Source organism: Cavia porcellus, unplaced genomic scaffold, assembly GCF_034190915.1.
Source record: "Cavia porcellus strain 051 isolate PalLab524CR breed Dunkin Hartley unplaced genomic scaffold, mCavPor4.1 scaffold_6, whole genome shotgun sequence".
NCBI lineage: Eukaryota > Metazoa > Chordata > Mammalia > Rodentia > Caviidae > Cavia > Cavia porcellus.
The window spans coordinates 84,426,393-85,003,108 of record NW_026947489.1 but is presented as its reverse complement, the minus strand read 5'-3'; the positions used below and the strand labels follow the sequence as shown (position 1 = coordinate 85,003,108).

General features: G+C 39.6%; 2 protein-coding genes and 1 long non-coding RNA gene across 3 annotated transcripts; 2 read left to right on the top strand and 1 right to left on the bottom strand.

Moving 5' to 3' along the window:
* The first annotated feature begins 104,696 nt into the window (after positions 1 to 104,696).
* Positions 104,697 to 494,931, top strand: Ankfn1 (ankyrin repeat and fibronectin type III domain containing 1). Its single transcript, XM_013149456.3, has 20 exons — positions 104,697 to 104,916; positions 252,273 to 252,313; positions 339,123 to 339,257; positions 352,387 to 352,588; positions 355,383 to 355,593; positions 368,782 to 368,976; positions 370,984 to 371,097; positions 419,581 to 419,678; positions 422,092 to 422,182; positions 427,594 to 427,701; positions 434,240 to 434,339; positions 434,635 to 434,767; positions 435,252 to 435,368; positions 441,520 to 441,735; positions 449,924 to 450,090; positions 452,628 to 452,778; positions 454,294 to 454,462; positions 464,426 to 464,592; positions 472,057 to 472,270; positions 488,337 to 494,931. The coding sequence occupies exons 4-20, from the start codon at positions 352,397 to 352,399 to the stop codon at positions 489,134 to 489,136; spliced, it is 3,243 nt and encodes a 1,080-aa protein (XP_013004910.3). The 5' UTR covers positions 104,697 to 104,916; positions 252,273 to 252,313; positions 339,123 to 339,257; positions 352,387 to 352,396; the 3' UTR covers positions 489,137 to 494,931.
* LOC134476527 (uncharacterized) lies at positions 463,520 to 488,608 on the bottom strand. Its single transcript, XR_010048262.1, has 3 exons — positions 488,447 to 488,608; positions 465,521 to 465,579; positions 463,520 to 463,619 (listed from the first exon to the last, which is right to left on the bottom strand). It is a non-coding gene; the product is annotated as an uncharacterized LOC134476527 (long non-coding RNA).
* Positions 494,932 to 566,952: 72,021 nt separating the features above from the next.
* Nog (noggin) lies at positions 566,953 to 568,950 on the top strand. The gene has a single exon (XM_063251285.1). The coding sequence runs from the start codon at positions 567,560 to 567,562 to the stop codon at positions 568,256 to 568,258; it is 699 nt and encodes a 232-aa protein (XP_063107355.1). The 5' UTR covers positions 566,953 to 567,559; the 3' UTR covers positions 568,259 to 568,950.
* The last annotated feature ends 7,766 nt before the right edge of the window (positions 568,951 to 576,716 follow it).

Here is a 576,716-nt window from a genome sequence, read left to right as displayed (position 1 = left end):
AAATCAAAGTTTCTGATTTGTTGATTCAGAGACTTCCCTTGAGACTCTTTATGTTCTCCTGGGGTAAAAAGTTACCTAGACTATGGGACAAAGAATAGTGTTTTGAAGAATGCAAAGCTTGAGCTAAAAGCAAAATTTTAGGTTACTAGAGGCTAGCTGGGACCCCTGTCAGCCCAAACCATCCCAGTGAACTCTCAGTGAGATTAAGATACTTTGCCATATTTGACTTTATTCTCTCCCTCCCCAAAAAAGTAATAAGAGCTAAGGAGTAATAAAACCCAAAATGTGTGGATTTTGGTGTAAAAAAGAGAGGGGGAAAAAGAGCTCTAAAGGATACAATAGCAAGTGTGTTTAGGAGTGTTAAATAACTGACCATATTAATGTTTTTGGTTGGATCATTGAACACAACTGTTTGCAGTCTCACTGTTTGAATGTTCACTTTGTATGCTTTGATACTGTGATTTGAGCAACTACCTCTAAGATGATAATATGTAATCTATTAACTGGTGATTTCTTACTGTTTTTTTGTTTTGTTTTGTTTTTTTTGTAGTTCTGTATTACTTGTACCCTTACACCGCTTTGTTTTGTTTTGTGTTTTTCTCTTTTTCCTTTTAAATAAAATTAAAAAAAAAAAAGATACTTTTCCTACCCTCAGAAGTGCAGGACAGTCAGAGCGCTGCCTGTCTGCTTGCGCCGTATCCCGTCAAGCATCATTCTTTTTCTGCACCTTCAAGGAAATGTTTGAAAGTCAAGTAAACCCCTTTCTTTTTCTTGTCATTTGTGACTGATATGCAAGCTATTGAACTTTTCCACAATGCTCTTTGTAAAACTGATTTTGTGGTTTAAATTGACCTCATATCCTCAGCCTCTTCAAGGACTGTTACCATTAACAGATGTCTGATCTCCGTAGGGACACAATTTCTCTTGGTAGCCCACCATACTTGATTATCATGAATATGATAATAATGATGACAGGTCAAGGTTATAAATATTCCAAGTCAGGTGGAAACATGCCATTAGCTCTGTTTTCTTCTTATAACTTGTCTAGATCCTTTTGATATACTTCCCACCTATCTACTGGGAATCCACTGGTCTAAATCTATCTGTGCAGACAGTGATCTTGGAAACTATTCATGTTTGGTCCTATAGCACATCTCTGTTGACCTCTTTAGGATTCTTCTGGATTTCTCTGATTCTCTGGCAAGTCCTTCATCCAGAGCCCCCACTGTGTGAAACTCTCTCAGTTTGAGACTCCCCAACTCCCAGCTTGGCCTCATCTTCCATCAGTCATTTCAATGCTGAGTACTAGGTCTGTGTAAAATAGATTTGGAGTAGCGTTGCTGTAGGCTTTTGAAAGTTTTCCTGTTCCCCTTGGAAATCTGGTGTTCCTGTAATAGGTTTTTTTTTTTTTTTTTTTTTTTTTTTTGGTACCAGGGACCGAACTCATGACCTTGTACTTGCCAGGCAGGAACTTGTGCCGCTGAGCTAAACCTCTGGCCCTGTTCCTGGTAATAGTGCATAGATTCAGCACACAATTTTCTTCGTTCCAGCAGTTCTGTTACCTCTGATCTTCTATGGTCTTTAGCTTCATCTTTCAGCTCAGACCATCTTGCTCTGATTTATAATTTCTTTCAATCTCTATCTGGATCCAGATCTTTGGTACTCACTTTGACTCTTACTCCAGATCTACTTGGTTTGAGGCAATTAGTTCCTCCAGTTTTCTGCTTAACAAGAATTTAACAGTCTTTTATGAAAAGAAAGACGAAAAGAATGAGAGCACCCATTAAATACTATCTGTGAGTTTGTGATACTAAATTCTCTATGCTTTTTATTTCCTTTAGTCCTTATAACAACCCTGTGAAGTTGACATTATCATCACTGTTTTAGAGATGAGGAAACTGAGGCTCAAATAGCTTAGATTAAGTAGCTTGTCCAAAGTTACATGACCAGTAAGAGGGAAAAGTAAGGTCCAATCCTATCAGGCATATTTCTCTCAAGACTACATCATGCCACTTATAATACACTTAGCTTGCATTCATTTATTTTTTCTACCAACCTCCTAATTCCCCACCAAGGCTGGAGAATTCCATGTGATTTCCATGGGGATACTTCCATCTCTCATGGAGTCTTCTGCTCAGTCCTGGAGTGATTGTTCCCTAAGCTTGATGAGCAGCTATCTTGCACTTTCCTTCATTACTCTCTTGGTTTGGTCTCACTATTCTGTGGGATTTACATCTCTTTCTGTCTTCTTTTAACCCTTTCAGGAATTCTCTTTGGGGAAAAAAGCATTGGCAATGGTGTTCTGAGCTTTGCCATGATCTGATCCTCATATTTAATTGGTAGTTTGTCTGGACTGGGAGTTTCCTGAGCACATTCAACAAAGGACAGGTGCCTTCTAGTATCCCATGTTGGAGAGGGAAACTCTGAGCCTAGTATGTCTCTTTCTTTATGAATGAATCCTTGTTCATTTCTTTCTCTAGACACTTGGAATCATCCTTTTATTCTAAGTGTTTTGATAGTTCACAGTGATGAACAGTTATTTCTTTTCTTTTTCTTTTAATTCACTGTGTTAGGTACTCAGATGATCTTAATTTGAAAGTGTTTTAACGCTTCTCTTGTTTGTTTGGTAATTTCTTCCTTTTGTTGCTTCCATATTTTCTCTCTCAAAATCCTATCAGGCATGTGTCAGGCTTCCAGTATTTCAGTTTGTCATCACAGCTCTTTGTTCTACATCCTACAGGATTTCCTTAATATTTTTTCTGTGTACATTTAATCATTTTAATTTATTAACTTAGACATCTCAACTCAGCCTGTTGTTGTCTCTTTCTATTTTAATGTAATAGATAAAATTGTTAAGTGTCTTTAAGAATTATCATTAGATTTTTCTTTTTCTCTTTAGGTTCCTGAATTATCTGGTTCTTTCAGAATGAGTTTCAGTAATAGATTTCTTTTTGCTATTTTTGTTTCTATTCAAAGCTTTTTGCCAAAATCAATTAATCTTGGACTTTTCAGATTAAGCACTAAATGAGAGGAAAGCTGTTGATGTGTGGGCATAAAGTTGCTTCCCTGGTAATTCACTATGTTTCCTTTGTAGGCAGGGGTGCTGATGATATGTGAAAAGACCCATACTTGCCAGAGTGCAAAGCCCAAATCTTTACTAGGAAACCAATATCTTATTCAAAACATTTTAAGTGAAAAACAATGCAATTTTTTTCACCCAGTAAATAAAAACCTGTTGTCCTTATCACATAGGAGGAGAAAAGGCAGAGGAAAGTTAACTTCCTCACTCAGATTTTCCCACTAAGGCATCCCAGGCCATTAAAGGGCATCTCTAAGTCAAACACCTGTTAGAGCCCCGCAGAAATTCAATTTGCTCCTCAAATTTGTTACACTCACCAATATTCCTTTGCCTGCATTGTGTCTCCTCTCCAGATGTGTACTGGATCACTCTAATGCTGATTTTATCCCTATTCTTTTTGTTTTTATGGCTGCAAATTAATTTTTACCTTTTTTTTTTTTTTCATTTCAAGGGAGCCTAGAAATGAAGAGTATAAACCTGTATCTTTAGTTCTCTCTCGTGGACCAGAAGCTCTAATTTGCATTTTTAAAAGGTCCCCTTTTAAAATCCAAAAAGATCAAACCTAGAAATGAAGTAGAATGGTACTTACCAGGAGCTGATAGGGATGGGAAGGCACGAGTGTGGGCTATTAGACAAATGATACAAACAGTATGAAATGAATAAATTCTATAGAACTAGTGTAGACAATATTTATATACCTATTAACACTAATATATTCCATACTTGAAATCTGCTTTAAAAAGTAGTCCTCAAATAGTAGAAATATTTTTCTGGTACCATGTAAATTATGCTAGTCTTGGTTATGGTAATAGTTTCACAATGTATATAAAGTATATCAAAATATCATCTTGTTTACCTTGAAAGTATATAATTTTTATCTGTTGATCATTCATATATAAACCTGCGAAGGTGAGAAGATATGCTTGGATGTTCTGAGGTCAGAAAATTAATGAAGGCTAAGAATGCACACAGGAAGACCAAGTAGAATACTACTGCGTAATTCTTGAGAATTATGTCTTGAAACAAGATGGATAAAAATGGGCAGATTTGAAATAACTATTTCATTTGGAGTCACATGACACACTGGTTGGGTTTGGGGACATGCAGAAGACAGAGGAGTTGAGGACAACTGCAAATTTCTAGATTGAGCACCTACGTGGTGGCAATAAATATTTGAGAGAAAGGGATAGGACTACTTTTGAAGGGAAATCAAAAGTTTTATTTTGAACAAACAAAGAGGGGTGATATTACAATTAGACATTAAGAGATGATTATCAAATAAAAAGTCAGGTGTTCATGTTTATAACCCAAAGAAAGAGGTCTGGGGCTAAGAAGAATTAGTGATTTCTTTAGTAGATAGATGGCATTTAGAGTTCTAATTTGGATAATTTCTAGGGACAATGCTCCAAAATATTGGTACTGAATAAAAAGTATTCATTATTCTAGCAAAAATAACACAGTTCACACAAACATTGATACACTTCAGTCATTTGAAATGCAAGGTCACTGAGGAAAGAAATGCACAATTATTGAGAATTGTAGCATACTTCCTCTGCCACTAAGAAAATCATGATAGTTCAAATCTAGATTCAAGTTCCTTTAGATCTGCAATGTTTCTTGTTTTCCTCCTAAATGATCTGAAATATAATGGTTAAATAAGTAGTCTCCAACCTTAACGACTACTAACTACACATCAAGTATGCTTCTGTCTTCTGATCATTAAAGTGAAAAAATATAATAGCTAACGCATTAGTCACTTTCTCCCTTGATAAGACACAACCCACAGATTCAAATTTTTGCTCACATTTTTGCTCACATTTCAGGCCATGGTCTGCTGGCCACAGGGTGGGAATAGCACAGCAGAGGGACCTGGCAGAAAAAAAGCTGCTAACCCAATGCAACCAGGCATCAGAAAGTGAAAGTGCAGTAGAGATGGGACATATACCTTCCAGGTCACCCTCCCAGGAACCTACCTATTCTGAGCAGACCCCAAAACAATAAGTCAGCTATAACAGCCTAAGGACATAAGTCTTGGGGTGTGGGGCATGACATATAAACCATGGAACTCTTAAAGGTATCATGCGAATTGGATAATATTTACATCGTGTTTAGTGTCTGACTGGGTAAATCCTTAATAAATATTAGTCATTATGATTTTCAAACAAGTATTAAAATAAATAAACAGCCTTGGAAAGAATAGGCACATTTTAATATATTTGTCAGCCTTGTTATCGAGATAACAACTTAATATTGTAATGTAGGTAGCCATCAAATCAACCCATAATACTAACAGGACTTTTACCCCAGATATATCAAAAATATTTGAAAACTCACTATACAGATTCAACATTAAAATGATTTTTAAACTCTAAGGAAAAGAGGCTTTCCAGAAAACTAGTAGTTTTATATCTCATGTCTTAAAGTCTTTATTTTCAGTTGATTAAAGTTTATGATATGACAGTTCAATTTCATTTTTTTCTTTTTCTTTTCTTTCTTTTTATTTTGCATGTGGATACCCAGCTTTTCCACTGCCATTTTTTAAAAGACTTTGCTTTACCCACTATGGATTCTTGGTGCTCTTATTGAAAGTTAATTGCTAGCATGTGCATTTGGGCTATTATGTCCCATTGGTCCCAAACTTTTGGTCACTATAACTTTGTGACTTAATTTTATATTAGGAAACCTGATACTTTCAACTTTGTTCCTCTTGTCTGAGATTGCTTTGGCTATTTAGGGGATTTCATGGTTCCATTAGAATTTTAGGATTATTTCTCCCTTTCTGTGAAAAATACTATTGGAACTTTGACAGGGAGTTCAATGACTCTGTAAGCTAATGTTAGTAGTATTAATACTTTAAATTGCTAATTCTAAATAATAAATATGGGAGATATTTCCATTTATTTCATCAATATTCAATTTTTTTGGTATATGTATCTAACATTCACATCCAATTGCTAACTTCAGTGCAAGATACACTATTTCCCCTGACCTTCAGTAAAATATTTTAGGCTTGTTACTGTCTTGTGTGTTAGTAAAGTATGAAATAAAGAATCAAGAAATAAGAAAAGTGGTAATATACTCCACATAGACTATTCCAAAGTATACCTTCTTCCCACCGGGGCACTAAGAATTACGAGTGTCACATAAGGCAGGTGCTGCTGTTTGTATTTCCTGTGGTGACCCAGGAGCAGACCAGCTAAAACTCAGGTGGAGAGTGGTAGAGAAAAGCAAACACGGTGTGGAACACAAGGCACTTTCCCTCTCCCTGGGGCCTTCACAGCAGGGCAACTGGATCTGGGTTATGTCAATGATGCTTAGAAGTCACTCAGTAGACAATTATCCATTCATGCTCTCAAGAATAGAGATAAAAAATTCCACATAGAGTTGATCTGAAGATGAAGTGAGGTAAAGACCATGAAATTCCTTTTTAAACTTACAAGTATGAGTTATTCGTAGTTTAAGTATTACATGTTCTTGGGGCTCTTTCACTCTGCCATATTAGTTTCCCTAACACACAAATGATAATCTCTCCTTCTGCCCTTCTCTAGCACAGCCCTCAGTGGGCTACAGCACGATACAAATATTTCCTGCACATGGCTTGAATCTACTTCTTTCCTTCTTTGGTTTTCTTTGAATATGACTTTGTTCTGTTTGAATGCCACCATAATTTCCTTCTTTCCTGTTTATTTTAGAGAACTTTAGTAATTCCTTTTAGAGTTAACTATTTTGACTCGGATTCTTAGGATGTGTGTATTGTTAGTGTTTAAGGCTTGGGAAGAGTCCATACAAGTCTAAAAAATATTTGGCAGCTGAGATAGTAGATGAGTTGTCCTGAGAACATTTCCACAGATATCATAGAAGGGGTTGAGTATTATGAGTTACCAAGGATCCCAAAGAAGAAAATCAGATTATTGAATAATACCTTGATCGGAAGGAAACATACATACAGAATGCTTACTTTCTGTGCTACAGGTAATATTCTCACTGGCTACTTAGGGAAGTGTATTTTCAAAGATGGGAGAAGGTGCACATGAGGAAATGACTGAGAAAAATGCTGTTTGACATGGATCTGAAGTCATTTAAGCCTGTGTCGAACTGACTCCTATAAAATAATTTCTAGACCTCACACTGAACTGTGTGACATGAGATGGAATCACAAAGCCAGTGAAATACTTAGTGATTCTACTGGCTTCAGGATACCCTGAGACCTGGTAATCAGACCCACCACAAAGAGAGAAAGATCTGATCCACTCAGCTTTAATCATTTTACTTCCTGTAATCACATATAAGTTACGAGGGTGGAAAGGAAGCTGTGGGTTGATGCCATCTCTCTAAAGGAAGTGACACACATTGATGTCAGACTAGAAGTTGTACATTAAACCTTCCTATTAACAGCCTCCTAAGATGAAGGAAATGGTGAACCAGTCAGACAAACAGCTATTTAAACTTTTAAAAATTACAGTGAAAGACACATTACCATTAGTTCCTTTCAAAATTCTCTTCCAACTTTTAACACGCTCACCCCATCATTCCTGCCACTTATCCCATCACTTCTGCTATTTTCAGAAGCAATTGTGGAAGCTCTCTTCAATGTCTTGAGCTGTGCTGTCTTGGCTGTCTTATGTCCTGACTCAATTAACAAAACTGAATTTTCTCAGCCATTTTGACTTTGGGGAAGAGCAGTAGTCACACTGTGTCAGATCTGTGAGTAAGGTGGTGAGGGTTTCCATAAGATATTTACGTGACAAAAGTCCCCATAGACCTTTGAGTCAACTGAGGATATCAAAGCAAAAATGGCAGCTTGACTGAAGATGTCAGGAAGCTGGACTTCTAGAACTGTTTCAGAAAGTGGCAAGAGCAATGGGATAAGTGTGTTGAAAGCAAGTATTCTGATGGAGACTAATGGCATTGAATTTTGTAATAAATTTTAAAATTTTAAATATTTATGATACCTTTTGCTTATCACATCTTACATACCAATCATTCTCCATCTAAGGGATATAGGGTGGCAATTTAGAGATATTCCCATAGTATAAACCAGATTCCAAATATATTTTAAATTTCTGCTTAGGTAATAAATGATCAATAACTATTTATCTTTCTTATCTCTCCTGCTTCTCTACCCTCAAGCACTTGGCTTGTGTCATGCATATACTGAAGTTGGAACTTAAATAATTCTGATAAATAAATGTTAAGCATTCTTCATAAGCCCATGTCTTGCCAATACTGGGAATGTAGACCACTGTCAGTATATGTTAAACCACTTCTTCTTTTGTCTTTAGTGCTCTGGCCACCAACACATGTCCTGTGGGTATGAACCCACTCATGGTGATGCTTTGTGGAGGTGTTACTTTAAAGCCAGTAACATCTTATTATTGAGGGCAAGGAGAGTTGGCTTTAATCTTGATTCAAGAACTTCTTAGGTATGTCACTTTGGTTAGTTGTTTATGTGGCCGTTAACTGCTGAGCCTCAGTGTTTATATCCACAAAATAAGATGGTAAAAATATGTATTCTGCAGAACTGTCACATGTTAGTTACAAAGTAGGATTTTTTTCTTTCTTTCTTTTTTTTTTTTTTTCTTGCACGTGGGACAAACTTGTGCTTGCCAGGCAAGCACTTGTGCCACTAAGCTATATCTCCAGCCCACAAAAAGAATATCTTAAATTTTACTATTTACATAGTGTTTTAAATATTATTCCTGCCAATTATCTAGACTCCAAATTTCAGAACCCACAGGTTCTGAAACAGCATCTCAGTTTTATAGAGGCAGGAAAAGTGAATTTATTTGCACATAGTGACATGTGCACACAGTATTAGGAGAAAGAGATGGCGTCGAAACTCAGGTTTCTCTAACAATAATATCAATGCTTTTTACAAACACACAAGTGTTTTCTTCTATTTGTTGCTCAGGTGTATATGACTCAGTAGGCTTTAAACTACACCAGTCATTTAAAGTTGCTCTGTGTACAAACCACAAGTTTACCTAGTGGGTGATTGCAGTACTTATTGGATATCCTGTCATTGCTCTGGAGACAGCAATGAGATAGAGAATGATGCCATAGGTGGGCATCTATAGCCACCAGTCTCCATCTCCCTTGCCCAAGTGTCCCTGAAAACAGGTCAAGAGATCTCTGTGTGTTGATTTCATCACTGAAATCCTGGCTCTCCAAAGGGCTGACCGGCCTGCCTTCCATGCCTGCAGCTAGTTGGACGAGCCGCTGACCTAAATGGAAAGCATTGCGTTTCATGAGAATGAAATAAGTACATTGGACTAGAGCTTCACATTTCCTGCCACTAGATTTACATCATTTTCGGGAATGGCCCTGCTAACCTATGATTTCAAAGGATTCCAAAGAAATTTGGAGTCTAGCAATTAGTTTTACTGGTAAAGCTCTTAATTTTTTCTCTTTTATGTGTCCCTGAGTGAAATGTTCCCTTTCCCGTGTGTGCGCACAGACATAGAATCGTGAAAGCAGGATTGCTTTCCGTTCAGTAGACAACTCTCCTCTCAGTAGACACCAGTGTGCCCTGTGATAGTGTAGAACAGCTGTAGGGTAACGAAAGGAGGATGATACATGGAATCAGGACTCCTAGATTCAATTCTAAGTCTTCTTATCTGCCAGGTGATGTGGGACTTCTCTGGGTCCTAACTTTCCTTGACAGAAAAAAAAAAAAAACAGTAACCCCTGATTGCCAGAGCTGTTGAAGGAGTTTAATGACATTAGAGATGGATGACAGTGTGCCAAAGTAGGAAATGACCAGAATTCAAATCCAGAATCTGTTTCTGAAAAACCTTATGGATCCTGGAAATTTACTAAACTCCTTGATTCTTCATTTTCAGGATCTTTAAAGTGGAAACCCATGTGGTCTCTCTGTCCAGCGTTGTGTGGCCCAAATGAGATGATATCTCTGTGAATTGCCTGGTGTGGTCCTTCATAGGTAGCAGTGACACAGTGAAGCTCTAATTGCCCTTTCTAGCCTTTCTGGAGTCACCACATGATACCTCCTCATCAACTTCCAAGCGGTGCTCCAAGATAATGCCATAGTAGTAGTAGTTTCCAAAGTAAATGAGCAGACTCCTTTTAAGGGGAGGGATGCTTTGAGACAGAGCAGTGGGAACCATGGCTCAGAAGTACTTCTTTGAGGGTGTCCATTGCTCCAGCTGGCCCGGAAGCTTCTGCACAGCTGAGCTAATGGGCTGGTTAATGGAAGCCATTGATTATGACTCAGTGGAGAGCCCACTTGTCTTCCTCTTGTGACACAAAAGGCATCTTTGCTGCCTTTATTCCTTGTTAGCATTTACTTCTGTCGCTTAATTAGGTTATAACAGGATTGTTCTTCTCAAGGGCCATCTCCCAAATTACCAGCTCCAGATGACAGTCATCATCTTTGTAAAGATCTATCTTGCCATGGACCCTCTCAGTGGCCTTATTTCAACGCTGGTTCCTTTGCTACTTGGGAACAACTAGCTGTGTCTCAAGCAAGATCATGCCTGGTACCCAGGAAAGTGAACATGTAGGGATGGATATTCAGGCCAACTCTAGGGTCACACTTGGCATAAGATTTCACCTTCCTGAAAATACTAGTGGTATAGAGTTGTTCTCCCTGCTACTTGCTCTTGAGGAGACCTTACATTTTACTTTCCTGCCCTGCCTGAGCAAGTGCTCAGCTTCCTCATCACCTTTGACAACCATACCTTCACTTTCTGTCCCCCGGTAAAGCACTCTTATTTGATGCCTACCTCCGGACCAGCAGCACACTCATTCCTCACCTTTGCCTACTGCCTCCAGAGCCCACAGGAGAAAAGGCGTGGCACGCAGGACTGATTTATGACTTTTGTTAAAGAATGACAATACATTATTACTTCAGTTTGGTTCACATCTCCTTGGCAGTCATAAAGCTGTAATGGCCTAAGGACTGTGTAGGCACTGTACACAGGAGGTTTACAGATGTGGTGGCTTGATAACTGATGGTCCACTTGTAATATCAGCTGAACTGAATCCATGTAGAGCTGGATGTGGATGGTCCACCTGAGGATTGTTACCAACATAAAAAGACAGAACTGAAGAGGAAGAGGACGAGTTGTTGGTTGTTTTGGGGCTGTAAGTTCTCCTGGAGGAGCATGTTATGCTGGCTTCCTTAATGTGAACTTGGCTGTTGTCACTGAAGGGGCACTGGACCTAGTCATGGAGAATGGCTGCAGTTCACTTTGCGGGGAGCTCTGGTCCATACTTTGTGCATCACTTCCTGGCTTCAGAGAGGAAGATGTGTGCTGTTCAATCTCCAGGAGAAGCTTATCACGCTGGCTTCCTGATACGAGTTCAGCTATTATTGTGAGAGGAGCTTGGGACCTCGTTGTTGCTGAAGATGGCTATGGTACTTTTTATAGGGGAGGCCTGGTCTTTACTTTGAGCATCACTTACTGGCTCCAGTGCAGATCCCTCAGCCTGCTGGCACAGACCTTTCATCCCGCTGGCAGACTTTGTAGCTTTCACCACCGACCTTTCGGTCTTCCCAGTGTAGATCTGTGAAACAGGCTTGTGTGACATATTATTGTGGGCTCTAAGCCTCTAGTTAGATCTGTAGGAGGTACTGTCATGGGCTCTAGGTCTTCAACTGAACTCATGCAGGGTATTACCCTGGGATCCAGGCCCTCAGCTGGATTTCCTTGGCTCTTAGTGTATGGACAGATTTCCTGTACTACTTGTATTATAAAATAATTCTATAAATTATGTGCCCTTTGTTGCCTTGTACTCCTTGAAAACCCTGACTACAACAACAGGTGTTATTCCATTCAATACACAAGCACTATTCCTGATCTCTAGGAGCAAACTCAGACAGAGAGATTCACAAATTTTCTCAGGGTTATGACAGACTGTACTTTGCACAAGTGCAGGGGTCTATTCCTGTGGAAGTCCATGTAAATAGGATTCCCTGGCTGCATGCTCCAGCATACAGTGTGAAGGGAATGGTACTCTTTGGCCTTGCAAAGCGTTGGTTCTGATGGTCACCCTGTAGGTAGCTGCAAAGACAATGATGGAACTTCTCATCTCAAGTTACATGCTTCTTCTAGTCCACATAGAAAGGATTCACCCCAGCACAATGCCAAACCTCTGTTTCTAATGAATTAAGTAAGAAAAGAGGTGACTGCAAGTTGCCATTAAATTATTTGAACACTCAGGTGGTGAAAGCAAATTGAAGCAAAGCTTGGCATCACATTTGAGTGAAACACCTCATATGCACTATCGGCACAGCACTGCCCAGATGAGTCTTTGAAGGCCACCTGGGTAGAGCTCTGCTTCAGTATCCAAAGGGAATTTGTTCCCAGATCCCTGCAGATACCCAGATCTTTGGATATTCAAACACCTAGGAAAAATGGTACACTATTTGCATAGAGTTTTCCTGTGTCTTCCTTGACTTTCAATTGTCTCTGCATGCCTTAAACTATTTAATATAATGCAAATGCTATGTAAGTAGCTGTTTACTGTCTTATTTAGGAAATAAAGATAAGAAAGTCTACCTGTTCCCCATAGATGTATTTTTTAAAATTGTTTGCAGTCTGCAGTTGGTTGAATCCAGGAATGCAGAAGCTGAGAATCAGAAGGGTCAAGTGTAACAAGCTCCCTGTGTGAGTAGAGGTCTGGCAATGAGGACAGATCATAGGTCAGAGAGAACTAGGTTCAAACGCTCAACTACTTCCACATCTTACTTTGATCATGGACAAAAAATATCTTCTTCTGATCTTTGGGTTTTTTTGCAAAAAGTGGCCATTTTGTTCAGGAAAAAAAAACTTTTAAATTCACCAGATAAGTGAACTACCTAAGAGCTTATGATGCTATAATTGAATGCTTTGAAAAATGAATAACACTTTGATGCTAACAGGATAGTTTGAAATGAAATGAAATAAATTTTAACAACCACCTTCCTCAGTTGTAGACACTGTTTATAGTTGAGTGATGGATCGTGCAATCTGTTTTACTGATTTTAAAGTTAATATTCCTCTTTATATGCTCCTTTATTCCTAGCTATTTTTAACTCATGTGTTTTTGTAAAGCTAAGGACAATGTGTACTTCATATACACTTTGGTGATTTACATAATGAGATTTACCTCTAACTCTGGTCATATCTTATCTTCCACTTTGTGGTGGCACATGTATTTGCAAATGTCCGATTCTCCATGAAGACCAAGGTCCACACACCCACTCCTGTCTCTTCCATTCATCTGCTCAAAGATTTCTCCTGCTGCCCTTGTGAATTTTCATGCTTTAAGAATCAATCAGAGACTTTAGAGATGTGTTGACAGCCACACAAACTGATTCCCTGGACCTTTTAGCTCTCTGGCCCAGAAAAGATGCACAGCTCCCAACAGATCCTGGTTCATAATTAAATGACAAGGGTATCGTGAGGGAAGGGCTATCTCTTCCTTACTGGGGCCACTTGCTGGCCTCTCTATTCCTTCTTATGTGAGTTTTAATTCCCTGTTGGTGACTGTTGGTGAAATGCCACTTGTGAGAATTATCTTCGAACATTTCAAAAGTAAACACAGAGGAATTGAAAGACAGAGTTCACCTCTGAAGTCCTATTTGGTGCACATTTGGAGCCCAACAACCAACCACGCAGGAGGCCTGGGGTGTTTTCACTCAGTCACAGCCATGAAAGTGTTGTGTATTTTTTCCCCTTTGGTGGAAAAATGATGGCTTTGCTTTCTTGAAGCATTCCTGCTGGCTTATTCATGGAACCCAAAGAGGGCGACCTCCAAGGAGGGCAGCATGCAGCGTTCTATTTCCCAGCCAGAGTCAGGGTTTGGCAACAAGTGAAGGCTGAAGGGAAGGAGTGGGGGGTGGGACTGCTCAGTGCAGTAGGTGAGAGAAGAGTTGGCCAAAAGGTAGGAAAGACTTGAAACCAAAATCCACACTCTGATGTGCGGGGCCTCCCAGTGAGAAAAAACACTCAGCAAACACCCACAGACTTATTTGGGTTGGAATAGGGTGTGCAGTGTCCAGGAGGCTATTGAAATAGAGAACCGATCCCCTTCAATGGGCTGGGAGAGCTGTGGAAAACGGGGGGCAGTGGTTTGGAAGAGGAATGAGAGGGAGGATGCCCTAGGCAGGGATGGAGATGCCTGGCCCAAAGAATCCATTTTGCAGCTTACTTGGGATGGAACTATAGGCTGTACCCCATGTGCATGGTAGATGGAGAGACGTATGAAAAGTAGGGATCCATTTTTCTTTTTCTTTTTTTCTAGGAGCCAGACAGACTTAGGTTGAACCCTAACTCTACTACTTATAAGCATTGGAATCATGAGGGGAAGTCACAAAACGTGTGAACCTGTTTCCCAACTAATTACATGAGAATAAAATTGGTTTTAATGAGGACTCAATGTGGTATTGCATACAATACAAACTCTGGCCTTTGGCAGTCTGGCCCCCATCAATTTTCAATAGATAGCTCTCAATTTTCCATCTGTTAAGAACTGACATGTTGTAGTTAGAGAACACAGCTTTAAGCAGTGGTTTTTAAGTATCTCAGCATCGGTATAAATCCTGACTCTATCTTGTATTAACTAAATTGATGACTTACAATAAATTTCCTCTGCTATTTCTTCTATCATAAAATGATAATAACAATAATAGTCATCTCACTGTGTTATCAAGGGAACTAGTGGTGATAATGCGTGAAAAACATTTAACATAGTGCCTAAGTCAGTGTCATGAGGAACACAGATGTAGCCATGATGATAGTGCTAGTGATGCTTTCATCATGACAAGTCTTCTAAGGACAAGCTTTGCATATTTAGATCAGTGATGGTGCACCCTTTAGAACTTTCAGTGATAACAAACAGACATCTGTGGCGTGTGTACCATAGGTTCACCACCACTGGTCTAGATCATGGTTCTCAACTGGGTTCTCAGCAGGAGATATTTCAGAATATCTGGAGAACTGATGGCTTGTTATAACCGTAATAGTGAGAATTACTATTGGCACAGAGTGGGGAGAAACTGGGTATGCTGCTAAATCTCCTACAGTGCACAGGACAACAAAATTATCTATCTCAAAGCATCAATAATGTCAAGGTTGGAAACACTGGTCTATACCAGGCATACTGGCAAGACCTCAGCATATACGGTAGAAGTAGGTCTACCTGAATTAGAACCTTGATAGCTAAGTTTCTTAGTTAATTAAATACAAAGCCTGTGTTACTTCCTAGATAATACCTCCCAGAGAATAGAAGCATTGCCTCAGTCACCTTTGTCCTCTGAGCTTGTCATAAGTTATATATTCTCTAAACATCTTTCAAACCAGTGCACGTTGTTAACTGATGAGAATCTCCACAGCAAACTTAAGCATATTACTAGTAGCTGATAATCTGAGCAAGATTTTCACCTTGAAGTAAAATGGGTTCATTTTTGGAAAGAACATTAACTAGGGTGATCAGAATTGGAACTGAGAAGCCAAAGTAGCAGAAAACACAGGAAAGTTACTGCTTGGCATGAACTACCAATCTAGGACTGAGAAGGCTGGGAGTGGATTTGCCTTTCTAATTAGGTTTGACTTGGGCTAATATTGAAGTGAGCTTTTGTTCCCTGAGCAGACACCAGCTGGGAGGTGGTCCAGGAACGTGCTGGGTGGCAGGGTGAAGTCAGCCTGATATGACACATTTTCTCTGGGTGATCCACAAATAGATGGTTCACACATAGACACATGAGACCAGTCTATAAACTTAGGTCTGACGCACAATGTCCTGAGAAGTCAGACTCTTGAGTCACTCTGCGTGACAGTTCAAACCCAGGCTCTGTTACTGGCTCACTGTGTGGCCTTCTACAATACATTCAGCTTTTCAGATTTATTTTTCCTTAATATGGAAAATGCAGATGAATAATATCTATCTAAAGAAGTTATTGTAAAAGTTAAAAACCCAAAGAGGTAATTGTAAAGTTATTTTTTTTACTTTTATTATGAAAATTAGTTGTAAAGCTATTTTGATTTTTATCATAAAAAATTTAGAATGAGCTAAAATTCAGTATAATACACACTCGTTTAGGGAAGAACTCCCATAATGAAATAACTCATTGCTTACCTAATCTCTGTGTTATTTCCACTCTCTAGAACACCTACTGTTCTCAAATATCTTGCTGCTAATTTCTTCCACTCCCTCAGGACTATCCCGACATTCCTCCTACAGCATCCTGCTTATCAAGCCACTCCCACTTTAAGCCACTCCCACTTTAAGAACTGCTTCCTGACCAAAAAAAAAAAAAAAAAAAAAGGGGCTGGGGATTTAGCTCAGCGGCATAAGCGCCTGCCTTGCAAGCAGGCAGTCGTGAGTTCGATCCCTGGTACCGATAAAAACCGAAAAAGACAAAAAAAAAAAAAAAAAAAAAAAAAGAACTGCTTCCTGTGACCTAGAGAATAAAAGCTACAGGGTTTCCTTTCTTGCACTACCTGGTATGTACAACATCTTCATCGTTAACATTTGGTAATGCCTGCATTCCACACACAAATGAATTCTGAGCCATATCCTCCAGGAGGTTTGTTAGTCTCCCAATGTCCTTGTCATTTCTATTCATTCAAGGTTTTGCTCCTTACCTTCCCTTAGCTTGAACTAACCCTTTTGAATGAAATCACACCCAGTGTTCAAGATCCAGATCACATCCCATCTTCTTGCAACAAATCCCACTTGATTTCTGCTCTCTTAGTTGTAAGTATAACTTTTACTCCTCAGATATTCAGAGCACTTGCTGGTTTCCAGTTTCTGTTACCCCAGTAGTTTCTGCACATATTTTTATTCCTTTTGCAATAAGGAGCTTGATATATAGGAATCTTTGTGATCCTTCCTGCTATCGTTTCCCTAACACATAGAATAATATCTTGCTCAAGGGAAGCACTAAAAACAGTTCAAACAAACCTCAAAATCACTAGAGATTTTATTTCTTAAGGCAAGTTCTATGATCAAATATATATCCTTCTATCCTACCAAAATTTCTTCCAAAGGAAGAAGTACTCTAATACATACCACTTTTCTACAAACAGAAAATAGTTCATGTATGCTAGTTGTAGAATCTGGGTGGAACTAGAGGATATGTCTTGAAGAGCTGGCATGCCACCTGGTATATCCATTAAATAATCATTCTTGCTGTACAAGAAGACTAGGGGACTGCATGCCTGTATGATTTATTTCAACTAAGTAATGTAACTCAAAGTCTGTGTAATTTCTTTATATTTCCTATGTGTCAGTGACCTAGTTAGTGCTCTAGAAAGAGTACCATATGGAAGATGGGGAGTCAAGTAACTTACAATGAAAAAACCTGACAAATACTACCTTGGTCAAGAGATTATATTCAAATCAATTATGCTTACACCTTTGATATGACACAGGAGGAGTGGAGCTTTTCTTTTATTGTCTTATTCCTTTAAAGCTATAACTCTTGCACAATCATGAGAGAAAAAGAAAAATCAGCATTGGAGGACTTTCTATAAAATACTTGGTCTGAGCACTACAAAACCCTCAAGATAATAAAAGGGAAGCAAAAAATTTGATCTAGAGGAGCAGATGAGTCACAGAGTCAAAATGTTTCCTTGATCAGAAAACAAAACGTTAGATTAAAACTAAGAGCCCAGTGTGGTAGGTAACGCACACCTATAATTCTAGCACTCTGCAAGACTGAGGCAGGAGGATCATAAAGTTGAGTCTAGTATGGGCAATTTAACAAATTAGCAAGACACCACCTAAAATAAAATAAAATGGCTGGGGATACAGCTCATTGCAAAGCCCTGGCTTTATTCTCCAGTACCAAAAAACATAAAATAAAAATAAAGCACAAATACTAAGAAAATTTGAAAAAAGTGGGAATTTCATTAATAACCATGTATTCATATTAATTCTTCAGTTAGGACAGTTACACATACTAATATAAGAGGTTAGCAAAAGGAAAGAATGAATACAGGATGAACAGGAACCCAGTATACTACTTTCTAACTTTGTTGAATACTTCATGAGTAAATGAGACAGAGTATTTGGATTTTACAATCATAATGTTGTTGTTGTCATTTTTCTTTTGTTGTTTTTTAATTATTTGTTTGCTTCTTGATTTTTCTGTCTTTAAAATGAAAAAAAGAGCATTAAAAGAAAACTGAGTGGTTATGTATCTAAGTGATGGTGATTAACCCTGAACAAGTGGTTTAAACTCTCTTTATACTCATTCATTTAACAATAATAATATTTTAAAGTGCACAACTCCTGGGATAGAAAAAATTAATGTGATCTGTACAAAATGCCTTGCACACAGTAGGCACTCAGTGATTGTTCTGATTCCTTATCTGTATGAGGTTTGTGGGCAAATTACTTAACCTGTCTACAGACCTCAAGGTACCTGTTATTTGTTATGTAAAATATATAGCTACTACTGCCAACTGGACAACATAAATTTTGCCAGTGGAGAAATAAATCTATGCTTTCTCCTTACATCACACATATCAGAGAAGAAAAGAGGACGAATCTTTCCCTTTCCTCTCTGTTTATGCAGGGTGAGTCCAAAGATAAATAAACTTTTGGTTTAGCAGATGCTTTAGTGAGATGGTACTTTTAAAAATAGGCCTTGAATCCATTATAGGGTGGGGAATTCAAATAGCTGAATATTCTGCATAATTGAGATAGTACATAAAAGTGGTGTGTGTGTGTGTGTGTGTGTGTGTGCGCGCCAGTCTGTCTGACTGCGGAAATTTCTCAGCCAGTCTGTCTGTCTGTCTGGGGGAATTTCTGAGCTAAAGGCCAGGAGGCTGAATCCTTTGGAGAAATTTTCTGTGGAAGCACAATCCAAAACCTTTTTGAAGCAAAAATGTCTAAAACTCTCCTTTATTCTTCTAAAGGCTATAAAACTTCCCTTTTTTGCCCCAATTTTCCAAAACTCTGCTAAATATACATGTGGCTGGGATGAAAAACTCCAGGGGCAATCAAAACCTTTATCACCTTCATCAGTACCAATCCAAAGAAAGGGAACAAGTGAGGGTTGCAATGATACTGAGATTTCAGGCTCCATAGATGTGGAGATTTGGATATAGGAAAGATGACTGAATAGTCACATCCTCAAGGAGGAGGTACAGAAAGCTGGAGCAGGGCATTACAGTTGTACCTATTTTAATAAGTGTGTGCATGTGTGTATGTATGTGTGTGCATGTGTGTGCGTGTTCTATCTTTCCACAATGGGAGCCAGGGGCAATGGGAAGGCTCATGGTGCTCTCACAGTTGCTTTCCATCTTCCCATGATGGAAGAGCCTCAATGCACAACAGACTGTGTCTCAGCCTCCGCAGCCCTCAGCCTCATTTCCAGAAATGCCGTCAAATGTTGTGACTGCCACTCCCAGCTCATACACATCCTGCAACACAGTGTCTTCCTGTTTTTAGCTTTACTGAGGCAAAATTAATAAACAGTAACTGTGCATATGCAACATAAATGTGATATTTTGATATAAATGTTATGATGCGATTAGTAAAATCAAACTAACATCCTTCAGTTCTCATAGATGCCGTGTGGGTGTAAGACTACTGGCTATCTGCTCTCAGTAAATTTCAACTATACGATACGTTATTATTATTTTTACCCACAGATAACACACTGTACACTTATGACCACAAAGTTGAATCCCTTGAGTAACATCTCAACAGAGATAGAGAATAGAAAGGGTCACAGTGATTTGCAGCTACTCTTCCTACATTCTACTTCCCTACACCCCGAGAATATGGGGGCTGGCAAAGGGGAGACTCCATGAGTTTCATCTTTATAAACCCGAACCCTGGAGACCGTGTTTCACTTTTAAAAGGTGTTTGCCATAGTTCAGGTCTGGAATGTCCTCTTAACGGCTCAGTCCCCAGCTTGGCACTATTGGGAGGGATGGAAGCTTTGCAGAGATGAGACCCGATGGAAGATGTTATGACTACTCCTGGGAGTATGACCTTGAAGAAGAAAAGGAGATTCCAGCTTTCCCCTTCCTCTCTCACTTTCCTGACATGGACAGCTTTTGTCCCGCCACATGCTCTACATGACCAGAATTCCTCCTGAATTGTTGACTGCAGCCTGGGACTGCAGCCTGGGACAATTCCAAAAGTTGCTTTGGAATCTACCTCAGCTGGTGCACAGGGGTAAGCAGGCAGAGATGCTATGTTTTGGGTCCAGCATCTTGCCTGCCTGGGCTGGTTTTCTCTCTGTTGCTCTCACCGCTGACCTTTGCTGGTTCCTCCTTTTCTCAGGGGCAATCTTACAGAACTGTCTACTGATAAAATACAACCACAGAAATAAAGTGCTTTGAGGAACTGAAAGTGTGTTGGAACTATTAGGTTAATATAGAGACATCTGAATTGGATTTGGCTTTTCTAGCCTTACTTGAGGTCATTTAACTTTTTTCTACAGCAGATATTAGCAAATAATAAATAAAGAGCAATGTTAAAGTTTTATGGTTTCCTGGGAATAATGGGGTTTGTTCCTTCTTCCAATAGCTCTTGTGGCAGTTGGGGGGTGTGCTTACTTGGTGAACCAATGCCTGATCCCTCTCCACTCATAGGGTGAGGCAGAAGAAGCTAAAGCAGCTATGACATGAAGGACAAGGGACCAGAGAGCTGAGCCTTCTTCACAAGCCCATCTCAAATCCCATCACTAGTCCACCTTAGTTGGCCCCCAGAAACTGTTACTACTCAACGTAGGTAGAAAGATCAGAGTACAGAAGGGTTCAGATTCATTGAGGCTCACAATTCACTATCAACATTACCATTTTCTGTATATTCCTTGGATCCAGTTGGGAAGATGGTACTTCCCTGGAAGTACCAGGGGCCATTCTTTTCTGGTCACTTTCTCATCCCTAATCCTATGCTTAGCCTTTTTACTTATATCTTCTTTGTTACTATTCTTAGGTGGATGTAACCTTACACATACACAGACACATATACACACACACACAGACACAAATACATGTACACACAGACTCTAATACATACATGAGCAGAGGTTTACACACACATCTTTATAATTTATCATCCTTATGTCCAACAATTGATGCCCCAAGTGGTATTTCTATAGCATTCAGGAACCCACTTATGACCAGGTGTGAGACTGCTGGAAGTGCAAAATCTTCTAAAATTACCACTGTCATGGTTCTGACTAGGATGGCTGAAAGATCGTGCAATGTTCTTTCTTTGTATATCTGGGTAACTTAAAACATCGTGCTGTCTTTCTGACTCTCAATCTACTTACCTGCCAGATAGGCTTAATGAAGACTGCATTATCTGACGCACAGAGTTGCAGTGGGAGTCACAGAGTAATCAATGAGAAAATGTCTTAATTACCAAGAATACACAATGGGGAGAGGAAAGTCTTCAATAAATGGCATTTGGAAATGGAATGCAAAAGAATCAAATTAGATTCCTATCTTATACAAATTAATCCAGCATGTCAGGAGGCGGAGGCAGGAAGACTGCAAGTTTGAGCCCCGCCTGAGCAGTTTAGGAACTTTGTGCAACCCTGTCTCAAAATTTAAAACAGTCTGGGGATGTAGCTAAGTGTGAAGCCTGAGTTCAATCCCCAGTACTGCCAAAAGCCAATTTAAAATAGATTGCTGACTTAAATCTCTAGAATAAAACAGAGAAAAGCTTCATGACATTGTTCTTGGAAACAATTTCATAGATATGACATCAAAGCATGGGCAACAGAAACAAAAATAGGCGAATGAAATGCATCAAACTGAAAAGCTTCTACATAGCAAAGAAAACAATTAACAGAATGAAAATGTGGCCAGTGTAATGGGAAAATATTTAAAAACAACATAGAAGTGGTAAATTCCCAGAAGACATAAGGAATTCCTGTAACTCAAGAGCAAAAATACAACTAATCTGTTGGAAAACTGGCAAAAGATCAGAATAAACATTTCTCAAAAGAAGACATGCAAATGTCCAGCAGGTACAGGGAAAGATGTACAGTGTCATTAATAGTAGGAAAGTACAAATGAGAACCACAATGAGACACCGTCTCACACCTGTTGGTGGGCTGGCTATTATTAAAAAGAAAGAAAGAAAGAAGCAAACAAGTAAGCAAGAAGGAAAGTAAAAGAGACACATATTGGGGAGACTGCAGAAAAATTGGAACCCTTGTACACTGTTGATGGGAAACAGTCCAGCCTCCTCAGAAAATTAAAAATGAGACAACTATGGATGTCTAAGAAAATTAAAATCAGGATCTCAAAGGAATAGTGGCTTTACATTCACACAGTATTATTCACAACAGCCAGAATATAGGAAGTGAAATATCCATCTCATACAAAAAATGTGGTCCTGTATTTGTGACAACATAGATAGACCTAGCAGGCATAAGCCAAATGAAATAAATTCGTCACAGAAAGATAGATATATGATTCGACAAAGATAGAAAACAGTCAAACTTACAGAAGCAGAAAAAGGAATGGTGGCTGCCAGGGAGTTGGGGAGAGGTTATTCAGTGAGTAGAGAGTTATAGCTCCACTTGATGAACTAACTCGAGAGATTGCGATAGCACATAATGCCCACAAATAAAGCGCAGTATTGTCACCTAAAGGTTAAAGATCCAATGTTGAGTGTGATTACCACCAAAACAAGTAAAAGAAAGAAAACAGACAAGAAAAGGAAAGGAAAGGAAAAAAAGCAGCAGGAAGAGATGCAAGGAAGTGCTCTTTTGGAGGTAATGGTATACTTATAACTATAATTGTGGAGGTGACATCCAGGGTGTTCACATATGTGTAAACTCCTAAAATTGTACACAGTGAACATGTGTAGGTTTTGGTATATTAAGAAAACTTTAATAAATTTGTTCAAAGAAACAGTGCCACCCTGAGAGTATAGTGAGCACGGATGAAATTGTGAACGCACGCGGGTCCCCAGGTGCTTGTGTTTGTGCGTGCTGGCGTGTACATCTCTGCCTTTGGAAAACCGCTCTTGGACTCCTGCAGCTGCTTTGCCTGATGGTTTCATGAATCAGAAGGTCTTCAAATGTGTGTATCAGCAGGGACCTTACTTGGTGACTGAGGATGACAGCAAATGAAAGGCCAGCCCCTTTACAGAGAGCTGGAGCAGCCTCTGAGGTGGACTTTACATTCCAGGGTCCCCTAGAAGCCCAGGCTGAGGCTTCAGGTTAAATCCCCTGCTGGTTTGGTGCTTGCCCTTCTCCATTCTGCCTCAGCTTCCCTCCCAGGCTCCTCCTGGGAGCACTTTCTCTCTAATTTACTTGCACACCAAAGTTATCTCAGAGCCTGCTCCTGGACCCTTATTCAGCAGGGGCTGTAACTTGATATGACTATGTAATTCCTCCTGGCAACTTGGTGATTACAAAAATACATGCTTATTTAACATCTTCTTAGGCACCTTTCAGTGCTTTTTATTGAAAACACGCATCATCTCATTTAATCCTTATTCCAACCCTTTGTAGATGAAGAAGCAGGGGGTTTAGGGAGATTAAGTAACTGTCCCACGATTACACGGTAGCTTAGCAGTAATTAAAGGTAAAGCCTAATTGGACCTAAAATTCCTGCTTTGGTTTGCTCCATCAAACTGAAGGTTTGGGAAATGTATTCCCCCACCTCATTTTTTGGTAATTTTTCCTATTTTTCCTTTTCCTCCAACTTGCTTAAAATCATTTTTGTTCAAAGGCAGGTCTGAGGAGAGAATCATGTTCTTCTGTCGGGAAGATCAGAAACAAAACTCAACTCACAGCTTGGCAAGAACCAAGGTAGTGAATGATCTTCAGTTGCTGCTTCAAATGGCAACCACATTAAAAACCAATCTTGCCTCTGTCCTGGATTAAGAAAGCATCATTCACCACGTTTCCTATCCTTCCTGAGCAACTGCGTGCTTGGTGCCTACAGCTCAGGTGTGACGAGTGAAGTGAGCTGTCAAAACAGGAAGTCATGTCTAGGTGAGGATGAGAGAGGAGAGGTTCAGGTTATATTTCTGCAGGAAGCCAGAAGGCCAGTGATTTGACGATAACTTTGAATGCCTTTTGGTCATTTTATCACAGTCATGGCTCACTGATGGTGATACACTGAGACATGTGTTGAGAGGCAATTTTGTGGTTTGGCAATCATAATAGAAGATGGTGAACATAAATCTAGAGCTGACTACATATTTGGCTATAAGATAAAGCCTTTTACCTCTATGCTAGAAACCCCAGAATCTGGAAACTCTGATTTGGTAACTAGTGTGTTACTGTACCAAATGTGATAGATAACTGTAACTTAGCGGTATTTTTGTATCTTCATATATCTAAATGGGTGTGTTTACATCAGTATTACCACAAACACATGAGTAATGTGTGGTGCTTCAGCATTTTGATGGCTATGAGGTTACTAGGGGGTGGGGAATTTTTTGGTTTCATTATAGTCTAACAGGGTTACCACCGTATATACTGATAAAACACCTATGTTGGCAAAGCATGGCATGTGCCTGTATTTAAGTCCACAGAGTGTTTTAAGCATCTGCTAGATGGTAGACGCCAAATCGAAAGATAGGCAAGGCTTGTTTTCTGTTCTGTGAGAAACTGCAATATACATAGATGAATAGCAAAACATGGCCCAAGAGGATTTGGAGCACAAATTGAGGACATCAAATCTGCCTTGGTGAAGCATAGAAGACTTCAGACGTGGAGCAACACTTACATTGTAGTGTAAGATGGTTGTAATTTGTTCACACAAAAGTATATGTAGTAACTGGGAAGGTGAGTTAGAAGATTGGAGATATTTCAGGTGATGGGAAACATTCAGGAAATGTGCACAAGACTTGGATGCAAAGCATATTCTAGGAATGGTCAGAGTAGCTGGAGCTGCTTTGATGGTTAGTGGTAAGAGAAGCAGTTACAGTTTATTCAAACTTTATTATGTGTCTTCTGTGTACTGCAGAGAGGCAAATACTGTAAAAGATAGCAGAGAGGAGCAGATGTAGCCTCTTATCCCTTTGTTACTCCAAAGTGAAGGAGATTGTCACACAAAGAGACAGCTAAAGGTATGTGAAATCTGTTATGAGAGACACAGGGACATGGATCTGATACAGCCAAGGAAGACCTCATGAAAGAGAAGGCTCCTGAATTAAGTCTTATAGGTAACAAAAGGAATAATGGGGTTGGAAGGGGTTGGATCACTGTGTTCTACGGAAAACTAAGGGGTTTGTACTTAAGTTTGGAGACATGATTGGAATAAATGCATTTTGGGGTATAATAAGGGGAAAGGGAGCCACAACTGACTTGAGCTTCAGAAAAACCTTTGACTAGCAGGTTAACCATGTGCTGGTTCTCAAGTCTCTTGCTCCTTCTACAAGTTGACTGATGTGGTTGTACTGTTTTCAGAGAGCAGTCCTGCCGCTCTGGCTAATTCACGGATTTATTTTTATCACTGTGAATTGGCACCTTTAAAATGTTAATCTCACAGTGAGCTGGAACAAGGTTGAGAAGGAGGCAAAGGAAGGCTTTCAATACACTCCCCGTACTGCAGCCTCTTGTTCAATGTTCTGTAACAGAGGAGGAAATGGAAGGGAGCTCTGACTGCTGATGCGGTAACTATGGCAATGTGCAGGCTCCTGTTGTTTATGAAGTGCCTGAATGGATTAGAGGCACCTTTGAAAGTGCTTTCTTGAGAAGAGGTGGCGAAACATGTCTCGATTGTCTGCCTCTGACAAGCCTGTTTCCAAATGGGCACAAGCAGGGTTTTAGGAGGCTGAGTTTCAAAGGCACACCGGCCTTTCCACACAGAGAAAGGAGACAGGAGGAACACTCAAACCCTGCCTGGATATCTCCTGCTAATGCCAGGCAGCTGTCCCTAAGCCCTCCCTCAAGCAACCCACAAAGCAAAGGCTTTGCTTTGAAACTCAGACCGCCCCAAATATACATCTATTTATAGTGGCAACAAAATAACGCCATCCCCTTGTTTTACATCCTTCTGCTAGTCCCACCTTTAAAGACTCAATAAATTGTATTTGGCTTCCCTCCGAATCTCCCAGAGAATAAAGTTAGATTTACATTTCAATTAATCTCTGCTACTTACTTATCACTGTGTGACCTTAGAAAAGTCATGGAGCCTCTCTGAGCTTGAGTTTTCTGATCTGTAGAACAGAGATGTCAGTGCCTATTTAAAAAGTTGCTTGCAAAGCCTCTAGTCTTACATAATGCACAGGATGAATAATCAAATCAATGGTGTTTCCTCTAACTTCTCATCTTCATTGTATCCCCCCAAATCTCTGAGGTCTTTGGAGAGAGCATGAATCCGGTACTTCTCTGCTTCTGGTTTAGTGAGTGCATAAAAGACAAAAGCTAGAGAAAGAGGCTGCATCAAGAGATTTTTGTTCAAGCAGTTTATGTGGTCTGATTAGCTTACATATTAGCTAATCAGTTAGACTACTGAGCTTGTTGAAGCCAGCATTACAGATGAGGCAAGTAATAGCTCTGTTGCTGGAATTCTGACTTCCCCAGCTTCTACATCGCCAGCTTGATTAATGGATGAAAGCACACGCTGGCCTCATACCCAAGAGAGAAAGCCCGAGCATATGATTTACTGGGGAGAACAGTGGTGGCTTTGCAGAAACTGTGGAACATTTAAAAACAGAGGCAAGAAGTGTACCCTCTGAACACTCCCAGGGGTCACCCTATTTAATACCTTGAGATTCTTAGGCAGGCTCAGAATCTCTCCAACACATCCAAACCCTTTGCTCTTACCCTGCCCATCGCTCCCCTTTTTCTCTGACAGTTGCTTCTGCCTGCTGAGTCAATCTGCCCCATTCTTCCTTCTGGTCTCTACCCTACTTGCATCCTTCCTGGGATGTTTTCTTCAACTCTATCCCTTCATTTCCAACCTGGGAAAAAGCTTGGTAGTTTTTAGGAATTAACTTCATTTTTAAAAAAACTTTTTGTTGTGTTTTACTTTTAAATTATAAAACAAATGTTTCACAAAGCTACACTTAGAAATGTTAAAAGTAGAGAAATCAGTCATTCCTAATCTATAGATTTTAGCATAGACTTATAATACCTACTTTCTGTATTTTAGTTTAATAAGCATTTAATTTATGTATAAGAAACTATTACACAAGAGTTTATCTATCATAGTCATATATCAAAATGGTAGTATTTTCTGATAGTGCAACATAGTATTTGCCATCATCAATTTTTCTGGATGGGATTATGTGATGAATAGGTTTAATCTCTTGGTTAAAACTGTCTTTAATGGTTTTTCTTTACAAAATGTTTTTTTTTCTTGTGATAAATAACATTGAAGAGAATTTACCTGCTCTTTTGTCTATACACTTGTATGAGTGAGAATAGAATAATGTTTCCTTAATTTAAAAAAGTTTTTATTTTCTATTTCTTATATGACAGCCTAGTATCTTACTCTGCCCTACTTAGGTCCACACTGTTGGTTAGAGACTCAAGTTCTGCCTGTAGTTCTACCATCTTCTAGGACCACAAGGCCCTAGAAGAGCCTCATCATCCAGGGGGCCGGTAAAGGAAGAGACAGTGCACGAGGGATTTCAAAGGAGTTTTGAGAGTCTGGTTAGAAGTATCCAAGATTTACACAAACACATCACAGGCAGAGCTAAGTCACAGGACTTCAGCTAAATGCAAAGAATGCTGAGAGACACAGTCCTCAGCACAGTCCACAGGGAGACGTGCATATGGCTTTGGCGAGCATCTTGCCAATCTCTGCCACAACTACTTTCTTTATCTTACATTATTATTTAGGTTTGATTTCTAGAAGAGTAATTTCAAAATTCAAAAAAACATTTGTGGGTATTAATATATATTAGGGCACTATCCCATTATCTATGCATTCATTTGACAAATACTTGAATGTGTGCTATGTTACAGGTACTACGCTGGATACATACTAGGGACACCACACAGAACAAGATATATACTTTGAATCTCAGCAAGAAGGACAGGCAAATAGCCACATTGTCTTATATGTGTTCTCTTGTTTTACTCTTGAATGTTTCCATGTATATAAAACTCCATAAAACGTTTGGATGCTCTAAGGGCTGCATATTTCTGTTGAAGTGCCTCGCTTAGTGCAGATGACATGGAATCCAAAATGCTATAGGGTAAGTAAATGATTCGATCAGTTATCAAATACATGTCATGAACTAAGCTCTGTGAGGTGAGATTAGCCAAAATTCTAGAGAAATCTTGAGACACAATAACTAAAGATAAGTGTCCAAGTAAATTAGACAAGACATCAGATAATGGTTCTTTAAGCAAAGGAAATACACTTTCTGAGCACGAGAAGGGCTCTCCTTGCCATCACCATTCCTGAAATAAGCAAACACAAACATTGCATTAACTCATACGAAGAGGGTTTACAGCTAATGCCGAGTCTCCTGCCATGAGAGTAAATTTTCTATTCAAGCTAATGCTAAGAACAAAGTGAATTTATTAGTGTAAATGTGTCTTGGCAGATATTAGCTCACAAAAGGGACAAATATGTGTTTTCCCTCCATTTACAAAATGTAATTCATTTTTGTGTACAATGCTGCTTGTTTTGTGTTACTGAGCTTCTTTTTTTCTCAATAAATCTTGTAAAGAGAGCCTGTTCTCTACTGGGGATTTGCACCCCCCCACCCCTATTCTCGAATTTCTCAACACCTGTTGGGCAGCTGCTATGTTCTCCCCAAGCAGTGGCTACATTTGCAAGGACTGAATTCTAACAATATGGAAAGTTAGTGAGATACTTAAGGGATTTTCAATATGAATTTAACTGTAATAAATTGCTGGAACCACACTCTCATATTTCCTATGTACTTCTGTGGTCTCCATTAAAGAGCAATAAAAATATCAGAGCTACCAAGTTCACTGGTAATATAGCTACGAATCTTTCCTTACATCTGTGTGTAACCATGTAAACACAATACTTCTACATAGCTTTCTGGGTGTGAATATCCATGCCTATGTAATGGCATATCTATGGCTACTAGGTATAATAATGGTTTCTTGGTTGCAATACACAAACAGCTAACACTGAACATTTAGGCATCAGGCATTGTTCTAAGTATTTGTATTTAGTGATGCAGTCAAACCTCAAACAACTTTAACAGGTAGTTACTATTATAATCCCTATGTTAGAGAAGAGGATAATAAGCTTCAGAGGGGTGAAGCAACTTCCTTCAGAACACAAAGCTCATAAGTGGCAAAACCAAGATTTCAGACTGCCTGTGTGGATCCATATTCCCTAATCTTAACTGGTGTCTAATATCGACATTTAATTTATTATAATAGATTTATTAAACTAGTGCAAATGATTTTACTATACTTTTAATTTGCAGCAAGCCATTGTGAGAAGTAGGCAAACATTATCAGAGTCATGGTTAATATTAATATTATTTTTGCTAGTGAAAGAGACACTCAAAAAATTAAGTGATATTTTAAAGTTCATATAGTTAGCAAATGTGGCCATAAGAAAGAACATTCTGCACCATGGATATGATATATATATATATATATAAAATCTTATATCATACATATATGTAATCATGTATAATATACTATATAGTATAATATATGGTATATATGATAATATATAGGGTGTTGTAAAAGGCCTAAAGTGCACAGTACTTGGGTGTTTATAAAACATATATTCAACTATAAATTTACATATAAATAGTTTTAGAATTACTTGAAATGTCATGTAAAGACAAATGCATTTAAAGACACAAAGGCGCTATCCAGTTCTCAATATATTTAGAACTTTTTACAATTGAAATGCCCTGTCCTAGGAGGAAAAGCAAAAACATCTTTCAGTCTAAAAGAATTAAGTTCCATATTTCTTGTGAAAACAAAATTCATTGCTTAGTGACAAAAAGGTTACAGGTTTCTTATAATACTCCAATAAGCCAGGTTATTAAAATTTCCAAGCCACTCCACATTCCACAAATACTTTATGTATCTGTGGAGGTTTGAGAGGAATGAGATGAAAGATTGCTTGAGCCTGGGCTCTGTTCTTAATTCTGCTAGAGACTGGTCTTTGATAACCAGGAACTAGTCCTGTAGTCTCTCTGGGCTTCAAGTTACTCATTTAAAAAAAAAAGTCTAAGGATATCACTAGTAAACATTCAAGGGACCTTGGAATTCTGATTAACATTTACTCAATGTTGCTTAAAGCAATAAAGGTGACTGAAAAGTGGGCACTACCAGTTGTGACACTGAACATCTAGGAAACCAATACCCAGTAAGACTCTGAAAGAATCAGGCAAAAGATTGTATTTGGCATGACCACTTCTTTCTGCATTTGGAGATTCATTCATCCCAACTTGAAATAATTACTGAACACAAACTATATCCCAGGCACTTCTGTGAATGAGAGAAAGAGGATAAAAGAAAACTGAGAATCAATGCTAAAGCCTTTGTTCTCAAGAAACTTACACAGGGGTCCAGCAGGCTGCATCTTAAGCAAATGAATACGACTATATGATGTCCACGAGTTATTCAGTACTTTGGTGAAGAAAGCAGATTATGAGTGGAGAAAAAGGAGTGGAGGAATATTCTATTTTTTATTTCACATCAGATTCTATTTGAACTAGTATATGTCTCTATTTAGGTGACCATCTAATTTAGTGAGAATGGTAAACTGTTGTAGAAGTATACATATATTTTAGTATTGGTACTACCCCAAGTCTAACTGGTATAGTTCTGTAGTACAAAGTTATAAAATACAAAGAAAATGCATTCCGAACCACATTTCCACCAAAAGTTTTCAGATAACAAATTATGGAGTATTACCCTGCTGGTCTGAAGAACGGGGGGAAGGGCTAAAAATACGAATATAAAAGTCATCATCTGGTGGAGGAGGCTTTGGTCAAGCTAGCTGGCTGGGTGATATCCCTGGGGACTGGATAGAGGTGGCAAGGATTCACCCACGGTCCTCGCCACTGTCACTGTGGTTCAAGGAGTGCTGGGGTGGACATAGGAAGGATTTATTAGAGAATGGGAAAACAACAAAGAGAGATTGTTGCGCAGAAAGCAAATAACTCATTGCCAGAGCATGGCAGGAAGGAGTGCTTACCTGGGTGGGAAGCTGCTGATGGATCTAAGATGAGGGTTGAGCGTCAGAAAGAAAAGAGGCAGTGATATCAGGAATGCTCTCTCTCTTTTATCATTACGGCCCAGATTCCTTATAATGACAGCCATTCTCGATACACATTTGATCCCATATCAAAATAATTGGATAGAATGATTCTTTGAGGTATTTAAATTACCTATCTTGCCAGAATGTGAAGTGTATTCTATAGAAGCGGGTAAAAACATGAACCCTCAAAGCCAGAAAGATCTATATCCAAAATCCACACCCAGTTAGATAATTCACAGGTCAAACTCTGCTAAGTTACATAACATTGCTGAATCTCAGTTTCCTCATCTGAGAGAAGTAGGCTGTCAATAACAATTTCAAATACATGTTAGACCTTAAAAACACTAACTTGCATAAAGGATTTGGGCACAGAAAGAGTTCTCCAAGTACTTTCCGTTTTAGGGGGGAAATTAGACAACCTCAAAGCAAATCATCATGATAAGGCGAAGGAAAAGCTGACTGGGTCCTCAGGAGATTTGACAGGGGCTTCCGGGGCCCCGGCAGCTTGTTTTGTAACATCCTAAACAGCACCTGTTGCATCCCACAGCTTTACAAGCAGTGGTCAAGAGCCAGCAGGCCCAAACTCCCATGTGTTTTTATTAAAGCAGCATTTTTAGTGGTTAGACTGTTTTGTTTGGTACATACTACTTTATAGTTTGTTGTAGTTCATCTTTTCCTCATGACATCACTCATTTACATGATCTACCTGTCCCTGGAACTGATTTGAGTTTGCAGCTCATGGAGCAAATAATTTGTCTCATTCATTTAAAATACGTTACAGTTTTTACAACTAGCACTTCAAGATGTCCCCATTCAGGGCACTTTCATTTACTGAACACTACAGACACAATGTTTAGGATCTGCACCCCCACACAAAATGCCTTAGATTCAGTGATAAAATGATTGTCTCAAATAAGAAAGACGAATTGGAAATTTAAGTAATAAATGTGTTTGTCCACAAAACATTTACAGCAGATCAACCATTCAACTATAATTCATTTTGGGAGCTTTATATTTCAAAAGCAAAGTTTAAATCACAAGAATAAAATTAATAATTGTTTCTTTAGGCAAGCTGAAATTATACAAAAGTATCAAAATATTTTCATGCTGTTAGGGGAATATTGCATTTTGTGTTAATGTGGGGGTATAAAATATTGTTCTTTAGAAACTATGGTTATTCTTTTTCTTTTTTTCCCCACTTGTCATTCTTTTGGGGAAATGTATCTCATACTTTTGACTATTTTTTTCATTCATTTCCTCCAACCCTTTCTCTAAATTATCAAAGAAATAAGGAATAAAACAGTCACAGAGGCTTCCATATTCTTACTTTTATCCTACTGTACAACCTTACATCTTTAGAACTTGGCACATTGTATGTGCTCAGTAATACTTCGTGGCCTAATCACCTGCCGTAGGGAAAGCAGAGGCAGCAGGGCTGAGGTACGTGAGGGTCTATATTACATCGTTCTGGTTGGTGCATCATAAGGTGAACCATAAAATTGTTACTTTCGGGGAAGCACTGTCCCCAGCACCCCTTCCTTCCAGGAGGAACGTGGAACATAGCTGCTACCAAAGAGGCATACATATGAAGCTATTCAGGTTTCTGGAATGCTTTATTTTCTTAAGTAGAGATGGGTGCAGCTAGGGAATGACATTATCTCTTCCTGTTAGAACACATGTGTGATCCCTGGAGGTACAGGCAACATTTTGACATTGTAAGTTGATGAGCTAACACGATTAGAATGGGGAGTAGAAAGCACGAAGGACACTGTGTCTGTCATGTTATTGACCAAATCTGCTGCACTGACCCACATATTTCCATATTGTTTATAATGAAATTGATTTAAACCCTATTTATATAAACCATAGGAAGTCAAGGCTTTGTTTTTATTTGTCTTTGCTCTTACTGATGGTTTTGTACTTGTGGCCAAAGTGTTGTCTGATTACTACACCATGGAAGAAGGCAGTTAAAAACTGAGGGAAGATGTAAGGTATTAGCATTAGAGACATGCAAGAAATCTGTGCATCACAAGCTGAAGGGATGGATATTCTGGAAGGAAAGTGGCTGTGGGTAAATAAAGCATTTAAGAATTCCACTATGGTCAGGTGAGCAGAGAACTTACAAAGGTATTCTACCAAAGAATCCAAATATAGGTAATAAACATAATAACTCTGGCCAACCACAGCTTCCTGGTATTAAAGAAGACACAGAAATTGAATTTTCAATATGTAAAGAAATTGATGCCTAGCATATTTGTTCTATTATTCACTTACTGACCTCAATGTTCTCATCAGCAATTTTTGTAGGAGTAGGGATGACAAGAGACTCAAACTAAGCTTACAGGAATTGCATTTCTCTGATTGATTCAAAACATCCCCTTCTGTACTGTGAGATTGTTCAGGGCAGGGAGCAGAGGAGAGGCAAGAATTTGCATATTGGGTTTGAGTGACTGTAAGATGTGATAGCAAGATGACTTCCAGGAAAGTGTGTGTAAGGCAGGGAAGCAGTTTTTTAAAAGGACTGACTTTGGATAAGGAATCAAGGAAGGAAGTTTTGTCCTGTGGCTGTTTAAATCTGTCTTTAAGATAATTAATTTAGATTTTTCCAGGTTCATTTAGTTTTGCGGTTTTTTTTTTTTTTTTTTTTTTTGCCAGTAAAGAGATTTTATATTAATCATGGTGTAGATGTGGCACTAATAAGTCCAATGGCATGGCTTTGAGCTCCAATCCTGCTATCGAATTCTGTTCCTTGAGCAGAGGTGTAATGGAGGGTAGGACAAGTGAGTCTCAGATTCTGCATTTCAACATGGAGCTGTGGAGCCAGATGTTCACACAGGTGCCGTCCAGTTCTCACGCTCTATGGTTCTAGAATACTGCAGCATGGATTCTGTTACATCTCAGTCCTGAGACAGAATGCACCAAGAGGGAGATGATGTAACCAGACCCAGAATTGCAAAGTTCATTTCCAGAATTGCAACATTCATTACTCTCGGGTTAGTTCTTTTATCGGGGTGGGGGTGGGGGGTCTAATATAGTTAGTCCTTTATGTATTCTAAATATTAGTCCTCTGTTCGAGGACTGACAAAAAAAAATATTTCTCATTCTGTAGGTTGTCTCTTCATTCCATTGATTGTTTCCTTTGCAATGCAGGAGCCTTTTAATTTAATATATCATCATTTGTTGAGTCCTGATATTACTGCTTGTGCAGTTGGGTTCTATTCAGAAAGTCCTTCCTTGTGCCTGTGCCTTCAAGAGTTTTACTTATTTTACCTTCCATCAGAGTGTTTCTGACTTAATATTTAGGTCTTTGACCCAGTTTAATTTTAGTTTAATACATAGTGACGTGCATGGATCCAGAGTCAATTAGGCATCTATGTATCCAATTTTCCTACTCTATTCTGGTTACATATAAATTTTAGAATTGTTTTCTCTAATACAGTGAGGGAGGTTGCTGGCATTTTGATTGAGATTGCATTAATATTCTCTGAGAGTAAGTGGTTTTCATCACTCTCTTAGGCAAATAATAACTCATCAACAGTAATTAGGTAAACCTGGTATTTGAGTTTGGCTTCTGGAGAATTTTAAAGCACTAATAAAGATCTTTTGCTTTTTTCCAAAGTCTGCAAAAAAGTAGCTTTACTAAGAAAAATAGACAGGAAAAAAAAACACAGACTTGCCCTAAAAGCCTAGTGTCTGGATCTTGAACCAATCAAACGAACTCAAATTATCTCTTTTGTTAAAAAAAAAAAAAAAAAAAAAAACCTTCAAAATGATCTCATTCAGAATTCTGTTGCTCTAATCCAGTATCTAATTCATGCCATCATGTTCTATGGGCCATTTCTTAGTTTTATTTACTAGAGATCGAACCCCCGAGTGTGTTTGATGTTATGCATTCTTTTATTTCAGAGCCTGACACAGTGTCCGGAACATAGAAGTTAATCATAGATATATAATGTACTTACAGAAAAATTTCTTCTTGTAAAAACTGGAATAATATAAGGTAGGTAACTATTAGCACAAATCCATTCAATATGTAAGTAAATGAAGGCTCAGAGAAGTTAAATGTGGGTCTGATATCACAGAACAGTCATAGTAGATCTATGGCTTGAATTTCAGTATTTTTATTCCAGAAAAATCATTCTACCAGACTGTATCTTTCAAAAATTATTTAAAATTGTTTAATCGACCATGAGTAATTATATATATTTATGGGACACCATATATTGAAAAGATACCAGCACTGCCACATTGACAATAGCATTGTTCACAAAACTCAGGACATAGAATCAACTTAAGAGCCCATGGATGGATGAATGGAAAAAGAGAATGGATATATAGACAAAGTGGAATACTATTATTGTGATGACATAGTTAAGCCTGGAGAACGTCATGGTAAATGCTGTATATCAGATAAAAAAATATATTATATTTGCCTTAGCTTGCTTACATATGGAGTGTAAGAAGACAAACTCTTCTTAGAGGTAGAAAGTAGACAGTAATTACTAGAGAGAAGCAAGGGGAATGAAGAGACGTGAGTCCAAGGGCACAAGTTTCAGGCAAATAGGAGGAACTGATCATGCTCTCGGCTCCTGACTCCCACTTACCTGCCTGTTCCTCAGCACTGCAGTCCTGTAACGGAAAGATTTTCAAGTACAGGTCATGAGTCTCAGTCATCTGAGCCATCAGTCTCTACGGGGAAAGACTTTTGTTTTTAATTAAAAATACTCTACAACAAAAGATAGCTTTCCCTGAGGCTGGAAGAGGGTAATAAATATGCCCAATGCCAGTCTACAAAAAGAGGAAAGAAAAGACTGATCGAGAAAGAAAACATGGAGAAGTAGGATTTTACAAGACAGGAGTTAAGAACGGTCACAGAGTGGGCCATGAGGAAGTTTGTTTTTGCTGAGAGGGCTTTAAATCACTGCCTCACCATCTTTGTCTTTTCTCATTACAATATGCTGCTTGTCCAAGGCTTCAACTGTTAATAGCAAACCCAGAACATTCCTTGGGGTCCCTGGTGAGACTGAGTAAAGAGTATGCAAAACTCTCAGACCTCCTGGAGTTCTACGCCTAAGATTTCATTTTTCTCCTGGTTTCTCAAAGTAGTTTAACCATTTACAAATCTTTCTAAAACATGTTTTACAGAACAGGTAGGAAGACAAAAAAATTCATCTCTTGCCAACTATTTCAATTAGCCAAGGAGATTAGGGGAATGCTACTGCATCAATTAAATAAAAAGGTTCACACATTTCTTTACTGGTCCACTATTTATTTCTGTTTCTTTGGTATGAATTGTGTGACAAGTACACGGACACATCTCAGTGAACATGACATTTCTCTAGGAGAGCGTATTAGTTTTTCCTCTGGGACATCATCATAGATAGATGACCTTTGATAAGCAGAACTGCTTCCAAATAGCTGTAATCATTTTTAATGCTCAAGTTGGCACCACTTGGTCACTGGCAGTCCTCTCTGTAAACTGACCTATTTATCTTTTGAACTCTGTGCTCAAGTACATTAGATTGTATTTTTTTAAATAAAAAGATACTCAAGATCATCTTTGGTTCTGCTTTCTTTGAAAAGAAAATCATCCACTACAGAAATTATCTAAAGAACTATCTTTATCATCTTTGTGGTACAGTATTGGACACCAAAAATGGAGATTTTTTCTTTTAAATAATCACTTAAAGTAAAAAAGCATTTCCTACAAGCAAAAACTACTTTTGTATGACTTAATTTATAGTCATTACTTTTACTGAATTTTTTATCTTACTCTGTATAAGAGCTTCTAATTCCAGTGTTCACATTTTTCCATAAAATATTAATAATTGTCATAATCAATAAAAAATTAAAATTACAATTGTTTCTACTCACCAAAAGATATTATTAAGAAAATAAGTCAACAAGTGGAAGTCTGGGAGAAGATATTTGCAAAGTATTTATCTCACAGAATGATGGAATCTAAAATAGACAAAGAACCTCTGCCAACTCATTGATATAAAGACAAACTACTCAAAGAAAGGAAGTGAAATAGTAAACAAACTCTTCACAAGTGAATGTGAACAAATGAATATTAGGCTCAGGAGACTGTGCTCTGTATCATTAGTCATCAGGGAAATACCAATTAAAAGTACAATGAGATACCACTACACATTCACTAGAGTGACAGCGACTTTTAAAAGTGGGTAACTGGATACATTTGGGGTTGGTGAAATATGTAAATTGGTGCTTTGCAAAAATACCTGACTGTTTCATGTGAAACTACACTTGGACTTGATCTATAACCCAGCAATCCCAGTCCTCGGGTATACCTAAAATAAAGCATACAGTCACAAAAACTCTTTTGATATACATTTGCATATACACATATTAAATGTACATTTGTTGAGTTTCAACCAATGCATGCACCCATATAACCCAAACTCTTAAGGTTCCTTTACATCCATTCTAGTCAGTCTCTATTTCCACCTTTATAAGAGATCATCATTCACACTTTTTCCCTACAAAAGATAAATTTTGCTTCTTGGGACACTACTTATAAGTATAATCATAGAGTATGTATTTTGAGAATGATCTTTTTTACTTAATGTTACTTTAAAAATTAATTCATGTTGCTTTTTCCTCTGTACATACGAACAGTATTCCATTGCATGAATACATCATAATTTATTTACCCATATACCTAGGATACTTCTAGTTTTTAATCAACATTCTTGCACAAATATTCAAAAGAAAAATAATATAAACAAACATTAAACTAATCATTGATATCCGCGCTATTTGGTGTTACGTGTGAAAATATTTGCAAATTACTTTGAATTGCAGCAGAAAATAAGCTGAACTTATGAATGAAGAGAAGGATGTCTCATAATAAAAACAGGTGGTGAACAAGGGGTGGGGTCCAGATTTTTTCAACTTTACTGTAGCTTGAATTATTTCTGTAATTTTGAGGAGAATCATTATTGCTCCAAATTCAAGTTCAATCTCCTCATTCTTTATTTAGTTTTATAAGCACTATATGTTATCTATAATGGAGGAGACAACTCTCAGAAATAGAAGCAATATTTCAAGCAAAGTCCAAATAAACTAAAAAATTCACAGATATAAATAACATCTAGCATCTGTCAATTAGAAGGTAATGGGTAGTACCATCACCACAGCCATCAAGACTATTGTGGAGGCCCTAGTTTTTGCTTACTAGGTAGAGGTATTGGTGCAAAATGAGACAACCTGAAACACTAACAATGCTAACAATGCCAAGCAAGGTCTTCCAATGTGTGCTAAACTTAGCGTAAATTAAAGGAGACACAGCACATTTGCATAGTCTCAAGTATCTGTCCCAAGCTTTTTATCAGTTATAATGTGAGGTATAGTAATTTTATAGTGCAGAAATCCAGCAAGTACCAAGTGTTAAGACATGTCAACATCATTTGCCTCTTAATAAGATGCACTGAGGTGTATCACTTCTGTTGTTGTCTTGCCAAACTTCAAGAAACAATTGTTTAACTTCCATCTAATCATTAGACAATATCAGGAAAGTGCAAACTGGGGGTTACTTTACATAACAAGTGAATGTTACGGAAGATAATGAGACTGTCAGACTGGAAGAGACTTAGGTAACATGACAACCAAATACAACATGGAACTTTAGTGGGACCCTAAACAAAAAGACATCAGTAAACAATTTATGTAACCTGGATACAGATGCTAGTTCAGTTAATAGCATTATATCAATGCCAGTTTATAAGTTTTCATAATTGTGCTGTGGTTACATAAGATGTTAGAAAAAGGTAAGCAAAAAACATTTGGGAGCACTTTCTATTATTTTGTAACTGTTCTGTAACTCTATAATTATTGAAAGCTAAAAAAAAACTCAGAAAGGCCACAATAAACAAATTTATTCAGGGTAGAAAGGTGAAGGAGGAGAATGAAGAAGAGGAGAAGGAAGATAAGCAAAAAAGGAAGTTGGAAGTGGGGGAAAAGGAAAAGGAAGCGGCCATTCTTATTCCTCAACTGTCACAGAGTTCCTGGGTAATCAGAAATGATACACCTCAGCGGCCAACCTGAAGTCTGCATCTGTAGACCGTTACAGTGAAAACTCTAAATTCTTACTGAAAATAGGAAAGAAAATCCACAGAGAAAGGAATGGAGCTTTTACAGCTAACTTGAAATTAACATAGTCTGCCTTAGTAGGGAGGAGTGGAATGAAATGTTCAAACTCATGGCCCCTGGAGGTTTATCCAGATTCAACCCCATTTCCATGATGGAAATTAGTGTATCTTTAGAAAATAATTAAGCTTTCCAAGCATCTGTATCCTCATCAGTAGAATGGCAATAGTAATCACAATAACATCTATTTCATGTGTTATTGGGAGGATTAAGTTGCTTTAATACATAAAAGTATTTGTCATTAGTGCTAACTTAATGTTAGTATCATTTATAAGGAGATATCTATATGTAAGAATTATCATGCTTTGAAAAGAATTGAAAATATTATCTGTCAAATGGTTCAGATATTTAGTATGAAGCTACAGTAATTACAAATAGGGAACAGTAGTTGATCATTAAGTCAATGGAAACAAATAAGAGCCTAAAAATAATTGTATTATACATAAATGCATGTATGTATTCACATATCTAAAAACGTTAAGAATGCATAGGTCAAATAAACATTCAGTAAATATTTGGAAAATTTTGTAATTAAAAGAAACACCTCTACAAAAAAATCAAACCCTTATTTTCTTCTACCCCCATTTCAACAAAATTGGAAATCCTTATAGCTCTATTCCAAATCCTAGCACCCACTGACACTTCTTTGTGTGTTTGACTTTTCGGCTTGCTCCAAGCTACCATCACCCCATTCACAGCTTTCAAGCCTCCAGACCACCCTTTGAGGCTGCTTGCATTCTGCCCTGCCCTTGCCCAAATGCATATCCTGTATCCTGCATCAAACTATAGAGCACTGTCATCACGCTAGAAAGTCACCTTGTGTCCCTGTCTAGACTCCCTTCTGCTCATGGAAGAGGCAATTTCTATTTTGAGGCAAGCATTTGTTTAGCTTTAGTAGATGCTGTCAAATATTTTCCAAAGGGCTTGTACAAATTTATGCCACCAACACCATCTTGTGTCTCTGAGTTAATCTTTCATCTCAGCAACTCTCGATAGTGTGTCAGAGTTCAGCTATAGCTATTGTAGTGTATACAGAATAATGTATTATTGGAGTCTTGGCTCCATTCCCCTGAAAAGCTGTGAAGTGTTAGAGAGGCTCACTGGCCACAAGGAAGTCTACAGTGAAAGATGAAGTACTTTACTTACTTACTCTGTATTATTACAGTGTCAAAAATGATTTTTTTTTAAAAGTCACATTGTTTCCTACTACAATGGAATCACTGGCCTGATGTGATTTACTTTATTCTATTTGGAAGTGGGAGTCACTGATACATATTTTAAAGTGATTAACTTTGTACCAGTGCCCCACTTGTTACTACCCAATGCAATTACAATAAAATCCAAATGAAAGTGGCTGATGGCCAGAGTCTACTATTCTATCGTTGACCTGGCCTTCATCCTTTACCCTCCTGACCCCAGGTCTTCGAGGCCCCTTGAAAATGCAATTGCTGTTACCCTATCTGGACTCCAGTCCCTTGGTATCGCTAGAAATCTGACTCTTCTCGTGATTCAGGTCTCTTCAAACATTCGCTCCCCTGAAAGGCATTTCTCCATCCACACAAGTAAGGTACCTTACAGAAGCTCATCCTTCCCATCGCCCTACTTTATTTCACACAAAGAATCTATCATTTTCTGAGATGCCTGTATCTAGTAAAGCGTTACTGTCTGTCTTCCAGTATAATGAGGGTTCAGGGAGTCAGGGCCATTGGTGGTGTTCTTTACTGTTATGTGGTGCCTGGCACTTATTAAGCACTCGATAAATACTTGTAGCCTTAAATAAAATATCAGGCCATAAAAAAGAACTGGAGAAGACAAAAGATAAGAAAACATTATTAAAACCTTGTGATGAAAGAGGGTTTTTAAGGAAAGCTGCCAAGCCAAAAAACATAATGACAAACAGATTTGCTTATGCATAAAAGTGTGAAACTTCTGTATAGTAAAATTCTCCATCAGTGAAGTAAAAGGAGAAAATATTTATGGCATTTATAATTAACACTGGTAAAGACTCAGTTCAGATGAATCCAAAACCACATTTTAAACTTATTTAGAAAAGAGTCATTCTCTTAATTCAGTGGTGCCCAGATATCCTTTAAAATAAGTAGAACAGTAATGATCCTAGGAAATGAAGGAATACTAAACACAAACAGCCCAATAGGGAAGAGGGTAAATGTGACAAAAAGGCAATTCACATATGCAAATTGCTGGTAAAAGATATGAAAACATGCTCAATCTTATTAGCAATTTTAAAGTGTCTATTTGCATAATGAAATACAATTCTGTTGCTTATAAAGTTAATACAATTTACAGTTAAAATTTTTAGTTATTTGCTATGCAGCCATTTGTGTAGGGGAAAATAAAGTCTCTGTAAAAAATGTGTAGAAATCTAAATTGCAACATTACTTAAGTCCAAGCAGCAGTGTCCATTCAAATTTAAATGTGTAGTGTCAGGGGTTTAGCAGCATAAGCGCCTGCATGGCAAAAGTGAGGTCATGAGTTTGATCTCCAGTACCGGGAAAAAAAAAAAAAAAGGAATTGCCTAGTTGAAGGATCTATCTATGTATCTATGTATCTATGTATCTATCTATCTATCTATATATATATATATATATCAATATATATATATATCCTTCAACTAGGCAATTTCTCTTTTTTTTTTTTGGTACTGGGGATTGAACTCATGACCTCATGCTTGCCAGGTAAGTGCTTATGCTGCTAAATTAAATCCCCAGCAGCAATTACATTTCTAAGAATGGATATTTCCTGTCAATAGGCTTAAATACTTATGCAAAGATGTCCACTCAATTACCGTAGCATTATTATACCAATGTGGCAATAATCTAAATGTAAAAAATAGGAAGCAAGTTTAAAAACTAATAGTAATGGAGTTCTATGTGACTATTAAAAGGTAAATCAGATTTTTCTAATGTACAATGATGTCTATCAGACATTATGAGAAAAAAATCAGTTGAAAATCAGTATGTGTGCTTTAAATTCCTCTTTAGGAAGAAATTTTAATCTGTTAACATTTTAACTAATTGTAGCTGAAATAGCAAACATCTTATGGACCTATACAGTAATACCTCGGTTCACAATGCTTCTGTTTGCAAACAATTTGTTTCACAGACAAAAGAGCTTAGCAAATTTTGCTTTCATTTGCAGACTTCACATCAGGTGATAAATACAACCATAACTATCTTCCCCATGCAAGCACAAATACAACCATCTCCTCTGAAGTTGTAAACTAGTTGAGTTCGTAAACTGAGGTACCACTGTAATAACAGAGTCAAATAATAGGATTTCACATCAGTTCTCCTAACTGAAGAAAGAAGAGAATGATGTTTTTCTCATGAATTTCTACCTTTTTGCCTGGCAAGAAAATATTTTATAGAAATTTCATACAACATTTTTCCTCATTTCAGAATCCACAGCTATAGCATTGGTCACCCCTCACTACACAGAGGCACCAAAAGTGCTGTGCGAAGGAAAATGAAAATCTGTGGCCACCTCAGAAGAGTTAAGATCTCTAATCAGAGTTGAAGGGGGAGACTTCTACCCTAAATTCAAGAAATTACTGCCCACAAAAACATTAGCTATAAAAGAAAAAGTTGATAAAAAAAGATCTCTCAAAAATTAAATACTTTTACTTACTTATCAAAAGATGCCATAAAAAGATTGAAAGGAAATATTTATAATACTTACATCTGATAAAGGACTTGGATCCAGAAGATAAAAAGAATTCTCTCACAAAAAAAGAAAAAGACAAATAATTAAGGATAAACAAATGATTTTGACACCTCCAAAATGAGACACTGAAATGGTCAATAAGCATACAAGACAAGCTTATCAACATTAAAATCCATGCCAAAAATACAAAACCAAAACCCCAGTGAAGTCCACCATATGTCTACTAGAATGGGTGAAGTTAAGAAGATTGGCAGTCCCATGCTCTAGGGAGAATGCAGAACAACTAGAACTCTCAAACATTGCTGATGGGTACACAAACAGGATTTGCCCCTTTGAAAATTCTCCTGTGATTGTTATGTAGCTAAATTTAAAACTATCCTATGACCTAGCAATTCCATTCTTGGGCAGACAACAATAAAAACGAGTGTGTATATCCTCTAGATAGATAGATAGGTAGGTAGGTAGGTAGATAGAACATCCTGTGAAGCTTTATCCATTATGTCACAAAACTAGAAGCAGCCCACATATCTCATTTATCTATAAAAGAAAGAATGGTGGTATATACATGCAAATTAAAACTACATCACAATGAAAACAAATACACTACTGAATCATGTAATAAAACACGGATTAATCTCATAGAAATGCTAACAGAAGCCACACACAAAAGATTATATGCAATACTATTTATGTATATGGGGCTTAGGAGTTGGTGAAAGGAAGCTGTTTGGCTAGAGTAAGGGTCATGACTGACTTTGGGAAACTGACTAGGGGCAGGGCAAACCTCCTGGGTGAGTAGACAGGCTGGGCTGTCTCCTTGACCAATAGGATGAAGGTAGACACATATCACTATGCACTGTACTTAAGAACTGTGAACTTTAGAGCATGAACATTATGTCTCAGTGAAAAGATTACAGCAAAGGTAAACTTCAAAACAACAGAGAGACATCTCTACTGTATCTTCAGCAAAAGAGATTCCTTTAGCTAGGAAGTGAACATTTTTTGGTTTGGTAGTTTAGCTATTTTTACACAGGATCTTGCTCATTTTGCCTCAGCCTCCTAGAGCAATGGGATTACAAGTCCACTCCATCAAGGTAAGTTAGAATATATGTTAGAATATATAGAATTCTCATGTTTTATATATATATATATATATATATATATGTATATATATAATGAGAATGAGTTTATAAAAGCACACAAAAGCTTTCAAATACTCCAGGTGTTAGGAATTTATCTTCAATGGTAAAAAAAAAAATTGAGACAAGCAGATGAATGACACTCAATATTCCAGAACTTTCTGAGGCACTAGGAGGAAAAGTTACTAAGGCCTGCAAAGCCTTCTCTAAGTTCATTTAATTAAAATGGAAAAATCTACTAGGAAAATTAATATTCTTGTAATAATTGAGAGCTGCTTACAGTATATGCTCCTGAAATGACATTTTCTCTCCTATGAGTGATGAAAAGAGTAGGAAAGCACCCTTCAAGGTCATCTAATTTATGTCCTCAGCCAATGTGTCAATCTTTTCCATAATTCTTACTTTACAGTGTCTCAACAGTTGTGTACCACCTGGAAAATATGCCTTTACTCCCAAGTAGGGGAGGCATGCTTGATGGTCAGCTGGCTAGAAAACAGCCTAGAAAACCTGCCCGATGTGTTTTCTTTGGCATCTGGAGAGGTGTGTGTGTGTGTGTGTGTGTGTGTGTGTGTGTGTGTGTGTGTGTGTGTTTTAAGAGTGTTAGAGAGGCTGAAAGAGAAAAAGACAGAAACAAGAAACCAATGATGGGAATGATGGGAGGGATGCTGATTTGGGGAACCAATTTAGCAGTACTTGAGTGGTTCAAGTATTGACATGTCTAACATTAATAGATAATGTAATCTAGATTGTACCCTTATTCCTTTCATTTCAGTTTTTCTCAGAATCAACAGTGCCAAGAAAAAAATCTGTAAATTTTAGAACTAGAGGACAATCTTTTGTCTACAAGTCTTCCTAGAGGACCGTTTCTGAGTTCCTACGCGCATCTGGCTTTGACTCTAGTGCGGAGGCATCATCCTGTCATTCCCCAGTGAGCATTCCCCAGGCAATAGTCAGTGCCTGTTCTTGGGTCTTCTGCCTCTGGTTACCCTCTGCTGCTCTACACATCCACTCCCCACTCATTTTCCTTTGGCTTTTGGTTTCTAAAACCTCGATATGAAGCAAAGTAGAAAGGGCTCATGTATTTGAGGGGCAGATTTTTAAAGTACATCTGAAGAGAATCCATCCATCTCAGAATGGTATGAGAGGGTGTGTCAAGTACCTGAACACTATCCAGTCCTAGGGAAGACAACCTTTGTGCTGAACTTATTGAACCAAACCCAGCATGGGCAGCAGGGAACAACCTTAGGTAACTTTGCTGCATTGATGAGTAGAGTCCTTGAGGTTAACCACACACATTGCTGCAGGGGAAGGAAGCACTCAGAGAAAATGTGGCATGTCTAGCTTATAGGAATGTACAGTATGCTTTAGATGCAACAGAAAAATCTCCCTAATGTCATAGAGAGAATGAGTATAGAAGAGGCTGAGTGGACAAGAGAAGACAGACAGACAGCAGGAAGAGCCATGGAGACAGACAAGGAGACAAGGAAAGCAGTTGTCATCTCAGCAACACTGTGGCCCTGTGTCAGTCCCAGGAACATAGACCACCTCGTAAAAGGTAGATGATGTGGACTGAATTCCTGAGTTGATTAAAACTTGGAAGAATTTGGGTTTAAAATAGAAAATGAAAAAAATTAGTAGTTACAGTATTCCTTACAAACTGTCATTCCATCTCCTAACCATGGAGAAAACGGGAGTTTATCTGCTGCTATTTTTACCCAGAGGATTTGAGTTCCACAATTCTCTGAAATTCGTATTTTGTCCCGCAGACTCTCTGTGTGTTAAGTGGACTGATTTGAAATCTTAGAACCTTCCACTGATTATCCCATGAAGGTCCTTGTGTGTGACCAGCCCAGGAGGCTGACAAAAGGAAGTACTTGAAGAAATTGCCACTGGGTTGGACTCTGTCAGTGTTCAGAAAAGGAAAATATACATGGATAAGGAATATACCAAGGCAAGTAAACTTTTCTGTACACATCATTTTTAAACTTTAGGGCAGTTTGCTTTCTGAAAGTATGAAAGAAGCCAGTAAGGCTGTGGCCAGCAGAGTCCATCTGTCAACATCAGATGAGCTGGGGCAAGTTGCCAGACTGGAGTTAGGCAGAAGTCCAGAGAGATGGTCCTAGAAGCAAAATTCTGACTGCCATCACTCCTACCATGAGCCTAGGCCATATGACCAACCAATGGGGTGCCTGAGAGGAAAGAACTGGATGGCGCCCCTAAGCTGGGACTCTTCCCTTGCCATTTGCTCCTCCTTTATCCATCCCCCTCCCTTTCCTCCTCTCGTCCTTTACTTGCTCCCATCTTCAAGGTCCAATGTTCAAGGCTTCAGTGTTACTGACAGCAGTATATTTTCTTCCATTCCTCTTCCTTTCTAGCTTCCTATACCCCTTCTCGATGGGCACTGTGACACTGAGGGACCCAAATTCTACTAGCTCACTCTTAGTGTTTGTTTTCTTTGGCATTACAAATGCTTCCTCACAATCATTTAACTTCTGGAATCCGAAAGACTTCCTCTCCTTCCATATTCTACACTTGATTTTCATTGAGGTGGATTTCCACTGCACAGAGTATGCTAAAAATGAACACAGGATTTCCTTAAATGAAGAATGATATGACATACTTTGTCTATACCCACAGATCCTTAGAAATGAGAGACAGGACCTGCCATGCAGGACTACAAGAGGAGGTACCTAGGAGACAGAGCAGGATAGGGCAGAGCCTTTCCCAGAGCCCTTGTTGGATTATCATGGGAAGGAATGAGAAAGGCAGGTTAGATACACTGGATAGTCATAGCTATTAATTGTTTACATTGTCTCTTTGGGTTCTGAGCTATGGGGGGATCTTTAACTATCAATTTCCTAGTCTTGGGTGATTTAGAATGGGGAACTCATTAGCTTGGTATGTAGAGTGGTCTATAGAGAGAGTGACTGAGGCAATAAGCACCATGCTAGTCAGGTAGGGTATGAAATGTGTGCACCTAGTACATCTCTGTTTGCTCTGTCTAGGAATTACCTAGCTGCAAAGGGGAATCCTGTCCATGACCATGATCCCAACTGCCAGAATATCAAGCCAATAGGGAAATATAGTTATTACAAACTAGATTAGTAATGGACATGTGTTTCATGGCACAAGGTCACCACTGGTCCACGCATGTCTTCTTTATATATTTATTTATAAAATATAGAAAAACCCAGGAATTAACCACAGACCCTACAACCTATATATTACAACTCCTCCCTTCCATCTTGTAGAACTGTCCGCAGTGTATAGGGGGCCTCACAGCTCACCAGCAGACGGGCTTCCACTTTGAATGATTGCCAGCAGCCACTGTCACTCCCTGGCCTCTCATCTGTCTCATCAGGTTGAATTTCGAGCTCTTTGAACATCTTCCAACCCGTAATTTAAACACCGGCAAGCAGAAAGAACACTTCCCTTGGCTTTGGATGAAATGTCAATGTGTGGAAATAGTGAAATTAAAAGTAAAAATGACTTTGTGTCTATATTAGCCAACATCTCTGGTGATGGCAAAATAAATATTCTTCACAGCTCTTCAACAAACAATTGAAGCCTGAGAATTTAGGGATAGGGAGAAAAAGGCTTTGGCACAGGCTTCAGGCGGTGGTAAGGCCTGCAAAAAGGTCTTCTTACGCTCTCAGCTTTCAGCAGCTCCAGTATCCATTTTGAATGAGGGCCACCTGACATTGTCCAGCAGCAGCCAGCAGACAGGAGGGCATAGGCCTTCGCCTAGCTTTGGAGAATATCGATTATAATGTCTATTGCATGAAAAAAGTTGAGAGATGTTATGTTTAGAAAAACTGGTGGGACTGTTATTGAAAAATCAGCGGAAATCAGATGCCTACAAGAAAGGACTCTGGAAAAGCCAGCGGTACACAGTCACAGGCACCAGGTATTCTGGGGAGGGCACGTATTGGGACAACGTTAAGGGGTTTCAGACTGGCTTCTGGGTCCTCATTACCATCACAAGAGGTCCTAGACATTTCTCCTTCCTGGCATTTAGAAATGCCATTGGTTGGATCTGATCTGCCTCACTTATTTTGTGCCTTTTCTGTAATTCTGTAAAGAAACCTTCACATAGATTGCTAGGTTATTGTTATGAAGGACACGTGTAAAACCAAGATTTCTTCACACTATCTTTTATTATTCTTCTTTCTGCTTTGTGTCCTCTGGGTACTTTGGAAGGTGAGTTTTTTTTATAATGTATCCAATGCCTCATAGCCAAAAGGCTTTTAGAACTCTTTTTGGGTCTCAAGTTCAAACAAAATAGTGGCTCTGGTTGTATTTTGTACAGATAAAGCATAAACCATTTTCTGTCCAATTTTAGATTTCCTGAATGAACTGTCATGTGAAAAGAATACTTGGGTATTCAGAACTCCACAATTTGGGGGCTTTGGTTGGATCCCAACATATATAGGAGACCCCCATTTGAAAATATTTACCCATCCAAATGAAATGAAAGGGTGCTTGTCCTACAAATGGCCCCTGAAATAACTTTGGACATCCAGCCTCTGCCACTGAACAGTGGCTATTACCCTTGGACACTGGTAAGCAGGACTTATAATTCTGGAATAATTTTCCTTTGAATTTATGACTCCTTAACTTCAGCTCACACATCAGCCTTCTCGTCTCCTCTCCCATGTTAAATTGGTCCATAAAACTCCACACACCATAAAATGAGATCTGGGTGGAGATGTAGCCCAGCATCCCCCAAGGTAAACATTATGATAGACTCCCACTCCGTCCCCTTGCCCCACCCCAGAAGAAAACTGAAGCAAAACAATGCTGGTCTGGAGATGCAACCAATAGGTAGCTACCAAACAGCTTCCTTTATGCATGGGCACCCTCAAGCCTTTCTCTCCCCACATCCCTTATCTGACTAGTGGTCTAACACAGAACCAAGAAAATGCTGGCGCCCAGGGAGGCACTGGCGAGCCAACACCATGGACTTCCTGTGGCCTGGCTCCAACCACATGCGGAACAGCCTGGCCCAAAGCAGGCAGCCCTGATGGTGTCTGAAATATTTGGCTCCTGGTTCTGGCTGTGGGCTGGCTGTCTGGTTTGTTTGAACACAAACTAGCCTGGGAGTCTTCGTGTAGAGTGCTCCTTGAAGATTTTCCGTGACATCTGCCAGTTAAATGTATGAATTACTCTGTTTACTCCTACGCGGCAAAGCAGATATTTTATTCAGAAGCATGGGGTTTCACCTTGCTCTTGGTTTTGCTTCTAACACTGGATTAGTTTCTATGCTGAGCCAGTCACTGGGCATATATTTGGCAGCTCCAGAAAAGTGGGCTCAGGGTTCTCATTTTCCAGATGAGAACTCCGAAATGCAAGGATGCTTTGTTTTTCATCTTCTCTGCCCAAAAGTCCTTATGGTTAATGTTTGACTATTTTAAACTGGGATTTGGGTCATTCATTCATTCACTCATTCATTCACCTATTTAACAACTATGCTTTGTGCACCTACTAAGTACTAGATCCAAAGATTAGGTACTAGGTCTAAAACATTTTTCTGTAAAAAGCCAGATAACATATGTTTCAGGATTGGAGATCCATATAGTCTCTGTTGTAATTATTTTGCTCAACTCTACTATTCTAATGTGAAAGCAGCTGTGGACAGTAGATTGAATACTGGACATGACTATATTCCAGTAAAATCTTATTTACAAAGACAGGCAGGAGGGCAGATTCAGCCTTCAGGTCCTAGTTCTCTATAGAAACAGTGTATCACCTGCACACCCATCCATAGCATCTCTGGTGAGGTGAGGCACCCAATGATTATGTGTTGACTTGGAACCCTGAGCCCAGGATGGGAATGAGGATCTGTTTGTTTGGATTGATCTCCTGCAGCCCACCTGAGCCATCACTGCCTTCTATGGTGAGATGCTGTCTTAGAAGCATACTTCTTTTGTGTTGCTCATGGACACACACCTAGCACTAAAACCCATGGGTCTTTGCACAGGCAAAGTGTTAAATGGGAAAAAGACACAAGAAAGTGGGTTTCAGAGGAGTCTGAAGAGGAGTCTGTGCTTGGGCGTGGCTCTCCACATACCTGATTGTAATGCAAAACTAGTAATTATAAACACAATAGTAATGAGGGTTGCCACTGACTGTGCGTTTAGACGCTGAGCATTACCTCACTTTCTTCCCATCACAGTCTATGTGATATGAACTGCTATTTCCAAGTGAGGAACTCTAGGCTCAGAGAAGTTGGGGCACAAGGTTGCACATCAGGAAGTGGGAGACTCCAAAGTGGAGTCAAAGTCCCCAGGCCCAAACCTCTAACCATCACCTCCACCATGGAAGAAGAAAATAAAGGAATAATCAGATTTCACTGGTATCTCTCTTGTTGCCTTCATGGAACCATGGCCCCAAAAGGACAGGAAAGCTTCTTTTGCCCAGACAGTAACCACACAGGTTTTAATAGACTATAACCATGCCCCTTATTCTATTGTCCACAGCTGCTTTCACACTAGAACGGCAGAGTTGAGCAAGTAATTGCAACATAGGGAATATGGCCCTAGAATCTTGGTCTTGTCATGGAGGGTAGATTCCCCAGGACAGGAAGGCCTTCGGCCAGTATGGGCCCACAGTGCCCTCTACTGCCCAGGGGAAATACTGCAGTGACCCGGCTCCTAGTTCCCCTCAAGGAGATGGAAGAGCTAGCTTTAAATGCCAGGTGCTGAAGACTGAGATTGAGTCATGATGTGAGGTTTTACTGGAACTCCTTTTTGACTACTTCTGATAACTTTACATTGGATCGCTAGGTATTTACTTAGGCTGGTGCAAGGACAGAGAATGAAGAAGGTAAAATGAAAACACTGGTGTGGCGAGGGGGCAAACTACAATCCATATGGGGTTCACAAGAAAACACTGGAGCAAGAAAAAAGAGGCTCCTTTGGATGTGTGGTTGTCTCTACCTGAACCAGCAATGATGCATCTTTCCTTACCCAGGGTGGCCTACGGCCGACTGAATGCAGATGACATGTGGGCCAGGAAGAAGTCAAGGAGGCTCCCGCTGGTCCCTGGAGGCATTTATAGCTCCAAGTCAGGTAAGGTTTAGTGTATTACTTAAAAAAAAAAAAAAGGATTTCCTGGAAGTAAGCAAACAAAACTCTGACTTACTGGGTACAAGCAAAGAGGACAATGTCAAGACATAAGAATACAAACCAACTACTTGCTAAAGGAACTCAACTGGGAGAATTTTTTTTTTTCAAGAAGGAGAAATTAAATAAATAAAATATCACCCTTAATGGTACAGTGGTGCTGTGGCCTGGGGACAGAACTGGAAACTTCGTGTGGTAACTTTTAGTGGGATGTAGGTTGATCCAAAACATATTTGTCTCCAAGAAATACATTTTTCAAAAGGCTAAGCCTTAATTTTTTTTTAAAGTAAACAGTCAAGAAAATGCCAGGCTTGATATTTGAATGAGGTCCTGGACAGTCTATGGAAGTCCTTGTGAGGGGGAAACCCTTGTTTGCCTGACCCAAACTTTGCTGCTGTGACGCCATCCAGCACCTGCCTGGTATTGTGGCCCCGGCCAACCCTTCCCTCTTCACCCCCTCACCTCCAGCCCAAGATGTGCTTCCTTATCTCAAAGGAGCAACCATGTTGTAAGAAGTTCAGGGTCCCAAAAACAGTTCTGCTGGTCCAGGAGTCAAATCTCTGAATCCACAGTGAAAGATTCTCTCTTGCCACATTTTCCTTGGCTTTCTGGGCTCCATCCCTCTAAGCAAACATTCCCTCCATATTTAGATTCCTTCTAACACCAAGAAGTAATGTAATGGAAAGAAACATTGAGAGCCTGGGTTGGAGTGGTTTTGCTATTAACTTCCTCAATGTTTGACATCTCAGAATTCCAGAATTCTCATCTTTATTTAATAATACCCATTTTACAGTGTCAATGGAGAATCAAATGGGATCATGAAAGTATGTTAATAAGCAAATATCAGATTAATAATGTGCACTCAGCATTGAGAAATATGATGCCAAGATATAGCCTTATAATTTAATCAAAAAGGCAAACAGAGGCGCAGTTCCATACAATTGCTACATATAAAGATTGGTTTCTGTTTGTTTTACTTTTTTTCTGGTTATCCATATCAAAATACCCAATAACCTTCTCCAACTGTGATACCCAGCATCACTCATTTCTCTTTCTTCTTTGGGGCTCAGATTTCCAGTTTGCCAAATGTATAGGTGGCTTGATAAGTTGTTGTCCAAACTGGGACACTTCCAAAAGTTGGGAGATCAAGTTCGTCTTGCCAGAAGAAATGTGCTGACTGATAGTCCAAGCAAGCAGGGACTGAGACCACACCACAAATGAAATGTGAGGAGCACCCAGCACTATCTAAAAGCTACTTAAATTCTGCCATTCTGTGACTTTATGTTTATTATCACAAGTCTTTCACCTAGGGAGCAGGTTTCCCCTCTGGCTGCCTTTTTTGGGTACAGTTCATGAGTTTGTAGTCTATAATGAGCTGAACTCTAGAAATCTTTGAAAATCCTAGTTGCAGCTCTCACTGGTCAAGTCCTTTGTGAGCCACTCACACAATTATTCCTCATGGTTATACCACCTGTTGGAGCGTAGCTGCCTTGCAGCCTGGGAAACTAAACAAAGATAAACACAGGCAGCACAGTAGATGCCACCAGGAAAACAATGGAGAGCTTCTGGGTTATAGCATGACTCATTTCAGTTACTAGCCCTTTTCCCAAAGCAGTCAGCAGATTTACAGACAGTATTATATACATACTAATGTTTACTTGCCCTGAGCTTTGGCAAGTTTGAAGTCAATAAGAAGAAAGGATAGATAAGATGATTTCACGTATCTTGCCCTCTCTTTATTCTCCTTCCTCCTTATAATTTGGTCCCCTTTCCATTTTCACTCTCAACATTTTTATAGACTTGAGATGAGACCTTTACAGTTTCTCTTTTTCCTTTTTCCTCATGTCATACAATAAAAAGAGTTTCAACCACAATGAGAGGGAAGCTGAGGCAAACATGAATCACAGAGGAGTTCTTGATAACAGTGTAGACACGAGGAGCTCACACAGTCATACCAGATAACTTGAGATTGGTACTGTGATCTCTCATAGATCCATGTTCTAATAGTATATCTTCCTATAGCTGCACAGTTTAAGATTTTAAAGGCCTGTGGCTGGACTAAATCTGCCTCTCCCCAGACATATACACATGATTCATATAAGTGTCTTTAATTATAAGGATTTCTAAGCACTTGGAATTTGTGGGTCCTTGGAACTTTCTTTGCCAGCATTTTTTCCAACTTATTCATCCCCATCTTATTCTTGAGCCATTCCAGGGTCTCATTCTAGTGTTCTTTGTATCTTTTAAGGAGTAGTCCATGTTGGTAGCTTGGTTTGGGATAAATATTTGTTATGGAAGGAACCAGGCTCAGTGATCAGAGTGGTGACTTTGAGATAAAATATTTTGAGAGAATACATCAACATTTGTCTAACTCTGGAAGAAGTTACAGAGATCCCACTTAGGAGATGATTACATGACCAACTCTATATCCATTGAGTTCTATGGAATACAGACTTATTTTATTCTCTTTTTTTAGTCTGCACTAATAACCAATCCTTTGACTTCTACACTACAACCTGCAACAACCTCACTGATCTTCCATCTTAGCTGGCTACCAGAGTGGGCACAACTAAATGGAAATTAAAAATCTTATATCCCATGGGTATACTATGTAATCACATCTTCACCTACCTGGTTCTTGAGGGTACTGGGATGATGAACAGTAAGCGATACTCCAGGAAGTGAAATGGAAGCAAATGTTAGTATGATTTGGCTTCCTGAGGACACAAGGCTAGGACTCCTGCATAATGCCTTGCTTTCTTCTGGACCAAGTTTTGCTCCAGTGTATATTCCACAATCCGTGTTCTTTCCCATCAGCTCTCCAGGAACCTAAGCCAAGAGCATGTACCTTATCTCAAATTCTTTTTGTACTATATTTATGAATATTGTCTTGAAAATCCAAAATTAAAATTAAAAATGAAATCTGTTGTCTTTTGTCAAGCCCAACTGTCCTGTAGGGTAAAAGATGCCCTTGCTCAGTCATTTTGGGGTGTAGAGACAGTGACTTTCTCCTCCTTGTCCTTGCCCTACTTTATGCTCCAACTACAGACCTGAAACAATGATTTGAGGCCTCCAGCATAAATTTGCATAACTTGTAAGTGAGCATTCATCATGGTCAAACCTCTCTTTTTAAACCCAATGTAGGTGTAAGTGCCAGGAGAGGGTACTTAGACTAACAGCAAAAGGAATATATAGTTCAAGAGTACAGAGTCCATCAAAAACTGTACACATCAGGACAAGAAAAGCTTGTATAAATCTCCTAATATTAAATGTATTGATGATGAGATTAAACCAATTACCTTTGGCTCTACAATCACAAAAGTTGCTCAAAGTGGTGGTCATTAGCTTCTAGACATTTATTAGTAGAGCAAAGTGTAGTGCTAAAGTGTATATATAGATATATATTTTTGGAGACTCTATCTTAATATTTTATCAGGAATACAGAGTGACATGTAAATAATTGAAAAATGGCATGTAAATGATATGTAATTATGTAATCTGAAACAATCGAATTGTTCCTTTCTCTTACTGCTCTCAGGAGACTAACCAAAAGGATGAGACACAAGGCAACGCCTATAGACCTGGCTCCAACTCTTTGTTCCTCCTATTCTTCTTCTCTCTGGAACTCACATCTTTACCTATCAGGGTCTTGTAGGAAATACAGCTGCTTAATGGCATATTTTTTCCATCTCTGTCTTGTTCTGGTATAATCTGAATCAAATATTTGACCAAAGCTATGAACTCACTGAATGATGTCCCTGATCAAGGGACAGCCACAGTGAGGATAGGTGAAAACACTTGAGAAAATGTGTTACAAATTATCTCCACACTATTTAAAACTCGGGATCAACTTTAGTTCTCTGGAAGTTGACTTTCTATCCAAAGAGAAATTTAGTCTCAGTAGCCAGGGATTTTTCAAGATGGCAAATTCCACTTTCTTATTTTCTTTGATTCCCCAGCAAGGGTCTCATGTATGATCAAAGCCTTTTTTTTTTTTTTAAACATCCAGTGGCACATCCTTGAAGGTATAATTAGCTACCATAGTAACTATAAATTATAATCTTTCTTTGACTTTCCAGACAACCTAAATAAGATGCCATCACTTTCCCCCTACAATTAATACTCCATGAAGAAATATCTAAGTGTCATGATCTACTGCTAAATTTGGAGCATGCAGGCAGGAACTTGGTCAGTCCCAACAGCACTCACAGAGATCACAGATTCACTGAGTTTAGCAAAACACATGATCACACAACCTGGTTTAACAGATGGGATTGACTAGCTTGGGAAACTGCAAGTTAAAGACTCTTGGTAAGTCTTAGTCATCTTTCCTAAAGAGGTGGACAGAAGAGACTTTTTAAAAATTTGTATTGTTATGATTACTCAAGAATTTTGGGCCTATATTTATCTCACTTTCAGAAAAGTTATTGCCAATTTTCAGTGGAGTATTATAAATATTAATATAATTTCAAGAGGCCCAAGGAATAAGCTTCTTATCTCCTGAATATCTGGAAGCGTTGTCTTAGCACTGATCCAAGCACTTTGTCCCATGTTCTTTCCACTAAGACATATTAATAACCTCCAAAAATAGATCCCTTCAGTTACATTTTACACAGTACACAAAAATAAAATAAAGGCAAGCAGAAATGATCTCAGAATGAAGTTGCATGAGCTGATACCCAAATAGTGAGAAGAAGCCAGCCCTAGGAAATATTCCAGAGCAAGTCTGAATGCTGGTGGGAGTGAACCAATAAAAAGTGAAGATGGAGAATGTGAGAAATAGAGAAGTGGGAAGAGTCTTATAGGTGAGATGCAAGATAGAGACTGACAAATGGAAGAGAAAGGATGCATCTTAAGAGATGAGATCAGTGACTTGGATGACTTGAAGAGATGGAAGAATGGCAGTGCAGAACTTGAGGCTAAAACCGTAGGAATGACAGACAAACAAGACAGCCATGGTTGGCAGGCATCCCTGTCTTGGTGATGGTGACCTCTGGGCCTGCTGTTGGACAGCAAGTTGAGGAAGAGTACTGTAAGTATGGTGCCTTTCAGGGCTGAGTGTGAGAAACACGAAGGCGGGAGCACCTACTCCTTCCTATCACTTTATATAATTATCTTTTACTTCATTGTTTGCTGTTTATTTTCCTCCTCACCTAACTGACTAAAAATTCTGATCATAGATGTATTGCTTGTTTAATTTAAATTGCCATCTTCATGATTTTTTTTTTTGTCTTTTTCTTTTTTATCGGTAACGGGGATCAAACTCATGACCACACACTTGCAAGGCAGGTGCTTATGCCACTGAGCTAAATCCCCAGCCCCCGCCATCTTCATGATTTAGAATATCGATAAATTTCAATAAATACATATCTAATACAAAGGAATGGGTAATGTCTGGGCTAGAAAACAAAGTCCCTTTCTTTCCCATCACACTCTGATTTATTTATTTTTGCTTTTGTAGTGTTGGTACTTGGTCAGGATGGTGTTTTTTGTTTTCTTTCATTTATTAATTTAACAATATTTAATTGACAAATAAGGATTAAATATATTCGTGGACTACAACACTTGGATCTTTTGATATACATTCTGGAAAGATTACCAAATTCAAAATAATTATCACACCTATGTAATTTTGTATGTTTTTAGATCCTATAAACATGTCCATCTTATAATTAAATGTTTGTGTCATTTTACCAGCATCTTGTTCTTTACCTATTAATAACTACTCACACCCTGGTAACCCCTGTTCTACTGTATGCTTAACTTTTTAGATTCTGTGTGTAAAGGATCTCATATAGTATTTGTCTATCAGTGTGTGGCTTATTTAACTGAACACAATGACCCGTAGGTTATCTATGTTGCAGATGGCAGGTGTCCTTTTGTTTCTGGATGAATACTATTTCACTTTATATGCACGCTATAAATTTTTATCCATTTACCCAGGTTATCTACCTAGGTTATTGATGAACCATGGCTATTACATTAGATTGGTCACATATTTTGGTTATTGTGAAGAATGCTTCAGTAAACATGAAGGTACAGAAAACTCTTTGAGATACAAATTTTATTTTCTTTGATATATACCCCAGCTAAGGTTCCTGGGCAATATGGTATGTCTGTTTTTAATTGTTTAGGAAACAGCATATTATTTTCCATGATGTAGGTACCTACCCACAGTACATAAGGGCTCCCTTTCTTTTCTCCGCAGCCCATCAGCACTTGTCCTTTTCATAATAGCCATCCTATCAGGTGTAAAGCGCTATCTTACTGTAGTTTTGATTTGCATTTCTCTGATGTTTAGTAATGCCAACCACCTTTTCATATACCATTTATATACCTTGCTTTCAAAATGCTTATTTAAAACATTTGTCCATTTTTAGCTGCTTTTGTGCTATGTACCTTTATGAGTTTTTGTATATTTTGCACATAACCCCCTTCTCAGATACATGGTTTGCAGTATTTTCACCCACTCTGCAGTTTACCTTTTTATCTTGTCAGCTGGTCCTGCTAATCTCATAGAGGAGATTGACAAGCAGCTTCAGTGCTGTCATCCTAAATACTCATTGGTTAAATTCTTTTAGAGAAGAGTTCCTTCAGGAGTCTCCTGGTAATGAGGTCTTAATAGTTGAAGGCTGCTTCCCAGGCCATCATTGGGTAGGATGGGTAAATGTCTAAAACAGAAGCATGGCAAATTGAAATTTCAGTTTCTAATTCCGGTTGTACCAATCTCTCTCTCCTGATTGGGAACCAGAGATCCATTATTGACCTCAGTTCTTCTAGAAACACCCACCCTCTCTTCCCTGATTTCCACTTTTAAAAAACCCACTCTTCAGCCCTTACTTCTCTTGGTACAAGCAGTGTCTTATTCTTCACCACAAAGTCCCTTTCTACTCAGTAATTTAACACAGTTTATGTCAGAATGATGCTAAGTATATCAAGATCTACTGAAATCCCTCATGAAAGATACTTTTTTTCTTTTGAAAATGAAATGCAAGGAAAGTTCTCTTTGCATAGTGAACACAGGAGAGCACACTGGAATGAGGAATTCAGTAAACAGAGGCAGTTAAGGGGGGATTAAGGACAAGTCAAAATTTCAAAAGGATAAAGTATATAGTTTCCAAAACACCCATTTCTGGGTATAGGCTGAACACCAATATCTTTTGCTTGTAACTTGTTTTAGCAAAATTCCAACATTTAATTATTAGTTTGGTGAATGACCACACCAGGCCATTTAGTGTAACATGACAGGCCCTGAAGGGAGTAGCCAGTAATTTGAAACACTAACCATGTGTTTTGTCTGAAAAATTAATACCTGTAGCATGACTGGAGTGGCATGGTTCCACCAATCAAACTGTAGAAAAAACTCCACAGTTCTAATAAAGACAGCTACTGTTCTGGCTTATAGCAAACATCATAGCTGCTGTTTATTAACTACTGACTATGTGCATCGCCATGTAATCATTATCTCATTTCATCTTCTTGACCACTATACAATCTAGATAATAAAAAAGGAGCAAATATTTATTGAACCCATACCATGTTCCACAAATGTCCACACATATTATATCTTACTCAATCTTCAATGTGACATTGCCCTACCTGGGGTAAAGATGAAAAATAAGGATTAGGAAGTGTTAATAACATTGACAATAAGTGACTGAAGAGAGAATTTAACTGAGACTCATATGCTTAACAGGTACATGACATTAAATGCTTAAGCTTAGCTAGTTCTGGCTAAATTTGATAAAATAAAAGATTATGGAATGGGTGTGGTCAAAGTCCTACTTTCACATACTTAAAAAAAAAAGATTGGTTCCATTGCGCTCTGTTTAATTACAGATAATGCCATTAATTGAGTTAAGCAATATCATTCCTTGAGGATTTTGTTGAATGATTAGCAAAATGGATTTGTAATTGTAGAGGTAGACTTAAAGGACTTACGAAAACGTTATCACATATATTCACTGCAACCGGAATGACAGACACTGCGTACTCAACAAGTCAGCACCCCAACTCTACTTGCTTCACTTCAGAATGTTCTGATACATCAGATAACATATCCTCAGTTCTTCTAGAAACAACTACCCTTTCTTCCCTTAATTCCACTTTTAAAAACCAGATATATCAGGTTTTCTTTCACCTACAGCTCAAAGCTTCCTGCTAGATTTAACATTCCTATTACATTATACCGTGGAGGAAAACGGAGCTCAAGAAAGTGAAGTTCAAGTGTATGCCTGTTTATATCTAATGAATGATGAAGCAAGATTTAACTGTAACTCAGTCTGATCCCAGAGTCTATTCGATAGTGGATCACAACAACGCACTTCCTCCCTTCCTGTTGTGTTGCAAATCCTTTTCTCACTCGCAGAGGTGAAGGCAGTTAGAATGAAGGCAGTTTTCCTGCAAGCTGAATTTCTCCATCTGCATGTCCCAATGGTCATGTAGCAATAAGCGAGGAGTTTCCCTGGGTCTGCCATGACACTTTGACTGCACACATATATAAACAGCTTTCAGGTCCCCTTTCCAGAGCCATAGATCTAAATGTCTTGATAGTTTTTCCTTTGTTCACAGTATAAACTCAATACTCCTTTTCAGGAACTCAGGTTAAACCACAAGAAGATGAACAAAGAATATAAAAATACATTTCATGTTTTTTTTAAAGAACATAAAAGTGTTCAACAAATATACATTAAAAAACACTGATCATCGGTTAAATCTAAGTTAAAATCACAATGAGATGTTGTCTATTTCCTATGTCTATTTCTTCACTTAACCCTATTTCTCGGGTTTCCCACCTAAAACGTTGAACTTAGGGTAGACTTAATAAATATCTGTTGGATATGTGAACAGTTGATTTAAATTTCTATTATCTCAGAAAGTCTTCCACTGTATGTTTGTATATAGAAATGGAAATTATCATGGGTTTACTTGGTTGGGAAGGCGGAGAAGTGCATATTATGTGCATTTCATTCACATTCTACATCTGATATATTTTTATAGTATATCCTGTTGTGATCTTATTCAAGCCACTGTCAACTTTCACTTGAAATTCCACAGTTTCCCAACTTTACTAACTACCTTGCTTTCATTTGCTATATATGTTCATAATTCTCAACACATTTTGGTTCATTCTGGACCCCACAGCCACACGGATTATTTTAAAGGGAAGTCACAGCATGACACTTGCTCATTTTTCAGTTTCCTTTTGCAAGTAGACAAGATTCACTGTCTTTGAGACCCTACAGAATCTGTGTCTCTGTCTCCACTCCCTCATCCTACATGGCCCCTCCTTGGTTCTCCACATTTGAGCCACACCAGCCGTTTTTCTGCTCTCCAAGCTCACCTGCCTCAGATACTTCAATCCTTCACTCTGGGCTTGTTCTATTCCTTTCATTTTTGCGTGGCTCTCTAATCAGCAAGAGAAGCTGTCACCCAAATTCCCTGATAATGTGTCTCACTTGTTACAATCTCTGTCTCACTGTTCTATTTTCTTTCTTCTCATACCCATCATTATCTAAAATATATCTTTATAAATTCACTTATGTGTTGCCTGTCTTCCACCAATAAAATAGTATCCTCTTGAGAGCACATAGTTCATCAGTCTCACTATGTGTGTGCATCACTTAGAAGCACACACCAAACATCTAAGAGGAGCACGGTCAGTATCTGCCAAATGAACAGATGAATGAATACAGTTATTGCACAACTGAGTTCAGCTTTTACAGATATTTAGTGTGCTATTTAAGTAAAACAACATGTGCTGGATAGAAATTAAAAATGTGATTATGATCAATTTGCCTCTAAAGAATCTAAATAGTGAACAAAGGACAAGCCTATGAATAGAACATTGAATATTATATAAGTGCTAGAGTGAATGTGTACAGAAAATACAGATGGGGCCCAAAGATGGCAATGAACATGACTCCTTGCAGGAGTCAGGAGAGGCTTCCTGAGAGCAGGGCTGAGGCATGAGTTTTCAAAATGTCTTTTATAGAAAGACAAAAGAGTAGCCAGAGAAATGTGGTCACCAGCTACAGAAACATGCAATTTCTCAGGCAGGATTTAGAGTATGTGTATGAGAACTACATGGCTAAACTGAAAGCAAACAAAAAGCATCCTTTCTCTTCCACAGATAGCATCTCTTTCCACTGGGGTAACTCTCCATGCCATGTGGTCCTTGAGCAGACTTTGCCAGTGGTAGTACTAGCCAGATTGTGTGCTCTCATAGAAAGTTGATGATTCAACTCTGACTGTCTTATTTACCTAAATCTCAGTGAATTACCTAAGGGTGATTACAGTTCTTCCTTTTAAATATTTTATGTAGATACCAAGAGAAAGTAGTTTTCTTCTCTACTGAGCTCTTTAAGACTAGAATCTAGAAAATTATGTGGCCATGCTTTTTGCCTCACTCTACACAGGGAGGGGGAAATTACTGTGTATGCATGAGAGCTGGAGGGCAGGAAGTGGAGGCAAAAAAGAATCTAGACATGGGCTGAAAATACAGATACAGGGAGAGCATTTGAATTCCTGGATTCCTGGGAACAAATTCCATGTCCTAGACAGTCAAGTTATAAGATGAATTAGTGCCTTTCTTTTGGTTTGTTTGGTTTTCTGGAAATTGCACAATTGAGTTCAGCTTTGATAGATAGTATTAGAAAGTACACTCTTACCTTTAGATTAACGCAGACCCAGGAATAAAAGAGAGATGGAGAAAATGTAATAGCTTCTAACCTTAGTTGTTTACAGGAACAGCAAGGTTCAGATGTCTGAGGAACAGTTAAACATATGGTCCTGGAATCCAGATTTGGAGTTTTTAGGATAAATTTGCTTAATGTAGCAACAGGCCTAGATAAAATAGCTCATAGAAGTAATGAAGAATAATATAAGGTACAGAAAGAACCCTGGAGAAAATATTCTGACAGAATATGAGCAGCAGAAGAAAAGATCTTCAGGATTACTGAGACAATATCTAAGGAGGAGGAGAATAAGAACATAGTGAAGGGGTTGGGAATTTAGCGCAAGGTCATGAGTTCAATCTCTGGTACCACAAAAAAAAAATAGTGGAATTTCAGAATCCAGAGATATAAATTTCTAAGAGCCTAGTATAGCTAAGAATTCTGAATGACTCAGAAGTAAAGCATGGTAAGGTTGCATCCATTAAGCAGGCTGGGTAATATACCAATAACACTTGTCCCCAAGACTTCATTGGATTAAGACAACAAAGTTTTGTTTCCCATGTATGTTTCATGATGACCTTTGCTGACTGATGCTCCACTAAGTTACTCAAAGACCTAGCTGTGAGGCTCTTCTACCTGAATGAACATGCTAAATAAACAGCAGTATTTTGGTACTGGGATAGAAGAAAAGAGAAATTGGATCCACTCTTGAGCTCTTCACTGGCTCAGTCTGAAAGAGATATGCAGTGGCTTACCATATATTTTATTCATCAGAACCAGTCATATGACTATCTACCTATAAGGAAATAAGCAATATAGGGGATACAATGGAATTTTGAACATGACAAACATTACTGTCTTTGCCTCAAGAATAATTGATTTCTAGATTTGTCTTCAGCAAGCCATTGGTGATTGTAACAAGTGAGCCTTGTTATGATTTTAGTTGCATATCTTCTAAAAGTGTCACACACTCATAGGTGAGGTTTGTGGGAAGTGATTGGATTATAGGGTTTATAGCTGGCTTGCTATTGGTGGATGGAGTCTGGTGGAAAGAGGTAGGTTACTGGGGGTGTGTCACAGAGTACTGTGTCTCCTTCTCCTGATCCTCTTGATCCCACCTCTCTGCCATCATGCCCTGAGCCACTCTCTTTAACTCACCTCCAACATGGGCCTCTGCCATGTCACCCTGCCTTGGACCTAGCCAACTCTGTACTGTAACCTCTATAAATTGTGAGGTAAAACAAACCTTTTCTCTTTTAATTTGTTGGTGTCAGGGATTATGTCACAGCAATGAGGAAAGGAAGGAAGTTGGCAGACTTTTACTAGAGCAGTAAAACTGGAAGCCAGCTTGGAATTAACAAATGAATGGAAAGTGACAATGTTAGGCACTTTTAGTGGAATCAACTTACTTTATCATATTTCATCTTGGCACAAGAGGAAGTTATTACTGTTGCAATTTTGTAAAATAGGAAACCATGGCTCAATAACTGTTACTTTATGATTCAACCAAATGCTATTGAGTAACTGCTAAAATTAAAAAAAGTTTAAATGAGAATCAAGCAAAACAAAAACAATCCCGGATCTCATGGAATTTATGATCATATAATTACACAACTATGTGTGACATTATAGCTCTGTAGAATGCTGCAAAGGAAGTCCAAGGAGCTGTACATGAGAGCTTGTAACAAGCCTGGTACATGGATAGATCCCTTTCTTAAGTAGGTGGTAAGAGAGAGTTCACCAGGTAGAGTTGGGTGATGGAAGTTGGGGGCATCTTTCAGTCAAATTGAGGAAAGAATACATGCTGGATTGCATGTCATCCAATCAGAGTTTGAGGTAATGATAGGCCAAAGCGGCTGAGTCATAAAGATCTAGGTAAGAACCATTACACAGTGCAGTTTAAGGAGTTTATTAGTCCAATTTCCTGTTTCTGGAACAAAACAACAAATATCCACCACATAAAGAAGGAGAGGTTTATTTTGGTTTGCAGTTTTAATGGATTCAGTCCTTAGGTTGAAGGATGGTGTGGATCCTTCAAGGATCCTCCAAGGTTGGTTGACTCCAATGCAGAAAGTGCACGAGGTAAGAGCATGGAGGAGGGCTGCCCAACACATGGCAGCCAGGAAAGAAAAAGAAGGTGGTAGCCAGGACAAGAACTCTCCCTTCTAGGTCAGCCTCTGTAACCTCCACCCTCTGACCAGACCCCATCTTCCAACAGTGCATTTAGCTATAAACCTACCAACGAATCAGTCCACTGATGAGTATAATTCTACCATAACCCAACCACTTCCCAGAAGCCCCACCTTGGAACACTTGAGACATTTGGGGGACATTTTAGACCTAAACTATAATAAGGAGTGATATAGGATAGGGATCCTCCTGTTCCTGTGACCAGGTTGAACATGGTAAAATCATCTGACCCTTCAGCAGGACTGTTGGCTCACTTGACTCTCCAGGAGAAGTTCATTGCTCCAGATAATCAGCACAAAGCCTCAAAGATATTCTAAATTGGCAACACAAGTCCAGCTATTTCAAACCAGCCCAGTGTTCCCTAAATCCACACCATCTTCACACATAGAGCAAGGCTACATTGCCCTCTTCAGCTGAAGATGCAGCAAGATGTTGGTAGGTAAGCTCTCAATTGGAATACACAGAGCAGATGTTCGTATCACCTAGAACCCCTGCCACAGAATAATCTCTCACCACACTCAGTAATAGATGCCCCATTTGCTGAGCAGTGTGGAACATTTTATCCCACTCTCTGCTTCTCTAAAGAGAAGAGCTCACATGGCTTCTTATAAGAAATTTTAGCATGTTTCAAGGCTCTCTCATCTTTGGTCTCCAACTGTCCCAGATCATCAAGAGCATTGCCAAGCTGATTTATCCAGGCCTGCATTTGAGGAGGCATTTGTGTCAATCTCCTGCAGCTTTGAAGAAGGTCATGTTAATGGACTGAAAATCTTGCCATTGGATTATGTTTGATCTTTGATTAAGTTAAAATCAATTTAAAAAATCTAGTTGTGTCATGGATTTGAGTGGGGGAAAAAGTAGCTTCAGTGATGGAGATATTTGTATTTACATGAATTTTTAAAGTGATCATCATCTTAGTCCTTTTCTCTGCTTTTTACTTACATGATGAAAATAGAGAAAATGTTACCTTGCCTTTTGAGAGCAGTGTGGACAGAAAAGTTAACCCCAAGACTGGCGAGTGGAGGGCTCTATTTATAAAACTCCAATAAAGCAAGAACGTGGCTCCAACCTTTTTCTTTAAATTGCAAGTTTTTGAGCAACTGCGTTCAAAGCCCTGGTGAAACTTCAATACCCACCTACCTTTTGCCACCTCCCAACCTGTTGGTGACTTTCTTCTCCATCACATCCATGAATTCAAACATCATTCTGGTGAGGGTTATACAGAATACATTTTTCTTTGACATGCAAACTTGTGAGAAACAGCTTCAACTTCCATAAAAACACAACCCAAGAAAAAGTAAATTTTAAAATGGGACAACATTTGAACTTTATTTATTCAAGAATAAAGCTACGTAGGTCTGGAACATGATGGAATCCCTGTAGCACCTCCAAGCAGGGACTCTGATGTTGAGTTACTTCCTTCTGATCCTCGTTCTGTCAGATATTAAATGCTCAGCAACAGATTCGGGGAAGTTACATAGACTCAGCATGCTTCCTTACTGTTTAGTCTTGGTAGCAAACGATACATTTCCAGAATAGAAATTAACAACAGAACCTGTACCTGACTCTTAGGATCTGGGTTATTGGGAGAGTTTGTGCTTCACAACGCATTTCTACCCCTGCCATTCATTTTTATGGACTTTAGCTTTCTGCCAACATTAATCGATCCCCAGTGCTAAGAATGAGGATTTTGATATTTGAATGAATAAGACTTGAGTCTTATTGCTCAGAGCTGACTTGAGCACACAGATGACCCAGGTCTAAGAGGCATGCATTTCCTCACCCAGGCTGGCCCTGCCCTTCTCAAAGCTATCAGAAGCATCTGGATGCTTTATAAATGCTGTGTCCTCTGAGGATGCCTCCACATCCTGTTCCACAGGCGATGAGCCCACTCTAGGCAGGGACAAAGAGCTGCCACTGCGAAACCAGAGAGAACAGTTGGTACCAGGACAGTGGTACCAAGTCACAGAGTGTCCCTGATGCTCTGCTGATTTTCCTCAAGCAGGACAGCCAGACCAAGAAGGCACTGTGAAGGCCTCAGGCTCTTCAGCTGTCTTTTGAAGTAACTAGAGAAGGGGAAAGATACAGACAGTGCAAGCTTTCTGTCACCACATTATTTATAACCCACTTCCCTCTGAAGGATTTCACTTTCGCTGCCATGGCCTAGGCAAAGGCTTGCCCAGTAGAGGCTGACAAGAGGACAAAGGCAGAGAGAGCAGTAGCACTTTGGGGAACAGACCTCATTGACATGTTCCATGGGTAACAGTGTGATGAGCTCCATCTGAAACAACCCACTCAGCACAGCACAGAGCCTCTCTGAAGTCCACCAAGAGAATTAACGCTCTAGCTTTGTGTTCTTGCATTTTTCAGGGAGTAGAGCAGAACTACATCCTAGGAGGTCCCCAGCCTGTATCTTTGATGGTATCTGTTTTCCTTGCCATTCAGCTTTCTTTCCTAAAGCAATGAAGTGTATTGAGCACCTTGAAGGCCTTGTGTGTGCAGAGTGCTGGCAGCTGTCCAAGGAGTCAGAATGCTAGGGAGCTGCTGTGGCTGGCCCATGTCGTGTGGCGGCACTGGCCCATTACTCCTGTGTTACAGAGTCTCCTCACTTTATTGTATTTGCCACCCACCTTGAGCCCCAGCACTCCAGCCTCCTGAGCATTTCGCCCTCATTCAGTGCTAGCAGATCTGCCCCTGCCCTACCTCTGCCTCTTTCTCCGCTACTTCCTCTGGCTCTGCCCTCTATCCTGGGCTTTCATCCTGAGCCAGACTCGTGTTCATCCCTGTGATAGCTGTTGTTTTTGTGTAGCCTCGGGACTCCCAGGTCCTGTGACCTAATAAGACTCACCCAGGAGGGTTTGCTGGATCTCACCAGAGGGAAGGCACAGGGAGATGGAGCGCCTGCCTGACTGAGAGTTAGCTGAGTCTGATAGGTAAACAGCAGCTGATTGACTTGAGTGCCACACCAAAAGGACTGCATGCTTCCCAAAGTGGGGTCTTTGTTCCACTTGGGTCTGGATCACTGGGTACTAATTAGAGAACCCACATTCCTAGGCCCTTCCTCCAAACTAAGGCATGAGTATGCACATTTTTAAAAAAATGCATACTTCAATAATATTTAGATTTCATGAAATTAAAAAGTGAATACCATATGTTATGAAGATATTAGCTACCAACCGCATCATTACTGATGGTTTAAGCATGCCTCCCTAGGAAGAAACAGCTGCATGGAAGCATGATCAGCTAAAAAGGAGCCCTGAGGCTTTTGGAGAGTAACTCCTCCTCCGAGCCTCAGTGTTCTCACCTCTGTTAGAAGAGTGTGGGTTTATAGGGTCTCATGGGTCCATTCCTACTGGATTTCCCGTGAGCTTGGATTCTGTTGGAATAGAGCGATGTAAGCCTGCTACGATGGGACACTCATTGCAGCTCTGAAGTCAGGGAGACAGGAAGATGGTAAGGGTGGGGGCCTGCAGGGAAATGTGTGAAAACCGCCAGAATCAAGCTGTGTATTTTAGACAGCTGTGTAATAATACTGCTCAAGGGTCCATTTCTGAACCTCCCTTGAAAAGAGGAACAAATGGAGGCTGTTCATGACGATATTATACAGCATATCAAACAGCACCCAGACCATCTCGGGTGCTCTGCAAACAGTGCATGTCATTATTCTTACACTGAAAGGATCAGTGATTAATGAAACCATGTTGCAAGATCCCTAGTGCAAGATACTGCATAAAGCATATGCTCAGAAAATGTGAGTTCCTTTTTCTGTATAGTGGAAACATGCTATGTCAAATGATTTCATTCATTCAGAAAGGATTTATTGAAGTGCTATCCTGTGGAAGTGTTGAGAGTACAAAGATTACTGAAATGACTACAGTCACAACCAGTATTATGGTGTTGAAAGAGCTTTAGACCAGCATAGGCATTATTAACGCATTATGTAATCAGTTCTGAGACCTAAGAGACACACAGTGCTGTAGACAGAAGGGGGAACCAGAGTGAATCAAGCTTGCAAAAATAGGTGCAAAGCCTCAGAGGAAAGAGTAAGCAAGGCACAGTCAGGGAAATATAAAAGATCAGAAACACAGAAAGGGTCAGTCCATGAAAGACTATGCTTTATTTGTCCAAAGTCTTGTGGTGAGTTGCTAGGGTGTTTCAGGACAGCTGCTTTGATAGTGAGAAGGAGAAAGAACTGAGTGCAAAAACAGAAACAGAGACTCTGTACAGGAAGCTGATGTAGTAATGCTGGTAACAATGATGGAGCTTTGAGTGGAGATAAAAACAAATTCCAAATATATGCAGAAGCAGAACCTCTGAATGGATTTTGGGCAGGAGGTGGGTAGGGAAGTAAGTTTATTTCCCTAATGAGCCATCAGAGTGAAGCGTCTACATTCTCTACTTAACTGTTGGTTAAGGCTGACCTATACTAGAAAATAGAGTGTTTATTTAACAGCTTTATTTTAACAAATTAATAATTTTACAAATTCATGATTTTTTTAATAAGACCACATTGTATCGATTTTTGGAGAAATGATAATGAGAATTTTTAACACTGCCTTGGATTTTCCATGAATTCTAGATCAAACCTAGAACAAACTTTGTACCTTCAGGCGCAATAATGGATTTTAACCACTTGATGGCCATATTTCAAAGTCTTTGATCTTATTTTCTCATTTCTAGCAATTTTCTGTCCCTCCCACTCAATTGTCTGTGGGTCTAAATAAACCTTTTCTTTAATTAGTTGGTGGTCCATTCTTTCATCATGAGACAGGTAGTTTATATAAAGTTAATCTTTGCTAAAATTTATTTAATAAACAAATGACCCATTAATGGATATCAATGAAAACTCAGTTTCCAAATACTTTGGGCAACTATTTATAGCTTCATTCTGTTTCATGCATTTTAAATACAGCAAGCCACTATCTTACAACAAAGAAGGGATCTGACAATGAAATATTACGATGTTCAAAAGATGTCACTACTGATGGTTTATCGTCTTACAGATGACAATGTCTATTATTGTGAAGAGCAAGCCATGGAGATCTAGGGAAAAGGAAAGTCCCATCTAAGCATAGTTGGTGGGAGAGATGTCCCCTTGTGAAGAGGCTTTGGGTAATTCCAGTTCCACTAATAGAGCCATACCTAAAAGAGAGATGGATACAGTTTCATGGCCCAATGACTTTAACTATGCAAGTTGCCCTGATAAAAACATTCAGAACAGAATTTTAACCCGGCATCATTAAATATGCAATTTATGTAACTCTGTGTTTTGCTTCCTCACTTATAAAGTAGATTTCTGATTAGATTTTGGTTTTTCAAGCATGTCCGCCTGCAGGGAAAGAACATGCCCTTCCTACAGTTTCAATTACTTCTAGACCTTCTGTTAGCCATCTCTCATTACAAATGTATTGGCTGCCTGTGAAGTTTTCTACAGGAAAAAGAAATGTATTAAGCAGATGTATTTCAAATATCTCTGATCCATTTAACAGTAATTTCACTTCTGTAAATAAATAAATTGCCATCATAATTTTATACCTCATTCACATGAACTTTACTACCATGAATCTTCCTCTGAGAGATGAATCTGTTCATCACATGCAGCACTAACAAGATCAAGGCCGAGCCATCAGGTTTCGAGTCAGGTGCTAAACTATAGTAAATGTACCAAGGTGTGCTACTCCTGAGCTATGACTTGCAAGTCTCTGATTTTGGTGAACAAGAATGAATACCCCCAATGCTATCATTATAAACATATACCTGTTTATTTTATAAAAAAAAAAACAAAATTTCATGAACAGAAAATAATAATAGTTATTGCACTGTAGATCATAATCTTCAAAGTAGTTACCCAGAAATATTTTAAGAGGAATTACTCTGTCAAGGGTGAGTTCAGACACTGAAGAACCCGAAGTTTATACCAATTAAGGGAGGAAGAGAGAATGCCTTTATGAACACTGGTACAAAATTATAAATGCAAGTTGCACGTGATGATGCATGCCTGTAATCTTGGAACTCAAGAAGCTGAGGCAGGATGATTGCCTCGAATTCAGGGTCAGCCTAGGCTACATACTGAGTTCAAAGTCAACTCGACCTACATAGTGAGACCCTGTCTCAAAAAAAGTGGAAAAAAGAAAATTATGAATGCAAAAGTAACTAGACAATTCAATATTTACTCAGAAATTACAGCCAATCACAAACTTTAAGAAAGTGCAAATGCAACATAAATTATGATAATATTGAAATTAACTGACTATCCTACATATCTCTACAGTAATCTCTTCTACAAGTTCGCAGTGTATTCTTTGATTTTCCATTTACCTGACAATGACTTTGCAATACTATTTTCTACAGAGAAAACTGAAAATACAATTCAGGTTTCTTCTAGAATTATTGCATGACCAATAGTTTAGAAACATCCTTGTACCTCACTATTCATTACTGGAAATGTCTTTTTAATGTATACATTCTATGCTATAAATTTTCCTCTAAGCAATGCCTTTCCTACGTCCCATAGATTTTGATAAATTGCATTGGCATTAAAGTTTTATGGTGGTTTTTCAGAGATTCCCTTTTTATTCTTTCCATTTTCCATTTCATTTTGTGAAAGTTATCCTACTTGAGACCAGTCGTGCTTCCTGGATCCAAAGTTTGATGTCTTTAACAATTCTGGAATATTCTGACTCACCATATTTGCTTGGAATATTGCATTTAGCCCATTTTGTTTGACTTTTTTCTGGAGTTCTGACTTGTTTCTTAAGTTTGTTGCTCTGTCTTCTGTGTTTCTTAAAATTAGGCTTACATTTCGCAAGTGTTTGTTCCTCACTGTTACATTTTGATTCAGCTATTATTGTGTCTGATGACATTAATATGTTGTTTTGTTTCTTTGAACCTTCTGCGCTATTTAACTGGAAGTCACTCATTCTCCTTGGAATTTTCTGAAGTATTTAACTTAAAAACTACATAGCAGTCATGGTCCTCCAGAAAGAATCTGCATGTATTTTTAGCTACTTACTAGAGGCATTATCAACCTGTAGCCACTCTAAATACAATTATTTTTTCACAAAGATAGCTTTGGACCATGAACATGTACGCAGTCTTGTAGTTTCAAATTCTAAGACAATTTCTTTTTCCATTTCACTCAGTTCTAAGATAGAGACCCAGCAAATACTTTGCAGCTCTTTTGTGTTTAGCAGGCCTGCCTAATTCATCTTAATCAAACAAACATGGTGCTAATAGGTACTAACTTTTTATAGAAATACACAATATTGTATTAGATAATTCATCTGTGGTAGACCCTGACTTTTCTCTCCTGTCCTCTGAACTTTGCATATTGTCTGAGTAGAAGCTCAAATTCTCCTGGATTCAGTAAAAACCTTTAGGGAAGGAAAACTGGCTTTGTGTCTTCTTTACCTCTCAGGTTCTTTCTCTTACTTGGCTTTTCCTCTCTACCAGTACTATCTTACAGTGTCAGATCATGACACATGCAAAGAAGCTTTTTATATCTCATACAACATTTCAGTCATTTTAGTCATCAACCATTATTTAGAAAAGCATTCACATGACTAACCTGAGACTGTTTCTTACCAAGAGCCCTGTTTGTACAGTTACCCCTGTGCTGCTATCTGGAGGTTTCTCATCATTTCCAGAACTGAAATGAGTGTGGCTCACTCACCTAGAACAATTTGTACAAGGAAGGTGATTTCTGTTGAATGCGTGCTTTCCTTTTGGGAGGCTGGAGTTTTGGTAAACGCTAAAAAGAGAGACCTATGATCAGCTGCTGATATAACCCTAGTCACTGGATCTCTAATGAGATCCTTAATGGACTGCGCTTCCCACATTTGCTGCTGAGGAAATAAGCTTTAGCTGTGAGTGGGCCATATGTCAAGTCCGCTGAATCCCCCACACCAATCACCAAACTTGGGGTATTCTTAGGAACCTCCAACTTGACCATACCAGCAAGGAAACCAGTGCTCTTTCTTCAAAGAGGTCAGCCTGCTTAATGATGGGAAACCTCTGTAAGCAGAAGTTGTCAAGTTAGAGATACTTATCCTTGAGGCAATTAGAGAACCACACCTTGTGTGTCTTTTTAAAAATTACACTGCCATAGAATGCTGCAGGATGTCAGCAAATGACCAGCCTCTTCCTATTCCTGTTCAGAGGTGTAAACACAAGGCAAGTTTACACTTTCTATTTGTCGAACGCAGTGTTCAACACACCCATTTCATATTCTGGTAACAGAAATTCTATGACAAAATATCAGGTTGCTGGTAAATCACTTGGGAAATATCAGTATATAAAGTTGAGTATATGCCTTTCCATCAGAAGTGATCATAACTTTTAATACATTAATTTTTACCAATGAAATGTGGTACTTAGTGCTTCCAATACTTACTTGACTTCAAAGTGCTCCTTTCCCACAGAATTTTATCTGTTAACATATTTTGTTAATGCTCCTGAGACATGCTTTAGAAAATACTGGAACAAAAATCAGACACTGGTGTTTTGAAAAGCCTTGTTTCTTAAATTTTTGTTACTTGCTTTGTTTGTTGGCTTGAATCATTTAGAGACTACACTTCCAGCTACTATAAAAAAAAAATCACGAGAGAGTTAAACCATTCTTAACTGTCCGGTTTTACTTTCCAGAGTACAAGTTCACAGTGAACTGAAGTTCAAAAGGTTTTGTATCTTGAATTTGATTCAGCCCTGTTTGTTGATTTTGTTCTTATTTTCTCAGCTAGTAAAGTCCTGTTCAACTAGTCAGTGCCCATCCATGTGTTCAAGTAGCTTCCCTTTCTTTTCATTGAGCAGTTTCAAAGTTTTTTCAGGTCATGTATATGTTTTTCTTCCATTTTTAGTTGGAGTTTTGTAGAGACTGACAAATAGGGTTTGGTTTCAATGTTCTGTATATAGAAACCCAGTTCTCTCAGCACTGTTTGTTAGACAGGCTGTTCACATAGCTAGTATGTGGAATCACTCTAAGTACCTGTCAGTGGGTAAATAGGTAAAAACATATGGTATATACCCAGCTGAATATTATTCAAGCCTAAAGAAGAACAAAATCACATTATTTGCAAAAAAATGGATGAAACTAGAGACAATTTTATTTATTAAAAGCAAAATAAACCCAACTCAGAAAGTATAGATGTTTTTCTCTCTCATATGTGCTATCTATAAATGGGGTGAGATGGTATGAATATAGAAGGGAGACTACTAGGCAAGAGGAAAGAAATAAAAGTAGGTTGAGGAGAAGGTAAGGAGGTAATAGGGCATGAATATGATCAAGGTACATTAATGCATGTATAAAAAGTCAAAGAAATAATATATTCTGTATAATTAATATGCACTAAAATGATTAAAATGTGATTCCTGCTTAGTAGGAAATAATTATGTGACTACTAAAGTACCCCAGAAATTTGTTGCTTGAAATAGCAACACTGTTATCTCCAGAATGGACCTGAATTGAAAAAAAATTACCTTGCTTGAAGTGACTTCAATTAAAAGCATTTACATGAGCAGATTTTACAACTAGTAATCACCATTAGGGAAGATAATATACTTATCTTCTCTTTCTTAAAACCTGTGGAATAATGATAGATAGATTAGCAATGCATTTGCTGATTATTTAACCCAGATGTTTTGGGGTGTTTGTTTTGTTTTCTGTTGTGTTGTTTTAGTGCGTTCTTGGGATGAAACAAGAATTTAATTTAATGGATTTCTTACATGGATACTCAAATATTGATGATAAAATTTACAAGATGCCCACTCTTCCCCTATGATCACTGAAGCCCAGATTCTCTAGAGACTTTTTTGGCTATGGGTTACATAAAGCACCGAAGAATTCTATCAGTGCTTGTAAGAGACCTGATCATCTCCATCAGACTTTACCTTTGTGACAGCAGATAACTGCCTCTCATTACCAAAGGTTTCCCTCTGCCACCCCATCACAACCATCATGGCCTCATAATTGAAAATATATTTTGAAGGATCGTGGTTCTTAGATACATCATATATTTGTCCATTTTATTTATTACCTCGAAAACTTCTCATCAGTGATAAATGTCCCCCCAATCAATAGCAAATAAATTTTGAGTTCCAGTTTCCCTGAGTAGACCTATCTTGGAGAAATATTTAATTCCTGTTAAGATTTTTGAGATTCTGAACATTCCTATTCTAGTTTCTTTGAAGAAGATAAGACAGGGGGAAATCATCCACAGTCACTGAGTTGGTGTAATATAATTGTGGGGTTTCATGTGGATAGAGATTTAGATTGCTAGCAAATGAATGAATTGATCCCTCTCTATTGTGATTCCTGCTTAGTCTATAAGCATCCATTCTATGGTATGAGTGATTAATTCTGATATTAGATTGAATAGCCACACAGTATAATACTGAAACCCCTTGAAGGGAGAGGGAGGCTCCTAGTTACAACAGCAAAGCAAGATAATGCTATACTTAGGTCCCAGATGTCAAAGCTGGAAAGGATATATGGCTGAAAAAAAGAGTAGCAAGGACCAAAATAACCTACGAAGCCAACCTGCCATCAAGTTCCAAGAGTGTGCATAGGAATAAGACATGTAACAAAGCTAAAATGTCAAGCTAGGCACAAGTGGGATAGGATGGGGAAAGATGAGTTGCAAAAGCTATGAAGAAATGATAAAAATTCAGAACATTTTCAGTAAATATCAAAAAGTCCCTTGTCTGCAATAGGAGGAGAGTGTGCTGGATGGAAAAACTGGAGCCAGGGACAAACAGTAGGCATCATATGTCCATGTGTGTATCTGTTTTCTTAGCACTAGCTCGATTGGCTGTGATACTGAAGTTATTTAAAACATAGAAGCTTCCTATAAATCCGAATCATTACTCAGGACTCATTATTTTACTCCATGGGAATGATCACACATAATGTTAAACCAAAGCCCAGGAGGTTGTATTGTTTCTCCTACACCAACTTGAAAGATTAAATATGAGCTCCTTTCTATGCCTAAACCCAAAATACTATTATTAACTTGTTCTCACCTTTCAAAAGAGCAAATGATGTGAGATGGATCTGAATTAAAAGCAAGCTGAATGCAAGGCTATAGGAGGCCTCACCGGAGAAACTGATGTGAATTCGAGCTGCAAAGCCACAGTGCCATGATTTTTTATTCTAGTATTTATTTCAGCCAAATGATTAAAGCTGGCTTAGAGTATCCACACAGTCATCCCCAGGGTCTCAGACCTTACCACCGTGTGTAGGCTAATGAGCGGTCTCACCTCTCTCACCACCACATTGCGATTCATCTGGTAACTCTGTGTAACAGATGGGAAAGGAATTAGTACCGACATTGTATGACAAACACAGCAGGATGGAGAAGCTGGTTTCTCCTGGGTCTCTAAAGAAGGAATGTGAGCCCACATTTCTCAGCGATAGAGCTCAAATGCCTAGTCTGAAGTGTCAGGGAAGGGTTGACATCAAGTGATGACCGCTGCTTCCCTTGGCCAACTTCAGTTCCATATTAGCCCTGACATGCTTGTTACTATGTTCCTCTCTCAGACCTAGAATTTGCTCAGCCCTTTCCAGGAATGATAGGACTCAGCATGGTTGGTAGTATCTGGCTACACGCCTAGTCATCACCGAGGGACTTTATTTGAATATCCTATAAGACCCTCAAGCTGCAGCCTATATCCCTTCTTCTGAGGTCAACAGTCACCATGCCAATGCCCAAAGGAGTCCCACTGAATAGCGTCCACTAGTCCACCCGGATTTACTCTGCACTTGACTAGTGACAAGTTATATGTCTCTGAGTTCCAGGGTTTGTTTCTGATTTCTAGTTCCTAAAACTGCAGATAAGAAAGGGAAGAGGATTGTAAAAAAAAGAGAAAGAGAACTAAGATGTTGTATGTACATCCACCCACTCACCACAATGAATGTAATCATTGTTTATTATAGACATGAACTAACAAAAAAGCCTGCAGACATAGGGAGGCATTCAGTTTAATGCCTGTCGCTGGCTTTAAATCTGTATATCCCTGCTGGGACAGCACCCTAGAACAGAATCTCCTCTCTGCCATTCACATTTGGCTCAGAATTACTAGATTAGAGGAACTGGAGGGGTAAGACTTGTTCCTGGTTCCATCATCCCTTCAGCTTTGGAATGGTTGTAAATTTTGCCTTTTGTTTATTCTTTTTTTAGTTTTTCAACATGGGTCATATTTAGATCCATTTAAAAGGATTTTCCCAGACTCCCAATATTCTCTCAAACTATCTTTATCATTAAAAGATTAAGAATTTTAAAATACTAATTTGTATTGTTTATCAGCAAACTAATCTCACTCCCTTTGAGTATCACTCATCACTACTGCTCTGTTTAAAGGCTGAGAAGAGAAAGAAATGGATATGAGACAGAAGAAAAATGAAGGAAATCCCAAAGTCAGTCTCTTCTGGCTTTAGTAATGTTGTACTTGAAGAAGCTATAGATGGAGAAGAAAAGTAAATAATAAAAACAAACTAAACCATCATTACTAACAAAAATGCAGAATATCTGGTCCCAAGAAACTGTGGAAAGAAGGAAAATGTCAGGGAGAAGTTGGATATTGAAAATACATGATCTCATTTACTATTAGTGCTATTATTTGTGGATGACATGATACTCAACACGGAAGAAAGGCCTCAAGAACGCCATTAAAAAAAACTCCTAGATTTAACAATCAAATTCAGTAACATAGTTGAGTACTAAGTCAACATCAAAGATGAATAGCATTCCCATACACAAATAATAAACTTGCTGAGTGAGAAACCAGGGAAATCACACATTTCATGATAGCAACAAGAAAGATGAAATCCTTAGGAATCAATCCAACAAAACAAGTAGAAGACCTTTACATAAAACAACAGTGTTCCAAAGAGGAGATTGAAGAGGATACCATAAAATGGAAAGATATTTGGGCCTTGGAAGGAAATCATCTTGCAGGCCTGCCCTAATCCAACCTGGTGAATAAATCAAAGGTAACTGGGTGGTTTAACGTGAGGAGGGCTTCTCAAAATGTGGTCACCAGACCAGAACACCACCTAAGCACTTGCGAAAGTACATTCTTGATCCCCACCACAGAACTGCTGAATTGGAAACTTGAAGTGGGACCAAGAGTCTGTGTTTTAACAAGTGTTCCAGGTAATTGTGTTGCACACTCTAGTTAGAGATCACAGAGACAGAGAAAAGGCTAGCGTCTTGCATTCCCAGACTTGTATCCATTTCTACATTGCTTCAGAGGGGAGGATATATGATATGGCTGAAGCGAGTTGTTGCAACTACCATAAATTCTGTCGTGCCAAGAAGTGAGGAGGAAAGCTTAAGCCAGGGGCCAAATGTAAGGTATAGAGAAGTAGGATTTCAGAAAGCTCAACAGGACCAGAGATAAAACTGGATTATGTAAGGAATACCCACCAGGCTATGTCCAGAACAAGAGAGGCCTAGTCATAAGGCACCAGAGATGGATTTCCCAGCAAACTAAGGCAGGATGTCTAGGCTGACCAGTGGCAGCTGAGGAAAGGAAACTGGTAAAGGCACTGTCCAGTGGATCCCAGCATCTGCTCAGAACCACAGGACCACTGTGATCTGTCACATTTAGCCACATCTCCCTCTGGACACCCAGATGTCATCAGGGAGACGAGGTAGTAAGCGGAAACAGAAATGTAAAAGACCTCACATGTTATCTTAATATCAAGAATTTAGCTAAAGAAACTTCATTTGCACAGGATTAACTTGGAGGGATTGGCTTAAACTTGTATTTTTTTTTTCTTCCACAGTTAAGTAGATGAGGCTCATGAAGACTGTAACAGCTACAGAGAATAAAATATATGTACCTTTGTATAACTGAGAAAAGTACAAATACATCTGAGATTTGTCTTTTTATAATGTCACTTAAATCTGTACAACCATTAAGTCATGAAATTATCGTGCTTACAATTTATATATGTGTGTAAGAACAAAATAAATGTCAACATTTCAAGTGGAAAACATTCATAGAATATGATAGATATTGTTTTGTTTTGTTCACACATTTTTCTCTGTTGTCATAACTCAAATCATCAAGCAACAATTCTAGAAGTTAGGTGGGTGGAATAACTCTGAATGATAAGACTTTAAAATGTTCTCAAGTATAATATGCATATAGAAAAGTTCACAAAAATAATATTTACTTCAATGATTTTTTTCACAAATCAAACACATAATACAACAAGCATCCTTGTCAAAAATAGAACATTTTATGAGATTTCTAAGAGTCCTTGTTACATGCCCCATTCAATCACCGGATTCTTTCCAAAAGAGGAGTTATCCTGGTATCTAACACTGAATGTTAGAGTTCATAGAAGCATATAGCATATACATTTTCAGATCAAAATTATCTCGAGTAAAATTGCTTCTGAAAATTTTTGAGTTGTTTTGCATGCTCATTCTCCTAACTATACAACATTATAGTTTGTTCATTTGTCTAGTTTAGTATTTTTTTTAAAGAATGTGTCACACTGATGAACATTTGGGGTTGTCCCCAAGTTTTGTTATGAAAAATGCTCCTTTGACCTTTCCTTTCCCTTTGGTACACATTTTCTGAAGAAGTTTTGACACTTCTACCAGAATATGACAATTCCCTTCATTTCATATCCTTACCAACATTTGGTACTGTGCCTGAATTGTATTTTGATCATGTTTGTAGTGTCTTAATTTCCATACCTCCAAATAATGCAAAGTAGCATCTCATTGTGATTTTAATTTTCAGTTCTCTGGTTACTTATAAAGGTAAGTATTTTTGGTATTGTTTTCCTTTTTGGCTAGCCTACACAAGTCTCTGGCCCATTTTTATACGGCCCTTCCTTACTAACTTACACTTTTATGTATGCTGGATACAAATACGTATTTTGTCAGATATTTTTGCTTCATGAATACTTTCCTAATCCATGACTTGTCTTTTCACCTTCTTAGTTAAATATGTTTAGAAGTTCTTAAATTTAACAAAATTTAGTATCAATTTCTAGAAATCCATCCAAAGTCATGAAATCCAAAGTCATGAAAATATTCTATTTTACTTTCTAGAAACTGCATTCTTTATGTTATACAATTAGGTCTTCAATTCATCTGGTGTTCATTTTTATGGATAGCAGCAAAAGGAACTGATTTTTTTTTCTTTTTTTCTTTCAGTGGGTATCCGGTGACACAGCACCATTTATTGTAACACATATCTTTGTCCTTAATTGTTCTTTGCCAAAACAGTTTCCTCACAAATCCAGTAGCAGTACATGTGTGGCTTTATTTGTGGAGTCTCTATACTGTGCTGGCTTATTGGTTGACTCTTGCTGTCGTATGTACTTTTCTTAATAGCTGCGGTTTTTGAATAAATATTGATATCAGGTATAATAAATCTTTCTATTCATTCATCCTTTCCAGGATGGCCTTATTATTCTTGGTCCTTTGGATTTGCATATGAAAATTAAAGTCACCTGATCAATTAAAGTCACCTCAAAAGATTGTCTCCACTGTTGTTGGACCTTTTCATTTCCATAAGAATCTTTACTATCAGCCTGCAAATAAAAAACAACAAAATCTCTTGAAATTTCAATCAAGATAAACTGTTTCTACAGATCAATTTTTCATAACTTAATGTCATGAATATTAAATATCCAATATGTTAAAATGGTGTATTTCTCCTTTACTTATGTCTCTGTCATTTTCTCTCAACAAAACATTCGTACTCATCATTTGCTAAGTGCATTCCTGCTATTTGACCTTGTTAAAATTATCATTAATAATGGTTTAGATTTCCTTTTCTGACTGTACATTCCTGTTAGAGAGAAACAGAAAACATTTATGTATGCTGGCAATGTATTACTAAACCTTACTAAATTCATTAACTTATTCTAATAGCAATTTTTCTGTATTTTCTACATATATAATCAGGTCATCAGCAAATAATGATTATTTTATTTGTTAATTTGATTCTAATACATTTATTGTCTTGCTTTTTTTTTTCTTTTGTTGTCTAGGACTTCCAGGATGGTATAGTATAGAATAAAACAGTAGACATCTTTGTTTTGTTCACCATATCAGGGAGAAAGTTTTTATCAAATCTCGATTAAGTATGTAGCAAGTTATTGTATGTATTATTTATCAGACTAAAGAGGTCCCTATTATTCTGAGTCTGTTAAAAGTATTTATCATGAATGGATGTTGAATTTTATTGAGTGCTCCTCTGCTACTGAAATTAGCATATTTTAAAAATTCTTTTATGTCTGCTTTCTTAAAGTTAGCATAACAGTTTGGAGATTCATTCATTTGTGTTTTATGTATCAGTGGTTTGTTCTTTTTTGTTGAAGGATAATATTCCATTATGTATGCAAAGTTGTTTATCTGTTTCATTATTAAGAGACATCTGAGCTGCTTCTAGTTTAAGGCCCTATTATTAAAGTATCAGAGAACATTCTTGCACAAGGCTTTTTCTGAAAATTTTCATTTTTCTTAGATAATACCTAGATATGAAATTTTCTCTTTAAATTTCAATCTTTTTGTCCTTTTTAAAAAGTCTTACAATCAGCATTAAAATGGTCCATTTTTCCACTCAGTGTAATATTTTCCTTTTAATTGGAAAACTTAATTCAAAATTAATCAGATTTATCATTTTTCTTTGTTCTACCTATTCTATTTTATTTTCTCTCTTTTTCTTTTTTTCCTTCCTTTCTTCCTTCTTTCTTTCTCATTTGCCTTCTAGTTTAGCTTGGAAGTTATACATTCTTTTAGTGTTTACCTTAGAGATTTCATCATTTACCCTTGATTTGTTATTATATAATTTAAATGAAGACTACTTTCCAAACAACATAGTAACTTTATTTTTTTTTTTTATTTAAGAGGAAAAAGAGAAAAACACAAAACAAACCAAAGCGGCGTAAGGGTACACGCAATACAGAACTACAAAACAAAACAAAACAAAAAACCATAACAGTAAGAAATTACCTGCTAGTAGATTACACACTATTTTCTTGAAAATAGTTCCTCAAATCACAGTATCAAAGAACACAAGGTGGACATTCAAACAGGGAGACTGCAAACAGCTGTGTTCAATGTTCCAAAAACATTGATAAAGTCAGCTATTTAACACCCCCAAACACACTTGCTGTTATAGTAACTTTAAATATACTAATCTCATCCACTCTAGCCCCATTACAACTTATCTGATTTTATTTCCCATTGTCTTGATTTTATGTAGGTATGAAATTCTGTGCTATCATTGTTTTATATGGCAAATTTTCATACTCATGTTTTCTTTTTATACTTTCTTCTCACTTTTTGACTTTCTGTGCTCCTTTCTGAGGATCTTTGTGATTTCTTTCAGTGAAGTATGCTGGTGGCCATTTTTAGCAATTAATTCATGGCACATATTACTCTATAGCTATAGGCTTTTAATAAATGGCACATGTTATCCTATGGTCTTCAGGCTTTTGTGTTTTGGCTTTCAAATGAGTTCTCTACTAGGTTTTTATATTCTTTTGAAAGGAGTATTTCTTCGCCTGGCTGGTTTTTATGTTTCCTTCTTGTTTTTAATTTTCATTGGTTTTACTATGTGAGTCTAGACTTACTTTCTTTATACAATATTTAGGGTTAGAAATCCATAGCTCTTTAGTCTATGGTTTTTATCAGTTTCAGGTATCTCTTCCAGTATAATTTCTTCTCTGTTCTCTTTTCCTTGTTTTATGGTTCTATTTGTTATACATTTACTCATGCCATGAATCTCTTATACATTTTTTATAGTTGTTACATTTTCCTATGGCCATGGTTCAATGTGTACCTTTCCTTCTGACCTAGCTTATATCTCATGAATCTAGATATCTATCATTACAAAAATACTTCTCCAATTTACACATTATAGTCTCAGTCAAATCAGGTTACTTTAATCCCTACACTATTTCTTCTGTGCCTTTCGATACACCACCGTCCCCATTTGGTATCATCTTTTTTCTCTCATTCATCTGGAAAATGGTCAAGTCTTTCATTACTGATACATAGCATCACCTACCCCTCCAGGATTCTTTTTTGGACCTTTGGCACACAAGACCCATTAACACATCCCCACTTGCTTCATTCACACAGTACTCCTCTCACCATCTGTCTCTCAGCAGTAGACCTGGAATCCGTATACCTCGCTCATCTTCAGAATGCTGAAATCCAACCCAGCACCCAGGACACAAATAGCCAGTAATGAAATTACTCCTGAATGAATTAGCATAATATAGTCAACACAGGTTCACATTCAAATCACATAGGAAGGATGGATTTTGGCAAGTGCTTTACCACTGAGCTATGATCTCAGATGACAGGGATGTATTTTGAAAAACACTGACATTTAAGAATAACAGCAAATCTAATCTAGATTCATAATGTGGGCACCAAGACAGCCTCTGTCCCTCATTTACTTTCTCTAATTCTTAGAACTTAACAAATCAAACAGTGCAAATGATTTTAACGTACAAACTGGTTTGAGGTTGCTTCATGAATCTGCTCCAGAAGGGTGATTTCATGACAAAATCAGACAAGGCCTTGAGCAGGTTCCCCTGTAAGGAACTGAGAGTGCCCTGTGATCAGATATACATGTTGGAGAGATATGTGTGGGCACAAATGTCTGAAATGCTCATTACCAGGAACCCCGGAGATCTACTTTGTGTGTGTCTGTGTATAGATCTGTGTATTTGGGAGCTGACATGCGGCACCTCCAGGGCCACAGAAGCAACAGCCTGCGACTCTAATCCAGATACTTGCATTGGTAAATCATCTGACAAAAACCAGTATTGTCTATCCCTTTCTGCAGTGGTAAAAGTCAAGTGATATTGGCAAGCACCATTCTCATCTTCTGGCAGACAATATCATGGCCTCTGTCTGTTCCAAGACTTTAGGGAGACAGAAGATGACTGATAAGGGCACACACAGAGCAAAGAAAAACGTGATGACAGACCTTAGGTGAAGCTGTCAGCACTACTGCCCTGGTTCAGAACTCTTATGGTGCTGACGTTATGCTCCTCTGGTTGTCATAGAAACCAGATCTTGCCTTGTGACTCTCATCCCTTTGGTTTTCCACTTTTAATGAAAGTAAGAAGTATGCGGTGAGGTGCACACACTCCCTCCCACATAGCCCTGCTCCTCCCAAATCAAAACAGTTTGAGCATTTCCATGAGCTTTGAGAAGACAGACAGGTACTGTGGGGAGCCTGGTTTACTCCCGCCACTGTCGGTTTGATACCAGCAGTTCAAGTACACAAACTATTTTTAGATTCTCAGATCAGCCACAGGAGAGGAAAATGGATTAATAAAATATCAGAAAGTCGGAAGAACATTCTCTTGACTCCAAGCACCAAGGGGTTATTTATGATGTGCTATAATAATTAGGAAGATGACCCTAATTGGAGAACAGTAAAGCAATCCTCTATTGATAGAAAACAGTTTAACAGTGTTAGCGGGGCCACCATGTTTGCGAGATGTCCCAATTGTCCTCTTGCCAAGCACCCGACTCTCTCTCCAGCTACCCTTACTGGTTGTGTGCTGAATCCTATTCCTCTAGGTTTCCTGAAATGTTTGTTAATGACTTTTTTAAAAAAGAAGAATTTTTTAAGGATGCATTCAGGCTACCTCAATCCACTGTTGCTTTCACTTGTTAAGACTAAATGTTCTCTGATGAAGTAAGTAGTGCTTTACAAAAGATTAGGCAATGAGCTGTTTTCTCCTTTCTTTTTCTGGAGTGGTAGTAAGTCAATTGTGGTTTCCCTCTGTAGGAACCAGAGGTAGTAGTCAAGGGGCTGGCTTTGGAGGCTCAGAACTCTGCTGTCCAAGGTTCTTGTTTCCTCCATCGCCATTGGTCAATAATAAGTCCTCTTCAGGCTTCAGTCTGACCCAATTTTGTTCTTCCGGCACTCTCTACCTCACCTTATCCAATGAATTATTCATATCCTTTCCCTCTTAACTATTCTGAACTTGTCCATAACAGAAACTTCTGTGACCCAACTCAGAAGACTTCAGTGGCAGGGGCGTTAAAGAAGGTAGATGTTAACCATGTCTTGAATGCTTCAGGACAGCCATTGTGAGTTTTGATCAGCCCACAGTGTTTGTATCACTCACCAATTATTAATCCACCCCTTCAGATCCATACTACACTTTCTTTATTGTCCCCAAATGCAGCAAAAGTCATAAATTGGCCAGCCCTCATTGAAGATCTTAAATGTAAGTTGCTTTACCCTGGCACTTTTTGTCTCAGTATGTGATATGCAATTGAACAAAACATATTATTATCAAAATCATCCCAGGTGTTGTGGGTCAATTAATTTCACAAGCTGTGTAGATATCTATTTCTAATATCCTAACCAAAAATATCCCTTTCAGTTAGGGATTGCTTGCAGTTGGAAGTCAAAGAAATGCATATTTCTTTGTTTAGTGAGCCATTTTATTTACTTGTAAAAATTATGAAACCACTGAAATAATCTTAGTTTGTTCAGTGTAGTGGCACACACCTGTAATACCAGCACTTAGGAAGCTGAGATAGGATTGCCACAAGTTTGAGGCCAGCCCAGGCTACATAGTTTTTCAAGGCCAGAGTGAATTACTGTGAGACCCTGGCTGAAATCGCATGTAGATATCAGCTCACCCTTGGTCTGAGGATCTGTCCTCCAATGAACACATATAACTTCAATAATGCTTAGGTCAACCACTCAGTGTTAGATGTCAGCTACTATAAAGAGATTTAATGGTCCATCAAAACAGGGGACTTTTCTGTGGGATGTTACCTTATAACAGTAGCTCCAAAACCAGAACTAACTTTTCCCCAAGTACCATGAACACTCAGATTCTTTATATAGAAACTTGACTTATAGAACTTGTTAGGCAAACAACTACTTCTAACAAGTGATTTACCTAGAAATCGATTTGACCTTAAGCCTGGGGATCAGAGTGATGAACAGTGCAAACTTATCCACAATCTCTGGCTCAGAACATTGAATTTTAAAATAATGGGATGTGCCAACTCCCCAAGCAGCATTATCCATCCACTCCTGCATGTGCAATTCCATTTCCCAGTTTCTAACTTTTTAAATGCATCTGAACCTCAACAATCTCTAACCAGTACAGTTTTCTTCATTTTTAGCATTTACTAATTCAACTTGTGCATCAATTTAGAGGGGCTACATTAACTTATGTTAGCAAATATTAAGCATTTTAGTTGCCCTAGTCCAACACAGACTTGTGTTTTACTCATATACCTACAGACCAACTGTTCTCCATGCAGTGCTAAGGAGTCTAGTGTGAAGGACCTTTACCACCTAATTAATGCTTACATCATAGGGACCTAGAAACCTTTTAACTGAATGGACAGAGAAGAACTGTCTAGCACAGAAGCCAATACTGTTTTCTTATATAGTCATATAGTAAGTACTTTTTATTTTGCAGGTCATGAGCTCTCTGTCTAACTATTCAACACTGCCAGTGTAGAGTGAAAACACACAGAGACAATGTATAAATGAACATACATAGCCTTGTTCCACTAGAATTTAACTTGTAAAAACAGATGAGATTAGGTTTGGCCACAAGTCAGTTTGGCCAGCAGGTCACTACTAATCTAGAGTCTCACTGGCAATTAATTCTTTTTTTCTGCACATGACCTGCTCACATTTTATTTGCTAAAGCAAACCATGTGTTCATGTGTTCATCAGCCAAGGAAGTATGATTTCCCTGTATTTTCAGGGGAGAAATGGGACAATATTCTTCAATAGTACTGTCTGCACCGCTCCCATGCTGTAATATAAATCTGGTTACAAATAGGGGTATCAAGGAATTAAAGTGAGCTTTCTGATATGGTCTGAATTAAGTTTATGCTGAAACTGTAACCTCCATGGTGATAATATTAGGAGGTTGGGTTATTTGAGATTATTAAACCATGAATGAAGTTAGTGCCTTATAGCACAGGCCCAGTGGAGCTTGTTTGCCCCTTTTGCAGTATAAAACTTCACCTATTAATTAAGAAACTGACTCTAACCAGACACCAAATCTACCGGTGATGTCAGACTACCCAGTGTCCAGAACTATAAGAAGTAAATTCCCATTTGTAAGCCAGTTTATGGATTTTGCTTATAATAGCCTAGGATAGTTCATTTCAATATGCCATCTTTCCTGGGTTAAGTGATGCCCAGATAACTGATGGAATGGAATTTCTGGGTGTGTCCATTTTAATCAGTAGATTGACTGAATTCTGACCTCAGAAATGTGGGACAGCCTCATCCAATCTCTTAAACAAAAGAGAAAACAAAAGAGAAAACAAAAGAGAAGTCTTTATAGTTCTTCCCTAGTTCTTTGGTTTACTAGCTGGGTTTGAAGGTTATAGCTCTTTCTGGGTCTCCATAAACATGTAGCTGGCTAGTATAGAGCCTGAACAGGCTAAGACACTATCTTGAACATTTTCCTGGAATTTGTTAAAGGAAAGTGTGGGTTCTTTTTAAAATTGGTTTTTGAGACAGGAGTAACAATAATTCACAGGTTCCAAGAATCAAAAACTATAGTTTATGAATCATTCATTATCTCATTGCTAGTTCATTGCTAGTTCAGGGTTGGCAACAACCTAGGTGTGCATAGATGAGGAACGGGGAAGGCAGAGTAATAGAAGTCATCCATCTGGATGCTATTTTGCAGGAAGAAGCAACCAGTGTGGCGGTTTACCATCAACAGCTGGAGACTATAAAACAGAATGAGGCTATTGCATTCTGTCATTTCAGTAAACATAAAATATGCACATAACAATAAAAATGCTACATATTCTACAAGGATACATAAAAGTCTGGGTTTCATTTTCAACCTCTAATAGTGGGAGAGGAACGTGCAATAGGAGTGACATAGGTAAATGGATAGGTGAGTGGATAGACAAATTTTAAAAAATCAAACAAAAGTGAGAGGCTTTTTGGGAGGCAATGATTATGAAACTGGGAGAAATGATTGACTCAACTCTTACCATACCCCCCTCACACTTCCAAGCTCCCCTGCAACTACCCAGAAATAGGTGAGAACAATAAAATCAACACTTACCACTTGCCTTGTTCAGAAAGCTTGCAAACTTAATACAATTCATTAAAATTGACTAATGCTAGTCAACTTGAGAATTACTTTTACTGGTGTTCTTTAAAAGTTAATATATACTTGAAAGTCAATCTAATAGCTAAAATCTTAGTAACTGCCAGGACCTTGGGGACAATGGAGGAAAGGGAAGGAGAAATAAATAGATGACTTGCAGAGGATGTTTTGGGACACGGAAACTATTTTGTGTGATCCTGTAATGAAAGATGCACATCATTATACAGTTGTCAAAAGCTATAAAACACAATGTACAACACAAAGTAATACACTTGTGAATAAACTACAGATTTTATTTAATAATAATGAATAATTACTGGCTTATCAATTTTAACAAATGCATCAAACAGCCTCAAAATACTCTTTGAGTCCAAGATGTAACACTTGAGGATACAGGGAAGGAGGGGCATGCTGGGAGAGGTGGCCATCATGTGTCTCAACACAGACCAGGACCAGTCCAACTCTGAGCAAAACACGTTTTCTTTACAGGAAAATCAAACAAATATGCACGGCACATATAAGCTAAAGCTGCTTCTGAAAGTACACATATGTCTCCTTATCTTTGCATCCAGAAAAATAATTTTAATAAATCCAGAATCTGGCAGAGGAGGGGATGAGGCATCCACTTTATTGATTTATTTATTGATTAAAATTTTCTGTGGCTTTTCAAAGGCAGAGGAATCACATCTAAAAGAACAAGACAGAAGTACAGAAGCAATTCAGCCTTTGCATTATAAACTATATTGCCTTACTTTCCATGTATGGCTTTATTTCCTCCTTTACAAGGAGAAGTATAAGGGCTAACTGATAAGGAGCCATTTGAAAGCATTGTGCAAATGTGTGCATGCTCATGAGTGTGTGTGTGTGTGTATGTGTGTGTGTGTGTGTGTTAGCAGGGGCAAAGTGGAGGTGGAAATGGATCTTCCCATTAAGAAGAACATGATATGAGCTACCTTGACAGCTGGCAAAGGAAGTGGGTATAGAACAAAGTCCTAAAGAACTGTCCTGAAACCTTATCCAAAGCCATTAATTTCACAGGGATATCATAAAACACACTCATGTTACAATCCTTTCCTCAAGCTCTTTGACAGAACAGAGCATTGAGGAGGGGACACATGATAACTGGTAAAAAAAAAAAAAGAGAGAAGAAGAACCATGTTTCAGTCTTTCTACATTCAGCACTAGGCAGATGACCCTTCCGACTGACCAGTATAGAAAGAAGCCAAATTTAGGAAAGGTCAAGGAATTAGAGAGTTTGGGATGCTGTAGGAGAAAGACTAGTATTAGGGTCAAAACTGGCCTGGGCTCTAAAACAAACTCAGTTACTTACTAGTTACATGGCCTCAGGCCAGTCAGTAAACCTGCTAATGTTTACATTTCATCATGACTAATATGGAAGTGATAACATTTACATTACAGTGATGTTATAAGTACTCAGATCAATAAACAAGGCTTGCAGTGCTTGGCACAGAGTCCAGTATTCAATGAAAGTGGTCATTAGAGTTGTAATCAGTAGTGTTTAAGAAAAATGCTATTTTCCATTGGTAGCACTGTCAAAGAGTATAGAAAGAATATTATCCCAAAGACCTCAAAATTTATCTGTTTGTTATCTGAAAATTCACAGGATAGTAAATAACCTTTATATTTATGGAGCAAAGTGAACTTCATGGTTGTTATAACCGGTATCACCAACATCATCACCATCCCTATAGCAATATTAGAATTAATTTTCATCTGTTCAATGCTTTCTGGAAAATTATCTCAGGTTCTCTTGTTGAAATTGTCCTGTCTCTCCAAAGTATGGCTCTGAGTGGCTGATAATTACTGCAGTCAACTTTTCCTTAGGTCTTCATGTTTTTTTCTAGCTATGTGTTTTTTTCTTGCAATGCATTTCCTCAGTAAAACAAAGGCTGAAACTTTACTATCCATTCCTAGTGATGCTTGGCCTACTCTAGGGTTGCCATTCATCTGATTAGTCAAGGTTTGGGGAGAGCTGGCATGGAAGACAAACTATACCCTTGTTTCTCTAAGAGTAGAGTGCATTCTAAATTCCAATGAAATGACTTGAAGAAAACTTTGGGACACATTCTGCAGTTCACAGGCTACAGGTCTACCTTTATTTAGGCTACAGGTCAGTAACTTTACTTCCAACAAAGGCTGGAAAAATCTACAGAAATTCCCAACCTATTCAATCATATTTGGCTCAGCTGCAAGGGTCTTACCTTGCCCTCTTCCTTTTTTTCTAGCATTGGTAAGTCAAGTTTGGAGTTTCTCCACTCTTTCTCCAACTTGCTACAACAGCTATATATTCTGTATACTTTTGAAAATGAATGCAAGTGGATCGTTCAATAGTATACAGGTAAACTGTTACCATACAGTCTGCAAAAGTATTCACAGGATCACAGCTGTGAATGCATCTGATAGAAGAAAAAAGGAATCGTCCAAACAAGATGATGGGATCTGATCATTAGCAAATATCTTTTTCTCTGATGTTAATTTTTCTGTTGGAGTTGTTGTCCCAAAGTTCTTAATTTCTTCTTTTAATACCCCTAAATTCTTCAGTTTCCCTAAGCTATGTTAAAATTAATAAAGAATGTCATAGTTTTTGTATCTAAGAGGTAGATTTTAAAATTGTCCCTTTTTATACTCAAAACACTACTTAGAGTAGGTTTTGAGTATTGATTAGATTAGAAAAAACACAGATTAGAAAAAATACAATGAAAGAGACTCAGGCTGGGGATTTAGCTCAGCAGCATAAGTGCCTTCCTTGCAAGCACGCAGTCATGAGTTCGATCCCTGGTACCAATAAAAAAATAAAAAATTAAAAAAATTAAATTAAAAAAAAGCAACTCAGAAATTTGTTCAATATTACCCATCCAGCCAGCATCAGATTCATAACGTGAATTCTGAATACAGATTTATCACACTCAAGAGCTCATTTCTCTAATGAGTAGGCTACAGTTATTCGATATATCACCATTTTTAAAATGCATCCTTTACACATGTAGAACTATTATCCCAGTCCTGAGAGGCTGCCTGTCACTTCAAGTTGTTAGCAGAGGATCTATAGATCAAGGTGATAGATAACAGCCTGGCCACCAGGTAGCAATGAGCAGTGAAGAGAATAGGAATTTGGGGCTCAGATGGTCCTTAATCTGGGTTTATTTGTAACTTATTGTATGGCTATAGGAAATTCTTGTTGTCACCTGTAAACAGAGCTAATGATAACTTTACATAGACTTCTTCTGACATAGACAATTGTGAGACAACTCAAGATCATGATTAAAGGAGCACCATGAAGTCAAAGTGTCCATTTTAAATGGCTCTATGATTTTAAGAGTTATTAAACTGTGGCCTCTGCAGAAAGCAGAGTGATAGCATTGCATTAGGTCACTGGAAGGTTTACATGAAGTTATCTCACACAAAATGATAAAAAAAAAGTGTTCAGTAAATATCAGCTTATATTTTTGTAAAGTAGGTCACAACATGCCTAGTAGGTGACAGGCAATCGAGCAATGCCGATCTTCCCCAGCCCTCCTTATCCTGCTATTCTAGAATGCAGAAGTTGGGAACATCCACCCACCAGCAGCTCAGTGGAGGCCCCTGCCCCTGAGACTTCCAGCTGCTTGAGCACAGGTCTTAGGAATCAGAGAAATGAAGGCTAAAGATGCTAGTTTCAAATTTAATAAACACACAGACATTCACAGGGGTATCTCTCATTCCCCCTGGCAGTTACAGACAGTCTTCTCTCAATTACCTGTAGCTAATTTTAATACAGGGCCAGCTTTTCTCACTTCACTCTCCACATTCACCCGTAGCCTCCTCCTGAGCCTCCAGTGGGATTTTCTCAGAAAGTATAAACTTGTATTAGTATCATCCAGAGCAAAGCATAATTAGAAAACTAAATCAGCAACCATGGGATAGTGCAGTGCTTTCCAAAGTCATCTATTGAGCTTGCAAAATACTGGTATTTAAATGTTTTCTTTTACTTTGGATTATTCACAATCACTATTTGCCTTTATCAGTATAGAAAAATCAAGAAGATTGGACAATACTCTTAAGTCTAGGGTAGGGGTGGGTAAAGTGAGGTTGAAAGCCCAATCCAGCTGACTGTTTATTATTGTAAGTGAAGTTTTATTTACATCTATATGCACCTTTTATATATCATTGATGGCTGCTGCTGAGGTATAATGCAGAATAGAAGTTTCAGCTGATACCAGATGGCCCACAGAGCTGGAAATATTTACCATCTGGTCCTTTCCAGAGTCAGCCTCTGGAATAGCCCCAGGTCTCACTCAACATCACTTTCCCCTAAGACCAGCAGTGGCTGGGGCTGCATAGGAGAGGATTCCCAGTTCATGGAATAATCTAGAAGAGGATAGTCATGCCTAAGAGACTAGGGCTCCACATGACCTCCTTGGGTCCCCCATGCTCATGACTGTTGCTGTAGTCAGGGACTGTGAGAAGAACAATTAAAATCAGGACACAGAATTCATAGTATTTTATGATAGCATTTTATGGTTTCCAGAAAGAAATTTCAGGAAATCTGTCCACAACACTAAAGACATAGAATATTCAGCCAAGGGCCTTGATCCCACAGCAATGTCCTGCATGAGTCCAAAGGAAACCTAGAGCCCATGACAATGCCTCCCATGAGTCCAGCTGGAGGTCTAGAACCCACGAAAAGGACTCACACCTGTCTGTTTTACGGATATGTGCTGGGAAGGCTCAAAATAAGCAGTGAAAGCTAGAAAGCGTTTGTCAGCAGGGTAATAGAACTGTGCTGGTAGATTGAGGATTCTACACTAGAACCAAGAAGTCACACTCAAGACAAGGACCTGGTATTCCCTGAAAAGCACTACAGCCATCCTCGACATGGAGGCCCTGAGCTCCTCCAACGATAAGAACAGTCGAGTACATGCCAGAAAGCCAGCTTGATGAGTTTTTCCTAGAGATTAAACAGTGCACATCTTCCCCGTCAGAGCCAAGAAGTGATGCTTGATGTAAGAACCAGAGCTCCTCCAAAGTGAACCACAGTCACTCTCACCAAAAAGGTCCTGACCTTCTCTGATGACAATGGTCAAACTCACACTGGGGAAGCTAGTCATGACCAGTTCCTCCAGGAGAACCAATGGCTCAAAACAGCAACATTAGAGAAACCTGTAACACCTAGATCTTCTCCTCGTCTCTATGCTGGCAACTTTCCTCAGGTGGACCATCTACACTCAGCACCATGCTGATTTAGTTCAGCTGGTGTTAAATTGACCACCAGTTTTTAGTCCATAATAGCTGTTGAGTGGCAGAAGCCTCAGGGAAGGCCTGTTGCTGAGTCCTGAGTGGTCCAGAAGTGGTCTTGAAGCTAATGTGATTTTTGTGGTGTTAAAACTTCTGTGTGGTTAAGATAGTCTCCTTAATGAGTGTGCTCCTGAGTCTCATAATTCACGGCCCCTAGGGCCTAAGTTTTGGATATTTAATGTGGAGATTTAACTATACATCAGGTGTAGATGACAAACATGGAGGTTAGTCAACCAACATTAGTGTGCCTGAAAATTCCCTGGGTCCTTGCTAGTAACACGGATTCCTAGATATACCCATATAATTGCAATCAAATAATTTGGGATAAGACCCAGGCAGTTCTGTTTCATTTGGTGATATATTTATCTTATTTATTTATGTGTTTGGTTGTTTGTTTTGGACAAATATTGTCCAAATTACTGGTATTGCTGCTGTTTTTTGGGAATAGTCCAGGCAGTTGCCAGACACTGCTTACCCTTCCTGAAGACTTGCTTGAAGAATAGATTCTTCTCCGTGATGAAGGAATGTGATCCATGCGTAGGTGAACCCACGTGGCAGTGATGATCACAGGGGCCATATGTGTGAAAGTTACTGACAGTAGCCTGTCAGTAATGGGGGGTATGTTTTACATTGACAGCATCCTTGATGCTGTGATCACAGTTGCTGCCCATGCCTTTCACATCCACTCTTGACCAGACTACCTGTCTAGTTTTCTTTCAGGATGCAGTGAATCAAAGAGCTCCTGCAGAAGATAGTTGGTAGAATAAGTGATCACTGGGTAATTCTCACTGTGGACCCCTCCAGCCGCCACACTCAGTGTGTTCCAAACCCATCATGAATTGGGCTTTTCTCCTATCTCTTTGCCTGGTTCCTGTTGTGATTGAATATTATTTCATGGACCTCTTACAACTCATCTTCCTTCTGCTGCAGTTTGGATACGGAATGTCCCCCAAAGGTCCATATACTTCGTGCTATTGGGAGATGACAGTACCTTTAGGAGACTGTGCCTACTGAGAGGTCCTAGGTTATTTTGGGGTACTCTTTTAAAGAAGATTGTGGGGCCCTCGACCTGCTGGTCCTTTCTTCTTTTTGTTTGCTTCCTGGCTAGGAGGCAAGCACTTTTTCTCTACTACATACCCCAGTCATAATGTGTGCCTCACTACAGACTTAAGTAAACTTTTATCTTTATAAACTGGTTCTCCCTGGCTTCTTAAAAATAGTCATAGAAAGAAAACAAATGCAAATTCTGGCTTTTCTCTTTTTCTTCCCTTCCTCTCATTCAGATTTGATTCAGCATCACATTTTAAAAGGCCCCTTGTCTTTCAGAGACAAAAGCAGAAGCAGACAGTCCTGCCAGGAAGCTTGTGCAGAGCCCCAGCAACAGATAACGAAGGGGCTTGGACAAGAAAGCGTCTACATGGGATAGTGAGTAGGCAATCATCCAATTAGTCTGGAGTTCAGTGGCAAAGTCTGTGCTAAAGCCAAGAGCATATTACCCAGGGTTCCAATCATACTCAATAACTCAGAGTGGACTGATGTGCTGTGGCACGGTATGAGTGGAGAGAATGGGAGAACTCCTGTGTAACAGGTTAGAGAGACACAAGTAATGACAAGAGAAAGTGGAAGAATAACAGGAGAGTCAAAATACTGAAGCTCTAAAAGTAAAGAAATGGTTCAAGAAGGAAAAGTCAATTTAGTAATGTAAAATGCTGTTGATAAATCAGTCGTGAAGACTGAGAGATGACAAGGGATGCCACATTTGACCTTAACAGGAATAGTTTCAGTGGAGTTATGTGAACTAGAGTAGAAGGGCTCTAGAGAAGACAGAAGGTGGGAATTTGGAGGCAGTGGTGTAAACAGCTCTCAAGAGAATTTTGCTTAAAAGGGAAACAGAAGAATATAGCAGTAGCTGAAGAGAAATAGGGGATCAAAAAGACATTGTAGGGAAGAAACATTTGAAATTGTATCCAAGATCCAAGGGTAGCTTTTCCTTCCAATACACACACACACACATAACCCTTCTCTCTCTCTCTCTCTCTCTCTCTCTCTCTCTCTCTCTCATCATTTTCTTTCTCTGCTATAACACATTTACTACAAACTTAGGGATTAAGCAACACAAATATATTAGTTTTTGCTTTTGTAGGTCATTGCTTCTACACAGCTAAAAAGAACTAAAATTTAGGTAGTGTGTCCTTCTAGAGGTTCTAGGAAAAGATTTAGTTCCTTGCTCAAATGACTGTTGGCAGGACCCAGTTCATTGCTGTTCTAGGAGAAAAGTTCCCATTTTTTGCTACCTGTAAACTAAGCACCATACCCAATTTATAGAGGCTGCCAAAGTTTTTTGTTTGTTTGTTTTTTCTAGCTTGTGGTCTTTGGACTCCATCTTTAGAACCAAAAAAATCTTAAGCTGAAAGCTGGTCCTGTTTCACCTCCCTAAGCCATCTTCTATTTCATCTTCCATGCATGTGATTAGATTGGCCTCGCCTGAAACAACCCAGGATAATCTCCTCAATTTAAAGTCTGCTGATTATTAGTCTTAGTTGCATCTGCATAGTTAGTACTCCTTTTCCATGTAATATAATATATCCTTGATTAGGATGAGGCCATCCTATAGGAGTCTTTACTCCAAGATGTAACCCCATATGACATAATAGAGAACCACTAAAATATTTTAACAGGGACATAGTGACTCAGTCATATCTTACATTTAAAATGGTAACTATGCTAGCAAAGTAGATCATGGCATGGAAGGGAGACTTCACACTTGGATGCCTGCAGTTGTAACCAGATGAGATTTAAAGAAGGGTTGTATTAACTCAGTGAAGACAAAGCCTAGCTTGAAGGACATAGGATACTAGTCCATTTATCAAGCAAAGGATTTGAAAACAAAATGAAAAAAAGAGGAAGACCAAACATAGGAAAGAGGTAACTTTAATAGAAGCACAAATGAAGAACCACAGTGGGAGCAAGGTGATCTTGATGCTGAAAGAACTGGTGAGGAAATCAGGCTTCCCTAAGTAGGCTGTAGCCACAGGAGCTTCTTCACCCAGGAGCTTGGCATGGGGCTGCGTCTTCGTCAGTGTCAAGTGGCTCCTGTCATGGATTTGCAGCATCTTGGGAGTGAGTGCCTGCCTGGTAAACCTCTTGCTTTTAATAAGAGTCCAACAGACAGGCTATTTGACCGCTACTGAGACTCCTTGTGCCTGGCTTCCGTCTGTGTGAGTGCTCCTGAAATCGGGCCAACACTGTTTCCAGTTGTGAAGGTTGTCTGTCCATAGTGGGTTACGGGATGCTTCATGTGGGATGGTAGGTGACTTGGTATTTGATGCTTTAATGTTCAGAGTGTTGCTCAGTTGTGCTTGTTGAATGAATCCTGTCATCAGGTTGTCCAGTCTTTCACGACCTGTCAATATGCCGGTAAAGCATAATTTATTTCTTCACTCACCTAACATACATTTCTTTTGTACCTCTGCTAGGTACAAAATCTCCAAGTTTCAATTAGTTTTATTGCCAACTAAGTTAATTTAAATTTAGCCATTGGTAAACTTAGAATGGAAAACAAAAATCTTTCAATCAACTATTGTAAGGCTCAAATGTGTTATCATTACTGCTATTATTATTAAATTAACATGGCACACAGAATTGATTTGAAGAACAATGCTAGATGGATAGCCCAAGGCACTTTGCATTGATTCTATGTTCTCCTCTTTTGTTTTAATCTGTCTACTGACTGAATGTCATCAGTGGCCCTGTCAAATGTCCATATGCAATGGTAAATTCCCCCCCCCCAAAAAAAATATGGATGGGAGAAGAGAGGTCCAGGATTTTTATCCTAAATCAATGGATATTAGGGTAGAAAGGAACTAGCTAACAAGTCCAGAAGCCAGCGACCTGGTCCTGGACTTACTCTAGGAAATTGCACTTCAGTTTCCTAACCTGTGGTGGGAAACGATTCCCACATTCAGGGGTTTCCATGAGAAGTAAGTAAAGTGATGTATGTGAAAATAATGGCATTGCCTATTTAGTAGCTGGTGGACAAGGAAGCTGGTACTGTACTCCCATCCTACTGCTTACTTTTAGTTCTTAACTGCTTGCTGTTCTCAGCATATAGACCCAACAGAATTGTGTACATTGCACTCAGCACCCTGAAGGTACCTCTATTGCTCCCGGGAGAAAGGCAGAGTCTTCTTAAAGAAACTTCCCATTACAACAGCTGTGGGAGAATATATCCGCTTGATTCGTTCTTTACTTCTCTCAAACTGGAGAGCCTGCTGATAAATCACTGTGACATTCCAAAGAGGAAATATAAAGAGGAAAGCTGTACTTGGGTGGAGGGGTTATGTTAAACTTTGTGAATCCTGTACTAATTATTTACCCGAGGGAGTCGAAGGGGCCTTTTCAGTTTGAGACTAAGTGAAGCTCACTTGATGGATTCTCGTCTGCTGAGCAGGGTGCCTGCCCTTTCCTCACCTCTGGAGAAGTGATTTTTCATCAGACCAGAAACCTGTCACACACCTTTGAGCTGCCGTATCATAAATCTCCACTCCACCAACTTGCTAATAGTTTTTCTTGCCACCTTTCTTGATAATCCAGAGTAATTGTTATGAAATATGGCCTTGTACTTTCTCTCCCAGCTGCGACCCCTCTATCCTGTGCAGGTCCCCGGGAGAGTCAGAGGCTCTGCATTTGTCACTGAATGTTTGTCAGAACAGCGGATGCTGTTACCAAGAACATGACATCCTGATGAAACTGGAGGAGCCACAGAGGAGCCCTGAAATCTGAGAGACAACAGCCCCCTCCTGCCCAAAACCTATCAGCAAGGGGCCTCGGGTTTATTCAGAGCTTTCTTGGGGAAACAGAAAGAAAATGAGCCCTATTTAATTATGGGGATGAAAACACTCTTCCACGCATGTGTTTGCTAATGCATAGCAATGTGCCAGGCATCTGAAGCTGTTCAGCAGGGTACTGGGCTAAATTTGATAAAAATAAGCTGATAAACACATTTTGCAGAAGTCATAATTAATTGAAATTTAGTGAAATGACCTTTTTTTTTTGGTGGTGGTGGTGGTGGTGGACAGGGAGACTTTCAGGAGACATCAGCCTGGGAAAAATTCAATAAGAGCAGCTTTATGTCTTCCCATCCCTTATAAAGAATGCATTCAAAGCAGGGACTCTGGGACTTTCCTGTCCAACAAACTACAGATCTCAGAAAGTCTTGAGTAAGACTAGCTGAACCTGTCAAGCTCGCATCACAGATTCTGGAAGTTCAACATGGTGATCTTGGTTGCAAACGATGGCTTTGTAAGCCTCAGCTCCCTGATATACATCTGTGCTCAGGGTCCAATTTCTTAATATGCCTCCAAACATCATTCTGATATATTGTTCACAAACTTTATAGTGATGATTTGGCAAATACAAGGCCTCCAAAGGCACACACAGTTGTTACACACTGCATAGCACCAAGGATGTAAAGTTGAAGACAAATCCATGTGTCAGTTCAAATGAAAGGAGTTTTATAAAGTTCAATTGGCATTGAAAAAAAGGAGGAGCAAGAGGAGGAGAAGAAAAAGAAGAGGGGGAGGGGAGGAAAAGGGGAGGGGAGTAAGAAGGGGAAAAAGAGAGGGAGAAGGAGGAGGAAGAGGAGAATGAGAAGGAGGAGAAGGGGGAGGAGAAGAGGAGAAAGAAAAGGAGGAGAAGAAGAAAGAGGAGGAGGAGGAGGAAGAGAAGGGGAAGGAGGAGGGAGAGGAGGGGAGAGGAAAAAGAAAGAGAAAACACCCTTGCAGATGTAGCTGGAGCTTTAGCTTGTGATACCCTGGCTAACCACACATCTCCCTCTTGGCTGCTAGTCACAAGTAACTGAAAGTTGGCAAGTTGCATCTAATAGGCTTACTTTAACAATTGCTTGAAGGATGAGTTTTGCATTACAGTTAAAATCTAGTAATTTAATTCCAAATCTCATAGATCAATGTGGGAATTACATTGTGTCTAGAGACCTAATGCTACATTAGTTTAGCATTTCAGGTGCCCATTTCCAAGAACATACCAGTCCTTGGATTAGTCAACAAAAACGTACCAAGCTCTTTCCTTCTAGAAGGTATTGGTTTAAGAGATTTGTTAGGATTACCTTGCTGAAGCCACAAGACTCAGGTAAATTCTATTATTGGCTCCCATTTCATAACAAAGAAAGTGAGTTTAAAGGTAGGACTCAAGTGCAGGACATGTGCCCTGAGTCTTGTAGCCTGATCAGCATGATAAAATCTTTTCTCATGCAAGACTGATTTGGACACGTCCCCTCTGTGTTTGATAAATGCTAACATATTCTTGGAAGATTGAGCATATCTATGCGACTTATTCAGCAGCACACTGAGGGTTAGGGTAAGAGCTGAGAGAGCAGGACATCAGCACAGCACTGGCAAGGAAACATTAGCATCATTCCAGATCTCACTTTGGTAATTCATTGTCTTTTGCATGCAATGCCCCTGCACAGAGCATGCAACACGAATTCTCTGTCCTATGCTCATGAGGAATAAAGTAAAGACTTTCAAATTTGCAGATAATAGTAGGACAAATAAGATAAACAGTCATATTTTTATCTCCCAATCTTAACTTGCTAAGCACAACCCCATTCTGGCAGCTTTTTCACTTTCCCAGGTGATGTTTTCTCTACCCAGACCACCAGCTCATCCCTGTCTGCTCTTTTTCTCCTTGGCAACTCTTTGCTGTTCTACAAAATTTAAATTCAAGGGCACATCCTCCAAAAAGTCTACCTACTTCTCCAACTATGCTCTACACATTTAGAAGTCCTTGTTTGTATCCATCATAAGAATAAGACCAATTCTTTTTTTACAGCTTGTATCAAACAAATGGTGAAAAGAACTAACCAAAGGGAGATCTGGAATGATCCTCATATTTCTTTGCTCATGCTGTCATCAACTAAATGGTCACAGCCTTCAAAAGTCATCTGTAAGCTCCAGAGTTAATTGAGTGGCCTCTCACCCTCTCTATGATAACAGCATGATTTTTTAAAAATGTATTTTGCTGTATTTTACACTAGAACGTGCACTGCTTTATTACAAAGATGTTGTACTCTTGTTTGAACATAAATATGTTTTGGTTTTTTGAGACAAGTTCTCACAGTGTAATTCAGGTTGGCCTCAAACTTGCTGCAATCCTCCTCCCTCAGTCTGATGAGTCCTGTTTGTTTATTTAAGTGTACCAGAATGGCAGATAGATACTGAATGAATAAAAGAGTGAGTGAGTGAGTGAGTGAGTGAGTGGAAGACTGCATTCCGAAACTGACCAGGTTGCTTAGGCCTGCTTATAACTAGAATCAAACTGCTTAAACTCAGTAATTGTCTTTTGGTTACTATCTGGAATACACTGACCCTCACAATGAAGAATAAGACTTGGTCTAACAACCTTAAAACTACGTAGATAACAAAGGAAAGCTAGTTCAACATCTCCTTTATATACAGAGAAAAAGAGGCCAAGTGAACTGAAGAACTTCCACTAAGGGCTTCAGGATGTTTAGGAACAGAGCCGAAGTAGAACCTACAAAGTTGGAGTCCAAGCCAGAGGTTTCTGCCATGTCACCAGCGGTCTCTTTGCATGGAGAGTCCTTCGTGTACTGCCTTGAGAGGACAGCGTGTCCTTCCCAATGGACCCTTTACAGATATTCAAAGCAATAAATGAAAAGTTACGGATGAAAATTGAATTTGTTTTCCCAGGTATTGTTGAAACAACTCACAAAGTCTCTGGTTACTCGTAGTGCTCAGCCATCACTTATGAAACATGTTTCGAAAAATCAATTATTCTAGGATATTGCTTACTTTTTCTCAAATAATTTTGCGCACAAAAGACATTTAAGAAGCAATAGAGACAGCTTCTTATCTGCGAATGGGCAGTCAAGGACAACTGCTATAAGCAAAAGTCTCATTTCAACCAGAATGTCGATTTCCAATAAATCTATTCAAAAGAATAAAGCAGCTTTTTCTTCCTCTTTGGTAAAATACACTTGCAGTTCACAAATTATTTTGTTGATAGAAATGTTAGCAAGCAATGACAGCCATGCAACCCAGAGTCACTGAAATGTAGCATGAGATGTACCAATCACAAAGCAAGTAAACCTTCACTTTGGTGGACAGATTTAGATCCACATGGTCTGCACAACACTCTGATAGAGACACTGCTGGTGGCTTGGAAAGAATAAGGGCTGGGAAAGCAGAAAGATCTATTTTAATCTATCTTTATCATGCATGAACCTGTGACCCTAGGCAAGAGATTTAATTCCTCTAGTCCTGTTCACCCATGCAAGAAATATTGGATGAGCGTCTGTTTGGTGCAGGCTATCTTCTAGATATTAGGTGAATAATTATGAGAAAAGTACAATCAAGATCACATTTTCATAAAAGAAGACAACACACACATGATAGCAAATGTCTGTTAGTATTATGGAGAAAAATACTGCTGAGAAGAAAGAGTTCTGAGTAGAGAAAAATTTGTTAAAAGATATCAGGGAATGTATTACTGAGAAAATGACATTGAAAAGAAGACTGAAATGATTCCAGAACGTACATGGAGCTGGAGTGCCCCAGGAACAGAAAAATGAAAGTTCAAAGGTCCTGAGGTGTTTTTCATGGTGTGCTCAAAGAGCTCTGTGTCTCAAGCACTAGGGTATGGGGCATGTAATAGTAAATGAACTTAAAGAGGTAGAAAACTAGGGAAAACATAGAGGGGAGGCCTTGTAGAGTCTTGTAAGCTATTATAAGGATATCAGTCTTTTTATTTTTTTAACTTAAACTTTTAAATGACTATTTTGTTGTAAATTGGCAATTTACAATTGCATGTATTTTATACAGTAAACCGTAAATTTGTCAACCAGCTGAATGTCAAGTTGAGGGAAAAATAGCTTGAAAATAACATCAAAGTTTTGACTTCAGTGGTTATAACAGTGGATTTCTCATGTCTGAAGGTGGAGAAAAGTGTGGAATCAACAAATTAGTTGAGAGTATCAGAAAATCATCTTTGAATACCTCACATTTGAGAAGTCTATTAAATAGACAGGTGAAGACATAAATTAATCTATTTGATCTATTTTGTAGAGAAAGATCTAGTTTGTATATTTTACCCTACCTGTGAATGCTTGTTACATGTATGAAAGAGAAGGCGTCACAGGCAACAGCAGTTGCCTGAGGACCAAGATCTTGGGTTCTCAATGTCCAGAGGTGGATAATACAAAAATCTGAAGCTCATGGAGTGAGTGCTTAGATATGCAAGCTCCTATTCTAAGTTTTAACTTTTTCAACAACCTCATAAGCTTGCCTTATGTTAGAGATGAGAAAATTAGGAAAAAGAGATGAAGTGATTGTTGCCAAGGTTATATATACCTCCTGAGTTGCACAGTCAGGTATCTTCATTACTTTCCTTACTGCTGAGACAGAATTCCTAACACCTGCAACTTAAAGGATGAAAGATTTGTTTTGGCTCATGGTTTCAGTCCATGGCCTGCTGGCCCCCAGGCAGAAACAGCATAGCAGAGGAAAAGTGCTCAATTGATACAGCCAGGAAACAGAGAGAGAAGGGAGAGGATGGGGACTAGAAAACACTCTTTCAGGTCAAATCCCCAGTCACATACCTCCAACCAGGCCCCACATTCTCACAGCATATTCAGTTACTGAACTCATGAATGCATGAATCCGTGGGTGAGTATAGCACCCCCTTGACCCAATCACTCCCACACACAGCATCAGCATTTGGGCAGCATTTTAGATCTGAACTATAACATCAGGGCACCATCTTGGGCTTCTGATTTCCAAGATTGGGCTTTGAACCTCTTTTATCACTGCTGTTCAGTGACTAGAAGAGAGATGATACCCACAAGAAAGACTGAATAGGACATCCATGTAGGCAGAAGGAAAAAAGGGCATTGTGGGGACCTGGGACCAAACTAAAGAAAGCATCTCAAGGAGAAAGGAAGCGAGCAATTGTGACAAGTGCTGGTAGTCAAGAAAGATGAAAATTGAAAATAGCAATATGAAGAACATCAGTGACTTTGACAAGAGCAGCTAGGCTGAGAGTTGGGATCAAAAACTGGATTGGAATGAGTCTGAGAGAGAGGAATAATTTAGACAATACATTCTGACAACTTCATAGAGGATTTTTGATACATAGGGTAACATAAATGGGCAGTAGCTGGGGGTAGAGATGGAATTAGGACATTTCTTTTAAATATCGTAGAACAAAGAACACAAAGCTAGTGAGAATGACCCAACAGAGAAGGAAAAATGGACAGTGAAGGAAGCATAAAGAAATAGTGCAGTTTTATCCCTGGGAATATGCAATGCACCCATAGGAAGAGGAGGGAAGCAGCACAGGAGGCACAGATGCTAGTAGCTGTGTGAATGTGGTTGAGGAATTTTGTGAATATTCTCTTCTGATTGTTGAAGTTCCAATGCCTCTGCTTCCTCATTTGTAAAATGTAAATCACCATATCTCTTCCTAAAGTTGATGTGAGCTTTGAATGCAACAAACTATACAAATTGCTAGCGTGATGTCTGGTACAATCTATAAGGGCAAATGATAACAATTCCCACATCCTCTCCTTATTGGTTATCACTATTATCATTCATTACTAACGTTCATTGAACCCTTACAATACAGCAGACCTTGTGTTCAGTACTTGGCATACATTCCTTAGGAAAGAGTATTCCTAGTGCCTGAGATCTTAGTGAGGATTTTTAAACTGTTAGCAGGAAACAGGGTGGAATTGGATTAGCTAATCCCATGTTTCACCATCCCATCTTAAATTCCTGTCATACATATAATATCCCATTGTATCAGTCCATGGGAGGAGATTTTGTCAGCACCTTCTCTGGCCCAGGTTTTTTTAACACTTATTCATTTACTCTGAGTCTGGACACAGCAGTTCAACTGCCATCCAACATGAAACATGCTCTATGGAGTAAGATGAGACCTAGCAGACTGAGCTAAGCCATTTCGCAGTGTTTGGTCTCCTGCATGCTGGTTCTATTGGAAATTCCCTCAGCAAGGTGGAGGCTCTCTAAACAGGAACTATATTTGTCCAGTGACTGAGATATAGCATAAACTTGCTTCTTCTACTTTGGGGGCAAGGCTAAGCAAGAGGGGAATCAGCAAAACTCAGCACCTACCCATCAGTGTTTTTAATTGGAAATGGGTCGTTTAGAGTGAGATTGTACCACAAGAGTCTAGTCAAGCATTCACATTCTGGATTTTTTTATCACTCGGGCACATTCTCTTTTACTTTTTGAAGTGGATACAGGCTTCTATACTGAGATCCCCTTGTCAAAATCTGTCACTCCTGAGAAACCTCAGCCTGTGTAAACAAAGAGCTTCAGGCAAGGTAGATTTTCCCCATTCTCATACAGCTGCATACAACCAAGTAGCAGGTGTCAGTATCTTCTTTTTGTAAAGAGGTTTTGATCCTTTTGGGACTCTATTTCCCATACTTGAAAATAGGCATCCCAGAATACTAATATGTCTGAGATCTAGCAATTCTGGCTTCTCTAAATATACAAAGTACTATAATGTTTCCTTCAAGGAAGCAATTGATTACAGAAGCCAGTGAAATGACCCCGAGATCTGATAATCAATTCCAGGTCTCCAAAAGAGGCTATCATTGTCCCTGATGTACAGGTAAAGAAAGAGTCTAAGAGAAGATAAAGACTTTACCAAAACCACACAGCCCATAAAGTGGTGGAGTTCACACTTGAATCCTAGTCTACTTAAATCTATGTAAGTCCATTTTGCCCTAAAAGCCTTTAACTTTAATCACCAAATGATAGTACTTCTTTATTGATTCCCATAATGTAGAACATGTCTGAGGGTGGTGATGCCCATCTGGCTATACCTAGAGTCATTCTGGAAGCTACAAGTTCATAAATAATGTCTGACACACTTGGTTAGGGTCCCGGGGCCAATGGGAGACAGATGATCTATGGCTTTGCGTGGTATCACTGTAAGCTAACATGTTACTTCATAGTCTTGGGTTGCCGTCCCCTGGAGTGTTCTGATGTGATCAGTTGTCAGTTTCAGGTCTGTTGTTTCTCTCACCAGAAACCCAGCCAGTGGAAGATGACAGCCCCAAAGCCCTGCCTGTGTTAGGGGAGCAATCGAACTCGGATAATGACATAAACGAGTCGCTGTTCATCTGGGGAATCTCAGACAAAGCAGCCCAGAGGAAAACCATCTCTGCCGATGAAAGCTTGTTTCACTTGCAACAGGAGAAGCAGCAGCCGCGACCAGAGCCCGTGCACAAGCTGGGGAGAGGTAGAGGGAGGCTGAGGCTGCCGCCTGTGAGTAGCATTTGATGATTTCTCTGCAGCGTGGGGATGAGATGCTGGGGAGGGGGCTTGGCTGTGAGGTGGCATGCATGTGTAGGTTGGGGATTTTCCTGTGGCTGGGGTTGGCGGCGGTAGTTTACACAATTAACAAATGCATTAGGGATCTGCCCCTCTCTTCCAAAGGAGGGCAGGGAATGTGTCCAGACGCACTTGCATTTTCTCTGCTTGCCTATCATGAAACATGCAAACAGCAGGTGGGGAATAACAGTTCGTGTTTGTTTTTGTTTTTCTCCTTCGTCCTTGAGAGTGGGCTGCAGGGCAGTAAGACATCTCAGCCCCAAAAAGGTTTTGCAAGACAGTTGAAGGACTCCCATGAGGGATTCTTTCCCAAGTTTCTTTTGCAGATGTGTGGATCTTTATTGCTTTGCTACCCTGCTGCTTCTTCCTGAGGGGCACTTGCATCCCAGTGGCTGCAAAAGGGTCCGGGTGACACTTGTGTCTCTGGCTGTCAGCTCCAGCTCTCTGTAGTAAACAGCGTCAAATCCAACAGGATTTAACCTCTTGCTTGTCACAGTTGAAAGAGTTCAGTGAGCCCAGGCAATGGAAAATGTGGGCTGCATTTATCCATCCTCTTAGCCCAGGGCAAACACACAGGTTTTGAACTTGCAGGAAAGTTTTGTTTTGTGTTGTGTTGTTTTAGATCAAGCTGGGGCAGGGCTGGGGGCGGGGGGTGCTTGCTATCTCCAAACAGTGAGTATATTGAACTTTTGAAAGGACAGAAAGAGAAACGTTTTGTTTGAAAGCACTTGTGTCACCAGCTATGGTTTTTCTTAGCTTAGTGAGCTGCTTTGTATCTGTGGATGTTGGTGGTTATTGGTACTAAATAATGTGCTGGACAGAAACGTGCCTGGTCATAAACTATAAACTTGTTTGTATGCTGGTTGTAAGAAGACACCACACACACACACACACACACACACACACACTTCTTTCATTGTAGATTGTGATATCGCTGAGTATATGTCTTGCCCAGGCATCTGCAGTAAAAGTAAACAGGATCATCTTCTCCAGGAGGAAGAACCATGGGGAGAAAGGTGGGACTAAGGGACAGGCACGCTGTGTGTCCTCAAATTGGCTCTGAGCAGCAGTGCATGCCGAAGGGTGGAAGAGGCTGAGGCACTCTGCCTTAGGATGTGGCTCAGAGAGCAGGCAGCTGGATGGTTGGGTAGGCACTACATGGTGTTATCCCGGCAGGTCAGGGCCCTGGCTCCCAAGCTGCTGAGGGACATGTAAATTAAATATGAAGGAACCAGGGCAGAGCAGGTGGGGAAGAGGAATGAGTCCTCTGACTTCTAGGAGGAGTTCTTTCAAGGAGGCAGTTCTTTCCTGTCTCCATCACAGCATCTTGACCCATCTGTGGCATAGATGTGTGCCTTTGCAGACAAGTGAGATCTAACCTAAGCACCCTCAGGAAAGCGAAAGAACAGGGCTGAGAGGAATAATATGATGTCTGTGCTTTGTTCGGACTTATTTGTGCCACTACCAGTGCCAATGCATTGCAGAAACATTACAAAGTATCTATTTACAGATCTTACAATCCAACCCTCTTAGCACCTCTGAGTTTTCTCTGTGCTCTTTCCCAGCTTTGCCCATGGATGCTTTTGTGGGGTAACCGTAATCATGACGTACTCACTTGCTCTGTCTTTCCCTCAGTGTCATTCCACACTACCCTCTCATATTCCAGTACCACTTTCATATAGATCATTTAATCATGACTGAATTAAACAGGCCAATCCCCTCAGTGGCTCCACCATAATCAATTTAGCAATCGTTGGATATTTAAGTTGCTTCCAGTTTGTTCATAATCACAATGCTGCTATGAATATTTCTTGGTATTGTGAGTTTTTACGCCCCTTTTAAAAATTGGGAGAAATCAAATCACATTGTTGATATTCTTGAGCTGAAAGACTTTTATGTTTTGGCTTTTTATACCTTTATATATGTACCAATCTATTCTTTGAAATATATTTGTGCCATCTAAATGATCTGCAATACGGTCTAGAAAGCACCAATTTCTCTAGAGCCTTATATACATTACATTCTTTTTTAAAAAATTTTTGTTGTGGTTTTTTTCTTCCCAAATTAGGAGTTATACAAAGGTGCTGGTCACTTTTGTAAAGTTGGTGTTTGGGTCCTAAAGAGTCAGGTTGCATCATCCTTCGTAAGATAAAGAAGCAGCCTCTCAGGTTCTCTCACCAAGAGGGCAAGGAAGCCCCACTCTGTTAGGAGTAAAAGGGTGAAGGACAGATGGAGCGCCTCCATTCTGTGTCCTAACTCCTGAGACAGAAGCAGGGTCACAGGTAAGGAGACCAGCCTGAAATTACTTTTGAGCTCTAAAGCCTGTTTGGGCTTTCCTGTCTTCCTCCCCAAACCTGAAGAGCCAGGATAGGAGCTAACTCACTTCTTGGGCAGGTTGTGAGACTGATGTCTAGCACAATAGAACTGTAGTCTTTAGGAAAGTGAGGACTAGCTAAGCATAGGAAGCAAATACAGAGAAACAAACAGAAAACAGGGTTATGTCTCATAGTCTGTACTTTTCTACGTAGTTTTTCCAAGGGCAAGACAGGGTAGGATGGTCTGAATACTCGCACTGAGCAAAGGAGAGCCATACAGTATTTCTTTTTTGGTGCCTAACTTCCGTAAAGACAACGTTGCCAAATAATTATTTTTTTCTTTTCTTTCTTCCTCCCTTGTATCTCATCAATTTGGAGATGAATCTGAGCTTTCCTGACCTCCCATGCAGCTCACTGTAAACTGCTTCAGTTCTAATCTCTTTTGTTCATTCAATAATTATTTGTGCAAAGGCCAAGAATGCCCAGCAGGGAGTCAGGCTCCAGCTCAGCCAGCATTCACCCACCGTGACCTATGCTAGTGGGATATAGCCGTGTCCTGGGAACAAGATTTCCTTACCACAGATAAGCAGATCAATTTTTTTAAAGGATCTTTATTGACTTTTTCAGTCTGTGAGAGCTTATTAGAAGCAGAACTCTTTCACCAACGGTGGGGTTGGGGTTCTAGAAGCAGACACAGATCTAGTGTGAGGTCTACCTGCTCTTTCACAAGACTGACACACCAGGAAAAAGTGGCCGCCACTTGCCAGACTGAAGAAAGACTTTTAACTTGTGGCCCAAGTATCTACACAAGGCACTAGGAAAAACTTCCCATATGCCAGCTCTCCTCAATCCTTATTTTCTTACTGGCAGAAGCTCTCCTGAAATAGCATGCCCAGTGTGGTTTCTGCTTTCTTTACTGTTGCATTCCTATCTTTTACCCCGTAATATCTGCTCCCACTTAGCTAGGGCCTGCTGTGTGCTGGGCCATGTTTTATCTTCTTTATTTCATTTAATCATCACAACAACCCCATGTGGTTTTGAACTATCACTGTTCTCCTTTTATGGATTTTTGAATTGAACAATGAAGAGGTTATGCTGGAGAGGAGACAAGGGTCTTGTTTTGGAATCAGGAAGTAAGAAGGAGGTGGCACTGAGAAAAACAGAAGCACAGTTTAAATTCAAGCAGTCTAGCATGCTCTAGAATCTGCGTTTGGCCACAGACACATTTAATATGAGCTGGAAGTCTAATAATATGGAAGTCTGAAAGGATGTGGAGGCACTGGCATGTAGCTGAAGCGTATTCCTCATAGAAGTGGTAGCAGTCCTGGCCGTATCTGTTACAACAGCAACTCACAACAGTCCCCACCATGAACCTGACACCTTGTTCAGAAGCTTCAAGTGAGCACATTGCTCTCATCCTCAGCAGCTTTCTGAGGCAGCCACTGTCCTGATCTCGGTTTTACTAATGCAGTATCTCAGGCTTTGCTATGCTATGCAGCTCGTCCCGAGTGACAGAGCTAGTGAGTCTCTTGAAGTCTGTTGCACCTGACTGCACCTCACTGATGTACCAGTAGGTTAGCACTGCAACAAGACCTGCAGCAGTCACGACAATGGATATGCCTGCGACCACCGAGCTCAGCTCAGTGGTCTCTTCTGATCGCTTTTGCCTTGAGATTCTTGAGTTTTGAGATCATTTTGCCATAAAGTGGTACACAAAAATCTTAGGTCTCAGCCCATTCCTGTTACTCCCCCAAAAGCAAGTTCCTAAAGGAAAAAGATACCATAAGGCAAATCACTGGTGTACATCTAAGGAAAAGAATGCTCGCAGCTGGGCACTTGCCTCTCCCCAGTGCTCTGGACTGTGCTTTCCAATATGGAGACCAGTGAACTCATTTGATTCACGAGCACTTAAATTGTGGCAGCTGAAATGGTGGTGTTTCCAAAATGTGCCGTGCACACTAAACTTCAAAGGTCAGTAAGAAAACATGAATATCTTAGTAGGTCTGCATTGATTACGTATTGAAACAATAATATGTTGTATATGACAAGCTAAGTAAGATATATTATTAAAATAAATCTCAGTTGTATATTTTTAATCTTTAAAATAACTGGTAAAACATAACATGCAATGTAACATCTTAAGTATTTTTAGGCATAGAGTTCAGCAGTGCTAAGCACATCTACACCTCCATGCCAACAATTTCCAAAGCTTTAACTTGCAAAAATGAAGCTTTTCATTAAACAACAAGTTCTTTTCTCCCTCACCTCTACATCCCCTGGAAAGTACCATTCACAGCTCTTTCACTATAAATTTAAATTTCCTAGTTATATATGAGTGAACTCATAGGTTTTTTTTTAACAGTCTTATTTCATTTAGCATCATAACATCAAGGTTTATCCATATTGTAACATGTATCTGGATTTCCTTCCTTTTATCAGTGGAATATTTCCTTCATACATACAGATACATTTTGTTTACTTTATTCCTCTATCCATGAACACCTGAGATGATTCCACTTCCTTTGTCTTTTTGTATAATGTGGTTCCTGCAATATTTAAAGCTGTATATGTCATGACTTGAATTTCTGGTTCACATTATATCTTCATGGACACTGTTGTCCTGAACTTCTCTTCCTTCTTCCCAGTTCTACACATCACAGCTCACCTATCTTCACCAGATGTCACTTCACCTTCTCTTTTCTCCTTTCGCTAACACCTGATCCATGAATCTCAGCTCTGATCAAACCCTCCCATTATAAGGACCTATGAAAGACTGTCATAGTTAGCAAAGTTTTCTGTAATTGAATGAGGCTGGGACATTTCTCAAGAGGAGCAGTCTCTTTTTCTATAATACATGAGAAGGCCAATAAATTGGGACTGAGAAGGAAAAGCTTTTGAAGTGATTTAATGTTTAATTTTTATTTAAAGTCAGTAGCTTTACTCAGTTCACAGGCTACAAGTGAATTTGACTAGCCCCCAAGCAGGGAATAGTGCAAAACCAATAAAACATAGACGTAAAACAGAGATCTACATTAGTTTCTCACTTCTGAAACAACAGTTTTCCTAGAAAGACCTTAGGATTTAATGATTTTAAGTATGGCATCTTTGAAATTTCTCACTTGTGGATAAAATCCCAAAGTGTTAGTGGCATCAAAGGGTTTTCCTCCCCACCAGCCCCTGCACATCTCCGTGTATGAAGGTTGGAGTTCTTTATTAGTCTCCAAACGTACAGTGTGCTTCTTTGACCTTTGGCATGGATCACACTCTTACTGCATCCTTGACAACCTCATCCCACCTGTTTGCACCTGGTGAAACCTTACTTGTCCCTCAGGACATAATGAAACCTACCCTCACATATGTGAAGCAACCTGGATCCCAATAACCACTGGAGTCCCTCAGGAAACAGACACCACACTCCATTGAGCTGGTAAATGAAGGTAAATGATGAGCCAAAGGCAAGATTAGGATTAAAGGAAACCAAGCTGGGCTGGCAAAGCAGCCCAGGATGCAACCAGAGGTAGAAGGAGGAAACCATGGCTCAGACATGGCCAGCCCAGTACAACAGACTTCAGAAGCAGTGGTCCATTCTCAAGCAGTGCAGTCTCTGGTGGCCTTTGGGGTGATGGAGAGGGATGTTTTCTTCTCTATGCACTCATACTCTGCCTTTGCTACTCTCCCATTTTACAGAAGCCATCTAGAAGCTAAAAGTCATTGGTGCACAGAGACACCACTCACAACTGCTCCCATCTTGAGCACAGAGCACAAAGCAGGTGGAAAAGCAGGAGAGGGAATTCAGAATAGCAAACAGAGACTATCTAGCCACACTTCTACCCCATCTCTAGAAGCCTCCCTTCCCAAGGTTCCACATCACTACCCTTTACCCTTTTTTTCTGCAAGATAATCCTCATCGTGTGGTATTTGCACTGTTTAAGAAAATGTTTCTTTCCCATCTACACATGAGACAGTGAGATCTCTGAAGATCAGGTTCCTTCTTCTCATTCATACATATATTACTAACACTTAGCAAAATGTCTGGTAGAAAGTAGGTTTTAAAAATATGAAGTAAAAAAAATGTCTTTCTTTAACACACATTTCTTTCCACAACTCCCTTTGGAATCTAGGTTATCTATGGCAATTTCTCAATAAATTGAATATAGAAAGATAATCACCCCAGCAAGGGATTTAAATTATTCTTAGCCCCTTGTTACACTATAATTGGTGACATATAAAGTCATAAGGAATTGAGGAACTTGAACTTAGTGGCAGGAACCAGCAATAAGTTAGACCAACCATGAAAATAAGGTGCCCAGGAGAAATCAAGCAGCTGTTTGAATGATGTTAGACAGAGACCACATTGTGGATCCTTTCTTCACAGTCGTCTTAATTAAAGTTTTATATAAACTACGTGGTTGGGAGAGATAGACTAGAGGACTTAATGCTTTGCATCTAAAGTGACTGGGATGGAGATGCATGAGCAACGCTAGTGGCAAAAGCTGAAAGTGGACCAGGAGGCGTGGCTTCACAGAGCACAACAGCTCCAGGGCCACACTGTCCTGTGTCAAGTCTCCTAACCGAGTCAGCATCTCAGAAGCTCAGTGGTTTCTCTTCTGTCTGTTCACTCTACAGACTCCATTTGTGAGATGAAGTTTAAACTTAATGTTGATTTCCTAGGGCTGCCATAAAAAAATAGCCACAAATTAGGATGATTAAAATACAGAAATATATTTTCTCATAATTTTGGAGGCTGAAATCTCAAAACAAATGTATCTGAGGGTCCAAGGAGAAGACCCCAGAGAATGCTTCCTGATCCTTCCAGCGAGGCTGGATCCCAGTGTGTCCTAGCCTGAAGTTGTCTCTCTCTTTGTATGGTCTCTCCACTGTGTCTCTTCTGTGTCTGAGTGTCTCAAATGCCCCCTCTGTTTTCTCTTATGAAGATATCAGCCAGTGGACCTAGGTTAATTAATCCTAAATCTTGAATGATCTCACCCTGAGGTCCCAAATGACGAATACAAAGACCCTGTTTCCAAAGAAGGCCACATTCACAGGTATGAGAGGTTGGGAAATGGACATAACTATTTGGAACCCTATACAGCCCACTATAGAGATTATACTAATTTTGTTACCCTGTCTCCTCTTCTAAGCCAAGCTTCTCCCTTAAGGCCACAACCTCGTACCTCCTTACCTAATAAGTCACCCCATCAATTACAGCAATTCTGGGGTTTTTTTTGTTTAACATTTTCAATTCAAACTTTCCCTTTGTCTTACCAAGATACTCTAAGCTTAAATAGGCAACTTTATATTCAAAGTAAAATCTTTTCTAATACCATTACTAAAGCTCTACCTCTTCCACTCTAAAAAAGGATCTTCCTCTCCAATTCTTACTTAGGGCTGACTTGTGCTATCACTGCAAACATTGCCTTTTTGGACGTAACTAAGAAAGGTCAAGTTGCTCAGCTTACTAAACTTTGGTCCTCTTCGATTCTTCTGACTCTGTCTTCAAAGTCTATTTCTCCTAGCCTTGTTTTCCTGCTCAAAGTGCTTACCTGGGTATTAAGTTAGGGGCAACAGAGAGCCATTAGCTAAAAGAAAAGCTCCTTCACTAACATTCTGCTCAGCAGCTCTGGGAGCATTTTCCAAACTTAACATTTGTTATAATGTACTGCTTCCCTCTCATATCACATAAACCAAATTTTCTTTAGAAACCAGCTGAAACAATTCCAGCCACCTGTAAGGTCATTTAAAAATTGGCTTCCGATTTTAAATGGAAGGATATTTATGACAACAAAATGCTAATTTCACTCCTCAGTGGAAGTGTGTCCTTGTTCAGTAGACTCCAGCCATCCTCGACTTCGTTTGTCTTCACGTAGCCTTGGGAAAGAAACCAAGGCAAGACCTTATCCACACAGTGTGCTTTCATGAGAAATGAATCTGCACTGATGGTGATTCTCACACCTCTATCTATGGCAGGGTATCACAGTTTCATCAGAACGAGGGGCTACCCTGTCCCGCACCTGGTCCCTTTCCTGTCTGGTCAATGTGAGCCCTGCAGCAGCACCCTCCCACTGCTGGTGAGAGGAGGGAGACCATGGACTCAGCTATGGCTCAGATTCCAGACAGCAGCGGCATCTGTGATTGGATACTGCTCCCTTAACCATTTTTGTCTCAGTCGTTTTCTTAGAAAAGTATCCAATTCAACAAGATTTTCAAGGCCATTTTCAAATATAAAGATGTCTACATTATTCTGCCATCCAATTTCAACTTTCCCTGTGTAGGTAGTTAGATTTCCTCTGATTCCTAATCCTTCTCATTTCTTTCTTCTCCATCTTTCTTTTTATTTTTTAACACTAGCCATTTTAATAATCTTGCTTTTGATTTTATTGATTAACTTCATCAAACTGTTTCATTTGTGTAGTGTTTATTTAAAAAATTTATTGACATAATGTACTACAAAAAGGTAGTCACAGTGCTGCTCAATGGATTTTCACAAAGTTACTACTTTTGTGGAAGTAAAGTGGTCCTGCCCCTCTCAGAAGAGCACACCATAAGCTCATCTGATTAGCTCAATGTGGCATTATCCTTCCTTTTACAAAGCTTAGATTTATTTATTTTTATTTTATGTACAATATACTTGGATGAAGCATATGTAATACTTTGTGTCTGATGAAGTTTACATCCAGGTGTTTGTCTGCAACCTGCTCTGAGTGTTGTCACAACTGGAGAGAACGTATTTAAGTCATGGGGTGCACAGATGTATACAAGTGGCAGTGTTGCAATAAAAAGACAGCATTTTCTGAAGCTGGGTGGGGTTAGGTCCAGAAAATGGCAAGGTGTTGAGGAAGCATGCAGTGGACAAACACCAGCAATTTATCTCGACAAGTTCCCAAATGTCATTGTGACCCTGAGAAGGACCAGAAGATGCATGCTGGAGAGCAGGATTTGGGGGTTTACTTTCCAACTGCCTACTGAGAGTTTAACTGCAATCCTAACATCTTAACGTTTTATGAAGACAATTCTAAAATAAACAGAAACATTGACTTTAACGTGGGGTAGTATTCAAGGACCGCCGCCTGAGTTCTGCAATGAACATTTTACTCTGTGTTTTATCACATTAGTATGCATTCATTCATCAATCCATCTTTATTTTTATGCATCTTAGAGGAGGATGCAAATTTTATTAGCTTTTAAAACATTGATATGAATTTTTAACATAACATAAAATTAAACATTTTCAAGTTGATAATTCAGTGACATTCAGCACTCCCATGTTGTCTATCACTACCTATATTAAGTTTTAAAACATTTTAATCATTTCAAAATAAAGTCCCTCACCAGATAAACTACTACTACTGTATTACTCCTCATTTTTCCAATCTCTAATCATCACCGGTTTTCTTTGTTTTCCTGACTTGTCTATTCTGAATATTTCATGTAGATCACAATATTGACTTTTTGTGTCTGGTTCCTTTCATTTACTGTAATGTTTGCAAGATTCGTCCAGTTTGTAGCATACACAATACTTTGTTCCTTTTTTGGCTGAGTGGTATTTCATTGTATAGGTATACCACAATTTGTATTTCCATTCATCTGTTGATGGGCATTTGAATGCTTTCTGTCTTTTGACTATTATGTGTTTGAGCATTTGTGTTTGGGAACTTAAGAACCTGTTTTGAATTCAATTTAGCATATACCTAGAGGTACAATTGCTGGGGTCACATAGTAACTCTGTGTTTAACTTTTTGAAGAGCTCCTAAATTATTTTTTGGGTAGTAGGTTTTGAAATCTAGAGAAATTTCTTACCCAGTTATTAGCATTCCTGTCACAAGATTTGATAATGTAATTCTATAGCCTGCTGCTAGCAATGATCTAGCACCTCCTGATGCCCTGATTTGCCTTGCCTTTTTATAAGGGAAATATGCAGGGGTTGTAGTAATAGGTGAGAAAAGAAGTGGTTTCTCTTGCATCCCATAGGTGGTCAACTCACCTGGCATTGAAAGGGCTGGGCAACTGATCTGCTGAGACTCAGGCTTAGTATAAGGTTTCTACTGCATGATCAGTGAGTCTCCATTCCAGGAAAGTGCCGCCTGCAGCAAGACCCCTGTGACCCACATGGCGGAGGCAGCACCAGGCAGGTTACAGATGAGCACCCTCATGTAAGCATGAGCCAAATCGGACACAAAACCCAGCACCATGGTTCTTTGGGTTCTGCTAGGAGCTAAAGATGACAGTTTTACATTGGGAAGAGGAATTTGTTGAAGAGGTGCTGGGAACTGCAGCTTCTGGGACAGGCACTGACAGCTGGCGTGGGATGTCACAAGGCTGCTCCTGCTCAACTAGCCTGAGAAAATAGGAGAAATTCCAACTATTGCATGATATCATCTGTGCCCTCCTAGCATTTGTTTTTAAACTGTGGGTTTAATTGCTGTTCTATTGGTTCCTATTCCCTCCTCCCCACAAAATGGAATCTTTGCAATTCTCATGAAAGCATATTCAATTGCTATTTCTGGTCCAACTTCAAGACAGAATCACCCCTACTACTAAAAACAAATCTGTTATTGGTGAAGCCAACTCAACTGTTGCTTTCAGAGTCAGGATAGTGAAGAAACAATGCATCAGCATGGAGCAGAGGCAGCTAGGCAGGCTCTTTATGGTCATGCTGATAACTCATCATATTGTGTACAGCAGCTTGTCATGTGCAAATCCAGCTCATGACAACCTTGTCATGTAAGCAGAGAAGGTACTAATAGAACTTAACTTCTGATTTAAAAGTATGTGGAGGAATTGAAGTGGAGCAGAGTGGTAGAGTGAATGATTAGTATGGGTAAAGCCCTGAATTCCATCCCTAATACTGTGGGAAAAAAAGCAAAAGAATATTGAAGTTATTCAAGAGCACAGAGCTAGTAGGCAAGAGACCTAGAACTCAATTCCAGTAAAATTCTTAGCATTTATAGAAGAAATAACCACTTTCAAAGGTAATTGAGATGTGAGAGTTTGGAACGGAGCTTTCTGAACTGTGACTCAACTACAGAAAAGTCACATAACCATGAGCAGGTCATTTGGTTCTGCATTTTCTCTGTCGTAATATGAAGCTAGCAACACTTTATTCATAAGATTAATATGCAAATAAAATAAAATCATGTACATGAAGTGTCTTACATGGGAATAGTGGCAGATGTCCAAAACTTGTGGTTTTCTTAGTCACTTTAGACCTCCTGGTAGATTCTAGAAAATCTACTTCTACAACTTCTACAAATCTTGCTCTCTCTTTTCTTGAGTGTTCCCAACTACAAAGCCTGCAGCCTCCCAAAAGATTTTTTTCTAAATGGGATAGTATCTATAGCATCAAAAGAAGGGGGGTATATTGATGAGCAGACACTTTGCAGTCAGAGGATATGAAGAATTGGTGTTCGTTCCTTAATTGGAATAAACATTCATTTATATATACAGCTGTCAGGAAGCAAAACCTGATCAAAGACCCATTAGGCACTAGGCTGGCTTTGCAAAGGGCCACTTATTTAAGGCAGTAAATATAACATGAAAGAAAAGGGGCTGGAACACTGCAGCCTGGTACATTGTGCATTAGTGATTATTCTGGTCATAGTTCATCAAGCTTTCTCCAACAGAGGTTGACAGTATCAAGCTTCCATGGCAAGCAGGGGTAAATGGTGGCTTTTAACCTATCACATGTCTGAATCAAACATATTTGATAATGAGACTGAGGGAAATAAAATATCTTGACAAGTTTTGGAGAAACTGCTGGATCTTCAGACAGAATAAACCTCTTTTATAGGACAGAACCGAACTGACATGCCCTAGCATGCTGAAGAATTCAAGAGACTTTGGGAAGGTCAGGTTCATTCTGCACACTGCTGTTCTGCACACCTATTCTGTAACATGGGATTCTCATCTGTGACAATTATAGCACTAGTGATAATATTTGTGTCATTATGCTCTATGACCAGTGTGAGCCACAGATTAATAAGCATTTACTTGCACAACACCCACACAGCACCAGGTGCTGCTGTTACTTTGAGGAGAGGTATAGCTGAAGTTCATGTAGAGATAAGTGATTTCATTTCTATTTTTCACACCTTGTATGCGCATTTTCATTATACAAGCTCTTGGCAGGTTTGTGTAATCTGCTAGTTGAATGAATAAATAGACAATACATTATAAAATGTCTTCAATAAGTAATGAAGATATAATTGCCATTACTGTTATAATTGCCCTCATTTACTACACATCTACTAAGCGGGTCACATGTAGAAACAGCAGAGCATGTGTGGTGATGTTACCTTTGGGTGTGTATCTGGTCATTCTGCCTTGGAACCAGCCTATCATGAGATGAAGCCCTTTAAAATATGAACTAAATTAAACCTCTCTTCCATTAAGTTGTGGATGTTGGGTACAATACCAGACAGAGGAAAGCTGACTAATACATCCCTTTTCCAGACTGTTTTCAGTTTGCCTCATATACGCAGGGATCAGCTAGAAACTTGGACAGAGCTGACACATACAACCTAGGGTTTCTCTACTCTGTCATTATTTCTGGGCTTCCTCCCTTTCTTTTTTGAGCTGTGGCCACCTTCATTTCTGTCTTTGATATTTTTATGTCAGAATATGTCTGGTCTTTGCTAAGTCTTTCAGCCAGCCTGTGTCTTATGACTATGTCCCACTTTCAGAGCAAAGTTGAAGCAAAACAGGAATTCCATCTCTTCTTCCAAATTTTAGCTCCCACCTGAAATCCATCTTCTTGGTTAGTACGCCAAAAATTCTGAGTATATTCTGTGTTTTTACTACTTTGTTCAGAATCTATAGTTTTTTATTTTGAAGGTTAATTTTCTGGGTCTCTTCTCCATCATACTTAATGGAGACTTCCATAAATTCTCAATAAATTATCTTTATCATTATTCTCATAATTATAGAATCACAGAATCTCAGATGCCCTGGGTAGGTATTGTGGAACTGATAGACAAAAGCAGACCTCATCCTCCTTGAAGACCCATGTATAAGGGGGAAAAAGAGAGTCATCTTTTGAGTAATATACAATTGGTAAAGGGTTTATATTCTCCATCCACCTGTAGATAGCATGTAGCAAACAATTCTCATTTTAGAAAGAAGATGTTTGTCAAAGTATACCACACTACTAGGATGAGATGGGACTGAATTTTGGAGTGCTCAAGGGAGCACAAGCTCCCTGTCCAAGATCCTTGTGGCTGTTGAACCACAGAAGAGGACCAGCTCATTCTTACAGCCACTATTGACAGAGCTTGGAGTCTTTAGATCAAGAAACTAAAAGATATGATTCCCAGAAGTGTAAAGAGGTGACAGGAGAGGTGACTGGTTCTGAGGAGGTCTTCCATGCCAGAATTTGGCAGAAACAGATGCTTTTTCAAAAATAGAACCACCACGGATGCCTCCACAGCAGCAGAAAAAATTCGCAATTCATTGAATCTGCGTGAAAATATGGACATGTCCTTTCTGCCTGCCCACTATGCTGACTATGGTAACATACATAGCAAATTGTCGGGGCTGGAACCAAAATTATTAACATGAGGATGAAGCACGGAGATCACATCAGTAGGAGATAATAAAAAGTAACCACAAGCCAGCTGGTGGCATGAGATCCCAGAGGCTGACCGTGTCCCATGTCCCAAGCCAGACACAGTCAAATGAAACAAGAAGTAGAGTCAGAGGAAAGATAAATGGAAGAGCCTTGCAAAAGATCTTAAGAGAGTGAGATTATAGGCTAGACATCATCTAAGATTTTCTCAGTAGGAACTGGACTACAGAAAAAATACAGGAATGACACAAAAACAAACTGCCTGTTTCAGACAGATGGAGGGTTCGGTGCCAATAAAGGAACTGACAGTTATGAGAAGAAAGTAGGCTGTGCATCAAAACATTAAAGAGTGGTGACTCCTGGTCACACCTCTTACATTCACAGAACTCAGGATTCAGGTGTGGAGAACACACAATTGAACACACAGAACTCCCCACTTCTGTAAATAGAGATACACTCTCTATGATTGGTACTATTTTTATCACTCTCTATTTGGATCAATGAGACTGCAGAGGCACCAAGTGACTAAGTAAATTTCCAAAGCTGTCTTCAGAGTGTATGTCCTTAACTAGCATACTTGACTGCCCCTCATGTGTGTTTTATATGTTCATAGGAAGAGTTTGTGCTTTAGAGAACACACAATAGTAGATTTTTATAGGATTCTACTCAATTTAACCTTGAAGAATATGGCACATATTCACCCACACACATGTAGTGTTATTTACTGAGGGCTCATAGCTGAGCCCTGCCCCAGCAACTGCTCTCTGCCAAAGGGAGCTGCCTCCTCTCAGTGTACACCACTTTCTTCAGGAGTCAACTCACATCCACTGAATGATGCAAGGGAGTGTAGCCTCCTTTAGGATGATTCCGAGGGGTTTTCCCAGATCTGATGCTCCCCTCACCACTGAATCAGCTAAAGCTTATGTAGAAACTTCATCCCCACTCAGATTCTCCCGGTATCAAAATCTACTTCCTACCATCCTCCCTGGGCCTTATGACACACAGCACTTCTCAGTTACTCTTGTGCATGCCAATCTCCACTTCAGACACTTTTCTCAAGAGCTTAAAGGTGGAAAATGGAGAGGAGAGGCAAGAGCGAGACTGTCATTTAAAATATATTCCTATTTTGTGTGTGTATTGTTCAGCAGACATGTCTTACATGTATGTGTTCATGTCCAGAAGACCAATCTAAAACACAAGTACACAAAACTGAGATATGTTGTTCTTCCTCTGTAACTAAAATAGGGTAAAATCAAGACTGGTATTAGCCTGAACATTTGTACTCTGGAAATGGAACAGCATGAATCTCAATTATTTTCTCCTCAAAAATCCAATGCCTTTTCAATGTTTCCAGGTTTTTTTTCTTTCCTAATACAACAAAAAATTGTTTCCCTCTTGTTTCTCCAAGTTTTTCCTGAAAGATGTAATTTTTTTTCTTGAGTCTCTCCAGGCCTTGTCAGAAACTGATTAAAGCCTGCTGTATTCTTCTCAAATCCTGCCACAAGAACAAGAGGTGCTAAGCCTTGTCAGATTTCTGAATTTACTGTACAAAAGCAAACGAAACAGCTTTGCATTTAGGTCATTGACAGAGAAAGATTTACTAAAGGAAAGGAGATGAATTTATTTAATGTTTAGAACAGGAGCCCACTAAGTTTCATATCTATATTTTACTTAAAAAATCATTTCCTACCTCATCTATTCATTCGCTGTGTATTCATTCATTCATTCATTCATTGACTTACTTATTCTTTACAAATGGATTAAGTGCATATTCCCTGCAAGCATTATGTCCTGGGAGATATATTGTCTTGATCATAACCTTACGCAGCAGAAGACTGATTTACTGGTTGGCTAATTCCTCTCTGGGTGTTAAGAGATAAGTGAACTTGTCCAGCAGAGGAGAGCCTACTTTTGTACCTGTAGAGCTCTCTAGGGTTTGAGTAAACCTGAGAGGATGTGAGTCACTCTAGCCCACAGAAAAAGCTACTGGAGACTTTTCTGAACCACTAGAGAGAGTTCATATCATACCATATGGAACTGTCGAAGTTCAATATCAAAATCATTGTGATGACTGTTCAGGATAAGAGAAAGACTGGTCCTGAAGTATATTTAGGTAAGTAATGAGATTCTGAGCAGACAGACAGCTGAAGTCACGCATGTAAATGGAAATAGCAGGGACAGCCAAGTAGGCACTCAGGGAAAGGATAAACGAGTAAGTTACAGTGAAACTGCTCTTAGGAGAAGATGTACCTGACAGATGCTCTAAATATCACTAAAATGAAGTGCAGGCTGAAGGCTGTACACTGAGTAACTTATTCCTCTCCATGTTCTTTCCCTCCAATCTACTTTGAGCACCCATTATGAGCTGACATTATGCCTAGTACTGATATCTTCACAGGTTAAGTCAAATCATGCTTTAAATTCTAAACTGACTTATTGTTCAAATTTCTTCCTCCCTTCATCCATGACTGTATCTATTTTAAAAGACACAAAGGAAGTGACAAAAAAAAGACAAAGCTCAAAGTCATTTCCTATTTTGCTATTGAATTTAAACCTTGTTAATTCCCAAAACTAATCTTTAAACAGAGACTCTTCCCTTAGACGAAGAGAAATCTTCTACACATGAAGTGTAGACCTGGGTGTTCTTAGATGCTATTATTCTGACCGTGAATGAAGTATGAGAATGGAGCAGTCTAGGACTAAGAAGAAACAGGCAGCCAGGCAGTGGCATTAGGGAAACTTAGATCAGTGTATGCTAAAGCAAATCCAGTGGAACATTTCAAACTTGAACTCTTTTTAGAGGTTGGAATAAAACTTTATTTGGGGGAAATCCCTTTTGAAGTTTTAAGGTAATTAGGTGTGAGCACTACATGCCTATTTTTGAATAGTCTTCCTATAGCAATGTGAACAGCGTACTTAATGGAATGATAGCAGTTGGCAAGAAGACACAGATGCAAGTGTCGGCAGCAGGTGCTATCAAGGAGAGAAGCAGGCAGGTGGAAATAAGGGGAACTCTGTGCAGAAGGGATCATCAAATACTAAACTCAAGCCCCTTACATAGGCTTGTGGAAATTCAGACTGGCAATACAGCTTATGTAATCTCAAGAGAATCAGGCAATCTTAAGTTTTACTGAAATCTCCTGATGTATTTGTGAAGACAGGCACCATCTAAAGACATCCTTTGGTGAGGTGCCACCAATGGGAGGCACCAGAAACTAAAAGGTCACCACAGTCAACGCTGAAACATGGAAACCAAGAGGATTTGTATAATGTGCAACAGTTGGGTATTGTCACAGCAACTGAAGATAGTTTATAAGGAGACACATTAAATGAATATAACTTCTTCTTTCCTTTTGTCTCTCTTAGGTTTGCAGTTTAGAGCAAAACTAAGCGAGCTGTTGTGTAACTAAAGACCCGATCTTATCTGTAGGGCATATTTGAGTTTTCTCACACTGCTCTCCTGGCTTTGCAGTGACTCTGAAGACAGTGTCTCAGGGAGACACTCATACCCGAAGGCAACTTTGATTCTCTTCTCATGAACTAGCTGTGTTTCTGAGAATATCGAGATGTGCTACCAATTTTTTTTTCACTTGAAAGGAATTGGCCATTCCTTACCTGTTAACAGTGTGCGCTCAGAAAAAAAAACAAACAAACAAACAAAAAAAACACTTTTAAAGTGAACAAATACAGTGTGACCTGTTTTACAGAATATATCACATGCTATATTCAACTTTTGTATTCTGGATCTTTGTTTGACTTTTTAAGACTTCTTTTCCACATCTGATGACAGTGACTCTTCAAGATTACAGGATGAAGTGGAACTTGCTCAATACTGACATCTCAGTCCTGGGCCGGTTCTGATTCACATTGACTCAGTGATTTTGAAAGAATGTCTCTGAACTTCAGTGGTAGTGGTAGATGTTACCCATGGGTTCAGGGTCCTTAGCCCCAGGGCAGAAGATCTAGACTTGACTCAAGCTTTGATATAATCTAGATAACTGATGTGGGCTAGATCACTGTTCTTGGTCTCAGTTTCCCCATTGATAAAATAAATGTGCTGATTTGTTCATTCATCCTACAAATTGGGTTGAGCTCCTAAAATGTGCTGGAATGTTTAGAGATTAGATTAATGTTAAATATTTCATGGTTATATCTTGACCTTCATTGGTGCATTGGGTTTAATGTTGACATCTTAATCCTGTGAACCTGTGACTATGACCTCATTTGAAAAAGATCTTTCCAGATGAAAACAAGTTAAAGGTTTTGAGATGAGATCATCCTGGATTATCTGAGTGGCTCCTAAATCCTGACAAGTGCCTTTATAATAGACATTCAGAGGAAATGGCCATAGAAGGGAAGGCCATGGAATGATGGAAGCAGAGACAGCCACAAGCCAAAAAACATCTGAATCCACCAGAAGCCAGTAAAGGTAAGGATAAATTCTCCTCTGGAGCTTTTGGAAGCAGTGTGGCTTTGTAATACCTTGATTTCAGACTTCTAGCTTCTAGAACTGTAAGAAAATATATTTCTGTTCTTTTAAGCCACCAAATTTGCTATGGTAGCTTTAGTAAAGTAATACAGTTGGGTTCAGGCCAACCAGCTGGCAACTTACTTCTTTCCTTTTGTTTGACAACCATGTGTGGATGCTCACAAGGCTTTTACGAAGCAGCAATAGCATTTGGTTCCACTCAAAGCTCCCTGCTGAGGGTGCAATCCAAGATGGTGCCTCCTCCTCAGATTACTATGGTCTCCACCACATGACAGCATTGTTCTTGGGACAGCTGGCTTATCAGGAGAAGATATTTGACTCAAGTTTGAAAGCAGGCTATAAGTGAGTGAACTGGAGCAGTCTGACTCCTTTCCTTGAAAAGTCTGAATCTGAGACACAGATGATTCAAAGGAAGGCAAAGTAAAGAAGCACAAAGGAGTCTGAAGCATGAACAGAATTATGAGCCACAAGGGCTACATACTTAAGCTATGTGTTAGAGAAAATACACTCACTTTTAAATATCAATTTATGGTGACTGAACATAGATACGCTTCCCCTGGAAAAAGCGTTAGTTTCCAAGATACTATTTTCAGTGTCTCCTTGATGCTCATCACATTTTTCAGTATCTTTGCATGTTGTCCCACAGAAGTTTTTATCAGTCTAACCAGGGACTTAATATGGATCTTCTTCTTGGGTCTTTACCTAGGTACAGGTGGTGTTACTGTTCTGGATGGCAGGCTTGGCTCCGACACAGGAGCAGACATGGGTCCTTCTCACAGTGTCTTTTCTCTTTTCCCATCTAGTGCTTGTATACACTGTCTGAGACATGCTTCAGAATAATGAGGCATAGGGTGTGTAGGACATGACTATTTGTTCTAACTGTCCACATAATACCTAGTTCACACTGTTCCTGAAGGTTGAATTTTTAAAAATGGTAATAACATAATAACTATCTGTTCTTAAACTTGAGCAACATGTCAAGTGCTAAACTGAGAAATTAGCATGAATTATCTCTAATCTTCACAATAATTACAGCAGGGTTTATTATTATCTCCCTTTTAAGTGTTATTCACAATAGCTGGCACGAAGTTTGTGATGATCACAGATAATGTGTCTAAAATGGCACACAGGAAACACTTCTATTGGCTGTTGCTGCTGCTACTGCCACCCTGGGGAAGAGAGATGCTCAGAAGGGTGAGTGATATCTCTGGGAGTCACAGAGATGGCACTGACAGAGCCAGGATTTGATTCATGATTTGACAGATCGTGTGTCTATAATACTTTAGACTACTTCCTAGGCTTGTGATGGGGAGAACTGCAATAGCCTTAGCCATGACCAAATCTACTAATGTGACCTGGGTTTCCCTGGAAGGGCACACAGTTGGCCATGAAGGTGGTCCTTACCTTCAGCCTCTAAGTGACTGCCTGCCTCACTATGGGAAACATTGACCTAGATAACTTGACTGACCTTGGCAATTGCATGGAGAGCATAGAAAGGCTTCACTGGCTTCCACTGTAGCTGTGGTTTTTTCATCTCGGTAGCATCTGTCTGCTCGGCCCCCTCTTCCTGTTCCATCTACAGTATACCCGGTGGTTTTCAATGCAGTTCAACACCCACAGGACACAAGCTGCTCCTCCTGCACAACATAGTGATGTCTGTTTGTGTGCTTGGTTCCAAAAGTCTTCCAGAGAGATCTCACTGGCCCATATGTTCATGGCAGCTTTGGCTGGTGTACCTGCCCTATCTTCCATGGTTAACAATTTACTAAACATCCTACTAGTTCTTCCAAACCAGAGGCTGGTAAACCATTGCCACAGAGAAAAACAAGCCTACTGGCTTCATACATAATGAAAGCTTTATCACAACACAGCCACAATCATTGATGTGCCTATTATCTGGGATATTTTGGCATTCAGTGACAGAGCCAAGTAGAAACAGCAGAGCATTTATGGCCCACAAAACCCTATATAGTTTATGGACTGCTGTCCTGAATTGTACACTTTTATCTGTGTACATATCTGTGTGTGTGTGTGCACACATACATATAATCAATGTACTAAGGATTCTTAATCCATTGGTTATAAGCATAAAAGATCTTACTAACACTAGTAACCATATCTACCTATCATAGATGATGTTAATCTTACTTCACCTGTGGGCAGATGCCCTCTGATGATATCTAAGTTTGCCTTCATAATTTTCAGCCACTTGAGGTTATTAAAAGTCTCAATGTGGTAAATTAGTAAATGCATCCTAGTTTTTGTTTATTTTTAATTTTTAACTTGACTTTCAAACTCAATCTAAAGCTCATCTCCTTTCTCCCAAATACCAGCTGGGCTTTACCCTCTATACTTGAGAAAAACATGTAACAGGTTTCAAGATACTTCCTCTATCTTTCTTTTTTGCCAACACAACTTCCATAACATTGTAGGGAAGAGGAAGAAGGAAGAAAACTGAAAATTTCCAGACTCTGCTGGGTGACTTGGTATTTCTCTCCTTTTTGGGACAAATTCCTATTTCTGGATCTATTTCCATCCTTCCCATGAAGTGAATGGTGGTTCCAGCATGTAGTGTGGCCGTGGCCAATAGATGGCTTAGATGTCAGGTATGAGTAATCCATGGAGGCATCTAATCACTTCTTTGAACTAATTCCCAGTTGGTGATAAATCCTGCACATCTCTCTGATGTGCCCCTCTATGCCTTCAGTACTTGGGTCTTGTCTTTGGACTCTGCTCTTATCTACTCTCCCCAGCCATCTCCAGGCAATGACTTTCTCCTTGCATCTTCTTCCTTTTCTCCCTTTACCTGCCATCCAACCAGGAAAAATCACTGTGATCTTCTCTTTTAGCAGATACTGTCTTAAGATGGCTCTTTCTTGAAGTGCCCCCTTCCCTTGTGCCCCTACCCTCCTGGATAATCTCTCGTTTCAACCTTAGTGTGCTTCCCAAGGCTAACCATGCCTAATCTTCTGGGAAGAAGGGAGATAGAGGAGTGCGGCTCGTGGTTATAAAGTCACTTCTGGCTGTGGCATGGCTTATAGGAGGATGGTCACAGCCAGTTGCCAGTGGCTCCCTTTAGAATGCAGAGTGCTTAGTGTAAACCGTCTTTGTCTTTGGATTATAACCACTACTCTAAGAAAGAATAATCCAAATCAACAATCTAAAAAGTCTGTGTAAATATGCAAGGGGAAGAGGTCAAAAAAGAATTTGTTTCTTTTTAGAAAAAAATAGGTCAAGACTCTAATCATTTTGCTGAAACTTGCTTTTATCTCTCCAGCGATGTGTTGTGAACAGATTTTTTCTACCTTTGAAACACACATCTGCATTAACCTTTTTCTTAATGGTATTAGAGGTTGTACTGAGTATATCCCAAGCATTTTGTTTTGAACAAGGTCTTGCCAATTTGCTTAGGCTGTCTTTGAATGTGTAATCTTCTTTCAGACTCTCATGTAGGTAGGAAAACAGAAGTGCAACCCTGGTCCGTTACATTAGCCTGCTTTCAGTATACATTATACTCCATCACACAAGTCCCCTGATGAACTTGTTCATTTTCCTCTTAGAGCTCTTAGGTTGCATACAGTTTTAGTAGCATAAATGGTGCTATGATAAATACATTCATATGCATATCCTTGTACTTGATTTTAGTTATCTCCCAGAAAGGGAGTTCCAAATGTGGAGTTGTGTGTTAGAGTATTCTGGTAGATACTTCTAAAGCGCTACTTTAATGAATAGTCCCATTAACAAAGAATCAAAGAGATTTTGTTTTTGCCACCTACTCACCAGTACTGAATTGTATCAAACATTTTAAACTTTGCCTGTAAAAGCCAGAGAAAATAGTATCATCCCCCCCAATATAAATTCAATTCAGTAGATGAATTTTGAACAGGTGCAAAGTGCAAGGCACAAACCTAGAAAGGACCCAAATCTTTGCCTACTTCTGCGTGAAGATGAAGATAATGGAAGGAGGTTTGAGGATGTCATAGAAGTAGCATAGTCTTTAAAAGCAGAGAGCCTGAGGTTCCAACTGTAACTTTCACACCAATCAGAAGTCTCCATTTCCTCTTTTGAAAATGTACAGGGTAACATATTTGCACTTGGTACCTATTGGCTACCTCCAGCCACTCCCCCAAGAAAGACTTTGCTACATATGAATGACACAAAATAGAAATGTAGGGATGCAGGACTCCCTCTGACCATTAGAAGCAGAAGGAAATGAGGGATGTGTCCTGGGTTTGAACAGGACTGACAAGATGGGGATGCCAGGGAAGAGGGGTTGTGGGGGTGGCTGGAAGAAAGACAATGCTGGGTGTGTGAAGGTGGTAATGGTGGAAGGTGCACATCAGAGCAGCTGAGTACAAAGAGCGGTGTACAAAATGGGATGTAGCATGCTGTGTAGCATGGAGGAGAGTTCGAGTTGCCAATCTGTATGCAGGACAGGGAATGAGAGTCTCGGAGGAGAAAAGCACCCAAAGATAGCAAGTGTCATTTCACCTGAAAGGTGAACTTCGAAAGAATTTCTTACATGCCATGTTGAATTAGTTTATGTTCTCTTAACAGGGTAGTGGCCCCAAACCACCGTGAACCAAAGTAACAATGGGTCTTCTCCAATCCACACAAAATAAATGGGCATAGAATAGTTCCGATGCTTAGACATTTCTGCTATTCTTTTTAAAAACCTTTGGTTCTCACAGTCCCACTAGGTTCTAATGTAAAGTCTGGTTCATTGTAAAATCATACAGTGTTTGTCTTAATTTGAATATACTATCCCAATATTTCATGGTATTTGCCAAGAGGATGAGGAATTTTGGATTTCAATCCCTGGGATATTTTTGCAAATCCTAGTTATAAGCTAAGAGTATCTTCAGAACAGAAACTGCACATTATTCACCCTTGTCTTCCTCCCAGTAGCTGGTCCAGAGCACAGAATGTAGCCGCTCCTTTAAAAATGTTTGATGAAATAAATAAAATGCTCTGAATTCTGTAGATAACAGTAGCATCCCAAAGAGACATATAATTAAAGTCTCACAGCAAAGAAGTTAGCAAATTGTTCAACAGAAACGGTGCACACAATAAAAATGTGTTAATCAAAATCATAAAACAAAATGAAACTGTAGGCATGATACAGCAAAGTCATCAAGTAAAATCATGCAATTGGTATTCAGCGTATATGTTAAATAAACAGGTTTCAGTTATCTCCTAAAATCTCCTCTTCAAATATCATTTTTCATCTGTACAAATGAAACACACACACACACACACACACACACACACACACACACACACACACACCGTTCATTTCACTTCTCACTAACTCAATACAAATTACCCATAACACTCAACATTCTTTTTTCCCCCCAGCATTTGACACTGGAATGGAAACAGATTGTCAAACCAGTTTTTAACAAATCTGGAGCAGCAGGTTCTTTGTTGAAAAAATATTTCCACTTATCAAGAGATGTTTTTCCACGAAAGGGGAAATGAACATTGTGTTCGAAGCCTTGACTTCCTTATAAAGCAAATGGGAACAGGCTCATTTTTCCATGTTGATAACATCCAGATTTGAATGATTTAAACCAAACAGAGATGCTCAGAGTGGGCTTATCTCACAGTACTCGGAGTATGTGGTTAGCTTGCTAAAAAAAGCATTTTACTTGAGAGGATTGTGAGCTCAGTCAGGGCTCCAAAGGTAAACGTATTAATTGCTTGATAGGTAAATGGACCCATGTGACGTGCATGTAATCTTCAGATGGGAGTGCAGAAGAGGGGCACACAGTATCACTTTTTCTTTCTTCAGTTAATTTCTGGAACTTAAATTATATATTTCAGTTTTGGAAAAACTCATTTGATGACACTTTCAAATAGAATTTACCTTGAAATCTCGCAACAAGATATATAAAAGGAGAAACGAAGACAAAACAGAACATTACCCTAAAGGACTTGTTTACAAAAGAAGAAATAATGCAATTGTTCTGTAGAAGTAGCCCCCACACCTGGCTGAGAGAAAGGGTGGATGTGAAGTATAAGTGCTCTGCGCTGTGCAAAGACTCACCTGCCCACAAGAGCCAGCAACAAATTAGTTCCTTTTATCTTCTACTTCTTTCCTCCACCTTCTCTTTTTCTTCCTCTCCTCCTCCTTTCTTTGTTTGCATCACAGTACAGCCTCCAATTGTGTGTGTGTGTGTGTGTGTGTGTGTGTGTGTGTGTGTGTGTGTGTCTTATGTTGCATGGAAAAGTTCTGTGCTATGAATTCAGTATCTCTAAGACCTGTAGGTTAGAGTCTGGGTTGGCTCAGCTGGGCTCTTTACATAGGGTCAAAGTCAAGGTTTTGGTTGGCTGGTGTCCTGGCCTAAGTGTCTGCTTCTAAGGCCTTTCAGACTGTGGTAGGATTTAATCCCACAGGCCTGTAGGAATAAAATTCTGTGTGCTTCTTGGCTGCTTGTTGGTAAAGGCAGGAGGGTCAGGAATTGCTCATCTTAGAGGCTGCTCTTCTCCGGTCTCCATCTTCAAAGCCTACAAAGAGCTTGGAATCCTCTCCTGCTTTGATTCTCTTGCCTATAGCCAGAGAAAATGCTGTGTTCTTCAAAGGCTTGTGTGATTCAGTTAGATAAACCTGGATAACATCACTTTTGATTAACTCAAATCTACCAATTAGTAGCATTAATCACTTCTGCAAAATCCCTTTTGTTGGGTAATATAACATAGTATCAGGCATGATAGCTCTTTCTGCATTCTTGTCAAACAGAAGGATTACATCCTAGAGCTCTACCTACCACAGGTAGCATAATCACATCAACCTCTGTGACAGCAGCATAACATTGCATTAACTATTTTTTTTCTTAATTTGCTTCCAGCACAAACAGTTCAATGGTTTCATACTACAAAATTTGGGTCTTGGTGTCAGTCTACTTGGGTTTGACACTCAGCTCTTCTACAGTGGCCATATGACCTTAGGCAAGTCAAAGTCTCTCTCCCAGGGTCATAGCAATTGTCCCAAAGATGTCAATATATAGGGAACAAACTGAGCATAACACAGGTTTTATATTTGCTTATGAAATACTAGTGAAATGCAAGAAAGAAAAAACTGACCCCCAATACAAAAAGCCTCACAGGAGTACACAAAACACATTTATAACAACTTTGTCCTTCATTGAGTGTGTGCAATGAGCCACACCCACCCACACCTGTCCTCTGACTTCAGGATATCCACCTTCCACTGCTTCCCAAGATGCTCACCCCACGCCAACAAAGATTAGGTTTCTTTCAGTGGAAAATGCCATATTTTCCAGGGAGTTTATGTATTTCTTAGCCACTTACCATGTGTGAAACTGTACTACTGCTTTTACTAGTCTCCTATCTTTGTGTTAATGTTATGAATGAAGTTTTTTGTTTTTGCTTTTTGCAATAGAGACTGGAGATTAAAGTCAGAACTTTGCGCATGCTAAAGCATACTGCCCTCATAAGCTCCATCTCCAGCCCTTTTTAAAATTTTATTTTGAAAGAGGATCTCACAAGGTTGCCTGGATTTTCCTTGAAATTGCAATCCTCTCATCAGAGCCTATGGGTGAAGATTTTTTTAGTTGAATTTAACCCATAATAATCTGAACTGTGTCCTCCCAAGAGGGTATGTTGAAGTTTTAACCCTTAATACCTTACACTGTGACCTTATTTGGAAATCAGAACTTTTCAGAGATCAGAGTTCAAATGAGGGCATTAGAGTGGGCCCTAATGTAATTTGCCTACTCTCTTTATAAAAACAGGAAATTTAGACTCAGATAAATATGTAGAGCGGAAAAAATGTAAAGACATGCAGGGAGAAGACCTTGTAAACCTCAAGATAGAGCTCAAGAGAGGCATCTGAAAGCCAAGACTACAAAAGTTGCCAAGAAAATCACCAGAAGCTATAGAGAAGCATGGGCAGATTCTACTCTAAGCCTTCCAAAGGAACCAACCTTGCTGGCATACAGATTTCAAATTTCTGTTCTCCAGAAATCTAACTTGGGGTGCTCTGAGCCATCAGCTCTGAGAAATTCATGCAATCTCTACCTACATTTGGTCATTAACATTGATTTTTTTATTTAGCATCATAGTGTAATAAGTTCTAGGAATGCATATGCTGCTTTGTAGCAGAGATGACTGTACTTACGTTTTCTCAGTTTTCTCTCTTGGTAAGTGTCTCTTCATGCATTATTGTAAGGGTTTGCAATGAAATTAGCACCAATAAGTTTAAAGTGTTTAGAATGAAACTAGCGCCAGTGAATGCTGACTATTATTATCATAATCATTAGACTGTCTAGTTCAAAACTGAAGTGGGGGCAACTTGAAATAGTGGTGTGGGTTAAATGGTGCTCCAAGCTCCAGACCTATGGTCTAAAAGCTTTAATTGGTGACTCTCCACCTTATAGACTTGTGGAAACTGCAGCATTAGAGAGATCCTGGGCAATGTAAGTGAGAGAACACCGATGCTAAAGGTAGGGCCTTCTCAACACTCACCTGAACCGGATGTTGATAAGGAACACTATTCGGAGGAACAGATCAATGGAGCACAGAAACACTATTATTAAACCTTAGATTGACTAACAGGACAAGTTAAGATGAAAACTGTCCAACTGGTTGTTGGACACCTGATTTTTTACAGGATAATCTACAGAACTAGCAAGGCCAGAGCAAAGAAGCCAGGCTTTGTATCTTGGAAAGAAACCTATGCCCAGAAGTTCAAGCATGAGTCCATTATGAGAGCACAGGGAGGACATCTCGAAATGGTATTTGAGCCACAGGAATGTTCTTGTCAGAGGTGAGAATCCAAATGTGTCTCTATGCAATGTTGGGTAAAGGTAAGCCACCAGATGCCCAGAAAAGTAAGAAATCCTTACATTGGAGTTTCCTGTCAGGCTCCAGCATATCCACCTGATATAAATGAAGAAACACAGTCTTCTAGGAATCAGAAAGACCTTGTGCAAATCCCAACACTGTTTGTTTATTAGCTGTACCACCTTGGGCAACTCCATCTAATGCCCTCAGATCTTAGTTTCCTATAAAATGGCCATAATAATGGTTTAAAAGCTTGTAATTAGAATTAAACTATGCCACATGTGGTGGAGCGTGCCTATAATCCCATCACTCGGGATGCTGAGGCAGAAAGATCACTGAGAGTTCTAGGCCACCCTGGGCTCTGTAATGAGTTTGAAGCTAATCTGAACTGCATATGGAGACCTTGTACAAATAAGTAAGTATATAAATAAATAAACAAGCCAAAAAAGGGTTAAATTACAGACAATCTATGTAAAGGATCTGACACCTTGTAACTGCCTAATCAGATAAGTCTGCATCTGTTCCTTCTTACTGGAAGCAGAGCAATTTGGCATGGGGCATAGCTCTTCCCTGACCAGCTGGAGAGCAGGCTGTGGTCAGTGAGACAGGGATGTGAACATCTGACCAATGGCTGAGACTTTTTTTTTCCTGTGCTCTATCATGGTTAATATTACTAACTTCTGCCCAATTTGCACATGGCATAAATTTGAGCTACAATTTGAATTAAAATCTATGTTTGACATTGGTTTAGACTCCAAACAATGGTTTCAAAGTGCTTTGAACAGCCTGGATTGCTTCCATCTAAAGGAATACTAGCCCCACGAGGTGTGTCAGATGGCAGCTCTGTACTGAAAGTTTGGGGTAACAGATGGGGATTATAAGAACACTAGAAGCAAAAGCTTAAAATGAAGATGAGATAAACCTTCCATGAACACCATGGGCCTTTGCCTACCAAGAAATTCATGTCACCCACGCTGATGTCCACCCTAGCTTAGATGGCAAGTTGCTTTCTTCTTAGTGAAACTCTCTCACTAGTTTCCCTCTCCTCCTTGTCCTTTCTCAGTCACCAGCTGATAATCTCCAAATCCTGTTTCTACATTCCTGGAAAATTTTAGTCTTTCACACCCCAAAACCACAAAAAAGTCGATCTGTGCACCTTTAAAATGCACCAATGTCATGTTAGGTGGATCTGACGACTCCCACCACCAGCCCTTTACTCCAGGCTGTGCAGAAGTCTCCTACAAAACATGTGTCAGCTTCCCCCACTCTTCTACTCAGAATCTTCAGATTTAGAGATTAAAATCCTCTCGAGTCTCCATGATCTTCACTGCCGCACAGAACCTCGATCTCACCTTTACCTTTCCTACCTCGTCTCTGCAACCCAGCTGCAAGGACTTCCTTGTCCTCCTTGTAACAGACATGGCAGACTCTGGGCTCAGAGTGTTAGCACCTGTTCTTCTCACTGTTCCTGTCTCCTTTATGTTATCTGGGTCAAGTTGTTCTCCTGTTCGGAGTGGTAACTCCTCCCCTCAAAAGATACACCTGTGCTCTAATCCCTGAACTCTGTAAATATTACTGAATGAGGCTTGATAGAAATATACAGTGAATGTTTATTTCTTAATTTTTTTTTAAAAAAAATTCTTTACAACAAAAGATATGGTGCCATTACACCCCTTGCCTTGAACACCCATATCCCATCATTCTTGCCACTTTCTGAAGCATTTGTTGTATTTTTTTCATCACAACTTATAAAGATACTTATGAAAGAAATCTTCCAGAACTATTTCAGAAAGCAGCAAGAATGATAAATGTGTTCAAGGTGAGGAAGATTAACAGCAATGTCTCTGAGTATGAATTTCTTTTTAGTTTAAAAACACATATCATAGAATTTCTGATAGCTTCCAGGAGGTGGAAAAGAATACTTTCCCATGGAGCCTTGGGAGGGAGGATAGCCCTATTGAAACCCTGATTTTGGCCTTCTGACTTCCAGAGCCATGAAATTAAGGTCACGAGTGTCTGTGCGTGTGTGTGTGTGTGTGTGTGTGTGTGTGTGCATGTGTGCACATGTATGGAACTGGGGACAGGCACTTGGACCTTGCACGTGCTAAGCAAGGGCTCTCTACTAACTCCAGCTCTGCCCAAACTTTTGCTATAAGTCACCTAGTTCACAGAAATTTGTTACAGCAGTCACAGGTTAAGAATACATTCTGCTCAGATTTCATCTCAGAGAGATAACTTCCTTCCAACCACTCCACATAAAATGGCTCCCACTGCACACACACATTCACACACGTATGTGCATGCAAATATACAAACTTTTGCCCAATCACATGGGCTTTATTGTTCTTCCCAGCACTTCTTATTCCTGACAGGCTGTAGGCTCATGGTTTATTTACTCATGCCTGTCTCCCACTGGACAGTGTGAGTCCCACAAAGACTCCACCTCGTGTTGCTAACTGAGGCGTCTCCAGAGCCTAGGGAAGGACCCGGCTCCCAGTAAAAACTCTACAAATATTTATTGAATAAATGAGTGAAAGCCTTCACATTTAACTGCAGAAAGAATCCCAGTTGCTTTGAAGTTATAAATTGTATTTTAACGCCTCATTGCAAGCTCCCAGGCTCCCCGACATCTCTATTAGCAGACAAGTAGTCATTTATTCTGGTTCCCGCAGCAAATCCTGAGAGCGCAGAAGTGGTGCATATGTGTGTGGCTATGTGTGCATGCGTGTGTGTGTGCATGCGTGGGATGTGTGTGTGAGAGCATGCATGTTGGGCGCTAGATACAGAGAGAAGAGGAAAAACATTTTTCTGGTTCTGTCTCTACTGAAGAACACACAGCTCACGTGCCCCTGAGGTTAAGTGGAAGGAAAGCTGCTCTCTCCAGCCTGTCTACACCTGCCAAGCTCGTCTTAACATTTTGCAATTTGCCCAGCAGGTTTGGAACAGGAACAGTAATGGATGGATAGTCTTACCTTGTCACAACTCAAAAGTGACATATTATTTTTCTGTGTACCAATTTTCTACCCCAGAAGCCTTTCTGAGCAATGGATTAGTGGGAAGAAAGTGTTTCTGATTTAAATGCTGAGGCTTCTTACTCAAACAAGACACAACTGAGCCTTTCACTTAAGAAACATCACTCCCTGGGAAGGGAGTGATGGATCAGACCATGAGTTACTTAAGGGCTTAATTTTCTGGCTTTTTTCCTTCACCAATGTTTCATTTCACACATTTTGAAATCCTCAGGAGAATAAAATAGCACTTTTCACACTGGAGAGTCAGTAGTATTTGGAATTCCAAGCCTCCCATGGTTCCCTTCTTCTCCACTTCCCTGACTCAGAGCTCCCCGTGATGCTTCCTTGCTGTACCATTTGGTAGTGGACTTTGATAATGCAAAGGTTGATGAAACCAAGACCCCACTTGCCAGAAGTTTCTTTGCATCTTGGGTAAGCCAGAAATGTAGGCAATGGAACTCCATCTTCGAGGATGAAAATTCTCCAGTCACAATATAAGGAGGTTTCTTGGATACTAACACGACTGAGGAGCATATGCTCTCCACTTGAGAGCCTGGAGATAGCTCCGCATGGTCGGAGTGTCTGTGATGAAAAGTAACCAGAACAAGCCAAGTGATGTGAGATCCCACCAAGCTAAGATTTTTGAACTATAATCTGTGGATGATTTCTTTGAAGAGCATTAAATGGAGAGTAAGTTGGTCATTTCAATCTTCTAGGGGAATATGGATGAGAGATGATAGAATCAAGAGCACAAGAGAGAGACTGGTTTGGTGACTATAACAATATGTCAGAAAGAAGTGAAAGGGAAGTGGTGAGATTAAGTCATGAGAATAGAGAAGGAGACACACTTTCTCTTCTGTCTGCTATATACAGATACAATAAGAATATATCTCTCTCTGGGGCCTGCCAGCACCTTGGAATAAGAATTCCAAATCTCTAGAACTTGGAGAAAGAAATGTCTGTTGTTTAAATCATCAGTATATAGCACTGTGTTCTGTTCCAGCATCCTGAAGTAACTAAACAATTGCCTTTTAATCGTAATGTCTTTCTTGTCACTCCCCTTTTACGTAAAAGAATGACTCAGTGTCACAAATGATTCATTGCTTCTCCCAGAGATGGACTGTGTGCCCCAAAACTTGCTTTCTTGATAACCTACACTTCTACCAATTAGATATCCATGTCTGTCAAAAAGCCATTCTTATTGGTATTCCTAGGAATCCTAAGGGTACAGCCCTCTCAGTGACTCAGTGACATGCTAAGAAATATTTCTTACCATGCGGCACACGACAGTGCTGATCAAAGCTGCTCCATGGATAAGTGCCAGTGGTTAGAAACTTTATTAGCAGATTGTCATCACCATAACCTCCTAGGCATGTTCAGTAGATACATCTCAGGCTATAGGACACAGACCCATTTGAATGTGGTCAAATTCAGGTAGTGAGGTGTGTGAAAGAGCTGACGGATGAGGTGTGGACCAGCAGAAGACTGGGATGCAAAAATGAAACTGGTCCTTAAGCAGAAATAGTTTGAGAAGCACAAGTTATCTGGTCCTTTGCATGGAATGCCTAGAGCATTTAGTAACATGTGCCTTCTGGAGCTTACTATGAAATCTAATGAGTCAGAATCTCTGGAGGTAAGGCTGTGAGATCTTTATTTTAAACAAGCAATCTGATTTCTCTTTCATACTAAAGTTTGAGAAGCAGTTGTGCTAATTCAAATATTGCTTTGAAGGGTTCTATTCCCACATTAGCCTTTTAAAATCGTTGCCTATATAGATAGCATTTATCACCAAGAAGTAATCCTGAAGTCTACCTCTAGTGCTGAAAATGCCTTGAATTTCACAGTCTACTGAAAATGCATACTAGTTAATCCAAAAAGTAATAATTCATATCTGAGAATATATTATTCATAGTATACACTACTTCTATCCCTTGCCCCATAGCACCAACATCTGGAGCCACTATTTCCTTTAACATCAATTATCTGGAATATAAACTGAGAAGCTAGATACCTGTGGCTATTTAATAAAGGGTCAAACAATGAATTACATAGACAATTACACATGTACATGTCACTAGGCTACGAACAGTACTTTATACTCAAGATAACAGTTTCATCAATATCAAAGTTAATTACACTTGTTATATCTGGATTATATTTAATAAGTTATATTTTACAACAATGCAACGTAAGTGTTTAAATTGTTTAGGTTCTTGATTTGGTAAATTTTATTTATACCAGCATTCTTGAGTATGGAATATATCATTTCCCAATGTGTCATATAAAGTAGTAGTTCTCACATGTAGACAAGCATTAGAATCCACTGGGCAAAGGCTGAAATATATAGAAGTCTGAGCCTCATCCCTGTCTTCTGGTAACTCAGGAAGAGTGATCACAGGACTGTATCTTCAAGTTCTCCACATGATAGGAGAGTGCAGGAAGAATCTGGATAGCAATGATTTAATGGCACTATCATCATAATATAACCTGAGCATAGAAATCATAAAGAGAGAATCGTATGTAAGCCCTAGGAAACATATCTGTTTGAAAATTAAGTATTACATAAATGGTGAATGAAAATATGCAAATGAACAGCTACTACTTGGTAGTCAACTTGAGTCCTTTCACTGGGACTCTTACTTTTAAAATCCCAAGACTATGTACATCTGAGTGCCTATCAACAAAATTGCTGATTGCAGTAATCTGTAAAAAGTCAACTGGCACCGAAGGTGAGAGAGGCAATTCAGGTAATGAGCAAGGTAAGAAAAAATATCTAATTCTGCCTGCTGCACATTCCCTCTGACTGTCCATCACCCACCTGAAGTTCTGCAGGATGCATGCCCTGAAAAGTGGGGAACCGCTGAGCAGAAGCAAAGGCACAGGTCCCTGTGAGTGGTGGCCTCCTGCGATGGGATCTGAGAAGGAAGAAAGTCAAAAGTATTGCAGCAAAGCAGCACACTGCCACCCCTCCTGTGTGACACTGGCTGCATAAGACTGTGTGAATTAGGGGGAGATTTGGAGCACTACACCTTGCAGTGACAGCCCAGGGACTTGCTGAGGAACAGGCCCAGGGTGCTGCCCAGGCCCACTGGAGGTGCTGATCCTACCAAGAGTTGAGAGTGATTTCATTTGTTGATTTGCCTAATAAAGAAAAATATGAACATTCAGTGTATTTCAGCCAGCACAAGCAAGGGTCTGTTATGTTCCAAACCCAGTGTCCCAGTCTGACCATATGGAATTAAATGAGTACTTCTACCCTCTATGTGTTCACAGTCCAGATAGAGAAGGATATCAACAGCTGCCTAAAATAAACCAAGAAGTACTAGTGGAGGCAAATTTAAAGCTGTTAGACACCTAGGGAGCCACAGTTTATTCTACCTGGGCCCACAGGGAAATTTGAAGAGAACAGTGATATTTGATCAGGGCCTTCAAGGATACATGGGAATTCACCAAGTGCACAAAGGAGGCAGAGAGAGATAGAAGTAGAAAGGAGGGATATTCTCGGCAGAAGAAATAAATCAGCTGTTTATGTTATGCTCGGTAATTGCAAATATTCTTTGATGTGGCTCCAAGACACAACAGAGGCCAATGTACAAAATCCTTTTCAGGTGTAAGCAACTCATTCCATAGATGAGAACACTGCGATTCAGAGGGGACTGAGTTTGAGCAAAGTCCCAGCAATTTAATTGTGGAACCAAGATTCCACTGGAAGGTGCTCTGACAACTAGCCTCATGCTGCCCTCTTGGTCAACGTTCAGAATAAAGAACTATGGTTTGTTAGAGTGGGACAAGATGCTGTCTAGAGGTGCCTGAACCAGCAGTTCCCCTGCTCCGAGTGGCCACCATAATCCTGGACATTTAAGTGATCTGTATAAAGACATGTGAGACAAATAGTAGACAATGTTCACTCTCTGTGGCCATTTGCAGGGCCCTTTAAGTCCGCCTGCTTCCTGGTAACAAGTATTGCTGTTTCACTAAGTGTCAATTAATGTTTGTAGAAGGCATGGGAAGATGACAGAAAGGCCACTGTGGGTATTGTGAATCTTTCACAATGGTGTCTGAGGAGTTAGCTCAGTTCCCCCAAAGAGCAGAGTCAGAGTCAGAGGAAAGCTACCTTCAAAAACTCAAGCATTTGAGAAGCACTTAGAAAACATCTATTTAACTGAGAACATTGATGGGTAGGATTTAAGGATCTAAGATGAGTAAGAGATGGTTCTTGCTCCCAAAGATAGTGTGGTGTTTGGGTAGATGGGGAAAATGCCATTAATGCAATGTGACAGGGGACTGAGGAATGAGTATGAGAGAGATAAAACAAAACAAAACAAAAAAAGCAGTAATGGTGCATTGACTAGTAAATGGTGAGAAAGCATCTCAAAGCCAGATGTATGAAGGGAACTTCTGTAGCATGCAATAGGACTTTGCCAGAGCATTGAATCTAGAAACCCTTTCCAGACGTGGAAAGAATAGTCAAGGAGTATGAGATGTCGGAGATGATAAGAGTGTATGGAGAGCACAGTCTGCGCAGGATCAGAGGACTGGTGGAGCACAAGGTGAAGGGGCGAGTCTGATGCATAAAGATGCACACTTAATCGGGAGTTTGTCGGTCACCCACCCACGTCCGTAAGGCACATGGTAAAGCTACAGGGATCAGTTCAATGCCTTCATATGTAACTGTCTCTCCTCTTTTCTCTTCCTTTCTTCCATTCATTCATTCTTCTGTCTTTTATTCTGTCTTTCTAGCCTTCCATCTTGGGTTTTGTTTTTTCACTCTTCAGTTACTTTACATGGTTGTAAAGTATATGTATGCATGTGAGTATGACTGTGTGTGACAGAGAGAAAGAGAGACAGAGATAGAGCATTAATAACATCGTAGAGAAGTAAATCAAAGCCTGAAACCAGTGGATACCAACTAGACACACTTTGACTACCCAATACAAGGGCCATTCGGAATTCTGAAGATTTTTCTTGTTAATTGAAAAACACTAGGCTCTCCAAATTCAAAGACCCAATACAAAAATAGGCATCTGAGATGAATACACACTTCTCAGATGAAGAAATACAAATGGCAAATAAATAGATGAATAAATGTTCAACATCACTGGTCATTTGAGAAATACAAACTAAAACAACATTCCTCTCACTCCACAAGGAATGTTTGCCATCAAGAAATCAACCAATAAAAAAAAAAAATCAACCGATAACAGCTGTTGGCAGGGCTGTGAGGAAAAAGGAACACTGCTCCATTGTTGGTGGGAGTGTAGATCGGTACAACCACTGTGGGAATCAGTGTGGAGATTCCTCAAAAAACTAGAATTAGAAGTCTCATTCAATCCAGCTATTTCCCTCCTGGGTATTACCCCAGAAAAACTAAAAATATCATGCCACAGCAATATATGTACACCTATGTTTATAGCAGCACAATTTGTAATAGCTAAATCTTGGAAACAACCCAAATGTCCATCACCACAGAGTGGATGAAAAAGATGTGGTATTTTTACACAAGGGAATATTACTCATCTATAAAAAGGATGATCTTGAGGCCTTTATAGGTAAATGGAGGCAACTTGAGACTATTCTCATAAGTAAAATAAATAAGACTCACATTTATAAATATCACATTGTTTCTCTAGAGGAAAAAAATAAAAACTGAAAGAGTAATAAGATCCAAAATATGGATCCAATATCTATAAGTAATATATATTGCAAAAATGAAATGGAAGAAAGGTGCTCTAAAAGATATAACTGTATGTATAAGATAGATGATCATATTACTAAGTTTTCATCAGATTATAGATGAAAAAGATGTGGTATTTTTATACAATAGAATACTACTTGACTATAAAAAAGAATAATCTTGAGGCTTTTATAAGTAAATTGAGGCAACTTGAGGCCATACTCATAAGTGAAATAAATCAAACTCACATTTATAAATATCATAGTTTCTCTAGTATAAAAATAAAAAACTGAAAGAGTAGTAAGATCCAGAATGTACAACAGATATTGCAATATAATGAAGGGAAAGAAAGTGCTCAAAAGGAAAGAACAACTGGGATGGAGGAAAGAAGAACAATGGAAAAGATTATATATATGTAGGTATACTTATGTAAATGTATGTATGTGTGTGTATGCAAGATAGATAACTATACTGTTAATCTGTTAGTTCACTAAAAGAACAGTTTGTGCTGCCATTGTTTGATTGGTCACTTTTTATGCCTAAATCTTATAACCTGAACAACTACTTCTAAGATAATAATGTACAAAATAGTAACTAGTGTTCATTTTTTCTTTTTTTGAAATTTTGTATCATTTTTATCCTTTTTTTCTGCTTTGCTTTTTAAAATAAAAAAGAACCATAAAGTGACAGGAAAAAAAGATATTTCTTGTCACAGTCAGAGGATGAGGGATAGTAATAGCACAACTACATCTAAGGGTAAAAGCAAAAAACACTGACAAATGTTGTACATGCACACAGAGTACCTACAACAAATAAGGGCCTGGCTCACATGGTCAGAGTGCTGAAGTTGGAGGAATCTGATGAAGGTAATATCAGTGATACCTCTCATCCACGGAGAATTTTACTTGTGATTGACGCTGAGCTAAGAGCTTTCTAAGTATCATATTTAATCGTCAAAGCAACTCTGCAAAGATGTTATTAGTTTCCCATTTTACAGATCTCTGTCATCTTGCTCAGGGTCACACAACCAAGATTCTAACCAGGTGTGACTTCCAAACCCGTGCTCTAAGAAGTTCTGGTTCACCCATCCCTTTTGAACCTTTGTAAATGTGGGCCAGTAATAGCAGCTCTGCCCTTTCTCAGAGCAGGTCTGAGGATAACATTGAGATTAGTTTTGGAATGCAATGTCTGACTGAGAATATAGCTTATATGGTATGTGTGCAGAAGTAAGCACTGAATCTCAATTCCCCTGACCTAGAAAATGAAAACCTTAGAAGCAAATAGATTTATAAGAGTCTACCTGGCTCTAAACACTGGAGTGGTATAGATTGATTTAACTGCCAGATGATAATCCTAAATTAATTGGTAGATTCATTTTCCTATAGCAGTTTGGATCATTGGTTTCACCTCACATCCCATTTCCAGTCACAGAACTGTCATAGTTTGATCATGAGATTTTGGCAGATACTTCCATTTTCTGCATTTTGATATCCTCGTCTTCTCATTTCAGAATAATACTCTTCCTCAAAAACTTCATTCTGAAGTCTGTCCAGTCCTACAACTTTTCTCTCTATACTTGAAAGAAGAATGAAAAGAAATTCATGGGAGAACACATGATAATGTATACAGTAAGAAATAAATATTCTTTGTGGTTTAGTATAAACAAGGACTCTTACCGGGATCCTACTTGGATGACTGGATGAGACATTTTCCCAGGAATTTGCAGGAGAGAAACAAGCTGAGCGATTTGTAGCACTGAAAACCTATTTCCTTCTCTGGCTTGTCCCCCAAGAGCATTATGTGAAACTTTAATTTTGTATATGCCTCAGGCCCTTCTCCACAAACATAGCTAAAATAAAATTCAGAGGCAATGTTCTCATCTCTTTAATGTCAGGAATCAAGTACCTGGATTGCTGGATGCAGTTTGGGAGCTGCTGGTTTTCTGTCACCTCAGAAGCCTTGGCAGACGGTGGCTCAGCTGTGTACAGGAAGCTGGAGCCACTGTGCTGGTGAGCAGGGGCTGTGCAATCCAGAGGGGATTGCTGTGACCAGGCCTGAGTCGCTGAGTCCCACAGAGGACTCAGAATGCCTGACAATTCAGGACATTGATAGAATCTGAGAATTTCACCCTTTCTTGGTGTTTTCAGAACCGGTCTACTGATGATATTCAGTAGCCCTTGAAAATGACTAAACCCTTACATTGTAGTAAGGGGTCATCACAGCAGTGAAGTGTGCAGGTCAGGTCTTGCCAGCTGATATTTGAATGAAGTGAGGGCAATTATGCCTTGCCTGTTCCCACTTCTCATCTTTCATGCCTGACTCTTTTTTCTATTTTGAAGGTCTGCATTGTGAAGTTTTCCAGACTGCAGTCAAAATTCATCATTATGCAAACCCCAAAGAATTGCTTCTTATACGTCTGAGCTCATCACTCCAATTTGGGTAGCTGTTCCACATCACTCAAACACACCTCTGCACTATGCCCACATTAGCTTTCTTCTGCAAGGCTCACACCTAGTCACGCTCTCATGCCCATGTGGTAACTTCTACACTTTCCCAAAGACCTGCTCCAAGGAGCAGTTCCTTTCAATAGCTTTCTGTGGCCTTGCCACCCATCTACTCTCAAGAACACTGACTCACTGCATTTCCATAGCACTGTGATGGCCAATGGAGCACTGACTTGCCTAAGATGACATTGAGGATTCATTTTCTTCTCTTTCCTCACTCTACCATTTCACCAATACTTTATTTTTTAGTAACATCATACAACATTCTTAGTCTGGACAACCGCTGCAACGATTAAATTGCTAAATTTCCCTTGATAGCCCCATGAGAATAGCACTACTGCTATTCTACCTAATTTTGCAACTGAGAAAACTAAGTCATGACAGAATTAAGTGACTTAGCCAATATAGCACAGCAAGCATCAGGCAGAACTGATACTTAAACTCAAATTCTGAGGTTCTAGAAAGTGAATCATATCTAACATCCTGATTTACCTGCGGGTAAAGACATGTCTCCAAGACATTAGAATTCAGAACAGGGAAAATTTTATGTAGGTACAAGGAACTATGGGAAACACAAGAAAATATTAGTATTGAGATTTTATCTCACTTCATAAGCTAAACCTGTTTCTCAACATCTTTCTGAATTCTCTAAACAAAGAACTCTCAGAAAAATGGGAGTGGTATTGTATGCCACTTTCTCCCATTTGGGGGGTTCAGTGGCTCCTGGCTAGGGCCATTATCTCTTGAGGACTGAGAACAAGACTGTGAATGACTAACATGCGATTAACCATCAATAGGGTGGTTAATACATGGACTTCAGAGTCTAGGTGACCTACGGAAAAGTCAATGCTGCCTAGAGTGTTACCTTGGGTTACTTATTGGCATCTCTTATATTCTTGATTATAGAATAGGAATGATCATTGGATCTGCCATGTATTAGGATAGATGAGGTTATGCTGGAGTAACAAGCATCTCACATTTATCAGCAATTCACTATAACAAAGATTGCCTTTTCAATTATGCTCAATTCAGGTAAGCAGAAGGGACTTGCACTTTGGAGTTACTCAGGGACATGGGCTGATGGATGTTCCATCTAGATGGACAAGGGTTTTTCTATTGCAGCACTACTGACTTCTTGAGCCAGATAATCTTTGTTATGCAAGCTTTCCTGTACATTGTGAGGTATTTATCAGCACCTCTGCCCACTGACTACTTGCCAAATTCATGCTTTCGCCAAGTATAAAAACCAAAACTTTCTGCAGACCAAAACCACCTCTGGTTGAGAATTGCTGAGCTACACCCTTCCATAATCAGAACAGCTGAAAACAAGTAGGAAAGGCTGAACTCAAACACCAGCAGTTAATTATTTCTATGCAACATGACATACTCATTTTCCCTCCCTGTAGATGGACTAAAGCCAGCCACATGGTCATACCTGACTGCAAGGAGGTGGAGGTACAGTATGATCCTATCATAAACTAGGAAGAGAGAGACCTGGGACTGTTTGTCAACAGTCCAAATGAGGGGTTATCTGGGGTCATTGAGATGATTAAAAGAAACAATCCAAGTGAAGTGTTTAACCCTGTGTCTGGCTAATAAGAGGTGCCCCACTACTTGGGGATAATTGATATTATAATGGAGTAGAGGACTGCCACCCTGGGGAGAATGAAGGAAGAGTTGCAGGTTTCACTTGCTATACCAACAGTTACTTTGCAAGAATTCAGAATTCCTACCTCACTTGTTCCAGATTTTCTTTATCTAAAGGCTAGTAGGAGTTGATTAGTTTGAAGTACTTGATTGCAAAAACTGATCTTATTAACAATACGTTTGGCCAGTTGAAATTTCCTGTTATTTAACAAAAAGGAAAAAAAAAGAGCCTGAGTGCTGCAATCTCAGTTTAAAAGACTCTTCCTCTTGCTCGCATGTTTTAACCACTTGTGGCCTTGTTCCTTGAATATTCCATACATACCATCTTTCTACCTTATGGCTTTTGCACATGCTAATATTCCTTTTGTCTAGAATTCACCTTCCAGGAGAGCCTTCCTGCTTTCTGTGCAAACATGACACACTCATTTTCCCTCCCTATAGATGGACTAAAGCCAGCCACATGGTCATACCTAACTACGAGGAGGTAGAGAGGTATAGTACTATCCTATCATAAACTAGGAAAAGAGAACTGCGATTATTTGTCAGCAGTCTAAATAAGTGATTATCTGGGGTTGTTGAGAGGGTTGAAGGAATTAATTCTACACATCCCTCCACATTCCTTTCTAAACCCTCATACTAGTCAATGCTGAAATTGCTGAGACCTTTCTTATCACGTGTTATAATTCTTCATTGCACATTATTGGAAGAATGTTTGTCTCCTCCACTTAATGACCAATTCAGTCATGACTTTCTATCTTTGAATAGCCTATTATAATCCCAGGGCTTTCTGCCTGGTAAATATAGATACTTAGTAAGCACATGTTGAATGAATGAATGAAGGCCAACTTGAATGAGTGAAGGCCAAGAGTAAAGTCAGAGTATACAGTTATCTGGTTTGAATGTTTTCCTTTATGGCACCTTGCATGCATCAAAGTACTAGCTCTATCACAGTCCCTAGGAAGGGGTGTGGAAAACTCCCCATCCTAAATATCAGGCTCCTCACCTCCTGAGAAGAAACTCCCAGCAGAAGGCATGCCACCTGCATACACAGGGGCCGTTTGCCTCACCCCAGCCTGCCAGCACAGCAGCCGTGTTTGCACAGAAAGCACAGATCTCCCAGTTCCTGGTTGGGAACCATGGTGAGGGGACTCCAAACAGAGCTGGCTGGGCAGCCTCCAGCTGGAGCTTCAGGAAGAGTCTGGAGGCCTCGGGGCCCTGACTGGCCATCCCAAGTTGCTACGGTGAGTTTGCTTCTTTTTTTTCCTCAAAGTTTTGGTTCAGCTCTTGGTCTAATTCATCTGGCCCACTCCCCTTATTCCTCAGCAACCTGGTCTCTCAAACTTGCATGGGAATTCATTTTTTTCTTTCCTTTCACTGGAAAGGATCTAAATCTTTGGTCCTTGGTGCACTGCCCATTCCTACCCACGCCCAACCCCGGCCTCCTCCACTTCCAAGCAAGGTGTAATAGCTTTCTCCCTGGTTAAGGGACCTGTTTTCCCCCAGATGTGCATCCAACAGACCTACTCTGAGTAGGTGCTCACAGTCCCTCTGCCTCTGCTGGTGAGCCTGTGAGTCTTTTTCTCTCCTTGAAATATGATCATATTTATTGCTTTTCACCAAGGCCATGCACAACATACCTAAAAGCAATACAAGCAAACATTTCAGACAAAACTAATAATTGGCAGAAAACATTTGTTATAGAAAAGCTGGATTACTAGGAACAAAGCCCTTGATACAAGCACATGCCAGAGTAAAAATAAAACAGACAAGCAAACAAAACAAAGATGTCATTTTTACTGACACATTTTATAATTCTAATTTAATTGACTCTTCCTGTAGCTGTTTTTTTTTTTTTAATAGGTGTAAATGAAAATCCACGGTGTTGGACAAAAGCAAAAGAGTCTGATAATTAGTGCTGAAGTTATTAAGTATAGCTAACATCATTATGAAGTACATCTTTAAAAAAAGATAGAAAATCTCTAGTGGCGTAACACACTGAATTCATTCTATTAAATCAAAAGAGCACTTGAAATCATTATGGACAGAACGGCTGCTACTTGAGTAGCAAAGCGCCTGAGCCAATGATAAATACTGTATTCGGAGGGAGAAATCTATGGTGTGAATCAAGGAAATGTGACTGGGCTATCTATTTTTTATTTAAATTTATGACAAAACTCAAGTAGCTAATTACAGATGAAACTGTCTTTGGCCCAGAGAGTAAATTCATTCATACAAAGTTTTATCCACACACACAAAAATGGCTGCAGTGATGTATAAATTATTCAGAATTTAGGATAATTACTACAGCAATGCAGGATAGTGTCTTTTATTAAATCAAGAGGTCATTTTTACCCAGTCAAGGGGAGTTACACATTGTAAAATGCTAGAGCTTGTTCCCACGCTCAAACACATGGTAAGATCATTCCTGAGGGAATTGCTTACTAAAAGATGGCCTCCCTCCAGCATGGGGAAGACAGAAGTTTAGCTGTGGTTGCTACTTTAATCTGATCTACTGCTTCTGAATCACTAAATGTGAAGATCTAGTCTGGTTGCCACTAAAATCAATTCCCTGTAGCCACTGGTCTTTTTTTTTTTTTTGTCTCTTGTTTTTATTTGTTAATTATTATTATTATTATTATTATTATTATTATTATTTTGGTCTTTTTCCTTTTTATCGGTCCCGGGGATTGAACCAATGACTGCCTGCTTGCAAGGCAGGCGCTTATGCTGCTGAGCTAAATCCCCAGCCCCTATTTGTTAATAATTACAGTATTAGTTGATTATGAAATATCCAGATAGAACAAATATATATAAAAAGTGAAATTCTCTTTTTAGCCTATCCAACTCAAATCTATTGCCTTCCCTTTCCAGAAATGACCAGGAATGATAGATGTCTATTCATGACCTAGTATGTTTTAAAAACTGCAGGAATGCACAGAAAGAATAAGATGTTTTTCCACATAAGAAACTATCCTGGAGATTTTTCTATGCCAACAGATACAGATTCATTCAATTCCTTTAATTTGTTTCATAGTCTTCCATTGTATAGATTACCATAGTTTGCTTCACTTTTTTCCTATTGCTAGGGTTTGGATGGTGTCTGTTTCTTCACTGTCACAAATGTTTCAGATATATACACAAGCATGGACATGTGTACGCAGATTTGTATATATAACGTGTGTGTTTCTGTAGTATTTCCATAGTATGTGGTGCTTCTATAGGACAAGCAAATTATGTAACTTCTGCATCTTAACACTATTATCTGTAAATATAAATGCTGCTTCCTCAAAGAGGAATCACCTGAGCTAAACCACATGTGCAACTTAAACTTTGACAGTGTCAAAACATGATTGCATTGTCCTTAGGAAGAGCCTGCTGGTTTATGCTGTTGTGCTAATGTATGTGGTGGTGCCTTCACCCTCAGTGAGTATGAACCACTGTTTCATTTTTATCAACTTAGTAGATAGAAAATTGCCTGGTATCAGTTGCATTTCCCTTTTCAGAAGGAAGTGGACCCAACCTGATCTTTAGGCATTTTACATAATGAATCTTCAGTTTTTCATTATAGAAATTTAGAACCATACTGAACCTGTACAATGAAATAAAATGAGATAATTTAAACTCAGTTATGCAGGCACTATGTAAATAAAGAAGCCCTTGATCACTTCCTTTTCTGAGGCATTGCTTTTTGTGTTAAAAGACAGCAAGATAAAAACATAGAAAGAGCTCTGTTAAGCTTGTCACACTGTAGAAAAGAGGCCATGGAGCCAGATGTGGTGGCACACATTTTCAATCCCAGAATCTAGGAAGCTGAAACAGATGGATCATGAATTTGAGGCCAGCTTGTCCATGGATTACATTGTGAGACCCTGTCAAGAAAGAAAAGGACAAAGAAAGAGAGGGAGTAGGAGAAGAAGGAGAGGGAGAGACAATATGGAAGGAGAAAAGGAAGGAAGGAAGGAAGGAAGGTAGGAAGGAAGGAAGGAAGGAAGGAAAAAAGTTCATGAATTCAGGCTCTACAACTTCTGACTACATGTCCAGACATATACTGTGGAATGGTGCAAAAGTCATATGACCACTGTGCCTCTCAGTGTTTCACCTGTAAAATGAGACTGTTCACACTGCTCTCCTGATAGGACTGTTGTAAAGAGACAGTGCACTTCTAATCTTCACCAAACATAATGCCTGGCATACCAGTGTTGGCTTCTATAAATGTCAGGAATAATAATGGCAATGATAGTAGTATTACACTTTTATTATCATAAATCAAAGTGATAGCCACATATCCATAGGGAGAAAGAGAAAGGCTCTGCACAGGGAATAGTTGGACTCATAGTGAACCTGTAGAATAAAAGCAGGTCAAATGGAACGAGTTATAAGTGGGAAGCTTGTGGATCCTCTGTAGGGTCCAGTTAGTCAGAGAAAAATGATTATTTCCTAATTGCAAACTAATATCTGTAGATAAAAAACATCTTAGAGGCCATGCAATAGAAAAACTTCACTGCGGAGAAGAGAAACCAAGACCCAGTGAGAAGTGACTTTATCTGAGATCACACAGCTGTCCAAGCCACAGAGCCAAACTCGGGATCTACTTTGGTGTTACTATGACAATCTGCTACTATGCATTCTGCTACCGAGATGACTATCTACAAGTTTTTATAGCTGTCTATTTTCATTTCTCCTGAATATATACCTGGAAGAGGAAATGTTGGATTCAATGGTAAATCTAATTTAATCCTTTGAGGAACTGTTTTCCAAATTGCTTTCAAAGGCAGCCACACTATTTTACATTCCCACCAGCAATATATAAGAGTTGCAACTGTTCCACATAGTCATTCAATTTTTGAATATGTTTTGTAATATCTAGTTTGCATAGAATAATCTCTATCCCGAACTTAGATATATTTATGTTTTAGAGTCTGTGACATTCATTTGATTATGTTTCTTACCAGTATTTGTAAGACAACTACTGCTGCTTGTAGTGATGATTGCTAGAAATCATTTTAAGACTCTAGGCTCTGCTCAAGTATTTTACCTATGTGAACATACATCTAATCTTCCCAGCAACCCTTTGAGGCAGGTAGACAAGCAAGAAATAATAGTAGCTTTTACTGGAAGAGCAATAGTAGAAATGATAAGAAAATGATCAATTATATCATTTATTCATTTGTTTATTTACTTCACAAATATTGACTGACCAGTTAATCTCTGCCTGTGGCATACCAAGTTCACTCCTATAAGCAAGAGATTTGCTCTATGTTCTCAATAAACTTGTAACTTGAGATGAAAAGTCATAACAAAAGTTTTCAAGCTTTTCTGACTACAGAATAATTAGCCTATTTTTCTGATATAGAGAAAATGGAAGTTCAGGGAAGTAGAAAGAATAGTTATGAGGTGATTTCAATTTTGCATGTATTGATCCTCAGGGATCTATAACCCAGGTGAACAAACAGTTGGATATATAGATCAGGAGCTTCAAACAGAGACGTGATTCACTATGTACATTTGAGACTCAGATAGTAATTGAAATCATGGGCACAATTTCCTAGGAGAAAAGCAAAGGAAAAACAAAAAAACAAAATAGTGAGAAAAGACTTTCTAGGACTAGATCCTGAGAAACTCTGGCATTTACTGAAATGTTGAAGTAAAATGAGGCAAGAAAAAGCAGCCAAGCAGGCAAACCAAGAGTTTGCAATGTTTCTGAAGCCAACAGAAAAGCATATTTCCTGGAAGGGAGCTGTCAACAGGTCTAAATGCCACTCAGAGGTCAGAAAGGGTGAAGTGCTTTGGACTGTAGGTTCTGACAGTGGACAGCGGGGGTACAGTAGATGGGAGAGAACACCAGGCTAGGAGAAAAGGATGGCATGGTGACAGAAAAGGCCACATCGCGTTTAGTATGCCTGATAGACAATGATAAGCCTGAGCACTAATTAGCAGGGATAGGACGTGGTTTGCTCTATCTTTGATGGGAAAAGCTAAACTAAACAAGTTCTATTGGGAAGAATTCAGCAAAGTATGAGCGTAATAATAACATGCTCAGAATTCAACTGTACCTTTATAGCTTTGTCTGTATTCTTAGTGTACAGAATGAGCAGATGTTGGAAGTTTTACTAAATGTAGAATCATGGGAAAGCATTAGTGATGCCCTGTAACTTTCATGTGAAGGTCAAATTATTAAAATGCTATACACTTTGGTTGCCTCATCCTGTCTTTCAGGATTCCTGCAGCAATGAGTGATGACATTTGAGAACCATTCTCATCACACCTGGTACACTACATAGCCAGCTCCCAATACGTGGCAGAATTTATTATTTCACACCACATGGCTGTGTGATTTGTGTTAGTCAACTCTTTCTTTCTTACGTTTTCACTGCTGGCAGGATGTGGTATCCATTAATTTAATTTTCAAATAGCTACCTCGGGTTTCCGGTCCCTAAGAGTAATTCTCAGGTGATATTTCATTTGTCTGTCATCAACAGGTCTTCATTCCTTCAACATAAATTTGCCTTTTTAAAATCGCATTGCTTTGCCATATTTTTAATCACCTACTATTATCATTCCATAAGGGAGAGTTCCCATCAACCTTCCAGTCACAGCCTTGGACTGTTTAGATCAATCTGTTTCGACCCTCCATTCTCCACTTTCTAAATCCAAACTTTCAACTCTTCTCCCATGCGCATTTTCTTGTCACTCACCAGGCAGGACAAGCATAATTTTATTCATGCTGTTAACCTTAATTTCTTTTAGGATTCTAGTGGTCCTGTGGCAATCTTGGGACATATCTTTACTAGTCGAATCCAAGCAATAGGACTCTCCGAACTCTTTTAGCACTTGGTTACTACGGGCCTGTCAGACAAATTTGGATCAGAATGAAAATCTGAAAAAAAAAAAAAAAAAAAAAAAAAAAAAAAAGAAATCCAGCTAATACAATGAGCAATTTACCCTGACAGAGAACATTCTAGAGTATACTACATACTTCACAACTTTGTCTGTCTTCTTGATATCTCAAATGATAGTTTCAGGTTACCTTGAATTTAGAAAGTTAGTGAATTGACTTGTCATTGCAAACTGAATTTACTGAATAATCTGCCATTTTGCCATTTTCTTTCTTTCCTGTACACTCAGAAGGACACCAGCATCTTGATTCCTACGTCTCTGCCCCCGACACACTCTCTTAGCATCCATTTAGTCAACCCTATTCCAACTTTTTTAATGCCTTCTGAATTCATCTATTTTTTCCTGACATTTTAATTCATATCCAAGCCCCCTATTTTTGTCTTACAGCACTTAGTTATTATTCCTCTCAGAACTGCATATCATATCACTATCCAGCTAATACAAAAGTCTTGACTCCACACCATTAGGAAAATAGTATCCATATGCCCCAGCCTTGCTCCTTTGCCTTTTTACCTCCCTCACGCTTTCTTTCTTATTCAAAATGGTATATTCTACTCATTACTCACCAGAGTCACTCTGAAATTGCTTCTTTTTCCTCTTCTTGCTCATATAGTTCTGCTCACTTATACTTCTTCCTTTGCCCTCCGTCAAAGTTCTCTGTAGCTGAACATCCTCCAGAGAACCAGTGCCCAAGCTCTGAATGATCTCCTCTCCCATGAGCTGAGCATGCTCAGCTAGCAACTCAAGTAACACTGGTTTGCCTGTCTTTCATTTCTCAGAATTGTATATCTAGTGAGCCTCTTAGAGACAGTTGAAGTCATTATTTTTGGCTGTATTGCTAGAAGTAAAAGTATCATCATAAGACATGTTTTTCTATTCTATCATGCAATTCAGACTTCATCAAATGGAACACATTCAGAGAAGTGGAGGGAGGGAGAGGGAAAAGGAAGACAGAGAAAGGGTAAGCTATAGAGTTGGGAGAAGTGATCAGTAAATCAGTAATTCAGAGAGTGAGAATATTAAGTGCTGGACAGTTGTCTCCAAATACTTGTAGGGATATACTCTGACTCATTGTACATGACTCAGAAAGTCAAAGGTCATTTGGACGTTATATGAAAATATATAAGCAGTCAGCACAGCAGTAAGCAAAGATCATTGTCTCTCAGAAGGCACAAGGGCAGCAGACCCTCTGCTGTACAAAAGCACTGGCTCCTGCATGATGATCCCCTTTGAGAGCTTTCTTGGAAGGTGTTGGAATTTTGGGCAGTACCGAGGACTGAGAGAGGTAGACTGAACAGAGGTTGTTTGCCACTTTTTAATGCCTTCTGAATTCATCTATTTTTTTCTTGGGGCAAAGGGACTTACCAGCTAACACAGCCTTACCAATATTTGGTAACTGAAGACCAGGTATGGCCACCTAATAGATTACCTTTCTGAAAATTGGGAAGAAGAATCTGCTGCCAGAAATTGGCCATTCTTAGTGTTGAGAGATTTACAAAGTTTTCAGCAATACTGTCAAGATAGCAAAGCCACAGGGATACAGATTTCTAGGAAAATATAATTTAAACGATAGTTTTAAGGCATTGGAGATAATAGAAAATAATGTTAGTATGGAAGAACATTGCAATCCCTTTCAGCCTTGGAAGTCTGTAACTCTATCACATCTAATTTCATTTTATAGATGAGGAACCCAGAAGCCAGGGACAAACTGTGACTGTGATATAACTTGTTGTGGCTGCTTTACTTCTGGATCATGAATTTGCTATTCTGTGTATATCTGTCATTGCCTATACAAGTAATTTGGTTCTTCTATGCCTCACTTGACAGGAACATAGTTGCATACAACAGTATTTTAATAAACGTGTGGTCATGATAGATCACTTATAGGTCATGCCTGTCCACATCTCAAGTTCAGGACTCCAGCAATAAATAAGTAAATAAGTAAATAAATAAATAGAAATTTAATTTACCTCCTACTCTTTTCTCCTGTTTGAGACTACTGAAATTTTCCCCTACTTCTTCCTTTCCTAACCAGATGCAAATGGAGATGCTAAGAAGGTCCTCTGGTCATCAGAAAGAAAGAGAAAGCAAATCAAATAGTCTAATAATCCATAAATCATAGCTGCTGAAAAAAAGTGGTCCATTTCCTATAGAAAACCAGACAGGGACTAATGGGCACTAGAGCATTGGTCTTGGCTTCTTGGGGTGTGTAGTTTGGAGGTTACCTGTTGTTTTTTCAGGGATTATGAGGCACCACTTGGCTTCCATTTGGGTGGAGCTCACCAGAACTCTCTTCCAAGTCTGAGCTGTCTGTTTGCTTATTAAATGGGAAAAGAGGGCAGAGAGTAACCTCTTTGTATAAGGTGACCCTAATATTAATAGCAAACATTTATTGAATACTTATTATGTGCCAGGAATTATACTAAGCATATTACTTGGAAAATACCATAAAGTCCTGTACCATAATTTGCCCCATTTTATACATAGGGAAATAGACTTGGGTGGGATAGTTAATATGCTCAAGATGATACCACACATGATTAAATTTGCAGCTCAAGGCCTTTTGCAGCACCAAATCCACTAATTGCATTATGCAGTTCATGCCTTTAACTCTTTGCTTCCCTCACTGTGAGCTCAAGTGGCCATTTACACCTTCCATCAGTAAACTCTGGGAACACAGCACAGCTTCTGCCCTGAGCATTTCAGACAGATTGGGCTGATATGATACAATACAAAACAGAGTTTTAATCGATGAGAATGATTGGCAGGATGGAGCTTCTGTCATGCTGGAACCACCTGGTGGCTAGAGCAGAAATAAGGGGGGTACTCATGGTCTCTGTTTTGCTCATTTTACACAGAGCCTCATCAAAACCTCTCAAAAGCACCCAGAGGATTTTCACCCTAGCAGACAACAGGGGCCTCTGTCCAGTGAGAATCAAGACAACTGTGTTCAATAGCTACCAATCCACAGAGTGAAACACAAATTTAAAAGTGAAATCATAAGATATGGTAGGTTGGAAATTGAAGGAATGAGTCTAAAAGATGGGAGGAAGAGGAAAGACCTAGCTGCTTACTAACTACCAAATCAAATTTGGCTTTTACTGAAAGCTGAATGTAGATTATATGTGTGAGTGAGCACATGTGTACAAGTGCACACACATATGTGTACAATACTGTGCAAGTCACTGCCAGTCTAAAAACTGACAGGAGGGATTCCATGGCAGAGTGCGTCCCACTGAAACTGCATCAGGAAGACCCCTGAAAACATCTTTTCTGCTGAGCCTAGACTGATCATTGGCAATGTCTGCTGATTAGGAGACCAGGTCTACCATATGGAAGCAGTAATGCATGCTCTAAGTCTGTGCACAAACTATGATTATATGCTCCTCTAATTCTGTGTTTAATGAACCTGAAGATGTATATGAATGATTTGGAGAGCATCTAGTTAAAAGGCAGATTCTGATTCAATAAATCTGGGGTGAGCCCTGCAACTCTGCATCCTTAACAGGTTCATCGATGTATTAGTGGTCTGAGAACTATGCTTCAGACCCTTTATATAATTGTCTCTTTTGATACTAACACAGGGTGTATTAATTTTCCCTTTGGCAGAAGAAAGCTCTGAGCCTGAGGGTGCTGAGTGATTTTCTTAGTCGCAGTGTTAATGAGCTCGGTCAAGGTCTGATGCCTGCAAAATCCATGCCACCGCTATGATAAGGCCTTGAGCAGCATGAGTGCACATTCTAGCTGAAGTTTCTGTGAGACTCAGCATGTCAGCCTACAACTATGGCTGCTTGCATTGGATACCAGTCACCCAAGTAACCTGACCCACAAGGAACTGGTTTACTCAGCCTGCTATATGCCAGGTCTCTGGGACCAGTACTTGCTGGAATTGAAGTCAGGCTTCAAATCTAACCTACACCTTCTTGTCTAGGACCCCAAACTCTGGAGTTCTAACCCAGGGCTGAGCTCATTCTCTATTGTCCCAACCAGAGGCTCAGAAAAACTCCCCTTACTTTTGGTGGAGTAGTTGTTATGCAAATGAACTCCATTTGATCCTTGGATTGGATTGGTAGATTAGAATAGCAGCTGGGTTGTTCTAGAGTATTTGGCCTTCCTTTGGGATGAGTGGTTTGCCCTTAACAGTCTATTCTCTCCATCTTTTCAGTCTCCCCAGTTTTTGCCCACTAATGCTCTTGGTTGACCTTTCCTGGCCTCAGTGGGACATCCTAAGACACATAATGGCAAGGAGACATGGTTTCTGAAATGACTTCTGGTTTCCTGGGATTAACTTTCTAGGTGAGCAGACAGAGGCAAATGACCAATCACTTGTCTGGTAGAGCCATTCTCTTCTTTACCCTTCCCTTCCTTTTTCTTCATCCTGAAATTCTCATAGCCTGAAGGACTCAGTGCACATACAATGTTTACCTGGAAGCCTTTCCTGATCCATTTGACTCATTTTGACCTCTCCTTCCTTTTTCACTCTCCACTCAATGCATATATACAAAGATATATATATCTCAAAATGCATACTTGCAACCTGGGCAGTACAGTTTCCCTTAGTCTTCTGTATTCTCTGGCATCTTTGACTTCTCAGAGAGAGGTCATCTATCCGGTTCCTCTTGATGTCTCTAGCTGTATACTTTGCTATGAACTGAATACATCATTACTAACTGAATTGAATTATTTTAAGCCTGACTAATACATGGCACGGTAAGGAAACAGAAACCAAGGAGATGGCAGGACAACTGAATGAAAAGAAGACTTTGGTGGGAAAAGTAGACTCTCCAGAAGTGTCTTGGAGGAAATGAAGTAGATCTGTCTCTAGGAGAAGAAGCAGAATTTCCATGACAGATTACAGATAATTATAGCGATAACTAAAAGTTAATGACTGCTTACTATATACCAAATGTTGCATAAGCCATGGGCTCACTTCATCCTCACTATAGTCTCTCAGAGTAAGTGGTCCTGCAAAAGTTTCCAGTTGACAGACAAGGAGGCACAAAAAGACACAGAGGGCCAGCTTGCTTTCTCTGGAACATGCAGGTGATCAGTAATGAAGGCAGGATTTGAAGCAATATCATGTGCTTCTAAGCTTAGTGCTACAGGTAGAGATAGGGCTGTGCAGGTCATGGGATGAGCCAGGAAGAACAAGAGGGCAAACACCAATTGACCACACTTGTCAGGCAGAGCAGGCTGGTGGTGGGGCCTTGGTGGTGTCAGGCAAGGCTGGGAAGGTGGTCTGGGGACAGACCGGGGTCATGTTTTCCCTCCATGAGAATGAAGAGTTTGAGCCACAGAGAAGAAATACAGAGTCACATTTGCACTGAGGAGCATTATTTATGTGCTGTCTCTGGCCTGGCTCAGGGCTGCTGTTGCATGGGCAGTGAGGATGCCAGCCAGGGCCCCTGGACAGCTCTGAGAGCCCATGAGCTCTCTGCAAAGTCACACTTTGGAGAATAAAGCTGCTGGTGATGCCCAGAGTGGCCCAAATAAAAGTCAAATACCACATTCAGTCCTCCAGGGGTGTTTTTGCTATTAAATTAAGTCTGGAAAATAAATAATTGTCTTTGGATTTGATTTGAAAGATTTTTGGTAGTTGAACAGTTGGGGGCAGGGAGGCTACGTCTTGAAAGATTCTTTGACTGGCTCTCCCTGCTAGATGACAGCAGATCACAACGAAGCCATGCTGTCTGCAAAGAGATACTCCAGCTCCCACCCTGACTCAATTATCCCAGAAAAAGAAAGGGGGAGGGGAGGCTCTGTCATATGTTCCAATTTTTATTGCCGCATTCCTTGGATGGCTCCATATGTTTACCTTTAGCTGACTTTAGACTTGGTGTTCTCTGTGGCTGCTGGCATCAGCCACAGAATTCTTTCATGTCTATTACTTTATTAAGGAATGTAAAAGCCACATACAGACCGAGCAGGGGACGCAACAGTGTGAGACACAAATAACCCTGAATTTGCTCCTAAGGATCCTAAAGGAGGCTTTACACCTCGTTCTCCCCGATGAGCTGTAAAGCCACCAAAGACCGAAAGGGGGCACTCTTAGCACTTGCTCCAGAACCCAATTACCAAGACCATTTTGATGAATAGATCAGGTAGAAGGCAGCACTGGCTTTAACACTGGTTCTGACTGAAGTAGAAAGGGGTGAAAGAAACCACTCTTGTTACCAGGGATTAAACAAAAGTTTTTTTTTTAATTTAAAATTGCAATCTCCGAATTATAGAGAGGTTCTTGAAATTAAGTGGGATAAATGCAAAAATAATTGCTTTTCACAATACTTTGGCATCACTATCATAAAAACTCAAAAAGTTATATTGGAGCATGTATGATGAAGATTTTCTACCTCTTAAAAGGGGCGCAGAAGCAAGGTGCACATTGTGTCACATCACAAGGGTTTAAGTGTGGAAGGACTGTACTGGATAGCATGAGGCAACGGTGAGAGGAAATCCGACTCTCACTGAGCTCTAAGCACTTTATATGTTTTCTTATTATTATAACTTTGTACATAAAGAAACGGAGGCTCCGGGTGGGTATATGCATTGCCGTAGTATGTGACAGAGGTAGGATCTGAACTCAGTTCTATTGGATTGATTTCAAACCTGAGCCCTTTCTAGCAGACAAGAGAATACAAATCAGAACCAATTCATTGTGTGTGTGTGTGTGTGTGTGTGTGTGTGTGTGTGTGTTTCCACTTAGTCTCAGACCCCTGTGATCGCTTTACAATGATTTGAAGTCACTACTGAAAACTTCCAGTCACCCACTGATACAATTTCAATCACACTCAAGAATGCAAACAAAAATTCTGAGTTTTCCAGAAAAGTGTGGAAATGGAGAGATGGAGAGCGGAGGACCAGGGCCTAAAAAATGGAGGTAATGCTTATAACACCACCACTGAGGATGCTTGCTGGGGACTGAAGCACCCTATGTGTTTCCTTTCAGTGAGGATCTCATGGTTACTACACGAAAACCACTGTCATGCAATACATGAAAGCACAGATCCAAAACTGGGTTTCCGTTCAGCAAGAGCAGTCTCTCCTATCCCCGCTCCAGGACCTTTATTCAACTTGAATATTTCTGTTTTCACAGATTATAGTTAACATTCAAACCATTCAATACATTGAGAGGCTTTTAAAAAATGGGGAAAATTTTACTTAAAAAGAAATGGAAAGGCCTTGTGGAATGAGAGTGTGTTTTTACCTCCCTCCTGTTAGCTAATGGCCACCTGTCCCCTCCAGGTGCCCAGGGTAGGTGCTCAGAGATGAAAACTACTGTGCCATGATGTGGCATGGAATGGGAAAAGGATTCTTCAGGAAAATGACAAAATATGTTAGCCTTGTGACTGTCCTGCAGACCCTGTCCTGCAGGGGGTAAATGGCTTGAAACTGAAGGATGATTTGATAATCAAAAAGGGTCACCTATAAGGACCAGATCTTCCATTGACCATAGGCAGTTACTCTTCCTTCATCTTCAAGGAGATCTCTGCATCACTGGTGAAACTTACAAAAACCTAGATACTCCTTCCAATTAAAACTGGCAGTGTTTACACTGGGACAACATCTCCCAAGGAGATAGTAAAGACTCTGAAAAGTCCTGTAGTAAAGAAGCCTATATCAATTTACTTAATCGAGGGATTCTCATATGTGTCTGACCACAGCACCTTTTTAGCTAACAGCTATGAATATCCCATGGAATGCATTTAGACATAAACATATAACCTCTTGAAACTGCTTAGAAGAAATAACCTCAAACTTATTGATGGATTTGGATGGGCTATTTAAAGCAGAACTATTGGTCACCTATTTGGGATAAAAACTGAAGCTGCCTTCGTGGTCTGTTTGGGTTATTTTTAAGTCTGTGTGAGTACGTGTGCATGTGTTTATATATGCTACATATAAATATGCATGTTAGCTGTGAGGTTAGGAGGCGAGAGGGAAAAGAAGAAATCAGTGCCCTGCAGGACAAGGGGATGGTGTGTAAACTGAAGGCATTATTGCCACCTACTTCTGGTAGCAGGCTGCTCACAAAACCTGTGCCATGTAGCCCCATATGCCTTTGGAAACACCTGAGCTGCCTTCTCCATAAAGGCTCTGACAGTTAGAGGTGACGTCCTTCTCCTCCACCTCCCAGGATTCTGTCTCCTCAGCACGGTGCCCAGCCCCTCTCCTTAGTCTGACTTCAGCACCCAGCACACTTCTTACGGGGTTGCTGATCTCTGTATGTGATACTTGCTTCACACTCTTTCAGCTTATGAGTTAAATAATTCGGAAAATAGTGTTGTCTTTTCAAGGCTGTTGATTTAGTTTTCATTTTCAAATCATGTTTAAAACCTCTTAAAGAAAATTCTTAGAAAACCAGTCTTTTTAAAAAATTATATGTATTTTTTTAATTATTGAAAAGTGGTGGGAGCTGTTTTTAAATTATTTAAATGAAATATAAGGTTGCTTTCTGAAATAGAAATTTACCCGTGGTTTTTTTTTTTTTTTAATTGTCATATATAGGGTGATTTTAAAGTAAATAAGAGCACAAGGTTCATATTATTTTAAATGTATATTGTATTTGTCTTCTCACCGCTGTGGTTTTTAGGTCTGTGAATAGCATCATAGTATGCAGGCAGCCTATTAAGCAGCCTGTTTGGGTAAGGAAACCCTTAGACCAGCACAATGTTGTATTGCTCACTGTGTGCTTCCAATACGGTTAGAATTCCACAACCTAAATGATCATTTGTTGAACAAATTCATGCTTTTATTAGTCAAAATACAGAGAAAACAGAGCCTCCCTGTTTCCAGATATTTGCTAATGCATGGTTAATTATCACATATAGCTTACTATAATTCATTTTACAGGGGAGACCTCCTGCAGGTAACATACTAGCAGTTTATGAACCAAAATAACCTCACTATAGATTAGAACTGTTTCAGGGCCTCTCAGACAGTTGGTGCTTCTAGACCTTCTCACTTCACATTGCTAATTCGAACAAGGCTTTATTTTTATATTTGTCAGCAGCAAGACTGTAGGATGGTTGTTAAACTTCTCCCAGGCCTAATTAGAGAAGCAATGCTTGCATTCATAATGAAGCTCGTGTCTTGCTTGGGGAGGCAGTGAGCAGGCTGTTACAGTAGCTTCCTGGCAGGCCGTGGCTGGCAGTTTTAAGGTAGCTAGTGGCTGTGATATTAAGTGACTGTTGAAATTCATTGACTCCACCACGGCTAATGTGTCTAGATGACAACAAGTTTACACGGTTCTTTTATAGTTACAGCAAATGGGTCCATTTAAATATTTATTAGGTGATTATAGTGATGTGAAATGGAAAAAAAATGCGAAGTGCAATATCTCAAGTATGACTGTTTTTAACTGTTTATGTGGGGTCCAGATCATGGTATCACTCAAAGATCGCTACATCTTTCCCTTATAAATATTTATACTAGGTCAGCAGTGATGAATGCTAATTTATTTGCATCTGGTTTTTTATTGACCTCTCCCTGGGCAGAGGTTAGCTGGGAAAAGTTGTGCAGACTTACTGGGTCAGAGGATATTTCGATCGGCCAACTGAGAGGCATTTGGATTAGCTGGGGCACAGTTCTCTTTGCTGAAACTGAAGAGTCCTTTCTATTCCTGGAGACACAGCCCAAGAGGGTATTCAGGCAGCTGGTGCCTTGCCCTCGATGGGACTTGATGTGCAGAGCTTGCAAGCAGTTTTGCCTCCAAAAGACTGCTTTTCTGTATAGCAACTTGTCAAAATTCCTTGAACTGAATAGGGTGAGGCTGGCTGATCTAGGTGTTTGGCAGACTTTTAAAATGGTTTTGTATTCAATGAGCCACTCAAAAGACTACCTTTTCACAAAAGCCAAAAGTCAGCCGTCTCCAACTGAAAAAAATGTCCGAAACAAAGGAAGTGAACATGCACCCAGCTCTGTCCTATAAAGGTTAAACCTATAAGGCAGCAAAGAGTCATGAAGTCTGTAGTGGGAACTGTCAAGCAATTTCAGGCAAATAAAGGGCAAGCGAAGCTGTCATTTTGCAATTGCATGTTTCAACTATCTTGGTAGCTGGAGCAGAAGAGTGATTCCTAGCTCACTGTCTGTGTTGCTATTGATTGGTTTATTTCATGTGTCATGAGACAGGCTGTATCTGGATAGCTTTGTTACTACATCTAGAATGAGTTAGAGGTCCAAGGATGTCCACATGGAAATGTGCATTGAACCCATAAATTAGCAGTCTGAAGCTTGTGTCAAGTTTTGTCAGGTGGAAAAAATGCCTTAATCTCCAACCTCAGCTATATATCGCTCATTACAAAATATAGTAATTGCTTGTTAGAACTTGACCTGTGACAATGGACTTCAATCCTGGATCTGTTCTAAGGTCCAAAAGGACCAGGACTACCTCATTATGTGGTCAATAGTATGTAACTCCATGAAGGACTGTGGTAAGAATTCTCCATATCAGCAATGCTATAAAGTCAGATGATTTAAAGAGATTTAAATTATGTGAGGATCTCACTTTTAAGGAAATCCTGAACTCAAGGCTCCTCTAGTGAATAGAAATACTCTGAAATGTACAAATATGTGTTCTAAGTCTAAGAATTTAGTCATTTGGGCCTTAGGTATAACTGTGATTCCCTTTTTATAGAATTCATGGAATCATTTACTGTCCACAGGCATACCTATTTGTGAGTGGACTAATGATGAGTAGTTTGTTATTTCTTTTTTTTATTTTAAAGAGGATGAAACCAAACAAAATAAAACAGAATAAAGTGAGTCAAAACAAAACATTGAAAGTGGTACAAGACTTCAAAAAACGATAATAGGAAATCAACAATAGCCGCTATATCTTATTATCTTCAAAATGGCTGCCCATACCATCAGATATAATAAAATCAAACAAAACAAAACAGAACAAAACCAAACCAAATAAAGCAATGAATACAGAACTTTAAAACAAGATAATAGGGAATTAACAATGGCTACCACCCAGACTGTTTTCTTCTAAATAGATGCTCAGGCTACTGGCTTTCGGCCTGCAAATTCTATTTTAAAATGTGGACATTAAGTTGTTTTTTTACTTCAGTACTTTGAATCGGCTTACTGGGGGCAGGGTCAGCACTTCTTGTCTCCCAACGCCCATGTCAACTGGCTCACAGGGAAGGGTTGGCTCAGCCATGACTGCCATGACTGCTCACAGGAAGGGGTTAGCTTCTTCATGGTCCTCTTCCCCTCCTGCATGGCTGCCACTGGCTCCTGTTTTTTATTTTCAGTTTATACCTTCTAAAGCTTGAAGACAGTGACCCTATTTCTCTGTTCTCATTTAATGGACATACGCTTTCATCCTCTCAACACAAGTGAGGATATGTTTAGCCTTTCCATTTGGTAAATAAATGGACAGAAAATGAGAGTACCTTTGGGGTTTTCTGGGAACTTGGGTGGGGGACTGCCAAACCCCACTTCTGTAGGGGTACATGAGGTTTGAGTTAGGTGCTAGTAAGGGATGTCCTGCAACATGGTCACTTGCTCCCAGGTACCTCTTGCAGCTGTGAAGATACCAGTACAGGGAGTTGTTAGTGGGGTTCATAAAGAATACAGAGGGCAACTTTCCAATATTTTCTTTACTTGTAATTTTTTAGTTGTTTAAAGCAATTCTGTAAAAGCAAGACCTTTCTCTAGTAAATTTCCCTTAAAAAGGGAATATGTCAGCCAGCATAACTTAAGAGTAGGTCAGGGAGAAAGGATTTATCTTAGACCATTCCATTTGGGATGCTACAACAAAATACATTAAATGAAATGTGTTACAAACAACAGGAATTTCTTTTTGGCAGTTCTGGAAGCTGGGAAGTCCAACATCAAGCTGCCCATGGAATCAGAATCTGATGAGGACCCTCTTCCAGGGTAGCGACTGCTGTGTTTCCTTACTGTGAAAGTGACAAGCAAACTCTCTGTCTATAAAAGAATTTGTAAAAAATCTTACAGATCTGTAAGGAAACTAATACGATTCCTGAGGACTACATAACCACCATGCTATCACCTCTCAAAGAATCTACCTTATAATCCCATTATCTTAAAAATTAGGTTATAGGGGCTGGGGATATGGCTCAGTGGCCCAGAACCTGCCTGGCAAGTTAAAGGTCATGAGTTTGATTCCTGGTACCAAAAAAAAAAAAAAAAAAGAAAGAAAAGAAAAAAAGGAATTAGGTTTCAGACATAAATTTTCTAGGGGATGAAACAAATTCATATCGTAACAGTTCACGATGATGCTAGTCCAAAAATTAATTTTTTTAAGTAACTATTTTTGTGCAAGGACAAAGTCCAAAGCAGAGAAGTAAATTCTACTTACAGGGGAGACAGTACTAGAAAATAACAATTTAAGCTAGGTAATGTGTTGCATACCTATAATCCCAGCACCTTGAGAGGCTGAAATAGTAAGTTTCAAGCCCATCCTAGGCAACTTAGCAATTTAGTGAGACCCTGTCTCAAAATAAAAACCTAAACAAAAGTTAGAGGCTTAAGAAACAAAAAAAGAAATTTAGGCTGACCTTTCTAGATTTCAGCACCAAAAAGTCAATTTTCTATTACATCTATTAGGAGAAATAGACAAAGAAAATAGCAGTTCATTTTTGTTCTTGTCATTAAGTCTGTGTAGCCTTGAATTGGCTGATTAATTTATTTCAGGTTACAATTAACAAACAGGCCTTCTTCAAGGGCACAAGCTCATAGATTTTTATATAAGGAAAGATAATCACCAAGTGTCCTAGCTTACATGTGCGCCATGGCCCCCAAAGTAAACCCCACATTTAAATTAAAATCAACTTCAGCATGGATGACTTCAAACAAAAGTAATAAAACTCTCAGTGCACTTTCTGCTCCTCACGTGTTTTCCTTTGTTCTGGTCTACTGAAAATATGACAGCCTTCAAAATGAAATAGTAAAGTATATTTGTTCTCAGTCCTGATGCCATTTGAGGTGTATATAAGTCTCTCTCTCTCTCTCTCTCTCTCTCTCTCTCTCTCTCTCTGTCTCTCTCTGTCTCTCTCTATGTGTGTGTGTCTGTGTGTGTGCATGCATGTGCAGTTGTACAACTCTATATTCCTTACTGTGGGATCATAGAATTCAAGCTTTCTGGGCTACATAGCATTGCTGTACCTTTCCATGTCACATACTCTTGCCTGAATCTGTGCACATCAATGTTCTCCTTCCCCTCATTACTCTCAAGCCTCAAAGGTGTGGAACTATCATTAAATCTATTTGTGACTGAACTATCTCAGCAGATATGAGACAAACAAAAATAAAAATAAAACAAGCAAACAAAAACACAGTTTTTCCAACTCTTGCAAACCACTCAATCCAGCTTTTCCCGTACCAGATTACTCCCACATCCCAGGAAGTTCTCCAGTGATGGATTTCCTAAGATTCAGTAGGATTATGACATTATATACTTGGAAATTGCATCAGATCTCATAGGTAAAATCTCAGTCCTACACAACTGCACCATTTCAGACACCAGTCATAAATAAGAAATTATTGCCTAGAATTCTGACTAATGTACAGTAACACAGTTGTTCTCAAAGCCCCCTTTGGGGTTTAATTTGTTAGACTAGCCCACAGGACTCAGGGAAACACTAATAGAAGACACTGTAAATTAAAGAATACAAAAGAACACCCAGATTAAAAAAATACGTAAGGTGAAATCTGGAAAGATTCTACACACACGAGTTCCTGTGCACATGGAGTGGAATATGCCACATTCCTTTGCAAACTGGAATCTCCCCCAAGCCCATAATTCAGGGATTGTTAAGGACTTTTGAATCACCATGGTCCATTATTAACTCCATTTCTAGCTCCTCTCCTTTTTCCAGAGAGTGGGGTATAGGACTGAAAGTTCTAAGCTTATAATCATGGCTTGGTCGGCTGTTACCAGCCCCCAACCAGGATCCCACCAAGGGTCACATCATTGGAACAAAAGGTAGTCCTATCACCCAGGAAATTCCAAAGGATTTAGGAGATCTCTGTTGGGAAGTTAGGTCAAAGACCAAACATAACAAAAGATCATCCTAAAACTCTTATCACTTAGGAAACTAGATTTTTTAGAGCTCTAGGCCAGATAGCAGAGGCAATATGTTTTTTTTATTATTATTATTTTAAAATACAACAAAGTAATGGTAGGTAGCAAAGCATTTAATTAATTAAAGATGGTATGGCTGGCTGGGGCTATGAGCTAAGAGGATATTGAGTTCTACTTCAAGCTATTTTACACCCTAATGTAAAATACCCTAGTGTAAGCAAATGGCAATTCTTTTTATTCCCATTTCAAGTAGCTATTATAAAAGGTACATCTGGTGTAGACACTGGCTCTAGTATTTTGTCTTCTAATGTTTTGTCCTGATGAGCTTAGGTACAGTTGTGAGTAGACATGTGAGTGACCATACACTTCCTTCTGAAGGGTTATTCAGGAGAAAAGGCAGGGTTGGGCCAGAAAACAAAACTTTGGAACCCAGAGATTGCCTCAAACAGAATGCCTGTTCCCTTGTACTACATAGCCAGTGCATTTATAACAATCATAGACTCTAGGATCTTGGTTTTACTTTGTTCCTTTCATGAGGGCTCTAGGATGCCAAAATAGCATAAAAATGAAATACTTTAGTATTTTTACAGGATGATTCAGTTTATATTATATACATGTGTGTGTGTGAGTGTGTGTGTGTGTGTATTCCTCAAAATCCTCTTGTAAGAAATAGGGATTATTTCCTGCCCTAATTTGATGGATCAGAAAATAGGATTTAGATTTCAAATATCCTCAAAGTACACAATGGTAGAATTCAGACTAGAATTCATAGCTCCAGATTCAGTGCTAGTGCTACAAAGTCAGAATGTTTGTTAGGAGTTTTCTAATATCTCAACCACTGAGATATTAGTAATTGAGAAATTACTTGGAAATTCTCAAATATTTGAGAATAGATAGGTAGACAGACACAGATGCAGATATAGATGAGAGAGAAAGAGACACACACACACACACAGAGAGAGAGAGAGAGAGAGAGAGAGAGAGAGAGAGAGAGAGAGAGAGATTCAACTTGCCTCAGTCAACAGGCTTAGAAATAATTTTCCCCAACCCTGGGATGCATTTTTGTTCTTGATACTGGACACACTGACTAGAGCTTAAAACTTTCTAACCTTCAGAATGAACTCTCTCTTTCTCCTGAGAATATTGATCCAAAGTTCTATTTGCTCTATGTTAAGCTTCAGTGACTATTAAAAAAAAACCTTGCAGATCACCTTGTTCTATTTTACTGGAGAGTGAACACAATAGGGAGTAGAAAAATAAGTCAGGAAGAAACAACTGGAATGAAATATAAGCAGAAAGTATCAATAGAAATAAACCTCATAAGTTATGTGAGTGAGAAGAGGAAACACCACAGAGATTCTTGCAATGAAGAATGTGTAAAAGCACAATCCTACAATCTAAGAACAATAAAAGAGATTTGCAGGTAGTGCCACACAAGAGAACCCTGTTATCAGTATTAGAGGGAAGGATCTGTTGGGCAGAGTTTGGACTATGCATTAAGAGGCATCATGGTATGAACAGTCAAGAGGCCATAGTAAAGGACACACGTGGCCAAATGACAGATGAGACCCCAGCCCCCTATTCACTGGCTCTCATTGAAATGCTGATGGGATGTCCCCAGAAACATCAACATTCAGGGTGGAAAACTGCAAAGGGACACTCAGGATACAGGGATGTTTTCTTCATGTCTTTTAGGTTAAATCCATGAATTTGGAAGAAAAAATAGGAAGAATATGGAAGCAAACAGCTGGAATAGTGTAGATATTACTTTCCTGGTCTGTAGACTATGATACCAGAACAAAAGGTTCTGGCTAAGATCTGGATACACTTTTCAAACACCAAGAACAATGCATTTGCTAGACAATTCTGATCAATGGAATAAAGTCAGGGCTTTTGTTGGGAGGGGGTCCAAATATGGTGGAATAGAGAGTAATGCAGTTTGACAAGACAAGAAGCCGCAGACTTCCAGCATTGCTTAGATGGTGATAAATGTCATTCATGCACCAAACTATGGAATAAAGGAGACAAATACTTGAACTTGCAATGTTTAGAAAGGCATATATAATCTCTTAGATATTTTTCTACTTGCACAATGAATTCTATAGCTACAACTGCATAATCAGTGAACTTTGGGAGAAAAAGCAAAAGAAGAATATTAGCTCCATCCAGAGAAATATATCTAAATGGCAAAGATACATGCGACCCAAATTCTTGCCTCAGCTAAGTTGTCAAAGATAAGGATTCAGTTGCTCTGAGGAGAAAGTCACTTTGATAAGTCCAGACACCCTAGTCTGGGACCCAGTACAACTGTGCCCACAAAGGAAATCAGACTATTTACTCAAAAAATGTCAACTATGCAGTTCTATAATGAAAATTTGTAGATGAAGCAGACACAGTCTCTATTCTCCAAGAGATTACAGTCTGGTAGGAAAAGGAGCTGTGAGAAAGAAATGTTTAACCCCTAGCCCAGGCTGGAAGTGTTTGGAGATATTAATGGAGTTTAAGTAAAAAATGGCAGAGCAGTGGAGAGTGAATTTTCCAGCAGAAAGTGATGGTCTTTCTTTGAATACCAACTCTGAAGGTTTGTGGCTGAATAAATTTAATATATTTCTTTAGGTAACTGCCTCTATATGACACAAACCCTTAGAAACATCAGAGAGGTTGTAGCTTGGGCTACTTCTAGGTTAGTACTGCTGAAGAAGTTTTTCATGAGGCAAACACCTTTCCTGAGATTCTTTATTTATGGCCAGCCCTGACGATCCCTTGGAGACCCTTTCATTATAACCACGCCAAGTCTTTCTTTCTTGACACTGCCTCATGACTCATCTTGTTTATTTGTTGCAAATCTTTTTCTACCCCAACTGAAGAAACTGGGCGGCATGTTGCTTGTGAAGGAAAGAAAACGAATTTAAGCCTGTATACAATGGACTCATGCAAAACCTTATAGGTGCCAGAGGGCCGAGACAGCAAAAAGCACTGCATTTTAGCAAAGGGAAATAGAACCAAAAGTTCTGTTTGGAAGCACTGTGCCACAGGCTATCTATCCAGATAGTGTTCAAGGATATCTTCCTACTAGAGATTATTTTAAAAATTATTTACTAACACCAAATTATATTTACAAAAATAGAGGTTGTTGCTTTTTGTACTATATAGATTACTACAAATCTGATTCAATTAAAATCAGAATATCTTGGGGCTGGGGATTTAGCTCAGCGGCACAAGTGTCTGCCTGGCAAGTGCAAGGTAATGAGTTCACTTACAAGTAGCAAAAAAAAAAAAAAAAAAAGAAAAAGAATATCTTCGATAATCTTTATTATTAGACTTTAGAATATCTTCATCATTTAGAAAGTAGAGGAAAGAAGTGAGAATTTTCTTTCTTTCTGATCCTCAATACAATATTGAATTAACAGAAACTTTAAGAGAGCTAACTCAGAGAGTTTTAAGATACAGTGAGGATTGCTGGTCATGTTCCCAAGGTTTTAACAAATTCAGAGAATATTTACATTCATTATGGAGAGTTGGCATAAAACATATTAATCTCTTTTTTCATTCCTTTCCCCTCCCCTCCCTCTAGTTCTTGACTTCTTTCCCAACTGAGAAAGATCTCGATATCTCCTATCGTCTTTTGTTTTGCTCTTTATTTATACTTTACTCTCATATATGAGAAACCATGCAATATTTAACCTTGTGTGTCTTTTATTTCATTGAACATGCACTCTAAACATGCACAATTAATTAATTAAAATTAGTTTTAAAAAATTCAGAGATTAGATAGAAGCAAGTTCACATCTAAAAGATTTTAAAGTGAATGACAAATTCTAAATTTAATGAATGACAATAAGGAACACTGTGATTGAGCACTTAAAAATTATACCACTGAGAATATAAGGGAAGGCCTACCCATGAGACCTAGGTGGACATACAGGGACCCTTCTGCATTTAGATTTTAAAAGAATCCGATCCAGAAATGGATTTGAACCAGAAGATGCAGTGTTAGTGCAATTATATTTTCTCACTATTGTGAACACTGAAAAACAGAATGAAGTAAGCCTTGGGTACAATAACCGAGTCACCAAAGCTTTTTATAATACCTACAAGGGTGGGCACTTAAGAATTTGCATTGTTCTCCATGAGAGAAGGAAGAGTTCACAGTTCCTATTCCATTTTCAAATTTCATAACAAGCATCATCTTCACATTTAATAGAATAAGATAAACAACATAAACAAGGGAAGTCAGTCCAGGCTGACAGAGAACAATTAGGTATTCATAAGTTCATTGTTTTAGACCTTGAAAAGTTTCGTCTAAGACTACCTAAAGTATAATAAACCTGTAACCTCTTAGCAATTGCATTCTTTTATCTTTCAGATGATACAATTAAGGAGAGAGCTTTTAGAGAGCTAGTAGTCAAAAGATATCCAAATTTATTAAAATCTAATTTCTTATATTTTATTAAAACCTTATTTCTATTTTATTTTACTAACATTTTTATTAAAACTATTGAAAAAATTCCAGAAAAAAGATTAAATTGCAGGTTCAAAAATTTAAAGTCAGCCAGGTGTGGTACACCTGTAATCCCAGCACACAGGAGGCTGAGGTAAGAAGATAGTTGCAAGTTCATAACCCAGCCTCAGCTAAAAAGTGAACCCAAGGCCAGCCTGAACCACACAGCAAGACCCTGTCTCAAAAAGCAAAAAACAAAACAAAACAAAAAACCACAAAACTTTAAGTCATTGCAAGAACTATCATTATATCTTAACTTTGCCTTTGAGCTAAAATTTGTTTTGTTGATAAATTAAAAGATCATCCCCAAACACAGTTGATTCTAATTTCAACCAGACCCCCAGCGAAGTTGCCAAATCAATGCATACCAGTAAAATAAATGCACTCAGAAATGATGACAGCTGCAGGAAATTTTGAACCGTCTGAACCCGGCGTGATTTCATCTTTGACTGTGTTCTCCACTGATTGCCAGATTTGTTTTTATCAGCAAAGTCACCAACTCTCAGTCCACAGAGCTTTCCTCTCCTTAGTACGTTCAGGTTGCAAGAAGAGAAATGTTTCACCTGTACCCACCACTTGAAACACTGGTGGTCCTATTGTGTCATTTTTTATTAATTTTATTAGTAAAAACACAGACAAAAATGATTATACCCATTTGTACCACCATTGGTCCAAGTTGCCTGATGGGAGAGTCATACATAGATCAATGGTGGCTCAAGCTGCCTGGCAGTAAAACATGAATTACAGCACTGTCATGAATGCATTAAACCTATCCTTTATCCAGAAATGTTAATAGAGGAAGCAACTCTCATGGAGAGGTGAGGAAAGGTCAGTCCCTCTTATTCTGGCTGCTCAGATATTACCATATTCTTTCTCTGCCCTTAAATGCTCTCTAAGATATTTTCTTCCCATGCCCCAAAACTTTGTTGCAGTAAGACACATCGTTGATCATGTTACTGACTCTTTGTAACATCACCCTCCCTTGGTTTCTACAGAGTTTCACTTTCTTATTTTTATAGATTTCTTCTTTATATTCCTCTTTTCTCTGTTTCATTATTAGTTAATTCACTTCCTCTAGCAACTGGATGGCTCTTCTTTCTCTCCTTGAAACAGAGGCAACTGTTCATCTCTCGGCCTATGGCTCCTAAATCTTCAAACGCAAATGTGACTGGTTTCTTAAGCTCAAATTGCACTGAAGGAATTACTTGATGACACCTAGATTTAGAAGTCCCAAGGTCATCTTAAAATGTATAACACATCACTGATCTTTCTACATCCCATACCTCAGTTTGGCCTCCATAATTCTATCAATAGTATGATGATTTTTGAAGTTAAACTTGAGAGAGAAGTCTTTGACTTCCATATTCTTTTGTCTCACATTCAACTAGTTATCAAGTTGTCTCAGTTCTTTATTGGTAAGTTTTCTTTCACCCACCGATTCATTTTCATTTCCACAGGTGAGACAAACCAGATGTTGAGTACATCACTGCATAGTCTTTCATTGTCCCTTGCACAGAAATCTAACCACTCAAAAGTGAGAGACACATGCCATTGGTGAGCTTCTCCCTCCCTCACCAGCAGCCTGCCACTCCTGCCACTCCCGTCATTTCCAGTACCTGCCGGCCTTCAAAGTCCAACCCAAGCTCATTTCCTTGAGTTGAGAATTCCAAGTCTGCCACTTACTAGTTAGGTAACCTTGGACAAACTACTTAACCATTCTGTTTTAATTTCCTAATTCCTTTATCTAAAAGAAAAAGAAAAGGTGTGCTAGCTGTACATACATCATAGGACTGTGATGAGATTGAGATGAATTGTTATCTAGTTAGAGCACTCAGAACTAGTAAATGCTATGTAACATTTCATGAACATTAAACTAAAGTTTGTATATTTTCTGACTTCCAACTTGAAATTTATCTCCTTCTTATGTTAACATAACACAAACATAATCTCAATCTGACTCTTAATCTTTATTGAAATGTTCTCATTTACACTACCTGGTAGGATGCTTGTCAGCTACCCATATACCCCGAATGTTTGCTGAGAGCAGGGGTCACACCAGGTATTTTTTTGTATCCCTACAGCCTCTACTGTCAACTTTGCCTATTGGAGACATACAAATAATGAGCATGCACTGACATGTTCCTGATTTCTAAAGTGTTTCTGGATTCTCCAAATCACCCTGTTTGCTTTATTCCTAGATCAAGGCCTTACTGATCTTTCCCAGAGGGTTGATTTATATGGTACAACCCACCTCCCTTGTTAGCCATCATTGAATGTTACATTTATCAGGGACAGTGGGACTTGGCAGGCATACAAGAAACCCAGTCTGTAGACAGAGCCACCACAAGCCAATCATGCCAGGACAATTCCTGCAGCCTGCTGACAGTCGTGTGTTTGCTTTCCAAGCCTCTAATATGGAATGCCATAGGGCCTTTAAGGAGAAGGAGTTGGAGCTTAGGAGCAGCTGGCTACTTTCTCTGCACTTTTTATCTTTGGAGGTCATATGTCTAACATTTGACTCTAAAATGATCCAGGATGCCATGGTTGTCATAAAGAATGGTCCAGCAGAAGAGTGAAGTTTTGGATTACATTGGTGTGAATGCTTCAGCAAAATCTTCTGAAGACCTTCCAAAGCCACACATAAATGATGAGTTTGGAAGAACAACAAGAATGCATGGGCTGTGGCCTTCTGAATCAGCCATACAGAGTTCTCAGATTGGTGGGCTGTTTAGTTACAAGGACCATTTAACAACATCCATCACAGCATGGTTGGAGAAAACGCTTCCCTTGAGCAAAGCTCCAGTGCAGTTCGTTTGAACACAAAACCCCAACCCTGAGCTGTGACTTTAGCTTGGGCAGAGCACTCAGTGTGGACCTTACTTTCCACAAAATCATGAACTGTTTCACATCAAAGCATGCTCTGATAACCTTATCCAACAGCATTGGCAATCAAATATTATCTATATAGTAAGATCCCCTACTCTTCACCCCAGCAGATGTTGCTAAGGCTTGATTTATAGTCCAGATTTAGGGAGTTTCATGACAATCAAAGACCAAACCACACTGATACTCTTGTGATCATTCTAGTACCTGGAAGCCAGTGACAAATTGCATCACTCTTAGCCATGGCCAAGTTACTCCATGAAGATCAATCATTCTCCTGGCCCGCAAGGTTGTGTGTGGAAACACATAATGTCCGTAAACTAGAAGGGCTTCACAGTACAGTCCACAGAGCTGACTCCTCTGTACCTGGTATTTCAAGGTCAGCTCACCTCAAATAAGCTTCCAGAATAAACTTAAGAAACTGGAAAATTCTGACTCTAATGACAGTCAGCCATGCTCCTTCAGACTTCTTTCAAGCTTCTCACTGTCCCTCCATGCTGGGTTTGTATAGGTGAAAAGGCCATTTGGTTTCCACACATCCTTTCTCTGACTTCTGCTGCAGGACTTGTATAGTATAACTGTGCCATAACCTGTCGGTAGCCTGCCTCTCCAGTGTGGATCCATTTCTCTACCCCATCTCACTCCACACACTCCAGTCTCATCAATTCTTTGCTGATCTCTCTTTGGATGCTGAAGCAGGCAATACTCATCAATGAACATGAATGAATGTTTATTTAGTACTCAGAACAAGCTGGGGTTTCCAGCAAGGATGACACCACACAGTACCCTAATCACAAGGAAAAGATGGAAGGAGGCAAGGCGGAGTATTTTGGAGCCTTTTTGTGTTTATTTTGTGAAGCCAAGGTGGGGGGCTGCTGTGCGCCCTGTTAGGATAGAGGCTGTGCTATCTGAAATTACAGCCAGCATACAGAAGCCTTTCTGGTTGGGCCACATAAATGGTGGAAAGAAGGCATTAGCTCGAAGGAGATCCAGAGATCACACCACCATTCAAATGCCAAAAATGTGGTGCTCCCCTTTCAGATACTTTCAAAACTATAAGCTCTCACACGAGCAGCTCTCCCAGGAGCAAGTCATACTCCCAAACTCCCTCCAGACCCATTCTTTTCTGGTGCCGTTTCCTGATTCACATCCCAGACTGGAGTGGCTGTCCTCTTGGTTTCAGTAATGTCCTGTGCTTGCCTCTGTCTTTATAGCACTTGTCACATTTAGTCTTTTTAGTGAGTTAAGTTGTGTTCCTCCCAAAAGATATGTCTAAACACTGATCTAAAGGACCAAAGAACATGATCTTATTTGGGAACAGGACCTTTGCAGGTGCAGTCAAGCCAATTATCTCTAGATGAGGTTATCCCACATTTAGTGGGGGCCCTAAATCCAACTTTGAATGCCGTTACCAGAAAAAAGGGGGTAGTCTGATACAGAGGCACAAGGATAAGTCATGGTGGAGCTAGGAATCATGCAGCTAATGCCAAAGAACGCTGAGGATGGTGGGGAGCCATCAGTAGCTAGAGAGAGGCATGGGACAGATGCTCCTTTAAAGTCACCATAGCAACCCTATCTTGCCAGCACCTGGACTTCAGACTTTGGCTTCCAGAACTATGAAAGAATGAATTCCCATTTTGTTTCAAGTTGGCAAGTTTATGGTAGCTCACCACAATAACCTTAGGAAAGTAATAGTTTTATAATTACGTATCTGACTTTTCACCTTCATCACAAGAACTGTGACCTCCAAAGGGCGAGGACTTGTATTTTATCTGTGGAACCCTAAAGTCCCATACGGTAACTAGGACAAATGGAGGAACACCTGTTACATCACCAAACCAATTGCAAAGTGTCCCTGAAATTCTCTCTCCAGCAGGACGATTTCTATTAAGCTATACACTCTGGAAAAATCATAAGGCACTCATTCTCTGTATGAAAAATCAAGGGTAGACCGTAGTTGATTCTTTAGGTTAGACTGTTTCTTTCTTTCTTTCTTTTTTTTTTTTTTTTTTTTTTTTTTTTTTTTTTTTTTTTTTGCCTGCAGATGGATTTCTAGAACTACTGGGTAGTGGGGAGGGTCCCTATGCCAGTCTGCACAGGCACTGAAGTGCTTTGGAAGGCATCCAAACTTTTTCTCCAAGTCTGTTTCAACCCAATCTGTCTAGAAGATGGACAAGCCTCTTAGACACTCTGATTTAAACCACATGCCCTCCCAACGGTCCCTGGAGTGAGGGTTCCATTGGTGCAAATAACCTGTTGTTTGGTTTGGGTGCTTTCTTCTCTAGCTGAGCAAAGAGATGAATTTGTTTTTCCTCAGGAGGAGGTGAGTGAGCGAGGATAAAAATATTTACTTAGGGACCACCTAGGCCAGGTCTAAAACTCCTGAGCCAGGTGGGAAACTTCAGCCCAGTGAGGGTTCTCTGTTTTGGTTAAAGAAAAAGCAAGTGCAGATGGACAGCCCAGGAGCGCTGGAGTGGATGTCTGAGTCACGAATCCTTGAAGCAAACCCAGGGACCGTGGCCCTTGCGTGCTTTTCCATCACCTCATTTTACAGATGATAAACAGCCGGGTCACTTAAAGCTCAAGATTTTCTTTTTTCTCCTTCTCCTCTCTTACTTTTTTTTTTTTCTCTAAAACCCACAAGAGTGGTAGGTGATTTTTCCCTCCCTGCTTAGAGAACATTTCTTACAGATACTTAATCTTTCCTCCCTCCTGGGGCACCTCAGGCCCTTGCTGAACCTGCAATGGTAGAAATACTGCCCATATATAAGAGGTGGGTGTTTTTATTTTATCTCATTCTGGAAGGAGGGTATAAATGAGAGGCAACCTATGAATGTGTAATGCCCAGCCGACAGAAATTAGGAACCACAGAATGAGTGAAGGAGAAATTGAAGGATCTTTACCTGTCTTCCAGGAGCTTCCAGACAGACATACCCAGAAAGAATAGAAAAACAGCAAAAAGACTTTTTCTTTTCTTTTCTTTCTTTTTTTTTTTTTTTTTTGCTACCAAATGTGTAAAGCTGGTGCATTAAATTTTCAAGGAAACTTCCTATTCATGAATTTTTTTTCATTTTTTCAGATATGGAAATAGGCTATATAAATACACCAAGGTCGTTCCACTTATCTGTGGGTCAAGGTAGGATCAGACTCCAACCTGCTAGGTACCATTTCTGCTATTTCCCACCTTTGCAACAGAAGCTAACATCTGTTGAGCCTTTCTTTTACCTAGGTCCTGTGCTCAGCACTCTGTCTGCATCCTCTCCTTGAATCCTCACAAGGACCCTGAGTAGAAGGAGATACTATTTCTCCTATCACACAGAGAAACAGACTCATCCAGATATCACAGTTAATACTGAAATCAAAATTCAAAACCAAGCTTGCCTAAATCAAAACCGTTCTTCAAAAATCTAAGTTGGATTTTGAGAATCTGTTTGCTGAGAGCACCCAGAGTAATAAGACAGTTTTCAAGGACCTGATCAAGAAATGTCTTGAGGGTGTGAACTTTGGAGATCACTTAAGACTTGTGAGAGGAATGGGAAGCAAAACTGACTTCACAGTTAAAGGAGGTAATTCCCTTTAAAAGACTCTAACCTTTACAGACAGTGACTCTCCTAGTTTACAGGTGAGAGACTGAGGTGTGAAGAGCTTGTACACTCTGCTCATGGTCCCACAGCAGGGACTTTGGTGGGATCAGGATTCACATTCTGGCTTGTCTGACCTCAAATAACTCAATAATCTCCTTTCCACCATGTTTAATGGCACAGTAAAGGTGGGAGGTGACCACACTCCTTATCATCCCATGTGAAATCCTCAAGGCTGGACATGATCCAGTTGTTGATGGGGGACTTTCAAGGACTCACTTTAATCAGAACCACGTATCTGTGCTAGAGAGCATAGGGGGAAAATGTAGAAAGTGTGTAGGAAAGGAAGCAATGTCAGCAGCTGGTGCAGAGACAGCAGCCAGACAAGCAGCTAAGGCCGTCAGGAGCGATGGTTAAAAATAAATAAATAACCCAACAAATACATAAATTAAATAAATAACATATTCAGGAGAGAAGAATGTAGGAACTTAGTCACATTAGGTTTTCATCTTTTCTATTGATTTTAAAAATTTTTTTCTGCACTACAAGTGTACAAATTTCCATTAATTATTTAGCTTGCTTAATACTCTTTTGACATTTCCATCATGCTGCTGACAGATGGAAACATTCTCTAATTTTCTCCCTGTAACACAAGAGCAGTGGGGAGTAATGTTAGCGACTACTACTATTCTTTGAGTACTCACACTGAGATAGCCTATTGACTTATGTAGTTCTTTCTCCTGGCAACCATGTAGGGTAGGTATTATTTATTCCAATTAAGTTGCCGTAACTGAAGCCTACAGAGGTCACATAATTTATTTAGGTCACACAGGGAGCAAATGGAAGAACTGGGCCTATGTGATTCCAAAATTCATTCTCTGTTGCCTGAAGGTAACTGGATAGGCTCTTCATGGAGGCAGCTTGTAAAGAAAGACTTTCAAGGTCATGTCTATATATTTTACCTTGTGATAATAAATGATCGGGAAGGAGATGACATGATACAAGTGATGCTTGGGGCAAGTGGAAAGAGACTGGAGACAAAAAGACCTTTTTTGGAGGCTATGCATAGCAACAGCATTTGGAAAGATGAGGATCTAGAGAAGGATGAGGTTGGAGAAACAGGATCTGGTAGTGTCTTAGGAACAGTGGACTTGGTGGAAAAATAATTGGCAAGACCGGGATCAAAATGAAAATGAGCAAAAGAACTGAAGTGGACTCAAGGGTAAGTTGTCTGGAGGGATATTTATACCATAATAACCATGAGAAAGTAGGGACTTGGTGATAATGAAGAGGGCTCTGAAAGCCAGGGTTGGTTTTCTCCTTAGGGATGAGCAGAGAGAACCAGAGGCAGAGCAGCCATTGAGAATAGTTAATCACATATAACTTAGCAAGTGCTTTTATAGGTGATCATGAGAAAACAAAGATTCTCGCTGCCAGGGTCACTGCCACCAGCTCATCTCCGCATGGGAAACTTGTAATATTTGCTGGACAAAGCCTGGGGAAAACATGCATATAGCCAATAAGAAAAGCAACTAGAGTCAAGACATACATGTACCTGCCAATCTGGCATGACAGTCTATGGAGAAATCTGTGTCTCCTCCCCATTCCAGCCCTCCACAAGGCCAGCCTCTTTCCCAAACTATAGTAGAATTAAGAAAGTAGGCCTTGGGAACAATCCAGCTCCCAGAAATATAAAATCCCAGTGACACTTTGAACAAAGTCACACCTTCAGAAAAGAAATTAGGTCTCATTTTATTTTCCATTATTTGATATCCACTCATGATAGCACCTTTTCATTTGCTGGCATAACATACTGAGATCATTATGGCTCTACTCTGTATCCCAGTGGATGCTTTAACGTATGTGTTGTGATCTCAATTGTTGACAAGAGCTACATGTATCTGCCTGCTGATAGCTATGCAAAAATTCTAGTATGTTGTATATAAGTTAAAGGTCACACAGTAGTAGCCCATAAACCGAATATAGCCTGCTGCTATATTGTATTTGGCTGACACAGTGTTTGTTAACATTTTGAATGAACATTTTAAAACTGGGAAATTTCACACATTTCTAAGTGGTTTTTTTTTAAGAGTAAAATGCTCTGGAAATCCTTGGCAGCAACTCCACATGTAAATAACCAGATAGAGCTGGGTTACTGCCTGTCCCCTTTACATATAATATTCCAGTCGTACTTTACCATAGTGTCCATCACTGTGGACCTGACACGGAGCCTTCTGCTCTTCTACTCACTTAGCTGGCCCCTGTAGGCATTTAACTAAGAGATACCAGTACATGGGAATGATATTTGTCTATATGGAGTTTATCCAGTGCCCAAAAGGTAATGCATGTGCTTAACAGGTAGGGATGACTGGAATCCAGTTCTTTTCCTCTTCTTTTATGTGTTCTTTGAATCTCAGTCTCTTCATAAAATATTCAAAACATTGTGATGAATGCCAAGTACTAAATAGCATCCTTTTCTACCAATACAGCATGACATAACCCCAGGTCAACCTCCTTCTACAAACCTTAAACCTCTCTGATGCAAACAGAGAGATCTCACCAGCTGATGCAGGGAGATATTGGTGACAGTGTGGTCATTTGAGTCACGTTTTTGCCACAGGAAAGTGCAAGAAAAAGAAGATGGTGAAATGAAATAACTCATCTGTTTTGGAAAGGATGTGATGTACCAGAGAAGTGAATAGAGTTGAAGTAGAATCAGACTTGTTCTCAGGGCAATGGAGAGCCAAGGAACAATTTTGATCTGAGAAGTGACATGGCCCAGTGGAATGATTAGTCTGGATCAGTCCTGGGGGAGGGAGGACATAAAGTCAGGAAAGCGCTAGAAAGGTGTGTTTTGATGTTTCTTGACTTAAAGTCTAGTCTTACCCCTGTTTACTCAGCATGCAGCCATTGTTCCTAGGCTCACTCTTCAGCTGTGAACATCAAATGACCTTGAAGCATCAGTTCTCTGACTGTCTTTGGAATCTAGAGTTCTCCATCTGCTGTACCCATGGTAAAGTTACAATGAGCACAGGTCTCTATTCTTTTGGGCTGAAATCATCCCTAAAGTGATGAATTTTGGTTCCTATTTTCCCCTGATTAACACTGTCAACCTTAATATATAAAGTATACTTGTGTCACATTCACTATGGAGTAAACAAGAAAGTATTAAGACTCAGATACTTTCAAATGACAACAAAGCCAAGAATACTGTGATTTTTTGTGCTTATGTGCCAGTGCTGGGATGGAGCTATTTCTAGACCTTCTGTGACTAGGTAAAGCGTTCTTAACCTTTAGAAGAGAAAGGCTAAAAAAGCCAAGGGTATTGACAGGAAGAAATAAGCATACACTCAGCGAGCCAAACTGAGTGTGTGTGCAGTTCCAAGCTTCTAGGACTTCACAGCCACATTCTGACAGGCAATGCCGCTGGGAGGGCTGGTTTCCATCCATTAAATAAACACATTACTTCTATTCCTCACAGCTGTACTTATTGCAATAAGCATAAATAATGTGAAAGACCAACCCCTTCATCATATCTAGATCTTACCTAGGTCTTAAACTTTTTGGAGGAGGCACATGCTATATGTTCCACTTCTCTTGAATCCTCACTTGAGCTTAATGTAATCGACACTCAACTAAATGCTCACAAACTGACTTACTGCCAATCAGTTCTTGAGTTTATGTGTTACCCACCTGCCATGTAGCCAGCATTTAGGTTTCAGAGTGATCATAAAGGAATGAAGCATTGTACTTTTCATCCAAGAGAATAGATTCTCGTAAAAAGCTGCTCTGCTTTGGATGTGGTTTGACTGTGTACTAGAACCTTGGTCCTCAGCATGGCCCCGCTGAGAGGCAGTGGGGCCTTTAGAGGCAGAACTTAGCACTGTACAGGGTAATTAAGTCATAGAGGGTGCTTCCCTCAGCGGGAACTGAAGCACTTCCCCCTGAGTTCGCTGCTCTCCTGACAGCGAATTGTCATGAGCAATTCTGACCCCTAACCTGACCCTCAAGTTATCTGGCTTCATTGTGATGTGATCTCTCCCCCATACCTTGCAAGACACTGTGCACAAGATCTCTTTCCATAGCAGTTAGTCGGAAAACATTTTATTGTGCACCTACACTGTGGCACCTACACTGTGGCAGACACTTGGCTAGGAAATGGAATAATCCATCAGATTCTGGGATCTGCTGCTTAACTTCACCAGCTCTTGACAAACAGGTTTCAAAATAAACTTTTCCATGACATGTCTCCTATGACATGTTCCCCAGAAGATTTTCTTCTGGAAAAGAAATCCGGCTCTAACCCTTCAAATGTAGGCCAAATGAAACTGTGATGACTATCAAGATGATTCTAGTATTTTGTAGAAAACAGCCCTTCCAACCAATCCAGTACCTAAACTAACCCAACCCAAATCTCCAACTAAGCATCTTAAATAAGTGATTGTTTAGCTGGATAATATTCAGAATCCAGAGTTGGAGCCAGAAACATACCTCTTTCTGCCTTCCCCTCTCTCCTCTTCCTGTGTCTCTGTTCTTCCCACCCTATCTTCTCCTCAATTCAGATCTATGTTTCATCCCTTTCAAGGTGCAAAGGCCAACTCCAGTCTAATCACAGCATCCGCTTCCTCAGTAAATGCATTCCTTTGCTACTGTTGCTTCTTAAGACATGATTTTCATCACTTCATTTCATCCTTGGAAGTGAGGTCTTTGTCAGCAAGCATGTGTGGCTCTTCCCCTCTGCCTCCCTTCTTGACCCTGCCTGGCTATTTGGGCTCTCCCAGAGCCAGGCCCTGGGAGAGGCAGCCATTCTCAGCCTCCTTGGACAAAGCCAGGGTTCCCTTGGCAACCGAACCTTGTGGACATTCGCAAAGGGTTTCCCTCCAGCCCCAGGGCCTCTTTCAAGTCAAGAGCTCACCCTGTGTGTTCTCATGGAGGCGTCTTCATCCAGGGTGGAAAACAACAGTTCTGAATATCTTATAATTGGTATTTGGAGACAATTGTTTTGCATTCAACAGGCAGGAAAATGCAAGTTGAGTGGGTGAGTGAATTCGAGCACAAGCTGGTGAGCATCCCTGCACAGGCGGAGGGAAAGCTGGTTTGTTTCGCTTCTGTACAGGCAAGTGTGGATAGAAATAGTTTGGGGCTGTAAAGTGTTCCTTTGTCTCTTGGGAGGTGGGAGGATGAGGAAAGACAGAAGACAAGACGAGAGGCTTCTAGAGGCAAGTGTTTTCTGCTTTCTCTCTTAAGTTTTGGCTCTTTATTTGTATAAGGAAACCAGAGATTGCTTATTTCCAGGTTAGTTCCCAAACTTGCACATTACTTCTGCCATTGTGAATTTCTTTCTCCCCTTCTCTCTCTCTCTCTCTCTCTCTCTCTCTCTCTCTCTCTCTCTCTCCTCCTCCTCCTCTCTCTCTCGTGTATCTCTGTCTCTTTCTTCCTCTCTCTTTACCTCTCTACCTCTGTCTGTCTGTCTCTCTCTCCTTTTTTTGATCATGTTGATGAAGAAGAAAGAGTTGTTCTAGCATTAGAACTGAGTTTTTCATACAGAAGTTTATCTCATCTCTGAAGTGGCTGAGCCAGAGCTACACTGGATGGGACATGCTGACATATATCCCCCTCCTAATTCTGTGGGTTGTGTAGGTATGTGAATCCCTGTCACCGACCCAGGCTGGTCCAGGAGATCTGAAAGGTGCCTTTGGTTACTGGAGGAAATGTTTGTGATTGACTTGGTGCACAGTAATCCAAATTTTCTGTAATAATTCCAAAGTGTACGATTGAGGTCCAGCTGGGGCCTGGAAGGGGCTACTGAAGGAGTGAAAGAACTCAGCTCTGTTGTTTCACCCAGACTCCAGGGTAGCAGAAAACCATGCTAAGTGGTTTCTAAAGAATGACTCGCCAGCTTAGCCTTTGAAAGAAGCAGAGAAAAATGCAACTGTTGAAACCAAAAGGCTAGAAGGTCAGTTTTCCTTTTGTTTTTTCCCTTTCTCTCCCCCTTTTTCTTTCTTTCTGTTCCTTCCTTCTTTCTACTTTTTCTCCTTCCTTCCTTCCTTCCTTCCCTCCCTTTCTGTCTCCTACCTTCCTTCCTTCTTTCATTCTGTTTTAAAACTCACAGAGTGAGGTCTAAGCATAACTATTTGCGGTAGCTCTGAACCAGGTGTCTTTGTTGTACTCTGAGTGTAAATTGATTACTCTATTATTCTGTTATCCAAATTTATAAAGTAAAAATTCCTATTTGTTTCATTTGCTCTCAAACTTTCAATTAACTCTTTGGGGCCAGGCACTGTGGTATTTTCACTGTTGCATTCCAGATCTAACCAGTCAAAGGGCCTAACCTCGGGCATTTCCAGTGTAGCCCAGCAGGTGTAGAATTGAATTGGTTCCTGTGTGAGCAGCCTGGAGCTTAATTTGTTGTGTAGAATGTGGAGCCAGGACCAGACTTATGATCAAGTGACACTAATCAACAGTGGGACTTCAGGTGAGTTAGTTTAGTTCTGATTCTTGGTTTTTCCACACATCAAGTGACAAGGTTTGGATGAAAGTGGTGCATCCCCATCAAAAGCATTTATGTGACATCCTCAGGTTGCAGGAGAGAAGGAGGAGGAAGGGGAGCCCACCATGCTCAGAAACAGGCTACTGCAAGGACTCCATCCAAATGGAGGAGGGACAGAGAAAACAAGGCTCCAAGACTACAGACTGGACAATGCTGGTCCCTAGATGACAGCTGTTGTCCCTTATATGACTCTGATATGCAGAATCATGAAGCTGATCTTCTGAGTTTTGCATCACCTCTCCTATACGGAGTTCTTAAGAGTGAGACAAGTAATACCCTGATTTGCTCAAATTGAGGCAAGCATGCTATCTGGGTGATGAGGAGATAAAGCTTCTTCCTGTATTCCAATATATTCTTTCATTTACTCAGCAATCGAATAGTGATTATCAGATACTAAAAATTTTCCTGTTTTCTGAATAGAGTGAGTAGTAGGAAGAGCTCCCTTTGAGGGTGTGGTACTTAAAGCTGCAACATCTGTTAGGTGAGGAATGAGCCAAGGTGACCCAGGAACTCCAGGCCAGGGAGCCACACACAGTTCTAGGACTCTTCATGTGGGAGCTAGCTTGACATGTTCAAGGCAAAATTTGGTGCCTGCAGCTGAGACAGAGCAAGGCAGAGAAGAGAGGTCAAGATGTTTGCAGCAACATAGCACAGGTCCCAGTGGCCTCAAAAAGTTCCTTGTGGCTGCGAGGGAAGCCTTTGGACAGATTTGCATACCCAAGTGATAGTATCTGATCACTCCCTGTGGAGAGCCGTGTGTTCCAGAGGCCATATCTCCAAACTGGACGGTTAGAATGAAAGGCATCAAACTAAGGTGTCTACTTGGTAAATCACATGGTGTCTAGGAAATTCAGATGCATGTGATCAAATGAAACTGGATTTGAATCCTGACCTTAAAACTACTTACCCACTGTACTATGTGCATGTTATGTAATTTGTATGCTTGCTGTTTCTTATCAAAGAGTAGCCATGTAATCTGCTTAAATGTGTTATGAAGATGAAAGCAGAGGGACAGTATATGCCATCTCACAGCATGTGCTTGAAGCAATGGTCATTACTGTCAGAACAAATCCCCGGACCTTTGCACAGCTGGCCACAGATAAGCAAAACAGTAGAGCCGTCAGGCACATGATACATCTCACATATGGCCCTCTTCATACCTTATTCCCTTTAGGGGAGTAAAACCAGGGAAAGGGAGAAGTGGGGTGACTTGTGCAAAAGGCTGGGTGTGGTTGAGGTTATGCCTGGGGATGCAGGTTTTTTACTCCTGACAAATACTGTTTTTTCCATACCAGGAATAGGCATACTATAGCCTCCCAGGCCAAATCCAGCTTCTGGATTTATAAATTATGTTTCATTGGAACGCAGCCACACTCATTCATTTACATACTTTCTGTGGCTGCTTTAGCAATTAGACAGCACAGTTGAATAGTTGCCACAAAGACTGTCTGGCCTGCAGAAGCTAAAATATTTACTTGCTGGCCCTTTTCTGACAATGCTTGCCAGCCCCTGGGCTACAGTGTTCTGCTCTCTTCATTGGCATGGCTTTATTGTACTTAGTTCAGGTGTTGCCAGTTAGGACAGACCCTGGTCTCCAAGGCAAAGAAATCAAGAGATTCTCTTAGGAAGGGAAAGGTCCTGGTGGGATATCAGAGTGAGAGACTGGGCTGTTGGAAGCCAGGCGAGCACTGGGTCACCAGGGTGAGCAGGAAGGAAGACGATGGGGACACTGGATGTTAGAGCCTGGGTGGGAGGGAAAGAACACCACATCCTCACGCTTAGCTACTTCAGACCCCTGAGAGCTCTCCAAACAGATGAGGACTCTGGAGTGTCTAGGGACCATTTCCCTGGCTGGCACTCAGGAAGCCCATAGGTTGATGTCTCTTTGACTCCCAAGTTCCTATGAATATATTTTAATAGACCTTCCTATAAGGATACTACAGCCTGTAAGCCTGTATTCACTCTCTAAAAGTAACAGTTGGCCTCCTGCAAGGTTTCAATCTACTGTCTGCAAGTGTATATGCATGGATCAAAAAGCTGCACAGGCTTCCTGGGATTGGATGTGTAGGGTCTAAACCTTCCTTTCACCCATAGGTGTTTTTGTCAATTCCCAGTTTCAGCTTTCAGCTTGTTGCCTTAAGCAATGGAAACTGAGTTACACAGTTCTTTAACTCCAGGTAATATAAATACAGTGCCCTGTATTTCCTGGCACTCTTAACTTTCCAGCCAGCCTACATGGAGAACACCCCAGTTTTCTGGAATGCTAAATAATCCACCAGACCCATCAGCCATGCTGTTTCAGAGCTCTGTAAGCCCCTTCCAACAAACAGATCCAACAAACAGATGTACTCATTTTCACTTGCTCTGAATGCTCCAATCACAGCACAACCATGGACTGAGCACCCTAACACTCCAGCATACAGCTTGAGCAACTTTGCTCACAACCCCCCCCCCCAGATTATCTTGCCCAATTCCTGAAAGTAATTCACTAACTGTGGGATTAAGTGGCACGGTAGCTCAGTTCCAGCATAGGCTTGTTCTCACCAAGACCTTTAAAAAAGAAAAGGAAACATTTTCAGGTTCAATCAACTATATCCTTCCCTGCTGGTGCTTAGGAGAGATGACGACCATCACAGAAATGGTTGATGGCAATATATAAGTCTAAAAGACTGCTGACTGGTATAAAATCTGGGAGTCTTCATTAAGATACTGGGTGCTATGGGGTCTAGACAAAGGGAGAAGACCTAGGATATCCCAGCCTTCAAGGAGGTTACCATCAAAATAAGAAACTGCTGAAATGAACTGGGCGAGCAGATTCAAAGTTGTACAGACAGACACTAACCAGCATGTGGAGAGGGAGGGAATGTTGTAGAAGCCTATGCTAAAAATAAATGATTTTTTACAAGTATGGTTAACTTCACCGAGACTTAAAATTACAAAACATGGCATGCATTTTCCTCCCTAAAATAAAATAAAAGCCTTGAGAAAGTTTGATCTGCCTTACATGGAAAGCTTCAGATTGAAGGTATCTGTGAATGCTTTGAAAATGATGACCACATTTCAAGTGTGATATTTATCAGGAATATTTAATGTTATCAGAAGTAAACTGATGTGGAGTTCCTTATTTAAATTAACTTAATCACTCTAGCACTCTTATTTATGGAAAATATCTATCTACCATCATCTAGGAGCCCTGTAAGGAAGAAGAAAAAGAAGAAAAGAAATAAGCTAGTTTTCTTGAAATCTATCTACTGTGACAATTTTCCCTTTCTCCCAAGTGAAAGTAAACATTTGTTTTATACTCAGTCTATAGCCATAAAATAATACTGTGCTAAGTGTGACATTTTGTTTTGTGTTTAGTTGGGATTAAAACCAGCTGATTGAGTGAACCCACTAAAATGGTGTCTTTATGAATCAGCCTTTGAGTCTTCAATGGCCTAATATTCATAATTTAGAATCAGATGTCTACCACAATCTTAGTCTCTAGTTTGCTTTTTATTTCAGTGTATAACACTGAGCCTAAGCAGATGTTACTTCTGTGAGTTCCTAACACTTCTTCAGCAGTTCTTAAATAAATATGAAATTGATAGCATTATCTTCATCATTTGCATATATTTCCCCAGATACAAAATTGTTCCCATCTCATATGAAGTTGACAAGCAGTAACTACTGGTTTTGTGCAATGCTACTGAAGCTAGAGACATATTCTAACCTCTAACCTCCACCTTTCCAAGGCACACACATTAAAAATACTTCAGCACCAAATAGGTTAGTTGCTGTGTTTTCTTGAATGTGTCAGTCTCACAGTATGATAAAATGCTTTTGCATTTAAAGTTTGGATTGTATTTTTGTTTGTTGGACAAAAAGATGAAGCCACAGAAAGAAATGGGGGGATTGTCAAATTTTCAGAGCAGAGATGGTAGTGGAAAGAGAATGTGCAAATTCTAGAACATAAAGTGAAGGTTGTCGGGGAGGAAGGGTAATTAGAGGATTTGGCCAGAAGAGGTGGGGGTTGGTGGGAGTGCAGAGCAAGGAGATGGGTGGAGTGGGCCATCTGGTGTTAATCTCCCGTCCTGGGTTTGCAGGGCAAGAGAGTGAGGGTACTTTGTCAAGGTATAGTCTGCTTTCACAGACATAGATGGAGCAAAAGGGAGATTAATACATGTGGTTCTAACCACCTTTCATATCTTTATAGCTAAACATTATTTATAGAAATCAATTAGTCTTCTGTCTCTGCAATTTTATTATGAGGTTCTGTCCAAGTTTCTGGCAAGCTCTTTAAGAGGATGATTGATGGTAAACTTTCAGAATGAATAAAAAATGAACCCTCCCCTAGGAATTGGTATAGCGGAGAGAAAGGTAAATGATAAAAATTACAAACTCTGCAAGTCACTAGGAAACTAATGTCTGATCAGTGTGGTCCTTGTTATACTGTTTTCATTGTAGATAGTCTCTCTCTCTCTCTCTCTCTCTCTCTCTCTCTCTCTCTCTCGCTCTTTCTCTCTTTCTCTCATGCAACACACAGCTGTCTGTTTACTATGGAAACTTTAGGAGAGCATGATACCTATAACTGAACTTGTGGGAAAGTAAAGGTTTATTCATTTGCCAAGCTAGTAAATGCCACTTTGATTACTGATGCTCATAAGAGATAAAGAATCCCAGAGGGGAAAAAAAAAGAAACAGAGCTCTTGTGTTTTGTCTTATGGAAACTTTTATAAGAGATGGGAGCTGCCGATTGGCCTCTGTTAAATGAGTCTAGGAGCCAAATATAAAATCCCATTGCAGTGAATTCCATGGAAGATGCCTATTGATTTATCCTGAAATTTTAGTCCTGCTAGCCTGTTACCAAAGCTCATACCCACCCTCTAGACTTAGAAATGAAATAACAGTGATACTTGAGGGTGATAGAAAAATGGAAATCAATAAAACAAATAAAACAGAAGTCTAAATCGGGGAGAGTATAGGGAACAGGGTACATGGCATGCAGGTTCTAACTCTGAATCTTGAAGATGAGGTTCTATTTTGTTAGCTATTCTGGGAGATGAGAGGATTCCTTTGGTGGTGGAAAGGTGCAAACAGAATTAAAGGAAGTTGTGTAAATTTTAAGAGGTACAAATGAGCTGGCATGGTGGCACATGCCTGTAATCCCAGTACTTCGTAAGGCTGAGGCAGGAAGATTGCAAGCTCTAGCCCATCCTATACAACTCAGTGACTCAGCAAGGTCATCTCAAAATAAAAACTTAAAAGGGATGGGGAAATAGCTCAGCATAAAGGCCCTGGATTCGAAAACCAGTACGAAAAATAAAATACTACCAAGAATGATGGAAAGTTTCCCCCCTCATTAAAGCTTATTTCTCTCCTCTGTATAATGAAGATTATAATAACACTCACTCTCAAGGTTTGCTGTAGGGTAAATGAGATCAGACATTAAATGGCTCAGCCCAGTGTAAACACAATGGATGCTCCTTCAATAGCATCATCAGGGATGAGAAGATTCAGAGTGATTTTTCTCATCTTCTTAAGGTTTGATGTTTGCTAACTGTTCAGCATCTGAGAAAGCCCTCATAAGTGCTTTAAGGAGGAAGGCAACCTCTGTCTTCTATAGCCCACTATGTAATACTTTGATATGATCATTTTGTACACAGTAAGTGCTCAATGAACACTTTCCAGCTAAAAATCCTCTAAGTTTAAATGGAATTTTTCAATGGCTTATTTGAGCCCATCCTATACAACTCAGTGACTCAGCAAGGTAGGCTGTGCCTACCTAATGTAATTTAATGTGTGAAGTAACTGATTGCTAAGTACTCAGTAATTCTCCTTTTTACACATAGCATCTTTCAACATCCAGTGAAATGAATAGACCTAACACAATATCTGACTTAGCAATGTGCTTAGCAAACATTTATTGAATGATGAGTGGATATGTAAAATCTATATAGGAGAACAAAAGAGAACTAAGCAAAGAACATGTTTTCTTTTTTGAGTTTGACAAAATGTATTGGTTATTTTAGTAAAGACATTCATCTCAGTCATTTCTCTCTCCTCATCTTGATTTTGGATTAGTATTTCATTTGGGTCAAGAAAAGAGTACATAGGAGAGGCATGTTATTTTAACAAACAGTAAAATGGACAAAAATGAATGTTTGCCTAGATAAAAGTAAGTTAAATTCGTGTATCTTGATATAATTAAATCATGTAAGAACTAACAGTTCTATATACATTTCCATTGTTTTACTTGGGGCTTAGTCTAAACTTTAATGTAAAAGAACAACTTATTAGGCATACGCACAGGTTTCTTCTCTGGAGTTACTACCTATTAAAAAAGATTAGCAAGTAACGACCACCAAAAAAATAGTCTGCCTCGAAATTTAACATTGGTGGAATTCTGAGGGAAATAATTATATCATTTTTCTTTTGTTTGTGACTATGCTTTGAAAGAAGTGTTTACCTGTGACAGTTAAAAGAATATGTTTTAAATAAAAATATAGCATTTTTGGATTTCAGTAGAAAAAGATTTGCATGAATAGAATTAGAAAAATAATCATTTGAAAGCTATAGCAAGTGTGTCTTCCTAACTTTAAAAAAAACAATTTATAAAAGATTTATGATGCATCAAAATCCAAGGGAATGCTAGACAAACATGGTTTTTAAAATGTGAGATACAAGCTGATAGTCGTGGCGAATGTCTGTAATCTTAGCACTCTGGGAGGCTGAGAAAGAAGGAACACAAGTTTGAGTGAAGGCTGGGAAACATGGTGATGCAGTGAAACCCTGTCTAAAAATAAAAAGTGGGCTGGGAATTCAGTTCAGTGCAATGTCTCTGGATTTAATCAGATCGGGGAGCAGAACACAGGAAGCAGCACAGATCTGTGGAGGTAGAACCAGCTAGCCTCACTGTTCGGTAGCATGAGTCAGCTTCACTCATTATTTACCCTGCTTCTACTTAAATCTCCAGATAAACTGCATAGTTGGTGCTCTGTATCTACAAGTTCTATCTCTATGGCATCAATCAACCACAGATGTAAAATATTTAGAAAAATCATTTACTGAACAAATACAACATTTTCTCTTGTCATTATTTCCTAAAAAGAACAGTATAACAACGACACACATAGTATCTGCATTGTATCAGGTATTATATTCAGGTGGTCTAGTTATATAAGAACTTGAGAGTGTCCACACATTTTGGTACTACAGGAATTCTGGAACCCATCTCCTGTAGATTCCGAGGTGCAACTATATTCCAAAGTACTGGGAGTTTCAACTTCAACATGTGAATTTGGGTGAAAGGGATACGATTCAGTCCATACCTGCATGCATCAAACACAAATCCATGGGTCTATCAATCAGCAAACACACATTGCTATAGTATTTTTATTCAAAATGGGATAATTATTCAGAGAGTTCACAGATATATTTAATGCGCCGTATTTTCTGGTTGAGCTAATCAGAACATAACATTTTTCTCCCTTCTATTGTTAAAAACACATTTAAATCTTGACAGAAGAGAACTGGTTACCACGTTATATCTGGGATATCAATTTTGCCTATAAAAGTTTACAAAGATATTTCTCTAAGAGCAGAGCCAAGTAGAAATGACTCATTACCTCTACTACACATACAGATTGTCTCTTGGACTCCAGCCACTGTTTAGACTTGATGCTGTCCAGCCTTGAGCAATACACAAAGCAAGGAATAGTCATGTAGTGATGCAGAAAGCCCTGGCAGCTCTTCGGTGTTTAACTTTCTTCTTAAAACTTCCAGCTTTGGTAGTTTATGACTGTGTGATTCACATTTTCTCAACGTGTAAATTTGTGTTCTTTGTCTATGATCCACGTCCACTTTTACTAATCCTCATCCTCCTACCTATGTTTCTGTGGAAGGATGTACCCACAGGAAGCACTGAGCAAAGACCAGAGAGGTAGCTTGTCCCTGGAGTTTAACGTGTCTATCCAGTGGATATCTTTGTTGGGGAGAAAGGCACAGTATTGCCATGAGGCCTAATCATCAATAGGAACATGTCCATAAAGCTCTGCCTAGGAGCTGTTTCTTTTTCCTTCCCTCCCAATCCACCATTCCCAGAAAGCAATCTAAACTCATACACACTCATACACCCTCTCTGTCTCTGTCTTTATCTCTGTCTCTGTCTCCGTCTCTGTCTGTCTGTCTGTCTGTCTCTTTTTCTCTCTCTTCAGGAATGAAAGCATCCCTGCTCCTCTCTGAAAGAGAAAACTTCTAGACATGTAAAACAGTTTTTGTTTATTTATTCATCCTTCAGGGCATATGCATAACATGATGTATGTTTTGTGGTGTGCATGTGTACATAAGTGAATATATGCATTGGTATTTGTGCACAAAATAGTTTAATCTACATCAGTTGTAGACAGGACTTTGGTGTAAAAAATAATTCTCCTATGTGCATAAAAAGTAAAAATGTGGACTCTGAAGTATCTCATGATCTGCCACCTCCCTGAATCTCTAGCTCTGCTCTTGTATTTTCCTCTGCTCTGGGCACACTCTCTGCTCACCATGTTATCTGTCCCTCCTGCACCTTTGTAAGACCTTCATTGTAAACGACCCTCTTATACCCCACACAGCTTCTGACCACACTGCACCTCAGCATGAGCAGTGGATTCTCTGCCCCTTTCCGGGCTCTTTGTCCTTAGTCAGATGCCAAACCTGAACATCCCATAATTCCCCAACCATCTCCATGGTATCTGCTCTCATGTTTTTTCATAGTTCATTATTAATTTATCTGTTTCTGCCCAAACTCTGTAAGTTCCTTCAGGGACAAGATTACATATATCGCTTCATCTTCAGCTCTTGTCCTAGAACCTGGCACACGATAATGTTTATAGATGGATGCATGAGTGAATGAACAAATGAATGAATTAAATTTTAAAAATTAGAGTGGGGGATTTAACTCAGTGGCATAAGCGCCTGCCTGGCAAGCTTGAGGTTGCAAGTTCAATCCCTGGAACAGAAAAAAAAGATAAAAATTAGAAACAGATTTTTTTAAAGACACGGTCTTGCTATGTAATTCAGATTGGTTTTGAACTCACTATGTGGTCCAGGTTGGCCTTGAACTCAGGGCCTCAGACTTCTGAGTTCTGGGATTAGAGGTGTGTGCCACCACACCCAGCAGAAACACAGCTTTCTTAACATCAGCAATCTGGGAGTTCGGAAAGCCCTTCATTTGAAAATAGAAAAGTCTCTTTAATGTGTAGTAATATCCCTCAGATTACAGACTGGAAATAGTCTACCATCCCAGATTATTCTTGGGGTCTCATGTTAGACAGATCCATTTCTCAGTCATACATCAGTGTGCTCAGTAAAAATCAAGTCAGCCAAAAACAATTGGCAGTATTAACTACTGCACAAGCCCTAGTGGGACACAAATTCTAGTATGGACTGCCAACATTATGGAAAGATATAGATAGCTAACTAGATAGATGATAGACAGGTAGATAGATAGATAGATAGATAGATAGATAGATAGATAGATAGATAATAGATGACAGATAATAGATGATTGATTGCCTGATTGATGATTGATAAATAGATATCCTAGATATCTAGATAACTGAGAAAGTTAATGTTTCAGAGCCTACCTAAGTTGATTTTTGTTAAATGAAATGGGGCTCACTCAAGTTACTTCAGGAAGTTTAAGCTCTGAGTCATGATTATGGAGTGAAAATCGATACTGAGTACCTACCTGCAAGGTACCTGTCATTCTACCAAACATATTAAAAATGAGTAAACCCAAATACAGATTCCCTCAGAATGACATAGGACCTGTTTCTATTCTATCACATCATCATTTCTAGTTCATATTTCAACAATTACAAATATTTATCAAAAATATTTTAAAATTACCAAGAGAGTCAGTGTCCCATGTTTGTATGACTGCTATCATACAGGATCTGTTCTGTATTACATAAGACAGCTACTATATAGGCTACTTACTATTCTCGGGACAAGCTATTTGAGTGAGGTAGAGCTTATTTTATGTCTCATCTCCTTGTCTACTGTAGTAGCTGTGCCAAAAAGGTTCAGGTAAGTGTTGTCTCAGTAACATGCTCTATACACTCAAACTTTTCAGAGTGCTGGTGGAATTTAGGCAGTGCCCACACATGTGGTCAGCACTCCCCACCCAACTGCCTCTGAATCAGCTGTGTGGGATACTTGGCATCATATGCACCAAACATTCAGATGTCAGACTAATTTCTTTTTTATTTAGTTTTTCGTCTTTTTTTTTTTTTTTTTTTTTTTTTTTTTTTTTTTTTTTTTAGTTTTCATATGGATATTGAATACTTAGAGATGTAGGAAATGTTAGTCTGGAATACAGCATCTAAGGGTTGTTTAAATGTGGAATTAGTCTGGTCTTTCTTGGAAAAATGTTCTTTTCAACATCATTTCCAGACAGTGATTTGATCCTGCTTATGAACCACATTGTTAGAGTCATTACTAATAAGAATTCTTTCTCCTCCATTACAGTCACACACATGCACGCATGTTACCTTTCTGTCCTTAATTAGGTTCTATTCCTGACTCCTAACTCTACTTTGGAATTTTTTCTCACTTTTCTGTCAGTATATTGTCTGCCCAGCACATTGTCTCTATTATTCCAGTGTCCTATCTTCGATGAAAAACTTACGGAGCTTTCCTCTCCCCTATGTGATCCATCATCCACAATAGATTTCCCATAAGCCTAGTACTCAGGAAAAAGTGAACCATGGAAAGATGTGGCTTTTATTCTTGTTCCTGTTGTGCCACAATTGCTCTGTGTGGCCCGGGAAGGATTGCTTTCCTCTTTAGACTGTAGCTATCTTGGAAGAATCGCTTTCCTAGGTCTTTGCTCTCTTGAATATAAAATGAGTAGACAGGGCCAGAGAGGTCAGATGACTAGATTGCAATACCACTGCTTTCCTACAGTGCTCATGGAATTTACTATGAATTGATCTTAGGATTTTTCCCTTTAAGCACTAATGAACTTCAAATTCATCCATCAGTCCCATCCTATAGACCAGACTAACTCTGGCATTCAAAGTCCTTTGACTTTCCTAGGGCTATGATCTCTGTGGTTGATTACTGCTGTTCAGAGTTTCACATCTTTTTTCCACCCTGACAGCCTACTGCCCCCAGTGAAAAGCCACACTATAGTCAACAGGATTTTAAACATTGCCTCCAAATGCGTTCAGGGCATTTTAGGCCTCTAGATGCCTTCCTATTGAAGTCTTGAGTCAAAAAACTACCCACTTATAAAATTCAGGTGAGCTCCACCCACCTGAAACCTTTGCTGGTAACCCCAGCTGGAAGTGATTATGCCTTCCATGCCTGCATCCTCATGGCACTTTTTTTATACAACTGCAAACACATTGTGAGGACAAACTCTATGCCATCCTCCCTGACCCTTTATGGCTGTTGTATTCAACAATATTTCTGTAGCACTCTTAACCCTCTACTAAGTATAAGCTCCTGTAATTTAAAGTCAGATAACCTGAGCTCAAACTCCAGTTCTTCCTATGAGCTGCTGCTGTAAGTTCCTAGACAAGTCACTGAGTCTAATCTTGGGTCACTTCTATTGTATACTCAGCAATTAGTGCAGTGCCTGGCAGATCCTAGAAAATCAGTAAGTGCTTGTTTAGCAGAAGAAAGAAAGGAAGAGCAAGACAAACAGAGAAATTTACTAAAACCTACCTCATGAGTTTAGTGTGAAAGTTAAATGAATGTATGTCATGCATATATTACATGATATATGTACTATATTATATTATATTATATTGGTATCCTATGTACACCTGTGTATGTATCGTTGAGTTTTTCACTTCTACTCAATACTCACTGTAGTTACACAGCAACTCTTCTCCATACAGTCACTCAAGGACCCAGGCTGCTGGGGGCTTCACTGTCTTGTAGCTATGGAATCTGGAATAGAAAACCCCCAGTGCTAACACAAGAGGGGAAAGAAAGAGGAGGTTCTTGCACCAACAATGGATACCCAATGCAGAAGTGACCTATGTCAGTCAATGGATCAAACTCAAGTTCTGAGGGCCTGGGAAGTGTAAACTCCCAATACCCAGGGGTAAAAGTGAACCAGATATTGCAGAACAATAGAAATGATAGCCATTGTACCTGGGCAGAACTGCTAGGAGAATTATATGTAACAACCTCAGCAGGAATGTAAGACTGGCCTTTGCTAACTGTTGGTGCTTTTCTTCTTTTCCTCCTGATAAACAGGCACAAATTGTGCATCTACTTGTTAATGCTTCTTCATTTCAAACTTAAAGATTTTGCCCAGAAAATATTCACTGAATAATTTTAAGAAGAACTCTGTGATTATCTTACATTAGCTACCTTAAATTAATAGGAAATGTAATTTTCTGCTTGAGGTAGAATAATCACTTGGAAGACTAACTCGACATTTCAGAAAACAGTTCCCCTAGAATATTCATTGATATCAAAAGCACTTGTGTTTTCCTTGTTTTAGTTTAATTTTGTTGTTTTTTCTTGCTTTTCACATACACTTTAAGAATTCACGTAACTTGCAGATAAATTCGTATTTCATTATAATTAAGAGGCATTTTGTCATCTCAGTGACTTTGGTTCCATACAGGTGGTTTTCTTTTCCAACAGAATCATTCAGGTATTCTCCCCACATCTCCGCAGTGAGGAACCAGAGGCAAGAAGACCCCATCAGCCCCTAGGAGAGCCTGAGCATATCAATACATTTCTTTTCCCCCGACTGGCTCAGGAAAGAGTTTCTCTTTCCATTGTTTGACCCCTGGAACAGGAAAGGGAAGAGTGCTAGGAGGTTTGTGGGGAAAGTTTTCTCACTTTTTAAGAATTTTTAATCTATTTAAAGAAAAAAAGTAAGACGACACAGAAAAAAAGGGTAGAATACAGAACTTCAAATAAAAATATTAACATTAAGAAATTATTAGTTGATAAGTTGTTGTCCTCTTAGAAATAGTTGTTCAAGTTACAAAATCACAGCATAAAATGTGGACACTGGCAGTGCAAACCATTCTGTTCAATAACCTAATGGAAACTTAGTAATATGGTCATCTATCCTACACTCTTGAATGTCCATATAGTTATATCCTTTGGAGCACTGTCCTTCATTTCATTTTCACTATGTCTGTTATATATTTTGGATCCTGTTACTCATTCAGTTTTTATAACTTTTTACACTAGAGAGACAATGTGATATTACAAATATGAGACTTACTTATCTCACTTATGAGGATAGTCTCAATTTGCCTCCATTTATCTATAATGGCCTCAAGATCATCCTTTTTTATACCTGAGTAATACTCCATTGTATAAAGGTACCACATCTTTGTCACCCACACTGTAGTTGATGGGCATTTTGGTTGTTTCCAGGGTTTACCTATTACAAATTGTGCTGCTATAAAACATGAGTGCACATGTATCACTGTAGCATGATCTTTTCAGATTTTAGGGGAAAATATCCAGGAGGGGAATAGCTGGGTTGAATAGAACCTCTAGTCCTAGTTTGTTGATAATCTCCATATTGATTTCCATAGTGGATGCACCAGTCTACACTCCCATTAGCAGTGGAGAAGTGTTCCTTTTTCCCCACAGCCTTGCCAACATTTGTTCTCAGTTGTTTGCTTGATGGCAGCCATTCTTTCCAGAGTGAGATAAAATCTCAATGCTGTTTTAATTTGCATTTCTTAAATGGCCAGTGATGGTGAGCATTTCTTCATATATTTATTTGCCTTTTGTATTTCTTCATCTGTGAAATACATGTTCATCTCAGGTATTCATTTTTAAAAAGGGCATTTGAATTTGGGGGGCTTGATGTTTTTCAACTCTTTACATACTCTGGATATAGGTCCTATGTCTGAGGGATTGTCAGCTAAAATTCTTTCCCATTCTGTGGATTTTCTTTTCACTTTGTTGGTGATTTCTTTTGAAGTGCAAAGATGTTTTAATAAGATGTGATCCCAGTTGTTGATTCTTTGAAGTATTTCCAGTGGAGTTTGCATTTTACTCATGAATTTGCTGCCTATGCCTATGTCTCCAAGTTTTCTACCTATCATGTCTTCCAACACATTTAGTGTTTCTGTTTTAATATGTAGATCTTTGATTTGTTTTGACTTTAGTTTAGTGCATGGTGATAGTCATGGGTCTAGTTTCAGTCTCTGGCATGTGGAGAGCCAGTTTTTCTAACACCCTTTATTAAAGAAGCTATCCTTTTTCCAGTGAACATATTTGGCCCCTTTGTCAAATATCAGGTGGTTGAGTGTCTTTGTAGTTGTATTTGTATCTTTTAATCTGTCCCACTGATCCTCAGGTCTATTTCTTTCCCAGTACCATGCTGATTTTATCACTGTGGCTTTGTAGTATAATTTCAAGTCAGGAATTGAGATGCTTCCTGCCTTGTCTTCATTGCCCAGAATTGCCTTGGCTATTCTAGGTCTCTTCTGTTTCCAAAAGAATTTTAGGAGTGCTTTTATCTATAACGTATGTTTAATGGTATTTTGATTGAGATTACATTAAATCTGTATAAAAGTTTTGGGAGTATGGCCATTTTCACAATATTGGCTCTGCCTAACCAAGAGTAAGGAATATCCTTCCATTTTCTAAAATTCTCTTCAATATCCTTTTTTAAGAGTAGTATAATTTTTAGCATATAGGTCTTTTACATTCTTGGTTAGGTTGATTCCTAAGTATTTCATTTTTTTAGATGCTATTGTGAAAGGCGATATTTCCATAATTTCTCTCTCACTGAGTTTTCCATTTGTGTACAGGAATGCTATTGATTTTTGAGTGTTGACTTTATATCCAGCTACGCTGCTATATTTATTTATTACCTTTAGTAGTCTTTTTATGGAGTTTTTTGGGTCTTCTATATAAAGTATCATGGCATCTGCAAATAATGATAAATTTACTTCTTCCTTTCCTATCTTTATTCTTTTTATTTCTCTCTCTTGTCTGATAGCAGAGGTGATAGTGGACATCCTTGTCTTGTTCCTGATTTTAGTGTGAAGGCTTTCACTTTTGTCCATTTAGTGTAATACTGGCTGTTGGTTTGTCAGATGGCCTTTATGAAACTGAGGTAAACACCATGTATTCTGACTTTCTGTAGGGTTTTTAATCATGAGCAAGTGTTGGACTTTATCAAAAGCTTTTCTGCATCTATTGAGATGATCATGTGATTTTTGTTTTTGGCTCTGTTGATGTGGTATATTACATTCATTGATTTGCATATGTTAAACCATCCCAGCATTCCTGGAGTAACACATACAAATACCAAAACAGAATACTAAAAGCTGTTAGAGAAAAGACACAACTCACCTATCAAGGAAAGCCCATTAGAATCACAGCAGACTTTTCAGCCAAACCCTCAAGTTAAGAGCTTAGAATGCAGTATTCCAAGCTCTGAAAGAAAAATACTTTCAACTCAGACTGATATACCCAGAAAAACTATCTCTCAAATTTAATGGAGAAACAAGATACTTCTATGACAAAGAACAACTAAAGAAATTCATGTCCACCAAACCAACCCCAGAAAGAGTATTGAAAGACATGCTAGATAGAGACAAAAAATGACCACAATCCCCCGGACAACAACAGAAAGAAACCACCAAGCAGGCCAAGAAAATAAGCAAGGGAGAAAAGGAGGAAACCAATAATAGGAACACAACATGGCAAAGTCAAGCCAGTACATATCAGTGATATCCATAAATGAAAATGGCCTCAGTTTACCTATCAAGAGAAATAGGTTGACAGATGGATCAAGAACCAGGAACCCCCAATATGCTATATACAAGAAACACATCTGACTCAAAAGGAAGCTGATAGATTAAAAAGACAGATTAAAAGTCAAAGGATGAAAAACAATATTCCATGCAACAGAACCCAGAAAAAATCAGGGGTAGCTCTTCTGTTTGCAGACAATGTGAACTTCAAACCGAAAATGATTAAAAGAGATAAAGAAGGTCACTGCACCTTGTTAGGAGAAAACTTCAAGAAGAACTAACAATTATAAATATATATGCACCAAAAGCAGGAGACCCAACTATAAAACAAATACTAATGGACATGAAAAACCAAATACATAAGAATACAATTGTAATACACAAAATTCAGCAAAGAAATAATAGAAATGAATCATGCTTGTGAACAAATGGACTTAGTAGACGTTTACAGTGTTCCACCCAACCACACCAGAATACACATTCTTCTCAGCTGCACATGGAACATTCTCCAAAATAGACCATATATTAACTCATAAAACATTCTTAAGTAAATTCAAAGGGACTGAAATTATCCCACGCATAATATCTGATCATAGGGCACTGAAATTGGAAATTAATGCCAAAAGAAATCACAAAACCTGCATAAATACATGGAAAATAAACAACAACTTCTGAACCACCAGTGAAGTATAAGTGAAATTAAAGAAGAAATAAAGCAATACTTGCAACTCAATAAAAATGAGTGTTATGGATTAAGAACTGGTGGTCAACCGCCAGCTGGATTACATCAGCATGGCATTGAGTGAAGATGCTCCACCTGAGGGAAGTTGCCAGGATAAACAGGTGGAGAAGACGGGAGGTATTGAGTGTTGAGGCGTTAAGGAGGCATTGTGAGTTCTCTTAGAGTTGCTTTCTGAGCTGTTGGTTCTCCTGGAGAAGGTTTGGTCCTCACATCAAGCATTGCTTCCTGGCTCTGAAGTGGAAGATATGTGCTGCTTGGTCTCCAGGATGAACTCATCATGCTGATTCCTGGCATGTATCCGACTGTGCTTGTCATCAGAGGAGCTCAGGGCCCCCATGTCGCTGAGGATGGCTGTGGTGCCTTTCAGGATAGCCCTGGTCTTTGTTGTGAATGTGACTTCTCAGCTCCAGTGTAGAACTCTCATCCCACTAGCACAGTTCCTTCATCCTGCTGGCATAGACTTTCTAGATTCCACCGCTGACCTTTGGGTCTTCCCGGCATGGATCCATAAAAGAGACTGGTGTGAGTCTTTCTTGTGGGCTCTGGACCTCCAGTTGGACTCATGGGAAGCATTGTCCTGAGCTCAGGGCTTTTATCTGGACTCATGTGGGACATTGCTGTGGGGTTTAGGTTCTTGACTAAATAATCTATGTCTTTAGTGTTGCAGATAGATTTCCTGCATTTTCCTGTGGTAACTCCTGGTGACCATTATAAAAATAATATTATAAACTCAATGGCTTGATCCAATTGTTCTCTGTGTACAACCCCTGACTACAACAATGAGGATACAATGTACTGTAACCTATGGGACACAATGAAAGTGGTCGTAAGAGGGAAATAACAGCAATAAATAGTTGCATCAAGAAGACACAATGAGCACAAATAAACAACCTGATGCTACATCTCAAGCTTCTAGAAAAGGAAGAGAAAGTCAAACCCAAAGCTCATAGAAGAGAGGAAATTGTGAAGATTAGAGTAGAAATTAATGTAATTGAAACTAAAAAAACAATAAAACAAAAGAGCTGGGTTTTTTGAGAGAATAAACAAAATTGAAAAACCTCTTGCCAACCTTATAAAGTAAAAGAAAAGAAAGAAAAAACTCAAATTCATGCAAGTATTAAAAAGAGAGAAATCACTATAGATCCCATGGATTTTCAAAAGATCACGAATATCTATTTTGAAAATCTCTACTCACATAGCGTGGAAAACAGAGGAGATGGACAAATTTCTAGAAACATGAACTACCAAAGCTCAATCAAAAAGATTTAACAATTTTGAATAACCCAATATCAGAAATTGAAAATGTGATTAAAAACTTACCAACAAAGAAAAGCCCAGGGCCTGATGTATTCACAGCTGAATTCTACAAGAAATTGAAAGAGACTCAATCCTCCCTAATTCATTACTGGAGGCAAGTATTACTCTGATACCAAAACCAGAGAAAGACCCAACCAAAAGGGAGAACTATAGACTAATCTCACTATTGAACATTGATGCAAAGATTCTCAATAAAATACCAGCAAATAGAATGCAGCAAATCATCAAGAAGATTATACACCATGACCAAGTGGGATTTATTCCAAGTTTTCTCCCTTTTGAGGAGGGAGAAGGAATCAAAGCAGAGGAAAAGTAAGAAAGAGAGCAAGATGCTGCCCCGTCCCTGTCTCTGGGTGTGTGGTGAGCCCGGAACTGCTGCAAGATGGTGAAGTGGAAGCTAAGGCTGAGGTCCACAGAGACCCAGGGCTGGAGCTCATCCTCCCTGTTCTGTGTGGAAAAACTACTTGAAATTTTCTATTATTTCCACCTGAAAATACCCTAACTTAAACAAATACCATTATAAATTATCTATTTGCTTACTCATTAAGCAAATCATTACCAATTGCCTGGGGAAAACAGAGTTTGGGAAACAGTGGCAGAAGCTACAGCCACCCTCAGGAGAAGGGTGAAGAGACAGGGGACACATCACTCCAAAGCCTGTCATCTTAGAGTGACCTTGTTTCAGAAATGGGTCAGGGCTGCCTTCCCAGTTGAGTTCCTAAAATCCTCAGGGTTGTCTCAATCTGTTTCATTTTTTACCCAATCTTACAAAATGTATGTGGCAGCAACTTCAAATTTTCTTTAAAATCAACTGACTGCCACATCCAGGTCCAAACTACCATCATGTCACTGTGGTCAACTGTAATCCACCTCCCTTTTTGTGCATGTGCATAAATGACATTCACCCATCGCCAAAGCACAGAGATAATCTGGAGAGTTAAGGTGTGGAATTGAGGGCAGCAGTCTTGGACTGTTGCTTCCAGATTTGTGACCTTGAAGAAAAATGATGAGATCACCGCCCTTGTAGAGATGTGGCCTCAAGGGAATCTTGTAAGGGTTTTAAATATGGTGATGACAGAGCCTGTGTGAATATTGCAGGAACGATCCTAGAGAAGGGGGAATAACTGATAGTCCCTGAAGTGAGGCAGAGGACCAGCATTTGGGGTCTCCCTGGAGGGCTGGCCCAGACCAAAGAGGCGGCAGATTCTCCTTCACAGCAAGAGGAATGGAGCAGAGAAAGAATACAGAGCTAGAGATGGGTGACAAGGGATTGTGGCCATAGACAGACAAATAAAACTAGTTTCCCTTCAGGAGCATCTCATTTCCTTATGAAGTATGAAGTAGAACATCCACCAAGAATGAGAGGAATGGGAAAGAAGGTCCCAGGGCAAGTGGAGGATGTGAGGAGGGAAGAAAAGTGAAAGATGTATTGACCAGAGTTGCTAAGCCATCCTCCTAGAGCTTCCTGAGGACATGCCTGGCTGTCCTGAGCATACAACTTGAGGGGCAGGGGGACAAACAGATGGTGAGAGGTGCTGCCCTGTGGCACCACCTGGCAGAGAGGATGTGCAATGCTGGCAGCCTCAGTGGAGACTTTAAGTGTGTTTTTGCAAACGAGGCAGTGGGCACCAATGGGTCTATTACATGGCACCCTCTGCAATGCCAAGAGTCAGCTCCTTGACTTCAGCAACCTAAGGACCAATAGGATGCTTAAGGTGCAGGGACTGTGTTAAAAGGAGAAGCCTTAATAGAGACCATCTGATAAATCCACATGGCTCCATGGCAGCCACACTGAAGACAAGAAACTTCACAGGTCCTAATCTGGAGCCTGAGAATTCACTCCTCTTTTGAGACTCAGGAGCATGCTGCCTTGCCTCCATTACTAGAAAAAATATCTATACATCTTCAAAAAATCACCTTGAGATCTAGAAGAAAGGACTAGTGAAGGCACAAATCCATTCACTTGACCAGAATTTATTAACCTCCTGATGCATTCCAGGTGACTCCAAGGATTCTACAAGGAAAAGGCAGGCTCTTTGGTCTATGAGGTTAGCTTCCCAGGGTATGATGGGATACTTAAGCCAATAATTACCAGCGTACATACAGAAGTTGTTGCAGGAGCCTTAAGAACAGACAGAAGCAAGTGACAGTCTGCTAGAGGTGGACAGCAATTTGGAGTGAGGGAGTTCTGAGGATTTGTAGGCAGGTATTCAAGGGCAACCTATGAAAATTTCTTTAAAAATTATAATGCTCCCTGCATTATGATACCTCTAGTTACCTGGCACTATTGCCACCAACCTTACCACACAATCCCCATTTCCTCAAGTTAAATCCTTAGAAATAGAAACAGCTGTCAAACATGTCTTGTGGGGATGAACAGAATGGAAAGAAAGAGACTTCCTCAAAGTCAAATGTGGTGGGACTGGACCCCAAGAGGTTTGTGGGAACGAGAAACTTAGCAGGAGTCTTAGAAGAAGCAGAAACAGTACCAGGAAATACACTATGCCCCATTAGCCTCCCTTGAAAACTGAAATTACGGGGTGGGGGGTGCTTGTCTGCTGCCCATTTCCCCACATCCTTGTTCCAGGTCTCTGCTTCGAAAGAGTTGAGCTACTAGAACTGGAGAAATTAGAGAGAGTTGTTTTGACTCCAGGCAGAGAAGGAACAGTGTGCAGATGGGAATCCTGTTTCCAGCATTAATTAACCCAGTGCATGAGCTGCCCCGGGGTCTGTGTTTCCCTTCTGACTCAGCAGTACCTTGTACCATTGGGATCTATCAACCAGGCTCTGCACAGTGATGGTTATCTCAGGAGTATGAGGAGCCACCAGGGACATTCTAGGAAGTTGTGTTGTTTATCCTCAAACTACCTTTCCATTTGTGTGTGAGTTGTGTGATTCATTTTTCCCTAAACAGTGAACAGAAAGAGGAAAATCCAAAAGGCTGGGGCCTGGCATTTCACTTTGTGGAAACTGCCAAGGAAAAGTTCTTTTCTTCCTTTGGCATCCCTCTAAGAGGAGGCCAAGTCTCTAAAACAAGAGGTTGTCCACAGCTGGGTCACATCACCCCAAGCCTGGGTCTTCACACGGACCCATTAATACTGGCCAAGCACAGATGTCCACACAGAGGAGAAGACCAAAAAACAGCAGGGGAACATGTGATGGAAACATACACTCTATCCAGACATACATGGAGGCCCTGAGCAGGAAGCTCCCAGCTGACAGGCTAGTAAAAGAACCAGGGGAGATTTGCCATTTACCACTCTGACATTTAACCTTCTTCATCAAGACCTTCCAGAATTTGACCTCTAGCTTCTGTACTTGTTATTACGAGGAAAAATAATCGCAAAACACAAAACCAATTCTGCTGAATTGCACGCGTACCATGTTCTTGTCACACATATGGTGTTTTATATGTACTATTTTATGCTCTCTGCTGTTCTGAAAAGTATTAGTTTACAAGTGAGGTAAAAAATGAATTTTAATGGGGTTAAGGAGCTTAGTCTCTGATCAAACAGCTAAATATAACAGAACTTGCTTTCAAATCCATGCCTGTTGGATTTGAAAGAATGTGTCTAGTGGTACAGGCTGCAATACACTATTCCTTTCATTTGCTTTTGAACTTCAGGGAGAATGAAATACTTTTCCCTCCCTGTAGCTTCTTGCCTCTGTTGCCTTGATAGTGAACACTGTCCCTTTCCACTCTTTTATTTTGCTGATTCTTAATGATGCCAGATGAAACGTCTAGACTGTGCCAGAAGGAACAGAGCCAGCAGATTCAGGACCAGGAAGCTGTAAACAAGAGACAAGCTCAGGGCAACACAAAAGGCAGGGCCGTGGAAGCCGCCAAGGTCAGTGACAGGAGGTGGCAGTGAGAAGCCAACAGCAGACCTGGCGGGTGCCAAGATGGTGTCCAGAGATCAAGCCCAGGATTAGGCACCTTGGGAGCTGCCAAGAATTGGAAATGGGAGCATGGGGGCGCCTTTGCTGGAACAAGCTGTCTGGCCTGGAGGGTACGCGCGAGGGTGACTTTCTCAGCTGGCCACCGTCCCACCAGTCTTAAAGGCACTACTTTTTATGACACCTTATACTACCCGTCAGGCAAGGCCCATTTCAGGGGGGTGTAACCAGCCAACACAGAAGGACAGATCCCTGGGGAGAGGACAGCGTGTGTTGTCTGCATCACATATTTAGCCCTTGGCAGGTGCTGTACTGGATGGAGGGCTTTAGTCTCCACCTCTAAGATAACGAGTCCCGCACAGGAGGCTGAAACAAGAATGTCAGTCGCCCATGTGATCCGCCTCGATCTGAGCCTGAACAAGATTATTTAAACTGTCTTCATAATACAGGACATCTGTCACTATTTTATGACAGCTTCAGAATAGCGTCCTCACTATGTGAATCTGTCCTCTGCTGGCCCTTGGTTCTCACTTTTGACTTCTCCTGTGCTCCCGGGGCTCTGCTGTGTCCTGGCTAGTGGTTGCTCATGCTCAGGCCTTGCCCTGCCTGTTCCTCTGCACTAGTTGCAGCCCCAACAGTTGGCATGGCTTTCTACTTAATGGTCCTTCAGGGTTTGCTTATCCTCCCTCCTCCCTCCTCCCTTGTCACTGAGGCTTTCCTTGTCTGTCTTTCACCCCATGTGATATGCAGGGACACCTGTGCTTCTGAACCTTTATACTTCCCCTGAGAACTCACCACTTTTCCATTTGGTGGACACTTGACTTGTTTCCCCCACCAGGAAACTTAAATTCCAGAAGTGTGAAGGTTTCTGTCCATTTTCCTTCTTCCTGCCCTTCCAGATCCCAGAACAGTTCTCAGAGAAATGAATCAATAAACCTTTGGTGAATGAGTGACTATGAAAGGATCACCCAAGAAATGTAGAAATACAGATTTCTGGGACCCACTACAGAGCTTCTGATCCTTCTATTAATTATCTGACTGACATCTCTGGGACCTGCCCTAAGCACTCATTTCTGGGGGTACAATGGTGCCTTCTTCCGTTGATACACCTGAGCTCTCTGGCCAGACAGATGAGCTGCTGCCTCTCAGTGGCACCTGTCAGGTTCTGCTGTGCTGGCTGTGCCACTGCTACCTTCCATGAATCCTCAGGTCACCTTGACACTCTGCGGTATGGCTAGGAGGGGAAAAAGGCATTCCACTCCCGCAGTGCTGTGGTCTCTCTCTTTGTCCTGCATTTTGAGTTCTATCTGTTGCCCCACAAAGTTCAGGGAGCCCCTTTCAACTCTCCAAAGACACTGTTCTCTGAAGAGGCTCTGGCTTCCTAGCCAGAGAGCACAGAAACTCATGCTACTTGGAATCACTAGCAAATGTACATAGCAGTCACATACTGGGACACCTGGACTGGAGAAAGGAGGAGAGTTGTAGGTTGGCTTCTAAAGTCCTGAAGAGGATCTTCCTAGTGGATCCCTCGAGGGATCTTCCAGCTAGACCTACTGCACTTGTTTGCATTGTTCCTCCTTGTGAGTCTCTCTGCCCTTGGGACAGTCATATTGGTGATTCATGGCCACTTCCTGCCATGTGGATCAGCTGTTCACTCCTATTAAGGGTTCTAAAATTAGACAGAGCCAAAGAGCTGCAGCTCTGGGTTTGCATTTCCTTAAAGAGGCCTCCAGGGACACTCAGACCCCTGCCTAATCCCCCCTCAAGTTGATTTATTTACTCCCAAATCAGAGAATATGGATTAATAAAGCTTCATCTCCCCAGGGGACGTCTCTCCTGCCTTCATCCTCCCCTCCTCTCTGCACACCCCCAAACTGCATGTCAGTGTTTGAAAGCCAGACTTAACCCTAGGGAACTGGCAGGAGCTAGGAGGCAGTGGCTTGGACTCAGGGCAAAATGAGTCTGTAAGGTACATACACTTCCATGAATCTTGTTTCTTCCTTCATTTTGTTAAGCAGGACAGCGTTAATGCTCTCTCTCTGCGCTGTAATTTCTTTTCCTGTATCTAGGCAGTCCCAGGTACCTTTTGAGACAAAACATAACAAAAGAATAAAACCTGTATGTACACATATATGAAACAGATATTTTCCAATATTCAGATGTAGACTATTTTCCACCACTATTCTTTAAAGGAAACTAGGGTTTTATGATGTTTGCAGGACTTCGGCTATACATAGTAAGAAACCAAACTGTGTGTTACCAAACACACAGGGTCTACTTTTTGTTGCCATTTGTTAGTCTATAAAAGGTTGCTAAAGAAATGATGAAGTAGGGGGCTGGGGATTTAGCACAGCAGCATAAGCACCTGCCTTGTAAGCAGGCGGTCATGAGTTCGATCCCCGGTACCGATAAAAAATGAAAAAGACAAAAAAAAAAGATATGATGAAGTAGAAATTTCGAGGGTCACCCAATTAAGGTATTTCTAATAAGGAGTTTGTTAGCTTTGCATCTCTATGACAAAAGTCCTGAAAGGTACAATTTAAAAAGAAAAAAGTTTATTTTGGCTCATGGTTTGTGAAGTTTCAGTTCATATTTGCCTATGCCTGTGGTTTTGTGGTTGCAGAGAGGTGATACTTCCTGGTGGGAACACATGGTGGAAGAAATCTGCTCACCTCATGGTAACTGGGGAGGAGAAAGAGGAAAGGGCCAGGGTCCTGATACCCCTCCGAGGACATGTCACAGTGGCCTTGTTTCCTTCTACCAGGACCCTCTACTAAAAGTTGCATCAATTCCCAATAACACCACATGCTTGTGGCCAGGTCTACAACACTGTGCTCCAGATATGAACTATAATAAGGAAGCAGGCAAAAAAAAAAAAAAAAAACAAAAACAAAAACAAAAACAAAAACAAAAACAAACAAACAAACAAAAAAAAACAATTTCTAGGATATGTAACTGGTTAGAAGTGAAGACTTACACTGACAGCCATTTGCACCTTTAAGTGCTCTGCCAAAATGTTGTAGCATCACAGATAGTGACTCCATAACATGTACTGTGCAGCAGCGGATTGAGTCATCAGGGAATCTGCTACACACCTTACGCAGGACATGGGAATTTCCCTTGGGATCCAGTGGCTCAGCTCATGAAGTCAGAGCCAATATGGCTAGCAAACAGGAAATGGTTAGGCCCAGGTCTCTACCTCCTTCAACTGGCCAAGTGCCCCGTCACCACCCATCCTACCTCTTCCAACCTCTTCCACCAGCCCCACCCCCACCCCACCCCGCCACCCCCTGCTCCAGTCTCTGCACACTTAGCTAAGCTGCTCCTGTGTTCCTAGCTGCAGACATTTCCAGCCCTACCCTCTCAGTTATCAATCAGTGGAGACCTCCGCTGCAGTAAGGCTGGAGTCGACAAGCCAGGCTTTCTTTATGCCCACAGGAATTACTGGAAACAACTAGACACACAAGTCTGATTGATGCAGCTACGGTTTACACACACTTTAGCCAGTCTGAGATGACTAGAATTTATAGTCTATTCTTAGATAGTAGGGGGAAGGAATAGGGAGAGACAAGAAAATACCTTTCTCTGCTCTTGTAATTTAAATCTGTTTATTTGACTTTTGCAGGATGTGACATGCAAGGGGTTGGGAGTGATTGTTCACACTTCCCTGCATGTCTCCTGGGGGCCTCTGCCAGCATGGCACCAACCCACTGCATTTGTTTTGGTAAACCATGCAAATCTGTGTGGTTGTGCAAGGAGGAGTTAAAGAGAGTAGGGATGAGGGGCTCTGGAAACAGGGAGGATGGGAGTCAATCCCTAGGCTTGCTGGCTTTCATGACAGGTTCTGCTAGCCAGCTGGAGGGGTAGGGGGAAACAGAATTTAAAACTGGTGAGGAATTTTTTTCTTGGTCTCAACATTGTTTGAATTCCTGAAGTGGGTGATCTCTGTAATAAATACCTTGGACTTTGTAGGCAGATATATTTACTCAAGTTTAAAGTTTGGATTTGATGGAAATGCACTCGAGAATGCATGGATTGGAGTGTTATATGTTGGATGTCACTCAGTGAGCATAAGGAGTTAAGAGAACTCCATTTAGAGCAAAGCAGATTGTCTTCACCATTCCTTGTGGTCACTGCATCAAAGTCCATGCCTCACTCTGTATTTTGAACATCACTGCCTTTCAACAGGTATTAAACGAGAAGGATAATTTGGCCCGAGGTCCTCAAAGCTCTTTCTCATTTGTGCATGAAACCCTGAACCAGGTCCGCTGTTGTATATGTAAAATATATTTCTATGAGCACCAAATGCATCACATAACACAAAGTACAGAACAAGGAAGAAGAGCTGAAAAGATCTGAGCACTCGGCATGAGTTCTGTTTTCCTATGATGTTGCTGGCTCATATATCAGTACTCATTCTATCATCTGAAATACAGATTCTCACAGGACCCAACGTAGACTCTTCCCTAGGTGAGAACACTTTATAGTCCCCAAAATAATACTACTCCAACTTCATGCTTGAGCAAACTAGGCAATTCCAAGAAAACTGTTTCCAAGAACCAGAGCCATTGTTAACCTATTAATGGTTAAAAATATATTTTCCTATACTTCTTAGTTTGGATGACACCTCAATTCTTCTCTCCAGAGTAAGTGAAACATCATTCCAGTCTGAACAGCAAGCCAATAGCTAACTGTCCACCACATACTCAGCTCAATAGTTAGACTGGTTTCGCCAAAAGGGTCCCCATCTAGGCACAGACCCTTACTAGGGCTACATGACCTCAACAAGCATGATAGGAGCCATGGTTAAGGGGCCACTACAGACTACTATTCTGTAGCTGCCCAACTTTACAGATGGTATAGATGGACATTTGATTTCCCTCATAGAATGGCTGTTTATCATGATGACTGACTGCAAGGGGGAAAATCATCTCACCTTGGGCTTGAATAGATGACTCAAAAGCAAGAGCCAAGAATAAGATACAGTTCTGGCCTATTTGCCCTATAAAAGGAACATTCAAGGTGGGGTGAGGGGAGTTTGAATAATCTGCATACAATTTATGTCCCACTTTTGGCCAAAAAGCAAGTACACTCATAGATGACTCCTCCTCTCCAGTTAGACTTGTTTGTTGGAATCAAAAAGGGCTCACAAGATAAATGACCAATATAACATTTATTTGAGAAAACATATTCCCATTATAGGCTAAAGTATTTTATGCTTGAAATATCAGGAATAAAGATTTGAAACTATTACTTTTATGAGTTTAGTATTTTAACCACCTAAGGTCTTCATTTTATTACAGCTTCTAGCAAACATTTTTGTTTGTTTGCTTGCTTGCCTATTTGTTTTGTTTGGGGGACACTGGGAATTTTTCAGTACCTTATTTAGATTATGTCTTAGGTATTATTATTTATTACAGTTCATTGTTCCTCTTGAGATTTCACTTTCCCTTAAGAAAGTTACACTGTTTGGCAAGATCCAGGTCATGAGTTCAAATCTCAGTAACTCAAAAAAGAAAAAAGAAAATTACAATGGAATTGATGATAAATGCAAAATAACTGCTATAGAACTTCCTGTTCATCAATTATTTCTGTATGTTAAAATATCCAAACTTTAAAAATTGGTTAATGAAAGGACTGTTGGGGGATAATACAATGTTTACACTCACTTTGTTGTAACCAAGTAAAAAAGTCCTCAAAGGTGTGAGGGGTTGGTGGGGTTGGGGGCTGTTACATACCCATATACCCAGAATTCTAGGAGGCTGAGGCAGCAAGATACCAACTTTGAACCTACCCTAGATAATTTGGTGACTTTGTAAGACTCCTCAAAATAAAAATAACAAAAGCTGGGGCCATAACTCAGTGCAGAGGTCCTGAGTTCAGTCTTTAGTACTGTAAAACAAAGTTCAAAGCATATTCAAAGAGAAAGCTAGATTTTGGTAAACTAGATTTGGATTACATTCTGATGATCCCGGAACCATCTGCCCAAGTGAGTTTCCTATTTAGGCTGGTCATGTATTGTGTGAGTATCCAGAACACCAAGAGAATCCACCTGGCTTCTTCAAAAACTTATAGTTACTTTTTGAAGCACACTCACTTAAACGTTCCCCATTAAGAAGAACAACAGAAGGAAACCACCAGTCAAGGCAAGCAATTAAACAAAGAGGAAAACCAGGGAACCAACAGCAGGAAAATAACATGACAGAGATAAGCTACTACCTATCAGTTATAACCATCAATGTAAATGATGTTGATTCACCAATAAAAAGAAACAAATTGACAGAATGGATCAAGAAATGAGATCCAACAGTATGCTCTATACAACAGCACATTTAACTCAAAAAGAAATTCATAGACTAAAAGTCAAAGGATGCAAAACAATATGCAACAAGAACCCAGACCAAGGGTAGCTATTCTGTTTGCAGACAATCTGAACTTCAAACCAAGAATGATCAAAAGAGATAAAGAAGGCCACTACATAGTTGTTAGGGGAAAAATTCAAGAGGAAGAAATAACAATCATAAACATATATGTACCAATATGAGAGCATCGAACTATATAAGACAAAATATTAATAGACATGAAAAACCAAACACACAGTAACACAATTGTAATAAGGGACCTTAATATCCCATTGTTCTAAAGAGATAAATCAACTAGACAAAAAATCAGCAAAGAAATATCAGAATTAAACCTAACCCGTGAACAAATGTATTTAGTAGACATTTACAGTGTTCCACCCAACAACATCAGAATACAGCCTTTTCAGATGCACACAGGATGTTCCCTAAAGTAGACTATATTCCATATAACATGCTTAAGTAAATGCAAAGGAATTGAAATTATCTCACGCATATTATCTGACCATAGTGAAATGAAATTGGAAATTAATGGCAAAAGGAACCACAAAAACTCCATGAACACATGAAAATTAAATAACACCTTCTTGAACAACAAATGGGTCACAAATGAAATTAAAGAGGAAATTAAACAATATTTACAATTAAACAAAAAAGCAGATGCAGTATATCGAACCTGTATAATGCAATGAAAGCAGTCCTAAGAAGGAAATTTACAGCAGTGAATCCTCACATCGAGAAAACAGAATGAGCACAAATAAACAAACTAATATTGTACCATTTAATACCATCTTGTCTTAAAGTCGCACCAAACTATGGTTCTTCTGTCTCCATTGATTTTATCATGTACTAACTTGCTGGATTTTATTGTATGTGGTAGTATAAACAAAAATTATTATAGGCAAAGAGATAATATAGAAACCATTGATCATTTTTTCTGTTAGCTGGTTCTAAATACTCTACAATGCTTTCATCCACTTGAATGGTGTTACACAGTCTTGATATGTTTGATGCTATAGCATATGAAGTTATATTCAAATATTTCAAAGAAAAAGACACTATGGTAACTACTTTTAAGTCGGGTTATTTGGTGGTGAAGCACTAGGTTGCTGAAAGTGTCATGCTTTAACCTGTATTGTTATGTTGTTATGCCCCCTTTTATCTCATCCTCTCCTTATTCATTAAAAAATTATTTAATTTAAAAAAATCAACCAATAAAAAATGCTGCTGGGTCTGTAGGGAAAAAGAAACCCTTTACACCTGTTGGTTAGAGAGTAGACTAGTACAAACATTATGGAAATCAGTGTGGAGATTCCTCAAAAAATTAGGATTAGAGGTCCCATTCAACCCAGGTATTCCTCTTTTGTGTATCTTCCCAGAAGGATTGAAAAACATCACACCACAGTGACATATGTGCAACCATAAGGTTCAAAATATACAATAGTCACTGTGAAATGGGAGGAAACTGTTCAATAAAAAGAAGAAACTAAGATAGGGGAAAAGAGAAAGGACAGAAGGGAAAAGAAAAAAATGCAAGTTAGTTATACCATTAGTGTCACTTAGTTCACTGAATAGGAAAGGTTGTGCTAATATTGACTGAAGAAATTTTTATGCCTATATTTTGTACTTGAGTGACTAAAGATAATGATGTGTAATTTATCAACAATTGTTACTTTTTTATTATTTTGTTGTGAAAATTTGTTTTACCTTTTCTTCTTAATATTAATAAAGTAAAAAAATAAAATAAAACAAAAATTAAAAAAAAAAGATTCTAGAAAAAGAAGAGCAAGTCAATCCTAAAGCCTATACAAGGGAGGAAATTCAAAAGATTAGAGCAGAAATTAAGACAGTTGAGACCAAGAAAGCAATACAAAGAATTAATGAATCAAAGAGTTGGTTCTTTGAAAGAATAAATAAAATTGATAAATCCCTTATCAACCTCATCAAAAAAAGGAAAGCAGGCTCTTCTTCAAAATGGCGGCTTGCTAGGGGATCGAGTGAAGAGTCTCTCCGGAGAAGTCATACTAGAAGCTAAAAAATGACAACATGGAGAGGGCCAGACAAATCGATAGCGATTCTTATTAACCAAGACAGTACAGCTGGAGGATTTAAAGTCGTGCTGAGACCGTGAACGCTGATAACGGGAGGCTGCAAATCCCGCGCCTTTAAATCAACAAACTGACCCGTGGACCCAGCAGGAAAAGCTGAGTTGCTTTTGGGGCCTGCGGGAAACTGAGACCCGGGCCGGGACTCCAAGTAGCAGCCAGGACTGCACCGCTGCACCAGAGCAGATGTACAAAGCTCTGGCGTTTCAAATCTAAACGTTGCACAGATATCTGACCGTTCAGCGCTGTGCCGGGAGCGCACGCTGTGCACCGTTCCGCGCTGTGCCGGGAGTGCGGGAAAGGTGGGCAGCTTGGTGTGCGGTGGTCCCGGAATGAGGACCTGCACCGGACTCTGGTGAGTACTGGGAACCCCGCGGCTGCTGGGGTTGGCCAGAGAACAGCTGGCCCGCCACCACGGGGAAATCAATAACACAGAGTCTGATGCAGACATTTTAGCCTGGCGGCAGAAACTGCAGCGTGGTGACATCACCAGGTCCCCCTGTAGGGAGGGCTGGTGGAGGACATCTTGAATCCTGGCAGAGCCTGATTACTTGCTGGCTTCAGCTCCACACAGAGAACTTAGTGGGAGACATCTTCGTTTTGGGCGAATCTGCTATTCTGGTGCTCCTGTCACAGAGAGGTTTGGAAGAGAATGGCTGGGATTTGGGCAGAACCATGTGCCATAGTGACATTACTCAGCTGCTTCTGGTACAAAGAGAACTGGCAGGAGCTACTGGGGCTCAACCAAGCCTCTGCTTGGGGCCCAATAAGCGGACACAAAATAGTCACAACTCAGTGACAACCAGAAAGTACAGCCTAATTTATGAACTAACTGGCACAGAGGCTAGAGACTAGCCTGTACCACCCCTGCATCCCAGCCTACCCCAGATAACAGTAAATTGGGGAGGACAGCAAAAACTCAAGCCAGCACGCTTCTGAAAGGCCCTAAGCAATTCGGAGAGGGCCAGAGAACTCCAGGACAGTCTGAAAGAAACCAGAAAGAAACCAGAAACATGACAAGAGATAAAAATAAAAAAAAATTCTCCAGCTGCCCAACAGGAGAAAATAAGCCCAGGAGAACTAAACACTGAAGAGAACAAGCACAGTAACCATCCACTACTCGACACAGCATCAGTCGAAATTAAAAAGTACCTACATGATCTCATAGAGGAATTTAAAGCTGTACTCCTGATCCAAGTGAGGCAAGATATAAAGAGATTAATTAAAGAAGTGACAAGCCCTGCCCAAGAGAACACAGATGGAAGAACTGAGGATCAGAAAAGAAAGAGAAGCATCTGAAGAAGAATTTAAGCATAACTTAGAATACATGAAACAGATCCAAAGAGAATATCAGGAAACTAAAAACTCCATTGAACATTGGCAAAATGCCTTGACAGAAACTAAAGACAGCCTTCTGAAACTTGAAGAGAGATTTAGGGCATATGAACATGAAAGAAAAAGCCTCTTAAAAATAACAAGGAACCAGAAAGAAGCGATTCTAAAACTGGAAGATGACAAAAAGATACATAACCTAAGAATAAAGAATGTGAGTGAGGAAGCAGGAACATCCAAAAATGAAATACAAAAAATATTCACAGATATATTAAAGCAAAATTTCCCATGTATAGCAAAAAGAAATGATATCCAGATAAAAGAAGCATACAGAACACCAGCTACCTACAACCAAAACAGATCTACGCCTAGACATATAATAATCGAGATCCCAGAAATCCACCAAAAAAACAGAATATTAAAAGCAGCCAGAGAAAAGATGCAGGTGACCTATAACAGGAAATCTATCAAAATAATAGCAGACTTATCAACACAAACTCTTAAGTCAAGAAGGGAGTGGGGAGAAATATTCCAAGTCCTGAAAGAAAAAAATATGCAACCAAAGTTCATATATCCATCAAAACTCTCTCTAAAAATTAATGAAGAAATAAGATACTTTCAAGACAAGGAGGAACTGTGGGAGTTCATGGCCACCAATCCAACCCTACAGAGAGCGCTGAAGGACATTACAGAGAAAGATAGGAAGAGATATCAGGATTCCAGCAACAGTGGCAGAGAGGCCTCAGTGAACGGGGCAGACAATGGAATGAGGGAATAAGGTGGACAAATTATAGCAGAAAAGTGGAGTAGCAGACATGAGGCAGAGACGGTAAGCTAGTCTTTAGTATAGACAGCTCTGAAACTATATTTTAAAAAAAGCACAGGTCATTGCTAATGGTGTATAACGATTTAAAAGACACAGTAGTCCTAGTGCCATATTTAGATTGAATTTAATTTGTTCTGGTCTGTCCACTCATGTCAGATTTGAGGACACAGACCTCTAGAACCAAAAATAGCAGGTTATACCATGGTAACTATCCTTACTATCCTATTGACTTAGGCTGAAATCCTGTATTACTTACATTGTCTTACTATGACTGATCTTAATTGTATCTGAATCATAAGACTATTGGTTGGCCTTGACTGATTCTGTTTGAAATTGGTATGCTTGTTAGAATCAACCCTAAAAGTAGAGGAAACTACTCTGAGCATGACAAGATGTAAAGGATATCCATACTGGTATGAATCAGTAACAGCTCTCAAATCCTACAATGCAGTCAAAGTTAAGTTTTTATAAAAATAGGTGATAATATGTTTAACTATAATAAGCCAGTGTTGTGGACAAATCTATTGAAAATAACAAGAGAAAACATAGTAGCTACGGAAGATCATTTATATTGTAGTTTTATATGTCTTATCCATTGCATGTTTTTCTAGGAAATTGTTTTGCTGTCTTGCTATGACTTGGTTTTCCCTATAATACAGAGAGGATAGATATATAGGTAGAAATTCACACATGGTTTTTTTTTTTCTTAAATTATTTACGGGAACAGATTATATAATGCAAGATGTAAGGAACAAATACTCTGAGGAAGAGACGCTGAGAAACCCGAGGCTTATTTTGTAGCATTATAGTATAAATTCTAGCAATCTATTGTTTGCTGATTAGAATGACATTGGACTGGTTTCTTCAGTTCAACTTCAGCATATGCAGAGATGGGGACGGCTATCACAAAGAGAATGAGAGATGTGATGGTAGTTGCTATTGTCTTCCCTAATTTGGAACTTGAGGACCTAAAAAGACTTCATCATCCTGTAATGATTTGATTAGTTCTATAATATGCAATAAGTATATAAAGTGGGTGAAGATAGGGACAACTATTTGTAAGAAGCTAGAGACAGTTAGATAATGAAGATCTCCAGTGGACTTGCTTTGAAACCTGTATTTCTTTAAATTGTTTTTTATTTTTTTTTAAATGTTCTGTTCTGTTTTGATATGGTTAATCTTACCCTCTTTGAGATGTAAAACAAATGTGTAGGACTGATAATCATATTACTGAGCTTTTGTTCGATCATAGAGCAGAGTGGTTTGTAGGGTCACTTTTTTGAATGTCATTCTAAATACTTTAATTCTATAACCTGATCAGCTATTTCGAAGATGACAATGTGTAACTTATCAACTGGCAATTTCTTACCTTTTGTTTGTCTGTAATTTTGTATTATTTCTACCCTTTTTTTTATCTCCATGTATTTTTTTTTCATTTCCTTTTCTTTAAATAAAAAAAAAAAGGAAAGCAAAAAGTCAAATTCACACAATGAGGAATCAAAAGGTGAAATCACTACAAATACCACAGAAATTCAGATCATCAGTATCTACTTTGAAAATCTCTACTCACATAGGATGCAAAATGCACACAAAAAAGAATTATTCCTAGATATGTATGAATTACCAAAGCTGAATAAAGAAGATATAAAAATTTTGAATTACCCAATATCAGTTAATGAAATTGAAAATGTAATTAAAAACTTACCAACAAAGAAAAGCCCAGGTCCTGAGGGTGCTACAAGAAATGTAAAGATTTAATACTCTTCAAACTCTGTAATGAAATTGAAAGGGAAGCAATACTCTCTAACTCATTCCTAGAGGCAACTATTACCCTGATACCAAACCAGAGAAAGAATCAGTCAAAAAAGAGAACTACAGGTCCATCTGCCTCATAAACATAGGTGCAAAAATCCTCCATGAGGTACTGGCAGACATAGTGTAGCAAATCATCAAGAAGACTGTACAAGATGACCAAGTGGGATTCATTCCAGGGATGTAGGGATGACATAACATATACAAATCAATAATTGTAATACACCATATCAACAGAGCCAGACAAAAATCAGATGATCATCTCAATAGATGCAGAAAAATCTTCTGATAAAGTCCAACACTCATTCATGAAAAAAACTCTACAGAATGTTGAAATAGATGGTCTTTACCTCAATCCCATAAAGGCCATCAATGAAAAACCAACAGCCAACATCATACTAAATGGGCAAAAACTGAAAGCTTTCAAAAATCAGGAACAAGACAAGGATGTCCACTATTATTATTCCTATTCAAAATAATTCTGGAAACATTAGCCAGAGCAATTAGACAGGAAAGCAAAAAAAGGAATAAAGGTAGGAAAGAAGTCAAATTATCAACAGATGACATGATACTTTACATAGACAACCCAAAACCTCCACCCAAAGACTTCTAGATTTAATAACCATAACTGGATACAAAGTGAATAGTCAAAAATTGATAGCATTCATGTACACAGACAACAAACTCACTGAGAGAGAAAGTAGAGAAACCACATCCTTCACAATAGCATCCAAAAAAAAAAAAATGAAATGCTTAGGAATCAATCCAACAAAGGAGAAGAGTCTATATTTTTAAAATTATAGTATTCTGAAAGAGGAGATCCAGATATCAGAAATGGAAAGATAACCCTTGCTCATAGATAGGAATAACAAGCATAGTGAAAATGGCCATATTCCCAAAACTGTTACACAAATTTATTACAATCCTGATCAAAATACAACTAGAATACCTTACAGATAGATAAAACATCCCTAAAAGATCTAGAATAGCAAAGGCACTCTCTGGGAACAAAGGAAAGGCATGAGGCATCACAATCCCTGACTTGAAATTATACTACAAAGCTACTTTGATAAAATCAGTATGGTACTGGCAATTAAAAAAAACAGACCTGAGGATCTGTGTAATAGATTAGAAATAGATTAGACACAACTATAAACACACCTTATGATGTCACCTTATTTTTGACAAAGGAGTCAAACATGTTCACTGGAAGAAAGACAGCTTCTTTAATAAATGATAGTGAAAGAACTGGCTCTCTACACACCAAAAACTAAAACTAGACCCACGTCTATCACCATGCACTAAACTAAAGTCAAAATGGATCAAATAGCTACATATTGAAGCAAAAACACTAAATCCACTGGTAGAAAAATTAGGTGGAAATCTTGACAACAGAGGTGTAACCAGAGAGTTCATGAACAAAACACAAATCGTATGGGAAATACTTCAAAGAATCAAGAACTGAGACCTCATTTTCTTAAAAAGCTTTTTTACATCAAAAGAAATCACCAATACAGTGAAAAGTCAACCCCTAATAGAGTGGGAAAAACTTTTAGCCAATTTTCCCTCAGACAAAGGACTTCTATCTAGAGCATGTAAAGAATTGAAAATACACACCACTCATCCCAAATTCAAAGACCCAATTCAAAAATGGGCATCTGTGATGAAATTCACTTCTCAGATGAAGAAATCCAAGTGGCAAATAAGTATATGAAAAGTGTTCAAAGATCATTGGTCATTCAAGAGATGCAAATTAAAACAACCCTGAGATTCCATTTCACTCCACAAAAAATGGCTATCAACAAGAAATAAACCGATAGTGAATGCTGGCAAGGCTTTAGAGAAACAGAAACGCTTCTCCACTATTTGTGGAAGTACAGACTGTTCCACCCACTGTGAAAGCCAGTATGGAGATGCCTCAAAAAACTAGGATTAAAGGTCCCATTTGATCCAGCTATTCTCCTTCTGGGTATCTTCCCAGAAGAATTAAAAACATACTACTACAGCAATATATGTACACTCAAGTTTATAGCAGCACAATTTGTAATAGCAAAATCTTGGAGACAACCCAAATGACCATCATCCAAGAAATAGATAAAAAGACATATTCTTATACAATGGAGTACTACTCAGCCATAAAGGAGGATAAACTTGAGACTTTTATAGGGAAATGGATGCAACTTGCGACCATACTCATAAGTAAAATAAATCAGACTCGCACGTGTAAATATTGTATTGTCTCTGTCATGAGAAATTGAAGCAGTAAATAATGTCTAAAATATACAATAGATATTTTGAAATGGGAAGAAATTGTTTAAAAGGAAAAAGGAACTAAGATGAGAGAAAGTGGAAAAGAAAGAAGGGAAAATGGGGGGAAATGCACATTAGCCATACTGTTAGTGCTTCTTAGTTCACTGGAAAGGAAGGTTTGTGCTAGTATCAACTGAAGAATTTTTTATGATCATATCTTGCACTCTGAGTAACTATTCTGAAGATGACAATATGCAATGCATTAACTCGTTATTCTCCTATTACTGTGTCATGAAGTTTCGTTTTACATTTTTTCCATAAAATTAGAAAAGTCCCCTCTATAAACTATGGCATCAGATACATAATTATCAATATAAATAATCAGCAAGCTAAGCTAATTTTTCTGGCATGAGTGCATTCTCGCCCTGGGATTCCTGGATCAAGAGACCACTAGCCTATATTCAAATTTGAAAAATCTCAAAAGGATATACCAATTCAGCAATTGGTTTTTAGAGTAACCTTGAAGTTACTTGAAATATGTAGCTAAAAGTGCTGAAAATTATCAGGGCTCTTCCCAGACAAGACTCTGAGGTGGGCCTGGAACTTGATCTGTATATCTTGAAAATGTGATCTTCAAGAGTGAATAGGATTTCTAGCCTCAAAGTAGGTGGGAATGGCAATCCAGGGGCCACAGAGGCTAAGATGAAAAGTCTGAACCAGAGGAAGGTAATACATCCTATTCATTTGGCTTATGCCACAGGACTGCTCAGATCCTTTTATGTGCCGATGGGCACCATAAATCACTGAGTACAATGCGCAGATGTGCCGCATTTTCTAAACCCATCTCCACATAGAGTTGTGTTTTTTCCTTGCAGTACTAGATATTAAAGGCTTCAGGTATTAAGCCTTTGTACTGACTTACATCCTTGGCCATTTTTTATTTTTATCTTTTTAATTTGGAGACAAGATCTCACTAAAGTTACTAGGTTGCCCAAGCTGGGCTCAAACTTGTGATCCTCCTGCCTCAGCCTTCCAGAAAGCTCAGGTTATATGTGTGCACTTTTTGAATACAGATTTTGGGGTTCTAGCAGAAGTAGTCCTTAAAACAAACTTGGGAAATTCTAGGCTTAGAGAATAAGAAGGCAGAATAGAAAGACTCCCTGTTAACAATAGATGAGCCCTTAGAATTATACAACAGAGTAGAAAGCAAAATTTCTTGTATTTGCTGAACCATAAACAAATCTTGTGAGATTTCTGCCAGTTGCTTTGACTCTGGGGGCTGACTGAGGAGTTCTTGACCTCATTTGAAATACTGTATTCAGTGCTCTGACAACCTGAAGAGAACAGATTTTCCCAAAAAGTGTTAGAAAAAAAGAAAAGAAAGAAAACAGGAAAAAACTGTGACAAGAGCAATTTGTAGGGACAGATAAATAAGTCGTGGCTTTTCTGCCGCTAAGACAGTCTGAAGAATCACAAAGACCTGAAAGGAAATGGATGGTAAGGAGGAACACTGTGGAAGTATGGATTTAATTCCTGCTTGTCTCTTGGCAAGCAGTGGACCTTGGGCTCATCATTTAACCAGTCTAAATCTCACTTGTTTCATTCGCACACTGAATTACCTACCTACATGGAGGCTCTCTGAGGAGACAACAAAACCTTGTTGGTAAGGTAACCAAAAAAAAGCTCTGGTGTTTAGTAGAAACTTAATAAGCCTGATAAACCATTCCTACCCCAAACCGTTCCTTAATCTAACTTCAATTATAGAAGTATTTTTTTGAGACTCCATCATGTGAAAACTAGACTGAACTCATTCCATAGCTTAATGACCTAGTAAGAAAACAAAGAGAACCAAAGATTCCCAGAGGATGAAGTGATGCAAGGGGAACTGATACAGGCTTTTCTTCTTCTCATGCATGGAATACTAGTAGAAACTCCTTGGGCCTCTCTACCCTTACCTTGACCCTCCTCAGTAGAAGAAGGTGGCTATTCTCATAGTTACTGTACTACATTTTTCTGGGGTGCAGAGTCATTTCCTGTCAAATAGAAGTGAATTTAGCAGGTTTGCCATACTTTGTGCTGCCAGCTTGTAAGAGTGTGAACTTGTCTATGGCCCTCACTCATGCTCACAGTTGAGTAGGGGATTCAGATCCCCCCTAGGAGCCCACATCTCTTTGTGTAACCCAATATGCAAACCAGAAGTTCAGAATGGAGGGTTAATTCATAAGGAGCCATCGGCCTGCACAGGCAACCAAGAACTTAGAGGGAACATTGTTATTATAGAGATAACACTATTGAAAGTTGCTGGGAAAAAGTATTTAGCATCTAAATTATGAAATGAAATCATAGGTTCTCAGAGTATATAGTGTTTTAGTTAGTAAAACAATTATACTGTTTTCAATCCTTATTAACTTTCCTGCAGGCAACATTTGTTGGCATTCTCCATGACATGGTAATTAGTATTCTAAGGATATTTTTCACCAGCTGCTTATGTCTTCAGGTTAAAAATCAATAGTTAAATATATTGCATGGCAAGAGCATAAACAGTAAAATTGATTTTACTACTCAAAATGACTTGATTATCTGTATTTATAGCTGCAATTAGAGAAAGGTGTAATGCCTTTTATAGTCAGTTCTTTAGTGAAAGTTTCAGGAGAGAAGACTTGATGCTAATTTACTTTGTAGCATCAAGGAAGGAATAGTGCTGTCTATGTTACATGGCCAGCTTTGGCTTCTAGGTTCACTAACTACACAACATGCTACTCTGCATTATGTGCATTATATTAAAGACTCTTTATTGGGTATCTTTCAGAGAGAGTTTCTATTCCAAGTTGCTAACATAATATATGCCTTTCCTGCAGAATCTGGCTCACTGTTGAGTCTAGGGACTGAGTGATGCTCTTTGTTATTAGAAAAATGATGTTAATTCAATATAATATCAACATATCCATAGCAGAACATAAATAAGAAGCTTCATCTTCTCTATGTAAAGGCCTTGTTTAATTTGGGAGGTTCTGAAGGCAGCCCTAAGTATTTTTTTTCTTTGTATTTTGGTCTTTCAACTTGGAGGAATTTATCCAAAGGTTTTTAAACAAGGGTAGAAATGATTACTAGTTATTGAACACTTACTGTATGCCTCATTCTTTAATAATTTACACAAAACATCATTTCATCTTTTCAATAAACCTGTTGTTCAGTCTCTACTTCACAGACAATGAAACTGAGATTTAGAAACGTGACATTGTGACTTCTCTAGGTAACACAGCAATGAGTGGAAACTGCACATTCAGCTCAGAGATAATGGCTTCAAGGATGGATCCCTAACCATACAGAAGAGCCTCAAAAGGGCCATGGCCTATTGCTTTCCTATTGTTTACTCTCTGTTAGGCACACATAATATCATACATATATACACATATGTATTTATCTGCATATATATACTACCTAAAAGAAGTATCTGTTCACTTTCATTTTAGCATTCAAAAACCACTCCATTATATTTTCAGTCTTTTTCAGAAGCTATGTATATATCGTTTTGTATTTCCATGGCATTTTAGAAAATTTTCAAACGTTTTCATACAAAGCACAGTGCTCGTGATCTCATTTGATCCTCAGATCAGCCGTGAGTGGTTGGCAGATTCTATGTTATTTTGCCTCCTTTTAGAAATGAGAAAATCAGTCCACCATTGTGACAGAATTCAACCCAGAATATTACAAACTATGCTGCCTCCATGTGTCACCAAGCAAATAATGGTACTCTGGGCTGTGCACAAGATAACAGGTGGAAATAAGACAGCAACTTTCAAATAAATATGAGTATAAGGAAAGGTACTTGAGCAGGAGAGTTTCATGGTTCACTGTGTCCTTTTGTAGGCAATTGGTCATCTTTGTCTCTCATCAGTTTCTACCCACGCGGTTAGTCATTTCTCCCTTACACCACCTCACATGACTGACCCTACATGTCAACCCAGCATGTCATGTGGTACCTTCATATTGACGTAATTTTTCTCCAACAGATTGTGAGTTCATTCCTATGGTCTAGTTTTTAGCCTGGAAGTGGAAGGAACTCTAATATTTATCCATTTGCTTATTTGCTTTCCATAAATGTTTGCTGAATTTGTGTTTTACACATGTCAGAAAAAAAGATTCAGCTACATAAATCACAATTTTAATTATTTTGCCATATGACATGTAGTTTTTATATAGCTTTTACAATCCCCCTGCCCAAAATATCAAACTTTAGAGAAAACCTCCCTAGGAGTTCTACCTTCCAAGAATGGGCAAATGCAGGGTTGGTTGTCCCAGAAACGGCCCACAAAGACGTTCTTTGGGGACTTAATGTGCCCTCCAGGACAGTGGAACCTATAAAACTTAGAGGGAATTTGAGGGAAGAGAGGACCATGGCAAAGCAAACCACTCCCTCCCACCACGGAGCTAAACAACAATGTCCAGCCTTTAAGTTGTAGGAAAGAGAATGGTGAGATCATTCTCTGTCTGGCACAAGTTGCAGACTATTAAGTTGTTCGGGAAATGTGGACTTGTACCAATCTACGAGATTGGCCATGGCCATTTTAATATGTTTTTGAAAATCAGCAAGTGCTTAAAAACTTGTAGTAAAAGCCCTAATAAACTAAATTAGACCAGGACTTTGCCAGAATTTTATTTACCTCCTAAAGTAGAGGGTCAGAAAATCACGTTAAAAATTAAGGTGAAAAAACAGAGAAGAGCGATAGACCCCTGTGTTAGGGAGTTGCTTGGTCCATTAGGTGTCCACTGTTAGGGGCAGCTGGTTTCTAAAATGACAGGTGAGTCCTTTGATGATACACAGTTATGAATAATGGCACCCACTATATCCTTCTTCTTTTTTGCTTTTGTTTTGTTTTATGAGTCTTATTTGTTTTTATAAGAGTAAGTTTGGAAAGAGGGGAACAGTTACTGGAGCCAAAGAAGAATAAATGCTTTGTGCATTGTGCATACTCATGTAGTATACTGAACAAGCACTAATAAGAATAAAATTATTGGAGCAAATAAAATCACATATTCTTTTTAGTCACTTGGGAGAGGGGCCGTGCCAGCCTTCTTGAGCATATAAAAATAATAATCCTTCACATCTGAATAGCATTATGGAACTTATAAAGCCCTTTCATATCATGTTTGATCCTCAGCATCATTGAAGTCGGGAACAGTCTGTGTTACTATCCCATTTTACAGCTCAGGAGGGGTTAAGTGGCTTGTCCACAAATAGGGAGCTACCTGGAGTCAGTCAGCACCTCCACCCATGTTCTGGCTTCAGAAAATTCCCCTTGTCCACTATTATGCACAAGAACTGTGGTATGAATTAGAACAAAATCTCTACAGTCATATTTTGTAGAACAAAAAGCTACTCGTCACAGCAAACAACTTATTGCCTGGTTCCCTAGGCATCAGAGAAATGAACTCTACTAGGAAAGAGCACAGGGCTAAGTGCTGTATTAGACACAATCATGGACTACAAAGAACTCCTCCAATCAACAGTAAAAACAAGACAAAACAAAACAACTCAGTAAAAATGAACAAAAGACACTTCACCAAAGAAAAAATACAGACATCAAAGTAGGCTCTGTAGAAGTACTCCACATCACATGTCACTACAGAAAAGCAAATTAAAATGTCAACGAGACACCACCAGATACCTGTCAGAATGGCCAAAGTCCAAATTGCTGACAACATTGAATGCTGGTGAGGATGTGGTGTAACAGGAACTTGGATTCGTTGCTGATGGAATGCACAATGGAGATTGTTTGGCAGTTTCTTACAAAACTAAATATACTCTTACCATACTAGGTAGAAGCCATACTCTTTGGTGTTTATCCAAAGGAGTTGAAAACTTAGGTTCACACACACAAAAAATGCATGCCAATTTTTTATTCCAGTTCGATTCATAAATGCCCAAATTTGAACAAAACTAAGATCTTCTTCAGTTGAGGAATAGACAAACAAATGGTGCTATATCCAGACAATGCAATATTATTCAGTGCTAAAAGAATGATATATCAAGTCATGAAAAGACAGGGAGGAAATTTAAATGCATATTAGTAAATGAAAGAAAAGACTGAATTATATGATTCTGAAAAGGCTATATACTACACAATCTCAATTATATGACATTCTGGAAAAGGCAAAATTATTGAGACAGTAAAAAGATCAATAACTTCAAGGGGTTAGCTGGAAGAAGAATGAATAGGCAGGGCAGAGAGGATTTTAGGGCAGTAAAACTACTCAGTATGATATAATGGTGATTGCATGCCATTATACCTTTGGTCAAAGGCATAGAATACGCACCTCCAAAAGTGAACCCTAGTATAAATTTTAGAATTTGAATGATTATCATATGTCAGTGTAGCTGTAACAAAGGGACAAGGCTGGAAGGGATGCTTATAGTGGGGGCCAGGGTGCATATGCAGCGTTAGGATATATGGGAGCTCTTCGTACCCTCCTCTCATTTTTACTATGAACCTAATACTGCTGAAAAATCTGTTTATAAGAATAAAACAAGAAGGTGAGCAAATTCACCTTTACCACTTTCCCATCTGTATTCTCTATTAGTAAGCATCACATAGACACATGAAAACACTGAGAGAGACTAGAAAAAAAAAAAAGAAGACACCAAGGAACCAGGTACCTGACTTGCATCCCTTCTTGTTCTTTTGGTATAAGGAAAAATATTTGATGACCACGTTTTCACCGCTCATCCTGAGAGCACTAACATCCTTAGGCTTTCAAACTCTTCTATCAAGGCTGGTATCTTCCTTGGCTCCCTAGAAGCCAGATGCTTCCTTAGATGTCTTATGCCCTTGGCACACAATACAGGAAGACGACTTAGAGCCTTGTTCAGAATCGATGTGTAACCTGAAAATCATGTTTGTCTCCCTTGCTGGACTCTGTGATCCTTGAAGGTTGTGCCTCATTCTTCTCTGCATAGACAGAGTCCACCAATCTCCTACTGGTGTGCCCTTAATAAATGCTTGTGGGATGGGTGTTATAAAGGATTTCATTTCACATATTCATGGGCCCAGAAAAATCTTAATTCCTCCGGTCCTGCTTCCTGTGCCCCATCTCCTCTTTCTTCATTGCAACTGTGCAATTATCTATAACCCTTTGTCTTCTGTCAAACATCCACTCCCCACTTAAATAGCTCACTCAGCAATTGCCAGAAAGATGCTAATGCTCCTATGTCCAAAGAAAAAGAATAATTCTGAGCCTATTTCCCTTTTTTTTCCTTTAAGTAAACTACAGATTTGTGACAGCAGCCAGGCTCAGAGCTAATGACTTACTGTATCACTCAGTGTATGATTCTATTTGCTCTGTGAATAAGCTTTTTGTCTCCCATTCAACAGAGCATGTATTTCTATTGATGGCTGTTTTCATGCATAGTTTACTAAGAAGAAAAAAAATGTTCAGAGTTAGCCTACACATGGTATGCATATACAAACACAGATACAAATTTGTTTCTCCTTCAAATATTTTAACACTAGTTCTTATTAATGTAAAAGAAGAAATTTCACTTAAAAAATGATATGGTGTAGGGTATCCAAAATTTTAATTATGACTCCATTTGGAGGTAAATGTAAAACATTATTGTTTCCTCCCACTTAAAGAATTCTATTAGGGAGTAAAGCATAAGACGGTGATTTGATCAGAATTGCACCCAGTTGGACTAGGTCAAGTATTTTCAAATTCCAACTTTGAGATCCCTGATAACCACTTTAATTTGATTCATCAAAGCTACTGAAAAGAATAATAAATCAGAAAAAATTTGTGACCAGAGAGGTCATGTACATTGTGTCACGCAAATATCTACTTCTAAGCTTGGACATAGAAATTCTAAGGCAAGGGAGTTGAAATATGGCTTGATTGTAATTGTTTTGGTACTTACTTCGCCAACACAACTTTATGGCTGTGTATTTCCATCACTTCATAAAAAATACTTCTGTGTGTTTGTTCAAATGAAAGAAGACTTGTCTCCCAGGAAAACCATTTAAACATGGAGAGACTGCAATCTCATTTTTAATATTAGGTTTCATTTTATGACATATCATGCTGTTTAGTACAGCATATCTATATTAAAAAGCATGAACAAAGCCTTGTTCTGTTCATGTCTCTCTCTAATGTGCATTTGTAAAAGCACAGGCATATCTGATTCCACACACACTGTACAATATTTTATCGATTACAGTGGAACTTAAGTTATATCGTGTTTCCAGTGACTGAGAAAAGAAAACATAGAAAGTGGGAAACACTGAATTTGATTATGTTAAGCATAGAGTTTTAAAGTCCTGAATTGTGGGGAGGTCTTGTGTATGGGAATAATAAAAATAGGTTTTACCAAAAAATTGCCCTTTTACAAACTATTGGAAAGAAATATCCCTAGCATATATCCCTTTGTGTTTGGGCACACAGTATACACAGCAAATTCCTAGGAAAGCTGCTTTTCGTTTCCAAAGACTTCTGTTCTTTCTCTGCCACCAAGCAAGTGCTTGCCATTCTAGCCTGCATCATCCTAGTCATCTTCTGGACAGGCAGATGCGCCTCCCTCTTTAGTTAGTCACCTCTCCACAGAGGACAGATCTATTAAAAATGCTTCATGCCTTTTGATTATCTGGACAGGCATCACTCCCAGTCCTTAAACCAGTCAGCACATCACTGAAGCCCAAAGAGCAAATAAACACTCACCCTTCTTCTCTTCTTTAGGTTTAATTTTCATATTGAACTCTTTATCTGGAAATTAGTATTTTGTATGAGGTAAAAATCATTGATTTTTCTAATTGGGTATCTAGATATTTCTAGCATCTTATCTTGGGTGATGGTCCCTCTCCCTGTGATCTATGCTTGCTCCAGTGTCATAGAGGGTGGCATTTCACACACCAAAGTCTGTTTCTGGTCTCTCAGTTCCATCTTGTTATGTGCTCTGCTTGTTTCTTCCAAACACAACACTGATATGAGGAAAGCAGCCTTGGGAATGTTTCAATGGCAGGAAACAATAGCTACACATTTCTTGGATACTTTTCCTCAGATTTCTTGTTACTGTTAAATACTTTGTCGTCCAAATATATATTCTACTGAGATCATAATTGTGATTTCATTAACCCAAAGAAATTTTGAGTAAATCTAAATCTTTACCATAATTGTTTTTATCACATGGGGATACAGCACGACCTGCCTACCTTTTCAACTCCTTTCATGACTCTGAAATCTTCTTTCTTATATAATCCTGCACATTTCATGGATTTGCAACTTACTTGTAGTTGTTTTGTAGCACTGTTGGTAATCCAAATATGATCTTTTCACATAGTATTTTCTAAGTGGTTAATGCTGTTATTAAAGGAAGATACTGACTTTTTATTGTCTATTTCTCATTTAATGACCCTGCTAAACTTTCATCTATTCCAACTATTTTTTCTCTGAGTCTCATGGGATTTCTTAGAAGATAGTTTCTAAACATAATGATTTTTTCCCTTTAAATAAGCACAGGTCATACTCCTCATTCGGGTTCTAATTCTTGTTACCCTAACTTTGAATTCCAGAACTGGTGAAAGTGAAAGCTCAGTTTTGATTTCCCCATTTCTCTCTTTGACCTGCCTCACTTTCCCTCACATCTGGCCTTGATCACCTTTAGTGAATCATAAGACCTCTCTGTTTCTTGGAAAAGGAATCCCTGTTCAAAACCAACCCCATGGAATTTCATTTTCTGCCTGCCAGTTGTATCTTCTGTGTTGGCCAGAGAGCATTCAGGACATCCAATTAAATCTCGATTTCAGATAAACAACAAGTACATTCCTGGTTTAAATTTATTTGATGAAATACATGAAATTTGGAATATATTTATACAAAATTATTATTTGCCTGAGTTTTCAATTTAACTGGGTGATTCGTGCTTTTATTTAGTAAAAATACTATACCTAGTACCATCATTCCAATCTTAAGTCAAGTTTATCTATGATTACATATCTTTTTGCAAATATGCCTTTTACTATTTTGTTATTATTCTGCTGTGGAGATACATTCACCCGGTATTTCTCATCTCCAGAGCCTAATAGTGGTTACACTTTGTAGGCACTTAGTGTATGTTTGTCCACTGAATTTTTAAAGTGCAGGAATGACAGCAAGAAGATCATCACATATTTATTGAATGTTCTGGAAACAGACAGAATGTGAAAAGTTTTGAAGCTGAACTAGAGGAGCAAACAGGTGTGGCTTGGTCTACTGAATATCCTTGGAGGAACATTCAGGGAAAAGAGAAAAGCACAACTAATATGTTGAATTTCAAAACTGGATTTTTTTAAAATTCAGAAGATAACTTTATCTTTGTTATTAGAAAAAGCCATGAGAAAAGAAAAAATCAGGACATCATAAGTCTAATTAGGACTCTGTCATGAATTGACTATCTCATCACAATTAAATCAACTTCACTTTCCTAATCTCAGGTTCTTAATCTCTAAAAAAGAGGCGATTGTTGAAAAATGCTTTTGGTGGAGACTTTTAAAAGTGAAATATTATATACAATAGAACCAACTAAAAATAAAGTAGAAATATTCTGTTGAAAAAGTTGTAAGGTGGGAGCTTAGTGTTGTTTTAATTTGCATTTCTCTAATGACCAGAGATGTTGAACATTTTTTCATATATTTGTTGACCTTTTGTACTTCCCCTCTGTGAAGTTTATGTTTATTTCTAAGGAGGAAGGGGGTGAGAAATGGAAGGAGATTATAAAAAGGAAACCAGCTGTACTGTGTGCATGTACCAATTCCCTAAGATGACTGTAAAATAAATGTACTGCAAATATGCATTAACAGAAAAAGATGTAGCAGTTTCAGGGTCCCTCAGTTGTACCTCCCTTCAGACATCTGAGTGTCTCCTCATGGAATTTTGTTGAATACTGAACACTTTTGGGCTAGAGTTGTTACGGTTTGTATCTAGATATCAACTTGAAGTCTCACACGCTCATAGGTAGGGCCTAGGGTTGAATGGATCATGGGTATGTGATGCTGCATTAGTCCACTGACTGGCTAAGCACAGCTCTGTGTGTGGGTGATACATTTCCTGAAAAGGGAAGACCCAAACTGTGTGTGGGTAGCACCAATGAATAGGTTTGTAGCCTGGATGTAATAAAAGGAAAAGAAAAGAAAAGCTGTCGCTTTCTGACGGCCATGAAATGGACGGTTTCTCCTCCGTCATACCCCTCTGCATTCTACTCCACCTTGGAGTCAGCTGATTATGGACTGAAACTTTCACCAACTGTAACCTAAAATAAACCTTTACTTCTTTAACTTCCTGGTTAGTTGTCTCAGCAACAAGAAAGTAACTAAGACAACAATCTCTGAAGCCAATGTGCTGTCCTGACATAATATATATTATTATAAAACAGTATCTAGGTACAGGTTGCCTGGGAGGAAATGAGTATCTACTTGCCAAGACACTTAACATTTGAAGTAACCACCAATCAATTTTCGTTCTTGATTCCTCTTAGAAGAAAAAGAGAAAAAAAGACTAGCTAAAGTCATCCCTGTCTGCGATAGCCGTAGCTTCATCTAATGGGAATGAGCTGTCAAGTCAGTGATCTGAGCTCATGGAAAGATTCTAAAGCATTATATAAAAAGATTAAATTCTCCTTACTTCTCTCTATAGTAGCCCCAGGCAGTGGGATGACCACTAGTTGCCTTCTAAGAGATCTAACTCAGCATTCACTATGAGGCCCTCTGCCAATATCTCCTCATCTTGGACCCTTACTAAATGTGCATGCTTTTTTTTTTTTTTTTAAATCGGTACCAGGGATCAAACTCACAACTTGCAAGGCAGGCACTTATGCCACAGAGCTAAATCCCCAGTCTCTAAATGTGCGTGCTTATGTCACAGTACAGTCTTCCACGAACACTGTTGCCCAAATGCCTTCGCACACTTCCTGCTGCTTTTAGTATAAAGTGAATTGTGTTCGAGGCAGCCTATAAGATCCTGAACACCTACCTCTCCAGCATCTTTCTGCTATATTCACAAGGCTCCTAATATCTACCACTTCTTTTCCCACCATCAGGCCTTCACACATGTTCTTCTGTTTAGAAAATAACCGCTTTCTGTTCTAATTAACCCTACTTATCCTTTACGTATGTTTGAACACTGTTTCTCAGATCTCAGTAGACTACCCTATCATGAGCTGTAGCAGAGGTCCATAGTTTAACCTTCTTCTCTTCTCATCATCAGAAACACTCCATGATTATCAGATTAATATCTACCTTTCCTACCAATCCATAAACTCCAAGAAAGGTCCAGCATAGTGTTTGACATGTAATACACCCTTCATAAGTGTTTATGGATTAAATTATCAAATAAGATAGAAAAATTTATTCATATCCTTTGCAAAGATTTGCTGCAAGATGTAAGGATTAATGGAATTTTTAGTTGATACAGAGTTATTTGCAGAAAACAAACTATTAGGTAGCCAGGTATCTAATTTTCTGTTGATCTGTGGTGATTATGACTTAATGTTGCATTCACATTAGCACCACTGGTAAAAAAAAAAAAACTGGTAAAGAATTTTTAACAGAGAATTTAATAGGCAGGATAGCTTTCATAGGTATAGAGCTACGTATACCTTGAGGGACTGTAAATTAACACGTGGGTTACTAATAGCAGAAAACAACTACTATCCCCTGAACTGGAGGTAGAAATAAACTATTCAGTTGGCACTGAGACCAGGAAGGGAGGGCATGTTCTGGGGAAGAGAGAGCACACAGAAGCTGCCACCACCAGATATTCCTCGGGAGCCCTGTCTTTGCCCATTTTCCCTCTTCAGCTCTTTGTCTTTTCACAACCCCTTCCATACCCAGGAGTTAGAAGGTAAAGGATCCAGGAAAAAGATGGTTCCCTTGATACAAAGCAGAGTACGGGAAGAGCTAGGAGTGAATCTGAGCACATGGAAACAGTCAACCCTCACAACACACCAAAGGAATGCAGACAGGAGGAGCACCACACTGAAGAGCTACACAGTTAACCCCTTCTCCTCTTGCTTTGCCCCATCCAGAGCAGCGCTCTCCTAACTGCTTTCCCTGCTCTACTTTGAATGGCACTCATATGGTCATCAGCGTAATCCTTGTGGAAGTCCAGAGGGCACTATCAGAGGCCTTCTTTCATTCTTCACAGCTTGGAGAACACTGAGGAAGTTTCTTATCATGCCACTACAAATCTTTGCTCTCTCAATTCTCCTGTCTATCTGTGATGATGTGAATAAGCCCTTCCTGGCTATACCTTGTGAGTCCTGTTCATCTGCTGAGCCCTCACTATGCTGACCTCTAAATTCCTCAAGCCCTAAGCATCATTCAGGAACAGTAAATATCTTGGTTCCTCAAAAAAAATGCCTTTGGTTTTATCAGTCCAGATCCAGTGACTCATAATGCAAAAACATGGATTTGTATAAGAAGCGATAGTGTACTATCTTTATAATAGAAAAAAAAAAAAGAAAACATAACACATATATGCTGAAATTTTATGTAACTGTTCAGAATCAAATTTTTGAAAAGAAATTTAATGATGTAAAGGATGTTCATTATCATGTGTGTAGGATAGAAATTAAAACTGAAAAAATCCACATTTATAATTGTGTTTTTAAAAATAGACATCTATGCATACATGAAAAATATTAGGCAAAATGGTAACTAAAACAGCAACCATTATCATTTCCAGATCAGGGACTTGGAGTTACCACCATTCCCTTTTTATTTAAATTTAAGGACATCTAAACTCTCTGTTAATAACAAACAGGCTATTTTTTATTATCTAGGGAAAACTGTCTTTGCACATTTATTATGAAGAAAGGACTTTAGAAAGAGAAGTCATTATGGCCCTTGATGAATATTTCTCTTTTGATTCTAACCGAGATATAAATTATCTCTCATGAGTTGCTAAGGGACAAAATGTTTATTTTTATATCATCATTCTGAGATCTTCCAGGTGTGAATTCCCTAAGAGTTTCTGCACCCTGGGCATCATGCACAACGGGAGTGTGAGGAAGACAACCCTTGCCCTGTCCATCCCCCAGGACCACTCATCTCCGCTGTGCTGGCCATGCTCACTCTGCTGGTCTGGGACTGAGTAGAGACTCTCCTTCAGTAATCACTCCTGACCTCTGGGACACCACCCAACCTATTATATTCGGCTTCATTGCTTTAAGATATCTCTGTGACAAAGTTACTCTCCTCTGTAAATTTCAGAGGCTTTCCCACTCCCTATCATGTATAATCCAAACTCCTCTATCTGGCAATGTGTTCAACTCCACTGGAAAGAACTTGCCCCAAGGACAAACTATATACCGTCTGTTTTGTTCACCAAAGATCTTATAGTGGGTATTCAGTTAACCTTTGCTGAATTAATAAATGAACTAATGGGCTTATCATGCTTGGCATTTGCATGTCAACTTAACACTTTTTAAATAAACCTTGACATCGTGATACTGATTTAACATCTCCCAAAAATTTACTTTCTCATAAACTTACTTTTGCTTGTCTCATTTTTCTTACCTGAAATCTTAATGCCCTCTTTTCCAACTACCCAGATTCTTCAGCTCACAGTTGAATTCCTCCCCAGTATACACTGGTCCTCAGATCACCCTCCCTCAAGGCCACCTGTCCTCTCACTTGCCACTGCCTGGTCCCCATTTTTTTTTTTTTTTTTGACTTTCAGTCCCATCTCATCTTGTGACATTTTTCCTACTGTTGACCTGAACTATTTACTACCTGAAAATATTTCATATTACATAACCTTTTTAATCTTACCAGTACAACTAAATGTGCACTTCTTAGGACAGAGACAAGATATATAATATTTTGTATCTCCCTCAACAGCTGATATAAGATTTGGTTCCAAGTGGCTTACTCACTCTGCATCACAAACTGTGGGATTGTCTCCTTCATCACAGTCACTCAGGAACTCAGCTTGAAGGAATACCCACCATCTTGAACCTTAGGGCACCATACAAGAGAGCAAAAAGTGCCCTCAAAGGATGCGAATTGTCAATAATTGATCTGGTAAGAAAGTGACTTCCTAATCTGCATGTTTGGCTCCTAGTTCATTGGCTAGAACTAGGCTTGTGACTTCATCCACACAACAGCCAGAAAAGCATTTTTTTCATGTGCCTAAAAAGAATCAGGGATAGCAAAGAACATAAGAGACTATTACAAGGCTCAGTAAAAGCTGGATATTGGTTTAGAATGCAAATCAGAAATAATACAAGCAGAGATATATATTTTTATAATAAAAATACAATAATTAACCTAAGAATATAAATGGGGGCACGGGATACAAGAAATGGTAAAGTTTATTAGCATTTCCATGGCTGGGACAAACTATCTGACACCCAAAACTTAAAGACAGACAAATTTATTTTGAGATCACAGTGTCACAGGTTTCAGCCCACATTTCATTGGGCATGTTCCAAGGCAGAGACATGAAGGCCAAAGGGCATGGCGGAGCAAAGCTACTTATTTCTGAAAAATAGAACTGTGAATAGTGCCAGATAGAAAGGGGCCAAGGGCCATATATATAGACTCCGAGGTATACCTCCATCAGCCATCGACACACACTCAAAAGTTTGCTTTACTAATCCTCTAGCATGCTATCAAACTGATCAAGTTGACAATCCAGCTTAACTGTGCCGACTTTCTTCTCAGAAATGGAATCTAAATTATCCCTTTTAGGAAACCAGTCATTGTTTATTAGACATTGACTGGAAATCACTGTCATAATCTAGACACTTCATCAAAGTCTAACACTGAGTCTGTCCTTTTTTTTTTTCCTGTCCATTTCTAGTCCCAGTACCACTTGGGTTATCATCTTAGTATTATATCCTTCCTAGAGCAAAACTCCCTTGGCAGAGAAAAAAGTTTGCAAAGCCTTGTGTTTTCATGACTCAATGAAGAGTTTATTTCTCTGAGGTACAGAGGTGATTACCCAGAGACATGTTCCCCCAAGCATTCTAAGATCAAAGATCTTAGCTTAGCTACTGAAGTGTTAATTGGACAAGTGCAATTGTCAAAAATTAGCTTCTATGTGAACCAATTAAAACAAAATAATTGGGAGTTGTCAGCACTTCTAAATATTTATATCACTTGATGCAAATATTTATTTACATATCATCTGTTTTCAATTTCTATCACTTCTGCTCTCTGCAAAGCGGCTCATAAACCATTAGATACTTTTGCTTGGTGCTTAAATTAAAATCTAAACTTATTCTACTCAACTGACAGGAAAGTAAAATATTTTTGTTCAAATTTATTTGACAATGTGTATTTTTGACAATGTGTTTACATTCTTCATTTATAATGAAATGTGATACTGTAGCCATCATTTCAAAGGAAAATTTCTAATTTTTTTGAAGCCAATTCATTCTATTTTCTCATGTGGTACTCGTTAAAGCAATTCCCAACTTTGTTGATTTTCCTTATATCTATAGCATGTTGAAACTTTCTTTCACACTTCTGCAATTGGTTAGCAGTATCAGTCCAACTTTCCTTGACATCTTTTCTGTTATAGTGCATCAAATCTGTACTGGCATTGGAATATCAAGATATGTCAGCATCTCTTAGTCAACAATCTCTTCTCTCTCAAGCCAGCAATCATTATATCCTCTTTATATGCTCTCTCAAATGCAACCTTTTTCCACAATATCAAAGTATGTTTCTAATTCATGTTTTCCTTATCATTGTGACATTCTGTCTTGGAGAAGTAAAGGTTCCTATAACTTTCTAAGGGGGACACTTTCAATTGATAAAATTTATCATTCCCATTATAAACATAATTTGACCTCGTAATAACAAACTTTGTCATCATGACCACTTACCAACAGCCCTATTTTACATTTTGATGCACATCCATCTATAGTTTTGCCTGTGAATAGTTTACTTACTTTTAGGTTTTCTATGGTACAAAATAGTCAGTGTTACTCTGTTTTAATGTCACTGATCATTCATTATATTATAGCATTTCTTTCATGTAATTACAATTGTCCATAAAACCATTTTTCTCCCAGTGATTATGTGATAGTTCCCTAGTAGATGGATACATCATGATTTAAACAGCAATGCACTGGATGTCAGGAGCATGGGATGGTATTTGGTGCCTCAACCTGATTATCTAACTTCTCTTCCTGCTCGTAGAAAATAATGCACATAAAAGAGCAAAGAAGGAATTGGGATATAAACTACCAGACCCACCTGTGTCTATTAGCTAAATCATAAATGTTTTTCAGGGAAGAAGGGTTAGCAGAAAACTGGAAAAAGGAGAAATAGTTCTTTGTTTCAGCTTTGTAAGGATCCCTAAAATTCATGACTTGGGAGCATGAACCAGTGAGAGAAGAAATTTTGCACCAACATTTGTGAAGAAGTCAATTACAGAATGGGGATGTGACCTATTGTCTCTCTCAGTCTGATCTTTGAAATATTCCTATTTGAAACAAAATTTTTTTCTATGGTGGTCTTGTCTCCAGGTCTCGTGGCTTGGTCTTGTGCTACATATTTTAAGCCTGTTCTTTCCAATCCAGGTTTGAAGCCCATACTTTGCCCCTACTCCAACGCTGAATCAAGCATGGAGATTTCTTTACAATGTCTGAACATTTCCTCTCCTTGCAGTAGAATGCCTAAGAGGGAGCAGCCTCTGTCTAAGGAAGGTTTTTGGCTGTGTCTTCCTGAGTCTTGTTCTCTTGCTCCCCTTTTTGCATTTCTTCATCTGCAGCAGGCTCCAGGAGCAGTGTCTATTGTTCTCTCCTACACTAGAATTCTGAGGCCAGTGCTTCTCTAACAGTGGCCTTTGGACAGATGACATCAGCATCACTTGAAGTTGCCAGGGGTGCAGATTATCAAGCTTCACCCCAGTCCACTGGAGCAGACCCTTTAGGAGTGGGGCTCTGCAGCCTAGATCCTGGCAAGATCTCAGGTGACACCGTAACATACTGAATTTGAGATTCACTATAATAAAGTAAGCTCTGAATGAGGCCCCTCCTTTGCTGGCATAGTTCTCTCAGACAGCACTCATCCTATACGGATTGTCAAACCGAAGCTCTGGCTAATGCAGCCTCAACCAGCTGACTCAGCTGGGCATTGTATCCTCTGCCATATCTTCCCCCAAACCTTGCCTTTTCTTGGGGATTTAAATCCCTAGGCCTTGAGTACATTGTACTGCCTCATTGGCAGTGAGAACATTCACCTTTGCTACCTTGATTCCTATTGCAGTGGCACTTACATCTCGTGTTTCCCTTGCCTCTCTCACACTCCGCTCTTTAAACAAAGAATATGTAACATATTTCCTGCCTGCCTTTCCCATATGTGGTGCTGATACCTGGGGCTACATCACAGCACCTGCACTATGGTCACTTTCCCTTTGCTTTCAGCCCCATTCACTTGCTTTCTTCTTACTACTTCAGATTATATTCTTTGAGAGCCTCTTTAATAGGTTATGTGAAGTCAGCAACTTCAGAAGCGGCCAGCAAATCCACAGTTCAAACAGTCCTGTTCAGATCTTCAGATCGAGTCCTCTCAGTTGTATAATTTTGTCAGTCCAATACACTGATTCTGTCTGAACTCCAGTGTGGTGCTAGGCTTTCCTCAAGCGGGGCTTCTCAATCTCGGCATCACTGGCACTCAGGGCTGGGGAATTCTTTGCCAGGGGGATTTTCCTGTGCATTAGGATGTTTAATAACCTCCTATGTCCCAAATCATAATAATCAAAAATGCTCCTAGATATGGTTAGATGTACCCTCAGGTGCGATATTAATTCCTTCTGTGGGCAGCCACTGGTTTAAGGTTACCCTTTTTCCCCTGAACCTTCCACCAGAAGCTACATGCAGCTTCTTCTGACACTCACGGATCCTGCCTCTTGGCTGCACTAACTGTGTTACCTGGGCCTAGTGGGATAATCCTTGGTGGATTCCACTCTGATTTCCCTGGTCATCCCTCATAGCCTTGTATAGAACTATGTGACAATTCAGTGTGGCCCTCACATCCCTCAATTCATCCACTGTAAGTAGATATCTCCTAAAGATCTCACATCTGGGTGCTGATTAGGAAACGTTAGTCTGCTTTGTTTTCTGGAATTTTTTTAAGACCCCAATCCTGCCTCTTTTCTAACCTCAATTTTAAGGGCATTTAGCCTTTCCAGATTCTTACCTGTCTTTAGTCTCTGAAATCTCAATATTTCCCCTAACAACGTAAATCCTTTTCTTCCACTCAATCCAAGCATCTTCCCTCATTTTTCTTTCATTTCCAACATTCCACATTTTAAGTTCAAGATTTAAGTCTATATGTTAAACTAATCCTGTTCTTCCTTAACTTGGAGAAATAGATTATTGAAAAGACAACAGCCTTTTAAATAGACTCCCAAGCCAAATGCCTGAAGAGAGTTAACCAAGGTCCCCAGTCCTTGTTAACTATCATCTGGATCAGATTCTCTCAATTTCATGTCAAAGTTAGATTTCAAGAAATTATATCTTATTTAAGAAATAAGCTTTATGAAAAAGCCATCTGGCAGGGAGTCCCAGAATTCTGTGGGCAAGCAACACCAATGAGAAGGTACTTGAGTTCCACAGCACTTGTGGCCTGTGCAGCTCTAAACAAGGTAAAAAGGAGCCCACGTTGCATCAGTGGAGCTGATGCTGTCAAGGCCCAGCATGAAACAAAGTTCAGAACAGCTCACTCTGCTTCTCTCTAGCATGGATGCCTTTTTTTTTTTTTTCTTCTTGAAATGCAAACAACTCAAAGCTAACCACAGCAGCACATTTACAGCAAGACTCAGTAGACAAGTGGGAAACACCGGTCAACCATGCCATCCATTCTGATCTGGTCACAATCCCTGTATGAGATCCATAGCCTCACATCCTAGCTTTGTCTCTTTATTTGGAAGATCTCCAGACAGCATCCTAACTTGTTAACACTAATCCCCATCCGCAGTATCTGTTGCAGGAGTGTTGAAGCAGAAACTTCACTGGTAGCCAAGACTGTCTGGTAACTCCCAAACAACATACCACAGCTGGGAAACTTCCTTAGAACACGCAAACCAGGGATTTAGTTTGCCATTCTCTGAACTAAGGAGGTGGAGTTGCTACCAGACCTTCATGGCTCCCCACTGAATCACAGGCTGAGACCTAGCCCTGAGAGAGCAGGCCTCTGACCTTGGGCAATAGCACAGCAACCCAGGCGCGTGCGTATTCACACACACACACACACACACACACACACACACACACACACACACATACACACGAGCAAAGTATGAAACCAGGACCGCCATCCAGGACAGACTCCTTCCTGGTGGACATCTGACTTCCCACAGTCTAAGCAGATGATCTCCTGCTGGACAGAGGAGGAAGTAAAGGGGTGAAGGGAAAAACCAGGCCTTCTCACTCCACCACCATCCACCACCAATGGGGAAAACGCACAACAGGAAGGGCATTTTAGGCAGAGGGAGCACCTCTTCCCACCTGGACTGCTCGGGACATCTGCCTAATCCTGTTTCAGGAAAGTATTGCTCTGTGACAGGCATTGCCCACGGAGTAACACATTGAACCTTTCCAGCAGCCCTGAGGGGAGGCTGATCTGATCTCTAGTTTACAGCTCAAACTGAAGCTGAAGTAAACCACTTAAGATTTCAACTCAGGTAACTCTAAGTCCAACACCTAATGCTAAGGCAATAAATTCTTGGCTTTCTAGCATTCACTAAAATCCCGTGGGGTCACCTTAATTCAGTTAAGAATCCCATAGGCTCCTGCAGTGCCTGAGGCACAAGAGCAGATCAGCATCCATGTGAACTACATGCTCAGGACAGAATCCTCAGTCCCCCATGTCCAAGGCAGTGGTGTGGCAGAGGGTATAAGAATGAGAGTGACACTTATTACAGATGCATTTGTGAGAGATGCTCACGGCCATGGTAATGAACCTAAAATGTTTTTTAATATTAACACAAGTTGGCATATAGTTGAGAGCAAAAGCATGATAGGCATGCATTTATTAAGATAATATATCAGAATTCACAGAAATGTACTGCGATCTGCTCATATCATCAGACCGGTAGGTACATGTCTTTCTATGCTTCTGTTGCAAAGCTGTTTTAGCAGAACCCTCTTACGGTCAAAGGAGTGCATTAATAAGGGTACATCCCAGAAGCAGAGAGTGATGAGCCCTGCCTTGCAAGACATTGTGGAAAGCTTCCCAGGAAGACGGTGGCCTTTCTAAGTCAAAATATGTCAAAGAGAAAGAGTCAGTTCCACAGACAGATGAACTCCTACCATGGCCTGAGATGGTTGCTTTGGTGAGATTCTATTCTCTTATGCATAGAAAAATAGGATGACACTCCCCATCACACAGGAGATATGGCATTTACCTTGAATATCACATATGCCTTGGACACACATAGAGAGCAAAACACATGGTAGTACCCATCTTTTCTCTGCAGGTCCCACTAACTCCTCATCTCTCTACTTTAGACTCCACTCTGAAAGCCCTGCAACATTATCTTCAAGATTTCTTCTGACTTGTTCAACCTTCATGCTTCTTAATCTTTACAATACTTTACTCATTTCCCATCACCAGTCTTTCTCTCTCAGTACCTGCCATAATCCTCTGCTGTGGTTCTGTGTAAGAGGGACTAATATGCAAAGAAACTGTGCACAGCTACTAAAATAATGATTTAGAATGGTGTGCACTGATATTGCAATCCCAAGGTCCAAAGGTCCCCAATCATTTGAGATATTGTGTCTCCTTCTTAAGTCAAATAAAACAACTTCCTGTCCCATATAACTGGATGAAGTCCAACAGCTTTCCCAATACTTACAACCAAGTATTCATTCATTCATGTGAAGCTCACATTCACTTACTGTCATCCATTATCATTGTCTCCAACAATAATGTTGGAACGTTGTCTCCTCCTGCCTTTGGAGGAGACTCACATTGTTCAGCATTGTGAGGAGGGCTCTGTACAAGTCCAGGAAGCTGAGTATTTTGCTCTGACTGATGGTTACACTGAGCAGCAGAGTATAGAAGTAACGGAGCTACACTGCCTGGGTTCAGACCATCAATCTGCCACTAATTATCTATGACTTTGGTCAGTGTATTTACTCTCTCTGAGTAGCCCTGACCTGGTTTCCTCTTCTGTAAAATGAGATGATAATAGCACCTACTTTGCTGGGCTATTAGGTAGAAAGTCCATTTCCATGAAGATGCTCAGATGGATTGAGAAGACTAAAACTGAGGAGGCAAAGGAACTGAACTTAGGGTAGGTGTCTAGAAGTATAAGGGAAGGGACAAGACAAGGAGGATGGAGGGGCTGGACCCAAGAAAAAGGGGTCTGATGACAGAGAAGAGAAGCAGCCATGGAAGTCTTCTGTGTAGCCTGATTTGCGTGAATGAATGAATCAGAAGCTAGCAAACTCAGTGGGCAGGCAGGGTCAACAATGTCTACCCCACACCCAGCCCCACCCCCCACACCTGCCTGCCAAGTGCTTACATAGTCACACAAAGCCTCGTGCTTAGTTTAATGCTCTGTTGCCACTATCCTGAAGTTCTGAACATCCTGAATAATTTCAGAGAAAGGGAGCGCACCTTTTCATTTTTGCACTGAGCTCTGCAAACTCTGTGGCCAGTGTTGAGCACAGGTATTGGAAAGAGAGGCAGTGTGAGTATGGAAATCTATTGCTAGAGTTGCTGAGAAATTCACTTTAACTGCTTTGTATTGCTAGCCACTGTGTTTGGAGAATCTGCTAGATACTGAAGAAGATAAAATGATGAGAAAGAAGATACCTGGGTTCACGCACCAACTCATACAAAATCTGAGCCATTTGTTCCCCAGTTGGAGAAGAGTTCAGAAAAGCCTTCACTGAGATCAGTTCAGTTTCTGTGAAAAAGAATGTATTTCTCTCTCTCTCTCTCTCCCCCCCCCAATCCCACTGTGTGTGTGTGTGTGTGTGTGTGTGTGTGTGTGTGTGTGTGTGTGTTTGGATTTTATGTATGTGGACTTCATAAGTGTAAGTGACTTCAAAGGAAATCTTACATTAAAATTGATAGCTAGATATGCAAATACAGGTCACTGATCAGCTTTCATGTTATCTACTGCAGATTAGAAGGATACTCAGTTTCTTGCCAAATATATCACTTTGATATCTGAGTAATTAATCCTTAGAAATTCATTATTATAAGATTTGGACAGTATCCTATGAGACATGAGAGGTTGCTATGAACCAGTATTGTCAACTGACAGACACAGACATGAGAAAGAAATGTTTGAAAGCTGAAAATATTCTGAGCCAGATCTTAACAATGCCAGAGTACAGAGGAACAATTGGAATATAAGTAGAACTTTAAGACATCCTTGGAGTGAACCTTTAGTCAAACAGCTTTTATTTGGCTTTTTTATTCTAGTAGGGCTATTACCTTGAAGCTGTGGGTGCAGCCTTTCAAAATTTTAATGTCAGCTCATCAGAGAGGTGATTTACAGAGACATTGTGCTCTACTTACAAAAAGCACATAACTGGGAACCAAAATATCCATGTTCCTAAAACATGGTACATATACTCTGTCTGCCCCAGTACCCTGCTTTTAAAATGAGACATCAGGTAAGAGGACTCCATGTTGCTAATGAGGTCACTCTTTGAGCAGAATTCTTCCCATGACCAGTCTCTCTGGCTTCCTAGACCAGAAATTTAACATCCCACAGGGCAGGTTAGCTTGCTGGTGATTTCAATCAAAGAAATTATTCTCCAGGGAAGTTTTCATTGTATAATACACAAAAAGGAGGAATGAAAAGGCATTATAGGAAGAAGGAGTAGAAAATAATAATGGTGAGGACAAAGTTTAGAAGTGTAAAAATCTCTACCACACCCTGTGAAAGAATCTTCTCTCACCTATGTCCAGCTGAAGATCCCCCCTCTGGACTTTAGAACACTGGGCAATATTATACAGAAAAAAAGTACATCATTTAGGATTGACTATTAAGCCTCTATGTCATTAAAGCTCCTCTACACTCCTAGCCTTGAAGAATTCCTTCTTCTTCACTACTGAGTAAACTCTCCCTAGATTTCCTTAGGAATTCCATCCTTCTCACTTTCTTCTGCAGAATTTACCACCATGCAAGATTTAGGGTAGCTTTGTGTTGCAAAGTACTCGTTCATACAATATGGAGATTCCTAAAAAATTAATAGAGTCACCATATTGTCCAGTATTTCCACTGCTGGATTTATCTCCAAAAGAACTGAAATCAGTATGTTGGCTGGCATCTGTACGACCATGCTCACTGAAGTACTCTTCACAACAGCTAACATGGAAAAACCTAAATGTCCCTCAGAAGTTAAAAAGATGTTAAGAATTCCCCAGGCTTAGTGGTACACTTATAATCCCAGCACTTTCTGAGATTGAGGCAGTAGGATAACAGGTTCAATTCCGGCCTGGAAAATTTAGCAGAATGTTATCTCAAAATTAAAAACAAAATTAAAACAGCTGGGATATAGCTCAAAAAGGCCTGGGGTCCAATTTCCAGTGTCATCACCACAAAAATGTGATGCATCTTTCAGCCTTAAAGTAGAAGATTTTAACATTTGCAACAACATAGTTCATGTAGACATCATCATATAGTGAAATATTCCAGTTAGGACCTGAGCACTGACATACTCCAGCGCTTCTCAAATTCAACATGGTTAAAACTGTGTTGCTACTGCTTTAGCTCAGAATTCTATCTCTTTTCTCCTGAACTCTACCTTCTACATAGTGTTGAGATTCACTGCAATCTACTCCTCTACCCCCACATCCATCTCTGTAGGAGACTGCATCACTCATCGATCGTGCCCAGCCATCAGCCAATTTCCTGCCTATGTCCACTAAGTCATCTGGTCCTGCAGATCTTCTATGTTCCTCTCTTCCACCTTTCATTTCTCTCCTCTCATTCATTTCCTCAACACAGACCTCTGGTTACTTCAATCACTTCAGAATACTCTTCCTTTCTGTAGGATGACCTCTTCAATCCACTGCTTTGCGAATCCATTTTTACAGCAATTCCCTACTTTAGAAAACTTTAAATGTCTTTCATGGCTTTCGGAATAACGTCCATCTCTTTTTCCTGACTGGGATGATCTAACCCTTGCCTGCCCCCACCTCTCCTAGCTATTGTGTTGCCTTGGCACATATCCTGTCTCAGGGCCTTTGCATATATTCTTTTTTATGGAAAATGCCCTTTCCCACCTCTTCTTATTGCCCACACCAATTCATCGTGAAATGTCACTTCTCTGAGAGAGCTTCCTGAATCACCAAGGCTATTGTTCTCTGTGTGTATCCCTCAAAATGCTTGGCTAGCATGATTCTTTGGTCACATAAATTTGGAACATTCCCTCTCCTTGGAAGCTGCAACAAATACTGAAGTATTAAAACTTCTGAAAAACTGCAACAGAAATGGTTGCTTAACTATTTTGATTCAGTCTTTCCCAAACTCAGACATTTTTTTTTGCCCCCCAAACTCATTATCATCCTCCTTTAAAAGAAATCTGCCTTGGTCTTATTTAGAATATAAAGGAAGTTTATAATATAAACTTCCTTTATAGGAGGCATACACTCTCATAGTACTTACCATTATAATTCTGGAAATGTTTCCTAATAGATCTTTTGTCCAGTTGAATGATAGCAAATGCCTTGGTGATAAAACAGCCACTGTGTTCTTATCAGTGTCTCATGCCCAAAACCTAGAACACAGTTTAACTCTCAGACATATATGTGATCAGTACATATATTCCTGGAGAAAAAGGGTCATCTAGTTCACAGGTACTGAAAATTAACATATATTATTTAAAGACAATATGAAATAAAATCGTTTTGCCAAAATATCTTCATATCCAAGACAGAACATAATCTATAATGCTGATGTATTTTCTGAGAGCCCTATGTTAAAGTGAATTTCTTTCTTTAAAAAAACATTTAATTGAGATAATAATTGTTTTTATTTATGGGATGAAATGTAATACCCTAATACATGTGCACAACGTATACCTTTGGTAGATGTCCTAGTATTCTTCTCACAAAGCTGAGGGCCCATGCTTGCACTGCCATGTCAACTTGCATTGGCATGTAAATTTCTTTTTGTTTCGGGAGTTGGTTTTGAATTTGTTACCACTGCTTCATGTTCTGATTTTGAGAATATTAATCCATTGGAAACAAAAATAAAATGCATTAAAACAGGCAAATATATCATATTTCTATATCATATGTAGCTTGAAATTGATAAGAAGTGGTTAAGGTATGAGAATTTATAGAGAAAATTAAAGGGCATTTAAAGTTCTATTGTGATTCATTAAAGATGAGAGAAGTATAGGTGATATACAATAAATTCATACATCTTGTTTTAGAAATTCAATGGTAGCACACATATATTTATAACAACATCAACCCAAAGTGGTAGAAAATATTCTTCCAGTAACCTAAATATACAGAAGTCTGCATATAACTTGAAGTGTTGAAAATGTGGATCTAACTTTCAAGAGAGCATGCCAGTAGCCCTCTCTCTCGACTCTGTGCAGTGATGCCAAAGTAGTTTTAAAACATCTAACTGAAGATTGGAGAAGCTTGGCCTGCATTTGCTTACAGCTCAGGGAGAATCCCAGACATCCTGGCTCTCAGATCCTTGGAGATGCTGCCAGCGTGACTCCTGGTGAGCAGCTTCTAGACACCACTGTTTATAGGGCTGGGGAGGGTGAGGTCTCTGCAGCCTGAGGAGATTCCGCTTCTTAGGAAATGGGACACAAGGACCTAGCTCACGGAGCCAACAGCCTTACTACTCAAAATGTGGTCCATGGACCAACAGTATCAGACTCACCAGTAAGAAATGCACAATCCAATTTCTGAGTCAAATTCTGCTTTTTTAAGATCTCAGGATGACTAGAGGATGCATTCAAGTATATGAAGCACTGGCCTAGACGACGTTATCAGCAGTATGCCTATTTTGTGTTTATGTTTGGGGAAGACTGCAAATAACTTGTCTATACATATATGACTTGAAAAGAATTGTTACACTGTACATTGGTACAAAGGATCATGGGCAAATATTACCCCATTCAGTTGGGGGTTTCATAGCCTGCAAACCTGTTCATCAATGAAAGAGTCCTTATTTCTTATCTCTTACATCTGGCAGACCCAGTGCTACTTAGGAACCCTTAACAGCATGCATGGCTATGTGCCAAGGATCTCTTGCCCCTTGGCTGGTCAGAAAAATGTGGAGGTGAACAGAAAAGTAGTAGAGGAAAGAGAAGGCTTTGGAGGTGACTAAGTGGTTTGAAGGAGCAAGGACCAACAGGTAACTCACTGTGAGGTACCCATAAAGGAAGAGGAACAAGGAGGAAGAGGTGGAGGGGAAGGAAGAGGGTAAGAGGAAGAAGAAGAAAAACTCTAAAAGAGCACACTGCAAATTCCTAGGGTTTTTAATTACAGAGGAGCAACCTGAGGAAAAGAAAGAGGAAGTTTTGGTACTCAAAACCAGTGACTACTGAATAAGGCATCGTAAGTTCAGATGAAAGACAATCACACAGAGAAGAAAAATTCAACATTTACAAAGTTATACATACCCAGTAAGAGATACATATGGAGGATATATCTTAATATCAACAGAGGCCAATAGGTTCAAACTTCTTGAGGAATAATTTGGTCTCTCAAATAAAAATCTGCATATACACTATTGTAGTGTACTTACAATTCTAAGAACTGTCCAATAATATAAGAACCATAAATCTAAAAGTAAATGTTCAAAATTCTCTGGTTATTAAAAGCTCATTGTAATAGCAAAAAAATCATGAAAAACAACTCATCAATATGGGATGGGCTAAATAAATTAAGACTCATCCATAAATGGGTTCTACTACCAAGAATAAGGAAATCTGCATATACTGATTTGGAATGTATGTCCACAAAAATATCATTAAAAGAATAAAAGCGTATTATAGAAAATTATATAGCATGACCTTATTTTTGTTGAAAAAAATTTAATGATATACATGTGTATGTATAAAGGCTTATGTATCTATTTGTGCTTTCATAAGCACAAAAACAATTAGGAATGATGTCCTGCTACACCATTAATAGTCATTGCCTCAGGAGAGTAAGGCTAGAATATTGAGTAAGACTTTCATTACTGTGTATACTTCAGAATAAATCTATGTGGTTCTGAGCTCTTTATTTTACTTTAGAGTTTTCTTTATTTTCCAATATCCTGTAGTAAAAAGTGTCTATTTAAATTTAAAAAATAATTTAACTATTAAAAATCTAGAAAAAAAATCAAAACACAAGAAGCTATTTATAAGTAAATATGATAAAGCAGTTGAACTATCTGTCAAGGTCTGGCAAAGGCACAGACAAGACTACAGGAAGGAAGGGAAGGGAAGGAAGAGAAGGGGAGGGGAGGGGAGCGGAGGGGAAGGAAGGGGAGGGAAGACGAGGGAAAAGGAGAGAAGGGGAGGGAAGGGGAGGGAAGGGAAGGAAAGGAGAGGGAAAAGGAGGGGAAGGGAGGAGAGGGGAGGGGAGGGAAAGGAAAGGGGGAACAAGGAAAGGCAAGGGAAGGCAAGGAAAATAAAAGAAGCATAAAATTCCAGTCTCATTAAAGAAGCAATTGGACATGTCTAGAAAATTTCTAAAACATCGGCAGTGTTTGGGAGATAGCAGTGGGAACTTAAATACTACTTTGAGCAGGATAGTGACTAATCCCAATATGACTTCTAAAAGTAGAGCCCACAGTAAGTCAAAGCAGACCCAAAGTCTGACACAAGAGGCTGGAGATGCCATGTGCCCTTCTCATGAATATTTAAGTAACAAGTGCAAAATATTCTGATTCCGGCAGAAGATGCAATTCTTTGGACAGTAAATTCTCTGTCTGGACTTGGTAAAGTCAACTATAATTATCACATGCTAAGCAGTTAGACTGGGCCAGTTCTCTGCCCAATGCTTTGTCTGCATTGCACCTTTCAAGAAGCAGAATAATCATAGGAGACATGCAGTACCCTTATCCCCTTTTACAGATGGCAGCTTGGGATTTAGGTTAAATAACTGGCTACAGATCATCCTGGAGGTCAGTGGCAGAACTCAAACTGGAGCTCCTGACCTTCTCATGCCATTAACCTCTGTGCTTATAATTCTCAACATCAGACCATGATCCCTTATACTCTTATGTCATGGAAGAATGGGCTGTGGTAAAAAAAAGTACAAAATGATGCAAATGATAGCCTGGGCTCTGGATTCCTCAAAGGAACCAGTTATTCCTGCTTGGAGACCACATCTTTGATTAGATATCTTTGCTTCTAGTGTGCTCCATTTCCCATCTGCCTTCTTCGTTCATGCTCTGGACATAAATAGACTTGCCAAGGGATGTCAAGAGGAATAAAATAATCAGTACTTATAGAAGTACTTGTGGCATTGCTGGTGCATTGAACATACAACATTATTAGATGTTATTATAATTAAATGTGAAATTTTCTTAGATATTATGCCAACCCTTCCCATGACTTCTCTGACCTCTCTGTACGGATCGTATCACCAAATTGCACCTTGCCCTCACTGACCAGTACTGTAATTTTATATCGTGTTGTGATCTCCCGAAACCATCTGGTTATCTCCACAACCAGAAGACATTCATCATGAGGGTCAGGGGTGTATTATTATAACAGAACACAGAGTCCTGCACATAGTAGGTACGTAACAAGCATTCAGTGAGCAAGTTAATCATTTGAAGGTCTGAAGTTTTTCTATTTCTAATGTGGTAATAAGCTTTAAGAGCAAAGGTGAGTTTTTATGTAAGTGGGCCCTTGACTTACGAACTTGATTCATTCTCAAGGGCTGGTTGTAACTCAGTCTATCAACTAAAGTCGCAGGCTCTTCTACACAGCCTTCAAAGTCTCTCTCCTGTAAACAGGCAGATCTCAGTGTCCTTAGAGAGACGCTGGCCCTGGATTTCTCAACTCCATACAGGAAAGGATGTTGCAATGTTCCTTCCAGAACTCTTTAAGGATTAAATCTGTGTCTGAAACCATGTGAAAGCACAAGCAGCCAGCATTTTGGTCATAATTCAAGACTTTGGTTATAAATTAAAACTAAATTCTGGTCATAAAATTTAAAAAATATTAAAATACAATAAAATTTTGATCATAACCCAAGTTGTTCATATGTCAGACAGATTGTAACTCAAGGGTACACTGTAGCTCTATCGTCTGTAAAATCAAACCACCACAGTGTTCATAACTGTGCAATTAATTTTGTATCACCAGAAAAATTATCAGCGCCATTGCATTAGTTACATAATAACACAGAACAGCTCTGAATAGTTTTCAAAATAATCAATGCTCTCACTGTGAAATTGCTTCCCAAATGAAGAGTTCTTGTCCAGTGAAGCTGTGAAGCGACACCCAGTTCTCTTTGTTCATACTTTTGTGGCTAAAGAACCAATTATCTGAGGCAGTAGTAAAAACTTTTCTCAGGAGGTAACAGAGTTCTACACTTGTTTCTTAGCAACAAGTTCCCCAAAGCAGCTGATGAGTATACAAATTCAGAAGAATTTTCAGTACACATTTTTGTTTGGCCTGGCAGTGGAGAATATGTCATCCTGTGATCAGAGCAGTTCACTAATGACACAGGTGACATCTTCCTGAGTCACACTATAGGACCCACCCAAGAAATTCATTCTAGTAAAAATGTACAAAGTAAAGACCTATGTAAAGAGCAATTATCCTTATTCTTCATAGACTCAATAGCTTAATAATTTAACAATTTCTCTATGAGCTCAACACATTCAAATAGTAATGATGAATTAGGTGGCTGGCTAAAACATTAAGAGTTTTTCCACTGTGGATCTTAACAGTCATCCTCAGCAGCTGAAAGAATGCAGACTGGAGAAATACCATGTGGGTGAGAAATTTGGGGTAGCAGTACAACTCTGACTACTGAATAGAGATGTCCTATGCAAGCAAGGCTCTGCATACCTGCCTTCCTAGGTGCCATTTCATGGATGTGTTACATGTTCTTAATTTGGTTTTCTGATTTGGTCCTCTGACAACAATAATGATAACAACAGAAACAACAGCACAAAACATTTACCAAGTCTGTACTTTCCGCTACTATAATAGATAGCTGAGGTGATTGACTTACAAAGAGAAAATGCGTATTTTGGCTCACAGTTTTAAAGGTTTCAGTCCATGATCAGTGGACTATGGCAGCACTTCATGGTTGGCCTCATGCAATAGAATACAAATGCCCAACCCATGACTAGAAAGCAAAAGAGAAAGAAATGACAGATCACAACTAGTCCCACAATTCCTTTGACTGCAATCACCTAAAAACCTACCACTGAGAGAACATCACAAAGCACCTTGTAAAGAACCTCTCAACTGTATCATGCTGTGGGTTGAGCCTTTGACTTCTGGCTTTCTGGAGGACATTCCAGATACAACCTATAGCATACACTATGTACACTGTCTTATTGTCTTATTTAACCTTATAACAATTATTGAAATAGTCACTATTATTCTTTTTATCAATTTTGGAGCACTGAAGTGACCAATATAAATTATCCAGATCTGTGTTTGTAGTTTGAATCTTTCCAAAGGGCTGAGAACAATGACTTAGGTGCTTCAATGTTAAAGATAACCTGAAACCATACGAATCCTAGATCACTCAAGAGGACTTCATTTCATCTCCTATTAAACCTGCTACCTTGCAAAGTATCTCTTTGAATACAACCACAATAGATTTTTAAAAAATGAATTTGGAAATAAGTTGAATTGTCTGGTGGGCTGCCACACTGAACAAATTGCCTGCACGCCTGGCAAATTCCTTCAAGGGAGGAACAATATAATTGTTCTGCCTCTCATTGCCATTTGAATAAAGAGAAACTTGGCACTAATTTTATTCCCCCTTCGGTACCCCCCACAAAAGCTTTTTATTTCTTAGAAAAGTGTCCACTTATCCCAATAAGCATGAATTGAGAAAATTATAATTTCTCAGAGGACTTTTATTTAATGGAACAATGTGTCAGAACTGGGTCTACAAGAACAAGGTATGGTACAATGTCATTGTGAGCCAGAAGCAAGAGAGTGGTGTGAGTTGAACCATTGAACAAGACAACAAGGCATCTCCTCCCATTTTCAGGATTGGAAATGAGAGACAAAGATCAGGGGTCTTGAAATTCTAGGACATCCAGGGACATGGAATTGAGGGTACAATGAGATGCAACAGTTGACTAACATGTTTTCTTCATAGGCTATGGTTCCCAATGGCCCCAAGAAGACTCTCCCAATAAAGTAAACTTCATCTAAGTCCTCACTATTTTCTAGTCTGGAGCTATACTTTGGAAAGCAATTCAATGCCTTTTTCATTTTGACTTGGTCACTGCACATTTTTAACATTCTTTTTTCTCTCTCTCTTTGTTTCAGAGGCTACCCTTTAAAGACAGGCATTTCACTTGCAGCAAAATGTAAGTACATTGCCTCCTTGAAATGGCATCTCCTCTGCTATAATTCCTAAAACCTCCTAATTTTCAAGGCTCCTCTTTCACATCGCTACATTTTTAAAGCCTGGTTCAACAAATGCAGTCACAGTTAGAAGCTAATGTTTCACACTGCTGATTTGTATAACATCATGGAGCATTTTAGAAACTGTTTTGAGGGAAGCAGATTGAAACTAAAGGTGACTGTGACAACATTACACCTAAAACAGAAAAAAGTGAGGAGGGGGAAATTCTTTGTGCTATGATGATCATGTGACATCAAAGATGTGAATATCCAGTATCTTCCAAATAGTGTATTTATTACTCTTTGCCCAGTTGGCCCTCACTGTGTAGTCAGACTGATTTTGTTTAGCAGTCTGGCAGTTTCCTTAATAATTCCTTCAAGTGTCTATTGCATTGCAGCTACTCTGTAAACCAGTGTTCCTTCTAGAGCTAATCTCTTGTGTATTATGTTGTTTTACTCTAGCACTCCCAATGTCTATATGCAAATCACAAATACCCACTATACTGAAAAAATCAAATAAAAATCACAGGTCTGAACTGGGAGTTTTCAGTATTTTGGATTTCTGCCTTAGAAATTAGGATGTGAATGAAGGTTTTACTTTTCTTTTTAATGAAATAAGTTGAGTGATTTCTCTTAATTATACAAATGTAAATATATACACAAGAATTTATACCTATAATTGATACATGTTTAAAGTTTCATCTATCTCTGGAATAATTTGATAACACTAGAGGATAGATTTAGGATTAGTATGAACATGCAGCTATTTAAAAAATGATTAGTTGCTTGTCACTACAGATAAGTAGACCAACAATCACAAGGCAGAAGGAGGTTGAGCCAGGTAAATCACAGAGATCAACTCTCAGTTCCTGATCCATAAAGAATTTCCAATAAATTATGTATCTTGGCAGCCACTGAATCCTTTAGCTAGACATTCTCTGACCCATCAGAATCCAAAGGTCTCACTTGAATTACACATATGTGCTCTAACAAATTCTCTTTTGAATCATTCAGTCCCTGAGAAAATCACGCATTCAGCTGAACTGCAAGAAAAATTTAGTTTTTGCTGATTTCCCAGGATGAAGTTTTTGCTTGCTTTCTAGTGGATATATATGAAATATTCAAACATCAGCACAAGAGACCTTCATTTTTAAAATCATTCAAATTTAATGTCAGTCTTACACACTCACTGGAATTTTTTTAAATGTCAAGCTCTATATTATATTGCTCTGGTCTTTACTGCTTTATCAAAACACCTACATGATATGAATATTTAAACAGATTTTACAAATAAGGCCATGTTAGATTTTATGAGCAGTTCCCCTTTTCCAGTGCTATCATGTGTATATTGCCTGTGCAAATGTTGGCTTTTGACTATAGTCTTCCTTTTTAACACTGAGTTCAGGGAAAACTGCCTATGTTTATTTCCCTTCTCATTCATATTTGTGACTCTTTATCATACTGTCACTGCCTAACTTCATCACTGTTTTAAGTGATTTAATGTTAAATTAGGATTAGCATATAGTCATGATAAAAATTAGGGGAAAAACAATTAAAAGCAGCATTCTAAGTCATTATATACAAATATAAACACATATATAACTCGATCTTCTTATCAAAATTTCAGTTTAAAGCACTCCCAGACTGGAATCAAGGAAATGCATTGAAATCATTAGCCATACTCCTCTGAGTTTCTGGAGTTTCCTTCATGTACAAATAGTGGTTATATGATACAACAGAGACAATGAAAAATTACCTGATTGGCACTCCAGTGGGAGGCTTAGACCTGTGGTAATGGAGGAGGCTTCCTAAGTGAAGGTCTTGGAACTCTGTGGGGAACACAGAGTCCCAACACCATGGAGGAAGAGTAAATCAGGGAGATATACCTACAGAAAATGGCTGGACTGTGGAAGGAACTGGGCAGTAAAGCTCAGCAGCTTCATGCCTAAGCTCCAGTCACTCCTTTGGAAACAGTTTCTTTATTATGAGAAATGGAAAAACTCTCCATTAAAGGGTTACGATAATCACTTAAGATTATGTTTGGGAAAGATTTTAGCATCTAAAATTATTATGTAACTATAAGGGATTCTTCACAAGTTATTGGGTTCTCCCTGTATTATGAACTTCCCTGGCACTCTAATGATAAACTTTGAAGCTTAAAATCAATGCTATACAATAGTAGATTATAGAATCCCACTGCAAAATCAGTCTCCCGCAAAGACTTTCACGTATTTTGCTTGTTTCTTTGTAACTACACATATGCCTTAGGACCACTGCCTCTGGTGGAGGAGCACTGTCTTCTGGGTGGTATGGGTGAGAAAGTTGCCAAACAAACCTGAACTATCCAGAGGCCTGTAAAATGCGCAATTGCTTTTTAAGAGGCATGGTGATATTGTGTGTTCCTCTCAATTTTTGGCAGTGACGATTTTCTGCAATTTGTGGTTTTGCAATTTTTCTTTACACAGACAACACCCTGGCTCTCTTTCAATGCCCCTTTGGTGGAGTTGAGGTAGGGGAAGAGAAAGACTCCCTGGGGCTCTAAGTGCTCCAGAAAAAAAGAGGATATGTTAATGAAATAAGTCAGAAAGAATGTTAGAGACTAATGGAAGTTGGTTGGTTTGTAGGGAAGAAATGACTTTTAACAAACTACATGGTGTGGCTAGGATTTTATCTGGGGCTTTCACCAGCTGGGTAAAGATTTGCTCTCCCACTTCTTGCATCTCCACTGAGCCTTGTCTGAGTTAAAATGTCAGTCTCTTTTCTTCTTTTTCCCCATATTCAACAAGCCTAGAGTAGTTTCTTCCACTGGCTCCTCCAAGCCTCCTCTGGTGAGATTTTCTTTAAATATTCTGTCTCTAAGTGTCCACTTGCCAATTATGCCAACTTGGTTTGTGGAAATTAGCTCAAGATCCATGTGCCAGAATTTTTGCTCTTGTTCAGGTTGCTGGAATGGCCTTTGCAGAGGAGGTCTGTAGCCCCCAGGCAGTGCAGGGGTGTAGCATTTATCTAGGCCACAGTGATTTGTTCTGTTTCTATTCATCGCCTCTGGAAAGGCTTTGCAGACTTTTGTTTGCTTTCTTAAGACTGCTAGGCACTGTGCTGAAGGATTTAAAGTTGCATCCAGGATTAACCTTGTATTCCTGCTCTGTTCACTTTTTTTATATCAAAACAGCCCCCTGTTCTCCATGGAGTAGATTCCCTGATGCCTGCTATCTGTGGGCTGTCTATGCACAATGTTTACATATATCTCATCTTGTCATGACCTAAATGTCACTGTTTCTTAGGGGAATTGAAAAAGAATTGCTACATACATGTTAATTATTGTTCCCCAAATGCTGCATTGAGTAAAATATGATCTTACTTTGTCTGTGTGTTCTAAAGGTTTAGGAAATTGTTTCTGTTATGGAAACATAAATCATGGGGTTTTGATTTTGGAAGATGCCTTCAACATGATGAAGTTTAGCAACCCGCTCCAAGCTGTCTTTCTTGTGACACCTTCTCTAGGAACCCTTTCCCTGTATTACACAGTGGCCCGATCCTTTTTTAATAGTTCAATATTCTCCGTCTTTTACTAACCTGAGATAACCCTCTTGTGACTTCAGGTCATTTGTGCTGGTTTTGCTTTCTGGAACCGCTCAGAGGAACTGACTCTCTCTTCCACATGACAACCTTCCAAATATTTTGGAATCTGATCCCATATACTCTCTGACTCTTCCTCATCCTGGCTAAACATCCCCAAATCCTTCAGCCATTCTTCATATGACTGAGTTATGTGATCCTTTTCTGTTTGTCCCCATTGCCTTTTTCAATGTCCTCAAAATGTTAGAACCTGACCTAAAAAGCATCCTGTGGGGATGGTTGGCCATTACAGAGCTCTAAGGAAAAGCAAAACAAAGCAAAACTCTCACTCCAGATGCACTCCTGGTAGTATAACCTAGGAGCATAGCAAAAGCTTTAGCACCACTCTTGATCCTGAGGTTAATTCTAAAATTTCTAGATAAGTTACATAAGTGATATTATAAAAGCAAGTTTTTCTAGTTGTATGCACATAGTTTTGAATATCATACAAGCCTTTACACATATTCCTGTAACACTGACTAGTTTTAGAATATTCATGGGAACTATCAGGAGCTTTTGGATTTGAATTATTTTAAATCCTGTTCCAATTTGCTTTGCCTCTTGACTTTAGTCCTGATAAAAGCAGGGAGTCTCTGGATTTTAAAATCCTTTGTACCATGACGTCTCTGTCTCCCTCAAGTGTCTATGACATCCTCCTACACAACAGTATGCTCAGTAAATGCTTTTGTTAAATCCATCCACAAAATAAAATACAGGCAGTTTTCCAACATCCTGACAGAGAGCTGTCCTTAGGTTGATATTGGTTCCCCTTTGGATAGAGACTACTTTAACATGACCATGCTAACTTTTGACAATTTTGTCCCATCATAGACAAGGTCAACACTGTGACCTCAAGGGTGGGCTAGATTGCCTAGATTCTAATCAGACTAAACTTGGCTGAGTTTGGAGTAAATTGTACCATCTCTCTTAGCCTGTTTCTAACATGCAAAATGTGGTAATAATCCACTTATGTCTGCCTCAAAGATTGTTGTACTACTTAATCCAAAGAGGAAAAAACAAGAAAAACTATTGCCAATATGACAATAACTAATACTAGTTAGAGTTGTATTGTTTTTTCTCAACATATGGATATATTGTAACTGCCCTAGCCAGAGAAGAACAAAAGCAAGTTCAGCACTAGGTCACAGTAAATCCATATTAACTCCAAGAAGTCATTTTATATTTAAAATGCTGGTGTAGCTTGAAAATGATTGCTTAATGGGCTATCTAAGCTCAGATACACATTCAAAAACAAAAAACACTAACTTCTAAAAAAGATGACAACATTATGTATTGATACTAAAATCCTTCAAAGAGAAATTGGAGTATATTCCCCGGCAAAATATTCTGAAGATCTTTATCTGAGTTCCTTATTGGTAACTGTTCAAAGCTCTTCCCCAATGTTGTATATAAAATAATACCATTTTTACTGTTCTCTTCCTCGCTTATCTCTTCCCTCCTAATCATAGCCACTGCTCTACAATTACCAAATTACAAGTCTATTATTTACCATCTACAACCACTCCAATTCCGATGCAATTTCAACACAGCCTTTCCAGCCTGCTTTTGAAAAGATACAAGAGTGTATGTGCATGTGTTGGTGTGTATGTGTATACATACGCATGTACATGTATGCCGATTATAAGTCTTATGATAAAAATGTAGCACAAATAATAATAAAGTACTTCATACTCTTTATTATAAATTAGTTCTGCATAGCTGATTCTTACAGAATATTTTCATTGTTTTTGCTGTGATCAATAATGAATATAGTTTGCATGTAAATGTGGTTGAAATTTCTCTATATTCATGAGTAAGAGAAAAGTGAAACAACAAAAATAGGTCATAGGTACATTCTTTATCAGTAACACCAGTAACTTTTCTGCTAGATTGAAGACTAGATCTTTTTTTTTTTTTTTTTTTTTTTTTTGTCTTTTTCATTTTTATCGGTACCGGGGATCGAATTCACGACCGCCTGCTTGCAAGGCAGGTGCTTATGCCGCTGAGCTAAATCCCCAGCCCCTGAAGACCAGATCCTAAAAATAGTTGAATATTTTCTGAATGTTCATGATGTTTATAATGTGACAGCAACACACAGAGTACATCCTTTTATTTAATCTGCATTATTAGCACTTTATCCATCACTTTCTTAGATTTGGACAATAAACAAAGCAATAAATCAGACCCAGGCTTGTAGTACTTGTTAATTTTTGGTGTGTTGTTGCATTGTAGCCATTTTTAACTACCGATGTGTCACTGAAAGCAGAATTAGGAAGGTGTGCAATAACACGCCTTTATATATGTCAACACAAAAACATAAATAGCAAGTAATAATAAAGAAGAGCAAAATATTTAGGAAGTGATGAGTTTTAGTATTTATTTCCTTTGTTTTTAATGTAATTTATATAATTCCGAGTTTATAGAATTCAATTAAGAATTTCTGTATTTACCAAATAGCTCACACATTGTTAAGAAATACAATTGCCCCTTGTAAACTCATACAAACCATCTCTAGCATAACACTGGTCCTTCCTCTTTGACAGTAGTGCAGGTAGGAAGTGGGAAGAAGAGTTTGAATCATGACAGGGAATATTTTACAAGTTAGTGTTTCCCCTATTTAAAAATTAGTTTAAAAACTGTTTCAGAATTACCAAGGACCCAGGACAATTCCCTAAGTCTCCAGAAGCTAGTTCTTACCTTCTTCTCCATGAAAATATTTTCATTTTTAGTACTGATTATTGATTGAGTCAAATAGTCTATCATTGTACGTTTTCTAAATAAGTTTTATAGACTACAAGGATCAGAAGTTCAAAGGGAGTAGGAGGAAAGAATTGTCAGGATGTAGAAAAATCCACACAAGTGGAAAACAAAATTTGATTGGACTTTACACTGGCTTGAACTGGAGACCTGTGTAAGAAATGGAGAGCTTCCAAACATCCGATCAGCTTCCTTCTCTTTGATTCCTTGAGTGTTCTGCGGTTGCTACTGTATTTAGTCCCCGTATTTCATAGAACCCAATGGCAAAAGAGACAATAATAATAGATGCAATAGCTCCACTTTCCACGTTGGCAATCCCTGGGGATTCCAAGGAAAGAAATCCACATTATTTCTGTCTTTCATTCTTGACAGGCCCCTGACCAGCAAACAAAAGTGATTCCTCAGTGTAAAACATCTCTGACCCATTAGCTTTGACTCCAGCAGGACTGTGGGGAGGTACAGGGCTGGATGGACCTCAGGAACAATGGGTAAGGGCAGTGATTCCATTAGGAAGCTGTAAATAGATGGACACATGATGTTTACCCTTTTTAATGAACTCCTCCATTCAATAAACAAAGTGTTGGAGCCCAGCATAGTGGCACATGCCTGTAAGTAATCCAAGCATTCTGGGAGGCTGAAGCAGAAAGATCACAAGTTTATCCCAGTCTGGCAGCTTAGCAACTTACCAGAACCTGCCTTAAAAAGGGGGTTCTGGAAACAAACAAAAACATAAACAGTGGCAAAATATTTCATCTATAAATGAAAATAATATAGTGAGTGCTCCTGTACTTTCTACCCACACATTCTTCAATATTTGGTTTAGATTAGTATACATTTTTAAAGAAACAAAGGATTATAAATATAATATATCCAATCTTCATGTGCCTCTTTTCTTGATGATATTCTACTCTATCATTCCAGAAAAAAAACACAATCCCACATATTAATCCATGGTTTCCTCTACCAGTGAACAATACCCACATTGCTCCACAAGTTTTTAAAAATTTTAACAAATCCTGTCAAACAATGTGACTTTTATTTTCTGTCAGTTCACAGTTCATCTTTGTATTTGATTTTTAAACCAGTATCCCCAATAATTTCTTGGATTTTAATAGTATTTCCATAGATCAAGGATTTTCTACCATCAGACATTATGAAAACAAGGATAATTTGGTACCATCTTTTCTACTTCTCGGACCTCTGATTTCATTCACTTGTTTTGTTACATTATCTTGGGCCTCCGATTCATGTTGAATACCACGATGATCACAGTCATGCTTGACTTTTCTCTTTAACAAGAATATTTTTAAGTCCATTTTTAATGATGTTTGTTGCATGCTTTCAGTTAAATAACTTCTATTAAATTAACAAAGATTCTTCCCATCCCTTGTTTATAAAAATTTATTTTTAATTTATGACTTTGTTTATATTTATCAAATATTTTTCTCTATTAAGATGATGAGTGTTCCTTTATGTAACAGATTTTATGATATCAGATTTTATGATAGTAGGATATCATTGCATTTCTGGCCCGTATTTTACTTGCCAGTGATTTTAAAAAATATATTGGTATACAATTGGGAAATATCCCATTCATTTTTATGTTTATATTCATTTGTAAGAATGTCTATAATCCCTTCTTTCTTTCTTTTTCTCTCTTTCTTTTTTTCATTGTGTTCTTTTTTTACATTTCCTTGGCATCAAATTTCTTGGTGCTTTGGAAGTTTGAGGTGCACTTTAAATTATCGGAGCCTTCCTCTCTCTTCCTCTCTCCACCCCATGCCTTGTCCTTCCTTCTATGAAGGCTTAGCTGTCATGGCTACTGAGCCCCACCAAGACTCACAGTCCAACCAAATCTTTAATAGGGGCTTATGTTTCTGCTCCAAGGTAACATCGAGAATGTTCAGGGTCCAAGATCCTAAGCTAGGAACCCTGCTTCCTTGGGCAGCAGTTGTGGCCCAGAAGAGGGGAAACAACCTTTATCTGTGTTCTTTGACAAGCTTGAAGACTCACCATCCAGTTTCGAGTGGCGAGTCCAACATGAGACTTCTATTCGACATGAGTCCTTTTTATTCCTTAATAAACTATAGGTGCTAAACTCTCCTAGCCCAACTTGTGTTCTAGTTCTTCTTGGTCCTTAACTACAGACTGAATCCCAGAGCTCTCTGACGAAGGCTTTCACCTCTTCCCGCCTCATCTCCACTCTCTCTTTCTGTTTAATTTCTGCACTACAGAATAATGAATTTTTGAACATAGTTATATTCTTTAGTACTCAATTTGCCTCATTGAGTCTCATAATCATGCTTGCTTTTCTGAAAGAATGAATTGAGAATTATGTGAAATGTTTTAAAAATACAAAAAAAAAATATAATAATGAAAGGGAACATTAGTATGAAGCTGGTAAGTCTCTCTACCTAGAAAGCCAGCTTTTTTTTTCATTCTGCTTGCCTAAATGTTAACTTTCCATGACCACTTATTCCACCTCATGTTTATTCTTCCTTCAACAAGTGTGTACTGAGCACTCTCACACACTCAGCTCCACTCCACCACATACAATGCAGCTAATGCTGTACTAGGAGACAGGATTGGCCCTGACTTCATAAAATGGAAGTCTAGCATGAGAAACAAACAAAAAAATATGGTATGGTATTATGATAACAAAGACATTGACGACTCTTATGAGTGGAGCATCCTATGTAATCACTTATGGAATACTTCGATCATTCCTTGATTTTCACATATGGATTAATCCAATATTCCCATGACTAAAAGACCCATGAAGAGTATATACACCTGAGGAAAGCCACTCCTTCATGGCAGCTAGGAAGCAGAGAGGAGGAGGGGGCCTGGAGATAAGAACACATTCTTCCAAATCACATCCTTAGTGATCGACATCCAACCAAGCCCCACCTTCTAACACAGCATTCAGCTACTGAGCTCACGAATGCGTGAATTCATTGATGAGTATAAGGCATAGATGACCCAATGGTTCACCAAACATATGAGACGGGGGTAGCATTTAGCTATCTAACTATGCATCTCTGTGACTTCACTTATTCTGCCTACTTCCAGGGATAATTGTGCGGATATTGTTGAGTAATCCTGATTGTGTAGTGACGTCCCAAGGCATCAAGGCACAAAAAAAAAGCTGTTTTAAGATCAATTATTTTTGCTTTTAGTCAATGGCTTTTATAGAGGTTACAGAACACTTGTTGGTATAGTGAGATCTTTAATCACAGAGTTGGTGTGTGGTTATGCTGTCTTAATGCCAACTTATTTAAAGGTTGGAGAAACGTTATTCCTAAATTATGAAGTATCTTGTCTTTTGAAAGGGGACAACCCAAGAGAAAGGCTCAGTTCTATATAAAAGACACAGTAAAAGCTATCTACTCAGTATATGAATAGATGCCAGTGCAGAAAAAAAAAAAAAGAAAGCCCAAAAAACTATTCCAGAAAATTCTAGCACAGATCCAGATCAAAACAAAGATAATAAAATAGCAACAACCAAATGACCATAAGAGACACAAAATACCAAAAACTGGTGAGTGTACAAAGCAATTGTCACTCTTGTGTAGTAAATAAAACATTTGAGGCAACCAATTTGCAAAATTTGCACTTATCTGTATAGATAATCACATGCAAAATAGCAGTTCTCTACAACATAGCAATTCCATTCTCACGTATTTCCTCAACATATATATGATGATATATGCCGTGAAACACTATACAACAATGAGAATGTCTCCTACTATATGTAATCATATGAGCACATCTCATCAAAGAAGTTGAATGAAAGAAACTAGTCAGTGCAAAGTGCTGATATAATTATTGATAACCATTATAAATTCATAATAGAAATTTTATAATCAGGTATATTCCAAATATATGGATGGTAACCAGCTGAACTTTTTCTATTTTACATTTGTTGCTGTTAATACTATCATGGCACCATCGATGGAGAATGTGGAAATGCTCCCTCTAACAGAGGGACCGGAAAGACACCAAAACTGCAGGAATTCAAGGCCAAGAGGTCAGGAAGCTAGGACAGGACATGAACATCCCATGTCCTGAATAGGGTCCATTCTTAGCCAGATACTTATGTCAATAGGAATGAAATCAAGGAAAAGAAATGCTTGGGCAAGGAAGCTGAAGGCCCATATGAAAATCCAAATCAATTGCAAGTGGTCACATATTGAATTAATGTTGCTATTTGGGCACTCAACTACTGGACAGGACAAGAAAGAAAGAGGATCTTACACTTTTAAGAAAGACTACAACCGTGAAAGAGTAGGGGTGAATGCTGCTCTTATACTAGGGTCAAATATTCCCTGGCACTGCTGAATAAATGTCAGGCGGATAAACATTAGAAGGTGAGGTGTGATTTGGAAGTCCAAAGTGGGCTTGGATTACCTAAAACACACAAAAGTGTGCAAGAAACTCTTGGATTTGTCCTGATTTTAGGTAAGGGAGAGCTAATTCCTGAAGAATATTCAAAGGACTCCATTTATTAAAATTATACAAACACTCATTTAAAATCTGGAATTACAGTTTTAACCTCCATTTACACTAAGGGGTGTTTGAGGACTCTTCAGTCTTTTTAATTAAAATTGAAAACCTTGTAATTATCACATTCTATACTTGTGTGCTTTTGAAGACATTTGCAGAGCAGTGAAACCTTTTTGTCCTAGGTTTGTGAAGCTGATGGCCACAGAGTTCAGCCACAGACACTCATGAAATGAGAGTCAGGGAGAGCAGGCTCAGAGCTGGGGGACCAGGGAAGAGGGCTATGTGGTATTTGGAGGAAGCTGAGTGTCACACAGTGGATGGGAAGAGTGACAGGAAGGGAATGTGAGTGATGGTTGTGCGAGTGATGGGCTTTCCTTTTCTGCTAACAGCTTCCAAAGCTTAACATGTTAATTGTTAAAATGTACATCCAGCCTGTGGTATTGATCAGGTGCTGTGCCAGGTGTTCCTGGTGAAGGCAGGTCAGTACCAAAGTCAAACCTTGGCTGTGCCCTCAAGGAGCATAATAGAGCAAAGGCTGTGCCCTCTTCCACAGGAGGGAAGAGGAAGACGGGGCAGAAAACACTAAAGGAATTCTTCTATGACATTTGGCATAACATGTCCTGTGTGGCGAGGACATATAGTCACAAATTCAGAAGACACTGTCTCAATATCTCAAAGTTACTGTGTTATGAGCCTCTCATGCCTCACTCCAGAAGAGGACACTCACTAGGAAGCTGGATCTGATTTTTGTGCCACTGCTGTTGTTGTGGTGGTTGTGGCTGTCATTGTGGATACTATTTTTAGTTCTAGGCATTGCACCTAGAGCCTTTGTCTTGAGCTATATCCCCCACCCTTTGCATTTTTTTTTTTTATTTAGGGTCAGAATCTCCATGAATTATTCGGTTGTCCATGCTTAACTTGAACTCACAACTCTCCTGCCTCATCCTCTCAGAGTGCTTGCTTGGGTTACAATCATGCACCGCATGCCTGACTTAGATCATTTTTATAAGCCTAAAAAACACATTTCAGGAGCATTCCATAAAGGAAGTAAGTGCAGGAGTACTGACTCCTACTAAATGAACCATCAAATGACTGATGTACAAACCACAATGCTAACTTACAACACTAGATCTGTATCAGTGGGTAAGTTAATATATTTTCATAGATTGCAAAACCAGATTATACCTAGAAGTGTTCAAGAGTGTCTGAAATTAGATTACATGTGTTCTTTTTAGAGATATAGTATTCTTCCAAGACAGGCTTTGTCATATATTGCACATATACTAGGCAGTGATAAGAAAAAAATTATTAAGTTTTCATTCTTTGACCTCCTGTTTCTTTAGGTTACATGCTGATCTTCTGCTAATATTCAAACACAGTTTAATATAACTGATTACATTTTATTTCCCTTAGTTAAAAGCACATGTTACTCCTGCCTTCAGCTTATGCCACTTGTGCCCAAAGCCCTTGCATTATTTCTAGAACTGAGTGATCTCTCGCATTGTTTCTGGTTTGTATATTCACAGTCAATCTTCTCTTGCACGCATTAACAACAGTAATGTGTTGATGGTGCTTTCTTTTGGCTCCTTCAAGAAATCTAGAAAGGCAAAACAGAATTATTCAGAGAAGCTGCCCTTCCACCAGGAAATGAGAAAGCTAAATGAATGGTGTGACAATGCACCTTCACGTTGTTTGGATTCTCCTGCCTGAAATTGGATGTGGAGCTACCTCATGAGCACAGGCAAATACATGTAACCAACAGGTAAAGGCTGAGCATTACCAGGTCCAAGTTAGTTTAGCAGAGTGATGAGACCTGGAGTTCTAACCAGAGCACTGATAGGGGATGGAGAGTAAAGAGACAGAGTTTCCTAGAATTCTTCCTTTGATCCTCCCAAGTTTGTTCCAATGTACATCTCAGTAAAGCACATAATTTAAGCCGTTGCACTATGTTTGAAAGGGTTTAACTTAGAGAAGGGTCATTCAGATGGCCAAGTTTTTCCTTCCATCCAAATTTTCAACAGATTTCCTTAGTCTCAACGATCAAAAATGTTCTTAAAAATTATAATACTGTTTCTCACAAGAAGCTTCAGTAATACCACACATGTGAACTGAACAATCTGTGTCCTTATCTGTAGCTTCTGCAAACTGGCTGGTTATAGTTCAAAAGAAGAAAGAGAAAACACTTTTGGAACTTAATTTCTAATATTCAGTGGCTCTTCTTTGTGAAATGCAATTTTTAGCTATACAACATTCAGTAGAAAAAGGAAAAGCAATAGTTTAAGCATGGGAGAAATATTACACAACTTCCCAGGCAATGACCTTTCACCAGACACAGTGTGTGTGTGTGTGTGTGTGTGTGTGTGTGTGTGTGTGTAATATCATGCACCCTAACACAATATTACTTCACCTGCTTTCCAACTGTTTTAACTGCCGTACTAATTGTGGCTGGGCACAGGTTCTGCAGTTCATGGAGGGGGGAGGTGTAAAGAAATGTCACTGTTAATTTTGACCACAGGCAATTTTTATATTCCACTTCAAATTTCAAGCCTTAGCCCTTCATGAAATATGACATTATGGGGCTTCTGAAATGTTTTTCAATAACATTTTAAAACTTACAGCACTTTTAAAGTAATTCTGTTTTATCTGTATACAAAAGATTATTTCACTTACCACACTTTACAGGAGAAAATATTATAGTCCCTTTTAATTGTGTTGTTAAAAGGAAGACTAAATAGAAGAGGGAGCTAGGAGACACTCCCAAGAGAAGAGTACTTCTCTTAGGAAACTGGAGAATCCTGCTTTTATTCTGACATTTCTATACAGAACTGTCGGAGCTGTGCTGGTAAGTGGTTTTTGTACTCTGGCTACAGCACTAAGCCATGTTTTATGGATTCTTTTAATAGAAGAGCTTTGTTGCAATTTATTAAAAGAGAAGACAGACAGTGCTAACCTACTAAAGGTCGGAGGGAAGAAAGCAGATGGTTCTCCTCCCCTGAATCAAGTGAAAATGGCCATGCCTGTCAAGATAGCATCTCTCTGTAGATGTGTATATTACTTGTCCAAAAACAGGCATCTGTAATCAACAAAGTTCCTCTCTCACAGCTCCACGCCACCACTGGCTCTGAGATGAGCAGTACTTGTCAGGTGATCCCAGCCTGCATTAGAAATACAAGAAGATTCACGCTGCTCATAGAGGGATCGGCATCCTGAGCCACCTCTTCAGAACAAGCCTTCCTCATTCATAGCATCACTGGCAGAGACTTCAGTGAGAACTGATCTGAGGCTTTATCCCTGTTTGCATGCAAGAAATCAGTCTCATCAGAGAGAGCCCATTTCTAACAGATCCATGATGACGTAAGTCACTGACTTGCTTCTGTAGCTGAAGTCAATGGCCACAGAGACTCGAGTGACAAACTGCCCACCCATGTTTGTAGGATCAGTTTGCTTTCCAACATTTTCTCATTATTTTCCTCACAAACTCCCTGGCTCCTTGCCCCCCCACCCCACCCCAGTAGAACTCATGCTTTGAAAAACAACGATTAACTGAACAAATAGTCAATAATAAATTTTAATATTCTCAAGGTAAAATGGGAATTAGTCAATCAGATTTTTATTTAGCTGACAGGATCTGTGTTGTTACACAAGCCATCATGTTCTATAATGAAACAAAGCAAGTTTCCATTTTTGATTATTCTTTTTAGAAATACAGATGGTTTCTTCTGATGTAGGTATCACTAACGGTGATGCTATGACTTACTGCACAAATGTCAATGGTAGTCATACATACAGAGTATCTATTCAGAGAACTGAAAAAGTATTACAAAACACCTAATGGTGTCTTATCTTTAATACATAAACTTCAAGCATCAATTACTCATCCAAGAATTTCTTTTATCGTCACCTTCTAACCCGCTGTTAAGCAACTTATACAAAAGGAACATCAAAGCAAGGTTAAGGATCTGGCATGTGCCATGGCACCCTTTTTGCATCCATGCTCATTACCAGCACCTATTGTTTGTCCATTTCCACTGATTTTTCTATCACAACAGAGAATACAATAGCCTATTCAGAATATTTACAAATAAAAGTTTCACTGCAGATGACAGTGACATCGCTAATAACCCTGGCTGACAAGCAACACTGAGTCACTTTAAAATTGTTATGTGGAAAACTGAGGGACAAATCTAAATTTGATTACAGAAGAGGGACTCTGTATAATATATAAAAATGCAGGTCATTTAGAAGCTAAACTTATAAAACTGGCCACCATTTAAAATGGAAGTACTATTTCTCATAAATATTTCAAGCGTAAGATAACAACTTTGTGTAGGAAAACACTAGAAGACATACTTCAGAGAAGTGCAACAGCTATACAGTAGCAACTTACTGTGGCATTTACTGTTATGGAGTATGTATTGTGCCAGGAATCAAATTGGGCACCCTGTATACATTTTCCCAAATTTCATTATCTAATTGTGTTAATAACCCTGCAAAATAAGGACTGTAGTTCCCAGGAGAAACTGGATATCAGATTTGTCCTGCATCACATTTCAGTAGAAAAGGGTTGACCTAGAATTAAAATCCAGTCCATCTGAGTCACACTACTACTTCTTTCCTCATACCTAATTGTTCGTTAGGACTGAATAAAACTGTTCTATTCCTCTACTTTTAACTTGATGTAAGTATGTTTTTCTAAAGCTACATTCTAAAAAATAAGTAAATAACTAAATAAACTTTTATATAAGTCCATCAACACATTTTGTGGTAAGTCTTACTCAGCTACATCTTAATCAAATAGTTGAAAAAGCACCAAAAATATTTTATATTCTTTTATATTTACCCCTGTGTCTATACTTTATTCTTTTCCTGACTTCAAATAAATGCCTAAATGTTTGGTTATGAATTCTGTTAGCTACTCATGTCTAAATGAAACCTCTCCAGTGTTTGCTCGGTAAGAATGTTTATAATCAACTGGGTGTTGGACTCACAGTTAATGCTTCGTGTTTCTATCTTTGTCTCATGTCATCTTTACTAAGGATAACATTCACATTCATTTTACATTCACTATATGTAATAATGGGTTTCGTTTCAGCAAGTCCATACATAATTACCCCATACTTTGGGCATTCCTACACCACCCCTTCATACCTTTGCCCTTTGTTTCTCCAGCCCCCTTATTCTCTTCTTTCTACTTTCAGGCTTCACCCCCACCCCAGCCCTCCTACATTCCAAGCCAGGCACAGTGATCCTAGCACTCTGCAAGGCTAAGGCAGAAAGATCCCAAGTTCAGGGCCCTCAGTTTAGGCTACTTAGTTGAGATCCTATCTCAAAATATAAAAGAGCTGGAGGTGTAGCTCTGTGTGAAAATCCCTACCACTAAACAAATAAGGAAAGAAAGAAGAAAATAAGTAAATTTAGATTCCATGTATGAGAGAAACCTGTGAAACCTTTTGGAGTCTAGTATATTTATCTTAACAGTATAATATCTTGTTGCATCCATTTTCTTCCATGTGATATGATTTAAGTCTCCCTTTATACTTTATCTTGTGTACTTTATTTCATTATCCACTCTTCAGTTCATAGGCCTTCAGGCTGTTTCCACATTTAGCTATTGTTAATCACACCACAATGAACAGGGATATATAGATACCTAATATGCTGACTTAAATTCCTTTGGGTGTTCAGCAAAGAGCTGGATAAAACGACAGCTCTAGTTTTAGATTTTTGAAAAATTGCTACTTGCATGGTTGCTGTACTGATTTACATCCCCACCAGCAGTGCATAAAGGTTTCTGCTTTCCCTGCATCCTTGCTAGCATTTTGTGTTTGTTCATTTGTTGTATTCCTAATGATAGCCATTCTGACTGTGTTGAGATGGAATCTCAGTGCAGTTTGAATTTGTATTTCTCTGATGGCTAATGATATTAAACATCTTTTTCATATTACTTGTTGACCACTTGTGCTTCTTCTTCTGAAAAGGATTTGTTCCATCCATTAGACCATTTAGTGATTGAGTTATATGGATTTTCTGATGTCACATGTTTTGAGCTCCTTGTATATTATGGATATTAATCCTCTGTCATAACAATAGCTAGCAAAGATTTTCTCCCATTCTGTGGGCTGTCTCCTTACTCTGTTGTTTCTCTTGTTGTGTGGAAGATTTTTAATTTGATACAGTCTCACTTGTTACGTCTTACTATTATTTCCTGTGCTACTACAGTACTAGTAAGGAGATTGCTGCCTATGTTTATATACTGCCCTGTTTCCTCTATGTTTTCTTTCAATAGTTTCAAGGTTCAGTTCTTAGACTTAGATCTTTGATCAATTTGGAATTGATACTTGTACATGGTGTTAGAAGGGGATCTATTTCCAAGCTTCTGCACTTGGACATCAGATTTTCCCAGCATCATTTGATAAAGAAGATGCCTTTTCTGAAGCATATTTTTGTCACATTTTTTTGAGAATTGGATAATTTTAGCTCCATAGATTTGTTTCTGTATTGTCTATTCAATTCCTTTTATTTATATGTCTGCTTTTATGCCAGTACTATGATGTTTTTGTTACAATGGCTTTATTGCACATTTTAAAATTGGATTATGGTATCTCCAGTATTGTTCTTTTTATTCAAATTGCTTTGGCTATTTTGAGGATTTTATATGTATAATGATAATAGCACAAGAAGAGGCAAAGGAATGGAGTTATAAAAAAGTTTTTATATTCTTTAAAATTAAGTGGACATTAGTAGAATACAAAAATATAATACATATACATATATATCTCAGAGCAACCATTAAGAATATTTTTAAATGTGATAAAGAAATTACGATGCTAAAACATTAAACTAGACAATATCTATGGTAATTGGTAAAGACTATTTTTTTTTAAAGTATGAAGAAAAGACAGCAACACAAGCCTAAAGGATCAAAAAGGCATTAGGAAAGTTACAATAAAATGATAACTATAAATCCTACTTGGTTAGTAATTATATTGATCAGAAATAAATTTAAGAATAACTTTTAAAACATTTTAGATAATAGATGTCAAATCCTGTCTAGTACCTATATTATATGTATAAAAAGCAACATGGTTGTAACTAACGTTAATTCTAAAGAAGACCTATGAGGCGCCTTGTCCTCTGGTTGGACCTGTCTGAATACCTTTGGATGTGACAAGTCATCACTTCAGGAGGAAGCAATATGAGAAGTAAACAATCAACCAATTTACAGGGAGGAGATTAATATAAATACCCTTGATGAGCAGGTATCTTTCACATTCATTACATCCCTGACTCTTTCCCACAATCCTTTGAACAGGGGGCATGATCACCATCCCACAGACAGACTCAGAAAGGTTGATGAAGCCATGCAGCTAATGTACTGGGTCCTTGAATCCAACAGTGCACGACACTGATAGGAGGAAAGGCAGGTGCATACCCCTATACTACCAAATGCTCCTGTTTGTCACTAGCTCTCCAAAGCATGTTCTGTCTCTCATTTATCAATACACAGCCATTATTATCATGTATACAGCAGTCTGTGTCAGTTACTAAGCATGTTACTTACCAATTTTATACCTGGAGAAATAAGTATTTTTTGAATGAATGGAAAATTTAACACAATTTGATAATCCAAATGACACTGAGACATTTATATGACCATTTTTACATAGGTGGGGTACAGAGGTTGATTGAGGCTGCTTGTATTGAGTAAAGGTAAGAACTCAAGTGTTTACCAAACTTTAAAGCCTAAGTTTTTCCTATGAATGCCCCTCCCTGGAGATTATCACTAGTCACAGATTTTGCTTTTAGGTTCTAAGAATTTGATTTTATTACAATTGGCTTGGCAATTTGCTTAGTGGTTGTTATGGTTTCCTCAGCAGTAGACCTTGAGGCATGGTTGCAAGGTCTTGTGGTTTATTAGGAGGCAATCCCAGGAATCATGAGTAAGAGAGAGGGGGAAGGAGTCATGGAAAGGAAAACAGACAGCCTGAAAGTACACTGTCAACTCAGTGAACACTGTGAGTGACTGAACTTAACCCCAATGGAGAGAAATACGGACCAAGGATGATGGAATGGAACCTGTAGTGACCTGCAGGCTGCTCAGAGTTTGGAGCAGCCTTAGTTAAGTGACTAACCTACAGCTTAGGCCATCCTGACCACTGAGATTTTCACAAGAAAGAGCTATTGAAAGCCATGAAAGTAGATATGCATGAAGGACTAGGTGGATCATGTTTATGAACAAAGAATCTAAAAATTATAAAACCTTAATTATGTCACTTGTAAATTCAAAGAAACCCCAACAGGATTATTCATAGAGGTTCACAACCTGATTCAAAATGCTATGTAGAACAAAATGCCCAGAAAAGCCAAGATAATTCTGAAAAGGGATAAACATTATACAAACTTGCCTGAACAGAACTAGACTCAAGATATGCAGTCATTAAAGTAGTATGGCCAAGTGTGATGGTACACACCCATAATCTCAGCACTCCAGAGGCTGAGGCAAAAGGATTGCTCTGAGTACTACATAGTGAGTTCAACTGAACTTGCTCTAAACTATATAGATCAGGACCCTTTCTCAAAAACCCTTCTAAAAAGTAGCATTGTGTTATGACAGGAGAACTGGAGTAGGATAGAGATTCCTGAAATGCACCCATAAAGACCCCTGGTAAAAAACAGCAGAGACCATGAGACCAATGTAGAAGGGTGACCTCTTCCGCACTGCGAGTCTGCTGGCCTTTCTTGTGAAGGTAAATTGAAGGAAGACTTGACTTTCTTTCCTATAATCCATAATCCCAAAGCATTTAGTGGGCTTAGTCCCTTATAAAGAACCCTTTCCTGTCCTATTCATGGTCCAGGAAGGTTTACACTTGTAATCCCTGAGAGGTTATTGGAATTCTAGTGAGTTAATTCCAATCTACCACTTTCAGTGCAACCCATGGTGAGAAGAAAGACACTAAGACATAGGTACAGTTATGGGGAGCCATGGGGTCCTAAATCCAGACAAGATGGTGGTTCACCTGAACAAAGGCCTCACCCTCACCAGGGCCTAACTCAGGTTTTATTGATTCTCCATGAGGGGAGTGGCTTGGGGATGAGGACAGTGAGAATGGTGGGGAAATACTTGACTGCAGCGACTACTATGTGAGCTGGGCTCGGTAGGAAGTCTGAGATCACCTCTGTGATACGCAGAGGGCAAGAAATGCAGACAGAGTATCTGCATAACACAACTGAAGTAGTATCTAATAATCTGGTGTCAGTGCTTTAGTTTTAATGTACAATTCTTTTTGCTCTGGAAGTCATAGCTTCATTCTCAAGGCTGAGTCCCAGCCAACAGCATGGAGCATGGCTCTCTCTCCATCCCACCTGGCTCAACCATGTATTTGGGTAGTTACTGGGCAGGGTAACTCTGACCTGCCACTTTGCTTCAGAGATTACACAACAGTTCCTCAGCCAGCCCAATTTACAATGCTGAAAGCCAACTGAAGGGACAAAGAAATAGCTTAATCAGCTCTGTACATATCAATACCTGGAGACCAGGCCAAGTTTATCCAAAATGGAAGCAGCTGTTCTTTTTTTCAATAAGATTCAAGGAGAGTCCTCTGAGTGGATCCCCACAGTATCTGGGGTGTGTACTTTTCTGCTACACTTAGTATTTTGGTCAAGAAGAAAAATCAAATTTGATTGGAATCATTTCACTGTATATTTTTCCATAGTAGTTGATACAAGGTAAGGACATCCAGGTCCCATTTAACTTTCCCTTAATTCCTACATCCCTGCATTATTTTGAGAACAGAAGCCTATTTTCAAAACAGAACAGACAATGCAATTCATAGATGCTCTGCTATTTCCTTTGAATAATTTAGAGTTTGAAATTTCTAGTTTTAGTCTTTGTTAAGAATTCACTATTGAGAAATACCCTATTTAAAGTATTGCATAGACACTCTTGTTTTCTTCTCCAAAACTCATGGCAAATATTATTCAACTTACTTGTGACCTACTGAAGTAATATTTTAATGACCCCAAAGCCAAGTCCCAGCTCATGAAAAAGGACAGAGTTGATTATTAAGAATATCATGGTCACAGTAGGAGAAAGTAACAACACAAAGGCCAAGAATTTATCATTCTTTAATTCTTATGTTTCTATCCAGAAATAAAAGCAAAATTATTATTTTGGTAATATAGGGAGTTTGATATTTTCATTCAAAATAGTAAATCAATAGAAATTTCCTTCCATACACTGTTTGTACTTAAAGCATCTGTTTGGAATTTGCCACATAAACTAGGCATAAGCATCCTGCCACAGCTCTCTGAGTTGGGAGGGAAGATATACCTCAAAGAGTTAAATTATCTGGCTTTAGCAGGTCAACAGCTGACTTGGAAATACGATGTACAGTCCAATGTTTCCCTTCTCAGAATAATAGACAATTATGCATAATCAGGGATTTGAATAGCATAGCTATCATTGATTATCATTTCAAACTTTATTACTTATAAATAATTTGAACAATAGTGCCTATTCAGGAAAGTCAGAGGGTAAGCTAAGCCTATCACGACATTTCATTTATTCAATATATTTGGAATTCACCTCTTTATAAAAAGAGTTGAAATTGCTCACAATAGCTATATACAATCTTGTTTTTTTTAAAGCCTTGTTTTAAAAAGTGATTGGTTATTTTCCTTCCAAAGAAAACCAAAATGTGTCAACTCACTATTTCTTTAATTGGTCTCCTTTTAACATGAGGGCTCTACATATTTTTGTAGTAGTATAAGGTAATGTTTCAGCTATAACTCAGAAGAAGTACTTCTGAGACAATGAAGCAGGAAAATTGTAAGTCTGAGCCCAGCCTGAGTAATTTAGCAAGACTCTGTCTTAAAGATTTTTTAAAATAGTGATGGGGCTATAACTCAATGTGGAGACCCTGAATTCAATTCTTGGCGCAATAAAAAAGGTGAAAAAAATGCTTCTGAAAACACATTGTTGACTTAAGGAGTAAAATAATACATTCAGTCTCTATTTTGGGGCAGTTTGCATTCTAGCTAAGCCAGTATTTGACTTAGTTACATTTAAATCACCAGTGGCTTTTGATATGCAATTAGTTAATCATGTCAATCTCTCCAGGCCCATTGCTGGAGTCTCCAGAGTATCTTCCATCTCAGAACTGCACAGAACCTAACTACCCATCTCAGAACATTTATTCTCACATATTGTTTTGCTGCTAAAGACCAATCACTTGACCTGGTTTGTCCAAAGTTACAGTTAATCAATGATGAAAACAGTCTAGAACACTCAGTAATCTTCCTTTTCATCAAAGAAAAAAATGAAGGCATTATATTTGCAATAGAATTATTTATAATCCTTTCTAGGCCAGCTGTATTTATTTGCTTCACTTAAAATTTTTTATTTGAAATTCATTTGGTATAATAAGACAAAAATAATAATTGAGGAACTGTAGAGAAATAAAGAATGAGAGAAATTTAGGTGAAGCAAGTAGTGGTTTCAGTAAACTAACCATATCCATAAATTTCTATACAAATGCTAAAAATGGGTCACCAATTAATTGATATTACCTCCCACCAGCAAGAAAGGGGGGAAAAAACCCTAATTCTTGTTAGATGTCAGATCATAAGTTCTAGACTCTCTGGAGAAATATGAGCACTCCTGGCCCTACAATCTTAATGGTATTTCTCCTCCGGGCCTTTGGAAAAGTTCTAGTTCTGTTTACTCAACAGTAAATTCTGACAGATTGGTTCTTGAGCCATTCTCCATGCCAGTAAGAAGGTAATACCCAGGAATATGGAAGCTTCCAGCTAAGAGGCCAGAACACCATAATCCAGGTACACAGCTCATCAACAGCCTGACTTCACCTGGGGTTGATTACAACACTGAGGGAAACGGCCCAAGATTTACTTTGACTGGGATCTTGCAGTGAGCCTCAAGATAGTATGCTGGGTATTTCTGTAAGTATCATCCTATTGTCTGCTCAATTCTTTGGGGATAGGATTTCCTCAAAACTGAATTTTAAATAAGGACCGAGTAATGATATGCTCCTGGCTATAGAGATTACTGTGCTCTGTCAAGAATTTAGAGAACAAATAGTGCTGCAGAAAGTCTTGTTCGCAAAGTTAAAGTGTTATCTCAAAACTAGAGAACATCCAAAAGAACCAAGGCAAGGAAAGCAGTTCTGCCTTTAGGTTTTCTGAGCCCCACCTCCCCTATTATCTCAGGAAGCTGTTAATTTATGCTATTCTGAAGCACTTCAGTATGTAAGAAGTGTAGAGCATGAGTGTTTGCACTGATTTTTAAATTATGACTATAACCCAGTGTGACAAGGATAATAGGAGTCTGGATGAAGATGAAGCAAAGTCTGTTGTGTCCAATATGAAAGTTACAGCCCAACTGCTCTGATGCCATAGCCTCTGTACCATTATACCAAGGCCACTGAGTTTCCATGGCCAGCAACTTCTACAAATGACCACACTCCTTTTCCAGGGGACTTCTGGTCTCCTTTCTCTGTAACAATCATGCCTGTGCTCTCAGAAACAAAAGAGGCTCCTCCTTCTGATCCCTCACATCTGTCTTCTTTCTTGCTGCAATCAGAATCACATCGGGAAAGCCTTGAAAAAGCCTTAAGTTCAGGCTTCACCTGTATCTCCTTACCCTCTGGGATGGAATCCTTAAAAGATAGAAGAAGATATTCAGAAAGGACACTGGAATGAACCCTTCTGATAAACCCTGAAGCCCTTGTATCTGGGAGGCTGGGGGGTGGAGGATAATGAGGAAGGAGGTTGATGAATGATGGAGGACTGTACCATGACAGGGGGAACCCAGTCCTATGGCCCTGGCTGCAAATACATGGCAACTCTTAGACACAAAGGACCCTGCTCCTTCGAAAACCATGCCGCCATCACAAGACCTACCCGAAGTTGGTAATCCATGTACACTAAGGCTTAAATGACAGCTGTCAAGGAGGGTCAGGAAGAGGAAGAGTGAACAATGACTACTTACAAGTAGGCTTAATGTAGGAGACAGAAGCAACAGAGGAAATAACTCCTCCTTTCAATCTTATCATTCACCATGTCTGTTTGACTCAGGTGATTTTCTTTGGACCCGCCTTGTGTTGATAATGTCTTGGTGGGTATTCTGATGCACAGCACAGTTCCAAATACCTGGATCATAGATCTAGGCCAACATGAGCCACAAACACAGACATTTGCTCCTGAAAAATGTATGTATTGCTTTCCCTAGGCTAGCAGTTTGTGGAAGGGGATGGTCCGTGTGAGAGATAGACTTGAAAAAGAAAAAGAGTGCATTTGCATCTTTTCTATGGTCCCTGAAGACAGAATTAATTGTACACAATCAGAAGTGATTAATTTTAATGGAAGTTTAATCTATGTATTTATTATTCCATCAAAAAAAGAGTAGGCTGTTTACAAAGCAAGAAGGGCAGTGTAGCAATGTAATCATAATTGGCAAATGGGTCAGGTTTTTGTTGGACTGATGTATATCATTCAGCTTTTACACAAGCTTGTTAACTTTCAGACATCCAAAGCCATCAAATCATAAACCATTCAGATACCTTGGTTATATTTCCTCTTTACTGGTTAAGTCTTGATGATCTAATATTAAAGGTGGACATAGACCTTGCAAAGCTGTTATGGTGAAAAATTAGTAGATAATAATTTTACCTGGAGAAAGAATGTGTCCTGAACTTATCCCTGACCAAACAGTGGCAGTTTCTATTCTGAATTTCTTTTTCAACCAGCATCATACACAGGATTGGTACTCAGAGTATAGCCTGGAGGAGGTTTGAAAAGAGTAAAAAAATTTCCAAATTTGAACCAAGCTTGGGCAACTAGGCAACTTCATGAGACCCAATCTCAAAATTTTAAAAAGTGAAAAAGGGCTATATAAGTAGCTCAGTGCAAAGGTCCTCGTTTCAATCTCCAGTTCTTCAAAAACAAAACAAAAAAGTAATGCAAATTGTGGTGGATTAATTGATGGGCAGTTTGTATTACCCAGTTGAACTGAATCAGTGTGGTGCTGGATGTGGAGGGCCCACCTGAAGAATGTAGCCAAAAGCGTAAAAGGAGAACTGGAGGGGAAGATGGTGCTGTTCATCCTTTTGGAGAAGCTTGTCATCGTGGTTTTCCCGGTATGAACTCAGCTGTTCTCCTCATTGGAGGCAGTTAGGTCCTTGCTGTCACTTCTTTTCCAGGGGGATCTGATCCTTACCTTGAGCATCCTGGCTCCAGTGCAGATTCCTCAGCCAGCTGCCACAAATCCCTCACCCTGCTGGCACAGACTTTTTAGCTTTCACCACTGACCTTTGGACCTTCCACTACAGATCCTTGGGACATTGTCACAGGCTCTAGACTTCTAGCTAGACTCATGGAGGACATTACCATGGGTTCTAGGTCTTCAGCTGGACACGTGCAAGACATTGCTATGGGATCCAGGCCCTCAACTGGATTCTTTGAGTCTCTAGAGCATGGACAGATCTCCTACAAATCCCGACTACACCAGAAATTTTTTTGAAAACTCAAGAAAATCCGTTTTTCATAAGGAAGTACTGATTTTAATCCATTATTTGTATGATGGAAGGAAATAATTATTTGTAAATTTCAAAATAGAAAAAAATGTCTTATTTTTAGTCTCTCAAAACTGGTCATTTTCCTCTTGGAAAGGGCACAAGCTTCTCTTCTCATTCTTTGGCCTTCAGGAAAGAGGCTTGAATTCACAGAGGCCTAGCTTTCGTTTGGTGGTGAGTTTTAGAGGCTGTGATTTGGAGTGAAGAATAGAAGAAAGCGACTCTCACTTGCCGAGGGTCAGAAAATGACAGGACATAACAACCAAAAAGTAGACTCCTGCCTGCCCATAGCCTTAGGCCACATGCAATTATCAATTAAAATAAACCCTTAAATTATTACAAGATCATTTGAAATACCTATGAAACAAAAACCATATATAAGCATATTATGCGTGACAATTTTTATATCGAAACTAGGGAATAGTTAATGTTCCCACTCTACAGATAAAATATTAACCTCAAAGTTATAACTACCAGGCTAGTGCCAAACGTCCAGAAGGTGACATGTGTTGAATTTAAACCCAAGTCTAACTCTTTTGCCCAGTATTACTATCTGCCAAAGTTGATCAGGAGTCACGGAAGAGTCAAGTCATAAAAGGCCTTTATAATTATTTTTATTTATTTATTTACTCATTAATTCATATTAGGCCCAGATGGCTTAGCTGTGTACTGATCAACATCATAGGTTTTGAGGTCAAGTTCTAGATCTGTCACTTGCTATCTTGGTAACTTTGATGAATTCACTTAATCTCATAAATAGGATATTGTGATGGTGCCTGATTCAAAGGGTTGTTAATCAAAGGACTAAATGAAATGATCACACAGATCCTTTGGTTCGGAACCTGGATAGAGTGAACAATAGTTTATGTTGGTGGTGGTGGTGATGTTAAAAATCAGATGCCATGGTGCTGGGAGTTATCATTTCTCTACTATGAAAAGCTGACACAGAGGGAAAAATAATTATCAGAGACCCTTGAATCCCAGAGCCCAATAGGACCTGCAGGATTCTTCTGCTCCTCACATCTATGGCTCCCAAAGGAGCCACAACCAACAGAGTCACATTAATACAACGTGGTACCCCACTGATTCTTCCCTGAACCATAAACATGAACAGTCTTTGTCTTGCTCTTGAATTTGGAAAAACAGGGAAAGTACCCTGAGCTCAGTGCCTGCAGACACCCAGATGCCATGGCAGGGGCATTTTCCAGGAGTCTGTGAAAGCCTCCCTCTTCACTGGGCTTCTCTCCCGGGGTGATATCCCTCACAACCCTCGCCAGTTTGCTCACATTCACTAACCCTGCAGGCCACAAGCAAATGAGGGCACAGGGCTTGCTGAGGGGACTCCCTTCCTCCAACCTTCATCCAGATGTTTGGCACCATGAAGCTACACAGAGCCACAGTTTCCTTTAGGCAATTTACAAAGTTAATTTTAAAGGCTAGATGTAGAGAACAGGACATCACAGGTTTTCGACAGCAGTATTTGGAGCTCCAGGAAAGGATCTGGGAATCCAAAGGGGAAATATGCAGTGGTTATATGACCTGAGAAGTCTTCTCCTTAACTCCCATCAACTCCTGACCTCCTTCCCAAGAGCATTTTGTTAGCTCCTAAGCCTGTCCCTATTCAGTTGCCACCCTGGAAACCTCATGATCATGCCTCCAATTAGGGAATGAGAAAATCGAGACAATAACAACAGCTTCTGCAGCAGATTGGTAATACGGCTGCTAAAGGTCTCTTCTCTCAGGAGTTTGAAATTTCAGCCAGAGTAAAAAGATCTGGGTAAGAGCTTACAATTCTAGCTCTTTCTTGCCTCTCTGTTCACTTGCACATGATGATTTTATTAAAATGATACAGTATTTTTATTTGCCATGAAATCTCCATTCCACAATTCTAATGGGGTTCAGATGGCTTCACCTGATAGGTGAACTTTTAGAAAGTTTCTCAGCCCATGGTCTCAATTAGAAATGTTAATGCCATATGATGGCATAAAAATTGTATTTTAAAGACAACAGTAGGCTATTAATGGGAAAATAATCACATTAATGAGTAATTGTTGCAATGCTATTTTTTTCCTTTTTGGCTTGACTCCATTTTGCTTTCACATTCCAACAGGATGTAAGGGTTTTATTGGGATTCTGTGTTGGGAGGATGCTGGCATCCTGTGCTCTCCCCAGCAGAGCTGGATACGTGGGAACATGTGAATCACTGGGCAGGATTGATAATAAGAGGTAGAGACAGGATTTCAGAACTTTCACAAAGTATCTGGTCCACAGCAGCTACTAGTTGCATTTTGTTCCTAAAATACTAAAGATGTTTCTTTGTCCTGCTGAAATATTTGAAGTATTCCAAATATTCAGTGTCTCTTTGGAGGAGCAGAAAATATATTGGCTAGATATGTGGAGTGACTATTACATCCAGACCTTATTACAGTGTATTTTATGTAATATTCACACTATCTTTACCTACAAGTACTAATAATATTCCCACTTTCAAAGGAATAACAGAAAGGTTAAGTAATAGCTCTAAAATCTCTAACTACTGAATGATGAAACCAGCATTCAGATGCCCTCCAAAGTCCTCACTGCAACCACCATGCCTTGGTATGAGGCCCACATAAGATCTCTTCCTGGCGCTTTGATCCACGAACTCTATAGCTTCACTCCACATCACCCTTTCCACATCTGAAACCTAAAAGCAGCAATGACCACTCCATTAGGAGTGTTTTAAGGACTGGGGAGATTAATGCACAATATGCCGGTTTCTGCCTGTAGGCATTTGATTTTTAGTAATTACTCTTAGGGCAAAGAGGCTAAAGTGGCTAGCTTGGGGATTCAGTTTTCTATACAACAGCCCCAATTTTGTCTCTGCCTAAGAGGAGTGGGGTAGCAGTGTATTCCTGGTGGAATTCATAATCTGAGCTACTAGAGGACTCAGTAAACAGGATCAAAAAGAGAATGAGCAGCCACACATGATCCTGCACACCTGTAATCCCAGCACTCTCAGACTAAGACAGAAAGATTGCAAGCTGCAAACCCAACCTGGAAATTTAGTGAGTTACTGAGAGTCTATCCTGAAATTTTTAAAAAAGAAAGAAAAAGGGCTAAGGATATAGGTCAGGGCAGAAGTCATAAATTCAAACTCCAGTATCTAATAGGTTGGTGGGGGGTGAATGAGACTCAGTGGCATCTACCATTATAGAAGACAGCATGGCTCCAGGGATTTAGCTCAGGGGGATAAGCGCCTGCCTAGCAAACATGAGGTCATGAGTTCGATCCACAATACAAAAAAAAAAAAAAAAAAAAAGACAGCCAGAAAGAAGTCAGCAATGATCTGCCCTTCTAGTTGGTAAGTGAGAACGGTGACACTCATTCTTTATCTTTAGCTAGTCTTTAACTAGGATTAATTAAACTGCACCCTGTGTGTTTTTCACTCATACTGTGGCAAATATACAAACAGTTTCAAATTAGCTCTCTCCGTTTCTCAGCTTGTGATTCCTTTTCAAATCCCATCTTGCTGGGTATAGTTAGGGTACAAAAGATTTGGTATGACCATCCCCCTAGACACACATGCACAAATGCATACATGCAAGCACACACACATTCAAATTACTCAAAGGGAGTAACTTACTCACAGTCGCAATTTAACTGATTACATGCAACTAAGCCTATACATCTGCCATCCAAGCAGAGAGCTGCCCTGCATCCCATGTGACAAAAGGCAAAAATAGATGTATCTAAAGCATAGTGGCCTCAGAACTATCACACCGAATTTAAACTTCTGAATGTTTGTCTTTCCCAATGCGACTTCTTGTTTTGCAGAAAAGAGCGTCAAGAAATAATAATGGAAGAAGGTTCCTAATCATTTCTGTGCACCAAGTGGCTCGTTCAAAACAACACTGTAATGATTAAGTGTAAATGAATCAGAAGCATATGGATTAGATTTCCCTTAAAATACACAAGATTTTTAAAGAAGGGAGAGTGGAATGAAGAATTTCTCCAAATTCAGTGCTCCTTGGAATTGCATTTTCTAACATGATTAAAAGTTGGTGATGGTGTTGGGGTAGGGTGGGGATGTGGATTCACTTTGAACAGCATTTGGCAATAGGAGTGGGGTGGGGAAAAGATTTCTAACGTCTCCCTTAAAGCAGACCATGCTTCTACTTGGGCATCAACTAATTCATCCCAACCAGCATTTTTGATGAGTTAAGTGTAAATGAATCAGTACCATACGGATTAAATTTGAAATACACATGGGATTTAAAAATGAAGGAAAAAAAGCACTTGGAAAAGTATGTCTGGGGTTTTGCCAAACCCAAAATGTTAAAAAAGAAAATAGTTTGAAACAATTGATGAATCCCTCGTGGACCTTGCCAACATCACCAGGCAGAGTACAAGCATGGATATTTGTATGACCACTCCTGCCACCTCCTTCTTAAACAACAGCAAGAAAATCCAGAGTCCAAATATCCTCACCTGCCCGTGGCCCAGGTAGCTCCCTCATTTTAGTATGGGATTTGTGCATAAAAAAGAGCTCCCAAGTGAGAGAAAGGGCTAACTTATTTGTAAGCACACAACATAGTACATTTGGCTGTTGGGCCTAGATCAATGCACAAGTTAATTGAACAAAGTCTGGAATCAGTCCCTACATGGGATTTAAAAACAAAGACTGTGTTTACTTGTCAGTTTCCTTATTTGGCACCTGAATAAAGCAAGCATGACCTGATGTTCAGTAGCCTGCATGGAGCCACCATGCTATCTGCATGGATCTTGCTGTCTTCCTCACTGTGCAGATGCAATGTTTGAACCATTTTGTCTATACACAATGTACAGTTATTTATAAATAATGTCCTCATCTGAAGCCATTAATCAGAAGCCATCATTGTAAGGAAACTGACATAAACACGTTAAGTGGATAGCATTTAAGTTAAAAGAAAGTATAATTTGTTTTGTTTTGTAATCTAAGACTACTTAGCATTGTAGTAATTCCAGTGAATTTCTGACATGTTAAGAATATCTCAAAAAAGCCTATATCTCTGAGCCTGAGAATTCCAGAACAGCCAGGATCTCAGCATGGGAATCAGTAGGCAGAGGGATCTGAAATACATTTTGAGATAGAAAAATGTCAAGACAACTCCTGTAAAATTCTTTAGGTCCAAGCCCTGCAAGGATCCCAATGTTGTTTTAACAAACCTTTCCCAAATACTTAGTAAGTGAAAAGACCTGGTAGCTCCAGGAATCATTCCAAAGAGAATCGGGGTGGAGGGGCACTCTTTCCCCAACACACTTTCCCCTTTCTGTCTCCTTAGATTCATCACAAGCCTCTCGCCTTCATATTGGTCATTATGCCTCATATTTGGGGCCTGAAGCCATCTGTCCTATTCCATTTAAAACTCTGCAACACTCCAATAGTGTAAATACAATGCAGCCACCCAAGTACCTATTTTATTTTCAAGAAAATGAGGCATATGCAATCAGGACTAGTTAAAGGGCTTCAGGGAACATTGATTTTACTATTTTCCTGCTTTATTTCTAAGGGTGAGAAAGGAGCGATTATTTGGAGATCTATATAAAAGTTCAAAAGTTACTTTATCCACTTTCCAGGACTTTCAGCCACTTGATTCAGGTGTGTCTGTATCAAAGTAATTGGAAAGGCAGTTCCTTTCATAGCATTTGAAAACAAACTTTCTCTGTAAATTCTGAAGAAGCAGACATAACTCTGACCATGCCTGGTGGGGAGTGATTGCCTTGAGACAGCCATGGAAACAGTTTGACGTTAGTGAAAAATGCACAAATGAGATAATAAATCGGGATGAGAGACCCATTTCAAAACAATCTCTGATCTTTAAAATTGTCTTTCTGCTACACCCCGACACAGAACAGTAAGGCAAGACAGTTCAGAGAAACAACCCATAGTAGGATTCACAATTACAGGAGAAACGTTTTTCCCCCTTTGTCTGATGGCCTTTCCCATTTTTTAACAGCACAATTAAAGGGATGTTGTAACAATGGGCAGCTCTTTGAAATGAATTATGGCTGCAGCTTATGTACATTTACTTCTCGAATGACCAAACATCAGCAGAAAGGCTGGGCACAGGAGCTGATATAAATGCTTACTTTTATTTCCGGAAAGCAATCTAATAAGGAGGCCCTCCAGTGAAGCCCCCTCTGAAACAAGACAGGCAAGTTCACAGGCCACCTCTGGTATAAGATCGATTGTCCATCCTGGGCCATTTAGCAAACAGTTTACACAGGCAGCCTGGGTACTGAATTTAAACGAAATGAAAACGATTGGGAGAATTCCCTATAAAGTAGACTTGATCTATATTAGGGAGCAGGCTAATTATAGGGATTGGCATATATGGAATCAAAGTGAAACACTATATGAGACTAGAGAGTGGTGGTCTTTTATACCAGGGTGGTCTGAAACCAGGGTTTAATGTATGTACAATATACAAACATTTTTGACAGACCATTAACACCTATAATCTTGTAAATATTTGCAATTTTCTAGATCATAAATATAGTTGCATAAGCAGTTCTTTCAGAACATCATTTATACACCATTAAAGGTTAATTTACAAGTTAGTACCTTATAGAAAGAAGATATGTGGGCTTTATGCTCACTTTCTGTAAAGGGAGACTGGTGTCTCCAAAAGCAATTTGTAGCCCTCCTGTGGGTCTGACTGGGGTCCTATTCAAAGTACTATTTGAATTCTTTTCATCAGCTCATGTTCACAGCAAACTTAATCTTCTGTTTTGGAGGGGGGAAAAAAACAGAGGGGAAAGAAAGATCTGAGGTCTTCAGGCTATACTTCCAAGCATCCAACTGTTTATTTGAACAATCTCTCTTGACACCATTCTCATTTGTCATGTCCCTCTGATACCTACTGTTGGACCCTAACCTCCATCCCAAAGGGCTTCCAATAGCTCCAGACTTAAAGACCCCTTGGAGGGGCCAACTAACAATGAGAGGCTGACCTCTGAGGCTGCCATTGTGTGACATAACACTTTACAAAGATCAAAGGGAGCAAAGAAGAGGGAAGGGAAGGTGTTTCATGTAGTATGATTTTCTTCCTTCAGCCAGGTAGTACAGAGTCCCACTAAAGAGGGTGATGGAGATCCAAGGTCCTGGAGGAGCTGTCCACAAATTATGGGGGAAGAACGATGCTGGAGGCCCCGTGGGAAAAAGGTTTGGAAATATAGGTCAAATACGTGATGGGAAAGCCACAGAATGCAGTCAAGTGACCACAGTGGATTTGTGTTGTCTCTAAAGATGCTGAACTGTGTAACTTATTCAATGTGCTGGAGCTTTTTTCCTCTGCAGCAGGATTCCACAGATATCATTGCCTTTGTCCTGAAATATGAACAGCCAGGCCTGCTGGCTGCATGCCGGGTTGGCCTGGCATGGGGATTTTCATGCATCGGCAGCTTACACTGTCGCTTAGACCTCCCAAACCTAGAGTCTCAGTAAGACACCACAAACAATTTCAAAGAGTTTTCAGTCTACAAACATTCCCCTTCCTATTGATGTGGGGAAATTTCTCTCCCCTGTGCTCTTCAGCCCTCTCAAAGGATAGCCAGACAGTTCTTCCCACCCTTCAGCCTGAAGCATAATGTGGCAATCAGAGCACTGAATCTGGAGTCTAGTGGTTTGGATTCTAACCTTAGCTCTGCCACTATCTGCCGGAGAAAAATAATTTAGACTTGAGTCTTAGTTTTCTCCTTTGTAAGTGACTACAATTGGGCAATTAACAAAATGGCCTCAAAATGTCCTTTCGTGACTCATAGTCTATCTTCTCTGTTTCCTCTTGGGGACCACAAAACCTATTAATACTCTCCTGTTCTCTCTACAAACACTTTGTGGGGTTTTGGGAATGGTAACCAGAATCATGCTGCCATAAGCCCTTCCTCTAGTTCTCAAGGCCTGGCTCTATCATCACTTACTTTTAACCTTATGCATGGTCCCATCTAGATCTGATTAATTTCTACCACCTCTTTCTCTGCTCTATAGCTCCCTCTTTGTATCAATTCAATATTATTTTAAAAAATAACCCTAAATGCAGATATAGACTCATGGGTCTTCTGGAAATCACAGATTCACAGAAATTCTGTGAGCAAACCCAAGATCTAAGCAAACAATGAAATGTTTAATAAAAGTGGAATCTGAGGCTAATGGCTGGGGAATTGGGGAAGCTAAAGAAGAACTCAGCCTAGATAGAGGCAAGGTGTAGACCAAAGCAGTTGGTCAAAGGGCTCAGTATTTGATGAAGGAGACAGATGCAAAGAAGGGTGTTTAACTGTGCAGAGTATCTTGCTATAGACTGGACTCTGAAACAACCAGAAAACTTTTGTGATCAGTAAATTATGAAATTTGATTTTCTTGTTATTTGGCACACGTGCTGAGTCATAAATAACACTGTTTATCTGTGTGCTGAGGTTGGATATGCAATTATGCTGAACCCTGGAATATTTACTGTCACTTTTGCTCCTAATCTATGACCTCCATGCCAGGCCTTTTTGTACCAGAACAGTTAGAACATTTACTTTGTGAGGCTTGTACCTACATATGAATCCAATTCTGTGAGCTCTAATTCTGTGCTTATTCAGGATATGTTATATACTCTAACTGCCTCTTTGCTATTCTCAGAACACATTAGAAATAAATCTGAAAAGTGCCGAAGTAAAGAAAATAAAAGCACTTGAACACATTGGTGCACTCTAGTACTTATAGGAGTTAGTGTCACACTCAACGTATCTGGACAACTTTGACTTTGAACAGTGGAGTCCAGAAGTATGTCTTACAGGTGCTGAGGTCACAAGCAGGAGTGAAGCTGGGTCTTTACTGCTTCTCAGTTAAGAACAAAGGTAACTGCCTACTATCCCTCATGATTTGGCACTCAAATCCACCCCTCTTCAGATGTGAAGGCCCCTCGAACATCACTGACTCTGTGGTCTTCTCAACCATAGGTTCATCATCCCACCCTTATATATTTGCCAAACATTTTACCAGCTGTATCCACCATCTTTGAATGAAAGTGATAAATACCAATTTGGAAAAAAATAATTTATCAGCTTAAGAAATGGCTGAATCGTGAAACTTATTTCATCACTGCTTTTGTTTCTTCCTCCTTTTCTTGACTCCACTTCCTAGTGTCCACTGACACTGTGTCTAATACATACCAGTATCGGGTAGTGGAGCTATGCGGGTTGATGAAGATCACAGCGTCACTGATGCTTGAGGGCCCTCCAAGATGTTGGGCTGCAAGCGTAGCTCATTGGTAGAGCAATTGCCTAGCATTAAAAGGTCCTGGGTTCCATTTTTAGCAATGAAAATGATTTACAAATAACTAAACTTCAATTCCTGCTATGGATCCTTTTAACTAAGACAGTTATATGACTTGGCTGTTGCTTGTCTGTGTAACCTTCAGTTATCTCAAGTGTGAATAAAGAGATGAACAAAAAACTTCCCAAGTTCAAAAAGTCTAAAGTTCTATGTTACAACGGCCAAGTGATGTGCCTAGAAAACAATGTTATTTGTGACTTCTTTTTTACTTCTCTAATTCCAATTTAGACTCTACCCTGACCCTCTCTCAGTATAAAACGTAAGAGGACACAAATTTGTTTCACTTCTAGACAAGTTGAATTCACTTGAAACTATTGACAGGCTCTCTGGTACACTCATTATAAACATTCATTTTCCTTATAGGTGCTCTACAGTTCACACAGCTCTTCCAAACAACCCTGGGAAATAAATAAAGAAGGAACTGTGTCCATTTTACATATACACACTGAGGTTGTACTATAATGCTGACCCACCCAAGGTCATGGAGCTCCTATGTGTCCCTGAATGATGGCAAGGCAATGCCCTCTCTCAGCAACCTAAGGCTACAGCACAGACTGAAACAGAGAGGAGCTCCTGCCATCAAACGTCTGGATCTCATGAGAACAAAGTCTGTGAACTTCTTAGGATAAGTCAGAATGGCTTTGGAGAAGCATAGTTTTAACCCACAACATAACAAGGCTTTTGGCAAGGAAACAAGGAATACCAGGAACAAAGTGTCTGCAAAAAAAAGTGCAGAAGGATGTCACATATATCAAGCAGCTCTCACGGTCCGGAGATGAAAGAAATTAGAGCAGGGGAAAATCACACCATGTTTGGGGCCCTCAGTTCTGTGAAGTTCTCATTCAGGTCCTTATAAAATCCAACTAAACTCGTCCGTCTCACCCCTTATTTTCACTTTTCAACCCAAATGCCTACAAAGAGAAACCCACTGCACATGGTTCTGATTCATTTACACTTAACTCATCAAGTTGTGTTTAAGAACTATCTGGTGTCCAAAAATCTTTTGGAGTCTTTATTTTTTCCTTTGCATGAGGCATTGAAAACTTTTATTTCCTGGCATGCTCATGCTTATGCTGAGCACATGTGACAGAGTGGGGACCTATGGTTGGCAGTGTCCTGGGCTCTTTGGCAATGGGAACCCACAAACCCAAAGAAGCTCGAGACATGGCAGCTTGTTGACCAGAGCCAGGTCAGTGTGGACTGACATGGGAAGCAGCAAAAAGCAGACAGGACTGCAGGCTTGTCAAAGAGTATTAACCCATCTTGCCCAGCCTCCACTGGCAAAGAAAGGGGAAATGAGCTACAGAATTGCTGACTCCAAGGAGACTGTAACCCAAGGATCTTGCTCACAAAACAGGCTGTCTCTGTCTTAGTCAGTTTTTATTGCTATAATGAAAACACCTGGGACTGAGCACTTAATAAAGAAAAGAAATTTACTTAGCTCGCTGTTGTGTAGGCTAAAGGTCTGAGACTAGTGAGGCACAATACTGTACAATTATAATCCCTGCACTCTGAGGTAGGAGTATCACAAGTTTGAGTCCTGCTCAGACAACTTAGTGATTTAGTGAGACTATGTCTCAAAATTAAAAGTGAAGAAGAAGAAGAAGAAGAAGAAGAAGAAGAAGAAGAAGAAGAAGTAAATAGAAAAGCCTAAGAATGTAGCTCAGTGTGAAAGTCTCACGCTGGATCTTCAGCACCACAGGCAATAAATACCCCCAGAGTAAACCCAGGTAACATCTTTTCAGCCACGGGTTAAAACTTCACAGTGGATGACACCCCAAGGGCAAAACTATGAGTGAAAGAGATCACATAATGAAACAAGAAGCCAGAGATTTAGAAGCCAAGATTGTTCTTTCTATAACACACCTTTATGGAAATGTAAATTCCATTAGAATTACATTAATTCTTTTGAATCTAGCATCCTCAATGACTTCACCATCTTCCATTAGCTCCTACTTCTTAAAGCCTGCATCACCTCCATGATATATGAGACCAAAATTGAAGCCAATATATCCCTTGGAGAGATGCATTCAAACCATATCCAAACCATGGCACTTTCCTAGCCACCATCATACTGCCCTTGATGACTTCGTATCCAGTATTGATCCTCCTCCAACTCAGACATGAATCAGAATATACCTCTTCCTGGTTTAGAAATTCCCAATGGCTTCCTGGAGAATTTTGAATAAAACTCAAATTCCTTGCCATAGCCAAAATACCCTCTCATGACCAAGTCTTTCCTGTCTAACCTCAGCCTCTCCACTTGTCCTCAATCACTCTCATCCAGCACAACATCTTCTGTTCCCTGGCCTGAGCTTGCCAAGCTTACTTCAACTTCAAGGTCTTTGTATCTGCTGTTTCTGTGGCCTCAACTCTTCTGCCTTCAGAGGGACATACAGCTGGTTCCATCTCAATGCTCTTCATTATTTCTAATACCCCTTTCCTCAGCACTCTAGCTACAGTATCAGCCCCACACTAACTTGTTCTTTAATAGTTTATTTTTTCTCAGCATACACCACCTGAAATTATTTTAATTATATCTTTTGTTTATATGATTATTCTTCCTGACTCTCACCAAAGTATAAGCTTTAGGAGGTTAGGTACCTTTCTTCCTTGGTTACCTCGAACCTTTTGTGACTACAATAGTGTGTGACTACCAACACAAGGTAGTACCCCAAAGAATGTTTTTGAATAGTTGGATGGATGGATGGATGATTGGATCAATGGATGTCCCTGGCAACTGTTTTAACTCAGAGTTGCACAAAACCTGAAGACAGGAAAATGGCCCTCAGTCCCTCAATAGCAAGCCTAGAGAAACAAGAAGACCTACAGAAATGCCACCAGTCTTGGGTAGGGTGACATTAAGACATTGCTCTTAAGCATCTGGTGTGACAGTGACAAGGAAGAGCAGGAGGTTCTAAAACAATTACTACAGGCACAATTTCTGTCCCCTAATCCAAGAGTATTGGAAGGCTGGATGACGTTGGGCTACTAGGGACCTGGTACCTATGAAAGACCAGAGTGGCTCATGAAAATGCAGCCAAAGTCAGGTAACCTGGGATCCATGTGGTACGTCTGATATTGCCTGGTCAGGGTGCCTTCGGGCCAGCCATTTTCCCTCAAAGAAATTCGTACCGCTTTTGCACAATGGAGATTATAATATCCAGCTCAGAAAGTTGTGTTATAGTAAATATAAATATATTATAGTAAAGGTCTAAATGCTGAGTACTCAATAATGGTAGCTTTTGTTCGGGAAGAGAGTAAAGTTGCAAGACTGCTAATGGTAATGAAGCAGAATGCATGGTTTTGTTACAGTATTAGTGCCTGGGGCAGCTTCTTGATCCGACAACCATCAGTTACATTCATTTGTCTGCTTTTAAAATTATCATAAATTACATAGAGAAACTTATTTTAAGTGAGTTGTTCAGGGGCAGTGAGTGCATTCATAATGCTGTGCAATCATCAATGTCATGTATATGCAGAATTCTTTTTATCTTACAAAACTGGTGCTCTGTAACTATTAAATCACAGTTCCCCATTCCCTTTCCCTGTAGGTCCTGGCAACTGCCACGTTATTCTCTGTCCTCAATGACATTTTTTGAGGCCTAGGAACCTCATAAAACTAGAATCATAGTATATTTATCCGTTTTTTTTTTTTTTTTTTTTGGGCCTGGCTTATTTCACTTAGCATATTGTTCTCAAGTTTCATCCATGTGAGAGCATGTGTCAAAATCTCCTTTTTAAGGTTGAGTAATAATCCAGGATATGCATACGTTGCATTTTATTAATTCATTTATTCATCCAGGGACACTTGGATTGCTCCTTCCTGTTGGTTATTGTGAAAGGTGCTGCTATGAATAGCTGCATAAATAGCTCACTGAAGTGGTGTTCAAGTCTGCTCAGTATGGACATGGAACTGCTAAGTCATATAATAATTCTATTTCTATTTGTTTTAGGATAAACCATACTATTTTCTGCCATGTAGTGACTATATCATTTTACATTCTCATGGGTAAGTAGGTACCATATGGGTGGAATCTTAATTCTATACTTAGCCTGAATCTCTGGGAAAATGCCCTTTCATTTATTTCCTTTAAATCCTTCCCAGGGATAATTCATAGATGATGCCTATGTTGGGCCCCTGGTTCACAAGCCAAGTATTTTTTTCTAGACATGGACTCCAATGCATCTTAATAGCCCAAGCCATCACTCTGAGGCAAAAGACAGCAAATTCTAACTTTTATAGGACACATTGCACATGCTTTATATTCTCTTTGAGAAATAATTGTATATTTTCTTTCTTTTTTCCTAAGTATATACATTTGATATGACTAAATTCTTATTTGTACATGTAATATCCCTTTTTACTTTATGTAACATGTTCATTCTCCTCACTGTCAACAAATCTTTCTACATATCTTTTTGTCTAAAGAGTTTACTATATTCAGTTCTATAATTGGCTATAATTCTCTTAGCCATCCCCTTGTAATTCAACACTTAGCTTTCTTCTTCCACGTTTTTGCTATTGTAAACAATGTTGTGATACAAAAAATCCTTATCTCAATTTCTCTACCTTTTGACTCTTACTTCTTCTGACTGCTCCTCTCTGCAACGTGTGGCTTCCTTGCCACAAACCTGGGCCCAAGTCTCATTGCATTTTCTTGGTATTTACTAAGCCTATGGCGATTGTAATACTACATTCTTATAGGTTGTATCTGAGTCACGTAGAAGGTGTGCAAACTGAGGGTGGATAGCAAACAGCATCCTAAAAGAAATTGGGAACCCTCTGAATGGAGAAAAGTACATGGATGCTGAGTAGTACAAATTACTCTACTATTGGCAGGTGTTTTGTTTTAGGTAAGGACTCGAGGTTTGTTTGACTTGAGTTCAGGTGAGAACTTGGGGGAGGTTTTGGCTTCTTTAAGATCACATGGCTTGTAAACTGCAGACAGCAGTCTAAATGCTGTCTCTTGCCTGATCCTAAAGAAGCATGAAAGAACCTGACCAAGTCCTTAAAATGTTTGATCCTAAGGTTATTCCACTCCTGTCCCTTTAAAGCTATCAGCTATCAAAAGCTATTGTCCACAATGATCCTCCAGCTCAGGATTTTCATGTGGCTAAGTTAATTCAGACTAAATGTGTTCATTCAGTCAGTCAGAGGGTGAAGCTCCCACTCACGTTGACTTCTAGTTTAATGGATCCATGGTTTAAGCCATGGCATTTGGATTTCAATTCCCTGAAAAAGGCACTTGGCAGATAATATGAAAGCTTACCAAGCTTCAGTCTCCTTACCTGGAAAAACCCTTTCCTTCTGAGTCTGCTCTGAGAACCTGAATAGGGCCATGTCCATGTATTTGTTGGTACCTAATCATGACCAGCTATTGCTTGGCATGGAAGGGCATCGTTACCACCTCATGTGCTATAACCACTCGTCACATCCTGCTTCAAGAAGTGATTGTCTGTAATTTCAGGTTCAGAATCTAAGCTGAGTGTGACATGTGATAGCAATGAAACTAAATTAAGCAAGGTACTTATTTCATGGCAGAGAATTTAACCCCTTCTTCATATTGGAGTTGTTGCTAATTACCAAGGAGATGTTATGAAAGAGACATTACTCTTATTCTTTTTTCTGCAAATGTGTTACCCCTTTTGTTCTTAACAGCTTACTACTTCTTCCTTCTCCAATTCCTCCTTATTCATTATGCATGTTGGTTCATCATAGGCTTCAGAGGAGAGAATGCTTTTCCGATGGAGGCCTTGTTTCATTCCTTTTCAATGAAATGTGGCAAGTTCAGTTTCAAGGTTTTTATTTCCAGGAAATGGCCTCCTCAGAAAAATGCGCACAGTAGTAATGTTCATAGGTTAATCACTTCTAAAATCCTAACTAAATATGTAGTGCAGACTAGGAGTAATGCTATCTAGCCCTCCCCAACCTCCCACTGCCACATAAACAAATGACCAATTGGTGGCTGTTTACTATGGCTGGTTTTTGTTCAACGATTTATTTTTAAATAACTATTGATTGGTTCTCTTCTTGAATTTATCAAGGACTAAATTTAGATTCAGGAGTCAATTCTGCTTTTTTTTTAAACTGGTAAAAATCAAAACATTATTTTTTTCACTTAATCCTGATTCTCAAAATATTCTAATAGAACTCAGGAAGTGAATGCTTTTTTGAATCAATAACAGCAAAATACCTAACTTTCACCTCATTTTATAGGGATGACTAAACACATCCTAAATAAATTTCAGTAATGAGATGTATAGGAATTCAAAATTCCAAATTCTACAAGTTTGACTTATAAAATACTCATTTTATAAATTTTTTGTTTTTACTTAAGAACACTTCTTATCCATTTTTTGACTTACAGAGTTATCCTGTGATAACAGGATGATAAGTACAATGCTCATAACAAAATAATGCTTTTGTATTGAATGCTTACTTTATGCTAACTGTCCTAGGTGATGTATGTACACTTTCTTATATAATTCTCATGTTAGCTCTGAAAAATAAGCTTTAATAGTTCCATTTTACAAAAGATAACTTTAAAGTTCAGAGTTGTGTCCAGGTCTCATAATAAGTAACAAGACAGAGACAAACCCAAGTATGGTTAACTCCAAAGCCAACTGCTTTAGTATTCAGCATGCAACCTTTTGGAGTTTGTTTTAAAATCTAGCTCACAGTGACAGAATAGTGGTTTCAGTTTAAATGGTATATAAAAAGAAGTGACAGTGGGATTTCATCAAAGCCCAAAAGAGAACAGAATAATTAAGTTTTTATGTGAATGAATATAGTCAGATGAACTGTGATTTTTCTTATAAGGAGACAACGGTGTTGCCTTCTGTGGTATGGTCACAGGTGACCTTTTCAATATATGACTCTATAGATGAGAAAAGAGATGATGCCCACTTTGTGGTCAGCACCGCTGATAAGGTTGATTTGAAATCTGTTGTTTCCTTAAGAAAAAAGCAAACATTTATAAAGCAAATATCAAGAGATATACCCGGTCTTTATCATCTACCAATAACTTTTTAACAGCAATTTTCAATAAAAGCCTCTTTGAATGACCTGGCCAATATCAAAATGATCTCCTCTGTCTCCTATTAAGGTCTGTTGTCATGGAAATGTGTCTTTATCAACCTCTCCAGCATTCTTAAAGAAAAATGCGAAGGAATCAGCTTAGATCTGGCAACATGGTCCCCAAGGGAGACTTCTTTCAAGGCTGCCCCACTCACTCCCTCAGCCTTTCCTCTTGGATCTCAATTTTCCCAAATCCCCAAATTAGGTACTAAGTACATGTTTATTCCATCATGGTTTTCGCTTCTAATCAGGAAGATAAAAATAACAGAAAGAAATATGTTTGTGCTCTCATTTTATCCTCTCCTGTCTCCAAAGTAACCTTTGGAACATTGCTGATCTCCTGCCTCCTCTTCCTTCATTTGACCCAGACAAACAGGACAGCTTTGAGGGGGCCCCTCGCGTAACTCTAGTTCAGAAAAACTACTATGGCTTTAGGAACATGCAGACTGATTCTGAATATGAATCTGTCACATCATTGGTAACAGTTTTTAAAAAGTTCCATTTCAAAAACAAGAATGTGCTATTTATAGCAATGAAAGCTAATGACCAACAGATAGCTTGAATGACAGCTTGAAAGCTGCCAGTGACCAAACACAAATAACTCCAGAACTGATTTAGGTATATGTATATAATCTTCTTTTGTCTTGATCTGCCTTGCAAAGAGAAAAGTGACTTTTATTTGAAAGGTATTCAACGTGAAGCTTAAAAGGTGAAAGAGCTATTCAATGTGATTTTTTAAATGCACAGTGAAAACTGTGTGACTTTTGCTGAAACCATTTTTAAGAGAGCTGTTAGCTTTTCTTCTTTAGTGAGATACTTGGACTTAACTCTTTTAGATATCCCTCCACACATCTTGCACTGTGCTTATGAGAGATAGTAAGGAAAGAATCATCTCTGCTCTTGAGGAGCATGAAAAACATCCTATGCTGGAGGGAAAAAAGCACTACAAATTCTAACATACTCCTAAATGAAACTAAAAATTATATAATATCATTTTATCTTACCTATTGTCCTATCATTTACATTTTCCAAACAGAAGGAAGTTGAATCCCACAGAGGGAGGGAGTGAGGGATAGAGAGGTGGAGAGAATAATTGTGTGTGCTGAGCACTATTCTTTTAACTTGTGATGTTTAACAGCTAAGGTCTTTGTATGAAATGTAAATAGAAATTGCTAATATTATAATATTGTCAAATATTCTTTGTTTTTACCCAAGAACCATACGAGTTCAGGCTTCATAGTGTTTCTGCAAATAGTCTTTTTGGTTTTTATAGTTTGAAAATTGACAACACAAAGACAGCTATTGACTTGGCAGCCAGCGATTGAATAACACACCTGGTTCTAATGCATATGGTTTTTCTACCAATCTTCCCCCTCTATGTTCTCGCTCTTTGTTCCCTTCCTGAGGAAATTCATATATTGAAGTTTGCTCAGAGCAGCACAAAGAGCTAGAGAACATTTTCTGCTGGCAAGACAGTGGCAGCTATTTCATTTGGGTTGGAAGCAACAGTAGTTGTTGTCTTTTAGAGTTTACATATATCTTCCGAACAAATACTTATATGACATTTTGTGAAAAGCAGTGGGGTAGAGTGCTTTAGTATTCTAACTTCTTTGGCTTTCTGAGCTTCAGTTTGCTCATTTCTGTTAAGAAACTCAAGCAATCAGCAACTAACCTACTATATAGATTCAATGCAACCCCAATCAAAACTAGCTTTCCTGCTCTGCAGCTTGCAGATAACAAATCAGAGTATTTCTCAGTTTCCCTAATTGCATAAGCCAGTTCCCAAAATGTTTCCTCTGATATGTATCTGTGTATATGTATGAATATTATTTGTTCTTCCTCTGGAGAAACCAAATACAAAATCATAGCTTTTTGATAAATGTTAAGCTGATTCTGAAATTGTTATGGGAATGCAAAAGATCTACTATAGCCATAGCAATCTAGCAAAAAAAAATGTTGTAAGCCTTTACAGTAATGCAAATATATGATATTAGTGTGCACATAGACAAACAGTCCAAAAGAAGAAAATAAGTGAGCCCTCACTTGACCTTCATTTATGCAATCAATTTATCTGTCAACAAAATGCCAAAGATACTCAATCAAGACAGAGAAAACTTTTCAATAAATGGTTCTGAGAAAGTTAAGTAATCAGGTTGGGGAAAAAATTTCAATCTCTACTTTTGTATCAATAAAAAAAGTAATATGGACTACCGACCTAAGTAAATAAGCTAAAAATATAAAATTTACAGAAGAAAATAGAAGATAAAATGTTTCAGACTTCCCAAACAGAGCAGAAAAGTATAAACCATTAAATAAATTATAACATTATCTAAATTAAAATGTTAAGAGACTTAATATTTATTATTATTATACAAATAGGCAGGTCACAAACTGAGAAAACTATTCATGTTGTACAAGATTTATATTTTGAATAAAGAGCTCCTAAACCTCAATAACAAAAAAGACAACTCAATTTTAAGATAGGCAAAAGATAAGGACATTGGAGATTTAGTTCAGTAGTAGAGTATTCTTAGCATGTGTGAGTCCTTGAGTTAAAACACCAGAATAAATACAGAGAGACAAAGAGAGAAAGAGACTGACTTGAACAAATATTTCATAAAAGATACGAAAAGAATCAGTAAGCACATTCTAAAAATCTGCTCAAATTCATTATATATCAAGGGCACACTAACAGCAATCAGAATGAAGTATCACTCTCACACATTAAAATGGCTAAAATTAAAAGACCGATAACAACAAATGTAAGTAATCATGTAGAGCAACTGGAATTTATATATATTTCTTGTGGACATATAAAATCATATATAGTTACATTAGAAAGTTGTTTGGTAGTTTCTTATAAAATTAAACACTTACCTATCCTATGATGTAGTAATTTCATTCTTGTTTCCTGAGATAAATAAGAACAAAGACTTCTACATGAATATTAATAGAAGCCTTATTCATAATGCAAAATATATGGAAACAACTCAAATATCTACCAATATGTGCAAGGATAAACACATGTTGGTATATTCATCCTTAGCACTATAAAAAAATAAAGTACTAAAACAACGGCACAAATGAATCTCAAAAACAAGTTGAGCAAAAGAGACCAGATACATGAGTTGGAGTCCTTATGATTCAGGGAATAATTCTAAGGGAATTTAAAATATTGTAACTTGCCTGTATAGCCTTAGTATGATCCTTAGTGTGGTTAATTTTTTTTTTTAAATTACCCGCTTACTCCCAAAAAAGGCCAGCCACAAAAGTACGCATTGCATTCATGTAGTAATAAAAACCAGAGAATGGTTTGCCTTTGTGCATTTGTGGAGGAGGAAGAAATGCAATAAGCTGGGACTATTCAGGATGTTGGAAATGTCTTCTCTTGATTGAGGTGTGGATTACAAAGGTGTATATATTTATTAAAACATTTGCTAAAATTCATCAGAGTATATACTGATGTTCTGTATGATTTGTATGTAAACTACATCTTAAAAGACTGAAACTTTTAAAAGCACTTTTATAAACTATAAAATGTTATACAAGTACTGTGAAATGTTCTCATTTTTTAAAAGTCTTCCAAGAAAAAGACAAGTTTGAAGTAAACAGTGTTGAACTGATCCAAAACAATCACATGGCACTGAGTGCATGTATGTAGTTTTTATCTGGATGTTAGAAGGGAGCTGATCCAAAAAAATGAATGCATTTCATGACTTACAGAAGGAATACACTCTAACCAGCAATTAAGCAAAAGAGAATAAAAGAGCTGGTACCAAGAGTGATTTACACATAAATGTGTAGAATCTGGGATCTTCACAAAGTGTTGGTATATTCACTCTATGTGTTAGAAACACTGGTGGTAATTTCAGTGAGGTAGTTGTTGTGACTTGTATCTAGATGTTTCCCCAAAGCCTCATGCAGTCATAGGATGAGGTTTTTTGGAGGTGACTCTGTGTAGACTATGTGATGCTGAGACTAAAGGATGTGATGCTAGGATTAAGGGTTCCCTACCCAGAGTGTGATTACTATCCACCCTTAGGGTGGGTAGCTGGAATAGAATGTAAGGGACAGAAAAAGGGCCGTGGTTGCAGCTTGTTACTGGCTGCCTTCTTTTGCTGCCTTCTTCCTGCCATGAAGTATTTCTCCTCTGTGATGCCCCAGTGCCATGCCAGCCTGCCTTGGAGCCAGTCAACTATGAACTGAAACCTCAACAAACTATGAACCAAAATAAACCTTTTCCCTTTTAACCCTGCGTGTCAAGTATTCTGTCTCAACAATGACAAAAGTGGGGCTGGAGGTTTAGCTCAGCAGCATAAGTGCCTGCCTTGCAAGCAGGCAATCGTGAGTTCGATCCCTGGTACTGATAGAAAGAAAAAAGACAAAAAAAAAAAAAAAAAAAAAAAAAAAAACAATGAGAAAAGTAACTGAAACAGTTAAGGTTAAAAATTTCTAAAGTATGAGTTTAAGTATGTGACACTAGAAATTACATTTTATAGAACTGAATTCTATGAAAAGTCACATAAAAATAAGAAAATACATGCATGAGACGAAAAAGCTGAAAACTGGCTTTAACTTTTTTTTTTTTTCCTACTGGGGATTGAACTCACCACCTTGTTCTTGCCAGGCAGGCACTGTGTCACTGAGCGGTATCTCTGGTCTTTAATATATTATGATACAAAACATCACTTAAGAAATTTTCTGAGAACAAAATTCCCTTCCCCACCCCACCCAATTTTTTAACACACAAGCGCACACAAGCACACACAAGCACACACAAGCATACACATGTACCTATTCCTATATACCTTTCAGAAATCACAAGAAAAAGAATGAATTTGACAGGTCTTGATAGCAATATCCTTGCTTAGCTGCAAGAACATATACCCAGGAGAAAATCTTTTTACGCTTAGTGACAAGGAACTCTTCTGGACAAAGGCTCACTGCCAAAGCAGTGGCCTTACTCTAGCACCATTGGCCTCGCTAGTACTTTGCAAATGACTCAGGCTGCTGCCTGTCTTAAGTGGTCAGTTCTCCACATGCTTCTCTCTATGCCCCAAAATCCTTCTGCCAGTAAAACCCCAACCCATGCTCAGGCTTACTAGTCTCATGCATAACCCAAGGAACTGTTCCTGAAAAACTCCTGAGTTTAAAATCTATTTGCAGAGAGATCACTGAAACCTTTGCTCACAATTAGTCCTACTGCCTACAGTAGGTGAGAGGTGCTGCATATTTTATAAACTATAATGTATAGTGCGTGAATACTGACCTCTCAATGGTATTGCAAGTATGAAATGTGCTAATATATTTGAACCTCAGTTAAACATCAACTTCTTTTCACCTTTCTCTTTACAAAGATTTTTTTCTCCTTCAAGAAAATACATCCCTTTTTAGATAACTTTATCTTATTCATTTTTAACTACCAATACCTTTCAAAATAGCAAACACTTTGATACTATTTATAGCTTGCAAAAACTCATGACTCTTTAATATGATTATTTTATGGTTTAGGTGTTACTTGACCCAGTGTCTTAGTCCATTTTCTATGGCCATAATAGAGTGCCTGACACTGTGACGTTTGCAATAAAAAAAAGTTTACTTAGCACAGTTCTGGGGGCTGGAAATCTAAGCTCCAGTAACAGCATCTGACAAGGGACTCAAGCTGCATCATAACATGCCAGAAAAGTAGAAGGGCAAAAAGCATATATGGAAGAGACAAAATACAAGGGGCAGCCCTGCTTTGTATGAACTCTCTCTCTCAAGAAAACAAACCCACTCTCCTGAACACAGCAAAATCCCTCTTCACAACTTAGTCCTTTCTTAAGTGCTCTCCCATCTAGCATGACCATCACAGCAACCAAGTTTCAACATGAGTTTCAGAGGAAACAAACCATGGCTCCTAGCAGTAGACATTCAGATTCTTCTGATTGGAAAATGAAATGCTCTATACTCTGCTATTTGATAAGAGTTTCAGAGAAATTTGGAAATACAGTGTGTGCTTGTGATTCTAAGGGCAAATGCATGGATTTGTGTTCAAGAGAGAAAGTGGAGACAGGAAGAGGGGTGAGTGAGGCAGAGAGAGAAACGGAGACAGACAGAAACTACCTTCACACATATAACATGTTCAAATACTCAGAACTTATGAAAAAATTAACTTGTAGAATTCCAATGGTGGACTTAAATGTTCAAAATTTCATTCTTGGATTACTAAAAAATACTACAAAATTTCTAATTTGTAGTTCACCTTTTAAAGTTCTCCATGAAAATTTGAGTTAAGCATACTTATAATATCTTCAATTTCCCTTTCTTTTTCTTCACATGTTCAACCTTCCTAAATCTAAAAAGTGCCCAATTAATGATTTTCAACTGTGAGTGAATCTCACTTAATGTACTAGAATATCCCAGCGCACAAAAGCACAGCTTAGACTAAAACATGATGGAAACCATCTGAGTACAAAATAAGGTGCTTTGTGAGCATCTTTGCTTGAGATAGTTTTGTGTCAAGTTTTTTATATGACGTGTGTACATCATCTGAGTCATAATGTAAAAAGTGTTCCTTAATGTAAATTTATAGTCAAGTTTAAAGGTACCTGCTCTATGTAATAACATGAGCTGTCCACTTATCAACAGAGATGTGAAAGTCCAAATCTGGTAAAGAGAATAGTGGCTTGTGATCATCAATGTATAGATCTGCGGAGGTCTGGGTACAAAAAAGAAATCCCTAGGAAGCTTTAAAGAGAGTTTCAACAACCTGCTGAACATAAGCTCAGTGGGGTTAGGGAAGAGGCACCAGCAAATTCCCTCAGCTCCTCAGTGGAGGAACAATTGCCAAAGATGTCAAAAATAAGTCAGAAAATACCCAAATCACCTAGAAGGTGGTATGCAAAATATGAAGCACAAGTCAAGATTCTATTTACTCCATAAATACTGTACTATTTTTTGATAGAAGGAAATCTTTGAATACTTCATAAAGTCATATCATGGAAGAATCTACAACTGTGATGTCCTTCTAACTGTTTCCCTCTCACAAAATTTTAATTGAACCAGGACACATGAATGTCATTTGGGTAACAGCAGGGGTGTGGTTGGGGAGTGTGTGTGGTCTTTCCCATGAAGACAAATTCCTGTTTCTGAAGAGGGTGGCACAGAAACTGGACAGGCTGCTAAGGTCTTCTTCCTTGGACTTCTGGGTTGGAGGTACCATTCTGTCCTCATGCTTTTTTAGAACCTGGAGTTAACCATCACTGCAGCCCAAGAGTGCTCCAAAGTCCTACATAAACCTCCCACCAGAATGTCTTTCCATTCACTTTATTATTTGCTTATTTCTTCTTCTACACACACATTCATGCACAGACACAAGCACACTCATACATCTGCCTCAATGACAAGGACTTTCTTGTCTTTCCATCATTTTTTCCTAGTCTTATTAAGGAATTTCTTTTAAAAAGATGGACATAATTGAAACTCATCTTTGGATTAAGAGAGTTCTGAGAGCTGAAGTACTATACAGCTGATGTGTTTTACTTCTTAGTTTGTCATTATACCTGGGTCTTCCTCTCCCCATTCAGGACTACAATTCTGCCTCTGAACCCCATTCCCATGATTTTATAACTGTAACAAACACAGACCTCCTCATCTAGATCTCCAACAGTGACCACCTCCCCCTATGGCCCCCGGTGGTGGCCTGCCAGCTTGCTGGATCCCAGCATCTCTTACTGATCTCTCCAGTGGTAAGCCGGTTGCTGTGCTATTACATCCTAGTTTACTCAGGACAACCTTGTCTGCACCTTTTGTCCCAGAGTAACCTATTTTATTAACATGCCCATTCACTGAGCTAAATCCCTGGCCCCTCACACTCACTTTCAAAAGAGTTGCAGCATCCCAGTATAGAAAGTTGCTCTATCTAGTACTCTGCTCCACCTCCTTAGTTAGCTATCTTTCAGTGGCCGGCAGCTGGTCAGTCCTCAGATCTATAGTCTCAGAGTAGTTTCCAACATCTCCTGCCTTCCAAAATAATCTTGAACTTCTAAAATATAAAGCTCCTGCAACAATGGAATCTTAAAGAAAACCATAATGCTAACTCAGAGTCTATGACCATGTTCCAATGCTTCCTTGCATATGATATCTACTGGTACATTATGAACCACCCGAAATTTAATTACTTAAAACCATCAAAGTTAGGTACTAACTCTCATTGTTTCTGTAGTTCAGGAATTTAGTCCAGACATTTTAGGAATACCTTATCTCTGCTTTTTGGTATCTATGGCATCTTCAGAAGATTCACATGTTGAGAGGTGGACTGATTTGAAAGGTCGGCCTCTCCAATGTCTTCAAAATAACACATGGCATCAGCTGGGGTATTCATGTATCTGCAGCAGAACACTGACACATGGCTGTTCCACATGACTGAGGTTTCTTCACAATATGGCAGTCAGGTTCCCAGGGTAAATGTCCTGAGCCAGATGGAATCTGTATCCTTTTTATGCTCTAAGCTCACTCAACACTCAAGTTATATTGTATGGCTTCCACTGTACTCCACTGATCAAGGAAATTGCAAACTACTGCCAAGATTAGAGGATAACCTCACTCCAAAACTTACACCCTTCTTTTAAGAAGACCATTTAGGATGGGATAGATACTGATATAGAGAGACAGAAACAAAGACCGATATGATTTTAGGAAAATATAACCAATAGGCAAATGTCACAATCTTTGTGACCTTCTTTCATCAAATTTTTTCTAAGATGATTCTCTTGATACTGTGACACTGGGTGACCTTCCCCAATCAAGAACCTGTCTACAATCTCCTATAGTGATGAGGCTTGTTACAGGCCCAGGAAGATTTTTGCATTTGATCTTCATGACTCTGTGAAGTAGCTATGCCAGGCCTCACTCTCCCCAACTTACAAATAAGAAGGGAAACACAGGAAGGGAAATAACTTGCTCAAAGCCAGAGCCAGTCCATGCAGTCAGTGAGATGTGGAATCAGATCACTTTCCACTCCCAGTTCCCCTGCTAATAGGAAAGCTGCACCACACAGGGGTCTAAGCCAGGTCAGGGATCAGACAAGCCTGGCTTCAAGTCCTGGTTCTACAGCTTAGTGGCTTTGGACAAAGAGCTTAACCTCTCTAGGTTTTAGTTTTCTTGTCCTTGGAATTAAGGCAACAAATCCTACTTCGTGTGTTGATCTCCAGTTGTGGAATTAAATGATATCCAGAGAGAGCTGAGGACAGCGCCTAACACCTCTGACACCCAAACAGAAAGCAGGAAGCTAATTTTAATGATGGAGTGTGACCTAACAGCTCACCTAACATACTTAGTAGACTCGGATTTCTGAAGGAAGGCTTTTAAGGAGTAAATGCTGATTGTAGCTATGACAAATGGTTGTGGGGAGAAGTTTTGCAACTGGCTGTAGATTGGGGACGAACCTAAAATCCCTCTGCAAGTTGTTGTCTTTAGTCTTTACTCGTACAAAAATATTGCCCTGCAGTTTGAAAAAGAAACCTCACAAAGGTTAACCAATCCACAAACTCTAAACAAACACCATTAAATGGGACACAGGCAAATAATTAAATCTCTAGTCCTGCAGGTTAAACACTGACGCGGCCGCTGGCAGTGCGGAGTCTATGTGTTACATCGGGCACAGATTGCACAAGTGATCTTGAATTAGGTCAGTCTTCCAAGGCTCAGCACAGTGCAAGGTTAACACAATCACAAGACTTTCATCATGATGCCCCCTGATGCTGTTTCAACTTAACTTTGCATCATATCCATTTCTGTGACAGTGGACCCTGAGTCATTGAAAGGCTGTGTGTTTTGTTCTTTGTTTTAAGAACACAGACTCTTCTGTTAGCAAAGGCAGCCGGATATTTTACACTAAAGAGAAGCAAGTAAAGGGACTAAATTAATCAGCATGTATTGTATCAGAGTTAGGCCGTGAGGATACGAGAATCATGTTAGAGCCCCAGAATTCGCTTCATGGAGTCTGGGCAAAGGTATTTTGCAGCATTTGGAAATAGTTTTCTTTTCTCTTCTGTCTTATCCCTAGGGTCGAGCTATAAGGCCTCTAATTCTGCTCCCAGGGCCAAAAGGACAGCAGATTTGCTCCCAAGAAAACCCAAGGGACACTTAAAATTTACGAGCCAGTCCTCAGCTCCTTAGCAGTGTAAAGTTCTCATTCATGTCAGCAAGAAGCTTTCCGACAGGGCTGGGCATCTCAATTGAGTTCTTTCTCTGCTTTGCTGGTTGAGAATCAAACTTGCCCTGTGGCTGCTCTAAGTGTTGATGTCTTGGCAACTGAGAGCAGGGAGACAGCTCCATTTCTGCTGGCGCCTGGAGCCCTCGCTCCAGGGCAACACGCCCTGCTCTCTGCCGAAGGCTTTGGAATCTTCAGTGTTTATAAACGAATCCCACATTGGCCCTGTTGTAACTCGGTAGCAGCAGAGAATTCAAATGCTGTAAGTGACTCTGCAAGGTAGCCAAAACCCTGAATCCCTGATATGGAATAGTTGCTTCTACCCCAGTGCTGCTGCCAAGCTGAGGAGCACTTTTTTGTTTCCCAAAGCTCTTCAGTATCCTCTGATCTGCAAACTCTGTGAGGGAAGATAGCTGATATGGCTAGTCCCATTTCACAGATAAGAAGACTGAGAAACAGACAGCCTCTTCATGCATCCAGCTAGCTGCCCAATCCTCCATGTCATCTCACTTTCCCTAGTAGGGCTGAGTGTTTTGTTTTCTTTTCCGCCCTTTTTATTTCCCCTTTCTTTTCCTTTCTCAATTCTTTCTCTTCCTCTGCTCACTCTCTAGCTCCCATTTTTCCTCACTTGTCTCCCTCAATCCATTCTTCTCCACACATTCTTTAATTGTCTTATAACAACAAGGATTTCAGGTAGGACTGTGAAGCCTTTAGAGTGACAGCACTAGCTTCACCATGTACCCAGCAATTTCAACAGAATTTTAACCATTCTCATAGGAAATCTCTTTGTTTCTCCATGATTCATTTCCTCCAACCTTGAAATAAAGATGCCCTGTCCAAAATTATAAGACTATTATAGAGTTGAAAAAGCTCTTAAAAGCTACATGTACCCAAGGAAAATATTGGGCCTTTATAAACTTACCCATATATCTGTCTCTATCTCTGTAATAACCTGTATCTTTAGATCAAATTTATATATGCATGCCTTGACTTAGCCATTTTTCACTTCTCTTTTTAAAATTTGAAATATTATATTAGCTGGCACATTGGACTTGCAACCAAACCTAGAACTGTCTCCATATATCACCCTTTCTACTTGAGGAAACACAAACTAAATATTGCAAGGATTCAGTGAAGGATCTGTCTGGTACTGCAAATAAGGACTATCTCAGCAATTGGAATCAAAATATTAAATTTTCTATTCATAGTTCATCTTATGAAGATGGTAACAAGTCTCATTAGTCACTTTACAGTGCTTCCTAATAACCCTTCTCACCTCAATTTCTATTGATTTGCAGATGTTTAGAAGAATATCTGATATAGAAATTACTCTCTGACTGGTGTCTGATCTCATTTCCTCCCTTTCTGTGAAAATTAATGATATGAACACAAGCTTTCATGACTGTCTGCCTCCTGTCTCTAGGCTAGGAGACAGCTATCATGCTTGGATAACAATGATTTAATATATAAGGAATTGATAGAGTTATTTCCAAAAGATGAAAAATATTAACAAAAGATGAGAAATATAAAATAAAAAGCGGCCTTTATTCTGAGAACACGGAGAGAGATGACCGGCACCCCCACCGCTGGCGTCCGGCGATCTCTCCCGCGGACACGTGGCGTGGGGGCCTGTAAATAGCCTCGGTTTGGGGTGGAACCTAAGGCGGGCATTAGGGATACACAGGTAGCCCATTGGTCCTAGGTTTGGCGCCATATGTAAATTCCCAGGGGCGGGAAGATGGCGTCACAGGTAACTTCCTAGGGGCAGGGCAAGATGGGGCTTCCTGCTTCCGGTTGTGGCTTTCCTGGCTACAGTGTCCTGTCTGGGCCAAACCTTTCAGGAATTAAGTACTCCATGTTAATATAAAAAGGCAAAAGGGGAGTGGGGATGAAATCTCATCATCTTACCCTTGACTCTTAAAAGTTGCATCTTTAGTTTATATATAAAAATCTGGATTCCTGTGGCTCCATCCATCCCAAGAAATACCAGAATCAAAAGGATCTTTGTCGTTAATTCCTAACAGACAAAAGATCTACAGGAGAATTTTGCAGAATCATTGTTTGGTTCCAGGTGCATGTGGTCTCACACTCATGCCTCCTCCAGAATCTCTTCTAGGTTTCTAAAACTGCAAGACTCTTGCTTGGTGTTTTAATTTATCAGACATGAAAGATTTTCAATTTTGAGTGGATTACCTCTCATAGTCTCCAAAGAAATTCATATAATTGGCAGGTACCTGCCTAAATGACCAATAATGTCCAAGTAGGGCAGATCAACCCAGGTCAAGGTCATGTCAATGGACATCTGTTATCCTGTTGCATAGAACTGACCTGATGCCCAGAAGTGAAATGGCCACATATTAAGGAGCCTAACAAACTGCTCTTGGTTTTAGTCCATCTAAGTTACCCTTGGCTTCAACTAGCTAGGCTGACCTGAACACTGGACAGCTGCCTTGAATCGTGGTCTTGGGTAGCCTTCACTTTCTTGCCCAACTTGGCCCATAGTCCTTTGCTGCAGGGCTTGGAACTTAATAGCACAGCCAGTAGATGGCCTGGCCAACCAGCCTGCTACTGGCTCTTCACGGCCATCCAGTCTTTGGTGTTCCTTTAGAAGCAAAAAAGGCAAGCTTCTGACACTTGGTAGGTATCTGTTGAACTTCTTAGTCTGTTCATCCATTTCTTTGACAATCATTTTAGTGTCCAATGCCTTCAATACCAATTGGCAAATGGTCCCAGTTTAATAAAGAACCAAGAGATAATTACCATAGAGAAGAGGGCATTAGGCTACATGTAATTCTCCCAAAGTTTGTGACAAACTCTTTACAACTTTAGACCTGCTTTAAAGGTTTTGTTTTCCATTTCAGTAAAGCATAGGAGAGCTAATTGGGTGGCATCTCAGAAGAATACGTTGGTGAGAACAATTGTTTTTGAGCAGGGATCATCATCTGTACCTCACTGGTTTTGCTTTTCATCACTGACATGGAACCCTCAATACCTTCCAAAGAGGCATAGGCTGAATCAACTTCCCTATAGGACAAAATCATATTTGGTTTTCTGGGCAGTGAGGCTAAAGTGACTCAGGGCTTGAGGATTTAACAATAGCAGAAGAAAAAAAAAATTCAGTACTCTTGATCCTGCACCATCTTAAGGCTGCCTTTTAGGAGCCAGAAGTTATGGACTCAGGAGAAAAATGTGGTATCCTCTTTAGACAGTGTAGTTCTAAAAACCTAAGGACCATGCCTGGGGAGACATGTATCAGACCCCTGGAGAAACTTCTTAGGAGAAGTTGATGTCTGCTCCTCTGCTGTGTCAGGGATGGATGTCCAGGTGGTCCTAGTAGGACCAGGGTGTAGACATCAGTGTGTGTTCATTTCTTTTCCAGACCTTTCTTTTCTCCAACTTCTCTGTTAGCATCTGTAACCATTTTTAGTTAACATCCATGTTCCCTTAAGCAACTGGAAAGCAAACCAAACAAATGTAGAACTTCTAAGCAAGGCAGTTTGGTTTAAAAAGGAAAAGAAAAGAATGCTGCCATTTCACCTAGCTAACCCTAGCGTGTTAGGAAAGACCGCAAGATGAAGGCACACTGCCTGGGCTGCTGAGTCAACAGTAGGAAAGAGCTTCTCAGCCCTATTAAATGGAGTCATACTTTTCTCACCTACCCATTGTAATTATGCTGTCTCTCCAGCTGAAGCAGAATAATTATGGGCCAAATACCATCTTTGACACTGAGTGCACGAAGGTGTACAAAACAAAGGCCATAACGCTAAAACTTTACAGTCTAGTTTAGTGGTGGCAAACTTATGGCACACATGTTACTGTGTTTTTCTTTTAAGACAAAAAACATTAATGTAGCGTTGTTTTCTTTTTCCAAACTAAAACCTCAGTATTCAGGTTTAATTGCAATGTTGGCTCTTTGAGATAAATAAGTGGGTTTTCGGTTGCAGTTTGGTACTCGGTCTCGAAAAGGTTCATCACTGATCTAGTTAGTAACTCATACCCATTCATTTATCCACTATATTCGTCCATTTGTGCATTTATTTGACAAATATTTGCTGAAGACTTTTGTGCCAGGTGTGATGGTAAAGGGCTGTCCATTTTCATCCTAATTTTCTGACCTTTATAAATTCATCGTATCACATATAGTCTGCTACCACTAATGCCAAAATGAAGCCCAACAGCCTTTTAGGGAGGATATGTGTGTGTGTGGTTATTTTAGGGGAAAGAGAGAGTTTCAGGGTGGGCCTGTTATTGTGTTATTCTGAAGTATTTTTCCATATTAGACATAAGGGCTGGACATAAGAAGGCAGGTAATGGATTCAGGATGGTACAAAATGAACTCTGTGTGATGACTCCTCTGGAGCAATGAAAGAAACTGCCTCACAAAGTGGCAATGTAAGCAGAGATCAGGTGTTGGGTACCAGACAAGCACAGATGATAGGGAGGAACGTTTGGAGCCCCAGTGTAGAGACTCTTTCTAATGTGGGACTTGATGGCATAAACAAGCTACTAGGTGCATATTAAGTGCCACATTTTTATCTGCCAAATAATTAATTAACTGAATAAACATTAAGGTTACTGGCTCCCTGAGAGCTAGGTTTCATTCCTCTCTGATAGTCCCTGGGCTTCCATCCCCTTTTCAAGGTTCTAAGGAACAGTTTGAGGTCTTTGGCCTGAAGGTTCTGCTGGCTCTCTTCTTACCATCCTAGGCATAAGTGACTTTTCCATGAGGTTTATCTACCTGGCCCTTTGTGAGCATATTCTGTCATCCTTTTGTTACATTTCAGTTTTTGGTTTCTTCCCTGATTGGTAAACTGTTACAGGCTATCTGTACTCAGGGAACCAAAATTTGTTTTGCTATCAGCTAGAGAGATGAAATAGCTATTTTAAGAAACCAAATAATGTTTTCCCAAATCAAATCACTGATGTTGGCTTCTGGGCTAGGTCTATTTGGGGTTACCTGTGGCCCAGGAATCCTCTGGTGGCTGATATTTTAAGAAGAGAAGGCATTATGATCCCTGGAAACCAAGGAATAGTCTACAGTATTGTGAGCCAGCATTAAGGGAAGCAGGGTCATGCAAAGCAGAAGCCACATTTAAGATTCTTGGGCCATGGGCCACACTGTAATCCAGGTTATTATACTCTGCCAACCAAGTTTGTGAAAGAAGAAAGCAAACTTACATTTTTCTGACTTTGGTTCTGTCTCAAAATATTCATGTTGGGAATTAGGCTAGCTTCCTTCATCCTAGGAAAAGAAAGTAGAAGTTGGAGAGTTTGACTATTTGGTAGTACAGAGCATGTGACCTAGCACAGTATTTCCTTTATTGTTTTACTTTAGTGAAATAGCTCAAGACCTAAAGAACTTCAAATTGGAGCAGAAGCCTAACCTGCATGCTTATGACTGTATCATTCAGGGACAGCCCAAATCTGGCAGAAACAGCAGAAGTTTTCTGCCACAGAACTGAACCCATTAATTTGGATGAAAATATTACTGACTATTGATTCTAAACTCCCTCTACTCTGATGTAGCAAGGAACTTCCAGAAGTAATGCACTCGGGACAAGGCCTAAAACATCAGAGCCTGGGAAACAGGGCATAGGACACACCAATGAGTGAAACTGAGGAAATAAGGCCACTTCTAGCAAGATAGCATGATCTACTTGGCAACAGGAGGAAAGTCTAATTCCTAGCACAGCTACAGAAAAGGACTGGGTTTGGGAACTTCTCTGAAATTATATTAAGCAATAAGGAAGCCAATATCATTTTCCATTATTGATGAAGAGGAGACTCTGTTTAGCTACCTGTTGGACAACACTGGTTTATAGTTGCTTTTATGTGTTAATGAAAACCCCTGGGAACTCACTAGCTAGAGCCTTGGGACCCCTTATCATTATGGGGAAGAGTTGGTTTGAAGTGGGCCTAATTCTCCAGGTGTTCTCTTGTTCATATCCCCAATCATTCATTTCCACAGACAGGCAAAGTAGCATCAATTCAAAGAAAAAGGCAATCTTCTTTGAAATATTAGGGCAAAAGCTACTTTCTTCAGAGGAAGCCTTGTCATGTTCCTGCTCCTATTGTTCTCAGAGATAATCCACAGACAATTGCAGTAGGAGCAGCTCCAGGAAGCTGTTAGAGTAGCAGATGATTGGGTCCCATGAAGACCTCCAGAACCAGAATCTGGGTGTGGGGACCAGCAGTTTATTTTGGAAAAGTCCTCCAGGGAGATATAAGCTATCCTAACTTTGTGTAACTGTTTTCCTGTGAGAAGATGCAGGCTCAGTATGATACAAAAAGAAAAACTGATGTGTGTGTATGTGTTTGTGTGTGTGTAACATAAAGTGGAGTATATGTAGCTGTATACTCAGTGAGGCTACCATCTTAGCCCATTTTGTGCTGCTATAACAGAATACCCCAGGGTTGGGAGTTCACAATGGATGTAAATTTATCTTTCACAGTTCTGGAGGCTGAAAGTCAAAGATTTAGGAGCTGGCATGTAGCATTCTTGCTATATCTTTGCATGGCAGAGGAAATCACATGGTATAAGGGTAAAAAAAGGGTAAGAGAAAAACCAAACTCATTTTTTCTTAATGAACCCTTGCCTGAATTAAGGTCATTAATCCGTTTGTGATGGAAGGGACTCTCATAGCCTCATCACCTCTTAAAACTCTTAGCTTTTGCCAGGCATGGTGAGGTACTCCCATAATCCAGCATTCAGGAGGCTGAGGCAGGAGGATCACCATAAGTTTAAAGCCAGCCTGAACCACAGAGCAAGACTTTGCCTCAAAGAAAAAAAAGTTATAACTCATCACATTAAGTATTAAATTTCCAAAATGTGAACTATAGGGAAACATAATCAAATCACCACAGGTATATATGTGTGTGCATAATATATGCAAGAGTATATGAATATGTGTATAGAATGAAGCTATAGACAAAATTATGCTACACAAAAATTATGGTTTCAAATCAGTTTCTTTAATAGGGGCATAGCTTTGATTGAAACCTCTGGCTGATGGGACATGACATCCCTAAGTGCCTCCTAGTCTACCTCCACGTGTTCCCTTCCTGTATTCCCAGTACCATGAGGTGAGTCAAAAACCAGCAGACCAGAGCTTAAAATAGGTTATGAACAATCTACTCTGCCATTTGAGATGCTCAACCAAACGAAAAGTGCAATATTTGTATGTGTTTGTGTGTGTGTGATATAAAGTGGAGTATATGTAGCTATATACTCAGGGAGGCTACCATCTTAGCCCATTTTGTGCTGCTATAACAGAATACCCCAGGGTTGGGAGTCAAAAACCAGCAGACCAGAGCTTAAAATAGGTTATGAAGAATCTACTTTGCTGGCATTGAGATGAGCCTGATGAGCAGACCAAATGCAAGACACCTTCTGTAGAGAAGCCAATAAATACAGTGGTAGAGGACTCAAGCTTCACAGCCAGCTAAGTGAGATCAAGTCCACTTACATCATGTGCCAGCTGAGTGGCACGGTCCTGTCTCTTCACTGACAGCATGAGAGGAGTAAGGACACTGAGCTCCTCCAGTACCACCAGGTATATATTCAGTAACATACAGACATGCTTTGTGAATATCACTCTTCCTCAACACTTGGTCTCCTTGTTACTATTCTTTGACTGAATTTACCCACGATGAAGAGTACAAAAGGACCCAGAGGTTTGTCCCTATGAAATGCAGCTCAATTGCACCACTTTGGAATTATTTTTCAGGGGCAGTGTGAGAAAATGAAAGGAGAGGCCCAGATTTTATATTCTTTTTTTTAATTTTATTTAAAGGAAAAAAAAACAGTAAAAGGGTACAAGTAATACAGAATTTCAAAAAAAATAACAGTAAGAAATCACTAGTTAATAGATTACATATTGTCATCTTAGAAATAGTTGTTCAAGTTACAAAATTAAAGCATACAAAGTGGACATTCAAACAGTGAGACTGCAAACAGTTGTGTTCAATGATCCAACAAAAACTTAGTAATATGGTCATCTACCTTACACACCTAAACACACTTGCAGTTGTATCCTTTAGAGCACTTTCTTTTCTTCTCTTGCCCAGATTTTCATGAGGTGAGGAGGAAGGCTCAGGCCAGGGGTGAAGGTGGAGACTGTTGGATATCGCTGGCCCCTGGAGCTCCAAGGTGGCAGCAGTCTTCCTTTCTCCTCATTGTCAGGGCAGCGTCTGGGCAGAAGAGCCCTGGAGCCAGCCCTCTGAGGCTGTGTGTGGTGAGCCTGCAGGGGCTGGCAGTCGCTGAGGGCGGAAACCGCAGTTGGGAGCACTGGCAGTTTAACTGTTTCTGTCGCTCATTGCTGAGGCTGAGAAAAAAGCAGGAAGGCCGGAGCGTCCCATATCACGCCTCTGTGGTAAGAGCTACTCTCCAAGAGCTTCCAAGGTCTCTGTGCGGCTACAGACTTACCAAGCCACTTCTGAAACCAGCTTTTGGAACAAGCCGGTCTTCAGTCAAAGCAAAGGATTGGGAGAGTCTTGTTTTTGGTCCTGCTATGCATTTCAAAAGCACTATTTGGTTCCTTGTAGAAGTCCCGGGTACCAGCCTCCTGGGAAGTACAGCTTTCTTGGATTCATGAAGTCCTTGCTTCATACTTCAAATTATTAACTAGGAATCCTGTTGGAGTCAGGACTGGGGTCTTTTAAAATCCTCTAAAAATAGAAGTGCCAGTGTCTCCTTTTGCCACCACCCACCCCCTCCAGAGGTCTATTTCATTCCTCAGGACGTTTTTTTTAAAGAAATATGAAGCCAGGCACAGTGAGACATGCCTGGAATCCCAGCGCTTAGGGAAACTAAGACAGGACTATCATAGGTTAGAGTCCTACCTGGACAAATTACTGAGACCTTGTGTCAGAATTTTTAAAAGAAACCCATGGGGCTAGGGATGTAGCTCAGTGGTAAAGTGCCTGGGTTCAGTCCTAAATACTGGGGGGAAAAAAAAGACAGCCAACACAGAAAAGGAAAGGGGAGTGAGAGAAGGGAATAAGGAAAGAAAAAAGAAAAGAAGAGGCAAGACACCTTTCTACTAATGAACACACAAAGCTGTTCAACAATGGGAAATAAAATAAACACTAAGGGATGGAAATAAAACACTGCACAGTCATTTAAAAATATACTTTCATAACCAGAACTAGAAAGACAGGTACCACATGCTCTTTGTCATTTTTGGAAGCTACAGAAAATCAACCTGAATATAGAATGGGGATTACTAAGGATTTCAAAGTGTGAAGTCGGGGGAAAGGGTTAGATACGATCAATACAGATTGTATGAGTATATGGAACCCCATTAGTATTTACAATTAATACATATTCATAATAAAGGAAAAGACATTTCCAAATAATTTTAATGACTTGGGGGAAATGCCCCAAATGTAATGTGAAGAACATAGAGTAGAAGTGAAAAACTCACAGAACAGTGGATCTAAGAGTAGTCCTTGGACCAGCAGCATTAGCAGTATTTAGAAATTTATGCGAGTTCTCAGGCCTCAGATAAGAGTCACTTGTCTCTGAGACTCTAAGCAAGGGCCCACAGCACTGTGTGCTTTAATAATTGGCAGGTGAACTGATGCGTGTTCATTTGAAATCAGTACAGAGCATGAAGCAGTGCAATTATGTAAACACATACCTCTGAAGGAAATGTGTGAAGAGATAGCCATTTTCTCTGTGATAAGCTTATGAATGGATATTTCTCTGCTGATCTTTTGTGTTTTCTGCATATTTTACTTTTCCTAAAATGAATATTGCTTGCTTTCTCATTTAAAGAAAAAGTCAAAGGAAAATGTACATTTTTGCACCCCACTGTTGTGTCACATAACCTTTCATGCAATTTCATAGTTCTTAAAGTTCTTATTCTTACAACGTCCCTCTGTTTTCTTTCATGACTCTTCTCAGACTTACTGCTTGTTTACCAACTCCCCCACCCTCAAGTCTCGATGCTCCCCTGCTATTATTAATAACTAACATTTGCAAAACCGTCAAACATCTCTATGCTTGGTTTGTTGAAAACAGGGAAATAGTTGGTTTTTTTTTTCCTTTAAGCATAATATGTCCTTTCGTACATATTTAGAAGTTAATATATGTTCGTGCATTAGTAACAATTTTAGTGTCCACATACATTTTCATGCACAATTTACATTTTGTTTGGATTGAGTTTTCTTAACTATGTTTACTTTACGGATTTTTAACAATTCAATCTTCTAATTTTAAGGGTCCATTTATAGATGGAGTGGACTTTTATTTACATAGGCAGTTAAATTCTAAAATCAGCAAATAAGATAAATATCACACATGGTCAAAATCACTCCTTCTCAGCAATCCCATCGTAGACTATTAAGTCTTCCCACTCCAAGAAGGACTGCGTCTGAATACCACGAGCAGAGACCGTGTTGCAGAATGGTGCACCTTTAACTCTAAGACACCCTTAACTGTGTAAGATGCTCACATCCCAAGAAGCTCTTAGTCAGAATGCATCCAAGGAAGTCATGAAACTCTCCTCCTTAGTCTCTTTGTTGGGAAACAGATGATGAAATTGCCTAAGGTATTTAAAAGTTACTCTGGAAGTTCTCTTTTGTTGTGGTCAATGGTGCACAATTGCATTTGCCCCAGTCAATGGCACATCCAACAAAATCTCCAAAGTCCTTGCAGGACCCTCTGCCGTTCCTCGGGCTTCATTTCTTTATTCACATATCCCATGTTCTCCCCTGAAGAAAGGGTTCTGAATTTGTCACCCCAGCCACCACACTCAGGTCTCCCCCAGCCTCTAAAATTCTGATCAAAATTCACTTCTTATACAAAACCTTCCTCAGTAGAGAGGAATCTTTCGATGTTATGTATGATTTGGGGATATTTTTATCCTTGTTTAATACACTTTCATTCTAGTGTATCTTAGCTTGCCCAGGAGACTCTGGGGTTTTGCCTGCAAGAACCCCAAGTGTCTTTAACATCAGAATTGGCTTGGAATAGTAGCTCTGTCCTTTCTAACCAATCCTTGGTAAACTGTGAAATCTCACTATGCCTTTCTTCCCCTCTGTAAAGCACAAATATCCATAGTGAAGACATCTGAGATTTAAGGTGAGCATCAAGTGAGAAACTGCACAGGAAGGTGGCTAGCAAAATACCCAGCCCACAGTAAACCCCAACAAATACTAGATGCTTTCATTTCTCTCAATTTTGATTCGAATAGAATAGTTGTGCCCTGTATTTGTTCCCTGAAAATATGAATGAATGCTATGCATTTCATTAAGTTCACACAGATCTCTCCAAATTCTCAATGCTTAATGCGTTTATGCTTATTACCTGTGTACAAGTTTATTCTAGAATATGAACCAATGGGTCTGTGTAATTCCTAAGGCAGGTATGGGTATATGGAGGTAAGTTATTTGTCTTCAGAAAGCTGCCAGAAACCATCATGATCAGACCTCGTGGAGCTCCATATTTTCACCCATGAAATGTGCATTGTTACGCTGATCTGTGATTTTTCCCTGAATACAAGGAAAACTTGAGGAGGACTAGGCCTTTGGGGAGAAATTTTATAAATAGGGAATGTTTAGGGTAATTTGAAGAATCAGAACATGAGTTTGTAAATTAGCATATTTCACTTATAGAGGTTCCAGTCACACAGGACTCTAGATGTCGCTTGATGAGGGCACAGGGCAAAACCAGCTGCTTTTTGGGTTTGTCAAGCATCTCAAGTTATTTCTCAGGAGTTGGGGTTTGGCAAAGCCTGAAATCCACATTGCCAAGTCCTTCTTTCCCCCTTAATTTTTAAGCCCATGTGTATTTTAAGGGAAACTTAATCCGTATGTTTCTGTTTCCTTTACACTTAACTCATAAAAATGGTTTGTCAGAGCAATTTGATGTCTCAAAAATCTTTGGAGCCTTTTTAATGATATTTTTTAACCTTTCCCCCCTCCCTTATACACAGGAAATTGCTTTTTTTTTTTTAAAATGAATCAACTAAAAGTCTCAAGGTCAGTATTGAGGGTCAGACACACAAGCTCAGGGAGCAAATTATTTGGGAAAATGACCTTTCCTACTGCTGCTCCATAGGGTTTCAAGGGTACTAGGAAGACAGATTACACAGCCAGAAGACGTCCGCTCTTGGGAGTGTGCTGTGAGAAGGTCCGGCGATATTTGTCTGATTGCCCACAAGGCTGAGGGTTTCTCCCTCATCTCTGCTCCAGCATCTCTAAAATTTGGATCCCCGCCCCTGCCAAGTCTAGCATCACATATTCATGCATACAAGTACTTTAAAAGAATTGTGTTTCTACACCATCACTAGAGGGAGAGAGGCTAAGAGTTGGCATACTTGTATTAATAACCATAGGCAATGTTTTCACAAAACTGTATAAAGATGGCATTCCTCCAAAGTTAGTGAGTTTGATGTCACTGGACATATTCCCATAATGCTTCAGATATCCACAATGCAGACTGTCCCATGTGTTGGGCTACCTCTGAGATGTTAGAAAAAATATCTGGGGTTGTGTGACCTGTATCAGATCCAAGTTACTAAGCTACGCTACCTCTTCTGACATCAGTTGGGATTAAACTCTGGTCTGCCTTTTTTCTAGCAATGTAATCACTGACAGATCAGATTGGCCCTTTCTGGACATTAAAGGTCACAGTGAGTTTTGTGCAATAGTTTGAGATCAATCAGTCATTATGGCTCAGTTTAATCATAAATGTTTTAAAACACTTTGGCTGGCTTATCCTGTCCCATTTTAACTACATGGCATCAAAGCTCTGTAATATAATGGACTGAACTAAGGCTTTCTCTATCATATAGACCAAAAACCAATGTGGACATTCATCTTCCAAAACAAAATTGAAAACCGGAGAGCTAATCGAAGAACGCCTTGGTGGCTTTGCCATTTTTGAGTGGGGTTGAGTGCAGTAAAGCTGGACTCACTGAGTGATGAAAATACACAGATTTTCAAAGCTTTGTATGTCACTAAGTTAGCTAAGTTGGCTTACAGGGAAATTCTGGACCTTGGCAGCTGAATGAAGAATAAGAGACGAGCCTTATCTATAAAACATGAACATCGAAACAGGGTTCTGATACTGCAATGATATTTATTTTGAATCTTAGAAAAGAATAGAAAATAACTGAAAGGAAACTGCTTTTCCTAAAAATTGAGTGAATCTGCCAGGCCTGGTAGATATCAGGTTTTGCCCTACTGATAAGTAATAGCCAAATGCAACAATCAGATATCTACTGCTTTTCAACAGTTTTGGCAGTAGTAACAAACGTACTTTTTAGAATAACTGCTTTAAGCCAGGCCCTGGTCATAAAATAACTTTATACATTAAATACAATTATCTCCACTTCACAGGTGAGAAAAATTTACTTACTAAGGAGATTAAATAATATCCAAGTTTGTATAGTTAATAGAAAAGATGGAATTCAAACTAAGTCTGTTAAATTCCAAAGCTTGTATTCTGATAGTAACCTACTCAAACAGAAATAGAATATTGAGTCTCCCATAATTCTACCACCTCCCAAGATAATTATGTTAATAGCACAGTATGTATTTCTGCTTTTCTATGCCTATACAACCAAACCTAGAGTTTGTACTACATTTTATGCATAAAAAATAACACTTTGTTTGAACTTGCTATTTAAAATTTATCTTGAATGCCTTTCTATATCAGTAATGTATATCTATCAGGTCTTTTTAAGAGCTGCATGGTGTTCTACTATAAAAATTGTGATGGTTTACTTAAATAGTCCAATGATTCCAGGTTTTGGTAACCAGAAACACTCTTGCAATAAAAAGGACACTATTTGTACGTCATTGCACATTCGTTGATGGAAAATCATACGACAATTTCCTAAGAATGAACTTGTTACTCAAAATAACATGCAATCTATGTTCTTCCTCCTCTATGAGGCCACAATTCCTTCGGCTCCCATCAAGGAGTGTTTCTGATTTCTGAGCAAGCTGGACACCAAATTTATATTGCTCTTGAACATCATCACCAGAGAAACTAAGAGGCAATAATTCCATGACACTTGGCAAATAATCAGCACAGTCCAACACAGAGGCAGTTATGGGTAGATTTCTGAAAGTGATCTTTTATTTAATTTTATATTCGGCAATTGTTGGCTCTGTGTGTGTGTGTGTGTGTGTGTGTGTGTGTGTGTATGCATGAGCAAAACATTACACTAGACCCTGATTAAACAATAGTGAATCAGATAGCATACCTAGAGGCTGCCAGTATAAATGATTTATACAAAATCCATTTATCTACTGTTGAGCACTAGACCATTGCTACCCAAGTTGACACAGCCTTGATGTTCCCAGAATCACTCTATACTATTCACTAATTTTGATGCCACGGAACCACCAATAGGAGATGGTTTTTAATTCACAATGGTCTAAATTGTACTTTTTAAATTTTAATTTACAGTAGTGCAACAGCACCATCATACTTGGGATATTTACTTTGAATTTTAAATTTTACATTTTTCTCAGACTGGTGATATGCAATAAGAATGTCTATAGCAATTCTGAGCATCAGCAGTCACCACAGCTTCCATGCTTCCAAAGAGTCACAGAGGTATCAACTGTTACTCTACAAGGTGCCATGCTGCTATGATGTTTGGAAGGTTAGATGTGTAAAATGCATATTTGATTATGATAGTTTTCATCTGTGAAGGTTTTATTAGGGTATAACCCAATCATAAATCAAGGTACACTCAAATATTGAAGAGCTGTTAGGTAAACTACAGAGCAGGCTGTTTTCATAGTTGCCCAACTTTTTAATCAACCATTTAACTTCAAGATCATTTTAATTCCACCAATGCTGTTGTAAGAAATAATATAAGGACATTAATCCCATGTTCTCTTTACTCAGAATCTTCCAGTGGTAATGTCTTGCATCATATAATGGTATTGAAGTAGGAATAATGATATTGGCATAATCAAGGAACATAATGATCCTACCACAGCAAAGATCCTTCAACTTATTTTTCTTAACCATACTCATTTCCTTGCTACTCTCATTCACAATTCTTGCTTAATCCTTAAAACCACTAATCTGTTCCCTATTTCTATGTATTTGCATTTCAAAAATTTTATGTAAGTAGAATAATATGATATAGACTCTCTTAATATTGGCTTTTTTCATTCAGCACAATTCTCTAGAGGTTTATCTACATATCTTTGTATATCAAAATTTCTTCTTTTTTGTTGAATAGTATCCCATTGAGGTGTGGATGTATTTATGCAGTTTGTTTAACCTTTCATCTACTGAAAGACAATTGGGTTGTTTCTGGTTTGAGGCTGATGATGAATACATATGTTGACATTTGGGTGCAGGATTTTACGCAATCCCAAGTCCTTATTTCTCTGAGATAAATTCCATATTACAATTGCTACAGTATATGTTGGTTGTATGGTTAGTTTTTAAAGACACTTCCCAAACTGCTTTCCAGAATGACTGTGCCATTTTACATTGCCACCAGTAGTACGACAGTGATCTAGTTTCGCTTGTCTGTAGTGGTGTGGCCACTATTTTTACTTAGCCATTCTAACATGACTGCAGTGATTACTCATTGCAGATTTTATTTGCATTTCCCTAGGGGGTAATGATGTTAAACATAATTTCATATGTTTATTCCAAATGCTTATTGCTTTCATTCCATTTGTATACCCTCTCCAGTGAAATACCTCTTCATGTCTTTGGGTCATTTATTTATTTTTAATCTTTATTTTTTAAATTTTATTTAAGGAGAAAAAGAAAAAACAGAAAAAGGGGAAAAGTTATGCAGACTTTCAAAAAAATACACAGTAGGAAATCACTAGTTAACAGATTACATATTGTAATCTTAGAAATAGTTGTTCAGGTTACAAAATTAAAGCATATAAAGTGGATATTCAAACAGTGAGACTGCAAACAGTTCTGTTCAATGATCCAACAAAAACTCAGCAATATGGTTATCTATGTTATACGCTTAAATATACATGCAGTTATACCCTTTAGATCACTCTTTTCCTCTCTTTTTTACAATGACAATTACACATTTTGGGTTTTATTACTCCCACAGTTCTTACTACTTTTTTTTGAAGAGAATAAAACCAAATGTGACATAACAAAACAGAGTCAGTCAAATCAAAAGGATGGACATAATACATAATGTAAAAACAGAATACAAGGTGATCAACAATGGTTACCATAATGCCTCTTGCTATCTTAAAAGGAATTGCCTATATCATCAGTTATAATAAAATTGAACAAAACAGTAAAAAACAAAACCAACAAGACCAAAACATTGGAGACATTACAGGACTTCAAAAGAAGATAATAGTCAAACCAGAATGGGCATGTTAGTGAATCTTATTGTCTTCACAGTTGTTGTCTATACTCTCAAACTTGGTACTATCAAGCAAAACAGAATAGAGTAAAATTAGTCAAAACAAGATGGTGGGAGCAATACAGGGTTTCAAGGTAATAGGAAATCAAAGTGGGTTACTGTAATATATCCTGCTATTTTTTATTTTTCCCTAAATTAAAAAGATAAAAATAAAAAAGTAAATAATAAAAAAAGGAGATTGAGATAAAAGAGGTCATGACAACAAAACAGCACAGGTCAGAACATAACCATTTAAGCAAAACAGTGTTTCACCACAAGATATCCGGACATAAAAGTAGTTACCATAGTGTCTCTTTCCTTGAAATCTTTGAGTATAACTTCATATACTGTAGCATCAAACATATCAAGACAATGTAAAACCATTCAAGAGAATGACAGTATTACAGGGTATTTAGAATCAACTAACAGAAAATGAACAATGGTTTCTGTATAATCTCCTTGTCTATAAAAGTTTTTGTTTATATTATCACATATAATAAAATCCAATAAGATACAACATGTTAAGACTGATGGAGACAGAACAAAAGCTTGATAGGACTTCAAAACAAGATGATATTAAATCATCACTAGCTATTATGATGTCCTGTTTTCTCCAAAATAGCTGTTCATACCATCCAACCTTCTCTGCCTCATTTCTGTTGAGCTCTTTTTCTGTCATTGGTTGTCAGTTTGTCCTCTTCATTTCGCTTTCTGCTCCATTCATTGTGGCCGGTCTGCCACTGTTTCTGGAATCTTGGTATTTTTCTCTTTTAGAATGTCCTGCAATAGAGTAGAATTGGTGATTGCAAATTCTTATAGTTCCTCTTTATCCTGGAAGCACCTTGTTTCTCCATTAATTTCTAGGGACAGTGTGCAGGATATATCAATCTTGGCTGACAGTTATTGTCTTTCAAAGACTGAATTATTTTACCCCATGCTCTTTGTGATTTGATGGTTTGTGCTAAGAAGTCTGCTGTAATTCTGATGGGTGTTCCCTTGTAAGTGATCTGTTTCTTGTCTCTGACAGCTTTTAATATTCTATTCTTATATTGGATTTCTGGAATTTTGATTATTATATATGCCTGGGTGTAGTTCTGTTTGGGTTGTAGGTGGCTGGGGTCCTGTATGCCTCATAGATATGAGTATCTTTACCTTTTCCCATATTAGGGAAGTTCTCCTTGATTATTTCTGTGAATAGCCTTTGCAGTTCATTTACTTGTATCCCTGATTTTTCCTTTACATTCTTAAGTTATAGATCCTCTTATCATCTTCTAGCCTTTGTACTGTTACTGCTTCTTATTTTTAAGAAGTTTTTCTTTTCATGCTCCCACATTACAAATCTGTCCTCCAGTTCAGATAATCTATCCTTAGTTTCTTTCAAGCTGTTACGTCAGCTTTCAATAGAGTTTTTAGTTTCCTGATAATCTCTTTGAATCTGCTTCATGTATTCTACGTTTTCTCTATTTTCTCCATCAAACAATTCTCCCTTTTTTTCTATTCTTCCATTCCACCATCTGTTTTTTCCTTGGGAGGTGCTTAGCATTTCTTTAACTATTCTACTTATATCTTGCTTTACTTGATTAAATACTTTACTTTTGAACTCATCTATGAGGTCCCGGAGATATTGCTTTATGTCTATTGGTGTCATGCCTGATATTGCATGTTTTCTGTCCTCATTCTCCTTTGCCTTTCCTGGATCAGTGTTCTCAGGATTGGGGACCAAGGACCCTTTCTTGTTGTTCCTTCTTCCCATACTTCTTGTTTCTTTCATACAAGCATGTATAGGAGGCCCAGTTTCTTTCTTTGTCTGTTACAGTTTGTTTGAATCACGCCGGCTAGGTGTTCCTGTCCACTGCAGTGTACTACGGAGACATGGATCTGGGTAGCCTATGCTGGGCCCACCCCTCCAGGTCAGTCAACCTGCTGAAGGCTTCACTGCATTAGGGTGCACTGCCAGGCACAGGGACCTGGTTTGGGCTAGCCTACTGTGTCTTAGTCCACAGCATCACCCCAGTCAAGTACTCCCCACCAATCCCACTTGAGAGGGGATTATGTGACTAAAGTCACTGTAGCGTTCTGTTCCGGCTAGTCTGTCTGGTCCCAGAATGTCCTCTGTTGGAGCCTCCTAGTTTATGGAAGGCTCCCTGTTCCTCTCACTCACTGCAGGTCGATGCAGGGCTCCCCGCCAACTCTGCTCTCAATTCGGTTTGCTGATTCCTGCTGAGGCTTTCCTGTCTCTATCCCTGCTGTGCCGATTCAGATGCAGCAGCAGTGGCAGAAAATTCAAACCGTGGTTTCCAGAGGCGTGGGTTCCAGATTCAGCACTGAGACTTTAGCTGTTCCAGTCATAGCACCTGGACTGTATTTTCAGTTGGTTTCTCTCAGCTTAGTTTGTTCCTGGGTCGGCAGAGTATATCTCCCCCTGCTTAGGACTCCCCACACTGCACTATTCCTGGAATCTAAACTGGCTATCTCAGAAAGTCTCTGTAGCTGCTGTTATCTATCTGCCATGTTCTCCCGGAAGTGAAAAAACCTTTGGGTCATTTCTTAATTAGATTTTTGATGCTGAGTTTTGAAAATTTTCTTTTCATTTCTTTCTTTTGTTTTTTCTCAGGATGAAACCCAGGCCTGGCATAAGCAAACTTCAACCACTGAATTCATTTCCTGTCCAAGAGTTTTTATATATTCTTGATATGTGTGTTTTGTCTGATGTGTTGGTTAAAAACATCTTCCCATTCTTCAGCTTCTCTTTTCATCCTTCAAACAGGATCTTTTACAAAACAGAAGTTCATTTTGATAAAGTTAAACTTGTCAAATTTGTCTTTTATAGATTTGTCACAAATCTAAGAACTCTGAGAAATCTTAATCTTGGAAGTTTTTTTCTACATTTCTTCTGAAAAGTGTCATAGTTTTATATTTAAATTCATGATTTCTCTTGATTTAATTTGTGTATAAAATCTAAAACTTAAATTGAAGTGTATTTTTATTTTGCCTCTAGATACCAGACTTCTCTGCTCTGCCAGAAGCACCATCTTTCCTCTGATACCCCTGACTCTGTTAAAACCTGGCTGATACATTTATGCAGGTTAATTTCTGTATCTTCTTTTCTGGTTATTCATTCTCTCTCTCTCTCTCTCTCTCTCTCTCTCTCTCTCTCTCTCTCTGTCTCTGTCTCTCTTTCTCTGCCAATATTATACTGTTTTCATTTCTTGAGTTATATGGTAAGACTTGAAATCAAATACACTGATTCCTCCCACTTTATTTTTCTTTTTCCAAAATTGTTTCAACTATGCTAATTTATCTATCTTTCTATTTTACAAAACTTTTTTTGTATTTAAAAAAATTTCTGATGTTTTCATAGGAACTGCAGCAAATATATATGCTAACTTATTGATATTTTAAGTATGCTGAATCTTCAAACCCATGCAAATGATATGTCTATTTAAGATCATTCTTGTTTTTCCACTGGTACTTGGTAGTTTTCAGCATACAAGTCTTGTACAAATTTTATTATATGGAAAAATAATATTTCATATTTTGAGCAAGTATAATTCTCAAACTGTATCCATGTAGTCATTGCTATTATATAGAAACAAGCTGACTTTTACATGTTTATCTCTTATCCTGTGACCTTGTTGTGATCACTTAGTAGATCTAAGAGTCTTTTTATAGATTCCTTGCCATTTTCTACACAACTGTCTTCCTTCAAATATTGGCAATATTTTTCGTTCACTTTTTGATACATGCACCCTTTTATTTTCTTGATGGCTTCACTTGATCCCAGAACTAACATGAATAAAAGTGGTGAGACTTAGCATCTAAGATATATTCACAAACATAGGGGTAATGTATTCAGTTTTTCATCTTTCACTATTATGCTAGCTATGGGGTATTTAGTAGAGATTCTTTATCAAATGGAAAACATTTCCTCCTTTGCTGTTTTTCTCAGAGTAATTATCATGAATGACTTATGAATCCTGAGTTTTATCTGATTTTTTTGAAGGTAGTAAAATACAACAAAAAAAAAACAGAGTAATGCCAATGGAAACAATATAGTGAAATTGGCACAGAACTTCAGGACAGGATACTGGGATAACAGTAACAGGTTCCATAGTATATCTTGTTACTTTCACAATAGCTGTTCATTCAATCCGGTATAGCAAAATCAAACCAAAACCAGAACATTATAAAACCTATCAAAACAGAATATTGAATAGAGCAAAACAATCAGAACGAAGCAAACAGTGAAAACAACATTGGCCTTCAAAGAAAAGACAGAAGGAAACCCCCCATATGTACTATATTGTATATGGTCACCTTCCAAAGAGATGCTCAGACCTCTGGCCCCAGGTCACCATAATCAACCTAACAATACAAGCATTTAGTTGCTTTATGTGCCTTAGTTATCAACTCTGGCTGTCCTCAACACCTTCCAGTTGCTCAATGCGAGGTGAGGGGGAGAGATACCCCCATTTGATTCTCAGCCCATCTGCTCTTAGGCTCACAGGAGACCCTGACTTGTTCTCTTACTGGCACTCCCACTGCTTGCACATGCCTCCGCTTACCAGGAGGGAGGACTTGTTGCTTTCTTGTTCAGCCCCCCAAGTTTCAACATAGCTGGATCTCGGGAGAGGTTGACTTGTTCCTTATCTAATATTCTTTATGTATTGATTGATATGGTCATGTATTTTCTTCATCTGTTAAAGATTACATTCACTGATTTTCAAATAGTGACCCAGCCTCATATTTCTTAAATAAATACAAATTAGTTGGTATATACATTTTCATATATTGTTGAACTTTTTGTTAATGTGTGATTAATAATTTTTTCATCTACATTTATGAGGAATATTGGTGTATAGTTTTACTTCTGATAGTTTTTGTCTCGTTTTGTTTTTAAGGTGATAACAGGTTCATAAAACAAATTACAATGCTTTTCTATGTTGAAAAGCATTAAATCAAACTGTTGTTCATTCTTCTTTAAGTAGTATTCTCCAGTGAACCACTCAGCTTTCTTGGTCTAAATTATGAATTCAATTTTCTTAATAGCTAAAGGATAATAAAAAATTATCTTTCATATTGAGTAAGTTGTGCTAGTCTGCTTTTTAAGAAATGGATTATTTCATGTTAAGTATCAAATCTACGTTTGTGAAACTGATTCTTATATTTTCTTATTATCCCTTCAATCTCTGTAGGTAAGTAATATTCTCCTTTACTTCCTTACATTGATAAATTGAGTCCTTTCTCTTTTTCCTTCATCAGTATTAATAGATGTGCCAATTTTATCTATTTTTTCAATTAATGTTTGTTTGTTGAGTTGTTTTGCCTATTGATTTATATTCTCAATTTCACTGTCTGCTCTTATCTTTTTTTCCCTTTCTCCTCCTCATCCTTCCTCTTATTCTTCTAAATCAGGAAAAAAATTAATCTTTTAAAGCTTTATTGAGATGATCTTGACAAACAAAAATTATATATACATATATACTTAGCATGTACAATATGGCATGATGTTTTGATATATATACACTGTGAGATGAGTACCTCTATCAAGCTAGTAATGTTTTCATCACCTCACATAGTTATCTTCTATGTAAATATGTTGGGAACATTTAAAATCTACGCTCAACAAATTTCAAGTAAACAGTACAATACTGACACAGTCACCATACTGTACATTACATCTCCAGAAGGTAGTTATCCTACATCATTGAAATTTTATATCCTTTGCCCAATATCTCTCAATATAAATATTGAGTAAGTTGTACAAGTCTGATCCCTGGTAACCAGTATTCTGCATTCTACTATCATGAGTTAACTTTTAAAATTCTACATATAGGTGAGATCATGCAATATCTGTCTTTCTGTAAATGGATTATTTCACTCAGCACAGTGCCTCCAGATTTACCTATGTTGCCCCAAATGACACAGTCTCTTCTTTTTAAAGTTTAAATAATATTCCTCTGTGTGTGTGTCTTTCTTTTCCTATTAACCTATCATTGAGCACAGGTTGATTCCATATCTTTAGTATTGTGAATAACGTTGCAATAAGCATAAAGGTGTGGCTACCTCTTTAAAGCGTTGATTTATATATAGCCAAAAGCAGGATTACTGGATCTTACAATAGTTTTTAAATTTTTGTGAGGAACTTCCATACTATTTTCATTTATCCCACCATGCCATATCTTATGTAAATATTGTTTTGATTTTTATCACTATTGACCAGTCTTTAGGTTTCATGCAACTTGCAATAAGTATTCTATTGGTTCTGGCTTATTCTGTTCAATCTTATGTTTTTGAGATTCATTTATTCATATTGTAGTATGTCTTGGTAGTTTATCCTTTTTTACCGTTGCATAATAGTCCATGGAATGAATATACCAGTTTATCTATTAACCTACTGATGATATATCCACTCTTCCCAGATTGGCTATTTTGATTAAAACTAAAGTACTATAAAATTCCTGTATGACTCTTTTTTGTAGGCATTTATTTTCCTTTCTTTGGATTAAAGTGAAATACTGAGTAATAAGGCATATATTATATTTAACTTTATAAGAACTGCCAAATAGTTCGCCAAAGTTATACAACTTGAAGTCCTCATCAGCAAACTTTGTGAACTGTAGTTGTTCCACATCCTCTCTAATACTTGATTTTAACTACTGTAGTTTGTGTATGCTGACAACTGACTGTAGTTTTACACTGCAATTTCAGATGATGAATCATGTTTAATATATTTTATTATGCTTTCTGGCCATTTCTTTACCTTGTGATCTGTTTAAGCCTTTTATGAGATATGAACATTAACTGCACCTTATAGATAAGAAAATTAGTAAGAAGAAAATCAGAGCTTTTGCTCCTGATCCTAATCTATATTTAATTTCTAGTATCCTAGACATTTTCCTACATTGGTTCTCCAGCTTAGGTTGCCTTCCTCAAAAATATTCTACAACAGTTTATAGCATCTTTAGTAAGAATGAAGTGATGAAAGATACAGACAGAAAAAAAGAGAGGAATAATTTTGGATTGCCTGGAATCAATAGTGATTTTTTTTTTTCAAACAGATCTCAAAAGCATTTTGCTTTCATTCTGGGGTCGATGTGTGATGTCTAATGCACTCAGTCACAGATTTACTCTCAATTTAACAGCTCAGTGCTACCAAGTTCAATTTATTGGGCTACATATAACCATCCTCAGACAACTGGTTTTAATTCACTTAAGCTAGCCACAATTCCTCCATTTCATGCCATATCACACTGTTTGTATTTTGTTGATGATGAATAAATGCTCCTGAGTGCTTGATTATCTCACTAACATGTCTAGGGGAGTTGGTGAATATGGTATACTCGTCTGACCGCTACCAACCAGTATTCTACTATCATGAGTTAACTTTTAAAATTCTACATATAGGTGAGATCATGCAATATCTGTCTTTCTGTAAATGGATTATTTCACCCAGCACAGTATTCTCCAGGTTTATCTATGTTACCCCAAATGAAAGGATCTCTTCTTTTTTTAAAATTTTATTTAAAGAAAAAAAAAACATAAAAGGGTACAAGTAATACAAAATTTCAAAAAAAGTAAGAAATCACTAGTTAATAGATTACATATTGTCATCTTAGAAATAGTTGTTCAAGTAACAAAGCATACAAAGTGGACATTCAAACAGTGAGACTGAAAACAGTTGTGTTCAATGAGGATCTCTTCTTTTTAAAGTTTAAATAATATTCCCCTGTGTGTGTATATGTGTGTGTGTGTGTGTAAGTGTATGCTTTGAAAAGTCAATGCATTTTGGATTTGCAAATGTCATATATAATCCCTACTTTTCCTTGATGCTGAAGACGAAGGACTAATGAAGCCACGAGAACTGATTAGTACCTCTGCTTGTATTTGTCAGACTATGTTGAAGTATGGAGGACCTGAGTAATAGTGAACCACTGTCACTTCCCTTTTGAATTAAGAGGGGGTTACCCTGGCTGTAATGGAAGCACAGAGAGAAGAAGGAAGGTGCCTGCCGCTGTCCTTTTAATCTGCTCTGAGAAAACCCTTAGATTTTCTTTCCAAATAATGCATGAATTGAATAAATCTTTGAGCTTCTAGTTCCATTCATTGCTTTGCTGTCAGGGTGGTATCTCTAGTAGGTCTGACTATGCAGAGGAAGAACCACAGGGAGGACTTGGCATCCGCAATCCTTGAGAAAGCTCTGCTAACCAATCTGACAAAGTGGCCAGAGCACCCCATTCAGACACTCTGGTGTCCAGACTCATGGGAGTTCAGAGTCTGTTACAGAGTGAAGAAAGAGAAATGGGACCGGAGCCCGAAGACGGAAGAACTGGGCCAGCAAACCAAGAGCTGAGCCAACATCTAGGAGGCAAGACTGGAATAATAGAGATGAGACCAAAATTAATGAGACGAATCTTTAAAACTTTCTTAAACGGTACAATTATAACTTCCTTAGCTTTCTCAATTTTTCTGTTTTTTTTTTTTTTTTTTCCTTTTTCTTCTCAAATTTATCAAACATCTTGCAGCTCTGTGTTTTAGGTCAGACACACTTGACATTTGTACAGCAAACATGATCTGGCATTTTTAGAAGAATGGAAATTTTTCCTCTCAGCTGAGAGTAGTTTTAATGGGGAAAGTGGCATTTACAGCCCAGCCTTTAACTGACAGTGTGGACTACCTTTATAATTACTGAGTCTTATCACCCAGCTATAGATCTTCACTACTATGTTTGAATGCGCACACACAACTCACTTTCTCACTTCTCTTTCACCTTAATATTCTCAGTTCTCACTGTGACAAAGTATAAAAGATTCTCTCTTCACTCCTGAGATTTAACACCCTGAAGTCATGGAGATAAATCAAGGAGGATCTTCCATTTGTCAGACAGATGAGACATTTCATGCAGGGGATGGAAGATGAGCGACTTGGTAGCAGAACAAGTCATGAGGCAGGCATTCTGTGTCATCTAAGGAACCCTGACTGTGCAATAAATGGACTCAATCTGAACTTTGGCTATAGGAGCCTACAATCACTGGAGGTCTGGGCTAAAACTCCACATAGAAATAGTTCTGGAAACGTTTAGAAAATAACATTTTGATTGATACCCAGGAGAGAGAAATTAAGAAAGGGTGGAAAAAGGAAAGTTTTTTGGGGGCTGGGGACTTAGCTCAGCGGCATAAGCACCTGCCTTGCAAGCAGGCAGCCGTGAGTTCGATCCCCGGTACCGGTAAAAAGGAAAAAGAAAGTTTTCTCACAGCTTAACTGACCACCAAAACTATCGAGATTCCTTCCACAAATCAGCATCCTCTTGAGGTCACCTAGAATAATCAAAGGTGCAAATGCTTGTATTTTATGGGAAGCAAGCAGGCAAAAGGTACCGTGCTCACGAACAGAAACAGTGTCTTGGTTTTATCAAAGACAACATAAATGACTGCAGATTTCTATAATGAGGAATGTTAACATTAGTTGTTGGTTTTAGAGAGGAAAACATTTCCTAGTAAAGAGCTTGTTTAAAGTAGATTTCAGTGGGGAAAGAGTGGTCATATGTATTAATATATTGATTCTGTAGCATCAATACAACAAACCAAGAGTTGCTGGGCAGAAAAAGAACATGGAATATTTGGACTAGAATGTCCATCTCTGTGCTAAGTAAGTATTCTACCAGCCTCTTGGTGGCATAGCATGTGAGCACTGAAAATGGTCTTCACATCACGTAGTTTGGTCGCTTCTCTCAATAGAGAAGAAAGTTGAACATGATTTTTAAAAAAGAAGCCAAGAGAATCTTCAAGAAGACTACTTGCAGTTAAGAGACTACAAGCCAATCTGCTAAGACCCTTGTATGAAAAGAGAAAATCCACCTGTCTTCACCTTTGACTATTCAGGGAAGGTGTGAATCCTACCTACCCATGGACTGCTGCTCATTTGCAGGGTAGGACAGACTCAGGAAGTCCATTGTGGAATGTCTGTCTGTTTGGAGGGCCAGAATCTAAACTTCTACCCCTTGTCATGGTGATTTTTCTTTAAAAAAAAAAAGACAGATGGGAAGCACAGAAAGGGGGAGACTGCAGCAATGTAGGAATGAGACCAGCAGAAGACCATGCTCTTTCTTCCTACACTGCTATTGTTATTGATATTCTTCTGTGTGCCTTGTAGTATCAGATTTATCACCAGCACTGGGACTGGGAATGTGGCAGACAATGTAACAACCATTTCCTTCCTGGTCTGTCCCTGAATAGCCAGTGCAGTCAACAGGTAATCAGACCACCTACAGCTGCACTATTGCTGTTGACAACTTCATTATACCCGTGATATTCAGCTGGGTAATTCATTTCCAGAGCAAGGCAGTATCTCCTGATATGCCTAATGGGTTGAATGTAATATTGTAAGCTTTTGAAGATTAATGTGTCCCCTCCTCGTGCTTAGCTTTGCCCTAATATGGGAAACAATGATAACTACCATTAGGAAACAACTTTGCCCCGTTCAGCTTTTTAGTGTGCACTGGATTTGCAAACTACAAAGACAGGAAATATTAGTGATTGGAATGATATATCTTATGTTGGTCACTTACTATCCATGGTAACTGGATTTTTTTGTTTTTTGCTTTTTTTTTTTTTTTTTTTTTTTTTTTGCTTGCTTCTGCATTTGACCTTCATAGGCGGTATTGCTAAAAATATAAAATGAATTTTACAAAATTAGTTAATTCTGGGTCCTGGGAATGAAGTGGGCTTTGCTATGATATGCTTATAGTTACAAATGCTGTCTGAAATGAAAGACCAGATCAAAACTAAGAAACGGGACCCATGCATCATATCCAGCACTCAGGCAGCAATTTTTTTTGTGCCTGGACAAAAATATAAAATGCACACCTCTGAGTTCTCCCTAATTTTGTTCAATTAAGTACATATGTGTTAAAAATCATCTTTCATGCATAAGGTCCCACTCCAGGAGCTGAGGAGGTCACAAAAAAGTTAAAGAGAGCTGAGTCCAGTATGTCAACCCAGCAAGCAAAGTACATGGAACCCACATAACCTGAGTGAAGGCAGGCTGTGCTGAGAGAGCCGTCATAGATACAAATGCCACAGTGACCGAGAAGAAAGACATTCATCCTACGTGGGGGCATGAATGAGAAGCAAATACACTGTCTCAGTGCTACCTTTCTCAATTTTTTTAAGAGCTTCTAGTTTCCTGAGAATCTGATTTGTGTCAACTTCTTGGTTATAAATAAGGACTCATCTGGTTTCTAAGTGTACCTTGGTCATCACTGACAATGACTGATGTCAAGTATCACAAATGAAAATGGAGAAGCCAGAAGTACAAAGATACGTCTAGGAATGTTTCAGTGTTTACTTTTATCCTTTTCACTACCACGGCACCTGTTTTCTTGACTGTCTAAAGTTAACTACTATCAGGCAGACTCCTATTTGCAGCTAGAAAATAGAAGTTGATCCTGTGCCAATGTTTTTAACAATATTTTTAAAATATTTTTGTAGAGCTTTTTTTTTTCACAGAATTGAGAATTGAACCCAGGCCCTCACACATGCCAGGCAAGTGCCCAAACCCTGAGCTACATTTCTAGCATGCTACAGATATTGGGACATTGTACTCTAAAAAATAAACAAATAAATAAAAAGGAAGAGAAAGATGAAGAAGAGAAACAGTAAGAGGTTGAGGAAGGGGGGTCCCCCTTAAATTAGGTGGTCTGTTATCTTTCAGTCTTCTGACTCATCCACTTGACCACTTTGAGCTATTTACTCAACACTGACCTCAGGGGTTCATTTTCATACTTGCTAGTGAAATTCCTATAATTTGACGGGAAGGTGGACATGTACAGAGGACTTTACAGAAGTTGAGACCATGCATCTCGTTAACTATTTTAGTTTCAATCTAAGCAATCTTTTGCTGGTTCACAAACTGTCACATCTTGGATCTGTAACAATTTCACGTTAAAGTAACTTGAGAATTCAGCACAACACTGTCAAAGGGAGAACCCAAAAAGTATCTTTGGTTTTGAATTCCCAACCAAAGATCTCCCGAGAGAAAAGGCCAAAATGGGTAGTATAAATGGGGAACGTTCCCCTATCTCTACGAAGGATCCCAGCCCTCTACCACATCTCTGCTACAGTCTCTGTCTCAACAGACTAAAGCATGATGGAGACCTCACTAGCAGCCATTCATGTACACACTGTTCATTATGACTAAAGCCAGTGCATCAGAGAATATAGATGGCCTTGGGGATGGTGGCAGGAGTAGCCACCTGTGCGGACTTCTCTTGAGGAGATTTAGGTGAATACTGCCACCTATTGATAGGTGAGACATATGCTACAAATTCTAACTGATTCCAAATTGTGCCAAGGCTTATTAGAGCAGCTCTTGCTACATAGTTGACCGGAGGATCTTAACAACTCTAAGTTCATAATTCTTAATACATCTGTGATGAAAAAATCTGTTATGCGCATTTCAGACAATTCACACCATGTATTTCTGATAAGAGGCAAAAAAGAGGTAGAAACACTGAGTTTACAATCTGAGGCCTGAGTTTGAGTCTCACCACAGCCCCTATGTGCACATAAATGAGCCAATCCCTCTGAACTTTAGTTTTCCCATCAATAAAAAATGAATAATCCTGCTTTGTAAGGTGTGAGAAGTCAGTGGCGCTGCTGCACGGCATACAGAAGCACTTATTATTCTTTTTCCACTAAGCTGTTAGAAGTAACTATTTGGGATGCGATAGTTGGCAATATGACATACCACATCATGTATCAGAATCTGGTGACCTCATCTATGTGGGTCAATTATCCTTAGGCAATGCTCCTTGTCTGGTAGACTATCTTTGACCTTCAAAATTAAGAAAGTGTGAACATAAATATTGAAACTTTAAGTGTGCCAATTGAGAAAATGAGGATAAATGGGCTTCATTACTGGAAGCCTCCTGACTGCGCTGGAGGATATATGGGGTTGAGGCGATAAAGAATTATGATAAAACTTTGGAGCTGCACATAAATGGGGCTTTGTGACCTGCTGGATAAGGTTGAGACTGAGAGCCAGACCTAGGAGGCTCACATTCCTTCCTCGGCATGGTGTGGGGAATCGTGGGCTCCTACAGACAATAGGGGATTCATAGCTGGAGAATTCTAATGATGACTGAAAGGAGGGGGCAGCCAGAACAAGAAGACTTTTCAGCAGTGTGGACTCTGATTATCACATCAGTGTTCCAGCCCACCAAGAGGCTGTGGAGAGGACGCATGAAACTGTTCTTGGAAAGCTCTCCTCGAAGTGTCTGCAGCCTCCTTAAGAGAATCCCACTTCTCAAAAAAAAAAAAAAGCAACACTGGAAAATCTCCCATGATTAGTTCAGATAAACATTCTGTCATCAACTCACCCAAGAAGAAATATGGACCAGCTTTTTTCAAAGAGTCCTTTTGAATGCCATGTGTCCAGGCTTCCAAGACTTAGAGAGAAATTCCAAAAGAGTGTTTCTCAGGATACTCTGGGACCATTCCTTTTAGTCTGGAAGGTCAACTGGGGCTTAAAACAAAATAATCAAGAAATAACAGTCTGCACCTTTTGAAAAGGTCTCTTCGAGATTGAATAGCCACTGCCCTCCCCAACCCCTTTCTTTTTTCTTTGGGGTTTAGAAATGGAAAGGGAGGAGGAGGAAGAGTGTCACATTCATTACTAACAACTTCACACATAATAAGCATGTTCAGCTACACCCTGGGGTGTTCGTTTTCTTTTCCTAATTTTTGGACCCTTTTTAGCTGCTTTTGATAAATAGCACATTTTATTTTTGAAAAAAGAATCAGAGCCAGTTATTGAGGAGCCGCGCCCTTAAGGAAGGTCAAGAGATTAGAGAGCGGAAGTAGGCTGGCCAAATTCTTTGCTGACCACAGAAAGGGACTGCCACTTTCTTCTCATAATTTGCTTTAAGATTCTAATGCAAAGGAACTCCCATCTCACTCCCCCAAAAGTGCAACACTGTATTGTTAGAAAATAGCTATCAAAAAGTGATCAGTTTAAATTCATGTCTTACAAACTAACTTCATGTAACTAACTGCAGGGCAGACGTGCATTTGCAGTGATGCATGGACATTCTGAAAATATAGACAGGATTTTGGGGAGAGATTAGGCATTACTGGTGACTGATACTGGTAGACTCTGGCCTAATTTCACAAGTGTTCTGAAATTCTAAGCACTACATTTTACAAATAAAAGAACTATGTTAAAAGGAACTTCTGAATTTAACTTGGCCAACTCATTTTACAGGTGGAAAAACTGAGGTCTGATGATAAAAAGTAATGTGCCCAAGGTCACACAGCAAGGGAGAAATATCTGGGAAACATACACTCAAATTTCCCATCCAACAAACCCAGGGTCTTTCCACTCAGCTAAACAACCCTGTCTGAGGGGGCTGGGGAGAAGGGAGGAAATTGCACCACTACATCACTCTCCACAAGTGGCCGTGCAGGCTGACTTCTGACTTCTTCAAAGCACTCTAGGCACATCTTTATGGTTTCAAGGGCTCTGCTGCCTCTTCTTTTCTTTAGCTTAAAACAGTGTACTGACCATGAATGCCCAGACTACTACTACCTCTATGTGCATGTCCTGGAATTATCAGCATCTATGTATTAAAACTTTAAAAACCACCTTCAATCAATCTTTCTCTCACTCTTTCTCTATTTCTCTCTCTCTGTTTCTCTCTACCCGTCCTATCCTGTCAAATATCTATCCTTCAGTAGTCCCATAAGTTCTACCTTCAAAGCACACTTCATTTTTAATCTCCTGATTTCAATTTTTGCATGACCACACACAATGTGTTTGTCTTCTTGCAGATTCTCACTATTTCAGTGCATTGTTCACAATAGCTAGATTTCAGGGGTCTTATTCAATTTCACCACCATTCTCCTCAAATTCCTGTCACCTATATCAGAAAGTCTAGACTCTTTAATATAGTGCTAAAATGTTCCCAGTCCAGCCCCTGTCCATTTTGAGCCAAGTCCCATTAGATCAGTTCATGATCGTTCATTCTAGTCCTATCCACTGGACTACCTGTCCTTCCCCAAATAGTTCAGGCGCTCGGCGCCTTGGTTTCCTTCCTCTCTCATCTTTTCGACCTGCAGGAATCTTTATTCCTCCATACCCAATTCAAATACAACCTTCTCTGTGAGAAGAAAATAGCTATCAAAAAGTGATCAATTTAAATTTATGTCTTACCCTAGGTATTCCACAAGGATACAATAATTCTCTTCTGTTCCCTTAGCAAATTGCTCAGACTTTCAGAAATGGTACTTTTTTAATTACACCTTATAATTGTTTGCATCTTTCTAAGTAGATCTCTCTTATTTTTCAAAAAATATTCACTTTTGTACTCCCCCCATATTGCTTCATCTAATGCCTTACATATAATAAATGCTCTTATTTCTTAATATTCATTGAGCACTTACTAGCTGCAAGGCACTAGGCTAGAAAGTGTAAAGAGTTAGAGGAGGAAGTTTCTTTAATGTAATCTCTTTCTTCAAAGGAACTAATCAGTAAGGCACAATCACAAATAACCTAAGCAAATGAAATAACCGTGGGGGTGGAATTGGGTGGAGGGGAAGTTCTAACTATAGAACAAACATTCTCAATGTTCTTAAATGAGAGCACCAGTATTATGACTGGGAGGGAGGGGTAATAGGAAAAGGAGATAGAAAAAAGCAAGGCTTCTTTTTAAATTCCAAGTCTGTGCTGTAGTCATTATTAAGGTCCTCTTTTGGTCTGACTGTTCTACATCATTCTTCCCCTGAAATCAAAGTAATAGTCCTAAAACAGAACTGAACTATAAAACTCCTCACTGCTGCTCAATGACTCAAGCATCAGGTAATTTCAGCTGTATGTGATATGTAAATCAAGACTCTAAAGCTATACAGAAATTAGCCAGATGGAGTATCCAGGTAGCATATCACATGCAGAAGTCAGGTAGGAAGAGAGAGTCTTGCCAAACTACAGCAAATAAAAGGGTTTGAGAAATTAAGATACAGAAGAACACAGGATCAGAGTATAGACAATGGAGAATTTTCCTAAGATATGTCAAGGATTTTATATCTCATCAGCAGGTTCTGGGAAACATTAAAGTATGTGACATCATGTATCTAGCCTGCTAATAATATAATATAAATGGCTTAAATAGTGGGTTAATGAAAAATGAACTAATGATTATTTTTTGCAACGGACTGGGACATTTTGACTTACACTTGAGCGCAGATTGAATATTCTTTACCCAAAAACCTTGGAATGGCAAGGATTTCAAATTTCAGAGTTTGAGATAGCTCCATATTCATATGAGATATCTTGGGACCAGGGACCTAGGTTTAAAAGACAAATCATTTATGTTTCTTATATACCTTTTACACATAACCTGAAAGCAATTTATACAATATTTTAAATATTTTTGTACATAAAATGTTTTATGTTGTGTAATAGCCCAGTCATATCAATATTCAAAAGTTTTAGATTGTGAAATTTTTCACACTTCAGATTTTCGTATTAGGAATGCTCAGCCTATATTTGCTCCAAGAAGTGGTACAACTATGGCAAAGACATTGTCCCTTAGTTTTGCATAAGAATCTAAAATCAGGGACAATGTCTTTGCTATAGTAGAAAATCTGAGGTGTGAAAAATTTCACAATCCCAAAACAATACCCTGATTTTAATAGAGTTACTCAGAGTCACTTATTTTAGCCTAGCAGACAGAACATAAAGTAAATCTGCATCAAGGTCAATTTTCCTACACATCAGAGTAAAACATTTTAACTGGAAATCATTTACGCTTCAATAATTAAGCCTCGAAGGGACAGTTTTTCTGAATCTTTGCTGAAAAAAATAACCTTCTGAATCTCAAGGGCATGCATAGTCCCAATTTGGATTACACATGGCAATGCTACCTAAGCAAGTAAGTCCAAGGGCAGAAGGGGAGAATAAATATTTCAGAGAGAAGTTGGGGGGGGGGTTGCCTTTTTTAAAAGAACAGAAAAGGTAAGATAATTGTGAAAAGCTGCACAGAGCTCTGTCCTTGAAAATCTAAGTTTTCTGAGTCAGAGTCTTACTTCAGCTCCCAGCTCTGGAGTAGCCACCTGTTGGAGCATAGTGTCTCAGAGACATCAGATCCTATCCTCGGGATTCTAGCTAATTACCAAGCCAGAGATTAACACCCTTGTGACCAAGACACCCTCTGGATTTACCACAGAGCTGTATTTCAAATTTAGGAGTTCATTTGGCTTCAGGCATAAATAACTGACCAGACTCGGTACTAGTAGAAGGGTCCAAAATTACATCTGAAGTCATCAAGGAAGCTAAGCATTCATTTGCCAAATAAGTATCTAAATAGACTTTTAGAAAGATTTGTAATGCTATTGCTAGAGCTGTGCATGCATGTGTGTGTGTGTGTGTGTGTGTGTGTATCTGTGTTTTTCATACTATCAGAAAAGCCTTCTTAACATAATCAGCAGCAGGCAAAGGTCTTGAACATGTCAGAGATAAACAAAAAATACCTACACATGTGGCTTTCTAGAAAATCCATTTTGTATGTTTCATTAGGCATATAAACCATAGCATTGTGACAGGACCCAGGACTGCATGTTACCATCTGTGGCTATCACAGAGGAAGCACAGGATCTTCTTCCCAAGACTGAGCTTCTCTGTGTTAAGTCCCATGTCTAGTAACTACTTTTTCACCCCTGATTAGACATACACTTAAGCCTGGACTGAGCCACCCTGGCTGGATTTAGAGCTTTCTTACCATGCCCCCTCACTCCTGCCAGAAGCATATAAGCAATTGCACAGGTGCTCTGTAGTGAGAGTATGTGGCTACTACCTGCATGCTTCTGATCCCCAGTAGTGGGCTGGCTGTCCCAGAAAAGCCACATTCACATATTGCTGGATAGAATCTTTGTTACCGAAAGACAATTCTCCTGCCACTTACGCGGTGAGAAGCTGACTGCCTTGCTGCCCTTTTGCATACCCCTGAGTGACAGTCGGTTCTGATTCAGTATGCCATGAAGCTTGTTCCCACATGCCAATCTGAGCGGTCCTCACAGATACAATAGGCAAAACACACTGAAGTCATGGCATCCTTTCAGTACACACACACGAGCTTGAGAAATCAAGCTTTCACCCAAGCTGCAGTCCTGAGAATACGCCTAGATTCTGAGACAAGCTGCTTTCCCCACCCCGCCTCATCCTGTGCATCATTTGTCCTTTATTTTGCTTTAAAAGTAGCTTAGTGATCATGGACTTCAGCTCTTGCCTGTAGTGATCCTGTTCGCATTTTATTCTTGACACAGCATAGGAAGGAGGTTTGTTTGCTTTGCGCAGAAGCTGAGCCACAGAAGAAAGCGAAGCCAATGTGATTTATTGAATGAAAGCACTAGACAATTACCAACAACTTGTTCCTCTGCTGTCTCGAATAGCCTAAGCTGGTAAGTCAAATTTATTGTTATTTTTCTTCATGTGAACATGGGGTTTCTTGGTCACTGATCATTTTTTAAACATGTTTATGTTGCTATGGTGTAAACGATATTTTTTTAAAAATCTGCATCTTCCAAAGTTAGCTGCATGTGGTCCATGAAGAATGCAACCATGCATATACACAGCAGTCCTGCAACAGCACAGACACATCCATGTGGAGCAACAAGAATGGGGTGGGGACACCCTATTTCTGATACTTTGGCAATTTCTTTGCAGCAGGCTTAATCATATTAAGAGTTTGCATAATTGAATAGAACTAGCTCTGAAAAATAAATTAGTCTTTGGTTGTACACAATCATTTTTCCAGTCAGGTTCCTGAGTACCTATAAAATACCTGTTGGTACAAGTAAAAGATGGGCCTCAATATGCTGGTAATTCTGAATTACAAACCTCTGCATGTTACTATGTTAGCAGTCTGGGCATGCAAAGTGTAAGGCCAGCACTCTGTCCATCCTGGGTGAGCATCTCCATAAATAACATCATAATCACAGTGTTAAAGATACCTGCCAGAGGGGCTGGGGATTTAGCTCACCAGCATAAGCGCCACGTGGTCATGAGTTTGATCCCCAGTACTAATACAAAAAAAAAAAAAAAGATACCTGCCAGAAGAACATGGTGAACATGCATTTACACTCTTGTTTGACCTACTACCACCTCTGGACCTATCTTCTTTATTTTGTTAATTATGCAAGTGGTAGAATGCAATGGATTCAAAGTGGCACACTGTAAGTGTTCTATTAGCTGTGCTGGCTTTTGGCTTGGCTAATGCCACAAGAAGTACCACTGATAATCAAGGGTGAGTTTGTTCTGTGCTGGGTTCCATAAATTCCCATATTCCTTGATTTCCCATTTCCTAAATGAGATGTAAGTCAACTTCTGCAGAGGGGAAAAATAAATGGAGAAAGGCATTACTTTTCTCTTCCTGTACCAGTCTCCTTAGTCTTTTGCCTGCATAGCTACCACAAGGGTTTATGGCAGCATCAATCTCTCTGGTGAGCTCAGAGTCCATATAAATGTCATATAGAGTTTAATGTCTTTGGTGTACTCTATTGCCATATATCACAAGTCATACAGATGAAGTTGTAGCCTTGGTTGTTGACAAAGATGGATGATGTTAGAACAGTTAGCAGCATGATTCTCTAAATAAAAACTGAAGTCAGGAAATCTGAGAGATGGGCAAAGTTTTGCGTAGTAGAAAGAATCCACATGCTGCTTAATCACAAGAGAAGGATCATTTCTCCCATGTGACTTAGCTGTTGTACAAATGATGGCATTCTAAATGGAAAGAGACAAAATTACCTCCCAGTTAGAGGACTGGTAAGATGTCAGAATAGTAGATCACTTTTTCTGGTTCTCATGTTTGTGTCTTTGAAAAATTCTTTTAGCCTCCTTGAGTCTCAATTTTCTATCCTCCATCCCTTCATTCCACATTGTATTAATGAACACATGCTGAATTCAATTAAAAGATGTGTTCTTGAGGTACTAGTTTAAGCTCTTCAGTGAAAGGGTACATTAGGTAATCAAGACCATTGCCCACACACTTTCATCCAGAGACCTTATGTTAGAAACTGACAGAGGAAAGTATATGTGGGACTCTCAACTAAGGAACACAGAGCACTCAAAAGAAAACATGAACACACTTAGGCCATAAGAGGGGGAAAATAGACCTAAGTGTGGCATTTAAAAAGTCCAATTCACATAGATAGACTATGAAATAACCAGGACATTTTAAAATACTAATCAGTAGTAACTGATTTTCTGTGCTTATAATTCCAACATCCTAAAGATTTTTGTTTTGAAATAAATATGCAAGTGTTTTTAGGGGCAAAATTCAGGTATGGATGGAGTTGGTATATAGAATTTAGAACAACTTTCAGTTGCTTCAGTTACTCCCACATCCCCACATATGGAATTAGCAGCCATAAATGTGCTAGGAGTTGAGTTCTGGAAGATTTATTTACAAAATTTGGTCCCCTTTAGGATTATGGTACCTGCAGTTCTTTCATTAATTATTCAGTTAGATATTGCTGTCTTTTGAAAGCAAAAACATTCTTAGAGGAAATAAATTAAGCCATATCTTATCATAAATGCATGTATTAATTTTTTTACCTTGAATATACTCCAAAGAACGCTAAATTATTATTACATTAATTATTCTGCTTTCTACTTACTTGTACCTCTCTTCAAGAACTTCCCTTATAATTATTCTTTCACTAGACAGGAGAAATAAGATATTTCCTTCTTTTTATTAAGTGCTTGTATTAGACAATACTATCTAGAGATGTTACAGTTCCTTGAGTTACATGTAAAATACCAAACTCACTACCTTTTCCCTTTCCCTTTGAAACTCACGATTTTATGTCCTCTTTTGCTTGGTTTGGTTTGATTTGGTGTAAAATTACTGGTTGATCCATAATGCACCCAGTCAACCAATAAGACTCACAGAATTTTTCTTTTTTTGTAGTGGGACTTAAACTCATGATCTTGTGCTTGGCAAGCAGGCACTGTGCCACTGAGCTATATCCCCAGCCCAAGGCCCACAGAATTTATCTTCAGGTTTGCTGATCCCTTTAGCCTCTCCCTCTAATCACTAACACAATTGGGGCCATTTTAATTTCTTTGTCTTTTCAATCTGTCCATCTCTCTCTATCCCTGTTGAAGTTTCTAGCTCTTATGTTTGTTTTTTTCCTGAGAGGTTCATACTTCGTTACCATCTATCACTGTTCCCCACACCCCATCCCCTTTAGAAAACAATTTCCTCATTGCTGTAAAAATGCAAATCTCAACTTTTAAAAAATGTTTTATTTCTCACTGACACATAATAATTGTATGTATTTATACAGTACAGTGTGACACTTCAATAATACAAGTACAATGATCCAATAAAGGTAACTGGCATATCCCTTAAGGGTATCTGGTGCTCCTCTGCTGTGCACAGTTAAAGTCTGTGCTATCTTATCACGTCTGCGATGCCCCAGATTTTTTGCCTTCCTACATCTCCGGAGAACTTTCCCAAGGTCCTAGCATGGTTGATAAAATGTACTGCTATGCATGTCAGAGCCCAGAGAATTTCCATTTTTCCTGCCTCCAGCACTGAGGCCCACACCATAGCCATACCATGACCTTTCCCATCTCTAGCGCCTAAACTGAGTTGTTATGTCTGGAATGACCTTTTCTATCCTTGCTGGCTAGTTCATCCTTCATCTTCCAAAAATCCTTTCTCTGGCCTGTTTTCCTCCACTTTTCCCATGATCCCCTCCTGTCTCCCTCAAAGTCAACTACTCAACCTTCTGTGCTACTTAAGCCTCAGGTTTTTTGAAAGAAATGTTTAAAAGTTAAGAAACAGATACAGATCCTGTTTCCTGTGAGTCCATCATCTGTTCTTTAGCATGCCTTGATTTCTTACTATATAAAATGGAGATATTAGTACTTCTTTATAGGATATAAAAAGTTGACCATATCAATGTATTGCAATAGACTGAATCCTCATGCTCCCCTCTTTCATCAATATGCTGAAATCCTAACTCTCAACTTGATGGTTTTGGGAAGTGAAGCCTTTGAGAGATAACAAGTTCATGAAAGCAGAGTCCTCCTGAAATTATTGCCCTCATAAAAGAGACCCCAGGGACCTAGCCAGCCCCTTCCTCTAGGTGAGGTCACAGCAAGAAAACTATGAACCAGATAGCAGCACCTACCAGACAGTGATCCTACAGGCACTTCGATGGTGGACTTTCCTACCTCCAGAATCATGCAATATAAATTCCTGTTGTTTATATGTTAACCCAGCTCATTATAGGAACCCTACAGACTAAAAGAAGTATTATTCTAAACAGTGTCTAGCCCATAGACAGTGGTATAGGAGTGTTTTCTATTATTATTTCATTTTCTACACATCACACTACATCACAGATGTATATTTTTAACACGGCTTTCCTTTCTAACTTTGAGCTCTTAGGGTGCAGATAGGATGAATTTGCCTAGAATTTTCCCAATTTTAGCACTGAGTTTCCTGCACCTTAGGGACCCCCTCAAACTCAGGCAAATCAAGACAATTGGTTTCTTTACATGAGCCTCTACCTTACTCTCTTGTGTGTTCCTAGGGTCTACTACAGAATACATAAATTACTGAGGAGATCACCAATAAGCATTTGCTGCGCTATAGAATCAATATTATCTTTTCACTTTTTCCTCCATAAGCGTGTGCTTAAAACTTCAGAAATTCAATCTTCTTCCTATGGAGTCACAACTGACCTTTTAAAACTTAGTAATGGAGATATATAGATTAGATAGGTAGATAGATAGATATTTTCTTAAAGGGCAAAGGAACTAAAAAGGTTACTTCCACTTTGTTCCACTCCATTGTATCTCATCATTATAATAGAATTGGCCACCCTTTAGCAATCAAAGGCACACTTGTCATTTTAGCAGTGGGGCAGAGAATGGAAGAGGTTAAACTTTCTTTTCTGTCTAGTGACAGGCAGGTGAAGCCTGAAGCTCCACTAGTTTACATCACAATCTAAGAACAATATTGTCCCAGTCAGAAACGTTCCCTTCGCTGAATGTATGTGCCTACACAGCTGTCAAGAATGGCTAGAACTCCTATTTCTAATGGACTACGTCTTGACAACTGCTTCTGCTTGTCCTCCAAACTGGCTTACTTCTTCTTATATGACATGAATATACTGAAAAATTCCCACAACCAAGATCCAATAGAAACATGGACTCTGGAAGTGCCAGGATTCATAAATGAGGCCAAGAAGTCTTGCCTTCAGAATCAAGATCTAGGAAGAAGCTAATAGGCAACAACTCAAGCTATTTTAGGGATAACAGTAGCAGAAACGTTAAGGGCATGGGTTTTGGAGTCAAGAGTTCAAATCTTGCTGCTCCTTTTACTTGCTGTCCCTGACAAGTTATCTAACCTCTCTGGGTGTCAGATTTTTTGTTTACAAAGTAGGGATATCATAATAGTACTTCTTCCTAGGGTTACTATTACATTTCATTTTAGCCTATAGGGGAAAAAACTTGATTATAATCAGTCTATTCTCAATCACAGATTTCTCTGGTCAGGCTCAGAGCATAAAAGATGAAGGGAAAGGAGGAAAGATAGATCAAGGTAGGTTTAACTAAAATACCAATAGCTTCACATATGCACACAAAAAAAATCCCACTCCATTTTGTTGTTTGCTTGTATGTGATGGCTTCTAAGTAACCCTCATGACAGTCTGCAGGGGAGAAAAAGAGAAGAAATTACCTGCTGATTTCTGTCAGTTTCCTGTCTGTCATTGGTTTAGTTTTTCAGGTTTATAGACAGTATCACCCAGTATCGCAAGGTTCCCCAAGTAGAGCTCAACTTATTGTGGGTCTCACTGGGTTAGGGTTGCTGCAGCTACTACCACAACAGGGATGACAGAGACCATGCCAGTGCCACTGGTCACTGTCCGTGTGTTTAGAGGTAAGATGGCGGAGGAAGCCATGGCTCTCTAAGCAAATAGCAGAGTCCAGATAGCAAATGATTGTGGAGAAAATCTGAGGGGCGCCACCCTCCACTGGCTTCTGGTTATTCTGAATCTGGACTTACCAGACTGTTATCACTCTTTTTGTATAGCTCAGCTCTTCATGTAGTCACATATCCTGCACAAGTCTCCAAAATGTAGAGAAATCTGGCTACAATACTTCAAAGAGGAAACACTTCTGATGAGCTCAATTTACCAATTGTGTTATGGTTTGTGCTCTTTGCGTCTCCTCTAAGAATCCTTCTTATCTAAGTCTATGAAGATTTTATCTCACATTTTCTTCTAGAAGGTTTATAGTTTTAGCTTTTAAATGCAAGCAGCTATAGCTTTTGCAAGGAGGATGCCATTACAGCTAATTACATCCTATACCTGGCTCTCTACAGGTCCATTCAAACAATCTTATTTCCACTTCTCTTTGCAGCTCAAGTTCCCTAAGCCTATCAGAAGGAAGAAAATAAAAGTACCTTTTTTCTGTAGAGCAAATCCATGGGTTTTAATTTTTCTTATTAAAACAATAGCTAACAAATGGATAAACAACAATATAGACACAATAAAATACTACTCAACAATAAAAGTGAGGAACTATTGATATACACAATATGCATAAGTCTAAAAATAATGTGAGTTTAAAACACTGGGTGAAAAAGGGCACATTCTGATAATTCTATTAATACGAAATTCTGAAAAATGGAACTCAATCTGTAGTATCAGAAAGCAAATCAGTAATTCCCTGGAAATCATGAGTAAGAAAAGGAGTTCATCTAAAGGAGGAAAGAAAGATTATAAAGAGATATAAGGAAATTTTTGAGAATGACAAATATGTTCATCATTTCAATTGTAGCAGTGGTTTCCAGATAAACAATTTATGTCAAAGCTTATCAAATTGTACCTGTAAAAACATGTAGTTTATTGCATGTCAATCATACTCAAAGAGCTGACATGAGATAATAGCTAACATTTATTAAGCACATATTTTTAGGTACTCTGCTGGACCATTTACATGTATATATTCTCTCATTTAAAACTCACATGTCCCTTTTAGATTATTACATGACTTATTAAATGAGCAATGATGTTACTGATGATGAAATTAAAGCTCAGTGAAAGGTCATATAGTGAATAAGTAGAAAAGATAAGACCTAAATTGGATCAACTTTATATCAAAGTTCCAAATTTCAATTCTGTGCTTAAAACTGTCAAGATTATCTTGAGGTTGAAGAAGAAATAAAGCATGACAGACCTTAATGTGCTCAGATTTTCAAAGAAATCATCTAAGAAGGAAGGCTAACAAAAGAGTGCTATCCTAGATTTAACACAACAAAACCAGTTTCCCTGTCCAGTCTCCTCCTAAGTCTCTATTTTACCCACTGAGTATTTCATTCAAATTTTGAGTCTTTTATTTCTGTTCAATTCAATGATACAGAGAATGCTGTTGTTAACATTTTTAAGATATTATTGTCATTGTCCTATGCTATAGGATTACATGATGTAATAGTAAGAATGGGGGCAAGAAGTATATGACACATTTAAACAGAGTAACAAGAGAAGTTATCATGGAAACATTTACAAAGAGTGGGTAAGTTAAGAAAAACCCACAGAAAATAGTAAAGCCTGAAAGGACAAGAGGAGACAGAAATCTTTGTAATGCAGGAAAAAACCAGCTATATGAAAATGAGTATTACCCTATGGAAATACCAACAGCTCGTTTTCTGTCTTCCAATTGGTGTCTCCCATTGACGGTACAATAAATCCATGAGCAAGGAGTAATTATTCATTTATTTAAATTTTCTTTAACTTGTTTGCACAATTGTTTTATAGTTCCCAGAAAACTGGTTTTTCATTTATCTTGTTAAATGTATTCCTGAGTATTTTATTCTTTTGATGCTATTGTAAGTAGGGTCGCCCCCTTAAGTTCACTGTCTTTTAATTCAGAAAGTAGGGAAAAAAAAATCAAAAAATACGTTTACATTATTTTATCTGTTTTATATGTGCCTATGCAGTTTCTTTTCCAATGCTCTTTTTTTCTCCATGTGGATTTTAGTTGCTAACTGATGCTCTTTCATTTTAGTCAGAATGACTCCCTTAGCACTTGTTGTAAGTAAGGTCTGATGCCAAATTCTCTGCTTTTATCCATCAGGCAACACTTTAATTTCCCCTTCAGCTGAAGTGAAATTTTGTTGGATACAGAAAATTTATTTAACACTTCATTTCTTTTATCTTTTTGAATATGTCATCCCAATTCCTTCTGATCTCTATGGTTTCTGGCAAAAGATTAACAGTCTTTTTTGATAACCTTTTATACACAATAAGCCATTTCTTTTATGCTATTTATAAGATTATTTGCCTGTGGCTATTGACAGCTTGATTATGATGTATCTAGGTGTGCATCTCTTGGAGCTTATCTTACTTAGTATACTCTAAGGGTTGTGGATGTGTACATTTAATATTTTTCATCAAATTTGGAGAGATATTTCTATTATTTCCTCAGATATCTTTTAGGTGCCCCATCATCTTGTGGGACTCCCCTTTGCTTATGCTGACAGTGTCCCACAGACCTCTGAGACTTCATTTTTTTCATTTATTTCTTTCTTCTTAGACTAGCTAATCTCTTTTTTTTTTTTTTTTTTTTTTTTTTTGTCTTTTTCCTTTTTATCGGTACCGGGGATCGAACTCACAACTGCCTGTTTCCAAGGCAGGCACTTATGCCACTGAGCTAAATCCCCAGCCCCTAATCTCATTTATTTTAAAGTCTGCTGATTCTCAAATTGGCTGTTGAACTCTTTCAGTTATTGTGATTTTCAACTCCATAAATTTCTATTTAGTTCTTTCTTTATAAATTCAATCTCTTTACTAATATATTTGGCTGGTGACAAAATTCTCATAATTTCTTTAGATATGATTCCTCTTAGTTCTTTGAAAATAAAGTCTTTATGCAATAAGTACAACACTTTGAATTTTTCAGGGGCAATTTATATTGACTACTCTATTTTCTGGGTATGCAGCATAACTTTTTGTTTCTTTATGTGTCTTATAATTTTCTGTTGAAAGTTAAGCATTTTAATAACACATTGTGGTAACTCTGAAAATCAAATTATCCTTCTTCCCCAGCATTGCTGTGTTGTGTAGTGAGTTTTCAAAATTAAATCTAGAAAGTCTGTTTATTTTTTACTTATATGTGGCCACTGAAGGATCTGCTTGGTTAACTTAGTGGTCAGAGAATGATAAAATAGAGATTTCCTTTTATGTAGAGGGCACCTTTATGTGTTAGGACAAATCTTTTACACTTGGCAAGGAGAACGACACCTCTGCCTTAGTCTTCACTTCCTGCCTGCACAGAGCCTTAAAGACAGACAGAGATAAGAGTTTAAGACTTTTTCTCATGGTGTTTTTCATTTTATTTTATATTTTCTACATTCTCACTCCTAGGTATGCAGGTGATGTGCTATAGTTCCCAGAATATGTCAGAGTTCTTCAAAACTTCCTACAAACATCTCATTCCCCGGATTTTGAAAAATTTTGAAAAAAAATTGTTAAGTAAGTTTTGATGTTTGTTTTTTTGACCAGCACCTGGAAGTAATTTGCCCTTCATGGGTTCCAGGTCAGTATAAAATAAGTATAAGCCTTTTCAGTGGGGTCTTTTGGGGCACCAGGAGACAAGTCAAATAATGAAGTAATCCTAGAAATGGAGTCTTAAGGAACTGAAACCTTGTTCTTCCCCTACCCAACAGTGGAAGGCTATAGTGTTAAGCATGAATGTGGATGTGGGCTTTGAAGGCTATCACAGAACTGCAAAAGACGAAAGTAGTGCAAAGCAAAACCCAACAAAACTTGCCATTCTTACTGAACTCCTCAATAACCTCTTCTTGAATTGCTGCAAGCCTCTGTTTCATTTCAAAGATTCAGAAAGAGTTAATTCAGATAACTTGCTAATTTTCTTATTGGTGTCTCTGAGGAAAGGATTTTTGAAGGTCCTTTTTTTGCCCTTACCACTGATGTCCTACTCTTTTATCTTTAACTTTTATGTGAATGTTTGTTTAGGTGTATTACGTGTAAATGACTTTTTAAAAGTCTCAACTAAAGAACCTTTGTCCTTTACTAGGACAAGTAAACTTTTTAGTATATTTTGTTTACATTTAATAGTCACCCTCTTTATTTCAAAGTCTTTTTTTAATATTTCAATTATTTTTCAATTTATCTTTGTTGTACCCTGCCCTCTGATAATCTGAAGTCCTACTTCCTATTTCTATTTTACTATAAATTACTCTAAATATACATATCAAAATATTTAAACTTGCATAGAAATTTTGATAGGGAACTATCAAAATAAAAACTAAATAATAAAAACATAAGACCAAATTTCAAGACAATATTTAAAACAAGAAAATTAAATCATTATAATAAACTTTTGATCCTTCCAATAACTGATGCTATTTACTAACTACAGTGCACCAAACAAGATAATAAACTTCATTTGCTGATTAATTAATCTTCATAAGTCTATACAAATATCTTGTTACTATTTACATATGACTAAATAAACTCAGAAACTAAATCCAGAGCCAATACCACAATGATTTTCAAGGCCTGTCCCATTCATAAGAGTAAGAAGTTAAGTGCACAGTTGGTTGGGAGGAGTCATATTTTTAAAAATAGATCTTAGAAAATTATCTTGTTTTGCTATCTTTCATCTGATGAAAATTTTAAATATGAAGGAGAGAAAGTATAATTGTAGATAAGTTTGTAGATAAGTTAGAAGAGTGAAAACATGCTAAAGAATAGCCTGTAAGAAAGGGACATCTGGGGGAGTATAAGAAGGAAGTCAGAGGGACAAAGTCAACCTAAGTTGATGGAAGGGAACAGATGGGAGATGAGCAAAGACAAAAGAGGCCATGTGAGTAGGTGCCACCAGTTAGAGGGCAAGTCACTGGAATTTGATCAATCGACAAGAATTTATTTACTGGACTTCTGGGCATTGTGGGAGATACAAAAGAAGGCAGAGTTATTTTGGATAATGATGTACACAAGACAGATGGCTTGAACTGGGGCATTAATGCTGAACGTAAAGGCTAGAGACAGAAGGCAGAGAGAAAGAGGTTAAGGCAATCCCCCTGGGAGCCAACTTGTCTATGAATCTGCAATTTGTGTGAACATAGAAAAAAAGCAAATTAGGTGAAACTCTGTAGTTGTTATTGAACCAAAGATAAAGAATTCATAGATGAAAGGGAAAGAAATCACCTGAACTTTCCATTTCTGCTTTTAGGTAAATTAGATTAATGAAGACTGGTAAAACATATCCACCTACACATACATACGTTCACTTAGCTAAAACAGGGCAGAGCCTAATGGGTATGACCATCTTGGGAGGAACTAGAAAGTCTTGAAGGAAGCCACAAGCAACATTTAAAAAGTGTCTAATGGCATTTAACAAGGTGAATCTCTATTTATTGAAGTGAAAGTAAATCAAAGCTGCTGTTAACCAACGTAGGACTTCATTGAGAATATGATGAGGAAATAAAATTTCAGGTATCCCTCTTGTATAATAATTAATAACTCTTTTATATGTACTCATTTATTCTAATGTATTTATTGAGGCCCTTCTATGAAAATATTACCTACTGTGAGTCCTCCTATATAAGTTCTTTGCATGCATTATTAGATCAAAGTTTTACAACAATAATATGAAGATACTATTATTATCCCCATTTGATAAAAAGAAAGATGAGGTAAACAGGCTCAGGAACTTGTCCAAATCACATAGTTAGTAGGGGAAAGAGTAGGAATTCATGTGCTACTCTGTGTTATACTTCTACCTGAGGTAAGTGCATTTTACATACTGACAATATAAAATTAAGATTTGGAAGTCCTTCCTCTTGAAAAACATGTAGACTAGTTGTGAGACAGGGAGTCAAACAAACAATTGTAATACAATAAAACACTTACTGTATGTACTGAAGTGATTAAGTATTGTATATGCTAAATGAATGAGCAGAGAAATATATAAATGTCCCTCAGGTTGTAGATACTTTTTGAGCAGAAACGCTAAGGATCAATAATCATCTCCTAGGTAATGAAAGCAAAGATAGAATTCTAGTATATGTAAAATAATACATACAAAGGCCTACAGGTTAAAAAAAGGATTGAAGTAGTTAATAAACACTCCAGAGAGGTAAAACTGAAATGTAGCATTGAGTACAGCAGAAAATATGCGATACACACTTCTATATGGAGCTACAGAATTTAGAATTTATCTTGTGAAAAACAGAAAATTGTTAAAATAAGTTCTGTGAAGAGTTTTCATCAATAGTAGAGGTTCTACAGTTTTATATTGTGGGATCCATAAGGTTATAAAAAGTCAAGGCCTCCCAGATGACCTGAAGGTCACAGATAAGCAGCAATGGCAGCATTACAAATGGAAGACAAACACAAACATAATGGGAAGCTGAGTAGGGTGGTAGGTTCCTGTAATTCCAGCATTCAAAAGACTGAGGCAGGAAGACTGCCATGAGTTCAAGGCCAACCTGGGCCATATAGCCAGTTTAAGTCCAGCCTGAATTACAAAGCGAAACCTTGCCTCAAAAACAAACAAACAAACAAAAGATGAGAGTGGTAGGAAGGCAGTAGCATATCTTAGGAAGCTCTGGGTCCTGTGCCCTGGAGGCTTCAGCAGATATGAAAACATTTCGCACACAGGTGCCATAGCAAGTGATATTCAAGCATTTCTTCACTAAGATAGACATACACAGACACACACACACACACACACACACACACACACACACCAGGCAGCCATACCCTTAATAGCATTCTTATTTCAAAAGCAATACCCAAAGTAAAGTTAGGTAGCTCATTAAAAGGCATGGCTGACCTCCCAGAAACTAACTTCAGGTGTGGCTGGGGCCAGGGGTCAGGCGCATTAAAGATTAGAGATTTAGGAACAACGTTCAAATACTACTTGAAATAAAGCAGTCAGGAATGCCCTGGAAGACCCCTACCCAGGGTCTCTAGGGTAAGCAGGAATGGTCCGACATATACAAATCTATCAGCCTCTGCACACAGAGGTAGTTGACCAAATAAACACAACTAACCTCAGAGTTCAAGTGGTACCACCAAGAGAAGGGGTATGCGGGGAGCAGTCACACTATCTTACAGAGGACAGCATCTGGAATGAAGTAAATAGAAAAATCCCACTTCTCTATACCTAAGAATAACTAAACTGCCCTTGGGTTACAGAATTGGTACACAATTGGCTGAGAGACGAAAACATTCTGAGTAGAGCTTCACACCATACACGTTTGTATGGAAATGAACGTGTACACATAGAAAGTGGAGATTGTCATTTCATTCCTGTCACCAGTTAGGTCTGTGATCATGGACAAGTTGCTTCTTTTTCCTAGGCTTCAGCTCTCACATTTTGAAAATGAAGATGCTAGGAAGGTCTCAGACAACCCCCGAGATCCTTTTCAGCTCTAACGTCATGTCAGGATTCCCGTGGCTACCAGAGATGATAAAATTCTTTGTCAACTTATAATTCTGTTGTAAATGATCCATCAGAGCTTCTTCTTCTTAGGAATTGCCGTATGAAAATGACCCAACAGATGCAGAATTTACATCTTTCTCAGTCAAAAAAACACAGTGCCCCATCGTCTCCTAATGCTGCCAAACGCCTATACCGGAACCTCTCAGAGAAACTGAAGGGGAGCCACTCTTCCTTTGATGAAGCCTATTTTAGAACAAGAACCGATCGGCTGAGTCTCAGAAAGACTTCAGTGGTAACAAACCTCTTTCTATTCTATGTCAGTTTGATTTGTTCAGTTATGTTTGAAGATGTTTGAAGAGTATGATTTGCATTTATTTCTGAAGCTAATGTTTTCACAATTTTATAAATGCTGAAATAGAATCCAGTGGGGAAGGAAGTACATGTATCTATGATGTTAGACAAAGTTTGAGTCATTGTGAGACATTTCCCTTTTCTTTTCTGTAGCTCCTTGTTTTATTATTTAAGAAATAAATCTCATAAAAGAGCAGTTTGAAAAATATGCAATCTTGGGTTTTCTGAGATCTCCAGTGTTCATTCAAATAATAATATTAATACTGTTTTCTTATTTCTGCTGTGTACTCCACATGCTTTCCAAAGACATTCGAAATACAATCCAGGCAATGAATGCACATCTTCTACATTATGATGAGGAGGAGAAAAAGCAATAGAAAAAGAAAACAAACATATAGGGAATGAGAAGAGAAATTGGTTTATCAAAAACCTAGGTAAATATAGGCTTGAAATTTATCATTACATTTATTTTTGAGTTCCCAGGCAGTCAAAGCAGAAAAGAAAACATAATTGGTTATAGCATTCCATTAGCAAATATTTGAAAGTATAGCAGTCTATCAAGAGAAATGAACATTTTCCTGTTGTTAAACTGCCTGACCTCTAAAGATGTCATGGTGAATTACGTAGAGAGAAGGAAAAGAAGCTGAGTACAGTGGCACACAGCTGTAAGCCTAGCACCCCAGAGGCTGAAACAGGTGGACTGTGAGTTAGAGGCCAGCCAGAGCTACACAGCAAATCCGAACCAGCCTGGATGGCATAGCAAAACCCCACCTCAAAATCCAAAGCAGAGAGGTAGTGTACAAAAAGAGTCATACTCTTTTTGATATTAGAGATGTTCTCATAAAGTCTTCTATGTGTCCTCTCCCAGCAAAAGCTAAGGGCATAATATAAACCTGCTCAGCAAGGGTATTTTCCAGGGAGCAATAGCTCCATTTGTCAGAGCTTAAAACAAGTGAATCCTGGCCTTTCCAGATAGAAGCAAGCAAGCATTTGCCAACAAAAGCATGGAGGAGGAAATGACTTAAAAGTGAGAGTAAATATGGGATATGGGAAATTAGAAATACTAAGAATCAAAACCAAATACACACTGTGAACAGGGAAGCATTTTAACTTTGAATTCATTTGTTTTCTAATACTATTCTCATTTTAAATTGATCTTCTGGGAGGGCTTTCCTCTGGCTAAAGTTACCTGATCATTGGAGGCCTTTCAGTTTAGCAGTATGTGGACAAAACACTTTTCCATTCAGCAGACTAGCTCACAGCAATAAGAACCGCAAAAAAAAAAAAAAAAAAAAAAAAAAAAAAAAAAAAAGCTTCATTCCTGGGTCTGTATGGTGAAAACAACAAGCATTAGCATAATTACTTCATATTTTCTTCAAGCTCCCATTTTAAAGCCAGCCAGCATTTTCTGACCAAGAAAATCATTATTTTTTTACAGTACCAGGAATTGAACTCAGGACCTTATGCTTGCCAGGCAGATGCTATGCTGCTAAGCTATATCGCAGGCCACAGAATCAATTTTTGAGGAGACTAAAAATAAAATCTCTCTTCTTACACATTTGGTCACTAAAGGTCTTCCTTGTGCTAACTGGGTGACCACTATGCTGGGTCAAGGCCAATGCTATTTCAACATTTTTAAAGATCAAGCAATTCCAGAATTTTCCTTTGTTTACTGCTAATCTCTTGAAAAAACTCTTCAAAAGAACCATATTCTCTCTAGCTATTTTTCCTATAGGTAATACATATTCCATAAATATTCAACTTCTGGCCCCTTCAGACTCCCAAAACAATTTGCCACAGCCTCTGAAACCTACCTTGAATTCTGCCACTTGAGCAATTCACTTCAGAGCTCAGAAACACCAGATGCATTATAGTTGTGGTTCTACAAAAAAGAAAGCATGGTGTTAGAAAACCAAGTGATCTAGAAATATGAGCATCTACCTGCAGACAGTATGGTGCATTGAGAGCCGTAAGCACTGATAAAGCACGCAACATATATTCTTTAGCAAGATTATTCTTGTAAAGCCTGCTAGAAAAAAAAAAAAAAAAAGACTGGCAGCAAATAGGTCACTGCCATGACAAAGGCCAAGAGGATTACACACCTGGGGATGGAGAGGAAGGGTATGGGTCTGAGAGGAACAGAAAAGGTGTACCACTAGTACTAAGCTAGTCATAGTTAAAACTATCCGTGCTAATGTTATCTATGCCAGTATCTTCCCAACTGTGCTCTATAGAATGCTACTCCAGGGGTAGTTAAAGCTGAACACAAGAAAATGTATGTAACAGTGATTAAAGAAAACACATAATTAAACTGGAATTCCTATAGTAATAAGGGAGCAACTTGGTTTCCTCCAATGCTTACCAAGTTTATTGGATGGACCACATGCTACTTGTTTCATAGCATACCTTTTAACAATCTATCAATTCGTTTTTCTTCTGCAGAAAACTAGTTTGAGAAGTGCTGATTTCAGCACTCACTTAAGACTATCCTTGCTATATAGTGCCTTGCTGTGTTAGGGTATCTAAATTACTTGCTCAGTGCCAATTAGAAAGGACAGAGGAAGTTTCAGCAGGGTTTACTTTAGGAGACCTTGTAGTACATTGTAGTAGTACAATGTCCATCTATAAGGGGGCACACAGTTCCTAAAGCAATCTCTAAATTCAGAATAAGCTACTCCACAAAGACACACTGGTCTGGGAAATGGTGCTAACCTGCTTTCACTGTTCACTTCCAGAACTTCCAGGGCAATGAAGCCATGTTTGAGGCAGTTGAGCAGCAGGACATAGATGCCGTGCAGCTCCTCCTGGACCAATACACACCAGAAGAGCTCGACCTCAACACACCTAATAGTGAGGGGCTGACACCTCTGGATATTGCCATCATGACCAACAACGTGCCCATTGCAAAGATTCTTCTGAAAATAGGGGCTCAGGAAAGTCCACACTGTAAGTAAACATGAGAATAATAGCATTCTAACTAGACCTTCAGGGCAAGGATGGTTGATCCAAGGTTCCAAAATTCTTTACATGGTTCCATGGACTTTCATGCAATCATGTTTATCAGTCTAAGCATTAAGTTGTATTCTAATTAGAATATGCTAAATAATATTAAAAAGGGACTTCCCCTCCTAAAGAACTTCCCTCTAAGTATTTGGTCAAGCTTTTGAATATGTGGAAGATGCCAAATGACAATACAGAATAGGAAGTAAAATAGAAAAAGAATGACTACATGTGTGTTTATGTTTTTGTATACCAGGCAATGTCTTGTTTTCACTTATTTATTCAACAAACACTGTGCAAGGTAATGTTCTGGGTATTGGCAATGCAGTGGTGCATAAAACAAACTTCTTATTGTCACAGAACTCAAAGACTGATGGAAGATACTTCCAATAAGCAAATAAATTAAAACAAAAACTCAAATAATAAATTTGATGAACACAATGAAATAAGTGAGTGGCTAGAGATTGATGGGGAAGATATTTTAAATATGGTTAGGTAAGGGAAGCTTCTCCGATGTGATAGTTCAGTTAGGTCCTACATGAGCGCACAGAAATGAGCCATGTAAAGATGTGGGAGTCAAATCTGGGCAGAGTGAAGAACAACTAGGAAGGATCTAAGGCAGTCAGGAATGGGACTGATGTAGTGCAAGAATGAGCAAGCCAGTGTAGCCAAAGCAAAGTAGAATATGGGAGAGTGACAGCTCAGGAGGAAGCCACTAGGGACCAGATGGTGCAGGACCTTGAGGCCATGGCAAGGTGTTTCCCTTTGATAGCTGAGTGTGACAGAAAAACAGCAGGCAGTTTTGACAGATGAATGTCACAGGCTTCTCTGCATCTAAAGATCACTATGATGTTCTGTGGAGGATGAGCAGTAATGAAGGACTGGTGGAATCAAAATAACCACATGGGAGACCACACTAAGAATCCAGAACACACTAGCTGTTGCTTGGACAAACTTGACTTTGTTGCCGAACAATGGGAGGACTCTGGATATACACTTTGACAGATATCTTAAGAAATAGTTCATATGCCATACAGCTCACCCATGGAAAGTGTACAGTATGATGGGTGTTGGTATATACACAGAGTTCTACAGCTATCATCACCATCGATTTAAGGACTTTACCACCCCAACAAGAAACCCCATACTGTTAAACCATCACTCCTGAATGTCCCCTCTCCTTCCATCCCTAAGAAAATCTTTCTGTTTCTGTACACGTGTCTGTTCTAGACATTTCATATAATGGTAGTGTGTAATGAGTGGTCTTTGGTGAATGGCTCCTTTCTAGATGTTTCGTACTCAAGTCTAGAATAAGACTTGAAGAGTGAGTTGCTCTGGGGCCAATGCAGATCCCATCCAGGAAGGGAGCAGATAATATCTATAGCTTTCAGCCTGTGCTGGGGACTCTTCTGAATACTCTACATGTATTGATTCTTTAATCTTTACAGCATCATGAGGTTCGTGTTCACATTTCCCTTGGTGCAAACCCTCAGACTCAACGACCACAATGGCTCTGTGCCACAGATTTTGTTTCCTAAAAGAAAAAAGTAAACTGATCAAACTGTTAGCTTTACTAATACTGATTCACTTATTTCCGAGTGGTGAGACCCAGAAGGCTGAAAGAGAAGTAAGCAAATATATAATTACGGGTCACATCTCTGCTCCTATATTTTATAAGCCACTACCACCCAAAGACTAGGTACAGAGGCTGATCCTTGTATCAGGAAAGTCTTTATTTTAAAAAGGCTATGTTCACCACATCCATGTCAAAGAGAGTGAGGATCCAGGTGCAATAGGATTTAGGACTTTCAAAACAGCTCCATAGTGAAAGCATTGATCTTTTTTTATAGAACTGGAGAATTTTGAGAGATGGGTAAATAAGTGTGGAATAAATCAAAAAGACACTTTTGCTGCCTCTTAATTCATCCTGCAATAACATCTACCCCAGAGATTCAGGGAAAGAGAAGGAGAAAGAGAATCAGAAGGTCTAGACACAGAGAACGCACACTGAGCCCCATTCTATAGGAACAAGGAGACCATTGATCCAGATATTGCACAGCCGTCCCACACTGGGTTAGAGGAAACATTAGTTCTACTTACCTGAGACACTACCAAAAATTCGGCCTTTTTCCTGAAGACAGAAAGACTCCCAACTTCCCAAAGGCCTCTTGTGCAAATGTAAACCTCCATCAAAGAACTCAAGTACTATCTGGTTAAACCAAAAGCATATTTGTTCAAGATATCCCTAGTTTAACTTGTTCCAGAATTCTGGGATGATAACAGCTTCCACACAATATGACACCTGAATCACCTAGGTGACCCAAGAAGTCAACAATTGCAATAAGCAAGGAGGAGACTTCTAACAAGCAAGTAAACAGATAATTTCAAACAAAAACTCAAATAACAAATTCTATGAAGTAGTGAGCAGCTAGAGATTGATGGGGAAGATAATATGTTAAATATAGTTAGGTAAGGGAAGCCTCTATGATGTGGTAATAGTTCAGTTAGGCCCTAGATGAGCCCACAGAAATGAGTCTGGCAGGATGTGGATTGTATTACACACAGACCCACACGTGTGAAAATGACAAAGGAATATTGATTACCTATGAAGTCTTCATATAAATTATGTCTGGATTTTAGAGTAACTCTGTAGCATAATGTTATTAACTTGATTTTGAAGATGAGAAATTTGTGATTGTAAGGAATTCGATGACTAAAAGTTAGACATGTAGTAAATTAATAGAGATACCAATACCTGGTATCCTTCTACACTAACTGACTCCTTTTCCAAATAACCAGTATAAAAAGCAATGACCTGTGGGCCCCTGCATCTTTTTCTTTGTCCTCTATGTTAAACTCCTATGGCATATTTCTTTATTTTGGTCTATGCATTAAGGGATTTGTATCAGAGAGAGGCAGGATAAAAGAATTGAAAGTTTTCAGGAATTTTTAGTTCACTTTCTGTATCAAGTACAAAAGAAAGAAAATTGCTTTTTTTCATGGTTTGAGCCTACACATGAGAAAAATCATTTTGCTAGCCAGACTGAGATAAGCAAACATCTACTATTAACTATTCCCAAGGAGTTAAAAAGGCAGAATCTAATAGAAGAAAAATAACACAAGCTCTTAGCATGTCTTACATACATAAAATGTATTTGTCTACATCTAACTTGAATCTCACAACTGGCTTGAGAGATGGATGTTATTTTTCTCATTTAATCAGGGACAAAATTAGAATAGGAAAAATTAAATAGCTCACCTAACCCTATGAAGCTAACAAGTGGTGGAGCCATAATTTGAATCCAGATGTCTGTTCAGTGCTTTGGCATTTGCAGAAAAGTTTTGGCAAAATCACTATTAAAGTGGATGCTCAGTTCCTTCCTTTCCTGGCTCTCCCTCTGTTTCTCTTCTAATGACTGTCACATATTGCAAAGCAGAGCATGAGGTTTCTCACACAGTTCATTTTCTTCCTTCCCTTCTCCTGCTTATTCCCTTCCTAAAACCAATCCTATGCCAACTAAAGGAGTCCAACACAATTCAGAAGAAATTCCTCTGCAATCCCCACCATTTCTTACCAGGAATCACAATGACACAGTAGGGTTTAGGAGTAGGGTTTCCAAAGTCATCAATCAGACCAGCATTCCAGTCATTTGACCCTTCACAGAGCTAGATGGAGGTGTTCATAAACATGGCTTGACATCCAACCAGGAACATATCCTTATTCATAGGAAAAGTCCCAGTAGCAGCCCCTCAAATATGCACAATCCCCTGACAATAAATACTGTATGCCCAGTATTTATGCTCGTTAACTCATCAGATAAATCTGCCACCTTTTATTAGTAATGGTTTTCTGTTCTATCTTCAGGCAAATAACCCAAAGTGCACTAGTCTCTCCTCTACCCACAGGAAATACACTCCAATACCCAGTGGATACTTGAAAGTCACATATATTTCCAAACCCTATATATACTATGTTTTCCCTATACATAGCAGATCAGTGACAGTTTAACTTGTAATTTAGGCACAATAGGTGATTACCACCAACCACTAATAATAAATCGGAACAACTATAACAACTAAGCATCACTACCCTTGCACTTTATATTAAGTAGATCAGGGTTACCTGAATACAAGCACTGCATATCATGACAGCTGATCTACTGAAGTGGCTACTAAGTGACTATTAGGTAGGTAGTGTATACAGCATAGATAAAATGGACAAAGGGGATGGAACAGAACATTGTGTCATGCTACTGAGACTAGCGTGCAACTTACAACTGGCAAATTGTTTATTTCTAGAAATTTTCATTGAATATTTTCGGAAATCAGTGGGCTGTGAGTAACTAAAATTGTAAAAATGAACGTGAGGATTGGAGGAGGAGCTATAATAGTCATTCTTGCAAAAAAGTAAAAAAAAATAAAAAATAAAAAGGTATCAGTCATCCTTGAAGTAGAATCCCAAGCACTTCCCTGCAGACTAGAATGTCAAGCCAGGACACAAGCACGGGATCTGAATGGATTCCCTAGGGAAGTCCATGAGCCAAGGGACCACAGGACATCCACAGCTATGCCACTGATGATTTCCAAGTTGTAACTGAACAGCCGCTATTTGAGAAAGACTTGTTATCTCTGGCTATTAAAGCCCCACCTCACCCCCCGTCACACACGTCCCCCTTTTTCTGACTCACTTAAACCCTGTCTTGTCCTTCAATCACAGCCCAACCATCTCCATTCGCTGAATGGTCAACGAAGGCCTTGCCTTCCTGAGGCTGCCACTGGTTTGGCATCTTGGGAGGCCCTGTGAACACTGTTCTGAAAGAAACAAGCTCCTTTTGAGTGCTTACCCTGTGCAAATCTGGTCACTCAGGTGGATTTTCCTGAACCCTCAACCTCAGTACTAAGCACGTAGCAGCAGATACGCAGCAAATTTCAGTCAAAATTTCAGCCCTATCTTATACCCCTGAGAATCACAAATAGGGAGTTTAAATGCATGTACACATTCACATTATGTGTATAATGGGTATAATTCATTTTCTTCCCCTATATCCTTCCTAAACCAAGTCCTATGTACTCTTCACTATGCCAATTTAAGGAGCCCAGCATAATTCCAAAGAAATCCCTCTGTAATCCTCACCATTTCTTACCAGGAATTGCAACAACGGTGCTGTAGGTTTTAAGAATTTACTTCCAAAGTTGTTGATCAGCCCTGCGTACAAATAAGAGGGAAGCCTAGGAGGTGCTCTGTATCTTACACGTTAAGGTACCCTTAGGGCCTGCTGCCACTGCTGTGGCCCAGGCACTGGTGCAGAACAGTTTTCAGGGTGACTTGGCTGTTTCCATTTTCACAATGCCAAAAGCATGAACTTCTAATAATCACGGAGCCTTTCTCAGCTTAAGTCTGGGGGCTTTTTCTCTTAGCTTCACTCTTTGTCTCTCCAGACCCCTTTCCCATCCCTCTACGTCTTGGTAAACACCTTCCTCTCACCATCTCTCAGATGTTGCCTGTGGAACTAGAAAGTGTCACCAAGAATTCGTAAAATGTGACTACAGAGCTGCCAAGATTGGAGGACAGTGCAGACAGCAGTGTTTTGCTCTTGGCACACTGGTCAGGACGTACCCCCTGGGTTCTCCTGTCGTCAGAGATTCCTGTTAGTGCTGGGACTGGTTCAGGCCATGTCTAAGAGGTGTGACTATAAACTAATGAGGCTGGCTTTGTATCAACAAACACAGCCAAAAGTCTGCAATCCAAGCAAACGTTACCCTTTAACAGGGTCCTCCTGGGAGACGACACACTCACAGCAACAGCGCCACCACTGTGCCGAGCACTTTGGAATTGTCCTCAGAGTCTGTTCATAAGAAAATTAAACTCATCGCGTGGTCACACCTGATTTTTGTTCCAAAGCAGCATTGCCTTCCATCATCATTCTCTATGTTCACAACCACAGGACTCAAATGATTTAGAGATGTTCCCTGAAATCAAATCCATTCTCAAAAGACAAAAATTTCCCACCATTAAGAATGTGTAAAGAAAGAGTCACAGGCAAGCCTCTAAAATTAGGCCCAAATATTTTTATCACCCTAATTTACAAATCTGCTCCTCCATCTCCTTCTGCATGCCACTCACCTACACCAACAACTCTTTTGTTCCTTGACTATACCAGCTTGTCTTGTCATAGGGCCTTTGCACTAGCTGTTCCTTGTATTTGAAATGCTTGAAAGTTTTAAATGTTGATCATTGTATGGTCAATTCCTTAACATTTGTAACATATGCATAACATGCAATCTTCGAGAGATGCTTTCTTTGGCCACCACACACAAAGTCTAAATGATCACTGTCTTAGTTACTTTATGCTCGTCGCTGAGACAAAATGCCTGATGCCCAAGTTGGGAAAGGAAAGGTTTATTTCTTAAAGTTTTTGGAAGTTTCAGTCCACACTCAGTTGGCTCCAAGACAGGCGGGCATGGCTGAACCGCCTGGCGGCTGCAAACAACAAACTCAAACCAGCAAAGAGAAAGACACACCTTCTTCCTGCCATTACATCACATCCTGGCTCCACCCCTAACTGGGTGTAGCACTAACACCATCAATCCAAGCACTAGACAATGAATGAATCACAAATGCACAATTCAAACTCATGAGGCCTGGGGGACACAAACATAAACCATGACAATCACTCTATAATCACAACACTCGATTGCAATTTTCTGCATAGTACTTATCATTATTTTTCTGCCTATGCTCCAAGTCAACAATATCCAAGTTATAGAATCAATATAAGTGTTTAAATAAATAAATAGATGGAGAAAAAAATATATATAGAATAGTATTCAGCCTTTAAAAAGGAAATTCTATTGTAACAATATAGGTAAAACTGGAGATCACTATTACAAAGTAAAATAAGCCGGGTACAGAAACACAAATACCATATGTTCTTACATGTGCAATGTAGAACAATCAAACTCAGCGCAGAAAGCAGAATGATAAGCTAGAGGTAGAGAGAAGGCAGAAATGATAGTCAAAGAGTACAAAATCTCAGAGAGAGAAATATGGGATTTTGAAATCCATTACACAGTGTAGTGAATGCAGTTAATAATATTGTAATGCACACTTTAAAATTGCTAAAAGAGTACATTTTACCACAAAAGATAAAGATTTCAGTCATGCCTGGTGATATGCACATGTAACCCTAGTAATCTGAGAGACAGAAGCAGGAGTATTACAAAGTTAACTCTGGCTTGGGGAACTTAGCAATATCTTGTCTCAAAATAAAAAATAAAAAGGGCTGGGGATGTAGTTCAGTGCAATGGCCTTGGGCTCAGTCTCCAGGGCTGGTTTAAAAAAAAACAGGAAGGATTTCAGGTGATGCATATGCTAGCTTGACTTAACTATTCTACATTGTATTCATGAATCATTAAATCATTTTGTACCCCATTAAGATATACAGTTATAAATGTCAATTAACAATGAAATAAAATTTTGAAAAGGAAATGTGATTAGTCCAAATTGTACTGTGTTCTAAACATAACAGTCATACTAAATGATGAAAAATTAGTACCAAAAAATAGTACCTAATTAACAATTTTACATTGATTACATATTGGGATGATAACACTTGGCTATACTGAGTTAACTAAAATTCATTACTAAAATTAGTTTTCTTTTTTTAAATATCACTACTAAGAAATTTAAATGAAGTAGCTCCCACAACATGCCTGGCAGAAAACATAGTTATTTTGTTTAATACTTAAATCCCCTATGGTATCACTAAGTAAGCCACTTTGGATCTCCTAAACAATTTACTTAAGTGTTTTTGTTTGTTTTAAGGAACATGTGCACTTGCCCTTTTAATTTTTATGAAACCTACATAAGAAGTCCCCTCTGTGTCTCTGACACTGATGCTTAAGGAATTACAGTACAACCTAACTTATAAAATAAGGATGTGGTAAATCCCTATAATATAGGATTTACTATATTAAGGATTCTGCTAGAAAATAGTAATTCTGCTAGAAAATAGCAGGGAATAATACTGTTCAGCCCATGTCCAGATATGATGAATTCTGAACAAAGAAACTTCCATAATAATCAACATGAAATATTGAGTCTCCAGGTCTCTAAAATCTTTTGGGGACCATAGTCTCAAAATCCTTGGGAAAACTTTAAAATAAGACAACAGGTTGAAACCCCAGTAAAGCTGTACTGAACCTGAACCAGACAGGTAAACTGGAACTTAGGTTTTAAGTTTCTCTATTCTTAGCAATTTTAACTATCATTAGAATACCTCTATATTACTTCTTTTGATATTCCTATGTTAAAACAAGTCAGTTGTAAAGTTGTTAAGTTTCCACTTGTGATCAGTAAAGATAAATTTTATTAACTGCCCTTCTTAGTTTCCCAGATGATATTGGCTTTCAGTGCAATATACCTAAGTGACCTTGTTTTCTCCTTTGAAATAACAGATAGGGTTGAATTTGACACTCTTATGAGTGCATATTGTATTTCTAAACAGCAGCTGGAATGAAAAATTTTTATCTAAGTCAAAACTATTTCTTGATGGAAAACATTGAGCTATTTCATTAAAACAAGTATTCCATTTTTTAGTGCCTCTTAAAATATATAATCAATATGAGCTTCTATTAATTAAGAATCTTCTCTGTACATATTGTCATTATTACAATTTATGAGACAGGCACCCTTATTATGCTAGTTTTCCAGATGAGATAGCTGGGCTCAACACAGCAGAATAACTGGCTAACGTCATGTATCTCACTGATTCCAAAGCCTTTATGAATTTTCTCCACTTTTGAAAATAGTAGAAAAGTAGCCTTCAGCTGAAGATAAGGAAATTGTCCAGAATCATATGAAAATGGGTAGGGCTGCCTTAATGAGCAGTGAGTTCTGCTCCTGAAGATTAGAAGGGACAAAGGCACCTTGGCAAGAGGTATCGAAGGTTAGTTCTAAGGATTCTTCTACCACCAAGATTAAATGATTGTCTTAATGCGTCCTTTTTCTCATCAATAAAAAGAAGAAAATATTATTAATAGAAAACTTGTTGCTAAACTGAAAAATAGCATATTATTAGTAATTTATAAAGGAGGTCATTGTTTTCATTCCTTTCAAGCAAATAAAATAAACTGTTCTGTAAAATCCTCAATTAAAAAACTGAAATTAGTTTACCTTTTACACACATAGTATTTTCATGCTTTAAGTAATTATCAACCAAGCCCTAGTTCATTAACTACAGAGATACAGATAAAATTAAGAAATAGTAAGTAGTTGGCAATCATAGGTTAGATTCCAGTAGTAAAGAAAATCCATTCAGTCTGTGATCATTATTTATCTCAGTGCTTAAACAGTAACTGTAATTGTATTCTTTGAACACCAAGTTGCTGCCCCACCCCCACTCCATCCCATAGTTAATTAGCTGGGCAGGTCTTATAACAAATACCCACTCAGAAGCACTGGGTGGTAGAAATGCTGTTGATAATTAACACCACAATAGCATGGAGCCTGTTTCAGGAGCACAGAGTGGTCTCAACCCAGCTGGAATGCTTGCCACACACCCACAGACCCTCTATTGTGCTGGCTGTGACTGCTCCCTGGGACAGTTGCTTGGCTGGAGAAGGAACCAACTGCAATAGGACAGAAGTCCAAACTTTCAAAAGAGCAGGAGCGCAGAATTCAAGGGGGGATATATCCAGTGGGTGAAAGTGAAAGAGAAATGAGTGGACACTAGAAAAAGAGAAAGAGATGGGCAGGAAAATCAATCATAAAATAGATTTCTATTTTCTCAGCCCAACCAGCCAGCCAAAATGAGTTCATCAACCCCAAGCCAAATACTGATAAGAAAACTGCAATATTTAAATAATAGCCTGACCCATATGCCATTTGGTTTATAGAGAAGTTCAATAAGCTTCTAAAGGGTTTTAAGGATATCATGTCTAAGTAATCCCACCTTCCTGGGTTTCAGTTTCTTCATCTTTAAAATAAGGTGATTGAAACTGTTTCCACTCCTGGGTTGAAAAATAGGATGGGGTTCCCAGACATTTTCTGAAGAGTCAAAAGCCTACCCTGTCACTTTATTAGCCAAGATAAAATTACTAGCCAAGATAAAATCACTAAGGTGTAATACAATTATATTTCCTTGTTTCTGCTTGAAGTATATTAACTCAAGTTGATTTCTCATCTGAACAGATGCTTCTACTGGTATGCAATTAGGTCAGTAATAATAAGGAAAAGCATGATTACTTGATAAGTCAGCTGGTTTGGTAGCAAAAAAACAAAAAAAAACCACGCAAAAGACTATTTTATTCAGCTATAAAAAATCAATTGGAAAAATACATAAAGATTTGTTTGGTGAAATCGTTGGAAACCACTAGTTCAGTGACTGGCTCTCGCTCATTTGTGGAATTACCTCTGACAACAGAGTCAAGTGAGTTAGTGTCTCCCTCCACTGGGGGACCTGGGGCCTGGATCTGAAAAAAGGGAGGGATCACTGTATCATCTGTCTTTTTAAAAACTTTTCAAAGTTCGGCAAGATTTCCACTCTTCTCCAAAATAAATGTGTGTGTCTCTAATTCTAATAACATGCTTTCATTAAACCTGCATGTAGAATTGGAAAGTCCAGGAAGACCCAGATATTCATATCGTGGCTTCAGAGATGCCACTATATCTCCATCCACTTGTCATCACTATGAGATTATGTTGGAGTCTGTGTACCCCATTTTGAAGAACACAAGGGATATAAATAATTTTGAAAAATCTGGCTGTAAGTTTATAGAGCTTGCTTGTCAGTCTCTGAAGAGGCAAAATGCTCTACTACGCTTTATCTTTTACCACAACTCAAACTGCATTCAGTCTAAAACGTAAGAGGACAGGAAAGGTGCAGAAAGAAAGTGGGTCATGCTAGAGAAAGCAGGAAAAAAATGTCAGGGGAGCACAGCACAGCTCAAGAGAAGCTGTCCATCTGAAATGCCACCTGGAATTCACACCAGTAATAACTGCTATGGATATAAAAATTAATAGGGGGGATTTCATAGTATTAGAAAAATTTATTTTTATAAATCATATGTCTATCACACAAGTGTTGACACATGCATGCAATTCAAACATCAGGCTTACAATAAAAGGCTCACTGAATAATTTCACAAGGACAATCCCTCCATTTTCTCTGTAATTTGGAGAGGAAGGAGGAGGGGGTGGTGGGTAGAGGGTGCAGTTACTAGGTCAATTAATCAACCTGAAAACCGTGACACAAACTCTGACGCCTAACCTATGTCTAAAAATACACAAATGTATACGAATTTGTTTTAAACTGTCAATGCCTATATTTAGGACCTTCCCAGCAAGGCTATAATGAGACTGTGTTTGAGGGTTTCAGTCATAGCAGACTCTACCATTAATCTGAAGTTAGTTAAATTAACAGCATTTAGTACTGACTTGTCAATCTCACTACTCCAGGAAATTGCACCTTGAGGCTACTAATATTGCCAATTTTTCCACTGGAGAGTGTGTGTGTGTGTGTGTGTGTGTGTGTGTATTTTCTCCAAAATCTCCACGTTCATACACCATCATTACTTCCCTACATCCACAGCACTTATATTATCATTTATTCTGGCCTCCTTTAGCCTTCCCGGGGGGATTCTGCATAGTGTAGCTGCTCAGTGAAAGAGTTTTTTAGCTTTATATTTATTTGTTTATTTTTCTGTCATGGCTCATGACTGAGGCTTTAAAAAAAAAAAGTGTGACAGTATTTAGAGTACATGATTGACTGCTACAGCCACATTCATTAACCATGACAAATCTGTAGCAAAACACAGTCCTGAGTGTTCTAAACAGAAACCTTAAAAAGAAAGAAAAAAAGGGGAAAAAAAGTCCACTAATTTTTCATTGACCTCACTGGTAAATAAATTTAGACTGATGGTGCGCAGGGGCAATAATAAATTAGAATTCATTTCCTGTAATTAATGCAAACATGCCTATGAACACAGAGAATATGAATATGTAACCACCTAATTTACATTTCAAAATACACCTAACCATATTTTCACTGCAGTTATCTTCATAATATTTTCCCCCTTAATTAGCAGAATGAAATGGATGAATTTCTTTCCCACCTTCCAACGGGAGATATTGTTTAAGTCACAGGGACTAGCAAACATTTCAGCAACAAATCTATAGACCTTAATTCTGATTTTTTTCACTATTTATGTGATCCTCAACCATATTTCTATCAGGAAGATTTCTCCCTTACCACTGACCATGAGGGACACCTCCTGAAGTGTGATCCCAGGTGATCCCACATACCCTCAACATGCTTAAGAGCCATCAATAGACTGAAGAAGCACAAGAATAGGAAAATTCTATCATTGAAATATTCAATCACACAAGAGTGGGTTAGATAAAGGAGGTGCATAAATCAACTGAAGATTATTACGCGTTAAGTAAAACATAAATGCCAAGTTCTATAGCCTCTTTTAGCAGGAGGAGCTGGTCAAACTGGCCCCCTTGGGCATAACACCTCTGGAAAAATCCTATAACCAGACCACAATTAAAGGTGATAACACTCAAGTGTTTCAGCTATCAGAACTCGCAAACTCAACTGTGGCATCCATTGCACAATACTTTGTTAGGAATAAATAAATCAACAATAACAAAACTATACCTCTAAAAACACACATACAAAATATTCTGTATCCCTGGAAGAATGTGACAAGAACATAGAATCTGTATCAGCTTCTTCCAAAAACCAAAACAGAAACAAACAACTTTGGCAAAATGCAACTTGCCTCCTGAGGAGACTTTTCAAGCTCTACAAAGCTTTTGCCCCTATGTGTTTGTGCCTCTAAATGTCCTGGGAAAAAATCTGTACAAATATAATTACCTGTAGTAATTGGAATGTATGTGACAGGAGGGCTGAAGAGCAATTGAGAATATCCTAATTTGATGAATTTGTCACTCAGTCTGATTGGAAATGTCATCAAATAGATCTTTTAATAATGATAATTCATAATGAATACTGACCCCACTTTATCCTGGACTTTTAAAAGAAACCCTTGTAGACTGTAAGGTATAGCCTGCCAATGCAGTTGTATCTTCCCAGAAAAAGAGGAGTTATCCTATTTCTTCCCCTTCAGTTGTCAGCTTGGAAAGCCGAGCAATGCACCTCCACGCACTGGTCCAGGAGGCCCAGGACAGGGTGAGTGAACTGTCTGCCCAGGTGGAGAATGAAGGATTCACTCTGGACAATACAGAGAAAGAGAAACAGCTGAAAGCTTGGGAGTGGAGGTATCGGCTCTACAGACGCATGAAAACAGGCTTCGAACACGCCAGTGAGTATATTCAGAAGGCTTCTACATTTAACTAGACTGAGCTTTGGTTTGAAACAGGCAAGCCTTCTTTTACAGACTTTTTTTTTTCGCCGTACAGGGTCATGGATGGCTGTTGTCAGACTATTTAGAGCAAGGGCTCAGAGAAATCCTAAAAGGGTCTTTTGTCTTGTTTGATTTTCTGGCTCTTGATAGGTTCTCTGCCCATAGCTATGAGACCTCGGCGCCTCTGGCCTCCCTCCACCATGTCACACTCATCTAGCACTTTCTACCCGCTACACCCTAATGTCTAATGACATGAATGGTCTGATGCACTAAGTGGCTGTATTTTGGAATGTGGAGGTAGAAAAATATTTGTTTACCTGTTTGTCTAGTTTCTGCTGCAAGCTCAAGTTTAAGCTGTTTTCAACTCTCTACAGCTCTTTTTATATAGAGCTGAAAACTGAACTTCAATTAATGCAAGCAACAGAGAAGACAGTCAATCAAACCTGCCTGTGAATTATGCATTTTATTGCAGTCTCTCTCTCTTTACCAATTCTTCCGGTTAATTTAAGGAAACCCTTTTTGGATAATGATCATCAGCAACAAAAAGTACTGCTTAGTGCAGCCACTAATATAAAAGCAAAATATATAGCTCAAACACTTGTGAAATATTAACCTCTCATTCTAGAAGCTTTATTTAAATAATAAAAACCTTCAACTTGAAATTTAAACACAAGTGAAAAGTCAGTTCATTCAACTGAAGTTCTCTGTTTTTGCCTAGAGAATCTTCAAATGAACAAACTAAACCTTACACAGAAAAAGACTAAAGGAATGAAAATATTTTCTTAGGTAGCACTGTACACTGATGTCAAATGTAGGCCTAACCTTTTCACTGAAACAAATAACTCAAATAATATTAATCAAAGGTTACTTTCAACACTAACAATCTCAGCAGTGCTGGTATATGGATTTTTACAAAGATTCAGAAATTGCATTAAAAAGTGCATTTGCTACTGGGCCATGCTGAGGGCAGATTAACACTAGAAAGAGACATGTTTTTAGACTTGATGTCAGATTTCATAATTTTCTAAGTTACAAAACATTTTCTGAATGCTAAAAACCATCATCAGTCTGTTGAAGCCAGAAGTTGGTAGACAAGACATACGTCTCCAATTTTGCTTAGAAACACTACCTGAAGTAAGAAGTAGCAAACCAAGAACAAAGTGGGTTAGAATTTTATCTTGGACAAGGCCTGGGATCAGGCATCTAACACCATGGGCTTTCAGCCCACTGTGTGTTCACCACATTCTGAGCTAGGAATTTGGTCTCTTTAGCCCTATTTCCGCATCCCAAAAGTGAGGGTATTATTTGTAATCTTTTCCCCCAGCAGAGCTATAGAATGTCTCCATGATACAATTTGTGTCAAAGTATCTGATGAACCGTACGTAAACAGAAGGTTGCTGTCACTTTCTCCCCCATCCTTGCTGGCCAAGTCACATCTCCTACTGTGTTACCAGGGCAATTTGGGAAGATTTCACTGGTATTCTTTGCCCCTTCAGAAGATGTTCTAATAAGCCAGACACATAAGCTTAAATATCACATGGATTCTCTTCTATGAGAAACCTAAAATATAAATAAAAAGCACAATAAAAGATAAATAAGAAGCCGAATGACAGATGTTTCTCAAAGAGGGAGGGGGATCACCAGATAGAGAAGGAGGGCAAAGGGGAGGGAAAAGGAATGAAAAAAGGAGCGAAGACGTGTTCTGCACCTGCACCAACTCTATAAAAAATGTAAATGTTATGCCCTGCAAACAGGTACTAATAAAAAAAGAATTTAATAAAAACAGACCACAGTGGCAACAAATGAAAGGCATTGAGACTTCTAATAAAAATATTCAAAAGCAAAAGCTATCAGGCTTTACAATGTTTCCATACTGTATGTCTCCAGATATTCTGGGAAGAGTCAGGAGCACTGGTTGAACGGATTTGCTAAGCGAAGATCTTTGTGCTTTTTCTTCTGTCCCAGGAGCCCCTGAGGTGCCAACCAATGCCTGTCTCATGGTAACCAGCAGCGTGTCTCTCACTGTCAGCTTCCAAGAGCCTCTCAGTGCCAATGCAGCTGTAGTGACCAGGTATAAAGGTACTGCACTCCCAATATCTTCTCCCCACTCCTGCATAGACAGAAATCTGTGGCATAAAGACTAGTTATGCATTTTGTGCATTTGGGATTCCTATTGATAGGATCATTTTTATCCCATTTACTTTCACAGCTGAAATACTAAAGTAAGCACACATGTGAAGGAGCAATAAGGTGACTGAGAATGTCACGGAAAGGATGAACCACAAGACCAGGCTGTCCGTCCAAACTTCTCAGTGAATGTGCCATTCATGTTTGCAGAGTGTCTGCTTTGTGCAGAGCACAGGGTTTGGATATGGAACATACTGAAAAATCAGACCCGATCCAAGGAGCTGAAAGGCTGGAATGTGGAACATAAATAGGGGGCATAGAAATCGAAGACTGTAATACCAGGTGAAGCACGCTGGGGTCAGGAAAGACCAAGGGGGTGGTAAAATAGTAGTGGGACCTGTAAAGGCTCCAGGTTAGAGGTGGCATTCAGGTCTGACTTTGAAGGATGGTCAGAATTTGGACTGGAAGATATTGGTGGAGAGTAGTAAATTCCAAATGGAGAGAACAATGAGCATTGGTATAAAAGCACAGGGACCAGAGGACATGAACAGAGCACAGCTATGTAACCTTTCCACTTATCCGGGCTGCACTGAGGGAAGAGGAATTGTCTTGGGCCACATACAAAACACATAATATCATTGATGTATATAAAAACAAAGCTTCTTTTTTATATATATTTTTGTTTTATAATAACATAAAAAAACACAAACCCAAGTTCAACAATTTAAAAAGAAAACTTACATGTCTGCTTATTAACAACAAACACCTGTCCTCACAGGAATGCATACAGGTGTATGTGGGTTAAAATAACTATCATCAATAATCACTGCATTTTCATTGCTGAGTCACACAAGTGCATGCAATGTCTGATGCACATGGGTTTTGCTTCCATCGCCTGTGTGTGGTTGGCTCATGAGGCAGAGTTAGCACTGAACCTTACCTTCCCCCTCACAGCTTCCACTGTCTCATACATAGTCTACCTTTCAGCACCATACAGTCAAGTGATAAAAAACTGAAATAACTACAAATCACATCACAATGTGGAAGGTTTATGATCTTGCAGAGCTGTTATTAGCTGTCCAGGGCTGTATGTCGGATACACCTGATGTAAAAGAAACTGAAACCAGCATTAATTCTAGAGAAGCAGTTTCAGCAGTGAAAGGTACAGAGAGTAAACCTAGGATCCATGGGTGGGGTTCTGTGGTGCTGGCAGTTAAGGTCTAGGACTTCACACTTTAAGTGATGAGTTCTGTAGCACTTTTAAGTAAGACAGGTACAAAATGGCTAGCAGAGTTCTGAAAGTTGGAAGTGTCCATACTGTACATGATACACTGCGAGAGATATGGATTTAGAATAAAGAAAGCTCTTCAGGAGAGGTTGTGACTGCCCGAGCTGGCTACTGTGGCAGCACTGGGAGAGTACAGGAAAAGCCCAGAAGGAGAGATCTACAGCCAATGCATACGTGGCACCTACTGTGTAAGCTTAAGCCTACATGTGTGAACTCTAGTAAGTCCTCACTGCTACTTCAGGAAGTAGGGTCTGTTTAGTTTCCACTTTACAGATGAAAAAAGGGAATGAAGGGCTGAAGCATCTGCCTAGAGGATCATAGCAGAACCAGAGCCATGCCATTCTGTTGACTCTTGAACATAAAGGACAAAAAAGAATATGATCTAGTTCAGTGATTCACAAGGACATGCAGAATGACACTGACCATCCCTGAAGCCTAACAGTTTTCCATAGGTAAACTTACAAATTCCAGTATTGTTCCCTCTGCCTGCAATAATGCTCACACACAGAGTATGTCTTCCTTTCTCGCTACACAAGGACCTTGTATGTCTACAAACTGAACTGCTTGTCACTAGGTTACCTGTATCAATCCAAGAGAAGGCAGCCCTAAGACATTAACATCAGCACAGTGATGAAGTCACCCAGGTAACCTCTCATGGCCAACCTTTACAATGGTTCTAATGCTTTCTCTTGGTGGTGTAGTCTGTCAAGATTGACATTCACAGCAACTTCTGCGAGCAGTGGTAGACATAGTCATTTTCCTTTTTCCTACCTCTTTCTAGCTCAGGATTGTGACAAAGGGTTTCATCAGTGCTGTCCAAATTGACATTCCCTTCTTATATTTGAGTAATGAGTTATATCAGAAGCTAATTTATACAGACTTCCAACTATTTAATATTTGACCATAATGCCAGCAAATTCTATCAGTGTTCACATTTCAACATGTCTCATCTCAAGAGACTTGCATTTGGGTAGAGTTGAAACAAAAGGTCACAAATGGGTTCTGTTGGTGACTGGAGAAGATTAATTATTATAAATAGAATTGTCTGTTACATTATGGAATAGGTTTCCTTGTGATAATTTATAAGGACATAAATTGAGTTCTTAACCTGACCACTCTCAGGGTTTATTTAAACCAGCTGTCAGCCCACTGTACCCACAGAGACAGCAAGTCAGCTTTTAATTCAGGGGTTAAAGTAATTATTTAATTGTGGAAATATTAGCAAAATTACCCTGAGACAAGGCTAATTATATTGTTTGCTTTCAAAAAAAGAAAGAATTGAGAAATCCACAGAATGAAATAGCAATTATCTGATTGGTTGGAGGAAAAGATCCTGTTGTATTTAGGGTTTGGCAAAAATGCCTCCTCTCCAGAATTTCTGGGTTCAGTGAAACCTCAAGCCTATTTTGACAACTGTTTTCCCACTTCATGCTTAAGCCAGTGTATTTTGGGAGAAAAATGTGAATCTTTCTGTTTTCCAGATGTTTATACTCAATTCACCCAACATGTTTTCTAAGTTTATTGATACACAGAAATCCTTTTCAAAGTATCTCTTTATATACCTTCTTCACACTCTAGCATCATACGCCACACAAATCATCAGCACAGCTAGAGATTTAAGGCTTTAGTTATAGCTTATGACCCAGGAAACTGTTTTCAGTGAAATCCACTACAATGTTCTGTCTGCATTTACCCTGAATAGGAGGGCAAGGGGTGTTTCTAGGTGTTTCCTCCTTGGACCCAAAGATCCCTTGCATCTTTCCATTGCATCTCTCCAACTGCCACAGTTTACCAAGAAAAGCTAGTTATTTCAGTTGCTTTGATGCTTTGGACTTTTTCCAGAACTTAGTTACACATTTTCTCCACATAGCCTTGGGTAACCTGCCTGAATCTCTCATTTCAAGATTATGTGTTATTTTTCTTCAGGACCAAGCAGAAAAAATTCTAAAAGGTGCTTTTACTGCTCTTTTACAGGGTTAGGGAGTGGGTAGGAACACATCTTGTTACAGGTTCAGTGCAGCATTTGTCTTTCATTCAAAGGATAAAATATTTTATACTTTTTTTTAAAAGTGAGCCTTACAATCGTGATGCCTTTAAGATTTACTAAGTGTGAGAAGCTGCAGTAGTTTCTGCTGTGCTTCCTAAGTGGTACCCTATTTTTGGACATACCTTTCCCTGTCTCTCTTCCCACCTGCTCCCTAGCAGACTAGAATCCATGACCCTAGTTCTTTGCTATGAAAGCCTTGCCAGAACACACCATTTATCTGCCCTTCATTTTATCTCATTTTTTAAAATACAAAAGCATTTCTGCTTGCAGAGATTGCTTATGCCTTTGGGGAGCTGATAGTGTTCCTACCACCATCTCTAGGTTCTTAGAAAAAGAAGAGCCCAGAGAATTCCAGAAAGATGCCCTGGGGTATTTCAGCTTCCAGAAGGGACAGTCCACCATTTACAAAAAAACCTTCAGGGTCATTCATTTATAATGAGTGTCAGCCATGTTTCCACAAGACTTTTAAAAACCCTGACTTCACAGTGGGTGGGTTCACATTGCTCAGTGATTTATATTCTTTTTACCCCTATTTTTCTCACCTATACTTTGTACTTGCAAAGATACTTGTCTACCAAGAAAATGCATTGCATTACATAACATTTTTTCAAGTTCAAGTATTTGAAGAACTGTTCTAATCATAAGTATAAAGTAGCTAGCCACATCAGTAGGTTAAAGTGACATAATTTAATAAAGCAACTTATAATTTTATTAGCCTGTCTGAGTTTGGAGAGAGAGAGAGATAAACCCAAAGTTTTGCAGACAATAGCAACAAAGAGAAGCAGAAAACGTTATGTCCAGAGAACCAAAAACTCAGTGGATTAACATTTTTTGCACATGGGTGAAAATGTGAAAGTGAGTTAAGCAATGAAACATATGAAGAAAGGGAAACAGTGGGTCCAGTGAAAACAAGAGCTTGGGGAAAGTACAGAGCAGCACTGTGCAGGAGTCACTGCGTCTAAGCTGCTAAGACTTCTCGTTTCCGCTATAAGTTGCTGAGTTGTCAGAATTCAGCCAATTTATTCTCCAACAATACCGTGAACTACCTTGGGACCTGTTTTTTCAGTACCTTATGTGGTAAAAGTGACTACTTGTTTTCATCTTTTGAAACAATTACAGCCCTTTAACAGTTCAGAGTTATATAAAAGAAAAAGTCAAAGTTCTCCTGCGTCCTTCTCCAATCTCACATCCCTATCCCGAAGTTCATCTCTGTGGAGTGTGACGTCCTTCAGGCCTTGATGCACAGGCACCATATATATACAGTCATAATGCAAACACATAAAGAGTAACATTGCAGCCAGCAACTGACCACATATGCTATAGTGATCCCAAAGTTGGGGATGCAGCTATCCCAGTTGACAGAAGGATACTCTATGATATCTGTTTGCACAATCATTAAATTGCCCAAAAATGTATTTTGCAGAACATATCTCCATGGTTAAGGAATTATAAAGACTGTAAACAGAAAGATCATAGTTTTGTGTGCTCTAGTACAAACATTGTCACTCTGTGTTAATCAGCTTGCCATCTCTGTGACAAAATAACTGAAAGAACCAAATTAAAATGATTTAAAACCCCAAGATTTGGGTTCATGGTTCCAGAGGTTTCAGTCTGTTTGCGTGGCTCCAATGTTCTAGGGTCTCTGGTGAGGCAGAATACCACAGTGAGGTGAGTATAATGGAACTGAGCTCACCTTGCAGTAGTCAGGAAGCAAAATAAAAACCAGAAAGAGAGGACAGGGTTTCAGAGCCCTGGTGGTCCCTCTTCCTTTCTTAGACTTTACCTCTTAAATGCCCCTCTACTTTCCACTACTGGCATAGCCCAGTGACCAAGCCTTTTGAGTATGACCCTTCTCCAGAAACTTAAGATCCCAATCCTAACACAGACTATTGGGACCAGGGATATAGCTCAGTGGCACAGTTCCTATCTGGCAAGTACAAGGTCCTAAGTTCAAGTCAAGTCCCAGTACCAGAATACAACAAAATGAGACTGAAATATAGCTCAGTGGTACAGCACTTGCCTATCATGTGCCAGGCTCTAGGTTCATTCCCCAGTACCACAAAAACTAAAACCCCTAACACAGACTATTTACCTAATCCTACAATTGGAATGTTTTACAACTCAGCAATATTTCTGTAGTTCATAATACATCATATATGTCTTCATTATTCTGAATAATAGTATTCCTATTTCATAGATAGACTTACAATTATTTTCCTGCTGACATAGGTTGTCTTTAATTCTTTCCTATTATCCAACATTATAGTCCTTGCATTCAGGCTTGCCTCTATTTTATCTATGAGAATATTTTTTTCTAGGATGGTTAACTAGAAGTAGAACAATCTATGCTTTCATGCATTGTGTCTCATTGGTCTATCTGTGCTAATACTATACAGTAACCCATGACATATTTTCATATCTGGCAGGACAAGTCCCTCACCATGGTAATCTCCTTAAAAATGTATTATTCACATTTTCTCTTCAAATGAATTATTTAATTGGATTGTCTAGTTCAATTTTAAAATATTATGGGACTTGCATCATATTCCTAAATTAATTTGGGGACATGTCCGTCCATGAACATCTTTTTGTAATCAAGTTAAATTTTATGTATTCAGGATAGTTTAAGCATTTTCTTTTCTTTCTTTCTTTTTTTTGTTAAATCGGTAACAGGGATCGAACTCACAACTGCCTGCTTGCAAGGCAGGTGCTTATGCTGCTGAGCTAAATCCCCAGCCCTAAGCATTTTCTTTATGTGGCTCTCCTTTATGTTCTGTTGGATTTAATACCAAAAATATATTTTATAATTTTTGTGATCATTAGGAATTAAGAACTCTCTTTTCAAGATGCTCTTGGGTCAAAAACAGAATATTACTGATTTTTTTAAGTCATTAATGGATGGTTTTCTAACCTCTAACAGTTTTTTCATCACAAATCATCTTGCATCTCATGAGATGAATGAGTAGTAGTCACATGTATCTTTCAAATAAAGTATCACTCATAGTCTCTTATTGAGTTCTGCTTTCTCTTTGGAAGAGAGAAGAGGCATAATGCAAAGTAGTAGAATAGCAAACCCCAGAGTCAGATGTGTTTCATTTTGAAATTCAACTTTTTGTTTCTTTAACGTTCAATACATTACTCAAACTTGTTTTCTCTTTATACAGATAAGAAAACTTATTAGTTTTAAGTCATAATTTTTGTTTTATGTTGTCATTCCTACTACTTTTTACATGTTCATTTTATTGTTTCCTTACTAGTTTTGTCCTTTAATTTGAAAACTTAGTTTACTTCTTTATTTTTCTTATGTTATAATCCATGTACTTAAGGCTATAAATACATAACCCCCCCAAAAAAATCCATATCCAAAAAAGCTGAAAATACAGTGCTATAAGTATCATTTATTTCAACTTGTAATTTGTTTCACTGCTCCTTTAATCTAAGTTTCTTCACAAATCATATTAAATGTCCAATTGCTCAGATCTTATTTGTTGTATCTGTATTGCTTTTTCTAATTTTATTATATTTTAAAATTTTTAAATGTGCACTGTATCCTTTGGGAGCATTTAAAAATTCTTGTTTGAGGCTATCTACTGAATCAGTTCTCTGTGCTATACAGGATGGCTGAAGAGAAATGCATAAACTCTATAGAATATGAAGTGTGAACCTGTGTATGTTTTTTAAGTACTTTGAATTTTAATCTGTTTTTGAAGTACTTTGAATTTTAATGTGTGAGAGAAGCTGCTTTGTCTTGCTTCATGCAGCTTGCCTCCATCTCTACTTTTCATGTGGTTAACATTTATTTTCTACATGTTTCTATTTGCTGTTTTTTCTCTCAAATATTTGCAACAACTTATGTATAATACCAAGAACTGGAACCAACCCACTTGATCCTCAGTTGATGATATTTGAACAATAATACATCCTTACTAAGCAACACAACTTACCAATAAAAAGAAACAAACTACACACACAACCTGGATGAATCTTTAGAGAATTACCTTCAGTGGAAAAGCCAATCCTAAAAGTCTATGCACTCTAAGATTCCATCTGAGTAACACTCTTGAAATAACAAAATTACTAAAATTGAAAATATATTAATGATTGCCAAGAAGAGCTGGCAGGTAAAGAAGTGGGTATGCATGGCTTCAGTGCTTGTCTAATGGATGTATTTCAGTAAACTTGGATGTCAGTTTTTCTTCTAATCTAATATCCAAGTCATTTTTCCTTCTTACCCAGAATGTATGATCAGAAACATGACCTAATACCAGTATAAACCTAAACCAATGTACTTATGAAAACATATCTGCTATTCCAAAAATTGTGAAAGTCAACTAGAGATAAACGTGAAGCTGGGTTTTTATATCAGCTAGTGAAGGATTGTGTATGATACTGGTTTTTCTTCTTATGATAGGGAAGTCCCAAATAGGGAAGTCATAGACTCAAAATACAGTAAGACATTTTTAGAATATGTATGTTTTTCCCTAAAGTTCTTATGATAGGGAAGTCCCAAATAGGGAAGTCATAGACTCAAAATACAGTAAGACATTTTTAGAATATGTATGTTTTTCCCTAAAGTACATGTTCCTTGAAAACAAAAATACTGTCTTTTTTAGTTCTTCTCCGTAACTACTACATTCTAGTACTACTGAACTTTCTATTCTTAAGTTAGCTCTTCCTTCACAGACCTTTGTAGGTGGTGATTCCTGTGCCTGCAACAGTGCCCCCTCCTACTCATCAGCCCACTAGTTATTCAAGTTTCTATTAAAAGTTATTTCATCAGAGAAGCACTTTGGAAGTACCTATTATAAACCAGCCCTACAAACCTGTAATTCACAGAATTATCAATTCTATCATTTTCTTCATTTTTTCTGTAAATTAATGTTCAACAAAAGTCTATGTATTTGTGCGACATTTTTAAGTTTAAACACATTTCTGTATTATAAAACTTCTTAGAGTCTTTTTTATCTGATATATCTAATAGAAGATTTCCCAAATTTAATTTGGCCATGGATGAACATTTCATTAGAAAAAATGTTTCCTAACTTTCAGAATATTTAGACCAGGACTTCCCAAAGTAAGCAGTACATTCAAATCACTGGTGATTCATGCCAGAGCTCCTTTTTAAATTTTTAATAGTACATCTTTGCAGGGCATAATGTTTACATTCCTTGTGTGGAGTTAGTATATGTACATAACACATCTTAATTCCTTTTTTATCACTTTTCCCTCCTTTCCTTTCTCCTTTCTTCCATCTCTTGATCCCCTTTCTATTAGAGCAAGATCTATCTTCATATCATACATCCTATTATCTACCTTTTATTTTGCTCTTTATTTATAATTTGGATTTCTCATGTAAGAGAAACTATGTTTTATTTAAACTTGTATAACTGATTTATTTCACTTAACATTATAGTTTTATGGTTCACCCATTCCACAAATGACTTAAGTTTATCTTTTTTTACAGTAGAGTAGTACTAAATACCACATTTTCGCTAACCATTCATCTGTCGATGGCTATATAGGCTGCTTCCAAGAGTTAACTAGTATGAATTGTGTAGCTGTAAACATGATTATTCATGTGTCACTAAAATATGATGTCTTTATCTCTTTTAGGAAGGTATCTTAAAGGGAAATAGTTGAGTCAAACGGTATTTGTAGTTTTAGTTTTTTGAACAATCTTCATACCAATGTTCACAGCAGTACTGGTTTACATTTCCACCAACAATGTAGAAGAGTTCTTTTTTCCCAACATCCTCACTTGCATTTGTTGTTACTTGATATTTGATGATGGCCATTCTTTCTTGGGTAAAATGAAATCCAAGTGTTGTTTTAATTTGCATTTCTCTAGTGGCCAGCTATGTTGAGCACTTCTTGTATTTATTGGCATTTATACTTCTGTAAAGTGTCTATTCATTTCATTTGGCCATTTTTTATTGGTCTTTTATTGGGAGTTTCTAATTTGTTTGAGTTCTTTATATATTCTAGATGGTAGTCCTCAGCCTAAGGAAGAGTTAACAATTGTTTTCCATTTTTCAAGTTGTTTTTTCACTTCATTCATTATTTCTTTGGCTGCACAGAATGTTTTTAATGTGATATGAGCCCATTTATTGATCCGTGGTGCTATTTCCTGTGCAACCAGGGTTTTGTTCAGAAAGTCCTTGACTATGCCTCTGACTTCAAGAGTTTTACTTGTTTTATCTTCCAGCAGATTAAGTGTTTCTGGCTTAACATTTAGTCTTTTTGTCTATTTTTAGGTTAGCACAAAGTGAGAGACATGGGTCTAGATTTACTCTTCTGCATGTAAATAGGTTTCCCAGCATCATTTGTTAAAGAAGCTATCTTTTCTCTAGTGTATGCTTTTGGTCCCTATTCGAAAGTCAAGTAGTGGAATATATGTGCGGTTTTTTCCCTTATCCTCTATTCCATTCCATTGAATTTCATGTTTTTGTGCCAGTACCATGCTGCTTTTATCACCGTAGCTTTGTAAAAGAGCTTCTTTCAAGACCCAACAAATCAGTCATTGCAGGCTTGAAATTTAAGCAAAATGTCTTTTCAAGAGATTAATTCCATATGCAGAAAAGCTAAGAATACATGGTCATGTTTTAATCTGTCCCTCCCACTAGTCTGCGAACCTCCTGCAGGCAGAAACATTTCGTTCACTTCTGCATTCCTAGCACTTGACCCAAAATATATACAAAGGTGCTAATTTATTTATTTTTTCATTAAAATTTTAATAATATAGCAGGTTATATTCTAGGTATTGGATATATAAATTGACAAAAATGTCTTAGGAAAGGTTATATTTAATAGAGAAATAATAATCCACGCCAAAGGGTTACTACTTAATACCCCACATCCTAATGGCTTTCTATAATCCTCACTACAAAACTTTAGGTGGTATTATCACCTTTTATTTTTCTTTTAGTACCAGGAATCAAATTTGGGATCTTGCACTTTCCAGGGCCAATCTTATACACAGCCTAGGGAAGTGCCCAGTTTATAAGTCTAAATCTTCATAGAGTCTACACTCCCATCTCTGCTCCACCTCTACTCGTCCCATAGAGAAAGTCTGCCAGCTTATTTCTATACATGAGGGATACATCACTCAGGCAGGGCAGTTACTTCCACCAGAAAAAGAGTTTCTGATCCTTACAGCTTATGAATTTCATTTTAAAATCAGGTTTCCTGAGTCATAGAGAAAAAATGAATACATTGCAGACACAGAAAATACACTTATATGATTTCTTAGTCTTCTCCAACCATTTAAAACAGAATAGAAAAAGTTAATAATTGACAAAAACAAATAAACAACTGTTAAGATGATTTACAGTCTGGTCACTAAGCAGACTCAGAGTCTATCTTGCTTTCTCAGTCCTTTTGCTCCATAATGGGATTCAATATTAGTGTAAGAAGTTATATAAACCATATTTCAGAAATAATACTATAATTGCTGAGTATTTAACATGTGCCTTATACAGTGGTAGGTCCTTGAATATGCAAAATCTCCTCTGTAACTTTTCACTGATTCTACCTCTGACCTTCAGAATTGTGCCCTAGATTTAAAAAAAAAAGTCTCAGCACTTGGGAGGCTAACACAGGAGGTTAATTGCAAGTTCAAAATCAGCCTGGGCTACAAAATAAGCTCAAGGCCAGTCTGAACTGCATAACAAGACCCTATCTCAAAAGACCAAAAAAGAAAAAAAGAAAAAAGTGTCCTGGACAGCAGCTCCTCAAATATTTGCAAATTGTTATCACATCCTTTCCTCTGCTTCTTTGCGTCATTTTATTCAGGCTATTAAAAAAAAAATCTCCTGCTCCTTTCACATGGCATGGCATAGTTTTCGGTACTCATGATAGGTTTCCCTCTTCTGGAATCTTTCTAGAGAGTGACTTCTCCCTAGCATGGGGCCCACAATTAACCAAAACCTTCAGTTCACAGTCTGAGCAGCTCTGACAGCAACAGGACTGAGTCTTTAGTCATTTTCACACAATATTCTCTGAAGAATCCACTTCAAATCTTTCTTACCTGACACTGCTGCATGAAGCAGCACAGTGTAAACCTCAGCCTTAACTCTGTCTTGAGATGTGCTCTTCCTTTCTCAAGTCGTCTTCTCTGACTAATAAACCCCTAGGCACCCTTTAACTTCACATCACCTCAAATAGAGCCTTCACTGGCTTTTACCTCCCCCCCGACAGAACCAGACAGGACATCCTCTACACACATCTGGGCCAATTTTCATTGAACATGTTAGACAGCACTACATTCACCTGTCTGCCTGGCTATATGGGCATCTTGAGTGCCAAAAGAAATTCTGTCTTATTACGTTGCATGTCCTCGATGCATAGAACCTGGTCAGTTGTTGAACTGCACTAACCTTTAGTTGAAAGAAAAGAGAAAGCAAAACTTCTGTGTTAAGACAAAAGGAAAATAAGAACAGGTACTTATTTATTATGTGTTTATTACTACTGAAGGAAACTGTGGGTACCATGCAGCTAGGTACTGTAGGTACAACAAAGAAGCATCACACACAGTCTTTGCCATTGAGTCAAATGATCAGTCACCCATTTAGTCATTTGTTCATTCATTTGCACATTCATTAATTCACCCATCATTTAGTACACACTTTTGAAGTTCCTGCTGTGTATCAGGCCCTTTTATAGTCACCATAGACATGGCAGTGGGTAAGACCAATTCAGCTGCTGCATCTATGAGTTCCTAGTACAGCAGTGCAGGAACTACCCAACATTTAGGCCTCTGTCTCTGATCCAGCTGACAAATAAGTGTTTCTCCATCTAAGTGCTATGCGAGGCACCAGGTATCCAACTGTGGCCAAAATAAACAAAATAAAAATTTTGTTTGTTTGAGGCTTAGAGGTTAGCTGGGGAAAGCAAAGCTTGCCAGTAAGAGAATGAACTTTGTAATATCAAGAAAATAGTGTTACACCAGGAGTTCTTAACTGGCTTTGTCCCACAAGGTCTTGAGTGAGCCTCAGCTCACCTCCCTTTCCTTTATAAGAAGTCTCAGCTTTCTTCTCAGACTGGCAGGCGTGAAGATCTTCAGCTCCATTACTTGGCACTTTTTGCATTTTTCCTCCAAGCTCACTGTCTTCAACACACTTGCTCCTGAAAAGGCTCTGCAAAGGGGACTGCATCACCAGCTGAGTTAAACAACTTATAAATCCCTCCCTCCCTTACCCTCTTTCAGAGCCCTCAGGCCATGAAGCCTCTTGGTGAAGAGGGAGGGAAACCCACCGGACAGCTCTTTACTGCTATGCAACTGTGAGATTCCTCTCCACGCTTCCTTCTGGGGAAAAGTACGACTGCCAGGAGGATTGAAGAGTGCAGCAGTGCACAGTACTGTGCAAAACACCAACCCCATGTCACACAGTAGCCCTGTCACTACCTCCTACCACCATCCTACCTGACTCCGCAGGTGACACACTGTGTCACTTAACCTGGGAGCCTGGCAGGTCTAAAGCCAGATTCCCTGGGGAGCCAGTGAGTTTTCAGTGGCCACACACGCAGATCTCCACTCAAGGCAGATGCAGATTTAAGCCAAGTTCTGTCTCTGACTGCCCAACTGGACCTGCAGCTGTCACCAGAGATGATAAGCCACTCTCCTTTTGAATGCTTTTTGGCCAGCTCACTTTGCACCATTAGAGTTTGTCAATAGCCCACAACTGCTTTCTAGAATTTCTCTCCACCAGAAAGTGTGTTTTTCTAAGAAATAGGTGTTCTAGCCTGAAGCCTAATTTCACGTGAGGGCTCAGAAATGAAACAAAAATAACCACTCTCAAGTCTGTAAGCTGAGGAGCCTCTCTACTTCCTGAAAGTGTTTCCTTTTGGAAGGTGTGGAGAGGGGGGGTCCTTTGTGTTAATAAAACTTTTACAATTATACCGGGATATAGGCTCCTTGAATTAGCTGAGGTCCCAGCAGAAAATAGAAGCCGTGCTCATTTGAATTGTGAAGAAACTTTAAGGCAGTAAGTATTTACAGAGAAGTAAGCAGCAGCACACAGGTCCAGCTACACTGGGACCTCTATTGTTATAGAATTATTGTGTCTATTCTTCTAGAAGGGGGAGTGAAAGCAGGGCTAGAGAATGACAGTCAGGAGTTACACTGTGAAAAGACACAAACACTGCCAGAGGAAGCACTGGCTGATTGAACCAGATGCCAAAAGTAAGACATTTGTGGGATGCATAGAGAAAGGACTCTGGAAAATACAAAGTGGGACAGAGATGATCAAAAAGGAGTTCTGGAGTAAAAAGATGAATAGTTCTAGAGAACAAGTGAAAAAAATCTGTATAATAACTGTAGACATTACAAAACACAGAAAAAAAATTTTTTTTCTGTCTTTTTCGTTTTTTATCAGTACCAGGGATCAAACTCACGACTGCCTGCTTGCAAGGCAGGTGCTTATGCCACTGAGCTAAACCCCCAGCCCCTATACAGAAAATTTTTAAGAGACAAAAGAATCACCCATAGTGTTACTTTGCCAAAAATCTACTCCTTAAAGGAAATTCTAGTATTCTTGATGCATTTATAACAAAGCTGAGATCTTATATGTCATAAGAACAGTGGGCATTTGAGGTAGGACTATGTGCCAGTATTTGAGTCACTTTATAAATTATGCTTCTGCTATAGCTCACCAGACCTGTGCAGTAGATATTATTATCCCATCCTCATGAACAAGCAGTCTAAGGCACAGAGGAAACTTACTGATGGCCCTACAGCCAGAAATGAACACCAATCATTGATCCCAAAGCCTCTACTCAACAATTATACTATTCCACCAGCTTTTCCATAACACATTAATATATTCCTATGTTGAGAATTTTGCTTGAAACATTGTTAATGCTTCCTTGTGTACAGTAATATTATAGGAAACGTATCAATATGCATTTTGTTCTAAGTTGTTGGATATTCAAGCTGCTTCCCATCTTTCCACTATTATAAATCTTGCTGCCATGAACATCTCTGCATTTAGAATTTTCCTTGCATTTTAGAGTATTTCTTTAAAGGAAGACTCTGATAGTTTTCCCCATCTTGATTTTTTTCTGTAGTTCTGAGTCATATAGTTGCAGAAAGTTATATGTGGACATGAAAAATAACATTAAAACTCTCCTGATTGATCACTCTACCCTCAAAGAAAAAAATTAAAATATTCTTACAAAATTATAAAATTTTAAATTGTAATTGTAAATTTGAAATTGTAAAGTCCAGACTCCAGACTCACTAAACTCCATGAGTCAAAGATCTCAAATTTTACCAAGAAATAACTACTCAGGTGAAGATTCATCACCCTACCTAATCCCATTGCCCCATGTTAAATGGAAACACATTTACATATCACACTGAATGCAGGAAACACAAAAGCAGCCTGTATAAGAGCCAAACCTAAATCAATGGGCTTATATCTCTTCTATTCGTCATCCATTTCCACTCCTGATAAACTACATGTTAAGAGCTATACCACTGGACAGGAAAAATCATCAAGGGAATTTAGGTCAAACTTTTCACTACCAAAGAAGGACTGGCTATTGACAAAAGAAGGAACTGAGGTGTTCTACAAAGTGCTTTAATTTCTTAAAATGTGTACTTGGTTTTATGGAGGTTCATCTCACTCTCTAGCACAATAATTGATGAACCACCCAAGGAAAATGAGATAAACTTTTTTTTTAACTGCCTAGCAGCATTTACCAGTGTGTATGAAAATCTTGATTTTTCTGTTCTATTCAGAGATCTGAGTATAGCGTGGTACAAATTAAATCAAGATTGTCGATGTCCGCTCCCGGCCGGCAGGAAGGACACACGACAAAGTCTGGTAGTGGACAACCTTTTCTTTTTATTTTCCTTCTCCGTACAGCCTGCCCTGGGTTCTCCCAGCTGAAGCCTCCTCTGGTCCGCTCCCCGCGGCTCCTTTTGTGCTTCAGTCTGCCCCAAAGCCTCTACCGGTCCGCTCTCCGCGGCTCCTTTTGGGCTTTTACTTCTGGGCTTCTACCTGGCTTCTTCTTCCGCCCAGGGGTGGCACCGGTATATATACGGGTACAGTGTCCAATCATGTTAAAGTAAGCAAGGCAAGCTGATTGGCTAACATCATCAGTTGCCAGGCAGACTATATTGTTGAGCGGGTTGTTTACGCGGTAAGCAGGAAACTAACATATTCGATGGGAGGGGTAATCTACCTCAGGCTTTGCTCTTTACCACAGGCCGCACGTCCGCCGCGCAAGGCGAGCTATCACAGACGCGGCTCCCAACATCTCCCCCTATTTTATTTTTTATGAATGTGCGCATCGTAGCCCTTCCTGGACTGGGTGCAGAGGCTTATGCCCTATGTGTAGGCCCACCGTAGGTCCTTGGCTTAGACCCTGGTTGGCCATGCCATGGTCTGCCAAGGCCCTGAGGCCCTCGTCCTTTTTCTAGGGCCAGGCACAAACTGGACGGAACCTGGATGCACACAAGCTTGCACTCATTTCCTCTCCGTAAAGAAATCCCCTCGGAGAGAAATTTAGACCTGGGCAGCATCTAACAGTCCAGCGGCTTACGTGCAGGATGGGGTAGGGCCTGGCTTAGGTCGAGTCGTGCTGGGGAGGCACGCTCTTACCCGTCATTGACTCACCTACCCTGCTGTGTATTGTCACCTTATGGAGGAGAATGAGGGATGCCCGCCATATCTAGACTCGGTCGTGGGCCAATTGAGCAAGCCATGCATATGCCTGAGGATCTTCTTGTCTATTTCGGGCTACCGCTATTTTTATTTATCTTGTTGGTTGGTCTGTGATGGATCTCCGGTAGGGCAGGTCTGATCTTCAGTCGAGGGCTTTGTTGCCCGTGTCAGTCTCTCCGGTATCCACAGTGGTTCTCGTCCCGATTCCTGTGGGAAAACACAAACCGCGCCTCGGTTCCAGCTGACCACTGGATCCGGGCCCATCCATTGTCCTGTCAGGACATCTTTCCACTTCACCCACCCTTTATGGTTGGGGGAAGGGTTGCAGTGCTCCACAGCTGGGGAGCGATTATCATTATTTAAATTTAAAAAATTGTGTGTGAATAGTGCCATGGATAATCGTGCCTTTGGGGCCAGGCCTTGGCCTACTCCCCCTTTTTGTTTTTGTAAAATTTCTTTGAGGCTTCTATGAGCCCTCTCAATGATTCCTTGACCTTGGGGATTGTATGGGATACCATGTTTTAATTGAACCTCCATCATTTTGCAGAACTCATTGAAGGCTTTGCCTATATAGGCTGGTCCATTATCAGTTTTTAATATTTTTGGTTTGCCCCATGCGGCCCAAGCTGCCAGGCAATGATTGATCACATTAGACACTTTTTCACCTGTTTCTGCTGTTGCGAATATGACGTGAGAACAGGTGTCTGTGGAAACATGAACATATTTAAGAGTCCCAAACTCCTGTATATGTGTGATGTCCATCTGCCAAACATCACCAGGGATCAAACCTCGAGGGTTTACTCCCATCGGTATGGCAGGTTTGTATGTGGCACAGGAGTCACATAGTCGCACGATATCTCGTGCATCTGCTCTAGAAACATGGAAATGGTTTGCTAGTGTCCTGGCATTAACATGAAATTTATCATGGAAGGCACGGGCTCGCTCGATTGGTGTTAGTAAGGTAAAAATCCATAACGGGCGAGTGGCAGTGTCAGCAGCCGCATTCCCCTGTGCCATGGGCCCCGGCAGGGATGTATGTGCTCTTATGTGGGTGGTGAAGACCTTATGGTGTCTGTTCTGAAGCAATGTCTGGATAGACAGGAACAGTCCAGCCACTGTGGAAGTGGATCTAATTAAACTGGCAGTCTCAAGCACTTGCATAGCATTGACCACATACCTAGAATCGGAGACAATGTTAATGGCTTCTGAGAACCGTTCAAGAATCATTTTAACGATCTGCAGTTCTACCACCTGAGGCTGATCTGGTTTAAATTGTATGGTAACCGGGGGCTTGCCTAGGATCACATAGGCGCCTATCCCCGTCTTGGAGCCATCTGTGTATATTGTAGTTGCTAGGACTAATGGCTCAGAGGCAGTAACCTTTGGAAAAATTATAGGGTGCTGAGTGACAAATGACAAGATAGGGTCTTTAGGGTATTGATTGTTTATATCCCCATGGAAAACACATCTCAGAATGGCCCAGGTATCTATGCAGGCAGCCAGGGTCTTGATCTGGCTGGCGGTATAGGGTACTCGGATGGCTTGTGGTCCTGAGCCAAAATGTTGGACAGCTCTATCATGCGCTTCAAGGGCCAATGAAGCGACTGCCTCCGGGTAATGCTCTATGACTTTTGCAGGTGAGACCTTAGGGTGTATCCACAGTAGTGGTCCTTTCTGCCAAATCACCGCTGTAGGCTGTAGACTAGTCTGTAGCAAACAGACATCAAAGGGTCGCCCTGGTTCAATTCTGTGTAAGGTGGCCCCACCTAAGGCTTTTTCCACTCTCTGTAAGGCAGCTCTTGCCTCAGGAGTGAGCCTCCTGTGGGAGGCTATATCTGGGTCTCCCTTTAGAAGGTCGAACAGGGGTTTGAGATCTGAATTTGGTATATGTAAATATGGCCTAATCCAATTAATGTCTCCCAATAGCTTTTGCATGTCATTTAGGGTCCTAACGCCATCCGTCCTAATGGTGACCTTCTGTATAAGTCTGGAGGCGACACTGAGGTCCACACCTGCTGACCCAGGGGTGGCCCTTGTTGAAGGCTGCCATCCTGAGCTGTCCTGTCTCTGGGGCGGGGGCCCGCCTGTGAAGGGGGCCCCCTCTGGCCGTTTTTTGGCTCTCTAGCATCTTGTCCACAAATACGGTTGCCCTGAGCATCAAAGACCGACCTACACTCCTCAGCTTTGTGTGATCCCTTTTTGCATCGCCCACAAACATATGGTTCTTCATTCCTAGGGCGAGGCCTAGCATCTGCATTGTTTGGGCAATGACGTTTAATGTGTCCTGGCTCCCCGCAGGCAAAACACCCTTTAGCCTTACATTCCCCTTCTAACCCGCGAGGTCCCCTCTGCTGTACAGCCGCGGCCAGGAGAGCAGCCACTCCCGAGTTGGAGAGCGGCCCCCCTATCTCTCTGCATATCCTAATCCAGGCGTTGAGGTCCTTGTTCTTATGAGGAGCTATCGCTGCCTTGCACTCCTTTGTACATTGCTCAAAAATCAGCTGTCTTACCAGCGGTTGAGCCACTCCCGGATCAGAAAATATCTTATCGGCAGCATCTTGCATTCGGGCCACAAAGTCAACAAATGGCTCTGTGGTACCCTGAATTATTTTTGAAAGACACAAGGAGGCTGTTCCGGCACCACTTACCTGTTTCCAGGCGCGGAGCCCTATGGCATTGATTTGTTCATAGACAGCGCCGGGGAACTGGGTCTGGTCATCAGCGTGCCGACCTTCTCCCATAAGCATTTCCTTGTTCCACCCCCGGTTTCCCCGATTGGCGTTTCTCTCAGCCTGCTCTGCAGAGAACTCTGCGTACCAGGCTCGCCAATCCAGGTAACTGCCCGAGGGCAGACACGCCTTTGCCAGCTGAATCCAGTCCGCGGGGGTGAGGGGCCCAGAAGACAGATTCTCCAGCATGGCAATGGTGTAAGGCGCAGTCGGCCCAAAGGTTGTAACTGCATTTTTAAGTTCTCTAATCTGCTTTATCTCAAAAGGCTCCCATACATTGCGTCCCTGGCCCATAGCTACTTGTACAGGAAATATCCCGTAGGGGCCACTATCTATCCCAGGTGGATGTACCTCATGAGACAAGCGTCCCCCCTGCCAAAGCCGCCTGTAAAAATACCGACCCGCCGGCGGCGGAGCATAAGACAGCGGCCGTGATTGGGTGGAAAATGGGGGCCCGTGCATCACTTCCTGTTCTGGCGAAAGGGGAGAGAGCTCCCAGGCGGCCGCCTCGTGGCGAGGAATCGCCTCCGGAAACGGCCCCCAAGGTGGGGCGGAAGGCTTCGCCTCCCTCTCGCGCCGGGGAGCGCTCAGGAGCTCTCTACTCCTCCGCAGACCAGGTTGAGCAGAGCACAATTCGAGGGGCAACGCTGGAAAAGAACCCTGCGACTCCTTATTGAGCGACTTAGGCTCCTGACAGCTGGTCTCTTTGGCCTCCTTGCCATTCAACTTTCCCTCGTCCTCGGAGTCAGACGACTCCGAGGCTAGAGCCCCGTCCTCCTCCTTAGCATCCTTGTTCCCCTTGACGGACCCCTCTCGGGAGCTCCCTGACTGGGCCTGCTCAGATACCCTGCGTACTTTTGTAAGCTCTTGAGAGCTTTCTCCACAACCACCCTCGCTCTTAGTGTTGCTACCTAACATGTTTCCCATCTTTTAATATGTTACTCACCGCGTGAGGCCCAAGGAATCCGCCACTTACGCGTGAGCCTGAGGGGACTCTAAAAGCCCTGTAGGTGCGCGCCACCCAGAGCCCAGGCTTATCCCCAACTCACCTGTCTCGCAGCTCTGTACTGGAGCGTTGTCCACTTCCACGTCTCGGGGGTGATCAGTCCCCGGGCGGGCCTCCAAATGTCGATGTCCGCTCCCGGCCGGCAGGAAGGACACACGACAAAGTCTGGTAGTGGACAACCTTTTCTTTTTATTTTCCTTCTCCGTACAGCCTGCCCTGGGTTCTCCCAGCTGAAGCCTCCTCTGGTCCGCTCCCCGCGGCTCCTTTTGTGCTTCAGTCTGCCCCAAAGCCTCTACCGGTCCGCTCTCCGCGGCTCCTTTTGGGCTTTTACTTCTGGGCTTCTACCTGGCTTCTTCTTCCGCCCAGGGGTGGCACCGGTATATATACGGGTACAGTGTCCAATCATGTTAAAGTAAGCAAGGCAAGCTGATTGGCTAACATCATCAGTTGCCAGGCAGACTATATTGTTGAGCGGGTTGTTTACGCGGTAAGCAGGAAACTAACATATTCGATGGGAGGGGTAATCTACCTCAGGCTTTGCTCTTTACCACAGGCCGCACGTCCGCCGCGCAAGGCGAGCTATCACAGACGCGGCTCCCAACACAAGATGACACAGTTGGGGCTGAGGATTTAGCTCAGTGGCATAAGCACCCGCCTTGCAAGCAGGCGGTCGTGAGTTCGATCCCCGGTACCAATAAAAATGAAAAAGACAAAAAAAAAAAAAAAAAAAAAAAAAAGATGACACAGTCCCCTGGGGAGTCCATGGCCACAAATGATAGTAACACTACCAACTTTGGTAGCACACATGGGTCTACATGAAGAATGTTTTCTACAAGGAAGGCGCCCTAGTCCAGAAATGAGGAGACTGTTATACTAGTTCAGTGCTCTAACAAGCTAGCTTGCCTCCCAACCTAAGTCATATCACCTCATTAAATCTCAGTTCTCTCCTCTGAGATGACAGAATAAGACCGGACCAGTAGTTTTTCCAACATATCCATAAAAAGTTAGGTCTCCAAGGAGATTGATTAGGAACCACTTCTACACAGGAAATGTGGCTACAGGCCATGCTCCAGACTCCAGGGTCTAACCTAGATCTTCCTGTTATATTTTCTGAGACCATCATATAAGTTCTTTCATAGCCCTTTCCACACTTTGTAATTTTATCTTTTTCCATATATTCATTAATTGATATGTTTTTCTCCCTAGACTGTATTCTCCATGAATGCAGGGACTATGCCAATTCAGTTCACTATAATAAATCCAAAGAGTATCACAGTGCCTAGCATATAGCACAGGATTATTTGTTGAATGACGGACTTAATTAACTGACATCTTTTGTTTCTGGCCATGGAGGTGCTTGTGAACGTGCAGATGATTGTTTCAGTATAGTGTACCCAATATTCTTCTCCTCTTCATTATTAAATCAAATAAAAAGAATTGTCTCTGAGTCTGGACTCAACTCTAACACATATGTTATGACCTTGGGTATAGGGATCCCAACTACTGTGAGCTTTAGTTTCCTTATCTGTAAAATAACTATGTTAATCTATGATCTTTCAGTTCTCCTACTCTCATATTCGCAATTTCATGACTTAGTTCCTCTCTCAATCTAAAAGTTAAACAAACCTCCACAGATTTAGAAGTCAGTAGCACACAGTAAATGCGTTGAACAAGCTCTCAGATGGAGAGAGATGTTCAGAAAAAATATGAGATACTCTGTAAGATGTAATCACAAACTGGCAAAAATACAGAACTAAGAAGCAAGTTGTCACTCAGTCCCCTACTAGCTTTGTAGCCTTAAAAAGCATTTCAACTCCTCTGAGCCTCAGTTTCTTCATGTATAAAACAAGCATAGTCATGCCTGCCTCAGCTGCTCCATGTGATAACGAGTGAGATAACATAAATAAACTGCTTTGTAAATTATAATGTGCTATATAAATCTAAGATGATGTTATCATTATTAAGCATAAAGTTCATGATACTAGTACATTATAAAGCCAAAACAATTTTAAAATGTAAATCTGGTATATTTTAAAATAGACCAATAAATTAAAAGAAAAATGTATAAATATTTTCAAATACAGGATTTTACTGTAAGATAGGGAAAATATACAATTCAAAAATATACAATTCAATAAACATTCAATAAGAAGGCTATTGGATTATGACTACAAAATAAAGTAAAATTAAATTCATGGCTCACAGTGTACTCTAAGATAAAATATAATGGGATCAGAGATTTCAATGCAAAAATAAATATTATAAAACTTCTTGAAGAAAACGTGGAAGAAATTCTGTCTAAATAGATTAGGAAAAGCTTTCTAACCAGGACTCAAAATGATAAATTAAACTTAAAAAAATGTTTCAGCAACATTTTATCTATCTATAATCAAGATTTTTTAAAAATTCAACAATATATGAAAGGACATTTTTTAAATTATAAGTAGTTCTTAAAGTATGTATAAAAATGAAGAAAGAACAGTTCACAGAGAGAAAAACCTGGATGACTCCTCAGTTCATAAAAAGATATTCAAAGTCAAGCACAGTGTAGCACATACCTATTGCCCAGGACTGGGGAGAAAGAGGCAGGAAGATCATTTGAACCCAACCACATGTTCAAAGCCAGCCTGCGCAACACAGTGGAACCTCAATCCATAAGACAAAAGATTTGTTCAAGGTCTCTCATTTAAAAAGAAGTACAATTAAAATTTAAGTTGGGGTGTCACTTGTCACTTTTCCCACTACAGAATACAAAACTTAAAATTTGATTAAACACTTTATGGAGGGCAATTTGGCAATATGTTTCAAAATTATAAATGCAAATAACTTTTGATCCAGTAATTCTAATTAGGGGAAATTACCCTCCAGGTACACATAGCGATGTATGAAGTGATGTGTCCAGAAGAATTTTTTGTAAAAATAAAAAAATGAATTATATCATATGCAGTTGTAAGAATAAAATGTAAACTATCTTTCCATCAAGAATTAGTTAAATGTATCATACACATCTAAAAGCCATTTATGAAAGTGTGGAATCTAGTTATATAGCAACACAGAAGTCCTTGTGCTTTAGATCTTGTGTTAGCTTTCTACAACTGTGATAAAATCCTGAGATAACAGAAGATGGAGAGAAAATTTATTTTGGTCTATAATTTCAGGGTTTCCATCCATGACCCCTGGTTCAGTTGTTTTTGGGCCTGTGGCGAGACAGACTATGATGGTGAGAAGCACCTAGTAAAACAAAGCTGCTCACCTCATAGCTACCGATCAGAAAGTACTAAGAGTGAGAGAGGAGGGGCCAATTCCCCTTATCTCCTTCAGGACACAATTAGGTCCTACCCCCTGAAGTTTCTGTCACCTCCCGATACCCAACAGGCTGGTGACTAACTTTTAACACTCAAGTCTTTTGAGAGATTGTCTCCATCACTTTTCTCATCACTGGAACAAAATTCCTGGCACCCGCAATGTAGGGAGAGGCTTATTTTAATTCAGTTTCAGAAGTTTCAGTCCAAGGTCTGCCAGCTCGACAGGACATGATGGAAAAGCTAAGTGGAGAAAAGTTACTCACATTATAATGGCCAGGATATAGAGAGAGAAAGGAAAAGCCTAGGGGGTCGCTATATCCTTCCAGGTCACACTCCCAGTGAACTACCTCTACCCAAGCTCTAACCAATCCAACCTCCTATCAAGTTAGCTGTGCAATCATGAGTGGACTAGTCTACCAGTGAGTATAGTGCCCTGTTGTCCAATCACCTTCCAAACACATAAGAACTATAGAGAACATTGTAGATCTAAACTAGGAATACCCCAGATCCAAATTGTAACAGGGTTTTAAATGTATGCTAAAGGTTTGTTCACCATCCTATGGCACAGTTTAGGAGGTAGAGTCTAGGTACTGAACTCTAGCACAAGAAAGTTAGGTCATGGGGCAGGGGTTAATGTTCTTAAAGGGCATATTGGGGCCCCAATTCCTTATTCTCTCTTACCCCTGGGCTACTATGAGTTGAGAAGCCTTCTGTACCACATGCTTTCAGCTCGGTCACCACAGACCAAGGCAACAAGGCTAAGTGACAATGGACTGAAAATAAACTATTCCTCCTTACAAGTTGTTTATCTTGACTAATTTGTCACAGGAATGTGAAGCTTACACAGAGCTCTGATATTAAATTTAAAAGATAGGGAAGATACAGAGATATATAATATGATATCTTTTGTATAAAATGAAAGGAGGGATCTATATTCCTATTTGTTTGAACAAGCTTACTCTGAAAAAAATTATATAAAATCTAAGAATAGTAAATATCTATGGTGGTCGGCCAGGTGTGTGGCTCGTGCCTATAATACCAACACTCAAGAGGCTGAGGTAGCAGTATCACTATGAATTCGAAGCCAGCCAGAGCTCTGTAGTGAGTTCAAGGCCAGATTGAACTACACAGCCTAAGAAAACAAAAACAAAAACAAAAATCCATGTTGGTAGGGAAAATCTATGACTGGGAAAATGAAAGACAAGAAATTACGGGAAATTATATAAGTGCTCATAATGTTTGGGTTTTTTTTTGAACTGTGTGAATCAACTCAAAATACTCAATTTAATAAAATTATCAAAATCAAATCAAGTTCACAGGCTCCAGAGAAAATGAACTGTGGCAACAGAGGGAAAAGCCATTATCAGACAGAGGACTACCGTAAAGGAAAGGTCTGTAACGATCACCGAAAGGCAGTTGAAATGGCAAGGCCAGAGAGCTGCTTTTCATCCCACATCTAGGAGTAGAAAACATTCAATTGTGTATGCCTAAAAGGAGAGAGAAAGGGAAGCACATTTTCTGTAAATTTCCACAGGGTTGTTTTCTGTTTTGACAAAAGGAGAGAACAATATGGTAAGCAAAAGCAGGCAAATTATTTCAAACTTTTTAGGGAGAAAGAAAGAAAAATATCTACACTATCATTTCTGTGACCTAACCATAGCAGTGAATTTCATGCAGCAGGCTCCCAAACTAAATGAACTAATAAATTTCCCCAAAGGAGTCTTTTGTAGTTCTTACTTAAGCTATCAGAAAAGTGAAGAGTCTTAAATGACAAGAGTGTTTACATATTTAATTTTTGTGTAACATTAGAACCATAAAAGCTCTCTCTTTAAGATGGGGAATATATGACACATGCAGTTAATTTCCACATTAAAATATTGAATGAAAAATACACACATTATCCATTGCGACTCCAGGATTAGGTCAGGTCAAATTTTATTGCTTTTGGCCAAGGGCTTTTGTAAGACTTACAGAGCTCAGAGCAGGTACAGTGTGATCTTTGGTATAAGTTATAGAGTTAGAATGAGGTTCTGAGTGGGAAAATACTTAGCATTTCAGAGGCAATTTCATGAAAGTCATCATGAGACTAGCACAACACCATGTTGATTTAACTGGAACTTTATAAGATCACTTTAGCTCTGGTTTCTGAAACTGCCAAGGTTTATGTATCCACCTGACAATAAATAACCAACTCTTCTAGATTGATCTGTAATGAATGCTAATTTGAATTAGCCCCAAGAAGTTTCTGGCACTGAACCATATAAATATGGCAAGGAAAAGCGGGAGAGAAAATGTGGATGATTCTCTAGTTCAGGGGTTCCAAACATAAACATTTCATGGGATAAAAGTGAATAACATCATCTGCCTTAAAAACTGGATACAGGCATGGAACCCAGCAAGGGTTTGTTATCACAGAAAAAATGAAAATTGTTTTCTTACTTTTAAAAATGTCTACCAAACAGGTCATTTTGAATAAAGTGTTACACCTTAAATTGGTTTATCAGAGAAACACAGATGCAATAGCAGGAAGTATTTGTTGAGTTCTTCCTATATGCCAATCTAAATATTTTATAGATATTGTTTCATTTAATCATCTCAACAAGCCTATGAGTTAAGATCTGGTCATATCCTCTCCTTTCAGATGAGAAAACTGAGGTTCAGGGAAATTAAGAAGTTGCTTATGCCTAACTACCCATAAACAATAAAGCAAGAATTCATATGCTTCCAATACTCATGCTGATAACATCACATTAGACCTCAATCGATATTAAACACATTTAGGCTTTTACTGTCCTGTAGTAAGTCAGAGCTTATTAATGATCAATAGATTCTTTGTATTTGATTATGGCTCTTTAAACATAGGCTTGAATTAAGTCCCCCTAACCACTCCCAGCTCAGAATTGCCAAAGTATCAGAGTATTAAAAATAAAATGGAAACCAATTTACAACACTGTTACAAGGAAAGAATTTCTGGCTATCTTATCTGTAGTTTGTTTCAGCTCTATACAACTGTATCAGAAATAAGTTAGACTGGAATACTGTTAATACTAGGTTTCAACCAAATTTCTGGATATTCTCTTTAGAGGTTGCAATTATTGCAACTTTTCTCAACACGAACTTTGTAGAAGAGTATTTTATTAAACACAGGTAGATAAATATTTCAAGTCCTTTATACTGGCTAATCAGTTGGCTCATCATAATATTCTGAGTGTCTCAATGAAAATTATCAGAAATATTTAGAGGAGTTTTATTTGCCTACGTGAGTTTGTTGACTATACTGCCTCCACTTCTTGTCTGTGATAAACTCATGAAACTTGGGCTTTTATTATGAGGTGACAGCTGGCTGTTATGAATTATGCTGGCAGTGGATTTTGTGTGAACTCACCAGGGATATTGGAGACAGAGCAATCAGGTTCTTTGTTCTCAGAAACTACATTCAAATGACAGATGCTGTGAGAAAGAATAGAGACGGCCATAAATGCTAAGGTTAGATTACTGAATTAACAAAAGCTTTTAGTTCCGTTACGTATTTCGAAATTATTGACAATAGAGAACTACAATATTGAATATGTCAGCATCCTTCTTGATTGTAAAGGTAACCTGATCTTGAAAGATCAATATAACTGATTCTAGAAAGATAACAAAAATGATGACAAAAAAAAAAAAAAAAATCCTCCTCCCCCTCTAGACTGGGTTTGTCTACAGGAATTAAAAATGACTAATAGCTAGGAGTTGACAGGAAGTCGTGAGATCATGTTACTTAGAACACAAAATGACAAATGCTTTCAAGATTTTAAGTCTGAACCTTAAATTTATTTCTCCATCCTATGAGATTGCAAGGAAGCAGCTGGATTGTAATAATCATAAAACCCATCCAAGGACAATGTGCACTTAGAGGAAGATGAGATAGATACATTTTCCCTGTTTTTCCTGCTAAACACAACAACACTGGGAACTATATATAAAATGAGCAAAAGAAGACTGAAAGATGAAGAAAAGAGGGCAATGCAGCTAGGGACAGTGCAGCTAGGGATCTCTGAACCTAAGAACACAAAGGTGACTTTGCAGACTGAAAGGTAAAGAACAGCTCTTAACAGTCCTGTTTATTTAAAAGTGTGTTCTTTGTGGCATCTAAATAAATCCTGATTTCTGACTAGCCAGTGAACAGGAAAGCTGTATAGAAGTTCATCAGCATATCTTTACATGACACTCAGCCTTCATGACCCTTGCTCTACATTAAGCCACATTGTTATTAGGTAGCTAGATCGTGATCTTATTAATCTTATTATGCTCCTTTTCTAAAATATAAGTTTAGGGGCTGGGGATTTAGCTCAGTGGCATAAGCGCCTGCCTTGCAAGCAGGCAGTCGTGAGTTCGATCCCTGGTACCGATAAAAACGAAAAAAGACAAAAAAAATAAAAAAATAAAATAAAATATAAGTTTAATAAATGAAATACAGGTACTTTCTTAAGACAAGTAATCACAATTCCCTCCTAATCCTAGTTCTTCTACTTAGTAGCTGTGTGACTTTAAACAATTTACTTAATCCTTCAAGAATAAATTTCTGTAATAGGAAAAGTTTCTTCTGTCTTCAGAATCATGAAAATGGATCCACAGTTACTTAAATAATATATAATTTTAAAAAATAACAGAGTACAGTAACTGTTAAGCTGGGTCAGTTTTTCAAAGTTGAAGCCCCAAATGACAGACTTCCCACTTTCTTTTCTAATTTTGAGCTGACTCAAATTCTCCAAACTCCAAATTCTTTCTGTCTTTGAAGATGTGAAGTTTTAAAATAGTCTTGTTCATGCATTGAGGAGGAGCACTTCCTGAAAGCTTCAGCTTTCCTACAGGACTATTTCCTTGAATCAGAATATACCCTGTTTGCTCCGTCAGGGAATTTAATTTCTTGCAACTTCTACTTGAATGATTTTTAATCAGATAATTACTCAATAGAAATTTCAAGATTTCCAGGGAAAGACTATTTGACCATAATTATAATGATTCCTAGAAATGTCTTAATTTTATTTCCTTATTTTCTAATAATTTTATTCTTCCAAGAGTCAAACGGATTTGACACTGTAGTGATAGATTCTTTGTTACTTAGTAAGGAATGAACACACCTGAATAACGTGTTTGCGTAAGTTTGATGTTCTTCAAGATTAGAGGATAAACATTTCGCCTAATGGCTCATTTGCTCGATTTGTGTGATCTAATTCTAGAGAGTCCAAACCCTGTAATAGTAAACAAAAGAATTGAGATTTTTCAAATAATCTTAAGAAACAAGCCTTTATTTAAAAATAGTGAGAGTAATACATAGAGTAATACATAGTAAAAATAAAAAACAAAAAGTATAAATCAATTTGAGAAAAGTTTGATCTGAAATACGGCATTATTAAAGGCAAGAATAAAATAATAAAGCAGTAAGAGATAGGTAAAATATTTATGATAAATAACAAAAGAAAATTGTGGGTTAGGCAACTCAATAAGAAAAAAGCAAGTATCACCTGGCCCAATCTATTTCTTTAAAACTAAGGACACTGAGACCCAGAAAAGTGAAGGAACTTTCTCAAGATCACAAAAGTATCTGGCAGAGCTAACACAGGCTCAAGATTCTTGACCCTTAATTCATTACCATTTCTCCTGTAGTATACTATTTATTAAAAGAAAATCAACAGAAACCTCAGAGATATCTGACGCCTAGGCTAGGAACTTTAGGGGTTAACATATCTTGCCCAGAATTTGAGCCACTTGTAGAACTGGGGTGAGATTTCTTGAGTTTGCACAAGTTGAGAATTTCCAACAAGAGAAGTTTTGTTCCACTCTGATCTCCAGGGGATTAGAGTAACACACCACTGTGAAGGGCATCTTAAGCCTTACTACTTCTGCTGGCTTTGGAGTTCACACCTTCACCCTCAGATCCCTGCATTCCTTACTGGGTAGATACTGAGACCCAAACCATTGGGTCAAAATCTCTAGGCAGCCGGCCAATCCCAAATCAGCCCACTAGTCCTCCCTCTCCATGGTTCAGGTAAGAAATATAAATTTGAGAATCAAACTTTGCTTTCTGTGTACACACAGAAAGCAAAACCTTGTGCATTTGTGCTACTGCATATGCTGTTCCCTCTGTATGGTATGTCTCCCCCACACACGGATGCAAAATGCACATCGAATAAACAAATGGCTACATGGATGAGTGGATGAATGAAAAATGAATGAGGCAAAGAATAAATACAATTTGAGGAGCACTTGAAAAACTTTCTAGCTTAAAGTACCTCCAGATCCCATTCAAGACACCTCAGTGTAGTCTGTTTCCTCACAGCCCACATCATTCTTGTATCAACTATGAGATGTGTTGTAAAGAGTATAAGTAATATGATTCTAAGTTAGAATGATGAAGATGACAAAAATACTTTGTTTTTAAGTAGTATGAGAAACTCAAGGTTACCCACACCATACTACTCTTACTCACTTGCATTCTGATATACTTTATTGAATACAAAAGAGGTGAAATTATACCCATGGTTCATAACCTCGAATAAATTGATGGGAATTCAATACACAGAAACTCCTAATTCACTACATATTCTGCAAAGAGGAGTTTGGAAACTCTGTAGTTGAAATTAACACTGTGTTGCTTCTTCTGACACTTTTAAAATGAAAATAATGCTGGGAGAAAAACAATTAATTAAAATACATAAGTGAAAATAAATAGCCTCAAGCCATGTCTTCCTACTGTTACCCCCACTTGTACATAATTTATCATTTAATGTATCTTTAATACTGAATTAAAAATTTAACTTTCATTTATGACAGCTGGGTTCTGATTTATGATATAAATTAAGAAGACAGTTTCAGTGACAGATTCTAGGCTTGGTTAGTGGAATGAGATGCCTAAGCAAGGAACAGATAAGCAGTGAGTGACACTTATATAAGTTCTGGGTGAAGTACATATTGTTTCTTGGTACAAGAACAGAAAGAGAGAGCTTTTAAAAACAGACTCAGGAAAAGAGAATCAGAAAGCCCCTGTAGCAACCATTAAATGCTTCACAACCTTCTTCCTATCATTCATTTGATACCCATACAGTGAATATGGGTCAGTTCAAAGATAATAGCATTCAACTTTCTTAAATGATTCTTAACCACTTCGGTATCACACTCCTTCCTTCAGAGATGTCACGGCAATAATGGTTCTGCCTCCCAGGGAACACACAAAAGAACAAACAAGAGATGCACTTATGTACATACTGTGTAGAATGTTTTGACAATTTCAGGCCTTTCACAAATACCCTGAACACAAGCTTTAGACTCTGCAACATGTTCATGGACTCTAGATTAAGGATCTGTGTTGTTAATACCAGTAGCTTATTCCAAAGTTTGTTAAGGGATTTTCATATCATTACGTCCATTTAATAAATAACTCAACTAGCATTGTCTCATTTTCATCAAGTGGTTCTACTTTTATACACATGGAAAATATCTGGAAAGAAAGCCAAGCACTGATACATGGTTACTTCCCTTAGAAAGCTGAAGATATAACTTTTGGTAGTGTTTGTATTTTTCATGTGTGATGCCATTTACAGTGTTTAAGAAAGATGACAAATTTGCTACTTTTAAACCTGTATTTTTTTTTTACCGTCAATGGATAAAATGAGTACATTTAGAAACATTAAATATCCCAATGTCTTCTAAAAGTAAATTACTTTGTATGAATTCATGTATAAACCTAACAGTTATCTCTTAATGGTGCTGAGAAAATTAATGGATAAATTATACATTTTAAATATAAATTTTTTGCAGCATGGCTATAGTACACTTTGCTAACACAGGATACTTATATCTGTAACAATTAAATGTTTTATTTAAATGTTTTATCTGTTTGGCCTTTTATTAGCAATTGGCTTTTCAGTAGGCTTATTGGACAGTGTACTTTTACAGCAGATTTTTTGATACAGTAAAAACTAAAATAAATAAACTTTTACTTCATTTTCAAATCCCAGACAGCATTTAGCCAAATCTGCTCCCCTCTTACATGCTCACAGCTTCAACCATTTCTTCTCTTTATATGCTACTAAAATTTTTAGGTAACTAAATAATCAGTATCAAATGTTTGTGAAATGCTTGTTGAAAATCAAAACCCTACAACTCAAGATTCTTATTACATTTTTATTTCAATGTTTAGAGTAATAAAAAGTGGCCAAGACATTTATAAACAGAGTAGTATGATGAACATCTTAATGTGAAACCTTACCACTCAAAATGATTGAAATAAACTTTTGAGTCGTAAGCATTAAGATGCCCAAAATTCTCAGTTTCCGCTCTGATTCAATACCAATAGGTTTTTAAATTTCTGTTTTAAAATGGAGGAGTCTATTCCCTTTAAGAAACGGTCAGAAGAACTTAACTGTTCTTAATCTCTGCCTGGACTCCTCTTGCTTTTCATTTCCTAATGGAGCTCAAAGGTGTGGGTTCCAAAGGTAAACTCTGAGCAAAGTCCTCTACCTATGTCCCCAAATGGGGAATACATGCTGGACCTGGAATTTCAGTTAGTCATTCAGGTCCCTAGAGCCCTGTCTCTGCCCCAAATCAACAGTTGGTTCATCTTTTCAGCTATATCCAGATGATACAGCTCAACTTCCTATCAACACCATCCAGCAATTCCTTGAATTCCAGCTTCACCTTGAAGCTTCTTTTTTGTTTGTTTGTTTTGTCTTTTGTTTTTCTGGTACCAGGGATCAAACTCACAATTTCATTTGCCAGGCAGGTGCTGTGCTGCTGAGCTAAATCCCTGGCCCTGAAGTTTTTGGGTTTTTTCTTAAGAGTGTGAAAAGGTCACTGTTCTCAGGTATGCTAGATTTTCATTGAAACTCTGAGTTACCTGTGTATGCATAAGGTCAGTGGTTGGATCACTCCAATTACTATATGCCATAAGTTCTAGAGAAGACAGAGGCTTGGGCTAATGTCACATAGCCTGCATTTGAATCAGCAGGAATTAAGGTCAGAAGCTGCACGGCTGAGTTGTGATAAGCATTCCTATAGCTGTTGGGAAAGTTCCTGAGCCAATCTGACAGTCAGCTTCCTGATTTGAAATATGGACTAAGAAAGGAGGAATTTATGACATTACATGTATTCTATGAGCCTTCACTTACCAACATCGATCATCAAACTAAAACACAAATCAATCATTTTGTAAACTTGCTTACAAACATTCCCTGGTTCCCCATGAGATAAAAGCCAGAGCTCAGCACTGTATGCATGACCCTTCTCACATCAGCCCATCCCGCAGACCCCTCAGTTTGCTTTGCTCTCCTGCAAAATATCCCTCTTTTACCTGATCATGTCTAGCCCTTTCAAACTTTTAGTCTCTCTCTCTCCGTGATGCCCTCTGTGTGGTAAAATCCAACTCAATTCAGACCAAATATCATTCTCCCTTATTCTGTTCTCCCACCTCAACTTTGTTGGTCCTTGCAATTTCAATACCACTTTACTCATATGCTCAGTGTAGGGAGCATCTCATTTTACTATAATTGTCTGTATCTTTATTCAACTGCTTACCCTTTTAGGACAAAGTCAAGCTTATCACCTCGCATCATGGCTTCAATTTAGTCTCAGTATCAATAGAAGATTTGTTTCAGAACCCCTCTAGATACTGAAATATGCAAATGCTCAAGTATATAAAATAACATAAGATTTATACATAACCTATTGTATACTTTAAACATATATATCTTTGGTATACTTTAATTCACCCCTAGATTGCTTATAAAACTTAATATAGTATAAATTGTAAATAAATAGTTGTTATATTGTATTGCTTAAGGAATGAAGAGGAAAACTGCACAAATGCATTTTTCTAATATGGTTGATCCTCAGTTGGTTGAATCAGTTAATACAAAACTCACAGATACAGACAACTGACCATAATTACTATTGTTGTAGGTACAGACCGTGAGTAATAAAGCGGATTTAATCCGCTTTATTTGAGTTTTGTACTTCAAGAAACTGGTCTCATAACCCTTGTAAATCAGGATGCTATAGGCGTTTCCAGGGCCTTGCTGGAAAATAGGAGGGTATGTCAAGGGGTAAACCCCTTGGAGTACAAAGCATAAGGCTTTTTCTTTATTGAGGGATTGAGCTGTAATTTCTTCATTTTTCCTCCAATTCAAAACTTATGCACTTGCGTACTCCTACGAATCCCACTCTAGACAGCTCTTGTCCTCAACCCTTAGTATGTCTGCAGTTTTGTTAAACCATGTGGTAAAGAGGTACTGTATTTCAAAACCTGGCCCTTCTGTTCTCTCCCAATGGTATGAACGGTGCAGTCAGGCTGGTGAGGCCTGTGACCTCTTCACTACAACGAGAAAAGTGGATAACATAATTGTGGTGCAAATCAATGGAAAAATGAGGAAAAAGGTATTGTAAACCAAGTATGTTACACAACTATACAATGTTACCATGTGATAAAAGGGAGCTAATTCCCAGCCCCAGCCTCTCCTCCCTTTGTTACCGTTGCCCCCATTTCTTGCTCTTGGATTCTCACAGGGGAGTCACACTAGGAATGGACATCTGACTAGGCTTTGGTCTGCTTTCAGCTCAACATGTTTGCTCCAATCTTTTAATAAGACCGATCCAGTTTCTTCTCCACAAAGGGAAAACTTTCGAGGGGGAAATAAGTTTCAACAGTCCCCTTAGTAACTGAGCATTTCTTTATCTCTTGCCACTATCTGAGTGTTGTTTTGAAAGTTATTTAAGGATGAAAGCACCCCCCCCCCAAAAGAACCTACTGTCAAAGGGGATTCCAGCTCACCTCAACTCCAACCAAGTTTGAGGTTTTGGATGTGTAAAACTGAGATGGTGACAGCTACATAAATATTAAATAAGCAATGAGATGTCAGTGTTTTTATTACTGCTTGCAATTGAACTTTGAGTGAAGCTGAGACCACTTACACACACCTGGAAAAAAAATCATGGTTTTTGATACTACCATGGTATTTGATTTAGAAATTTTTAAGTGTTGCTAACAGCTCTTAGTATAAAAACAAACTTAAAAAGCAGTTGATCTTCAGGATTCACCCCATGCCTATGAGATTTTGCAGTACCAAATATTTATGTTTACATAAAAATTTGGTTCCCAAATGCCTCAAGGAATAGAGAAGGCTGAATTGAGGTTGTAAGAGGAAGTCAGGCCATTTCCTCCTCACACAGATGGGGAGACAATGTGGACCTGAGTTCATTCTATGCCTTTGATTCTGTGCCTTTGCCCACACAGAAGCCTCTGCCCAGAATACTTTTACCAGTCTCTTCCCTTAACAAATGTGCACATCTTTCAGAGCTCTGCTAGGAGCCAGTCTGCCCAGAAGGAATCCCTAAGCAACATTTCAACAAACTGTTAAGAGTCCCACCTCCAGCCCTTTTTTCATAGCACTCATTAGTTTGTACTTTCATCTTGCATTGACTTATTTGTCACCTCCTTTGGGCCACAACTGCCTTGAGGGCAAGAAGCAAGCTTTATTCACCTTTACATCCCCAGTAAGTCCCACTGTGTGATCCCAAGGGGGAATGTCAGATAAATCAGCCAATCAGCACTAGATTTAAATTTGTATTTGATTTCTTATCCCAAATATGCCAACAGTCAGTTTGGAATTGGAATTGGAATTGGGACTTCAGTAAACTCAATTATCTTTATTTATTTAAAACCTATTCTATGCATTTCCAAGTAAGCCACATAGTTCTTTCTCTCTAGCTATAGGTCAAGTACCATACTCCCAAGATTTAATTATGACTTTTCTATCACACCTTGGTCATCTTAGAATAGATAAAAGGCTTTTCAAAGAATACCTCTCTTCCATCTTCCCACATTGGTGATCTCTTTTGAATGCTTGCAAAATGGAAGTCTTGTTTTTCCTTTTAATCTGTAAATCTGACAAATAATTCTTTACTTAATCAACTACTATATTCATTCAAAACAACCTTATTGGGCATCTGCTATGTGCCAGTTGCTATCATGGGCCAAGACAAAAGACATGCAAAGGCCAATCTGCTAGTTAAACAACGAAGTTCAAAAATATTCAATATTATACATTTTGGGTCCACATTATTCATTCAAATTTGTTCTGTCAACTTTGAGAATTTAGGAGACATCACAAATAAGTAGAAATAAAGAAACCAAAGGCAACAAACATTATAGAGATAATCTCAGCACCATGCCCAAGAAAATAATGAGGCCCTTCAAATAGTTCCTGTTAGGATATTCATTGTACATGGTGATATTTAACCCTTCAAAGAGATCTGAAAACAAAATATGTATATGTTGCTTTTGATATGAAAAATTTTCTTTGATCCCCTAAAGCCATTCTAACACTCCTAAGAAACTCTAGAAACTCTACGTGAACATAGTAAGATTTGTGCCTCAACATCAGCCAATATGATAATCCACACAGACAGATGGCTGAGAGTGAAAACAGAAAACAAAGCTTTTTGTGTCCCCTGGAACCTGAGGAAGGTATCCTCTTGCCTTGATGGGAAAACCTAAAGATTGGATCTTTTAGGATCCAAAAGGCACCTTGTTGAGTAATTTACAGTAGAATGTGAAAGCAAATAGACAAGAAAAGAACCCCAAACAACTCATTCCACTTAGGGCAATACAGAAGAGAAAAGATGTGGCAGGCTGTTCCCAAGGTGGTCTGGTTCTTTCTTATTTACTTATATATTTTCCCACAAATTCCTTTAGATCCTTGGTAAACTGCTTCTGCTCCGAAGTTGATTTTTCCCATATTATCTCTTGCCTCAGCCTGCATGTCTCTAGCCAGAGGGGAGAGAAACAGGTGGAAAAAAAGAGCTGAGCCTCGTTTAGTATGGGGAGCGCTCTGAGAAGGCTGTTGGAGGGGAGTAATGACGGAAGAGTTGGCATTTGTTAGATTACATAACATGAACCAGGCTCAAGTTATGAGCCAGCAATTTCACATTCACACATTCACAGAGTTTTCTGTGAATGCTTACATTGCTATTTGTTTTTTTTTTTAAATCAGTACTTATCTTGGCCACCATCAGCACATGTAGCTGTCATGAAAATATAGAACACCTTCATGAAACTCACAGTCCCCAGCATCAGTACAATTCCTTGTTCAGCTAGGTGGTCGCTATGCTCCCTCTTAACAAGGAAATCACAGTGTTGGAAACAGTTCTGGCCTTGGGGGGAAAGGGACAGAGGCACCAACAAGTAGTCCCTCCCTGAGGTTCACAGAGCAGAATTCCAGGACTGAAAATACTTTCTGTAAGCTGTTCACAGTTGGAGTTTTCTCTAGCCAAGATCTCAACATGGGTACTAATCCATTTATCACTTTCTGCCCACATGGACTTGAGAGGATGACAAGACAGAGCAGGGTTCCAACTGAGCCTACATCAATGAGCATTGTGAACTCAGCTGGTTATTTAAAAGCTGTTTCTCAGTTTCCTTATCTGTGAACTGAGGAAAATACTGTTAAGAGAATTGATTGAAATGTTTATAAGAACAATGTCCCGGTGAATATCAATACATGGCCTCCCAGCATTGTCCAAAGATAACTGTTAGCTTCCTATAAACCATTATAAGTTTTTATTTAGGATTTTCTTCTTACCTTTCATTTTTGTGATATGCCAACTCCACCCTTTACTGATGATTCCTTTTTATTGCCAGAAAAGCCTGCCTTAATGGCATCAACTAGAAATACCCCTCAGAGAGACCCTTGATATTCCCACAGCCACTGTTTTCTGGAACCATGCTGACCTCTTCTTAAAATATGATCTTAGCCCGGATGGGTGGCACATGTCTGTAATACCAGCACTCTGGATGCTGAGACAGAAAGATTGCTGTGAGTCTGAAGCCACTCTGGGCTACATAAATGAGTTCAAGGCCAATTTGAGCAACATAGTAAGACCTTGTCTCAAAAAAAAAAAAAAAAAAAAAAAAGAAGAAGAAAAGCAATATGATCTCAAACAGTGGAGGGTAGATGAATTAGAAATGATGCAGTACATGTTTTTGTTTCTGGAAGTACTGCTAGCAACGTATTCTTTTATTTTCATTTTGTCCCAAGATGATAGAAGGTGACTAGCATTTTCTTCATTCAGCAGCAGTTTTTGAAATGTTGAGATACCAAAGAGAAACAATGTGCTTTCAGAGAAGGTGAAATATTTGATTTTGCATAAATTTTTGAACTCCTACAATGTGTATCACCGCTTTTAGGCCCGAGGGACATAGTGGAAAAAGAAAACAGAAGAACCAATGGAATACACATTATCTGAGATAAATGAACTAATAAGACATAGATACTGAAAAATATTAAACATAAAATAACATGTTACGATTAGAGGAGGAATAAATTTGATAGGAATAGTCTGGTAAATCTGAGAAAACTCAGATAAAGCAAGATGTGGGAAATGGAAGAAAAAGGGGTGTCACGTTGGGAAGAAGCAAGTAGGAGTCACGTCAGGACTCTTTATAGTCCAGGGTTGGCAAACTCTTCTGTTAAGGGTCAAATAGAAAATGTTTCAGCTTTCTTGGTCATGTGGTCTCTATTGCAACTCTTCCACTGAGACAGTACGTAAACAAATGAGCTGGGTTATATTCTAATAAAATGTTATTTATGCACATTGAACATTAAATGTCAAGTAATTTTCACATGTTTTGAAATAGTTTGTTTCCAATGTAAAAATCATTCTTAGCTTATAGGCTTTACAAAAGTAGGTAGTAGGCTAGATTTAGTCAGCAAATCTCAATTTGCTAGCTCATGATGTACATTGTTTTAAGAAAATGAGTATTACTCTAAGGGCATCAGGGAACCATAACAAGGTGTCTACGTAAAGAAGTATTATGATAACAACGCATGCTTTGAGAAGATCGTTCTGACTTCAGTAGACTTGTGAGCATATGAATAGAGGCAGAGGCTAGGTAATTGTAAAAGCATTATAGGCTATGGAACTATGAATGTTAAATGATGGTGGCTGGGGTAAGGGTGATGACAGTAATGGAGTTTAAAAAATTATATGGACACCAATTTGAACAACATTGGCAAGCTGAGTTGAAAATATGTATGCATAAATCATTAATAGTATGAAGTAGAGTCTAAATGCCAGAAAAAAATGATGTTAAAATTACTCTAGCAGAACAGAGAGGATGACCTAAGTTGAAGGAGGCTATGTCTTTCATTTGAATAGGTTTTCCACAAGAGGAAATGAGACAAGCATCATAATGGGGAAAGAATTTTGATCTAAGATGGATCTAATCTCTCTACATTTCTTTCTGTCTTCTATAAAAATAGACCATACTATTAAACCATAAGCTCCTTGAGGCCAGGGGCCATGTCATTTCCTCCCTCTAACCCTGCAACCTAGCTGATCAATCATGTAACGTCATCATTTGCTACAACCTGGATGAATCTAGGGAATATTATGCTAAGTGAAAGTAGCAGGGGAGCTGAGGATTTAGCTCAGCAGCATAAGCGCCTGCGTCGCAAGCAGGCAGTCGTGAGTTCGATCCCTGGTACCGATAAAAACAAAAAAGACAAAAAAAAAAAAAAAAAAAAAAGAAAACTAAAAGAAAGTAGCAGGACCTCAGCTTCCTCTTGTACATGAAACCTGAAAAATAAGTCAAAAGCTTATGAAAAAGAGAAAACGGTGGTTACTACCAGCATCAGGGTTCCAAAAGGGGCCAAAATAGAGAAATGCAAGTCAAAGAATACAAAATTGTAGTTACATAGGAGATACAAACATGGTACTACACAGGGAGCCTCAAAAATTGTACTAGAAAAATTGAACACACACACACATATACACACCAAATTTCACACATAAGTCAAACCCAGCTGACCTGAGCCCAGACTCTGGACAAGGGAAAATGAAGTAGATGTCCAACGATCAACATGGCATGGATTCTGTCCTCAGGGAGTTTAATTGGCTTCTTAAAATTTGTTGGGGAGAAAAACAGATCTTTTAAATAGATACAATGGAGAAAGAACAAAAAAAAAAAAAAAAAAAAAGCCAGAGTATATCGCTCCAGGTGGAAGGTCATCATCTGACAGGACATTTGGGATGTGTTTGCTTTTTCCCTTGTGGCTGGTTATTTTATTTCCATGAGTGTTCAACAAGGCTCAGGAAGCTGTGAATTGGCCGCATGTCTTGTAGTGTGAGTCAGATAGCTGATCCTGTGCTCTCTGCTTCTTACCCTTGAGCAATATAAAATAACTTGCCAGAGCACAGTCCCTGCAGGCAGCAATGGCATTGCTCTGTTAAAAACAAACAACACAATAATTCCGGACTCCCTGGAAGCTGCTTCAGAAGAACTCTCGTTTCAGGAAGAGGTGACCGGTTGCTGCTGCTTTTCAGGAGAGGGGTGAGCCAGCAGCTCAGCCTGCAGCTCTCTAATTGTTATTCACTTTGAGTCTGCTGTTGTTCAGTTAATAGTCCTTGAAAAGCTTATACTTCTTTCACAAACAAAAATTTTAACAAGGTTTTTTCTAAAACAATGGCTACAGCAAAAATAGCCTAAATAAGTGAAAATCTTTCTGAATATTTTGCAGCTCAAAGATGTAGCTATGTTGGAAGGAAAGAAAAAGTAAATGCTTACCTGACTTAGTGAACTATGTGCCTGTTTTCAGTCGGCAGTGTCCTAAAACTGCCTACTCATGAATACCAGATAATCATGAATATATAATAGTGCATAATAAAATATGACTATACATAGTAACAAAATATATTAACAATGAAGCCCAGAGAGAGGATTAGATGTGGAGCTCTTTCATGCTACCAAAAATACTAGCTGGTATGTCCTTCCAGGCACGTACAATCAACCTTTGGGGTTCATTTGTCAGCCCAATTCTATTAGCCTGGCTTCTCAGTCAGGTTCATGAACACTCATGTTGCAGGCCATGCCCTGTGGCAGTTTTGGGGGCCAGTCTTGATTTAGGCAGAAGGATGTAAGAAACCTGATCCCTTGCTGTCCAAGACCTAGAGTCTGACCAGTGGTCAGACTTCTTACATGGTGAATACTTGGCAACTGACCTTCTGCCCCAGATTCCTTCCCCTGACTACTTCTGCCTCCTGAAGGGAGTTGAGTACCTTGTTCATGATTCTTGCCATCAGAATGTCACCTAAATTATGCCTAAGAAATCCATGCCCTTCAAACACTATACCCTGCTAGTCAGTACACATTCATCTTCCAGAGTCTACTTGAATAATTAATCACCTAGTATTTATCTAGTAATTTATCCAAGGCTCACTTGGAAAAAAAAAAAAAACACATCTATGTGCATGAATGTGTTACACCAGAGTAGTTTTTGAATACTGAAAGAAAATTTTCTCAATTTCTGTACAGTTTACAAAACCACAGAAAATTCTAGTTTAACCTCCATTATTAATATTTTCTGTTACTTTCTTAAGCCTGAACTAGCAGTCATCAAATTTCTCCCTTAAAGGTCCAGAAAGTAAATATATTAGGCTTTGCAGGCCACATATGGTATCTTTTATATGGTCTTCTCTCTCCCTCCTTCTCTCTCACTGTGTGTGTGTGTGTGTGTGTGTGTGTGTGTGTGTGTGTGTGTGTTTTATAGTCCCTTTAAAAGTGCTAAAAAACAAAATCATCCTTCTCAAACCATACAAAATAAGGCATAGGCCAGATTTGGCTTAAAGAACTACAGTTTACTGATACTTGGCCTACACATTCATCAAATAATGTTGCTGTGATTTACAGCAACTGCTGATTACCGTGGTGTAAATATTCCTACCATGATCAGCTTCAAAATCCCAACATGTCAATGAACCAAGATGGAACAGAAATGTGTGTTAATACATCATTATGTATTTTTTGTTTGTTTGGTTGGGTTTTTTTTGGTTTTTTGTTTGTTTTTTTTTAACTTTTTATCAGTACCAGGGATTGAACTCAGGACCGCCTGCTTGCAAGGCAGGTGCTTATGCCGCTGAGCTAAATCCCCAGCCCCCCATCATTATGTATTATTTACACCCCACAGATAAATAGGTGTCAAAACCCTCAAGACCACAAACAGCAGTAAAATAAGAAGCAATGAGTTTCAAGTGTATGCTGTCTGGTTTTTTGTTTTTGTTTTTGTCTTTTTCCTTTTTTATCAGTACCGGGGATCAAACTCACGACTGCCTGCTTGCAAGGCAGGTGCTTATGCCGCTGAGCTAAATCCCCAGCCCCTTGCTGTCTGGTTTTGATACAGTTTATTTAACTTCAGGTTGCATAATTTAACTTTTAGTGATGGCTGAGCTGACAAAATGTTTGAAATGATAACAATTTACATGAATGAACTCCCGCCTTCATGTATCCTATCTAAAGGTGGATTCAAGGCAAGCTTCACCTTCCTCCACCTCCCTATGAGTGCTGCCCCTAAAAGCAACACTATCATGACTCACAGTCTTAGATGTGGCATGAATGTATTTTGTGCTCTATACTCCACAATCATCTGAGAGCTTCCCAATTCTTGGTTTAATTTTCTAAGAAAACGAATAAATCTATTAAGGGAAAAAGGGAGAGAGGGAGGGAGGGAGGGAGGGAGGGAGAGAGGGAGGGAAGTAGGGAGAAAGGGAGAGAGGGAGAGAGGGAGGAAGGGAGAGAGAACAAGACAGAGACAGAGAAAGTCAGAGAGACAGAGGGAGAGAAAGAGCTTCCTAAGGTTAAAAAAAGTAAGGGTCTCTGGGTGACCTGGGGTTTGAGGGTTATTTATGGTTCCAGTATCTCCACCAATGCAGATTACTGAGACACTCATTCCCAAACTACAGAAAACACTGAAGGAAATTTTGATCAAAGTGCTCTGGCAAAGGGGCCAGGGAACTGCATGAAAGATGAAGCTCTAGGGATATCATGGAAGACATGAAGTGGCAGTAGCTGGGCCTCTGGCTGACAAGTTTTCATTCAACAAATACTTCGTGCAAGCAAAGGAGACAGAAAACTAACAGTAGTAAGAAGAATAATAATAGTAATTCTTTTCAGTTAGAAATGCAAGATTAAGAAAAAGATAAATTTATGTAAGAGCTGTCATATAATAAATATTAGAGCAGAAATTAAGAAGTAAATGGCAGCCAGGCATAGTGGCACATGCCTGTAATCCTAACATCATGGGAGGCTGAGGTTGTAGGTCTGCCAGTTCAAGCCCAACCTGAGCAATTTAGTGACTTAGCAAGATCTCATCTCAAAATAAAAAGTTTAAAAAGGGCTGGGTACATAGGTCAGTGTAAAGACCTGGAGTTCAATCTGTTACCATAAAAAGAGGAAGTTTGGAGAAGAGAAGGGTGAGGGAAGGGGGAAAAAAAGAAGGGGTTCAGTCATTTTTGTACATTTCAAAAACCTGAATGTTTAGATAATCTCTATTCTAGAACTGTCACTTGTGGAGTTCTCATCGTAGCACAAGCAAAACTAGACAGTACAGAATATATGCAGAAAGACTCAGACTACTTTTATGGATGGTGGAAACTGACAATAAATGAATATGTACTTCCAATTCTAACTGTGCTTTCAATTTTGTAGAATTGGTAGGTGCAATAAGATTTAGTGTCAAAAAGAAAAAAAAAAAAGCCTTTTGCCCTTCTTTTAAATTATTGTTTTTCTAGGGAAATTTAATTTGGGAAAAAAATGTTTTTCTAATTAACTGGGTGACTGTGTGCTATGCAAACAATAAAGATTCTTGTTTGAAAGTAATGCATGCCCCTGCTCCTGGGACTACCAAGGGAATTTAAAATAAAAAATGCAAGCAGCACCAACCTCGTATTTTGCCAGAGCTAAAATTCCAGGTTTCAGATTTTCATGTCAGTTCTCAATTTAAGTGTTGAGCGGGTTGTGTTGCACCAAGATTCCACTTCTCATCTCTAGAAATAACTTCTGATCTTTGTCTTGGTTTCTCGGCATGTCCTTTCCTCCCTTGCTCTTCCTCTTAAGCTATGGCTAGTCTGGGAGGTTAGAAACTACACATTTAGATGGATCAGAGGAAGATTTCATAATGTTCTGGTGCTGGGCTGTGCAGTCTAGCCAAATTCCATTCATTAGCTAAGGCGCCAGGGTGAGTGTGACCAGTAAGAATGTTGTTTTGGTTCCATTGAAGAGCTGATAGAAAAATAGGAAACACAGTGCTTGTTTATTTGTTGTTTGTTTGTTTCTGAGATGCAGTAGGACAAGAATCCTGGATACCTGAGTGTGGAGGCCAGGAATCAGTCACTATCTCAACTCCTAAGTGAGCAACACAAGCAACTTATATTCTCTTTTTGATTTTTTTTCTCTTTTTTAACAGTTTTCTTAGTACCTATATATTAGCATCAGATTTCTTCTACCTTAGGATTTACATGTTTCAAATTTAAGAATCAAGCACTCAACTCATCCAATAGTTGTAGAGCCACATACCCTGTACTATGAACTAAGATAGGTGCTTTAAAAAGTGACTTTAATCAGACAGGGTCTCTGCTCTCAAGGAGCTTATAAACCGATCTTTTAAAAACAAAAATACGAAACAATGCAACAAATTCAATACAAAAAATACAAGAGAGAAAACTGGCAAGGATGCTTCCTTTAGGAAGTTAGGGAATGTTATGGTAAGGAAGGAACTTTGAACCAAAGTCATTTGAAGGAAGGGGCAGCTTTTGGCAAGCAGCACACCTATGAAGACAGAAAACAATGCAAGCAATGGATCTGAAGTCAAGATGAGACTAAGTGGAAGATGTAGGTGAGGCAAAGAATTAACCTTCCCAGTATATGCCTGGTAATGTGTGACAGCCCGAAACAGCCCTGCACTATGAGGCATCAGGGACATTAGAAAGAAGCTTCCCAGGATAGAAGGTTTTATGGTTTTTTTTTTTTTTTTTTTTAACCAATTGAAGAGAAGCTAATAGGAAGAGAAGTACTGTTTCCTTATGCTTTCACTTTTATACAGTCCTCACCCCTCAAAAAGCTGGCCTGAGATTTTAGTGTTACCAGCTAAAATGGGGTGTACGAGTCACTTAGTCCACATGCTCCATGAGGCTTGAAATTCAAGTGAGCCTTAAATGATGCTCTGATTATGAACACCAACACTTCAAGTTATAAAACTGACTGCTTCTGTCACCAATTCTGTGGCATTTCTCATCACTTTCCAAACTTCAGTTGACAGGGCCAGACTTTCAGGTGCTCTTTTTCTTCTTAAGCGTCCAAACTGTGCTTTAATAAACAGCTGTCATCAGGCAGTGGTGGTATGAAGCTAGAACTTCCCTGCCTGTCTCAGTCCATTTTCTGGTGCTATGAATATAAATATCTGAAACTGAGAAATTCATAAAGCACAGAGATTTGTGTTGGCTCATGGTTCTGGAGGCTGGGAAGCCCAAGTAGATGGCACCACAAAGGCCTGGTGCTACCTTAACTCACAGAAAAAGCAGAATGGTGAACAGGAGCACGCAAACAAAAACGGAGGGCTGCCTTGCTGTGTGACAATATGCTCTTGTGGTAACTAATCCAGTCCCCTGAGAATTAACCCACTCCTGTGAGAAAGTCTTTAATCCCTTTTAACAACCTAATCACCTCTTAAAAGCCCCAGCACTTTGCAATCCTGCTACACAGGGAACCAAATTTCAATGTGAGTTTCAGAGGAGACAATTCATAATCAAATTAGAGTGCTCCCCCAAATGACTCTATACTTTTAAAAATCTTAGATTTAAAATGAAATGCTGATTACAAATAACAAAGCTTCCCATTTAAAATATTCGGTTATTGGATATACAGTGAATTACAGTTTGAGTCAGAGCTAAATTTTAAGGAGTATTAAAACAAAACTTAAGGAATATAAACAATGAATATGTCTGTCACCTTTCTTGCTAATTTTTAACTGCTATGAGCCGTTGCAATGATTAGACCCTGTATCTATTTCCCAAACTTAAGTAGAAACAGTTTTTCTGATCTTTATCTTAAAATTACCAGCCTTATACAGTTTTAAAGTTCACATGCATACCTCCCCAACCCTTCAGGGATTTAGAGTAGGTTTGTAAATTATTTTCCCGGGCCTTTAATATGAAGTCTTTACCAATGAACAGCTCTCCAGGAAGAACACAAGGAGATGCTTTTCTACAAATTCCAGGTGTTCTCAGAGTGACTCCTGTTCACTCTGCGTCCCTTCTCATTCTTTAAATGACCATAAGCCACTTACATTTCTATATGGCTTGCTGCCTGAAAGGAGTTGACCAACCTGGAAGTACATATAAGGCAAAGACTGTAGATCTCCCCGAACAGATTGGCCACTCCAACAAGGAGAATTTTTTTCCCTCCAATATAATGTGTTCCTTAATCCCTTTCCCTTTGGAACTCAGATGTGTTATAAGATCTAATTAGACTTCACTGTTTAAAATTCTTTAACTCACAAAGCAAAACCTGCTTCCATTTTCCAAGAAATCCAGTCTTGTTTTCCCACCTGAAACATGTCATAAAACATTTCAATAGAACAAGTTTTCATTCCAAACTGAACTGTAGCTTAAGTATTTTAAACAGAAATTATAAACATTGTATTTTTGAGCAACTTCTTGTTAATCACTTGCCAAATCACCAGGTATTATTCTCATTAATCATTTGTGAATCTTTTAGTTTAGGAAGCCACCCTGAATTCTTTGTCTGGAGTCAAAAGCCTTTTACTCTAACCCTTCCATTTGGACCTCCTCCACAGCAATGGATCATGTATGCCTCAGTAGCATCCAAGGATAGTGTTGCCTCTAGAATATTCCTGTATATTTGGTTCTTCCTAGATATCTGTGCAAACTTGCTACTTGTTTTTGTTTTGTTTTGTTTTGTTTTTGTAATAACTCCCTCAACTGTTCCTTTCACACACTAAGATAAAATACATATACAATACTGGAGAGGAGAAAAGACTATAGCCTTTGAGGATACAAGTGTGTGTGAATGTACACATATACATAAGACAAAATGGAGGAACAAAATGTAGTCTTGTTTGGGGATATACATATGTGTGTGTACATGCACATGTGCACACATATTCAATCAAATATATGTAGATTACTATAGAGGAAATAATGAATGACATTCTTCCTAATCTCGTTTCTCACAATCTAACAAAAGAAAAAGACACATATCATAAAACATATTAGAGAGTAATAAATCTTATTTTTATATGAGTAAAAGACCATGAGTGAACAAAAACAGGTATATTCAATTAATTAATCCTTGGGGATTTAGACTTGACTTTGTGAGGTCTTAAAGGATTACCAGAGTTTCACTAAGCAAAGATTGGAAGATGAGCCAAAGACACAGAAGCAGAAAACTAAAATAGTAATAATAATAGTCAGATAATAGGGGCTTATAGAAGACAATGTTTCTTCTGGCAGGAGATGAGGAGAATGATATAATCTGAAGACCAGAAATTAGGCTCCTTAAAAGCTTTATTAAAATTTCATTTGATTCTTAAAGCAAACAGATACTGTAAAAATATTTTAGAGGAGACAAACAGGAAAAATCCATTAGGAAACTTGCAAAGTTGATGTTTATGACTATAAAGGCCTATTCTAGAGGTATCTCAATGGGGCACAATGAAAAGAAGAACAAGAGACAGTTTCAAAGTAAAAACTACTGAGTTTAATGAGCAACTGATTGCAAGGAACTAGGGAAAGAACAGGCAAAGGTACTGAAGAAAGGTACTTAGAAAACATTCAAATTGATAGAGAAACATTCAGGTAGAGATTTATACGAGACAGAACTCAAAAGAGAGGCTAGATCTAGCTTTAAGACTCATAGTGGAAACTATAAAAGATAAGGTCAACCATAAGGAACAAAGTATTCAGAGTGAAAAACAAAAACCAAGAAACAAACCCTCAGTGAACATCCCATCACAGGGAAAGGAAAAGAAGAGGAATTCTGATAGCCAAAATGTAGGAAAAGCAGAGGAGAGGGCAAACAAAAACAGAAAGCAAAGAAGGCTGCAAAATCCAGAGAGGCCAAAAGTGACAGGATGTAGGAAAAGAGGCTGGTGATGAGGATCTACAAAGAGAGAAATGTGAAGGGAGTCAGTAAAGTAAGCCAGAACCCCAGGGACACGGGGAAGAACAGAGAAATTAGGGACAGCAAGCTCCAAAGCAGAGGATAAATGGCTCAAGAGAAACAGCAAGATTTGGAGATGGACTGCATTGATTTTTACTTACAAAAGTGTTATGGAGCGTGTACCTTAAATCTTCTAAACCCTAGTTTGTCACCATGAAGTTGAGAAACACAAGAGACCTGGCTTTCTGAGTGACTTCAGCTCCTTAAGCCCCTGCTTCATTACAGTTTGACTTAAATCCCGCCATGTATAAACACTCAGTTAAGACATGCTTTACCCATGATGCATGATATATCTCTCCTATCCATGGTTTTATAACCCATGGAAAATGTTATGAAAGAACATGGTGCCACAATAAAACAGGGCATTAGAACTTGGATGACTTAACCAAGAATGAGCATCTACCCTGAGAATGGCAGGACAGAAGAGAACTGAAGAAGTCTGCTACAAATCCCACATCCTAAGGCTTAAAATAAGCCAATGATAATGCTTGGAAGAAGATTTCAGGGAGGAGGAAAAGAAGACAAGAAAGAGTTACTATACAAGACACTAAAAGAAGAGTGTTTGCAGAAGAAAGGGGTTTCAAAGGATGTGCAGGAAGTAAAAGGAGCTTTATTATGTGGGTTGAGAATGCCACTGGAACCTTGAAAGGGAAGTTTCAGTTGAAAATGACACAGAAGCCATAACTGGGGAGTAAACAGAAGGTAGTTTCAAGGTACCCTTAGTTTCTGGGTACCTTAAGTGATTTTTTCTCCATATACATACAATCAACTATGATTATATGTACCTCATTGTGAGTCCCACTATGCATATGTGCACACACACAGGAATGGCTGTGTGTGCAATACTGTACCATTATCATACACCCTATAAGGACATTTCTGTCAAGGATGGAATGGATGCCTGTTACCTAGTAAAGTGACAATATAGCTCATTTAATTGTCTAAGTACTTTCTTGTGATGTTCACAAAAAAACAAAATTGCCCAGTGATGCAAATTCTCAGTGCATGTCCCTGTCATCAAGCAGTATATTTAATACAGATTATATCTCACATTAAGAACATCAAAAATGTACAGATACCATAATATAGCATATCTACCGAGGTTCAAAAATATCCATAAGGTATATCAATGACTACTGAATCATTACCTTTTTTTGACTCCTCTATTAAAAAAATAGTGGTGAACTTAGAAACTGACTTCACATCCCAAGGAGGCTCATTAGATGTGCTGGTATAAGGAAAAAGGCTTGCAAATACCACTTTTGAGAAGATCATAGAGTTTCTGTGGTGTTTCTTGACATGTGACTGAATTTTATTTTCTTCTCCCCTTGGCCCCATCCCTCCAGTGGAATGGAGTAAATCTAAAGACTTTTCTCCTTTGGCTGGAGAAATCATCATGGATAACCTGCATACCTTGAGATGTACAATCACAGGACTTACAACGGTAAATGTCTTCCTGGCATACTTGGCTGTCTCGTGTCGCTGATATTTGTGTGGAGATGTTGATAGCAAATGTCTACTCTGGAAGCAACAGCCAACACCCGGGCCCCTGGCAACAACTGCCACTCATTAAGTGTGATATGTCTGGTATCCATAATCTGGGTTTCACAAAGGAGTAAGCAGACAGCATGAACCACTTTGTAAGCTGCAATGTTCTAAGGAGATCAGAAAAAGACTGGCCTCATGCAAGCCTTGAAAGCTGCTGCTTTCTGGATCACAGTCTAATCTTCAGAGGGATCAAAGGCTCTGAGAGATCCAATTTTGACTCTCTGTCTGATGGTAAAAATAACAGCCTCATCTAGCCCTCACCCCCACACCCTCAGTTGAGATCAGTCATCAATTGGAGTCACACAATTTCCTGAGAGAAATCCTTTTCCCTTGATTAAAAAGGAGGAAAAAAAATCTGCTAAAATTGCTTTTACAAAAAAAGAAACTATATATTGTGGAGTTGTATTTCTTAGTAACCTAAATCAATTTATGCTGTGAATGAAAAACTAGAATAAACCACATTTATTTAACCAGTCTAAACTCAAACAGTAATTGTTTGTGGAAGTGTGAACCATATGAACATATGAAATGTAAAAAACAAAAACACAATAAATTACTTTACACAGGAACAAAACTTGTTATGTCCTCAAATACAATGCAAATGACAAAAAAAATCCTTTTTAAGCAAAATTTTTAGAAATAGAACTTAAAATGAATTTGTTGTCCAATTCAAATAATATCTTAAAACATTTGCATGAAAAAAGCAGAGGGAAAGCTTTGCTGTTATTTTCTTAAAAGTTAGTGAACTAAAACAGTTATCTGTAAAATATAATCCTGAAACCCAGCATTGAAAAGCTGCATTACGATGCATCTTTCTAAGTTTGAACCAGCTTATTCTAGCAGAATTCTTGGTGTTTGGGTCACCACCAAAAATCCTGACTTTTAGTCCTAATCGCACGTCTACACCAGAGGCCAGAATTGTGGATTACCAGAGCAAACAAACCCCTGAGTGGGTGGCCCCCGGAGATGGTATCAGCAGAAGACTGATTCCAACCCTATGGCTCACATGATGGAACAGAGCCAGAAAGAACTCTAGGGAATTTTCAATGCTTAAAAGAAAAAAGGGATATGGTGATAAAAATGGAAAACTCTCCAAAGAGGTTTTCACTAATATCTGAACTAATTTCTACAGGGATTAAGTTTTTCCACTTGGCCATCCAATAAGAGCAAGGCAGACACTATACTAATCATATAAAAGCCTGGAAGCAGATTTACACTTTTACATAATCCCTATAGCCTTGAGGTGCATAGAAACCCATTTTAAATATTAGAAAGAAATTTAACTTCACAATAGTGTTAAGATCAATACTATTAAATCCCTAGCAAAGGCTCTACAAAGGTTTGCTGGTTTTTTTTTTTTAACTTCAGATACCATTTTACAATTTTTGCAAGCAACATTTCTTCAAATGCTGGATTCTCCGAAACACCTTTGCATTCATTAGGAAAAAGGAAAATTGTCAAAGCAAAAAATAAAATCATGCAAAACACATTAGCAGTTTTTATCAATCAGAAAGAGCTCCTTAATTCTTAATGCCATAAAAAATAAAGATATAAGCCATACTTCAGTAATGGCTATAAAACTGATGTCACATCAGAAAAATAATTTTTAAAAAATTCTTGAAAAGCTGAGAAGCATACATTTATTGCAGCATTATTTATTGTAGCATAAAATGGAAACAATCTAATGTTCACCAATGAGAAACTGGCTAAATAAATGATGGTATTTGTTACAGTGGAGTACTATGCAGCCAGTGAAAGAATAAGACAGGTTTTTAATGCACTAATTTGAAAAGATATTTATTACTGTTGTTAATTTTATAAAGTAAGTTAATCAGCTAAAGAAGGGTGATGGTTGTTGCCTCTAGAAATTATAAAATAGGGAGAAAGGGGTAAGGGTGGGGAGGATCACTGCTTTTTGATAAATCTTTTAATACTGCATGGCTTTTTTTTTTTTTTTTTTTGGTACCAGGGATCAAATTCATGACCTAGCACTTGCCAGGCCGATGGTTATGCCACTAAGCTAAATCCCCAGCCCCCACTGCATGGCTTTTAAAAATTGATAGTTGACTTCACAGAGGAAGGATGAGAAAAAGTAATTATGTGTCTCAATTCTGAAAGCAAGAAAGTACACAGAAGCTAAGAGGACATTTTAAATATGGTTGCTATAATATATAAAAAACAGTAATAAAAAAAAAGGCATGGACATTGGGAACACCAAAGAGATGAGCAAGTTAGTAAACAGATCTCTTTCTAGGGTAAAGCTGATCAAGTAAAATGTCTGATGTATTACCTATTTCAATTCTTTGCAGGGACAACAATATTTCGTCCAAGTCTCAGCTTATAACATGAAAGGATGGGGACCGGCTCAGACGACGACACCTGCATGTGCCTCGCCTTCTAGTAGGTGGTGGCTGCTACTCTCCAGCAGGTCAACAGATTCCAACTCCAAGCACCACTAGCCATTCTCTTCTCCCATTGCTTGCCACCCACAAGACTGTAGGGCAGCCTCTTGGCCACAAAATGAATGATTTCTTTGCAAATATGGCCACAGGAAGGCAGCTTCTTGGAGTGAAAGAGGGAATTTGGAACCAAAATGACTGAACTTGATAGCCACTGTACCTTTCTATCGAAATTAGTTCAAAAGTTACTTAAACTCACAGAGCTTTGAATCAACATCTGCAGGACGTATTGGGTCATATTCTTTCACAGGGTTTTAGTGAGGATGGAGTGGTGACATGTGTGAGTGGCTGGCCCAGAGTTCACAGTTCATTTTAGCTCTCATCTTCCCTTTCCTCTCCCTGGGTAGATACACATCAGTTTCACAGAACAAAACCTAACAAGTTTTACTAATCTGACATTTTACCAGAAGAAAAGCTTTTTTATTAACAGGCACTCCATAGCAAATATAATCTATAATATGTATAATACTAGCTGAAAAATCACTTGAAGATGAATAATTCATTCCTGATATGGTTGGTAACTATTAATCAGAAAATGTAATTAGTCAGAGGAACATTTCCAGATAGATAGTATGATTGATTTGTCTTTGTCATTAGTCCATGGCTCTGGCTTATGTTTTCAACTTTTTAGAATGTCACTAATGAGAGTAAAACATACTTTATGGAACACGATGTGCCATATTGCATCTACTGCCTTAAGAAAATCTATTCTTTTTTTTTTTAAATCTATTTTCTTTTATCCCATAATTATAAACTTAGGAATCTAACCTAAGGAAACAGAGGTGCAGATAAGCAATAATGTACAAAGATGTGTACCGTGGCAGTAAACTGATAACAGTGAAATATCATGTGTCATGGGGAGAACTATCCAATATTAATTTAAAGTTAAGTATGATGAAAATATTCATATTTATACTATAGAACTGAACACAACCACTAAAAATGGCATTTTATTAAGCCAGTCATTGTGTGGAAAACATTTCTGTAGTACAAGTACTATGTGAAAAAATACACATGTTGGGAATTTTCCATAGAAGAATTGGTTCATCTATAATCAGGAAAGGTATATTTGTATGTCTTGATAATTATAAAATGTTACAGTATACAATTGAGTTATGAGAGCACAGGTTTAATATTCTAGTGCATGGATTTATATAGGTTTTTAAGCTTTATAACAATAGCTAATATCAATTATGACTCAAGCAATACATTATAGACTTTCAATATCAACTATGAATCAAGCAATATATGATAGGGTTTTTTTCCTTTTTGTTTTTGGTACCAGGAATTGAATTCAGGACCTTGCACTTGCACTTGCCAGGCAGGCGCTTATGCCACTGAGCTATATCCTCAGTCCTATATTATAGGTTTTTACATGTATAATTTCTCTTAGTTCTCACTGCAATTCTTCATTCTCCATACTGTCTTTTGGATAAGCATCAATGTTATGATCCCATGTATCACCATCAACATTAGAGAAAAACTTTTTTAAGACTCATTTCACACAGACCTGAATCTAAGTACTCTATATGTATTGATCCATTTTATTGGTGAGGGAACTATTAACACTGAAGTAAATTCGCAGTCCAATCTGTGCACTGGGATTCAGAGAAGTCATTACCTAAGGTCATTATCAATAGTATACGTCTCAGTCAGGAGATAAATCAGAATTTGTCAAGGGTCTGTATGTTTCTGATCTGTGCTGCATAAACTAGCAGAGCCCTGCTGCAGGCAGACAAGCAGACTAAGGGTCTGCCAACCATGCTGACTACCACTTTCAGTGGATTCCAATAGCTCTATTAGATCACTTATGGACTTAGACCACAAATGCTGGCGATGTCCAAGGCTCCTAACTCCCCTCACATTTGATAATTGAATGATTCCAGTCATATTTGGACATCTTTGTTACTGAAGATTTATCAGGGACACAAATGAATTGCAAGGGAGAGATGTTAAGGGAGTCGATCACATGGAGAGGAGAGTGTGTATTACTGGAGATGGAAAGGTAGAAAGCATACAGAAAAGTACACAAATACTGGTCTCTGTTGACCTGAAAGAGAAGTAGGAGAGAACACACTCTAAATCCATATCCCATGCAATTTCTGATCTGCATATGGATGCATTTTCTTGCAAAGGTCAGATGTTCAGGTTCTGTAAACTGCAAATTCTATTCAGGTATCATCTCATAGCTCACTTGTAAAGGTCTCTCCAGAATGACAAAACAATTGTTCAGGACATGGAGAAGTCATTTTATATATTGATAATTAGCATTAAATAGCAATACAAACAATGTATTTGTTTAGTAGGTGTAATTAAGAAATGAAACCCTAGCATATGGTTATACTTGTTGCAGACAGGCCATATCACTTGGAAAGAACAGTCTAAAAATGTTTCCATTCTATTTATAAACAGAGTATGACATTGTGATGCAACATGTATCAATATTCAGATATTTACTAGAAGACAGTGTATTCTAACATGACAGAATAATTGGAAATTTGGTAATATGTTCCAGTAAGCTATAAAACATTTTTATATTTTTACAAAAGGTCTTAATGTATTTTTATAGACTTACATTATATGGTATGGTACATAATAAGAGAAAAGCACCCAGACAGGCTTGTCTGAGTTATGATCAAGAAAACCCTGATATGGCCAGTGAATGTAAGCTCTGCATTGTGTTGCAACTGAAGTGTCTCATTACAAGAACAGTGAGCCATATTATGTGGCACAATCTGCTCTTTTCCTACCATGCTAAGTTTACTCCTGTCAGGTTCCTGATTTCTTAATATATTTTCAATTTTCTCCCTCACCCCTAAAGTCTCCTGTTTTATATAGTCATCAGAACCTTCCAAACATCTACCAGAAAAACTCATTCTTTCCAAAAACCTTGGCATTCTGTCTAGTATTCACTTCGGCTGCAATTTAGTCCTGGCAGTTTTCTAATGTATCATAAATTCATCAGATCTAGCATACCGTTTGATGGATAGGCTTCAGCTAAAAAAGCCAAATCTGTTTCATCTCCCCTTGCACTGATGGCAGCATTAACCCTCACTAGAATATATTAGCATGTTCGTGGCCAAATAGTAATTCAGTCACTCTGGAGTCTCACTCAAATTCATTATCTTGTTCATCTTATGTACACTTCAGATGCATGCATTCAAGAGAAGAAACCAATAGTAGCCTTAGGGAACCCAAGATGACAATTTTTATTCTCACCCTGCCCAAAGGTGGAGGGGCGCTATTACTAGTAGAGACACTGGTAGTTATTTTCTCAAACTTTGTCAAATTTCCAAGTAAAAATCCTTCCCTAGTTCAGCCTACTGGACACCATCACACTTCTATTCTCAGTGCCTCACCAACAATATAATGTGTCTCCTAAGCCCCAGAACGGTTCTTTACTTACATTATTTCTTTTAAATCTCACATAACCTAAAAAGAAATTTTAAATCACACTGCCACAGAGAACAAAAATGAAATAAAGAGAGATTAAGTCATGGTTCTTCCCCACAAGGAACAAATAGTCTACAATAGCCACCTCTGCCAATTCTCTGTCTCCAGAGTTGACCACAGCCAAGCCCTGCCACTCAAACTCCACCCAAGCTTCTGACCTTCCTTCCCAAGAGGGAAAAAATATCCTGGTATAGTGAAATGAACATGGGTACTCTATGTATGGTCACTAGACTATATTAGAGCCCTGGCTATGCCACTGACAACTGAAACAGGCCTGGAATGATTGTCTCTGGGCCTCAGTGTCCCAAAAGGTCAAACTGAAAACTAAACATAGAAGAGAATAAGAAAGAAAGATAATTAGAAAATCTCTAAGGGCCCTAACTCCATAGGTAACCTATTGACAGAGTAAAAATTGTTTCCATAATGAATTGGTTTTACTCTAAGTTATTATTTACTGAATACCTGTCACGCAATAGGCATTGTGCTGGAATGGATATCCAATACACCCCCTATTTAATCCTCAGAAAAATCTCACAAGTAGATGCTACCCTTATTTCTCAGACTAAGGAGTAGAGGCCCTGTCCATATACACAGAAAATGAGCTAGGACTGAGAAAAGCCAGGATTCACAAGGAGCTGTCTCTTACTTCACAACTTGTGTTCTTAAATGCACTTTACTCTTAGGCTTTGGGTGGACCAAAATGAAATGCTTTTACCTGTCTTTGACTGATACGACATATGCTTAAGTTTCTGAATGAAGAAGACTGCATATTTTAAAATAAATCTGTTTGTGGATTGGAGATTTAGCTCAGCAATATAAGCACCTGCCTGGCAAGTGTGAGGTGGTGAGTTCTGTCACCCCTGGTACCAAAGAAAATAAATAAAATAAATCTGTTCGACAGGAACTTAAAACTTGTTCAGCTAAAACTTAAGTTCAAGAAACACTTGTGAACTGACTGGATTTTCTAGAGAAGAGTAAGTAACATTTTTATAGAACGCATTTCAACTAAGAAGCACTGTTAAGCTTTTGCGTTTAAAAGGTTCAGCGAGGAAAAGCAGAGGGAAAATAAAGGAGAAAAAAGGTAGACCATGAAATAACTGACCTGCTGAAAAAAAACTCAAGGAGTTGGAGACAGCAGAATCTTGACATTAGTCCCATATGAGTTATTACTCCTGATATCATTATAGCCAAATGGAATGAAAATAGAAGGGGGAGAAAAAAATCTCAGTGGGTATTGCAATTTAAATTTGCCATGTAAGCTAATACTGTATATTTAGAGACTGAGCAGACAGGGTGGTTGGTGGCTCAGAGTATGTGCAGAGGTTGCTGTGCCAGCTAACCAAAGCAGACATTCATTAGAGCAAAATGTAGATTTCCATTTCTTGGCATCTGACATAGGCTCTTTCCTTGGAAAGAAATGTCAATTTGGCCAAAAGTGTGAAACCTACAATAAAAGCATTGGGACTGTGGATTTCATCTAGTCTGCACATTCCCACCCTTTTCTTTCCTACTGTAGAAATCCAGTTGAGACTTGGGGTGCTGAGTAGAAAGGTTACCTGGGAACTGGTTAGGACATGGGATGCTGACAAGGGAAGCCCGGCTGGGAGAGGAGAGATTGGACTCCTTAAATTTTCTGTTTTCTTTCGGCTTTCAATTACTGTCTTCTCTTGCCCTAAAACTGCCCAACACAAGAAATCAACCACAATTACTGTTTTGCACAAGACTCTGAACAATGGTAGCTTCCAAATATTTGGCATTGCCTGCCAGCTCTGCATGTGTTGGGTGCTCATCCATGGAATCTGTGGGTAGTATGAGAAAAAACCCCAACTTGTAAGGCAGGGCAGGGAAGAAGCCTCCTTGGCTTTTAAATTTCCTCTGTTTGTTTCTTTTGTTCAATAGACTGGAAAGACTACGACGACAGAGAGCCCAGACACAAGGGACAGAATGAAGTTCTAGAGAGTCTGCTCCAGCAGGTCCGAGCCCTTCATCAGCATTACAGTTGTCGGGGTAAGGATAAGAATCTGCGCTGGGCCACTGCTGAGGTCTCTGTGGCGCCGGTAATTTTAGCAGTTTCCTAGCTAGGTCATACCTTCTCATTCATCAGGGGGAGAGAGATATTAATATTTGTACATCTGGAATCACTTTACAGCACTATCTTGCTTTAACCCTTCAGCAAAGCCTTCCCTCCCCTTCCTTTCTTTTTCTTTCTCCCTCTCACCATTAAAAAACAGTTTGAAAATAAGCACAAGAAAAACAGCAGCTGCCAGTTTTAGTTCCCTTCTGTTTGAATTGTCCCTTCACAGGACTCCCTGTGGTGCAGAGATTTTGGGGAATATTCACCCTGGACATTTTCGTCCCTGAGGAAACTTCTTTGAGCATTCCCTGAGGGAGTTCAAACAACTGTAACAATAACAAAAAGCCATCAGATCTATTTAGAATATAGTTTACAAAAAAATTTCACATCAAATACTGCTTTTATAGCCTCAGTTTGCCAGTTTCAGCTGGAGCTAGGTGACTTGCCCAAGGTCACAGTGCCAGAAAAAGAGAATCTTGACTCTGACCTGTTTTTGGATCCTGCTTCAGTCTTCCTGCCATCTCCCGTTTCTGTCTTGCAGCCAAGCACTAAGACTGGACACTGAACTTTAATCTCTCTACATTTTAGACCTCCTCCCGTCTCTGCTCAGGGAAAAGTAGAGCACACTTCCTGTGGATTTTGGTTCACTGAACCCAGAGAATCCCTAAGACATTTTTAAAAGCTGCTCTGCTTCTTAGGCTGTTCAAATGGGATAGGGTCAGATTTCCAATCTGGGTAATGATTCGTGGAAAAGGCACTTCGTTTTATTTGGAGAATTAAAACTTCCATAAAGTTTTCATTTTCCATGCTTCCTTCAGATCTTCAAATACGTTGCACACTCTAGCTTCAGAGGACTGCTAGGCCAGCTGGTAAGAAATCCATGGTTAAAACTAAGAGATGCTATGCTAGCTGTATTTGGACTGGGTCTAAATCATGCTCAGCATTAGCAAAAAAAAAAAAAAAAAAAAATTCCAATTACTATATTAGCTACAACACAACAAGGCCCCTTCAGAAATACTGGCTGTAGCTAGAAATGAGGACAAGTGATTGCAAGACAGTAATGCTTTTCTAATGAATGACTCATTAGGAGATGTAAACAAGTATCTAAGCAGCTTGAGAAGGAAACCCAAGTGGGATTTTCATTCCCAGATCTCTACGAAGACTTTATCTAAGCCTGCTTTACCCAAGCGTTGATGTTCTACTCTTGACTAAAGGACCCAGGCAGGCCCCACTTAACCAGGCTGGGCTCCTTTCTCTTCTGTCTCCCCACCATTCCCTTACCCATGGAATCCTGTATGTAAGCAAGGGTAATAAAGCAATTAGACAGATAATGCTTTGCAATTCAAAAACTGCCTCATGTTTGGTCCTTATCTGCGGGGAAAAGGGGAAACTGAACATGAGAATGGGGGATTTTAAAAAATATTTTTCCTGAGGGTTCAGATGCTTTCCCTGTTACTACTGAATTGCTGTATAGTAATTGGGAAATGACTGTCTAGCCCATCTAATTATTTCTATAGTTTCCATTCAACTCCTGTCATGTGTGTGCTTTTCCCCACAGAAATTTAAATGTACACACAATGTTAAGGAAGGTTTAAGTGAAGCTTAAAAAGGAGGAACATGTTTATATTGAAATGCACTCCAGACACTTAAACAATAACCAAAGTATGTTCCAAAGAACACAGTTCTTTAAGATGTTCAGCTGCAAATGGGTCTCTTGTCAGTAAGTTTAGGAAACACTGCATTCTTGGAAATGTAAAAACAGAAAAACTAGACTACTAACTGACTCAGACACAGTCAATTTCTGTAGCCGTATAAAATTTTCATAGAATTAGTATTCCAAGGCACATACTTTGGGAAATCCTGACATTATTATATGTCAAAATAAAATAAATTACTTCACACATAAAACAGAAGTGGTTCTAAAATGAATTAATGGAACTCTTAAGTTTAAAAAGATAAAGATAACATAAGTATTTTTTACAGAAAACTATAAAAGTGTTCTTTAAAATATTCAACTACAATAAGCCAGGCATGTTGGTTTATGCCTATAATCTCAGCTACTCAGGAAACTGAGGCAAAAAAATCACAAGTTCAAGGCCAACTTGTACAATTTAATGACTTAGCAAGCCCCTGTCTCAAAATAAAAAATGTCTGAGAACACAGTTCAGTACTCTCTTGGTTCAGTGTCACTAGTATCAAATAAATAAATGAATAACTGCATTATAATGTGATTTATTGAAAACATAACCCTTTACAAACTTTATAATTAGAGAAATCAAGTAAGTGTTTAAAATCTCATTTCTACTATTTATTAACTGTATGTCCTTGGGAAAAGTTCATCTGTCAGCTACAACTTCTTCACCAAAAAAAGAAAAAAATCAGGATAAACATATCTAACTAGTTTGGTGTCAGGAACCACAACAATAACAAAACTTTGCTGTTTTCTGGTTTCTTAAAATTTTCTTTTCTTTCTTTTTTTTTTTTTTCAATGGAGTGCTGGATATCTCTATAATTTTGTTCAGATGACTGCAGAACCCGGAAAAGTTGCTGCTATTGGTGCATATAACATACTGTTATTGGAATATAAATATAAATAATTTGAATTTTTGGAAACTTTGTGTTTTCAAGTTTTCATTGACTGTGTTGAGTTGGTATTGAAGAAATTAACAACCATATTGGTCTAAAAACACTAAACTTAATTTTTTCCCATTTGTACAGGCATAACACACTATATTAAGTAGGTAAAGTCTTATCTACTGGATTTGGTTACAGAGACTAGTATTCTCTAAATAATAAAAAAATATCTCTTAACTTGTAATGTTGTCATGTGGATTAAATTAGACAATGTATTACACTTTCCTGACTCATTATAAGCCCTTGAAAGCCCTAGCTTATTTTTCTTCCAGATGAGGATTTGGGCCAATTTCTGTTCTCAGTGCTCTGCTAGAATACTCTAGACTTACAGTGTAATCAATGATTCCATGGAATAGATATTATAGTCTAAATACAGAAAGGAAAATAAAATATCTCTTCTTTCACCAAAACCCTACGTAGGTGATATCAAAATCCATATAAATATCTGCATATTTGCTAAAGAACTTGCCATGGCTTTTGACATACTCAGTACTGGGATGACAACTTAAGGGAAATGTTAACAAACTTTATTATTTACACCATGTATGCCCTTGACATAATGAATTCTAAAGCCAGTTGTTTTCACCAAAATAGTGTACTATAGGAGTGAATTTAGACTACTATCCTATTATTCAGCTTGCAAAATAACATCAACGGAAACCATCCTCTTACGTGTCAAGTGCTAGACATACCATTATGAATAAAACAAACTCCCTATGCTCTAAGCACTTATTATGCAATTGTAAGAATCTCCAATCTCCTCTCTACTATCTTTTTTCAGCTTTCTATCAATGTGCATTGACAGATACATTATGTGTTGTTTCAATTCCACCTTCTTGAGTAACCCTGTCATGGCACCTCTGCCTTGCTCCATGAAGACAGGTAACTGCTTCCTTCATGCCGTGAGCAGCTGTCACCCCGAGATTGTCTTTCACCACAATATTAAAGATTCTTTATATCTTTCCCCAATATTGGTGATCTTTTTTTGTACCTCATGTCTTCTTTCTTGGGTTAGTCCCTGATCATGGTGGAGTCTTCCTCAAATAGCTTCCAGGTGGGTACACAGGAATTTATTTTTGGTCACATTATACGTCTAAAGAGATATTATTTTACTTAACATTCATTCATGGTCTGGACAAGCAAAGAATTCTCAGTGGAAAAAATTTTCTTTCAGATTTCAAGGGTGTTGCTTGATGTCTTCTAGCTTTTACTGCAGAGAAGTCAAATGCCATTTTGATTCCAGAAGTTCTATTTCTCTTTTTCTCTCTCCCCCACCCCTCCCTCTCTGGGAGGTTTTCAGTTTTCTTTTTACATACAATATTCTAAAAATTCTCTGTGCTATATTCTCTGGTGTCTGTTTTACTGGGTACTTGGCAAGAATGCATACCCTTTCACTGTGAAACATTTTAAAAATTATTTCTTTATTCTTTTCCTCTCTTCTAATAAATCCTTATTATTCAGATGTTTGAAAACTTACTAGTCCTTTATCTTTTTTTCCTGTTCCTTCCATTTTCCATCTTCATGTCCTTTTATTCCACTTACTTGGAGATTCATCAATTATATTTTCTGTCTTCCACTGGGTTTTTAAGTTTTGCTAACATTTTAAATTCTCAATGCTCCCTCCATTCTATGAGTGGTTCTTTTGATGTCAAGTGCTTTTTAGAATAATGAAATATCTTAATTCTCCAAATACTGATACACTTTTAATTTTATTTTGTATAGTCTTTCCTCTATGTTTTTTTTTTTTTTTCTGCTTGTTTTGGCCTTTGTATTTCACATTTGACGTCCTCACATGCCTGGCCACCCTTAGATGTTGTCTCAGATTTAGGAGAAATTGACAGCCACTGGGGATCCCTGTGCACATGGACAAAGCAATTTACCGGCCTTCCTACACAATGAACTGGAACTAGCACTTAATCAGGAAGTCTCCAACGTTAGAATATTTGGGTGTATTCTCTGAGGTTAGGCAAATTCTTCGTGGCAATTTTTTCTGGTATCCTTTGAGTATGTAAGTTTGGCTATCAGTGTTTGGAGAACCCAACAGGAAAATGTTATGAGTGGAAACTTTCATTTAGTCCATGCCTTTTTGATACAGAACTATCACCACCATTATCCCATTTCCTGTTGTACCTGTTATTTTCCTATTTCCCACTACAGAATTCAGTTGCTGTTGGTGGTGGTTTATATCGTGGTGTGTTGTTTTGTTTTGCTTTATTTGGAAAGTCTTGTTTTGGTTTTAGATTTTAGTTGGTTTTGCATTTATTTATGTTTCCCAGAGAATAAGCCCTTAGCTTTCTTCTAGAGTGGGGACGCAGTACAATAGGGGGGAAACCATGAAATATGCCTTTTTAAATTGTTTCAATAAATCTTTCAAATTTTAGCTCCACCTACAACCTTCAGTTCCAGAAGCCCATGGTGCCCATGGGCTGAATCAGACTACTACTCAGTTTTATTTACTGCTGTGTTAGGCTTCATCTTTCTCAAGTCTGCTAAATTCATCTGTCCATTTGCTTTCCAGCTACCAAAATTTACTTTGTTTCTGTCTTCTTCCCTATCGATTTGTCTTTATAGATTTATGTTGTTTCTTCTTTTCCCTTAACATCTTCTCTGGTTTGAGTCAGGTTTAGGGAGAGAATGATACACAGTGAACATGTTTACTATGTAACAGTTAACCAGAAGTCCCACCAGCATCATTTTCAAGCAGCCAAACTCATCTTGAAATCAGGAAAAAAAATCTGCTTTTTCTTTTTTCCAGGAATAATCATTACCAGCACAAATGTGAAACTGGCATGAGTGCGTGTGTCTTGTCAGCTATTCTTATAGAATCACAGGCAGCATTCCAGTGGGCCTCAGCCATGGGCCACCTGCCCAGGTTTCTATACCTAAACAGCAGCTCTCAGCCCCAGTGGCAAGACTGTCTAAAGTTTCGAGAGGACACCAGCGACTTCAAATTCTCTTCATGACACAGAATGTTAAGAGTTGAAATCAGTGATCATCCAGTCCAGCTCCACTGGTTAGAGAGGCTATGACAGGAGTCTAGGAATTCTACTACTTTTATTAATGAGAGTTCCAGGTTATAAACAGAAGAGCTGAATAGGAGCAAGGGATGACCCTACAGAGGGTCTACATAGTACTCTCTGCACTAGTAAAAACATTCACTGAACAAATGTCTCAGATTTTCCTGACTTTGCAAATTTGAACAACCTATTTCGTTTCTGTCTCAGTTTCTTTTCTGAATAATAAGCATGATAATCATATTATCCCCACAAGTATATTTGGAAGCCAACGTATATACTTCAGAATACCAGTAGTGGTTGTACAAAGTGATATGATGATATTGGTGGGGTTTTCTTCTCTTATCCCTCATGCTTCAGACTTTCTATAATGTGCTTGTATTAATTTTATAATGAAAAGAACTTAATAGAATATGTATACCCACCAGGGGAACTTGGCACCATTGGTAACTATGTGACTGCTAAAAGGCAATCTAGGGATGGGAGAGGAAGGCAAAAAACATGCTTCCATTTAGTTTTTACCCTTTTGTATAAATTACTCAATCTAACAGCATTGATAAAACACCTGTTCCACTTGGAATTATTAATATTACTCGTCAACTTCTTTGATAAGTTGTTCATTAATTGAATTAATCCCTGGAATCTTAAGATAAAAGAGCTTTCATAGCAATGATGGAGCTGAATCTAACATGAATCTGCTGAGTAACACTGAGGGGACAAAGCTAGGAAGGCAGGAAGAAAGGAAACAAGGAAGGAAAGAGAAAGGAATAGAAGTATTGACCTGTCAAATAAAATTTATATTGTATTTGTTTTTCTGTTCTAGAAAGTTCAAAATTACAAACCACAGGCCGTAAACAGTCAGTATCAAGAAGCCTGAAACACCTATTCCATTCCTCAAACAAGTTTGTGAAGACCTTAAAACGGTGGGTCCTATAAAATTGTTCCAGGAAGTGTTAATCTCTCAGGAATAAGTTAGTTTTGATTCTGAGTAAAAGCCTAGTAGAAATTTCTTTTTTTATCAAAGAAATAAATCCTAAGATTCTAGGCAAGACAGGAACTTCTCTGAATTCTAGCCAGTGAACTTGTGATAGACAGCAAGAAAATGTACCTAGGTATATTTTAAATTTTTATTTTTCATGTCCAAAAATTAAAGTTTTTTTTTCTCCAGGACTCAAGTTTGGAAGAAGAAATTTTTAAATTTTGCTTTATTTTTTCTAGGGGACTCTACATAGCTGTTATATTTTATTACAAAGATAATATGTTAGTCACGAATGAAGATCAAATACCCATCGTTGAGGTGGATGACTCTCACCCTAGTTCCATTATGCAAGACTTTCTGTGGTTCACAAAGGTATACTGAATTCTGATTTCATTTTTCCTCACTTCACAACCATCTTCATGCACATAAATCTATAAAATCTTAATTGAGGGGTTTGTAGTGGTTAACATTTTGGAGTGGAAGTAAATTATCTCAATGTCCCTTTAAACCCTAATGTGTCCTGTCTTTACACACAAACACACACACACACACCTCAGGATAGTGTCTATACTACATTTTTAAAGAAAGAAGCTTGCTTCCTGTCAGATTGTGTCTCCAGTATTCTGAATTATGGGATCATTTGGCAAAGACTAAAATGTGGATCTGACTGTTTCATTAACATTCAGATCTTTTTCCAATTGGACAGAGATCAAAAAGTTGTTTCGCGTGTATCTGAAAATGGACTAGAGAACAAACATCGGGGGTCAAGTTTCCTTCTCCCTGCTTTGCTTTGATGCCACAACCTAAATCATGCACTGGCTTGGACAATGATATGACCTTGTGACTTCTTTTGCAGCTGTCCTGTATGTGGGAAGACATAAGGTGGCTAAGGCAAAGTGTACCTATCTCAATGTCCTCATCCACGGTGCTGCAAACTCGGCAGAAGATGCTTGCTGCGACAGCCCAGCTACAGGTGAGGGACCAGACCCTGGAGTTTTTGTTTTTGGTTTTGAACTTGAAAAATTCTGTGGCCAGTCCTACCTGAAAAGGCAAAGAGTGAGATCTTTCCTCTTCAGATCTCTAGTCACATGAAAGCTTCTTGAATGGTCTGAACTGCACATCTACTCATGGAGAATTTGTGCCTTTGGCATGAACAGGAGTGAGGAGACTCAAGCTGTAGATTACACTAATCAAAAATCTTAGTTCTCTTTCAGAGCCTCAGCTCCATCATTTGCAAAATAACAGAAGTTTGATTAGGTCACCTGTAAGACCCTAGCAGCTGTATGAGCAAGAGAGCATCTATGAGCATGTAGAGGAGACAGAGACCAGCAGATATCTAAAGGAGTTCTTGATAACACATAGGAATTAATGTACTTTTTTAGCTTACTTACAAAAACTGAAAAAACCAACTCTTAAAAATGGTACCTCTAATTCTGTATTTATTCATCTTTCCATTTTATCAATCAAATCAAATCAAGTGTCTAAGCCCTATAGGAATCTATGTAGGTTGTACAGTTCTTTCTAGAAATGGCACTAATTACCAACCAAGCTCTTCTGGGTTTTTCTGTCATTGTTTTGTGGTATGGCCTTAATTTGTGTATATTAGCACAGAAAAACATGTTACATGAAGTTAGGGTCCTTAAGAGATCATTTAACCTTTACCTGTGATATATACTTAAATTGTGTTGGCAGTTACATCAACCCTAAAAGTTCGTAAGAATAAATGTAATCTTCATTTGACCAGGCCATATCAAGAGCCTAAAGAAATTTTAGGAAGAAAAACACAATTCCAAACACTTTAGCAGTGGGGGGAGGGTCTTTTCTTATTCTCAATAACATTCACTTTTATATTCAACTTTATAATTTTATATTCTTTATCTTTAAAAAAAAGGCCCTCACAAAATTTGTTTCCATCCCTGCCGATGATGTCAGACTCACTAAACCCAGCGGACAAAATTAAGTCCTCTTTGCATGCAACACCATTTGATAAATATGTCCTATTCTCCTTTTCCCAACCAGTACATTTTTTGCCTTTCGTAATTCCACCCACTCCTGGTTTTCTTCTAACTTTTTAGTCTGTCTTTCTGAAGCTCTCTTGCTAGCTCACATGATATTTTCTTTTTGTTGTTGTTGTTTTTGTTGTTCATCTTGTCTTCTTGAGTCTTGAGACTTCATTATGTCTTCTAACTTTTTAGTCTGTCTTTCTGAAGCTCTCTTGCTAGCTCACATATTTTCTTTTTGTTGTTGTTGCTGTTGTTCATTTTGTCTTCTTGAGACATCTTGTCTCACTATGAAGTTTAGGTTGGCTTGGTCTCACTTTGTAACCCAGGCTGGCCTCTAATTCACAGTGATCCTCCTGCCTCAGTCTCTCCAGTACTGGGATTACAGGCAGCACCACCACGTCTGGCCTCATATACTATTTTCTGTACACAACTGTCTTCTTCTACCTCTTCGCCTTCTTAACTCCTACATATCCTTCTGGTTTCAGCTTAATTTTTACACTTCTTCAAGAGGCCTTTCTTTGATTTCTGGATTTGCTGAATCATTCCCATGGCACCTTGTAATCTTCATTCCGGACAATGATCATAACCCCATTAATTAATAACTTTATTAGTATCTACATAGCAACCCATTTGGACTGTGAGTTCTCGAGTTCAAGAAATATAACTGTCTTGGGTACCACTCTATCCCCAGTGTCTGGTATGTGCATGATCTTCTGTAGTTACAGTTTGGATAAATAAGTGTATTTGTCAATCTAACTCCAAGCACCCTCCCAAAAATCACACTTGAGGAAAACTGCCTGACTGAATAGTAAAAGTGTTCACAAAAATGTGCCTTACTCTAGCTACAACCTAGATATTTGTCCAGCCCTGCACAATAATAATAATCTAATGGACATCACCTTTTACAGAGCCTTCACGGAAAGCTTTATTGCTATTAGGCATTGTGTTCCCTCCTCCATGCTTTTATTTGCCTAGTTAAATAATAGGGGTTACTTTCATCTTTTTGCTGGACAATTTGGTATGTAAACTGTTTGCTGGTCTCCATAATTAAAATTCCTACGAATGTTGAAGGCATCTAGAGGGTATGTGATAAGATACAGTGAAAAACTTCGGAAAATGAATGGGCCAGCATTTTAGCTCAGTGGCAAAAGCACCTGCCTTGCAAGCATGCAGTCCATGAAGTTCAATCTCCCATACAAAAAAAGAAAAAAAGAAAAAATGAATTTGAAAATTGGTATATACTTGACACTTTAGGTCACTATACTAAGCTTTAGTTTTTAAAACTGTTCTAAAGAAAGTAAAGATGCACCATGTGGAACCTGACTGGCACCAATCATCCATAAATTCCATTGCTTTGTCTATGGTATAGTTCATTCTACATTGTTCTTTCCTATCTTACTATTACTCCCTGATTTTTTTAGTTATATTAACACCCCCAATTTCATTCTCCCATGGTCCCTCTCAACACTCTCCAACCCCATTCTCCATACTTCTGCCAGAGTAACCAACCTAAAACATCTTACTAGGGCATCTCTAGACTTAAGACTTTTTAATTAGTAGCCCAGATATTTTACTATACACATAAGACTGTACCATAATCTTTCTCTCCTTTCTGTGTGCCCATAGCACACTGACTTATCATCCTTCATCACAGTATATACCAACAATTACAATACTCTTTGTTTTTTGGGTTCTAGTCTGTAACAGGTTCCTCCTTAAAATAGCAAGGAGTAAATAATAATAGTGCAATAACTACTTTCATTCATTTAACAGATTAGGTTGGAAACACTATGCTAAGTGATTTACAAACTTTGTCTCATTTTCTTTACCATAACCAAATGTGAATGTACTATTATTACTGATACTCCATTTCTGTGCCTCATAAAACTGAAGCATAGGAAAGTTAGTGTCCATTCACACAAACAGAAATTAGCATAGTATACGTTCAAATCTGGATCTGTATCATTCCTACATTTTTCCCAATACTTCAGTCTATTATAATGTTAATTTATAAAACGTAGACAAAATTTTTAAATAAATTACCCTCAATGTAGTTTTTGAAAATAGAAGTCAATTCTGCTGCATGGGTAGAGTATTTAAATTGGCACTCAAATTTATGTGAAAAAAGGTAAAGTATTAATTAATTAATTAAAATTTGCTAGGCAGAAAGAGACACAAGTATCTGTTAGCATTTGAAGTTAAAAAATTAAAATGAGAAAGCCTCTAAGGGACACCAAGACCCCACCCTGTTTTCTTTCTCTCAGGGAAAATAGCAGAAGCCTCTTCTTAGGAAGAGAGTGTATGTTCTCACAGTAAGAGGTATCTAAACTGGTTTTCCTCAAAGACAGTAATAATCTGGCAGTGTAGATTGTATTGTCCTAAACTTTCCTCTTCCATTAGTTTTTAGGAACTAGTATTAATGAGTGAGAACTAGATAGCAACTCACAAACTGTGGTGTTTTTTGTTTTTTGTTTTTTTTTCCTTTTTTCACAAGAAAAACCTTTTCTCAAAATTTCACTCTTCTTTTGTAGGCCTTCACATCTCAATTTTGGATCTCTTTCAACTTCCCATGTAACCACAAACTCAGTAAAACTCTCAAAAAGACTGCCTCTGTCAGAGACTGACTTACAGTTTTATGATTATGCTCTGGTGATAAGCTAGATGCAATCCTGTTCCCCTCTAGGGGAATCTTATAACTCTCTACCTTGTAGGTTCACCAGTGGGCCCAGACCACCTAACCTGATTACACAGCATGATAGGTATTATCATAATCTATTTTTCCTTTATGATTCTTTAGAACCTTGAATTTGCCCTCTTGGAACATGACTGCAATTTATTTTCATAAGACTATTCTGTTTTTCCATTGTGTTTCCCCAAAAGCTAGCTGGCAATTTGATATCAATGAAAAATTTCAGGATGACTTTAGTGCTTTGTTGTTAAGCTCATCTGAAAGATGACAGTGAACCAATGACAATAACTATTTAATGAGATGAACACCTCAATGTATACCATCAGCCTTGGTTCAAAGTGGGTCATATTTTCCAGTGTCCTAATGAAATATAGCATGTCCATTTGGTCAACAAAGAACTGTATGTGACAAGCACCATATAAAGGATTCATGGACACAGATTTAAAAAAAATCATGATCTTGTGATATGTGCAGCAATTTTACGCAACGAAGTCAAAGACTGAAGAAAGAATTCTGTACAATAAACAATAAGGAAGTCTGGTGAAGACGGTAAAGTCTTCCCAGAAGAAGTAAAATCTGAAACAGGATCTTTAAAATGAGGAGGTGTAAATCCAAGAGAGCTTTCAGTTATAGCAGAAAGCAAAGTCCATGGGCCCATACTGTAGCAGGTTTAGGAGACTGCAAAAAAAACCACTTTCGCACATATTATTTAAACCGCCAAACACTCCAAGACAGTGATGGTGAACCTTTTAGAGCTTTCAGTGGTAACAAAGAGCCCACAACACCAAGCATGTGTGCCACAGGTGTGCCACCACTTCTTCCATAGTAAAAATTAGCATAAGGGATGAGTGAGTGAGCTGTAAGGATCTTTAATTTAGGATGGTGAAACTCAGGACCAGAGAGGGTAAACAGTCAGTCCAACATTTAATGAATGGCAGCCAGCCCTGAAATATAACACCAGTACAGTAATGCTGCAATGGTAGTGGTGTGCTACAGCCAGCTTGTACTGGCTCAAGAGAGTCAACTCTTAAATATTCACAAAGTTTGAAAGCTTTTTGTCAAAGCCTAGGTAGCTTAAATCAACTATGGCAAGGATATTTACACCATAGAGATTGGTGTATGTGAATGTACTACAGATTGGATATCTCCCCTCCTTTTTTTTTTTTTTGTTGTTGTTTGTTTTGTTATGTTTTGTTAGCCATTTTACCAGTACAATGCTGCTTATTAGTAAACTGCCTCTATATAAAATTACAGTACCATGAAGGCCAGGACTAAAAACCTTAACCAAACCAACTCTATTATTTAGAATCACTTATTAGAAAGGGAAAACTCTGAGTTCTTAAGCCATTTTTTAAAGTAATAATACTGCCAAATGAATTGTTATAATACATCCATAATTATTTAGAAAATCCCTTTCTCATTATGTCTGACTTTTGTGAGGAAGAATAAAAGGCTTAAAACATGGTCCCCACCTGCAAGTGAGAATGCCAGTGCTTTTTGGACATACTAATACTGACCAGTTGGCTAATTTATTTTGGGTCAACCTTGCCACTTTTACAAATTTCAGTTATGCTTTTTGCTCTCATGCTAGCAGATCACCTCATCATCATGTACGTTAGCTCACAAAAATACAACCTCTGAGATGATTTATAATTTAAAAAAAAAAAACAAAACAGATATTTGAAGCAAGAGAAAACTGTACCCTCGTCATGCAGTGTTCCAGGTTAGAAATCTTTAAACGCTGCGTTTCTGTTAAAGTCCTCCTTATTTTGCCTAACATTCACTTGCCGCTGCCTCCATTTAGCGTGCTGTTCTTCCTTTCCTACATTTTTAAGGTATTGTCCACCTCAGCTGACCTCCTTTCTAAGCAATTTAACCAACTTTTAAATAAACAGAAGTCCCTGAAGTGCAGATAAGTCAAACCAGGCCAATCTCCCAATTAAAGTATCTTGAAGGGAATGCAGTCACTTGGGGACCTGTACAATGTGCTACATTGTCAATTCACCGCTTCATTCTGAAGAACTCCACCTCATACTAGCTTACTGTAGATCCTCTGAAAACTCCGCAAGTCGCATATTTGAAATATCAGGCATTTTTCTTAAAAGCATCTGGGATTCTCTTCAAGTACTGGTAACTGAGGTTTATGTGCTGGTGTGTCTATGTGGGTAAGAGATATTTACAGATATTGAATTTGCTTAAAAAGACATGATTTTTGTGCTTTTTGCAATAATCTTCACAGGCTCATGGTGAAGACATTTCCTTTAAGTTTCTGTTAAGTGTTTTCCTATGATGCCACATGTTCTAGGTAAATCTGACCAAGCATATAGCTTCTCAAAAGTCATACAGTTATTCAAAATACAATTATTTTGTCATTGTTATATTGTTTTGCTTTTACAATATCATTTCAGCTACCATTATCTATTTGTTTCTAGAATTTACTTGGAACGCACAACTTGGGAAGAGTTTACTATGAGCCCATTAAAGACCGGCATGGAAATATGCTTATAGTCACTATCAGAGAGGTAGAGATGCTTTATTCTTTTTTTAATGGCAAATGGATGCAGATCTCAAAGCTGCAAAGCCAGAGGAAGTCTCTGTCAACACCTGAGGAGCCAACAGCCTTAGACATTTTACTGATAACCATCCAGGTATGTAGTGTTTTTCTTCTGATGTATTTGAAATTCCAAACACAATTATGGAGGCTCTCATAAAATATATCAAGAGCCATTTATATGTGCAGCAATAGAACAGAGAGAGTCCTGAGATAGGTCATTACTTGTATTCCACATATAGGAAACTTATTTTTATTTATCCCTCTCTAGATCTGAAACCCATCAAGCAGTACACTGTTCTGGCCAATAAGGCATTAAGAAACATTGAAACAAACAGTTGAGTAAGGGATCTGTAGAGTGAAAGACAACAATAATACATTATAGTGTGGCAGATGTATACTTACTTGGTGTGTATGATGCTTTGAACAAAAACAGTCTTACACATGTTTACTATTGCTCATTCTTTCTAATACTCTCTTGAAACAGACATGCATGATTAATTTCATTTTAGGAATGAAATAACAGGGGCTCAAAGATGCTAGCGGGCACAGAGCTATATACACCAGCAAACTTAGTGAAGCTTATAAAGTTTCAATGTCTTTCAGCTCTGCATTTGAATGAGACCTTTTGAGTCTCTGACTGGTACTCCAGCAATTTTTCACTGATATTTTGTATTCTTTTTCTCAAAGAAGGAACCAAAATTTGTAGTAGCTTTGATCACTAAAAACATGGAATGTGTCCCATAGGCACACAGCTACAAATGGACAGAACAGAGATTTCAACCCAGGTTTACTGACTAGACACAGGCTTTTTTTCTGCTTTATAACATCTAGAGTAGGAGTTACTATTTTAGTGAATGAAAGATGGGAAAATAAATAAAGGATGAAAGATTCACCTGAATACTTGAATAGCCACCAAAGTTCAAATACCAAGCAGCTTAGATGCAGATTCGCGGCCCGGATGGCAGCATGGAGCCCAAGTTCATGACCACTCCTGAGTGCACACGGTGCTGGCTGCCAGGCTGCCTGATGCATTTCTGTATCAGCATAGGCTTCAAGCTGTTTCCTTTGCTTTCTTGTTTAAAACATTGGGAAGGGTAGCTGCATAAAAAAAATAGCTGTCAGAAACATCTGCCACACTCAACCCCATGCAACCAATGGCGTATATCTTCAAAACAACCCATCTGGAATAGCAAGCAAGGAAGGACCCAGCCTCACATCAACAAGCCAAATCCCAGCCTCAGTCTCATGAGCCATTCATTCATGGTCACCTTAAACAGCTAACTTACTTTCTAACTTAATTTCATTCCCAAGTAAGGGTTGCCTAGTACAATAATCTCACCTGTTCATTACTTGCACTGGACCAAACCAGGACAAAGTCCAACACAGCAAAGGTAAGGTAAACGGTCAAAGCCAATACTTCTGGATTTGATTTTGTTGAATTTGGGTTCATAACAAATTGGTAAGAGTATATGGGTATGTATGAAGGAGGTGGGGGCAGGGAACACAGACACATTTGTACCTCCCCTCTTCACCTTTTATAACCGAGTGCTAAAAGAAACATTAAAAAATCATAATTGAGCTTTAACAGGGTGACTAATACACTAATCCCCCATAGGGATAAACTAGGGTCTGGGCTACCTTTGCTCCTAGGAACACACCACAAGCCCCAGCATGATATAATACCTGGTTTTTCCTAGACTTATGACATTAAAAATGTGTTACAGGTGCAGAGAAATTCCAACCTGGTGAAAGGTTGTTAGAGAAGGAGACCAAAAATAGAGGCGGGATCAGGTTTCCACACAGATCCAAGTGGAAAATTTACCCCTGCTGACTGGCACATTCTTACTTGATGTCATTCCCAACCACCCCCTCACTCCCTTCTCTTTCCCCCACTTTTTCTCTCTGCCTTCTGTGTAGGTCTTATGCTGGAGAGGAAATGGGGGCTAAAATTCCATAACTGGTATCTAATTCATCCTCCAGGGGATGGACTGTCCCACTGTCAGGTCTAGGCTCCACTAAGGGGACACAAAGGTTGACACAAGTCTTGATGGAGGCCCAAAGTGGACTGAGTAATTCTCACAGTGACAGGCCACAGATCATTGTCTCTCCTCAGCAATGACTACCAGGCACTTGTTCACTGGAAAGCTGGGGTTTTTCTTGCTACTCCATAACACACTCAGGGTGCCACTCAGGAATCAGGCTGACTAGGATATTATTCTTGACCCCACCCGTTCTGTTACATGACCAGAGCAAGTTACTGGACTTCTCACCCCTTGAATCACCTCCTCTAAAAAAAAAAAAGAAAATCCTACATTCAATGAATTAGAATACAAAGCCTTAGAAAAGTAACACAGTAAATGCTAGTGATTTTTATTATATCCTCCTCAGGACACACTCAGCACATGTCTTCTTCCCCACTCTCTAGCACACCTCTGGTACTGTCCCATTCATTCCTGGAATTTCATCACTTCATCTTTTTCCGAACAGTTAAAAGAAGCTATATAAAAGCTACACGATGCACAATGGGTTCTCAAAAATAGATTTTCAAAATTCCCATAATTAATCTCTTAAGCTGCAGGGCTCCAGGTAAGCTTCACTACCCAGCTCTCTTAATTTTCTCTCTTAAAATCCCAGACCTTCAAAACTGTCCCCTCTAATGTATTGAGGAAGGACAAATTCGTTTCATGCTTACCTGGAAAGAGAGACAGTAAGGACAAATTAGAGTCCCTCTAAGCAAGCTAGTTGTCAATAAGACTATTTCCAATTTTTAAAAAGTTCCTCTTATGTGCTGGGTTATTCTAAACATGATCTTCAAGGATCAATTTAGAAACTGGACAACTACATATGAAGTTTCCTCTGAAAATTAATCGCTCACCTGTATACTTACATTCTAATCTGTAACCCTTTGTCATATCTATGATATAATTTGATTCAAAATCTAATGGGACTGAGTAATTCTTTCGATCTGATTTGCAGATGAGGCCATAGATTTCAAGTAGGTACATAGCCAAAGTTATCAGCCAAACACAGCATAAGGACTAGGGCTCACATATTCTGGCACCTAGCATAGTGCCTTTCTCACTCTACTATGTTGTTTAATGCACTCTGCCTTCACACTTTCTGCCCTTTCTTAGAAGTCTGTCCTAGGGAAGCTGTGTTTCATCTTGTCTTTTTTCTCCTTCCATCCCTGCTTCTTTTTCTTTTTCTCCTCGGTCAGTATTTGCTACCTCAAGGTACCCCATACTTTTTAATACTCCAGGTACCCAGGACCTATTATATCTTCTGCCTTTCTCTTCCTGTGCTTTCCTACTGTATGTCCAAGTAGTATCTAACACAGGTATCAAAATGATCAAATCAGAAAGATTAATGGGTATGAGCTAACTGGCCTGGATTTAAGAAACACTTGGGTTCATACAAAAATTTGTTTACCACTATTCACAAAAGTATTATCCACAAAAGTCAAAGAGCATTAACCACCTTAATGTCCAATAGCTGATGAACTGGTAAACAAAATGTAATATAGCCAGGCAATGGAATATTATTCAGCCATAAAAACGAATGAAGCATGACCCATGCTGTGTGAATGAACCTTGAAAATATTATGCCAAGTGAAAGTAGACACAAAGTATAGACTATTACATGATTCCACTTATACGCTATATTCATAGTAAGCAAATCAATGTAGATGAAAAGTAGTGATTTTAGGGGCAAGGAAAGAGAGATTAGAGAATACCAACTACTGAACGTGGGGTTTCTACAATGAAAATGTTCTGGAATTTAACAAAGAAGTAGTAGCACGGTCTTATAAGAATACTAAATATTGTTGAAATGTTTCCCACTCTTAAAACAGAAATTTGAAATCCCAGAGGTTAGGGTAAAATCTCCTTAATTTTAAATGTAAAAAAAATCCAGAAAATTTAAATTATTTATAGTCTATATAATCTTGGTCCCACAAAAACTACAGGCCACCTTTGCTCCAGCTTCCATACCTTATCCACCAAAATAAAAGCCCTACAGTTATTGTAAAAGTAATGATTTATTTTTCCTTTAACAAACTCTTAGGATATCAGGTCAATGGAGAGAAGCTCACACACCTTTCCTGATCACTGCATGGCTTTTTCTTTCCGAGACCCAGCCCCACAGCCCACACCTCTGTGCCTTTCATTTTGTATTTAATAAACACTTTTTCAACACTCACTAAGTTCCAGGCACTCTTCTAGGTGTTATAGGAAAAACAAATGAATAAGTCAAGGTCCTTGCTCTCAAGGAGCTCAGTCACGGGAAGGAGACAGTCTTATAAACAAATCAAGGTAATACAAGGCAGAATTAAACCAGAGCCTGATAGCAGTACAAACGGTGTACTATGGGAGCACTCACAAAGCGGCTATTAATTCTGCCTGGAAATATCAGGAAAGGCATTACAGAAGAGTTGGCATTTGGCTGAGCCATGAAGATAAGTTTATCAGGTGGAGCAAGAAAAGGGAGTAAAGAAGGAATTCAGTAGAGCCCCTAGTATAGACACAAGGCAGAAATTGATCTTGCTCTCCCGTAGGTCCACATAGATTTTACACACTCTTCTTATGACCCTCATTATGTTGGGGTAGGAAAACTGGCTTACATGTTCCTCCAACACACTGAAATGTCAAGTTTCTTAAGGGAAAGAGCGTGTCTTATTCATTTTGGGTTCATTAATAACCTACCATAATCCCTGACATACAGTATGTGCTCAATAATTGTTGAACATGAGTGAATTCATGAACCAACAATCACAAAAGGGAGATAAGAGTGTGTATTATGCCAATGCTACGGCAGGAGACAGGGCCCTAAGAGGGCTATAATGGAAGGCAGAAGCTAGAAATGTGGGTTGGAGGTTAAATCAGATACTCAATTTGGTTTTACAAAGACTTTCTAGTGTATTTTAACATATATGAAGAAGACAGCTCCTTTATTTTCCATACATTCTGCAGGCTCCAAAAGCATTCTATTGAAGGATAAAAATGACTATGTAAAGGCAAAAAACACATAGTAGATACTAATAGTCTTTAAAAAAAAAAAAAAACTGAATGAAAGAGTAAGCAACTCCACCCTAGAATGGTGCTGTTTTTATATAACTACAGTATGCTCCTGACTCACATTCTATTTGTGGTCAGTCCCGACCCCCACATGTTTTTCTCTTACAACCTTACCCATCCGATATTTGTACTCTTGGGTTTGAATCTTTACAAGCATATTTTCTTATTAAGTTTCAACCCCAGTTATGATAGACTTATTTTTCCAATGCATTGGGTCATAGTTTTATTATTATTTTCCAGAAAATCAAAACCACACCAAATTTGAGGCCCACAAACTTGATACACACATTCTTGATTTTCTTTGTCCAAAATGTCAATAAGCAAGCAGAACAGAGGGGCCCTTGAACAATCCCTACCGCACCATCACTCAGTCTGTCTACTAGCTCCATACCATCTCTATCTCCCACAAATCTTCATCCTCAGATATTCAGCTTGCTAAATATGGCCAACACTGTACTTTATCTAGTGAAACACGACCCTAGAGACTTCTCCCTAGTGAATGGATCCTATTTTATTGCTGTTAGAACTTAAAGGTATTTGTATCATTTGTTCTTCATAAAACCTCACTGATTCTTAAATGTCTCAGGATTTCTTGGGTGACTGCAAACTAATCAGATACTTAGTTCTTTCTGATTTTTCCCAAAGATCAATAAATTGGATGTCTTTAATTACTAGAGTCATCTTGTGCATCTCACCTTTCTGTTCCAAAGACAGGCATATATGTCCTTCCCTAGTCTTTAGGGACTTTCCCAGTTCTCCACAACTTCTAAAAAATAATGACCCAGGGTCTATAGACACATCTGCTTGTTCAGCAAGTACCCCTAGGGTACATATCATCAGATTCTGCTGATCTGAATGCTATTTTTCCTTCCCACTTTAACCATATCTCTCCCTTTGGCTAATTTTTCATTTCCCAAAACACTACCTTGATAAACTTCTTCCAGTCAACTACTACTAAATGATCTGTTCTAAAGAGACATAATAGAAGATATTAATAAACCCAGTCTAAACCATCCTAGTATTAGTAAGAATTCCTTCCTGACTGAGCATAAGAAAAAATGTGTTTGAAAGTTAAGATTATGCTTTTCTAAACATAGTAGTTATTCTATTTTCCTCCCAATTGTGACATCTCTTAATTTGTTCCTCTTCTGCAATCCCGTATTATGTTTTAGAGACCTGACCTGATTTCTTAATGGTGTATACTTATCTTATAAACTAGTTACAGTACTGGATACTAAGGAAACAAAGCAATAAAAAAAAAACCCACTATCTCATTAATCTCACAGTCTGGTGAAAGCAGACTTTAGTGATACAGCACTTGACTAGTATGCATGCACAAGGCTCTGGGTTTACTTCTCAAAATCTATGCTTCCCAGAAATAGAGGGAAAAAAAAAACTATAAGTACTCTTTTCCAGTGCATGCCTACATTGTCTCTGCATTGATTTCAATATACTAGGATCATCTCTCAGTTCCCGTAAGAGTAGGAATCACATCGTGTTTTCTCACAGCATCCAGCACATCACAGGAACTCAGTATATGTCTGGTAAAGGATGAGAGAGAGAAAAAAATATACAATAGTGTATGTTAGGTGCTGTTGATGGTTAATTGTACAGAGGAGGGATCACTCCTTCAAAGCACCACTCCTCCAGTAGTCGAGAAGGGCCTATACTTTTCTGTACAGAATTCTATACAAGTTTAAATTTTGTTTTTTTCACTTCTTGCCTTTCCTACAGTTGTAGTGGTAGATTATTTTTATTTCATTCTTTTAAAATACGTATATTACTTTTAATTTAAAAATTATATCTGTAAACATTTGTGAATTACAAAATGTTTGACATACATACATAATGTAGATTAAGTCGAGTTATTATATCCAACACTTCATTTATCTAGTTATAGTGTTTCATTGAAATTTACGTACTTTACCTTGTCTAAAAACCAAGCTAAACTAGCCTAACAGAAAGCCCTCTTTTATAATCTGTGACCTGATTTTTCACTGCTTTGTTTCCCACACTCTTCTGCACAAAGTTTAGAAAGTCTTACTTCCTAATACAGGGGTGGGGAGGAACAGACTGTGTTTTCTAATGATTCATTGTCTGAGATCCTACACTTGTATAGGGAAACAAGAGTCATAACCCAGATAGTTCGTTAGAGAAGTGATCACATGTAAAACAAGATCTGGTCAAACATCTCTAGCTGACACTTTCACGGTTCCAACAACTCGACTCAGTCTCCACAACATGTGAAACATTTTGATGTAACAAACTAATGCAATTTCAATGCAAATTCACTATAAGGCAAGCTTTCAACTATTGTAAAGATACAGAATTTTGAAAAGTTGATGGAAATGAGGTACAAACCCAATTAGCTCACATGTAGAGCCATTGAGTATCTAGAAGCAGTAGACCAATTAATGATTAAAGAACACAAAATGAACAATTAATTTATTAGGACATTTGAATACCAAAAATTTTAATATCCCATGGAAAAAATATGAAGCTTTAGACACTGTTGTAAATTACTGTCATTATTGTAAAAGTCAAATATAAAGAGTATCACTTTGGCTATCATATAGTTTAGTCAAAAAATAAGCCAAAAAAATCAATGCTTGATTCTCTTTTTATTCTCAGATTTGGTTTATAACTGCAATTTGCTAATAATGTAAAATGAAACTCTTCAGGTTAGCTTTTTAAGATGAAGAATCAAACTTTTTTCCTACTATGGAATTTTTCTTCATTTAAATGGCTTCATTTAAAAATGGACTTTCTTTTTTAATTATCTTGAAATCACAACATTTCCTGTAATGGTTGTGTTAGGTTTTACACTGGCAAATGTATGTTTTCTCCCAGCTAACCAGTAAGCCCTCCTGGGAGAAAAATTAAGAATTCCGCCATTCTTTATTATCTGCTTCTACTACGACCAGTCTATTCCCTATCATGACACACACACACCTACCCTTGGCACAGAAATCTGGGACAAATAAGTTTGCAGAATATATTAACAACTGATTGCCTGACTTGAAGGAGACTTCTGCTGAAGATTAAACTAGCTGCCACACCAACACCTGCCCAGCATTCATGGTGTTACCCAAGGTTACTCACCTAATTAGTCACAGGTCCTTTCACTCAGAACAAGCCTGCCTTGGGAAGGAAAAAGTCTTAAGACTATCTTTCTATCTTTTTTTTTTCTTTCTGTGTTTTACCCTATAGGATATTCTTTCCTACAACAAAAGGAGTCACCAGCGTCTCTCTCCTGGACTTTATCTAGGTTACCTAAAGTTATGTAGCTCTGTGGATCAAATCAAAGTTCTTGTAACGCAGAAGTTACCCAACATTCTCTGCCACATGAAGATTCGTGAAAACAGTAACATTTCCAAGTAAGTAGTCATGAGTTGAGACCTTCTTTGTGATGAACTGTGTGTGGCTGACGGGGCCGACTGATGTGATATGCCCAAAGATTTGTTGTGGTTTCTACAGTGAGATGTCTCATGGCATGCTGGAGTAGTGGCACACTCGGATAAGGAGACCTGTCACTGTTGGTTAGGTGGGAGGAGTGGGCCATTTCTTCTCCATCTCCTTTGCATTATTCATGGAGCGATCCCTGAAGCTCAGCTGGTTACTATACATCAATGGTTGCAATAACTTTTTCCAATCTTTTCTTCACAATTCAGGACAGCCACCTTCTTGTTGCTCTTTGTTTTTAACATTATCTGTTGGGAATTTGATTTTAAAGGACCTCTCCTAGTACTTTTATTCTTCTTATTCTTAACCCTGTGGCCTAAAGATCTAACATGTTTCCTGCATCTCTTATGGTTTTGGAAGAAAAGAAGTACAAGGTCTGAGCTTCTGCAAAGTCACTCTATGCCCTGGCATTTGGCGAATTATCTTGTTAGCTCTGGGGACATTGCCTAATCATGTCAATCTGACTCAACTTTACAACTAACCCTAATAGCAGGTCTCTGGAAGTCTACTATAATGAACTGACTTGTGTTCATTGTGGGCAGAAAAAGACAAGAAATATATAATAAAAAAAAGTCTCCAATATCTTTAAGCTTCAAAGAGTACAAACTAGATCCCAAAATTCTGGTTAAGACTTACAGACTTGCTTAACCAAACAAATCTCCAATTTAGCTGTTTAAAACCTAGTCCTCACAGTGGCAAAACTTTATCAACTATAACGTCTCACAAAGTTTACTATGTAAGTTTTACTTGATGACAATGGAAGAGATGATGAACTTGAAGAACTCACTGACCACTATAATCCTCTTCTTTCACTTACAGAACTACACCTGGGCTGTAAGTCTGCCATCTGGTGGTCACTTTGACAATCAACATCTAAGTCCTTCCCCAAAGGTTACCTGGCTCATTCGTGGGCTGACTCAGCAATGGTCATTTTCATCCATTTCTAGATTCTGCCCTTCAGTAGTTAGGCCAACTAGTTTTCCTTCGCCAGTGATCCAAGGTTCATTTTACCAAAGATTCCAGTAGCCTCCACTCTGCCAATTCCATCTCCTCCATCTTCATACCTAAACTGACAAGTTAGTGCTAAGTGTTCCAAGGTATTCTTACGGTAACTTATTTTCTGACTTTATTACAGACCTTATTCTAGTAATGTTGTCCTTTAGGTTTGTGTATATTTATGCTAATCGAAAACTTCATTTAGTTTAGCATCAGTGATAGGTAGTTCTTAGGTAAGTTTGCAAAGATTTCAATTATGTATGAAACCACAAATATGTTCAGATTGCAGACTTAATTCTGATTTTTTCTTTTATTGAGATCAAGGATAAATTTTTGTCTTATCATGTGTGAGGCTTGAAATCAAATACATCTTAAAAATGGGAACTTTCCTGATAGTAATTAAGTTTTTATTACTGTTGCTTTATTTTTGTTTCATAAAAAGTTCATGTCACAATCAATTTGATTTTCGAACACACAATTGTAGACTAGACTGGTATGACCCTTTGACAGCTTTGAGGATTTCCACAGGGAGAGAACACATGCCAGTGTCTCTCCTCTTTCCATCCCTCAAGAGGAGGGCTTTTCTCTCCTTTCTAGCCTAGAGCACATTGCTGCTCCCTGCAGAGTTGAAGGAGCAACTGAGCCAACTGAATGTGTTTAGAGGTTTGTGCTAAAATACCTGTGGAAACAATGTTGCCCAAAAGGCATTTACCTTGATCCTTTCAAGCTCCTTTTGAAGAACAGCCTGTGTGGAGCAAACCAGATGTGTTTTCCTCCCACCACCATTCTTTCCCCTTCCTTTCTGCATGATGACATTTGGAAAAGTTCGTTAGGAAGGACTTCAGAGCATGCAGAAAGAAGACACAGATGACTGATCTATGAAGAGGATGGAGGCAGTGATGTGTGTCCCCTGGTTCCTTTTATTGGAATTGTCTGCTGTTCTTGTTTATGATTCTCCTCAAGTTTTTTGGAAGAGGAAAGAAACCAAAATAGTCCCCATGATTACAACAGGCCAGGGTTGAAATCTGCTATGTGGTTTGTTCCTGAGTTGGACCAGAGTCTGGTGGTTACCCAAATGCAGAATTAACCAGCAAATGCCTCTGCGGTAAAATGTAGGCTCTCAGAACCTAACAGAGGATCCTAGGGAAAGGAAAATGAAGACAGTCCAGAAATTATTACAAAATATTTGAAAGCTTCAATCTCAAAACCTGATTCATACAAATTAATATTGTTTTTCTGAGTCATGTGTGGTCTGATAGGTAAACTAAGTTTAATTTAGAAAGACCTCATTTTAAACTCTATCTGGGTAGTAAAAAGTTCAAATTTTATGAAATACATTGAATTTTAAATCACCAACAATTGGTTATCCAGGTTCTGGACATATACACTAAGAAAGGTCTGAGCTATATTCTGAGCTTTTGTTATATTTCTCATTTTAATTTGACTCAACGTACAGAGAGGAGTGGGAATGGATCCAAAAGCTTTCTGGCTCTGAATCTATGGAAAGTGTGGATCATACTTCTGACTGCCCCGTGCAATTGTTCTTCTATGAGCTCCAGATGGCAGTGAAAGCTCTCCTTAAGCAGATCAATATACCTCTACACCAGGTACTCGAGTTTACCATTTTATCTTTTTATAGCTCATAGAAACTATACTGCAGCATAAAATTTACTCAAGAGGCATGTATATACATATATGTTTATTTTCATTTATTTAAACACTACTTTTCATATATATGCATGTTTTGAATTTAATACATATAAGTAGATGTATTCTGAACTTCTGCTCTTTTTCTCCAGTCCCTCTGTGTTAGTCTCTTGCAATTTTTTTGAACCCCACTGTACTGTGTTCTGGTGAAGAAAAGAAAAATCTAGTCTACCTTAAAAAACATCAAGCTTCACAGGATATCATTAATCAACAAGAATGCATGCATACAATCATGCATAAACAGTGTAACTATATGGGCAAATGATTTATCTGAGAACCGAATAACAGTAGTATAATCTACAGGAATGGTTAAACTATGTCATGCTACCATTCCACGGGAAATTTACTGTCAAGCTTGCTGTCTCATTTAAATCATATTGTACAAATCTAATCTGCACAAATAAGCAATTGTAAGAAAAACTAATAGCACAGAAGAGACTAGTAAAACTGTTCTAGGCTCTGCCTAGTAGTTTAATATAACGCAGCATTAAAATTTTGTTTTTGTTGGTGTTGTTTTTGCCCATATTCACCATTATTGCCCCTCCCCTCAAAGCATCTTACACACACACACACACACACACACACACACACACACACAATTCAGCCTGTATTAGGAAGACTATTACAGAGTGGCTGGTTCTCTTTTAATGAGAAAGAACCAGAATTGGCCTCTGACCCATGGAGCCAGGGGGATAAATTAGAGATTCCAAGAGTGTCTTTCCATTATAGTACTACACTGATTTTAAGTCATTACTACCCAGCCACTCTAAACCAGTCAACACTGGTGAAATCTAAACTACAAGAGATGCCATAAAGATACTAGGGGAAATGAATTATCCCAGGGGTGGCCATATGCGCAAGAGAAAAAAAATACCAGTTCTACTTGTGACAGTAGATACTATTAAAGGGTTCCTTGGACTTAGCAGGTTTGAGGAAGCTCATATTTCATTGGTGACTCTTGGGCTACATACACATGTTGGGAGAAGGCTGCCTAACTGCCTAACAGTGCATACAATTTTTTTTGATACTTATAAAATTTTCTCAGTCCTTGGCCAGAAACTATATTTTTCCCCTTAACCAACTTAAACTGAAACTAGTGGATTTTTAATTCAATCCATTTTTGTTGCTTCATGTAATTATATTCATCATTTTGAAAAGCCCACAGAATGCAATCATTTTCTGCTTTTATAAGAAGCATGAATGTTGTTTTCAGAGTTTATGTGGAACATTACTGCCTTAAATCTTGATTTTATATAGCATTATTAAATGGGCTGAACCCTAATATTTATGTTGTATAAAAATTCCAAGCTTGAAGTCGTGTAATTTTGTTAGATGTTTTATGCCAGTTTGGTGTTGTTTATGTAAGTGCCATGTTGTAATTCTCCTATTTTTCCTCCGCGCGTGTCCCTCTGCAGGCAAGGAACTTCCGCCTCTACACACAGGAGGTGTTGGAAATGGGTCACAATGTGTCCTTTCTTCTCCTGCTCCCTGCCTCAGACGACGTCTGTACAGCCCCAGGACAGAATAATCCTTACACCCCACACTCAGGGTTTCTTAACCTCCCTCTTCAGATGTTTGAACTTGGTATAGTAGCTTGTTTCACCTAGAAATATTAACCCAGCCTCCTTATAATAAAATCACAAAGTTATATCTGTTCCCCCTTGTCCCAGTGGAGGGTCAATAAATCACATGCTGGCTTTGGCAACAACCCTTCCTAGAACTGTGTACAAGTCTGAGAAACAGCAAAGCTCCAAGACTATGTGCCTGAGCAATAATTATTGAAAACTAGCTAAGGCCCAATAGAGAGGAAGAAATTCTAAACAGAAAGTTCAGTTATCAGGCTGTACTTAATGCCTCTCCTCTGCTTTCTTAAAACATAAATACCAGAATGATGTTTTCATGAAAAGCACTGCCCCTTCTCTTTCCTTCTCCTTACCCCCATCTCCAACTGGGAAAAAAATAATAATGAAATTAAAATGCAGAATTTGTATCACTTTGGAGGGAGAAAAAGCTCTGCAGCTATAAGCAGTACTGATTTATTAGACTTGATTTATTAGATCTAAATTTCTAACAGATCAAATAAGAAACAGGGTCTCACAGGCTGCAATATTGTAATTTTAATGTGGGGTTCCGAATGGTGGAAGATCTTGTCCTGGCTTTTCAAAAAATGAATAGCCTGGGCTCTAGTTTCTCTATTTTTGCTGAGACCCCTGCTGCCCACTGAGTATGTGAATAGGGAGGCTTTGTCTCCCTTCCCATGCTGCATCTTGTAACAGGCCAATAAGAGGCAATTAGCAAGGGCTCTGTCAATTCAAGTGAATTGTACAATTTGTGGGCAGCTGAGTGAATGGGTTGGTGGAATGGAGGCAGACGTTCCTTGGACTACACCTTAGTCACCAGATTTAGAAGCAGAAAGAGGCAACTGCCTGGTGTCTCACTTTGAGATCATGGGTCTGAATCTGAATTTATTCTTCTGCGATATACTGCTTAAGCCTTAGTTTCCCTGATTCCAAGCAGTTCATATGATGCTAAATAGTCGATGAAAGACAAGTTTTAATTTCCAGAGAAGGGAAGAGTTCATTAGAGAAGTGTGAAGAAGCAAACAGCCTGGGACTTTCAGGGTCCTGGGTCCTCCACCGTGTATGACACTGGCAATCACTTAACCTTTCTGCACCTTTTTGGGGTTACATAATTAATAATATTGGCCATAACTGCTCCCAAAGGGCCTAGATATGAATGTGACCATTTCCTCAGATAAAGAACATTATTAGTTCATGATATAATTGCATTATTATAATGACATAAGTTTTGGGCAAAGGTTTTATATTAAGTCAATAAATATCTCTTGGATGCCTACTGTGGAGATTTAGAGATGAGTATAACTAAGGCTTTGTCCTTAAGGGGCTTTCAGTATGATGGTAAGAGTAAAATAAGAATAAAAATTATTGCCAGGTATTTAGCTCAGAGACATTAAGCACCTGCCTGGCAAGGGTGAGGTTGTGAATTCAATCCCTAACCTGGTACCAAAAAATAAAATATTATAAGATGAGGTATAATGCCTTATAAATATTAAGTGTTATATAATATTGAAAAAAGAAAAAAATATGTCCTTCATGGAGGAGAGTATATTTGATATGGATATTAAAGATTGGACACAACATTGAAAAATGAATAAACACAAAATGTTTCTTCCCAGAGGGAATAGAATGAGCAAAGACATGAGAATAGAAGAACAGTCAGGAAAAGAACAAGTGGTTCACTTTGGCTAGATCTGAGACACATGAGGAAATCAGGAATAAGACGGTTGTATAGACGAGATGGGGCCATAATGATTCTTAAGACTTGAGCTAAAGAAACTGTTTACGATGGAGTAAAAGCCAAGTTCAAAAATTTCTGAAACTCTTATGCCAGTGTTATGGTAGTAACCAAAAAAGGGGCGGGGGGGGGGAGAAGAGGAGAGGTGAGGAGAGGAGAGGAAAGGGAAAGAGAGATATTGGGAGTAATCAACCAGAGTGGGCAACTGTTTAAAATGAGGAAAGGACAAGTGTGGGACTACTTTTACAGTTTTTGATGTCAATGATTATGAGGATACTGCTGCCTTTAGCAAAAATATAAAAATCAGGAATATGGTTTGGAGAATAAATTGATGTTTTTAGCTTTGAATATATTAAGTCTAAAGGTGTTAAGTCAACATCCAAGTGGACATGTTGCACTGGTGATAGAAACGCAGTAGAGAAAGCTGGATACTAAACAGAAATGTAGCCAGTGTCTACTAATAACAGCTAAAGCCACAAAACTGAATGACTGCCACGTTTGTCAGAAAACGGAACTAAGGAAAACATGTCATTGGAGCACTAACCAGTATTCTATTCTGTACAAAACAATCGTTGTCACTCCCATGATTACAGGCAAAACTATACAAAATTCATTTTCTCCTGTCTTAATCACATTGATGGAAACAGTCAATGATACTGTATCAACCTATTATACCTCAGGCTAGGACCCAGGCATAAAAGGATGGTGTCTCCTGCTTTTTGTGAGACTTACACACTCTCCCTGGGCAGCTACTCTCTGTCTCACTACTGTTATTTCCCACTTTACAATTTGGGAAAATTCTATTAGTCTTCATCTTCTTTCTCCATTCATTTGTTCATTTATTCATCAATAAATATTATTGAGCAGTCTAGTAAGTGCCAGGCATCATTCCAGAGACTGAAGAATCAGTAACTCTTCATTGAGCCTACTTTACTGAGGGAGACAAACAATAAACTGATCAACAAATAGTAATATAATAAATATCAGAGAAGTAAACCCCATGAAGAAAAATACGAGACAAGAGTAAAGTGGCAGAAGCTGCAATTTTATACATGAAGATACACATGGGAAAGTTTCTCTGAAAAAGTTACATTTGAGCAGGCACATGAGAGTTTCAAGACATAGAACACCAAGCACAAAGGTCTTACAGTAAGATTATGCTCACCTAAGAGATCAGTGTACCTACAAGTAGTAAACAAAAACAACACAGATAGATGAGATCAGAGTTAATGAAATCAAATTATGCAGGGCCTCACAGGCCACAACAAAGAATTCAGATGTTACTTTAAGTATGCTAAGAATTCAATGGATGATTTTAAGTAGTAAAGTAACCTATTAAAAGTTCTATAAAGTCCAGCAGACCTACCCCTTTCCCAACAAAATGCGAAACTTTATTTAACCCAGCATTTGCCAAGCCATTTGACCAAACTGGAACCATTTTTAGCACACTATTAAAAACCCACATGTCTGAGATACAGTGCCCTAGAACAATGCTTCTCAAACTTTAATGTATAGAGGAATCACATGGACAGCTTATTAAAATACAGATTCCTGGAGCCCAACTCCAGCTATAGTAAATCCACTAGGACTGGAAGAGGCTGGAAAATGTATGTTTCTGAAGAGCATTTAGGTGACAGTGACGCCAGAAATCCATGGATTATACTTGAAATTTGCATAGGCACAGATAGAAATAAGAGAACTAGAGAGAAGTGGCTAGCACAGTAATATAGTAGAACCCAACAGTATATGGGTCTAATCTACCTCTTTTTATTTGCTAAAAGCAATCTAAAACCTGAATACTGTGCTGAGATGGATAATGTCTGAAGTCTGAATACTGTGCTGAGATGGATAATGTTGCCATCTACCAAAACAGGAAACAGGAGGGGAGGGACATCAGCGGACACTACTTTCCATGTACCAAAAATAGGCCATCAATCAAAGGCTACGTCTCATAGTAACTGATTTTTAAGATGTTATTTCCTAGAATAAGACATTTTCTTACCTTCTTGATCCACCTTGACTGCTATATCATGGGTGACCCACCTGATTATAAGGAATATGTAACTTTCCAGAATTTGGTTGGGCTTTGTTCCACTGACACACACATTCTATTAGCTTTTCTTTAGAGAGCAGGGAAAAGTGTTGTCAGTAGCTGAGGATTAATACACTTGCTAATAAAATGTTTACTGCATTTCAACACCACCAGCCAACAATATTAAAAATATTACAGGGCCTTAGTAAGATCATGACAAACTCTATCTTATCCCTCAAATAATCCAAGCTTTTCAAGTGGCAAATTATGATAGTTACTCCTCATTTAGGTAACAGCCCACTAAACAATTAATAACACCTTATATAGGAACTTTTTAAGGACTTGTAATAACGGATCTAAGCTCTTATAACAAATATGCTAACCATTTTTTAAAATAGGAATTTCTGTTCTCCATAGGTAGTTTCATAATAAGTCTCAATACACTAAATGTTTCTGAAAAAGAAGAGAATGTTTTTGTAAATTCAGTCAGAACTCAGAAAAATTTTAATAACTACATGGGAACTCTAATGAAACTTGAAAAGGTGTGAACTATGGCAATATGTAAATTATAATAGAATAAAGAGTTGCAGTACATTTTAGTTTGACTTATATAAGTCATCTCTATTCCCATGAAAAGGATTTGAGATTTGGCAAACTGATCAAGTTCCCGCCAGTAGCCTAAGTGAATCATAAATAACTTGCTAACCAGCTATGGAAAACTGCATCTGTATCCATTCCAGCACTAAACAAATCTAGTGAGGGTAAAATGATAAAAAAGAGCTTAGTCATCTGTCTCCTGGAGTAAAGACCACTGGGACAAACCCACAAAATATTCTTTTAGAGGACTGCTTGTGGGATTGAAAGAACTGATCCTGCAGAAGGCTCTTGTGAGATCTGAGAAAGCAGGTTAAGCTAAGAGAAAGTGGCATAATTTCACCCACTCCTCATTCCACAACCTCAGGGCTGACATACTACCATCCCTTGGGTAGGAGCAGAAATAGGACCCCTCGACAGTAATAAAGCATGTGCCTGTAGGCCACCAAGCTTCACTCTTTATACTGTTCCAAAATTAAAAAGAAAAGCACCATCATAATAAACCCTTAGAAACTCCATCCAGTGATGTGGTCTCTTGAGGATTTGCCTAACCTACACTGAGGAGGTCACCCTGCCCTGGTCCTGTAAGCAGTCACGATTAACAACAGCAGACATATGATGGGGGGGGGACTGAATTTTTATTGATTTCTTTGGCTCTATGATTCATACTAATTGGACTAGAAAGACAAAAATACTAAAGAATTTTTAAAACATAATTTAAGGCCTGATATATATTTCATACTTCTGTGTTTGGTTGCATCCTTCATTCAACAAACATTTACTGAGCTTACATTGTATGCCAGGTACTGTGCTGGAGCTAAATATACAGACATTAATAAGGTACAGTCCACTCATCAGAAGCTCAAAATCTAGTACAGGATACAAAGGCCTCATATAATAAAAGTACTGCTATAAGACATAGGCTGTTGACTTTCAGAAGAAAGGCACTCCAGCCTATGTCAGAGTTAACATTTAACCACATCATGAAGGAGAAGTAAAAATTCAGAAAGTCAAAGAATAGGAAGAGCACAAAAGGAAAACCACTTTAAACATACAAAGTCTGGGAGAATAATGCCCAATTAGACACACTTTTTGGTAGTTCATTGCAATGAATGTTTAGGGCATCCCATGAACCTAAAAGTGAAAAAGCTCAGAATCGGTAAGGGTTACTTGTTTTATCCTAAAAAGGTGAGACCATTTTTTAGGTAAAAGGGAGCAATGAAAAATTTTAAGAAAAGGGATGATATGATCTCTTTGGATTTTTGAAGTTCTGTGGAGGACAGAGTGCAAGAAAGTAATAGGGGTGGGCAACAGAGACAATTAAGAGAGGACCACACTAATCCAGGTGGGCAATAGGAATCTGAACAAAAGCAGCCACAGGGGACAACAGAGGAGAAAGCAGAGCAAGAGGAATTTAGAGGTTAAAATCATTGAAACCTTGTGACTGATTTGATGTGGTTGAAGAGTAACAAGGAGGAGCCAGAGAGTCTGAATACTGTGCTGAGATGGATAATGTTGCCATCTACCAAAACAGGAAATAGGAGGGGAGGGACAGGTTTGGGGGGAGGGGAAAGATGATGAGTTCAGTTTGACAAATGATGAGTTTTGAGGTGCCTGTGGGATACCCAGGCAATGAGCCTAATGGAATCCAGGCCACAGGCTTGCAAGAAATGGCACCGTCTCAACTTTCATTCCTAATGCCCATTTTTCATGATTTAGGATCCCATTCCTGTATTCCAACTGACAACTTACTCATTACCAGGAATCTAGAGAGGCACCTTGTGCTCAGGTTCTTTTTGATGCTTTGGCAAGGAATCATGGCACTAACCCTAGGAAGTATCTAGTTGATTCCTTAGCTTCCAGATTAGGCCATATGACCCAGACTGACTGCAGTTAGTGAGTTAGAGAGCTTTAGGAAGACTATTCTAATCCCAATCCTGTTCTAATAGCCTGACCACAAAATTCTCTTATTTCCTGGGGGTGAAGGGTTTAGGGTAGGAACATTTATTTTGCATCTGGTATGCGTCACATGCTATGCTGGGTACTTTAAATACACTTATTATTTAATCCTAGATAGACATTATTATCCCCCTTATAGGGATAGTACTGAGACTCCCAGGGGTTACCTGCTCAACATCACACAGGCAGAACTATGATTCAAACCCAGTCCTGTGGGACATCTAAACCCATGTACTTTCTATCATACTATACTGTTAGTATTCATGCCAACTGTATTCTACTCTATCACTATCTTATAAAGAGGGAAAAACACCACCACTGGAAATTAGTCCTAGCTTGTAAATTACTGACAAATGATGTGGTCCAGTTAACGACATTATTGTAGCCTTATACCATTTTGCCTATAAAATGAATGTGATTCACATTTTTAAAAAATTAGAAGCTTCCAGTCTATCGTCCCATCCTTGGTGATGGCTACCAAGTGTATCATTGCTAAACCACAAAAGACTATGTTAAAGTAACATTTGTTAAAGTGACATTAAAGACTCTGGATAAAAACCACTAGAGAAGCAACTGAAACGTTACAGTTGAAACTTCCTCATAACTCACTGTGGTTCATGGCCATGGATGGCATGAACACTGTGAGACCACCCACTGATCCGTGGCTCCCACCACAAAGACACAACAAGAGAAAGCTGTGAATACCCTGGTTTTTAAGAATTTAGATGGGACTGATAGCATTGCTTTTAAATTATTCAGTGTCTTTCCATGGTAGATTTTCCTAGACATATTTTAGAAAAGTAAAAAAGTTGAGTGTTTTTTTTAACAAATTGTTTTGGTTAAAGCAGGCTGCAAGACACATCACTTTCGTCATTCGGCAGCCAAAAAAGGACATCTGTCAAGGGCTAACAGAATATAATTCCTCCTTGAAAGACATAAAGACACATTTAGGGAGCCACGAAGGTCAAGAATAAGCTACAAAGTAGTGGTGACTACTTTCTTGTGGGCTACTAGTAAACCCTACAGACCTAAAATATACCTTTCAGAATACAAGAATCTAGGACACAATTACAAAAGTGAAAGCAGAGGAAAAGAAACACCTCAACAAGGCTGGGTCTATCCTCTTCAGATTAACTCATGCATTTATTTCTTTATTCATAAAGTTCAATAAGATTAGTTAAGAAGCTACAATGTTCCACATTTTGAGGAAATAAAAGCAGGATATATGATTCCTGCCCACAAGGAAATCACAGTCTAATACCAAATCAATTAAGTACACAAGTGTCACAATAGAGCTAGAAGTAAGTGCTCTAGATGCACAAAAGGACGAGAAACTAGCTCTGCCTGGAAGAGACATCAGTAGAAATAGACTCTGAAGACATTTTGGTGGGACTTACCATTATGAAAGTAAGCATTATTGAAGGTATTGGTAGAGACTGGTATTTGAGGATAAGGAAAGGCATATGTAAAAACACAGAAGTATTTGAGAAACCTAAAACAAGTAAATAAATGAAAAAAGTAACAGAGCGATGATGGGAAACTAGAAGAGAAACTCAAAGAGATGGGAAAGAGAATTAGGTGGAGGAGGGAAGAAGGTGGTAAGGGATTGAAAATGATCAAGATAAATTATATGCATATACAAATTCCCCAAAACAAGTATCACTATTCTGTATTACAAACATGCAATAATTATCTTCAAAAACCATAGAAATATAAAAGTGCAGGAAGTTCAATCTGACCAAATCTTAGGATTGATACAGAGCTAGTGGTAGTTGAAGATGGTTGTACAATAACAGCTTTGGTTACAGATATATTCCAATCTTAGGTCCTTATGAGAAGCATCCTTTTCTTACGCAGAGATAACATTTGAATTTTATCCTGCATTTAAGAAGTTGTCAGAGGACATTAAGGAGGAAATTGCATGAGAATTCTATCATTTGGGAAAAGTGAAATAGTTTGACATTTGCCAAAAAGGTGTATGAAATCAGCTCTTCTTTGTGTAAGACAAAAAGTGCTAAAAGAGCTAAAAGATGGAAAGAAAAATCTGACACCAAAGAGAAAATTCCATGCCTGAGACTACCTGGGTTGAGAAACACCTCCTTCAAATCAAACAGGAAACCACTGTTAAGGGATAAGGATGAAATCACTGAAGACTTCCCCAAATTATTCTCTTGTACTCCATAAGAGCAAAGTGAACAGAGAAAATGTCTTGATTGCCTTAAGAGAAAAGCAGGAAAGGAAGCAGCTAACGATAAGATGAGAATAATGACGTGCACAGAAATCTCTCAATATGCACTGAAGAAGGCTCCCTGGCTGAGGTGTGGAGTTAACCAGATGCCCTGTTCTGAGATACTGACTCAGCCTCCTTAATCTTGGTCCTAGGAATTGACCGCAAAGTGATAAAGAGTAATAATTACCTCTTCATTCCAAATTTCCTCCCATAAGACATAAATATACATGTTTCAACAGATGTGTTGTTGGGATGCTATTTCCGAAGCATGGAACAGAATGGTAGAAATAAGAGATTAAAAATAAATCAATCAGGTTTCTGAAGAGTAGGTCTCCACATTCAGTAATGGGCCAGGAAAAGACTAGAACAACACTAGTCTGAATGAGGACATTTTCCTCATCCATTTGGAATCTGAAGATTTGATATGATTAAAGGTAGTCAGAAAAGTATAAAAAGTCTGAGTACCTGCAGGTACTTACACTACGCTCAGTCCTACATTGTTCTGTCCTTCCTGGAAAGGGTCAAATGGTGGAGATGAAGGTTAAACTGTTTCCTGTGGCTTCAAACAATGTTCTGTCTAGGTATCAGCAGCCATCATACTTGGAGAGGAGCTGAGAAAGGGAAAGGCAAAGGAAGATCAAAGTCCATAATAGGCCACTCAGAAGGTTTTTGGTCAGAAGAAAGATACACTGAGAAATGTGTGTCTCATATCTTTTGGGGGTTCTGACCTTAGAAAAGAAAAAGATACATAACAGGAAATTGGAGAGAACCGAAACTAGGTCTCAAATTGATACTTGGGTTTTTCTTTAAAATAATGTTTGTTTTCCCAGTCTCTCTCTCTCTCTCTCTCTCTCTCTCTCTCTCTCTCTCTCTCACACACACACACACACACACACATATACACACACACACATACACATACACACAGAGTTATGTGTGGCCTAACACTAGGGATAAATTTTGAAATCTGTGTTGTTAAGCAGTATCACTGTTGCGCAAACATCATATAGCATACTTACACAGACTAATATGACTATTATGTCACTTGGTGATATAATCTTATTGGACCATCACTATATATACAGCCCATGGCTGGCTGAAACATCACTATGTGCCATGTGACTATTAAACTAAAAACCCCCCACTCTAGGAAACAGTTCACATAAAGTGCAGCTTAAACTAATGCCATTTCCCCATACCTTACCAGAAGTTGGTAAACCTAAAAGGGAATACTGTCTGACTAAAGCCAGACAACCAGCCCCTTACGAGTATATTTATAATTTACTTATGGTTTAATATTTTCCACTGATAGGATTAATAAATCATGTTTTCATTCAACTAGTTTTCTCTGAAGTATGAAGTTTTCTATTTTGATACCAGATCTTAACATATTTTACTTTGCTTGTCCATTTTCCAGTTCATTTTTGCAGCTACAGAGAGAAATTTATTAGTCTGTATTGCCGCCTTTCTGCTATTGTGGAGCTGGATTCTCTGAATACTCAACAGTCCCTGAGGGAAGCAATCTCAGACAGTGAGGTTGCAGCTGCCAAACAAAGACACCAGCAAGTTTTAGATTTCATTCAGGTAATAGTTTGTTTTTTCTCAGCTCACAGGATGAAAGAAGACACAGGGTAGGAGGGGTGAGAACCAAGCAAGGGAAAGAGCAGAAATCTTGGCTGATTCAAAAAACCACAATGTGCAAGCAGCCTGGTAACTTGGCTAAAATGTGGAACTCAAGTAGATAAGAGTTTTCAAAAGTTTAAGAAAAGCTAGAAAGAAAGAAAGAGAGAGAAAAAGTTACCAAAAAAAGTTACAGATAAATCACACTAGTCCTAAGAACTGCATGATCCACCATGGTAGGTGGCAATGGCATCACATTATAGAAAAAAAAAAAATCACACCCAGAATAATCAGAGTATTATCTGATAATCTTTTGAAATTTCCAATGAAAAGAAAAATATGTATTCATTTACTCAGTATTGCAGAGAAACAGAAAATGACCAGTTTATGTTAACCTAAATTCAGTTAGAACTAAGATTCCCCAGTTTTGGACTTCTATCTGATAGAGCTGACACTTTAATGTGTGGCTACTGAGTTAAGAAAATGTGTTCATGGACATGATCTTATCTTGAGAAGTTTTATGGTGACAATGAGGATCCTGTGAAAGGAGTACTAACCAGTAATAGCCATAAGAATTTGGATTTGGCCTGAAATTGCTTCTAAATGACTTATCCAAATCTTATAATCTAATAGAATAGCTACAGGCCTATGATTAAAACCACCACGATATTTATATTCAGTTCAATTTCATAAATATTTGTAAGCACTCAGGTGTCAGACCCTGTAAAGGACATACAAAGTTGAAACAGATATGGTCCTTAACCTTAAGGAGTTTTAAATCCATTGTGGTAGATAAGAAGTATATATAAATACTATTTGTCAAATTTGGTGAGTGTCAAAAAAGAAACACTGAAAGAAAGTGCTGTGTCAACACAAAAAAATAAAAACTTACTTTCACTGTAGGTATCAGAATAATTGCCAGTGAAGATGTCATTCACATCTCAGCAGGACCTGTAGAAATATATTAGATAATAGTAAGAAAAAATATAATGTGGAACATTCAGACACAAAGTGTAAACAGGTAAGGCAGGAAGAGCAGAAAAGTAGTATTTGGGGAATGATATATTGTCAAGGCCAAATGGGGTACAAATTAAATGTTGAACAGTAATGATTAGGCAAGATTTTTTTTTTTTTTGTCTTTTTCATTTTCATCGGTACCAGGGATCGAACTCACGACCACCTGCTTGCAAGGCAGGTGCTTATGGATTAGGCAAGATTTTGAAAAATAGCAATGAGGTAAGATCACAAAGATTTTATTAAAGCCCCTTGTAAGGAATTTGTACTTAATTTTGTAGGTAAGAGGGTGCTAGTCAAAGTTTTGGAGAAAGTAAATTACAGGTTCTCACAACTCTGTGTAGGATATATAGTGAGCAGCAGGGCTCCTGTCTCCTGTGTGTTGTTATGGCCATACTGGTTGCTGGTTATAAGAAGGCATTCTGATTGGTCCTGCTCACAAAATAATTTGCATCTCTCTCTTGGATTTAAGAAGATAACTAAAGTACTGAAACCAGCTAAGAAATTCTCCCAACAATCCAGACAAGGGGCACTGAGAACAAAGAAATGCTTTCAATTTTGGGCCAATAAATCACTCTTAAGTCTAAATCTCATCTGAAAAACAGCGATCATAATAACTCTACCTCATAGGGTTAGATGAGAAAATTCAAGAAGAGACAGATTATAAAGCACTCAGAACAATGCTTGATACATAATAACTTTGCAATAAATTATATATTTATTCTTTCATTCATTAATAAGGAAAACTTTTGAAATATGACTATGTTAAGAATTGAGGCTCTGAAGCATTCATGAATAAAACAGCATAATACACTTTTAAAGTAATGAGAAGGCAAATCTTTTAAGAATATCCTACTTTTCTCATCTTGTAAGTGAAGTATCTTAGGCAACCTCTCAGAATAAAGAAATAACTTTTTGTGAAGTTATCTGCTCTCCTGATCTGAGAATGAATATAAACTTTAAAAATTCATTTGTAATCCCAGCTACCTGAGAAGTTGAGGGAAGAGGATCACAAGTTTGAAGCCAGTCTGGGAAACAGTCAAATTGCCCTATCTCAGATATTTAAAAAATAAAATAAAAAAAAAGCTTGAGTTATAACTCAGTGCTGCAATGCTTGTGTAACATGTATGAGGATCTGGGTTTAATATACAGTACCACCTAAAAAGAAATCATTTAGAGAGATAATGGAGTGCGGTAAAAATAATAATGGGCCAGAAATCAAGAAGCACATATTTCAGTCGTGAATCTTCTGCTGATAAACTCTGGAGTAGTGGAAAATCCATCTGATCTCCTGAGGCCTCATTTTCTCTTGTACGAATGGAATGAAAGGATTGGATTAGATTAATTGTAAGGACCTAGAGAGCTCTAAAAACCAGTTTAGAGAAACACTTCTCTAACCTAACCATGCTTTCGGTTGCTTCTGCCTTACTTCACTTAGGCTTTCCTGAACTTAGGATGTTCATCCAGTGAGGAAGCTGACTTTCTTAGTCTGAAGTCTTGAACCCCCTCCCTGCGTGCCTGACTCCATTCTCACTTCCTTACTACTACCCTTGTTCTTCTCTTTCTCACTTAGCCTACAGTTCCACTGCCTTTTTTCCCCCCTTCTTTTTCACCACACTATTAAAGGGCTGGATAAAGGCAAGCCAGGCCAGGAATTTTTCAAAGTACCTGCCTGTTATGGTCTCCCAAAGCAGGTAACGTGAGAGCTCCTTTACATATCCCCTTCCAGCCAGCCAGGTACACACAGACTTGGATACAAGCCAATTTCCAAAGGGTCCAACAAATAACTTGTTGGGCAGGGTAAAACCAGACCATCTCACTGTACCCACAACCTGCAATGTACCACCCTGTTCTACCTAATGTGGATAAACTTCACTGAGTGGAGACACTTTCAGTATCATCTCTCCTCTTAACTACGTTGAATTCTCAGTCTCTCTCAAAATGAAAACCAGCTGCAACCACTCACCCACTGGTGTTCATGGCTCAGCCCACCACACACTATAACCTGCAGAGGCGACCGCCAGTCGCAAGAACATTTGTATGATTCCAGATCTGAGACAGTGTTGAAGTCACTACACAAACCAAACATTGTAAAGAGCAAGGGAGTCTACATAAATACAGTTAGGAAAAGCCGCCAAGAAGTGCAGCCAGAAAGGGGGAGGGTTGGACCAGGAGTAGTGCAGAAAACCATAGATAAGCTATACTGGCTTTATAGGCAGCACATACGGCAGAAATGTCAAAGTGAATGGAAAAAAGAGAAGAGAAGAGAGTAATGTCAAAGTGTGGAGACCTGGAGCATGGCAATTTTGAACTGCTAAAGCCTAAAGGGCAATTAGGCCATAATTTATATACTGTAATGCTTCAAATGCTTCTGAGCTGTAATAGAAACATAACATTAAACATAGCCAATCTATCATCCCCTCAAGCACCTTGTAGCTGTGCTGTAAGAAAACCAATCACCTTTACATTTTAATAAAAATATTATCTTGCCTGAGTACAGAGAAAGGGTATAACTTATGGGATGAAAACTGAAATTTTGAAAAGAGCAGGGTGAGAAACGGATGCATAACTTTTAATCAGCAGACCTATTGAGTTCACAGTCTTTCTTTTTTAAAATGTGTCAGCAAGTCTTTAGAAGCTGAATTTGGACCTCAAAACAGGGGGGATTATGTTGTCAGTTACTTTCAGATCAACAGTATGAGGTAAAATGGGTGAAAATTGTACTTCTTTTGGAGCTACTTAGTTAAGTCCTTTTAAAGGCCATATACAGGGCTCCTTGTACCTAGGGGATTTTACTTTTCTTTGGTTAAGACCTCTTCACGTTACCACTAAAAAAAAATTAAGTAAACACGTCTCATGATTTTTTAAATTTCCATACTATGCATCCTAAGCAATAGGCTAAAACCACTGTATCAAAAGAGAACAAGTAGATCATTAATAACTATATTAATTTCCTAAGACTTCTACAAAAAACTACCATAACCTGGGTGCCTTCAAACAGAAATGTATTCTTTCTTCATTCTGGACACCAGCGGTGTGATTAACATGCCAGCCTAGCTGCACTCCTGCAGAAGGTGTAAGGCAGAAGTCATTCTCTGCTCTTCCAGTCTTGGGCGGCCCCTGGCATTCCTTGATGTATAGCCACATGCTTCTTTAGTCACAATTCTTCCTTTTTTATACCTTCTTAATCTTCCTTTGCCTCACTCTTAAATGAGTGTCCTTATGAGGACATTTGTTGTTAGAATTAGGGTCAACCCAGGATAAACTCCTCTTCTCAAAATCCTTAATTTGGGGCTGGGGATTTAGCTCAGGGGCATTAGCGCCTGCCTTGCAAACAGGCAGTCGTGAGTTTGATCCCTGGTACCAATAAAAACGAAACGAAAAAAAAAAAAGACAAAAAAAAATCCTTAATTTAATCACATCTTTTATATATAAATTAACATTTACTTCTTTATTATATAAAGTTACAATCATGGGTTCTGGAGATGAGGATATAAACATCCTCTTTAGCATTCACACTGTTATGGCTTGCATCTAGATATCCCCTCAAAGCACCATGCAGTCACAGGTGGGGCTTTTTCAGAAATGGCTTAATCTAGAGTGAATGATTGATTCATGGTACAAAGCTAGGATTCAGGGTGCTAAGACTACAGGCAGATGATTAATAAATGAGTTCACTGTTGGATCAGCACTGCCCTAATCCTGGTAGCCAGGATACAATATAAGGAAGAGAAAGAGGCTTGTCTTTCCCTTGTTTTGCTTTGCTACTTTTTGCCCTCTATGAACTGTTTCTCCTCTGCAATGCCTATCTGCCATGTCACTCTGCCTTGGAGCCAGCTGATTACAGGTTGAAACCTCTACAAACCGTGAGCTAGATAAACTTTCCCCCCTTTACTTTAGGTGTCAGAGATTTTGTCTAAGCAATGAAAAAAAGTAACTAAGACATATATTTAACCCACTGTAATCATCATGAAACTTGACAACTAAAACTGTAACAAAGCATAATTTATAGAGCACCAATCTACATTAATTCTTATAACTGTTTGAGGGATAGAGATCTTAAAAATTATGTGTATGTTCCATTTATCTATTTATTTATCCATTCAATAATCATTGTGAGGGGAAAATACTCTATACAACTGAAGGCAAAAAGATATAAAACCATAGTCCTTGTCCTTGAAAGACACTCTAAAAGCTATTCATAATCATGTAATGCCTCTAAAATACCTTTGAGGCAAGAATATGCTGCATATGATACAGCCAAACAAAGCCAACTGAGAAAGTAAGGCTTTTATCACAAAAATTCAGTCTCATCTTGGAGTCCCAATTGTCTTATCTCTCAACTTTGGATTTCTCGTTTTAAAATAGCTTGGTGCCTATGCATGGGCCTGCCTACTGCCAAACTTCCTTCTCAACTCACCAAGCTAACAAATCCTAGAGTTCAGTCTCATACTATTATCACCAGCCCTGAATACTCTGCTAACTCCGGATACTTCAGAATGGAAGAGTTGAAAACCAAGGAAAAAAGCGACTATCAACCGCACTGTACCCTTCATTAATTTTTTCCAGCTTGCCTGTCACTCTCTAGCAGACTGAAAGTCACTGTTTCAGAGTTTACTTTGTTTTGGAAGCACCAGATTTGTGAATATTCTTAAAGAGTAGGTTTGAGTACTGATTAAAGACCTAAGAAGAAATTTTGAAAACATAATACTGGATAATATCTCTTTAAAATCTCCATAATCAAGTAGATCTTAATATTATATTACTCATACAATAAACACCTTCTACCTGGGAGTGGAATGACAACTTACGTTCTTTAAAAAATAACCATAAAGTATCAAACCAGAAGTAACCTTAGTTATCATCTAGTCCAGTAATGGCAAACCTCTTAGAGCTTTTATGACAAACCACATGGGTTCATGTGCCATGGGTTCATGACCACTGAGTATCCCAATGTCTTCTTTTTACAGTTCAGTAAGCAGCCTGAAGAAGTTAATGCCTTACCCAAACCATCTAGTAAAAGTAGATGCAAAGCAAACCACAGGCTCCAGAGTCCTCTAAAGTACTGTGTAACTAAGAGCCCTTCTTTGTGAATTAAGTAACCAGATGAGATTATGGCTAGCATCTGTCAAGATCTGGCAGCACATTTGTCATGTATAGATAGATAGACAAAAAAAATCTCAGTGACTTTTACACCAATGTACTTCAGAAAAACTACTATTGTTTTACAATGAAAATGTCATTAAAGTAATTTTGGTAATCCAGAAATCAAATACTAACAACCTAAAATGTACTACTCTCAAAATTTAAGAATGCCTAAATTACTTAAGAATAAAGGTGTTTTTATTGTTTGTAGGAATGCAAACACCACCACCACTATGGAAATCAGTGCAGAGATTCCTTAAAAAATAAAACTAGAAATTCCATTTAATCCATCTCTTCCCTTAGTAGATATCTTTTCAAAAGAGTGAAAGGCATCATATCACAGTGCTGCATGCATACCCATGTTTATAGCAGCATAACTCATAATAGCTAAATCTTGGAAGTAGATTATATACCTATTAATAGGTGAATGTCTAATGAAAATGTGATATTTATATGCCACATATAAATATGCAGTGTTACTCTATCATAAAGAAGGAGAAATTTGAGTCACTGTAGGAAAATGGATACACCTTGAGACCATAATGTTAAGTAAATAAATCAGAAACCCAAGTTTAAATATCATATAACTTCTTTTACATGAGGCCCAAGGAAAAACTAATTAAAAATAAATAAGTAAAAGACACAGGTAATAGGGAGATAAATCTTTTACAAATGGGAAAGGGATCTAGAAACTGAGGAAGAGAGAAAGGGAATAAAAAATTAAAATAGTTTAAATACACACAGCTACTCCCTAAGATGAATGTAAACATGTAGTGAAAACATAAACTAATTTAAAAAAGACATAAAAATGGTAAATTGTTTTGTACTTATATGCTGAAAGCTAACAACACTTTATATGTGTGAGTAATGTACCCTGTATATTGCAAAGCACTTCCAAATTTATCATTTCACTCCATCACTGTAACAACCCTGTGAGATACGAGGAAAGATATTCTGTCCATACATTAGAAATAAGGCCAATCAAGGCTCAAAAATATCAAATGACTTGCTAAAGGTAATTACAAAGCTAAATAGTCTTCCACTATTTCCACTATACGACAATGTTCTATGGCTAAAATACACACACACACACAATACACAAAGTTTATGAAGAGGCATTTTCTGTCTAAGCAAACATGTTTTGAAAATATTTTACACTTGCTTAAAATCAATACTGTGAAAAGTGGATTATCTTAGGCTCTTAAGAAAACTTAGTTCTCTTTAATAGCTATTTCCTGGCTTAATGTATTTTACCATTTTATTCCCAAGCAAACAGATGAAGTTTGGCGTGAAATGAGATGGATCATGGATGCTCTACAATATGCAAGATACAAAAACCCAGTTTCTGGATTGCTTATCACTAAGCTATTAGACCCTTCAGATGAGCAGAACCTGAAGAAAATTAACTCTACATCATCGCATACAGACTATCTTCCATCACCATCAGCGTCTCCTGAGATGCACAGAAGAAAGGCAGTGAGTGGTAAGCAATAAAATTCACTTCTTTGGCTCAGTCACCAGATTCTTAATCTTTTTTGCTGGTAAGGTTCTTTGTGCTGAGGCATTCATTTGACCAAGCGGCTGGAAACACTGATCAGAACCTAAAAGCATAAAAGAAACAAAACCACAACAGTGGAACGGTCAGAAACTACAATGATAATCTGAAATCAACTCCATTTAGATGTAGGGAAGATTCATTTCAGTGCTAACCCACACTTCCAAGATATCAAAGGATACATATCAAAAAAAAGGATTTGGAAATGCAGAATGGGGATTGCTGTGGTGCTCAGTGACGGACTATCAACCAAGGGAATCACCAAAATCAGAAAAAGCAAAAAGCAAAAAGCAAAAGCAAAATCCCAGACCCTGATAATAGAAACTGACAAGAATGAGACACAAAGTAGTATTCATCTGAGGTAAGACTTGAGGGCAAATTTTCCATCCACACGGCATCAATGTTCTAGGAGATGGAGAAGACAGAAATGTTGGGTAAACTAGTATCATGAAACAGAGACCAAAGAAGTAGCTTCTCCTTATACATATGCTGAACTTTGGAACAAACTGAAGGAGGTCCAGAAAGGCACCTTCTTCTCCCTTGGGGTTAACCCCAACTTTATCTAACAAATGCTATCAGCAACAACATGATTTTGTTAATACAAATTTCTGTAAAATGCCTTTATGCTTATAAGCAGAGAAAAAGCAGACTAAGCTATGGTAATTCAGTGTAATGCTTTTCCCTGGTCTTAAGACCAGTGTCATTTTTTTCCATCAATTAAAATAATGGCCATTCAAAGCATCTTTCGTGATTCTATAGCACAGAAGAATCATAATCTCCATAATATTTTTAATAAGCAGTTCTAACTTGTGGTCTTGTGCCATAGGGGGCAGCAAGGTGTAACAGAAAGAGTTGGGGTTTAAAGACCTGGATTCCAATCCCAGCTTTACTACTCATATATACTTGAACATGATTACTACCTCTGAGTCTTAGTTCTCATGTACGTAAAATGGGAGTAATAATATCTATACCCGTAAGAACTACTTGTGAATAAAATAATCTACATCACAGAAGCATGGAATAGATAATACAGGTATCATATATAATGCTACTATTCTTATAAAAACTTTAGTAGAACAATGAGCTTTTTTATAAGCAAGTTTCTATGTGCTCCTATATTTTTAAAAAAAAATCACATAAAAAAATCAAAGATTGTCAATCAGAACTTGGAAGACAGTAAACATTACAAAGGATTCATAAGTTACAGCTAATTTCATGAAGAGTTATTTAAATAAGAGTTTCCAGTATGTATTTTATAAAGCTCAACTGTTCTGGAGATAGAAATCAAATATATCTCTGACAGAAGCTAGTCTAATGGAAGAGATGGATACAATAATTAAAAATTATACATTAATTGTATATGAGTTTTGGTGTCTGTTGAAGGTATTAACCTCTAAACTTACAAGACCAAAGTAAGACTCCTGGATGAGGTAACATAATCCAATATTAAGAATAAGCAGAAGTTGAGCAGGAAAAGAGAAGAGGATCATGAAACAAAAACAGCAGACTTTACAACTATGCTGTAGTTTAGGGAACTAGGATTAATCTGGTTGAGACTCAGGATCTAAAGACACTATTTTTTTTCATTAAAAAATACTTATTGGTTACCCATTTTGCGCCAGGCATTCTTCAAAGTAGCAGGGATAGAGCAATAAAGCAAAATCTCTACTCCTATAAAAGTCACATCTAAAAAGAATGACAAACAATGAAAGGAATAAAGAAATGAGAGGGTAGAGAAAAGAGGGCCAGAATAGGCCCTGCCAAGAAGCTTTTATTTTATCCTACTCGAGACAGACAGCCATCAGAAACTTTTATGAAAGAACTGATGAGATTTGAATTACTCTTTAAAATCAAATCTTGGTATTACATGAAAAGACCACAGAGGGGAAAACATTAAAATCAGAGGGATCAACTAAAAAGCTACTAACAAAGGATACCAAGCTCTCTGGCTTGAGGATCTCACAGTATCTTAATGTTATTTACCAAAATATGTACATATCTACCTATATGCGTAATAAGAAAGGAGAACAAGCATGGATGGTGGGGAATGCTGAATGAGTTAGCTTTGGGATATTCCACATAAAAAGCAATAATCAAGATAAAAAGAAGAGCTAGAGCTCAGGAAGGAGAACCTGGCTAATGATACAGATTTAAGAAATTATTGCCATGTGAATCATGTTTAAAACTATGAAAATACTTAAAATTCCCTAAAAAGAGTAGGCAAAAACAGAAACAGACTATCAATGGATTCCTATAGAATGGGGTAGCAAGTCTTTTTAGACTAAGAAGGAACAATAGAGAAACAACAAACAGGAGAGTAGAACAACAGAAAGTAAAGCACTGTCAAATGATAGAAGTTAAATATAACAACTGTATATCTTCTGTTGTTTTGCTTTTTTTCAACAAGGAAGTTATCAATAATCTTGATGAGAGTAGTTTGTGAAAGGAAAGAGACAGAAGCTGAACATAAGGTTAGGGAATAAACAAGAGATGAAGAAATGAGACCAGCAAGGCATTATTTTTAAAACCCTGGCTGTGAAAGGAAAGGTGGAAGGAAGGCAGTAGCTAGAGAAGTATACGACTGACAGACATTTTTTACGGCAGGAAAGAGATATGACCTGTAATGTTCCGCAGTTCATGTAATTCTACAAATAACGCTATTTCTACCTTCACAGTCTGCCTGCCCTTTTCCTTCACAGAACCTTCCCAGTGTCTGATCTTGTCTTGGACACAGGGTCCCCAGTGGCCTCCTCTATGCCTAGAAACGCCAGACTCTCACATTGGCCTAAGGACAAATTATACACATTCCCTCCTGGGAGGGCCTGGCCAATTATATTTGGATTTTATTATTAACTTAAAATGTGAGTGAGCCTCATTCTGCTTCTTAGAATAAAACTCTCTCTTTTCGGTCCATTTATTTTTCTGAAGCCTAAATTCCACAGGCTGTGAAACAAAGATGTGGAGGGCAGCAAATGACAAATAGAACCCAGTGACAAGCAAGCACACTGTGAAAGCTGGGGAGAAACACTTAATGTACCCTCCCCTCTCAAAAACGAGCAGTGAAATAAATCTACCACTACACTCCATCCTCTTCGTGAGACCACCTTGAATTCTTTAGAAACTATTCAGGAAAAGGAAAAGTCCAATTTAGAGGAACATCCCCACTGGGTTACTCCCAGGGCAATGTTAGCAACACAACTCCACACTGTCTAAGTATGGTTAACTTAATTTCTAAGATTCCTGGAAATATAAAAGCCTATCACAGACCTAGCCCCTGGTACTAGCCCAAGATTCTGTTTTAAGGTTATTGAGTATCTTGGATTTGTTTATTTGGGGATAAGATAGCAGGGAGTGGACTCTTTTTAACTTACTTCCCATTTCTATGTGGTTTTCAAAACACAAAGTAGAACTCCTCACTCAATTAAAATTAAGCATCTCCCAAGGACCCAAGAGGAAAAGTTGGCTCCTAGAAAAGGCAGCTCAAGGCAGGGGGTGGAATGATTCCATCCATCACATGGGTATTTTCTCGCCCACTCCTTTCCTGTGGGCACATCAGTCACAGGCAACAGCAAATTTTTTTCCTACACTGCACTGATGTTTCTCCTACTGACACATGGGTGAGGCAAGAGGGGACAGTGGGGTTGTTTTCTTCAGATGAATTTCATGATCATCTTTGTCTTCCAAATGTAAATCTTCCTGCAACCTTTTTCCCAGATGATGTTAACAACATTATGGCACAAACCAAACAGTTCAAAACATCCACAAGAATCTGGAGAAATTACTGCTCTTGGGAAATTAGAAGGTGAATAAATCTCTGAGGCTGTACCCAAGACCGGAGGAAAGATTCAGTAAATTTTTTCATTTATAAATTAACTACTACCCAAACATAATGGATACAAAGTCAATCAAACACAAACATATACATAAATCCAAATAGTGAGACATTAAAAATGTGGAATTAAAACCAGATATGGTGGCACATGCCTATAACCCCACTACTTTGGGAGGCTGAGACAGCAGGATTACAAGTTCAAACCCCGCCAGAGAAACTCAGTGATCTAGGAATCTGTCTTGAAATTCTAAAACAAAAAAGAGGGTTGGATGTAGCACAGGGCAGAGGCTCTAGGTTCAATTCCAAGTATCAGAAAAAAAGATGAAGACAAATTTTAGGACAAATATGGTGTATTATTCCTATCATGCCATACTCCCTACCTTTATGGGGGGGCAGTAACATTAAATCAATTATTCTTTCCTGAATTGTCATCTCCCCATAATGCCCTCAAATTACTGTGCTGTTGTTGGCTTAGCCTACGGACGTAGGCGTTGCAACACCCATTACAATGGCAAGAAAGCCAAGCTTCCTAAGCCAGTACTAATACTATGGGCAGAACTTTCATCTGACAGCTTCCAGGTGAACCAGCAGGGAAACTCATGATCCCACCAGTGGTGGCCTACCCAGTGAGCCCGCTAAGGGAAATCAGGAGTACAACCAGGTTTACTGAAGTAACAACTGGGCGAGGTGCCTATGATGGTTAATGGAGCATATGGCATGGATCTGGGGATGAAAGCTGTACTCTGCATTCTTCCTCAAGAAGGGAGGGAGTGGCACGGGCCTGAGTCCTTGGAAACTTTCCTCAGAGCCTTGGCTGGCATTCTACAGATTTTCCCAACTTGTGTGGTAGAGATATCCCACTCTAAAGCAATAGGTTCTACCAAGTTTTCTAATAAATAATATAACCCTGTGCAAATCAAATATTTAAGTTCCCAGGAGAGGTGTCTTTCCCAAGTGTGGCTCAATGAATCAAGAGAATTTTTACCATTCCATAAGTACCTCTTCTTGGGTTACTATAGTTACAACTAGTATCTTGATTTAACTTCCATTTCTCATGCTCCTAACAGTTATAGCATATAATAACATTTACTAATTCACTGTAAATGTAAGTAGGAAAAAAGTACTGGATTTAATCAACAGAAGATACCATATAATAAATTAATGCTCATCTTTATTATTGATAGCATTCCCACAAAAAATTTGTAATATAAATGATTACTAATTTATATTCTAATGATCTTATAATCTTCCAGTCATTCTCTATAAAGGGCAGAAAGATTTTCTGTTTGTAAAGCACTTAAAGTATATTTAACACACAAATTTAATCCTCACAGGAAGAATCATATGCTTCAGACGAACAAAGGTTCATAAATGATTTGGCCAAAATCATATACATAGAAGCAACATAAAATTTTAGCTCAGCTTTGTCTAATTTTAAGAAAATTATTCTTTCCACTACACCTGGGCTGACTCTGAAGTCAAATATCACCAAAGACAAAGCAAAATGACTTTAGAGACTGTTTTAAGGAATTTCTATAGTAAATTAAGTAAAGTAGAACCTTTCAAGGTGCTTTCAGTACTGTTTTTAACGGACAATCAAATCTCACTACTCTACGCTTCCAAATATCAATATGTGTTTCGATTTCATTTCAACTCACTACATACTACATACAGTACAAGAGATTAAGAATACAAGAATGATTAAGACACAGTCTAACTGGCAGGTCCTCCTGGTCTGCTAATAATATCCACTGCCCAAATTATATAATCTGGAAAATATGTAAGATTCTACACATCCTTTTGTCTGACTTATTCTTTAGTCCATTCCTTCACGGACTGACTTACTCAAAAATTCACTGCACAGAAATGAGTAAGATGCAATACATGTTCTCTACAGTTCCTAGTATAATGAAGAATAAAAACAAGTAATTTATAATAAAGCTTCTTAAGTATTAACATATTTATTTATATCTGTATTAACGGATATAAATAAAACCCTCTAAGAAGAGAACTGCGCACTGACCCCTCCTGAGGAAATGAAGATAGGCTCTCCCTGAGAGTCTGAGCCTTAAACTATCGTGCCCCACTGAACTACTAGAACAGTAGCTCCTCTGAAGTACATCACCTTATATACTTTAGTCCTCTCCTAACAATAAGTGTTCATTGTTCATATACTGAAATGGAAAAACAAAACCTGCTTTTACAAAGTGCTTGACCTGACAATGAACTGGAAAGATGAAGAAAGTAACACAAACTCTTCAGTGACTGCCTCTACTTATAGTCCTTTTTATCATCAGTCCTCTAGTAGGTTGAATGGTAGCTTCCAAAAAAGATGTGTCCATGGGCTAACCCTTGTAACCTGTCAGTAAAACCTTATTTAGAAAACAAGTCTTTGAAAAACCTATAATTAATTAATAAGCCTGGGATGAGATCATGCTGGATTACCTGGGTGGGCCCTAAAGCCAGTGACAAATATCCTTGTAAGAAAGGAAAGAGAAAATACAGACACAGAAGAGAGACTATGAGACACCAGAAGCAGAAACTGAAGTGATGTATCCACAAGGAAGGCTAATAGCTGGAAGAAGCAAAAAAGCATTCTCCCCCAAGAACCTCTAGAGGGAATGTGGCCATACTGACACCTTAATTTTGAACTCAGGCTTCCAGAGTAATTCTTCTTTCATGATTATACGTATTCTATTTGCCAAAGCAGCCACAGGAAACTAATAATGCAAGATCTAAATTAACATGTTTCTTTGGCAGCACCAATGTCAAGAAGCCCCTAAAGGAACTTAAATATCATAATTCTGTTTAAGTGAATTATATGAACTAGGTAATAGCCCTAAGGAAGCTTCCACAGAAACCCCATGGAAATGCTAAAATGGATGGCAAAACAGCAAGTCTTTGGAGTGAAACAAATCTTCATCTGGGTACCTACTTGGCTATTTATCAGTTCCATTGCAATTTTTTTTTTGTACTAGGGATCAAACTTACAACCCCATGCTTGCCAGGCAGGCACTTGTGCCGCTGAGCTGTAACCTCAGCCCTAACTGCAAAGTTTAATCAGCCAGTTTTCTCATCTACAAAATGGAAATGATAAAGATTAAATAATCACTCATTTAGGCACTAAGTAGTCTCCTCTGGCTTCACCCATTTTTACATTAAATTCTTTTTTTAGTAACTTGTTTTGAAATAATTATAGACATGATAGATCACAAGAAATGAATTTTTGTATTTTTCCCTCACCTCCACCCCAACATCAACACTTTAAACATCTGATACAACATCAAAAGTGAAAAGTAGGCAAAGTCCATAGCACTTACCCAGATCTCAACAGGTAAATATACTGTATGTGTGTATATGCATGTACTTGGGCTCACATGTGTACCTTTATTTTATACATATACCACCTGTGTAACCACTGCTATAAACTCAGTTGTGACATCGCCACAAAACTCTCTGACCATGTTATAGCTTTACCCTCCCCAATTCCTACCCTGGCCACTAATAGTCTGTTGTCTCCATAATTATGTTACTTCTTAAATGTGACATAATAGAATACTTTCTCTATGTTGATGAGTAGTACTCTGTGGTATGAATGCAGCAGTTTAGCCATTCATCCACTGACAGACATCACACATATAAGCAGTTTCCTGACTGAAGCTATTACAAATAAAGTTGCTATGAATATTCATGTATAAAGTTCTTCTGTGAAAATAAGTTTTAATTTTTCTAAGATAAATTTCCAAGAGTGAAACTGTAGGCAGTATTCCTTTGTAACCTCATTTTCCCAATATTCCATTCCTGCTCCCCATATTCTAGTCAAATAGGATTATTAGTACTGTTACCTCTTCCTTTCTCATTCCTCTTCACCATCTTTGGCTCATTATTTACATACTATTAATACCTGCCTTCAATCACTCTTTCAAAGTGGATGAATACAGAGAATAGAGGTGAATGGAAAGAAAAACTAAGAGATGACACACTATTCTGTTAATCCTATCCCAATAGAATGTCATTCTTTTCTACAAACCCACATCTCTTATAAAACCTATGTTCTGTCACAATCTTCACAGATACAAACACATACTTCTATTAAAACAGTAAACTGAGTCTAATTTCTTAAAAATTTAATATCCACTCAAGCACCGATATGAATGCTCTTTTACTCACATTCAGATAAGCCTATTATACACTGAAAACACAGTAAGTCAAAAACGAATTTAACACATCTCATCTGCCACACATCATAGCTTAGCGCCACTGTACAATCTAGGGTATCTGTTTTTAACATGACGATCACATGGCTGACAAGAGACACAGCTCCATGTCACTCATCGCCCAGTATGATAAGAGAAACTACTGGACTACCTACTGCAAGTTGGGGGAGGGAGCAAACTTCAAAATTTGAAGTAAGTTTTCAACTATTTGCTTACTGCTTTTTTTTTGCATATTGAAACAGAAATATTTTAAGCTAAGCCATCATCGAATTAAGGACCATCGGTACCCCATTTCTGTTAGAATAGCAGGTCAATACCAAATCCTTATTGTTGAATGAATGGATGAATCAAATCTCTGCCCTAAGACAGATCATGGTCAAATGAAGAAACCAAGATGCTATATTTACATAAAAACAATAACTAACAATATGATAGAGTTATTTCCAAAAGATGAAAAATATTAACAAAAGATGAGAAATATAAAATAAAAAGCGGCCTTTATTCTGAGAACACGGAGAGAGATGACCGGCAACCCCACCGCTGGCGTCCGGCGATCTCTCCGGCGGACACGTGGCGTGGGGGCCTGTAAATAGCCTCGGTTTGGGGTGGAACCTAAGGCGGGCATTAGGGATACACAGGTAGCCCATTGGTCCTAGGTATGGCGCCATATGTAAATTCCCAGGGGCGGGAAGATGGCGTCACAGGTAACTTCCTAGGGGCAGGGCAAGATGGGGCTTCCTGCTTCCGGTTGTGGCTTTCCTGGCTACAGTGTCCTGTCTGGGCCAAACCTTTCATATCCCGTCTTATGGTTATTATTATGAAAAGGGGCGAAGATTTCTCTCTTTAACTACTTCTTGCTGGCAAAGGGCGCTGTACTGGAGCCTAGGGGAGTCGACGGGATGAAGGTTGATGCCCAGGTAGACACTGGTACCAGGTGTTTTGGCCAGGACAGCTTCACTGGTGAATGCACGTATGTCAGACTGGAAAAACAAAGAGTCAAGATGTTATGAGGAGACATGGCACTGTCATATTTAAGGACCCAGGTGAGGTAGAAGGAAAGGTGCCTTTGATTTAGACATATCATTCTATCAGGACCATGTTGAGGTAGAAACATTTCCATGGTGAGGCAGAATTCTGAAAATTAAACATGGGGTTAGGAGGAGTGGAGTTATGAGAGGTGATTACTCCCCCATCTGAAAGCATAAAAGTTAAGACGGTAGGTTGGTGAGGCTTGTCTCCGGTATGCATGATGTTGGAGTCTGTAGGCAATACTATTAAAAGAGTCCTGCTGTAAAAATGATCATTAATAGAATGTAAGAAATTAGGAACCAAAATGGATAACAAAACATGACTTAGCCTGTTAACTGTGGCTGCGAGGCCTTCGTGAAACGGAGATTGGGTAGGCGACAGAAGATGAGATGACCACTCAGAATGATCAGATTTAGGGCTGGGAGGGCACCTCTTAGCCTGGGCGATGTGAAACTAGGATGGGAGTCCAGCAACTTTGATTTAGGCATGGGTCGCTGCAACCTGGTTGTAGTCCTTGGAATGATTTGCTGTAACAGAACTTTAGCAAGTATGAGAAAGGCTTTTATGTATCCTGAAAAAGTATAAACCAAGTGAGAAGACTGGGACCTGCACAAAATAGGCCCTGTTTATAAATGGCATAGGTTGACCATCAATACCCCCAGAGATTGAGGACTTAATATAGCAGCCTGAATACTCAGGAAGACCTCTGTATATATGGCCTCTATGTCCACAAATATAGAGAATGTCTTACCTGAGACTTTAGTGCAACTTGGAATCTGAGACGGACACCTTAAAGGGGGCTGTTGTTGCCCTGAACCCCCTCAGCCTCCAGCAGCGATTTTCTGTCGGTGACGAATCTGGCAGTGTCGACATTTCCTATGAGGGCTAGAACTTAGGATGGCTTACCCACTCTCTGGTGGCTAGGACAGTCCAGTAGCCCTGGAGTAAGGTCTCAAAGAATGCCAGGATGGGGCATTTTCTTGTCCAGTATCTTCTGCTGCATTTGAGCATGGTCCATGGAGGGGGCAGGCAGCTCCACCTTGTGTAGGTTTACCTGTCTCAGAACTCCAAGTGTCACAAGTATTAAAAATATGAAAAACCATATTAAGATCTCTCTAAGGTTTGAAGGTCAAGTTTTGCCTTTTTGTTTGGGATTTGGACTATAGTAGAATTAAGTAAGTATGCAGGAATTTAATATTGGCATTTTGGATTAGAGAGCAGGCTTTATCTGGATGGCACACTGCTTTTTTTTATAGGGTGACACGTAGAATTAACAAAGCTTTAGTCTGCCAAACAAGGCTTTAATGGAAACATTTTGCAGTAAAGGTTTAGCAATCTTATGAATAAATCTATCAAAACTGATCTAATACTGTCAAATTCTGAACACATTTACTTTTAAAGTTGTTATTTGCAGTAGTATGAACCAAGACAAATAAAATAAAACTTTGAAGAAAACCCTTGTCTTGAAAGAGAGCTAGTGGTTCCCAGCAAAAAGGAAATTTATAACCTTAGTTGTTAAACAGGAGGTTGGTGAAAGCTTTGATTGATAAACAAGGCTGGTAAAATTATCAGGTGGCCAGTGACTTTGATTAAATGGTTTGAGAATTGTAATAAAAAAGCATCTTTTGAGTGGAGCCAAATTGTAAAAAAAAGCATGCCTGAGCAGAGCCGCTGAGCTGCTGTTTGGCTGCACTCCGGCAGAGCACGCCCAGTGGGTGGGGCAAGCGCTGGGATGTGGCGCGCAGGGGCGGGCTCGGACTGCCCCCGGAAACGTGTAAGGTGGCGGCGGCGACGAGGACGGCGCATAGGGGAGGGAGGGGCTGGGACGGCGCATGGGGGAGGGGCTGGGAGACGGCCCGACACGGCGCGCGAAGCTGGAACTGCTTGCAGGGCACGAGGATTAGAAAGCCAATTTAGGAACACAGCTGGGTTTTGATTAGCCTCCTGGACCTGTTTTAAAAGTTTGTTATAGTTAGTATGCTTGTCCTGCTCTGGCACAGATATAGGCCCAGAGTCATTATAAACGTCCTTAAAATGTAAATCATAACAATTAGTAATAAATTTAAATTGCCTGATATAATTCTGTGGGTCAACAGAGAGGCTACCTAATTTAAGGGTAATCTGAGATAGATCAGAAAGGGAAAAAGGCACATGGATGTTAACAAGCTCCTTGGGGCCAGCTGGCTCCCGAAGCGGTAGCAGAGCCTGAGGAGATTCCGGAGCAGAGGGCCACTGAGCAGCCATCCTTCCGGTAGGCGCATGTGAGCAATCATCTGTAGAGCAGCTACAGAGCTGCTGCCGGTCACCCTGGGAAACATGAGCAGATGGCGTCTCACTGTGTGCCTTGCAGCTAGAGGACTGCTGTCGGCAGCACAATGAAGCGTCATGTGCACTGCAACAGGGCAGCTGTTGTGGCTCACAAGAGGAGCCACAAGGAGACGCCTGTTGACAGTGAGGGCCCTGGAAACATGGCGGCGCCCTGTCGCCATGTGGCCCTCTGGAACATGGCGGCGCCATGCCACGTGGCAGAGGGTTGCAACATGGCGACTGTTCCCCGCGCAAGCTGGAACAATCACGCGACCTGCTGGAAGGACATAGCGACCAAGACCTAGTATGGTGGGCAGGCGGTGAGAATGCTGTAGGGGATACAGAATTCTCAGGAGAGGAAGTCGGAGACTGTGAGGAAGCGCTAACAGAGGGATTAAAGCTGCTGGGAGAGTTATGGGTCCCGGAAGGCAGAGAGGGAGACGATCGCACGGCGGGAGGTATCTGCAACGGAGAGGGATTAGAGCTGCTGGGAGAATCAGGCATAGAGGGAGGGGAGAGTGGCCCGGTGGGAGGTAACGGCAGGGAACGAGTTTGGTGGTAGGCAGGCGGCGGCCGGGAAAACACCGGAGGAACGTCCTCAAGCGAATCCTGAGGGCAGGGTGGAAAAGTTTGCGGCGCGGTAGAGTTAGCTAAAAGTATCTCAGCGGGAGCACAAGACTTAATGAGAGATGGGCGTGTTCTCAGAATAAGAAAGGCTTGGACATAAGGGAGTTCCAATAACTTGTTGCCAGCTTGACAAAAATCATACAAGTTCCTGAGAATGCAGGGGTCAAATGTTCCTTGCCGAGGCCAAGGCTTGCCGATAAGCGGGTAGGTTGGCCAGACCTCCTGGCAGTAAAAAGTTAGTTGTTTAGTTTTTATGGTACCTTTAATTTTTAGAGTACGTAAATTGGAAATTAGGCATTTTAAAGGCGTCTTTTGGGAGTTAGAAAATACGTTCCCCATGACTGATTCAGGCAAGAAAAAAAAACCGGAGGTCCAGAAAAAAGTCGTCACTTAATTGTGGTACCACGTGGCGGCTACGGTTCCAAACCGTAAACTCCAGTCGTCACTGAGAGATTTACGAATGGAGTCTACGTGGGGTCAGTAACAGTTTTGCCCGTGAAAGCGCAAGGCTTTAAGGGAAGTGAGGCATTCTTTCAGTGTGGGCGGTCCCAAAAATCTCTGCTTTGGGCTATCCAAACCCAAAGAACGTGAGAGATTTTGTGGGCGCAGGTTTGCCCAGAAAGAACCCTGCCCTGGGCGGTCCTAAGGACGTGAAAATGCACAGACCCACACAGACGGGGAGAACATTCCACTGGGGCTGCCCAGTGCGAAAAGTTCCCCGGGGAGTGCTCACCTGAAATCAGTCTGGCCGATGCGGAGTGCAGGCGGCTGGCGACAGGAACGTCTCGGGAGAGGAAAAAGCTCGGGATTAATCCAGGATGTTATCTGGCTATCGGCTAGAAGACTTTGGGTATGTGGCCCAACAGTCAGTTGCCTGCCGATAGAGTCACGGCAACAAATGATAGAGTTATTTCCAAAAGATGAAAAATATTAACAAAAGATGAGAAATATAAAATAAAAAGCGGCCTTTATTCTGAGAACACGGAGAGAGATGACCGGCAACCCCACCGCTGGCGTCCGGCAATCTCTCCGGCGGACACGTGGCGTGGGGGCCTGTAAATAGCCTCGGTTTGGGGTGGAACCTAAGGCGGGCATTAGGGATACACAGGTAGCCCATTGGTCCTAGGTATGGCGCCATATGTAAATTCCCAGGGGCGGGAAGATGGCGTCACAGGTAACTTCCTAGGGGCAGGGCAAGATGGGGCTTCCTGCTTCCGGTTGTGGCTTTCCTGGCTACAGTGTCCTGTCTGGGCCAAACCTTTCACAATACAAGTCTAACAGGCTAAGTGCCAAAGAGCAAATAATATTACTGAAATATATAGAAATGAAAAATCCTTTTGGGACTTTTAGAAGATTTCTTCAAGGATACTGAACAAAACTATGAACACAAAAGCAGAACTCAAGGGCCAGGGATCTAGCTCGGCGGTTCGAGCACTTGCTTGGTTAAGTGCAAAGTCATGAGCAGAACTCAAAACTGTAAAAGAAAGATTCCTTTATCGGCAGCTATTATTTAAATATGTGGGTTGATTTTATCCTTCGTAGCTGCTGGATGATATTCCACAGCACAGATAAACCACAATTTATTTAACCATGCTACCAATGGACATTTAGGTCTGTAGCACTTAGTTTTAAATTTGGATCCAAGTTACAGAAAATCCAAATATGAGTGTTATAAACACAAGATGCTGTATTTTTCTCTTGCATGGAGAAGCCAGAATTTTAGAAAGTTAAGTGTCAATATGAACTGCATGGTCTTCAAGGACCAAGTTTAATTTTTCAATTCTACCATCGTACCACATAGCTTCTATTTCAAATGGTGCCTTAGCACATACTGTTATAGACAAGTAGAAGAATAAAACAGCCTGTATCCCAGCTTAGGCACCTCTCTTCATGCAGTCTTCTAGAAGTTTCATACAGTACTTTCAGCCTTATCTCAGTGATCAGAACTTAATTACATGACCATGCCTCACTGCAAGGAAAGCTGAAAACTATGCCTTTTACAGGAGTTGCTATCCCAAATAAAATTAAGATTTTTAGAAAGGACAAAGGACAATGGGCATAAACAAGCACTGAGAATGTAACTGCCAATTATAAGCATACACATCATCTCGATGGTCAGAGGAAATAAAAATCTTTACACAGTGACTCTGAAATAAACAAAAAGCAGCACCCCATCTAGCTCTAGTTCCTAAAAGAGCATCCTGATCTCAACTCCCTAACTTTATCTCTGAACTTTGCAATACTATAATAATCATACCTGCTTTTCTACCATAAACAGCCTGTGACCTAATAGCCTTTTTAATTATCATTTTTTATCCTTTTAATTCCAAAGCCAGTCTTTCTGATTATGAATTTCCTTGCAGAACTGTGCATTTTAACTATTTTTTTTTTGCCTTCGTGCTTGTGTGCCTGTCTTTCTTTCACAGTTACAACCACAAGATGATGTCTAGTTTTTCACCATTATAAATTATGTTGCAGTAAACAACTTGTAAATGCCTAAATGTGCACATGGTGACAATTTCCCAAACAGATATCCAAAATAAGACTTGCTAGGACAAATGATGTGCACATTTTTAATATATTCTGTCAAATCACAGTTCAAAGAGTTGTGCCAATTTATACTCCCCATCATTGTACATATGAGTCTCTGATTTCCAACAAACTACTAACACCTGAGATGATCACTTATTTTTGTCAATTGAATGGGTAAAAATAAAATGCCTAACTTTTTCAATTCCATTTCTCTAGTTACTATCTGGTTTGAAAGTGTTTATTGGCCATCTGTTATTAATTATTCTTTGAAACAATACTACTTACAGCTGTTCATCTGCCATGTCTTCTGATTTATAGAAATTCTTTATATATTCTGGATTTTAATCTTTTAATATACATATTGTATTACCCTTGCCTTCCAATCTATTCCTTTTTACTTTGCTTATGGTATCATTTGTTTTACAAAGCATTAAACTTCGATATAGTTATTTTATCAGCCACATCTATTACAATTTTTTGTATTTTCTTTTCCCCTCCAACATTATAAGCATATTGTCTCCTTATATCTTGAGGTTTGTTATATTTAACTATGTGGAGTTTTCATCACACATGGTATGAGATAAGGCTTTCTCTTATTTTGCTAAAAGGATAGCCAACTATTCCAACACTACATATTGAGTAATTTTTAGTTCCCTACTCTGAAATGTTGCCTTCATTATATTAAATTATTACAGAATTATGAGCTGTTTCTGGACTTTTCTATTTTATAGACTTATCCATTTCTAAACAATGCTACAAAGTTTTAATACTCAAAATTCTATACTATTTCTGAGGCAAAAAGTCTTCCTACTTCAGCTTTAAAAAACAAAGTTGACTAGTCTCATAAATTTTCTTCTCCACATCAATTTTCAAATCAACTTACTGCATTCCCTTCAAAAATGCCAAGACGCGAGGTGTGTGGACTGCAACTGGCTCAAATTCTAAAAATCAGAGATTCCTTATTCAAGACCATTTGCACATTTGTTAGCATGTACTTTGGACATAAAAGATTACGAGGGAAATTCAAAGGATTTTAGTAGGTGGAAGGCAGCTAGGATTTCAAACCAGATTTCTCCTCTACAGCCACCAGTTAGTTATCTCTTGCTCCTTCCCGTTTTTCAATTGCTGCTATTTTCTCAAATACAAAAGTCATCTGTGACATAAGCTCAGAGGATGAATAAACGTGTAACAGCCAGCTTCCTTTCCTGTTTTATCCTGTCCAGAGACATTGCCCAGGAAAGAATAGAAACATGCATTAGAACAAGAGGAATGTTCCTCTCCTCCCCCTTTCTTTCCCTTAACCAAAGACCAAAGCCTGCTCTGGAATTTCTGGAGAATTTTTCAATAGTAAGAACGTCAAGATGTGATCAGAGAATCTTAACCAGGACCCCACTTCCGGGAGGCGGGCCCAACTCAGAATCTTTTCCTAAACCTCTCTCTGGCTTTGCAGAGTCGCAGCCCTGCTCGGATGAAGAGGCCTGCTCGGAAGTGTTCCTCCCCACCGACAGCGACTATGACTCCAGCGACGCCCTGAGCCCCCGGGACCTGGACCTGGTCTACCTGTCCTCGCACGACATCGCCCAGCAGGCCCTCAGCGGCCTCAGTGGCAGTGCTCCCGACGTCCTACAAGTGCACGACGTGAAGAGTCCGACGGGGCCAGGCCGAGACGCCCTGGGCCGGGCACGAGGCCCAGAGCCGGACCACGCGTGCGCAGAGCTGCTCCACAGCCTGACACTCACGGGATTGGTGCCCAAGACCCATGCCAACATGGCGGCGGGCGCGCGCCCGCCGATGGGCTTCCTGGGAAAGCGGAAGCCGGGCAAGCACCAGCATTACGGCGGCTTCAGCCGCCACCACCGCTGGCTGCGCATGCACAGAGAGACACAATCTTTGTCGCTTTCTGAGGGTATCTACACGCCACACCTGACCCGGGCCTGCGGCCTGGACCGGGAGCCAGGGGAAGCCACGCATCCCGGTCCTGCCCTAGATGGGGCTCGGGGCCTAGTCCTGGCTCACGCCACCAGCCTCCCGGAGGAGCGGAAGGGTTGCCTGCAGGACCCTAGGCCTTCTGTCCGCCGCATCTATGTGGAGCCCTACGCCGGGGCCCTTGTGGGCCAGGATACAAAGCCGTGGGCCAGCTTGAGCCCCACGCCTGGAGGCCGCACCCGCCTGCCTAGCCCGTTGGCTCCCGAGATGAACCCGGAGGGCCCCACCTCACCGGTGTCAGAAATACTCAGCAGCATGCTTTAGGGAGCCGCAAGCTGGCTGTCCACTGCAGCATCCCCATCCTTGCATTTCCCTTCATCCTAGCCCCAGACTGCCCACTGCCTCCCCAACCCATTTTCAAATGCTTTGAACATTACAAATCAAAGGTTACAGGTGCAAGGCCCTCTTTGTGGAAAGTACAGTTGGAGTGGAGGCCAGAGTGGCCAAGGCCATTCCCATTTCAGCCTAGAAAAGGTATGGAGGAGGTTTTGTGTCAGCATAAAAAGTGCCGCCCAGTTCATAGTGACCATAGCTGGGGTAGACCAGGCCAAAGAGACACCCTCAGCTCTGCAGCTGGCTCTGTAATCTGACCGCTGTGCTTAGCCTCTTTCATGAATTTGGATTAAGAGACCGTTTGATAGATAGAAATAAGATTGGCTTTGGTTTTCCTTCGGATCCAAACCTTGGTAAGAGTTTGGGGGAAAGAGACCCAGGCTGTATCTTCAGGCCATGGGATCAAGAAGGCGTTGTTAGGTTCTCTGTCACCTAAACCAGTCATGCCAAAATCCAGGGTTGTCCAGATCCAATTTATCAAATCCAATTTATCATCAGCACTTCCCTAATTAAGTAGGCCTTGCATAAGGCCCTTTGTGCTGTGTGGTGATCACCAGAAACAAAAGTATAGGATATTGCTAGCTCTGTCTTACAAAGATAGAATAGGGCAAGAGAAAACCCAGCACACTCAGCTTCTATTTAAAGCTGAAAGCGAACAGCAGATTGTTCCAAGGTGCAAGGAGTGCATGAGTTAAGTGAAAGCCTAGTTTATAAGATAAGAGGGAGAGAAACATGAACAAAAGTGTATTTGCTTTACAATTTAAAACAGGCAAACTAAGTCTGTCAGTGAAAATCACATTGAATCTTCTCCAGATTATGAAGTGATGAAATCGTTGTGGAACAAGAACGTGCCCTCACATATGGTCATAGACTCCTCACAGCCCCACAAGCACATTTCTAGCTCCACATCACAGGTGAAGAGACAAATTGCCCAGAGCTACAGTGGCTACTTTCCTTTTTTGGCCACTACTCTGAGCATGAGTTTTGCCCCTAAGATCATCTAGGCAGGTGGCAACAAGGAAAATCTTTCCTTCAAAGTCCCCACCAGTGGGTTGTTCCAAAAACGTGCTCAAAAACACCTGGAAATTCCGTTTTGGTCACATCATCTACTACCTAAATTTCTCACTAATAAGAAAGACAAATCACACTGCCTTTTCCGGAAAGGCATGAGTCTTCTCAGCTCCTGAAGCCAAGACCCATTCAGTTCACTGACATTCTAAATGGTCCTTTTCTGCTTCACAGACATTTCAGTTATACATTGCTCTTGTGGCCCTGTCCCTCTCCTCAAAGTCCTACCATTTCTCCTCATGGGAGTTCATACAAAGTCCCAACGTTATTCTGATCACTTCCATTTTTAAAACATTTGATTTAAACATAAATAATTACCTTGCTGGAAAGGTACAGACTTGGCCCATGGTCTATGGTCATTAGAAAAATAATGCCCAGAGTTCAACTTTATTTTTTTAAGATATTTTATACTCAGTGAACCTCCCAAAGAATCTTAATCAGAATCACTACAGCACCTTTTTCATGCCTGGAAGGATTTTAAAATATAGTTTTCTTCTGTCAGCGAATTCTATGCATATAGGAGGAGTGAAGGTTAAAACTAGAAGGGATCATAAAATATCTTAAATACTTTACAGGGAGGGTACTTAGAACTCAGAGAGGTTAAGTGACTTGCTCAAGGTCACAGCTTGTTTAGTCTCAGTGAAGAACCCACAACCATTCCCTATATAGCTGGCTGTCCCATTGGGAATTGGTACACAGCTAGTCAAGTCTTATCTGCAGGTAATTTACTCTTTATGAAAACTATCTACTTCTTATTTTAGATTCAAGTCCTTTTCTCTCTTTTTTTTTTTTTTTTTTGTCTTTTTCGTTTTTTTTATCGGTACCAGGGATCGAACTCACGACTGCCTGCTTGCAAGGCAGGTGCTTATGCCACTGAGCTAAATCCCCAGCCCCAAGTCCTTTTCTCAAAGTCCTTTACCAAACAAATTTCCAGAATCAACAGAGCCCCTTACTACTGGGGAATACAAATGTTAGGTAATGGCCATCTGAGCCTGTTTGCCTTTTATAAAGCTGATTTGAAAGGGATTTCAAACTATGCCTCAGTTAATAACAGAGTTATCTGCGCTCAATTTCTACTTACTTTTAACTGGAAGACAGTTTTTATATGTTGAATGAGTTTGTGAGATGAAGTAATGGGACTGTCAAAAGCTAACAAGCCAAGCAAGGCTCTGGTTCTGATGGCTTTGCTGACTCAGGAGGCAGGTCTGGGACCGGGAATTAGATGGGAGGCATTCAATAAGCAGTTAAGGCGTAGACTTCCCACCCTTCTAATCCCTCATTTGGTCAGTAAATTCTCACTTTCTGGGCCCAAGTGGCATTAATTTGTAAACCTACTAATTTATAGAGAAGACACAAAGTTTATTTCCATTTTCCATGAGAAAAAGAGACATTCTCATGACACGAATAGTGCACAGTACATTTCAACAGGCATACTTCCACTTGAAAGTACATTTTGCTAGCAAGATTCCCATGAAAAGTCAATATGTTATATCCTCAATAATTAGCTATTTATTCAGGTAGTATCATGCTACAATTCCACAACACTTGTGAGACCAGTCTAAAATTAATATATTCTTGTGACAAAAACAGCGTGTTCCCTAGTTCAGATTTTTATTCATTCATACTAATGATAGACTTCACAAAGTCTAGGGATTTTTGTTTATATTATTAGTTCTATTTTTGTTTGTTTTGTTTTAGATACATTTGATTTGCTTTTTTATTCTTCTGAAATCCAGTCTGGAGGAAACTTTCCTGTCCCAGGTCTTCTTTTCTGGTTTTTTTCTAGTACACTTTATCTGCATTTCCCAGCTCTGATCCCTTGGGGAAATTTTAAAAATTATTGACTATCAGATCTATGTCTATTCTAATCACCACAGAGAAGCAAAGAATCAATTGTGAAATACGTTCTTGAGGCACAAGAAGCCCACAAATCTTATCTAAGAATGTGGCCATACACTGACCATGCATGTACCTTGTGACATATGTCTTAGAAGAGACAGGAGCCTGTCACCATGGCCTCACAGACACAACTCACGTCTGGCTAGATTTCTTTTATTTCACTCCTGTCTATTGATGAAGGCGGCCAGCCAGAAAATGTAAGTCGGAGATGCATACTCTGGGCAATCATTGGCAAGGCTCTCACACCCTCTTAATTGATGAGGGTACCTAGGGGACAGTCATTAAAAACGTTCACTCTGGGGAAGGATATTTTGAGAAGTGGGTACTTCAAGATGAGAACCATTCCGTTTTAAGAACATCCACTAATGCTCGAAGCAATAATTACACCAGAGAAAATGGTTCCATTTGGTTTGAAAATTGAAGCCACTTAGTAATAATATTCTGCCAGTCCCCTTTCCTGAAGGATCCCAAAGCACTTTATGAAAAGCAATGACTGAAGCCTTGTTGCACTCCCCTAAAGGAACCTTGTCTGGGAGCCACCTGGCAAACACCTACCCCATCCTTGCCAGGAGATCATGCCAGACAAGTAGAAAAGAGGACTGGCCTCTCATTCATTGTTATCGTGCCACACAGACATGTACCCTGCTGAGGGTTAAGCTCTTCCCTGGAAGATAACTCTGTTAGACAAGGAGACCTACCAGAAAACCCCAACTCTGTGGCCTTCCCTTGTTCTCCACAATCCACCCCAGCTGTATTCACTTTCTCTTGGAGAAATATCAAATCAAATTGTCCAGGGATCTGTGGTGCATTTTAGTTCCCTAGTTATGTTAACAGCATACAGAATTCACTGGCTTCGGAAAATGTATACATATTAGGAAAAGGATGCCAGTAGTCTGCAGCTTCTTAATTTTATAGGTAGCAGAGCTACGACAGAGAGTACATACCTTGATGTATTTCTTTATTAAACTCTAACATACCAATTAGAGAGGGTAGTTACAGATTAGCAAGAGACTACGCTTTGTGAATTGTGTTAACATTGTCATTTTATAAAGCATAAGTATTTTTCCAAATTATTTAATGAAGCAAACCTGGAATTTTTTAAGGTCATATTTTTCAAGAAAAAAATGTGGGAAGCTATTTGGAAAGCAATGGTATCTCTATATGGGTAGTAGGGTTAACAAGGAAAAAATTTGTTTCTTTGCTGGTCACTTCTTATAAGATGTTCAAACACATGGCTTATGACTGTTAAGCTAAACTTCAATGCAGCCTTACAACAACAAGGGTAGTGTATTTGAAAGTATGTTGTACAGCTTGGAAACTTATTCTAAGATCTTAATTCAGAGTTTTTCTGAGGTGTTGAACTTTGCCATTAGCAAAAAGTATTTTTAGAAAAAAATCCATTGACTGTTTATGAAGCACTGATTTTGCCATATTTCAGGTCTCTGGTTTTTCCACTGCGTCTGCACACAGTAGTTATATTTGGTTTTTTTTTTTTCAATCATTTCTTCTATTTTCATTAATAATTAATTTATAAGTGGTTATTCAAAAGAACAGTTGGTTTTGCTTAACAATGGGTAAATGGACTGCCTACATATTCTATTTTGATAAAGAAAGTAGGTTTGTTGTTGTTGCCGTTTTCTTACATATTATCTTTAGGGTCCTTTCTATACTGATACATTTTTTATTTCAGCAAAAGCCAACATGTGTATAACTTAGTGGCAAATGTTATGAAGTTATTAGTTTGCTTCTCTTCTTTCAGTCCATGATGTGAAAGTCTGAATATACATTCACAATAAGCACTACCCAATAACTGATTTTCAAAAACCAAGTCTGGCAAATTTTAAGTCAGCTTGAATTTCTGTGTTGCCTCTTGCCTTGTGATCAACCAGATGATTGGAGATATTTTATGTATGTCATCACAAGCATCAGTTTGATGTTTGTGATAGCAAAAGAATTTGTGTGGTGTGTGTGTGTGTGTGTGTGTGTGTGTGTGTGTGTGTGGTGGGGGAAAGAAGTTTCATAGGAAAAGTAATTTAAGTGACGTTCTATTAAACAGTGTTTAATTGCTTCCTGCATAATATGTACATAATAATCTGGCTGATTATTGTTTGTTATTTGTTCAGAATTTATTGTGTCTTGTTACTATGTATGCCTGAGTGTATGTTAAAGTTTAAACCTCAGTATACTATCTGCACAATTTTGTGTGCTTTACGCCTCTGTAAATATGAATCATGTATGGTGTGTTCAAGGTAACCTCCAATCTTGAGACAATAATATTTTGTAGTATACACATTTGGAAACTATTTGAACATTTTAAATGGATATTGTAAATGACAGGTACCTTCCATTGAAAACAGCACAGGTTACATGTATGCCTCTTTTACGTACCGATTTAGAAGAGGAGGTCAGGGGTTCATAAGAATTAAGATAATTTTATAATGGCAAGTATTTTTGATAATTTCCTACCTGCCTAATTGTATTTTCAAGAAAAATTTTCAGCAGAAGAAATCTTAAGTATCAGAGGGAATGACTTTGTTTCATAAGCATTGAATATACTTCATATCCCACCCAAAATTGTTAAAATCTAGGTCAAGGGTGAAGAAGTCAAAATATTTTTGATTCTTCATGACATTTTTTGTTGTTTAAATAAGTTTGTGAGCCCTTTGTCTTCAGTGTGAAGAAATGTCAATTAAATAGTAAACTTCGTTTTTGGTTTGGAGAAATAGCAATTAAATAATAAACTAACAGAATTCTCAGTACTTGGCTTCCCTAGTGCTTTTTCCAGGTCTCACTGAAGACAAAAATTGTTCATCCTGAGCTTTTAAAATCTTCTTACTAAAGCCTTGAAAGAATCATTATTTGGGACATTATTTTGACAACAGCAATGTCTGACCAGTTGGCTCTTGATAAACAGTAGCTTTGGTATTGTTTCTCTTTCCTAATCGATTGTAGCCAAGTATTGAACATATAGCAGCAGATTACTAAGATAAACACCTCACCAGGTTGTACCTTTACCAGGTGATATCCTTGGCTCTCTTAACCTTGCTTCTTCCTCCTCTCTGTGCACGTTTGAATGTCTAGAATGCATCCTGCATGCCTTGTCCTATCTTAATTTTTCTACCTTATTTTCACATCCACAAAGGTCCTTCTCTCTCTGGCTGAGATTTCAGATTTCTTCTGTGTTTGAGATACTACAGAGAGACTATTTCTATCCCAGGAACCTGTAAAAAGTGTCTCCTGAGTTCACAATGACAGAAAATGTGCTGCTTTGGACCACATATTTGTCTTATGTTGTCTTGCAGAATTCTTTTACACACACACACACAAGTTTGGCTCTCTATTGGCATGTTTGTGCTCAGCTTTTCTGATAGCCTCAGAGGGCTGTTTTGTTGTCTTGACCAAATATGCCGTTTTCCCTTTGTAAATTGTCATCTTCCTAAGCAAACCATGACTTTCTTTTCCTAATTCTGTCTTTAAATAAAAGTTTACCTTCTTTTTCAAACCAAACAAATGCCATTGCTCTTTTATATCCCCTTTCCTCTGGGAACACTCTTGGGGAGGTATTCAGGAAGGGACAGAATGAGATAAAGGGTAAGAGAAGACCTTTTGTATTTAACCTCATAAGTGAGAAGTAAGCTTCCTTTAAACACTTAGTCCTTTCTATAAGGCATGCTGAGAAATACAGTGTTTCTACCTACCAACAAGAAATAATTGCTTCTTCTCTAGACTTTCTTATCTCTTTAGAGTATCTACTAGGTCAGATAAAAAAAAACTCATAAGGAAATTTTCTTGCCTAGAATTATCATAATGTCAAGGAAGCTAGATCTTTGCAATAATGTTTTTACTATGAAAGTGCATTTCCTCTTCAGACAATGTATGGAATTTTCTCCTGTCCTGTCAATGATGACATTCTTTAACCTAAGAAAATATTGGTTTTAGATATTGACTAGAGGAGCTTAAGCACCAGATAGATCCTAGACTAAATCAGAGACACTAAGTCAAGAGCAACTGCATATCTTGTTAGTCATCATCTCCCCATCACAGGTCCTAGGAGAAATACCTGTTAAATGAGTGATAAATTGATAACTAACACGAATTATAGACAAGTCATGATCAAGTTAATTGCTCCATAGAGAAAGGATGTGATGGTCTTTCCAAATGTCTACCAACTTGAGGTTCTCTAAAGTGACTCAGGTAAAACTCAGCTCAGTTTGTCTGGTCAGTCAGCCTTGATGGCAACGTTCCAGATCAGTCTGAAAAGTGCCACCACCCACTTCCCATACCATCTCCAGAGTACTGTGTTGGGCTTGGTCCCCAGGAGGAAGCAAAAGGCTTGGGGAGAAGTTGATCCCTTCCTACAGTGAAGGATGCACCCTGAACAGCCAATAGCTGTCTGAATATCACTTCCTGCCCAGCCATTGGGTGCAAAAATTGATGAACAGATCACTCATCTCAGCTATAGCCTCTGAGTACCAGAAAACCTTCAAGAGTCTTTAACCAATGACCAATAAGGTTGCTTTGACATTTGCCATTTTCTTTATCAATCTTTTTGTAGCCTTAATTTCCTATATGTTTATAAAACACTCTCAAAAGCACCATCTATGTGACCTTGATGAATAGCTCTAGGAGGTGATAGAGATTGAAACTTTTACCTCCATTTTATGTATAAGAGGAGTGAAGCTCAATAAAGTGAAAACCTGAATCAAGCACTGCTGACATCCTAGATTATGTTGAGACATTGAATTTGGTTCTTTGAGAAAGGAAAAAAATTGACTCTCCAGAAGCTCTCTCTGGAGCAGAAATTCTACACAAGCAGACATAGATTCAAGGGGGGAGAGAGAGAGAGAGAGAGAGAGAGAGAGAGAGAGAGAGAGAGAGAGAGAAATATGACCGTAGATGAAGGCAAACAGGACCTCTCAACACATGCTCCCTTTTCTACAAGACCCAGGGATGTAGCTCAGTTTCAGGTTCTCTGTGGGTGCAAACAAGATGTTTTTCCTCTCTGAACTTACATATGACAATATCTATGAACTGAGTAAGCTCTTTTCAGCTCTGAAATTGCATGAATTTAAAATACATCGAGTGCCTATCAGGAATAAGTGGGAATTCGCAGGACTTGTCTACTTTGGTGTTCTGTTTTATGTTGTTGTTGTTCTGGGTGGAGAGCACAGGGGTGCTCTTAGAAGGTCAGCAGAGGGGACGTGAGTGAGTTTATTATGGAGAACTAAAGCAGCAATAAGGAACTTGTGCTCATCATCTCTTTCCAACAATTTCCGTTTCTTCCAAAGAAGTTCTTCATTGTGGAAAGATTCAAGTCAGTCCCCTGCCTCACCTGATCTCAATCTCTTATAAGAAAGTTCTACCTGTTTCAGCTCCCCAGTTGTTCACTGTCCTGGCTACCATAGAATCACAGGGGATATACTCCAGAATGTGCCTTGGATCTCCCTCAGCATCTAACTTGGCACTGCCACCACCTGCCAGCTGTTCTTTTAGGTCTTGCCGAATCACTGCCATCAGATCCCTTCCCTGGAGTGTCCTGGAAAGGGTCAAAGCATTGCACAACTACAGGGGGCACTATTATTAAGTGCGGAATGTGCTCCATTAGCCATTTCCCAGAACCCAAGCATGAAGCAAGCAGGTTCCTTTGCCAGGAAGCAAGGCTGCAGTGGGCACCACCTTTGGGTGGAAGGGAAGACTGTCATGAAACATAGTACAAGGTGCCTTTTTATGTACAAAATTTGTCATTCCACAGTGGGACCTGCTTTGAGGTATGATGTTGTACACACATCTAACTCTTCCAAGTTCTGGCTAACTTGAGCATCAGCTTGGACCTTGCATGGGCCATTTTGGCTTGGCTGGAACCAAATGCCAGGCATTGTTCTCCTTTGCCCTCAGCAGACTCTGTGAAGTCAGGACAGCATCATTCTTTGACAAAACATTCAGTATATTTCCTCGGGTCCCAGGAGGCCTGATACTGAAACGCTTTCCTCCCCATAGTTATATTTTCCTTGGTTGAAAAAGTTTTGTTTTGGAAGTTGCTACCCTGTAGAGGTAATGAGTCAGTTTGGGAGATCGGTACAGAGAGGAAAATGCACATCATTGGCAGAGGCTGGAGGATGGGGGTGAGAAAAGATGGGAGATTCCGGGTAGGAGAGAAAGGCCACACCCTCTGCACCCTTCTGCCCTTTCAGGAAGAACATGGCCCCTCCTGACTAACTGGAGGCCAGGCTCAACTGCTGTCTTAGCAAGTGTTCCAGGGAGAGGGTAGTAGGCAGGGCGGGACCTGACATTCATGGGTCACCTCTTGAGTGCCATTTAATCTTCTTCTTTCCACTTTCTGCAAAAGTGAAGAGCATTATCATCCATATTCTACAGAGTAGTGTGGTTTAAGAAAAGAAATTGCATGGCCAACATCACCTAGACAGCAAGTGGCAAAGCTAAGAGTGGAATTCAAGGTTGGAGTCCATTGCTCATTCTTTCATGTGTTCTACAAGATTCATTCACACAGAGAGAAACAGAACCAACAGGCTTAACGGAAGAATAAGACCCAGTTAGAAAGACAACTGAAATGGTCTGACTTGGGCAGGGGAAATATAGTTGGCACAGGGAAAATAAAATGTTTATGGATTTCAACCAACCTTTTCTTTCCCCCTTTATTCTCTATTTCCCTCACTTTTTCTACCCCATGTATTTTCTTCACATGGAGAGAAAAGTTACAGAGATACAAAAAAAAAAAAAATCATAAAGACACAAACACATATAGATTCTCTTACATACACAACACAAACACACATGTCCACACAAGCACAGAGGCACACACATCTGGAGGTAAATCTCGGGATTCAAGGGTTGGCCACATGCCAGCTCTGAGCCCCAAGTAGCCCACTGAGGAGCCCTGGTCTGCAACACTTTGGGAGGTCAAATCCATGAAAGAGCCCTGGTAGTTTAAAAAAGAGAAAGGGAGAGAGAAAGAACACCAGCACCTCTCATGATGGGAGGTCAGCGCAAATGAAACCAGGAGGAGGGGGTGGGGTGGGGTGAGGGCATGGGGGTGGGGAGCCTGGTGCTGGCAGCTGAATTCCTACCCTGGCCCAGCTCCAAAAGATTAAAATAGAGCTCTTAGAGTGTCCCCTCCACAGACCAGCCTGCCAGGGGCCAGACAATACGTGGGTTTGTGCTCCAGTACAGGCCTCCAGAGAGGTGATGTTTTTACCCGGACAGCTAAAGGCACAGAGGCAGGTTTAAGCAATTCCAAGGCTCCTTTGGCCCACAGTCCCAGACCAGGCCACAGCGGAGAGAGAGCTGCCTGCTGCTAGGACGCATACAGATCTGCTCTTTTCTCTTTTCACCCCAGGGCAGACTGCTAGACTCATATTTCTTCATTTTATCTACCCCCAAACACCCAACTGGCAGGGTTGTGTGGGACCTGGTCTTAGCAGATTCGTTATACTTTAATTGGAAAAAATTAAAAAGTTCAGCATGCCTGTAAACAGGCAGCTGTAGTGATGAGGCACAGACAGGGCGTCCCTCAGGAGCATCTCAAATCCTCAGATGAGACAAACAACCCATTTTCTCCACCCAAGGCACAAGGTTTCCCCAGGAGGAAACCCTGCTGGCCCCATGAGGTTACATCTGTTTCCCTGGAATTTTTGAGGATTTTAGGCAGCCAGGACTGAAGTCCAACCTCTAAGGCCACTTGTTAACACAGAAGAATGAAGACAAGAATACATTAACTCAGACAGGCTCTGGAGTTTGCCAGATGTGGGTTCTACTCCTGACTCTGCCACTTAATAGCTTCGTGAATGTGAGCAAATTACTTAACCTTTCTAGGCCTCAGGTTCATTATCTCTAATAGCATCTACTTATACTCTTAAGGGTCGAATGAAGAAAAAAATGCATAGAAAGTGACCAAGCCAATGTCTGGTATGTGAATAGTAAATGTTAGCTTTTAAAAAAAAATCATTCCTACCAGATCCCTCATAACTAAGGAAAATATAATTTATCATCCAAACTACAGCACTTTTGATAGTGAGAGTGAGTACTAACTAGACAGGACCTTGGGACATTGGTTTACCAGGAATTACGTAGGAAAACCAGGACATACAACCCCTCACCTCTGTAGAGTCTCTATTTTAACATTCCATCAATGAAATCCCTTTAAAATAGCTTTCAAATCTATTTTTCAGCATGGAACCCATTGGAAACCACTGCCTTCTGTAGCATATTATGATATCTTATTAAATTTTCACTTAAGGATGGAGGAAAGTGATAGGAGGTAAGTCATATTATAAGTAGTAGACTGAATATTGATAAGAGACATTCCACCATCTTTATTTTTTCTCTTGTTATTTGATGTTAATAGAAAAAAATCTCACAACACATGAATATTTCACAAAAGCAAAGCTAAAGAATGAAAGAAAATCCACAGAGAGATCACGAATAGAAAGTAACTTTCATAGTATGACATGATTTCTTTAAATAATTTTAGCCATTCAGATATGATGATCAAGATATACAAGACATATCATAAGATGGGAAACAATCCCATGTGTCCATGGGATTAAGGACAACTGACTTTCCGTTTTAAAAGCAGGCAGTGCTGGGTATATCAATGGGCTAGATGCCTTAAGTAAGGAAACACTTGAAAAGTATTCAAAGGCTCTTCAGCACAAAGGTGCATCAAACAGCCTCGGTCCATAAGGAATAAACTTTAGATTCATCACAAAACCAAAGAGCTCTCCAAAGAAAGATAATCATGGACATAATGAGCCCTCAAATGCAGAAAATGTTGGCGTAGCCTTTTGTGTGTGCAACTGTTTTTGAAATACACTCTTAATCTTCCTTCTATACTACCTGGCCAGCCCCCAGTGAATCCGTAGATGCCCCTGGGGTTTGCCTTCCTGGGTGCCTGGAAGACCCTACCAGGATGAGGTTTGGGTGGCCTCTCTCCGACTTTATGACCCTGTCTATCTGCTTCTCTGTCTGTTTGTTTTAAAAGAACAGCATCTTCCTCTTGATGCAGTTTTGCCTGCATTAAATGAATTTAAAACACATGTGGAAGACTGTATGGTTTACAGTGCATTCTCTCTTAATTCTCACAACCTGTAAGATAAGCAATGAAATCATTCCTTTTTGAAATGAAGATATCAACTCTAAATGAATATAGCCAGTAGGGAGAAAAATTCAGATCTTCTGATGTTTACCTGTTCACTCAGCATTACACTATACCTCAGTCTTGAAATCCATTTATTTAAAATGGACTGATATTTATACATGGTTATTCATTGCATTTCTGCTTATTTAAAACAGACACATGTAGAGCAATCTCAAAACTTGGCCCATATAAATGTATAAACCCTGCATCCCTGCAGAGCAAACAGGTGCATTTTACTGGATGTTTCTTCAGCCAAATCAGCACGCTTGGAAATCAGTCACTCTACGAACAAAATAAAAAGATAGCTTAGAGAATTGGTTGAAGGAAGAGAAGATAAAATGTGATTTATTGTAGCGTCATCAAGTATAAAAGGATGTGAACCATGCCACCAAGTAAAGCAAAATTCCCACTTGGGGAAAATTCTCACTTGGGGGAATGTAGCAATAGAGATTAAAAGCACCAGTAGATGAAATTCTTTGTGCAGCATGCTTCCTGCAGACTTGCTAGTTGCAATAAAGCTAAGAGGAAACAAGTTAAGGGCCCTAAAATAGAATAGTTTAGAAAATTCTGTGCTTCTAGAGTACTATTATAAAGAATGATATAAAATCCCATTTATATTTACTTGGAATTATATCTATGATGCACTGGAAAGAAGAAAGAATAGAAAGGAGATAGAAGAATAAAATTTTTTATGATATAGCCTTTAAGAGCAATTGTTTTAAATTTTATGTATGTTCATGTGTTATATATACTCAGAAATAAATATGGAATGAAACATAAGCTCTGCTTTCAGAATTTTAACTAAAAATTGGAAATGGAAATTATTAACGTCTTTAATTCAGAATTATCTGACGTTTAAAAACACATATTATTTCTATAATTTAAAACAGTAAGAAAGTAGATCAGGATGAAAATAAACTAAGCCCAGAATTTGGCCATGTCCAAATTGAGAAAGGAAAACTCAGATCATTCCATTTACATCTTTGGGTTCACCCAGTCAAACTCTGTTAACTGGCCCCAAACACGGTCATATGTCTGAGACTCATCTCCCCTTTACTCTCTTCATTTGTTTTCAAAACGGCCACCTCACTGGATGCTAAGACAAACTGTGACCCATCCTTCCCCATCCCACTTCTACTAACCCTAACCCTAACACCAAAAAAGATTTTGGTCCCTGCTAAAAAGGCTAAGAATACATTCTTTCCAACCCAATTATTCTGCTAACACATCATCTTCCCCACTCTTTTCTCCCTGGTTTCCAGATACTAGATTCTGAAAATGGGTGGCTGTGGGAGATAGTAGAATTTCTGTTTAGAGAGGAGAGGAGAGGAGAGGAGAGGAGAGGAGAGGAGAGGAGAGGAGAGGAGAGGAGAGGAGAGGAGAGGAGAGGAGAAGGGAGGAGAGGGGAGGAGAGGAGAGGGGAGGAGAAGGGAGGGGAGGGGAGGGAAGGGTAGAAGAAAGGAGGGGGGAGGGGAGGGAGGGGAGGGAGGGGAGGGAAGGGTGCTGTTGAGGATGTCCTAGATTTAAGAGCAACCATAGTAAGTTAGTTATGAAATATTTGCTTTATTGCATTTCATTGTATTTTATTTTATTATTTTATTTTCATTTTATTTGAGTGCTGATTCTATGCAGAGCCCAGTGAGAGAGACAGGAAGGTACTTAGGAGCCTCGGAGACAGAGCAAACATGTATACATGAAATAACTTGGTAATTTGAAGAAATAATATTTAAAACATGACATATGGACAATTATTTTGGATCACATAAATTTAAAAGAATTAGCTTATTATTGAATATATTTATGATTCCAGAATGTTATTTAGTAGAGATCAAAGAAAAGTTCCATATTTAGGTTTTTTAAAGCCAAGAATGGGAGAATCTTAGTCCAGAAAAAGGCAAGAAAAAAAGATGTTTTAGTTAACAAGCTCAAATTAAGCAATGGTATATGAAGCTGTTTTTAAAAAGCATACTAGAATATTCCCTCAGTAGAAATAGGTCCATTCATACAGTAATTACTTTCCATTCTTTCAGTAACAAAATTTAATTGAATATTTACTATATTCCAGATGCTGTGGCTAGCATGGGTGAATGAGTTCTAACAATTACATAAATTTCTGTATTCACTATTTGAGTCTTACAGTCAATGCAGGATACTATCTTTTAGACTCATTGTCATACTATACAAGGATAGTAGAGAAACATAAATCAAGTCATGTGCAGAATAGTCAATGACACTGAATATATTTAACCAGAAATACTAAGCAAGGATGCCTACTCTCAACTACCTGAAAAACTATTTCAATGATCGCTAAGCAAATTTTTAGACACAGTAACATTTAGGAGAACCATGAGTATGGTCGTTTAAAAATATGTCCAGAAGTTCTTCACCACTCCTCACTTCCAAATATCGAATCTTATTGTTTCCTGAATATGAGCTAGATTTGAGCTCCGTTGACAAGATGATGGCAGACCTGATCATGAATGACTTCTATGAGTAGTTCATAAAAGGCATGATGGATTCCTCCTTGTTCACTCTCTCACATCACTTGCTCTGGGGGAAGCCAGTGTCTAAGCCATGAGCAAGCTCCAGCAGCTCTATGGAGAAGCTACTTGGTGAAGAACTGAGGCTTCCTACCAAAAACAAGCACTAAAGTAAGTCTGCCAGCCAGCCTAGGAGGGAATCAGCTTGGAAATAGGTATCCCAACCATGTGTTAACCTTCAGTTAACCAATGGCCCTCACCAATATAACTTTGTGAGATACTATAAACCAAGACCACTCAACCAAATTGCTCCTTAATCTTTAATATGCATTTGTTGTTTTTAAGCTGCTTAGTTTGGGAAGTAATACACTGTGTAACAATAGTTAAGTAAAACATAGATCTTGTGAAGAGATCAATTTAACATTAACTGAAAAAATCCAAATGATCAGAGTTGTGTAGCAGTGCAATGGTAATATGTTTATTAGTTTTTCCTCATGAATTAAATATATGACATACACAATTTAAAGAATAAAAGGTTTGTGTTGCCTTGTGGTTTCAGGGGATTCAGTTCATGATTGACTGGCCCCAATGCAGAAGAAGCATGGCAAAAGGGCCTGGTAGAGGAAAACTATTCATACCATGGCAGCCAGAAAGCAGATCAAGTAGGAAGAGGCAGAGAGAGAGATAAACATGATTCAAAGGAATAGCTCACCTCCTGCAATTGGATGGAATTCCTGTCAGTTAATCCTCTGATAGTATAGCTCTCTGTGATCTACTCACCTTCTGAAAACCCCACCACACATGAAACTTTGGGGGACATTTTAGATTGAAATCATAATAGGTACTATTTGAAGCTGAAGCAAGATCACCAGCTCTCAGTAATGTTGTAAAGATTTTATCTATTTGGGATGCCTGAGGATGTACATAGAATTCAAATTCTTCATTTCTCATCTCAGCCTTCATATTTCTAACTAACCAACATTGATTTCCTAATCTTCATTCCTCTTCCTGGTTGAGAACATAAGGTCACCTTCATTCTAGTCCAGGGTGCCTTGAGATGATTTTACTCTGGGTCTTATTTAGGTCCAAATTGGCTTGCCTCTACCAGGGAAAAATCATGGCTTTGTTTTGGCAATATTGTCTCTGCCATGATTTAGAGACCATCAAGTGGAAAATAGATTTAAAATAATATTGGCTATGTATTGCACCAAAAGCACAGTAATCTCCTATAAACCCAAGTTGTAGCAGTTAACACCCCCCCCTGCTGCTACTGATAATCTGTACCATATTGACTAGGTTATTTACTGTTTGCAAATAGGATTCCACAGCAACTAGACCTTGAATACATGGAATAGCTCTTCGTCACCTACAGCCTCGAGGTTATCCCCACCTAACCTTTAGCCACCAGAATGTTGGGCAGCCCATCTGTCCTTACCATCCACATATCCAGTCCACTGCCCTATTCCTGTAAAGGACAAGACCCCAATCCCATCATGTCTGCAGCTCCTGGGGGAGGGAGAGTAACTTGTGGGGACTTTGGAGTCCCAGAGAAAAACCCAAGGCAGATGAAACATGCCCAGGACATAAAGAATGCAATTAAGAAGCCAAATTCACCAGGATCTAGAGTTTTTCCACCAAATTCCTTAGGAAACCAAATTGCATAATGTGTGATTTATTCAGAAACACACATCTCCGTGTTATTCGCTGAGGCAGGGGTAATGTGGAGAGGTCTTGGGCAAAGGGTGCAGGTGCACAGAAATGAAAACAACAGGCTAAAACAACAAGCTCCCTGGCCTATAAAGAACAGGCCCATGTTTTGCTGGATTCCTCGGTGAGAGCGTGCGTGCATGTATATGTGAGTTCTTATAGGTGTGTGCAGCTGGAGCTGGGGGTGGGGAGAGGCAAGACTTGCAGGAGGGAGCAAAACCCAGCTACATGTTTTAAAAGGCAGTGTCAAAGAAAACTATCAGGTGCGTCTTTCTTGCTTGGCATTACCTTTCTCCAGCTTCTATAATAACTTCTGAATCTCCCTCCTTCTCATTTCATGAACATTTTATAAACTTTTTAAAGTAGGAACATTTCTGCTCATTTGGGAAGAGTTTGCCTTTGTGCAGTTGAGTCAGCCTAATTTGAGCTTCACAGGTTCTTTCGAGGGTTGGAAAGTGACAGCTGAATTGTGGGGTGCAGGAAGGACAGCTGGAGACAAGAGGGAGTTGGGGAAGAGCAAAGGGAAGACCATTCAGTAAAAAAGAAAAATTCATCATTGTCCTGCTTTGGGACTGTTCCACACCTTTCCAATGGAAAACCTGTTTTACCTGCTTTAAAAAGGAAAAAATCTTGCAGCAATTGGAAGTTATGAGTAAGGGTTGTGTTGCTTTTCTGTTTGACCTTCACTCCTACAGGACTGAACAATTCGATCTCTCTTTCCCCCAGCTTACCTGTGGCATGTGGGGCCTGCTTGACTTGAATAAATGGCTGTTTATGGATGATAGCATCTGGTATACCCCTGGTGAGGTCACTGTGTTATGTTAAATATTTCTACCTCCTGGTGGAGAAACCAAGCTAACAGCTCCCAAGACCACCGTGGCCCTGCACAGACAGCACAGCACCCAGAGTGGAGCTGCCCCCTTGGTGGACCAGGTAGGCTCTGTCAGCGTCCTTTAGGGCCCCAGGATGAGAGCAAAGAATCACAGCATTGGCTTAACAATGCCACTATTCATACTCCACGTGGAAAACCTGTTCCTGCAGGGCTCTGAACACCTTGTCTGGGTTTATTCTCACAACCACCCTGCAAAGTTACTGCTATTGCTTTGTTTCCCACTGTACAGAAGAACAAACTGAGGTTTGAAAAAGTTAAGAGACTTGCCCAAGGCCTCATGCAAAGTCAGTAGAAGACAGGAATTGAGCTCAGGTCTTCCTGGTCTCTAGGTTTAAAACTACCCCACTGCAGGTTCTAGAGTAAGCAGCCATACAACCCAATTACTCAACCTCACCGTACCTGTTTCCTCAGCCATAAAAAAGCAGATGACCACCATTCCTAGGATTGCTGGGGAGCAGTTGAGATCTTAAACACGCTTTGCAAATGCACTGAGAATCTCATGTCCAGTTCATTGACTGAAACAATGAGCCAATGAACCAGTAAATGGGGAAACTACCATCTCTTCAGGCTGAAGTTCTAAAAGACATTGCTTTGCAGGAAGAAATGCAGAGGTCTCAGAGATGGCTCCAGGCTTCCTGAGCAGACATGGAAGGCTTGAAGGTAGGCAGAGATCCCTGTATGTAGCAAGGAACCAAAACCCTCTGCTTCCCTGTACTGCTGGCCAATGTAACTGCAAAAGGACATGTTTTTCCAATGTTCTCTCAGTGGTGATCCTTGGATGTGGAGGAACATGTGAACAAAACAAACGGATTCGTTTTTTTAAATAAGTTCGGGAAGGCATAACAAATACTTCAGTTCTCCAAGGTGCCTGCTTTCCTCCAGCTGTCCAGAGTTTCAGCTGGGTCTCAGAAATGGAGTTCAGGACACCCAGACAAGTAATTCTAACCAGCAGTGCCAGGAAAATATTACCGTTTTTAAAAAAATAAAGCAGAGATTCGTTTATTTTGAAATCTATGCATATCTTTCTATAATGCCCCTCACACGAAAGACCCACGGGTAGTTCTGCTTTCACCTGATCAGGATTAGCAATTTCAGAGCCAAATCTACTCACGCCTTGTGGAAACTCAACCTTAGCAACATCACCCCAACCTCTTTTTTCCCCGCATGACGCTGTGCTGATCTTCAAGTGTTCCTTCCCCTGTGGGATGAATTGGTTCTATTCTGAAAACGGTGGGGGCGTTCCGCTCTGATGACGCTAGTGTGGCCAGCAAAGACTCCAGAACTATGGGGCCTGAAATGCTCTCCAACTCTGGCCCTAAGACAACCAGTTCCCCAGATGGGGCAGCTAAAGTCTGCTGCCTTCTGCCTTGGGAAGCAGGCCCTGGGGTCGTGCAAGGAGACCCCAGAGAGCCATAGGCTAACCAACTAGCCATAAACATTACCTCCTTCGAGGGCCTTCAAAGACTTGGAGGAAAGAAAACAAACCACATAAATCTTTATCGGGCTCCTTACGACTGACCTGGGAGGCAGCTCCCACAAAAGCTGGGTGGTAAGTCTGTGCAAAGGATTTAAAAATTATTTCAGTGAGCAGCGTCAGAGCCAGAAATGAATAGCTTCTGATTTTCCTTGTTTTTTTTTTTTCCTTTTCTTTAAATCTCTCTCCCCTATCCTTACCCTTATAAGAATGACTTTGTTTTGCTCCTTGTCACCCAGTAGCTACATGGTAAGAATCCCTGGTCCTCTATTAGCTTTGTAGTGTCATTGTAGGAAATTCCTGGTAATTCAAAAGAAAAGGGAGACTTGAGAACAGTATTGGGAAACTGAGGGAGGAAGTGAACCATGTCCTTTTGACAGGATGACCAAGCAAAACTAACACAAATGGGGGTATAGAACACCGTAGGCAGTGTGAGGTGGCCATGCCTGCTAAGAAGCTTCAGGTAATACAGCTTTGCATTCAGAAAAACTATCAAAATACTTTCTAAACTCCTAGGGAGACACGCAAGCCATGTAGATAGAGCCCAGAGACCAAATGTCACTTTGACAGCTCCTTTCTAGAGCAAGACGCCCACCCTCTGCAGTTTCATCTCTTCCTCATATAAGTAACAAGTAACACTGAGGAACCATTTAGAGACCCTAGCTCAGCATGGTCCTAGGTAGCTCAAATGCGTTTTCACTGTGCAACTCTCACCGTGACCTTCTGAGGTTTTACAGATTCCATTTTACAGATGAGGAAACTGAGACTTATAAGGGTGAACGCATTCATCCGAGGTCACACAAAAGCAAGGATAATAGCCCTTACCTCATAGAGTGAGGAGGGAATGAGATAATGTCTGTAACGTGCTTAGTATGATCCCTGGCGCCTTAGGGGCTTTCATTCAGAGTTCACAGTCTCTGGAATCATCCCTGAACCCCTGACCCTCAACTGGCCTGAATTTTCCTCCCGGGCCCCATCCCCTCTCCTCCCACCAGGAGCTTCTCAAGGGCAAAGATGTATCTTACTTCTTACCGCCAGCAGGTACAGAGTAGGTGAGCATTGGAATGATGAATGGAATCTTACAAACAAATGCCTAACAAGGAGACAGAAAAGCACAATCAGACAGAAAAAAAAAAAAAAAATAGAAACAAGTAGTAATCACAAAATGACTTGTACTGGACACGGTTAAAGATCCAATATTTCCTAGAGGAGCCTGTGTGTTAGTGGAAAAATGTACAAAAGGGAACGAGAAGCGAAGTCATCCTCTGTTTTTAAATACCGGCTTTCACCACAGCTTAGAGGCTTCACAGACTTCTCCAGAATGTCCGTGAATCACAGGAAAGGACCAATGGTGCTGAGACCCAGCCTCTCTGACTAACTTCAGCAAACATCCTCCAAGCCCATGGAAGGCAGGCTGGTATGGAAACCACACCCGCGTCCACCTGCACACACCCACACACCTGTGCATGCGCATACAGAGAGAGAGAGGGAGAGACACTCATACAACCCAACAAACTCATCTCTCAGCATTAACCAAGCACTGATTTCATACAGTGTTCCGCACGAAACTCAAAAAGAAGACATGAGGGGCTGGGGATTTAGCTCAGCGGCATAAGCGCCTGCCTTGCAAGCAGGCAGTCGTGAGTTTGATCCCCGGTACTGATAAAAAGGAAAAAGACAAAAAAAAAAGAAGACATGAGAATCCCAAAGGACACCGACTATAAAGAACAGATGGCCTGGCTATTGAACTTGGTCTGTAGGAAACGGGGTTGGAGAAAGGAGAAGTTTACTGCCAGAATATTAAGGTGCTATTTTCTCCATCCATGCCAGGGCCCTATCAGGTTCCCTGGGAGGAATCCCTGATCTGAAAAACTGTCTATTCACCCACCAGTGCTTACTGAGTCCCTACTTCGTGGTTGCCACTATTGCAGGTGAAGATGGCACTATTGCAGGTGACGAACCGAGAGAGGAAGCCTCCACGCTCTGGTGTCCACCTTCCGGAAGTCTTAGAGACTGGAAAGCTCAATATTATACATTTTCTGGTAATGAAAACAAAATGTAAGACAAACTTCAGAGAATTCAGATTGACGCCACGCTCTTTGGCTAACAGGGATCCATAGAAGGTGATCCAACTGAGGGGATGGGTCTGGGCACTTGGGCAGATCTCTGGGAAGTAGCATAAAGAGAGGCTTATATACTTCTCAAAAGGTAGAAGGAGCAAAAACAGGCCTCCAGAGAAGGGCGCTTCCACCTGTCTCTAGTTTGCTCTCTGGGAATGTTTCTGCCAGTACAACTTCCTGTGTCTTCGTAACCTGAATCACGTCTGCCAGAAGCAGTGAGCGCTGATGGTAGGGGCACACACTGGACTCTGGGAGCCTGAGGCAGGAAGTTCATTAGTTTGAGTCCAGCCTGGGTACCTTAATGACTTAGTGAAAGCCTGTTTCAAAATTCAAAAAATAAAATAAAAATGGACTAACGATGTCACTGAGTACCAAGATCCTAGCTTCAATTTGCAGTACCACCAATAATATTTTTTTTTAAATTTTAAAACAAGATAGTAAGGGAAAGAAAGCACATCAACCTGGAAGCCAGACTATGTACTTGAGCCCAGCCCCAGCCTCACTCCTATGCAATGCTGAGAAAACTGCTGTCCTTCCTCAGGTACAATTTTACAAGGAGCCTGAGTGAGTGGGTGTAACCCAATGTGTATCAGAATTTGTTCATGTTGTGGGGTTTGCCATGGCCTTTAAACCCACCCCCTGCTCAGCATCTCTCCTCCCCAGTTCATCTTCCACCTCACGGCTTCAGACAGTAAGAACAATTATGGGGCTGGGGATTTAGCTCAGCGGCATAAGTGCCTGTATTCACTGTAGTGTGTTAGGCACCATCCACACACTCGTTCATCATTACTGAGACATGTTTGTGAATGGTGACTGGTCAAGGTCTCACAACTGAAAAATGGGTGAGCTGAGAGCCAAATCCAAGCTTCCACTAGGCCTCCAGGATCCCAAAAACAAGGTAATTTTTCCCCTCAAGGTCTTCTACCAGCCCAGATAATGATGGTGGTTGAACCTATATTAGGAATCTACTATGGCTCCAGATATCCCTCTTGGTGTCTGTGTGCCATCCTTCCGCCCACTCTTATTTTTCCCTTGAGTACCCTTGCCTCTGTTCTCTATCTTCCTAAACTTTGAAGGACAATCTCACTTCCTACCTACTCCCAATACTCTTCTCCAACCTCTCCATCCTGGCCAGTCCCCATCTTCTTAGAAATGTGTAGCTCGTACTGACAGCTAGCATCTCCTGGCTCCCACCTACTCATTGTCAAACTGTGCAAGATTTTACAGAGCCCGAGCTGGTGGCAGACACAGTGTTCTGGCTATAGGAGACACTAAACAGTGGAAAGATCTTCAAGAGACCCAAATCCCTTAGGAGAGAACAAGACAAACAGACCAATAACCAAAATTTACCCATGGTCACATAATATAGGGTCCGTGAGAGATCCCTACACATTTCCACGTCATTCTTCTGGGTCCTTGGCTCAGTGTGCGTAGATGTACAAGTAGTATTGTATAGATTCACTGGCATCTCATCACCCGAGGCAAGGAAAAAAAGAGAGAGGATGTAGAGCATGGTCTCTGCAGCTGCAATGCTAAGGCTAAAATCAGCAACTTTGTCACTTTGCAGAGGTTAATCAACCATTCTGTGCCTCAATTTCCTCATCTGTAAAAGTGAGAATAAAAAGAGCATCTCCCTCTCAGGGCGATTGTGAGGATTAAGTGAGTTCATATATGTCTTATCTCCAACTTGCTCAGTGCCTGGTACATAAAAAGTGCTCAGTAGATGTCTGCTTTAATAATAATAATAATAATAATAATAATAATAATAATAAAATATTAACATTACTATTACTCGGGTAAAAGGAAGCTCCTGGGCTTCACCTATAGCTTTCAGGATTTTGTGCAAAAATCACGTTCATGTACTGTTTTAGCCTGTATCATCTGACCTGCCTATAGTCCCCAAAGGATTCACTAGTTGGCTGCTGAATGGGGCTCTTATTGATTTCAACAGGCAGCAGTAGTTGCTTTCCTGCCCTCCAGCGTTTTAACAGGTTACTATTGTTTTCCCTGTCTGCAGAGGCAAAAGGGGGAGCACAAATTTCCAAATGAAATGAACACAGAAAGTGGGCACTGGACTTCTTGCTGTGGACAAAGCCCTGCCGCCTGGCGTCCCTCCTTCCACAGGCTGCCCTGCCAGTTGATGCCTCCCAGTGGGACAGTAATTTTCAGTTCAAGCCCAAAGGCTTTGTTTAAATGTGACGCTTATGTGGTAATAGAGCACATTGCAGGGGCTATTTCTTCAGAGGGTCAATGTTGAATTTACTTTCAAAATAAACAACACTGGCCCTCTCCATCTTGTCAACGTTGTGGGTGGGATTGGAAACAGTGGAAGAAACTAGAGTCCCAGGAAGGAGAAAGAAAAAGAGATAGAGAGAATCCGGGCAGCTTAGAGAAGGAGAAGAGATGGTCTTAGTGTCCTCTAGAAACACAACAAACTCACTTCCTGTCTTCCTGAATGATTTCAAACATAGCCATGACCACCACCTACTGAGTCTGCTGTGTGTCAGACAGTGCACAGAGTGTGTTGCAGACATGATCTTGTTTCATTTTCATAAAGAGCCCCTGAACTATATATGATCTTGCGGTTTTATGCATGAGGACACTGAGGATCAGAGAGGTGGAGTAATCTCCCCTACCATGCACAGCTCGTAAGTTTGTACAATTGGGATGGAAAGCTATCTCTCTGAGGTCTTGCTCCATCTACTGCCCCATGTGGCAGCAATTGATGATGGGTAGTAACAGAGTTGGTGGGGAGAGAATCAGGTGATCACATATATTTCAAACTAAGAATGAGTAGAGAGCTTGACGTATGACAAAGCCTGGTAACATTGCATATTGAGTCTTCCCAGAATATGTAAACTGTGTGGTTGTCTGAAGGGAGGAGGAGGCTGAGGCAGGAGGTAACAGGCAGCCAGGTGAGGAGATCTGATATTTAGAGTGGATGTGCGATGCATCACCTACCGGGGAGTGGAAGGAGAGACTGGGTGCTAAGGATAGAGGGGGGCTAATGATGATCGTGATCCTCTAGCACTGGGTCTGCAATGCGTGGGATGCTGCACACAGAGGTCAAAGGAAACCCTGAGTTTTGCCATGTGGGAGCGGAGGCAAGGTGGTGTAATAGGAGCTGTATGGCTACAGGTTGTCACAGCCACCACCTAGGTGTCCCTGAGCAATGGGGTCAGTCTTTTGGCACAGACGGGTCTGGAGATTTCCTAGCATTCTTTCAAGCATTGTTTTAAAGCCTTTATGTTTTCTTTCCAGTAATCTAGCTCAAAACCACTTCTCTGCCAGAAGAGTGCTCCCCAGGAATTTTGGCTTGTTTTGCTTATTTCATGGTGTGAGACCCCCATAATGTAAGATCAATCTGTTTTAATTTTAAAACAGATAAGTATAGGCAACGTGGAAAGTTTGGAGCATCTTTTCAAACTATGTCCAGAGAAATAAGAAAAATAGTGGAAACCTAGGACAAAGCTAGACCATGTGGATACTGCACGTCCTCCTTTAGCATTGTGTAAGGACTTAAAAACCAGTCCTATGCCAGGCATGGTGGTGCACATGAGTAACCCCAGCACTCAGGAGAGAAGGCTGAGGCAGAGGATCACTGTGAGTAGGAGTCCAGTGCAGTCTATATAAGCAAGTTCAAGTCCTGCCTGCACTACATAGAGACCTGTCTCAAAAAAGGCATTTCTTTTACGCTTCAGGCCATCAACATAGTCCAGGTCTTAAAATATTATACATGTTCTTGCTCACCCCATAGAAATCATGAAATAAGGGATAAATACCAATTTACAAGAAAAACAATGACTGATGAGTTGTGTATGAATGTCCAAGTGGTCATGATGAGCAGCCCAAGAAATCAGAAGTCAACTATTAAAGCAGGATAATCCACACTAATAAGACAGACAAAAATAACTCTTAGGGAGCCATTAAGGTCCATTAAGAAAACAACATTCATTTGCAAAATGAGGAACATACCAAAACGCACGTTGTTACAGTTCTTTCAGTTAAATTACACATTAAGCATTCAGACTTCCTCTTCCAACATTTTGAAATGCTTTAATATGCACTTGGCCTGGGCAGAACATGAATATTCTAAGACAGACCCAAAGGTAAAGCCTAAAGAAATGAGGCCTGCCTGTCACAGAGACATTCTGCACTCCTGGGATATTGATCAATTGAGCACAACTTTAGAACTTCTCCTAGGGTCCAAGACTGACCCCAAGAAGCAGTTGGCTTCATGATGGAGTTTATTGGCTGTCCACCTCCAGTGGTTGATTGGCTGGTTGGTTTGTTGGTTGGTGGGTTAGAAGTTGAGGATGAAACGCAATGGATATTTGTTGCTTTTGTGTTTCAAGCATTTATTCATACTCTCTCATGATAAGTTTCCTGCATTTCCTCTAACAACCTTCTTTTCCCTGTTCTCATTCTATGACATAATAGCTAAGAATGGTAACTAGTGTGCATTAAGCTCTTACCGTGTGCAAAGCACTGGTCTAAGCACCTTACATACATTAACTCAATTAGTTCTTATATCACCTCTATGATGGAGGTCTGTTATCATCCCCTTTTAAGAGACATCTTACAGAGGTAGACACATATGTGTGTAATTCACTCTCAAGTGCAGAACCAAGCAAGATTCACGAGTCCCAGCAGTGTGCCTCCAGTGTCCATGGTCCTTAGCATTAGTAGCTAGAACACAGCTGCCCTCCTCCCCAGCTCCAGGGCCAGGCCATGAACTAGGTCTGGCCAACGTCAGAATCTTACATAGCTCCCTGCATCAGCGTTTATCTCCGCAGGGCATCTTGTCCAAGCTAGGCCAAACTTGTGCAATCAGTGCGAACTGAAGGATTTATGCTGGCATAACCAGAAAGCTTCTTGTTTGTTTGTTTTTTTTCAAGCCTGAACCTGAGACGAGGAAGTCTTCAACTTTTAGGAAACAGCATTTAGAGATCTTAAGAATGAAACCAGTGCATTTAAGATCAAAGTTGAGAAGGTCTTCATAGTAATTCTGTTACGTGAGCCAACAAATTCTCTTTTTACCTGAGCCAGTTTGACTTGGGTTTTCTGATATTTGTAACATAAATAGTCCTAACTCATACAGAAATCAGGCACTAGTCTAAGAATACTACTTTCCACGTAAGTAGCACTCTACAAGTGACAAAGATTTCATATACAGTTCTTCTACATTATATATACTTATCCATCCGTTCAGTCAAAAAATAAACACTCATAGATGTCAGCCAATGATACACCCTCCCTCTCCATCTTCCAGGTACAGTATTGTTAGTTCTCATAATGTTGTGCCTCTTGCTCCTAAAGCACTTATCCATAATTACAGCATTTGGTTATGCATAACAATACACAACAAGCCTTTCTGAATCAGAGATGTGTTAACCGTGGAATCCCAAATGCCTAAAGGTTTCTCTGAAACATATTTACTCATTTCTTTGAAAATATTTGTTAAATATCTTTTATGTCTTAATTACCATGATAGAAGTTGTGTAACTAGTTAGCATCCTTGGGTGCACACAACTGAAAGCAATGTGGGCTGACTTACACAGAAATGAATTTTCTGGAGAGATAAAACAGAGTCCCAGAAGGCCATCAGCAACTTTGGAGAACCAACAAGTAAAACAGATGAGCAACCTTGTGAGGAAGTCAGGTGACCTGAACACAGCCCATGACACTTTGGAAAGGTTGGTTAGGCTGTTGGTGCTGCTGCCCCTGGATACTAAAGCCCAGTACCAGTAACACTGGGGTGAATCTTAAGGCCTCCTTATTTCTGTGTACCACTACTCCCAGATTCCAGGACTCAAGCAGGAGCACTCAGTTGGCTGAGCCCGTGGAATGGGCCATGCTCTGTTATCAGGGAGCAAATGGGAAATAAATATCTGACTTTCCTGGCTTTCTTGAGGGATGCAAAACTATTAAACTTGGGACAAACATTAGGGTGCAGGACCAGGTTTCAGGAAGTGGATCACAGGATGAGTGTCCTTGGAATGGATAGTTTGTCCCCAGACTTTGCTCATTCATTCCCTCTCTCTTTCTCTTTCTCTGTCTCTGTCTCTCTCTCTCTCTGTCTCTCTCTCTCTCTCTCTCTCTGTCTCTCTTCTTCCTGCCTATAGTAAGGTGAGCAAATTTCTTCCAGTAGACTCTTCCACCACGATATCTCTGCCTTGTCACAGACCTAAAAGCAGTGAACCCAGCTGACCATGGACTGAACCTCTGAAACTGTGAGCCTAAATAAACCTTTCATCCATTACATTGTTTCTCTCAGGTATTGTTTCATAGTAGTGACAGAACACTGACCTACACAAAAACCCTGCCTTCCCTGAGAATCACACTACAGCCAGCTCTGCAAACATTTCTTGGTGGTCATGAAGTGACAACTGCCTGTGATGAAAAAAATGAATTAAATACAAAGACATGGTTAACCCAGTCTTTGTCCTTATAAAGCTATAGACAGGTAAAAAGAGGATCAAGAACTAAGTGGCAAAGAAATCCACATTCACAGCTGTGTGGCCCCAGGAGGAAAAGGAGTGTCCTGGTTTAAGGAGCAGAATTCTGTATGGCCCAGGGATCCATGACTGAGTAATAAAAAGCCCCGCCATTTGGCATGTTAGCACAAATGTTTGTGTTGTCCCTCGTGGTTTTGACTGACTGGGGTTGGCTTGGATAGCTTTGATTCGGGTTGTCACATGTTAACAGTCAGGTGCCAGGAGAGCTCAGCATGACTGACAGTGGCTGCTGGCTACTGGCTGGGCTTCCAGATGGGGCTCTTAATCAGAGCTCTTGATCTGGCCTGTCCATGTAATCTGGACTTCTCTCTCATGGTGGCTAGATTCTGAGAGGGTTCTGGATTCTAGATTCAGAATCCCAAAAGCAAACACTTCCAGAGTCCAGAAGATGCAAGACTTTCAATGATCTCATCTCAGAAATTGCACAAGTTTCTACTGGTCAGAATTTTATCAGAGTAGATCCAAAGAAGGGGAACCACAAATATGAATGTCCAGTGGGATAGTTTTTGGGGATCATCTTTAGAAACTGGCCTCACAAATGATAGGCAGGAACCTAACCTCATATGATGATTCAAGAAAGTGCCATTGATCTGCGTTCTGAGAGATGAGTAGACATTACCAAGAAATTTGTGCTAGGCAGAGGGAACAGTATGTGCAAAGGCCCTGAGGCAGTAAGACACACAGCATAGTCACATACAGAAAACAACCGAGTCTGGCCAACGTGCAGAGACTGTCAAGATATAAGTCAAAGTAAGACAGGAGAGGTTAGGCACAGATAGTTTCTGGAAGACATTCTATAGGCTATTTCAATCATTTCACTTTGTGTCATAAGAGTAATGGGATTATTTTAAAGTACAATTCAGAAAATATTTTGTAGATTAAATGAATGATTAAAGAATTTGACTGTACAAATATCTATTGATCATGAGTGATTAAAATCAGTTCATTAGAAGTATCTTGAGGTAGAGGATGATAAGAAGGCAAGTTCTGAAAGAAAGAACAATGCCAGTAGAGGAAGATAGCAGATGCAAAGGCCCTGGGGTCAAAGTGAGGTTGGTGTGCTCTAGGAAGGGGAGAAAGTAGGCCAGTGTGCCCCGAGCACTACAGCCCTTGTAGGGAAGAATTCAAAGCCGGCTTTCTAAAAATGGCAGGGACACCCGCACTGCCTCTCTATCAGGACAGCACATCACCAGGGCTGTGGCTTTAGTGACTCTGGAATGTCTCTTCCTACTAGAATGTTTGGAATGCTCTTTCTCTCTGGCCCAGCCCTGCCTGTCCTCAGCTATGAGACTCATCTTTCATCATGTACTTCCAAGCCCAACAACCCCCAAGGAAGCAATTTGGCAGAATGTTCAAAGAACCTTAAAGATGTTCATGCCCTTTGATTCAGTGGTTCCCCATCTAGGGATCTCGCCAAAGGAAATAATCATAAATATGGAGGAAGATTATTGCATGAAAAAGTTCATCCCAGCATAATTTATGATAATGAAAAAGTACTAATAAATCAAACATTCAACCATAGGGGAAAGATTAAGTAAATTAACGTGCATCTCCTTGACATACACACTTAAAACCCTGTTCCTGAGAGACTGAAATAAGATCCGGAAATGCTTGTGTTATGCAGGTAAGATTAAAAAGCCAGAAATAAAATTGTATATATGTGATCTCTGCAACTGTTTCAAGCTTACATGGCAATACTTACAGGGATATTTCTTCCAGGAGAAATTATGGGTGATTTATTTTTTATCTTTTGCTTTATGTCAAGAGCATTATTACTTTTAGGATGGAAAAATAAACTTTAATCTTTTTAAAGGAAAAAAAATTTAATGGCTCACCGTTGCCTTTAGGGTCACATATGAACCCTTTGACACCTAAGACCTCTATGGCCCAGCCACGGAGTCTCCTTCATCTCCTAAGATTTTTTTAAACCAAAATTTAATGTTGCAACCAACAGGAGTTCTGTCCTCTTCTCCCAGATGACAAGCTTGTTCCTTGTTCCTTGAGGAAGGGAAGGAGGGGAAAGCTATTCCCCTTCCATCTGCTCTCATCTAAGTCCTGTTGCTCCTTCAGCAACCCCGTCCTCCATCCCCAGGGAGCCTCTCCCATCATGCTGACCCTCTCAGCCTTCCCTCTGCTGACCATGTTGTGGCGTAACCATGTCTGCACACATTTGGCTCTAAGCACAGCTGGCCGATCATTGTTCTGCAAAGTCAAGATCTGGGTCTCATCCTTGTAGGACTAATCCGCTCCTGAGACACTTCTCTTGTCTTCCAGTACCATCCCTTGTGACCCCGGCACTGCCCTGTCTTGCTAATCTCATGAGAGCAAGTCAGCAGTATTTAAAGAATAGATGAGTGACTGTTAGAACAACTCTACGGGACAAAAATCTCATCTTAGGGAAATTTCACTCTGATCCAACTGGGGCTCAGATCATAGTGGGTCGTCTCTGCTCTGACGAACACTCAGTCCTTCTGCCCTGTCCCAGGGTCCCCACCCAGCCACCGCCACCGCTTCCCACTTCCAGCTCACAAGGGTTTAAAGCCGGGGTTGAGGAAACCTATGAAGAAGCCCTGCACACATCAGCTACCCAAGAAAGGACCTTCTATTTCCTTCCCTGTGGGACCCCATAAGGCAGGAGCTAAAGGCTTTCTTTCTTCCTTTCTTTCTTTCTTTCTTTCTTTCTTTCTTCCTTCCTTCCTTCCTTGCTTCCTTCCTTTCTTCCTTTTTTAATACAGTCTAAAGTTGAGGGAGAGAAAATGCAGCCTTCCCCACAGGGGTATGCTCCATCCAGGAAGGCAAATTTTCCCTGGTGTCCAGGTCCAGTGCATCCACACTATGGAGTGTGCAGCCCTGGCTGAGAAAAACTGCTTGTCTTTCCCCTCCCAGGATCCCCTGGGCTCCACAGGGGTCTCTAGGGTCTCTTCTCTCTGTCTCTTTCTCTGTGTCTCTCTCTGTCTCTCTTTCTGTCTGTCTCTCTCTGTCTGTCTCTGTCTCTCTGTCTCTGTCTCTGTCTCTCTCTCTCTCTCTCTCTCTCTCTCTCTCTCTCTCTCTCTCTCCCCCAGCTACTGTTCTGCTTCCAATCAGGAGCACCTGAGAGCTAAGCTGAGTCTCCTAATTCTTTGTTCACTCAGCACCAAATCAGTGCCAGCCCTTGTGGCCTGAGTTCTGTGCTCCTGAGGGAAGGGAATAAATGAATTGCAAAGAATCCAGCAGCTCTGAAAGAGCCAGCTTCCATTGATGGACTCCAGGTAAGATTACTAGCTTCTGTTCCGTGCTAGCTTCCTAGAGCTAACATAATAAATTACCACAAATTTAGTAGCTTAAAACAACAGAAATTTATTTTCTCACAGTTCTTGAGTCTAAAAGCTTAAAATCAAAGGGTCAGCGAGGTGGGCTTCTCTCTGAAGGCTCTAGGGGGAAAAGTCCTGTCACCTCTTATAGCTTCTGTTGGTTCCTGGCCTTTCTTGGCTTGTGGCTGCCTCTCTCTAATCTCTGCCTCTATTTTCACATGAGCTCCTTTTTATTGTCTCCTCTCTGCATGTCTCTTATGAGGACACTTGTTGAATTTAGGATCCTCCTGGATAACCCAGAATCATCTCAAGATCCTTAACTTCATTGTATATGTGATGGAGTTTTTTCCAAAAGTGGTGACATCCACCAGTTCCACAGATCAAGACATGTATGGACCTCTGAGAAGGCAGGCATGTTGCAATTCAATCAGGTAAATGTCTTTGTGAGAGCAGAGACGTAGCTTATTGTTGTGTATGACAACACCTAGCATAGTCAAGTTTTCAAATTCAATGGACAGACGGATGGATGGATGGACGGATGCTCTGCCACTAACCTCAACTCCTAGCACATTTAATTAGTGCCTCCTAAAATGTGGTGGGAACTATTTTTCCCTTGCTCTAATGCCAGCTATTTGAAGATTTTCTCCCAACACCTAAGACAATGGTCCTCGGATCACACGCGAACTACACTTCCATCTTGCTAGCAGGAAACAGAAGCAGCCATTTGAAAAGACAGCAGACTATTTCACAGAGATACCTTGGTGTGCTAACTATACCAATAGATTTAATCAATGCTGGTTGAATTGAGTCAAATCAGTTTAACTGAATTTTTGAAGCCTTGATTATGCACCCTAATTTTCCCCAGAGAATCTTGCTAGCTAAAATGTGCTCCCTTCTGGGCAAACAACTTTCAATCAGCAATCCTAAACTGTCATCAAAAAAATCTTAAATTTTGTTTGAAGCCAACACTATAGTGCACACAATATCCACCCATGCCCTCCTTCCTGAGTTTGGCTGGCCCCTCAGGTTAACTGCTGCACAAATGATACATAATCAAAATCAAACCTCATTTGAATTGTTGTTGACCCAGAGCAAGTGGAGTGATTTGCAGAGCATGGAGAAGGACAGAATGAATGTTATGCTATTTTTTTTTTTAAAAGGGCAGGATTGCGGAGCAGATTTTCCACTGAGGAGTACTTGGTGAGGGCAAAGGTACTCACCAAGCTTGTGCATCACTCCCAAGTGTGTGAGTGGTGGTGTTTGGGGCTCAGTGTGACACGCCTGGTGAATGCAGCTATTTTGGCAGCTTGGATCCCAGTGTCCGTAGAGGACAGAACAAACGCAAGTTCACCCTGGGAACTTCCTCAGGCTCTGCTCTTTGGGAAGGAGTCAGCTAGGCAGACAGCTGCCACTTCAAATTCCACTCCTTGAGAACAATGCTTTATTTTTGGAAAGAGGGAAAAACAAAGGAGAAGAGAGCAATGCCGACAAATATACATTTGCTTTGCCATTTATTTAGAGCCCCTGCCCCTTTGTCGCCTCAGTTGCCAGTTGTTGAGAGCAGGCATAGAATATAGACTTGTAAATCGTCACTGGCCTGAAACCATGCAGAGAGCAACACAGGTCAGCTTCCAGGACAGCACATCCCATTACTGTAAAGAGCTACACAAATAAAAGGATTATTTCCACAGCAGCTTGCGGCCCACATGGCTGTAATTAATGCGTCTATCCAACAAATACTCTCCTGGGATCCTTTCTTTGTAGGAGTCACTCTCTATAGCAATAGGATTCTAATTACGAGCTCCTCGTCTTATAAGAAAAAAGAGACAGAGGAAGGAGTTGCTTATCCATTATTGTGTCATTGCTTTCTGTGGTTTGGTTTACTACTGTCCATGTAATTCTCAATATCCTTTTAACAATGCTATCTGAAATATGGCCCCATATGAAAAGGGTGGGAACAGGGAGGGGGAGATAGAGAGAGGGGAAAAAAGGAAGAAGAAAGAAGGAAGGAGATAAGGAAGGCAGGCAGGAAGAAAACAATTAAAGGAAAAGAAAACTTTTGAAACAGCCCCACAGGATAAGTACTGTGTCCCGCTTACCAGTGTGTCCTTGTGACTTAGCTCGCCTAGCAGTCCTGGCACAGAGCAAGGCTTATTTATGGCTTAGATGTAGCTCAGTCACACAGCATTGACTAGAGTGTGTGGTGCTCTGGGTTTGATCTCTGGCACCACTAAAAATATTACTTAATGAGTAACCGGAATGAATTTTTAAAATTACCTAATAATTGGATGATTTAGTTAAAAAACACCTGACATTTTCTCCACACTGATTAGTGTTCAGGCTATTTTGTGACTTGCTGCTTCACTCTGAAGGGCAGGATTAAAAATCATGTTTGATGAACACCTGCTATGTGCAAAGTATTTCAATTTATTACTTTGCCCAAAGCTATGTACTATTCATATTTGATTACATATGTTCAAACACATGCACAAACACCCATGTGCATGCACTGAGAGAGGTAAGTTACTTGCCCAGGGTTATACCCGACAAGCAGAGGAATGAGAATTTCAATACAGGGCTGACTGACCACAGAACCAACTAAAATTTCTTTCCATCCTGGTGCCTCTCAGGAAGTTATCAAGTATGTCAGCTTCAACAAAGCATCAGTTCTAAAGGTGGGACTGTGATTTCTAGATTCACTGAAATTCAATTTTACTATGATGAAAACTGTTGGGATCCTTGGAGGAGTTATTTAACTGAGATCTTATTTGCAATGCATGGTTCTAAGAGGTAATTCTTCAATCAGATGCTAGTGCCACTTGATTTGCTCTCAAGGGGTCTCCAAAGGAGAGCTGCATTTAAGCAATTGGAATTGCATATTTGTCCCTTGTTTATTGTTTTTCCCTTCAAATTGTGAACAATCTGAAAGAAAAGGTAATGTTTTGCTCCCCGTTGCAAGCCTAGGACTAAGAGCTACACGCGGCACTGGATATTTAGTGAATGAAAGACGAAACAGAGGACCCTCACTGGGTAGATCCCTGCACTGCAGGGCAGACTGGGACTCCAGGCAGCTGGAATGACACGTGTGAAACTGTGGGGTCTGAAGAATCGTCTCGGGAAACAGCTGGAGAAAATGAATCCAGGCTATGGAGAATTAGTCTCTCCCACTCAGCTATGCTCACATTCCTCCCACGTGAGAGACCCTGAATCAGATGGAAAATAGTGTTTATCCAAAATCCACTCCCGTCTGAGGACTCACCCAGTCTCTCCCAATTTCTTGGACACTGCAAAATATGGCTTCAGGCAGCAGCAGTACACTGTGCCACCTGACCTCAAAGTTCGGAGATTCAGGATGCAGACTCAAAAGAGCTTTCGGAAGTAGAGAGAAGCCCTCTTTTTGGGATATGAGATACTAAGACTCAAAGAAACTTTAAAATCTTTTTCATTTATCACAGCAGGAATGGGAGAGGCATTACTAGCCAAAGGTCACCCAGCCTGCTGGTAGCAGTCAAGACTTGAACTCAGGACTTCTGACACTAATCCAAAATAATTTTTACCACCCCAGCAGAAGGGTGTCCAGTAGAGGACCAATGTAGGCTGAAGGAGAGAGATGGCAATTGGCCACCATTCCCACAAGTGTATGATTCCTCTGACTCTGATTTAAGTAGAAGACAAAGAGAGGCACACTGACACATTCCCTGCATCCCTGGGAAGCTCTGTGTGTTGGGCCAAAGAAGACAGAGATGGGAATGTTTTAAATATTGTCTGAACCAGGAATAAGTGGTCTTTTTGAGGGGAGTGAGGAGGCAGTACTGAGATTGAACCCCAGGGCTTTTGCACTGAACTATGCTCCCATGTCTGTCTTAATTTTTTGTTTTGTTTTGATACAGGATCTCTCTAATCACCTACTGTGCCCAGGTTGAGCTCAAACATAGAATTCTCCTGCCTCAGCCCTGCAGAATGCTGAGATTACAGATATGACTCACTACTCCCAAATTATAAGTGGCCCTCTTGAAGAGCATGAAAAGTGGAGTGTTAAAGAAGAAATACTACAGACATGAGGAGCTGTACAGAGTGGTAGAGTTCTGGCTTGGCACATAAAAGGCCTTGGATTTAATTCCCAGAGTCAAGATGTGTGTGTGTGTGTGTGTGTGTGTGTGTGTGTGTGTGTGTATTCTTGCTGCCATATCTATCTATCTGTCTATCTATCTATCTATGCAGTCAGGATATATGACTTGGAGTCAAAAATATAGGTTAGAATCCTGGGCCAGCAACTTCCTAGTTCTGTGACCTCTAGCAGTTCCTTAGCCTCTCTGGGTCTCAGTTTTGTTATCTGTAAAATATGAACACCTCCTTCCTGGTAGGGTTTTTGTTATCATTAAATGAAATAATAAATACAGAACTTTTAGAAGAATTTTTGCGTATGGTATAAACTTAATATAACATTCACATGTCTCCATCAGTCTGGGAAACAAGAAGAGTGGATTAGTTTAGGTGGAAAAATTCCAGGATACAGCAGGTGTATAATAATGTCATTTCATTTACTATTACTATGGTACAAAAGCCAAGCAAAACTTTTTAAATGTTAGAGCTTCAGCAACAAAGTCATGTTTCTCTCCTAAGGGAAGCTGGAACAAGGCTTTCCCCAAGCCAAGGGAAGAAGCCTTGGACAGCATTTGAGGAGCTCTATAGTTTCCAGGTTGACTGGACTACAAGTAGGTTTCTGAACAATTCAGTACCAATTAGGAGGACTGTTACTAAAAGAAAACCTGCACCAACTAGATTTTTTTCTCCTTAGAATTTGAACTGAGAAGTATCAGGAGAAGAAACACTTAGCAACAGAAAGCAAAAAATCTTGAAACTAAAGAAACCCAAGGGACCATGGTAGACAAGGTGAAGTTCTGAGGGTCAAAATGAAGAGGTCAAGAAAACATACAGGACAGAGACTGAGGAAATCAGCAGGAAGAGAAGAGCTAGCCGTGGCGAATCGGTGAGTCAGGACACTGTGGAACACTAGAGCCAAGATCCATGCACCCCCTCCCCCAGGGGAACCTTCCTGGAACCACCCAGGATTCCACATGACCTTACAATTCCACTTTCACTCTGTGTGGCCCACATTCTGCTGGACTTCCCAGGGCCAGCTGAATAGCCTTTCCTAAGTCCCCACGCACACGTAATCTTATGACAGACCTGTGAATAACATAGATGAATCTCTGTGTTTGCACCCAAACAAGTCTGATGAAGTCAACCTGTTTGGGATGTGTAACATACACCCTGGATTTCTTGGGATCCATTCAATTTCATGACTTCTCCCTAGTTCTTGAAAAAGGCTCATTAAAATTACAAAGAAATGTGATTGAACTTTCACATTTTATGATTTTTGCTATAATCAAAGTCACAGCATTTTGGCTTAGGAAATACGATCATTTGAGTGATGCTCTAGGAACTGTCTGGTATCTTTGGGGAGAAGGAGTAGAGAGGGAGGACCTGCAGCTGGATTTATCTCCCTCCCCTTCTAAGGCCTTTGGTTGAGGTCATTCAATTGAACTTTACAAAAACTCATCAAGAAGGATGAATGGAAGCCCCATAAGGATAGAGACACTGTTTACTTTATTTGTTCTCTATTATCTGTCACTCATTCTGGAGCCTAAACAACTCTCCAAAAGTATCAGCTGATAAAAGGATCCAGGCATGGTAGTACAAGCCCATACGCTCAGCACTCAGGAGACTGAGGCAGAAAGATCACAAATTTCATGCCAGGCTGAGTAACACAATGAGATTTTGGCCAGCTTGGACTACATAGTGCAATCCTGTTTTGTAAAACATGGAAACGGAAAAAGGGGAAAAGGAGGGAATAAGTATAGAAGCTGTGAAATGTGTGCCTCTAAGTTTTCCTGATACTAAGTGACTTTGGGCTCCAGCCACCAACCGAGTGTGCCCTGAGCCCACTCATCCTGTGGTGCCTTTTAGCTGAAGAGCAAGCACAGCAGGAATATGAAGGCACATGAGTTCCTGCAAAGTGTGGTTCTCCATCGATGTGGGATTTGATTCAAAGTCCCGGCTTCACCCATGCTTTTTAGAACTGAACTGAGGCCCAAGACCTCAGCCTCTGTCTCACATACCTTCCTCTCTGTTCACAGGTGTCACATCTGCATCATCATTTAAGACCTTCCCAGATCTCTGTTTGCTCCTTTTCCTTTTTTCCCCCAGAGTTATTTCTCCCAACAAGTTTAAATCTATTTGGGCATCTTCATCTTGGAGAACTTGATCAACATAAGAAGGGAAAGACTGAGACGGGAACAGAGGGCACTAGGCCACTTCAAAGTTCCCGAGTGTGGAGTGAGGATTAAGGTTTTTCACTCAGTACCAGCAGGAGGCTGAAGTTACAATGACCTGCTTCATACACATGCTCTGTTACACATTCTGCTCTCTTATGTCCTACCCTGTTCCCAAAGTGGCTGGCCTCTATGCCTGGGTCCTCTGGGCTCTTTCACAGAGTGGTTTCAGGATGATGTTTACCCATGGTTGGCACCATTAGAAGACTGGAGATTGGGGGAGATGGAAACAAGATTTTTCTTCATTATTCCTCCATTTCAGCACCATGTCTATCAGTAACTACATTCCTTCTTGAAGACATTTCCCACCCCGTCACTGCCTTTATGTTTGCTCCAGCTGAGACTTCAATACCTGTTTGGTAGAAGAGCAAGTTGAACACACTGTTAGGTTAACTGTGTTAATGGCCCATACATAGGCAGCTTCTTGTAGCCACCTCTTGTCCTGTGATTTCCTAGTCTCCTATTCTGACTCGGGCCTTGGCCATGTAATTTTCTTACAAAAACACTTGAGTGTTTCTAGCATGATATGGTAACAACATGATGACATGCCTAGGTTAGAGTACTAAAGGATTAAAAAGAGAGTCTATTTCCCCCAACCCAGGCTTCCTGCACCAGCCTACAACCAGCCAACCCCCAAACATATGAAAATGCTTGACCAGCCATGGAATGCCGAGCACAACTGAACCCAGCTGAGACCACAGAGTCATTTGGCAAACCCCAGATTCATGAGTAAAAATAAATATTTTTTGGTTAAGGCCTTGAGCTTTGGGGTAGCTTGTTACCAGCATCACTGTAGCAATAGGCAACTGATATGATCACTGACTAGTTTTTCAGTTCAGGGAGGAAGGAAAGCCTGGTGAACCATCCTGACTTTGTGGCATGGAAGACAGGGATCTGGGGAAGAATTTGGCAAGAAGTCACTATATTATGAAGTTAGGGGATGAACTGCCACTTTTCCAAAGGAGGAAAAATCCAAAGACTGATTCTATCTGAATTTTCTCAGCCCAAACCAATCTAAGTCAAGTATCAGGGCTGAGAAAGTCACTCTGGAAGGAAAACAAAAACAAAAACAAAAAATGCTGTCACTAGTCATGGATGCACTGAAGGCCAAATTTCAATGAAGTAGCTTTGAGAATTTCAGCAAAACAAGCAAAGGAGAGACAAGGTAAGGAGAGACAAAGTGGATTCAGTCCTGCCCCACTACCCAAAGACCTCGGACAAACCTGCCCCAGTCAGCACCCCAAGAAGAAGAAAAATCCCCGAGGCTGAGAATATCCAGATGGGACTGGATCCAGAGAAAGGGCTGCAGATCAGATCCAGCTTTAAGGAGATAAAACAGAAATGGTCAGATTTCCCCATGAGTTTGAAAAGATCTGGAGTTTGTCGGTGATGCCATAGAGATGGCAATCATGATTTATAAAAACACCATCACTGAGATGTATGTTCAGAAATAAAAGCAAGAACAGAATGGGAATCCCCAGTGAGAATCAAGAGAGACTATTTAGGCTTCTAACTGAAAGGTGAGCCTCATGTTCAGATTCTCTTGCTTCATAACAAACAGCCTCAAAATGTGCTACCTTGGACCAACACTATTGCAGCGTATCTCATGTTTTCGGGGATCGGGAACTTGGGAAGGCACAGCTGGCAGGTTATTCTGTTCTCAGGCACAGCTGCCTGGTTATCCCTTTCCATGGAGTATCAACAAAGGTCGCTTAGTGATATTCAGCTGGCCAATGGGCAGAAGCCAGCTTTACGCCTACATCTGACACCTGCACTGGGGTTGCTAGGAGGGCAGAGCATGGATAATCGAACCTCTTACATGGGAGGGTAGGGCTCCCAGAAAGACCGTGCCAAGGGGTCCAGTCCAAAGTTCCAAGGCTGCATTTGATCCTGGTTTTGAAATCCCATGATGTCACTACCACCCCCAATCTTTCTACCAAGTAAGTGAGTTAGACCAGCTCAGATTCAAGGGATAGGCAAGGAGACTTCATTGCTCAATGGGGCAAGAGGAAAGAACTTGAAAACATCCTTAATCTACCTCACCATGATATCAATAAAGTCTCCAAAGTTGTAAATCACTTCGACAACTCCCTTAAGCTACACTTCAACTTTGAGTAACAGAAAGTTAACCTTCATCTTGGGCTACTTTAGTTTCATCTTATTCATATATTTATGCATTTCCAATTGTGCTTCCAGTGTATCTCACTGGGCTAAGAGGACATCTCTGATTTAGTAGTTCTGAGAATATTTCAGAATTCCAGTTTTGAGACTATAAAATATGTAAAATTTTCTATACTTAGCTGTATGAATTTTTCACAAAGACTTTATGACACCATTTTAAGTTAGGCTGTGCTATGCTATTCATTATTAAATTATTCCCAAATTTTAGGATATTCCTTTCCTAAAGAAAAGAATGCCTACATATTTAAAATACCAAATAATTGCTTTATACTGTTATTAGTGAAACAACTTTGTGCAGTGGAGATGAACAGAACTAAAAGAAGAGCAAGGATCTTCCATTATTTAAAAAATATTATTTAAAAAAATATATATAAAATATTATTTAAAAATATATATAATCAGTTTTGTCTGCTTTCATTGTAGTATGTAACACTTTAAAGCATTTCAGTATTTCTGGGTTTAGCCCATTTATTTTATCACTTTACACTGCAGTTATTAGTTATTTCAATTACCAAGCTAAATATGTCTGCAAATAAGAAAAAAAAGTAATCTTTAATGTTGATTTGAACATTTCAGAGAATGCCCAGGACAATTCTCAAGACTAAAAGAAAATATTAAGCATTGTAGGATATATTTACTGTCTCATGATAAATTAATTTAGCTTTATCCTACTTGTCTTAACCTATTTAATTAGGCTTTATACTATTTATTGGCACTGGTGAGCTTCCTTGGCCCATGGACTAAAGGTGACATAGCTCAAGACCACTCAAGGTGTACCCAGGGCCAGATGAGACTGGCACAGCACACACAGTTGACACTGACGGTCTTCCTTTGGTTGATATTAGAGCACTTCTGTATAATACAATTTACATACACCCAGTTAACTAAATTAATGTTTCATAATTTCCTGATTTTAACTAAACCTGTGGCACAAAACAATGAAACATCCTTTAAAAGAATACTTACAAAGACAGGGTAAAGAAGATAACTCAAACACAAGTGACAACAGGAAAATGTATAACAATAAGTTCACATTTCCCATTTCAAGTGAGTTCTCCATCCACTATATTATCAATTATGGAAGAAATCTGTCCAAAAATCACATAATTTAGAAAAATATTTAAAGAATGAAATTCACCTTACCCTGAAGGCATAAATGTATTTACTTAATACAGTTTCTGAAAATGTTTTAAAACATTTCACTTTTAATCTTGGCCTTTTAAAAGTTTTTCTAAGGGGAAGAGAACAAGAAGTCACCAAGAAACAAACCCTCCCTGCAAATTGGCGCCATGTGCGGGCCACTGAAGGGAGAGCCAGATGCCAGCCCCTTCCGACACGTGAGCTGGAAAACAAGAACAGCCAACCATCCCCCACCTCTCTAACTCCACTTTAAGTAACTGGCTGATCCAAAGTAACACAGGCTGTGATGATAGCTATTGAGGTAAGATACAATTTAATGCTTATAGTGTTCGGTGTTTCAGACTTTGCCCATAGTTTGATCATCTGTTCAGAGCACAACAATATGCAGTGTAGCACCTATGGGAGGGGGGTCTCCTTCTGAAGGTGGTAGCCATTGTTAATTCCCCAGCATCTTGTTTTAGAGTCCTATATCACTTTCATTGCTTTGCTGAGTTGAATTTTATTCTGTTTTATGTTGTTTGATTTTATTATATCCAGTGGCATCGGCAGCTGTTTCAAAGATAACAAGATATATTATGGTAGCCATTTTGGATTTACTCTTATCTTGTTTTGAAGTCCTTTATTATTGTATTCATTATTCTGTTTTTGTTGGTTCTATTCTGTGCTGTTTTGTTTGATTTTTACTATGTGAAGGTATCTGCCGTTATTTTGAAGACAACAAAAGGCATTATGGTAATCATTGTTGATTTCCTATTGTTTTTAAGTCCTGTGTCACACTGGTTTGTTTTGATTGACTTTCTTCTGTTTTATTTTGCTTGGTTTTTGTTTGGTCCTCAGACGCAAGAGAAATAAAAGAGAGAAAAACAAAGAAAGAAAGAAAAGAGGCTTTTATTGCGGGCGCGAGAGGGCTGCAGAAGAGAGGCAAGTAACCTCTGGAAGAACAAAGGAAAAACCAACGGCTTTAATTTGGAATTGATGTGGGCGACGTTAAAGGGGCGGGCAGAATGACGCATTGACAGTTGATTGGAGGAGCTTTGGAGCATGAGCCGGAAGCAGGAAGTTTAACTTTTGGGTTCCAGTGAGAACGCCTCAGGAGCTAGAGCTAAAGGAAGCGCTGTCCAGCACCATGTTAACTGGTGCATGAGAAAAATCCATCAGTTTTATTCTCTTTAGAATAAAAAAACATTTTCTGAATATTTTGGATAATTGTATAACATATTTTCACAGCAGCATCTATTTATAGATGTATTTACAAATTACACCTATCAATGCAAAATCAATGTGAGTGCTCATCGCAGTTATTTTACTGACAAAGGGCATGATCAAAAATACTTGGAAACCACTCTTGGAAAAAGCATACAGATAGCAAAGACAGTGGCCAAAAGGAGAGGAAAGAATATAGAAGAGGAAAAAGGAACAGAGTTTGTATACTATGGTGGCCTGGAAAGATCATATTCTACTAAGAATATTTGAATGTCTATAGCTTCTGATTGGTCATCATTAATGGTCCCAGTGCTTCACCACCAGACCAGTCATATGTTATGTGTTACAATAATTTCCATGCCAGTCTTCTTCCTAATAACTTCCAACCCTAAACCAGAATAAAAGCTCCACCAAGGATTGGCTAATGCCCATCTCTGCATCATCAGCATCTATTTCTGGGCCTTTTTCAGCAAACATGTCCTGGCCCTAACAGAGCCCTTGAAGGCAAATGTCCTTTGGGGGGCCCCAATCCAAAGGGCTTTCTTTAGCACTGCCAAAAGGGATTCCTTTTAAAGGCAAGTTTCCTAAAATCAAGAAAAGCCCAAAATAAAACAAAAATTTGTAAACTAATGGGACCACAGAAAAGTGCTTGCCCATGATCAGAAGGAATTCCTTTTTTTACTACAAACTTCCATAGAGGATGTTAGGCAGCTCTTTCTGTGTGAAACTGTTTGGATCTTAGGTTCCTAACCCCTTAAAAAATTTACTTCAAGAGATTTTTGGACAAGCACAAAATGACACACAATTGGCAAAACTGACTCCATTAAACAAACATTTAATAAATATGAATTCATTGATCAGTGATTGCCACAGAGAAAGACATTCAATGCAGTAGGAAGTGTGACTGATTCTGAAACACTTCTCAATGCACCTGGGCCCAGGGCAACCTTGGCATGGGAAACATAAATCTTTTGCACTTGTAAATTGGTCTCAGCTCCTTAATGTTCCTCATAGAATAAGCATCTCATTCTGCTAATTGAGAAGCTAGTGTTTAAAGACACATAACCCACAACATGATCCTTAGGGGTAAGCCTATCAGAGAATCAGAAATAGGTTCCAGTGCTCCAGGAGACATGGGATAAAGTGGGCTTATGAGACATCTGCTGGTCTCCCGCATGGCATATTGTAAGGAACTCTCCTGTATTCACAGAAAACTTGAACACAGCACTGCTATCAAAGTCTAGAGAAAATGTGGGAAACCTCTAAGTGGTCAACATTAGTTTAATAGAATATATTAAGTGTAATACTTCTATTTAATTGAATATTATTCAGTCACCAAAAATGTAACCTACTTATTAGGTTACAAAGGTCAGCACAACATATCATTAAGAGGTACAAAAGCAAATGATACAAGAACATGTGAAGTATGACTGCATTTTTATAAAATTATACTTATGTACATATAACCTGTGTAAACAGAGCCCTAGGAAAATACCTAGATACCTAGCTCAGCAAAATATTATTAGTAGAAGTCCCCAAGAGACAGTCATTTTAATAATTTGGTGGGGGTTTTTACACCATTCTATGGGTATTTCTACTTTTATATAAGCATATGGCTCCATACCTTGACTTGTGATAATCTTTAGTTGCCTGCAGTATGGCCATTAGGCCACCTCAGAACTCTCTAGAGATGATGTAGAATCCATGAAACATATCTGCTAAATTTAATTCTAAATCTGTATGTTTGCTCATCTTTTCCGTCTTTACTAAATCAGTCTATTGGAGACCTTTCCTTTTTTTTTTTTTTTGGACACTATCTCTCTATGTACTCACTATGTAGCCCAGGCTGCCCTCAAACTCGCTGTGATCCTCCTGCTTCAGCCTTCTGAAGCCTGGATTACAGGTGTGTGCACCACCAAGCCTGACATGAGGCCTTTCCTTTCAAGGGGGACTAAATCTGCTGTAATTTACCTTCTACAATTCAGCACAATTGGCTCTTTTCTGACAGCCCACCTAACACAGAAATAGTAGCTCTTTTGCAGGCGCTTGTGGTGGGAAACTGGTGCTGAACATTCTCCTACATCTGCACCCCTTCCAGAGACCCTTTTCCCTGAAGACTCAGCTTGGATGCTGCCTCCACCTGGAAGGCTCCATCTTCAGTTATTTTTAGATTAACAGGCTTCTTCCAGGTTCCCAGGGTATCAGTTCCATCAAATCCAGGCCTGCCTTATGTCACAATGTCTCTTCATAGCCCATTTGTCTCCCCACCCTAAGTCCCTTGTGAATTCTGCCAGGCCAGAAATTTCACCTTATTCATTTTCATAACCTCAGCCCTGGCACACGCCCAGCACAGAGTGGGCACTTAACACATATGGATAGCAAGTAAATGAACAGGAAAGAATAGAGCTGGGGCCACAGATTGTGCTCTGCATAGTTTTCAAAACGGTACCATTCATAATTCTATTCTCAGTTTCTACCTCTTCCCCCATCAGTAACAGGTTTTAGATTTGTCCAAGGAAGAGCCACAGCCAGTACAGTCTGTGCTCTTCATCTGCTGTTCCATATCTACATCTTCCATCAATGGAAGACAGAAAATACGCAGGGAAAGAACTTCATCCATGCTGAACATGTTCACCTCACTTTCCCTGACATTATCCCCTAAAAGGAAATAAACTATTTACATAATTCTGTATTATATGTAATGTAGAGATGACTCAGATATATAGACAAATGCATGTAGGTTATGTGCAAATAGTATGCCATTTTATATAAGGGGCTTATACATCCTAGGGTTTTGGTATCCTCAAGAATCTTGGAACCAATCTCCCCTGGATATGAAGGGACAACTGTACCTTTATCTGAGACTCTTACAGTAACAAACTGAATTAGTTTAGGATTTAAGAATGTTGGCTCATTTAACCAAGAAATCTAGTCATCAACTGTGTTCCGGGCATCCCTACATCCAGGAATTCAAATACGATCTTCCGGATCTTCTCTCTTCTTCACCATTCTTTGATAATGATGATTTTTCTGGGGGATGTTTTTCATTCTCACTTATTCTGTAAATGGCCCTTCCCAGTTTTAAAGCCACCTCTTTTTCCCAATTTATGTCCTTCCAGCTTTCTAATCGAAAAGGCTAGCCACTTATTGCTCTAAACCCAAAGTCCCAAAGAGAATCAAAAACAGAAGTCCCAGGGAATGACCCTAATGGGGCCAGCTGGAATCAGATGTCTGTATCAGCTCCAAATGCAGCCCTGTGATTGGCAGATCAAGAACATGTCCCACCCACAGACATGAAGCCCAGAAAACCTGTGATTGGATGTATTCAGAAGTTACAGGACTGGGAAGTGAGCCAACATCTTAAAGCAAGACATGGGAATCACTAGACAGAAAAAGATTACTGATGCCTTCAAATCACTCTGAAAAAGTGACCTACACAAGAATCCCCACTGCTGCCTGAAATCTTTGGATTAGTATGAGAAAAAAATTCTTATAATGCACTTTTCTCCCTTCACCTGCCCACATCCCTCTTCAAACAAGATTTAGTTTCTCTCTTATTCATGTCTCTGTCAAAATGATGCTGGGTGGACAAACTCAGACCCTGCAGCCAGACTGACAAGCCAGCCCAGGAAGCCTCTTATCACAGGGCTTCATTTAGCTCCAGGCTGTTCCTTGCCAGCCCCAATCAAACCCAGCCCTCAGGCTGGGCAGATCCCAAGGCCAGCCCCACCCCTGCAGAGCTACCTCCTGCTGCTGCATACTGGGAAGACTGGTGTGTCTTGTCTCAGCCTGTCTTTGACAGGCCAGGTATCTGGTCTACCCGGAGGGTTGCAGATCATGGGCACTGTTATGGTTTGTGTCTAGATATCCTCCCAGAACCTCATGCAGTCCTGGGGGTGGGCTTCTAGATCTTGTGACAGATTCATGGTCCAATGCTGAAATTATGGATGAGAGTGCTATACCTTCCCTGGGGCTGGTACCCTGCACACAATACAAGGGAGGGGAAAAAAGCTTCTCTCTCCCTCCTTGCTTTTTTTTCTTGTTGCTTTTGCTGTCTTCCACCATTATGAACTGTGGCCCCTCTGCCATGTGCCACACTGCCATGCAGCCAGCTGATTATGGACTAAAATTTTTACAAACTGTGAGCTAACTAAATCTTTCCTTCCTTCATTTTGCACATCAGGTATTTTGTCTCAGCAATGAGAAAAAAATAACCAAGGCAGGCACTTTGTCAGCCCCAGCACTCCTTTAAGAAGCTAAAATTTGGACTGAATGGAGGCGTCTGCAGAGCTCCTGGACTGGGCAGGCCTTCAGCATGTTTGGGTAAAGAAATACGCAGCCTGAGCTGTGGTCATTACTGCCTGAGCCGCTGAGCTGCAATCAACATCAACACCACAAGGACACAATATTTTCTCCCAATTTACAACACGTTCATTTATTTTGGAATTTCTGTGCCAGCTGAGGCTACAGGGCGGTGACAGTGGAAAAGTTGTCCTGGGGCCAAGCAAAAGAAAGTGTTGCAACTGAGCTCCTGTTCTGAAAAAGGGTGTTCGAAAGCAGCAAAAACCAAGGGAGGCTGGGAGGGCGACCTTCCACAGACACCAACCCACAGCCCTGGGTTCGAGGGTAGGGGGCAACTAGTGAGGAGGTCCAGCATTGCTCCTCTACAAGGGTCTGCGGATGGGGTCCTGGGACATAAGGCTCCTGAGAAATCACTGGCCAACCCTACTAGAAGTTTCCATGATAGAATGCAATCTGCTTTCTTTCTCAAAGTTCCCCAGAGGACCAGAAATCCCACAGCATTGTAGGTGACCCTCATTTGCACTACAGGAAAGTAAATTTTATTAGAAAATAGCACGGAGACGTAAAAATGATGTGAATTGGAATGAAAAAAATTTGAATTTGAATTGTCTGCACTTCTGCTTTCTGAGTGTCTTTGGCCAAATGTTTTACTTCTTTCAACTTTCATTTTCACGTCTGTTTTTAAATGAACATGATAATATCTAACTAGCAAAGCTAGTATGGGAAATATGGTAGCTTAGTGAAGTATGCACTACAATGTCCAACTTCTTGTGTGTACTCCACATGATGGTTTGAACTCCTTTGTCTTCCTGCAGTTGTTTGTACATGTGTGTGTGCGCATGCATGTGTGTGCATGGTTCACTCAGTCTCTTGCAAAGCTATGTGTTATACTTTTAAAACAAAGTGTTATCAAGGGTAGTTCTATTTGTTGGGCTCCTTAAAGCTGAGAGCTTCTTCAGATTAAAAAATGGTCCACAGAGGTTGGCAAAGAATGGAAAAAGAAGATGTGGGCCAGCGTAGTGGTGCACACTGGTAATCCTAGCACTCAGGAGCTGAGGCAGGAGGATCATCACAAGTTCAAGGACAGCATGAGCTACACAGTGAAGTCAAGGTCAGCCTCAACTACACAATAAGACCATGACTCAGAAACAAAAAGAAGGGGATGAGCAATAAATGGCACCCTAACAGGAGACCCCAGGAGGGATCCACTAGATTGTAAGACAATTCCAGACACAGAAAGATACTTAGAATTGTCATCTTCAGCCACCTTCCAGGAGACAGCCCACTTCTTCAAGGAAGTGACCAACTCTACTCCTCAAAGGAGAAAGGAACCCCAAGGAGTTTATTTTCATCCTACTAAAAAAGAAAATTATCCCAGAGAATGACAATGGAGCTGTCACAGTAAATATGAAGCAGAGCAGGGCTTTAGAACCAAGTATACGACCGCAATTTGGTCATCTTATAAAGCAATAGATGTTAATAAAGATAACAAAATACAATCAGATTTTGTTTTGTGTTCTACAAAGCTACCTGAATTGGAAGAAGACTTCTTCACCACTCCCTGAATTGGAAAAAAGAGAAATCTGTTAGGTTGAGATGGGGCTGTGTGAGAAATCCCTCAAGAAAGTGTGGCTACTAATTCCTAAATTCTAGGAGTCTTCTTCACCACTCTCAGTGGTAGGGGCATCTCTGCCCACAGGGGACCCTTTCTGCCTCTGCGGAGAGGATTCACACGCACTGCCTGATGAATTAATGATGGCATCCTCCGAGGCAGTTGCCATGTAAAACAATGCTGATTCTCCTTCGGAGTGATCCTCACTATGACTCTGTGTTTCTAGACTTAGAACTGGACTCAGGTTTCAGCAGATTCCCAAAAGTGAGGTACAAAGTGTGACCTATGATAACGTATACTACACTCTCAAAGAACTACTTAAATGTTCTAAATTACAAGGGAGAAATCTGGGGGAAATGTGGGATAATGGTGAAGGGGCATAAATTTGCAACAAGCTGAATTTGCTGTTACAGATTCCCTAAGGATATATGTGCAGCTTGAGAAGTTAGAATGGCTTCTGACAGTTTAGCTGGTTGACGGAGACCTGTATCAAAAGATGGGCCACGTGAGTGAATTGTAAATGCCTTTATTTAACACTGAAGAAAAGATGCAGAGGCTTAAGAAGATGGGACTGGTAAAGTATTCCTGTCATTTAAGACTTACCCACACTGGGATGGTGAGTAAGAAGACATAACTAACATCTTAAGAAGTATTATTTTGAGAAATAAATTATTTTCAGAAGTAAATGAGTGGACGGAGCCCAAGTATCCTTCAAGAGCTCTGTGACAACTCTTCTCTGCAGATCAGACCTTACAAAGGAATTGCAGACACTCACTTGGAAAATCTAAATGCAAGCAGAGTAATTGGATCTCAGGATGGCAGAGGCCAAGTGGTGGCCTTCAGTTGCCAAAGACAATGTAGGTGTGGTTACAATAAGGGGCAGTTGAGTAAAAGCAGCGATCGGAATAGTATGATTCATGCAGACCTGTGATGGTTTCTGGTTAATCGCAGTGCTACTAGAGGTAAAACAGAAAGGAAGCCTACTAAATTCTTACTTGATCTATATATGCAGAAAATTTCTAGGACAAGTGAACAAAGCTTAACTCAAGTCATAGAAACAGAAAATCACTGTCCCTCAATCTATTTCCAGACTTGAAACAGTTTACAGACACAGAAATTCTTGAGTGAAAGGGAGACCAGTTTCCCTCAAAGAGAGACCTTGGTACATTACTGAAAATTTACACCGTTAACTTTCCTTCCAATCTTCATCAAAGGTAATTGTGTATGGAGGAAAAGGAAATGGAGGTAATTGAGTATTGGGGAAAAGGAAATAATCAGACCTTGGTAGGATTACTGAACACCGACTCTAAACTGACATGATTCCAGAAAACACAAAATGTGACTGTGATCTGCCATTCAAAACAGGAGCTTATAAAAATCATGAGACTACTGGGGCTTTACCTCAAACCTGTGTTACGATGGGTCCAGTAAGCACCCAAACCATACTGGCTTATTTTCCGGTTCCAGAAAGCATAATTGGAATAGACATGCTTAGCAGCTCGAAGAATCTATACATTTGTTATCTGACCTGTGGAATGAGGGCTATGTTGAAATGGCCGAGGGCTATAATTGGAATAACCATCAGAACTGCCTTTACCTAGAGTCAAAAGCAATATTACATTTTTGGAAAGATGGCAGAGATTATTACCACCATCAAGGACTTGAAAGATCCAGAGGTGATGATTCCTACCACATCCCCATTTAATTTATTTGGCCTATGCAGAAGAAAGATGGATCTCAAAGAATGACAGTGGATTACTGTAAATTTAATCAAGTGATACAAGTGATGCAAATTTAACCGAGTGATAACTGAAGTTCCAAGTGTTAGTTTGCTTGCTCAAACTAACACATCCTCTGGCATTGTTATGCAGTTGTAGATCTGGCAAATGCCTTTTTAGTCCAATTCTGTCCACAAAGCCCACAGAAAACAGTTTGCTTTTAACTGATAAAGGCAGCAATATACCTTCACAACCACGCAACAAGGATATACCAACTTTCCAGCTGTTATCATTTAGATTAAAAATTTCTTCAAAAGGCTTATAGGTTCAGAGATGGGGCTTTGGGAAGGTGATTAGATCCTACGGCACTAACTTCATTAATAGACTGACCTTTTGGTAGGTTCATAGCTGGTGGGGCCTGGAAGGAGACAGGAGGTCACTGGGGGCATAACCTGGAAGTATACATTCTTGTCCCCAACCCCTCTGACCCTGAACTCCACCATTTCTCTTTTTTAATGAAAAAAAAAATTTCATTACAAAGTAATAGGAGAATAACAATAGTTAGTACACTATGTATTGTTATCTTTTAAGGAATTATTCAGCATAAAAAATTCTCCAAATGATTGTTTCTTTGATGAACTAAGAGAAATTAGTAGTATAATTATCTTGCATTTTTTTTGACATTTTTGTTGCTGTTGTTGTTTTTCCTTTTTCCCTTCCTTTCTTTCTCCCAACAATTTTTCTTTTCTTTTGAACAATTTCTTACCATTTCACAATATCTATTGTACATTTTGGTCCTTTTTACTTTTTATATTTCTCACACCAGGGAAACAATTAGATCTTTACACTTGTCAATCTGATTTATTTCACTTAAAAGTATGGTCTCCAATTGCGTCCATTTATTTAGAAATGTCTCAAGTTTATCTTATTTGTGGGTGAGTAGTGCTCCATTGTATAAAAAGGCCACATCTCTGTCCATTTATCAATTGATGAATATTTGGGTTTCTTCCAAGATTTAGCTATTACAAATTGTGCTGCTGCAAACATGGGTGCACGTATATCACTGTGGTATGATGTTTTTGAGTCCTCCAGGAAGATACCCAGAGAGAAATCACTGAGTCAAGTGGAACCTCTAATCTCCTAGTTTTTCAGGAATTTCCGTACTGATTCCCACAGTGTCTGCACCAGTCTGTACTCTCACAAATGGTGGAGAACCCACCTTCATTTCTGGCTGCTATGAAACGGGGAGCTTGACTCCACCATGATGTTGCTGCCTCAGAGGTAGCCAACCATTCACCAGCACCACGAACCCCAATAAATCTTTGCTCCTTCAGGTTGTGTATGTCCCAGCAACAGGAAAGATGACTAACAGATCAGTGCTATGCCATGACTTAGTTCTGAGAGATCCCAATCACCCTTCTATGCCACAAAATATCACACTGATCCATTACACTGATGATAGCATGCTGATTGGATCTGGCGAACAAAAAGCAGCAACCACTCTAGACTTGATGGTAAGACATTTTGTGCATTAGAGGGTGGGAAATAAATTCAACTAAAATGCAGCTTCTAAGCTTCTACCTCGATGAAATTTCTAGGGATCCAGGGGTCCAGTGTTGTGGGGCATGTCAAGATCTTTCTAAAACAAAATACAAATTTGTGCATCTAACCCCTTCTACAACCAAGAAAGCAGCACAATGCTTAGTGAGCCTTTTCAGATTTTGGAGACAATGGATCTCTGGCCCATCCCTCAAGGGACCAAAAAACCTAGTTGCTTTTTTTTTTTTTTTTTAACGTAATACAATACTAATAAAGAAAATATAAAAAGCAATCACCTTACTCCTATGAAAAAATAAAACAAATTTTCATAACAAAATAATAAAAGAATAACAATGGTTCATATACTACCATAATTTTAAATGAAGTTACTCAGAGTGAGACAATAGACAAAAGAATAGTTTCTCTTACATTGAAGAAATAAACAATGATAGCACAAAATTGTTTTTCTTTTTTCTTTTTTTTTTCTTTCTTTTTTTTTTTTGCCTTTTTCCTTTTTATCGGTACCAGGGATCAAACTCACGACTGCTTGCTTGCAAGGCAGGCACTTATGCCGCTGAGCTAAATCCCCAGCCCCCACAAAATTGTTTTTCAATGAACTAAGAGAAACTACTAGTACAAATGAAACAAATTAGCATATATATTAAAATATTTTTGAAACAGAATAGGTAATTATTTGAGCTTCCTTCTACTTCCTATTTATCTTCTCTTTCCTCTCTGGAGAGAGAGAAATATATATTATATATAATCTCATATAAGAGAAACCAGCTTGTGTGCCTGACTTAGTTCACTTAATGTTATATTCTTATGTTGCATCCATTTGCCTACAAATGCCTCAAATTTATCCAGTTTTGCATGGAACTCTAAACAAAAGAAGGCTCTGTAGTAGGTTCAGGCTACTTGCAAATTTCTGTTATTCGGATGCAAATCTCTCTGTTATTTGGATCATGGATCATATGATCCAGGAAAGCCAATGGGACTTGAAGTGACAGTGGCAGATAAGAAAACTGTTTGCAGCTTTTGTAAGGCCCCCACAAGTGAATCAAAGTTCAAGGCTTTAGAAATGGGGAGCGAAGTTCTGCCATCAACAGATACCTACTTTCCCTTTGAGAGACAGCTCTTGGTCTGATAATGAGCCTTACTAGAAAGTGAATCCTTTACCATTGACTGCCAAGTCACAATATGACCTAAATTACCTACTATGAACTGCGTAAAGTGGAACATGCACAGCAAATCTCCATCATCAAAGGCAAGTGATTAGTTCTGAGCAGACCCTGAAGGCACAAGTCAGTCATCTTAGCAGTGATCCAAATGCTCCTGCCCTCCACTCCACACTTCCTGTCTCTCCCTCCCAGCTGCACCTGTATCTTCCTTCATGAGAGTTCCCTGTGATCAGCTGACAAAGAGAAGAGATGACTGTGTATAATATGTGGACAAGACCCGCCCAACAGTCCCCCTTTGGGACATCCCTGAAGGACAGTGCTGAAGGGAAACCATGCCTGTAGACAGAATTTTCACAGAACTATTCACTTCACTTGGAAAGGTAAACAACCAGATAAATAATTACATACCAATTCATGGATGGCTAGGAAATTGACAGGAACATGATTGGAAAACCCATAAGAAAGAAAGCTGGAAAGGCAAATAAACCTCTCTAAATGAGTAAGAAATGTGAAGATATTTGCATGCCATGTGAATGCACATCAAAGAATGACCTTAGACGAGAAAAAAAATTCAACAATCAAGTGGATAGTATGACCATTCTGACATACAAATTAGCCTATTTCCTGGATTACCCCTGCATTACCTAAAGGGCTTATGATCAAAGTATAGCAAGAAAGAAGTTTATGCAAAGGCACAGCATCACAGCCCCACTCGCCACAGAGTGCTCAGTCTACCAGAAGTGGTTTTGTATACAGCCTTCCCACAGATCATCCCATGGGTGAGCAGCCAGCTACCTGGCCTCAGGTCTATTACAGTGGTGGAGAAACTTTTAGAGACCGAGTGTCCAAATTGTGACCCAAACCCACTTATTGATCGCAGTGTGCCAATAATGCAATTAAACCTGAATACTTAATAGCCATGTTAAAGCTCAGACAAGTGTGGCTCCTGATGACACCACCTGGTGCTACTGCTCCTTTCCAAGCATGTACGTGGCCCCTACCTGCACTGTTGTCTAATGCTCAGCTGCTGGGGCGACTTGACTCGCATGCCAACAGAGAGGGCTCTGAATGCCCACTGCAGCACATATGCCCTGGGTTTGCCATCACTAATCTATTGCATTACAGTGTTATCATTCTGGAAAGAGTGATGTTTTGTCCTTACTGGGAAGAAACAGCTCTGGTAGCAGATGGCCTCCCCTGTGTGCAATGCTTCTGTCAAAACTGTTCCTCTGATAATCACTGTATGTTAATCAGCTTTCTATCACTATGACAGAATACCTGAGATAACTGACTTATTTAGAAGCAAGGATTTCTTTTGGATCCTGCTTGCTGCAAGAAAAAGGTATACCAAATGGATAATAAAAGGTAATTATAAGAGGTTTCAGTCCATGGTCACTTGGCCCTGTTGATTTAGGCCTACAGTGAGATGGTAACTTAGAGCAGAAGCCCATGACTAAAGAAAACTACTCATCTCATGGTTGCCAGTAAACAAAGACAGAAAAGAAGAGGAGGGGCTGGGTCCCAATATCCCTGAGGACATGCCTCCAATGACCTGAACTCACTTAATTTGCTTGCCCCAGGCCCTAGCTCCTAAAGATTCCACCATCTCCCAGTTGTGATATAGGGCCAACCTCTAACATATGACACTCTGGGGGACACTTTATACCCAAGCCATAGCACTTGAGCCCAGGAATCAAAGGGTAAAAATAGTGGCACCACTCACTATTACCCTTAGTGACATACTAGCACAATTTTTGCTTCCTGTTCCTACAACTTTATGCTCTACTGGCCTAGAAGCCTTTGTTCCAGAGGCAAAGAAAGCTTCTATCAAGAGACACATCAGTGATTCCATAGAACAAGAAATTAAAACTGTGCCTAGCCACTTTGTGTTCTTCATACTCCAAGTCAACAAGCAAAGAAGGGAGTCATGATGTTATCCAGGCTGAATGACTCAGACTACCTAAGGTGAAATTGCATTATTATTTGACAGTGGAAGAGAATATTTTGAATACAGGAAATCCATTAGAGTGTTTCTCAGTATTACCATAGCCTGTGAAAAAGTCTAGTGGAAAACAACAACCCAAGTCAGATAGGACTGCCCATGGCTCAGATCTCAGTTCCTCTGGGATAAAGATTTGGGTTACCATGTTAGATAAAGAAATATAACTGACAGATGCTTGCTGGAAGAAAAAGGTGTACCGAATGGATAGTAAAAGGTAATTATAAATACCAGCCACAACCACATGAGTAGTTATAGAAATGAGAACTATATCATGAATATTATCTCTTTTCTTGGTTATGAATGCATTTGTGTGCACATATATGTATATCAAGCACATCCTTTTTTCTTTTCTCTTATTCCTTTAACATGTAACAAAGATGTATTGACTTTTAAATCTCTATTTGTTTAGGCATTATTAATTTTGCATAGTATTTAAGTTATAGTACATCAAGATAAATATCAAAGAACTCTATCTCCTCTTTGGAGGAAAGGGTTAACACACTGTCAGTTGTACCCAGTACAGTTGTATCATGTTAGGTAGGATTATGACCTTGTTATTAAATATGGTTTAGAGATTAGATGTGATTTAGGGGGATGCATATAGGCGCCACATTGACAAAAGATCAACATTTGAAGTTTAATTTTACATGTCAACTTGACCGGGCTAAGAAATACACTATAGATAGTAAAACATTATTTTGTCTTTGTACAATGCAACCAGGTGTGTTTATGACAGTGTTTTCAGAAGAGATTAGCACTTTATTTCTATTTTTTTTGCCAGCTTTATTGACTCATAGTTGACAAAAATTGTACATATTTACAGTGTACTACTTGACACACACACGATCACCACAGTCAAAAAAGACATTTAAATTGGTAGAATAAGTAAGGAAAATCACTCTTACCCATATACGCTTGCATCCTCTAATCCACAGAAAGAAGAAAACAAAATGTTGACAAAAGGTCAATTTGCTCTCTCTTTGAGCTGAACTTCTCTCCGTTTAGCCTTGGCCATCAGTGCTCAAGTCTCAGGTCTTTTGACTCAAACTGGGACTCAGCATCATCAATACCTGGAGCCCTCAGGCCTTTGGAAACAGACTGAATCACACCACTAGCTTCCTTGTTTCTTCAGTTTGCAAACAGCCAAACATGGGACTTCTGAATTTCAATAACTTTGTGAACCAATTCCCATCATACATGTCTTCATTTATTTTCTTTAACTTTTAATTGATACATAATAATTATATATATTTATGGAAAACATGGTATTTTTATACATGTGTGCAGCACCTTATTTAATATATTGTTGACCCATTAATCCTGAACTTACAGCCAATGAAACTGTAATTCATACCTGGATAAAGTGTCTCTAATGTCTTATTTTCTCCCTAAGGCACATGGCAGCAGCCTCAGGGTCAGGAACACCAGACAGCACCTTGGCACTGTATTCAGGGGTCATTTTTAAACAACAGAGTCATCATCAAAAGACACAAATGCAACAGACGTGGTATACACGGACCATGGAAAGGCCACCTCTCTACAACATGTCCCTTTTCCAAGTAAAAAGAATTCCTATTAACAATCACACCAGAACAGCTATTACGAACTGGAGCTGTCACAAGTCAATCAGGGTGTATGGTTACCTGGTGGCTTTGGGGATCCTTCTGAGAATCTGGTGAAAGTTATGAGTGCACACATTTCTTACAGACGATCTCAAGGGATTCATAGACCCAGAGTTTCTTGGGTTACATATGTCAGTCTCAAAGAGCAATTAAAAAATCATATACAAACTACAGTATGATCATAGTATACCTGAAGCCTGACACCAATGTAACAATGGGAAGACTTGAAACCCAGCACTTTCCTCTGGGACCCTACGCATTTATAAATAAGGTTACTACCAATTTGTCTGGCAGCGCAACTATCATTTTGTCTTAGAGATAAATTTATGCTAAATTTGACTCCACACAAAGAATCTGGCCATAGAAGAGGTAAGAATGGGTTGTGGAGAATCCCAAAGGTTTGACATGGAGTGGTCAAAGCCTACCTTGTTACCCTCTGAAGATGCCCCACCTTAGCACTCCTGCTAGAGGGTCAGGCATGGAGAAAGTCCCCTGCAGAAGAGGAATTATCCAGGAAATAGCCTGGACTTACTCAGTACACACAGCACAAAAAGAATGCATCCCTAGCCTAAGACCAAGAACGTTAGTCTTTAGACCCTCCCAGAAGGTTAGCTGGCATCCAGCCCTCACTTCCAGAGAAAGCAGGGCGCCTGTGGCCACTCCCAGGAGCCATCAATAGCTCTGCAAACTTACAGTTCCAATATAATGAGTTTAATTCCTGTAGGTTGATGGGGGCTGGGAGTCTTTATCTTTAATCCCTTACTGTGTTCCTACCTCTACTATTCACCTTCTCACTTGGAAGAACACAGTTGCCCAGATGCGTATATCCCATACTGCTACAGTATGGGATAAAGAAGACGTTTCCATGCCAAATTAAAAACGACTTGGAAATGTGCATTGTGTCAGGAGAATTGGCCTTTTGAAAGGGGTATAAAAATGAGGGAAGCTGATTTCATCCCCTGCCTGCAGCCAGGCCATCAAAGCCTCGTGCCCCAGTGAAGCAGGCAGGCCACCTCTGCTCTTTCCCCTTTACAGACTGTGCTAGCATCTCCATTATTTACCCCCAGGGTGGAATAAAGGCACAGTGCAAAGGCTAAGATCTTTAAACTACCTTGAGTGCCCATTAAGCACATTAATAACATCCACTGTAGTGAGACTTACCAAAATAATTTCCGACTTCAAGCAAGGCGTGAAACAGAAAAATAGAAAGAAAAAAAAAAGGAAGTTAACTGAGTTCATCAACCTAGGAGACATCCTTAAATTAGAGGAGATCACGTAGTGATGAGGAAAAGAGAGTGATAGTCTGGAAGACTTCAGAGTGCCCCTTTGCCATTATTTGGCTAATATTTCCCTTCCCCCACCCCCAAGCCATTTGCTGGAGTGGGCTGAGCTAACGTGACATTGAGAGCATTTTCACCAGAGATGCAGATGTTGCCGGTTGGCCTGGGAGGGCAGTATCCCTGCACTATCAGAAGTCATATAAGGATCAATTATTAAAGAGAAGGAGTGAGTTGAAAAATAGGTCTATGGTATGAGTGGTCAATGGCTGCTCTGATATATGCGCATGTTGATGAGTCGGGGTACAGTGTCCCAGGAAGGAGGTTGTTGGAAATAATAAAGGGAACCACTTGCTGAAGGCTTGGGTTCCAAGCAGTTCACAAGGGTGATCTCCTCATTACAGCTCTTCAAAATGGATATGACTTTAAGACTTCATTTCACAGATAAGAAAATGGAAGATTGGACAGGTCACGTGGCTTATCCTGGGCTCCTTAACTTTATGGACAAATTGGAGTGGGAAACTGAGCCTTCTGGGCTCTGAAAGATGTGCTTTTAATTTCTCCTCTGGGCCTCCAGAGCTGCTTGAGCTGGTGTGGGAAAGTGTGTCTATGGAAAAGAGGGAGGGAGGTTGGAAAGAGATGTGTTTATTTACTGGTTTGGAACAGAAGACATTTTAGAAAAGCCTGATCCTCAGGCCCAGGGCATAGGGCCTCGGGCCTCAGAGCTGTGTGGGGTCAGAGGGAGGCCTAGCTGGCTGCCTCTTTCTCCCCTCCTCTTGCAGCCTAAAGCCGCAGGACCCAGTCTACCAGTCTCCTCTCTGGCCCTCCTCATTAGCTGGGATTGGGACCAATTTGTGGATGCTTTTGGTGCCCTTAAGCAGTGTTTGAGTCATCCTCCCCGATGTTAAAGAAAAAAGAAAGGAGGAGACAGCCATCCCCCAGGAGACTGGAGACGCCAGGAGAGAGGAGAGTGATGGATGGAGGTCAGAAAGGAGAGGCCAGTGCTCGGAGGTCAGCCCCAGTCTGGCTTTCTTTAACCTCACTCTTCCCTAGGGACCTGCTCCCCCATGAGATCACCTCTCACCACAGACTTCAAAAAGAAGGCTCACTCTGAATTAGCCCACACTCTTTCAAGAAATATTAACTTAAGGATCCCACACCCTTCCAGCTCCCTCACCTTCCTCAAGCTCCAAAGAAAGGATCCAGGTGGAACTCAGCAAGATTAAGGGCAGCCAGGTGGAAGGGTCTTCTTGTTCCAACTCAGGTGATGTATTCTACTTGCTTTAGAATTTGACAAATGCCCATGCACTTCTAAAATAAGACCAGAGGCTGAGTCAGGAAAGCAAGACTGGATTGGCCTTCAGGATTCAGACTGATGCACAAAATGTTTCTCCACCATTCAGAATGGTAAAATATGGCAGAAGGGACTCTACCTTTCTGAGACACAGTTCCATGACATTGTATAAGAATGGAATTAAAGAGACTGGAGACAGAGACTTAGAAGCTGTACCACACCAAAATGTTAATAGTTGCTATTACCAACTAAAGAAATATGAAGGATGAACATCTAAAACACCTTAGTGTGTTGCAGCATAAACATAGGAATAGCACCCTGCATCTTCACTTCATCTAAGAGAATCCTGAGACATTATTATCTCTAGTCAAATGTGGAAATGAAGGCTAAACTAATAACCTAAGAGTCTAAAATAACCAATACATGTGAAGTTGCAATTAGAACATGACTGAGTCACTGCACTGAGATATGGAATCATTCTCCAAGCCCGAAAGAGGTAGGGTGGGGAGCTGATTTGAAGAGAGGGTGAGGCCACGGAAAGTAGACAGAGTACTGTCTGAGCCACCAATATGTGCCATGACCTTGAAGAAGACAGCAAAATGTAAGAGCTGATATGTGGTCTCACATTCTAGGTCAAAGAGGGCACTCAGGTTATTGGTTTGTAAGTGTATCATTCATATATTTGTTTCATATTTCTTAACTTTCTACCATGTGCCACGTCCATTAAGTACAAAAATGAACCTAACAGTCCTAAGCAATGGGAACAGTTCAGCTGTTCTTTCCCTTCCGTCAGCTGTCTTCCAGGATTAGAGAAGCATCACTAAAAGCTCCTCCCATCTGAAACACAGTTCAGAAGGTGCTTTTACCCGAAGCACTCAACTGGCAGGATGTCTTTCTATTACCGGTCAGTGTACATACCTGGGCCTCAATGCTATTCAAGCTGTTCTCTGTATCCGAGGCAAAGCAGTGGCCCTCCCTCCCAATGATCCACCGAACCTGCAGCTATCACAGTGATACACATTTTACAGAAACCTTTCTCTCTCTAAACCTTTCTCTAAGTGGGATATGTGATCTTCACAGCAATCATAGGAAGTTTGAAGAATAGATAAAGTCATCCCATTCAGCAAGTTACAGAGGTTCTTGAAATTCTAGGTAGACATCTTCTCTAGATGGCCCCTCTTCCAAGCCCTCCTCTTTGGTCCAGTGCCCTTTTTCCTGAAACAGGGTATCTGTCGAAGGCCCAAGAGCATCATTTAATGAACCCTCTCTTTAATAGTCAAAAACCGTCGTCTACCACATGATCATCTCAGCTCCACTGCTGCCGGGAATTGTTCATTAAAGGGAAATGAATGAAAGCTGAATCTTAGGACAATCTTGATTTGTTTTCCCTATCACTAGTGAACCTATCACTGATTATATTCTGCTGGTTAATTGGAGTTAGCTTAATGAATAGCAAATACATGCTTACTCTACCGTGGATAAGTAAAAGGCACTCTACTGGCTGGTGAGCAAATTGAAACATTTTTTTAAAGGGAAATTGGCAGTATCAAAATTATGAATGCCCAAATCCTTAGATCCAACAACTTCCTTCCAAGATTCTGTCTGAAATTACTTTTCACATGAATGAGCAGAAGACGTGTGTCAAAGCTGTTCCATTCTGTCTGTTATAATGGGAGAAACAGAAAAAAAAAAGTTCCTCATTAAGAAAAAAGTTTTAAATTCATTATACCACCATGCTATGAAAGAACATGTAGTACTTAAAAAGAGTTAGCTATTCTGTTTGTATAATGACAAATATCCGTGTCATTAAATAAAGCAAGTTTTGAAATAACATGAATAATAAGATTGTTTAACAAAGAAAAGTAAAAGAAAGAAATTCAGAACAAACATGGTGGCACATTCCTGTAATCCCAGCTACTCAGGAGGCTGAGGCAAAAGGATTTACAAATTCAGGGCCAGGCTGGGTAACTTAGTGAAATCCCATGTTAAAATAAAAAAATAAAAATAAAAAGAACTTGGAGTATAGTTCATGGTAGAGTATTTGCCTAGCATATTCAAGAACTTGGGGTTCAATGCTCAGTCCCAGCAAAAGAAAAGCCAGGCATGGCAGTGCACACCTGTAATCCCAGCAGTCTGGGAGGCTGAGGCAGGAGGAACTCAAATTTGAGCCTAGCCGGGGCCACTTAGAGACTTAGCGAAGCCCAGTCCTTAAATGAAAGAAAAGGGAAAGAGGTTGCAGCCCAGTGAGAAGACCTTGGATGAAAAACAGATTGAGGTCCGTCCTTTGGGCCTTACACAGAGTTTACTCTGTTCTTGGACATGTGGTTTGACTTTCAGTGAGCTGAAGCAAAGAGAGAGTTGTTAAGGAGCTACTCTTGAACCTTCTTTTTTGAAACATTATTAAATTCTATCTTGAAATGCCCATTCTAAGTGTCATCACCAGAGGCCTGAGAAGCATGCCTGTCCTGTGGCCTCTAGGAATGGTCCCTGGCTTGCACATGTGGGCATTAAGTGACTACAGCAGATACAGCGAGCAGGGAAAGAAGTGTGCACCACCAAAGATTAAGCATGGCTACTCTAGGGAAGGACGGGGAACGTGTTCGTGCTTTCACTTTTTATATCTCTGCATTATTTTTACAGGTCTTACAACGTGTACATCATGTTGGAATCTTGAACACTGCAAACTTTAAAAGATAAAGAAATATTCCAACGGAAGAAAAATAAGCAAGACAAACTAATGAATAGTTCAAAACTGCAGTGGCCCTCTTGCTTACCAGGCCTCACAAAATCAAATCCCAGTTACACAGGAAATGTATCAGCACATTACCAACCACTAAAAAATGAGTCTGTTTTGCTTACAACCTGGAACTTGGCCTACACTAGTTCCTCAATAAAATATTACAAAATGCGGAACCAATGGAGAAGAGCTCAGGGTATCCAAATTTTAATTGATTTAAGTAACTGAGATTAGGAGACCGAACTGTGGCCAAATATCATCAGCCCTGGTGCAAGTGCCTTGGTCTGTAATTACAGATCAAGTGTTTACCTATCTGCACCCACCCCTGTATCACTTTTACGCATGTACTCATTGAATATGTCCTAACTATATGACCCTTGTCCTCTCATCTTGATGAACTGTCAAAGTGGCAGAAATTGAGCCAGATCGTCTGACTATCTAAGCTTATTATGCTCTTAAGAGTAGGTTCTCAGACATCCAAGATCTCAAAACCATAGTTTCACTCCTCTAAGTGCTGCTGGCAGAGCCTGGCAGCTCAGAAGTGCTGATACAAAACATGTTGAACTTCATCCTTGGAATATCAGTGTGTCCTAAGACTGGCAAATTCCCCTTTTCTCACGACTTCAAAGTTTAGCCCCAGAGGAGTGAATACTGATCCTAAATTAATAAGATCTTCCTGAACATTCATGTAGGACCTGTACCACAGGAGTATACTGTAAGGATTAAGACCAGAGCCTTTAGGTCCAGACTTGGATTCAAGTCCAGCTCCACTTGGCCCTTACCAACTAGCTTGGCTTGAACAAGTTGCTGAATCTCTCAGCCTCAGTTTCCCCTTATGACACAGACATGGTAAAAATACCTACCTTAAATTAAATGTACGGGAGCTCCTTCACACAGTGCCAGGAGCAGGAGAATGTAGATGATGCAGAAATAGCAGTTTACCTAATGGACCAAGAAAGATAAAAAGGAAAGGATGAGAGGCTGGAAAATGAGGTCCAGCAAAGCAAGGGTGACAGCTGGGCACACCCTCCCAGCACCCACAGTCCCTGTCTTCTGCCTGCAAGGTGGCATGGGGTGGGTGGGAGCAGTGGGGTGCTATAGATGAGGAGGAAGTTTGAGCTTCCCCAGCTGCCCCAAACACCCCTCTGATAAGTTCCATTTCTCTCTCCTGCCCTGTGAGTGCCCAGTACTCTGCTGTCCACTTCCCTGAACTGGTATATTGCAACAATGAGCCAAAAGTCAAAACAGCTCTTCTTACATCCCAGTCTACATAAAATGGTCTCGGGTCCTCCCAGGTCCCACTTAAATCTGCCTTGTAAAAGAGACATCCTTCAGCAAACCAAGAAAGACTTGTTTCTTCGTCCTTTCTTAACCTGACTTGGGGTCCTGGACTAGGAGACTAAACATAAAGCCAAGTGGTGTGCAAAGCACTGTGGTCCAGACTTGCCTGCTCGGTGCCCAGGGAGTCCCCAAACCGTTCCGGGCTGACTATCATAGCTGCCCTATCCCAACATCCACCTTCCCAGTGCCAGGCTGCATCTGTCTAACTTACCCCGCATAGAAGCGGGTGTGTTGGAACCCAGCCAGTTGGGAACAGTTTGCAAAGACAAGATCCTTTGGCTTCGTGTTTGTTTTAATTTTCCCCAAGCAGCTCAGATCTAACATGAAAAGTGCAATAAACTGGGAGTATCAGTATTCACTGAAACTATCACTTCACAGAGGAAAACAGATCCAAACAGCCAGTTGTAGAGGCTGTCCTTCCTCAAAAAATGCAGCTGTCATCAAAAACATTAGAAATCTCTCTCTCCCTCTTTTTCTCTCCTTCTCTCTCCCCCTCTCTCCTTTCCTTCCTGCTTCTGCTAGCTTTCCCTGTCTTGCAATTTAGCTTTAATTGCCCTGTCAGCTCTAACGGCTGCTAATTGACGCCTTTTATTCTGGGGTAAAACTCCTCAGGAAGAAAAGGGCTCGCTGGGCCCCCAGAGCTGCGGATTCGGCCGATTTAGCACGGTTGTCTCCAGGCGAATTGAAGCTGGGTGCTGCTAGCTCTGGGGGCAGGCATTGGGGGAGTCGTGGAGGAGGCGGGGAGGGGGGCAGGGGTTGGAGCGTCTATTTTTAGTGAGGGTTTTATAGAGTGGATCCCTGTGGCTTGGCTCCACACTGAAATATTGTCCTCGTCTCAATGACATAAACACAGGGCAACTTGGAGATCTTGGCGCCAGCCCTGGCCGGAGCCTGTGAATGGGCAGAATGGTGGGATGGAAGCAAGAATCCTACTGTAATTACAAATAAATCTCTGCCTCCCATCCCCACTCCACCTTGGCTCCTCTGGCTTACTTCACACAGCAAAAGGCCAGTGCTCTTGGTAAATAAGATAAACTGGAGTTACAAAAAGAGCTACAACAAGCAGCGAGCAGAATAGTGACTTGGGAGGACATAGGTTAAGAAAGAAGAGACATTAGAGGATTATTTCAACAGCTAACTTCATCAGCGAAAAGCCAGCTTAGAGGGTAAAGCGTGGAATCTTTCTTTGGCTCTAGGAGTAAGATTCAGTGCGTGGCTTCCCTGTCAAAGCACGGAGCCTTCGATCTGGGCTACAGTTTGGAAGAAATTAGAACTGATAAATTGGAACCAATTAGCACAAGGTCTCCATATGATTCTCTGGAATGTCACAGGCCAGGCTGGATGAAGCTGTCGCCCTGGGCTGCCTCAGACATGGAGCCACACTTTCCAAAGCATATTTAAATATAGCCTTGCTTCCCTCGAAATGTAATCCCTTCATTTTTATCCTTGGAAGCTTGGGGGGGGGAGCGGGGGTTAAAGTGCAGGGTGAGGTGGGATTTTCATAATCCCCCATCCCCCTACTCCCACAAACCTGTAAATAAATCAAAGATTACACCAAATTCCATTCGAAGTTGTCAGTCCCGGAATGGAACTTTTATCCCATTATGAATGTCATGGGTGAGCCCGTTCAGACTTTGAATGTGGCTAACACCTCCATTGAAAAGCCCTAATTGCAGTTGTAGGCACTGACTGTTTGCAGACACCGCACTGTACACACCATCACATTCCTGTGAAGAAAGAGCATCCTATGAGAGTCCGCCTGGGGCCTCCCCTCAATCAGGAGTACTGTCAAGGCTTCACTTAAATTTTAAACCAAAGTTGCCCTATCGAAGGGCCAGGTGCTAATTTGGGATCCTGAGGTTCGGCAGATTTGCCTTGGCTGACAGGGCTGTTACTATGCCCCGAGGGCTGGCTGGAGTCAGCCTTTGGCCTCAGAGACTACCAGAAAGGGAACACTCCATCCAAAGGGACCCTTGAAGGACCGCTTTTATTTTCAGATGAACTTCCTCTGAGCCCGAAGGTGCCCAGTGCTTGGCCGAACTGCAGCAGAGGGCAATAGAGAAATGTGATTTGCACCCATTTCCAGACCACTTGAGGCAGCAGAGCCTCCTGCCTGCCTAGAGTCCCAAGGAAAGGGGCTTCTTGGCTCACTCCATGTCTACCTTCCCTACTGGGGGCCAGGCCAAGGAGCAATGGCCAATGAAGGGAAACTGAAGGGAACTGTTTACAGATCTCCTCTGTATCTCTCTTGCTGGATGTCAAAGATTTTATATATATATAGTGCTGTAACCATCTGTAAGTAGATAGTTCTGGGCCAACATTCCCACCATAGTACAATCATCACACCATCTAACTACAGTCCCTTTTCATCAACCCAAACTGAAACTCTACCCACTAAACACTAACCCCCCTGCCCTCCTCCCTCCAGCCCCAGACAGCCACTATTCTGTATGTCTCTGAATTTGACTACTCCAACTACTACTGGTAAGGCAAATCCTACACTATTTGTCTTTTTGTAGTTGGCTTATTTCATTTAGCATAAAATCTTCCTGAGTTATCCATGTTGTAGCATGCACCAGTATTTCTTTCTCTGCATGGATAATTACTATTTCTACTGCTTCTTTACAACCTCTGGTTTAGTTGTTCATTGGTCAGTGGTCACGTGGGTTATCTCCACCTTTTGGCTGTTGAGAATAATGACCTATGAACAAAGAAGTACAAATTCCTGTTAACTCTCTGCTTTTACTCTTTTTTGCCCACAAGTGGAATAACTAACTCAGATGATACTTTCATTTTTAATTATTTGTAGGTCCATCATGTGGGTTTCCATTATGCCTACTTCATTTTACAGTCCCGCAGCAACAAGTGTTCAAGTTCTCCACATTCCTGAGTTCAGCACTTACTACCCCCCCCCCTTCTTTTACTATAACATCCATTCAGTGGCCCTGAGAGATACATCATTTTGGTTTTGAACACCGAAGCTTTGGATTTATTTTGGTTGCTTGATCTCTCTCTTCTTTTTACAAGAAATGGTGTATGCTAGGACCCACCAAGTGGGATCACCCTCTCTCCCTCTCCCCCAAGTAACTACCCATTCGTGTGTAAGCTTTACCAAGTATGCCTGCATGCACTGATAATTTAAATTTATGGATCAAGCTGGATATTATTTTTGTGTCCTTCCCTGCCCTCATCCCTACTTTCCACAATTGTTAGTTGTATGAGGAACACCAAAAGCAGAATCTCAGATGAAACAAAGAGAGACCACATAGCTACAAGGTGGTGGGTGGAGGCAAGATCAGCCTGGGTTGCCTGGTGAGTTCCAAGTTCAGCTTGAACTACATATCAAGATCCTGGAGAGAGAGAGAGAGAAAGAGAGAGAGAGAGAGAGAGACAGACAGACAGACAGAGACAGAAAGAAAGAGATAGAGACAGAGAAGAAGGGAGGGAGAGGGAAACAGAGACAGGGATGCACAGAAAGACATAGAGAGTCAGAGACAAAGAGGAAAAGAGAGGGAAGGAGAGACAGAGAGAGAGACAGACAGACAGAGGGAGAGAGACAGACAGAGAGAGGACATGAAATAGACCAGAAGTTTGTCAGTCCCAGACTGACAAGATAAACAGATAAAACAAAAAGATAAATCTCAGCTGTGCCACTTTCTATTTGGGTCACCTTGGTCAGGTGACTTGACTTCTCTGAGTTTTCCTGTTCTGGCTTATAGACTGAGCTGTTTGGAGGACTGCATGAGATAACAAATGCAATGCATCCCCCTCCAGCATGTAGTAAGAACATGGTAACTGGAAAGTGGGAGGAGGGAGAGAAGAGAGAGGTTGACATCTATTTTCTGGTTCAGTGCTGCTCTGCTCAGCTGTTGCTTACACGGATACCCACGGGTGTTCTTGCCCAGATCCTCAGGTTATTCCCACACAGGATGAAACATCTACAGGAGTATAAGAATGGTGGCTGGCATTTGCCCTTCATTAAAATGCATGTGTAGGTTCTGGATAGTGAGTATATCCTCTCCTCTCCTTCCTCTTGCCCAGAGGACAACAGAACAGGAAGGAAAATAAAGAAGGAACAAGAGAACTACGCCGCTCTGCCAAGTCACCCTACTTGGAGAAGTACTATTCAGCTTGGGCCCTGAGCCTAGCCACAGAAGCTGTAACCCAATACCTTAATAAATTTCTTCTTCAAAGCAATGCCCTTTGTGCCAGGTGGAAAGAACCCGAGTGGCTGGCTGATGCCCCGAGATGCTCTTGCAGCAGGTTGCGTCATTCAGGCTGGGAAAAGTATATCTAAATGGGCACCTTTGGCCTAGTTATCTGGACAATTGTGATGGAGGAAAGACAGGTTAGAGTACGTAAAAGGTGTTTAAAGAACAGCACACAGTTGGTGTTGACAGTGAACCTCACCATTGATCCAGCCTCCCCAAAGAGATCTGACTGCCAGACGATAGGCGAGGCCCTTTGGCTGCACAAAGAACTGGACACCAAGCGAGCTGTCTTCAGAGATAAGTATTCACAGTCTTTCTGCAAGTGGCTTCCAAAACTACCTCCCTAATAGCAGAGACTGGAGCAAAACAGAAAGGAGGAAAAACTTTTCCAGAAAGGACAGTATCCTGGCTTCTCCAGGAAAGGTGGTGGGGACCGGCACCATCTTCCTTTCCAAAGCCATGGGTTGAGTTTAACTGAAATATCATAGGTTCTGCCTCCCCAGAATAAGCAGGAATCATCCAACTACTATCCATCCTCCCATCCTAAACTGTAGCTTCTCATGAGACAACAAACCACCCATTTGCCCTCCCCTGCCATGGCTTGCTTCTGCTGACAAAATCAGTTATCTTCAAGATACAGAGCTGCTAATTTGTGAGGATTCAGATTTCCAAGGCAGGTGGTACAACAACCAGGCTGTCACCAGTTCAGTGTGGGCAAGTCACTAGAGCACACTAGTTCAGCAGTTAAGTGTCTATTTGGGCAAAATTGACCTTTTATTTTTCCAGATACCTATGAGTGATCTGATTAATAATAATAATAATAATAGAGACCAGGTATGTAAGCTACACTGTTTGGATCTGCTGTATTAAGAAATGAACATAGCTTTCACCACCATCAGTTCTCTCCACCTACTACCATGATCCACTGCGGTGCTTAAAAATAATTGAACATATTCAGGAATCCATTCATTCATGAGATGCCTACTCTACACAACGAAAGGCGCTCCCATGAAGAGTCTGAAGCAACAACCTACAGTGCAATTTGGTAGTGGGGGAGTAACTCCAAAGGAGCCAGGAGCCGGAACATGTGGGAACCGAGGGAAGGAGATAATTAATTCTGCCCAGAGGGAATCAAGAATGGAGGAGGTAATGTTTAAGCAAGAGGTAATATTTAAGCAGGATCTAGAGGTTGCAAATGATTTTGCAAAGGGGAGAAAGTGAGTAGACAGAACCTATAAAACAGTGAGGAAGAGCAGACTATGTGGACAGACCTCCCAGGAGGGGTAGACAAGCTCAACAGAAGACAAATAGAACAGAGTAGAAAGAGGTGATGGGAAAAGATAGACTGAGGTCAGACAAGTCATCAAACGTCACAACTCTATCTTGACAGTAGCCAATAGAATCCTTAGTGGCTTTTGAACAACCATAAATCATTCCTTTTCAATAAGCCAATTTATTTTAGTATATTTTTTCTTCAAAAATACTAATGCCTTTAGAAAAATGAGAAGGCACTTCACCACCTTCTGTAGGCCAGTACTATCTGCAAGGCTTGTTTCTCCTCTGAATTCAAAGTAATCTTGCAGAGAGATAAGGACCTCTAGGGCCCATACCCCTAGGATGAAGAATAGCTGCTACCAGTGACAGGTTAGAGACCTTACCAAATCCTTGCCCCATAACCAATCACCATGACCCTGAAATCTACACCCCCAGAAGAAGATAAATTCCCCAAGACTTGCTTTGCTGTCAAAATATTTAGAAGAAACATATTTAAATCGTGGATGGAACAATAGGACTAGCTCAGAAGTAAACACTGAAGAAGGCTAAATCATAAACATTTAGTCTAAAATGTAGCTGCCTCTTATTCTGGGCCAGGGTGTATAAGGAAAGCAGAGTTCTATAAAATGTGAGTTGCCAGGATTTCCTTACCCCGGTGGCATGATAATTATGATGCCTCTTACTAGATTCTAAAGGCTCATCCGAAGTCACTCAGTCTGGAGGAGGTGAAGCAGGCTGCTTTGCATTTTTCTCAATGTGCCCTGCTGAAGGGATGCAGTCATTCACTTCAGAAACAATGCAGAGACCAAAGGGGACTGGAGCCAAGGCCCAGCCTCATTACAGACCCGCCCCTCCTCGCTACCTCCAGGCACTTCAAGGGCCTTCTCCCAGCATTTTAGGGATTATCTTTGCGAGTTTAATCAAGCTTTACATTAACTAGTTAACACGGTTAAGCCTTTGTGTGAGAAAAGAGACATTTGTCTGAAATTGTAGTGTACCGGATTCATTTCGCAGGCCGAGGACAAAGAGACCTGACCATTGATCTCTCGGCTGACCTTATCCATTCTTTCTAAAATGAAAAAAGAAACTATTTTTTTCAATTCATATATATACATATATAAGATTATTTATAGGTGTGTTTAAAATTTTGTTTTCCGAAATTCCTACCAATAATGAAGCAGACCTTTGAAAGATTTTATGTCGAAACTTATCTGTACCCATTAACCATGCTGGTGAAGGATTAGCCAATGCTTTATTTGCAATTATTTGTATATTAGTAAATAGAGTGACTTGTGTTTTTAATTGATGATGCCACAGATTGGAAATGTTTTATAGCAGCTGGGTGGGAACGTGATGGGGTAGGGGAAAGGTAGGGAGCCCTTTCGGAAACTCAAAGGAGTTGTTTATACAACTTCAATGCCTCCCTTTCATTTTCTGTAGGTGCACTTTGTAAATTACAATAAAGAGGTGGAAAAAATTATTTCGTCCAAGTTGAGAGTACTTTTAAATAAAGCTGCGCAAAGACACAAAGGTGAAACCTTAGATATAAGAAAAATAAAAACAGTTGGGGGTTCCAGAGACATTGTTTGTCTTACGAGTGAAGGGGAGACAGTTGATCAAAAGCCTGACTTTACTACAGTCATGCTGCATTACAGGATGTGGGGACCCACAGGGGAAGTGAAATGAGCCCTCTACCCTACCCACTCAGGGTGCCCAAAGGTACTGCCCATCCAGAAAGCTCACTGGCCTGCAGATTGCAGGTGCTGACAATTTCTGAAGCACGGAGCAGGAGGACAGGTGAATTGGGAAGCCCCTTAGTGTTCACAGCTCTGAGTTTAAAAGCCTCCCCAAACCTTCACAGATGATCTACGTGATCTTGGGAAGCTCCCTCATCTCTCAGGACCTCAACTTCCCTATGCATAAAATGGAGACATGATTGTCCCTACCCTAGAAGTGCTGTAAGATTTCCATACATTCCTGTTGGTAAGGCAGGTGGTGAATTCACAGTCTGTGTTACGTTTAAATTCTGGTTTCTAACACAGGAAAGTTGGAGTGCGAAGTTCCTTTTGTACTTGTTTAAGGATCCTCTCCTGCAAATGAGGTAACCTGTTCTGAGGGCCCAGCCTCCACCCCAAACCCACTCCAGACTGCAGTTTGATCAAACATGACATTGGTTTGGGGCGTATTTAGTTCAGTGATTATTTTTTGGTCTCAGGCTAGTGGTGAGTTTTGACATGGGTATCATTTTATTTTGAAAGTAATCTTATTTCTCTATAGAAGTCTGAGACAGGAGATTAAAGTGTCATGACACAGTGTCTGTCACATACGCACAAGCAGGCACAAACACACATCCCTTCACATGAAACTGCCATACATGAGCTTCTCCCTCTGTCACCAAGGCTCTGAGCCCTGAACTATTTAACCAAACTGGAAAGGAAGCCCCAGTAACTTCAAATTTTTAACACTTGGAACTTAAGAGGCAGCATTTCCAACTTTACTATGCCTGACAGTTACTTTGAGGTAAATGCACTGATCTGAATCTTGCTTTGTTTTTTCTCCTAAAATACAAAAGTATCAACTGAGTTTTCTCTTTTGAAAAAATAAAAAATAATAAGCAGACTTACATAAAATAAATGTAAAACGTAAGGTTCTTTCACCACAAACATATGTCAATCTCATTCTTTAAGGATGGTCATTATTACGAATAATTTATAAACAAACTTTTAAGACTCTTTAGGAGATCTTTCCTTGCGCACAAAACACAAAACAACCCCTACACAGAGACTGAAGGCAAGGGCTGTCGGTCTGAATAGCCTAGATGTTCATTTTAATGTAATTTAACTCAGAATCAAGTTTTGCTAAGTTTTGTCAGGGAGTGGGTGGCAGTACTGGGGAATGAATCCAGGGTCTTCGCGTGAAGTTACGGCCTCTTTTTTTTATTATTATTATTTTGAAACAGGATCTCATGACATCTTAAGATGCCTAGGCAGGACTTGAATTTGAGATCCTCTTGCTTCAGCCCCTCAGATTTCTGGGATTATAGACATGTACCATCTCAACGGGCTTGGTTTCATTTTTTTAATATGGGATACCCAGAAAAGACTGAGAACTTACAGTCACCGTGCTAATGGAGCTTCCAAGGTTTCTTTCACATATTTATAAACTCAAATCTAAACTCAGACTTTCAGTGGCTTCACTCCTCTGGTGGCCCCTCGAAGGCCCCTTGTCTTCTGGGGACACAAGCAAAACGCAGCACCAACAACCCCCCTCCAGGACTCGGTGATGCCGCACTTGCTCCCCACTCCCCAAGATGTCATCCAGGCAGGGTCACTGCCATCTCTTTGATCTGTGACCTTCTCCTGATCTTTCCAATCTTTCAACTTGGACACAGAAAGTTTTGGGGAGCTCTTTTGGATGCTCCACGCCAACACTTCTGTGCTTCGCTGTGGCATTTGACGTCATAGCTATAATCTTCCCTTTACTTCTCCTCTTTACCAGGGGTCGTTGAGGTCTCAAGAGAAAGCACTCAGCCTTTCTCCTCTCCAAGTTATGTGTCTAGTCAGGCCTGGTGAATGAGTGACTGAATGAAAGACTGATAGACGACAGTAGTGGCCGGGGGGTCCATTCCTGAGGCCACAGTGTAACTGGAATGGTTGGAAGATAGTGATAAGTTAGAGAAAAAATCAAAGAGGTAGAAATGTTGGGGTAGGTGGCTTCTGTGGCTGGAACCTGCGAATCGCATCACCCTACGTACCTGAAGGACACTGTTTTCCACTGAGCTCCTATGGCTTGGTTATCTTGGCCTTATTATCTCAATAAACAGTTATATGAGGGCACAGGACAGGAGTCCAGGATGAGATGGACACCGGAGATGGCAAGAAGAGACCAGAGGCCTAAGGGAATCACCTCCAGGCACTCTCCTGGCCTGGTGGGGAAGGTTGAGTGCAAGCCTGTGTGTGTGTGTGTGTGTGTGTGTGTGTGTGTGTGTGTGTGTTGGGGAAGCTGCATCACTAGTGTTGTGCTATGTGCATACACATGTGTACCTTGTGTGTTTACACTTACTACTCACAGATACATTGGAGTATTGTGTCGCTTTTCATCATCAGTGCAAGCATACACATGTGGGAATCCATGCAGGGATACGCGGGGGCCTGAGAAGCAAGTCCTGGAGTCTTTGGAGTTTAAGTTTCTGTTAGTGCTGTGACAACCTTCTTTTCAAAGAACAGCCCTTACATCTTTTTTGCGGAATCCTTTCTAGCTCTAGCAAGGAGGGATCTGCAGCATTCCATTCATCTTCCTTCTCAAACACTGGGTCACACAAGGCACAAGTCTGTAACTCAGCACCAAGCAGTGCTTGTTTCTAAAATGTATTGTGCATGTTTCATGTGTGTGCACGTGTACACATACATGTGCAGGCAGTGTGCAGGTGGTGGCTGGAAAGAGAGGGACTGTAGGATTTCCTTTTCACTGGAAAATCTTTTTCTACCCTAGACCCAGATATCAGCCAGAAGGAAGAAAGGCCCAGCCCACCCACCCGGGAGGGCCCGGGGCAGAGCCAGCAGCGGCGAGGAAAGGGGCATGGCGTCGCCCCCACCCACCCCCAGGCCCCCCACATCAGGGCAGGCTAAACATGCTGAGGCTTCTGTCTCCAGGGCTAGAGAGAGGCGCCCTCGTTAAAACTCAGATAAACAGTTTATCAGGAGATGAATGAGCCACCAGGCTCCAGAGGCGTCTCCCCTTCCCCAGTGTGGAGCCAGATGGGGAGGGGGCGGCTGGGGAGCAAGGGCTGATGGAGCAAAGGAAGGGGTATTGGGGCTGCTGTGCGCTGGCCCAACTCCTTTCCTCCTTCAGGTTAAACTTTCTACTTCCAGAAATGCATTTTACATGTATTTATGCTTTCCCTTCTGAGTGCATGTTCTGGAGCTATTTCCTTCCTCTCTCTCCTTTCTCTCCTATTTCCCCTTCCCACGCTGCTCACTACCAAAGTAGCTTGCACCTTCTCCTCCTCCTCCCCCTCCCCCTCCTCCTCCCCCTCCTCCTCCTTCTTTTGCACTGGGGATCGAACTCAAGACCTCACACTTGCCCCTGCAGGCACTTGTGCTGCTGAGCTAAACACCTGGCTGCCCCTCACTTTTCTAAGCAGAATCGCATCGCCAACTGGACATTCACCATAATGCAGTCTAGAGCTGAGCCGGGTATCACCCCTTGCCCTGAAGCCTGACCTGGCTAGGGGGCCCTCTCCCCCAGGCCCTTCGGACCATCTCCACCCTCAGCTTCTTCTGGCAGTCAGAAGAGGAAGGGTTAAGCTTCATGGCCAACTCTTCCTCCTTCGCTAATTTGGAACTAGCCCAGTACAGTAATGCTACTTAGGGTTTCAGTAAGAGAAAGCCCATCAGATATTACCCTTAGGGGACCCAAGAGATAGTGAAGGAACCAAAAGTGAGGATTTTCATACACGTGGGATGGTGCTGGATGTGAAAGCAGGCAATTCTCATTCTTCTCATGGCTTTATGGTGTCTCATTGTCCACTGATCTTTTGGGGTCAGGGATGAGTCACCTGAGGCTACAACAACCAACTAGTAGGTTGCAAGTTTGCTGGCATTAAGCCCCATGCCCTTTGCACATCATCCTCGCCAATTTGGGCCTACATTTTCAGGGCCAAAGAATCAGAAGATTGCTCAATTATTGTCAGAATCATAATGGACATAAGAAAGATGCATAAACGACATTCGGGCTCCTCTTGCCTTGACCCAGAGTTGCCCGAGCATCTTGAAGGATTGCTTCAATTTTCCTTGCCAGAGTACTTCACAGGAACAGACACCTGCACAGGGGACAGCTAAGACAGATCCATGCTGCCAGCATTCCAGTAGGCTTCCGGGGGACTCCTGAAGCCCAAGTCCCCAGTCACTGAAGTCCAACCTCAGTGAGAGCCTGATCAAAGGCTGAGCCAGCTGCCACCCCTCCATCCCTCTACCCTTCTATCCCTCCATCTCTCCACCCCTCCACCTCTCCACCCCTCCACCTCTCCATCCCTCCATCTCTCCACCCCTCCACCTCTCCATCCCTCCATCTCTCCACCCCTCCACCTCTCCATCCCTCCATCTCTCTACCCCTCCACCTCTCCATCCTCCATTTTTGGCCCATCTTCAGCTTCACAACTGCCTTTTGAAGAAATGCAAACTCCAACCCTCTTTGCGCAGCTTATCAAGTTCCTTCAATTATAGCCTCAGAGGGGTTGGGATTATAGCGGTACCGAGCAAGAGTGAGGCCCTGGGACTGATCCCCAGGACAAAAAATAAAGTGCTGCAGAATCACTGAAATCACCTGGTTACTGAATCCCCCAAGAAACTGAAGTTTCTCACAGCCACACCCCAGAAGGACCAATTCAGCTGCTCGTGCTAAATGGGCAGAAAGGAGACCCATGGGTGTTGGGGTTGATTCCAGCAGCATTTCCCACCATCCCACTCTCCTTCGCTCAGATCAGAGATGGTTGCCACGTTGAGGACAGCGGGCTTCTCCAAAAAACTAACAAGTGTTGAAAGGTATTTGCTCAGTATATGCTTGGCCCCAGACATGTACTCGGCTAGACATGCTTTATCTCCTTTCTAGGGCACAGTTCTGACAGGTGAAAAATGGAAGCTTGTGGTGGTTATGATGCCTGCATAAAGATGGGAACGCAGCTTGTGAGTGGCAGGGCCAAGATTCCAACCTGGCTCCACCCGATACAAAAGTCACCTGCTTACTGAGCTTTCCTGTGTCCTGCATCTCTGCTTTTACTTGGCAACTCTGCAGATCTTCTGTCTACTCCTCATCCCACGTGGTTCCCTCTTCCTGCTCTCCCTACTCAGATAAATGCACCCTGTGACTTCACTGTGCTCAGCTGAACCTCAGCTCTACCAGTGAGTATGGGTTCTGTTTACACTCTGATTCCAATATTCCTGGATATACCAGATACCTAAGGGCATGGGTTACCCCAACATGATGCATAAGTGAGGGCGAGGGCTCCCCAGGTGTGATATCCAGGACCTCACAGGGAAGACGGGTAGGCGTGCTTCGAGAAAAGTCCAGCGTGTAATTGCTTTGACTTCTTGTGGGTAGTTCATCATATTATGAAATATGAAATATCAAACAACATTCAAAGAAGAGCACGAAGTGGTTATATTTTCAAAAGAGGATTTTTAAAAGTGTCTAGCATTAATCTATACTTTCATGGGAGTTTATGGGTTTTACCATCCCCTTTTAATTTCTTTTTATGCTTCTCATCTTTCTCTCAAGGGACTGCAAAAGTCTTGGGGGGTGGAAAACAACTATGAACTCTCTCTCTCTCTCTGTCTGTCTCTGTCTCTTTCTGCGTGTGTGTGTCTCTCTCTCTTGCTGTCTCTCTGCCTCTGTCTCCGTCTCTCTCTGTCTCTGTCTCCCTGTCTGTCTCTCTCTCTATTTCTGTCTCTCTTTCTGTGTCTCTCTGTCTCTGTTTCTCTGGCCCTGTCTCCCTCTCTGTCTCTGTTTCTCTGTCTCTGTCTCTCTGTCTGTCTGTCTCTCATCTCCCTACTTCGTCCTTACCCAGTAGACCATTCATAAACTGCTCCCGAGTCCATTCTTGCACATGTTTTGGTTTTCATTTCTGTTTTGTTTTTGTTGTTGTTGAGTCAAATCTTTCAGTCCAAATAAAGAATTGAAGGATCTGGGTTAGTTTTCAAGCAAAGACAAGTGCTTTGGAGAACAGACAGACAGCACAGTGCAGGGTCGCTAACTAGAACCTACTGTCCAAAGAGTGCTGAGCTAGAATTTAGCCTTTGAACTCTGTACTGGAAAATTATTTTCTTTATTAATTCACAGCAGGAACAAAATTGCTCTGGAACATTTAATCTTCATAGGACAACAAACTAATGCCCTGCCCCCACAAAGCACATCAAAAAGAAGTGTGTTTGAAGAGCCTACCAATCACATTACGTGAGAAGCCACACAATTCAAATAACCAATGGGTTGTTCTTATCTCCAGTGCTCAGCAAACCAAGGTTTCCTTTGGGCCAGTCCCTTGATTAGTCTGCTTACTGTCTAAATTTGAAAATGGAGAGAAGGGCATGGTGGAGCACATCTTTAATTCCAGCACTTCAGAGGCTGAGGCAGGAGGACCATTGTTAGTTCGAGGTCAGCCTGGGCTACACAGTGAATTTGAGGGACTGAGGGTTTAGCTCAGTGGTGCAGCTCCTGCCTGGCAAGTTTGAGGTTCTGAGTTCAACTCCTCCTCCCAAAATAGTGACATCAAGGCCAGCCTGAACTACACAGAGAGACCCTGTTTTGAGAGAGATGGACAGAGAGAGAGAGAGAGAGAGAGAGAGAGAGAGAGAGACAGAGAGATAGAGACAGAGACAGAGAACTGTTTTCAGCTGAAATTGGCCATCCCTCTTAACTGGGTTGCTGAGGTTTGGTAGAAGGACTCTATTATGCGACACTGTCTTCTTCCTTAGGCTGATGATCTGGTCCTTGGGCGTGGAGGTCAGGCTGAAAGAGAAAACCAGATCTTTCAGTAAAGGAAGTAGGATGCCTGAGGCTGTCACACTGAAACCTCTCAAGTGGCGCTTATGGAGACCCTGGTGAAGCCTGAATCAAGCACGCCAAGTCTCTTCTCCTGCTCTTTCCAGATTCCAATCACGTCCACCACAAAGGAAATTGAGTTTGGGCTCTGAACCTTGGCTTCTGCTCTCTGTGCACGGGAAAACGAACTGGAGGTGTCATTGCAGTCCCCATCGCCCTTCAAAGTGAAACTGCTTCTGAAAGAGAAAGCATCTCTCAGGGTTATTTAGAATGGAAGAGAGGCAGGCTCGGTAAAGAAACGCAGTACTGTGACTAATTCAGAAACGTTTACAGTACCACAAAAGTGACTTGCCCAAGGTCAACACAGTTATTAAATCAGGAGGGAACGCAGCCAGGACTCAGGTCTCTGAGGGACAGTCCATCTTTCAGTTTCTGGGCTCCCCTTCACCCCGGAGTCTAGCTCTTTTTCTTGTGAAATGTGAGGGACTTAGGAATCCCAGGAAGTTTTACACTCAAGATCAGGAGAGCTTCTAAAAAACATACCAAGTCAGTACACGCAGACACACACATGACAGGGCTACAGGAGTAAAAACAGAGCCCAGCAGAGAAGGTGGCAGACAAACCCACCTCTCTGGGCCGCCCCCCACTGTCCGCGCCAAGGGTAGAGATCGCAGGTGGCCAGCAGAGGGCGCGCCGCCCTCAGGGAGCTGAGCGGCGGCAGCGCGAAGCCGGGCGGGCCAAGTGGAGCCGCGGGCAAGCCGGACGCGCCCCTGCGAGTCGGCCACTCAGGGTGCAGGTCCCGGCCAGGAAGGAGGAAGAGGGTGAAGAGAGGAACCCCCGCGGACTCGGGGGGCAGACGGACAGGAGTGCTTCCTAGGAATTACATCACGCTGCGCAATGCTGCGGCTCTTGGACTCCCCGGGCGCGTAGTGTGTGTGTGTTGGGGGGGGGGGCTGCGTGGTGTGTGTGTGTGTGTGTGTGCGCGCGCGCGTCTGGGGGAGAGAGCACCTAGACCAAGCCCGGGAGAGAGGAAGACGACACGCACCCGGGAAAACGCTCCACACACACGGAGAAATTTCTTGCTCCCAACCGCGCTGAGAAGCTAGCCCCCGGCTCCTCCCCGCCGCGCCCTTCCCCGTGCAAAGCACCCGGCGAGTGAGATTCGCCCTGCAGCCCCACCTCGGCCGCCCCCCGACACCGGCCCTGCACCCTCCAGCCGGGCTCCAGCGCCGCCGCGAGCTTTCCCTGGGACGGGCCCTGGCGGGGCGCCTAGAGCCCCAGTCGCATTGCTCCAGGAGAAAGGAGGGGGGCGGTGCGTTTTGCAGGAGGAGGAGAAGGGGGGTGGGTGGTGGGGGAGAGAGAAAATTGCGCGGAGACCTGCCAAGCGCCACCGCTGCCGCCGTCGCCGCCGCCGCCGCCTGGGAGCCCCGGCGGGCAGCCGGGCTGTCGGCCTCCCAGGGCATCTGGGTCCGGCGGGCGCAGCCCTGGGCGCTGCCGAGGCCGCCGCCGCCGCCGCCGCCGCCGCCGCCGCCGCGAGTGCAGGCGGCTTCCCCAGAGCCTGTGCCGCCCCGGCCGTTCGGGGGTGGAGAAGTGGGGGGTGGGGTTGTTGTTTGGGGGGAAGGAGGGGGAGGGGGCAACGCCGAGAGAGTCAGTGGTTTCCATGGTGATGGAGCTGAAAGTGCAGGAAATTTAAAGGCTTGGACCTTGCGAGACAGACAAACCGGTGCCAACGTGCGCGGACGCCGCCGCCACCGCCGCCGCCGCCGCCGCCGCTGCTGGAGTCCGCCGGGCAGCGCCGGCCGCGGAGCCGGGAGAGGCGCAGGGAGAGGCAGAGCCGGAGCAGCTCGGGCCGTGCCGCGCGGAGCTGCAGTACGAGGCGCCGCGCGCGGAGGAGGCGACGGAGAAGGAGGAGGAGGGCGCAGAGCGGCTCGGCCCCGCGCCCTGCGCCCCGCGCCCCGCGCCGCCGCCGGCCCTAGAACGCAGAGAACAGCCGGCGCCCCCAGCGCCCCGCGGTCGCCCTGGAGGGATTTCAGATGCCGCGCCGCGGCCGACTTTCCGCGTAGACCCGGACGAGGAGTCGCAGCCAACTCTCTTGGGCGCCTGCGTTCCGCCCCGGTGGGAGCCGGCGCCGCGCAAAGGGCTTCTCCCCGCGGCTCATGCGGCCGGCCCTGCGCCTGCCCCGCCTCGGCTGAGCCGTCTCCGGAGGGACGCGGGACGCAGCGGCAGCCCCGGGCGCGCGCCGGAGGCATGGAGCGCGGCCCCGGCCTGGGGGTCACCCTCTACGCCTTGGTGGTGGTCCTGGGGCTGCGCGCCGCGCCGGCCGGCGGCCAACACTACCTCCACATCCGCCCGGCTCCCAGCGACAACCTGCCCCTGGTGGACCTCATCGAACACCCGGACCCTATCTTCGACCCCAAGGAGAAGGATCTGAACGAGACGCTGCTGCGCTCGCTGCTCGGGGGCCACTACGACCCGGGCTTCATGGCCACCTCGCCCCCCGAGGACCGGCCCGGCGGGGGTGGAGGCGCAGCCGGGGGCGCCGAGGACCTGGCCGAGCTGGACCAGCTGCTGCGGCAGCGGCCGTCGGGGGCCATGCCGAGCGAGATCAAAGGGCTGGAGTTCTCGGAGGGCTTGGCCCAGGGCAAGAAGCAGCGCCTGAGCAAGAAGCTGCGGAGGAAGTTACAGATGTGGCTGTGGTCCCAGACCTTCTGCCCCGTGCTGTACGCCTGGAACGACCTGGGCAGCCGCTTCTGGCCGCGCTACGTGAAGGTGGGCAGCTGCTTCAGCAAGCGCTCGTGCTCCGTTCCCGAGGGCATGCTTTGCAAGCCGTCCAAGTCCGTGCACCTCACCGTGCTGCGGTGGCGCTGTCAGCGGCGCGGGGGCCAGCGCTGCGGCTGGATTCCCATCCAGTACCCCATCATTTCCGAGTGCAAGTGCTCGTGCTAGAACTCGGGGGAGGGGTCCCCTGCCCGCACCCGGACACTTGACGGATCCCCACCGACGCCCCCCACATCGCCTCCAACCAGATTCACCACCCTTTAGCGAGGGTTTTCGATGAACCTTTTTTTTTTTTTTTTTTTTTTTCTGGCTACAGAGACCTAGCTTTCTGGTTGATGCAATGCACTGTTTAACTATGTAGGAATGTATATGTGTGTGTATATACGGTCCCAGTTTTAATTTACTTATTAAAAGGTCAGTATTATACGTTAAAAGTTACCGGCTTCTACTGTATTTTTAAAAAAAATAAGCAAAAGTTAAAAAAAAAAGAACAGAGAAAAGAGAGACTTATTCTGGTTGTTGCTAATAATGTTAACCTGCTATTTATATTCCAATGCCCTTCGCATGGCGAAGCAGGGGGGAAAGTTATTTTTTTTCTTAAAGTACAAAGAGAGGGGAACTTTTGTAGAAGGACTTTTTAAAAGCTATTTTCCATTCTTCGGAAAGTGTTTTGATTTTTCCTTGGACCTCGAAGAAGCTATAGAGTTCAATGTTATTTTACAGTTATTGTAAATATAGAGAACAAATGGAATGACTAATCATTGTAAATTAAGAGTATCTGCTATTTATTCTTTATAATATCCCGTGTAGTAAATGAGAAAGAAGTGCAGACCAGGATTAAAGAAAACCACTAAAACCCACTGCGCTCGACACTGCGTTTCTCTGTGTTGGTGATTGATGGGGGGTGGGGGGGTGCGCCGGAGGAGCGGGTAGGGGATGCTTTGCTTACTGTGCCCACTGGGAAAAGGGTCTCATCACCCCGAACTCCCCGCCTGTGGGGTGAAGGAGGTGACTGCAGTTTCTCAATGGGGGAGGGGGAGGGTGCGTTTTTTTCTCAAACCCCCTTTTACACATCACGTGGCCTTTGCTCAGTCTCTCAGCGCTCTTTCCCTAAGTCACCAAAGCTCGGGCCTATAGTGACCTCCACGCCAAGCCGGCCCCCTGGAGGTGACCCCAGGCTGGGCTGTGGGGCGAGGGGGGGGATGGTGGGCGGCTGCTTTGTCCTGCCTGACAGGCCCTTCACAATGGGGACACGTGTCTTTCACACCTACCCTGGGGGCGGAGTGCCGCTGAAACTTGACCCCCGAGGAATGGGGAGGAGGGAGATCAGAGGGAGCCCACCCAGATCCCACCACCCCTCCCGCCTTGCACCCCCCACCTCATTATTTAGCCCCTGTTAACCCTTTGCACTCCCGGAAGCTAGAGCGGTGAGATTGAGGCGATCCCTGGGAATCAATCGCCCAGAGCCTTTGGGATCTTGCAGGTCAAGCCCCCAAATCCTAGGCCCGGGGCCGCAGCTGCGAGGAATAACTGGGAGATGTGACACTCACCTTGGCCTCCCCTACCCTCAGAAAGACTCTGAGGTACCAGGTTTCCATGGGGTCTTGATTTGCATGCAAATCACCACCTTTGAGATATGCAGTTGGGAAGGGGGTACCCCTACCCCTTGCCCCACCCCTCTCTGGGCACGTACACCACTTGGTGGTAGGTGGGCAGGGAGGACAATTCGGATGGGAATTTTTGAGCTTTCGGGTGAGACCAAGGGCTTAGCGTGATCCCTTCGAGGGTCCGGAAAGATCATCCCACCCCTTCCCAAGCCAGCTTCGTGGGACCGCGCTGGGCTCGCGCGCGTCCCTCCGCCCCAATTCCCGGCGGTGGCGCCCATCCGCGGAGCTCCACGTGGGCCGGCTTCCTGACACCGCTCCCCGCTCCCTTTATTTATCTTGGACTCCAAAGTCGCTCTCCTTTGCTCCCTCCTCACCACCCTGCCACCTCCTCTCCTTGCACCACCCCGCCTCCTCCCCGCGCTCCCCGCCACCGAGTCCGGAGTCCCGGCGAATCCATGCTCATTATTTCAAACCTGTGCCGGGTGCCCAGCGCGGTCGCTGCGCCCCCGGCCCCGCCCGCCCGGTCCCTCCAGCCCGGCGCTTTCTTCCCTCCCGACCAGCCCCGGCGGCTCCGCGTTTCAATAGCCTGGCCCCGGAGCCGAGCCCCCTCCCCGCGCTGCTGCGTCCGCCGTGGGACAGACGCTAGGGTATTCATTAACTGAGAGCCGAGGAATAACGGCATTATTCCCCCCAGAGAGGGCACCCTGCCCCCGCGACTATCTGAGGCTTCATTGTAAAAGGATTAAAAGTTAAAGACCTCCATCTTATGATTCTTTCATTTAATCTTACTGGCGCCTGGGAGACATGCTCGATGGATGATGGCTTTTAAAATATTCTTAATGTCGGCTACCTTAAGACTCCAAGCCGGGCAAACAAACGTAATTTATTTCCAGAAGAAAGGGGATATTGAGATGTTTTAAGTTTATGAACCGCCGTCCCCATGTATATTTGTTAAGTTCTGACAAATACCCAAATAACGTTAAAATCAGCCATTCATCACTTATGAATTTATGCAAAACTTTTTGCGCCCTGAGGCCAATATTTTTTTAGACAGAGTTTCACTTGCGAGGGGCGGAGGAGGTGGGAGGAGGGAAGAGGAGGGGGCTCGGGGAAGAAGTGGGGTGGGGGGAGCCGAAAGCAAGAATTTTCATGCCTGGTAAACACGCGAATTATGCGAAGAGAGTTATTCCCAGCTGGGCGGGCAGCCAAAACTCGGAGAGCGCGCCGAGGCCAGCGCCCCCACCCCCACGCTGGCAATGTCATTGGATTACAATGCAGGTCTTCCCTCCGCGACGCCCCCTCCTCCTCCCCGCCCGCCCGCCCGCGCCCCTCCTCCCTCCCCGCCTCGGCCCACTTGGAAAACCCGCTCGCAGCCAGCCGGAGAGCTTCTCGGTTTTCAGGTCAGGAGCCAGGCTGCAGACGTGACGGGCCACAGACCCCCGGACTGACAGACCCAAAGGGCAGGCGCGGCGACATGGCTTCCCGGCACGAAGAGGAGACCCAGCAGGATCCAGGCAGTGCCAGAAGGAAGCCAAGGAGGTGCTGGTCCCGGGACGCGTGCCTGAAGCACACGTGGTGGTTGCGTCCCGTTATGATGAACGCTGATAATACTGTAACGTCCACGCGGGAAGGAGGACACAGCACTGGGCACAGAGGCAAGAGAACTGTCTCTTGCTGTCATCTAGTGCCTGTCTGCTAGGAGGGAAACTGATCTGCATGTCCTCTGTGGCTTTGACAGCCTATGACTTTGTACAGCTGCTGGAGTGGTACAATGCCTCCCCGGGATGGAGATTTGTAATTCTTACAGACACACACACACACAATATTTTTCAAATCCTGGAAAAGAATGAATGGCCAGGCTCCCACCACCCTAGCCCTCCTGCTGTAGTTGTGAAAATTCACTCATCCAGTCTTTGCTTCTCTCCTTCCTTCCATCCTTTGAACACCCCGCTACACTCCATACACAGGCGAGCTAAGGCCCAAAGCCCATGGGAAGCCAGCCCTGGTCCATGGAGAACCCCCGGTCCCCCAGAGTCTGGGAAGGGGATCTGGTTCCCTGTTGAGATGGGGAAGCCAGGGGCCCAATATCAGTCTTGCTTCTGAGACTCCTGGGAAAGGGGGTTGAAATTTGGCGGCAGCTGCAGGAGGAAGCTGGCTGTGTATTAAGAGCTCTGAGCTGTGCCCAGCCCATATTGGTATTTTGAAGGGGGTGATTCATCCTTTTTCTTTAATGCTCTTGGAATGTCGGGGCTGGAGGGGAGCTTAGATTCCAATGTCCACTGCTCAATACATGAATGAGAAGACTGAGACCTCCCTCAACTGCTGTTGAGGTAGGGTAGGTGGTCTCTATGGGCCCATTTCCCTTCACTGTTCTCTTTTTCTTTGTTTCTTCTTCTTCTTCTTCTTCTTCTTCGTGTGTGTGTGTTTTAATTTTGATGGGTGGGAGAGAATTCTCTGCAGTCAACAGAACAACAGATCACAGCAAACCAAACTGATCAACCATTCTGTCGCCTATTGGCAAGGTGTGTACTTTGTTATATATGCCAAGCACCCAGCTCAACCCTTTACACTAATTCTCATTGAAGATCCCTTGTCTCTAAGGAAACTGGGGTTCAGAGAATGTAAACATCTTGCCCCAAACCACACAGCCATCCACACAATTGTGGTTCAAAATCCAAGCTGACACCTGTAACTGTTCTTCCTTCAAAGACTTGAACACCTGGTTTGGGAGACACCACCCATGCCACAAGTGAGCTGGTTAATTTCAACTCAGGCTATCTGAGGATTCATACCCAGAGAGCCACACAACGATTTTTGTATACCCTGTTATCTATCAGTACATCCTCCCTCAGTCTCCCGGAGAGTTTACAATGTAATAGGGGAGGTAAGAAATGAAGAAAGGGATAATGATGAAATGAGAGTGAAGCCATCGAACAAACCTGGGCCAGAGAAAGGAGCACTTGCTGCTAGACAGGGAAACCAGAGAAGCCATCTGAGCAAGATCTCGGGAACAAGTTGAATGTCTGTCAACCCATGGATAAGCATGGGGAGGAAAGGGCCTCTGGATGGGAAGGGCAGAATATATAGTAAAGGCATAATGTTGGGAAAGTATTTATGTGTTTGGGAAATAGCTCAAAAAATTTTAGCATAGGATGGATCCATGCCTAAGAGAGCAAGCAATAAAGTCTGAAACACAGAATGAAGCCAAATTAGGGAGGGTTTTGAACACTGGTGATAGCACCAAACTTTTATTTCTCAAGCCATAGGAAACCAATGAGAGCTCTTGAATAGGACAGGGACATCATTAGAGAACACTAGCAAAAGAAAGTATTTACTCATTCTATAAACATTTTTGAGCACTGTCCTGATTATCTGTGGCTATACAACAAGCTGCCCCAAAATTAAGAGTTTTAAAACAACCATTTCATTTTGCTCAAGATTCTGTGGGCCAGGAATTTGGGGAGGGCTCAGCTGGACAGTTCATCCATTATACTCATGGTGTCGGCTGAGGGTTAGAGGATCCACTTCCAAAGTGGCTTCTAGCAGCTGGCTATCAGCTAGAAGACCAACTAGCATGTTGATCAGAGGCCCTGCAAGTTGCTTCCCCATGTAGCTTGGGTTTTCTCCCAACTTGGTGACTTTAGATTAGTTGGATTTACTTGGTAGCCCATGGCTCCAAGAGAAGGTGTCCTAAGAGGCTTGGGTGGGAGTTAGAGGTGGCCTATGACAGCAGGAGAAGTCTCACACCATTATTTGAACCTTAGTCTTTTGAGTAAGCAATGTCCGGCTCAGATTGAAGGGGGAGGAAACTGAACATCAGTTCACCCAGTGGGAGAAGCAGCAAAGAATTGGGGCCATCCCTAAACTACCTGTAGGAGGTGGCTTCTATCAGGCAGGCTCTGTTTTCCATGCCCTGACATGAACACAGAAAGAGAGTCATTTTCAGTTTAGCCTTGGTTTGAGTGCCCAGGAGGGACAGGAGATAGGAGGAATATGGCTCCCGAGAGATTAGTTACAGAGTAACTTGTCACATGTGACCCATGCTTGAGGGACACCAGTGCTGGTGAATACAGAGGTCACACGTCCGAAGACTTGAGAGGACTTGATGGCTGGCCAGGCATAGGTCTGAGGAGAGATTCAAAAGGGCCTTGCAATAGACCTGCAATAGACCAGGCACAGTGGTGAACAGGCCCTGGCCCTCCTCTAGTTACCCCAATCCCCCACCCCCTGTACACACACACACACACACACACACACACACACACACACACACACTGGGAAGTGCTTAGTAAATCCTCATGGGGCTCATGAGGTGCTTTGGCATGTTACTGAACAAGGGATGAGATGGGAAGATTCTTCTGGATTCAACTTTTCATTAACAAAACAAAAAAGATCAGCAAGATAAAAATACAGGTTGAAAAGTCACATAAGAGACTCTACTGTCATCTGATCTTGAAAGCAGTGTGATCAAGGAGGTGGGAGAGAGACAACATTGGCAGGTATTTTAAAGGAAAACAGAAGATGGATCCAGCCTGCATTTTTGGATAAAGCAGTGATGTGCTGAACCTGAGAAGCTCTCTCCTCTAGATTGCATGCTGGCCCCTTGTTTAACCAGTGTTCGCCTTGCTTCAATTGCATGCTTCAATCTTTATGTGATGGTAGCTCCCAGGATCTTGGTAAGCACTGCAATGGGGATCCCTGAGTTAGATGTAAGGAGGGGACAGAGAGTAAGAAGCAAATTTTGACTTTTTTAAAAGAAGAAGAAGAAGGCGAAGGAGGAGAAGGAGAGGAAGAAGAAGAAGAAGAAGAAGAAGAAGAAGAAGAAGAAGAAGAAGAAGAAGAAGAAGAAGAAGAAGAAGAAGAAGAGATAATAAACTAAGTCAGGAAGGAAACCATACACAGTACAGAACTTAGAAAGGGCATCAGATTTTGAGTGGAAGATGATACCATTACAATACTTAAACTGGTATGCCCTTAAACTCTTTACAACTTCAAGTGACTACAAAAATGAAGGCTTATCAGTAGTCAGGTCAGCTGACTACTACTCATTCTAGAGACTCTGGATCAGAACTGGCACTAAACATGACGCTTCCAGTCTCCCAGTCCAACATTCCTTTTACAGTCCTTATTAAGCATGAATAGCACTAGAATTTTAAAGAGCACTTTGATGTATGGTGTTTTACGTGAAATGTGACGTGAATACCCTTGAAGACAGGAAGTAGATCTATCATAATTGTACCCCAAGCTTAGCACAGGGCCTGACTCATAACAGCGCTTAACAAATAATGGGAGAAATAATGCCCCTAATGCCATTTCACAGATGGGAAAACTGATGCTCCAAGCAGGTGCTCAGAGCTCACTCCTGATGATGGAGGCGGGCACAGGTGATACCCTGCATACTGGGAGATACTGGCTGCTGTCTCTGTGGTCAGGGTTGAGCTCCAGAAACTAACCACATGTGCAGACCTCTGAGCAAGCCTCTGCAGGAATAGTAAGGAAGATGTCAGGAATCCGCACCTGCCAAGAGTAACAGGTCCCAGAATTGCTGGTTTTGGCAGCCCCTTCCCAGCCAGCATTGTAAAGGACGGTATTCAATTTATTCAGCAGGGGAGGAATTAGTCTAGCAAGGGAGGCAGTGCTTCCCCCATTTTCCAGATGTAAAAACTTGGGGGGAACAGGAAGCCTGAGGGCCACTAACAGCTAGCTGGGGGTGGAGCTGAGCTTCCAGCTGCGCTGGTACCATGCAGGCTGCCAGGAGAGGCGGCGGTGGGGTGGGGGTGCTCCTGAGTTTATAATCCCAGCCGGCCTCCCTTATTCCATGCTCACCCCAGCTCCAATCCATTCTCCACGCTAGAGCCCAAGTGACCTTAAGACGCACATGTGGTCTTGTCACTCCTCTGCTTTAAACCACTCAAGGGCTTCCATTGCTCTGAGGAAAAAGGCCAGAATCCTTACCCAGCTGGGGCCGGCTTTCCCTCGGCTCTGGGTTCAAGCTATATAGGCTTTCTTTCAAGTCCTGTCACACACACATCTCCTCCTGATTCAGGGCCTTTGCACATACAGCATCTTCAGTCTGTGATGCTCTCTTTCTGCCAGAACCCCTAAATGCTACCCCATTTTCAGCTCACATTCTCGGGGAATGCAGGTTTGGTCCCTCCACATTTTTGTACTCTGAGCTCTCTGCACTTTTAATTCATGGGCTGTCTCACAGTTTGCAGCTGGAGCAGTCATGCACTGCTTGACACCAGAGATGCATTCTGAGAACTGATTGTTTAGCAATGGTCATCAGTAGGTGAGCAGCAGGTAAAGCACTACACAAGCCCAGGAGGCACGTTCACTCCCTGGACAAGGCCTCTTTTGCAATCAAGAAGCTCAGTGTGGGTTGGGTATTTAGCTCAGCAGCACGATCGCCTGTCTAGCAATCATGAGGTTGGGAGTTTGATCTCTGGTACCAAAGAAGAGAGAGAGAGACAGACAGACAGACACAGATAGACAGAAAGACAGAGACCCAGTGAATCCAACATGTGCAAATCTGCTACAGCCTTATTACATTGGACTGTAATAAATTGTTTTATTAATAGGTAGGGAAAACACTCTAAGATAATGACCTAAAGAATAGTATAGTAAATGCATAAACAGGTACATAGTCATCTATCATCATTATTAAGTACTCTGCAAATTCAAGTGATGCCTGTGCTATGACATTTTGAGGGCTACCACATCACTAGGCAATATGAATGCTTCGGCTCCATGCTGGTATTATGGGACCATGGTCATGTACAAAGCCTGTCGTGTACTGAAGTGTCACTGGGCAGCATGTGGCTGCATTTATAATTTAAAGTTGCTTGAACTCTGTCTCTTTTGGCAGACAGTCTCCCCCTTCCACTTGCCTCACCATAGCTCCCCTGGTCTCTGGTACAGACTGGGGCATATGTAAATACTCACTGTACACAGAGATGAATGTGTACATTGGAAAAAGTGAAGCAATATTAATTCATCACCTTCCTGGGATAAGCCAT

Coding starts and splice junctions, on each gene's coding strand:
- Nog (XM_063251285.1), top strand. CDS start 567,560: ATGGAGCGCGGCCCCGGCCTGGGGGTCACCCTCTACGCCTTGGTGGTG.
- Ankfn1 (XM_013149456.3), top strand. CDS start 352,397: ATGAAAATGACCCAACAGATGCAGAATTTACATCTTTCTCAGTCAAAA. Junction 368,977..370,983: donor AACAGGCTTCGAACACGCCA/GTGAGTATATTC, acceptor CTTCTGTCCCAG/GAGCCCCTGAGGTGCCAACC. Junction 427,702..434,239: donor TCAGCATTACAGTTGTCGGG/GTAAGGATAAGA, acceptor TTTCTGTTCTAG/AAAGTTCAAAATTACAAACC.